The sequence below is a fragment of the Ahaetulla prasina genome, chromosome 12 (assembly GCF_028640845.1).
Source record: "Ahaetulla prasina isolate Xishuangbanna chromosome 12, ASM2864084v1, whole genome shotgun sequence".
Classification (NCBI taxonomy): domain Eukaryota; kingdom Metazoa; phylum Chordata; class Lepidosauria; order Squamata; family Colubridae; genus Ahaetulla; species Ahaetulla prasina.
Window position 1 is genome coordinate 1 of NC_080550.1, and position 472,678 is coordinate 472,678.

At 46.9% G+C, this 472,678-nt stretch overlaps 18 protein-coding genes and 2 long non-coding RNA genes across 45 annotated transcripts; 9 read left to right on the forward strand and 11 right to left on the reverse strand.

Moving 5' to 3' along the window:
* Window positions 1-739: 739 nt before the first annotated feature.
* LOC131184092 (uncharacterized) lies at window positions 740-7,039 on the reverse strand. The gene is made up of 3 exons (XR_009151914.1): window positions 6,808-7,039; window positions 6,543-6,641; window positions 740-2,060 (listed from the first exon to the last, which is right to left on the reverse strand). It is a non-coding gene; the product is annotated as an uncharacterized LOC131184092 (long non-coding RNA).
* Window positions 7,040-9,481: 2,442 nt separating this feature from the next.
* LOC131184441 (carbohydrate sulfotransferase 5-like) lies at window positions 9,482-14,169 on the reverse strand. Its single transcript, XM_058155691.1, has 2 exons — window positions 13,797-14,169; window positions 9,482-12,762 (listed from the first exon to the last, which is right to left on the reverse strand). Exon 2 carries the CDS (start codon window positions 12,584-12,586, stop codon window positions 11,402-11,404), a length of 1,185 nt encoding a protein of 394 aa, XP_058011674.1. The 5' UTR covers window positions 12,587-12,762; window positions 13,797-14,169; the 3' UTR covers window positions 9,482-11,401.
* Window positions 14,170-14,297: 128 nt separating this feature from the next.
* Window positions 14,298-19,619, reverse strand: TMEM231 (transmembrane protein 231). Its single transcript, XM_058155692.1, has 7 exons — window positions 19,139-19,619; window positions 18,885-19,048; window positions 18,562-18,690; window positions 17,061-17,204; window positions 16,261-16,342; window positions 16,051-16,161; window positions 14,298-15,654 (listed from the first exon to the last, which is right to left on the reverse strand). Exons 1-7 carry the CDS (start codon window positions 19,458-19,460, stop codon window positions 15,479-15,481), a joined length of 1,128 nt encoding a protein of 375 aa, XP_058011675.1. The 5' UTR covers window positions 19,461-19,619; the 3' UTR covers window positions 14,298-15,478.
* On the forward strand, window positions 19,372-21,326 carry GABARAPL2 (GABA type A receptor associated protein like 2). Its single transcript, XM_058155693.1, has 4 exons — window positions 19,372-19,492; window positions 19,566-19,621; window positions 19,927-20,099; window positions 20,828-21,326. Exons 1-4 carry the CDS (start codon window positions 19,459-19,461, stop codon window positions 20,916-20,918), a joined length of 354 nt encoding a protein of 117 aa, XP_058011676.1. The 5' UTR covers window positions 19,372-19,458; the 3' UTR covers window positions 20,919-21,326.
* Window positions 21,327-25,399: 4,073 nt separating this feature from the next.
* ADAT1 (adenosine deaminase tRNA specific 1) lies at window positions 25,400-51,161 on the reverse strand. 7 transcript variants are annotated; one of them, XR_009151970.1, is made up of 11 exons: window positions 50,627-51,161; window positions 50,463-50,531; window positions 50,328-50,382; window positions 42,964-43,094; window positions 40,511-41,027; window positions 34,199-34,344; window positions 32,835-32,934; window positions 28,981-29,100; window positions 27,673-27,759; window positions 26,850-26,981; window positions 25,598-25,729 (listed from the first exon to the last, which is right to left on the reverse strand). XR_009151970.1 is itself a non-coding variant. In XM_058155686.1 (10 exons), the coding sequence occupies exons 1-10, from the start codon at window positions 50,778-50,780 to the stop codon at window positions 25,597-25,599; spliced, it is 1,509 nt and encodes a 502-aa protein (XP_058011669.1). In that variant the 5' UTR covers window positions 50,781-51,142; the 3' UTR covers window positions 25,400-25,596. The 7 variants fall into 7 exon arrangements, 5 of the variants coding, with proteins under 5 accessions (XP_058011669.1, XP_058011668.1, XP_058011670.1 ...); XM_058155686.1 differs by lacking the exon at window positions 26,850-26,981 and having other exon boundaries at window positions 25,400-25,729; window positions 50,463-50,528; window positions 50,627-51,142; XM_058155685.1 differs by lacking the exon at window positions 26,850-26,981 and having other exon boundaries at window positions 25,400-25,729; window positions 50,627-51,141.
* On the forward strand, window positions 26,232-30,745 carry LOC131184444 (uncharacterized). Its single transcript, XR_009151972.1, has 3 exons — window positions 26,232-26,710; window positions 29,534-29,640; window positions 30,551-30,745. It is a non-coding gene; the product is annotated as an uncharacterized LOC131184444 (long non-coding RNA).
* Window positions 51,162-51,859: 698 nt separating the features above from the next.
* On the reverse strand, window positions 51,860-70,732 carry KARS1 (lysyl-tRNA synthetase 1). Of its 2 annotated transcripts, none has more exons than XM_058155684.1 (14): window positions 70,599-70,732; window positions 70,278-70,413; window positions 69,875-70,040; window positions 69,401-69,494; window positions 67,250-67,436; window positions 67,026-67,151; window positions 65,807-65,926; window positions 64,820-64,982; window positions 64,542-64,715; window positions 64,187-64,272; window positions 63,053-63,138; window positions 62,570-62,696; window positions 58,118-58,261; window positions 51,860-52,055 (listed from the first exon to the last, which is right to left on the reverse strand). In XM_058155684.1, exons 1-14 carry the CDS (start codon window positions 70,655-70,657, stop codon window positions 51,972-51,974), a joined length of 1,752 nt encoding a protein of 583 aa, XP_058011667.1. In that variant the 5' UTR covers window positions 70,658-70,732; the 3' UTR covers window positions 51,860-51,971. The 2 variants fall into 2 exon arrangements, with proteins under 2 accessions (XP_058011667.1, XP_058011666.1); XM_058155683.1 differs by having other exon boundaries at window positions 70,491-70,630.
* TERF2IP (TERF2 interacting protein) lies at window positions 68,611-71,810 on the forward strand. The gene is made up of 5 exons (XM_058155384.1): window positions 68,611-68,628; window positions 69,921-70,031; window positions 70,138-70,397; window positions 70,483-70,963; window positions 71,202-71,810. The coding sequence occupies exons 1-5, from the start codon at window positions 68,611-68,613 to the stop codon at window positions 71,658-71,660; spliced, it is 1,329 nt and encodes a 442-aa protein (XP_058011367.1). The 3' UTR covers window positions 71,661-71,810.
* Window positions 71,811-75,132: 3,322 nt separating this feature from the next.
* Window positions 75,133-85,482, reverse strand: LOC131184243 (carbohydrate sulfotransferase 4-like). Of its 4 annotated transcripts, XM_058155328.1 has the most exons (3): window positions 84,726-85,482; window positions 81,159-81,685; window positions 75,133-80,704 (listed from the first exon to the last, which is right to left on the reverse strand). In XM_058155328.1, the coding sequence occupies exons 2-3, from the start codon at window positions 81,315-81,317 to the stop codon at window positions 79,547-79,549; spliced, it is 1,317 nt and encodes a 438-aa protein (XP_058011311.1). In that variant the 5' UTR covers window positions 81,318-81,685; window positions 84,726-85,482; the 3' UTR covers window positions 75,133-79,546. The 4 variants fall into 4 exon arrangements, with proteins under 4 accessions (XP_058011311.1, XP_058011313.1, XP_058011310.1 ...); XM_058155330.1 differs by lacking the exon at window positions 81,159-81,685 and having other exon boundaries at window positions 84,726-84,886; XM_058155327.1 differs by lacking the exon at window positions 84,726-85,482 and having other exon boundaries at window positions 81,159-84,703.
* Window positions 85,483-95,330: 9,848 nt separating this feature from the next.
* On the reverse strand, window positions 95,331-114,407 carry TAT (tyrosine aminotransferase). Its single transcript, XM_058155640.1, has 15 exons — window positions 113,768-114,407; window positions 106,665-106,740; window positions 104,240-104,314; window positions 103,354-103,490; window positions 101,640-101,890; window positions 101,430-101,534; window positions 100,084-100,151; window positions 99,702-99,860; window positions 98,853-98,991; window positions 98,625-98,677; window positions 98,265-98,417; window positions 97,901-98,029; window positions 96,736-96,819; window positions 96,477-96,575; window positions 95,331-95,882 (listed from the first exon to the last, which is right to left on the reverse strand). Exons 5-15 carry the CDS (start codon window positions 101,872-101,874, stop codon window positions 95,739-95,741), a joined length of 1,368 nt encoding a protein of 455 aa, XP_058011623.1. The 5' UTR covers window positions 101,875-101,890; window positions 103,354-103,490; window positions 104,240-104,314; window positions 106,665-106,740; window positions 113,768-114,407; the 3' UTR covers window positions 95,331-95,738.
* A 964-nt stretch (window positions 114,408-115,371) lies between these two features.
* Window positions 115,372-132,153, reverse strand: AP1G1 (adaptor related protein complex 1 subunit gamma 1). Of its 2 annotated transcripts, XM_058155633.1 has the most exons (23): window positions 131,886-132,153; window positions 128,192-128,395; window positions 126,497-126,621; window positions 125,934-126,075; window positions 125,536-125,632; window positions 125,370-125,446; window positions 124,196-124,291; window positions 124,027-124,107; window positions 123,850-123,948; window positions 123,514-123,569; window positions 123,115-123,228; window positions 121,690-121,830; window positions 120,845-120,899; window positions 119,795-119,917; window positions 119,615-119,704; window positions 119,379-119,506; window positions 118,949-119,053; window positions 118,134-118,275; window positions 117,807-117,936; window positions 117,628-117,717; window positions 116,897-117,057; window positions 116,658-116,756; window positions 115,372-116,434 (listed from the first exon to the last, which is right to left on the reverse strand). In XM_058155633.1, the coding sequence occupies exons 2-23, from the start codon at window positions 128,390-128,392 to the stop codon at window positions 116,333-116,335; spliced, it is 2,454 nt and encodes an 817-aa protein (XP_058011616.1). In that variant the 5' UTR covers window positions 128,393-128,395; window positions 131,886-132,153; the 3' UTR covers window positions 115,372-116,332. The 2 variants fall into 2 exon arrangements, with proteins under 2 accessions (XP_058011616.1, XP_058011617.1); XM_058155634.1 differs by lacking the exon at window positions 123,850-123,948.
* A 221-nt stretch (window positions 132,154-132,374) lies between these two features.
* ATXN1L (ataxin 1 like) lies at window positions 132,375-137,282 on the forward strand. 2 transcript variants are annotated; one of them, XM_058155637.1, is made up of 2 exons: window positions 132,375-132,508; window positions 133,095-137,282. In XM_058155637.1, the coding sequence occupies exon 2, from the start codon at window positions 133,124-133,126 to the stop codon at window positions 135,086-135,088; it is 1,965 nt and encodes a 654-aa protein (XP_058011620.1). In that variant the 5' UTR covers window positions 132,375-132,508; window positions 133,095-133,123; the 3' UTR covers window positions 135,089-137,282. The 2 variants fall into 2 exon arrangements, with proteins under 2 accessions (XP_058011620.1, XP_058011618.1); XM_058155635.1 differs by lacking the exon at window positions 132,375-132,508 and adding an exon at window positions 132,888-133,018.
* A 2,533-nt stretch (window positions 137,283-139,815) lies between these two features.
* Window positions 139,816-142,986, reverse strand: ZNF821 (zinc finger protein 821). 2 transcript variants are annotated; one of them, XM_058155638.1, is made up of 6 exons: window positions 142,492-142,986; window positions 142,003-142,143; window positions 141,749-141,891; window positions 141,259-141,363; window positions 140,831-140,997; window positions 139,816-140,603 (listed from the first exon to the last, which is right to left on the reverse strand). In XM_058155638.1, exons 1-6 carry the CDS (start codon window positions 142,838-142,840, stop codon window positions 139,949-139,951), a joined length of 1,560 nt encoding a protein of 519 aa, XP_058011621.1. In that variant the 5' UTR covers window positions 142,841-142,986; the 3' UTR covers window positions 139,816-139,948. The 2 variants fall into 2 exon arrangements, with proteins under 2 accessions (XP_058011621.1, XP_058011622.1); XM_058155639.1 differs by having other exon boundaries at window positions 142,341-142,634.
* Window positions 142,904-149,130, forward strand: IST1 (IST1 factor associated with ESCRT-III). The gene is made up of 10 exons (XM_058155641.1): window positions 142,904-143,089; window positions 143,331-143,435; window positions 144,224-144,404; window positions 144,543-144,630; window positions 144,930-145,013; window positions 145,228-145,338; window positions 146,682-146,855; window positions 147,005-147,097; window positions 147,764-147,812; window positions 148,184-149,130. The coding sequence occupies exons 2-10, from the start codon at window positions 143,348-143,350 to the stop codon at window positions 148,381-148,383; spliced, it is 1,068 nt and encodes a 355-aa protein (XP_058011624.1). The 5' UTR covers window positions 142,904-143,089; window positions 143,331-143,347; the 3' UTR covers window positions 148,384-149,130.
* Window positions 148,969-159,434, forward strand: LOC131184267 (dihydroorotate dehydrogenase (quinone), mitochondrial-like). The gene is made up of 8 exons (XM_058155385.1): window positions 148,969-149,031; window positions 152,744-152,998; window positions 153,079-153,278; window positions 153,360-153,442; window positions 156,403-156,590; window positions 158,684-158,797; window positions 158,965-159,118; window positions 159,196-159,434. Exons 1-8 carry the CDS (start codon window positions 148,969-148,971, stop codon window positions 159,432-159,434), a joined length of 1,296 nt encoding a protein of 431 aa, XP_058011368.1.
* A 1,152-nt stretch (window positions 159,435-160,586) lies between these two features.
* On the forward strand, window positions 160,587-172,357 carry LOC131184005 (dihydroorotate dehydrogenase (quinone), mitochondrial-like). Of its 4 annotated transcripts, XM_058154874.1 has the most exons (6): window positions 160,593-160,749; window positions 162,520-162,707; window positions 163,077-163,190; window positions 163,358-163,511; window positions 163,589-163,748; window positions 169,495-171,853. In XM_058154874.1, exons 2-6 carry the CDS (start codon window positions 162,525-162,527, stop codon window positions 169,574-169,576), a joined length of 693 nt encoding a protein of 230 aa, XP_058010857.1. In that variant the 5' UTR covers window positions 160,593-160,749; window positions 162,520-162,524; the 3' UTR covers window positions 169,577-171,853. The 4 variants fall into 4 exon arrangements, with proteins under 4 accessions (XP_058010855.1, XP_058010857.1, XP_058010854.1 ...); XM_058154872.1 differs by having other exon boundaries at window positions 160,587-162,707; window positions 163,077-163,181; XM_058154871.1 differs by having other exon boundaries at window positions 160,598-162,707.
* Window positions 172,358-174,458: 2,101 nt separating this feature from the next.
* DHX38 (DEAH-box helicase 38) lies at window positions 174,459-209,116 on the forward strand. 5 transcript variants are annotated; one of them, XM_058154865.1, is made up of 26 exons: window positions 174,459-174,958; window positions 175,038-175,204; window positions 175,280-175,384; window positions 175,480-175,651; window positions 175,772-175,884; window positions 175,970-176,046; window positions 176,483-176,638; window positions 176,803-176,964; window positions 177,049-177,156; window positions 178,151-178,266; window positions 178,351-178,488; window positions 178,775-178,961; window positions 179,102-179,287; window positions 180,817-180,957; window positions 181,039-181,149; window positions 181,228-181,344; window positions 181,765-181,872; window positions 181,948-182,060; window positions 182,199-182,407; window positions 182,493-182,647; window positions 182,730-182,885; window positions 182,964-183,098; window positions 183,974-184,099; window positions 184,195-184,290; window positions 184,501-184,622; window positions 207,661-209,116. In XM_058154865.1, exons 1-26 carry the CDS (start codon window positions 174,474-174,476, stop codon window positions 207,839-207,841), a joined length of 3,942 nt encoding a protein of 1,313 aa, XP_058010848.1. In that variant the 5' UTR covers window positions 174,459-174,473; the 3' UTR covers window positions 207,842-209,116. The 5 variants fall into 5 exon arrangements, with proteins under 5 accessions (XP_058010848.1, XP_058010849.1, XP_058010850.1 ...); XM_058154866.1 differs by lacking the exon at window positions 207,661-209,116 and adding an exon at window positions 184,715-184,896; XM_058154867.1 differs by lacking the exon at window positions 207,661-209,116 and having other exon boundaries at window positions 184,395-184,533.
* On the reverse strand, window positions 185,307-211,069 carry PMFBP1 (polyamine modulated factor 1 binding protein 1). The gene is made up of 17 exons (XM_058154870.1): window positions 210,884-211,069; window positions 210,412-210,523; window positions 200,780-200,902; window positions 198,856-199,005; window positions 190,890-191,033; window positions 190,458-190,814; window positions 190,003-190,125; window positions 189,777-189,897; window positions 189,571-189,692; window positions 189,292-189,469; window positions 187,710-187,839; window positions 187,490-187,628; window positions 187,174-187,341; window positions 186,371-186,483; window positions 186,182-186,256; window positions 185,848-185,941; window positions 185,307-185,410 (listed from the first exon to the last, which is right to left on the reverse strand). The coding sequence occupies exons 3-17, from the start codon at window positions 200,789-200,791 to the stop codon at window positions 185,333-185,335; spliced, it is 2,004 nt and encodes a 667-aa protein (XP_058010853.1). The 5' UTR covers window positions 200,792-200,902; window positions 210,412-210,523; window positions 210,884-211,069; the 3' UTR covers window positions 185,307-185,332.
* A 6,317-nt stretch (window positions 211,070-217,386) lies between these two features.
* On the reverse strand, window positions 217,387-334,823 carry ZFHX3 (zinc finger homeobox 3). 6 transcript variants are annotated; one of them, XM_058155581.1, is made up of 12 exons: window positions 334,497-334,823; window positions 324,874-325,046; window positions 317,215-317,518; window positions 272,510-275,175; window positions 268,832-269,328; window positions 260,450-260,681; window positions 235,026-235,133; window positions 233,734-233,864; window positions 233,278-233,478; window positions 227,437-227,530; window positions 221,617-227,019; window positions 217,387-219,258 (listed from the first exon to the last, which is right to left on the reverse strand). In XM_058155581.1, the coding sequence occupies exons 4-12, from the start codon at window positions 275,127-275,129 to the stop codon at window positions 217,847-217,849; spliced, it is 10,698 nt and encodes a 3,565-aa protein (XP_058011564.1). In that variant the 5' UTR covers window positions 275,130-275,175; window positions 317,215-317,518; window positions 324,874-325,046; window positions 334,497-334,823; the 3' UTR covers window positions 217,387-217,846. The 6 variants fall into 6 exon arrangements, with proteins under 6 accessions (XP_058011564.1, XP_058011565.1, XP_058011567.1 ...); XM_058155582.1 differs by lacking the exons at window positions 317,215-317,518; window positions 324,874-325,046; window positions 334,497-334,823 and adding an exon at window positions 308,728-308,865; XM_058155584.1 differs by lacking the exons at window positions 272,510-275,175; window positions 317,215-317,518; window positions 324,874-325,046; window positions 334,497-334,823 and adding an exon at window positions 265,293-265,410 and having other exon boundaries at window positions 268,832-268,969.
* Window positions 308,839-336,086, forward strand: LOC131184269 (translation initiation factor IF-2). Its single transcript, XM_058155390.1, has 5 exons — window positions 308,839-308,907; window positions 309,299-310,011; window positions 310,253-310,411; window positions 335,327-335,457; window positions 335,796-336,086. The coding sequence occupies exons 1-5, from the start codon at window positions 308,839-308,841 to the stop codon at window positions 336,071-336,073; spliced, it is 1,350 nt and encodes a 449-aa protein (XP_058011373.1). The 3' UTR covers window positions 336,074-336,086.
* Window positions 336,087-472,678: the final 136,592 nt, after the last annotated feature.

The following is a 472,678-nucleotide window of genomic DNA, read 5'->3' on the forward strand; positions in this document are numbered from 1 at the left end:
TGGGATGCCAGGAGAAGGGCACAAAGGAAGTCGACCATACTGGGGAGGTCGCTCAAACAAGCACTGGCACGGTAATCGGCAGCCATGCGGAAAAGGGCGACGAAAGCGGATCGGCCCCTGAAGAGGAGCATAGAGTGGCGGCGGTTTTCCTGCCGCTCTGCTCTGCTTTTTGTGGCTGCCGTACCGGCTCGGACCATCAGATGGCACCGTTTTCTATCCCTTACCGATAGCGCTGAAGCCATCGTAGGCCTGTTAAAATCGGTTTCATTCTTTTGAAGCAGGATTCCTTCTGTGCCGGTGTGGCGGCCCCTGGGCGTCCTGTTGCCGTATTAATGTTAATCGTGAGGCGTTGAATAATAAAGATACGGAATAATAAAACGTAAAATCCCGTTAAAAGGGTTTTTTGTGTGTGTCTGCTATTCCTTCTTTGATCACAGGAGGGCAAGGTTTTCTCTCCCTTACCGATAGCATTGAGGCCATCGGAATGTTAATGCTATGGGATAGGAAACTGCCATCCTGTGGTCAAAGCGGGTATTGCAGACACAAAAAGAAACCAGCCTTTTTTTATGGAAAAAGTTTTACAACAACAATTAAATTTTTCCCCTCCCCTCCTCCCCCTTCCTCCAAAACCCCACTCCCCCCCCACCGACTTCCCGGAGCAAACACAAGGTATAGTTCAATAAACAGTCATACATTAAATTTTTAAAATCTAACATAATTATAATCCTTCTCTCTCACATAACCTGACTTCTTCCATTAAAATAAAAAACAACGTCCTTCATTCAAAGGCAATCTGAAATTCCTTAATCTGATATCTATTTTGAATATAATCAATCCAATTCTTCCATTCGTTTAGATATTTTTCTTGAGTACTGTCTTTCAAGAAGACTGAGATTTTAGCCATCTCGGCCAAATTGGAAACTTTCAATATCCATTCTTCTATTTTTCTTCCAATATTGTCCGATCAACAGTCTTGCTGCTGTTATTAAATTCAAAATAAATTTAGTCTCAATCACTGTACAGTCTGTTGTTATTCCCAAAAGGAAAAATTGCGGTAGGAACTTTATCTTCTTCTTCAGAACATTCTGCATAATCCACCAGATTCTTATCCAGAAAGACTTAATTTTCTTACAAGTCCACCATACGTGAAAATATGTAGCATCATCACAATTGCATCTCCAACATTTCGCTTGCATATCTGAATACATACATGATAATTTCTTAGGATCTAAATGCCATCTATAAAACATCTTATAAAAATTTTCCCTTAAATTCTGCGCTTGCGTAAATTTAACATTTCTAACCCAAATTTTTTCCCATGTTTCCAACATTATTGGTTCCTGAATATTCTGTGCCCGTTTTATCATACAATCCTTTATTAAATCTCTTTCAGAATCTATTTCTATCAACACATTATACAATCTCTTTATATGCCCCTGGGTTTGATTTCTAATTTGTTTGACCAAATTTTCTTCATTTTGAATAATACCGATTTTCTGATCTTCTTTCCATCTAGCCTTTAACTGTCCATATTGAAACCAAGTATAATTCCTCCCTTCTTCTTTTAATGTATCCAAAGATTTTAGTTGTAAATTTCCCCTCTCATTATATAAAAGATCTTTATAAGTAATCATTTCTTGTTCCTGTTCTATATTTATATTCTCTACTGCGTGCCGAGGACTTGCCCATATAGGAATTTTATAATTTAACTTATAGTAATATTTTTTCCAGACACGCAGAAGAGAAATTCTCAACACATGATTCTTAAAAGCTTTATCTACTTTTTTATCATACAGTAAATATGCATGTCAACCGTATAATAAATCATAACCTTCTATATTCAAAATCCTTTCCTCCGTCAAATTAAACCAATCGCTTATTACCGAAAGAACAACTGCTTCATACTACAGTTTTAAATTGGGCATTTTTAATCCTCCTCTTTCCCGTGTATCTTGCATTATTTTCATTCTGACTCTCGCTTTTTTCCCTTCCCATATAAATTTATTAATTTCAATCTGCCATTCTTCCAAATTTTTGTCTTTCTTAATTATTGGTATCATCTGAAACAAAAACAAGAATTTAGGCAAAACATTCATTTTTATAGCTGCTATTCTCCCCAACAAAGATAATTGTAATTTTTTCCAAGTATTCATTTCCTTCTGAATTTTTTTCCATAACACATCGTAATTATTCTTATACAATTTTACATTTGATGAAGTTAAACAGACTCCTAAATATTTAACCTTTTTTACAATTTCAAATCCTGTTATTTCCCCTAGTTTTTCTTTCTGGTTCTTAATCATATTTTTGGTTAACACTTTTGTTTTATTTTGATTCACTTTAAACCCTGAGACCCTTCCGTATTGATTAATTACTTCCAACAAATATACACTCGAATTTATAGGCTGAGTCAACATAACAACCAAATCGTCTGCAAATGCTCTGACTTTGTATTCATGTCTTCTAATTCTAATACCCTCTATCTCCCTTAACTCTTATCTTATCCAATAAAGGTTCCAAAGACAGAATAAACAATAAAGGTGATAAAGGACACCCCTGCCTTGTTCCTTTCGCAATTTTAAAACTATCTGTCAAACTACCATTAATTATTATCTGAGCTGTTTGCTCTCCATAAATTGCCCTAAGTATTCGTGTAAAACCATTTCCAAATTGCATTTTGTCTGTTAATTATTTTTTTTTAATTTATTTATTTACATTTATACCCCGCCCTTCTCCGAAGACTCAGGGCGGCTTACACTATGTTAAGCAATAGTCTTCATCCTATTTGTATATTATATACAAAGTCAACTTATTGCCCCCAACAATCTGGGTCCTCATTTTACCTACCTTATAAAGGATGGAAGGCTGAGTCAACCTTGGGCCTGGTGGGACTTGAACCTGCAATAATTGCAGGCAGCTGTTGTTAATAACAGGCTGTTTAGCAGCCTGCGCCACTCAAGGACCCTTTAAATAAATTTAAATTTAAATAAAAATTCCCAATGCAAACGATCAAAAGCTTTCTCTGCCCAAAAATATAAACGCTGCCGGAATCTGATTTTTCTTTTCAAAATATTCCAATAAATTCACTATCTGCCTAACGTTATTCCTCATTTGTCTCCCTTTTATAAAACCAGACTGGTCGGTATGAATCCTTTGTTGTACAATTTCCATTAGCCTATTTGCCATTATTTTCGCAAAAATCTTATAATCATTATTCAAGAGTGAAATTGGTCTATAATTCCCAGGCTTAGTACAATTCTGATCCTCTTTTGGTATCAATGAAATAAAAGTAGTCTTCCATGATGGTGGCACTCCTCCTCCCATCAGTATCTGATTAAATAACTCCATAAGTGGACCAACTATCTCACTGAACAGTGGGGACAGAGAATTAACTGGTACAGAAAATTTCTGTCCCCAGCAATCGAAAACTAAAAGGGTTATCAGTGCATGTAACATAGATGTTTGTATGGGTAAGACTATCAGCCCTGCTATCAAGCAAAACCAAGCATTTAACAGTGAGTGCCATACCATGTGCACTAAACCAACAGGTGACAAGAAAGTAGGGGCAGTCAACACAGGTTATGTAGACAGTAAACACAAGGTCAATCCAAATGGACTCAAATGTCTATACACCAATGCACAGAGTATGAGGAATAAATAGGGTGAATTAGAAATTCAAGTAAATGAGGGCAGATATGATATTGTTGCCATTACGGAAACTTGGTGGGATGAAACTGACAAATGGAACATACAGCTAGAGGGATATAAATTATTTAAAAGAAATAGACCAAATAAAAGAGGAGGTGGAGTTGCACTATATATAAGAAATAACTACATCTCTACAGAAATAGAGCACAACAATGATGAAAATCATCTTGAATGTATTTCGGTCAATATATTTATTTATTTTTATTTATTATTCAAACTTATATACCGCCCTATCTCCCAAAGGACTCAGATATAAAAGGGGTGAAAAAAAATATTGCCATAGGTCTATACTATAGGCCACCCAACCAAACAGAGGAAGTAGATGAACTTTTTGCTAGTCAGCTAACTAAGGTATGTAGGAGGCACATCACAGTAGTAATGGGGGATTTTAACTACCCTGACATCAACTGGGAAACAAACTCTGCACCAAGTGGAAAATCCAACAGGTTCCTAACAAACCTAGCAGACAACTTTGTTTCCCAAAAAATAGAGAAGGCAACAAGGGGATCAGCCATACTGGACTTAATTCTCACTAACAGAGATGAAATGATAGAAGATGTTGAAGCTACAGGAACCTTGGGGGCAAGGGACCACGCTATATTGGAATTCGACATTAAGCAAACACAAGTAGTAGAACAAAGTCAAACTAGAGTCTTGGACTTTAAGAGAGCTAATTTCAATAAACTTAGAGAGAGCTTGAGAAGGATTCAATGGATGAGAATCCTCAGGGGAAAAACGACTCAAGAAGCTTGGGAAATTTTGAAAAGTGAGATTATAAAAGCGCAGTCTAACACAATACCAATGAAGAAGAAAAATAATAGATCTCAAAAGAAACCAGCATGGATGCATAAAGAACTATCTGACAAATTGAAAGACAAAAAACAAAAAAGCACTACAAAAAACAGATTAGAAACACAAGTTAAAATAGGGAAGAAAATGGTAAGTGAACACCTGTCTACCCTAGACGAGTTCAAATCACCAGGACCGGATGGATTACACCCCAAGGTTCTGAACGAACTGGCAGACGTGATCTCAGAACCACTGAACTATATCTTTCAAAGATCCTGGAGCACAGGGGAGCTGCCAGAGGACTGGAAAAGAGCTGATGTAGTTCCCATCTTCAAAAAAGGAAAAAAAACAGATCCAGGAAACTACAGACCTATCAGCCTGACCTCAATACCGGGAAAGATTCTGGAAAAGATAATCAAGCAACGAATCACCGAACACCTAGAAGCAAACAAAGTAATAACCAAAAGCCAACATGGGTTTGTCAAAAACAGATCATGCCAGACTAATCTTATTGCATTCTTTGACAAAATGACAAAATTAGTAGACCAGAGGAATGCTGTCGATATAATTTACTTGGACTTCAGTAAAGCATTTGATAAAGTAGACCATAACCTACTACTAGATAAAGTAGAAAAATGTGGGTTAGACAGCACCACCACCAGATGGATTTGTAACTGGCTGACCAACCGCACTCAACGTGTAGTCCTCAACGGAACTACATCCACATGGAGGGAAGTATGCAGTGGAGTACCCCAAGGCTCTGTTTTAGGCCCAGTACCCTTCAACATCTTCATCAATGACTTGGATGAGGGGATAGATGGGGAACTCATCAAATTTGCAGATGACACCAAGCTGGCAGGAATAGCCAACACTCCAGAAGATAAGCTCAAGTTACAGAAAGATCTTGACAGACTTGAACATTGGGCGCTATCTAACAAAATGAAATTCAACAGTGAAAAAAGTAAGGTTCTACATTTAGGCAAAAAAACCGAAATGCACCGGTACCGTATATGTGGCACCTTGCTCAATAGTAGTACCTGTGAGAGGGATCTTGGAGTCCTAGTGGATAACCATTTAGATATGAGCCAGCAGTGTGCAGCAGCTGCTAAAAAAGCCAACACAGTTCTGGGCTGCATAAACAGAGGGATAGAATCAAGATCACGTGAAGTGTTAGTGCCACTTTATAATGCCTTGGTAAGGCCACACTTGGAATATTGCATCCAGTTTTGGTCGCCACGATGTAAAAAAGATCTTGAGACTCTAGAAAGAGTGCAGAGAAGAGCAACAAAGATGATTAGGGGACTGGAGGTAAAACATATGAAGAACGGTTGCAGGAACTGGGTATGTCTAGTTTAATAAAAAGAAGGACTAGGGGAGACATGATAGCAGTGTTCCAATATCTCAGGGGTTGCCACAAAGAAGAGGGAGTCGGGCTGTTCTCCAAAGCACTTGAGGGTAGAACAAGAAGCAATGGGTGGAAACTGATCAAAGAAAGAAGCAACTTAGAACTAAGGAGAAATTTCCTGACAGTTAGAACAATTAATAAGTGGAACAACTTGCCTGCAGAAGTTGTGAATTTTTAAGAAAATGTTGGATAACCATCTGACTGAGATGGTGTAGGGTTTCCTGCCTGGGCAGGGGGTTGGACTAGAAGGCCTCCAAGGTCCCTTCCAACTCTGTTGTTGTTATATTATCCTGTAACTTTTTATAATATATCGCTGTAAATCCATCTGTGCCCGGGGATTTCCCTATTTTTAATTGCTTTATTACCAAAATAAGAAGTTATAGGCCGATTCAACTCTTGCCCCTGTATCTTTATTATTGACACCTTATTAATATTAGGGCAACGGAGTCCCGTTTGCTGCATCGCAGGCGCAGTAAAAGAAATCCTGCTTCAAACGCCATAAACCAAGTTAAGGTGGCCTATCAAATAACAAGCTTTTAATAATAAAGAATAACCTTAACATGCCATTTAAAAGGTTTTTCTTTGGGTGGCTGCTAGAACCTGCTTTAGCCACAGGATGGCACTCTTTTCTGTTCCTTACCGTGCGCATTGAGACCATCATAGATCTTTTTGACTCGGTTTGGGTCTTGAAGGATCCTTCTTCTGTGCCTGTGTTGTAACCGCTGAGACTCCTGTTGCCCTATTAATGTTAATAATAAGGGATTTAATAATACAAGATACAAAATAACAACCCTAACCCTAACCCCTAACCCCAAACCCCAAACCCCTAACCCCTAACCCCAAACCCCAAACCCCAACCCGGCCTACTAATATTAATAAAGGTTTGAATAATAATGAATAATAACCTTAATGTGAACAAAGTTTATTTCTCCTGGTGGCTGCTATACCTGCGTGGGCCACACGATGGCACTGTTTTTTTGCCCTTAGCTTTGAGGCCATCGTAGAACTTTTTAAATTCGGTTTACAGTTTTTGAACCGGGATTCTTTCTTCTGTCCCTGTTGTGCGGCTCCTGGGCCTCCCGTTGGGGTATTAAAATTAATAAGGCTTCTAATAATAAAGATACAGAATGCCATTAAAAAAGGGTTTGTTTTTTCTTTTTGTGCCTGCTATATCTACTTGGACCACAGGAGGGCTCTGATTCCTTTCCCTTAGCGTTGATGAGAAAGTAACTGCACAAGGAAGTTGGGCGGAAAACGAAGAAGGATGGACGGGAAGTCGACAGTGATAAAAAAGTCATTTTTTTCCAAATGGTGGAACGTCGGGCTAGGGGACGCAGCGTTGGACGGATAGGAAGTGTGCCGTGCCGAGAAGGTCGCTTAGAAAAGAAGTTGGGGGAATGACAGGAATTCAGCCATGATGAGAAGGTCGTTTTTCAAAGGAATTGGGGGACGGACAGGAACTCGGTCGTACTAGAAAGCTCGCTGCAAAAGGAAATTTAGGTGATAGGCCAGGAGAAGGGCACAAAGGAAGTCGCCCATACTGGGAAGGTCGCTCAAAACAGCACTGGCACGGTAATCGGCAGCCATGCGGAGAAGGGCGACGGAAGCGGATCCTGCCGCTCTGCACTGCGGGGCTTTTTGTGGCTGCCGTACCGGCTCGGATCAATCACCCGATGACAGCATTTTATGTCCTTTACCGATAGCGCTGAAGCCATCGTGAGCCTTTTAAAATCGGTTTAACTCTTTCGAAGCAGGATTCTTTCTGTGCCGGTGTGGCGGCCCCTGGCCATCCTGTTGCCGTATTAATGTTAATCGTGAGGCGTTTAATAATAAAGATACAGAATAATAAAACGTAAAATCCGTCGAAAGGATTTTTTGTGTGTCTGCTATTCCTTCTTTGACCACGGGAGGGCACGGTTTTCTGTCCCTTAGCAATACCATTGAGTCCATCAGAATGTTAATGCTATGGGTAGAAAACTGCCATCCCGTGGTCAAAGCAGGTATTGCAGGCACAAAAAAGAAACCCTCCTTTTTGATGGGACGTTGCTATTATCCTGTATCTTTATTATTTACACCTTATTAATATTAGGGCGACGGGAGTCCCGTTTGCTGCACCACGGGCGCGGTAAAAGAAATCCTGCTTCAAACGCCATAAACTAAGTTAAGGTGGCCTATTAATAATAAGCTTTTAATAATAAAGAATAACCTTAAAATGCCATTTAAAAGGTTTTTCTTTTGGCGCCGTCCTGCTTTAACCGCAGGACGGCACTCTTTTCTGTCCCTTGCCATTAGCACTGAGCCCATCATAGATCTTTTTAACTCCGTTTAGGTCTTGGATTCCTTCTTCTGTGCCTGTGTTGTAGCCCCTGAGATTCCTGTTGCTCTATTAATGTTAATAATAAGGGATTTAATAATACAAGATACAAAATAACAACCCTAACCCTAACCCCTACCCCAACCTGTAACCCCAACCCTAACCATCCCAACCCCTAAGCCTAACCCCTAAGCCTAACCTTAACCCCTTAGCCTATATATTACCACCAAATGGGATTTTTCCTTGTATTTTACCTGGGAAGGTAGAAAAGCCTGTCTGAAAAAGTCTGCACCCTTTTGGGGACTGCAGCCAAGAAATTAAAAGATGCTTGCTCCTGGGGAAGAAAGCTATGGCAAATCTAGACAGCGTACTAAAAAGCAGAGACATCACCCTGAAAACAAAAGTGTGTACAGTCAAGGCATGGTTTTCCCAGTTGCACTGTATGGCTGTGAAAGTTGGACCATAAGAAGGGCTGAGCGCCAAAGAATTGAGGCCTTTGAATTCTGGTGCTGGAGGAGACTCCTGCGAGTCCCTTGGACTGCAAGGCGATCCGACCGGTCAACCCTACAGCAACCAATGGGATACCTGTCCTTGCACAGGAACAGGAAGCTCTAGGGCATGGCCCAAGAGAGGGTACAAAATAAATGTCTCTCTCTCTCCACTCCATGTGGTTGACTACCCAGAATCATACGTGGTTTGACATTCTGCTTCACCATTAAACCATCTTTCCAGTCAGCCTCTGTGTTTCCAGTGACTTTCTCCCCCCGCTTGGACCCAGATGGACATTTTTTCCTACACCAGAGATACTTTTACATCTTTTGCTTATGTGTAAGTATGCAGACGTTCTTTTCCCTTTTCTGAAATCTATAATTATCAGTGCGTATCTTTTACGTGAGTTCAAATTAAAAAGGGAAAGCGAAACAAATAAGTACCGGCTCCTTAAAATGTGCAACTGAAAAAGGGACCTCCCGATTACTGGGAACCGAGTGTTATCTCAAAACCCAGACCCCATGAGTGGGCGTGGAGTTATTCCCCAAATTTGAGAGAGAAAACATGCACCTTTACCTTTGCAAAGGGGCTTCTTGGTTTCTTGAAAATAAAAATCAAGAAATTCAGGCAAAGCTCACAGTGTTCAGGTCGAGTTGTTATAGTGTAAAGAAACAAACCATACGTATGTTGTGTACGTGTGATGCATCGATAAGTAAGTGATCAAACAATACAATATACAGATTGCCTGTGAGGTTTAATCAACAAAGTATTCTTTTTGGAATAACATTCCATGAGTGATAAATTTCTTGATTATGCTACTCTCTCCCAGTTAGGTTTGCATTTATCTTGAAAGGTGTAAGGACTTTTGGTATCTGTTTTCTTTTGCGTAGTTGCTGAAAAGACAAATTCTTGTTTACCGACTGTTTAAAAACCCGATGAGCTGAATTTCTACAATTAAAAATCAAAATCGGCAAGAGGTGTTAACTTTACTACGATCGCAATTTTTAAGCAGATAAACCTCAACTCTTACATTTCATGCCCACGCTTTAGTAAGCATCACCAACTGCCTTCTGGGCAAAACTAAAGATCCCAGTGATGTCCTTCGGAACCGTCAATGGCTTCGTGACTATTGGTCAATTTTTACCCCCGCCCCCTTGTCCAGCTGTGAACTTGCACAGTGAGACTAGCCCTTTGGGAAATTCCGCCATTGCTGGGAGCCGGGTTTTCTGATAAGGAGATTGCGGGCGGTGGTTTTCTCTCTTGCTTTGTCCCAAAGGGAGAAAGGCAATCTTCAGAAAAAGGGTTAGGGTTAGGGTTACTTCCCAGGTGCTAAAACTTTGCTTCTGCCTAGCTTTTCGTTTGTAATTTATTCCGACGTTTAAGATTGATATGAATTGCAGTGATCCCTTAGCTTAGAATTTTCTATCCTTTTTATACCAATGTAAACTGCCTCGATGATGGAACAAATGGAAATTAATGTGATTTTGATTGGCATTAACTGAATTATAACATTTAATGTTTAGTGAGATTTAAATTTAATACTAACCTTTACGATAATTTTTTCAGTTACTTATAATCATTTAAGAAGTAACGAGCCTTCAATAGAAACAGCCCCCTTTGTTCAAGCAAGATCAGCTACCTTTTCTCTGAATTAAAATCAATTGTCCATCTTCAACAGCCGTTAGAATTAAGTGCATGTTGGTAATTTTAGCTGCTGACCATCATTTCCGCTTTCAACCCCTTTCTCTTCCCGTGAACATCCTGGATGCTTTTTAAGACTTTCCCACCTGCCAACTCCATATTTGCCACTCCTCCCCTCCCCTCCCCCTCCCCCTCCCCCTCCCCATCCCGCTCCTCCTCTTCCTGATCCAATCTAAATTATTTTTTATTCCCGGCTCCTTACCAGCAAAGCCTAGAATAGAGGTAGTATAAAGAGATTACTGGGGTATCTACATAGATAATGTGAGAACCTAAACATGCAAATGTTTCAAATATGATCTGTGGTGTTAACCTCATTTGTTATGCCAGCATGTAACATAAATAAACTGCATGCATTTGTAATATTCATCTGCCCAGTGTGGGATAATGCTACTTTCCACATGATAAAAATATGCCCAAGAATATTGATTCAGAAATATTGATTTCCAACTATACGGCAACAAAATTACATTTTCTATTTAATTTTCATTAGGGACTAATCCTTGTTATTACAGATAATCAGGGATGCCCATATTTTAAAAAAATAGTATAATAAATGCAGAGACAATTTTAGAGCTGTGGCATGTTAGGGTACACAAATAAAGGAGATAGTTTGTAAAAATATGTAATGAAATAAATCCTTCCGATCACTGGATTTCTATTCCCGTTGTTCTCTGGGGCACCTAGAAGTTTGAGTGCATTAATATTTCAGAGCGACAAGTTCTCCAACCAAGTGTGATTCTTTATCGGTAATATTGCTGTCCTGCATATGAAAAAGAGCTTAGAAAAACAAAAAGCAAGAAGGCGTTTGGTAGCATATCAAAATTATAACCAGGTGCAGGTGAAAAATAGTCTGGAAGTTATGCATTATTAATTTGAAAAAGCAAAAAAGATACAGTTCCTTGGTTTGATAAAATGAACTTCTAAGAGAACTCAGATGTACTGAAACCAACAAATCTTTTCAAGTTATTTGATAAATGAACAAGGGAATATTTGATTTAGTTTTCACGAAACAATGCCCAGCGAAATTGGGTTCTCCGATGTGGTAATATTAGATCTAAAGACAAATCTTTCTGCTCTTTCTCAGAATTTACAAATTGATAACCAAGTATATTTAAAGCACCTCTACAAACTTCTTGCACTTTTTGGACTTTCTGGAATGAAAGAACATTTCTCCATGCCTGGGAAACATTGAGTGCGTCTCGAGAAGTGATCTGGAAAGCTTCTTTCTTCTTACTCGGTCCTTGTCCGTGTGTAATATTATAGATCCAATTTTCAAGCTTCTGGGTCAATGGAAGATCTGTAAATGTGTACATTGCAGTAATTTCCATTAAAGGATCCCGCACAATGTCTTCAAATCGGATCAATAAATAACGATCCTTTAAAAATAACGGAGGCTTCTGACTAGCTGTTTCATAGATCTGAACGTGACTTCTACAAATCTCCTGCAGGACTTTAAAACCACTGTCATCCACTCTGCTGCTATTTATGCCCAGAATTATTCCATTGTCACGGGCGAGGGCTTTGACAGATTGCTCCCGAGATTTCAGGACAGCCCTGGGGTCACGGACCAGATGGATGATTTTGAGGTTCAGGGAGGGATCAGCGAGGAGTGGATAGAGGACTTTGAGGTCAAAGAAACGGACTTCCTTTAGGACAACATGGCTATAGGTCTTGCAGGCCTCTTCCACTTTACTGAAAGGATACTTGCCACAGAGAGTTTTGCAAGCGCTTTCCCCAGTAATATCAGTCCGTTGGAAGAATTCACAAGCAGGCCTTGTGCATAATGCCCGGCTCACGGCCCACTGGAACAGATCAGACAAATTTCTGTTTCTCTTCCAGGGCATGTAGGCGTCGAACACTGACATGTCACACTTGAAGACAGACCGGATGAGATCCCGCACTGCCATGTGCAAGACCTTGGCACTGTTTTGGTACATGCTTGCCCACACATGCCAGGCTGGCTCCATTAGATAGAAGACATTGGGATGCTGACTGAAGAGTTGCCCCACAAAGGAAGAGCCTGACCTCCAAGAGGAAAGGATGAGGATGTGTACCTGGGCAGGTTTTTCCATAGACTGAGGAATGAAGCCATCTTGTTGAGTATATAGAAAGATTAGAAATCCTGTCTGGATTGCCAAGATAATTGCAACTGTTGTATTGGAAAGGCGGAGCCTGAGCATTCTGAGTGAAGCTGAGTATGACTGGAATGATGGAGAGAAGGTGATCGCCACTTTTAAAGCATTGGTTTGATGGAATTATGCTTTAGCGGTTTTACAAATTACAGATTGGGGTGGATAAATGAATTGTATAGAGAATCCCAGATTACTGTGTCATGGATCCACAATGATGAGAAAAGCTAAAAGAAATGTGTATGGGGTGTTAATAAACAAGTTAGATAATAATTCTGCTATTCCAATTTATATGCATTCTTTACTCTAGAAACAATGGAAGTATATTTTCCTCTACACAGCCTTAAAACTCATATGGATAGAATTCAGCCTTTCTCTAATATAACAGGAGTGAACAAATTGAAGAGTTTGGAGTTCAGCTTTCCTTTAACTCTCATAAATCAAGTAAAATACAAAAGGGAAATAATTGCTCTTTAGGTACAAGAAGATTTTTAGAAGAAAAATTTTCTTGGGTACAAGATTTTTAAATACGTAAGAGGCGTGTGGGGGCCCAGTGGTTAGAATGCAGTATCGCAGGCTAACTCTGCTCACATTGCCAAGAGTTTGATTCTTTCCGTGCTGACCGGATCAAGGTTGACTCAGCCTTCCATCCTTCCGAGGTCGGTAAAATGAGGACCTGGATTATTGGGAACGAGAGGCTGACTCTAAACCGCTTAGAGACTGCAGTAAAGCACTATGAAGCGCTACAGAAGTCTAAGGGCTATTGGGAACAAGTCTTCACGGTGTTCTTGCGCAAAAATCTCTCGGCAACTGTTTTTGAAGGAAGGGGGGCTCGTTTTAGCTGCAGCCGTTCCCGCTAGGTTTGGGATTCGGAGGTGGCCCCGCCCGGCCCTAAAATTTAGCCTAAAATCGCGGAGCGGGGGCGGGATTCCGCGTTTGCAATAGCGCAGCTGTTGAGAATTGTGCCGGCCGGCTCCAAGGTGCCGGTGCGGACGCTCTTCCCAGTGCCTACTCAGACCCTCGAGCGAGATGCTCAGCACCCGTGCCCTCGAGGTTTGCGTGGCGCCCAGTGCATCTGCTAAGTCCGCCAGCGCATCTGCTAAGCTAGTTGATGGATAGATATCCGCAGGGAAAAAGCTCCGCGTCCTGGTCGGAGGAAGAGGAAGCGCCATGACCGTCGCTCATCCCGACACCTGGAACTGCAGCCTCCTCTTTCCCAGCCGCTACACCCGCCCGGCACCAGCCCATCCCGGCCCCTAACCTCAGTATCTGCCGGCGGCCGACTGAAAAGGTCGCGGCTAGTCCGGAGGCGGTAGGAAGGTGAAGCTGCGGCGCCGACTCCGCGTACAATGAGCAGCATTCAGACGTGGCCTTTCCTCTACGGCTGCAGGAGGGAGGGGGGCTCAGTGGGGGAGGCGCCAATCAGGGACAGGCCCTATGGAGGGTGGAGGCGGTGGGCCACTTCTTCCCTCCTGGAGGGGTGGCCGCCTGCAGAGCCCAATGGACGGGCTCCCTCCCTCCAGCCCCACCGCAGCCGGCCATCCCGCAGCGGCGAACCTCTCCGTGCAGGAGTTAAAGCAGAGGGGTTGGCAGAACCTTTCCGTGATGAGAAGCCTGAGAGCCAGTTGAGAAAAGGAAGCTTCCCCACCCCAGTCCTTCAATCCACAAACGCAGCTTCACCAGGTGACACCAAAAGTTCGGTGGGAGAAGTTCTGCTTTCCTCTTTATTTGCTGATGTTTGCAAGGGATGAAGAAGTTTGGCAAAAGTGGAAAGATGGCCCATGGCCCAGTTTATTTAGCCTTAGTCCAATTACATTTATACGTTAATAAACAGTCACATATTAAAGTGCTGTTTATTTCTTAGCACAAAGAGATAAGGATGGAATGGTTCAGGCCTGGCCTCAACCTGCAACGAGCTGAAATGTTTTAATAGAATATAGAATAAAAACTTTTGTCACTTTAAATGTACACTAATCTGCATACGTTAAAATAAATTTTTGTTGCGCTCGGTTTTCGAAAGATCATCGTTATGCATATATCCACAAACAGCTATTTATGGGCTGAAAAGTTTTTACAGGCAGAAATAACACTGAGTTAAAAACCATCTGCCTTCCTGTTCAAGAATCCTTGGCTCCCTAGAATGATGGATGAGACCCGGTACCAAGTTACTTGGGAATGTTGTTACAGATAAGATTGATAAGACAAAGGTCTCAGCCTACCCTGTAACTTACCTTGTAACCTTTAGTTAAACTGAGTTACTATGCCCACTGAATATGTATGCGTGATATTGCTCTTAATGACTGGTCAATGACGCTGTGTTTCCATGACAATGAATGCCTTTCAAAATTGTATAAAAGGTCTGCTCCAAGCAGGGTTGCAACCAATTTGAACTTGCTTTGGAGTAACCCTTTTATTTGCCTATAAAACTCCACCCCCCCATCCATCTATCCGGCATGGTTCATTGGACTTGCATGCCAGGTGAAAGAACCCAAGCTTTCTGGGACAATAGCAGCTCCTTATTCCCTTAATTTTCTCCTTGGGATTTTGCAAACAAAAGGAAAAAGAACAAAGGCGTTCTTTATTTCAGTATTCTTGTAGAGAAAATCTGTCTTTTCAAAGAATAGAGTTCTCTTTTTGTTTCTGTAGTTAATTCCTTCTAGAGGACTTTGCCATCAAGATTGGAATTCAGTTATGTACTTAGAGCAAAACTCATTTGTAGAACTTTCATTAAATTGTTTATCTTGTCACTGTATTATGGTTGATCCGTCATCTGATAGATCATAATAACAAACAGATTTCTAAAAATAGGACAGGAAAGAAAATCTATACTGAGGATAAACTTTGCAAAATAATATATAAACCCAACCTGTGGAAAGCCTCATCTTCCAAATGCAAAGCAGGGGAGGCCCCTGAGAGCAAAGTTCTTTCCCAGTGAAGGCTTGGTCAGGATTTGTGCTCTTTATAGGACAAGAGGGGGGGGAGCGGAGACACTGGCACTGTGTTCAGCACTTGATTTTGAAGAAGGAAGATTTTTATTCTTTCAAAAATCCACAAAAAAATCAGGAGGATGCTAATGTACTGCATCCAGGCAAACTTCATCATCTCCCAAAAGCCTGGCTGATATGTACTATAAAGTCAAGGAGTATTTGGAATCTGAAGCATCTTCATACAAAGGCAAGGACGTGCCCTTCCAATTCTTTTGACTAGTTGTGGGAACTTGGAAGCATCCCACCTCCCCCCAAGAGTGGCCAGGGACAGTCAAGAAATGAGAAACCCCCCCAGGTCTCCTTTCCCCCAGACCCATATAAAATGTACCATAAAACTTTTAAGTTTTTTTTTAAATGCTAGAAACGTTCTCTAGAGATACATCCTGTTTGAGTTTCATGGCATTTTTCTAACAGCTACCTCTACGAGTCTTGATTCAACAGCCATAGTTGTATTAGTGGTTGAGGCCAAGTGCCATAAACCATCATTCCCCCCAAAAAACCCACCATATCACCCACTGGTAGCCAAAGGATATACAATTAATTCCATCGGATAATGGATGAAGGCCTGGATCACAAATGGTTGATCTGGTGATCTTCCAGTCACCCAAATGGGACTGGGACCAGACAAAACTGTTGTAACTGTAAAGGAAATAATTGTAATTAATATTAAGCCAAATGATCTGAGAAAGACTAGAAATGTTTTGCGTACAAAAACCTAGAACTTCTGTGAAAACTCACCATTCCTCTTCTGATATGTTTCAACAATGTTCACAAAATCATAGTCTTGGGCAAAAGGACTTGTACTATTGATCACAGATACCTGTCATAGTGAGAGAATTTTGCATTAGACACAGCATCTTACCAATTATTAACTTGCATCAGAACACATGATGAATACTTTTAAGCATATACCAAGTGATATGATACCATATGGGTTTCTATGTTGGATTAACTTGTATTCTTATAATACTCCACTGGGTAAAAAGAAGACTTGGTTTCATATAAACACATAGCCTTTCTTAATTGCTCAGAATTTTGTAAATTGCTAATTGACCAAATATATACTGATAATATTCAATTTCTTTTTAATTTTGCCTCTAACAATACTTTTTCTCTTAGAATTTTTTATCTTTAAAATTAACATTTAAAAAAAAGGAAGCTGAAGTAAGATTGTAATTGTACTCAATTTCACTTAGCTACTGCTTTGCTTAACAACTGGTCCCAACTGTGATCACTAAACAAGGACTACCTGTACACTAGACATCTGTTATTATAGATAAACGTTCTAAAAAAATCTCTCAGTTCAAAAATTCAAACTGGATCACAGCTTCTGTTGTTACTTGCCTCCATGTGGCCTTTATTTTCTGACAGCTCCTTAGATTTTATAGAATTTTCATACTTGCTTAGCAACACAAATTTCTTAAGCAGAATCTACTGAATATAGTATATGACTTCAGCCAGAGCAGTTGTAGAAGAAAAAATAGGCAAAGGACAACAGAGCCGATTGAAGAAAATAAGATGGGGAGGACGTCACTCACATTGTATCTGCTATCCAGCCCAGCATGGTGAAGGGGCTGCCTCTGATGAAGTTTGAGATCTCCATTTACAAATACCTGTGATCCTGGCACAGGGGAAAAAGACTGTAAAAAAGCCATGCTCTGCATCACGAAGGTGGACATTCTCTGAAATGAGAGCAGCAAATTTATTTATTTTATTTTATTTTAAAATTAAATTAAATAAAATAAATAAATTTGATAAAATAAAATAAAATAAAATAAAAAAGAGCAGCAAATAAACTGGAAAGATGGGGAGAGAGTTGATACAACACAATCTTAGGATGACATCACTAAAAATAGGATTAGAATTACTGAGAAATGTACAGTATAGTAGCTAGACCAAGCAGCTATATATAGAATTCTCAAAGATTTAAAGAATCTGAAAAAAATAGAAGTGGCTGTAATTTTTAATTTATGGTGTAAGGACATTTTAAAAGATGTACAATCCACAACATTTCTATTTCAATACCAATCACAAGACAAACTCAACATAGGACAAGAACAGAACTGTACATTTCCTCAGAAACTGCGTTATACATAGGAAGTACTACCCTCTATAAATACAATTGCCTTTTAAGCCACCCAAACTGCCACCAATCAGTAGAGTTCCATTTATCCATCCTAATTTTTTCACTTTTTTCAATTTTATTACATGAAAACGTTTTAGTATTCTGCGAAAAATGCTCCTGCAGTCATTTTTCCTACATTATGCATAGTTTTGTATTTCTAGTCTTTTCTCAAACTGAGTATCCCGAGTACGGTAACTATTAAGCTCCCTGCTCAGTTTCTCTCCGGACCTGCACCCTATATAATTTATTTATATCTCATCTTATTTTTATAATTAACTCCAGGCAGCCAACATACACAATACTACTTCCTCCTGCTATTTTCTCCTTAATAAATAACCTATTAGGTAAGTGGGGCTGAGACAACGACCAGCCCAAAGTCACCCAGCCAGCTTTTGTGCCTATGGCAGAACTAGAAACTCAGGGTCTCCTGGCTTGTAGCCTTCCCCACTAGACCAACCTGGCTCTGCTTTGGAGGAGAGAAATGATAATTAGCTATCCAGAGTCTCTGGTAATCAAGGATATTGCATATCAATATATGTTTCTAAAAGTAGGTTCACTGGTGCAGGGGTCACCAACCTTGGCAACTTTAAGCCTGGTGGACTTCAGCTCCCAGAATTCCCCAGCCAGCTAAGCTGGGGAATTCTGGGAGTTGAAGTCCACCAGGCTTAAAGTTGCCAAGGTTGGTGACCCCTGCACCAGTGAGTATGCAACAGGTTCCTTTTCAGCAAAGCAGTTTTCCTGCCCATCTCGCTCTTTGCTGCCGCTAAATGCATCGAGCTCTCGCCTATTGGGACAGAAAAGCTGTTCTGCTCCAAAACAAGGCCAGGGAAAGGCGCAGTCAAGGCAAGCCGGTAGTCCTCGTGTCTAAAGGGCTGCCGGGGAGACCCTCCCAGCTGCCGCTCGAGGACACTCACGTGCAACTCGTAGGAGAAAGTCAGCAGGAGCTGAATCCCCACCACTCTTTCAGAGGAGAGCAGCGGAAGCTCCAGCTGGAAACGGAGCGCGTCCATCACTCCATCTTGGTCGGAGTCTTCCTCCCGAGCCTGGAACACAGAGGAAACACTGGAAGAGCCCCGCCGCCTCCCTCCACGGGACAGAGGCAGCTCCAACGAAGTCCGGGCTGCCCAGCCCGAACGGCTGCCAGGCAACCACGCGGACTCCGGCCCCGCACAGGGAGGCGCTCCCGCGGGGGCGGCCCCGCGTCTTTCCGGAGTGGGGGGCTCGGTTCCCGCCATACCGAGACGAGCGGGATGCGCAGGCGGGCGCCCAGCAGGCGATTGCAGGAGGCGAAGGAGCTCCAGCCCAGCGGCCCGTCGCCCTCCGTCAGCGCCGCCAGGAGCACCTCGTGCCGGAAGCGGACGCTGGGCTGCTCGGCGTAGCTGCTCTGCGAGAGCCAGAAGCCTGCGCGGAGACAGAGAGCGAGTGAGACCGACCGGCCGGCGGGCGAACGAACGGCAGTCGCTCTCGGGCCGCTCCCTCCGCCGAACCCACCGTGGCTCCGGTAGGCCACCAACAGAGGCGGCACGTAGGTGAGCGCGCCCAGCAGCAGCAGCCCCAGCGCCGCCAGGGAGCACAGCCGGGCCCGCCCGCGCCGCCCGCATCCCGCCGCCACCTCCAGCCAGGCCATGCTGCCGCGCGTCTCCAAGGCGATGGACGCGCCGCCCTGCCAACCAATCGCCGCGGCGGAGGCCGCGGCTGCGTGAGCGTCGCCGGAAGTCCCGCCCCCCGTGCGCAGAGGGGCTGTTGCGGCTGCCGAGGAGCTGCTGGAGGACGACAGGCCCGACCCGCCCGCCCGACCGCCTCGCCCGACCATGAAGTGGATGTTCAAGGAGGACCACGCGCTGGGTAAGCGGGGGGCGGCGGGTGGGCAGGGGCCGGGCTCAGCTGCCTAACGCAGCTCTCCTCGCCTTCTCCCCAGAGCATCGGTGCGTGGAGTCTGCCAAGATCCGGGCCAAGTACCCCGACCGCGTCCCGGTGAGTCGGCGGAACGGGAAGCGGGATTCGCTCGAGGGCAGAGGCCGCCCGGGGGGGATGCCCAGGGCGTTATTGTTATTTCCCGGAGCCGCATCCCGGCAGCGACCCGCCAAGCTCTGCCCGGGGGGCGGAGGACTGGCCGGCCCTTCTTCCCCAGGGAAGGGGAGGCGCCGGTCCCTAGGAAGACGGGCTCGCCCCTGTTTGTTTCGGGCAAACACGTGACCGGAGCCGCTGCTCGTCTGCCCTTCCTGGCGCTTCCGTGACGCGGGTGCTGGCCGAGATAAATGTCTTCCGTCTCGATGCAGGTGATCGTGGAAAAGGTCTCCGGATCTCAGATTGTGGACATCGACAAGAGGAAGTACTTGGTTCCCTCGGACATAACCGTGGCTCAGTTCATGTGGATCATCAGGAAGCGGATCCAGTTGCCCTCCGAGAAGGCCATATTTCTCTTTGTAGACAAGACTGTCCCCCAATCTAGGTGAGATGGGAGGGGTTGTTTGTAGCAGGAGGAGGAAAGCAGGCCTTTATAAACTCTTGGATAGTGGATGTAGCCGCTTCCTAAAGTAGAACAGGTTTCTTCTCTCAATTGGCTAGGGCCGACGTTTTCTACATGACATTCATGTTAAATTCTATTCATATTTCACAATAATTAATCATGCTTGGTTCTGTTGTTTTGATGTCCCTGTCCCTGTGCAAAGTAGCTACAGTGGAGACTGGACTATTAGCTCTAGCCAATATGGTTACTGGCGTAAGATTGTGGGAGCCAAGACACCAGGGTGAGATGTGCACCGCTTACCAATCCTTGTACTTGAAAATCAGATTAGGGTTAGGGGTTAATTTAAGGAAACTGTTATCAAGTTTCCGTTTTCATTCTACTGCACTTTTTAATCCACTATACAGGACCTTGTTTTCTGTAACTTCCCAGTTTTTTTTCACTCTCCACCGAAGTACAAAAAAGCTAATTATCTCAAATTTCTGCTATGGTTTCTCTACGCAGAGACTATATAGAGAAAGACTATATTTATTGTAGAAAAAAGGTGGATTTGTTTAGCAAGGTATCCAAATTCACTTTTAAAGCTCATCAGGAAGCAAAGCTTAGTTTTGCAGGGTTACTCATTCCTCACTCTAACCCACCCACCCTGTTTTTCGATTTGCACATTCCTGTTTTGTTGGTATGTGATGGTTTTCTCTTTTTTTTTCTTACAGTTTAACCATGGGACAGCTTTATGAGAAGGAAAAGGATGAGGATGGCTTCTTGTACGTGGCTTACAGTGGAGAAAACACCTTTGGTTTCTGATTTCATCTCCATTCTGCTGCTTTGTAAATAGCCTCTTGTTCTTCATCATGACCCTGAGGGGCATTTTTCATTTGTCACTGGGTTGATTTAATATATTGATAGATTTTTGTTTGTCAGCTTAGTAATTTATAAAATTTTATTTTTCCATTACATGTGTAACCATAGCTGTAAATTTCATTGCATCCTTTCAGCTGGGACATATTTAATGGCATTATTCAAATACGGATGCAACCGTAGATAATTAATGATGGGAGATTTTGAAACTAAATAGCATAATTAATAATTACAGTTTCATAGAAATGGCAGTTTCTGTAATACCCTAAGGATGCTGATATGTTTATCTTGATTAGTGTGTTGCTTTTATTGAATTTTGCTTAAGAAGCAACAATTAAAGTTACTGTCACAAAATTTTTTGCAATACTGCTATGTATTTCAGCTTTCCTTTTTTTAAAAATAGCATAAAATTAAGCGTACAAAAGACATTTTCAGACAATACGAAATAATTCAGGGATACCCTAGAGAGATTGCAAAATTATTTTTACTACTGTAGGAGAGAGAGGAGCCTTTGTAAATTTGTAATTATTCAGCTGAAGAGAGTCAGTCATTTTACTCTATAGTATCGCTGCCTGAAACTCTTTCCCCTACTTGAGGCAATTGGTTTCATTTGTGCTTATGTACCATCAAGTCAGTATCATTCCTTGGCAACCCCAGATAAATTTTCTCCAATACGCCTTCTATCCTGTTTTCATTTTTTTTACTTCCATGGTGTCAAGAGAAACCATTGTGAGCACAATTCTAATATTTTTAAGTATAGATATATGAATGAATGTTTTAATTTGTATACCGCCCTTCTCCCGAAGGACTCAGGGCGGTGAACAGGCAGATAAAATACAGATATACACAATAATTAAAACAACCCTTAAAAAACTGATTTAAATTAGCCCAAATATTAAAATAACTTACACCCCCATAAAATTACAAAAATTTAAAATCACAGCATCTACCCATCTTTTCCAAGGTCTTCATTTTACCCTACCAAGTACTAGTCTGCTATATTTCTTAACTGCTGATTCCTTTATAGTTGATAGTCAGTCAAAGCTGAAACTATTCAGTGTGTTCATTGTCAATTGTGCATTCTAAAGCTGCTTGCTATCCCTGTTGCCATTAAGTTGGTATTTGTAGTTAAACTTGTACTGTCATCTTTTCAGTATATATTCTATCTCAAGTGACACATGTATAAATTTTACCCTCTTAACTCAGAAGCAGGGCTAACTGGCTCTGTATGCACACAACCACAGTTCCAAATTCTGATTAAGTTTAGTATAGTCCAAGCCCAAAGGAAAAGGTGGTAGCATCAAGTCACAGTTCACATTCCAAAAAATCCAAATGCAGATCATCAACTGTTCCAGGTTCAAGGAGTTTTCTCAGAGAGAGGCTGGCAATGATGCTTTTTAAATGAAGCCTGCGCTGAGTGCAGGGAATCAAGAACAGGATGCCCTTGCTGCACGATGGGTCGTATAGATCTTTCTTGGACCCACAGCTCTCGGGCTGGGAGGAAGTTAGGAATCGGGGTCTTCATCTGCCACCTACAGTTGTTTCTGTCCTTGTCCCTAACCTAACCCAAACTAAAACCAGTCTGTTTTGCAATCTGGATTATCATTTCCTATCCTGTGCATAAGTTTCACATGAAGACAAATGATATTGTTCTGGAATTCCCACTTTCCTAAGCAATTCCACAGCTTGACTTAGTTGACACAATTGCACACCTTTCCATAGTCATTGAAACATAGACTTTTTTTGGTTATTTTCGGACTTTCTCAATTATACTGTGTGCATCAGCAATGCCTTTGTTCCCTGGTTTTTTTTTCTAAGGCCAGCTTGACATCTGGACTTTCTTTTTTCATGCAGGACTCTGAGCTCATGATTCTAAGCGTTAAGGAACTATGTAATAGTTTGCACACTTATTTAAGTCTTCTTTAATACTGATATGTCAACCAACTCTAACAATCTGTGGGCCACTGTGCTGATCTCCAGATTTGCTGATATGGTTTGGTTTTACTGGCTTTACTGATTCTTCTTCTTTCTGGTGCTTGCTATATTTCCAAATATATTCCATCAATTCTTGTAGCCTTCTGACTTGATAATTACTGCAATACTGATATAAGTTGATTTTCTACTATAAGAAGTTCTTGTAAATAAGGAATAATTCTAAGGTACCTTGGATGTTGAGTCCTGCTGTACAGGAATACAATATATACCCCAATTTTTTTTTTGTTCTTCCTTAAAACTGTCGCTATCTGTCCATTAGTTTCTTTCTGCATATCAGTTTGAGATTAGGACCGTTTGTGAGTTTGGAGGTTTGGGAGAACTTGGTTCATTTCATTTCATGTTGTTAGTGTCTTTAACAATTATCACAACTCTGAAATTTGTCACCTTTTGATAAGATGAACATCCCCTATTACAATCCCACATTACTATCACAGTAGCAGTAAAATAGTACAGGCTGGTAATGGTGGTCACAATTCATTAAGGCCCTGTCAAAAATTATATTTGACACAGGTTGTTACGCGAGGCTGGCTCCTGGGAATTATCAATGCCTCTTTAATGGAGGGTGTCTTTCCTACTGCCTTGAAAGAGGCGGTGGTGAGGCCCCTCTTTAAGAAGCCCTCCCTGGACCTGGCTATTATGGCAAACTATCGTCCTGTCTCCAACCTTTGCTTTGTGGTGAAGGTTGTTGAGTGTGGTGGCATGTCAGCTTCCCCGGTACCTGGATGAAACTGTCTACCTGGACTCGTTCCAGTCCGGCTTCAGGCCTGGGTACAGCACGGAGACGACTTTGGTCGCGTTGGTGGATGATCTCTGGAGGTCTCGGGACAGGGGCTGTTCCTCTGTCCTGGTCCTGTTAGATCTCCCAGCGGTTTTCGATACCATCGAACATGGTATCCTGCTGCAGCGGTTGGGGGGTTTGGGAGTGGGGGGCACCGTTTTTCGGTGGTTCTCCTCCTATCTCTCCGACCGATCGCAGACGGTGTTGGCAGGGGGGCAGAGATTGACCTCAAGGCACCTCATATGTGGGGTGCCGCAGGGGTCGGTTCTCTTGCCTCTCCTGTTCAACATCTACATGAAGCCGCTGGGTGAGATTATCCGTGGTTTTGGGGTGGAATACCATCTGTACGCTGATGACACCCAGCTGTACATCTCCACCCCTAACCACCCCAATGAAGCCGTCGACGTGATGTCCCGGTGTCTGGAAGCTGTGCAGGTCTGGATGGGGAAGAACAAGCTTCAACTCAACCCATCCAAGACAGAGTGGCTGTGGATGCCGGCATCCTGGTACAGCCAGCTTACATCATCACTGACTGTTGGGGGCGAATCATTGCCCCCCTGGGGGAGGGTTCGTAACTTAGGCGTTCTCCTGGACGATCGGCTGTCCTTAGAAGAATATATGACGGCCGTCGCCAGGGGAGCTTTTTATCAGGTCCACCTGATTCGCCAGTTGCGTCCCTTTCTCGACCGGGATTCCCTTCGCACGGTCACTCACGCCCTTGTCACTTCCCGCCTGGACTACTGCAATGCTCTCTACATTGGGCTCCCCTTGAAGAGCACCAGGAGGCTCCAACTGGTCCAGAATGCGGCTGCGCGGGTAATAAAAGGGGCACCGCGATGCTCCCATATAACACCGCTCCTGCGCAGCCTGCACTGGTTGCCGGTGGTCTTCCGGGTGCAATTCAAGGTGTTGGTCATCACCTTTAAAGCGCTCCATGGCACAGGACGGGTTACCTACGGGACCGCCTACTGCCGCCTATAGCCTCCCATCGGCCTGTGTGCTCCCATAGGGAGGGCCTCCTCAGGGTGCCATCAGTCAAACAACGTCGACTGGCGGCCCCCAGGGGGAGGGCCTTCTCTGTGGGGGCTCCAGCCCTATGGAATGAGTTGCCTCCGGGGCTGCGTCAACTCCCCGACCTCCGCTTTTAAACTCGAGCTCAAGACTTTCTTATCCCACCGTGCGGGGCTAGCTTGATGAAATTTTAAGTGGGGTTTTAGGATTGCATATTTTAGTGTTAATTTTAATTGGCCAGTTTATAATTAGTTTTTAAATGTTTTAATTTTGTCTATGTGCTTGTTTGTTTTTATTTGGCTGTTCACCGCCCCGAGTCCTTCGGGAGAAGGGCGGTATAAAAATCAAATAAATAAATAAATAAATAAATATTCTTAAAACTGACTTGGAGAAAGAACGATCCAGGGAGTAAATATTGAAGGGGCGGGGGCCAGGGTTTATTATAGTATTTTTGAGACTCCAAGTCCAGAGGGCAGCAAGGAGAGCTGTATATGCCTTCTTGCCAAATTCAGAATGTTCTGTCCTTTTTCAAGGTGGGGATGTGTGTAGCCTCGAGAGATTTTCACAAAAAAATGTGAATCAACAAAAATCCACCCTGTATTTCCATACACGAACAGAATATAAACACTTAGTCAAGCAGAAGGAAAGGCGTATATATACTTTATTCCAAAATCTTCCCAATGTGTTTTGGAGGAAGACATCATTTTCAGAGGAATAGTACCAAAAGCACTGACATGTTCTTAGTATTTGCTATGGTAAAAAAAATAAAATGGAGCATTAATTGTGCCAAATAGCTGAGAGATGCGTAAGTGATAGTCAGGCAGTCACTCGGTTCATTCTTCATGTGAAGTACTGGTAATGACGGCTGTTCCTCACCCAGGCACCAAAGGTCTGGCTGCGCAGTTCCTTCCACGCCTCTTGATATGAAGCAGCAGCTTCTTTGTACTCCCAGTATGTCTGCAGTCTCTTGGCTCTAAAGAGAGCAAATGACACTTGGGATGGACTCCTCTACTCTCTGGCTCAAGGCATGGCTGGACAAACATTCAACGCTACCCTTTCGTAGCCTTCTTGGGGCTTGCCAAAAGCTGCAACCATCTGTTTACTAAACAATGTTACTGTATATAGGAGGAAAGCATACTGGCAGTTCTGCCTTCTTGCACAGAAAAGACTACTGAACACAGGGCCTGAATCCAGGGTGAGCGTTCACTGTCTTGCAAAGAAACTTAAGGTGGACAATGACAGGCTTGGTTTCACAAAAGTTTGGGAAGAAAAGCTATCGCCTCTCCACAAGGGCACCTAGGCTTTCCAAACACTTCCTCATTTGGTTCTGGCAGAACTGGCCCTCTTATGAGGCAATCCACCCAGGTGAACATTTGCTAAACATGTTAACCCTATAGAGCTTGCACAATAAAACCATCAATTTTCCACCAGGGTTTAAACTTAAGCTTCTTGTGAGATGAGTGGCTATATAAATTTGATATAGACAAGACAGGTAGACAGATAACAACTCTGCTAATATAACATCTGTTGTCCCTTAACCAGTCCCTGCCCATTAGCAACTCTGTGGCTGACATTCTGGGCTCTCTTGCAGAGGCATCTTCCAAGTGAGGCTCTAAAAAGCAAGATGTGGTCTTTGCTACCCCAAAGAAATAGCAGATGCCTGAATCGCTTGAGCTATGCAGCAACATGTCAAACCTGGAGAGCTGGGTTGAGCTGGTTGCCAAATGACTGGCCCGTCTTACATGAGTGCAAAGTTGTGAAGTCTTATGCCAGAAGAGGATCCTTCATAGGTCCTATATGGCTTGTCAAGTAGATACATGCAGGGCTATATATATTTCAGTTTATTCTCCCTATCTGGTTCCCTCATGCAGGGTAGGAATGAAGCAGAAGATTCAGGAAAGGACAAGAGAGGAGTATTTTTCTGGGATACCGGGCCCAACCTCATGAAATCCAGGTGACACCTTTGCTTCAGGAATGCCTTGAAAATCAAAACTAATGTTTAGAATGCTGTATTGGGGTTGGCATATGTTCGCTCATCTCTATTCGATTCATATTTGTTTACATTCACATTTTATTAGCTGTATGGCCCTCACCTGCACTGCATAATGCCCCTGCACAGCGGCCTGTTTGCGAGCTGCCGGGACTTGTGGCTTCTGTCAGCTTTCCCATTGACTTTGCTTCTTGGAAGCCAGCATGCTGCTAGTTGCCATCACACGAGGTCCTTGCTTAATAATGGCAATGGGGACAGCAGGATTGTTATCACATTGCTTAGTGATTGAAATTCTAGCCCTAGCTGTCGTTGTAACCCAAGAACTATCTGTACTGAAAATGGCAGTTGTCAACCTTTAAGGACTACAAAAAAAAATCTTTGCCTTCTCAGAGTAGCAGAATACAACCAAAATCCTCTATCTTTGGTAGTTTAGATTTCATCTAATTTCATGCAAATATAAAGCAGAACGCAGCTGCCTGCTCATCATGGAAATGTGCCTGGGGCAAGTGATCATTTTGAAAAATATTTTCAAAAAAGGCAGGCGTAGTGAAAACATGAGTAGCATTTGACCAAAATTTCGCAAGGAATGCACTATCACTCCATCAATCCCTGTCATTCAGGAAGATTTACTGCTCTGTGAGGTAGATCTGGGATGGCAAGAGACAGGAAAAGGTAGGCCTGCTATGGGAATGAGGCAAAGCAGCAATCCCAACGGGGAAGACTCAGTATAATGAAGCTGATCTTTAAAGCCTTCATGTGCACATTTGGGTTCAAAACAGCAAACAAAGAGCATCAGAGCAAAACATACGACGCACAGCAGTGGAAAAACCAAAAACTGGATGCACTGAATAGGAGAGAAAGAAACCCTGAAATGACCATGATCTGAGAAGAGAGTAAGGTAGTGTTATAAACAGTCCTGGCCTTACGTGAGAGTTTCTGGTAGGTTTTTCGGAGGAATGCTGGCCACCACCTCTAGAAAAGCATGGAAAAGTTCCACCTTGCAAATTCGAGACCTGTCAGTAAGAGCAGATCAAGTTCCAGTCAGATATACTTTCTGGCAAATTCCCATAGCAAAAGACCACAACAACTATTGCAATATTTGTTTCTCTGCAAGATGCCCAGCTACCAAGAGAATTGATGTTGTGGAATCAAACTGCTGTAGCTGGCTGATTACAAAAGAATCTAATATCTGAATGCTTTACCGAAAGATACTCATTTAATTACTGCTGAAATTGTTTTAAAAAGCTATTCCTAAATTCATAGTTTAAAATCAAATATCAGATGTATCATACCAATATGCACCACATATATCTGGCCCAAATGATTTTGGAGGGTATAGAAATGACACACACTGGTGATATTTGTGCTCAGTAACATCGAGTAACTGTAGGCATCACCCTGCTATTGAAGGCTGCATTTATGATAGCCTGGTATATAAATCTTGCAGGCATTAAATCCAACGTCTGCTGTACCACTTTCAGTGTCAACCATGAGTATTGCAGATGACTACCAATTGACTATGAGTCATCAAGGCAATATATTAACTGTTAGCAATCACAAAAAAACTCCAGAATGACCACATTTGGGACAAATTATCCCTTAGATGCTCACTCACAGGCTGCACATGTTGATTAACAGATTGTTTACAACCCTACAGTTTCTTACAAACTATATCCACTTTCTAAGCAATGAAAGTCCACATCTCTACCATCCATGTATCAAAAAGCTTTCCTCCTAGTGATCAGATGGAGCTTCATCCTATAAAAAGTACCCAAATTAGCTAACCTACCTAGTTCATCTTCCTGGTCAAACTCTGTCCTCTCAAAACTAATTATTAGTCTCTGTCTTCTGTAAAGTTGCCAGTAAAAAAACACTGAAGTGCAACACAAAGGCATATAAACACTCTTCGAGCCTTGCTGCTTTATCACCTCCCTATATGCTCCCAAATGACTTTAGCTCTTAGCACAAATAGTTTTACAGCTGCAAAGTTTAGATAGGAATTCATACCACATAATGTGGTGTAGGTCAGGTGAATTTGTTCCTTATTAAATGCACACTTTTATTAATTGTTTTGTCATAAACCATATGTGGGAGGAGGTAATTGCAATCTGTTTATGACTGTCCTAGGAAGAAGTGATCACCATACAACCAGCATGGCTTATCTCCTTATCCAGAAAATACTCAGCAAAAGTCACTTGTTAACTCATGCAAGGCTTTAAACTATTTGCTCCAACCTCTGCTTTTTCTTAATCAACCCAAAGATCCCCCGTTTTGCCATCCGAATGGCTGGTTCTATTGAACTGCAACAAGGACACTTCCATCGCTCTCTAGGCAGAGCCAAGGCAGACAGGAATCTGTTGGCAAGAAGAGGCACATGACATGCCAAAGTAATAAATCAGGCACAGGCAACAGGAAATTTAAAATCCAAGCAAATATTTAATAACTACAACTTGAATCCAAAATCACCAAATAAGGACAAAGAATACTAAGAGTGCATTTATAGTTTCTTTATTTAATCAATCAGCTGATCTATATATTAGGTAGACTTTCATGGCCAGCACCAATCTCAAGTACAAAGCAGACCACTTTCACCTATGAAGATGGTAGCCACAGTTGCTGGCAAAACTTCAGGATATCATCAGTAAGGGGACCACAGCCTAGTTAGAAGCTTATCATATTGCATCTAATTATCTCATACAATAGTCTCATAAACTTCAGAATTTCACAATCTGAACCCTTAAGATATTTTGTAAAGGTGATGGCAGTTTTTCAATTCTTTTATAACAGGTGGAGGAAACAACTTCCCACATGTGGACGCCATCTATTTTACTACCACCATCAGTTGAAAAATTTGGCCTTGTTCGCTCAGAAGATTTAAGGGGCAAAACAGAAGTGTAAGTCTTCATTTCATCTACTTAACACACTTCCATTAATCCCATACACCATTATTTTCCCTAATCTTAGTTTTAAGGGGCCAAAATGTGCTCCTAAATTTATCTCCAAATATTGGCTGTATTGACTTTTGTGACACTAAGAGTTCAAGTCATGCCCCTACAGAAATCGGAGGAAAAATCAGGAAGTCCCTGGCTGCTAAAACATTGCCCACAGGTGATCCTCTGGAACAGTATTCTTTAAAGCATGGATTTTCAGGGCCATGCTTTAAAGTCAGTTTATAAATGTCAAATACAGTGCTACCACACGTAAGACCCTTAAGCAACTCTGCAAGAAACTAAACAACAAGCACATCATAGGTTTTTTTTTCCAAAAGAGATCCAGGATTGGGGAGGAACCAGAAGGGTTGCGGCGAGACTGGCTGGAAAATAGCAGGCTCCGATGAGCCTCATGAAAATCCAGCCAAACCAGTCGGGGGGTCTTCAGACCATCTTGTAGGGACGGTGAAGGAGAGGCACCTCGGACGACCAAGAGGGACAGGCAAGTTCCTCAAAGGGTCGGAGGCAGCTCTCTGACCCGGCGGCGGGGGTGGCGGCCATTAAAACGACCGCTCTGAAGCTGGGGCAACCTGATTAAGATTTTGTGCAGAAACAATATTTGAATGGAATATTGATACCAGATGAGCGATTGGCCAACTCATAGGTAAAAAAGGAATTTAAAATTGTAAAAGAGGTCCCAGCGCAGAAATAAGCAGCTAATTGGCACTTGGGAATTTTAATGGAGGGAGAAGTACAAAGAGGAAGTTAGAAAAGTTTCTACCTGGATTTAAAATTGGAGAAATTAAAAATAATACAGGAAAAAGAAAAGTGAAGGAAAGCACTTTTTAATGAAGATTTTAATTATTTGTGACAGTTTTGATATTGGAAAGAAGAACAAAGAGGAAGCTAAAATATCAAAGCACAAGAAAGGAAATTTTATAATTGCATTTAAAATGGAATTTGGAGAAATTAAAAATAATAAAAGGAAAAGAAATTGAAGAGAAAGTGTTTTTTTATGTGGATTTAAAACATTTTTGCAAATGTGTTACTTCGTTGTCTTGGGAATTGTGGATTGGAGAGAGACATCTGCTGGTGGAAAGAAAGCACAACAACAATTGTTTTGAAAATTGAAGGAACAGCAATGACCTTGACTATGGTGAGGAACTTTAAGGAGTATTTGTTCCTTTTTAAACAGCTGGGTTCTGACTTTGAAAGAAAGTGAAAAATAACATAACGTTAAATTTGGAATGGACTAGATAAATATTTGAACTGGATATTACTTGGAAGTAAAAAAAGAGACTACATGGACTTGAATTTTAATTAAATATAAATTAAAATATTAAAAAAAATTGAATTGGCAATATGGAGCATTGGGAGTATGAGGAATTAATGGAGATGCTTAAAAACATGCGTGAAGCATTCAAGGGTAATAAAGAAGCAGAAGCCTAGTTAGAACACACACAAAAGGAAAAAGAAAATATAAATGAGAAACAGGAATATAATATTGAAGGGAAAATAGTTGAAGATGAAAAGATAGATAATTACATTGGGATTGACAGTGACAAAACAAGAATGGATGGGGGAAATATCTCCTAGAAAAGACAGGAAGAGAAGGAAATGGGAAAAGACTCAGTAAAAACGGGGAGAATTATGAGAGTAACAGTCCTAAAAGTTAAGAGAAAGAATGCAGGGGAAACGATACAATAAATATAAAAAGAAGAAGAAGATAAGAGAATGGGACAAAGGGAGGAAAAAATTAAGTGGAATTTTGGAGAAACCAAAAGAAAATGGTTAAAAGGGGAAGAATAATGGAGAGAAGGAAGGGAAATAGAGCATATAGTAGTTGATTTAAGGGAATTGTGTAAATAGTAGAAATTGTATGTAAGAAGCAAACAAGATGAAGTACATTGTTTATTGTAAAATGGATCAGCAGATGCAATATGAAATGTAAACTGGTTTAACTATGAAAATAACTGAAATTAAGATATAAAATTAAAATGTTATAGATAAGAAGTAAATATGATACATATTGTTTAATGTAAAATAGATTAAAAAATGAAATATGAAGTAAGTTGGCTTAATTATTAATAAATGAAAGCAAGAGACAAAATAGAAATGTTAAAAAGTGTGATGGGGATTTAGAAAAAGATGTTGTAAATGATGAAATAAAATAATTGATGTTAAAACAAGAAATTAGGAATTAAGGAAAATAAGAGGTGGAAGGTTAATTAAATTAAAAGGTTTCAATGTAAGAATGGAATAAGATAAAATACATTGTTAATAACAAAAAAATGTGATGGGGATTTTGAGAAACATATTTAATAAATGGAGAAAAAATCGGGGTTGCTCGGATACCATTTTGGAAAATACTGAATTGAAAATGAATACAACAATAGAGAGAATGGAAAGAGGAGTAGAGGGATAGATAGGAGAGGAGAAGAGAGGAAGGAGAGAGAGGAACAGAAGAAAGGAAAAAGGAAAGGAAGAAAGGGATGGGTAACGAGTAGGAGAGAAGGTTAGAAAGCGAGGAAGAAAGAAGGAGTGGGGGAAAGGAAGGGGAAGGAGAGAATGAGAAGGAGAGGAGAAAAAGTAAAAAAGGATAGAAGGAGGGAGGGAAGGGAAAGAGAGGAGGAGAAGAAGGATTGTTGTAAAATAAGGGAGCTGGCAATCCTGAGTATACTTAAAATTGGTTAGGATGAAGAATGAACTAATATGAAAGAAGAGAATATGTATGATTAACAATGGATAAGATAATTGAGATAATGTTAAATTAGGATTTGAAGGGCGGATGGTGATACTGTTTATATAGTAAGTATAGAAGGCATTAAGGCAAGATAAAAAAATAGGGAAAAATAACATTTTGGGAAAAATTGAAATATGTAAATTGTGTTTGGACATCACAAGTTGTATAAGATATGATCCGGTCAATACTCTGTTCTAAAATATGTATATGAAAGAAAAAAATCAAATAAAACTTGTTTTTCAAAAAAAGAGAGAGATCTAGGATGAAGTATTGACAGCCAGAGCTCTTTGTTTTGCCATACAGTGATCTTTCAATCCCCCCCACCCCCTGCTGACACACATATACACCCCATCCCTGTGGACTCAACACTCCACACAAAGGGATCTAGGCAGAATCCCTAGGCCAGCACATGTACCTGGATGTCAAGCTCCCAATCCTTTTCTTGGAAGTCCCTTGTCTAAAACCATGTGAAGTGACATCTAACGGATGCTCTGGGACAGCACTCCAACTGATAGCTGGAAAATGGGGTGAAAGAGAAGTTATTTTCAAAGAAACAGGTGCTATCTCTATTGCTGCAACACAATTCCTTTAGACAGGATTTTTTTCAAGCTACACCCCATTTTGGACAGCGTCCAAGGACCATGAGCTTCTTTCATAACTTTACATAAGATTCAGATTACTGTTTTCTTGGAAAGCAGGCTTAGAAGTAAAGTCACTCTCATAATTGGTCAGTACTATAAATACCAAGCTAAAAACTAGATGCCATGTAGCTACTTTTATTAGAACTGCTACAGTAACAGAATCTTGCAAGCCTCAATGTGCTTTACTTCCTCCCTCTTTTATCTTCATGAGAATTAAGGGGATGGCCTAAGAAGTAAACAATTTTCCTGGCCTGGGCTTAAGCTTTATCTATCTGATTGTTGCCTTGATAAGGATCTTCCTTCTGTCTTTCAAGGTCTAGATTCACCACCCATTCTATTAATTAGTGGTTCAGAATAACTGATTTCCAAGACCCTTTTGAAATTCCCAGAACTGACTATGACTTCACCATCTCCCCAGGCTGTTGTGATCAGACACGCTTGGCATAATTTAGTTTCCTTCAACAATGTCATCTGCCAGGACTCTGAAAATGCACCTTCTCTGCACCTGCCCTTTGGAATGAAGTTCCCCCTGAATCTGGACGGATCCCACCCTACTGGCGTTTCAAAGGACCCTAAAGATTTGGTTCTTTGCCCAGGCCTTTGGCTAGGATGGGTAAGCCTCTTCGGAGGAGTGGGTGTATTTTGTTGCTGCCTGGTTTTGCCATCTCTTATTTCTTCCTTATTGCTGCATTTTTGATTTGTAGTTTTGTTTTTATGAACTGCCCACAGATGTTGAGAATCAGGCAGTGCACAAAGTAAATAAAATATCAATCAGGAATCAGTTCATCAACCAGTAACATGTTTGTTTGTTTGTTTGTTTGTTTGTTTATTAGGTAAGTGCACATGCAACATGCATGTGAATAATAAAAATTCACCACCTTCTTTGTCATTAATCAAGCCTTCTCCTCCTAGCTCATCAGTTGTCTTTCCTATGTCACAGTGACACCACTGGAAGTGATTATTATAGGGATTTGCTCAAAGACCCAGTCTCAGTCTGCACAGCTCTAGTAACAGACCAAAGATGCAGTTCCCATAACACACCAGCTCACCACAATCTATCCTAATAAGCAAGGATGTGAAAGGGTAAAAGAGAATTCTCACAAATTCATCCCCTTCATATTCTTTCTGTGATATTTACCTGTGCCACAGGACACTACCTTTCCTTGTCCCAGAAAATGGCCAGACTTGGCTGCTTCATGACTATGGATGAAACCTAGCCGGGACTGTAGAATTTCCAACTCTTGAACCTGGAAACCATCTGGCAAATGTGAGACTAGATGACACCTAGGAAGGAGGGGAGGAATAATGTGTGTATATAATATGTGTGTGTGTGTATATATATATATATATTTGTTTTCTGAGGTTTTCGCGGGTATTTGTATGTAGGTCTTTGGTTATTCGGGTTTTCTCCCGCGTAAAATTGGAAGTGTCTTGGCGACGTTTCAACGAAGTCTCATTCGTCATCTTCAGGCTTCAGCTTCGTGCTTCTGGGAGCAATGTGTGATTGCAGCTGTTTCTTCCTTTTTAACTGCTAGTGGGGGTTTGAACTGATTGGGTGGGAGCTTGGCTGTGCTCTGATTGGATGTGGGTTTTTTTGTGCTCTGATTGGCTGGGGGGGTGTGCTGTTTGGGTGGGGGCTTGGTTGTGCTCAGATTAATGTGAGTTGCAGGGGGATTTGAGCTGGTGAGCTGCATTGCTGTTGTTTGGCTTCGTGTTCGTGGTGGTGCTACATCTTCATAGTGGGTGTCAGTCTGCTGCGTGTATGGATTGGAGGGGTTTGAAATGGCTAATGTTGCAGCTGCGGTCTGGCTTCTGGTCCTTGGCCATGTTTCATGATCAGTGTGGGTTTGGGTCTGCTTTCTGAGTGGATGTGTGGTGGTGACATCCTGTGTGGACCTCATGAGTGTGGGTCTGGTGTCATTCCTCATGTTAGGGACTCGTTTGTCAATAAGGGCGGGTTTCCAAATAGCTGGTAGGCGGGAGGTATCATCTCGTTTGTTCATGGTGTGTGGGCATTTTTCTATCTCGATGGCTTCTCTGATTATTCTGATGTTAAAGTGTTCAGTTTTGGCAATAGTTCTGGTCTTTTTAAAGTCAATATCGTGTCCTGTGGCTTTAAGGTGTTGGACCAGGGAAGAAGTTGGTTCCTCTTTTTTGACCGAGTTCTTGTGTTCTTCAATGCGTGCACTTATTCTTCTGTTGGTTTGTCCGATGTATGTGGTGGGGCAGGCGGTGCATGGGATTTCATATACTCCTTGATTTTCTAACTCAATTTTGTCTTTGGGGTTTCCTAGGATGGTGGATATTTTTCGGTTTGTGCAGAACGCTGTCTTGATGTTGTGTTTGTGGAGGATCTTGCTGATTCTGTCTGTGGTGCCTTTTATATATGGGAGGAGGGCTGTGCCATTTTCTTGTTCTCTGTCTTGGATTTTAGTGGGTTCTTTTTGGATTAGTTTGGTAATCTTATTTCTCTGGAATCCATTAGATGTTAGTACGTTAGTGAGAGTGTGCAGTTCGGTTTTTAGGTGTTGTTTGTCAACTAAGCTTTTTGTTCTGGAGATGAGTATCTTGGCTACGGAGTTGATCTGTGCTGGGTGGTGGTGTGAAAGTGCATGCAGATAGCGGTTTGTGTGTGTTTTCTTCTGGTAGATGGTGTGTCCTAGGGAGCCATTGGGTTTCCTGTAGACTAAGACATCTAGGAAGGGAAGTTGGTTGTTAACTTCTGTTTCCATGGTGAACTGTATTTTGGGGTGTAGGCTATTGAGGTGTGTGAGGAAGTTGTCAAGTTTTTCTTTCCCGTGTGGCCAGATTATGAAGGTGTCATCTAGGTATCTGAGCCAGAGTTTGGGTTTGTGATCAGATTTTTCTAGAGCTTGGGTTTCAAAATGTTCCATGTAGAGGTTGGCAATGACAAGTGAGAGGGGTGATCCCATGGGTGCTCCTTCTATTTGTTTTTATTTTTGTCCGTTATAGATGAAGTATGTGTTGGATAGGCAGTGGTTGGTCAGATCTAGGATGTGCTTGGGGGGGTTATATTTGTTTTGGATAGCTGTCAAGGCTTCTTTGATTGGCACTTGGGTGAAGAGGGATATGACATCAAAGCTCACGAGTAGGTCGCTGGGCTGTACGTTTTGTTTCTTTATGATCTCTATGAATTGGAATGAATTTTTTACGTGTGAGGCAATGGATTCTGCATAGGGCTGTAGTTGTTTGGCGAGAAATTTGGCTAGGTTTTGTAGAGGTGAGCCTATGGAGCTGACTATGGGTCTGAGTGGGGTTCCTTCTTTGTGTATCTTGGGGAGACCATAGAGTTTAGGGCATCTGGATCATTTCTCTCTGGGAATGATTCTTTGTTGGATTTCTTCGCTGATGGGGGAGGCTTTTATTTTGGATCTAGTGGTTTTTTCTAGGTAGGTGGTGGGGTCTGTTTTTAGGGGCTTGTATGCAGGGTCTTGGAGTAGGTTGGTTAATTTGGTTTGGTAGTCAGATGTGTTCATAACCACCGTGGCGTTGCCCTTGTCTGCTGGTAGGATTATTATGCTGGTGTCTTTTTTCAGGTTAAGTAGTGCTGTCTGTTCCTCTTTGGGTAAGTTGCTTTTGGGTGGCTTGCTGCTGCAGAGGATGTTGGTGATTTCGAGTCTGATTTTGTTAGCATCATCGGGGTTGATTTTGGTCAGGCTGGTTTCAACTCCGCATATAATGGTTTCAGTGGGGATGTATTTGGGAGTGACTGCAAAGTTGAATCCTTTGGAAAGGACATTTTACGCGGGAGAAAACCCGAATAACCAAAGACCTACATACAAACACCCGCGAAAACCTCAGAAAACACACACACACACATATATATATGTAGGTCTTTGGTTATTCGGGTTTTCTCCCGCGTAAAATTGGAAGTGTCTTGGCGACGTTTCGACGAAATCCCATTCGTCATCTTCAGGCTAGGTGTTTTCTCCTAGAAGCACGAAGCTGTAAACACCTAGCCTGAAGATGACGAATGGGATTTCGTCGAAACGTCGCCAAGACACTTCCAATTTTACGCGGGAGAAAACCCGAATAACCAAAGACCGACCGACCGACCGACCGACCGACCGACCGACCTACCTACCTACCTACCTACCTATATATATATATATATATATATATATATATATATATATATAGGTCTTTGGTTGTTGGGTTTTCTCCGTGTAAAATTGGAAGTGTCTTGGCGGCGTTTGACGAAATCCCATTCGTCATCTTCAGGCTTCAGCTTGCTTCTAGCAATGTGTCAGCTGTTTCTTCCTTTTAACTGCTAGTGGGGATTTGAACTGATTGGGTGGGAGCTTGGCTGTGCTCTGATTGGATGGGGTTTTCTGTGCTCTGATTGGCTGGGGTGTGTCCTGTGTTGGTGGGGCTTGGTTGTGCTCAGTCTAATCTGTGCTGCAGGGGGATTTGAGCTGGTGAGCTGCACTGCTGCTGTTTGGCCGTGTTGGTGGTGGGTGCTGCAGAACTGAGCCAGCTGCACCAACACAGGACACACAGCCAATCAGAGCACAGCATCCAATCAGGCACAGGCTCCCACCCAATCTTCAAATCGTCACTAGCAGTGGAAGAAACAGCTGCGATCACATTGCTAGAAGCTGCTGAAGCCTGAAGATGACGAATGGGATTTCGTCAAACGTCGCCAAGACACTTCCAATTTTACGCGGGAGAAAACCCGAATAACCAAAGACCGACCGACCGACCGACCGACCGACCGACCGACCTACCTACCTACCTACCTACCTATATATATATATATATATATATATATATATATATATATATATATATATATATAGGTCTTTGTTTGTTCGGGTTTTCTCCCGTGTAAAATTGGAAGTGTCTTGGCGGCGTTTGACGAAATCCCATTCGTCATCTTCAGGCTTCAAGTGCTTCTGGGAGCAATGTGTGATGCAGCTGTTTCTTCCTTTTAACTGCTAGTGGGGATTTGAACTGATTGGGTGGGAGCTTGGCTGTGCTCTGATTGGATGGGGTTTTCTGTGCTCTGATTGGCTGGGGTGTGTCCTGTGTTGGTGGGGTTTGGTTGTGCTCAGTCTAATCTGTGCTGCAGGGGGATTTGAGCTGGTGAGCTGCACTGCTGCTGTTTGGCCGTGTTGGTGGTGGGTGCACATCTTTTCATCATGAATAATCTCCATAAACTCAAGAGGCGGTTTGCTCTTCCAGGTAACTGCATCTCTTGCCATCCCATCACAACTGCTGAGGATTTACAAAAGGAACAAGGTATCCTTCATGTTGCACTGCTAAAGTACTGTGCTGTCCCATCATGGTCACCTAGTTATAACTTACTCACCTTGCTACAATGGCCGGTGCAGAGCTTCCCGACTGTGGGGCACTGACCCACCACCAGGGCTGGCAGGTAGATAGGCTGCTGAAGGAAATGCATCAGAAGTGCTCCCTGCCAGCCAAGAACATTCAAGCGTGCCAGTTTATCACTACAAGACATGGAGGCTGTCTGGGCCCCACGGCCTGGTTTGATCCGTAGCAGCCCTATGGTATGATATTCAACGCCTGGCCTTGAGAATCCATTATTTCTCCTTGGACACATTTGGCCCCTGTTCTATGTAGATCCACTATTTGGGTTCCTCTAAGGTGATCAGCTGGGAACTCTGAATTATTGATAGAATTGCTATCATCCATTCTTGGTTTCTTGGGAGAGGAACCAGTGACTGTTTCTTCCTTTTAACTGCTAGTGGGGATTTGAACTGATTGGGTGGGAGCTTGGCTGTGCTCTGATTGGATGGGGTTTTCTGTGCTCTGATTGGATGGGGTTTTCTGTGCTCTGATTGGATGGGGTTTTCTGTGCTCTGATTGGATGGGGTTTTCTGTGCTCTGATTGGATGGGGTTTTCTGTGCTCTGATTGGATGGGGTTTTCTGTGCTCTGATTGGATGGGGTTTTCTGTGCTCTGATTGGATGGGGTTTTCTGTGCTCTGATTGGATGGGGTTTTCTGTGCTCTGATTGGATGGGGTTTTCTGTGCTCTGATTGGATGGGGTTTTCTGTGCTCTGATTGGATGGGGTTTTCTGTGCTCTGATTGGATGGGGTTTTCTGTGCTCTGATTGGATGGGGTTTTCTGTGCTCTGATTGGATGGGGTTTTCTGTGCTCTGATTGGATGGGGTTTTCTGTGCTCTGATTGGATGGGGTTTTCTGTGCTCTGATTGGATGGGGTTTTCTGTGCTCTGATTGGATGGGGTTTTCTGTGCTCTGATTGGATGGGGTTTTCTGTGCTCTGATTGGATGGGGTTTTCTGTGCTCTGATTGGATGGGGTTTTCTGTGCTCTGATTGGATGGGGTTTTCTGTGCTCTGATTGGATGGGGTTTTCTGTGCTCTGATTGGATGGGGTTTTCTGTGCTCTGATTGGATGGGGTTTTCTGTGCTCTGATTGGATGGGGTTTTCTGTGCTCTGATTGGATGGGGTTTTCTGTGCTCTGATTGGATGGGGTTTTCTGTGCTCTGATTGGATGGGGTTTTCTGTGCTCTGATTGGATGGGGTTTTCTGTGCTCTGATTGGATGGGGTTTTCTGTGCTCTGATTGGATGGGGTTTTCTGTGCTCTGATTGGATGGGGTTTTCTGTGCTCTGATTGGATGGGGTTTTCTGTGCTCTGATTGGATGGGGTTTTCTGTGCTCTGATTGGATGGGGTTTTCTGTGCTCTGATTGGATGGGGTTTTCTGTGCTCTGATTGGATGGGGTTTTCTGTGCTCTGATTGGATGGGGTTTTCTGTGCTCTGATTGGATGGGGTTTTCTCCGTGTAAAATTGGAAGTGTCTTGGCGGCGTTTGACGAAATCCCATTCGTCATCTTCAGGCTAGGTGTTTTCTCCTAGAAGCACGGCTGTAAACACCTAGCCTGAAGATGACGAATGAGACTGTCAATGATCTGAGATGTACTGCTTTCTCCTTTGCTTATTTCAAATAGGTTTCTATCCCTTGAAGCTGTAAAGACATTGTGGGATTATTAAAGCCATTCTTGTTAAATCTTGGAAGCAGCACAAGGTTTGGGACAAGCAGAAAACAAGAAAAAGAAGAGTTCTCTGTCCCGCAGCAATTAATTTACCCTTTCTAACCAGCAACAGCCAAATAAAATATGAATAGGGTCTTAATTTGCTTAATATGAATTGCACATTTTTGCAATATAAAGACCTCTCCAAATCCATTAAGATGTCAGTTACCCAGGACCTTGCTAGCATAAGAGTAAGCTGAAAATTTAGGCATCGGTGCACACATCTTTTTCATCATGAATAATCTCCATAAACTCAAGAGGCGGTTTGCTCTTCCAGGTAACTGCATCTCTTGCCATCCCATCACAACTGCTGAGGATTTACAAAAGGAACAAGGTATCCCTTCATGTTGCACTGCTAAAGTACTGTGCTGTCCCATCATGGTCACCTAGTTATAACTTACTCACCTTGCTACAATGGCCCGGTGCAGAGCTTCCCGACTGTAGGGGCACTGACCCACCACCAGGGCTGGCAGGTAGATAGGCTGCTGAAGGAAATGCATCAGAAGTGCTCCCTGCCAGCCAAGAACATTCAAGCGTGCCAGTTTATCACTACAAGACATGGAGGCTGTCTGGGCCCCACGGCCTGGTTTGATCCGTAGCAGCCCTATGGTATGATATTCAACGCCTGGCCTTCGAGAATCCATTATTTCTCCTTGGACACATTTGGCCCCTGTTCTATGTAGATCCACTATTTGGGTTCCTCTAAGGTGATCAGCTGGGAACTCTGAATTATTGATAGAATTGCTATCATCCATTCTTGGTTTCTTGGGAGAGGAACCAGTGACTGTTTCTTCAATCTCCCTTTTATAGCTCTCTTGTACTCTGCAGTCACTGCTGCTCATTCTGGGTACTTTTTTAAGGCTCAGGAGCAAACATGGCTGGGCATCCATTTCCATCATTGGGATAATGGAGCCATCCCCACCTACAAAAAACAAAAGAGTGTACAACTTAAAGAGTAGAAGAGATATATTTTCAACATCAGAAAACAATTATCTAATGATAAGGAATGGTGTCTTGGTAAGAGGCCAATTTCCTGAGAAACCTAAGCAACTTCTCTTCACTAAATACAAGCTCGATGGACACTACTTTATAGATGACCCCCACCCCATTAAAGACCTTGGAGTTTTCATATCAAATGATCTAAGTACCAAAGCCCACTGCAACTACATCGCAAAAAAGGCTTTAAGAGTTGTAAACTTAATCTTGCGTAGCTTCTTCTCCAGAAATACTACACTACTAACCAGAGCATATAAAACATTTGCTAGACCAATTCTTGAATACAGCTCACCTGTCTGGAACCCATACCTCATTTTAGACATTAATACAATTAAGCGTGTCCAGAAATATTTTACAAGAAGAGTTCTCCACTCCTCTGATTACAACAAAATATCTTATGCCACCAGACTTGAAATCCTGGGTTTAGAAAATTTAGAACTCTGCCGCCTACGACATGACCTGAGCTTAACTCATGGAATCATCTGTTACAATGTCCTTCCTGTTGAAGACTACTTCAGCTTCAATCAACAATACACAAGCACACAATAGATTTAAGCTTAATGTGAACCGCTCCAATCTTGATTGCAGAAAATATGACTTCAGAAACAGAGTTGTTAATGCCTGGAATGCACTACCAGACTCTGTGGTCTCTTCCCAAAATCCCCAAAGCTTTAACCAAAAACTATCTACTATTGACCTTACCCCATTCCTAAGAGGTCTGTAAGGGGCGTGCATAAGAGCACCAACATGCCTACCGTTCCTGTCCTAATATTCCCTTTGATTGTATACAATTTCATATAGTTATTACATATTTATGGTTATATATATGCTTATATTTCATATAGTTATTTCATGCTTATGCTTATATATAATTTTGTGACAAACAAATAAACAAACAAATAAATAAATAATTTAACAAACTATTAAATTCCATGAAATAAAAGCACAGGAACAAAATATCAGCTAGTAAATAGGAATATATTAGCAATGCTGCTTTTATTTGTAATACGGTAATATAAATAAAAATAACAATTGAGTTGGAACCACCGCTTTCTATGAACAGATTTAACAGTCTTCTAGCCAGAGTATGTATAACGAGCCAAAATATTATATTATTTGCAAGCATCAGTGAAATTTCAGAAAGACAAAGTGAAGTGGATCTACCAAAAACTAGCTGTAGGATTGAATGATTCTATGATTTCATAACCAAACAAAGTATATGTAAATTGGAATAGTTTTTAAGGTTTAAATTGATTTGAACCTCTACATCTGGACTTTTGCATATATTTATTCAATAATATATACAATTATCAAAGCAACAGCATTTTATTTACAGCAGATAACAGAGAATCTTTGAGGCTCAAGGTTGAAATGAGGGGTCCTTGGTGCTCTTGAAGCTTGTTTTCTTGTAGAAGTTTCATTACCCAAATTAGGTAACGTCATCAGTGCACTAGTTTGGGTAATTAAATGTCTACAACAACCAAGCTCAGAGAGCACCAAGGACCCCTAATTTGCGACAGATTAAAAACACATCAGCCAATAATTTTGTAATTTTTAAAAAAGTTTAATATCCAGTCTTTCCATACAGAGAATGTAAAGGTATTTCCCATTTTGTGATCTTGAGAAGTTTTTCAGGTGACTTATCAAAGTGAGGTACTGATCCAAATAACTTTCATGATCTCTCCAGTCCACACTCTGTTGTCCCATTAAGAAACTGAGTACTTCCACTACCTAAACTTTAACTCCCTTCTTTCCACAACATATACTCAAATAAAATGCAGCAGTACTAAGTCGCCTACCAAGGTGACAAGCAATTCTCCCAAATATAAGAAAGTCAATGAAATTATTCCAATAATACTTACAAGGTGTGCGACTGGTAAAAAAAACAAAGCTGATAAGCGGTTTGAGAAGCCATTTCCCTTTTTCGGTCCCAGGGGTGAAAATGCTAGGCTCCTGACCTACAGCAGCTAGCCAAAGTTGATGAATAAGATACCTGATGGGCAAGAGGATAGAATCCTTAGAAAGTACAGAATAATTGCCATTCTTAAGACACGGAAGAGTAATATGGCCCCAGAACTTGGTTAAAAATTATGAAAACTTCTTTTTTTGCTGCTGAAAAGAAAAAGACAGCTAAGCTAATTAATGAAAAATATAAGGGAGGGGGCTCTTTCGGCCAGAAAGAATTGAGAAGAGAATTCGGTAACTGCCAGAAATAACTTAGGACAATTATTGCAGTTGGGGGCATTATTTACATCTACAATCCACCTTTCCTAAAAATGTCCTGCAATAAGAATCACTTTTAGAAAACCAATGCAGGTATTCCTTGAACGTTCACTTACTGAATGTTCAAAATTACAACATCCCCACCAAAAGTACTTATGACCTGGTCCTAGTCACATATCTTGCAGCACCACAGCAATCATTCGCTCTTACGAATGACCGTAGAGACGCTACAACATGCTCCTTTGGCATCAAGCCTGAGAGCCCCACGGTCACCTCCTGCACAGCCTTGGGTGCCAGAGCCCTTGTCCAGCCAAATGGAGAAGCGCTAGACCAGTCTCTCCCCTTCCCTTCCGATCCCTGCCCCCCTCCCTTGCTAGATGCACTCTAAGGCCTTTTCCAAATCGCAAGAAGGGCTGTTGTGCCTTGTCCTCCCTCCTCTCCTCAGCCGGGCCCCTCCCTCCTCCTGCCGGGCCTGCTATCCATTCAGAGTCTGATAATGAAGAGGAACGGCCTCGCATGCCTCTAGCCCCCAGCCCTGGCACCATGCCCGGACAGAATGTCAGGAATGAACAAACAAACCTCACTCCTACAGCGTGTGAGCACGAAGCCAGCCACGTGCTAGAATTGCCGGCAGCAGATCCGGAGGAAGGGAATTCACAGTGGACGGATCCCCACTTCCGGAGATCTGAGAGGCGACATCGGCGGAAGGAAGGGAGGAGCAGGCCTGGATAAGTGCTGAGTCATGGAGCCACACCCCATGGCCTATATAGAGGATCTGCTTTTTGGCATTCCTTGAGTCAAGCAAAGTCTCATCTGATTTGCTGAAGTCACACCTTGGATTCCTGCCTGCCCTGAGAAATCTGAAAGGAATTTGGCAAAGCTGCAGAGACTTCGTGGCCACGCTTGATACAGACTTCCCAGACCCGGTCGTCGGAGGGGGAGTGGACACGACAGGGGCTCCTAATCAAACCTGCATTCCAGCTCCATCACATTTCTCCCTGCAGCTCAAGACACTCTTCTTTCACTGGAAAAATGTAAAAGTTGTGTTGCAAAAGGATGAAATAAATAGGGTAACCAAAGAAGAATCCTCCAAAATTGTCACTTTCCCCAATGCAGAGCAGGAGAGACCATATAAATCCACGAGACAACTTCGGGGAATGACCAAGTCTGTTGCCTGGAAGCTTCCTCCTTGGGGCTAAAAAGAAAAGGAAGACCAGCATTTCCAATTTTCTGGAAGTCATTTCTGTTAGTTGCCTCATGGAGTTGCATGGTCCCTCCTGCTCCGCATTGGGGAAAGCAACAACTTTGGAGGATTCTTCTTTGGTTTCCCTGCATGTTTCTTCCTTTTGCGACGCAGCTTTTCCATTTCTCTGGTGAAAGCAGAGACTCTTGAGCTGCGGGGTAAAATGTGACGGAGCTGGAAAGCAGGTTTGATTAGGAAGCCCCTCTTGCAATTTGAAAAAGGCCTCAGAGCATGTTAGGGAAAAGAGGGACAAGGGGCAAAGGCACACCATGTTCTCCAGTTCCACAGTAGTGCAATTGCTGAAATCCAGCCAGTTTGGTGCATCAGCAAGTGGAAGGGCAGGGCTGCAGCCACTTGTGAGAAAAGCTGGGCTCAGCAGGAAAGGGAAGAGGATGGCCAGGTGCTTCTTCACTTGTCTGGACAAGGGCTCCAGCCTCCAAGGCCACACAGGAGATGAGCGTGAGCAGCGTGGGGCTCTCAAACATGGCACCAAAGGTGAGCAATTGATGACAGGGTGGTGAGGAAAGCCCAAGCAGCTTGGGACCCCAAGGGGTGAGAAGAGCTTGGGACCTCAGTGGATCAGGGGAAACCTTTGGTGGCCAGAGACAGTGGTTTTATCCAGTGGTGGGATTCTACTGGTTCGCACCAGTTCGGTAGAACTCGTTGTTAAGTAGTTAAGCAGTACAGAGAACCGGTTGTTAGAAGAAATCTCTTTTTGTTTTGTTTTTTCACTTTACAGGGTTAAGCCTGTAAAGACTTACAACTTTCTGGTGGTGTTTCCTAGCCTAATCTTTATTGTCCTGCTTGAAGAAACTGCCTCTCCATTAATAATAATAATAATAATAATAATAATAATAATAATAATAATAATAATAATAATAATAATAATAATAATAATAATAATAAAATAGATAGACTTCCGGTTTGGCACCGTAGGTGATGGCGGTGATCTTTACGATCACCAACCTCTGGATTATGTGGAATCGCTAGGACAGCTTAAATCTGCTGTCCAGCGGTTCGGAAAACCCCCTCTTCGGGAGAAGGAGAAGGGGTGAGCTGAGGGCAGAGGTTGAATTTCCCTAAAGCCCCTGAGAAAAAAGGGGTTTGAAGGGTTAAGTTCCCTCCAGTAACCCGAAGTGCTCCAGATCCGAGGATTCTTCTGCTTTGGCGGAACCAATCACCACGACCAAACGCCGAGATTTATTTTGGACAATAAAGGATTATACCGGACAGAACGAAAGTGGGAGAACTTTAAGCAAGTAGCCAAGCCGATTCCCCGATACTTTGTAACAAGCTTGAAAACAGCAAGAAAATGGAGGCTGTTAACAAGTTAACGAGTGGAAAGCGAAAGTGATACTTTCAGCGTGTGCCTCTGCAGTTGGTAATTTGCATGTTACTTGCTGCTTTAACTCTTTGCTGCCTGCTGATAGAATCTAGGGAGATTTTTTAAATACTGCTTTAAAAGACTGTGTTTCTCAGAAGTTAAGAAGATTTAAAGTGAATATTAAGTTGGAAATAAATAAATAAATAATTTTATAGAAGATGGCAGCCAAACAATTAAAGTCTACTGTAACAAAGAGCTCTGGAACTTTATCAGCTGGTGCCTCTCCAGCTCATACAGCAGAGACTAGAACATTGAATTTAGAGGCGTTACAAGAGAACTTAAAAGGCTTTATAGAAGAAAAATTTAAAGTAATAACTGATGAGATGTCTGAAATGAAAGAGCAGATATCAGAAATTCAAGTGGGAAATAAAGAAGTTAAAGAAGGATTTGTAATGGCAGTACAAAGTTTGGCAACGAATGTGATTTTATTGGAAGAGGAGGTTGAAGAAATTAAGCAACATAATTTAAAATTAGAAAATAAAATGGATGAATTTCAAAGTAAAATGGAAAAAACAGAGGATGAAATAGTTTTGATACAATATAGAAATATGGAATTTGCTCTTAGAATTCGAGGTTTGAAAGAAAATAAGGAAGAGAATTTAAGGGAAATTTTTTCTGAAGTATTTGCTGAGATATTAGCAGCTCGTCCAGCAGATGTGGCTTATCAAATTGAAAAAATATATCGTGTGAATTCTTGGATAGCAAGGCAAAAAAAGTTGCCAAGGGATGTTGTTATTTATTTTACAAACAGAACAGTGAGAAATCAGATTTTGCAAGCTTCATATAAGGGGGAGAAGATTCAGATTGCTGGTCAAGATATTTTGATATTAAAGGAAATTCCACCAAAAATGTTAAGGGCTAGGAAGGAATTTGCCTTCCTGGTGAATGAACTTAAAAAACATCAGATTGAATATAGATGGGATATTCCAACTGGTATAATAGTATATTATGCAGGGAAAGTACATCGTTTCAATACGGTTGGAAAAGCAAGAGAATTTTATGTTGAGGTATTGGAATTGGAATGTTGAGGTATTGGAAGTCTTCCCCCATTGGAAGCTAGAAGAAGGGAGGCTGAAGTGAAGTGAAGGAAAGAGAAGTGAAGCAGGTACAAGAACAGATTGTGATGGAAGAAGATTTATTACAAGTGTTGGAAATACCTACGACGGGTTTAGATTCAAAAGAACAAAGGCTGACAAGAGCTGCTGCTAAACGCAAGGAACAAGAGATGAAGGCACAACAACAACTGGCAACTACTACAATGGAAACAGTGGGAGGAGCAAGGCCTAAAGTAAAATGTGATCTGCGGCTGGTGTTCCAAAAGTTTCCTTTGGCGATAATGGCAATTAAACTATTATCTTGGAATGTTAATGGCCTGAATTCACCATGAAGAGAAGGAAAGTATTTCATTATTTGAAATAATTTAAAAATGACATTACCTGTTTACAAGAAACACATATTAGATCTTGCTAAATGTTGGAGATGCGATTGTGAAGATGCTACTTATTACCATATATGGTGGACTTGTATAAAAGTTAAAGTATTTTGGATTAAAGGCTGGTGGATCATGCAGAATATTTTGAAAAAGAAGATTAAGTTTACTCCGCAGTTCTTTCTACTAGGAATAATTATGGACTATACAGCTATAGAGACTAAATTGATTTTGAACTTAATAACAGTCGCAAGACTTTTGATTGCTCAGTATTGGAAGAAAGAAGAATTACCTACAATCGAAGAATGGACAAAACAAAACAACAAATGGACACTCAAAGTATCAAATCTGGCAGAGATGACAAAAATCTCCGCTTACTTGAAAGACTATATACTAGAAAAATATATTTTAGAATGGAAAATGTGGATTGATTATATTTAAAATAAGTATCAGATAAAAAAAAAAATATCGAATAGCATATGAGTAAATTTAGGAAATATTTTGTATTAGATATATTTTTGAAGGAGAGGGGAATTGAGAGTGTGACTAAGTGTGGTGTGACTAAAGATTATAATTTAGGAATTATTTTGGATTATGATTGTTAGTTTTGATACCCTGCATTTTGTTCTGGGAAGTCGGGGTGGGGGTGGGGGGTAAGGGGAGGGAATTGGGGGGTGGGTAGAGATGGAGTGATGGTTAATGTACAGGGATTATTGAAGAAATATAATTAATGTAGGGTCGGGTCTGCATAGTTACCATTTTAGAACGGTGGGGAGGGAGAAAAGAGAGAGTAGGAGGTAGGAAAGAGGAGAAGAGGAAGGAAGAGGGATAGTAGAGGGAGAAGGAAGGTGTAGGGTGGAGGGAGGAGTGGATGTAGATAAGAGAAGGAGAGGAAGGTTTGGAAAGTAAAAGAAGGTAGAAGAGGGAAGAGTGTTAAAAAGGGTGGTGGTGACTGGGCAAGCCCGACTAATTGTATATAACTGTACATTGGATGAATTATTTGATATGATTGTAAAAATAAAACTTTTTATAAAAAAAAAAAAAAAATAATAATAAAATAATAATAATAATAATAATAATAATAATAATAATAATAATAATAATAATAATAATAATAATAATAATTATTATTATTATTATTATTATTTAATTTTAACCCTTTAAATTTTTTATTTTTTTTTTGGTTTACATTTATACCCCGCCCTTCTCCGAAGACTCAGGGCGGCTTACAGTGTATAAGGCAATAGTCTCATTCTATTTGTATATTTTTACAAAGTCAACTTATTGCCCCCCCAACAATCTGGGTCCTCATTTTACCTACCTTATAAAGGATGGAAGGCTGAGTCAACCTTGGGCCGGGCTCGAACCTGCAGTAATTGCAGGCTACTGTGTTCTTAATAACAGGCTTTACCAGCGTGAGCTAAACCGGCCCTTATTAACCCTTATTACATTCTTAGCAGTTACAGAGTTTCTCAGTTTGTTTTTTTCTTAATTTTCTTAAAGGGGAAGGGTTGTTTTAAACTTTTTACACTGCTGTTGGGAAGAAATACTCCTCTGTTCGAGTTCTTCCAGCCAGGGTGCAATGATCAGCACTTTAAAGAAATAATTGAATAACGAAGCAGAAGCTTTTAATGACAAGGAACCAAGATGAAGTGACATTCAGCAAGGCTTATTGGCTAGCTAGAAAGACTGACATTCAAACGTGAGTTTATATACTCTTTCTGACTTTTGGTCTAAAACTGGTTTTTGGTGAAGTTTAATTCTGTGTTTAGCGATGAGATAATTTTCCCTATTCAGCTTTGTTTGGAAGGAAAAATGTTAATCTCTGTTCCTGAAAAGAAGGTTCGGAAATCTGACTAGTTCCTGTGTCTATTTGTTCTGGTAATTGGTTTAACAAGCAACAGATAGTCTGTTTGCTCCTTTGCTTTTGTACAGGTAATCCTTGACTTACAACAGTTACAATGGCACTGAAAAAAGTGACTTATGACCGTTTTTCACAGTTACAACCTTTGCAGCAAACTGTCATTAGGGCAAAGAAGCAATGTCACATGACCACCTGGCCACGCCCACCCGGTCACATGAAGCACTAGTTATGAAATGAGTAACACGGTTGTTAAGAATGCTGCAACAGACATAAATGTGAGGATGGTCGTAAGTTCAAGGACCAGTCAAAAGTGTGAAGACTGGTCATAAATGACTTTTTTCAGCCCTCTGAGTAGTCCCTATGCACATAGCCACGCCCACCCGGTCACATGGCCAGTTAGCCACACCCCCAAAATAAGCCACACCCACAGAACAGGTTGTTAAAAAGCTTGAATCCCACCACTGGTGTTATCCCTCTTATGGTCCTCCCCTTTCCTGAGGTATCCCATGCACTCTTAAAGACCAGTGCATTTGATTAACTAATGCATTGGGGAGTGGAGAGGTGGGGTTTTTCATTTAACAAGTTAAATTATCGAATCCTCGGGTTATGAATGTAATTGGCAGGCTCCATTACATTCATAACTTGAGGATCACCTGTAAAGCATCAACAAGAAAATCAATCTCCCTTCAAAAGAAAGTAGAAAAAATAAGCGTTGCTGTGATGTACAAGTATTGGTTTAGGACAGGGGAAGCCCAAATTCAAGCCTACCCTCACCTTTGAGCCAGATGGTCTTTCTCAGCTTAACTACAGGACAGTTTGGTATTTGGCCCAGAAAGACAAGAGCTTAAACAAAATCCAAAATGTCAACATGACTGCCAGAAGCTGGAAGAAAACAGGTTTAGCTCAGGATCTAATCTCTTCAGGAACACAGATCGCCAGATTCAAGGCCTCGTGGAGTGTAAGAAGTGGGTTTAGCCTAGGAATGGAGAGGCAGTTGAGTGCAGTTCTTTCAGATGATCCTTAGGAATCAACTAGCCTTCTCAAACTGCTCGGCGGCTACTGCCTGAATTCTCTCGCACCCACCTCTGGAAGCTTCTCTTGGCCACCACCTCCGCGTGACTGTCGTTGAGGACGTCCCCTGTAAAGCAGCAGCGCGGCCGGGTCAGAAGGCGCCGGAGGAGCCAGGGCGGCCCTCGCGTCCCACCGAGCCCCGCTTACCCGTCTCCCTCATCTCGGACTGGCCGATACACTTCGTGCCGGTTCCCATAGCCACGACTTCTTTCACTGCTGAGGGGAAAAGGCAGGTCACGCGACGGGGAAAGAGCAGCGCCCCCACCCCGCCGTCCCCGGCCTGCCACTCGACTCCCTGTCGAGGGCCTCACCGGGAGGCGCCCCGCCACCTTCCGCACGCTCCGCCCGCAGCACCGCGGCCAGCTCAGTCCACTCGCGCGTGCCGCGTCCCGGCTTCCCCTGCTTCGGCAGCCGCGCTTCATAATGTCGGTAGCAGAGGGACGCCACTTGGTCGGCGTCCCACATGGCCCAGGGCGGAAGGAGGGCGGGACTGACCGGAAGCGGCGCAGCCCCTCCCTTTTCCGGCGGGAACCAAAGACAGAACAAAGGTTCCCCGGCGCTCGGAGGAGATGGGATCCGGCCCTGGTTTTCGGTGGTCTCGCGGGTTGGCGTAGCCCCGGTCCCGCACCGAGCGAGCTGCCTAAAGCCAGGCGTCGCCGTCAGGGAGCGGCTAGTCAAGGCTGGAAGCGTGGCGAGTTCAATGCTACTGTTTCAGCCATGTTGGGAGCAGAGTTTTCCCTATTCTCTTCGATGTTTTCCTTTTCATTCTATATGACAGTCCTTCCGCTCTGAAGACTTATCTTGCTTGCCCACCCATCTTGCCCGGCGGCCACTCTGCCCACCCATCTTGCCCGGCGGCCACAATTTACAAACACCTTGGTTTCCTGATTGTTGAACATGCCCAGATCCTTAACTGTTCTCAAAGGGCTGGCTTACAGACGCTTGGTGAGCCAGAACCTGCTTCATTTTGAACTGTATATATACTTGACAGTTGATGGACCGGGAACTGGTGTTTGTTTTTTCTGCATCAACTAATTGCTAGAAGTGAAATGCAGAATGGTGTAAACAGAAAAATGAAAACAAACTCTTTAGCTTTGCTTCATGGGCTAGATTGCTGCAAGTTGTAATATAATGAAAGCAATATGTAGCATTACCTGGTGCTATCAGAATGGAATAAATATTGAGTAGCCTTTTTTATGGGAAGAATCAAGGAAGAAGCTATAGTGGCTCCCTTTGGTTTTGTTAGTGTACCAACACTGAAATGTACTGGCTAGTAAGAGATGGAGAATGAAACCGGAACATCTAATCACTGGTATCCTAACTTTTACATTCAGTGGAATTAAAATGGTGTTGGGACTGAACTCAAGTTGATGGTCAAACAGGAACTGGGCTGACAGTCCCTACAACCCTCTCAGTTTCGCTGCAAAGACAACACAAAGCCCATCACTGGTAGATTTAAATCTCAAGAATCACATCAGAATCTGATGGACAAAGAAATGGCCCAATGCGAGGTAGTGGCTACAATGAGGTGCTTACTATCAAAATAAAATTACAGACGTCATTTATTCATGGCTGGAGAAAAAAAAGTGGCCCAGGCCTGTTGAAATCTAGAAACAGCTTTCCCTGTCCTCCACGCTTCTTGTGCAAGCTGCTGTATCACACTGAAGTCCCCTCACTAGAATCTGACAATGGATCCTTCTTCTTGTCTTCAGGCTTCATGGCAGGAAACAGCAGCACTTCCTGCAAGAAAAGGGGATTTCTGGTCATTCAGTAGAGCCTTTTTTCCAAGGAAAGATCTCATCAGAAATCTCCAGAGCCACATTAGCATTATTTCCACCTAAACTCTTTTAAGTAAGGTCTATGGAGATTCTCAGTCATCCGGATCATGGTTGTCCCAAAGGTGCTTTTTCAAAAAGCAACTAGACTTCATTTTTCTTTGAAGATGTTTCACTTCTCACCCAAGAAGCTTCTTCAGCTCTGAAGAATTTCCTCCATTCCCTACCATCCAGTCAGAGCTGAAGAAGCAACACTTTGTCTTCAAAGAAAAACAATGTCCAGTTGCCTCTTGAAAAAGCACCTTTCGGACAACCATGACCTGGATGACTGAGAATCTCCATAGATATTTAGCTATGCACTTTGGGATGAACACCCTTCGAATGGTACAGGAGTATGAACAGATTTCCAGAAAAATTGAGATACAGACAACACAGACTCATCCCCAACAGCCTATGTTCAACAGTGAAGGGACACAGGGCAGAAAACATATTACAAAAAGCACAGCTCCACAACATAGTCCCTTCAGCGGTTCCAAGAAGGCTCCACACCCATTTGCACTACTCAGGTTATGGACAAACCCTCAAGTGGGCTCAACAACACTCTTAACACAGGGGTCTGCAACCTTAGAAACTCAAAGATCCATTTGGATCAGTTTCCCATAGAAAACAAAACACTGAGAGCCACAAAACCTGAGTGGGCATGGCCAATTCGATGTCACTCACTCCTGAGTCACATGAACCCCCCAACCACACCTACTCAGGTTTTGTGGCTCTCCATGTTTTCTATGGGAAACAGGTATCCCTCACTCCCTCCCCCTCCCTCCCTCTCTCTTTCTCCCTCTCCCTCTCTCTCCCTCTCTTTCTCTACCTCCCTCTCTCCCATCTTTTTCTCCCCCTCTCTTCTCATCTCTCTCCCTCTTTCTCCCCTCCCTCTCCTTCCCCCTCTCATCTTTCTCTCATCTTTCTCTTTCTCTCATTTCAGAGTCACTCATTCCTCTTGTAGTAACTCTCATCTCCAGTCATGGCACAGGACCGGGTTATTTACGAGACCGCCTACTGCCACCAACTGCCTCCCATCGACCTGTGCGCTCCCACAGGGAGGGCCTGTGCGCTCCCACAGGGAGGGCCTCCTCAGGGTGCCGTCAGTCAAACAATGTCGACTGGCAGCTCCCAGCGGGAGGTCCTTCTCTGTGGGGGCTCCTACCCTTTGGAATGAGCTGCCTCCGGGGCTGCGTCAACTCCCCGACCTCCAGACCTTTAAACCCGAACTTAAGACTTTTTTATTCCATCGTGCGAGGCTAACCTAATAAACTTTTAGTGGGGGTTTTATGAAATTTTTAGGATTGTTTTAATTTGTTGGGCCAAATTTCAAAATTAGTTTTTAATTATGTTTTAATTTTTGTGTATATCCATGTTGTTTTAAATTGGCTGTAAACCGCCCTGAGTCCTTCGGGAGAAAGGTGGTATAGAAATTGAAACAAATAAATAAATAGTCATTAAAAATCATAGGAGCTGTATTTTATCCTTTACAGAGAGCATCATGAAGTTTGGGAGAAACTATTCTAATGTAAAATGCCAAATGAAGAATAAATAGCAAGACATGGATTGTTGTGTTACAGATTTTATAATCCCTGTCAGGTTTTTTGTATTGTGCTTCTTAACAGATGATGCTGTTAATATGGCTCTGCACTACATCCTACAACATCTTGAGTCTCCAAAGACCTATGCAAGGGTCCTTTTTGTAGACTTTAGTTCAGCATTCAATACCATCATTCCAGACATTCTCCTAACTAAGCTAAACCAGCTACAGGTACCGGAACAGGCTTGTAAGTGGATCACAAGCTTCCTAACAAACAGGAGGCAGCAGGTGAAGCTAAGCAAGATCACATCAAATACCTGTACAATTAGCACAGGGGCCCCCCAAGGCTGTGTGCTCTCCCCACTTCTCTTCTCTCTGTATACCAATGACTGCATCTCCAATGATCCATCAGTTAAGCTACTGAAGTTCGCAGATGACACAACAGTGATTGGTCTCATTCGAGACAATGACGAATCCGCATATAGGCGAGAGGCCAACCGACTAGCCTTGTGGTGCAACCAAAACAATCTGGAACTGAACACACTCAAAACCGTAGAAATGGTGGTAGACTTTAGGAAAAACCCTTCCATACTTCCACCTCTCACAATACTTGACAACACAGTATCAACAGTAGAAACCTTCAAATTTCTGGGTTCTATCATATCGCAAGATCTCAAATGGACAGCTAACATCAAAAACATCATTAAAAAAGGACAACAAAGAATGTTCTTTCTCGCCAACTCAGTAAGCTCAAACTGCCCAAGGAGCTGCTGATCCAATTCTACAGAGGAATTATTGAGTCTGTCATTTGCACCTCTATAACTGTCTGGTTCGGTTCTGCAACCCAACAAGAAAAACACAGACTTCAGAGGATAATTAGAACTGCAGAAAAAACAATTGCTACCAACTTGCCTTCCATTGAGGACCTGTATACTGCACGAATCAAGAAGAGGGCCGTGAAAATATTTGCAGATCCCTCGCATCCTGGACATAAACTGTTTCAACTCCTACCCTCAAAGCAGCTATAGAGCACTGCACACCAGAACAACTAGACACAAGAACAGTTTTTTCCCGAAGGCCATCACTCTGCTAAACAAATAATTCCCTCAACACTGTCAGACTATTTACTGAATCTGCACTACTATTAATCGTTTCATAGTTCCCATCGCCAATCTCTTTCCACTTATGACTGTATGACTATAACTTGTTGCTGGCAATCCTTATGATTTATATTGATATATTGATCATCAATTGTGTTGTAAATGTTGTACCTTGATGAACGTATCTTTTCTTTTATGTACACTGAGAGCATATGCACCAAGACAAATTCCTTGTGTGTCCAATCACACTTGGCCAATAAAAAATTCTATTCTATTCTATTCTATTCTTGTTCTGCAGCTCAGTAGATTAGATAAAAGAAATCAAGGATTTTAGAGGGAATAGATTCTCATTCTCTCTCCCTCCCTTCCTTCCTCCCTCTTCCCCACTCCCCACCCCACTTCCCAACCCCCACACCCAGGGAATAACTAAGGAAATTCAGCCACTTTCTTTCTGTCTCTGGAAAGATACAAAAATAAACATTGTGTTGCAAAAGGAGTGACTCTCAGGCTGTTACAGCACAGCGCCTCTGCTGCTGGGAGAATCTCTCTCTCGCTGCCCTACTACAGCAGGAAACAGCAGACAGCCTTCTCTGTCTCTCATCTCTCTTTCTCTCCCTCATCTCTCTTTCTCCCTCTCTTGTGTGCGTGTCTGCACACATGCGTGTTCTCTCTTGAACCATTTCCAAAAATAGGCGAGAGTAATGGTGGTTGTTTTTTGCTGATGTTCGTTCTTCTTTGGGTGCTTTTTACCATGGGATTTAAATCATCATATCATCAGGTTCCCAGATAAATGAAGCTCTCTTGTCCCCCTGCTGTGGCTCCCAGTCGGCTGGCTGCCCCCCCCCCCACTTCTGTCCTGAGAAGGGCAATGGCGGCATATGGAGACTCGCTCCGTATTCCAGAGTGGAAGCGAAGCACCCCTCTACTTGCCTCTTTTTCCGGCCCTTGTTGGAAGACACATGACTTTTTTCCGCGCCGAGACACTGGCTGGGCTGCCCAGTTGCAGCCGATGCTCCCCGTCATAATGGGCTCCAGGAGGAGGAGGAGGAGGAGGGGACACCATCTCCATCATTGTGTGGTGCACTAAGTTTAAGTGCAAGAGCAGCAAGCAGCCACGGAGATGGCAAGAGGAATATGGGGAGACATGTGACTTTCTCTGCCCCAAGACACCGTTCTCCCCATATTCCTCTCGCCACCTCCGTGGCTGCTTGCTGAGCTTGCACTTAAACTTAGTGCGCTGCACAATGGGGGAAGACGGCATCCCCTCCTCCTGGAGCCCATTAAGAGACGGAGCATCAGCTGCAGCCGGGCGGCCCAGTCAGTGTCTCGGCATGTCTCCCCCAGCTGCCAAAGTGTGCATAGCACCAACGAGGGCCAGAAAAGAGGCAAGTAGAGGGGTGCTTCACTCCCGCTCTGGAATACGGAGCAAGTCTCCTTCCGCCGGAGTCACCCTTCTCTTCTCAGGGCAGGTGAGGAGTGAGGGGGAGGGGAGGTGGTGGGATCATCTGACAGGGAGCCACAGGAGAGAGTCCAAAGAACCGCATGTGGTTCTAGAGCCACACGTTGCCAATTCCCGCTCTAACAGAATGCAAATGACCAGCTGTCTGCAAGGTATATAAATCCTTCCGTTCTCCACCCAGTCAGAGCTGAAGAAACCTCTTGGATGAGAAGCAAAACGTCATTAAAAAAATATTTTTTTAAAGAAATGTTACACTTTCTATTAAAGTCACATATTTTCACATTCCCAAGTATGTTTTCAGCTCAATAATTCTCACAAGTGCATGCATTAAAGCACGAGAATGATTCCTCTCCCTTTTGTATGAATGCAGTAGCAGATCTAAAATTGCTGCCTTAGAATGTAGGAAGCAGCCCATCCTCCACCCAGATAGGCCCTGAATAGACAGAAAGCATGGAGTGCTTACCTTAATATTTTTTTTTTATTGAAAGAGTTTTAAAAAACAAAAACATTTTTCCCCCTTTTTTCCCCCTCCCTCCCCCCCAAAAAAACAAAAACCCCTCCCTCCCCCCCCCGGCTTCCCGGGTCAATCACAAGGTATTGTTATACATAAACCAAACATAGAATAAAATTTTCCTTCAATCCAAATAACCACATCCAAAGCTTTTCATCTCCCAACCCCTCCCATTACATAAAATAACTTTCTAATTATTCAAAGGCAATCTGATATTTCTTAATCTGATATCTGTTTTGTAGATAATCAATCCATTTTTCCATTCAATTAAATATCTTTCCTGCGTATTGTCTTTTAAAAGCTGAGATTTTAGCCATCTCAGCCAAATTAATAACTTTCAATATCCATTCTTCTATTGTAGGTATCTCTTCTTTCTTCCAGTATTGTCCAATCAACAGTCTTGCTGCTGTTATTAAATTCAGAATCAATTTAGTCTCAATCCCTGTACAATCCGTTATAATTCCCAAAAGGAAAAATTGTGGCAGGAACTTTATCTTCTTCTTCAGTACATTTTGAATAATCCACCAAATTCTTATCCAAAAGACCTTAATTTTCTTGCAAGTCCACCAAATATGAAAATATGTAGCATCATCACAATCACACCTCCAACATTTCGCTTGGATATTAGGATACATACATGATAATTTTTTGGGATCTAAGTGCCATCTATAAAACATCTTATAAAAATTTTCCCTTAAATTCTGTGCTTGTGTAAACTTAACATTTCTAACCCAAATTTTCTCCCATGTTTCCAACATTATTGGTTCCTGAATATTCTGTGCCCATTTTATCATACAATCCTTTACCAAATCCTTTTCGAATCTATTTCAAGCAACACATTATACAATCTCTTTATATGCTCCTGGGTCTGATTTCTAATTTGCTTTATTAAATTTTCCTCCTTTGCATTATACCAATTTTTTGATCTTCTTTCCATCTAGCACTTATTTGCCCATATTGAAACCAAGTATAATTCCTCCCTTCTTCATTTAATACCTGTAATGATTTTAATTGCAATCTACCTCCTTCAGCATACAAAAGTTCTTTATAAGTAATCATTTCCTGTTTCTGTTCTATATTTATATTCTCTATTGCATGTCTAGGGCTCGCCCATATAGGAATCTTGTATTCTAATTTATAGGAATATTTTTCCAGACCATAAAGAACACTTCTCAACACATGATTCTTAAAAGCCCTATCCACTTTTTTTTCATAAAATAAGTACGCATGCCATCCATATAACAAGTCATAACCTTCTATATTCAAAATTCTTTCCTCTGTTAAGTTAAACCAGTCACTTATTACTGAAAGGGCTACTGCTTCATAATATAATTTAAAGTTAGGCATTCTTAAACCACCTCTTTCCCGTAGTGCTTACCTTAATATTGTTTGAATCGGTCAGGAACATGGTAAGACGGTCAATGCCCATGCCCCAACCAGCTGTGGGGGGCAGTCCATACTCCAGAGCCATGCAAAAGTTCTCATCGATAAACATTGCCTCATCATCACCAGCAGCTTTTGCCTGGGTTGGAAATGAACAGTAAGACAAGAATCATCTGCAGAGCCAGTCAGGGCAACTGGAGCTTGCAGGGAGGGAGTTAGGATTATATAACAATTATTATAATTATATATTGTTATATATAATATAATATATATATAATATATAATGTTATATATAATTATTTATAATAAATTTTTTATATTAATTATATATGGCATGCTGCAAAGAAGGGATTGAGAGGTTTTTTAAAATTGTCTTTTATAACTTTTTTAAATGATCCTAGTAAAGGGTTTTTAAGGGGAGGGAGGGTTAGGATGGGTTCTGGGGGAACCCTGCGAGGGTTCGCAGTATAGATATTATAGGTTCGGAAGCGACGGAGGAGGCTGGAGCTCGATTTAAAGAGGGCTATTCCATCTGCACGGTAAATGGGAGGGGCAGATATGGCGGAAGCGGGGCCCCGGGTTATGTCCGGGGAGTGCATGCTTGCTGTGTGCGAGCAATCACCGCACTCTGGTCCCCCTGACTTTTCTCGTTCCCCGGGTGGCTTGAATCCTCAGAGCCTGGGCCTTCAGCTGATAATGCCAGGTCCGTGGTGAATAAAGCCCCCCTCATTTTCGATCTCATACAAGAGGGGGATGCGGACTTGATGGGCATTTCGGAGACCTGGTTGGGCGCGGAAGGGGGGGTGCCCCTTGTTGAAATGTGCCCAGCAGGCTTCCGAGCATTCCATCAGCTGAGGGCCCAGGGTAGGGGTGGGGGGGTGGCAGTTATTGTTAAAGAAGGTCTTGAGCCGAGGGAGATCACTATTCCTCAGATAGCCGGATGTGAGTCCCTCTTTGTGAAGTGGGGCCAAGGGATACAGGTGGGTTTGCTGATTACGTACCTGGCTCCTTGCTACGTGACAGCAGCCCTGCCTGAGCTACTGGATGTGATAGCCAGGATGGCGGTTGATACCCCCAGACTTATGGTTATGGGGGATTACAACCTGCCGTCAGTCGGTGAAACATCAGTGGTGGGAGTTCATGGCTTCCATGACAGCCTTGGACCTGAACTAGTTAGTTAATGGTCCCACTCACATCGGGGAAAACACTCTAGATCTGATTTTTGTCTCTGGACAGTGGTTGAATGATTTAGAATTAGGGGAGTTAGTCATCAAACCCCTGTCATGGTCAGATTATTCGCTCCTTCAACTCAACTTTCGAACTGCCAACCCCCACCGCAGGGAGACGGAGCCGACTAGTTGGTTCCGTCCCAGGCGCCAGATGGACCCGGAGAGGTTTCTGATGGAGCTTGGGCCATTTCCTGAGGAGTTAGCTCGCGGCTCGACTGAAGAACTAGTGGCTGCCTGAGAAAGGGCGGCCGCTGAGGCTTTGGATTGCGTCGTGCCTTTGTGGCCTCTGACCCGGCGCCAATCTCGACTGGCTCCTTGGTATTCTGAGGAGCTGAGAGGGATGAAGCGCCGGAAAAGACACCTAGAGAGCGGTTGGAGGGCCAGTCGTTCCGAATCCGATCAGACACTAGTAAGGTCTCATATTCAGACCTACTTACTGCCGATAAGAGCGGCAAAACATGAGTATTTTTCCGCTCTTATTGCATCGGCAGAGAATCGCCCAGCCGCCCTGTTTAGGGTGACCCGCTCCCTCCTCCATCTGAGAGCACGGGAGGACCCATTGCAAGGGCGTGCTGAGGATTTTGGACAATATCTGCACGATCTGACTGGGTGGACTCTGACTGGGTGGATTCGGGTGGGGTGACGGAGATAGGCCTTGAGGATGTTATCTGGGAAGAGTTCGATACTGTTGCTCCGGAAGATATGGACAGGATACTGGGGAGGTTGAATGTGACCACGTTTACTGGATCCGTGTCCCTCCTGGCTGGTATTGACCACCTGGGAGGTTACAAAAGGCTGGCTTCAGGGAATTGTCAACGCTTCCTTGACAGAGGGTGTCTTCCCTGTCGCCTTGAAAGAGGCCGTAGTGAGGCCCCTCCTCAAGAAGCCCTCCCTGGATCCAGCTGTTCTAGCGAACTATCGTCCTGTCTCCAACCTTCGCTTTGTGGTGAAGGTTGTAGAGAGGGTGGTGGCGCAACAACTCCCACAGTATCTGGATGAAACTGCCTATCTCGACCCGTTTCAATCCGGCTTCTGGCCTGGGTACAGCACGGAGACGGCATTGGTCACGTTGGTGGATGATCTCTGGAGGGCTCGGGACAGGGGTTGTTCCTCTGTCCTGGTCCTATTAGATCTCTCAGCGGCCTCTGATACCATCGACCATGGTATTTTGCTGCACCGGTTGGAGGATTTAGGAGTGGGGGGCACCGTTCTGTGGTGGTTCTCCTCCTATCTTTCTAATCGGTCGGAGATGGTGTTGGCAGGAGGGCAGAGATCGGCCGTGAGGCGCCTCATATGTGGGGTGCCACAGGGGTTGGTTCTCTCGCCTCTTCTGTTCAAATCTATGTGAAGCCACTAGGGGAGATCATCCATGGTTTGGGGTGCAATGCCATCTGTACGCTGACGATACTCAGCTGTACATTTCCACCCCAAACCAGCCCAACGATGCCGCTGAAGTGATGTCCCGGTGTTTGGAGGCCGTGCGGGTCTGGATGGGGAGAAACAGGCTTCGACTCAACCCTTCCAAGACTGAGTGGCTATGGATGCCAGCGTCCCGATATAGCCAGCTAACGCTATTGCTGGCTGTTGGGGGTGAGTTATTGGCACCCACGGAGAGGGCTCGCAATCTAGGCGTCCTCCTGGATGTACGCCTGTCTTTAGAAGAGCATATGACGGCCGTTGTCAGGGGGGCTTTTTATCAGGTTCGCCTGATACACCAGTTGCATCCCTTTCTGGACCGGGATTCTTTATGCATGGTCACTCACGCTCTTGTCACTTCCCGCCTGGACTACTGTAACGCTCTCTACATGGGGCTCCCCTTGAAGAGCACCCGGAGGCTCCAACTGGTTCAGAATGCGGCCGCGCGGGTAATAGTGGGAACAACCCGAGGCTCCCATGTAACACCTGTCCTGCGCGAGCTGCACTAGCTTCCGGTGGTCTTCCAGATGCAATTCAAGATATTGGTTATCACCTTTAAAGCACTCTATGGCATAGGACCGGGTTATTTACGAGACCGCCTGCTGCTACCAATAGCCTCCCATCGACCCGTGCGCTCCCACAGAGAGGGTCTCCTCAGGGTGCCGTCAGTCAAACAATGTAGACTGGCGACCCCCAGGGGGAGAGCCTTCTCTGTGGGGGCTCCTGCCCTCTGGAATGAGCTGCCTCCAAGGATACGTCAACTGCCTGATCTCCGGACCTTTCGCCGCGAGCTAAAGACCTTTCTATTTTATCGTGCAGGGCTGGCTTAATGAAGTTTTTTGTTGGGGTTTTATTATAGTCTTATATTCCTTCAGTTTTTAATTTAAGTAGTTTTTATATGTTTTTTAACTTTTCTGAGTTGTGTTTTACCCTGGTTGTAAACCGCCCTGAGTCCTTCGGGAGAAGGGCGGTATATAAATTAAATTAAATTAAATTAAAAAATAAATAAATATAACAGCTAAAACAAAAACATTTTCCATTTTTACTTCCAACAACTGGATTCTAACTTGACACTTCTAAATAAAAAGCACTGACCGCTCCTCAAACCAATCTGTCTCCAACTGTATCTTTAATCCTGGGTTCTGCCTGGATTTGCAGCACCTTCTAACAGGAGATGGAATGTCTTTGCACAATGCGTCTTTGCCAGGAAAGTCTTTGCACAATGACCCCTAGGACACCAGTTGCTTCCTTTCTTGGATCAGGCAGCATTGTCTATATTCACTCATGCTGCCATCTCACTGGATGGACTAATCCTGTAACCATGCTCATTGGCTCTCCCTCCCCATTCTGTGGAAACATTTGCCCTCATGTATCTGAACTGCGTCCTCCCTGATGGACTTTTGTAGGGCTGCAAAACTTTGGGACGGTTCCTGATAGAAAGTGCATTTATTATAGACTGTTTTCCTCCTCAGTTTTCTTGCAAGCAGCTCAGAGCCAGTTTGGAAGGGAGATGTACTGAAGTCTTAAAAACAAACAAACAAAAGTCCCACTCAAAGAAATTTCTCTGCTACCTGTAATACCGGCCCAACCACAGATCAGTTTCACAATCCAGTAAGTTCCATCCCCATACCAGGGATTTCCACAATTTAACAGAGATCCAGCTCTCAGCGTTTTCTTCCCCCATTACATATAGTCCTCAATTTACGACTAGTTACTTAGTGATCATTTGAAGTTATGACATATTCCCACAAAGATACAACCCAGTTCTGGCAGGTCCAGTCCAGGCCTACACCCTCACTCACCTTAGCTTGATCTTCAAAAAGCTGCCGTTGCCGAAACGGATCATTCAATTCTGTGTAGGCATTGCAGATTTCCTTCTTCATCACAAAGAGCTCAAACCGTTCAGTCAATCCTGGTCGAAAACGGTGCCTGAATAAACACCAGAGGAGAAGACTGAAGGCCACACTGAGAAAAGTAATTCTTCTGCAACCAGGTGATACCACATCAGTTGGTCTGCATTATTCACTCTATTTCATGAGATGGGACAAGAGATTTGAACATCTGCTTACATCTTTAGCCCTAGAATCAGCTGGCTTTTTTGGCACATTGTATCAAACTTATCAGAGGTTAGAAACATCCCGTAAGACAAAACATTTCTACCTTCTGCAATTGTACCCAAGGTTTCCAAATGTATCAAAAACTCTATCTATTTTATATAAAGTGCAGGAGGGGTGGGTTATATGCATGCACAACCATACTTACATAACCACAGCATTTTTGCTTACCATTTGGCTAGAGGACTCATGATCTGTGGGTGATCACAAATGAATGTGGGATTGATGCAGGTGACTTCTAAATATTCTCCAACCAGCTAAAAAATGAGGAATGGGAAAAGGCAAAACAGCTTCAGATAACTGTTTGGGAATAATCTCTCAGTCAAAAAACTGTATATCATGGTTAAATTCTTTTCAGGTTCAAACAGCTGTACCACAGCAAAGCCTCAGGACCATAGTTTTACAGCATCTCCCAAGACCACCGAACAAATGGAGTATCTTTTTTCTTAGACTATTGTGATATGCAGCACACTATTTATAATCCTCTTGGTTTACAATTTAAACTGGGTATTTTATTATTGCAGAATAAGTATTCGTATAATTACAGCAGATGATACAATAACAATTACTATGGATGTTCGTTTTAATTCTATCCCAGGGCAATAACTATATTGAATTCTATGATATAGTGCAATATTGGGTTTTCAATTTCAATTATACAGAATGTAAAGGATATATGTTGTGTTTTTATTTTTATAGTTATAATGTACACTGAAGACGGCATTTAATTTCATTGTACCATGTGCAATGACAAAGTAAACTGAACTAAACTAAACTAATTGTGAATCATTCATTACTATAAACATTTTTTCTTTTTGTTGGCAGGATCTTTGCAAGCCGTAATGAGATTACAGTACATTAATGACAGCCAATAGTTAAGGCACCAGGCTAGAAAATAGGAAATTGTGAGTTCAAGTCGCATGTTAGCCATGAAAGCCAGCTAGCTGACTTCAGGTCAGTCACCTTCTCTCAGCCCAACCCACCTCAGAAGGTTGTTGTTGTGGGGAAAATAGGGTGAGGAAACTGTGTTGGATATGTTTGCTGCTATTATTAATAAGGACAGGGTACAAATAAATAAATACATAACTCATTAATTTATTAAACAAGTAAGCAAGCCTTTAAAAAGGACCCATTCCTTTGTCAGTGCCAAAATGTCACCTATCCCAAAGAAAGTTTATTTGATCATTTCTCAGAGGCCCTGAGAAACACTTTGAATTAGCATCTCTGTTAAGGAAGGTTTTGGGAAAGCCAACTCAGTGGGATCCTGAGATCCATCTCAAATAAGAATTAGGAGAAAGAGCTTACCTTATCTAGGAGTCTGGCTGTTGTCCGAGGGGATGGGCATTCAACACCTCGCTCTTCACAGATAGCATCAAAAAATGAACGAGACTCTGCATGCATAATGTGAAATCAGACATGACACTACTGCACGAGTCCCTCCTCTAGCTTGGGCTGTGATTACTCATGCTTTCCCCATCCCTAGAAATAGTAGGAGTAAACCAAAAGATCCCATAGTGCCCACTGTAACACTGTCCAATCAAATCTAAACCAAACAATTGATCTGTCTTGGAAGAAAACTTAGAATGCAGGCTCAAGCTTCTTGTCTGTAGTGTGGATCTCTTTAAATTAAAAAGGAAGATAAAATGTCTTCCACTCTCACCTTCTGTCTCAAATTGATCTGCCGCAGGCAGTCTCACTCCCAGTGCTTTCTCCAATTCATCCACCATATTGATTTTCCGGAATGGTGGTGTAAAATCTATTTCATAAGCCTGGCCTTCTGGGCCTTCAGGATGGTAAGTCACCTTGTATCCACCACTGATATGTTTCACCATTCCTACAAGAGAAGACCATTGTTTTAGCCTGGCTAGTTTAACTTTTCCAAATGGATTTTTGAATGACCTCCTGAGCATTTTTAAAATAAGAACATTTGTCACCAACCTGAAATCATTTGTTCTGTGATCTCCATCAGATCATGGTAATCTGCATATGCCATATAAAATTCACAAGTAGTGAATTCAGGGTTGTGGGTTAAATCAATTCCTTCATTCCGGAACTGACGCCCAATTTCATAGACCCGGTCCATTCCACCAACCACCAGCATCTGAAATATAGCAGTTAACAAGCCTTTTCAGTATGAGAAGACAAATCCACAGGATCACAAATTGCTTCCAGGAGCAACATGGACCTGTTTGATAATATGTTTCCCATTTCAAGCATCTGAAAGAATCTGCTCCCCATTCTTCATTTCAGACACCAGCCAAAATCATTGATTTTGTACCATAGAAATTAATAGTAGTGAACCTAACTCTATCTGTGGAAGCTGAGGGAAAAGAGAAAGTAGAATTTTTTAAAAGACAGAGAAAAAATATTGGGTCTACTTAGCAGAGCTTGAGTTCTGCCATGCATAAACTCAAAATAGTATAACATTTGTTCCAACCACAAGTTGCTATGGGTAGGATCCACAAAAACATGGTTTCACTGCCGGATACTGTTTTTAAGATTTTCAGCATTTTTTGCCCTAATCATTTTGAGTATGCTTTAACTCCCCTTCTATGTCCTGTCTAAGCAAGTAAATTGGGATGACCTGGGAGAGGTATTAACTGATATGTTACATTATCTCAAGTGCAGATTTAACTATTTCTGCTAGAATTGGCCCAGATTTGGAAGCACTGAAATTAAAGATACTTTTTTTAAATAGAGGTGCTTTTCCCTCTAAGTCATGTGCACTGCAGTTAAGATACAGAACATGTACAACTGGGAACTACTTAAAAGACACTCTTCTTAATTACATTTTTATTATCCCAGTTTTTATTTTTATTACAAGCCATTTCAACCATCAATTCTATCCTCAAAATCTGCAAGGTAGGATTAGGAAAGAGCATGTAGTTCAAAGTAATCCTGTGATTACTTTTTTTTACTATTCACCTTGTGATAGAGCTCTGGTGCTATTCTTAGGTACAAGTTCATGTCCAGCTCATTGTGGTGGGTGATGAAAGGCTTGGCCACTGCCCCACCAGGTATGATATTCATCATGGGTGTTTCAATCTAGTTGTGGAACAAAAAACAGACAGAAAATATTGCCTCTACATTTATAAAGAACCTTAGAGAAATTGATTTTGAAGACAAACAAGATGGCAAAAACAAACAGGAAAACATTCCTAATCCAGTCTACTAAAGAATTCAAATTCTAGGCAAGCAGAGAAGCAGTGATAAAAAGTCTGCAATAAAAACATAATCTAACAAAAGACTTTATTAATGACGAAAATTAGATGAGGCACTGAGGTAGTAGTGTATGCTGAGGTACATAAAATTAGTTCCAAATGATTCATTACTTCACTAAAAAGATCTAACATACCATGACTGAAACACAAGCCTTAAGATTCTCTGAACTGTCAAATTAGAATCGAGTGTGTATTTTTAACCACTGCTACTTTGCAATTCAGAACGTTCTGTCTTGTATTTCTACATGAATTCCATTTACGAAATTACAGCTCAGCTCTGAGCTGTCAGTTATGCCAGGTTTCCCATGTACATCACTTTAGCATTATAGAGAGTGATCTGTCTCCCAGCCCAATGAGGTGTTAAAGGAAAGCACCTGACCCCATGGCCCTTTATCAGGGTACTCAACAGCCAGATGAAACTATCAAGGGAAGTTATTCAAAGATATTCAAAGAAGTGTCCTCTATCAGGAAGGCTATATGCTGTCTCTCAGGCACAGAGATTAACAATTTCCCATTGCTACTACTGATGTTTGCAGAGGGGAATTTAGTTCCAATACCAGCCATGGCTTCTTTTCTCTGCTTCTCTAAATTACCATTTTGCAGCCGCCATTGCCTCCACCTCTAGTCTAAAAACCCTTTTTCCTGGGCATGCAGCAAACACAGTATCTTCTGAACCAAGCAGTGGCACCATCCACAACAAGCTGTTAGAGGACCTGGAAGATCACTTATCCAACCACAATCTCTTTTATAACATCTCTGGCCTCTTATAAGTACTTTTATTCTAACAATTTATATGTATTTGGAGTCTTTGCTCTAAAATTTAAGCTTAACAATGCAAGGTAAATTGCTATAAAAGATTGCTCTTTGAGATATCTGCAAGCAATTACTATACAGAATTTTAACATATAAAAACAAACACTCACCTCCAAGAAGCCCAATTCATCCAGGAAGTTTCGAAGGTATGTTATGATTTTTGCTCGAATTATGAATTTTTGCCTTACAAAATCATTAAGAATTAAATCCAGGTATCTCTGCCTAAATCTGGTTTCCTAAAAATAAATTAAAATGAAGATAATAAAATACTGCAAGGAGGCACTCTTGGGGGCTATCAAGCAAGTTGCCAAGAAAGCAGCAGCATGTCTGATACCTTGTCTTTGAGCCCAAAATGAAGATGAGGGAGCATATGTAGGCATGGTGACAGCAGAACAATTTCATAAGGAATAATACTCAATTCCCCTTTTTTGGTCTTTCCAGGATTCCCCTGGACCCCAATGATATCTCCACGGCGAAGCTTGTTGTTAATGCATATATATTCTTCTTCAGATTTGTAGTTTCTGAAATAATTTTTAAAATTCAGTAAACAACATTTCTAGCTAAATCTTTTCAACCTTATCAATGAAGTATTAACAATCCATTCTATTCTATACTGTAAGGGAAAAACTTCTATAGATTATTTTTTCCCCAACAGTGAAAAAATATTTACATACCAAGCCTAGCAAAGAAATTGAAGTTGAATTTCAATCTCAGACTTAGTTTCAAGATCTGAATTTTGTTCTATAAATTTACCTGCTAAAATACAACTATTTTAATGAGGAACTATGTGCCAATAGTTGTTTAGGGCTTGTTTAGACACATGCTGGATCAGCGGTCACCAACAGGTGGTCCATGGACCACTAGTTGTCCACGAGAACATTTTAGTGGTCCGCAGAAAATGTATTTGCATTTTTTATATTGCACTAAATCAGGGTTCCTCAAACTATGGCCCCGGGACAGATACGTACAATGAAAGTTTGTGTTGCTGCAGAGAGTCTCCCCCTTTGGGGTCTTTTTGTGTGGGGCAGAGGGAGGCAGAAATTTCAACTTGGGGTCTGCTTCAGCTTCCTGGTGTGGGGCTTTGGGCAAAGGTTGGAGGGAAGTGCCGCTGGTGGAGAAGAGCCGGAGGGCCTTGTTCCAGTGGGACTGCATCATGGCCTGGAACTGGGTGACCATCTCAGCCTGCTGAGCCTCCAGGCACCGGCACCTGGCCTTGCACTCCCCCAGGTCTTCCTTCTGCTTGAAAAGCCTATGCTCATAGTCCTCGGTGAGGTGCTTCTGCTGAGCCTCCTTCTCGGTCAGATCCAATTTGAACTGAGCTGTTTTGCCAACTCTTTCTCATGGTGGCGGCTTAGCTCCAACAACTGCTTCCTGTAGGAGGCCTAAGGAGCCCAGGCAGGGAGGCAAGGAGTGGCTGAGAGGGGAGGGGCAAGTAAAGGCTGGTGAGGCGCCCCTCAACATAACATCGAGTTGGCCATGCCCACCCAGTCACATGACCACCTACCCATGCCCACCCAGCCAGTCATTAGGCAGATCATATTAGTGGTCCACGGGATTTAAAATTATGAATTTAGTGGTCCCTGAGATCCGAAAGGTTGGTGATCCCTGTTCTATATCACACAATCCAGTGGATTTCGAAAACTCACATGCTTGGACAGCAGGACAATATCCCTCTTCTAGAATGGCTTTGCAACAATGGCAGCAGTCATTAAGGTAAGTAATAGTCAGGTAGACAACTTCCTTGAGAAATATTAACAAGCCTCTCCTTGTATAGTACTTTAGTCCTTGTCTCCCCTGTGCCACAAGTATATTGAGTTGCCTGCTTAGTTTAATAAAACACACTGGAATGTTACTGAACATACAGCTATATTAAGATATTTTGACTGTTAAAAAATGGAAATCAGCATAATATTCAAAATGCTAAGAGCTCAAAACCTTATCAAAATGTTTTGAGTCTAGCTCTTAAAACAAGGGGGGTTGAACTCACAACCCTTTTTAAATTGTTAAAATAGCATGCACAAACATCAGAATGTGTTCAAGAAGTATACATGATTAACTCTGCTTTAATCCTCTTCTGGAAAGAAAGTACATATTTGGGACACCATTACTTAGTGCAATCTTTGACCACTTATCAGACCATGGTTTTATTTTCATATTCTTTCTACCTTTCCTCAAAAGTGTTGGGGAGAGGGAGGCGTTTAAGGCACTGTTGACTCCTGCCAACTTCCTGGACAAGTATCTTCAGTTTTCTTGGCAACATTTCCAGAAGTGGCTTACTACTGCCTTCTTCCTAGGACTGTGTGTGTATGTAAATTCCCCAAGGTCACACAGCTGGCTTTGTGCCAAATGTGAGACAACAACTCAGTCTCCCAGCTTCTAGCTTGGCGTGCCTTAACCTCTACATCTAACTGGCTCTCATTCTCAAATATACACACCAAAGCAAAACTAAAATATATGATCAGGAAAAGAAGAAATGAATGCTTACCTGGAGTTTGCCATCACTTGTAATTTAACTCCTTCCCCACGAAGATCATAAAAGATCAACTTTCCTCCAGAGGCACGTTTTGCATGGACTCGACCTCCAAAAACAGAACCAAAGAGTTGTTATATGATCACAAAAAAAAAAAACACCATCATAGACAACGAGCAAGTCAGGAACAAGAACAGCAACAAATTATTCCTTGCATTCTTCATCAAAGGCTAATCTGGCAAGGTGAGCTAGAAACTAAAAACATACTCTAATGGCTATGTCATTATCACACTTCTTCCATTCCAAAAGAACATAACATCTCCTGGGTTTTCATCAGAAAACATACTAATGGGTTTTCCCCCCTTTTGTGACTACTTTGAAGCAGAAAGTTATCTCAAATCTCAACTACAGCACCTTGGGGTGGGGGGGGAGGAAACAAGATTTGCATTGGAAACTGCTTTCTTCCCAGTATTCCAAGCGAGCCTTTACCTGCCACTCTCACCGTGAAGTTAGTTAGGTGATCCCCTGCTTGCAGGAAGCCATACTTCTCTATAAAGTCTGTCAAGGAGAGATCCACGTGAAATTTATGCGGGTAGGGATCCTCGAGAGTACCCTTCAGGTGCTGAATGGCCTGACTACGGATCTTGTAGTATTGCTGTCAAGACAAAGAGGGAAGGCCTCTGAAGGACGAAAAGCGCGAGGGGAGGAAAAATATCTCGCAAGCAGAAGTTCCCGCCCTCCACGCCTCCCAGCGTCCCGAGCAACGCCGGACTCGCTTCCAGCCGTTAGAAACCAGCCACTGGGCCGGGGCCACGCGCGAGCCAGGCCGACCGCGCTGGATGGAGGCTCCGCTGCCCCGTTGCCGCCGGCCGCAGGCTCCCCGCTCGCTCACGTTGGGGTCAAGGTCCTCCTCCTCCTCGGCGCCTGCGGCGTCGGCCCGACGCGACGAGAGCTTCTCGCACTGCTCCTGCTGCTTCGCCTCCTTCTCGGCCGCCTTCTTCTCGGCCTTCAGGCGCCGCTTCAGCTCGCTGAGAGAAAAGCCGGGGACTTTAGTGGCGCCGCCCGGCAGCCGCCCCGCCGCCCCTTCCACCGTTCAGCCACCCACCTCAGCTGTCTGCGGCCACCGCTCAAGAGCCGCCGAGCCGAAGCCGGGCGGCCCCCCGAAAGCAGCCGCCCCAGGGCCAGCATGGGGAGCCGGCGGAGCTACACTCACTTCTTGCTAAGGCGAGGCTCAGCCTCGCTTGGCTTCGAGAGGCTCGGCGCCGTCGCCATGTTTGCCGGCCGGAAGCGCACGACGGACTTCCGCCCAGCGAGGAGAGAGCGGACAGACGGAGCCGGGGAGGGCGGGGCCGGGCGTTCACCCGCAGCGCTCAGACCAGCGGGGCGACCCCTCCGGCCGGAAGGCGACGTACACCAAGAGCGCGGCAAACGCCCGGCCGAAGCTGCGCCGGCGCCCGACAAGGAAGTGCCCGAAGCGGCTCTTCCCTCCGGCTGGAGGGGCCTGCATGCGGGAGAGCGCCGATGGAGGTGTCGAGGTTGCCCGCGCTCTTCCGGCAAGCCAACCGAGAGTTCGAGCAGGTAGTTCGGGCCCCGGGCATGGAGGCGTCGGGGGGGGGCCCTTTCGGGGGCCCCGATGGGCAGCGGAGCCGTCGAGGGCGCCCTGGGTAGGCCAGGAAGGAAACCTGGAGGGAAACTGCAACGTCTGAATCCCGTTTTCTGATGCTCGCCCCTCCCCCACCTCCCCCCTTTCACCCCCCGGGCTGCGGCTTCGGACGTCTCAACGTTTGTGGCGCGCTCTGAATTGCTTCCCTTCCAGGAAGACGGCGAGGGATCCGGCTGGGCCGAGCCCGCGGCCCCCGCCTCCCCGGGACTTGGCACTTCGAGAGGAAGGCGGCCGCCCCCGGACGTCCAGGTGACTGTGGAGATCAATGCAGCCGGCGCCGTGGCCGACAGCCGCCGGTCCCCGGAGCCGGAGGGGCCCCCGGCTGCCCCCGTGGCCCAGGCAGTCGAGGACATGGAGCGCTTGATGGGGGAGTTCGGCGTGGACCTAGCCACGGTCACTCAGGCTTTCCTGAAGAACAGCGGAGAAGTGGCCGCCGTGGCCAGCTGCCTGCGCACCGGCCGCCGCTCTGATGGGCGACCTCTTTGGAACAGACAGGACGATGAGGACTTGCTGCAAGGCCGAGCGGGAGCCAAGAATAACTTAGAAACAAAATATGGAGTAGGGAATGTAAATAAGCGAGTGTTGTTCAGGAGAAGTTTGTGCCAGGAGTGAAAATCGCCAAAGCTGCTGCAGTAGGGAAGATTGTCTTCTTCTTTTTTGCAATTTTATTTCCATAGTAAGCTGTTTACTGTTAATTAGGATTGCAGCTGTTCTTGAATGGTCAATGTGGATCTGACAATAAAGTTTTACAGAACAGTCTTATATATTCTGTTACAGCCATGTTTCTCAGTTAATTGACAAAACTATTTTGAATATTAGGCAGTAAGCTATATTTTAAAAAAAAATAGGTACAGACCACATTATCTACAAGAACAGGGGCCTGAAATCAGGTCAAGAGAACAGATTTGTAGCCATGGGAAGCATTCCAGCTGCCAACCAAATAGTAGACTGTGCAGATTGTGAACTGATGGGACAAGTAACTAGAGGTTTTGGGGAGCTTTTGCTTCCTGGACAGCTACTCCAGCATTGCTTGCAGGACAAATACCAGATGATCCCTCATCCTTTCCCCAGGCCCAGAGCTATGGATCACCAAAAGCAAATGCAGGAGACACCATAAAAAAGGTAAAAGAGTGGGAATTTTGAATAGGCTAAGGAAGAGGGGAAATAAAAAAAACCCCTTCCCTTCAATCTTTTAAATTTGCTAACAAGATGGATGAAATACTCCTTTTAAACAGATGCAGTTCTGATTTTTACAATGCAGCTGCCATATGCTTTATTGAATCCTTGCTAAATGAGGAAAATCATGACAACAGCATGCATATATCAGGGTTTCAGATACTTAGAGCAGACAGGATTGCAGACTCATCAGGTAAAAAGAAGGGAGGAGGCTTATGTATATATATCAACAACAGATGGTCTCAGGATATAAGTATAATATATAAATTCTGTGATGAAAACTTGAGTCTACAATTATCAACTGTAAACCATTTTACATTTTAAATAGTTTACATTTTAGTTCTTCTCATTTCTCCTAATTTTTTTTAAATTTGAATTTATATCCCGCCCTTCTCTGAAGACTCAGGGCAGCTTACAATGTGTTAAGCAATAGTCTTCATCCATTTGTATATTATATACAAGTCAACTTTTATTGCCCCCAACAATCTGGGTCCTCATTTTACCTACCTTATAAAGGATGGAAGGCTGAGTCAACCTTGGGCCTGGTGGGACTTGAACTTGCAGTAATTGCAAGCAGCTGTGTTAATAACAGACTACATTAGTCTGTTGAGCCACCAGAGGCCCTGTGTATGTTCCTCCACAAGCCTGTGTAAACAAGGCATTACGAATTCTAGCTGACTAGATTATGGAGGCTGAAGCCAAATACCCAGATTCACTGGCCATTATTCTAGATCAGTGATGGCTAACCTTTTCTGGACCGAGTGCCCAAAGTGTCCGTGTGTGAGTGCGAGCGCGTGCCTGAGCCCCAAAAATGCAATATGCGTGCGACCCCTCCCACATGTACCCCACCCCCATTGTGTGTGCCCCCCGCATGTGTACTTCCCCCACACATGAGCAGCAGCGACCCAAAGACCAGCTGGCCAGTGGGAGATACATGCGCTTAGAGCTGGGTTAGGGTTGGGGTGCTGCGTGCCACCTCTGGAACACATGCCATAGGTTCACCATCATGGTTCTACCTGATTTCAACAAAGGTAACTTAAGGAAAGAGCTTCCAAAATATTTTCAGCATGTCAATTGTCCCACGAGAGGGAAGAATACTTTAGACCAGGGGTGAAATGCTCCCAGTTCGGACAGGATTGCCTGTTCCGGTAGCGATTGCAGTGGGTGGTTCGGAGGACCAATAGCAAAAATCCCTGCCCCCACCCCCTCTCAGCTGAGCCGCGCGATCATCAGAGGTTTTCTTTTTTTACTTTTTCTTCAGCCAAAAAAAATGCTTTTCTTGTTCAAAAAAGTTTTATTTTGACATTCTTATCCAATAACATATCCAATAACATATTTAATGTACCATCATATACAATTAATCGGATCTGCCCGGTCACCACCCCCTTCCTTTTCCTTTTACTCTCCTTCTCTACCTTCTTCTACTTTCCATAACCATCCTCCCCCTCTCTTATCTACATCCTCTCCTCTTTCCTCCCTACTCCTTTCTTCTCCCTCTTCCCCTCTTCCTTCCTTTCCTCCTCCTCCTCTTCTCTTTCCTCCTTCTCTCTTCTACTTCCTTCTTTCCCATCATTCTAAAGTAGTAGCCAGGCAGGTCCGATCTTACATTAATTATACATCTTCAATCATCTTTGTACATTAACTATCAATCCATTTCTGCCCCTCCCTCCCTTCCCTTCCTCCCCACCCCCAGGACTTCCGAGAACCGAATACAGGGTATAAAACTAACAACAAAATTAAAATCTAGCACAAATCATAATCCATAGTCATTCCTTAAAACCTCCACTCCTTCCAAAGACAAAGAAGATACTTTTCTTCCAATCCATTATATATCAGACCATTCCACTCCTAGAGTTCTCAAAGTTTCCGATTGAGTTAGTGTTTATTCTTGAATAAAGTACATAGTTTTAATATCCAACCTTCATCAATCAATATCAAAACAACGTTCCATCTTCCAATATTCACCAAGGTTCTTCTAAAATGTCTTTCTTCCTAAGCAGTCTCTCAAAATAGTTCATATTTCCAACTTAGTTTCTTTAATTTTTCTGTCCAACCTTCAAGGGTAAGCAATAGTCCATCTTTTCACATCTTTAACATTTATATATACAACAAATAATATTACAAATATCCAAAGTATCAATTGTAATAATTAAAATCTTCGCTTTACCTTACTTATATCAAATAACATTATTAAAATTACACCTATAACTTATCCAAAATATATCTATTATAACAATTACATTCTAATTAACATTACATCCATCTCTTAAATATAATATTTAATCCAAATTCCTAAATTTTACTATCTATCCTCCAAAATTAAACAATATTCCATCTTCCTATTCCTTTTTACCTTAAATATATCAAATAGTACCCCTAAAATTACACATTTATATCCACAATAAATCATTTACAAAATTAACCATAATCATATATAATAAAGTTAAACATTCTCCTCCTTCTTCTGTCTTACACATTTTCACCATCTATTCACCATTCAACTTTACATCTGTTAACAAAGAATTCCCAATCTTTAATACATTAGTATAAAAATCTCGTGCTTTACAAATTGTGTTGAGAAAATACTTTCTTCCTTTATAATTCAGTGTTAAACCAGCTGGAACCTCCCATCTAAAATATATCTGATGTTTCTTAAGCTCATCCACCAGAAAGGCAAATTCTTTTCTCTTTCTTAACATTTTAGGAGGAATTTCCTTCATCATTATTATATCTTGTCCTAATATTTGAAATTTATTTTTATAAAATGCTCAAAATTCCATACCTAATCCTCTTATTTGTAAAATAAATAACCACATCTCTCGGTAAACACTTCTGCCTTGCCCACCAAGAATTAACACGATAAATTTTTCAATATTAACTTCAAAATCTTCTGGTTCCATTCCCTCTATCTGAGCAAAGGCCTGAATAAAAATCTCTTTCAAATTTTCTTCCTTACACTCTCTTATTCCTCTCACCCTTATAGCATATTCCATTAATTTATATTGTAATATAACCCTTTCTTCCTCTGCCTTATCAGCCTTAACCTGAATATCATCTATTTTATTTTCTAAATTCAAATTAATTTGAACTTCATCTATTTTCCTTTGCAAATCTGAATTAATTTGGTTAAATTCATTCAGTCTTTCTTCTGTCTGTGTACTAGATAACAATAATGGGGTAATTGATTCCTTTAATTTTTTCATCTCCCTACTCTGCTCTTCCACCAAATCCTTAAAATCCAGTATTTCTTTCTCCATTTCATTAAATTTTTGATCTATTTCTGAAAGATGAGCCTCCATAAGCTCCTGTAAAAAGTTCCTTAGACTTTCTTTAATATCCTCTCTCAATTTCCGTACCTGAAGTGAAGAAATTTCCAATATTTTAGAAGTGGTTAAATCTCTTTGCTTAAAAGCCATTTTTAAACTAAGTAATATCAAAAAGAAGAAAAAAGAAAGGAGGGGAATAAAAAGAAAAAAAAACCCAATAAATTTTTCTTCTTAAACACTGTAAGAAAAAGATAATAAAAAAAAAATAGATTTTTTTAAAAAAAGAATTCCATTTTTAAAAAAAATCTTGTTATTTTCTTCTTAAAGGTTCCACGCCAGCAATTGTAATCAGCATTTCCTTAGCTTTCACTTTCAAAACACAAAACGCCATCTTTCATCTCCACTCTTAAGTACAAATAACTTCTCTGTCAGGGAGTTAAAATCATCTTACAAACAAATGCCAGCCCTCCTGCTTTCGGCTCTTTCCGTGTTGACAATTTATCAATAATCCTCTTCAGTCACGGAGATGGATGCTGCGTTTTGCTCTGCTTTTGCAGAGGCGATCTGGATTCTGGAGCTTTTTTTGAGCTATAGAAGGAGCGTTCCCATCAAACCACCAGAAATCATTCTGGGGCTTTTCTTGGGGGCTCAACTTCAGCTCAAATGCTCATCATCTCCCTCCTTGCCCGAGGGTAGAGATTTACGAGCTGTTGACAGCAGATTAACGCTGTCTAAACAGCTCTCACAGAATCACAAAGAACAGGCGGACTGAGATTGCCCGCCATTTAGCGCAGCGAAGCCACCCGGAAGCCCCCCCCCCAAAAAAATGCTTTTAAAGGTTAAAAAAAAAGCCTGTTCTGTCCTCCCTCGCCTCCGTCTGCGTGATGGCTTAATTAGCCGGCACTATCAGCTCTGGGAGCAGAATAGCCAGCGTCTGCGAAGAGCCTCTGTTATCTTCCACAACGCTGGTGAGTCACCCAGAAACAAACCAGCTCTTAGTGGATTTGCCTGTTACAAAGAGACACAGCAGCTCTCGCTGCCTTTTATATCCTGTCGGGTGTGGCTCCATGACTCAGCACTTCCTGGGCCTGCCCCACCCTTGCTTCTGTTGTTCCCTCCTCTCCTGCCTACGAAACCTGGGGTTCAACCAAGCCTGATTGCTGTCAGCTGGGTCTGCAGGCGTGGCCTGGGGGAGGAAAGAATCAGGGGATGGAGGCCTCATTATCTCTACCTGGCCTGCTTCTGGCTCCTGGAGCTGAGCCAGGGAAGCCGGTGCTCCCGAGGTAAGTACTGACGGCCCTTCCCCCTCACTGTCCGTCACTTTCTGGCAGCAGGCCTGGCTCCAAGTTACTTTCTGGCAGCAGGCCCGGCTCGGGGGGCGCAGACACAACAAAGCCTCTGATGATCGCACAGCTCAGCTGGGATCGTCAGAACCCTTTAAAAGCATTTTTTCTACAACCTCTTCAGCTGAGCCTTTTGAGACAAAGACTTAAAACCACGAAACCAACAATTAAATTAGTGAGGACGTGGACTAAGGAGGCTATAAATCTGCCTTGACTGCTCTGATTGGAATGTTTTCAAAAATACCTTTGCAGACTTAGATGAACTCACAGATACTGTAACATCATTTGTCAGCTTCTGTGAAGACCTATGTGTATCGATCAGGAACTTGTGAATACACAGTAACAATAAACCTTGGCTCACAGCTAAACTCAGACAGCTACGTCGTACCAAAGAGGAAGCCTACAGAAAAGGTGATAGAATGCTGTGCAATCAGGCCAGAAACATATTAACAAGGGAGATCAGCGCAGCAAAAATAAACTACTCTGAAATGCTAAGAAATCAGTTCTCAACAAACCAGCAAACGTGAAAAACTCTTAAAAATATCACCAGCTACAGCCTTCCCAGGCCAAAAGAAATCAACAACTGGCAGATGACATAAACGTGTTTTATTGCAGGTTTGAAGGAAAGTACAGCCACCTTTCTCCAAAAACCCCATTCCAGATACACCAACAACAGCCAAACCCCCTACAACTGGCCCCATCCCATTGGGTTCACAACCCTTGGTGATCACAGAAAAGGAAGTGCAAGATCTATTTCACAGACAGAAGCCAGGAAAAGCACCAGGCCCAGAAAAAGATAACCCCTTCTTGCCTAAAACTCTTTGTTGACCAATTGGCCCCCATCTTCACCCAAATCTTCAATAAATCATTAGAGATGTGCTATGTTCCTCCTTGTTTCAAACGCTCCACTATCCCAGTGCTGAAGAAGCCCTCCACCAAGGAAATGAATAACTACAGATCAGTTGCTCTAACAACTGTAGTCATGAAAACCTTTGAAAGGCTAGTGCTGTCCCATCTGAAAACCATCATGGATCCACTGTTAGACCCCTTGCAATTTGCATACCGAGCAAATAGAATAACAGATGATGCTGTTAAAATGGCTCTGCACTACATCCTACAACATCTTGAATCTCCAAAGACTTATGTAAGGGTCCTCTTTGTAGACTTTAGTTCAGCATTCAATACCATCATACCGGACATTCTTCTAACTAAACTGAATCAGCTAGCAGTACCTGAACACACTTGTAAGTGGATCACAAGCTTCCTAACAGACAGGAAGCAGCAGGTGAAGATAGGCAAAAATCGCATCAGATACCTGTACAATTAGCACAGGAGCCCCCCAGGGCTGTGTGCTCTCCCCACTTGTCTCTATATACCAATGACTGCATCTCAAAAGATCCATCTGTTAAACTTCTGAAGTTCGCAGATGATACAACAGTGATCAGTCTCATTCAAGACAATGATGAATCTGCATACAGATGGGAGGTTGAACAACTAGCCTCATGGTGTGACCAGAACAATCTGAAACTGAACACACTCAAAACCGTAGAAATGGTGATAGACTTTAGGAGACACCCTCCCATACTTCCACCTCCCACATATATGCTAGTCATTCCTGACTCTAGGGGGCAGTGCTCATCTCCGTTTCAAAGCCAAAGAGCCAGTGGTGTCCCAAGACAGCTCTGTGGTCATGTGGCCAGCATGACTAAATGCAAAGGTGCACAGAAAGCTGTTACCTTCCCACCAAAAGTGGTCCCTAGTTTTCTACTTGCATTTTTACATGCTTTCAAACTGCTAGGTTGGCAGAAGTATCAACAGTAGAGATCTTGAAATTTCTAGGTTCCATCATATCTCAAGACCTAAAATGGACACCTAACATCAAAAATGTCATCAAAAAAGCACAGCAAAAATGTTCTTTCTGCACCAACTCAGGAAGCTCAAACTCCCTAAGGAGCTGCTGATACAGTTCTACAGAGGAATTTTTGAGTCTGTCACCTGCACCTCTATAACTGGTTTGGTTCTCCAACCCAACAAGACAGGCACAAACTTCAGAGGATAATTAAAACTGCAGAAAAAACAATGGCTACCAACCTGCCTTCCATTGAGGACCTGTATACTGCACGAGTCAAAAAGAGGGCTGTGAAAATATTTACTGACCCCTTATATCCTGGACATAAATTGTTTCAATTCCTATCCTCAAAATGAAGCTATAGAGCACTGCACCCCAGGACAACTAGACACAAGAACAGTTTTTTCAGAATGCTGTCACTCTGCTAAACAAATAATTCCCTCAACACTGTCAAACTATTCACTAAGGCTGCATTACTATTACTATTAATCTTCTCACCTTTCCCATCACCCATATCCTCCCACTATGATTGCATGACTGTAACTTTGTTGCTTGTATCCTTATGATATTGTTTCCAGATTGCTTATTTGTACCCTATGACTATCATTAAAGTTTGTACCTTATGATTCTTGATGAATGTTTCCTGTCCTTTTATGTACACTGAGAACATATGCACCAAAGACAAATTCCTTGTGTGTCCAATCACACTTAGCTAATAAAGAATTCTATTCTATTCTATTCTATTCTATTCTATTCTATTCTATTCTATTCTATTCTATTCTATTCTATTCTATTCTATTCTATTCTATTCTATTCTATTCATGTTGGGATCCATCTACACAGGCTGCAGCTTCCTGAAGCAGTCTAGTTGTGATGCTTTGAACTGCTGGAAGCTGGACAGGCAGTTTTTATATTCAACTTGGCCAAGAGGTCAAATGCCATGTTCTTTTGTTCATCCTCAGATCTAGCAGGCCGGTAACCCAAATGTTTCATAGCTTCCTTGCAGATATTTTGTAATACTGTTGTTTGGAGATAAGAAAGAGTCTTTCTCCAAGCCTGTGACACATTCATTGCATCTCTGGCATCAGTATCAAAGACCTTGGTACCAAAGCCTTGGCCATGTGTGATGTGCTGCACCCAGGACTGAAGACTGGGAAGGAAGGGAAGCCCTGCAAACTGATAAAGCTGAGCAGCTCTTGCCAAGGGAGCCTTAACGATATCCTCATAGCGCACCAAGATGTAGCGATCTTTCAGGGGCTGCTTGACTTCAGTGTATATGTCAATGTGACTTTTGCAAATTGCCTTCATGGCAGCATAGGGCTTCATGTCATTCATATTATTATGCCCCACCACAATCTTTGTGTCATGGGCAAGTTCATTTGCCACGTTCTCACGGGAATGGAAAACAGCCCTGGGATCACGGACCAGGTGGATGATTCTGAGGTCCAGGGAGGGGTCAGTGAGGAGAGGATAAAGCACCTTGATGTTGAAGAAACGGACTTCCTTTAAGACAACATGGCTGTATGTCTTACAAGCCTCTTCCACTTTGCTGAATGGATAATTTCCACAGAGTGTCTTGCAGGAGTGTTTGGAGATGATGTCACTGCGCTGGAAAAGGTCACATGCAGGGGGGGAACACAAAGCCCGGCTGGTCTCCCACTGAAAGAGCGCAGACTTATTCCTGTGCTCATTCATATAGGCATCAAAGACGGACATGTCACACTTGAAGACTGAGCGAATAAGGTCCCGCACTGCCATGTGCAAGACCTTGGCGCTGTTTTGGTACATAGTTGCCCACACGTGCCAGGCTGGCTCCATCAGGTAGAAAACACTGGGGTGCTGACTGAAGAGCTGCCCTACAAAGGATGAGCCAGACCTCCAAGAGGAAAGGATGAGGATATGCTTCTGAATCACCTTTTCCTGGGGAGTGTACTGAAGCTGAAAAATGAGACACAGGAGAACTGCTAGCTGGATTGCTAAGATCACCAGGATGTCAGTCTTGTTCAGCTTCAACATGGCTGCCTGGTGAGAGAGAGAGAGCAAAAGACAGACAAGTGTCAAAATGCTAAACTATGTTCTTTGTTATCTCAACAGCTGCTGCTAGTAGTTGCTTGTGGTAACTGTCCTGTAAACCAGGGGTCTCCAACCTTGTCAACTTTAAGACTTGTGGACTTCAACTCCCAGAATTCCTCACCCAGCAAAGCTTTTGGACTCATGCTGGAGCCCATCCTCCGGGAACTTCTCTCTCTCAAGAATGTGTCATTCTAGAGTAGGGGTCTCCAACCTTGTCAACTTTAAGACTTGTTCTGGGAGTTGAAATCCACAAGTCTTAAAGTTGACAAGGTTGGAGAACCCTGCTGTAAACTGTACAATCATACTTGGAATATTGTGTGTTGTTCAGCTTATCACACCTAAAAATAATTATTTGACTTGACTTGTGTCAGGTTTCAGATAGGCGCTTGGAAAGAAGACAAACCAGGTTCCTGGGTGTAGCAATCTTTATCCGGCGCTCCGGCACATTCCAACAATCACAGTGAAGAAAATAGTCAGCGCTATCACGCAGTGCTGTCCACCACCTTTTTAATGTCTTCCACATTCCACCCATGACTCCACCCTCCAGCCACGCCCCCAACATGCTTTCAGCCTGTAACTCAGCCAACACCCCGCCCCTTAATCCTGGCTGGCCAGCTAGTTCCTTAGACAAGCCGAGACTCAGCAAAGTTTCCACGGCTTGTTTCTGTCAGCTGTTTAGTGGCCCCGCCTCCCAGTTGTGCTGCAGGGATGCCAGCATCGGCTTCCGGGAACATGGCTGTGGCCACAGCAGTGGTGAGAGTTTCATGCTGTGTCTGGTATGGTGACAGAAGCACCAGTGCTGGTGTGGCCTGGATGAATCCACAATTGGTGTTGGACCATATGTGAGTTTCCTGGCCCCGCCTGAATGACAGCTCCAAGCATCATCGCGTCAGGGCTGACATGCGGGCCCCCCTACCACAAGGAGAGCATCTGGAAAATAAAACTCAAAGTTAGAAAGGTTTTGGCACTCATGTACCTGGCACTCATGTACCTCCTGGTTTATCAAGATGCTTGTGATGGAATCTGGTAAGCAATTTTGCCGTGTTAACGTCCTGCAAAGGTACCCAGGACATCTCCACTAAAGGGTATCCCTTCCATAAACAAGGTACTGCAAGCAACCTCGGTGCCAGTGTGCATCCAGGATTTCCTCTACCACATAATGACGGCTCAGCGGAGTATGGATATTTTAAGGCCGGTTCTTTGGCAAACAACGTCTTTAGATGTTCGAAGGCTTGCTGACACACCAATGACCATTGCACCAATTGTTCTGGATGTGGCTTTTGGACTGAATGTTTGTGTTGTAAATGTTGTACCTTGAACGTATCTTTTCTTTTATGTACACTGAGAGCATATGCACCAAGACAAATTCCTTGTGTGTTCAATCACACTTGGCCAATAAAATTCTATTCTATTCTATTCTATTCTATTTCAAGAGATCCATTAATGGAAGAGCCACTTGAGCAAAGGATGGGATGAACTGTCTGTAAAAATTCGCAAACCCCAAGAAGCTCTGTAACTGTTTTCGCGTTCTTGGGTCTTGCCAGTCTAACATGGCCTTTATTTTTGCAGGGTCCACCTCCACACCCTTTGGAAAAATGCAGAATCCCAAATAGTCTAATTGCGACTTGTGGAACTTGCATTTCAACAGTTTGATGTATAGCTTGATGGCGAACAACTTGCTTAAGACCTGGCTTACAAGGGTGATGTGTTCTTCCAAGGTTTTTTTATATATTAATATGTCAATCAGATACACAAGCACCCCGTTGTATAGATGTTCCTGCAAAACCTCATTGATCAATTGCATAAATACAGTGAGTGCTCCCTGTAAGCCGAATGGCATCACTTGGAACTGATAACTTCCCAGCAGGCAGTTGAACGCTGTCTTCCATTCATCGTCAGGTTTTATGCGAACCCTGTAAAACGTCTCATGGAGACCTAACTTAGTAAAGACCATACCCTCTGCCAAGCGAGCCAGCATGTCTTTCATTAACAGTAGGGGGTACATATGCTCTGCACAAACAGTGTTGATCCCCCTAAAGTCAACGAAGGTTGACTCAGTCTTCCATCCTTTATAAGGTAGGTAAAATGAGGACCCAGATTGTTGGGGGCAATTAAGTTGACTTTGTATATAATATACAAATGGATGAAGACTATTGCTTAACACATTGTAAGCCGCCCTGAGTCTTCAGAGAAGGGCGGGATATCAATTCAAATTAAAAAAAAACCACATAGTCGTAATCCTCCATCCTTCTTTTCTCAGAAAAGAACAGGAGCGGCTACCCTGGACCTAGCCGGCTGTATAAGCCCCCTTTTCAAATTCTTTTCTATATAAGCCCTCATTTCTGTTAGCTCCTGGGGAGTCATCAAATACATCTTAGGCTTTGGTAGGGTCCCCTGGCAGAATTTCGATAGTGCAATCCGTAGCACGGTGTGGAGGTAAGTGATCAGACTTCTGTTCACTATAAACTTCGTTCAGATCACTATATTTTTTAGGGAGTCCAATATGCTTCCCGGAGGGACTGTTCTGTGTGTTGTGACCCAGGCTCAAGTAGGTAGTAGGAAACTCAGTCAGTATAAAAACAAACAAACTTTATTTGAACAGTTGAGAATTACTTCATTCTCAGCGTAGTTCAACTAAATTAAAGCAATTTCCTCCCAACACAATTCCTCAGTCCTATCACCAACCTTGGTCCAATTAGGCAAACTGCCAAAGGCCTTTCTTGGCAAAAGTTCAGAAGACATCGATACAAAATAAATGCAACAAGACAAAGCTATCAACGTTTTCAGGCAAAGAGCCCAAACGCCGTTCCTGGTCTTTTAAACCTTATGGGAGGGGACGATCATCTCTTGCCCCTACTCCCAAGTCGTCCTCTTTGCTTGAGCTGCTCTTGCCTTCTGGCAGTTCTTCTCATGCATGCATTAGGAACAGGCTCCTCCTGTTCCTCTGCCTCACCACTGTCAGTTTCTGGAGGCTCTGGAGTCCACACCTCACTCCCCAATGGCCTTGATCCCACCTCAGCCTCCGACGCAGAGCCCTCATCCAGGCCTTCCCCACTCTCCAGGACTGGCCCACACTCTTCTCAGCCTCATCATTGTCCGACTCCGTTGCCAGCTCCACAGGCTGCTGGCAGACCACAACACTGTGTGTGGGCATTTCCAATCACTTGGGGGGATTTCATCCGCTCATGTGGGGGCGGATCAGGGCCTATCCCAATCCGAAGATGTCAACAACGCCCCCACCAGATTGTCGGACCGCACTTATCAAGCCAGGCCAGGCCCAACACTATCTCTTCCATTATTCTGGGGACTACCACAAAATGGGTAGATAGACCCCTTGTGGGGGCCTATCTCCAACATCAATTGCTCTGTGGCCTGGACCAATCCACAATCGGCATTGGACCTGTATGTGAGTCTCCTGGCCCCGCCTAAATGACAGCCCCCAGCAGCATCGCATCGGGGCTGACACCTTGTTCTGTAGAAATAGGCCTAGACCCCACTTTCCCACCCTTTTCCCAGGCAGAGGAAGTCTAAGAGTGATCAGAAAATTATAGTTCTCACAACACTAGTTGTTGTAGAACTTACATGACAAGGCAAATTTTTATATCCAGTTCATTAGATAAGAGATCCAATTGATTTTTGGAAAGCTCCATAAAATTGTAAGATGGCAGTTTCCATCTCTTTAATGTAACAACCCAATCTTTATTCTACTGCTGGTCACAGTCCAGACTGAGTGTGGACAGCTGGTAGTTATTGGCTTGGTCAATGAAGCAGAATGTGGCTGCTGTAAACACAATTATCATCTGACACTTGTTAATTTTGCAAGGGTCATAATTCAGTCTGGCCTCTGCTATTTTCCTACACAAGAAAGCAGTTGCATCTCACGACTCTGTTTAGGGCCCTCTTCCCCATGTGCCGCATGGTCTTCAGCTTCCAGACTATACATTTCCTACTTAGCACTTCTCTCACTTACCTCTTGAGCCTCTGGGAGTTGAAAGGAGCTCACAACTTTTTTATTGGCTGCAGCCAGCTAGGAAAAAAACTGTCCCTTCCCAGAGCAGAGGCAGCACGCACTGCCTGCCAGCTGTGATTCAATATACACTGCTTTGGGAAAGAGCTGCTAGGAGGAAAAGATTCCAAAAGGAAAGGAGGAAAGGGGAGGAGAGGTAATGTGGGGGGAGCCTCATTAGGCCAGCCCATCCTCTACAGTACAGAAACAATAGGCACTAGAAGAAATAGGGATGTCCTTACAAATGCCTGAGGAGGGTGGCCCAAAATTAAAGTCTAGGAAGGGTGCTCTACGTTTTCCTTCCCACATGTAGAACTGAGGACAATTACTGGAATGCAACCCAGGCTCTCTTTCATCCTGCTCATGCTATATCTGCAGAACAAATGGACACAGCAGGTTTACTGAATGCCAAGTTTAGGGAAAAACGCAGGCTGAATGCATTGTGAATCAAAGTTTGGGCCATGCCAGGGCCAAGGACACAACTCTGAAGGACGACTGATGGTAAACTACCTGCCTCTCTTCCCAGGTGCCCTAAGTACCAGGAAAGGAAACAGCTTCGCTTAGCCCAGACCTGAAATTCTGCCCATCAGCCAGGGCACAATGATACTTGAAGGAAACACAAGGGCCCTTGCCACATGGCTCTGCATAGAAATCTGTCTTGCTATAACCAGGAGGTCCAAAGAAAGGACAGTCAACAGGTGATCATACTGATGGGAAAAAGTGAAGTCCATTTCCTCTGTTGGCAGAGGAGATGGTCCCATACATTCCAGCTATCCTGGGCACAGCTATTCATGTGCTAGAAGAATAAAGGGGGCTGGAGCCTTGGACCGCGTCGTGCCTTTGCGGCTTCTGACCCGGCGACGAACTCGACCAGCTCCCTGGTATAACGAGGAGCTGAGAGAGATGAAGCGCCGGAAAAGAAGCCTAGAGAGCGCCTGGAGGTCCAGCCGCTCCGAACCAGACCGAACACTAGTGAGGTCATATATTCAGACCTATCTAGTGGCGATCAGGGTGGCGAAACATAACTATTTCTCCGCACTCATCGCATCGGCAGATAATCGCCCAGCCACCCTGTTTAGGGTGACCCGCTCCCTGCTTAGGCAGGAGGCTCGGGAGGACCCCTTACAGGGACGTGCTGAGGATTTTGTTCAATATCTGTCTGATAAAATCGCTCAGATTCGGGATGGCTTGGACACTGATTGGATAGATTCAGGTGGGATGGCGGAGACGAGTCTTGAGAATGTTATCTGGGCTGAGTTCGATCCTGTGACTCCTGAGGACATGGACAGGTTGTTGGGTAGGCTGAACTCCACCACATGTTTATTGGACCCGTGTCCCTCCTGGATGGTGCTGGCCACCCGGGAGGTTACACGAGGCTGGCTCCAGGAAGTTACCAACGCTTCTTTGTTGGAGGGTGTTTTCCCTGCCGCTTTGAAAGAGGCGGTGGTGAGGCCCCTCCTTAAGAAGCCCTCCCTGGACCCGGCTATTTTAGCGAACTATCGTCCAGTCTCCAACCTTCGCTTTTTAGCGAAGGTTGTTGAGAGTGTGGTGGCATATCAGCTTCCTCAGCACCTGGAGGAATCTGTCTATCTGGACCCGTTCCAGTCCGGTTTCAGGCCCGGTTACAGCACCAAGACGGCTTTGGTCGCGTTGGTGGATGACCTCTGGAGAGCCCGGGACAGGGGATGTTCCTCTGTCCTGGTCCTTTTAGATCTCTCAGCGGCTTTTGATACCATCGACCATGGTATCCTGCTGCGACGGTTGGAGGGATTGGGGGTGGGAGGCACCGTTTATCGGTGGTTCTCCTCCTATCTCTCTGACCGTTCGCAGACGGTGTTGGCAGGGGGGCAGAGATCGGCCCCGAGGCGCCTCACTTGTGGGGTGCCTCAGGGGTCTGTTCTCTCGCCTCTCCTGTTCAACATCTACATGAAGCCGCTGGGTGAGGTTATCCGTGGGTTCGGGGTGGATTATCATCTGTACGCTGATGATACGCAGCTGTACATTTCCACCCCGAACCACCCCAACGAAGCTGTCGAGGTGATGGGCCGGTGCCTTGAGGCCGTGCGGGTCTGGATGGGGAGGAACAGGCTCCAACTCAACCCTTCCAAGACAGAGTGGCTGTGGGTACCGGCGTCCCGGTACAGTCAGCTTACACCATCGCTGACTGTGGGGGAGGAAGTACTGACCCCCAGGGAGGGAGTGCGCAACTTAGGCGTTCTCCTGGACGATCGGCTGTCCTTAGAGAACCATTTGACAGCCGTCGCCAGGGGAGCATTCTATCAGGTCCATCTGATTCGCCAGTTGCGCCCCTTCCTTGACCGTGATGCCTTGCGCACAGTCACTCACGCCTCGTCACTTCCGCCTGGACTATTGCAATGCTCTCTACATGGGGCTCCTTGAAGAGCACCGGAGGCTCAGTTAGTCCAGAATGCGGCCGCGGGTGATAGAGGGAGCACCGCGTTGCTCCCATATAACACCTATCCTGCGCGGCCTGCACTGGCTACCGGTAGTCTTTCGGGTGCAATTCAAGGTTTTGGTGACCACCTTTAAAGCGCTCCATGGCTTAGGACCGGGATACCTTCGAGACCGCCTTCTGCCGCCGATTGCCTCCCAACGACCTGTGCGCTCCCACAGAGTGGGCCTCCTCAGGGTGCCGTCGACCAAACAATGTAGGTTGGCGGCCCCCAGGGGGAGGGCCTTCTCTGTGGCGGCACCAGCCCTGTGGAACGAGCTCCCTCCAGGATTACGACAACTACCCGACCTCCGGACCTTCAGACGGGAACTGAAGACTTTATTGTTTCAGCGTGCAGGACTAGCCTAAGATAAAAGGTTTTAGCATATTTTAATGGGGTTTTATAGGTTTTTTATTTTTTAGTGATCAGGCCATGATATTATCTAGTTTTAATTGGGTTTTAATGTTTATTTATTGTACTGTTTTAATATGCCTGTGAACCGCCCTGAGTCCTACGGGAGATGGTGCGGTATATAAGTTCGATTAATAAAATAAAATAAATAAGGAGAGTTAGTTGAATTCCAAGCAGCATGTCTTTGGCCAGGTGTTGGCTTTTCCACATTCTCCTCTTCCCTCCCTTCTTCCCTAGCTCTAATGGAACAACGGAGTTGGAAGTGTCTTCTAGTCCAAACCCTGCTCAAACAGGAAACCCTATACTATTTCACACAAATGGCTGTCCAATTTCTTCTTAAAAACCTCCAGTCTGGCGGTGCAGCCTGGAGGTGCTTGCTGGAGTGGCAGTTGAGACCCCCAGACTTATGGTCATGGGGGACTTTAACTTGCCATCGATCGGCACGTCATCGACAGCAGCTTGGGAGTTCATGGCTTCCATGACGGCCTTGGACCTGACTCAAGTAGTTGATGGCCCTACTCACATTGGGGGAGGCACGCTGGACCTGATTTTTATCTCTGGACAGTGGTTGAAGGATCTGGACTTGAGAGATTTAGTCACTGAACCTTTGTCATGGTCAGATCACTCTCTCCTTCGCCTGGACTTTCTGACCGCCATTCAACACTGCTGTCGTGTCCCACTCCTCCGCTGACGGCCGGGTCAGGGAAATCCGAATCAGGCGTGCCTCTGCAGCTCTGCCAAAGTCCTAGCAAAGTCCTCAGGGCAGGCAGGAGACCAGAAAGTGACTTCAGCAAGATATGTTTAGACTTTGCCTGACTCAGAGAATGCCAGAAAGCAGATCCTTTATATAGGCCATGGGGTGTGGCTCCATGACTCAGCACTTATCCAGGCCTGCCCCTCCCTTCCTTCTGTTGCCTCCGCCTATCAAGTCTTCTGACGCGAGGGTCACTCCAATCGGCAGCCGTTGGTAATTGACCTTCCTCAGGCTCACATGCTGTGGAGGAGGGGGAGGGGTCTAGTTGCTCCGTTTGCCTGGGCATGGAGCCAGAGCTGGGGGCTGGAGATACTTGCTCTTCTTCAGCCTGTCTGGGCATGGAGCCAGGGCTGGGGCCGGGAGATGCCCCCTCCTCAGCCTGTCTGGGCATGGAGCCAGGGCTGGGGCCGGGAGGCATGCTAGGACTTTCTTCAGCATTCGGAAGCCGATAAGCAGACCCCGGCTGTGGTGGTGAGATCGGACGAGACACAACAACTGCAGGGAGACGGGACCAATATGTTGGTTCTGTCCAGGCACCTGATGGACCCGGAGAGGTTCCGGACGGAGCTTGGGCCGTTTCCTGAGGATCTGGCTCACGGCATGGCGGAAGAACTAGTCGCGGCTTGGGAACTGGCCGCAACTGGGGCTATAGACCGTGTCGTGCCTTTGCGGCCTCTGACCCGGCGTAGGTCTCAACCAGCTCCTTGGTTCTCTGAGGGGCTGAGGGAGATGAAACACCGGAGAAGATGCCTAGAGAGTTCTTGGAGGTCCAGTCATTCGGAGGCTGATCGGACACTAGTTAGGTCATATAATAGGACTTACCTAGTGGCATTGAGGGAAGCGAGACGTTGTTACGTCTCCTCCCTCATTGCGTCGGCAGATAACCGCCCGGCCGCCCTGTTTCGGGTGACTCGCTCTCTCCTTCAACAGGGGGAGCGGGATGACCCGTTGCAGGGATGTGCCGAGGAGTTTAGTGGTTATCTATACGATAAAATCGTTCAGCTTCGGGATGGCCTGGATCAAAAGTGGGTGGATCCAGGTGAGATGTCGGAGAGCTGTCTTGTTGAGACCGTTTGGGATGAGTTTGACCCTGTGGCTCCCGAGGATATGGACAGGTTATTGGGGAGGTTGAATGCCACCACATGTTTACTGGACCCGTGCCCCTCCTGGTTGGTACTGGCCACGCAGGAGGTGACACGAGGCTGGCTCCAGGGGATTACTAATGCTTCTTTGTTGGAGGGGATCTTTCCGGCTGCCTTGAAAGAGGTGGTGGTGAGACCTCTCCCCAAGAAGCCTTCCCTGGACCCAGCTGTATTAGGTAATTATCGTCTGGTCTCCAACCTTCGCTTTGTGGCGAAGGTTGTAGAGAGTGTGGTGGCATGTCAATTACCCTGGTACCTGGATGAAACTGTCTATCTAGACCCGTTCCAGTCCGGCTTTCGGCCCAGATACAGCACTGAGACGGCTTTGGTCGCGTTGGTTGATGATCTCTGGAGGGCCAGGGATAGGGGTTATTCCTCTGCCTTGGTCCTATTAGACCTCTCAGCGGCTTTTGATACCATCGACCATGGTATCTTGCTGCACCGGTTGGAGGGATTGGGAGTGGGAGGCACCGTTTATCGGTGGTTCTCCTCCTATCTCTCTGATCGGTCGCAGACGGTGTTGACGGGAGGGCAGAGGTCGACCCCGAGGCGCCTCACTTGTGGGGTGCCACAGGGATCGATTCTCTCGCCCCTCCTGTTCAATATCTATATGAAGCCGCTGGGTGAGATCATCAGTGGTTTCGGTGTGAGGTACCAACTGTACGCTGATGATACTCAGCTGTACTTCTCCACACCGGGCCACCCCAACGAAGTTATTGAAGTGCTGTCCCGGTGTCTGGAGGCCGTACGGGTCTGGATGGGGAGAAACAGGCTCAAGCTCAATCCCTCCAAGACAGAGTGGCTGTGGATGCCAGCACCCCAGTACAGTCAGCTGCAGCCGCGGCTGACTGTTGGAGGAGAGTCATTGGCCCCAATGGAAAGAGTGCGCAACTTGGGCGTTCTCCTGGATGGACGGCTGTCTTTAGAAGACCATTTGACGGCTGTTGCCAGGAGAGCTTTTTACCAGGTTCGCCTGGTTCGCCAGTTGCACCCCTTCCTAGACCGGGATGCCCTATGCACAGTCACTCATGCCCTTGTGACATCTCGTTTGGATTACTGCAATACTCTCTACATGGGGCTCCCCTTGAAGAGCACCCGGGGGCTCCAGTTGGTCCAGAATGCGGCTGCGCGGGTGATAGAGGGAGCCCCTCGTGGCTCCCATGTGACACCTCTCCTGCGCAGACTGCACTGGCTACCTGTGGCCTTTCGGGTGCGCTTCAAGGTTTTGGTAACTATCTTCAGAGCGCTCCATGGCATAGGGCTGGGTTACCTACGGGACCGTCTGCTGCCACCGATTGCCTCCCACCGACCCGTGCGCTCTCACAGGGAGGGACTCCTTACGGTGCCGTCAGCCAGGCAGTGCCGACTGGCGACACCCAGGGGAAGGGCCTTTTCTGTGGGGGCTCCCACCCTCTGGAACGAACTTCCCCCAGGACTCCGCCAACTTCCTGACCTTTGAACCTTTCGCCGCGAGCTTAAGACACATCTATTTATCTGTGCAGGACTGGACTAGAATTTTAAATTTTAAATTTGGTTTTAACGGGGTTTTATTATTTTTATCATAATTTTAATATTCGGCCTTATTTAATAAGTTTCTTAATTGGTGTTTTATCTTGTATTTATATTTGTGTTTTTTATCAGGCTGTAAACAACCCTGAGTCCCTTGGGAGATAGGGCGGTATAAAAATGTGATTAAATAAATAAATAAATAAATAAATAAATAAATAAATAAATAAATAAGTTGTTCTACTGATTAATTGTTCTGTCAGGAAATTACTCCTTAATTCTAGGTTGGTTCTCTCCTTGATTGGTTTCCATCCATTGCTTCTTGTTCTACCTTCAGGTGCTTTGGAGAACAGGTTGACCCTTCTTCTCTGACAGCCCCTGGAGTCATGGAAGACTGCTATCGTATCACCCTGGTCCTTCTTTTCAGTAGATACCAATTCCTGCAACCATTCTTCATATGTTTTAGCCTCCAGTTCTAATCAACTTTGTTGCTCTTCTCGGCATTCTTTCTAGTCTCAACCTTCTTTTTATATCATGTTCCAAGTGTGATCTTATCAAGGCATTTTAACACTTCATGTAATCTTGGTTCTATCCCTCTGTTAAAGCTCTCTGCAAGTCCTTAATATTTCAGCAAGACGCAGAGCTGATATCAGGATCAGCTGGCTTCATTTATTTTATTTTATTTTTTTGCATTTATATCCCGCCCTTCTCCGAAGACTCAGGGCGGCTTACACTATGTCAAGCAATAGTCTTCATCCATTTGTATACTAATAAGTCAAACTTATTGCCCCCCAACAATCTGGGTCCTCATTTTACCTACCTTATAAAGGATGGAAGGCTGAGTCAACCTTGGGCCTGGTGGGACTTGAACCTGCAATATTGCAAGCAGTTGCTGTTAATAACAGGCTGCATTAGCCTGTTGCGCCACCAGAGGCCCCTAAGCAAGGCCCCTAAGCAAGGCCCCTAAGCAAGGCCCCTAAGCATTTGACTTAAGCAAGCAGAATTTGGAAACAAGTAATGTAAAGAGTTCACCAATGCCTGACAAACAGCATGATTAACTTTCCAGAAATTGATCAGAACATGGACTAATCTGTCCATGCAGGAGGTGCCAAAAATGGTCTGATCCAGCTGTGAGCTGTTGGAAAACATTCCAGAAAAAAAATCCCTCCAAGAGCTCCTGATGGGAGAGGTTACAGGGCAACAACTTGGAAGGACTAGGACTGGGTCATTTGGTAGCTACACAGAGATAAGCAGCCAGCACTCTGACAATAATGGCAGAAAGCAGCATTTTGCTTTTGAGTTCAGAGATAGGAAACGTGAGAATAGTGATTGAATGTTCAAGATGTTTATGGTCATATTATAAATTGTTTTTTTATTTTTAGCTTGCATACTTTTACAGCAATCCTCTTAGATAGCTCTTTTATAAATTTCAAGCTGCTGACCCTATTGAATGCAACTTTTGCAGCATATGGAGAAATCATTTTTTAAATCAACATAGGTATTTTTTTCCAATATCAACAGGACTGGAATGAGGTACATTTCCAGGCTAAATGAAGGTGAGTGCCTTAGAATCAATCTGCACAACTCAATTCCAGTCCAAGAAGAGGCCAAAATGATGTCCTCTATCTGTACAAAACCCACCAGGAAGGTACCCCCCCTCGCGTCTCAATTTATGCATAAAGAACTATCTGACAAATTGAAAGACAAAAAGGACAAATATAAAAATATTTATAAAATAAATATAAAAAGTGGAAAGAGGGGCAAATAACTAAGGCAGAATATCAGCAAATAGCCCGAGCCTGTAAAGATGAAGTGAGGAAAGCTAAGGCTCACAATGAACAAAGGCTAGCGACAAAAGCAAAAAATAACAAAAAAAGCTTCTTCCAACATGTTAAAAACAAGAAAAAAGTCAAGGAAACAATTGGCCCATTGCTGGGAGAAAGTGGCAAGAAGATGACAAGCAACAGGGAGAAAGCAGATCTACTTAACTCATATTTTGCATCTGTCTTTACACAAAAGGAAAAAACAATCCAACCTATCAAAAACAGCACTACAAAAAACAGATTAGAAACACAAGTTAAAATAGGGAAGAAAATGGTAAGTGAACACCTGTCTACCCTAGAAGAGTTCAAATCACCAGGACCGGATGGATTACACCCCAAGGTTCTGAAGGAACTGGCAGACGTGATCTCAGAACCACTGAACTATATCTTTCAAAGATCCTGGAGCACAGGAGCTGCCAGAGGACTGGAAAAGAGCTGATGTAGTTCCCATCTTCAAAAAGGAAAAAAACAGATCCAGGAAACTACAGACCTATCAGTCTGACCTCAATACCGGGAAGATTCTGGAAAAGATAATCAAGCAACGAATCACGAACACCTAGAAGCAAACAAAGTAATGACCAAAAGCCAACATGGGTTTGTCAAAAACAGATCATGCCAGACTAATCTTATTGCATTCTTTGACAAAGTGACAAAATTAGTAGACCAGAGGAATACAGTCAATATAATTTACTTGGACTTCAGTAAAGCATCTGATAAAGTAGATCATAACCTACTACTAGATAAAGTAGAAAAATGTGGGTTAGACAGCACCACCACCAGATGGATTCGTAACTGGCTGACCAACCGCACTCAACGTGTAGTCCTCAACGGAACTACATCCACATGGAGGGAAGTATGCAGTGGAGTACCCCAAGGCTCTGTTTTAGGCCCAGTACTCTTCAACATCTTCATCAATGACTTGGACGAGGGGATAGAGTGGGAACTCATCAAATTTGCAGATGACACCAAGCTGGCAGGAATAGCCAACACTCCAGAAGATAGGCTCAAGTTACAGAAAGATCTTGACAGACTTGAACACTGGGCGCTATCTAACAAAATGAAATTCAACAGCGAAAAATGTAAGGTTCTACATTTAGGCAAAAAAACCAAAATGCACAGGTACCGTATATGTGGTACCTTGCTCAATAGTAGTACCTGTGAGAGGGATCTTGGAGTGCTAGTGGACAACCATTTAGATATGAGCCAGCAGTGTGCAGCTGCTGCCAAAAAGCCAACACAGTTCTGGGCTGCATAAACAGAGGGATAGAATCAAGATCACGTGAAGTGTTAGTGCCACTTTATAATGCCTCGGTAAGGCCACACTTGGAATATTGCATCCAGTTTTGGTGCCACGATGTAAAAAGATGTTGAGACTCTAGAAAGAGTGCAGAGAAGAGCAACAAAGATGATTAGGGGACTGGCGGCTAAAACATATGAAGAACGGTTGCAGGAACTGGGTATGTCTAGTTTAACAAAAAGAAGGACTAGGGGAGACATGATAGCTGTGTTCCAATATCTCAGGGGCTGCCACAAAGAAGAGGGAGTCGGGCTGTTCTCCAAAGCACCTGAGGGTAGAACAAGAAGCAATGGGTGGAAACTGATCAAAGAAAGAAGCAACTTAGAACTAAGGAGAAATTTCCTGACAGTTAGAACAATTAACAAGTGGAACGACTTGCCTTCAGAAGTTGTGAATGCTCCAACACTGGAAATTTTTAAGAAAATGTTGGATAACCATCTGACTGAGATGGTGTAGGGTTTCCTGACTGGGCAGGGGGTTGGACTAGAAGGCCTCCAAGGTCCCTTCCAACTCTGATGTTATGTTATGTTATGTTATGTTATGCATGTCTGCCGTGCATAAAGCATAGCAGTTTCTGGCTCCTGACAGTTCAAGCAAGTTTGTCCCAGTGGCTTCCAGCTCCTCATTTCCTCCCAGGCAAGCATATATCTAGTTAGTTATTGTGCATTGTAGCAGCAGCAGCAGCAGCAGTCTCTTTCCTCTAGTCCTTGGAAGTTGCCCTCCAGTCCAATCCACCCCACCCCGCCCTCCCCTTTTTTTGAGTTTGCCAGTGGAATGGTGAAAACTGACTTTTGGTTTAACAAGTCAAGCAAGAGAATCACAAACGGACTGATCTGTTCTTGAGCGCTTTAAACAAATGAAATCTGTAAGAATTGTTTCCTGATTGTTTATTTGTAGCCTATGACTATCATTAAGTGTTGTATGTATTGTATCTTGATGAAGGTATCTTTTCTTTTATGTACACTGAGAGCATATGCACCAAGACAAATTCCTTGTGTGTCCATCACACTTGGCCAATTAAAAAAAATCCTATTCTATTCTATTCTATTCTATTCTATTCTATTCTATTCTATTCTATTCTATTCTATTCTATTCTGTAAGAAATGTGCCACTTTCCCCTTCTGGCCCAAGTAACAATCTTTCCTGCTGCAAGATGAGCTTGCATAGCTTTTGCACACAGTCAGGCATTTACCATGCATTTATTCATACAAAAAATACAATAACTTATAAACTTCAAATCTGTGTACAAGAAAACAGATTTCAGGTGTACTTTGGGGTGGGGGAGAGACGGGCTTTCTTTCTTTCTGTGGAAGGGTTGGGTATTTTCTGTTCTGGCTTGGGGCTGGCAGGCAGATTCCTTCTCGCAGCTTCCCGTAGGCTCTAGAAATTATTCAGCTGGTGATTGAAAGCTGTCAAGGATGCCCAGGGCTGCTGCAGAAGTTCCTTGAGCCCGCTAGGCAGGAAGGAGTGTCACTGACAGCCTACTTCTAGCAGTTCAGAGTCCAGAACAAGAATGGTGGTGCCGAGTCAGGCTGCTCAGGGAGCAAACTCAGAACAGGTGGAGTAGAAGGTCAGGTGCACGTGCTCAGGCCTACTTGTCACATTCCAGATCCTGGGTCGCCTCTCCCCCTTGATAGTGCTTCTCACAGAAGTAGCGGATACGCTGGCAAGCCTCCATCATCATCTCCTCAGGCACGGTGATCACCACGCGGAAGAAATTGGGGTACTCAAAACACTGCCAGGAGAGACAGCTGAGCCATTAGCCACTCTTGCAGCCTTCCCAGCTTCCCAAGCAGAGCACAGGGGTTAATGCCCTGTAAATCAGTCCCATTGCTGCTACAACTGGGCTTTTTAATGGAAAGCTGGGACAGGAGGGTAGCCAGTAGAAACAGCTTTTTTGTGTGTGCTTATTCCCCCTTGACCCCACATTCAAAGCCAGATACTGTTTTCCTTCTGTTTTTAAAGAAAAGCTTGTTCCTGTTTCCTCTCCCATTGTCTCAAGGTTGCTACCAGGATAACAAGCTGCATACATAGCTGCAGAGGGAAGGCCTCCGACCCATTTATTTCTAATATGAAAATCCAGTAGAGAGAAGAGAATACAGCAAGGAACATGGCAGTCTCCAAGCTAGCCCAGCCAAAGATTTAGCCAGAAGAAGATACTGCAGCACCTCTCAAACCAGCCTCCACGAATGTGGAACTGGGACCACTGTCCGCAAAAAGAACAACTAGGGAAAAGAGAAGCAGCTGAGAGGAGAGCTGAAGCCAGGCCGAGAGTTTCCATCCTAACAGTCCCAGCACTCACAGTCTTCCTATGGAGAAATAAGCTCACCGTGGCAGGTAGACAGAAGACTGACTGCTCTGCAATGAGCCTCTCTGTGAACTCCACATCATTCTCAAAGTCTGGGAAATGCTCCATCTCGATCCCCACCTAGAGCCACAGGGGTAGAAAACCGGTCACAGCCATAGACCCTCCCTTCTCCCCCGAGAAACAGCCCTTGCTGGGGTGGCTTTGGGGAAGGAAAGAAAGTGCCTTCCATACCAACAGCCTTTCCCTCACACACACACACACACCAATGCAGGTAGCTCACCATCAGGTACATGGCTCCCTGGGGCCGGACCGGTTTCAGCCCGCAGACCATGGAGAGGGCAGCATAGCACAGGGCAGCATTGGACTGGAAAGAGCAAATCGGGAGGAAGTCAAATTGCAGACAAGGAAAACTTGGTCCTCCTCACTCACACAACTGGCCAGGCCCATCAAAGAGGACAGTGAGTGATTAAACATGTCTTACCTCAAAAATTAGCTGGACTACCAGAAGGGAGAAATATGGAACCTCTGCTTGCAACCAATGTAATGTGAGCACACTTGGGTCCTGCTCAGTTGTGTTAGGGATGTGAAGAACAGCAAGAAAGAGGCTTCTGGCCCCTTTCCACAGCCCCTTTTTCCACCTGTCGCACAACCCTTCACGTCCCCAGAGAACTGCAGGCACTGTGTTTGTTCCCTTTTGAAACCCTTTTTGACTCTTATCTTTTCTAGTAACAGAAAGTGTCCTAGTATCCAGATTTCCCAATTAAAGGTATCTTTTCTTGAAACCATCTTGGTAGCAGTTTGTTTTCAAACTGGTGAAAAACAAAACAAAATATTCTCTCCCTTCAGTGTCTTTGCAGAAATATATTAATGCCCCCCTTTTTAAACCTTAGTGCTAATATTACAAAAAGAAATAGCAAAGCACATTGAAAAGAAAACCAGTGTTCATCTCTCATAGCAGGTCACCTGCTGTGCAGAAAGAAATCACTGCCAAGTTCAGGGCAGTGAGACAGGAATTCTGCGATCTTGGGACTGACTTGGCTTTCACTGTCTTTTTTATTTCAATCACAAAAAGAAAAGAAAATGTGCTGCACCCGGGTTTCGGAAGCGTGCTCTGCTGCAGGTGTTGGCAGAAAGCTCTGAATGTGCAAGCTTGGCTTTTCCCTGTTCTTTGTCTTGCTATTTTCCTTAGAGAACAAAGTCAGAAAGCAGGTCAACTGTCCAGGTCTACATGTTCCCACAACAAAAATGACTGAGTGCCCTTGACTTAAGCCAATGCATGACTGGACCTGTTTGAGATTTAATTTAGTGCCCTTGAGACCAAGTTTATTAACCTCCCCAACACAACTGACCCGTTCAGCCTAATGGGAACTGAGTCTGCATTGGCTTCTTTCTGAGGGTACAAGCACCTGTATTGCAATGTGTTCATAGAAACAGTTGAGACCTACCTTGAGGAAGCTTAGAGTGTTGTGATAGAATTCAGGGGAGGTGTGGTGGAAGATATGCCCAAGGGCTCCCTGGACGGCTGTGCAGGGCCCCAAAATCCTTTGGCTCAGCCTCAGAAGGCCTTCCCTGATCTTTAAGGCACACAGAGAAAGGAAGAGGAGGGAAGCATCAGATTCCTGCTTATAGGTCGGTCCCCCACCCACTAGGTTTTCCACGGCTCGCTTGCCCAACATGAAGAGGGGCAGCCCATGAAGCAGGCATAAACATTGCAGGGAATGGTTGGAATGGAACCAAGAGGGCCAGCTCTTCCTCCTTCCCCTTGTAGCAGATCTGGGTGACCTAGCAGCCAAGTGTGTATTTCTCTACCTCCCCTCCAAAGATGTCCCGGCGGTCGTGGATCAGAATCCATCCCATTCTCCAACCAGGCACCAACCATCTCTTGGCAAGGCCTCCACAGGACAGGATCGGGACATTAGTGCTAAGCTTTGCAAGGGACTCATATTTGCAGTCTTCAAACACCTGAGTGTGGAAGAGTTGGAGGAATCCCATTTACTGGCTGGTCAAGACTCGGAAAATGGAGTCCTATACTCAGTCTTGGACACAAAAGCAGGCCTCTCTTCAAGGCCACCCTCTGCCATTGTCATGTTATTCCAGCCCCCCTCTCCTCCCACCCTGCCCCACCATCTCTCTATTCCTCTAGACAGACAAACGGTGCTCCTCACTCACCATTTCTGCATAGATCTCATCAGCCAAAATAGGGACACACTGCCTAGAGGCCACTGGGCAACAGAAGGAAGGAAGGAAGACATTCAGTGAATCACTGGGTGCCCACAACTTGGATGGGCTCCGTAGCCTGGAGCTTCTTGTTACTCCTTTTATCCCATGCAAAGCAGAAGAGAGTTTAGCACAGGGACACATGCATGAGGCAGTTACAAAGCTGGTCAGAAGAATTACCTGCCAGAATCTTCTGAAGGTGACTTCTGCTGAAAACAGAGCCACAGGGATTGGATGGGTTGTTCACAATCAGACAAGCTGTCCTGTTGTCCACCAGGGATTCCATTTGCTTCAGGTCAATTTCCCAGGACTTTTCTGGCTGGTGGCAAAATGAAAAGGAAGATGAAGAGAGTGAGGAAGCCTGAAATCAAATAACAACCATATTCATTCTGGCTATGAGGCCTTTGCTCCCTGCCTGGGTCAGAAGTGATAGGCAGGTAAAGGGGAGGGCAAGAGGGACTGGTGGCCAGCCAAGGAACCGCAGCATTGTATAAGGAAAGCTTTCTTTCTTGATCCCAATTTATAGCTCATATAATCAAGAGCTGAAGAATGCTATGAAGTTTTGTTGATCAGTAGCTGCAAGATGTTGTCTTGGAGGAAAAGACAAAAGTTTCCAAGTAAGCAATTTAACTCGTTGGTTATAAACATTATATCACACATCCAGGAATAAACAAAGGTTGATCTAAGGTAAGAATAACTTTGTTTTTGATCTTAATTATTTCTAATTTGCCTCTTTCTCTGAGCATTGTGCAAACAGGGTATTTGAACAGAGAGAACTTGTTTCTAATTCTTGCAAAGCCTCTCTCTTCTCCAATAATTTGTTTGGTGCACCCAATCTGCTATTGCAGGGGCTTCTAGCTATTCTTTTGCACACCCTAAATATGGCTTTGGTTTTGACTACTAATATTGCAACTGTTCCAGCTCTCTTTGGGACTCCTCCATCAAATCCCAGCTCTCCAAGCCTTGAACCTTGGTTCTGTTTCACTTTTGGGAGAAGGGTGAGTGTCCCCACATCTAGGTCCAGCTTACCAAGAGATTGTAGAACTTGACTTCGATTCCCATAGAGTGAGCCAAGGTTTTGTAGAGGGAGAAGCCAGGGCGTGGCACCAGGATGTTCTGTCCAGGGTTAGCCAGGACTGCTAAAGCTAATTCAATGGCCTGACTGCAGCCACTGGTCAGGATTACATCCTGGAAAGAAGGAAGGAAGGAAGGAAGGTAGGTAAGTAGGTAGGTAGGTAGGTGTGAGTCGAATGGGCACTTCATGGCTTTCAGTTCAACAGACCCACATGAAGATCAGAACCATTGGAACCTTAAATGATTATTACACACTTAAAATTAGGTGGGGAGTCAAAACCCAAGCCCCTCTCCCCAAAAATGTTCTTACTCTTTCTCAACATATCAGTGTTGTTACCTGGGCTTTGAGAGGTGCTTCTGGACAATCGTAGTAGCTTGCAACCACCTCTCGACAGGACAGGTAACCTATGATGGATGAGAGGTGAGGTGAACTCAGTGTTCAGTGCTATGGCTGAATTAAAAAGACTTACAAAATGGAAACTTCCCGAATTCCAGTCTTAGAAGCCTGCACAGGATGTTATTTAGCACCCTCCCCCATCTTTTTGCCAAGGATTCCCTTAATAAGATACCGTATATACTCGAATATAAGCCGATCCGAGTATAAGCCGAGGTCCCCAATTTTACCCCAAAAACTGGGGTAAACTGGGGACTCGAGTATAAGCCGAGGGTGGGAAATGAGGCACCTACCGGTTGGGGAAAGCCTCCCTCCCTCAGCTGAGAAGGCTGGCGGCCCCCGCCCGCCTCTCACTGCACCGGCAGGGCTTCCGTCCGTAAAATGTGAAAAAGAAAAACTCGAGTATAAGCCGTATATACTCGAGTATAAGCCGAGGGCTTAAAAAAAAAAAAAACTGAGTATAAGTCAGAGACCGAGTATAAGCCGAGGGGACGTTTTTCAGCACAAAAAACGTGCTGAAAAACTCGGCTTATACTCGAGTATATACGGTACTCTGGGACTTTCAGCTCACATAGCAGAGGCCTTCCCCTTTGACCTGGTTCCCAATCAGGGTCAAAAGGCTTTCTATGAGATCTCAAGGCCACTGTCTGTTAGTGCTCCCCCCCCCCACTGCCTTGTCTTGGATTTTTCCACAGAGCCCTGTAGGAATTTAGCACCCACCCCCCTCCTAGAAGAATGAAATATTCTAGGAAATATTTTAAAAAGCAGAATATTATACCTTCCTGGATGAGAAATGGAGAAACATATTTTAAAGACAAAGGAGCTCCCTGCAACTTCCTGACTCCCCCCCACCTTTGTCAATGGGCCATTAAAAGCCTCAGCTAAGCTCACTCATTCTCCCCACCTTTGTCAATGGGCAATTAAGGCTTCAACCAAGCTCACTCAATCCCCCCATGATTTGCAACACAATACAACTGAAACTCACCACATGGCAAGGCTCAAGCAAGCTTGAGAGACAGCCAGCAAGGCTAGCTAAGACCCCCACCCCCTGGGAGTCTGACAACCAATCAGGATACTCTTCCTGTGCCCCAGAAAGGTCAAAGCTCAGAAAAATCATAAAACCAGGGAGCACACAGGATCTCGGGCCCTTTTCTGTTCAGGAACTCAAGCCATGTGATCCTGACCACCATTAAACCATCTTTCCAAGCAGCCTCCATGTTTCCAGTGTCTTTGTCCCCACTTGGAACTGAACCCAGATGGATATTTCTTCCAACAGCCCAAAGACTCACCCACAGATGGGGCATAGCCATTGTATTTTCCAGAGTCCAGTGCTTCTTTCATGGCCCGCGTCACTTCATCATCTGTAGGAAGGTTTCCAAAGACAGTTGGATCTCCTGTAGAAAAGTAGAGGGTGAGGTGCCTGGATTGCCAGTGGCTGGACTGTATCAAAAAGGGTTAAGGTCAGAGTCTCTCTGGACCAGCCAGATCCATCTACTCACCTATGGACAAAGATATCAGAGCTTTCCTGGGGTTGGGCTCCACTTTCATGGCATCCACAATGGCTCGAATGGGATTGAAAGTCCTTCTAGACATTTCTGAAGCCCTGACTGCCCAGTGGGGCTTGCGGCCTTTTCCCTTGGACAAAGAAGGGCTTTTCCCATTGAGGTTGACGTGGACATCTAGGATGGAGGACAGGGCGGTGTTGCTGTTCACCTGGATCAGGCAGGAGTCCATCTCGGGAAGGGAGAGCCTGCAAGGGACACAGAACAAGGCTGATGCCAACCCCAAAGCTGTCCCTGTGTCTGCCATCAACTACCGAAACCCACCAGGCGATCGATCCCAGCAGCAGAGGGATGAGGGTGGGAGGTGGGATAGCACATAAATTGCTGCCTGGGATGATGCTAGCAGTCTACCTTTTATTTCCTGTACAGGTACCAGTTTAGCAGCCACAGCACAACCAAGGAGAGAAAGGTATTGCAGCACAGCAGAACTATCCTTGAACCTCTCCTGCTCTTTCCCCTCCTCACTCACTCTGGGAATATGAACTTTGGCCTATGAAAAGCTGGCCCTTAGTGCACAGGATAATCCAAGTTCACATTTTGAAGGCTGTCAGGAGAGCAGCATATTCAGCTGCTCCCCTCCCAAACCCAGGAGATAAAAACCCATTACAAAAAATCTGATAAAGCACCTGAAACCAATTTGTTCTTCCATCCATTAGAATGAGATCGCACAATATCCAGATATAAATGAAAAACCACAGAACATTTCCCATATTCTTATGCAAAGGGAGTATGTATCAGCTGTGGGCAAAAATGTTTTAGGTTCCATCCTATAGTTTGCAAAGTGTCAGCAGGAACTGTTCCACTTCACGTTACATAAGTCACGCCCTGCCTTCAGTCCTGGTTGCAATGCAAAGAGGTTTCAGAGAAATTGAAACCAGTTCCGAGGACAAAAGAGTGATCAGGAGTAGGAATAGAAAAACAGAACATAAAGGACCTATATGTTTAACCCTGAGACCAGATGGAGAGGAGCAATATAAGAACCCCCACCCCAATTTATAAAAGAATGAATTCAGAAGAAGGTGGAGACCTTTTCTCTCTTATTCCAGAGGACAAACACAAAATAATGGACACAAGTTACACATCTGAATTGAATATTGGCAAAATCTTCCTAACAAACTGCAAAAGTTTGACTAAGGAAATGATTACCCAAAGAGTAATTGTGGTGTGTTAAATCATCCAGTATTCTCAGACTGTACTCCATTTGGAGCTGCCAGTCAAACAGGAAACTATAGGTCAGCTCTTTGGTCCTGGCACTGTCCAGTGTCCTCTTCTTCATTTGTTCTCCTTTTGGGATTCTCAGGCACTGTGCCTGTACAAGGCCAGGTCATGCCCAACAGTCTTCACTAGAGAGAGCACGCTGGCAAGAGGGAAGGTTAGGAAGAGTTCAGCGAGTACCAAATGCTGCTTGCATTTTGAAATGACCCTTGGTTAAACATATTTATAGAGGGGGTTGTTGGCGTCTTTGAACCTGCTTCTTTTCAGTGCTAGCACTGATGATGTTACCTAGTTTGGCTAATGAAACATCTGCAAGAAAACAACCAAGCTCGAAGAGCACTAAGGACCCCTCATTTCAAACCTGACTACAAAGATTCTCATCTATTGTTACTTGTAGCACCTCTTGATTCAGGAACCCCAGGTGTTGGTGACTTACCTGAGACACCCAAAGATGTGGCTATAGCTCAGTGTGATGGTGAAGATGAGCAGAGGAGTTTCCAATGTGGTTGAACCCAAGGCAGAGCCAGAGTGCTAGAACACAAGTCCTTTTATGCATGGCAAGCCTGCAGCCACCTAGAGTCAAGAACAGGGTGTCAGCCTGGAGTCCTCCAGCTATTGGCTGATGTAGAGGGCTGTACTTCCCACCCAGGGACACCCCCAACTCTGATTCCATCTGGCTCCAAACATCTGGAACAAACACTGGCTGCATGTTAACTCTTTCAGACAAGGGCCAACACTGTCTGCTGGAACCACATTGCTCCCCTTCCAGAGCCAACCATCCAATCTGGGTAAAACTTTCTTGGCTTACCTGACGCCTGAGATCCCTCTTCTCCCAGGGTCAGGAAAAGCCACCAGCCAATTTAACCCCATGGCTGGAAGAATGGACACCTTCAGAATCTAGCCAAAGAGACTATGTGATGCGATGATGGGAGTGGAACCCAAAGAGTTAACTTCAGGCCTGATCCGATGCTTTGCCTGGCATTTAAGGCAGCCTGATGCAATCCATGAGGCCCACCTCATCAGCTCCACGTTGCAAAACACAATAATTGATCCCAAATGCTCTAAGCACCAGCTGGGAATGGGAAGACATCACACACCGACAACAGATCTGCCCCCTCCTCCAACTAAATAATCCACTTTACCAATACCAAAAGGGGAAAGGGGTTTCATATTTCTCCAGAATTCTGCTTTCTGTGGAGCAGAGGAAATCTGCAAGAAGGGAGTGGCTGAGTTTGATCCTTCTCTGAATCCTGGAACTTTGCAAAGAGGGTAGCTGTATTGACAGGCAAGAGAAGGACTCTGGCTACCTTCCTCTAAAGTACCTTCTTTCACGAATCTTGGTGGACACTGAGGATAAATATGTGCCAGAGTCTCCAGGTCATCAGAAGAATCCAACACTGAAGAACAAAGAAAAGAATGGGAGGGTTGGCGGGTTGCCCCATTAATATCTGTCCTCCTCCCCCTTCAGGTCTTCCCATTCCACCTCTGACAGATTTTGCTCAGTGCTCCACCAACTTCCAAGGACAGTTATTATTTCTCTGCCTTTCTCAAGTCTTGTGGAGGTCTCCCTCCAGAATTTCAGACTGCAGCAGACAATGTCTTGCAACCCTCACAGGCGGCCATGCTCCTCCCCACCCCACTCCCAAGGGCAACACAAGATCTATTCGCAACCTCATCCAAAAAACAGCTCAGGTTTGAATCTGCTTAATAGAGGGGATAGCAAGGCCTTCATACAGCCATCTTTGCTCATTCTTCCAAAACGCACATGAGATTATTCACATGTTTCTGGTGCTGCTTTTGCAAGGACTCGTGTCAAGCAGTGGCAGGAACACAGATGATGGGCTCCCCAGCCCCCTTGCAGCACCTAGCTCTCTTATTTCAGCTGCATCCCACACATGTACCTTGCCCCAAAGCCTAGCTCCTTAAGCAAAGGAGATGAACCAAGGACCTGTCTATATGTGAATAATTGGGTCCACATCTATTGGTGGTAGGGGCAGGAGGAGGGAAATGTGGAGATGGCAACAGGCAAAATCCTCATCCCTACCTGATTCATCCTCCCTTCCAACCATACCATCTACTTATTAAACAATTACGAAGCCCATCATACATGGGGGTTTCTGCAAGGATCCCTATCCTGCTTTGGACAATCTTCTGTGTTTGGTTTTCAATCATCAGAACAGCCCCTCCATGTTCCATCTTCAAGATGATTCCGATTCCCCTATCCTTGCTTTTCCCCAACCCCAAATCAGCAAGCAAAAGGAGATCCCAAGAAGATTTCTCCTTTCAGATCCAAAAGTGGCTGACTTCACTGAAATACTTCATAGGTCATGGCAAAGAAACAAAGTAGTGGCCTTCCTCAACACCTAGCACTGCCTTATCTATCTTTTCTCCTTGCTTTCTTAATGAGTACATTTCATTCCTCCTAAGCGGCTTTAATACCTCCCCACACACCCATTCTTGGCCACCCATCAAGCTGTACTAATAGAAATCTTATTTGTTTCCATCGGCAGCTCCAGGCACCCACCCAAAGCCTTGGGTAGGAAGTGCAGGAGGAGCAGGACAGCAGAAGACTCTCCATAGCAAGTGGCTGAGTCACAGGAAAGGAGGGAGGGCAGACAGGCGAAAGCCCCTTCTATCTCCATCTTCTCCTGTCCTGCGCCAAATCCCTCTTTGAAGCCAAAATCAATATTGACTCATTTCGTCACTAGCATTTGACATGTGCTTTTCTATTACTATCCACTTGCACAGCCTGTTGTCTGTGACCTCTTCCCCTCTATGGCCTTGAAGCCCCAGTGAGCTAAGCAAATAGACACCAGGCCTCTGTTGACTTCAACCGCAGGCCTCCTCTGAGAGGGCAACTCCTCAGCAGAATAACACACGTTTGTGGAGGAAGAGCTGGCATCTGAAAGTCTCAGAAGGGACGAGCCTTCTGCCACTCCTCTGGTTGCATGTTGGCCAGGAGGCACTACAGGGGGCAGCAGCAGCCACCAACTAGCCAAGAGTTTCTTTGTACAATCAACAAAATTACCACATTCCCTCTCAGACCAACATGCTCAGTGCAATGATTCCATGAAGCAGAGTAACAGGAATGGGCCAGTGATCCTGTTGGCCTCATCTCCAAGGATGACCATTTCCATAACTCTGAAGCCAAGAAGAGGAGTGAGTAAAGAAATGGCCATCCTTGAAGAAGGTGCCAGCAGGACTACTGGCCCATTCCTGTTGCTCTGCTTCGTGGAACGACTGCGCTGGCTTCCCCAGAGGCCAGACCAGGGGTGAAATGCTCCCGGTTCGGACCACTCGATCCGGTAGCAATGGTGGCGGCTGGTTCGGAGAACCAGTAGCAAAAATCCCCTACCCCGCATGCTCAGCTGAGCCGCGTAATCATCAGGGGTTTTTTTTTTACTTTTAAAAGCATTTTTTCTTCAGCTGAAAAAATGCTTTTAAAAGTAAAAAAAAAGCCTCTGATGATCGCGTGGCTCAGCTGGGATCATTTGAACCTTTTAAAAGCATTTTTTTACAGCCTCTTCGGCCAAAGAGGTTGTAGAAAAAATGCTTTTAAAAGTAAAAAAAAAAAGTTGGCCACGCCCACCCAGTCACATTACCCCCCACCAAGCCACGCCCACAGAACTGGTAGTAACAAATTTTACATTTCACCCCTGGGCCAGACCCTAAGCAGCACTGGTTTAATGGTGGACACTTGCAAGGTGGGAATCTGCATTAATTTGGCTAGAGCTCCTAGACAGATACCGGTATGTTCTGCAATCAAGAAGGAAGTCTGTTCAGTCTTGAGCCTGTAGAAAGAATTGCCCAAAGTCAGTTGATCCTGAAAAACAGGAGGAAAAGGCTTAACCTTTGAATCTTGCAAAGACAGAAGAGCTTGATTTTGGCTTGGTGTCTACAGTAGGCCAAACCTCTACATATATATGCCTTTTCCCCCTTGTTGACCGTAAACAGTCCATCAAGCAATACCAAGTCTCCAAGTTTCTGCTGTTTCTTTGTCCTGAATGTGGGGCTGAGTTTCTCAAACATAAGAAATATATAGCTCCACACTCACTCTTCTTCCACCTCCTGAAATACGGAGCAATCACATTAAGCTAAAGCCACTACACTTAGAAGTCCTCCTTTCCTAGGTAAGACGGCTATCCTCATCCTTGTACTGAAGAAGTGGGTGTTCATTTTGTGATTGTTTGGCTCTGGAGCCTGAAAAAAAGTTGTTGATGGTACACTACAGAAGGTATACATTGGCTTGGCTTCCAGGAGATTTGACAGGAGCCCAAAGGAATCAGCTGCCCAAATTTTTCTCCTACATTTGTACTTTCTGAAAGCAATTATGGGCAATTTATATTTTTCAATGTTATTTCAATGTCCTCGTTGGTGAATCCTAGCAACTTCTAGAGATAGCCAGCCACTCTTGAGTTGATAATAGGATGTCTCAGGAATGACTGGGTTACACTTGTGAGTAACAGATGAGAAAATGATCTGAAAACGAACCCTCTGGAGTATGTTATAGCTGCCAGGAAGGTTATGATTAGGGTTCTTTTGGTTTTTGGGAGTAAATGATTTCCAAATCATTTATGAACAAATTAACAAGCATCAGCCCCAACACAAATCCTTGGGGAATATTCCCTGTGTGAGAACTAATCTGGTTGTTTTTTTTCCTCTTATCACAGGGATGCTAATTCTGACCAGATGTTTTGGATAAGATAGATGGACATTTCCCCCCAGATGCAGGAACATGCCTTGTACTTTTCCTACATCAGCAGCTTCATCATGAGGATATGTGGGCATCACTCTATGGGCAGGAATGAACCGCCTAAGACAAGCACTCAATTCTATAGATTCTATTTATTCTATGGATAAGTAAGAATATTAGAAATCTGTAAGTGAAGAATTTAAACAGCTGATGTGATTTGAGAACAAGCTTTATGTATGAAAACAATGGCCAAATGGCCTCTTCCGTTTAGTTTTCTTCCCACCCTACGTAACCCTACATTGGCCAGCCTGATTTGTCTCCATCTGAACTTTGATTTTGTAACCATCAGATTTATTGTCATCTTATTTTTCCCTACCTGTGTAAGAACTTTCACAGGTCTCTAAAAAAACAGCTGGCAAGACATCTGTGTGCTGCTGTAAACATTGTGAAAAAAGAACAATAAAATCTGGAGAATTAACCCTATGCATATACAGTACTTGTTATACTCTGTTAAATAGTCAGTGAATGTTGACTTAGTTTTGCAGAACTCGGGTTAAATCTTCTTTAGCAAGGTTTCTTTGCCTTATGCTTGGTAAATTTGGTTCTAACCTGCTTACCTCAAGTTCACCTACTTAAATAGATGTTGACTATTTTCTGCTAAAGATGAGCAGAAAACAGGAGTTATTCTCTGCTTGACAAGTGTTCAAGATACTTTCAGGAAAGGACAATGCAGATCTGAAAAGCATTGTGTGGTTTCCAACTAACAGGTTTTATTAAAAAGTCTAAGTTTTTGTAAGGTGCAGACTCCTGATTCTTTTGCTACTAAAGTCTAACATAGCTCTCTTCCTACAAAGCACAACACAAAAGCCCAAAGCAGTGTTGCAGTTAATGTATGAATCACACAGATGTTCCCCTTTTCAAACACTGACTGAATATCTGTCTAAATCAGAGCAGTTTTTATTCATTTCCTCAAAATTCTACTGTTTATAAAATAAAAAAAAACACTACATTTCAAATTCATTCAACTTGACTAGACCACTAAATGCCTCCAGAAACATACAAATTTGATGTTGATTGGTTCACGTTTGGCCACACAGAAAACTATGAAACCTCCTGTTTTCCCTCTAGCAAACATGTGACATTAGCTGGGGGATATTTTTGGTTTGGGCCAATTATCCTTCTTGTTAAAATGCTGGAGTGACTGCAGTTTCAGTATACTCTTTTCTAAAACTGAGTAAGTTCAAAAACAGTAAAATTGTTTTTTTCAGGACATCAGACTATTTTATAGAACACAAAAATATGCTTCTTCAACCATTTAGTTTAAGAATTAAAGAATCTTTCCTTTCCTCACCTATTTTTCTAGTAGATTTCACTGGCAAGCTTATGGATCTTAACTCCTACACTAAACACTTCCTATAAAATACCGTTGGCCTTGAAGTTTCCTATTTAGATATGCAGCCCACCCCAACTACTATGTCTACCATTTCTTTCCCTTTTGCCCACAGAGACCGTGGAGGGGGAGTTGAATCCCACCCTGAACTTGAAAACAACCTCGTAAGCGATCAGGGAGACACAGCAGAAACAGAGAGTAGAAACCCAGATCTCCCAAAGGAGAGGAAGTAAACCTCCATGCATGGGTGTGTGGAGGCAACTTGGGATGTCATGGTAACAAGACTTTGGAAGGTGAGTCCAGTTCCTGTAAAGAATGTATTGGAGACTGAACCAGTCATCTGCATTTGCCATGCAGTGATGGAGAATGAGGAAATGGTTGGTCTAAGTGCAACTACAGGACTTTCCCCTCAATATTTCAAACATGTAAGACTAGATAGCTGGCATTCCACACTACTCTAAGCCATAGTAGATTTTTAAAAACATTATTTTGTTATTTTGCTTATTCCTCTTGCTTATAATTATGCCTGTTTTGCTAGAATCAGTGTGGAAAACATTAATTTATACTGCTGCGCTACACTGATATTATTCCTGGCTTAGGGTGTAATTCCAAAAACAAGGACATACTCATTCCCTTACAGCCCTGTTTATCAGAATCATTTGTCTCCAGTCTCATCTCCTGCAGAACATGCACAAAGGAACTTGTAGTCAGCACAATAAAAATGAATGATCAAAGAAAGTAGTAAGAAAAGAAACTTGGAGAAACATGATATTTGGCTTTTAACCTGCAGCTATACTAGGGTTTTACAGACCTGCTCCTATATTGTCAGCATGATTTCATATTTTTATCATCATCTTGCTATTAACTTCTCTGTGCATTATTTTTATAATTATAAAATCCCTGCAAATAACTATCAGAAGAAATTGCATAACTAGGAATCACATCCCAGAGATTTAGGATTATATTTAACTAATGGAATACCTGTGCTCCGCTATGAAACTATGTGATTGGGCTTGATAAATCAACACTTAAAAGTTGAAAATTAATGAGTAGTTACCAGCGGCCTCTCCTCTCCCCTTCTCTCCCTCAGCCTTGACTCACAGAAGCCTATCCTATCCTATCCCCCTTCTCTCCCTCAGCCTTGACCCACAGAAGCCTCCCCTATCCTATCCGATATAAAGGAGCTTTTTGGCCGTTTAATAAACAGATTTACATGGGTATCTGGAATTAACCACCCATATAATATGTGACAGGCAGGGCCATGGAGAGTAACAGGAGGCTATCAAGATCTCTGAACTAACTAAATGCACCTGTTGGGATTGTAAGGCAAATGTTGACAAGACACTCCAGATACATCCAAGGTACACTAAATCCTTGAGGTAGTGAACTACAACTGCCATAATAAAGAACATGCAAGTCTATCAGAAAATATTTAGTTTAAGGTGAGAAAATAGGACAGTTCCAAATTTCACTCAAAGTTCAATATCAGAGAATTGGACAGTGTCACATAGAATATGAAGATTGTGATCAGAGTCAAATGCTATAATATATGAATATATTAATCAGATTTCTTCAGGCAAATATTCAAAAACTGCACCTGTATAATTCAAAGGCTGTGCATAATTTCATAGCATTTTGATTGGTCTTCATGATCACTTTGCCAATAGAAGACATTTGGACAGGACAAGCACTGGCTTGTAAGTCAACCTGTTGCAAGTTGCTGAGTGAACTGATTTCAAAACACCGAGATTTGCGTCCCTGTACTGCCTATCTAAGAGTCAGTTAAATCATTAACTACTTCTGAAAATAGTTGTGTTCCATCAGGTTTCTGGATAAAAAGATAGAACCTCTCCACCTTCAATGAACAACCAATAACCACAGGGGAAGCTTTATGAAAACATGACATGAAATTGTTCCTGTGACTTTCTCTAGAGTTAATGCAGCAATGAAAATTTGCTAGAGAATATTTCATTTCCTCTGCTGGGGAGGATGCAAAGAAGAAAGCTCCCCATGAGGGGGAGTTCATAAATCTTTTGGGGAACAAATGTCAGTTATTCTTTAGAAACATAATTTAGCATCCTATTCAGTTCAGCCATCCTTGGCTGAGTTCTCAGAATTAAAAGTCTTGAGACCAATTCTACAAAGTAATTTTTAAACTGACAACAGTTAAAACATTGGCTAAGCACTGAAAAATGCAATTAGGTTGTACTGTGCAAAACTATTCCTGAGTTTGCACACAATGTATGAGGAAGGATGACTGTTGCACTGGAGAAAATTGAAAAGGGATTAAATAACAAAGCAGGATTGTTTTTTGGAAATAAAGTTCCTGACTATTTTATAAATATTAAACAGTACGGTCATTTCCTACATACATAGTGAAAGGGTTTTTGATTTCACCCCTCTATCACTACATTCTTCCACTGGGACAGATTCTTTCTTCTAACTTGCAGGGATGGACATGTTCAGGTCTTCTGGAAAATGTATAACATCTGCTTTCTTCCAGGCACTTTTTTCCTTTGTCATGCATATAATCACAAAAGAAAATGTACACAAAATAAGATATTGGTGCTTAGTTGAAATCCATAGAGAAATGAAGGATAGTTATGTACTTAATATTTCAAACCAGAATAACATGGCCAAACAAAAGAACTGAGCTTGGACATGAGCCATGTAAACAGTTCTGAGGCATCTTTGTTCATGGATTTATGATACTGTCTTGACCAAATGTCACATAGCAGTGCCTCACAATAACTTAAAGTGACCTTTATAAAAGTTGACAATTGACCAGTATGAATTTTGGAACAGTACAGCATTATAATTTAACAGTAAAATGCAGGACTGCTGAATTGTCGTCAGCATTATGTCATATTAAGGAAGGTTTACCCATGCCCTGCTCAGCTTGACTTATCTGATTGTGCTTGGAACAGCAAACATTGGGGGGGGGGGACTTCCTCATCAGCCATCAGCTCAGAGTTCTCCTGGGTGCCTCAGCTGAGCAACTAGGTTATCTCAGACTTTGAGTTCTGCTAAGGAGACCCATTATGGTGAGACAGATGACTTCTAACTAGATGCATCTGGGAGGAAGTTATCTGCCTTATTTTAAAATCCAAACCAGGAAGAAGTAATTCTACACGTGTAAAAATTTTACTTGCAGATGAAAATCCTAAGATTTCAGAGCTATCAGCCAAATTTGTAACTAATGCTATAAAAATAAAGCTTTTAATAACAACAGTAAGTTGGGATTTTAAGTGTCTTATGACAGGGGTCTCCAGTCCCCCGGAGCTTTGGACTAACACTGGGCCGTGGCATGCCAAAACAGGAACGCGCAAACAAGTGAAGCCCTGGGATGCAGGCAGCATGTGAAACCACGCCCTCTCCGGTCCACGGAAAAACCTCTCTCCACAGAACCAGTCCTTGATGTCCCCAAAGGTTGGGGGCCGCTGTCTTATGAAACGTTTATTAAATATTTTACTTGTTCAACTGTTTTATCTCAGATATGTGATACCTGTCTCCCAGTACTTGAGGACCTTATGACAGAGAAGGTAGGATTCTCTAAGACACCAGAGGGCAGCACAAGAAATAATATAGGTGGACATTTGTTAAAGAGAGATCCAACCTAGAAGGAAAAATTTTCTGACAGTGAGAACAGTTAACAAGTTTCCCTCCCAGGGTTGCAGGTGGTCCCATCACTGCAGGGTTTCAAAAATAGATTGGACAATCATTAGGCTGGGTGGTATAAGACCTTGAGCAGGGGCCTTTCCAGTCCTATGATTTTAAGTCTGCGTCTAATGCCAAGTTTACATTATATATGAACTTGCTTGAGAATACAAGAACAATATAATAAGAAGTAGCCATCAACCTAACCAAAACTAAAGGAAAGAGCAACGCCCAGCACCCCCACCCCAACATTCCACCTGCCACGGCAGAGGCCCCGAGGCCTGGGATGAGCGCCAGGTCCCCACTGCCCCGGGGACCGCCAGATCCTGGCGGGGGGAGCATCCCCGAGGGCAGGCACTGAGGCCGAGTATGGGGGCGGTTTTCCCCACAGAGGCTTCGCTGGGCGGCAGGGCGGCTTGTCGTTCCCCTGCCTCAGCTCCTCCGGCCGCCAAGGAGTTCTTCCCACGTTTGCTGACGGAGCTCCCGCCTGTCCTCCAGCTCGAGAGATTCCCCAGACCTTTCTGAAAGGACAGAAAGGCGAGAAGGGCACCAGGGCGGTGGGCGCCGCTTGGCGGAGGAGGAAACCGCAAGGCTCTGTGCGGAAAAGGGGAGGAGGGGCCGGGCCGGTGGGGCAAGGACCGAGAACGGAGCCACAGGAGCGGCGCCGGCGAGCCCCGACACCCCGCGCCAAGCAGATTGAGCTGCCGGATTAAGGGAATAAACCAAGTTGGCAAGCGCCCTTCTGGCGCCCTCCGGGAGGAGCTGCCGGGAATTGTGCGCAGGGCAGGGTAGCTTTAGGCGCCTGGGAGAAGCGGCCGAGCATCTTGGCTCTACCGTGTGTCCGTCGTGCGCGAGGAGCCGGCAGCGAGGTCTGCAGCTGCCTCTCCTGGACCCTACGGGAAGGGCGGCCGATGGCGGGCCCGGGAAAGACCTTCCGTTGGTCTTGAAAGCAAAGGCGAGCGGGGCCGAGCCCTCCTGGCTGGAGAGCAAAAGGATGGGCCGGGCCAGCACTTTGTGGCGGCGCCCCCGATGCTGCCCTCCGCCCCTGGGCCTCTCTGCCTAGCCTGCTCCCACCTGCTCCGTCTTCCTCGCCTGTCGGCGACTACTTACCGCTAGCAGCTCGGAGGGGCACCCGGCGGCTTCAGCGGAGCCCACGGGGAGAAAGGTCAGCTCCAAATGAGGCTGGAGCCCGCGGCTCGATGCCAGCGCTCTTTTGCCGCAATGGCTGGCTGGCACAGCGGCAGCTTCGGCTGCAGGTGACCCGGAGCAAGAATATCTGCGGGGCTTTTCACGGCGGCCGCCGCAGCCTCCCTTTTGATCGGTGGCTTCCGAATCAGCCGGAACCGTCAAGCCAAAGCAACCCCGAGGGACTAGCCTGATCGGGCGGGAAGGAAAGCTGTGGCCACCCGAGGCACTTCTGCCCCGGGCCTTGCAGGAGCTCGTCTTCAAAGCCGAGCCCCTTTGCTGCTTCTCCCTGGCCCAGAAACTGTCAGCTCTGAGGAGATCCCTGTGACCCGATTCTTTGGGATCTTGTGTAGCAATTTTTAAAGTCCGCTTGAGGCTCCAATTGAGAGCTGGGTAGATGTAGCTGCTGAGCAGAGGCCGAAGTGCTTGAGTGGTCAAAAGATCTGCATTCCTCTACCCTTCTGGGGAGACCATGTGCCTCTATTTTCCAAACTGCCCCCTTGGTTCCGCCTCATATTTAGGGCAGCACATAAGACTGCTGAAGATTATCCAGGGCCAACTTTGTACAAGAAAGATTGTTCTAAGGCTGCTACATTTAGCACTGAACATCTGCTGCTCATCAGCTTCTTTTGCTTTCAAAAATTCCTGCAGCCCACCAAAGGATTTCAGCTGCTCTCATGCATGGAGGGAAAATCCTTCATTGGACTGCAGGAACCGAGCTGAAATCCTGAAAATTTCAGTTCCATTCCCTGACCTCCCAAAGGATTTCAGCTTCCTTTAGCCCTTTCACTTGAAATCTTTCCCTGCTGGCTTCTCAACTGACTTTGCGGGGAAGCAACTGATCATCGATGTGAACTGGTTGCCAAACACTTGAAATGTGGCTGTGACTGTATGGGGACCACCTTTTACCTGGCAGAAGTACTTTATGTTCCATAAAACACCCTTTCTGATCATAACTGGTTGCTAAATATCCTAAGTCAAGGACTAGCTGTATCCACAAACTAGCTTGAGCAGTATATTCTGGTGGGAGTCCTGCCTGAAGCTTGATAGCAACTAGGAAAGGAGCAACCAGAGTGAAACAGCAGCTCCTCCCAACTACTGCCAGAACTTTGGGGAAAGCTTGAGACTTTTGTTTGAATTGAGTAATAAGGGCCGAGTGGTAAAAATATGCATGTGGGAACATCATAAATCTAGAAGGGCAGAGTTGACTCAGAGCAGTAGCCTGTTAGGGAAGGGGTGCAATACTATTAACCTGGTTCATAAACTGTATTGTGTACAGATTTGCTATGCCATGGTGCCCAGTTCTTGGAAAACAAAGACCCCTCATACTTACTAGAAGCAGATCCGTTGCTTTTTCTGCAAAGTAGGCAGGGATCCAGGATAGGAATACAAGACTCCTTTATAAACACTTTTCTTAGTCTTTCACTTCTGCATTAGGACTAATTCTTGTGAAATCTTGCTGAACTTTTGGATCACTGCACTCCCCATTTAGGACATGAAGTTCCAAACCAGTTATTAAAAGCAGGACATCTCATTAAACCAGATGGTCTTTATTTCAGTGCCAGTATTACAGATACAACACTAATGTCCCAGAAGAACAAATTCAAATGGAACCCAGGACTGACAGACTCAGGAAATGAAAGGGGGGGGGGTTTGGAGCGGGAAGCAGCTTTGCAGTGGAATTTGAGATGAGTCTTTCTGCAGCTAATGGGGGCCCCACTCCATCTCTAAGACGTTTGCCCAGGAACACACTCTTCCTTTCTACTCATCCTACCACAGCTGACAGCCAAGGAACAGACAAAAGGAGGTCCGAGATTTGGGATGGGGCACATTGAAAAACGACTTGCTAGAGCAGTCAGTCTTGTCCATCATGATGCTTCTTCAAAGAGGCACTGGCCCAAAATGGGCTTGGCTTCACTGCCCAATGTCCTGCCAATTCCTCTAAGTAGCGTTTCTGTCCAGAACAGCAGATCCATACAGGGCTCAAATCACTGCTCACCAAGGGTGCAGTCATGTGTAGAAAAGGGCCCCAACGTCAGGGGAACCCAAGGAGAAAAGAAGGGCACCAGCTTCCTTGAACAAAAGCGTCTAAAGATGGTAACCCGGTAAGAAGGAGCCAAGCCAAACCCAAACCCATCTCACCCACCCATCTGCTGGACACAAGGCGGCAATAGCAGCAGCAGCAGCCCCCTTCTCAGGGGAGGGGGGAGAGAACACATGTCCCAATGTGCCCCCCCTTCCCCAAACAAGGGAACGTGGCGTCTGTGGTGGATGGGGCTCAGCAGTTCAGGAGGGGGAAGAGAGTGTGCAAGGTTCGAAAGAGATGCTTCAGGATGAGCAAGGCCAGTGCTCCTCGTCCTCTGCAGCAGCAGCAGCAGCAGCAGCAGCAGCAGCAGCTCTCCCAGCCACGGGGAGGCTGGGGAACTTCTGGAGTCACAGGCTCTGCCCGACGTTCCTTTGGCCAATCAGGTAGGGTGAGGAGAGCAGAGCTCACTGCCAGGACTGGGGGGGGAAAGAGTTGACCTCTGCCAGGTCCTGCATTGCTGAGCCCTTGTGGTTGTATGTCAGCTTGATCCGCATGCGGAGCTGTTGCTGCAAAAAACCAGAGAGGTGAAAACTGAGCAGGGAATGGAGGGGAGCCAATGTCCAGCCCTAGCCAGATAAGATACCAAGAGAGTAGTCGAGCGAAGAAGCAAAAGCCACAACTTCCTTTGCCCAAGGCTCTCTTGCTTCCTTTGTGCCTCCCTCTTCAAACTGAACAACCCCAGCTAAAGGCCATCTGAAGGGAGGCTGGAGAACTGCCTCACTTGTATACCTTTTGCGGATTCAGGACTTTGATGACTTGTGTGATGGTCCCTGTGTTAAATGCTGGGATGCTGCTGCTGCTCGGAGACAGAAGCTGCAGCTGGAATGTCTACAGAGGAACAAATAAGGGAGCCAGGCTGATTTCCTGGCAATGCCAAGCAAGCCCTCACAGAAACATTCTGCAAGGCTGCTAGCAGCAGTCTTCTGATGGCCAAACCACATCTTAGGTTAGCCTAAGACCTGACCCACCTTTGGTACCGCAGCCTGGAAAACAAAATCTGTCATGTCCACATCAGTGCTGTTGGAGGCCTGTATGGTGATGACGGTGACACTGGGGTTGGTGTTGGAGCGTTCAAAAGCAAAATCAATCTTTAGCCCGTTCTTGTTGTAGGCTGTGATTGGAGGAATGCCTGTGGAGAAGCAGCACTGCTCAAGTCCTGGGACCGCCAGCAACCTCCCTTACTTTTTAGAAGCTCAGATTTCAACACCCTCACAGGCGGGGATGTGGGAAACCATGCTGCAGGGGAATGCTTGGCTATTGTTTCATTCTTATTTTAATTCTGGAGTGGTGTCCTGGCAACTGCCTGGACTGGTCCCTGTGGTCTTCTTGGCAAGGTCTTTGGAAGGGGCTTGCCATTGCCTCCTTCCTAAGGCTGGCCAAGGCCACCCAGCTGGCTTTGTGCCTAAGGTGGATCTAGAATTCACAGACTCCTGTTTCTAGTCTGATACCTTCACCATGATACCATGCTGGCTCTAGAAAACCAGGCTATGGTAATCAATATTACACCTCAACCCCACAAGAAGCTGGCTTGTTTGCAACAGTAGTTTGATCAGCAATACTCTTCTGTTTTTGATTGGGGTTCTCATTCATCTTGGGAAATATCTTCAATAGAAACGAGCTGTATACATTTCTATATGTTAGCAATCTCTTTCCATATATCAGCCTAGCTCCTCATGTCCAGAGCGTTCTACATTCTCACCAGAAGGTATATCATTGAAGATGGGTGGTGAAGAAAGTCCGTCCAACAGAAATGGAGGCTGTGGTATCTGTGGGGCTGGAGCTGGAGGACCTGCAAAAGCAACACAGAAAGCCCTATGGCTCCCCAAAACTGAGCTTCCCACCATCCGGTTTTTCTCCCACCTGAACACAGGATTTCACCTGTTGTTGGATTGAGATCCCCAAGGAGGTCCAGCAGCTCCCCACCAGCAGAAGCTGCCTTGCTGGAAGGGGCTGTTGATATGACAGGAGTGATGTCATTGCTTCCCAAAAGATCCAGCAGGTCATTTGCCTAACGAAAAACACGGAGACAGCCCATTAACCTATCTAGACAAAAGAGCATGCAACTCAGAAGAAAACACCCAGGGAAGCAGCTAAGCTAGGGAATTTCTGAAGAGGAGTAGCAACTGATATTTATGGTAGTTTAAGTCACTCTTGCAGCCACTCTTTTTGAGAGCATGAATTCCACAAAACATTGACTTTTCTTACCTGGCTGGCTGGTGGCAGGCTGGACAGAGGCGGCTTGGTCTCCAAGATTGTTGGCTCTGCTTCCCCATTAGGCTGAGTAACATCTGTAGGACCGTTAGCTGCCAATTTCTCCAGAACTGGCATACGTTCAAGCAGAGCTGACCTGCAAGGGAGCAAGGTAATAAAATCCTATGGTTCTATTCACATGGAGAACTGCAGTAGAAGGCAGTTGCCCCTGTTGCAGAGGGTCTCTCTGATCAAGGAACAAGAATGCCCCCAAAATGCCTTTCTGTAGCAGAGGCACATCAAGCCATCAATTAAGGTCTTTCAGCTGGCAGCAGGCACTTGTAATGTGTGTTTAGGACATAGCAAACAGATCAATAATAGCGGTTTTCTGTTAGGCACAACATACTGCATAAGAACAATGCTACGTGAACTCAGCCAGAGATGTAGTTTTGCAAAGAATTTAGGAAGTGGCCAGTTACGATTGATAACACTCCCAGAGATGCATGATAAGTATTCTTAAATTTTAGAAGTGTTTCTTAGATAATCTTATACTGCCTACTACTATCTGCCCATACTGGAAATGTGACTTCTAAACTAATTAGAAGACAATAACTATCCTCCAAATAAGTATTTGCTCTTCAATAGAGCCACTCATTATTTCAGGACAATAGCAGGAGACCTGACTGAGCAAAGATAATGCATAAAGAGCTGCAATATCAAGTCTATCTTTCAGCAAGGGTCCCTCTTCTGTCTCATCACACGTATCTCAAGGTGCACCATTGGACAATGAAGTTCGGAAAGGCAACAAGACCTGGGCCTCCAGTACTCACCTCATGTGGTCATACTTTTTGAATAAGGCATTGTACTCCACTGCCCTCTGCTGGAGCTCCACATCAATGCTGCTGCCATATATAGAGACCACCTTCTTAATGCGACTACAGAGAGAGAAAGGGAAGAGGGAAGAAATGGTGAAGGCAGCAAAGAGCTTACTTTAGCAGGCCTGCCAGTCCCAAGCCTTTTGCTACAGCAGGTTTGAGACACAACTACCATGGCCCTGGTGGCACTGAATGGATTGCCCATGGAAACATCTGACTTCTGTCACAAAGTTTTCCTCTGAGGTTCAACAGAGAACAGGGTGCTGGAGACTCCTCTTCCAAATGCCAGCTTCGTGGAGAGTTTGGCTCTTTTCAGAAGCTTTTAAGCAGAGCACTAGAGACTCAGTTGCAAAGGCAAACCTCTTCCATACCCCAGAGGACTCACTTGACTGTGCAAGTGAACCGCGTTGACAGTTTCATAATGGCGGTGAGGGCATAGCCCCGTGTGACTGATGCTGTCAAGTTGGAGACAAGGATACTTTCCAGAACATCAAGGACTTCATCCTCTGTGACCTGGACAAACCAGAGGTTTGGACAGGGGTAAGGAACCAGGGAAAGCAGCTGCCTGGCCAAAACCTCACGCCCCAGAAACCATCCTCTTCCCTCCTCCAGTCAACAAACCTGGATTGGCTCTTCCTCCTCACACTGACCGGATACCAAGAGATCTCCATATTCACCAATGCACCAGGAAGCCACCTGTACCAGGGGTTGCTAGCAGAGGAGAAGGAAAAGTGACAGTTGACAGTTCAGCCATGTTCTCTACCAATCAAGAGTGTCCCCGCCCACCCCCACAGGACTTACTTGGGAATAATCTCCCAGAATGGCTTTGTAGAGTTTCTGTACAGTGTAGGCATGCATCTCCATGCTGTTGGTAATGAGCTGGATAAGGTTGGGCACAGCATCATCACGAACGTAGCTCCCTGCCTGGAGTGGGTGGGAAAAAGTGACGGTATTCCACCTTAGCCACAGTTTGACACTTAGAAAGGGGAAGCTACAGATGTTGGACCAGCAAATTATATACCCAAGTGGGTGGGTGTGGGTGTATTATATAAAAATATAATCGATAGAAAGTTCAACTGTATAAATCAATTACAATCAGACTGATTCCAAGTAGTCAGATAAAAGTGATTAAACTAATAAAGTAAAATGCTATACCAGCATAATAGTTTGCAAAATTCCATAGTTCAACTCTCCTCAAAACAGCTCAGTCAGTGACTGTTGGAAGTTATGATGGCACTGAACAAATGGTGGTTATGACCAATCCTCAGAGTTCTGCCCATTCCAGCAGCCTCTGATATGCACAATCAAGAGCTAGGCACTTGGTAACTCATTTGGGCTTCCCACTGGTTGCTGCACCCTGGTTGCTATTTGTGACCTTCCCTGCCAGCGCCCACAGAAAGTCAGCGGCAGAGTCATCAGGGAAGGCCACAACCCTCTTTCCACAGATGGCTACCAGGTTGCGGCCCATAGGAAACCAAGTGGTGCAAGGGCAGGCAAGTGTGTGGAGTTTCATTTGTGTATGTTGGGGGGGACGGACGGACGGACACTAGGTTGCATGCGTGAAACCAACCTTCATCACACCTCCCTGATCGATGCCTCTCACATGTGCTCCTGCATCCTGCAGCCCCTCCCATTTCCTCCCCCTTGCATTACTTAGCAATGGAAATTCCATTCCCAACTGCTGTCCCCCAGAAAAAGAGTTTTCCACTGCACATTGATAGAATAAAGAGAAAGTACTGAGGGATTCTTAAGTGGCCTTGCAGTTCCGAGACAGAGAAAGGGCTTCTAAACAGGCCTGTTGCCTGTGCATACATGAAATCATAGTGAAGCCTCTGTAGAAGCCATACTTACCGTTGTCAAGACGCGCATGATTGTATCTATGTGCCAGCGTTTAGAAGGAGCATATCTGGAAAATCAACAAACATATGTTCAAAGAGGATTGTACGCCACTATCTGCTCGACAATTTCCAAATTTCCTCACATATTCAAGCACAATTACTGCAGTAATCTAGATTGTGTTGCAGACATTTGTGAACTGAAGTTAAACCCTGCACTGGGGCAAAGGGGGATTTCTGGGGGAGCGATGATGATGATGATGATCGTTAGTTCAGTGCTCAATGGCATCTGGGCAATCTTGCAGGAAGTACGGCCTAATGACATGATTCCAGCACACAAACGTACCACCCTTTCTCCAATGGAGTGCAATTTCTGTAGCTGTTCAAGTCAACACAGCAGCTAAGAGTGGATGTCAGAGAAGGAAGAGTTTCACTGCAAATGGCAAAGAACCCATTATTTCCCTTGCTTAGTGCAAAGGTCTCTCCAGTCAACAGCTTCTAATCCAGGCACTAGTAAAACCCAAGGTAGCCCTTTTACATGAGATAAAGCCTCTTATACAACCAGTTAGTCAGCAGGCTTTCCTACAACACAGCCTCTAAATCAGGCAAGTCCAATTTGCAGCCCTGGACAGCTAGTACTGCAGCCCCACAAGATCATAAACTTTTAACATTATGCGATTTATATACATTAACTGTATTATATATTTTATATGAGGCCCAAGACAATTCCTCTTCACTCAATGTGACCCAGGCAAGCCACAAGGTTGAACACCCATGTTGTAAATGTTGGTGGCAAGATTAGAATGGATGGCAAGACTAGCCATAAACAAATCTATGGAAGCTCTTAAGAAGAAATCTTACTTTTCTGCTGCAAGAAATATTCCTGATGCACAATCAGCCTTGAACTCAGGCTCACAAGAATCCAAAAAATATAGCAACTCTTTCATCATTCCCCGAATGTTGTTCCCATTCACAAGAGCAAAGCTGAGTTCCATTGCACGCCTGGGAAAGGTGAAAGATGAAAGGGATTCATTAGCCATAGGGTATCATCAGGAAATGACACCCAACTTCACCTGATGCAGAAGGAAGAGGCTGGGGATCTGTAAGAACCATGCCCCCCACCCCCCCGGGAGTATTTCTGGGGCCACAGGTATGCTTGCTTAGTGACTTGTGTCTACCAAGTCATTCTCAAGTGTCATCCTACATCTGCATGAATCAAGAGGCCACATCTCTTAGCACTGCCAGATTGTTTCCTCGCCAATGAAATTATCAAATTTTGAATAGGTCCCAATCCAGAAACAACCCTTCCTGTCCTCCAATGGCTAAGCACAATCAACCATGCGTTTCAATTCCCAGTTCTGATAATTTCCTAAACTTTGAGATCAACTCCAAGGCAGTAATGACTACCAACCTCTGACATTTCAATACTTCAACAACAGTGATTTCCTAGAACAGTTTAACGAACAACCAAGAAAACTTGCATTAAGTAGTTACTGAAAAATTAAAAGATCCGTTAAAACTGCAGCAGATAACCATTTTTTTTTACATTTATGTTCAATAACAACAAATTACTAGACAGCCCTTCTTTCTTCTGACATCTTAACTCTCTATCTACAATTTATTAAATCTGTCCCAAAACTGACTTAAAATTCCACAAAGCTGAAATTCTGTAGGAGGCAGATCTCTTTTTTGGTGCAAAAGTAATATCCTCAATGCTAGAAAAGATGAAAAAGACATCAGTGAATAAGACCTAACCTGAAAATTACTGATGCGTCTTAAAAGTGCAAACATTTTTATTTTTTCAATTGTGGGACTGCATTTTAAAACTGTGGGCAGCATCTGTAAAATGCTCTGAGATTTGAAAAATTAAATTTTATAGCGTCTGCGCCACATACCCCTATTGGCTCTTACAACTCTACCCAGCCTTCCAAATCTGATAAGTTTTCAATGAATATTTAGTTCTCAACATCAAAACATTTAAACAATAAGCAAAACTGCAAACTATTCTTAGGGCACATCATTATTTTTTTCTCCAGAGCAAAGGACAAAGAAATTTACTATAATGGATAGATTACTCCAAAAATCTCCAGGGCTGCTGAGATCCACATCTTGGTACAAAAAGCAGGCAGAATCTTACAGAATCTTACCCTAGGGAAAACAATACTTTGGATATAGTACTTGGCTGTCTGGGAAAGATTAGTTAAAAAAAAAAAGGCGGAAGAAACACAGAGCAGCTAAAGAGTAATCTGTGATCACAGCCTGGCCTTCTGTTCCAGCTTCATTCACCGTTTGATAGAGACATCCAGATCCTTTAAGCAATCCACAATGGTGCTCCGGTGTCGCTGGACAGCATTGTGGTCAGTCTGCACAGTTTTCAACAAGGATGTCAAGGCTACATATCTGAGAAACAAGAAACGAATGCTTTACATGATGGAGGCTGCTCTGCACTGGACCACACTGAAGAGCTCCTGCAGAAAGCAAAGGGGCAGTCAAATCTACTCAAAGCTCCCAGAATCAATTTTGGCCAGCTAAGCAATCAAAATATCTCATTGCGGCAAAAGAACCTAGATTGAACTACTGTATTGGAGTGAGCAGAAAATATCTTCCTGGCCACACTTAAAGAGATCCTGGTGCTGACCAGAATGGCAGGCCAGTTCCAAGCATAACATGCATTGATAGGCTTACCTTATATTCTTGTCATTATTGAGTAAAAACCGACCAAGAATGTTAATAGCCAGCACCTGCAGAGAGACAGAAATAGATAAGGTCACAAAGAACATCATTTGTCAGAATTTTCTGCTATCCAACAGAAAATGTCAGTGGGGGAGGAAGGCAGATCGGGAGTAGCAAGGCAAGACATTGGTCAACCAAGGAATTAAAGCATATAGCCAAATCCCACTGGTGCCCCAATCAGACTTTTCCTTCTGAAAAGTTCTGGTGCTCCTGAGGAAGCCTGGAAAAGCGATGCTCCAATGTGGCAGCCATTTTTCCTTGGGGACCCACAAAGCCAAAGTGACGTACTCTCAGGCCGCTCTCAGACTTTATGTCCATGATAGTTAAGACGGTTTCATAAAGAATGGCATTTCCCACATTTTTGCTTGTTTCCGTGTTTGTGGCCACCTGGAATACAGAGGATGGTTTACAATTTTCTGGTTTCCAGTCCAAGACTTCCCAACCACTTGCCCACAATCCTCTCACCTGTGCAAGAATGTCATTCATTGCTTCACTGGAGTCATCATCATTTCGGCCAAGAATTCTCAGCAACCGCAGGATTCGAACCTGGAAATGATAACATTTGTTGTTTCGGGTTCCTGAAGATGCCTTACAGAGCAAGCCAATTCTGCTCCTTCCCTTCAAAACAACTAACCTGCAGAAAGGGGTCACTGATACCCGAAACATCGTGCTCCGGAGAATAGCCTGACATAATAAGGTTTTTCAGAATGCGAACAAGCTGAGGTACAAGCTGAAAAGAACAGATACCAAGAGTTGGATTTTGGACTCTACGACCTGTGGTTCTATTTGACGGATTTCCCAGAAAGAAAAGCCTCTTTGCTTAGCTTCTCCCCAGCTTAACCCTTAGGGTTATTTTTTAATGCATTACTGTTGGATGGCAACAGTCCACATCTCAGCACAGAAACTAAGAAAGGTGGCAGTTGCAATATGTAAAATGGTGGGGTGGGGTGTTGTCATAAGACTGATGACAAAAATCTCTGAATAGGTTATTGATAGGAGCCCACTGAATTCAGCCCTGAAATGTTTGGAACCCAGCCCATCCTTCTCTCTGCCTCTTTTGCCACGACACACATCCTATGAAAACACACCAGAAAAACGGTAGCAAAGTGTTGCGGTTACAGCAATGCGAGTCTGTCCAAGTCTAGACTAGCAGGGTTAATCCAGCAGAGAGCAGGAAGAGCAGCAGGCGGAGCATTGGCCTATAGCAGCCTACAGCAAAGCATGCACTGCGTTGGGGGGTGGGGTGGGGCGGAAGCAGGGAATTGGGAGCACCTTCTTACCTTTTCATTCTAACCCACCAGAGCAGGATTCCAAGCAGAGAAAGGGGACAAAAGAGATGAAGGTAAGTACTGTGCAGAGAAGACTCAACTTGCAGCATCAACCACCATCACCAGCCTAGACTCAGGCAGCCAGGACACTCAAGATGCTGAGGGTTCTCCTCTCCCAACCACTGCCTTCCCCAAGGGACAATGGCTTCTTCCCTTTGCATCCACTGGTGCCAGGCAAAGGCTAGTCCACTCCAACCTCGGGGCTAAGCGATGGAAGTAGCAGCAGAAGCAGTTCCTGCCTTGGCATACATTGCTTTCAGTTACATCTGATAGGCCATTTGTTCATAAAACAACAAGTCTAAGAGATTCTAACAGGTGGAAAGGGGAGCCGTTTATCATGGGTGTATCTACAGGGCGTGAAATACACATCCTGGCCCACAATCAGGAAACATCTTGCCACAACCAGGACCAGCAGCTTATTCTTCTTGCTCAAAGGACAAGACAGGAACCCAACTGCACAAAATTCTCACATGGTCTCACCTTTCTGAAGTGGGCAAGCATGTCTGGACTTCTTTCACACATTTCAGTGAGGAGGACAACAGAGGTGTGAAGGACACCTGTGTGAAGGAGCACATGAACCCACATTTTATGTGGCTACTACACCACAATGTTATGGAAAGATGCTGTGGCTAAAAAGAATTATTACCATGGTTCTTCTCATTCAGCAGGTTTTTTGTGGCTGGCAAAAACATCTCCATCAGCTCAGGCACTTTCCTGATGACATGAACCGCACACAGGGCCGCCTGTAAATGAATTGGTGCATTTTAAGTACCTTTTCAGTGCTCCCCAAAGAAATAGGCTCTTTTATTTGAATTTTATTCAAGTTCTGGAATTTACAAGATTGGGGCAGAAACATTTGAAGCCTGCAAGAATAGGACATAGACGGAGCCAAGAGAAAGGCAACAACTAGGGAAATGGTCCCATAAATACAGCCTCCTTCCCAACAGTTGAAATGAAGTAAGCCAAAGTCTTCATGTAAGAAGAAAGACTATTTCACCAGCCACTAATGGCAGAAAAACACCACTTAGTCTCTCAATGAGGTACCTTTTTCCTCAGGTAGGAGTTAGAAGTCTTCAGAAGCTTCTCCACCTCCCCAGCAAGGTCCCGGCACATTTCAGAAGAGCCCATGCAGCCCAAGGTGCAGAGTGCCAAGCCCTGCACATACTGTGTGCTGTGATTAAGGTCACTGCAGATGGAGAAAGCAATGGGTCAAGGAACTACCAGGAAGAGGCCAGAAACTGGGGGAGGAAGTGCATCAGATGTTGTTTCTGGACAGCCAAACTCAACTGTGTGTGCATTGCAAATGAAACAGTTTCTCAACCAACAGAGAGTTAAAGTCTCTGGAAGCCTCTGGCCAAGAATCACTAGTTTGAGTGCCAAGCCACCTCATGCACATAATGGTACGTCAGACTACTACATGTCGCGAGTGGGAAGTTTGTGTTCTGTCCCAGCTCAACTCAACTACCTGGCTGTCTCTTACATTCTATGCAGGAACGCTTCTCTTTTCTGTCTGAGGTAGGAGAACACAGACTGCAGAGAATCAAGTCCCAATCAAGATCAAGATTTCTTACTTCCACCCTCAGTCCCAGGAAAGCAAGCAGCCTTACTTTTTGATGCAATTGGTCATGAGGAGATGAACATCCTGCCTCTCATCCAGGAGTAACATGGCTCCAAGATATCCAATGCGCTTGTCTGTGAATTTCTGAGAGGCAATCAGCTTTAGGCACTCCAGCTGCAAGGGGGATAGTGGAAGCCTGTTTAAGCTTTAGCATTTTTATTACAGAAAGATCTTTGCATGGCCAAAGTGATCCCCACCCAAAAATTCAAGGCTGTGAACAAACTTGGAGAACATTGGCTGCCTGACACTCTTGTGTTTCCAATGCTCAGATCAGCCTCGACTGCTACTGGAGAAATAAAATCTGTGTCTACAGGGCAGCAATGACCAAAAATAAACATTTCCCTTAGAAAAGGATAATGTGTTAGTTGGGCTGCAAATGAATGGAAATTCTCAAGGCATCTCCAATTCCACATGCTCCTCCCTTGCCTTGGCAAGCCAATAAAAAAGATTGTAGATTCCTACAGTAATGATGTATGCATATAGGTATATGTTTGGCCACCATTCTCACATGGAAATCCCAGGCAGCTCACAATATTCAATAAAAACATAATTTAAACTGAACAAGCACCAGGCTAACCAACTGTAATCTTCTAGCTCAACCCCCATTCTAGAGCGAGTAAAGTTTATAACACTGCAAAAAGCTCACTTTTATTAGTTTTCAAAACACAACTACAAAAAGAAAAACCAAGCAAGGATGTCAAATCCCCCCATGCCCTGTTTTGGGCAAAACCCACAGGATATAAGAAAAGCAGCTGTCAAGCAACGAAAAAGTAAAACCTATCACATAGCATAATGATTATATCCACCTCAAGATTACTAAGTCAGAAATGTGAATTACACATACTGCCCTTAGACTCACAGGATCTCAAATATTTTTAAAGCACTTAGAGAACTATCTCAAAAGAGGATTTAGAGAAATTAAATGAGAAAGTTACCTTAATTGCATACTGATGCGGTTTTGGCATAACTGAGGCTGACAGGAGTAAACAGGTGTAGTTTAAAGGTCTAATGTGCAGCCTCAATGCCGTTTTCTCTATTTGTAGGAGCTGTTGCTACAGAAATATTGCAAAGGTAGATTCACTGTGTGCTCCATGAGCAGTTTTCAAGAAGCAACTACACCCATCAGGCAATAGGAAAATAATACACCAGGGGGAAAAATTATGTAATGATGGATGGTGTCTGCAGCTGCCTCTGCTATCCTATTATACAAATTGAAGACCAGTTTCAATGTGCTTGATCAATTCTGCAGAATGGTATGGCATGAGAAATAGGTGCATCATCTCATATCTGGGGGGAGGAAAGGGGATCCATTTGTTCCAAGTCAGATTAAAGCTGACTTAATACCTGAATAATACCTTATTTGGAAAAGACCAACCTGGGGAAGGGCCTTTTGGCTGAATAATATCCATTCTCCTATTTTTCTGAAGTAACAAGGGCTGCCATGAAACAAAATCCATGCCATCGTATAATGTGGAGAAGTATTTTTTGGTCATCAATGGAAACTGAGAACCTCTTCCTCTCTAGTATCCCTCTCCTGCAGGAGTTTCCAGAAGTTTTCTCCCACACTCAAAAGGGTAAAAACTGTAAGGCTGCCCATCAAATGTGAATGCTGCATGTCCAGGGTCTAGATTTCAAGGATCTGTAAGTGCTCACCTGTTTAACGTTTCAAAAGAAGGTGGCTCACCTGTCCAAAGTGGGCAGGATAGCCCAACATATGCATGTATAGCAATTTAGCTACATTCCGGCAGCGGTATGTGTTGTCCTCTTCTCGAAAGGATGATCGGATAGCAGCGCATTCTTTCTGAATCATCTCTCTTTCTTCTGCCTGTGTGCGTGCAGTCCGGATGGTCCGGATCAACTCCCGGAGTCTGATGGGGGCTGGCATCCTCTAATAAATGGAAAATAGATGAAATCAATGGCTGCAGACATATGACCATTGCAGAATTTTCCAAATAATAACCTCTTTGGTAATCTTGTTTCCATTTCCAGTATTTCTTATGGTTAATTTAGGGCTGCCATCCTAAACCAGCAGTCTCAGACTATTCTACAGAGTGCAACCCATGAATGTGTGGAAATAACACTTCTACTACTGACAAAGAATACCCCCTAGAATTAAAATAGAATGTATCTGTATTTCCTACTAGTAAAAATAAAAATATGGATATATTTGTTCCAGACAGATACAGGTGGACTTCAGGTTAGGATCACTTGTTCAGCAACTATTCAAATACCAAAATATGACTGGTAGTTATTACCAGTGATTGGAGTTGCAGCCATTACCGGGTCTCTGTGATTGTGTCATTGCGATCCGGGCACTCAGCCCCCAGCTTAAAACTATCACATCGCAGTGTGCCACAATCACTTTATTTCTGATATTCCCTGCTAGCTTCCCAAAAACAAAGTCAGTTAGGAAGCTGGCAGGAAGTCCAAAGTCAAGGCCATGTGAGGTTCTTGCTTAACAACCCATGTAGCACCTTTGGCATGGCTATTCCAATGCTTGTTACCTCTTTGTGGTTTTTACAAATTATTTGTGATTTTTCTAGCAATTTCTGTAGTTCAATGCCAACCAAACTACAGAATTACAGAAGTCTTGCCTAAAATCTAAAAGAACATCAATACAACTATAATTTACTCAGTTTCACTTGTTTACTTCTCCAAGCATGCTCCTTTACATATACCTGCCTCTCACAACACCCTCTGCAATCTCTTCACATCATCAGGGCAAACTTATCACACTGTTTTTCAGTGTGACACATCAGAAGACGGATATGGTATCCAAAAACGTGGTTAATTATCAACCATTCCCTTCCCCAGCTACCAGAAGCAAGTTTTGTTTAGAGTTAGACTAGCTTTTTCAAAATCTTAAATCTAAGATGACAAATCTAAGATGTATTCCCCATTGCTTGTGGATGGAGCTCTGCTAACCAAAATAAAAAAAGACTGTTCAAAGACATCTGTGTTAGCAGTCTTCCAACTATTTTCATTATTTAGATCCAGTGTTTGAATAAGGAGCCATTCAGCAGAAGCAGCATTACTTAAGGTACACCAAGATGTACTTGGTGTACTTTCAGTAATGCTTTTTTAAGATGTAATGGGAATCCCATATACAAATATGTGATATTAGGGTTGGATTGATGCATCGCCCTAAAATATAGCTTTAATTGATTGGATTAACCTAAAATATTCACGCTGAAAGCTAGGGGAATCTAATAGTTAATATATAATCTGGGGGACCCAGGTTAAAGTTCTGTAATTCAACCATGGATTGCATTCATTGTCGTTGGTCCTGTTACTCTTCCAGCCTAATCTAATAAACTAATTAATAATAACTAATAAATGTTACAAGATGGTTACTTGGGGGAAAGATTAAAAGGAGACTCCCACATGTACTACCTTGACCTTACAAAAGAAAATGGATACAAAATCTGTCACCAAAATACTTCACACAATGTACTAAATTATGCTATGATTTATTTGGTGGTGTAGCATGCTATATGTAGCATGCTATAAACTATGGTTTTCATCACATATACGGTGATGAACTAACTCAGATAGTATTTTACAAGATCCATTTTCATAGACACAGGCAAATTTTTTAAATACAAATTCTTTTCAGAGGAGTTTGCTTACAACAAACTTCCCTTTCTGTTCCTGAAAAATATCATACGCATTCCTAGGAGATTTTCCCTCCACAACATGGAAATTTAGAGGTTAGTTTAGGATTTATTAAATTGTATTACATTTAAGATTGAGTCAGAGAAGAACTAACAACACTGTAAAATAAAGCTGTGTGATGGAACAAATTAAAATGATCTACTATAGACAATTGTATAGAACAGGGGTCTCCAGCCCCTAGTCTGTGAACTGGCACTGGTCTGTAGCATGCCAGAAACTAGTCCACGCAAACAAGTGAAGCCCCATCCATGGGAAGCAGGCAGTAAGCAGAAACACCCCTCCCCCTCCTGTCTGCAGAAAAATCTCTTTCCACAGAACTGGTCCCTGGTGCCAAAAAGGTTGGGGGCTGCTGGTATAGAAGGAGAGATGAAAGCAAGAATTTGCTCCGTAGTACACATTTTCTTCATGGCTGCGGGACAAATGCACCTGAGGGGGAAGGCTGTTCTATTATATTGGGGCCACAACTGAGAACTGCCTCTGCCCCCTCCCAATACTTTACCTTCCTATGGCGGGGGGTGGGTGGGTGGGGGGGTATGGACATGAATGCACAGGATGGGTTGATCTGAACTGGAGGAGAGTACCTAGGAATCAGGCCTTATAGGTTGAGACCAGTACTTTTAATTGGTTTTGGAAACTTCAGATTATACAATATACTATACCTGCTATTACCTATGGTGCTGCATTCTGACTAAGTCAATTCTTGAATTATCATCAAAGGTGGCCTCATGTAGTGTGTGTTGTGGTAATAAAAGCACAAAATGATGTGAGGAAATTACTGTTCCCCAAAATTGCAACTGGGGGTACCAGCTGAAGGTAGGCAAAAGCTCAGCCAGTCATAGGCCTGAACCGTTACTTAACAGAAGCCATGAATTCAAAAGCATGTTCAAATCATACATATCTGAGCCCAAGAAGAATCTTAATAGTCAAATCACAATATCCAATATTGCAAATAAAATTTTGTTTTGTCACAAGATGCTCCCACGTAGCAACATCAGCAGAAGCGCTAACCAAAGCATGGCACATATTCACCCATGGTCAATAGCTAATCCTACCTAACATTTAACTTCAGAGCTGCACTTGAAAGACCTCTCAATTTCCCTTTTATCTTCAAAGTTTTGGAAGAGACCCCTTCCCTCCTTTGAGGGGGTCTTAGCTTTTCAGGTTCGTAGCTGATCAATTGCCCTGAAATGCTACATGCAGATCTTGGAAAAAGGAATGAGCTGGAAGAAGGCAATCAGAAGGCTGAAGCATTTTGACTAACGGGAAAAAAAGCCAGAACGCTCACAACTCCAACTTGCAAAACGGCCACTCGGGAACAGGATCAAAAAGAACACAAACTGCTTCTCCTCGGAGAACAATCCCCGGGGCTGGTCCCAATGTCGGAAGTCCCTGATGGCCGCATAGCTATCCGACTATTCTGGAGGAGAGCTACCCGGCAGCGCCGCCGTTCCGGGTTTTCCCGAGCGGGACAGCGAAGGTGGGTCTGGGCAGCGTCCTCGGGGCCGGGCCGGTTCTCCGGGGCACGACGGCCGAAGACGATATTGGGGCTGACCCGAGTCCGGGCCCTCGCCTCCCGTGAGGAAAAGGGCCAGGCCAAACCGCCGGGAAAAGCTCAACCAGCCGCGAGAGGGGACTCGAGACGCGCCTCCGCCTTGGGGAGCATTCCGGTCCAGTCTCCCGCCTTTCCCCGAGCGCACACTCACCGGGCCGGGTCCCTGCAGCGATGGCGGCGACAGCAGCAAGAGCCAGGCATCCAAAATGGCGACGGCGGAACCAAAGCACCGATACCGCAGGCGGAGGAATTCTGCGGCCGGCACTTGCTGGCTTATCTCCGTCAGAACGTGGCGGTTACTCGCTAAGACTGTTGGGCAGGCGGCCCCCGGGATGACCCCTTTTGGGAGCCCCGGCAACTTTCGCTGCGCGCGCGACTGCAGCGCCCGCCCGCCCGCAGGACTCGTTTCTCAAGCGGAGGCGTCCGAATTGGGGAACACGAAGACCACTCCGCGGCAGGCACTGATGATGTCAGACGCCTGCCGAGTCACCGCCGCTATCGCGCCGGCCATAACCGCCCGGCTGGAACTCGCTGACGCGTATGAAGGTTCCGTCCGGGGGCGCATCTCTTCCTGGGCGCCTGTGAAGCGGAAAGAATGGGAGCTACGCTTGTGTGAAGAGGCGTCGCGGAGGGCCTCGCCCTCCAGAACAGGTTCCTCTGCCCTTCAGGGAGGAGGGGGGCAACGACGTTACGGTTAAAAGTTCGGGCGTCGAGCCTCCAGCCCGCTGCAGAAGGCGCGGGAAATCTCGGTCCGAACGCTCCGTCTCGAACAAGGTGCCGCGGGGACGGGAAAAAGACCAGACGGGTTTCGAGGCTTGCAGCGGCTGCGCATGTCTATCGCTGGCGCCGAAGGTTTTTCCAAAGCTGACCTTTGCCGGGATGGGGGTGGGGGGCGGTGGGAGCGCTCGCAGCGACCTTAGACGGCGCGGGACTGTTACGAAAAGTTCAGCTTAAGAGCAGAACTAAGCCATGGAAGCCGGATTCGTTCCCGTGGGGAACCGGAGCGGCTCTTCGGCTACTCGAAGCAAAACACTGCCCTGGCGAGCGAGATTCCAGCGCATGGCGGTGGCGTCACGTCCCAGCCTCTTCCTCTGGAGTTGCTACGGCGACCGCAGGCTGGGGCGTGACGTCATCGCAGCGCGCCCTCTCGCGCCTCGCTGGCATCACATCCGAAGCATTTCCGGCGCGCCGAGAGAGCGGAGGGCGGGGCCGGGTCGGTAGCGGGATGGAGCCCGGGCAAGGCGGTGGCGGTAGAAGTGCGGCAGGCGGGCGCCCAGGCGGCAGGTGAGCCAAGGGGCGCCGGGCGTCCCCCCTCCCGCCCTCCGAACCTCTAACGCTGCTGGTTTCTTTGCCTCCGCAGGTGAGGCCCCCCTTCCGCCAGCGAGCGCCATGCGGGCAGCCCAGGAACGCGGGCAGGACCGCCTCCCGCCCAAGAAGCGAGAGCTGCCGCCGTCCGCCAGCGGGGGCGAAGGCGACGAGCCGGCCAGGTCGGCCGAGCGCGATCCGGCGGCGGCGGGGGAGGCCTTGTCGGAGAGGCCTCAGGCGGCGGCGGGCACACCGAGCCGCGCGCCTTCGCGTTACCCCGAGCCCGGCGACGGCGATCACCCCAGGGAGACGCTGGGCAGCTTGACCGTGGACCAGTACGGCTTGTACAAGGTGGCGGCGCCCCCAACCACCTTTGCTCCGGTGATGAACGTGAGCCCGCTGCCTGCTGCTTACGGCCTGACCTCGCAGCTGCTGCAGCAGCAGCATCCAGCAGTCCCGTATCCACCCATTCATTACACGCAGCTCCCTGCCAGCCCTTTGCAGTTTGTGGGGTCCCATTACTCACTGCCCTACGCTGTGCCTCATGGCTTCCTCCCCAGCCACTTGCTGTCTTCTTCAGCTGGTCTCACCACCTCTCATGTCCCTCACTTTGTGCACTATGCACAAAATCTCCTGACCAGTGAGTCCTGTCCTGCACAGGCAACCCATACTTTTGGCAAACCTTCTGCCTCTGTTTCACCCTCGGGCCCTTTGCAGCCTCATATCGGAGGCCACCTTCTGGACGTTTCGCAGGGTCAGATTCCAATTTATTACCAGATGTCCCGTGTGCCAGCAGGTTACTCGACATTTGAGGCTGCCGTTGGTCTGAACTCAGACCAATCTTTGCAGGAGAAGCAGCTTGATCCCAAAAGATTCACGATGAATGGGCCACAAAGGTCTGCTGTGGGGGCAAAGGAGAGCGAAGCTGAAGGGCAGTGGCCAAGGACTGTTGAAGAGTACAGTGGAAGTACTCCAGTCTTGAGAATGGAGGTATCAGTGCCATCTCAGCCAAGTACCCCAGACCTAGAAGTGCAGAAGGTAGTGGGAGTTCTCTCAGAATATCCTATTTGTTCTGCTCAGCAGAAGGATAACTTCAGCCCCCTTAACTTGTCTCATCGTAATGCTGCAGAGCAGAAAGAGGAGTCGGGGAGAAATGTGGAACAAGTTACTGCTGAGAAGAGCCATTTGCAAAGACTGTCTGTGAAGTCTCCCGAGAAACAACTCTGCTCTAGACAAACTCTCAAAAGGCTGACTCTAGTTAATGGCAAACTAGTCTTAGGACCGTTTCAGCCTACAGTTCAGGAAGGCCTGGAAAGAGTGAGCCCTGATGTATCACCCCAAGAGATGCAGCAGGAAGCAGCTTTTGCCCACTCCCAGGGCCACTTGCCCTCCCACTTCATGAAAGGAGCTATTATTCAGTTGGCTACCGGAGAGCTCAAGCGAGTTGAGGATCTTCAAACCCAAGACTTTGTGCGCAGTGCAGAGGTGAGTGGCGGCCTCAAGATCGATTCCAGCACAGTGGTGGACATTCAGGAAAGCCCCTGGCAGGGCTTTGTAATGCTACATTTTGTAGTTGGAGAGCAGCAGAGCAAAGTGACCATTGATGTCCCCCCTGAGCACCCTTTCTTTGTGTATGGTCAAGGCTGGTCATCATGCAGCCCAGAGAGGACTGCTCGGCTTTTCTCCCTCCCTTGTCATAAGCTTCAGGTGGGAGATGTTTGTATTTCCATCAGTTTACAAAGCCTGAATGGGAAGTTGGTTCCACAGAGTAGTTCTCAGGGCACTATCCAAGAGAAGCCAGAGCAGAGTGGACTAAGCCTTCGGGAGCCGCAAAGTCAGGTGAGGGAGAAGACTCCATTACAGAGAAGAGTAGGAGTGTTAGGCTTATCCCAGGAATCCCCCTATCTGGAACCCATTTCTGTATATGGCTGGGCAGGTCCCAGTTTTCAAAAATTAGTGGAGGAGCCTCGTTTATCCCTGCTTCGCCCATCATTTATTCCCCAGGAAGTCAAGTTGTCCATAGAGGGTCGTTCAAATGCAGGAAAGTGAATTCTGATGGTGGGTGAACGAGCACCATGCTGGATAGTCCGGCCACTAATCAGTTTCTCTTGACACCCAAGAGATGTCCAGCTCCTCCTCCAGCTGTGTGCCTAAACCATTCTACCGGCAGAACTTCTTCCCATCTTCCCCTGCTTTCTACAAGGTGAGATGAAGTGAGGGATCACCAGGTCCCTTAAGACGCAAGCACTTTAATTGGATACTTGCTCATAGGTAGCAAGATGCTTTCACCAAGCGAGAAAGAGAGAGTCAGTCAGTGTGGGGGCTAAGGGATTTGTCCAGTCTTCTGCTCAGGTCTTGGTCAAGATATTTTGACTAATTGGTCTGGGCACTGCAGTAGTCCAGTTTGGGAGTCTCCACATCTCCTCAGGGAGATATTTGTATATCTTATTGTATTGAGAAGCATCATCTAGCAATCCCGTTCAGCAAATCTGCTACCCAGTGCATAACAGTTGTCACATAGAGCTAAGGCCTTTTTTAATAGAAGGAGAAGTAGATAGAAGCAGAACAAGGATTTGTGCTTATTGGCAGACCCTTTAGTTTGCTGGCTCTGCATCCATTCTGCTATAACATTCCTGCCCGGATAGTACTGTTCTTCCATGAAAGCTGTATTCCGTTTCTGCTTTGGCTGCCAGTACTTTCTCAAACATCCATTGCTGAGCCAGGGTTCAACTGTATAGCTGTTGCAGGCATACAGTCTATGGTTGAGGAAAGTGCCCTTTATCAATAGCCAGCTTCAACAGAGACTAGAAAGGGGCAGTAGATATCATAAGACTTTTGTATTTTACAAACAGTAAGTAAAAATGGCAAATGGATAAGAGTTTTAACTCTGTTGCACTGAAAAATGATGATGATGCAGAATTGCCTCATTTCATGGTGCCACGCTGAGCATTTTCTTGTCTTGTTCTTAGCTCTAGGCAGGTTTACTACGTTGCCTAGTTTGGTGTAATGACAAAAATCTCCCTCCAAAACAGCTGTTACAACCACTACTTCTAATAATTCTAAACGGATACCTTGGCTTATTCTCATGGAGGTTCTCTGATCCAGTGTGGCTTCAATTCCACTGCTTAGCAATTCTGCTAGGTCAGAGTGCTGAGTTTCTACATCAGCCCATCCCTAACTCTAGATGAAAGGTGACCTTGCTTTCTCTGTCAGGTTCTTTGCCGTTTTGTCCCAAAGACCCTGGCACTTTGCACTATTCCTACCCACCTTTTGTCCAACATATCTGCCTTTCTTAACTTCCTCTCAGGGTCCCCTGAACTTCCTTTGTGTGCCTCCTGACTAATTTCTGTGCTCCTCTGTCTGATGCCAGATAAAGGGGCAGTAGTTTCATGGCTGCAAACAAGTTTAATCTTTTCTCTCAAAATGGGTAGCTGTCTCCAGGTTGCAATGCCAGTTATCACTAGTTATTGAAACTTAGCCCCTCAATTTTGGACAGCTCAGCCATGTGGGTCCAAAGTTTTGTTTGTGTCTATATGGCAGACTGCTCACCCTCCTGTTTTCAGAGGCATGTCTCCGAGTTGACAAGACAGTTACAAGTTGCAGGCGTGTCTTTAGTCATTGCTCCATGAGGCCCACAGAGACCTGAGAGAGCCAGCTACTTGGAGCAATAAGCTATTTCTCTCATGTGACACTACAGAAAGTTATTGTGCCCAATTCTAGCAATTGCAGGGGCGGCTTCCTAATACCCAATACAGGGGATTGGCATCTCCCTGGCTGTCCTGTTGCCCATGAACCCTAAGAACAATTCATTTGTCAGATGCCCTTTCTTCTTAGGAGCTGCTTCAGTTGCCCCTTTCTTCAAGGGCATCTTAGCCTCAAAGAGAGCTTTCTGAAGGGCTCATGAAAGGGAAAGCCTTTTGTACCAATCACGATGGGGCCAAGGCAGGCCCAAAAGAAACTCTTCTCAATGTCCCTCTTCCTCCCTGGGACCTTTTCCATAGATAGCACCTTAGCTGGCGAGGACCGGATGCTGGATGCCACCAGTTATACATGTTGCAACCCTACAACCAGTCATTATTTTTACTCTCTAGCCAGCAATATACTGGCAAACGCCTTAGGACTAGCCAAACCCCCAACCGCTTTTCTCCTCCCTGATCTTTAATGCCACATTACAGTCTAAGGAGGATAATCTATTTTATTGTGCTTTTTTGTATCTGTTTTAAATAAATCCACATGTACTGTATATTTGTATTTGGGGTGAGAGCCTTTTTCCTGTTTTATGATTTAATATTGCTGTAAACACAGGCTGTATTTTTATTGTTAAGATCTTCAAATTTGTTCCATTTTACTTGGCTATAGATGACGTACACACACACACACACACAGAGAGACATATATATGCATGTGCACTCATATACACACATGTATGTACCTAATTATATGCCAATAGTTTTTCTTTTGCTATCTCTGTTGTTTTACCTTGTGGAGCAAATTCTATCCAGAAGGTAAGGACTGGAACGCCAACATAACTCAGCATCATTTTGATAATTTAACATGACTGTTAGTAATATTCACAGTAGATTCATTCATGGAGAACAGGGTGCTGCACAGGGACAGATCATGAAGAACTCTCCTTCCCTAATTTTTCATTGTTTCCCCCATATTGGTAATAACAGCTGGTCTTCAAATGTGACATATGGATGCCAAAGACATTCACTGGTTATTGCTGTCTTCTGACTATACAGTGTGTGTTCAGTGTGAAAAAGGAAGACTGGTGCTGATCTGGTCAAAATGGACAGAAGCAGCTCATCAAAACCTATGCAGTTCTCTAAGCTTGCTTTTCTGTTAGCAAGTAATATGTTAAGACTGACAGCACTTAGGATTGTCCCCAAACAACAGAGTTTTTAAACAACATCCTTAAAAGTTTGCATATTTGTGTGACGGCCTAATAAAGACATTGCTGTACGATGGATTTGGGGATTCTTCTTACAGCCAGCAAAACTCACTTGTTTTAAAAGACTGTCAGAGATTGAAGTTGGTTCATGACATGTTTGGATTTTTTAGACTGTAGCTAATGTCAAAGTATTTAGGATTTAAAAGAAAAACCAAAAGGCTTAAATCCCAGATTGTGAACCAAAACATGCTACACAAATTGACTATCTGGTCATACTTTAAAGAGAATATAGGCTTACTATTCATATATCCACCCTTTCCAAGGAGAACATGAGGTATTGTTTTGAAGACCTTAATGCCCAGAAGGCAGAGGAACTCTGTAATGAAGTCAAAGTTATTAAGGATTAATGTGAAAAAACACTGCCAAAGATTAAACAACAGAAGTAAGATGAATCTCAGTATAGACAGTGGAAATTGCCAAGGGAATCAACCTGAGAGTTCATGAAAGAATTTAAGAGATTTATAGGAAGAGATTAGTAGTATCACATCTGAAAATGCTGAAGATGAAACACATGCAAAAACGAGGTATGTTTTCCAAAATATCTCTTACCTCAAAAGTTTCAACCTCAGATTGGTTTGCTTAAAGATGCAGTTGACAAACAATAATACCAAGCAAAAGTGGAAGGAAATTCTATTTGGTAAGGATAATTACCATCTGAGAAGATACCTATTTACAAGAACCTCTAGTGCTAAAGTACTGATTTAAATTGCTAGGGATTAGACAATTTATATTGGGAGCAATTAGTAAAGTTTTTAATTGAACTACAGCAAATTTAGAGAATGCCATAGTGTACACCAGGCTGGGCAAGTTCATTCTACACACCAGTACCAAAGATAGAGGCAGTGCAAACTGTTGCACAGTATTCTTAATTTCACATTTAACAAAATAATGATTATTTAACAGATTAGAATGGAGAGGGAAATGTCAGATGTTCAAGCTTTCATTAGAAAAGGCAGAGGAACAAGATATTGTCAATCCAGATTGAATAATTGAGGAATCAATATCAAAAAGAAATTCAGTGATTATAGGGGGGCCTTTGGCTATGTTAAACTGGAGTGTGCTTAGGAAAACAACAGTCCCAGAACATCTTAGTCTTCACATGAAATTTACACACAGGTCAGGAAGCCCCATTCCTAATAGAACGTAGAGAGAGACTGGCCACTCATCAAGAAGACAGACAAGGTTGTATATTCTTCCCTAATTCAACCTATATGCTGGATACTGAGGATCAGATGGGAAGATGAGTTTTAAAATGAGGAAGAAACACCAAGCACCTATGCTACATTGATATTACTCCAATAACTGAAAAAGGAAATGTTTTGCAAACTCTAATCAAAGTCAATTGTCTACAATTAAATAAAAAGACAATCTAGTAATGGTAATAGAGGCCAGCCCTAGAACTGCCAATGAAGATCCTGAGGCTTTGTGGATTACTTGTGCCTTTCAGAATTGACTGTCAATAAAGGAACTAGCATCAAAAAAAATACGCTGCAGTGTAGCACTTGGTAGGCAGCAATGAAGTCTGGAAAAAAATGTTCTGATCATGATGTATCAAAATTAAAAGCTGGCTGGATGACTTTGGGCCAGTCACAACCCACAGGGTTGTGAGGAATATAGGAATATTAAGTACGCTCATTGCCTTGAGTTGCTTCTTTCGCAAGGCGGAATTTTAAAAAAATCTATATGGGTACTGTTTTTTCCTGTAATGCTATACATGTGAAAGATGGAGCAGACTACAAAAAGGAGAGATGTAGTCTTGAGCCTCCCATGAGCTATCAGCTTCCCTCCTCAGACTAATGCAACCAGCACATAAGACCAGAAGCACGGAACACATACAGGCAATTTATTTTCTCCTCCCTGCAACCCACCATTTCCATTGTGACCTGTAGCACCCATAGAGCAAGAAGCAATTTGCTGGCCACATTCTGGGTCCAAAAAGCTCATAGGGGAATAATTCAAGGCAGCGTGCTGGGGCTAGGCTCCTCAAAGGACATTTTGCTGAGCAACTGGCCGTCCAATTCCATGCCTCCCCCAGGGAGCGGGAAGAAGTTCATCTCAGCAGCCAGGGCAGCCATTGCCGAGGGGTCCTGGCCAAATTGAGCACGCAGCATCATGTCCATTTTTTCTAGCCGACGCTTGAGTCGCTTTGCTTCACGTTCTCGGATGAGGCGAGCCTGCCGCTTCTCAGGGGTTTCATTGGCACGTTTGAGACGCATGGCTTCACGATCCCTCTGCAGGCGTCGTGCTCGCTGCTCATCTGTCTCCTGCATCCGTTGCAGGCGCTTAGCCTCCCTGTCCCGCATGCGCCTTACTTCTCGCTCCTCTGGTGTTTCATTGTCCCGACGGCTTTTCTTGGCTGTACGTTCTCGTTCTAGACGCTGCAGCCTTGCTTCTAGAGGTTCGTTCTGCCGCCGTAAGGCCCACTTGCGCACCCCTGGGGCTTGAGCTTCCAGAAGTTTGCGGTAAGCCACACAGCTGTTGCACACGAGGAGAAGGCCAGCAGGATACACAGCAGGTCCAAGAGCAGCAGTTTTCTCATCAGTGCTAGAAGAACCCTCTTGGGGAGGGGCAGGCAGGCAATCTCCAGACAGCACCTCTGGTACCTTCTCACTACAAAAGAGAAAGAATCAGAAGGCAAGAAGAATGCTCCTGAGTCAGCCTATGTGTCCTCTGGGGAAAAACCATGAATCTCTGAGGGAAGCCAAAGATCTCTCGGGCGAAGCTCCGTTTTCACCTTCCACCAAGGCTCCACTAGGCTATCTTATAGCAACCTGGGTCACACTGGCCAAGAACCACCAAAATAAGACTTCCGACTTCCTTTTGTCACAGTTTCTCACCTGTTGAAAGTGGCGTGGCTGGTGAAATGCGCCCCGCATACTGCACAGTTGGACAGCTGGTCCTCAGAGTGGATGAGGAGGTGCCTACCCAGCGACCCTGGGGAGCTGAGTGCTCGGCTGCAGACAGGACACAGGTAGCTCTTGGCACTGACTGCAGCCGCTGTGTGCTGCAAACGAGGCCGGGCTGTGAGGTAAAGGCTCAACTGCCCTGTCCCTACAAGGGCAGCCTGAAGCCAAGCCATGGAAGATATCCCTCTTCCTTGGGACTGAAGGAGAGACACCCACAAGGTATTCCCTAAGATGGCTGGTGAAATGGCACCCCACAAACATTACATCTTTCCCAACCAGGATGAGAAAGCCTGGAGAGAAGCAAGGGCGGGGCAGTCAGCTGGCAGAGGGCAGCCTCAGGCACCCCTCCGGATAGATACCTGGTACACATGAGTCACAAGCTGTTCCCTGCTGCCACATTCTAGTTGACAAAGAGGACAGCGGGAAAGTCCCATCAAGGCATCTGGGTTAGTGCTGAATCCCATCTTTAAGAGAGAGAAGATTCATGAAAAAAACAGGCAGGATCATGGCGGCTCCTCAAATAAGCATGACATGCAGTTCTGCTGCTGGTCTGGACTAAGTAACTACACAGGAAAGTCAGGCCATTGTAAGAACAGAAGAAAAAACAACCTGTGGTCTGTCCCATAGCGATCAACTGCACATTCTCGAGCAGCAACCCCTCACAAGTAAGCTTTGAAAGCCAAGGTGTTCATTTTCCCCAACCTCATTTGAAGGATTTTTCCATCTGGCTCTAGCAAGTTTAAGGCAGATTTCATATTTTTGTAGCCTAACCAAAAATCCCAAATCAAAAGACTTGGATGGCCAGTATTTCCCTACAACCTGGCTACGGGGTAGGGGAGGAGCACTTACCTCTTGGGCTTGGATCCCAGGGTTGCCCTCCTCAGGCTGCTCCGCCGACCCCTGCTCCTTTTTCACTGCAGCCCCCCTTGTTCCGTCCTCCTCAGAAGCCGGAGAAGAGGCCTCGTCCTGGGTGGTCTCCTCCTCGCTCTCACCTGCAACGCAAGCCGCGGTTCGGAAGGGAGGGAGGGCCGGAAGAGCACAGCCCCCCCCCCCCGCGGGCCAACCCTGCGCGCGCGCCCCTCCCGCCCGCGGAGGCAACTCACTGCTGCTGGAGGCTCTCCCCGGCGGGGGCGACGGCGGCTCCTGCCCCACGACAGCAGGCTGGCCGCCAAGCAGCCCCGGGAGGCTCTTCCTCATGGCGGCCCGCCGCTTGTGCTCTTCCAGCCCAGCCAAGACCTGCTCCCCTACGAACAAAAGCGGCAGCGCGCGTCACCCGGACCGCCCTCCTAGCCCGGAGGCTCCGCGGGCCCCGGGAAGCGGACGCGGAGGGGCTGCCCGGCCGTCCCCGCCCGCCAGCGCCGCCACGGCCACGGGTGCTGCTCCGGCTCGGAAGGCGGGCGCTGGGCCGGGTCCCCTCCCCGCAGCCCCGCCCGTTACTCACAGCGCACTTTATTGGGGGTGGCCTGTTTCCGGCGGGACATGGCTTCCCCCCCGCGGGGGCGCCCCTGCGGAAAGAAGAGCCCCGCGTCACGCCGCGCCGCGAGGGGCCGCCGCCCGCCCCGCTCGGGACCCCGCCGCGGCTCGGCCCTCACCTGGCGGCGGCCGCCGCCGCCGCCGCCGCCGCCCTCCGTCGCCGAGCTGGGCTCGCGGCGAGGCAGCAGCGGCGGACAAAGAGCCGCCCGGCGGGGCGCCAGCAGAAGATGGCGGCGCGGCGGCGGGAGCGCCCGGCTCGTGCACGGGGACCCGTCGTCCGTCGGGCGCGCGCCGCGCTGGATCCTGCCTCCGCCGGCGGGACGCGGCTCCGGTCGGGCGGTAGCGCAGCCGCCGCCAGGCGCTCGGGCACGGCGCGGGGAGGCTGGCGCGAAGCAGTGAGCCGGAGGGAGCCGCTGCCTCTCCCCGGCGGCGCTGCAGCGCCTCCGGCAGCCACCCCCGCCGGAGCATCTACTGGAGGGGGCTGGCCCAGCACAGCGCCCCAGGCGGGGCAGGTGTGAAGGCGACCCCGCCGCCGGAACCCCGCACCGGGAGCCGAGGGAGCCGCCGGGGCACTGAGGACGGTGACGCAGAGCTCCCGCGTTTCCACTTCCGTTCCCCTGCAGGAGGCGCCTTCCACCAAGGAGCCGAGCGCGGCGACGCTTCTTCGGCTGCTTCCTGCGTCCGCCTCCGTACTTCCGTGCTGCGGCCCTGTCGGAGGTGAGGCGTCTACCTCTCTTTGCGCCGTTTGCTGAGCCCGTTCTGGCCCGTCCCGGTCGGTTCCCCCTGGAAAGCCCCGGCGGGGAGGGGAGCCAGCCCAGGACCCCGAGGAGTTCGCGGCGGGTGGCGCCTCGAGCCAAGCAGGCCGGAAGCGACCGGCGTCGCCTCTTCGGGTCCTTCCCGGAAACGGCGGCGCAGGTCTCGGCCGCGGCTGACCAGCGGTTTCTGCCTCGCCCTCCAGTTGCGGGACTGGCCAGGATGCTGGGCTCCGGGTTCAAGGCTGAGCGCTTGCGCGTCAATCTCCGTCTCGTCATCAATCGCCTGAAGTTGTTGGAGAAAAAGAAAAGTAAGCTGAGGCGAAGCTGGGGAAGGGCTGAAGCGGCCTCGCCCGCCCTTCGACCTCTCGCTCTCTCCATCCTCCCTGGGGTGGCGTTGACGCGCCTTGCCCGTCCCGACCAGGGAAATGGCTTCTTGGCCCTGAAGGCGAAGCTGGGGTAGGGCTGAGGGGGCTTTCGCCCGATGGAATCCCAGCGCCAGGTCCGGTCCGGGAATAGGAATGGGAAGGGAAGGGAATTGAATTGAATTTATTCGTCAAGTGTGATTGGACACACAAGGAATTTGTCTTGGTGCATACGCTCTCAGTGTACATAAAAAGACAAGATAACACCCGTCAAGAATCATAAGGTACAACACTTAATGATATTCATAGGCACTAAGCAATCAGGAAACAATGTCAATATAAATGGTATGGATACAAGCAACAAAGTTACACTCATGCAGTCATAAGTGGGAGGAGATGAGTGATAGGAATGATAAGACTAATATTACTAATAATGCAGAATAGTTTGACTGTTGAGGGAATTATTTGTTTAGTAAAGTGATGGCATTTGGGAAAAAAATGTTCTTGTATCTAGTTGTTCTGGTGTGCAGTACTCTATAGCATCATTCTGAGGGTAGGAGTTGAAACAATTTGTCCAGGATGCGAGGGGTCTGTAAATATCTTCACAGCCCTCTTTTTGACTCGTGCAGTATACAGGTCCTCAGTGGAAGGCAGGTTGGTAGCAATTGTTTTTTCTGCAGTTCTAATTATCCTCTGAAGACTAAGCGATGGCTTTCCTCTTCCCTGTTTTACAGCTGAGTTGGCCCAGAAAGCCAGGAAAGAAATTGCTGACTATCTTTCGGCTGGCAAGGATGAACGGGCTCGTATCCGTGTGGAGCACATTATTCGGGAGGATTATTTGGTGGAGGCCATGGAGATCTTGGAGTTGTATTGTGACCTGCTTTTAGCTCGCTTTGGCCTCATTCATTCAATGAAGTAAGGCCCGAACAGCAGAAACTAACTTCTGGGAGAAGAAAGGCAGTGTTCTGGCAACCTTTTCGCATGAAGACCTGCTTTTTGAGATATAAACTGTTTGGGACCTATGTATTACATAACTTTATGTTGTTTCTGCAGGGAGCTGGACCCTGGCCTGGCAGAAGCAGTGTCTACCCTCATCTGGGCAGCTCCTCGACTACAGTCAGAAGTAGCTGAGTTGAAAATTGTGAGTAGTACCAGCTACATGAGAGGAAGTGTGGACTCTGGGTTATTGCCCAATTTTCTGAAAGGTTCAAGACTGTTTGGAGGTATTAATTAGCAAAACAGTTTGCTTTCTCTTAGCTTTCCTTTGAAGTTAAAATAATATGACTCTTTTCAAATCCCTTGAGAATTTTCTTGATTTGCTTAAGATTTAAAATTGGTTCCTCTAAGCTTAGGCCTTCTGACCAGGAAAGAGCCGTAGTGTTTCTGTGCTTCACTTTAGGGATAGCCAATGAGGTTTTAATTGTGCTATTTCTGTACTAGGTTGCTGATCAGCTATGTGCCAAATACAGCAAGGAATATGGCAAGCTATGCCGAAGCAACCAGATTGGAACAGTCAATGACAGGGTGAGAATGGGAAGACGTATGCTATTGATGATGAGATGTATAAAGTATATCTCAAAGACAAGTTTTACAGAGTATGAATTTTGGTGATCCATACAAAGAAACAAGTATTTTCTTTGAATTTTGTCTTTTTCTTTTTTGGGTGATTCCTGATAAAAACTGTCAGTCCTGCTTAGCTATGGAGATAACATTGTTTTTCCTCCTCCCTGATTTCTAGTTAATGCACAAACTGAATGTAGAAGCACCTCCTAAAATCCTGGTGGAGAGGTACTTGATTGAGATTGCCAAGAACTATAACGTGCCGTACGAACCAGATTCGGTGGTCATGGTAAGTGGAAGTTCAGGAGGCTTCCTAACTCGTGTGATGTGAATAGTTTGCTCTCGGCTGCCAGTTGTGCGAAAAAGAGTGAAAAGTTCAATTTTCCTGAATTAATTTCATTTTTGGAGCTTCATTTGAGTATTAGTAATCCACAAATGGAGTCTCAGTGAACAAATAGTGCCAAGATTTGATTCTAGCTTCTTTAATTTTCACTGGCTACATAGCAGTTGTGTGAGTAAAATCATAACTGCTTTGGAGTAGTCTTGTCCTAAAGAAATCACAAAAACTGTGCTCACCCCATCCCAATGAAGTTTTCACTATATACATTCAAGTCCTGCTGAAAAGAAGTCATTTGCTTTAAATGACTTCAATCTGGAAAAGGTTCCAAACAATATCTGAATTACCATAAATTGCTGATTTATGATTTGCTGATCCAGCCTTGAACTGGATAAGACAATTTTTGTAAGAGTGGTTCTCCTTAAAAAATACCTCCCAAGATTGCAACATAAAAGCCACACCCAAACAGTTTTTGGAGATCTGCATGCTAGTCAATAACCTCGTTTCTAGAAAAAAAACTCTCTGGACAGATGGGGCAGAAAATCTGGTGGAATCCATACATTCCAATTAAATCTTACAGTTTAAGATTATCTTAATTACTTATTAGGTGTCATGATGTGGTTTTCTACTGGCATTATTTACTTTAAGGAAAACATTGATTCTGAATCATATCAGAATTCTATGAGAAATTCAAGAATTTTAGGCCATTCTAGTTGTGGCAAGAGTGATCCATAGAAGGAAGTCTACAAGATGACAAATGAAAAGGAATGTGCTTAATATTTTGGTGTGGCAAAGTCAAAGCCACATCTGAGCCACATAAAAATATTGTGGCAGGATTAAAATTGGCAGTTTGTGGTAGAAAAGCTCAGCTATTACTGTGCTGAAGCAATTCACCATAAAGGAATAAATAAAATAAATCAATAAAATAAATTCGTACACAGTGATGTGAGAAAGTGGTCACCGGTTAAGGAAGTGCTTGGTCCCACTAACTGCAGCTAAGTGTAAGGCAACCAGTTACTGAGTCACGTGGACAGCTACTGTTTTGCAGTGGTAAATCATATGTTGGATGATCTTAGGTAATGAATGAAACAAGTAAAACATCGGGTTTGCTTCCTATGAAACTTAACATTCAGTAGCAAAGATACACAAATGTTCAGAAAAACCCAAAAGAAGTGAACACTCACAGAGTTGTATTTCTTTTCATTTAATCAATTTGTATAGCCACCAATCTGAAAAGTGACTGTATGCAAGCAGTATCTTTCCTTGTTGTGAGACTGGGCCATCTCGTTTCTCAGGCAGAGGCTCCTGCAGGTGTAGAAGCAGATCTGATTGATGTAGGATTTGTGGATGATGTCAAGAAAGGTGGTGGTAGCAGTGGTGGCTTCATGGCCCCTCTACCTGGTCCTGAAGGAGTCTTGCCGATGCCATCTCCAATTCCTCCCTTCTCCTACCCACATCCGAAGGGGATGGTAATTAACTAAACCTTGATTCATGCAGGGCTCTGGAGGTGGGTAGTTTTGCTTTTATCTTGTTGCCAGCATGTGAGTTTGCAGCAGCTTTTCTTTCTTGCTCAATGAGCTGCATCTGCTTTGGCTAACAAACATTCTGATTTCTGCAGGAGAGCTTCAATGGGCTACCCGTTGGTACCTACCAACCATTTACTGGCCTTCACCCTCCTCCGATTCCAGCAATTCCTCCAACATATGAATCTGTAAGTGTCACCCAAGAAAAATGTAGTCCTCTAAAACTGCATGAAATGAAAAACACATTTCGCAGCTGACCCAAAAAAAGTCATGTTCCACAAGTTCTACCAAATTTTCAGACTTGCTGCAGTTTGACAGAAACTAAATTTAGAATCTGAGACAGGAGGACAAAACCAGGGCATATTGTTCCTTTCCCCACCTCTTCCTTTGCATAGCCAATTTCCCAGTATCTACATGGAGCAGCTCACACCAGACAGTTGTATATATTCCTAGTGTCCTCTGCTGCTGCTGTTTCTTCTTTTCTGCTGCTGAGATTTTGGGTTAAGGCTCTGGTCAAGCATTAGTTGGGAGATACCTTCTCTGCTTGTTTGAGTACCATAGTTGCTTTTCAGAACTTTCCCTTTAATTTGCTACAAATACCTGCCTTCATACTTTGCTCTCTTCCAATAGTGATGAAATATTTTCCGAGGGGGAGGGGAGAGAGAGGAAGAGAGAGAGACCGCGCCTCTCTCCACATTGCTTTTCTGTCCTACCCAGCAGCAGAGCTTTGGGCTTTGATTCTTGAGGTGGAGAAAAATATGCTTCTAAAATCTCCCTGCCTGTACAGATAAACAAAAGTATTTAGTGTACTGCATGCCAGGACTTTCTGCCAAATATACTTGTGCCTGTTTCAGGTAGATGATGGGAATACTGACAAGGAAGTGCCATCCTTACATGTGACTGGTAAGTCCAGAGATGGTCAGGGAGCATCAGCCAAGGCTTTTCTTGTCACTCTGGTAAGACACACTGAGCTGTTGCACTTGGGTTGAGGTGAAGTGGCAGCAATTTGATTCCTCCAGAGCTGTAGAAGCTCACACCAGGCAACAGAGCCCTGGGAAGCCTCAAAACATCAGCACTCTTGTTAAAGCCTTGGATACAAGAGAAAATAACAACTTGCTACATCAAGCAGACTGCTGGCATGTAGGGATAAGTCTTCTGTTGTATGGGCATTGTTCCTGCTACTCCCTGTTAATCTTAGGAGCAGCAGCTCATTTTCTGCATTGTTTGGGCCTGCCCAAGGCTTGTAATGTCTCTTCATTTGCCCTCTGCTGCAGGTCCCCGGGTAACCCCAGAAGCCAAGGGGCAGCCACCAGTCCCCATGCCCCGATCAGGTGATCGCTTTGTGTTACCAGAGTTGCCATCTGTGCCAGATACACTGCCTGCTGCTTCTGCTGGCACCAGCACATCTGCATCAGATGAGATTGACTTTGATGATCTGTCCCGGAGGTTTGAGGAGTTGAAGAAGAAAACCTAAGAGCTACATACCCTGTTACTGCAATGGGTGCTCTTTCCTCGTTTCCTTGTCTTCCTCTTGGCCTTTCTTCTTGCTCTACTTACACTAAATTGTACTGTCTTGGAGGGTCCTTTGTAGCCCCTTTCAGTGGGAAGCAAGAAAGCTCTCCCCTGTGCCTCAGCAGCCCTAGATAATCTCTTCTCTGGAGGGGGGCATAGAGGTGATGTGAGTAGCATTTCCTTTGGCTAGAAGACAGCACAACTACTGCAGTAGGATGGCTCTAGACAACCTGATGGAACGGGCACACTGCTTGCCTTCTGGGCATATACTGTGGGAAGGGCTGCCTTAAAGCCTCTGCTTGCTTAATGCAGTTATGGCTTTTCTCTGGGAAAGGAGGCCAAAGCCAAGTCTACCCTGAGGGTCCTGCTGATGTGCATGAGGTGGGCAGAAGAGCCAGGTACATGCCATGAGGCAAACCAATTTTAGACCTGGCTCAGAAAGACTAGAAAAGATTCCCTAGCAGGGTCTGGCAGGCTGGGTATAGGACCATCATTTGACATTTAGGTCTGCAGCTTCCCAACTAGTTCATGTGGGACAAAGCCATAGATGGCAGCACCACATAGTGACATCTGCTGCTATGATGCCCAGAGGAAAAAACTGCTTTCTCATGTAATGCCTCTGTATGTAATATGTTCACATGGCTTTTCTGGGACAGTTTTGATGGTTGATTCCTTCTCTGTTCTGAATAAAAAGTGTGATTTTCACTGAGTGTGTCTTGGAGAGTATAATTTGATGCAGGAGAACTATCAAGAGCATGCTGTTTTCTAGTGGTCCCTTTCAGCCTCTGGAACAAGTAGAAAAATGGTTGATCATCGTTGCCCAGTTATATTCTGTCATAACTTGTATGTAAGGTAAGGAAAGACTATGACTGCAAGAGATTACAGAGACTGAACTGGAGGCTCAAATGGTTAAGAAGCCCTTGTGGGGTGGGTAGCTTGTTCCACATACTTGTGGAATCAAATGGATTCCCCCTGCTGTTTGAGTGGGGAACAGTACAGTATTCCCCAGATTGGTACAAATCAAGCTGATTTCCTGCACCAGGTGAGAAGAGTCCGCACTCTCTCATCTCTGCAGGGGATTGTTTGATTTTTGAACCTTCTGTGTACAGAAGTTAACTGTCTGTGAGAGGCTATCTTTAAAAAAATGGTAGAAAGAGAATATCTGTTTGTCATGATATTTGGGACTCCTTTTTTTAGTCTTTCTGGTTATCCTATTCACATTAATGATGCTTTCTCAGATCCGTAGATGGGTGTGATGTTTTAACTCTGGGCCTCTGTGGCTCAGACTGGTAAGACAGTCTGTTACTAACACAGATGCCTGCAATTACTGCAGGTTCTAGTCCCACCAGGCCCAAGGTTGACTCAGCCTTCCATCCTTTATAAGGTAGGTAAAATGAGGACCCAGATTGTTGGGGGCAATAAGTTGACTTTGTATATAAATATACAAATAAAATAAAATAAAATAAAATAAAATAAAATAAAATAAAATATTTGTAGCTTTCTGAGATTTGGTATGTTTGTGTAGTTTTTCACTCTAACTACACAAAATCTCACAAAGCTGTATGTGGCATTTTGTGTGTATGAGTCAGCTGTGTTGTATGTGTGTAAAATGTGAAAGTTGGTTTTTGACCTTATTGTGGCTGTGTGAGGTTCCTGCTTGTTGCAGGGGCCATTTTGGGTGAAGTGCAGCTGCTTTTACATTGTGTGTGAGTCAGTTGTGTTTTGTTGTGTGTGTAAAATGTGAAAGTTGGTTTTTGACCTTATTGTGGCTGTGTGAGGTTCCTGCTTGTTGCAGGGGCCATTTTGGGTGAAGTGCAGCTGCTTTTACATTGTGTGTGAGTCAGTTGTGTTTTGTTGTGTGTGTGTAAAGTGTGAAAATTGGTTTTTGGTACCTCTTATTGTTTTGTATACTTTATTATTTTTATTATTTATTGTTATTGGCCACGCCCACCCAGTCATCTGACCACCAAGCCATGGCCACCAAATAAGCCACGCCCACCCAGTCATCTGACCACCAAGCCATGGCCACCAAATAAGCCACGCCCACAGAACCGATAGGGAAAATTTTTAGATTTCACCCCTGGTTGCAGCCCAATGTCGGGTGTGGCCCATTGGAACCAGGCTACGCAAGCAAGCAACAAGTGGCACATGCACCAATCTATCCTGCACACACACACACCCGTTGCTGCTGGTGGTTCGGAGAACCAGTAGCCAAAATCCTGGCCCCACCCCTGTCCCTGCTGAGCTGTGCCATCATCAGAGCCGAAAAATGCCTTTAAAGTAAAAAAAGCCTTTGATGATCCTGCGGCTCGGCTGGGATGGGATCGTCAGAACCCTTTAAACTCTTCCCCCAGCTGAAGAGGTTGTAAAAAAAAAGTTTTAAAAGGCTCTTCTGGCGATCCCAGCTGAGTTCCTCATCACCAGAAACTTAAAAAAAAAAGCCTTTGATGATCCTGCGGCTCGGCTGGGATGGGATCGTCAGAACCCTTTAAACTCTTCCCCCCCCCCCAGCCGAAGAGGTTGTAAAAAAAAGAAGTTTTAAAAGGCTCTTCTGGCGAACGCAGCTGAGTTCCTCATCACCAGAATCTTAAAAACATGTTTTCTACAAGCTCTTCAGCCGAAGAGCTTGTTAAAACAATTATTTTAAGAGGTTCTGGGCTGCAACTTCAGCTGGGATCATCAGAGCCGAAAAATGCCTTTAAAGTAAAAAAAGCCTTTGATGATCCTGCGGCTCGGCTGGGATGGGATCGTCAGAACCCTTTAAACTCTTCCCCCAGCTGAAGAGGTTGTAAAAAGAAGTTTTAAAAGGCTCTTCTGGCGATCCCAGCTGAGTTCTCATCACCAGAACCTTAAAAAAAAAAGCCTTTGATGATCCTGCGGCTCGGCTGGGATGGGATCGTCAGAACCCTTTAAACTCTTCCCCCCCCCCCAGCTGAAGAGGTTGTAAAAAAAAGAAGTTTTAAAAGGCTCTTCTGGCGATCCCAGCTGAGTTCTCATCACCAGAACCTTAAAAACATGTTTTCTACAAGCTCTTCAGCCGAAGAGCTTGTTAAAACAATTATTTTAAGAGGTTCTGGGCTGCAATGAGGGAACTTCAGCTGGGATCATCAGAGCCGAAACATGCCTTTAAAAGTAAAAAAAAAAGACTTTGATGATCCCGCGACTTGGCTGGGATCGTCAGAACCCTTTAAACTCTTCTTTTTTAACAGGTTGTAAAAAAAAGGTTTTAAAAGGCTCCTCTGGCAATCCCAGGTGAGTTCCTCATTATCAGAACTTTAAAAAACATGTTTTCTACAACCTCTTCAGCCAAAGAGCTTGTTAAAACAATTATTTTAAGAGGTTCTGGGCTGCTATGAGGCAACTTCAGCTGGGATCGTCAGAGCCGAAAAATGCCTTTAAAGTAAAAAAAGCCTTTGATGATCCTGCGGCTCGGCTGGGATGGGATCGTCAGAACCCTTTAAACTCTTCCCCCAGCTGAAGAGGTTGTAAAAAGAAGTTTTAAAAGGCTCTTCTGGCGATCCCAGCTGAGTTCTCATCACCAGAACCTTAAAAACATGTTTTCTACAAGCTCTTCAGCCGAAGAGCTTGTTAAAACAATTATTTTAAGAGGTTCTGGGCTGCAATGAGGAACTTCAGCTGGGATCATCAGAGCCGAAAAATGCCTTTAAAGTAAAAAAAGCCTTTGATGATCCTGCGGCTCGGCTGGGATGGGATCGTCAGAACCCTTTAAACTCTTCCCCCAGCTGAAGAGGTTGTAAAAAAAAAAAGTTTTAAAAGGCTCCTCTGGCGATCCCAGATGAGTTCCTCATGACCAGAACCTTAAAAAACATGTTTTCTACAAGCTCTTCAGCCGAAGAGCTTGTTAAAACAATTATTTTAAGAGGTTCTGGGCTGCTATGAGGGAACTTCAGCTGAGATCGTCAGAGGAGCTTTTAAAACCTTTTTTTCCTCTGGCGATCCCAGATGAGTTTCCTGATCGTCACAGGCTTTTAAAACCTTTTTTTTCCTCTGGCAATCCCAGATGAGTTGCCTTATCATCACAAGCTTTTAAAACCTTTTTTCCTCTGGCAATCCCAGATGAGTTGCCTTATCATCACAAGCTTTTAAAATCATTTTAACAGCCTCTTACAATAGCCCCATCCATGCCCAACCAATCCCCTCCCCACTTACCTAATTATTGCTCCTTTTCCGCTGGCAAAGCCATGCTTTACATCAGTTGCATCAGCTAGCAACTGAATCTGCCTGCAATCCATCTCCTCAGTGAGCAACTCAATCTGCCTGCCTGCAATCCATCTCCTCAGTGAGCAACTCAATCTGCCTAGTTTGCTGGGTCGGACGGGCCTGACGCTCCGCTTCTCTCCCCGCAGCGCCTGAAGGAGGCCGCCGTGGTCCTTGGGGGCGGCGGCCTGATCTTCGCCGCGCACCTGGTGGCGAGGGGCGACGAGCGCTTCTACCGCCGGTGGCTGATGCCGAGCCTGCAGCGCGTGGTGGGGCCCGAGACCGCCCACCGGCTGGCGGTGCGCCTGCTTGCCTTGGGCGTCGTGCCCCGGCCCGGCCCGGCCGACTCGGAGATCTTGGTACGGCGGCGGGGCGGGAGGCGTGGAAGGCGAGGAGCCGCAGGGCCGGGCCTGAGCTTTCCTCCCGGGACTCCCCTCAGGAAGTCCGGGCTTTTGGGCGGCGATTTCGGAACCCGCTGGGGCTGGCCGCTGGATTTGATAAGCACGGGGAGGCGGTGGACGGCCTCTTCAAGATGGGCTTCGGCTTTGTGGAGGTGGGGAGCGTTACGCCGGAGCCCCAGGAAGGCAACGCCAAGCCGCGGGTCTTCCGGCTGCCCGAAGACCAAGCGATCATTAACAGGTGGGCGCTCCTGGGGTGGTGGCGATGGTGGTGGGTAGCGGCCGAGAAAATTCGGCCCCTGAAGCTCTTGTGCCCACACAGGTACGGGTTCAATAGCCAGGGCCACACCGTGGTGGAGCGCAGACTCCGAGCCCGAGAAGTCGCCCAGCGCCGGCTCAGCAAAGGTGAGGCAGCAGTATGGCCTTTGTCTAGGGATGGCTAGGTTTCCCCTACCTCGATTGTTTATTCACATTTTTGAAAAATTCATTTCCCTCAGGGAGGGACTGAGTGATGTACAACAAAATTTGGAAATATAGTAGCAGCATTTAAAAATTAAAAGTTTAGAAAATAATGGCATTACAGAGTTGAAGGGACCTTGGAGGTCTTCTAGTCCAATATCTTGCTAAAGCAGGAGAACTGGTACCAGGGGTGCAGCCAGGGGTGAAATGCTACCGGTTCGGACCAGCTCGCCCGAGCCGTTAGCGATGGCGGCTGGTGGTTCGGAGAACCAGTAGCCAAAATCCCTGGCCCCACCCCCTGTCCCTGCTGAGCTGTGCCATCATCAGAGCCGAAAAAATGCCTTTAAAAGTAAAAAAAAAAAAGCCTTTGATGATCCTGCGGCTCGGCTGGGATGGGATCGTCAGAACCCTTTAAACTCTTCCCCCCCCCCCAGCCGAAGAGGTTGTAAAAAAAAGAAGTTTTAAAAGGCTCTTCTGGCGATCCCAGCTGAGTTCCTCATCACCAGAACCTTAAAAAACATGTTTTCTACAAGCTCTTCAGCCGAAGAGCTTGTTAAAACAATTATTTTAAGAGGTTCTGGGCTGCAATGAGGGAACTTCAGCTGGGATCATCAGAGGAGCTTTTAAAACCTTTTTTTTTTCCTCTGGCAATTCCAGATGAGTTGCCTTATCATCACAAGCTTTTAAAATCATTTTTAACAGCCTCTTACAATAGCCCCCATCCATGCCCAACCAATCCCCCCTCCCCACTTACCTAATTATTGCTCCTTTTCCGGCTGGCAAAGCCATGCTTTACATCAGTTGCATCAGCTAGCAACTGAATCTGCCTGCCTGCAATCCATCTCCTCAGTGAGCAACTCAATCTGCCTAGTTTGCTGGCTGAGGAACTCTGGGAATTGAAGTCCACAAACCTTAAAGTTACTAAGGTTGGAGACCCCTGATCTAAAAAATATAAATAAAATAAAATAAAATAAAATATTTGTAGCTTTCTGAGATTTGGTATGTTTGTGTAGTTTTTCACTCTAACTACACAAAATCTCACAAAGCTGTATGTGGCATTTTGTGTGTATGAGTCAGCTGTGTTGTATGTGTGTAAAATGTGAAAGTTGGTTTTTGACCTTATTGTGGCTGTGTGAGGTTCCTGCTTGTTGCAGGGGCCATTTTGGGTGAAGTGCAGCTGCTTTTACATTGTGTGTGAGTCAGTTGTGTTTTGTTGTGTGTGTGTAAAGTGTGAAAATTGGTTTTTGGTACCTCTTATTGTTTTGTATACTTTATTATTTTTATTATTTATTGTTATTGGCCACGCCCACCCAGTCATCTGACCACCAAGCCATGGCCACCAAATAAGCCACGCCCACAGAACCGATAGGGAAAATTTTTAGATTTCACCCCTGGTTGCAGCCCAATGTCGGGTGTGGCCCATTGGAACCAGGCTACGCAAGCAAGCAACAAGTGGCACATGCACCAATCTATCCTGCACACACACACACACCCGTTGCTGCTGGTGGTTCACAGAGCTGGAAAGGTTGATGACTGCTGCCTAGACCATTTCAGATAATGGCTGTCCAATCCTTTCTTAAAAACCTCCAATGATGGAACAACCACAACTTCTGAAGGCAAGCTGTTCCACTGATTACTTGTCCTAACTGTCAGAAAATTTCTTCTTAGTCCTAGGTTTGTTTAGAAATGTGTCCTAGGTTTGTTTAGAAGGTGGCAAGGACAATTAAAATATTCCAGAAATTAGTTAAAAAGGTGAAGGGAGGGCTCTTGGGTGTGAGCTCCTCTGAGGGCCCCATGCAAAGACCACAGAGCCATGTTTTTATTTTGTGGAGACCAGCAGAGTGGAGGTCTGTCTCATCTTCAAAGGGAGAATAATCCACAAGGTGGGGTAGGGGCAACAGCAGAGAAGGCTCTCCTCATAGACCCCACCAGTTGGATTTTTTTATCTGAAAGTTCTACGAAATAACTTCCCTGTTAACCAGTATGGGCTGATATAAGGGACAAACATTATTCCATAAGTAGCCTCGCCCCATGCCATGTAGGGCTTTATAAATCATAACCAACATCTTGAATTGGACCTGGAAGAAAACTGGCACTCAATGCAGCTCGTGGAGCAAAATTATTACATGCGCTTTTTTGGGAATCTAGAATTGCACTGATGGGAGCAGGAGAGGGGGGCGGCCTTTGAGTAATGTTTTCATTAACTAGGAGTGTTTTTTATCAATGTTTCTGTTCTTTGAAGTAACAAGCAAGAATGTGATTTCTGATATAAACCAGTTCAGACTTGCTAAAGTCAAGATGGCTGTGAAGATTTGAACTTTACTTGTGAACTGATTATAAGTGTGAAAATGGTCATAAATCACTTTTTCAGTGCCAACTGGTCACTAAATGAATTGTTGTAAGCCAAGGACTACCTGTATAAGGTGATCTCCTATCTTTTTAAGGAGTCTCTCACTTTGTATCCACAGAGGTGTCTCCTTGTTTATGCATAAATAAGTACTAATCTACCTTTCCCGCTCAGATCCTATTTGTGCAAAGGCACACTGGGCTAAAGAATCTTGCCAATGTTTACAACTTTGTGGCACAGCCACATTCTGCATCAGTTGAAACTTCCAGACATTTTTCAAGGGTAGCCCAATGTAGAGCACTTTGCAATAGGGCATAAATGACCGGAAAGCCTCCTATTTCAGGAAAGGGTGTAAATGGCATACAGCAAACCCTCCTGGCCATAGTTGCCACCTGTTCTTCCAACAGGAACTGTAAATCCAAAATGACCCCAGGTTATGTGCGGGGTCTGTGGGGCATGGTACAACCCCATCCAAGACCAAAGGTGCTAAATTCCTGGCCACAGAAGGGCTGCCTCTGCCTTCAGGGCTACTGCTCCATGGTATTTTCTTTGTTTTTAGCCGGGATGCCCCTTGGAATAAATCTGGGCAAGAACAAGTGTTCTGTGGATGCAGCTGCTGACTACGTTGCAGGCGTTCGTGTTTTGGGTCCGCTGGCTGATTACGTGGTGGTGAATGTTTCCAGCCCAAACACGCCAGGATTGCGGGCTCTGCAGGGCAGAGCAGACTTGCACCTCCTACTTACAAAGGTAGGGTCCTACCTTGGCCTTGAAGGTTCTTCTCTCTTACAAATTTCCCTCTTGGAGCGTTCTGTGCCCAGCATACACTTCGAGCTGCTGCTCACTTGTACTCACAGAGCAGTGTCAGAAAGAATGTTGGGCCCCAATTAGGGAACAGGCCACCCATTGTTAGTGAATGCCTGTTTCCCAGACTGGCCATCTTTGCTGTCATCTGGTCACTCTAGCATTGAAAGCAGCTTCCTTTAAGTACAGCTCCTCCTCCTCTCCTTCCCAAGAGCATCTCAGCTTATTGTGAACCTCTCTGTGTGCTGGTACTGTTCTGCCCTTTGAAAAGATGGCCAAAGCCTGGAGCTTCAGTATCATCTTTGTTTCTGCCAGGTTCTTGCTGAGCGGGATTCCTCCCAGGTAAGCACAAACCGGCTGTGCTGGTGAAGATTGCACCAGACCTGACAAGCCAAGAGAAACGGGACATTGCCAGGATTGTGAGTGAGGTACTGAGCATGCTCACAAGATCAGAGACAAGTTAAATGATACTAACCAATAAAGGAATACATTCCAAAGACATATGTTTGAACTGTATACAGGTAGTCCTCGACTTACGACCACAATTGAGTTCAAAATTTATGTTGCTAAGCAAAACATTTGTTAAGTGAATTTTATCCCATTTTAAGACATTTCTTGCCATAGTTGTTAAGTGAATTTTATCCCATTTTAAGACATTTCTTGCCATAGTTGTTAAGTGAATCACTGCAGTTATTAAGTTAGTAACACATTTGTTAAGTGAATCACTGCAGTTATTAAGTTAGTAACACATTTGTTAAGTGAATCACTGCAGTTATTAAGTTAGTAACACATTTGTTAAGTAAATCTGGCTTCCCCATTGACTTTGCTTATAAGAAGATCACAAAAGGACACTGAAACTCTCATACATATGAGTCAGTAGTAGCCAAACATCTGAATTTTGATCTCATGACTGGGGATGCTGAAATGGTCATAAATCACTTTTTCAGTGCCAACTGGTCACTAAATGAATTGTTGTAAGCCAAGGACTACCTGTATAAGGTGATCTCCTATCTTTTTAAGGAGTCTCTCACTTTGTATCCACAGAGGTGTCTCCTTGTTTATGCATAAATAAGTACTAATCTACCTTTCCCGCTCAGATCCTATTTGTGCAAAGGCACACTGGGCTAAAGAATCTTGCCAATGTTTACAACTTTGTGGCACAGCCACATTCTGCATCAGTTGAAACTTCCAGACATTTTTCAAGGGTAGCCCAATGTAGAGCACTTTGCAATAGGGCATAAATGACCGGAAAGCCTCCCTATTTCAGGAAAGGGTGTAAATGGCATACAGCAAACCCTCCTGGCCATAGTTGCCACCTGTTCTTCCAACAGGAACTGTAAATCCAAAATGACCCCAGGTTATGTGCGGGGTCTGTGGGGCATGGTACAACCCCATCCAAGACCAAAGGTGCTAAATTCCTGGCCACAGAAGGGCTGCCTCTGCCTTCAGGGCTACTGCTCCATGGTATTTTCTTTGTTTTTAGCCGGGATGCCCCTTGGAATAAATCTGGGCAAGAACAAGTGTTCTGTGGATGCAGCTGCTGACTACGTTGCAGGCGTTCGTGTTTTGGGTCCGCTGGCTGATTACGTGGTGGTGAATGTTTCCAGCCCAAACACGCCAGGATTGCGGGCTCTGCAGGGCAGAGCAGACTTGCACCTCCTACTTACAAAGGTAGGGTCCTACCTTGGCCTTGAAGGTTCTTCTCTCTTACAAATTTCCCTCTTGGAGCGTTCTGTGCCCAGCATACACTTCGAGCTGCTGCTCACTTGTACTCACAGAGCAGTGTCAGAAAGAATGTTGGGCCCCAATTAGGAACAGGCCACCCATTGTTAGTGAATGCCTGTTTCCCAGACTGGCCATCTTTGCTGTCATCTGGTCACTCTAGCATTGAAAGCAGCTTCCTTTAAGTACAGCTCCTCCTCCTCTCCTTCCCAAGAGCATCTCAGCTTATTGTGAACCTCTCTGTGTGCTGGTACTGTTCTGCCCTTTGAAAAGATGGCCAAAGCCTGGAGCTTCAGTATCATCTTTGTTTCTGCCAGGTTCTTGCTGAGCGGGATTCCCTCCCAGGTAAGCACAAACCGGCTGTGCTGGTGAAGATTGCACCAGACCTGACAAGCCAAGAGAAACGGGACATTGCCAGGATTGTGAGTGAGGTACTGAGCACTAGGACAAGGGCAGGCTGTCATTCCCTTCATGAGCTTCTGACTCAGGCAGCCTCTGCTCTGTTTTATCTGCATGCTGCTGGTCAGCTGCATCTTCACCCCCAAGGATTGGAAGGAACTGGGAACCATCTAATTCTTCCTTTGGTCATCTTTTCCAGCTGGGCATTGATGGACTGGTGGTAACTAACACTACCGTGAGCCGTCCTGAGACCCTTCGTGGGGCTTCTTGCAATGAAGTGGGAGGGCTAAGTGGGGCTCCCTTACGACAGCTCTCCACCCAGATGGTCAGCGATATGTATTCTCTCACCCAAGGTAATGAGATAAAGAAGAGGCATGAGAGGCAGTGGCATCAGTTTCCTTTTCTATAAATGCTTCCTTCCCTCCCTTAGGGCGCATACCAATCATTGGAGTGGGTGGAATCTGCACTGGCCAGGATGCCTTGGAGAAAATACGGGCAGGTGCCTCCTTGGTCCAGATGTATACAGCGCTCACATACCATGGACCACCTGTGGTGGGTACCATAAAGCAGGAGAACTGGTACCAGGGTGCAGCCAGGGTGAAATGCTACGGTTCGGACCAGCTCGCCCGAGCCGTTAGCGATGGCGGCTGGTGGTTCGAGAACCAGTAGCCAAAATCCTGGCCCCACCCCTGTCCCTGCTGAGCTGTGCCATCATCAGAGCCGAAAAATGCCTTTAAAGTAAAAAAAGCCTTTGATGATCCTGCGGCTCGGCTGGGATGGGATCGTCAGAACCCTTTAAACTCTTCCCCCAGCTGAAGAGGTTGTAAAAAATAAGGTTTTAAAAGGCTCTTCTGGCGATCCCAGCTAAGTTCCTCACTACCAGAACCTTAAAAAACATGTTTTCTACAAGCTCTTCAGCCGAAGAGCTTGTTCAAACAATTATTTTAAGAGGTTCTGGGCTGCTATGAGGCAACTTCAGCTGGGATTGTCAAAGGAGCTTTTAAAATCTTTTTTTTCCTCTGGCGATCCCAGATGAGTTGCCTCATCATCACAGGCTTTTAAAATCATTTTTAACTGCCTCTTACAATAGCCCCCATCCATGCCCACCCCCTCCCCCCTCCCCACTTACCTAATAATTGCTCCTTTTCCGGCTGGCAAAGCCATGCTTTACATCAGTTGCATCAGCTAGCAACTGAATCTGCCTCCCTGCAATCCATCTCCTCAGTGAGCAACTCAATCTGCCTGCTTTGCTGGCTGAGGAATTCTGGGAATTGAAGTCCACAAACCTTAAAGTTACTAAGATTGGAGACCCCTGATCTAAAAAATATAAATAAAATAAAATAAAATATTTGCAGCTTTCTGAGATTTGGTATGTTTGTGTAGTTTTTCACTCTAACTACACAAAATCTCACAAAGCTGTATGTGGCATTTTGTGTGTATGAGTCAGCTGTGTTGTATGTGTGTAAAATGTGAAAGTTGGTTTTTGACCTTATTGTGGCTGTGTGAGGTTCCTGCTTGTTGCAGGGGCCATTTTGGGTGAAGTGCAGCTGCTTTTACATTGTGTGTGAGTCAGTTGTGTTTTGTTGTGTGTGTGTAAAGTGTGAAAATTGGTTTTTGGTACCTCTTATTGTTTTGTATACTTTATTATTTTTATTATTTATTGTTATTGGCCACGCCCACCCAGTCATCTGACCACCAAGCCATGGCCACCAAATAAGCCACGCCCACAGAACCGATAGGGAAAATTTTTAGATTTCACCCCTGGTTGCAGCCCAATGTCGGGTGGCCCATTGGAACCAGGCTACGCAAGCAAGCAACAAGTGGCACATGCACCAATCTATCCTGCACACACACACACACCCGTTGCTGCTGGTGGTTCACAGAGCTGGAAAGGTTGATGACTGCTGCCTAGACCATTTCAGATAATGGCTGTCCAATCCTTTCTTAAAAACCTCCAATGATGGAACAACCACAACTTCTGAAGGCAAGCTGTTCCACTGATTACTTGTCCTAACTGTCAGAAAATTTCTTCTTAGTCCTAGGTTTGTTTAGAAATGTGTCCTAGGTTTGTTTAGAAGGTGGCAAGGACAATTAAAATATTCCAGAAATTAGTTAAAAAGGTGAAGGGAGGGCTCTTGGGTGTGAGCTCCTCTGAGGGCCCCATGCAAAGACCACAGAGCCATGTTTTTATTTTGTGGAGACCAGCAGAGTGGAGGTCTGTCTCATCTTCAAAGGGAGAATAATCCACAAGGTGGGGTAGGGGCAACAGCAGAGAAGGCTCTCCTCATAGACCCCACCAGTTGGATTTTTTTATCTGAAAGGTCTACGAAATAACTTCCCTGTTGACCAGTATGGGCTGATATAAGGGACAAACATTATTCCATAAGTAGCCTCGCCCCATGCCATGTAGGGCTTTATAAATCATAACCAACATCTTGAATTGGACCTGGAAGAAAACTGGCACTCAATGCAGCTCGTGGAGCAAAATTATTACATGCGCTTTTTTGGGAATCTAGAATTGCACTGATGGGAGCAGGAGAGGGGGGCGGCCTTTGAGTAATGTTTTCATTAACTAGGAGTGTTTTTTATCAATGTTTCTGTTCTTTGAAGTAACAAGCAAGAATGTGATTTCTGATATAAACCAGTTCAGACTTGCTAAAGTCAAGATGGCTGTGAAGATTTGAACTTTACTTGTGAACTGATTATAATGTGGGAAACATGCCTCCTGAATATGAAATTGAGTGTTAACAAGATCATACTGAGTATTATGGGATGCTATGAAATGTTATATGGTACTGAGCATGCTCACAAGATCAGAGACAAGTTAAATGATACTAACCAATAAAGGAATACATTCCAAAGACATATGTTTGAACTGTATACAGGTAGTCCTCGACTTACGACCACAATTGAGTTCAAAATTTATGTTGCTAAGCAAAACATTTGTTAAGTGAATTTTATCCCATTTTAAGACATTTCTTGCCATAGTTGTTAAGTGAATCACTGCAGTTATTAAGTTAGTAACACATTTGTTAAGTAAATCTGGCTTCCCCATTGACTTTGCTTATAAGAAGATCACAAAAGGACACTGAAACCCTCATACATATGAGTCAGTAGTAGCCAAACATCTGAATTTTGATCTCATGACTGGGGATGCTGAAATGGTCATAAGTGTGAAAAATGGTCATAAATCACTTTTTTCAGTGCCAACTGGTCACTAAATGAATTGTTGTAAGCCAAGGACTACCTGTATAAGGTGATCTCCTATCTTTTTAAGGAGTCTCTCACTTTGTATCCACAGAGGTGTCTCCTTGTTTATGCATAAATAAGTACTAATCTACCTTTCCCGCTCAGATCCTATTTGTGCAAAGGCACACTGGGCTAAAGAATCTTGCCAATGTTTACAACTTTGTGTACACAACTTTGTGGCACAGCCACATTCTGCATCAGTTGAAACTTCCAGACATTTTTCAAGGGTAGCCCAATGTAGAGCACTTTGCAATAGGGCATAAATGACCGGAAAGCCTCCCTATTTCAGGAAAGGGTGTAAATGGCATACAGCAAACCCTCCTGGCCATAGTTGCCACCTGTTCTTCCAACAGGAACTGTAAATCCAAAATGACCCCAGGTTATGTGCGGGGTCTGTGGGGCATGGTACAACCCCATCCAAGACCAAAGGTGCTAAATTCCTGGCCACAGAAGGGCTGCCTCTGCCTTCAGGGCTACTGCTCCATGGTATTTTCTTTGTTTTTAGCCGGGATGCCCCTTGGAATAAATCTGGGCAAGAACAAGTGTTCTGTGGATGCAGCTGCTGACTACGTTGCAGGCGTTCGTGTTTTGGGTCCGCTGGCTGATTACGTGGTGGTGAATGTTTCCAGCCCAAACACGCCAGGATTGCGGGCTCTGCAGGGCAGAGCAGACTTGCACCTCCTACTTACAAAGGTAGGGTCCTACCTTGGCCTTGAAGGTTCTTCTCTCTTACAAATTTCCCTCTTGGAGCGTTCTGTGCCCAGCATACACTTCGAGCTGCTGCTCACTTGTACTCACAGAGCAGTGTCAGAAAGAATGTTGGGCCCCAATTAGGGAACAGGCCACCCATTGTTAGTGAATGCCTGTTTCCCAGACTGGCCATCTTTGCTGTCATCTGGTCACTCTAGCATTGAAAGCAGCTTCCTTTAAGTACAGCTCCTCCTCCTCTCCTTCCCAAGAGCATCTCAGCTTATTGTGAACCTCTCTGTGTGCTGGTACTGTTCTGCCCTTTGAAAAGATGGCCAAAGCCTGGAGCTTCAGTATCATCTTTGTTTCTGCCAGGTTCTTGCTGAGCGGGATTCCCTCCCAGGTAAGCACAAACCGGCTGTGCTGGTGAAGATTGCACCAGACCTGACAAGCCAAGAGAAACGGGACATTGCCAGGATTGTGAGTGAGGTACTGAGCACTAGGACAAGGGCAGGCTGTCATTCCCTTCATGAGCTTCTGACTCAGGCAGCCTCTGCTCTGTTTTATCTGCATGCTGCTGGTCAGCTGCATCTTCACCCCCAAGGATTGGAAGGAACTGGGAACCATCTAATTCTTCCTTTGGTCATCTTTTCCAGCTGGGCATTGATGGACTGGTGGTAACTAACACTACCGTGAGCCGTCCTGAGACCCTTCGTGGGGCTTCTTGCAATGAAGTGGGAGGGCTAAGTGGGGCTCCCTTACGACAGCTCTCCACCCAGATGGTCAGCGATATGTATTCTCTCACCCAAGGTAATGAGATAAAGAAGAGGCATGAGAGGCAGTGGCATCAGTTTCCTTTTCTATAAATGCTTCCTTCCCTCCCTTAGGGCGCATACCAATCATTGGAGTGGGTGGAATCTGCACTGGCCAGGATGCCTTGGAGAAAATACGGGCAGGTGCCTCCTTGGTCCAGATGTATACAGCGCTCACATACCATGGACCACCTGTGGTGGGTACCATAAAGCAGGAGCTTGAGGCCCTACTGAGGTGAGTGGAAAGCTAAGTTTTTTAAAAAAAAAATTTTAATACAAACATTCCATCTTTCATTAAACAGTGTATCATCTGGGTATAATTTTTTTGTGTCTTAACAATTAAACTTACCACCATATTCATTTCTTACATTCATTCTTATATTAATACTAAATAGTGATAATACTGATAAAGACCTGGGCCTCCGGCTGATGTTATGTAATGCCAGGTCCGCGGTTAATAAAGCCCCCCTGATTGCAGATCTTATTCAGGAAGGGACCGCGGACGTTATGGGCATTACGGAGACCTGGTTGGGCACCGAAGGGGGGGTCCCCCTAGTGGAGATGTGCCCACCAGGCTTCCGAGCATTCCATCAGCCGAGGGCCCAGGGTAGGGGTGGAGGGGTGGCGGTTATTATTAAGGAGAGTCTCGAGCCGAGGGAAACCACTGTGCCTCAGATAGCTGGGTGTGAATCCCTCTTCGTGAAGTGGGGTCGTAGAACTCAGGTGGGCTTGTTGATCACGTACCTGGCTCCTTGCTGCGTGACTACAGCCCTGCCTGAGCTGTTGGAGTTGCTGGCCGGGTTGGCAGTTGAAACCCCCAGACTGTTGGTCATGGGGGATTTCAATGGCTTCCATGACGGCCATGGACCTGATTCAGTTAATTGACGGCCCTACCCACGTCGGGGGAGGTACCCTAGATCTGATTTTTATCTCTGGCCAGTGGTCTAATGATCTGGTTTTAAATGATTTAGTTGTTGAACCTTTGTCATGGTCAGATCATTTTCTCCTTCGTCTAGACTTTCTGACCGCTACCCACCACCGCGGGAGGCGGAACCAATGCGCTGGTTCCGTCCCAGGCGCCTGATGGACCCGGAGAGGTTCCTGGCGGAGCTTGGGCGTTTCCGAGCACCTGGCCCACGACTCGACTGAAGAGCTAGTTGCGGCCTGGGAGCGGGCGCGGCTGGAGCTTTGGACCGTGTCGTGCCTTTGCGGCCTCTGACCCGGCGTCGGTCTCAACCAGCTCCTTGGTTCTCCGAGGAGCTGAGGGAGATGAAGCGCCGGAGAAGACGCCTAGAGAGGGCCTGGGGGTCCAGCCGCTCTGGGGGTGGCCGGGCACTAGTTTGGGCCTATAGGAGGACCTACCTAGTGGCAATGAGGGCTGCGCCGCCCCACGCTTCCTCCTCATTGCGTCGGCAGATAACCGCCCGGCCGCCCTGTTTTGGGTGACCCGCTTGCTCCTTCAACAGGACGGGCGGGAGGACCCCCCACAAGGGCGTGCCGAGGAGTTTAACGGTTATCTATACGACAAAATCGCCCAGCTTCGGGGCGGATTGGATCAAAATTGGGTAGATCAGGCGAGGGTTCTGAGGCCCGTCTTGTTGAGGTGGTTTGGGATGACTTTGATCCTGTGACTCCCGAGGACATGGACAGGTTGCTGGGTAGGCTGAACGCCACCACATGTTTACTGGATCCGTGCCCCTCCTGGTTAGTACTGGCTACTCAGGAGGTGACACGAGGCTGGGTCCAGGGGATTACAAATTCTTCTTTGCGGGAGGGGGTCTTTCCCGCTGCCTTGAAAGAGGCAGTGGTGAGACCCCTCCTCAAAGCCTTCCTGGACCCAGCTGTTTTAGGGAACTACCGGCCAGTCTCCAATCTTCGCCACGGCGAAGGTTGTTGAGAGTGTGGTGGCATGTCAGCTACCCCAGTACCTGGATGAAGCTGTCTATCTAGACCTGCTCCAGTCCGGCTCCCGGCCCGGATACAGTACGGAGACAGCTTTGGTCGCACTGGTGGATGATCTCTGGAGGGCCAGGGATAGGGGTTATTCCTCTGCCCTGGTCCTATTAGACCTCTCAGCGGCTTTTGATACCATTGACCATGGTATCCTGCTGCACCGGTTGGAGGGTTGGGAGTGGGAGGCACCGTTTATCGGTGGTTCTCCTCCTACCTCTCTGATCGGACGAGACGGTGTTGACAGGGGGCAGAGATCGACCCAAGGTGCCTCATGTGTGGTGCCGAGGGTCGATTCTCTCACCCTCCTGTTCAACATCTATATGAAGCCGCTGGGTGAGATCATCAGTGGCTTTGGGGTGAGATATCAACTGTACGCTGATGATACCCAGCTGTACTTTTCCACCCGGGCCACCCCAGTGAAGCTGTCAGTGCTGTCCCGGTGTCTGGAGGCCGTACGGGTCTGGATGGGGAGGAACAGGCTCAAACTTAATCCCTCCAAGACGGAGTGGCTGTGGATGCTGGCACCTCGGTACAGTCAGCTGCAGATGCGGCTGTCTGTCGGGGGTGAATCATTGGCCCCGATGGAGAAGGTACGCAACTTGGGCGTGCTCCTGGATGGTCGGTTGTCCTTTGAAGACCATTTGGCGACCGTCTCCAGGAGAGCATTTTATCAGGTTCGCCTGATCCGCCAGTTGCGTCCCTTCCTGGACCGGGATGCCTTATGCACAGTCACTCATGCTCTCGTTACCTCTCGCCTGGACTACTGCAATGCTCTCTACATGGGGCTCCCCTTGAAGAGCACCCGGAGACTTCAGCTAGTTCAGAACGCTGCGCGCTGGTTATTGAGGGCGTCTCGGAGCTCCCATATAACACCTATCCTGCGCAGACTGCACTGGCTACCTGTTGTTTTCCGGGTGCGCTTCAAGGTATTGGTTACCACCTTTAAAGCGCTCCATGGCTTAGGACCGGGCTATCTACGGGACCGTCTACTGCCGGCTTCTATCTCCCATCGTCCGGTACGCTCCCACAGAGAGGGACTCCTCAGGGTGCCGTCAGCCAAACAGTGTCGACTGGCGGCCCCCAGGGGGAGGGCCTTCTCTGTGGGGGCTCCGACCCTGTGGAACGAACTTCCCCTCGGACTTCGACAATTACCTGACCTTAGGACCTTTCGCCGCGAACTTAAAACTTATTTATTCCGTATGGCTGGACTAGCCTGATTCTTATTTTTATTGGATGGGTTTTTAAAATTCTGTGATTTTATGGGGAAGTACGTTTTTTAATATTTTGGGCATTTAAATTAGTTTTTTAAGGGATGTTTTTAATTATTGTATGTATGTATATTTTATCTGCCTGTTCACCGCCCTGAGTCCTTCGGGAGAAGGGCGGTATACAAATTAAAATATTATTATTATTATTATTATTATTATTATAATTTTGCATCTTTTTCATATCTTGTTTGTATTTGGATGAGTATACCAGTCTATCTCAATCCCTTGTTCTTCCAATTCTTGCTTCCCTTTCAATTCCCCCTTATCTGTTAATAAATCTTTGTATCTAAAAATATTTATAAAATTAATAATATTTGGGTGTATTAATGCTTCCATTGTTGATAACCATATTGGTATTTTCAAATAATATTTATCTCTGACCTTCTCCACACTAATAACAATGCATTTTTTACATAGTGTCTACAAAAATACGTATGCATCTTAACTTCTACCATACCATAAAAATGCATGCCATCCCAGTAGTAATTCGTGTCCTTCCAAAGTTAATAGTCTTATATTTCTTAATTCGATCCATTCTTTCATCCAAGTCAACGCTACTGCCTGGTAATATAATTCCCAGTTCAGCAGTCCAAATCCTCCACGTAGTCTCGCATCTTGTAGCATCTTTATACTAATTCTCACTTTCTTCCCCTGCCATATGAGGTAAAGGTAAAGGTTCCCCTCGCACATATGTGCTAGTCATTGCCGACTCTAGGGGGCGGTGCTCATCTCCGTTTCAAAGCTGAAGAGCCAGCGCTGTCTGAAGACGTCTCCGTGGTCATGTGGCCGGCATGACTCAACGCCAAAGGTGCACGGAACGCTGTTACCTTCCCACCAAAGGTGGTCCCTATTTTTTCTACTTGCATTTTTACGTGCTTTTGAAACTGCTAGGTTGGCAGAAGCTGGGACAAGTAACGGGAGCTCACCCCGTTACACGGCAGCACTAGGGATTCGAACCACTGAGCTGCCGACCTTTCGATCGACAAGCTTAGCGTCCTAGCCCCTGAGCCACTGCATCCCTTGTATGAACTTCCATATGAACTTCCTTATTATTTTGTTAAGGTGCTGAAAATGAGTCTTTTCAATTTTTATTGGAATTGTCTGGAATAAAAACAATAGCCTCAGTAGTATATTCATCTTCATTATTGCAATCTTTCCCATAAGTGATAGTTGCAAGTTTTTCCATTTCTCCAAGTCTTTCTCAATTTGTCTTTAAATTATAGTAATTATCCTCTTATCGTTACATCTCTTGTATTCCTAAGTATTTTACCTTTTTCACAATTTGTATATATAATTTCTCTCTTAATTCTCTTTTTTGCTTTTCTGTAGTATTTTTCACCAATATTTTTGTTTTTTCTTTATTTATTTTTAAACTTGCCACCTTTCCATAATCCTCTATTTGTTCTAATATTTTAGAGCCTGTTGTTTGAGTTTCCCCCAAGATAAATACTAAATCATCTGCAAAGGCTAGTAGTTTATATTCCTCTTTTTTAATTTTCATCTCTTATTTCTTCATTCCATCTTATATTTCTATTTAACACTTCTAAAGTCAACACAAATAACAATGGGGATAATGGACATCCTTGTCTTGTTCCTTTTGTTATATTAACTTTCTCTGTCATCTCTCCATTCACCAATATCTTAGCTAATTGTTTGTTGTAAATTATTTTTATAGTGTTTATAAATCTCTCCCCAAAGTCCATTATATGTAATTGCTTTATCATAAACTGCCAATTCACATTATCAAACGCTTTCTGAGCATCTAGAAATATCGCCATTTGTTTTTCTGAGTGTGTCTCATAATATTCCAAGGTATTCAAAATTATCTTCATATTATCTCTGATTTGTCTTTTAGATAGAAAACCATTTTGGTCCATATGAATAAATTCATTTAATAATCTCTTTAGTCTGTTCTCCATTATTGAAGCAAAAATCTTATAATCCACATTTAATAGTGAAATTGGTCTGTAGTTTTTTATTAATTTCAAATCTGAATCTTCTTTAGGTATAAGTGTTACATAGGCCTCCATCACGAGTCTGGCATTTTTGCTTTCATTAAAAGTTCATTAAATAATACCAGCATTACATTGCTTAGCACCTCTTGTAGCGTCTTACATAATTCCATCTGGACCTGGTGTTTTCCCATTTTTTTGTTTTTTAATTGCTTCTGTTAATTCCATCATTGTTAATCTCATTAAAGATTTTTCCTTATTTCCCTCCATCGCTTCCGGCAGCAAATTGGCCATTATCTCTGCTAAATTTTCTCCTTTCTCTTCTTCCATGTTCTGGAATTTCAAATAATAATCTGAAGATTATTTCTAAAGAAAATAATTGCTTTATCTTTATTTCTGTTTGCCGCTGTTATATAATCCAGCTCTCCCACTCTTTTCTGTTGCTTTAGCTTTTTCTTCTACTTTTTGTACTCTTTGTTCATATTTTTTCCATAATCTCTTTAATGTTTTCTAATTTGCCTTCTACTTTCTCCATTCTCTCATTATCTTGCCTATTCTTTCCTTCAAGTCCTCGTGAAGAGCTTGTATCATGTTTTTTAATTCTAATTGCATGGTGTTAGATTTTTCTAGTTTTTCTTGTTGCTGTATCATGGCTTCCAATGTTCTCTGACCCGCTGGGCTAGATGTTGCAGATGAGCTTGCTGAAGCCGGATCTGATTGTGTTTTCTTTTTTTTGTAGTGCCTTATATCTTGTAATCCACCAAGTGTGAAAAATATAGTTCAAATTCAATTTATAATCCAAATATAGGTCCTCCAGCAAGAAGAAAGGTTGGGGAAGAAAAAAACAGAAAGAAAAGAGAGAAAAAAGTAAAAAAAGGCAAAAAGAATAATCCAAGTCCTATCCAAATCCAAAACTCAATCTTTGATGTCCTGCTCAGAATTTTTCATACTTCTTTACTTCAGGTTCTTCTAACCTTAATCCAAATAACCTCTGGAAGAGGTTTGTAAATAAAATTTTGTAATCACCACAGGAATGAGAAAAAAAGAAAGAATAAAAGCCCTATTCCAAAGTGCCAGTGTAGATTTCCTTTGTCTGTCTCTGTCCCTGTCATTTTGTCTTTTGCTTTTTAGATTCCAAGAGTTACACAGTACTCAAAGAGAAAAAAAATCTCCAGTGTTTCACTCCGTATCTTGAATTGTTTAGTCAAAACAACTGCTTATCAATTTAGTTCGCAGGCTTTCTTAACCCCCAAGGTTACATTTCATCTCTGTTGATATGTCTTCCAATTTTAACCTTTGCCTGTAGGTGGCACTGTTGCTTTATTTCTCTCTCCTTCCCCTCTTTACAGTAGGGTCACAGCAAGTTAAAGTCCAATCTTAATAAAAAGTTCCAAAAAAATTCATACAATCATGTATTCTTTAGTCAATAATCCCCAATTTAAATATTGAAGTATCCAGTCCAGATCCAGCCTTTACTCTTCAGCCCAATCTTTATAAGCCAATTTTTCTCTCATTCCTTTATTTTCTTGGCTCCACCCACCTTCCTTGTTGCCATTCTTCCAGAGGTGGAATAGGTAAAACACCCAATTCCACCTCCTTCTTTGAGGTCACGCTCTCCTATGCTATTCCAAAGAGGTTCTTCTTTAATCCAGTTTTAAAGGTAATAAAAACTATTCAAAATGTCTCACCCGGACCGATCGCATCTTCCTTTAGCTTCTGCACTCTGCAGTGGCTGCCCTGGGTTCGTAGCGACTCGTAATGGTAGCCTTCCCAGCTGTCTGTTTAGGGAGCTTTTCCGGCTCTATCAGGGAATTTGCGAGTTCCCTGAGATCCACAGAGTGTGCTCCCTTTCCTACGAGACAACTCGGGTCCAAAAGGACCACCTAACAGCTGGGATATCGACAGTGCCCCCAGAGCCCCCAAATGATCCGTCATTTTGCTGCGACGCTAGCCCCTCCCCTCCCTAGAAAGCTAAGTTTCTTTTGGTCCATGGTTAGATCTAAAATACGAGACTCTGTCATTTGCTCTAAAACAATTGGATTTAAGCTGTGTTTTTGTTACTTTGAAATTAAGATGTTGTGTCGTGTACTATCTATTAGGTAAAACTAGGCTCTCTTTCTTCTACAATTGCTTCTCTTGGTAGACAGTCCCTGTTTCTGATAATCAGCATACTAACACTTAATTTAGAATTTAAAAGTATGGAGAAACCAGGACTTGAATAAATCTTTATTTAATATAAATATAAATATAAACAATAAAATAAATATTAATTGATTTAAAAATTGCCCCTAAATACTTATAAGGTCAGGAGGATAGCACCCCATCAGCCAGGTGAGCCCTAATGGCAGGGAAGGTTCATGTTCCAGAGTTGAACTCATAGGAAACTGTGAAAAAAGGCAAATCCCCCCCCCCTTTGGAATCTTCACTCAGTGGAATCTTTAATCAATATTGGAAAATTAAGGGTTGTACTTAGTGTCATTGGAGAGGAAGAGACTACTAGAGTAAGGAAGTATACAATGAGGAATATACATTGAAACGGGTGAAATGCTCCCAGTTTGGACTGGATTGCCTGATCCAATAGCAATGGCGGTGGGTGGTTCGGAGAACCGGTAGCAAAAATCTGCTCCCCCCCCCATGCCCAGCTGAGCTGCGTGATCATCAGTTGGTTTTTTTAACTTTTAAAAGCATTTTTTTTTACAACCTCTTCGGTGGAAGACATTGTAGAAAAAATATTTTTAAAAGGTTCTGGTGATCAGGCAACTCAGCTGGGATCCTCAGAACCCTTTAAAAGCTTTTTTTCCCTCTGGGGATCCGAGCTGAGTTGCCTGATCATCACAGGCTTTTAAAAGCATTTTTTTACAGCTGAAAAATGGCCGAAGAGGTTGTAGAAAAAAATGGTTTTAAAAGTAAAAAAAAAAAAAGTTGGCCACACCCACCCAGTCACATTATCCCACCACCACCAAGCCACGCCCACAGAACTGGTAGTATTTTACATTTCATCCCTGAACTGAAAGGAATTAGGTTCTTGCATGGGGTATAAACTAATTAAGGAAGTGGAGCTTGTGGAGCAAAGAAACACATTTAGGAAAAGGTAGTTAACAAAGGTTGATATTTTCCTTTTTATCCCCAAGTGCCAGAATAAGAGTTCACATAATTCTATTTGCCTTGAGCAGAGAACAAGGATTCCAGAGTGTTCAAGATGCTGTGGGAGCGGATCACAACCTCTGAGTATTAGTGTGACAAAAGGGACCCATGAACTCTCTGGACCAGCAGCAAAAGAGGACATGTGTCGTTGGAGATCCACTGGCTACTTCCTGCCCCTCATTATGATGAGGGGGGAATTTGGACCTTAAAAAAAAAAAGACATATAACAAGGGGGAAACAAGTGTTTGTTGGCATAAATCCTCTCCTGGGGAAGCGTAAAAGCTAAAGAGCTTTCCTGATGTCGTGAGACTGATGCAAGCAGTACCCCAGCACAAGAAGATAGAAATGGGTCACAGAGTCAGCGAGGAACATAATATCAGTATTCCCTTGGTTGAATTTCAGTCTCTCTCTCCTCGTAAGGTTGAGAGACCTGTACCACTTTGAGTAGAGGAAACCTGTGGTGTTATTCAGAAGTTGTTTTGGAGAAGGCACACAACAATTTTTAAAAATAAAATATTGAGATTGTTTCCCCTGGAAGTTACTTAATTTTGTTTTGAAACATATGTCTCTAAGCCTATCTAGGCGGTAGAAGATGCTGAGTCTCCTTTGAAGGAAGTGTGCTTTGCACCAGGTAAACAGCTTCAAAAATTAATCTATTAAGGGGTTGGTAACAAAATATTTATCTAAATTTATTGGCTGCTCAATTCCGGTGTACTGGGTGGCATACAAAACTATACATAAATATCTAGCGTTGCCTTTTAAACTCAGGTACCTGAGTGGCACAGAGCTTTGCAAAATGGCTTTTTCAGCGTCCCAGACAACTACAAGTATTTCAAGCAAAGTGAAAAACATTAAAGTTTTTTTTTTCAAGTCTTTACCTAGGGTACAGAAATGATACATACATTCAATGTACATGATCCATCAGAAAGCAACAAATCTAAAGGCATTAAGGGTGGAGAAAAGAGATGTTGTTGAAATAGGTTACATCTCCTTTCCCACCTGGGTTTGTTTCTGTAACACTTGCAACATCGAAGGACTTCAGACTAAAGCCCTATTGTCTGTCTGATGAAAAGGCTGGTTGTTACACATCAAAGGGAATGGATTTGGCTCAAAGGAAGAATATGGTTTCCTACACTCCATAGAAGGAGGCAAAGATGCCATGCTAAAATGCTAATGCAATATCACTTTTATTAATGTACTAGTAAAGTCCCAAATCCTAGGAAAATAAACCCTGGTAAGACCGAGTGGCTCTGGGTTTGGCATTCGTTGGCTCGGAGCATTGCCACCTTTGGTCTTGGATGTAATCTGGGCGTTCTCCTGGATTCATGGCTCCTGGTCAATGAGCAGGTGGCAGTCATCGCCAGGAGGGCCTTTGCGCAACTGCAGGTTGTGCACCAATTACACCCTTTCCTGGACCAACAATCCCTACTCGAGTCATCATGCCCTAGTCACCACCTGTCTTTATTGCAACACACTATATGGGGCTTCCCTTGAGCATCCAGAAACTCCAGTTGGTGCAAAATGCAGTGGCCCGCATGATTTTGTGCAGACCCCGGTGTGCACATGTTACCATCTCTCCTGCAGGAGCTGCACTGGCTGCCAATTTGCTTTTGGGTACAATTCAAGGTGCTGGTTGTCACCTTTAAAGCCCTTCATGGGTTGCGACCAGGTTATCTGAGGGACCGTCTCTTGCCGGTCACATCTCCCTGACTCACCAGAGCAGGGAGGCAGGGAATGCTGCGGGTCCCATCCCCTAGGGAGATACACCAGATGGGACCCAGAAGAAAGGCCTTCTCCATGGTGGCTCCCTCTCTGGAACATCATTTCCCCAGAGATTAGAATGGTCCCCACATTTAACACTCTTCTGGAGGGCGCTGAAGACCTGGTTCGGGCAACGGGCCTGGAGAACCCAGAGCGGCATGGAGCCCATTCAATGGTTCGTGTGATCTGCTGTCCCTGGGGTGCGTGGGTGGGTTGTGTGTAATTTTATTAATTTTATTCTTATTAGGTTTATTCAAATTCCTTGTGTGTCCAATCACACTTGGCCAATAAAAAAATTATATTCTATTGTTTTAAATGAGGTTTTATATTCTGTAAGCCGCCTTGAGTCGCCATGGGTGAATAGGTGGCAATATAAATTCAATAAAATAGTAGAACCATTAAAATCAACGGGTAGCCTAGGCCCTCGATTAAAATATATCGCAAACGAAAACAAATGCGGTGCAACGCCAGCCTTTGGGTCCAAAGCCAGGTTTTCAAATGCTCCCAGGATTGCCATCTCCCAGTTGAACTAAACAGCTTTTAGTGCACCAAGAATGGCAGCTACTTTTTTTCTCCTTGACTCGGGTTTGGCTCCCGTCCAGTACGAGGACGGAGTCTCCAACCTTGACAACTTTAAGCCTGGAGGAATTCAGCTCCCAGCTTTGCTGGCTCGGGAATTCTGGGAGTTGAAGTCCTCCAGTTGCCAAGTTTGCCAAGGTTGGAGACCCCTGTCCTAGGGGGCATTTTCGGAAGAGGCCCAAGAGATCCGGCTAGCTTTGTGCCCGAGACAGGGCCAAGGTTCCCTACTTAGTCCGGCGCCGCAGAATAAGCGGGCAGCCGCCGCAACGTAGACGACGCACCAACAAAGGCGAGGCTTCACGGATGGGCCTCTGCCCAGCCCAGGAAGTTCAGAGGCAGCGGCTAGAACGGCCGTCCGCTGCTCTATGGCGGAAAGAGGGCCAGAGGGACACCGCCGCGGGGCATTCTGGGACGGCCGCCGCCGGCCCCGCTCCGTCCGGAAGAGGAAGCGTCGCGCAAGGGCCCATGGAGGAGCGCGCGGAGGCGGCGGCTGCGGAGGCCTCGCTGCACCGGCTGGCCGGGCTCGCGCCCGAGGGGCAGGTGGGGGGGCTGGTCAAGCGCCGCAGCGCCGCCGAAGAGCAGCACGTCTTCAAGATCCCGGCGCCGCGCGCCTCCCTGCTGGGCCTCGACCTGCTGGCCGCCCAGAAGCGCCGCGAGCGGGAGGACCGGCCCGTCAAGAGGCCCCGCGGCGGCAGCGCCGCCGAGGAGGGCGCGGACGAGCCACCCGGGCAGCCGCCGGAGGAGCCGGGCGACGGGGCGGGGCGGGGCGGCCGCCGGCGCAGGGACAGGTGAGCGGGGCGGGCGGCGGGGCGGCGGGGCTCCGGGGCCGCCCGGCAGGCCGGCTGAGCCCCCGTCCCTCCCCGGCAGGCAGTACCGCTCGGCCCAGGCGGAGACGCCATCGAACCCGGGGGGCGTCAGCGAGGGCTTCTGGGAACGCAGCCGGCAGCGGGAGCGCGAGCGGCGGGAGCAGGGCGTCTTCGCCTCGTCCAAGGAGAAGGAGCGCCGGAGGGAGCAGGAGCGCAAGCGCGACCGAGGTGAGCCCGGCGCCGACCCCGACCCCGACCCCGTGGGACCCTCCGCCCAAGCGGCTGACCGGCCTTTCTTCGCAGAGAGCCGCGGCCGGCGCAGCCCGCGCGCCGAGAAGGACGGTTCTTCGGAGAGGAGCAGGAGCGCCCCGAGGACCGAGCCGGAAAGCCCGCGACAGCCGCCCAAAGGTGCTTGACAGCGGGGAGCCCGCCTGGGGAGGGGCGGGGCGCCGCTGGCTTTGCCCCTCGCTGACTCAGTCCTTCCTTTCCTTTCCGGGGCTCAGATGCAGCCACGCCATCGCACTCCAGCTGGGAGGAGGAAGACAGCGGTTACAGCGGGTCCCGCCGCTCCCAGTGGGAGTCTCCATCCCCGGCTCCCTCCTGCCGGGACTCGGAGCGGAGCCACCGGAGCCCTGCTCAACCTCGGGAGAGCGAGAGACGAGGCGACCGCGAAAGGTACGGTGGGGCCAAAGGCTTGCGGGCGGAGGGTGCTGCGCTGGTGGCCGGAGCGAGCCCCAGCTTGGTTGGGGCAGCAGGAGTCAAGAGAGTGAGCTGTGTGTTGGTCACCCTTTGCAGGTCCAGCAGGGGCCTGGAAGAGACGCCTTTGCCCACCCCTACCTACAAATACAATGAGTGGGCTGACAACCGAAGGCATTTGGGTGGACCCCCTTGGCTCTCCAGAGGCAGGGGTAAGATAAAGATTGCGGAGTGGGGAGAGGCCCGGGTTTGCTTTAATCCAAGGTGGAATTGGCATCTCATGAGATCTATTTCCAGGGAGATGTGAGGATGGGGAAGACGGCATTGCGTTTGAAACGGAGGAAGAACGGCAGCAATGGGAAGATGATCAGCGGGTAAATTGGCAACTGTAATCCCTGGGGTGGTTACCTTGCTATTTGAGGCAAAATGGCTGAAAGGGAAGAAATAGAGCAAAAAACTTCAGAATGAGACAGAAGCAAATCTCCGGTTGACAAACTCAGGTGGCTGGGGCTGCTTTTCACTTTCTAAGTGTGGGCTGTGGGATTTTCATCGCTGGGTGTGAGGTGAGATCGGCTCCTCTGGCCAACCCTTAGAAAGAGATTTCTCCCTGGGGCTTGGAGATCCCTTTTTGCCTGTCATGGTGAGATGGCAACCTGTGTGTGTGTTTGTGAGAGAGGGAGAGAGAGAGATCAGATTTCCAATTGTTCCTTAGTGGTGGCGGTGGGGCTATTGTGTTGCTATGAGCAGAGCAGCAGAAGAGACCTCATTTTCCTCTGGTGAGATTTTATAACCATTTTTGTCTCTACTCAGCAAGCTGACCGGGACTGGTATATGATGGATGAGGGCTACGATGAGTTCCACAACCCTCTGGCTGCCTCCTCAGAGGAGTACGTGAGGAAGCGTGAGCAGCACCTGCAGAGGCAAAAGCAGACACGCATCTCAGCTCAGCGCAGGCAGATCAATGAGGTTGGGCAAGGCAGGGCAGGGGCATCCTAAGTTGAGGGGCCCTGGTGCTCAGCTGTGATTCAGAAGCAGTGGGTCCGCTTGTTCTCTGCTATTGCTGGAAGCCCCCAAGGCCTGCTTGGCCTAGAAGCGGGGGCTGTTGCCTGATTTAACCTTCTGTTCGGCAGGATAACGAACGCTGGGAGACCAACCGCATGCTGACGAGTGGTGTGGTGCATCGGCTGGAGGTGGAGGAGGACTTTGAGGAGGATAATGCTGCCAGGGTGCATCTCTTAGTGCACAATCTGGTACCTCCTTTTCTGGATGGGCGCATTGTTTTCACCAAGCAGGTCAGGTGAAGTGGGGGTGGGGGTGGGGGAAGGACCAGTGGACCTTTGCTGCCTTGAAATTATCCCTTTTTTCACTCTTTCCAGCCTGAGCCCGTCATCCCTGTCAAAGATGCCACCTCTGACTTGGCCATCATTGCCCGTAAAGGCAGCCTGTTGGTGCGGAAGCATCGGGAGCAAAAAGAGCGCAAGAAGGTGCTGACTGAGCCTCTTGCTATGTGGGGTGCAGGCGGGTACCCGTCTCTTTTGTAGAGAGCTGGTTTGGCCTAGTGGTGAAGGCAGCAGGCTAGTAAGCGGGAGACAGTGAGCTCAAGTCCAGCCTTAGGGTCGGCCTCTCAGCCCACCGCACAAGGGTTGTTGTGGGGTAAATAAAAGAAGGAAGGTGTGGTGGATATGTTTACCATCTTGAGTTATTTGTAAAAATAATAAAGGTGAATTTAAGGAAAATAATAAGCAAAATAATACAACCTCCCCATAACCATTAATGGTAGGGAGGGCGGGGGGGGCAGCTTCACTTGTGTAAGCTGAGGGAAATCCTGAAGCAGAAAGCTGGGGGGGGGGGAATGGGGGGGTGGCATTGAATGATGAGGACTCCCTGATCTGAAGAGAAACAAGTACAGTCCTCCAGGTGGGCTAGTACTTTCCCCAAAGAAGCGGGTTTTCTGGACCCATCATTACTGGTGGAAGCCAGAGCTTCAGGAGCCTTTGCTCAGCTTTGGCTGGCTGCCTCGTTTGGGGAAGGAAGTCTAGGCTCTTGTCACCTTAATGCATTGCCCGAGGGGCAGTCTCTGAAGGTTACTTATTTGGCTGCAGCAGGGAAGAGCCGCTGTTTATGCATAGCACCTAAGTTACCAGTGCAGCATTGAAAGATGCCTGTTAGATTTTCCAGGCCCCTACCTGGTTCAGCAGCCAGGTACCTAAGGGAATTTAAGAAACGGCAAGAAAGAATTTTTCTCTAATAGAACCCACACTGCCTTGAGAACAGAACTGTTGTCTGGAAGGGCATATTGGGATCTGTGTCTGTCCAGTGGCTACTCATTTAATTGACTTTGATCTATAGGCAGCTACGTTCACTTTATTTATATCACCACATATGTTTGGCTCTTAACATTCGTTTCTTGTTGCTAGGCTTGTGATTTTGCAGAAGTGGACCAAAGACAGACATAACTGCTTGATGTTGCTTTTGTAGGCCCAGCACAGGCACTGGGAGCTGGCAGGTACAAAACTTGGGAACATAATGGGCATAAAGAAGGAGGAGGAGGAATCGGGTCAAGTCCTGGCTGAGGATGGCACGGTGGATTACAGGTAGGATGGAGGTCGGTTGTAAAGGCCGGGGAGGGGGGAGAGTGACCTGACAAGGGATGAAGTGCTGTGACCCTCCTCTTACAGGACAGAACAGAAGTTTGCTGGACACGTGAAAGAGAAGAGTGAGGCAAGCAGCGAGTTTGCCAAGAAAAAGTCAATTGTGGAGCAGAGGCAGTATTTGCCCATCTTCGCTGTTCAGCAAGAACTTTTGACAGTTGTCAGGTCTGCACTCCCTCCCTCCCCCCCTCCTCTAGCCTTCACCAAGACTTCTCTTGGAACAGATAATGGGATGGGAGGGCAGCTGCTTTACTGAAGCCAGTGCTACGCGGTTGAGGATCCAGTAGATTCTGGTATAGGCCCTGGGAAATAAAATGATGCGGAACGCCTGTATTAAACAACATGTGGAATATCGAGGCATTTTGCAAATTGAAAAATCCAGGTGAGGGTGGAGGGTCTTTACGCCGTATCATTGCAGCCAGTGACAGAGCTTGCTGCCTCCTCCTGACAGAGACAACAGTATTGTGATTGTGGTGGGAGAGACGGGCAGTGGCAAAACAACGCAGTTGACGCAGTACCTACACGAGGACGGCTACACGGACTATGGCATGATTGGCTGCACACAACCACGCCGAGTGGCGGCCATGTCCGTGGCCAAACGTGTTAGTGAGGAGATGAACGTGGCCCTTGGGGAGGAGGTGAGTGCTACGGGCCGTGGGGGGTCTGGGGGCGGTTGTGGGTCAGTTTCTTCACTCGGAGGCCGGCTGAGGGCTGTGGGGGCTTGGCTCCTTCTGGCCTGCTTGGTGAGTTCCACCTGTGGACCTTGTGCCTGGACCAGGTGGGCTACGCCATCCGCTTTGAGGACTGCACGTCAGAGAGTACCGTGATTAAGTACATGACGGACGGGATCTTGCTTCGGGAGTCTCTGCGTGAAGCTGATCTTGACCATTACAGTGCCATCATCATGGACGAGGCTCATGAACGCTCGCTCAATACGGATGTGCTGTTTGGCCTCCTGCGAGAAGTAGGTGCCTGGTGGGCTTTGCCTGGGGTTCCTGGCAGAATTCCTACAGTGGAGGAAACAAAAAAATACATGCCCCCACCCCCCAGCTCATTCACCTGCTCATGTTGAACACAACCTAAAATTGCTGTGTGTGTGCTGCTGGGTATCAAAGAGTAGATAGGAGGAGGTGGGGCTAGGATTAGTAGGACCCAGGCTTTTTAGATAAATGGAAAATTAATTTCCTTCCAGCCCCACTTGTAATCTCCCGGGAAGCGGAGCTGAGCTTGTCAACACCCTGGGTGTAGCCATCTGATGGGTGGTGCTGGCAGCTGTGGGCAGGCAGCCCCAGCTTTTCCCTTTGGGGGCTGTGGACACTTCACTGCAGCACAGAAGCCAGATGTCGTGTCCCACTCCTCCGCTGACAGCCGGGTCTCCTGCATTGCCCACAACTGCCTGAACGGGAGGCCCATATTGCATCTTTCCAATTGCACATCTGAAGCCCCCTTTGATTTTACCCTCAGAGGGCCAAGTGCTTGTTGAAAAAGCTGCTAATGTGGAACATTGTCATCCATTCTGAGGGCTTAGAGGACTGAGGGATAAAGAGCTCCTTGCTTGTGTTTCAATGAAAGTGGCCCTGGGTCCTTTACCTGCTTAGGCTGTCATTGCCAATCTTGCTCAGCCTTTATCTATTCAGCAGTATGGCCAGCAGGTACACACCACATTGCTGTAAGTGGGCAACCCACAGCCCTCTAGAGATGCTGTTCCCAACAGCCTGGCTGACAAGACGAGAAACATGACCAGATGAGCTCATTCTTTTATTGCAAGGTTACATAAACACTGCCTTGAGAGTCACCTTTACAGCTTGTGAACTCAAGGAGGGTCCCTTCTGGACCTTTTGTTCCACCCACTGTACAGCTGGGGGCAAGGCTCCTTCCCTTTCCGTTTGCTAGGCAGCATCTCTTCATCCATCTCTAAAGGTCATTTCTTCATATCAGTGGGCTTATAAAGAATAGAATAAAGAATTCTATTCTATTCTTATTCAAAGCAACAGTTTCTAGGGTTGCTTCTTAAATATAGTATGGTACAGAGCAGAAGGTTGGACTAGAAGACCTCCAAGGTCCCTTCTAAATAGGTGTTTGTTCTTGTTTAGCTCTTTCTCCATAAGTGTTTTTAGTACAATCTTCAGAATGATTCTTTGCTCCACAAATGACTAGGAACTCCTCCTAAAGTCAAAGTGGTCAGCCTCAGCCACCCTCTCTGTAGTCCTGCTGGGTCAAGTTTAGTGGGGAGCACAATTGGTTAAAGTGCATTGGATGCCCTTTTTGGCTGCTCGACATTTTGTTACCAGGATTGCGAAAAGGCAGGTGAGCAGAAGCAACCTATTACATAGGCAGCCATGATATGGAAGTGGTGTATCCCTGGAGAAGCAAATGCTTTCACTCTGAAAGTTTCATTGGGCAAAAGGAAGGAAGAATGCAAAATGAGTGGCTGCAAAGGGGTCATTTGGAATTTTCATACCACTCTTTGGCAATGATCCTGTCTTTTCATAGGTGGTAGCCCGTCGCTCAGATCTCAAGCTGATTGTTACCTCAGCCACCATGGATGCAGAGAAGTTTGCATCTTTCTTTGGAAATGTGCCCATCTTCCACATTCCAGGCCGCACATTTCCTGTGGACGTTCTCTTTAGTAAGGTATGGGGTAAGCAAAGGCCTAGACCAGGCCGTCCAGTTGACACCTGGATGGGTGTATCAGCCTCCTTTTTGCTCTTTCAGACTCCGCAAGAAGACTATGTGGAGGCAGCAGTGAAGCAGGCCCTGCAGGTTCACCTCTCCAGTGCCCCTGGAGATATCCTCATTTTCATGCCAGGCCAGGAGGACATCGAGGTGAGTCCATCTGTGGGAGTGTTTAAGATCCTAGTCAGCCCCCTAATGCACATATATTTGCCTCACCTCATCTTGCAGGTTACGTCTGAGCAGATTGTGGAACACTTGGAAGAGCTGGAAAACGCTCCTGCTCTGGCTGTACTACCAATTTACTCTCAGCTACCCTCAGATTTGCAGGCCAAGATCTTCCAGAAGGTATACCCTGCTGCCTTTCCACTAGTGACGATCTCGGATCTACTTGGCAATGGTACCTGGAAGCTTGAAGCTTCTATCATGGTTTCTCCCAAGCACAAGATGAGTAGAATATTTGGCAAGCAGCCTGATCTGTAGCAAAAAATGAGAGTCCTGGAAGTAGATGAATTTTGTGCCGTGGCTTGAGAAGTCAAGCCTCTTTCTCTTCTTAGGAAATAGAAACTAGAAGCTTTTTCAGGAGCTGTGGATACAGGCCATTTCAGTCAAAGGGATTGCTAATTCAAGCCTTTATAGGACTTAGCTTCTGAAAGCAAAGATGCTGGAATTAAAAGCCACCACTTCAGGGTCTTTCCTTGGGGGAAGCCAAGCATTTCAATTGATGATGGATTGGTAGCTGCATCTTGAAACTTGGATTCTTGGCAGGCACCAGATGGAGTCAGGAAGTGTATTGTGGCCACCAATATTGCAGAAACCTCGTTGACAGTTGATGGGATCATGTTTGTGATCGACTCCGGATATTGCAAACTGAAGGTAAGGAAGCTTACTTAGGGAAAGCATAAAGTCCTAGGGATGAAGCCCCGACTTACCCTACTTTTTACATCTCAGGTCTTCAACCCACGGATTGGCATGGATGCCCTGCAAATCTATCCAATCAGCCAGGCTAATGCAAATCAGCGCTCTGGCCGAGCTGGAAGGACAGGCCCAGGTCAGTGTTTCAGGTAGGAGTTGTACGTATCCAAGGGGTCTCCTCGCAGCAAGTGGGTTCCGCAGTAAATGCTTGTCTGCAGCTCCAAATCTTGTTCTCCCACTGTGGCCAACGCTGCTCCGCTGAGCTGGTTCCTCTTTTTCCCGAGCAGGCTGTACACCCAGAGTGCATACAAGAATGAACTGCTGACCACCACTGTCCCCGAGATCCAACGTACCAATCTGGCCAATGTGGTGCTGCTTCTCAAGTCTTTAGGGGTGCAGGATCTGCTACAGTTCCACTTTATGGATCCCCCTCCAGAAGACAACATGCTCAACTCAATGTATCAGTTGTGGATTCTTGGGGCGCTTGATAATACAGGTTGGGTGGAACAACCCTTTCCCCATATGTGGGGTGCTTGTGCTTCTTTTGTGGGGCTTGGCTCAGAAGATCACTATCCCTCCAGGTGGTCTGACATCGACTGGACGTCTGATGGTGGAGTTTCCCCTTGATCCAGCCCTCTCCAAGATGCTGATCGTTTCTTGCGACATGGGCTGCAGTTCTGAGATCCTGCTGATCGTCTCCATGCTCTCAGTTCCAGCCATTTTTTACCGGCCAAAAGTGGGTCAGGGATTCTTTTGGTCTTTGCTGTCAGGAATGGGCTTTCTGGTCTGTCACTTTTCTTTCTGCCGTCTCTCTGCAGGGTCGGGAGGAAGAAAGCGACCAGGTGCGAGAGAAGTTTGCTGTTCCCGAGAGCGACCACTTGACTTACCTGAATGTTTATCTCCAGTGGAAAAATAACAGTTATTCAACGCTCTGGTGCAATGAGCACTTCATTCATGCCAAGGCCATGCGCAAGGTGAGTGTTGGGGCAGGCCCAAGAGGTGCAGAGTGACCATGAACTGAGCTGAACCTGCTCTGGCCCTTTGCCTTCCAGGTGCGGGAGGTGCGAGCGCAACTGAAGGACATTATGGTGCAGCAACACATGAGCCTGGCTTCCTGTGGCACCAACTGGGACGTGGTTCGCAAGTGCATCTGTGCTGCTTACTTTCACCAGGCTGCAAAACTGAAGGTGAGGGATTCTTGGCTCCCTGCACGGCTCACCTGCTTCCGTCGGTTACCAAGCAGTGCCTTTTGCGTAGTGGCCTGCCCCTCCGTCTATTGCGTATTTGAAGTGGGGGCTTTAACCTCCACCCCACAAGGCCGCCTCGCAACTTGCTCAGCTAATTTCCCTTTCTATCATCCTCAGACAGATTCACTTCTTTGTGAGCCTCAGGAGATGGAGGCCAGGTCTGCTGGATTTGCCCAGCACCAGCACCAAGGAAGCTCCATTTTATTTATTTATTAATCAAAGTTACATACTTTGGAAGTGATTTTTGGCAGCAGGAAATAATAAACTGCAATATAAAAACAATTGTTACAAATTATAAAAATATAAACATTCATCATTAAAAATCAAACCCCTCCCCCCCCACACACAGCAACCACAGTAGGGAAGCCACCTTAAAAGGGTCAGAGTTTCCTGAGACCCCAAGCCTGAGGAGACAACCATGTTTTGAGGGCATCCCTGAATATCAACAGGGATAGAACTAACTTGAAGTGTGGGGGGAATACTGCATAAGTGGGCACCATAGCGGAGAAGACCTAACTCCTGGGACCCTTCAAACGTAGGTCCCTCACAGATGGACCCTCTGGCTCTCTCTGCCACGCATTCCCTCAGCTAACCTGGACCCAGTCCATGAAGGAATGTTCTGGAATGCCATATCCAAAATCCCATGAACCTGACTCAACATGGAGGATTAATTACAGATTTTCCACATGGCTTCTACCCAAGGCCCTCTTTCCTCTGGTGTCTTCTGGCTGTTGTTCTGGTTGATATCCTAAAGCAGTTAAAGGCCTGTGAAGGAACTGGGGCCAGGCAACACTTACCTTCCTGCTCTGCTGCAGGGCATCGGGGAATACGTCAACATCCGCACAGGGATGCGCTGCCATTTGCACCCTACCAGCTCGCTTTTTGGGATGGGCTACACTCCCGACTATATTGTCTACCATGAACTGGTGATGACCACCAAGGTGAGGGGATGCGTTGGAGAAAGGGGCCTGCATATGACGATGCTGGCAGGTTTTTCTCCATTACCAGCTCCCTCACCTCTGTCTTTAACCTGCAGGAGTACATGCAGTGTGTCACAGCTGTGGATGGGGAATGGCTGGCTGAATTGGGGCCCATGTTCTACAGTATCAAGCATGCTGGCAAGTCTCGTCAGGTGAGAATGAGCTCCTGGGGGAATCATACAGTTGCTCCAAAAGAGCCAGCTGGCTCTGATTCCCAGAAAGCTGGAAATACTTTTTTAAAAAATTAATGCCGCAGCTCATCAACCAAGATACGGACAGCAAGTCTGCGTAGCGGTGTTTGGGTTGGGCCGCATTTCATAGGAAAGCAGGATGGACAAAGATGGCTGCTTGCTCTGTTCCAGGAGAGCCGTCGGCGAGCCAAGGAAGAAGCCTCTGCCATGGAAGAAGAGATGGCTCTGGCGGAAGAACAGCTCCGTGCTCGCCGAGAAGAACAGGAGCGTTGTAATCCGATGGGCAGCGTCAGGTATGGTCCTGTGGACTCCACTTCCAGGGGAGAAGTCCCGAGCCTAGAGTAGTCTGCTCTCTTCAGTCTTTCCTTTGTGCCCCTTTCTGCAGGTCCACAAAGATTTATACACCAGGGCGCAAAGAGCAAGGCCAGCTTGCCACGCCTCGCCATACCCCAGCTCGCTTTGGCCTCTAGCCATGGACATCTCTGCATTATATATAGCTTCACGCTGTCTCTGCTGCCGAGATCAGGATATCATTTTATTGTTTATATAAACATTGTTGCTCCTGGACTCTTGGTGGCTGTTGGGTCTTTTTTTCAAGCAAGGGTGGCGCTCTGCTAGACGTGGTACATCGTGACAGCAGCTACAGATGGGACACTTAGACAAGTTCTCTTGATATCAAAGCCTGGTTTTCAGGAAGGGATCCCTGCTGGCTGCAGACCGGTTCTCCTGGACACGGTTTACCTTCACTCCAGAGCTGCCTTCTCTGGCTATGGCCCCTGGAAAGGTGGATGAGTGTAATGGGAGTAGAACAAGCTCAATTGTTCACAACAGAAGTATGTGCCAGAGTTGTTGCAGTACAGCTTGTGGCTCCAAATCACTGTTGTGGAGAGCCTGCAACCAGAGACTTCATGTTTAGAACCACCCAATGTTTCCTGGTGCTCATGAAACCAGACCAAACCCATCCTAGTCCAGCTTTCTATTTCTCCTGGTCCGCTTGCCTCTTCTACATGCAAACAGGAGCTGAAGATTCAATTCTCTCCCACCGGTTACCTTGCAACCCCTTTTTGGATGTAGGCTGCCCCTAAGTAGGAAGTAATAAGTTTACGGGAGACCAAGATGTCTTTTGTAAAGTTGCTCTCCCTAAAGTACTCAATCCCCCTATAAAGCTATCCAGCTTTCATCATTTCCAGAGCAAAACAGTGTGTTTTAAGAGTCAGTTGCAATAAAGAGGGTTCTGTAGGAGCAGGTCAAAGTATGCTTCCTTTAGGCCTGTGGTCCCCAACCTTTCTAACCCCATGGACCAGCAATGGGGGGAGGGGATGGTTTTATGTGCTCACCCACTACTTGCATGGCCCAGTTCCCAACAAGTCGCAGATTGGTTTTGGTCTGTAGATGGGGCTGGGGACCCCTGCTTTATACAATCTCCTCTGCTACTTGGCCAATTAAGGAAATGGGAGGTGGGCTGTAATTGGGCATCATCTGCTCTCCTATCAACCTCTGGTGGTTCTTGGCACTCACCTTGATGCGCTCACATACAATGTGCTTCTTGTTGACTTCATTCTTCAACTGTTGGTTGTCCTCTTGCAGCCTCTCCGATAATTGATGCAGAAGGCTGTGAGAGGGAAAAGGGGTGCAGAGAACCCCTTAGGTTAAGTAATCCTAACCCTCATGATCACTGCAGGCTTTTGAAAGGAAAGGAGCCTGGAATTTAAAAGTACTCACAGGTGTTTTTCAGTCCATCCTAAATTAAACATGCATCTGGTCTGATTTCACCAAGGGAGGGGGGTGGGTGAAGGAATCCTACAAATGCTCCCCTCACCACCCAGCACCAAAGAGCAGCCTTGTCACTCACTCTCTCTCGCCAGTAAGCTGGGCAATTTGCTTGATCTGTGTTCGGAGCTTGTGGTCCAGCTCCTCATTCATCTGCCTGTAACGAAAGGAGGCTGCTGAGGAAGCAAATGGGAAACCCCCCCCCCCTTTTGCCCCATAGCAAACTCAGCAGAAACATCCCTCTCCTCTACAGTGACTGGGCAACACTCACTTTTGCTCCTTTACCCACTGGCGAACATTGGCCACCACTAGTTCGCTCTCCTGGTGCAGCCAGTGGTGGCCAGCGCGGGATGCCTCCAGGGAGATTTGTAAAGATTCTATCTGCTGGGTGCAGAAAAGAGCCATCTGGGTTGGTTGCCATGCTGTGACCCAGAGCGCCTTCTCAAAAGGCCTTGCAAATCTGCTGCAAATGACCCAAAGGACACCAGGGAAGGATAGAGACCAGAGTCCCTCTGGGCTACTCAGGGCCATCCCCCCTTTGGCCACCCTCTGAGCGAAATGAAGGGCTGTGGCTGTGGCTTGAGTCCCTGGTTGCCCTCCTGGGGGCCGGGCAGAGCAGGGAAGAAAGAGCAGGGAATCCGAGCTGCAAGTAATAGTGGAATTGTGGAGTATGTGCAGCTAGGATGTGCTGGTGCTAGGAAGATAAACAGTTGCTTCTGGCTGGCAAGGAGCTAGTGAAGCTTGAAGTCTCTACATGGAAGACAGAGACTCCCTGCAACATCCAGCACTAAAGGGGCGGCTGGGCCCACCCCGCTCGCCCCATCCCCATCCTCCATGCAATGCCAGCTGGCAGCCTCCTGCCTATTTGCCAGCATTGCTCCTGCCAAACAAGGGCAGGCAAAACTTGGCCCCTCCAGAACACCTCCCACCTTTCCTGTTGGAAGAGAGGCTGGGTGGGGTGGGAGCAATGGTAAAGCCAGAGCCAAGGGTCCTTCTACCAGCTGATGTTTGCTGGTACTGCCAGGACACAGGAGTTGCCCAGCCATGGGCCATCAGCCCTCTGGGCTCACTCACCGTGGTTGCCTGGTGCTGCAGCTGCAGCTGGGCCTGCCTGAAGCGTCCATTCACCAGCCCTAACATAGCTGTCTGCTTGGTCAGCTGCTCTTGCAGAGAATGGCTTTCTGCCTTCTGCTCCATCACACTGGCCTGCAGGGCCTGCACTCTCCTCTCTGTCTCCTGTAACTGCATGGGAAGTTGGCCATCAATCCCACCCCTGCAATGTGGTTCTCCAGATGCCATAGATCTTGGCGCAGTTGTTCTCTGGGACAGAGAAACAGGCTCCTGATTCTCCAGGGGAAGGGCATGTTCCTCTCTACCTCATGCAGCTCACCTGCTGCCACAGCATTTTCAGCTCTGGCAAGGATGCTGCCTGCAAAGGTTGCCACTTGGACCTGCTCAGCTTCTCCATCAGCTCCTTTAGCAGTTCTCTGGCAGAGGTGGCAGCAGCAAGACCCTCTCCTCCCAAGAAGCTAAGAAGAAAGCAAAGGGTTATCCCCCACCCAAAGGCAAGTCCCCTCCCAACCTGGTCTACTTCAGCCCAGGGAAGAGACCTATTCTGCTCCAGCTCTGCTCCAGCTAGGCAGCCTCTTCCAAGGAGAACGTCCAGTGGGCAGCCAATTTTCCCAAGACGCTGGAGCTCGAGGTGCCTCTCCACCGGCTGGTCCTGGACCATCTCCAATGCTGTGGAGTAGAAGGCTCAGGTAGGAAGCGTGCGCAGCCCCGGGCCCTTGGACCAGGGGTGAAATCTAAAAATTTTCCCTGCCGGTTCGGTGGGCATGGCTTAATTGGTGGGCGTGGCTTGGTGGTCAGATGGCTGGGTGGGCGTGGCCAATAACAATAAATAATAAAAGTAATAAAGTATAAAAAACAATAAGAGGTACCAAAAACCAACTTTCACACTTCACACACACACAAAACACAACACAACAGATTCACACACAGTGTAAAAGCAACTGCACTTCACACTTCACACAGCCACAAAAAGCTCAAAAACCAACTTTCACACTTTACACATACACAACACAACACAACACAACTGACTCACACACAATGTAAAAGCAGCTGCACTTCACTTACACAGCCACAAAAAGCTCAAAAACCAACTTTCACACTTTACACACACACACACAAAATACCACATACAGCTGAGAGTTTGTGTGTTTGTGTAGAAACACACCAAATCTCAGAAAGCTGCACAAATATTTTATTTTATTATTTTACTATTTTACTATTTTATTTTTTTATTTTATTTTATTTTATTGTGGACTTCAATTCCCAGAGTTCCTCAGCAAGCAAAGACAGACAGCATTAATCACTCAGAGATGAAATAGATTAGCTAAGTTTAGATTAGTTCTGTCTGGTGCTGAAAGCGAAACTGGGGCTTTCCAGCTGGGAAAAAAGCCATTCTAAATATTCTATGAGGTCATCAGTAATCAGGTAAGTGCCTTAGAATCTCTTAAAAGGAGGTTTTCTACAAAAAACATGTTTTTTAAGGTTCTGTTGATGAGGAACTCAGGAGAGATCCCCAGAGTAGCCGTAAAAAAAAATTTTTTTTTTAATTTAAAGGCTCTGCCGATCTCAGCTGAGGGGCGGGATCTTTTTTTTACTTTTAAAGGCATGTTTCCGCTGAAGCAAAACCTTCTTTTAAAAGTAAAAAAAACAACCCTCTGCTGAATGGTACGGCTCAGCAGAGGCAGGGGGGCGGGGCCAGGGATTTTTGCTACCGGTCCTCCGAACCAGCAGCTGCCATCGCTACCAGATCGCGCGAGCCGGTCCAAACCGGGAGCATTTCACCCCTCCCTTGGACTCCCATAGTCCAGCATGCTTGGATTGCGTGAGAATTATGGATATGCTTTTTTGCATAGAAAAAGCATATCCATCATAGTTGACAGAAACTTGGAAGCTTTGTCTTATTCCTGCCACTGTTGGCAGTTGATGCTCCAGGAGCACTTAGCCCAGGCATTGGAAGAATGGGATAAACATCTCTGTATAAGTAAGAACAGAATTTCTGCCTATCAGCTGGTGAGCAGGCAAGGAGAAGGATGGGGGAAGGGAAGGAGCAATTCATAAATTGGCCTTCTTGGCCCCTGTGTGATCTACCCCACTCGACACACCAGGAACTAGGCTCCTTACCAGCCTTCCCGGGCTGTTCCGGGCTTTTAGGCCTCCTCGGCTGCAGCATTGGGGCTCCACCAGGCCAAGAGACTGCTCCGCCTCGCTTGGCCTCCCGTGAGGCAGCCTTTAAGGGATGGGCCGGGTCCCAGAGGATGCTGCAATTAGCCCATGCCCTTTGAAGGAGCCTGTCTGGTTTCTGGATGGCATGGAGAAGAGGAGGGGCATGAGCGAGTGCCAATGTACTCCTGGCAAAGCCCTCCCCAGCAGTTTTCCCTGGGCAGATCAGCAGCCACTCACCCATTCCTTCTGTGCATAAAGCTGGTGGCTTTGTTCCAGCAGGGCCTGCACTGGACAGGCATGGTGCTCTGGTGCTGCCTCCTGGCACAGCCTCTGCACAGCCAGTTCCAGGCGAGCCAGATCTGAAATGAGGCTCAGTCAGCTGGGACCCTTGGCTGCAACAGGAAGGACCAGCTGAGGGGACCAGAGAGGGACCCATCCTTTACCTTTCAAAGTGCTGCTGTTCTGCTCAGCCTCTCTTGCCAGCTGCAGCTTCAGTTCTTGCACCAGGGCCTGATACACCTCCGCCTGCTGCTGCAAACCCTCCTCTTCCGCCTGCTGTAGCTTCTAGGCAAGACCAACCGAGACAAACGGAGCCAGGTTTTTGCTCATGTTGTGGCAGGTCTCCCATTGCTTGCTCCAGCTGACCAGCACTATTGGTACTAGACCTACCTGACGGAGTATCGCCTGTCTGACCATCTGTTTTCGATGCTTTGCGTTTGAGTAGCTGTGAGTCAACTTGTATGATGCAAACTCTCGGCGCAGGCTGGCCACGGCTTCCTTCTGCTGCAGCAGCTGAGAAAGAGTCCATCTCAGGAGGTACAACTACCTTATTGCATCTGTCAGCTTCCCACCAGACAAGGCAATACGGCTCCTTCGGCAAATCCCACCCCACACTCAGCAGCCAAGGCTGGGTGTAAATAAGACACCGTGAACTCACAGAAGATCAGGCTTTGTGGAACACAGAACAAGCACCACTGCGATTTTTGTGTCAAAAATTTAAAAATTTAAATCCTAGGCCCTTTTCTCATTACAGACTTGAAACTTGACATCTGTTGCAGTTCACACCAGCGTTCTACCTGCCCCTCCCCCGCCTCCGGAAGGAAAAGGGCTGTGGCCACAGTCACCTTGCTGTGGCTGGCTGCCAATTGTTCCTGTAACTCCTGGATGGTCAGGTCTTGCTGGCCTGTGAACTGCATAGCCCAGCCCTTCTCCTGAGCACTGAGATGCCCAAGGCTGTCCTCTGCTTGGCCGCTGCTCCAAAGATTGATCACCTTTTCTTGCAGCTGATGCATCTGAGTCTCTAGTTCACCAACTCGGCCCAGAGCAGCTCGGTATTTCTTCTTATAGAGATCCAAGCTGCTTTCCAGAATATGGACAGAAGTCTCTGCTTGACTCAACTGTTCCCACAAGTGCTGGTGCCACTTAATTTGAAGAGAGCGCTCCCTTTCTTGTTCCTGGGTCAATGCCTTAGACTGTCGGAGCTGTGAAATATACAGAGGCAGAGAATATAAGGTGCTGCCCTGGCTTCTGGGGTAGAAGGGAGTTCTGAAACTCACCTGTGTCTTGAGAGCCTGATACTCCTGGAGCAGCATCTCCAGGACCTGATGCTGTCCTTGCGTCCAGCTTTGGCCATCCCTCTTGTGTTGCACAGCCACCTGGAAACCCAGCAACTGCTCTGGGAGGGCAGCCTTGCTTGGACTCTGTGGAAATAGCATCACCCAAGATTAAGATGGGGAGTCTTTGGAGGGAGAGGGACCACGAAAGTTCCTCCTCCCTGTGCAACCTGTCACGTTCCGGTGTCCCACGTAAGAAAAGCCAGCAACACAGGTTGATGTTAGAATTGTTTATCTGGAATCGTGGACCTGGCACGAAGCAACCATCCAAAAGGAATTAAAGTCTGTGTGTATGCACCCCTCCCCCCCTACTGACTGCTTGCTGCTAATTCGGCCGCCACAGTCCGGCGACACCCCTAGCCACCCATCCCGGCTTATCCCACTCTGTTTCCTACTTCCACCCATGGTCCGACGATCAGCTGTTTCCCTCCACGATCAGCTGGGCACCGTCTGGGCCTTGCTAGCCAGGCGGTAGCCCCGTGGAGGCAGGAGCGATGTGCACCGGACCGTGGCCGTGATGGCTGCTCCTCCCCACAGGATGGAAGGCGGTGTGACCGTTGATGCCCATGCGCGCACATCCCAGCTGACCACTCCTCCTCTGCCCAAATGGCAGCCCCGGGCAGTCATTTTTCCCCAACTGGCTGAAAATCACCTTAACTGACAGGTACAAGCCCACCATGTAGGGTTTTTTCTCTGGAGAAAGGGAGGAGGAACGTTTGCCCAATGGATGTAAATCTGGCAAGGATAACCAAGGGCCTTTCCTAAAGTCCAGCATAATGTTCATCCAAACAATAATACAGTCCTGAATAAATGTATGGAACAAACCCAAATGCATAAAGCTGAAAAACAGTAACACATCTATAGACCCAGTTCGTTCATCTTTATTTCACTAAAAAGCCGTTTTCAAAGCTGCTCCCCTGGCTGAGAGCAGGCCTTGCAAGAGGGGATGGCCTCCACGGATGCTGGGGTCTCTTGGTGCAGCCCTTCTTCTGAACTGCCTGCTCCAGAATGATGCCGCCTGGGAGGTCAAGAATAACAGTTGTGGCAAGGCTCACTCAGGGCAGCCTGGTCAGGTTTGGTTAGTGCTGACTGCTTTTGTTGACAAGGGCCTACGTGGCCCAGGAGAAACCAAGATGCCTGAGAAAGCACACGTCAGTCCTCCTAGACATAAACCATGACAGGCATCCACACTGAGGCTGGGCCTGGGTAACACTTTTGGATCTGCAAGGAGGCCACTTGCTTCCCGTGGAAGGCCAAGGAAGAACCCCAAATGCCTGAGGAGTGTGTCAGTTGGTCCCTTCCAGTCTTTCTCTTGCTGGGATGCACAATGGGGCGCCTCCTTTCCTTCCATGCGTGAAAAAGCAAATATCCGTGGGCTTTCCTGGCTGGGAGAGATCTTTAATTCAGGGCTCCTAGGAGCCTTATTAATCCTCTGGGTTTGCAGAACTGAAGCACTGAGATCCAATACCCAGTACATGTATTTTTCCAGCAGAAACGCTGGTCAGAAACAATGAAATCAGCACTGCTGCAGCCACCTTTTTTTTTTTTTTTTGTGGTGAAGGAACTAAAAGTGCATCATCCTTAGCTTCTTGTTGCTTGGCCAATCTCTGGCTGCCTTCAGGCCCTGCAGTTGCCAACTATGCCTGGCAGAAGAAGCCCACTAGCTGGGGCCCTGGAGATAAAACCTGCTACCACAACATACCGGTAACTGCCTGCATGTTGGCAATCACAAGCCAACAATGACCCGGGTGTGGGTCCTGGGGCTCAGACAGTCCTGCAAATCAGAGGTAACAGACTGAAGTGGTGGGACCCGAGTGTCACCCAAGGGCTGGAGGCAAAAATGGTGGGGGTGGGGGTGGGGTAGGGTTAGATATTCTGCTTATCTGCTTGGAGGGGGTGGACGTGATGCCCTGCTCCCTGATTCCATGGCTCTGCCTGGTCATGTTCCTTCTCTGGAAACCATGTCAGATATGGCGGTCTCTGGGCTTCAATACATATGGCATACTCTGCCATGTAAAGAGTTTTGTAACCAACTTTCTTACAGAATGTGGCACCTTTCCTGGCATTAAACCCAGGCAAGCATCAGTCCCCTTACTTGGAGGCTTGAATGGCGCTTCCCTTTCCCTGGCACTAATCCAGGAGGTGAAGGCTTGCCATTTTTGTGCTGTAAACTGCCCAGTGTCAGAAGGGGGTGCCGAATGAATGAATGAATAACTGAAACATCACCAGGCAGCCTCTGGAGGGAGGGTTTTTCAGGCCTGCCTAAGTAGCATGGCCACTGAAGCAGTACTTGCTGGTGAAACTTAGGATGATGACTTCCAATGACTTCACTATTGCTGAAGGATGAGAAGACTCTTTTCTCAATATCTAGTAGACCCTTCTGGTTTCTGGAAACTCTTTCTGAAACAAACAAAACTTGGCTTGATCTCAGCCCAGCGCTTTGAAACAAACAAAACTTGGCTTAATCTCAGCCCAGCGCTCAAGTCTCAAGAAGGAAATGCTGGGGCCCTGAAATCGGTGTCCATTGGCAGATAGAACCATTTGCCATTTTATTACTGGCAAGATCACTCTGAAATGCTCCATACCCAAGGCTCTTTGGTGCCTGAAAGGCACAGACCTTATTAACATTCATCTCCAACATCATTAAGATGTTTCCTGGAAAATTAATTGAGATACTCATTAAAAATAAATTAAGAAAAATGTGTTGTAGAGTGCTTGCTCTGAGCTCATAAATCACAGCTCAAAGCTTTGGGTGGCTGGGCAGACAATTAATGTGGGCCAATTTGCTTTACCCTGACTCTGAAAATGAGAAAGCAGACAGAAAGATTAGATTAGGGCTGTCTGCCGAGCATATTTTAGGACAGAACGGGAACGTTGTGGGATGTAAAAGCCAGCCAGGTTTCTGTCTCTGAGGCTCTGACAAACAGGGTCTCCGTATCAAGGAATGGGCAGAATTCTTCCCCCCACCCTTGCAAACTGTCCTCACCTTCACACGCCATTGACAGGAGAGACCTGCAAAACTAGCAGCAAGTTGGCTGGAGAAAAATGCCCTACAGTGTCCTTACAGAAAACCTTGAGTTGGAAGGGCCCTTGGAGGTCTTCTAGTCCAACCCCCTGCTGAAGCAGGAGACCTTATAGCATGCCAGACAAATAGTTGTCCAATCTCTTCTTGAAAAGCTCCAGTGATGGAGCACCCACAACTTCTGGAGGTTAATTGTTCTCACTATCACGACATTTCTCCTTAGTTCTAGGTTGCTTCTCTTGTCTTGCCTTCAGGTGCTTTGGAGAATAAGTTGAACCCCCCCTCCCTTTCTCTGTCACAGCCCCTCAGATATTGGAAGATGCTATCATGTCACCTCCAGTCCTTCTCTCCCTTAAACTAGACATGCTCAGTTCCTGCAACCGTTCATCCTCCAGGTCCCTAATCACCTTGGTTGCTCTTCTCTGCACTCTTTCTAATCTGAACATCTTTTCTGCATCGTGGTAATCAAAACTGGATGCAGTAGCATTCCAAGCGTGGTCTTACTAAAGCAGCCTGAAACAAGTCACATCATGTGAGCTTGACAGTATCTGTCCGTCGATGCAGCCTAGGACTCAGCTGCTTCCAGCTGGGAGAAGACCAGGAGAGGATGCATGAGGGAGAAGCCCTGTAGAGTTGCCGTGTCCGAGAGGCCTCTCTTCACCAGGTCACTTTGCAAAGCAGCTGAAGGACTGCTGGCCAGGGATGCCTTCCGAGATTTGGCTGCATGGCCTCCATAAGCCTTTGCCAAGCTTTGTGTTGTGACCCAGGCCCAAGTAGGTAGTAATTAACTTAGTCCGTGGAAAAACAAACAAACTTTATTCGAACAGCATTCAACTCAAAGTAAAACAAATGCCTCCCAACACAAATTCCTCAGTTATCTCACAAACCTTGGTCCAATTAGGCAAACTGCCAAAGGCCCTTCCTGGCAAGAAGCCACAAAAACAAAGATGTATACGAAGCAGAAGACGAATCAGCAGAAGACGCAGCTACAACATTGTTTTCTGGCAAAGCTCAAACGCCGGTGCTGGTCTCTTTTAAGCCTTATGGGAGGGGCCAATCATCTCTTGGCCCTACTCCCTAGTTGTTCTCTGCTTGAGCTGCTCTTGCCTTCTGGCAGCTCTTCTCATGCGTGCATTAGGAACAGGCTCCTCCTGTTCCTCTGCCTCACTACTATGAGTCTCTGGAGGCTCTGGAATCCGCACTTCACTTCCTGATGGCCCTGGCCTCACTTCAGCCTCATCGCTGTCCGACTCCGTTGCCAGGTCCATAGGCTGCTGATGGACCACAACACTTTGGTCCTGAGCAGAATCAAGGGACCATGAAGCCTGGCCAAATCTGCATCATCTGATTATTTTTCAAAGAGACCCCAGAGACACGACATCCATTGAGTGACTTTTGCCCCAGGCAGAAGACCATTGGCAAAAAAGAGCTTGCTCAATTTTGCAAAGAAAGATCTGTCCCTGTCAATCACGGGTGGCATATTGGCTGGCAAAATCTCTTGTTCAAAGCTTTTCCAGAAAGGAGGCCACAGCTTTGGTGGCATCTGAAGTCCAGCGCACCTCTCAGCATTCCTAAGTGCCACCTGCCCAGCCTTCCCAGGGACAAGCAAGGGCTTGGCATCTTCTGCACGCTTCCTGCCTTTCCTCTGGCAGAGGCCCTTTCCCACTGGAGCTGGGGCAGTGGCCAAGAAGCCCATCCACTGGGGCCATCCAACCAGCCATGCTGGAGGCCTGCAGCTCTGCAGGAGGGCAGCAGGGGGAGCCCCCCGCCTGCGTCTGTGTCTTCTCCTCCCTCCTTCCCCAGCGAGCTCCAGTGGAGGGATCCCCAAATGGCAGCTCTGAAAATGCACCTTGATTACTAGGCATTAGAAGCAACTCATGGCACAGTGACAGCCTGGCAGAAGGCAAATGCATTAAATGTCTCTTTCAGAGCCCTTAAAATGCCTTTCTTCTGTCAAGAACTATCATTATTTGCTTCTTGAGGCTCTTGGAAGGGAAAGAGTTACACAGTGGGAAAGGCCCTTGGGGGAAAGCCTCTGGGCAGGGAGAGAGGCACCTATGGGGACTGCCAGCTTTCCCCAGCCTTGGTCAGGACTGGTGGGAGAAATGAAGGGAGGGGGCAGATACCACATGAGAGCTCCTAGCTTGCCCCAGCTGTCTCCTCAAGATTGCCACAGAGGGTCCTCCACAAAGCAGCTGGGGAAAGGGGAAGGGAGGGAGGGAGGGAAGAAAGGAAAGAAGGAAAGAAGGAAGGAAGGAAGGTGGGAGGGAGGGAGGGAGGGAGGGAGGGAGGGAGAGAGAGAGGGGGATGCCTCTCTTGGGGCTATAGGCAGGAGGGCCATCCAAGCGACAGTCCCTGTGGAGGGTGAGATTTCATTGGTGCAACTTTCTTCCCCTTCCCAAGACCAAGGTTGCTCCCACTCTTTCCATCCCCAACTGCATTTCCTCCTCACTGAGAATAAAATCCCAATGGGCATTCAGCATACGGCCAGCTCTGGATCAAGTACAAAACCGCCTATTTAACTAATGCAATCACTGAAGCAATGGAGTATCCCAGGGCAGGGCAGGGCAGGGCAGGGCAGGGCAGGGCAGGGCAGGGCAGGGCAGGGCAGGGCAGGGCAGGGCAGGGCAAGGCAAGGCAGGGCAGGAAGGAATCACTCTGAATCCAAGGACTAGCCAGTAACCAAGAGCAGAGAGGGGCCACCGTGATATGGACGGCTGACAGTTGCTTTCTATTGGGAGCCAGAGACAAATGGAGTGGGTGAAGCCATTAGTGGGACTTCAGACAAAAACATTTGAGGTTCACTTTCAATTTATGCAGTGACATTTCTTTTGTCCTACTTCATTCCACCCCAACTCCTTCCCTGCCCCTCTCTTTTGCCAGTACCGAGGCTACACGAGAGAAGGGCATTTCCCTCTCAAACTCTCAACTGATCTCTTGCATTGGGTCAGTGTGCCCACTGATTTTCAGGAAGTTTTGGCACAACTGGCCATCCGGATGCCACATTCTCCTTGGCTCAGCCAGTTGAAAAACAAGAAGCAGATGTAGAACGGTTTCCCCCCTGCAGGGACTCCCTCCTGATGGATTTACACTGGAATAGGAGGGTTCTAACGTTCAGAAATTATCTAAAGCCAAAGGTCAACAGTGAAACTGACAATTCTGTTAATGACACAGGTTGACATTATTAAATCTTTCACAGCCAGAAAAGAGCTCAAAACAAGGTAAGCGAGAGAGGGGCTGGGACAGGTGGTGTTGTGCCTTGTCCTCCCTCCTCTCCTCAGCCGGGCCCCTCCCTCCTTCTGCAGGGCCTGCTATCAGATTCAGAGTCTGATAATGAAGAGGAACGGCCTGGCATGCCTCCAGCCCCCAGCCCTGGCACCATGCCCAGACAGAATGTCAGGAATGAACAAACAAACCTCACTCCTACAGCGTGTGAGCACGAAGCCAGCCACGTGCTAGAATTGCCGGCAGCAGACCCCGAGGAATGGAATTCACAGTGGATGGATCCCCGCTTCCGGAGATCTGAGAGGCGACGTCAGCAGAAGGAAGGGAGGGGCAGGCCTGGATAAGTGCTGAGTCATGGAGCCACACCCCATGGCCTATATAAAGGATCTGCTTTTTGGCATTCCTTGAGTCAAGCAAAGTCTCATCTGGTTTGCTGAAGTCACACCTTGGATTCCTGCCTGCCCTGAGAAATCTGAAAGGAATTTGGCAAAGCTGCCGAGGCTTCGTGGCCATGCTTGATACAGACTTTCCAGACCCAGTCGTCGGAGGGGGACACGACAGGTGGGTTCTCCTCTGGAAGGAGCCAGGCTGTGACAGAGACCGTGCCGTGACAAAGGGAGACGCACACAAGGCACCTGGGAAGGGACCACTCTGGAAGTACTGCCGGGGGGGAGGGGGTCTAGTTACCTCATTTCTGGGGAGATGCTGTAGTAGGGGGCCTAGCTGTGGCCAGGGACTCAGAAAGAGCAACAGAACTGTCAGAGCTGGGCAGGGCCAAAATTGAAACAACCATTATTGAACCTCAATATGTCCCAGGATTTACAGTAGCAGAAGAAAGAGAAAGTGACAGAGGCCTCTGCTCTGGAACGCTTGGAGGCACCTGCTGCAAAGGAATGCCCAAGTTCACGTCCTAGAGAGCAGAAGCTTTGGCCCCAGGCCAGCAGTCTTCCTCCCTCGCCCAAACAAGATTCGCTCTATGAAGGGCCCCATCCCTGCAAGTTGCTTCTTCTTCTGCCCTGCCCTGAAAAGGGGCAGGCAGGCATCTCCAGCAGCCACTCCAGCTGTCTTCTGTGCCCATGTCCCCCTCTTGGAGGTGGGCACCTGCCTGCCCAGGGTCTCCTGCTAAGGCTTCTTCTGGAGGACCCTGGACCAAAGAGCTGTTCCCTCCCTCCCACCAGCTGAGGGAGCAGCCTCTGGCCCTGTCTGGGAAAAGGTGCTCCAAGGCAGGCAAATTGGGCAGAAAAGCCAGCTCCACATCCGCCTGCCTATTACCAAAGCTGCTTTCCTGATCTTGCTCACTGCTGTCTTCCTAGTAAGGTAAGAAGAATAAATGAGGGCAGGGAACCATTGCCAACAATGCCTTCCCTCTGCTTTCTCACAGCCAGCCTGGCCTCCAAAGTTACTCGTGAATTGCCTTTAGAGTTCTTTCGTGCATGAAAGACGGAAAGATACCTTTCCATTCAAGGCAGAGAAGCCTGACAGCCTCACCCAGTGGGCCCTGGCCATGGCCTGGTTGTGCTGGAAGGATGGGCTCTGCTTTCCAGTCACACAGGAGGGAGGAACTTCCCCTACATTGGGCAACCCAAGAGTTTTTCTCGGGTGTTTTTCGGAGTAGAGTGTGGAGGATTTGAAAGGCTGACTCTCCCAGAGTAGCTGCCTTACCTGCAGCCAGATGTCTTGGAAGCCCTTAGTTGGCCCTTCCACCGAATTCCCATGCAGTTCGACTTGCTCCTGTCCCACCGGATGAGCACTTTCTCTCTCCATATCCAGGTTCCTCTTGCAATCTTTCTGGCAGGGCGCCAGTTTTTCAGCCTGAGGAAAGATAAAAAAGGGGTTATACTAGAAGCCCCAGGTTCTTTCTGCCCTTATCCACATGGCAGCCACTTTGGAGAAGACGCCGCCACCCCCGCCATCCAAGGACCAAGCGAGGCATCCAGACAGACATTCGCGATTGCTGACTCAGCCAGACAGCTCTTTGCACGCTTTCTGCTTTGGCCAGCAATGGGCCTCCCACTCAGTGGGCTCAGCAGCAGAGTGTTTGCAGCAGGGTTGAACTGGCCCTGAGGAGACTGAGAAGCTGATGTGTGGCTGGAAAATCCCATCCCTTAGAGGTTCTTCACTTCAAAAGGTGTTTTCTGACAGAAGTGGATTTCACAACAAAGCAAACTTAAGGTTACTTTTTACTTTGTTATTGTTTGCGCTTTAAAAACTGTAGGCTGCTCAGGGTCTCTAAACTGTAACATAAACATAGATCTGGATGGCTGAAGTGGCACCCTCCTTATTCCTTCCACCATGCTGCTGACTCACTGCAAGAGTCCAAAGCTGCATATGCTGAGTGGGGAAGGGTGGGGAGAACACCAAGGAAAAGCACCCACCCTACTGCCCAAATGAAACTGCTGGAAGGTGCATCATGTGGCCTGATCCATCCAGCCTCTCACACAGAGGTGGCTGGCTATCTTTGGCCATTTTTATAAAACCTTAGTATGGCCACACCTGGAACACTCCACCCCATTTGGTCACCAGATTACCAAAAAAAAAAAAAGATGTTGAGACTTTGGAAAAGGTGCAAAGAGCAACAACTAAGATGATTAAGGGCTTGGACACAAAAACATATGAAGAATGGTTGCAGGGATTGGTATGGCCAATAGAGAAAAGAAGGACTAGGGCTGACATGATAACAGTAGTTTAGTGTTTGAGGGGGTGCCAGAAAGAAGAGGGGGGCAACTTATTTTCCAAAGCATCAGAGGGCAGGACAAGCAACAAAGGATGGAAACTAATCAAGGATAGAAGCAACCTGGAATGAAGAAGAAACTTTCTCACTGTGAGAACAATTAACCAGTGGAGCAGCTTGCCTTCAGAAGATGTGGGTACTCCATCACTGGAGATTTTTAAGAACAGACTGGACAGCCACCTGTCTGAAATGGTAAATAGTCTCCTGCTTGGACTAGAAGACCTCTATGGTCCCTTCCAGGTCTATGGAAGTGGACTGCCACACCCTGCAGGAAATCCTAAGGGAGGGCAGGAGGAATCACACAGCCAGACCCACAAGGCCAGAAATAGGCTTGTCCGAGGGCTGCTTGTTACCCTGACCTGGGGCTGACTTATGGGTTACGGTCATGTACAAGAACTGCATGTATGTTTAGGCTTCCCAGTTTGATCTGTGTTCCATCCAAGCCAATAACAAATTCCCAGAGGTGGCACAAACAATTGTTCAGGTGCAGCTCTGTGAATGGTGCACTCTTTGCTTCAATAACTGCTCCTGCCACATGGACTCAGCCAGGCTGTCAGAAGAGGCCCAGATCTGAGGGAGCCAGGAAAGGAGACTTAGCTGCGCTAAGGGAAAGAGCTTCAAGTGCCCAACAGGAGGTCCTGTGTCCAGGCTCTCCCTCCCCTGCCCAGTCTTCTCTCTCTCTTCTCTTTCGCTTCTTAGCCAAAGAGGACGTGGACAGGCCCCGGTTCCTTCCCCAAGGACAGACCAGCTCTGGGAGGACCTGCTTTGCCTTTCAACCAAAGCCCCAGCTTAACTCAGAGCCTGTTCCTATGGAGGGAGGGCAGCTGTGAGCCAAGTCCCCTCCCGCTCGCTCACTTGCAGAGACATCGAAGGAGTTTCCCGAGGGTGTTCTTCTTCCAAGTCTTTCCGGGAGATTTCACTGTGAAGATCTAGAATGGCCTGTAACAGTTCTTGACTTTAAGTTTTGTTCTTCAGAACCTGCAAGGCAGAAACACATCCAAATGGCTGAGCAGAACCTCAAGTACAGGGCAAGAGACCAGCTTCAGACATAAAATCAAGAGCCCAACCTCAGAATCTCTCCACCTCATTTGTTAAAGACCTTTAAAACTCTGGCAGCCAACCTGGAGACCATAGCCAAACTCGGTTAGTTTCCCTTTAATGAAGGCTTGGGGCCAGGCAGAGGGCTTTCAGCCAAGGATCGGAGGGAACAGGGGCCCAGGCTGGATGACCAGCTCTCTTGCAAACAGACCCGGCCTTTTGCCAAGGCTCTAGGGGACCGGCCAGGAAGACCTAGGCAGAAAGGCCAGGGCAGCTCGTGCAGCAATCCCAAATCTTGCAGATCTCTTTCAGTGGCTCATCTGATGCCACCCCCCCACTACCTCTCTCCTGATCCATCACAACCAGAATCACCCCAGTTGATGATCCTTGGTAGAAAAATCTGTTTTCTCTGATCCATTTCATTTCATTTGCTACTTCTAACTCCTGTTTGGTGTTTTGCATAATTCTGTTTTCTCAAAAAAGGAACAGCATGAGGTGTACATATGTACATCTATACTCATTGATTGAAGCAGTGTGAGCTTTTTTCAGCAGGCCTTGAGGGATTAGAGAACTGACGCATGGACAAGAATGACACAAACGACAACACTGAACAGAGAAATAAATACACAGCTGACAGTCAGAGCTGACCAGAAACTCCAGGTAATTAGAGGGCAGCCGAGGTCTCAGAAAATGACCGGTTGCCTGTAAGTTAAAGGATGTGCTCAAAAGACCTTTATAAAAAGAGGAGCTGGACAAGTTTCCAAAAGGCAACCAATGCTAGGAAGAGCTTTTCGGCTGGCAGATGCATCCCCAGAGTTATGCCTCACCCTCTCTGACTTCCAGGCACCGACCAGCCACCAGCTCTTCCAGTGGAGAAGGGGTTAAAGGCCAGAGAGCAGCCAAGCCGGGCTGTACTCCCTCCCCAGAGCAAGGAGTTAATTCTTTCCATCAGAAGCAAGTAGTCAGATTTAATCTATTTAGCAGCCTAATCAGAGATTTCTCAAGGATTTCTCACTTTTCTACTTGGCTGGAAATGGCTATTTTCGGCACTAAGCTACTAACCTAAAGGCCCAGAGGATCCTTTGTCTTTCATGCCAAGCAGAGCAGGGAATGCGGGGGTGGGGGGGGGGAGCAGGGTTTCTGACAGAAAACATCCCACACCCATAGGCCCTTGGAGCCGAGCTGTGCTTAGGACAGCCCTTGCAAGCTATTTCCAGAGGGAGGCAGTTGCGGCCTGCCATCTTCCCAGACCTATCAGACTCTGTTTCCTGCTGGTCCAACTCCTCATCCTGCCTGGTCAGACAGGCCTGTGAGAGGGACCCTAAAGAGCCACTCAAGAGTAAAGCGCTCGGACAGCTGAAAAGCTTCAGACTGGCCCTTCTGACCTGCAGCCTCGGCAGCTCTCACAAGACCTTTGCCTGATATATGCGGCAGGTTTTTTTAAATATACAAAATGAAATTAAAGGACTAAAGGGAAGCATGAAAGGTAAACCTATTTTTGCCTTTTGATGGAAACATCAGCAAGCCTGAAAGGGCTGGCTCTTCCTGGCACTGCCATCCTGTCGGTATTTGGTGGAGACCTTTCCAGCAGCTCTGCTTCCCAATCAAGGGACCCCAGGCAGGAAGTGCCCCCCCCCACCTGACCTCGCTCCCTGCAGAGACTGGAAGAAGTCCAGCAGAAGGGGGCTCAGGATCCTCCCTCTCTGAAAGCCCTTGTTCTCCAGAAGAGGCTGCAGGTTATTTTTAACGATAGAGCTGTCCCTTTCTGCAGCACAAAGGCATGGGCATTGTCCTTCCTCATCAACTGGATGATGCCAACCAGTTGATAGACAGACATCTGTAATTTTTCAGCTTTAAAAATCAATTAATCTGCATGTTAATTAAAGTCAAGCCGGCAGGAGGAGGAGGAGGGGAAAAGAAGGAAGGAGGGAGCAAGGAAAGGAGGGAGCGAAGTGCAGAGGGCGGGCGGATGGCGGGATGGCAAACTCATTGGCACAGTGCCATCCAGTCAGTGGCAACGCCACATTTGCACGTTATAGCAAGAGTGGCTGGGCAGAGGAGCCCTGCATCCTGTATTCAGGCCAGCCCAAATGAAGCAGTCCAGGGAGGGTCCTCAGAGCAGGTAGCCCTGGGCATAAGGAGACACTCTCAGATTTCTCTTGGCGCCTGAGAGCCCACCCCTGGCACCAACAGGACCTCCACCATCAGCCCCACCCTCTTCAGCATCCTGTGCAGTGAAGCCAACACAACAGAAGACAAAGGCTGCCATCTCTGCCACCTTGGAAACAGCAACGGAAGAGGAGCAGCCCTGCCCGTTTGTCTCTTCTGCCAGTGTTGGGGCACCTGGGCATCCAACCTAGCTGCAGCGAGCAAAATGCCAGCAGCTGCCTTCCTCAAAGCACTGCTTCTTTGCCCACCAGAGGTCCATTTTAAGCTGGCACTAAAGAGACAAAGAACCCAAATTTGCACCAGGGCAGCCGACATCGATGGAAAAACCTCGTTAAATCTCAGGTGTGCCACTTTCTCTGATGACAACAATCAGCTAACCGTCTAACAGGGAAAAGGCCGCCATGTCCACAAGGAAAGGCTTCTCAGCCAGAAAGTCAGCCTTGTGCTCTATGGAGAAAAGGGGCTTTGGGCGAAGGACGTTGCTGAGATTGGCAGGAGCACCAGTGTGGACACGGGCATGAAGACACATGGAGGAGGTATGTACAAGACAGACATGCCTGCGTACCCACTTGCGGAGCAGGTGTTCATTAATCCCGAGAGGTGTTCGTAAAGGGAGAGGGTTTCCACGGGAGACGGGCAGGCGGTTGCCTCTACGGATGGTTTGCTGCCTTTGACCCACTTTTATCCACACTGGGAAGATTTTAAAAAGACCCCCACCCACCCTGGAGCCAAGGCTGCGGATTTATTTCCAGGCAACGCTTTCGCCCAGGAGATGAATGGGGCTCTGGGAAGACCGGTGCGACATCCACCATGAAGGATGCCTGTGTATGGGGAAGAAGAATGCTGTTCCAATCCACACCAAGAAAAAGGCAGAGCAAAATGGAAAGTGCCCATGTCAGAGAGGGGAGGCACAGTCCCATCCGTGCCGAGGTTTCTGAACACATCCGTTCATTCAGGCTGCTCAGGCTGTTGGCCCATTCAACTGCTACCAGTTGAAGCGAAATCCCAGGACAGTCTTGGAAGTGAAACCCCCAAGATAACTTCAGGCCAGGGGAATATTAGTTGGCTCTCCTCTTAGCAGGAAGGTGCCAATACAGAAGCCAGATGCTGCTCTGTCTGAAGAAAACGTGAAAGAAAAAGCCAGCATGGGCACGCTCTCTGAGGCACTGCCAAGCAGACGGAGGGGGGGAGGGGCGGAAGAGGGTGGGCCGTCCTGCCTGCCGTGTGGCTAGAGGATTACAAAAGACAAGCAGACAAAGACGAGCAGGCAAGAGCAGCATCAGATCTCCCTTTCTTTCTCCAGTCCTCTCCTCAGGGCTTCTGCCAGCCACTGGCCTTCCTGGGCTCTGCCAAGAGGCTCCAATGCGGCAGGGCAGGGCAGGGCTGCTCATCAGGATCCCTCCTGCAGTGGAAAGCTTCTAATTTACATCTCATTAAGCAAGGCAAGCAGTTTTCGGAGAGACAGCCCAGCAGCGAGGGAGGAAGCCTTCCCCCCCTCCCCCCCATGCCACAAGCTTCCCTTCCCCTTCAGCTTGTAAGCACCAGACGGAGCCCCATTCTTGCAGCAGGAAGTGACCCCAGGGCCAGCACTTAGGAACCTTCCGGCTTCCGGAGGGAGAGTGGGAAGCCACAGCAAAATAGGTGCCATGGACATCTGGCAAGGTTATGGTTGGAACCATAACCTTCCTTCTTGGCCCCTCCAGAACTGCCCCTGTCCTGCGCCCTAAGGGAAGAGGGGGCTGGGAACAAAGCCCCCCCTCACTGGAGAGCTTCAGAGAAGCGGGGCTGGGTTGGGCTGAGCAAAGGCAGCTCCTGGCCTCCTTTCAGGCCTACCCAGAGGTCGCTGTTGCTCTTCTGAAAGCCTCCTCAGCTGCTGACGCCAGAGGGCTCCAGGGGACACAAAGACAACAGCTGTGGGAAGGGAAGGGGAGAGGCCAGGAATGTGGGCCTGTCCTCTTTCTTCACCCCAAATGGGCAGGGACACCCCGCCCCCCAGGCAGACCTACTCTCCTATAGAGAATGGAGTGGAAGCCAAAGCCCCTCTAACCACAACTCCATGCTGACCCAGAAAGGCTCGCAGACACCCAGCATGGCCTCAGGGCCAGCAGAGGGGCCTTCCTGGATGGAGTTCTTGGAGCACCTTGGCTTCCCTGGGTCCTTTTACGCTTGTATTAAACGGTTGATTCTACCTTGTTGTTTCTTTTGCTACTCAGTTTTAAAATCCACACCCTCTCCCATGAAACTGCCACCCAGAAGGATACTGCTGAAAGCAGCATTCAAAGAACCCCAAGTCCTGTTACCCACTGTTGTTCCTCCCCATTCCTGGCAGGGCCCAGCCACCCCCTTAGTTGCTTCTGGGGTGGACACAGGGCCCCCATGCCTGTCCCCTTTCACCGAGAAATGGCTCTCCACACAAGACCTGGCAGCTCAGAGCACTAGCAGCAATTTACTCCCCAACCATTTACTTTCAGCTCTGGATTAGCGTTTTCATTGGAATGCGAAAGCTCTTGAAAGAAAGGGGAAGGAAATTGAGTCAGGCAGAAGAGAGAACTTGCTGATTTTTGTCTCCTCCCCGTCCTATCAAAAGCAGGTCTCCTATTCCTTCCCAGGTCAGGAGCAGAAGGAAAGGCAGCAGCCCCGTGGCAGAGCCTCCCTCTCGGCTCTGCCAATCGCATGTCAAAGCAGCCACTGGTGCCCCGCATCGAATGGCACATTTCACTCATTATACATTGCAGGATTTTTAAAACGCCTCACGGATTTACATTTTCTCAATGGTCTCCAATTTCAACATTTTTCATTTAAAATTGTGCTCTATGGAGATGAGGAATAAAAAAGGGGGGGACAATGAAAAGGTAGAGGAAAAAAGTTCTGCATTCTTTCTTTTTTAAGTGAAAATCCATTCATAATCCAAACACCACAGAACATTTTATTTAAAATAAAATGTTGGCATCTGGGGTGAAATGGCTTGGCCACGATGCCCAAGGTCTCCCACCATTACCAAGTGAGGGAACAATTTTTCTCTGGAAGAGCTGCCATCAGATTTTCAGGTGGATTTATACTGTCTTTGTTGTGACTTCCATGGAAAGGGGAGGAGGCAAGGCCCCTAGAGGAGTCAAACCCCTCCTGCTGTTTCCAACAGCTGAACACCCCCCCCCGCCACCCCGCCAAAGGGAGGGAGCTTGAGTCCATGCAAAGGAAGGCGCATTCCAACTGCTGAAGTCCACAGCTCAACCTGCCAAGGGCCAGCCAGGCAGGCTCTCCTGTAGGGGACCCGTTCTAGCACATAAACTGGATTAAATGCAGCTGCTTACACTCCAAGGAAGCCATGAACAGTTTGCTGACCTCACAGGGTGTGAACTGGAAAGATGTTTCATTCCACATTTTAGAAACAACTTTTTCCGTAAAGAATTATATGGAAGGAGAAAAGGGAAATAAAATGAAATTTAAGTATCCAGAGGTTTCCTCTGATGTAAGTGGACCAAATGGTATCTAGCAGCCAAGGGCTGCTCTTTCAACATCCCTAGGGATTCTCTCCTCTCCTTCACATGCCAACAAAATCAAAATTCAGTACTAGATGAAAACAAAATTATGTATAAGCAACAATGTGCAGTTTTTGTTTAGATCTTTGCTTTCATGGAACCTCCCTTGCCTTACTGCCATCATGTTTCCCAACTTTCTGCTCTCTGGATTTTACCTGCTACAGAAAAAACACATGCACTATTGCTGTTAATTGATGGGCAACTTCTCATTTTAACTGTCTCATATATTCAGGAAAGATGCACAGCATTTCCAAAGGAAGCCAGAGCAATTTCTTTTGCAGCTCTGGTTCAACCAGCCAGAGGAAAGAAACGGCTCTCTTCCTATCAAACACATACAGAGGCTCTGTAACTCCGGGAACTCATATTTCTAATGTTTTCAAATCCAACAGCTTCCCAGATAAATTAATCAAATGGCCCAAAAGTTGGGCATGTAGTATGAAAGGTGAACTGGCCTTTCCAGCAATAGAGCAATATCAATTACAACCTTCCTTTGTGTGTGGAAAGGAAGGCTCAGGGCCTCATTACTCTACCAACTTTCCTTCTCTTCCCTCCCAAGCCAAGGAAAATGGACCCAGCCATCCACTTCCAATTAACACTTTCACTTCCTGGCTTCTCCCTGACCTCATGCAATCCCATGGTTGTACCTGGGAAAAGCCAAGGGGTCCCTGGAGTGACCAGTGGTCCTTCCCATGTGGCTGTCCTATAAGAAACCCAAGTAGAAAACTTTCTAAAGGATTCCAAGCCAGCTCATGAAAAGAAGGAGCCACCGTTCCCCAGGGGGAGGAGGTGAGAAAAAGGAAAACAGCGCCTCCTCATCTGTTCTGCTTTTGAGATCAGCAAGGGGCAGTCCTAGTGCTTCTGTTGCCCTGGCAACACACTCCTGTAAAATACAGATTATGAAAGCGCATATTATTTCGTTGCTGCCTGAGTAGACTGGCGTTTCTGAATTCCTTACCAGAAGAATTAACGAGGCAAATTGTATGTTTGCAGGTCTAGTCACAAGGCTCCCCCACTGTCCATCAACTGGCAGTGGGCTGTTTCACTGAAGCTGGCCTGGAGCCCACCTCTCCAGCAGATTCAGAAGCAGGAAGAAGCCACAGCGGTGAGGGCAGGCCACCCCTGGCCCAAGCACCTGCAACATGGAGGAGAGCTCTCCCTTGACACTCGGTAATCAGAGACCCAGAAGCTCCGTCCCATTGGGAAGATGTGCAAGCATCCTACTCCTTGATTGCTCATCAGTGAGCCGACTCCTGCCCCACCCCATGGGGCACTAAGCCAGGCCTGGGAAGAGGGTGCCCCAAAGTTGCACCCTCAACAAACCTGTGCTTGAGAGCCCGGACCAGGAAAGAGGAAGAGAAAAGCTGCTCCTCCTGCCCCAACAGGTCTGTTCCCTTCCCAGCCTAGTCACCTCGAATCCTTCCAGCTCTTTAATTAGAGAGCAGTGGGCCCTTTGGAAGGGGGACAGAGATACAACTGCCTCACAGGACAAGATCTTCCCAAGCACAGAGAGCATTCGGAGAAGCTTAGAGGAAAGTACCGTTGGGAATTCTGTGGCCTCACACCAAATGAAAAGGAATAAATGTGGAGACACCCGGCTGAAGACACAATGAGAGTGAAAGTGATGGCTGGGGAGAGGGAGAGCTTCTCTTTCAGAGACCCTCTCACAGGCAGCAAAAGCCCCATAATGCAGGACAGGAAGAAAAAGCAGATGGTCAAGCAAAGGGAGAGGCTCTTGCACCCTTTGCAGTGGCTGAAGCAGAAAGGGAAGCCAGGCCCATTGATGTCATGACAACCCTCAGAAGAACCTCCAAAGCACAGGGCAATGGCGAGGGGAGCCAGTGAGGCAGGAATCAGGGAAGAACTATCCTGTACAATTAGAGGAAGGGGGGGAAATCACACCTGCCACGAATGCCTGCAGCCTGGATGGGAAAGGCTAAGCTGGCCAGGCTTCTGCGCCCTCAGCTCCTAAAGGCCTGGGCTGGGCATGAAAAGGCCAGAAGCCCACCCCACCTCTGTGTGCTGCATTTCTAGAGCAGCCCTTCCCCCCCCCCTTACTGGACCGCCAGCTGCAGCCAGCATAGTTGGCAATTGCTCCCCCTCCACCCTTTCAGAATTGGGAGAAGTAGATTTGTTCCAATGGATTTGCCCACTGATTCTGAGTTTTAATCAGACTGGAATATTCCTAAAGAGTTGGTCAAAAAGATATCCAATCTCCAATCCCAGCCTTTTCTGGATTTCTTCTATCTTTGTTTATAAAATGTGAATATTATCTTCACTAAAAACATGAAAATAGTTGACATACTACGTATGTATGTATGTATGTATCATACTATGTAATAAAATACCTATATAAAATGATAAAGCAGCAGTTTTCTAAAAAGCAAGGGCAATTATTAGGGCAGGTAGCCAAAAGGCTGGCAAAGAAAATAGACTTATTATTGGAATTATTTTTTAATGGCAACATTCCTCAATGATTGCCTAACCTTTCTCAGGTGTAATGACAAAAAACCTTTATGTGAATTGAAGCTGGGGGGGCGGGGGAGGATCCAAAATTGTCAGTGAGACAGTTCTTTTTGCAAAACATCTAGGATAATTTTGGTATGTGTGTGTGTTGCAAGCCTTGTTCTTCAATACACCTATTTTGTCTTATTTAGAAACAGCTCAATTTGAATAATGCTTCTCAGAAATGCACATTTCAGATTACTGAATATATACTTTCTAATTTCCTTTACTTTTGGAAAAATAGCATTATTCTAATAATTTAGTAAGATTCGTTTAGTCTTTGAAAGTAGGGCAAAGGTTCTGGAAGGGAAAAGACAGCCAGCCAGACAGCAAGAATCCTATTTGATGGATAAAGAGAAAAAAGCTGCCGATATCGAAGATAAACAACCATTAAACTTTTAGAACAAGCGAAGACCAGAACACTGAATAGGAATGAAAACTGAATGAGGTTAAGTGGTAAGATTGAGTCTGTTATTTGCACCTCTATAACTATCTGGTTCGGTTCTGCAACCCAACAAGAAAAACACAGACTTCAGAGGATAATTAGAACTGCAGAAAAAATAATTGCTACCAACCTGCCTTCCATTGAGGACCTGTATACTGCACGAATCAAGAAGAGGGCCGTGAAAATATTTGCAGATCACTCGCATCCTGGACATAAACTGTTTCAACTCCTACCCTCAAAACTACGCTATAGAGCACTGCACACCAGAACAACTAGACACAAGAACAGTTTTTTCCCGAAGGCCATCACTCTGCTAAACAAATAATTCCATCAACACTGTCAGACTATTTACTGAATCTGCACTACTATTAATCGTTTCATAGTTCCCATCACCAATCTCTTTCCACTTATGATTGTATGTCTATAACTTGTTGCTGGCAATCCTTATGATTTATATTGATATATTGACCATCAATTGTGTTGTAAATGTTGTACCTTGATGAACGTATCTTTTCTTTTATGTACACTGAGAGCATATGCACCAAGGCAAATTCCTTGTGTGTCCAATCACACTTGGCCAATAAAATTCTATTCTATTCTATTCTAAGATTCAAGGGAAGGGGCAGCCTTTGGGGCAGATGACTCCCAAGCCAGGAGAAGCGGATCTCTTTCCTTGGGAGCAATTATAATAAAGGCAGGAAGTCAAAATGTTCCCTCCTCCACACCGGTCCCAAGCCTCTTCCCTTCAAGGCTATTGCCAGCACCAAGGAGGAAAAGGTCCCCCAAAAACCTACCGACCAAACTTCCCTCGTTTCAGGAGAGGCACTCGCTCGGTCGCTCTGTGACCTCGGGAGCAGCTGCAGGTTTCTCAGAACTATTTGCGCCGTCTCTGTGATGCTCTAGTATCTGTAGGGGAACCGCCGGAGGGGCAAAGGGAAGAGAGAGGCTTGGAAAGAGCTGCCACCCCGCCGGGAAGCTGAAATTCTGCCATCCATCCCGGCTTTAGATGAACCGCAACGCTTGCTTGCCCAGGCAGGGCCAGGAGGGCCCCAGGAGGCTGGGCAGGGCTTGTGCGTGAGTATGTGTGGTGGGGAGAGCACGGACCCCACAGCCGGACGGCGGAGCCAGAGCGGAGCCGCTCAGCAGCCCCAAAGCCGGGATGGGCGGCGGCGCCAGGAGCTCCGGCCCACGAGGGGAGCTGTCTGGGCCGCCCCGCGCAGAGAGGCGGCCATCGCGGACCGGGGGAGCTGAGCTCGGGAGGCCTACCTGCGCCCGTTCCCGCGGCCGCCAGCAGCCTCGGCCTTCGGTCGGAGCGAGCGCCACGGCACCCCACACCCCCCGGCCGGCTTCTCTGGCGCCCTCGGGCCTGGCCCCGCCGCAGCCGGCCAATCCGAGCCGCCCGGGGTGGTCCGCGCTCAACGGCCGGGGCACAGCAGAGGCGCAGCTTGAGACGCCGCCGGCACCAGCCAATCGGAAAAGGGAGCCCGCCGTTGCCCGGCAGCGAGAGGACGCGTCGGGGCGGGGCCCGCCGCCACGTGGACTACGCCGGGCGCTCTACGCGGAAGCGCCCCGGCTGAACTCCCCCCCCCCCGCCCTTGGTGCCTCCGGTTTCCCTTCGCGCAGAGCGGCCGGGGCAGCACCGCCCCAGACAGTGGAAGAGGCATTTGACTGACTGCTCCTACCCATGACCAGCAGCAGCCGCCTTGCCCAGGCAAAGTCTCCTCCATTTCTTTGCCTTGAATGCCCATCTCCTTCCACTCCAAACCAAAGTCGAGGCTTGATCTCCCTGTGCAAATCGATGCACGAATACTTTTTCTTCTGGGCTGCAATGGGGCCCCGAAGAACGTGCCTTCCCTGAATAGGAGTGAAATGTTAATTCCCTTAGGCATTAACGCCTCTTCCAGGCCAGTCTGAGAGGCCAGTGACAGGATCGTGGGGAAAAAGTGCCTAACCCTGCTAGCTCCGTAGTCACAGAGCTGTATCCTCAATTGTCATTATCTTGATATATTGGCGTCAATGTTTTGTTTTGAAAAATCAAAAACAAAATTCTGCCAAGAGTGGGAATGCCACTCTGGTGGGGGGCCACGGGATAAAAAGGAAGAGCTGTGTTAACACAGCAATTAATGTTTTATTGAATTAACTCATTATCTGGGCTCACATCATGCTCTGAAGCATAAACTAAGCAAAGATAACGGGCCACACAGTCCGAGTCTTGACCAAGGCTGGTATTGGTTAAGGATGTGGTAGGAATAGAGACTAGCAGGGGACTCAGGCACTGGTTTCATTTAAGGATGAAGATGTGCTTTCTCTTTTGCTTAAAACACGAGAGACAGGCTCTGTTGGCGTGAGGCCCACAATGGGCATGATCAGGGTCCACTTGGGGCAGCATATTGAGCCTTACACCTTACAGCTCTGCAAAGAAGATCCAAACTTTGGGTGCCACTTATTGTGGACACCAGAAAAGAATTCAAGGTGCATAGAAAAGTCAACAAAGAAAAATGGGTTTTGCATCATGTCAGCCCAACTGATCCAAATTTGCCAGTCCTGAACCTTGGTGAGGAAAAGGAAAATCCAGAAGCATTCCATCATCCAAGAGATAGCTGATGCCAACACTCATCTACCCCTTAGAAACTGGATTCTGTACAAATTCTTAATACATTTACTTCAATTTTGGTTCAGAAAAATTGCTTTTTCTTAAGGTTTTTTCTTTCTTCAGACTGTAGTTCTTGAATTTTGGTTCTGCTTCATCTGAAAAACAGCCTCATAACTTCAGCATCTTGAAATCAGGTGGCCAACTTCCCTTTCCTTTTGCTGGGAAGTTAGCAGGCTCAACTCAGCTCAACTTCCAAAGGTTCCCTGCATCACCCAGGGGCTCCTCAGAATTTCTGCTCAGCATGGCCTTCGCTTGACTCTCAGGGCGATTCATTTCCAAGCCCAGAGTTCCTTTGGAGTCCTTTCGCCTTGCTTATCAGAGCAAAATCATCACTGCCATCTGTATCCAAAGCATACCCCTCACAGCTTCCAGCTTTGCAAACTTTTGTGCCGGTTTGTTTGTTCATACAAGAGTTTTGAGCTTTAAAGTGGCTGCAATTGTCAAGCATTTGGACTTGGATGAAAAGCTGCTGTTAACATGTCTAAAGACAAATGCAGGCATTCAGCTCTTGCTAGAATCTATGTAACTAATTATTGTGGTTTGAAGAATTTCTGTCAAGTTTAAATGGCAATTAAATGCTGGATGTTTGTATTCCTGGCACTTCTAACTGCCTGTAACCAATCTGGAAACAAAACAATCTCTTTACTTGCAACAAAGTAAACTCAGTTAATGGTTCTCTATATATCACATTAATTTATAAAGTGCTTTGATTTTTGTTGAGTACACAGTGCAGCTGTAGCTATTCAGGCTGTTTATCCAGGTTTTATGATTTGTGTAATTACAAAATTGTAGTCTGTTCATTAAACTTGGTTAACCAAAACCATGATACCATCTGAACAAAGCCAGTGTCAGGGTTCAGTAGGAAATATGGCAGGCCTGCAGGTCCAATGCAAAAGATGGCTTCCATCTTTCACTAGCACCCAAGCAGCCTCACTCCATACATCCTGCCTTCCCTCCACTTCTTAGGTACTTCTCTAGTTCCCACCTGTCTCAATATTAAGGAGCCCAAAAGTAGCACAGGAATCTGTATACAAGTATGAGAATGTGTAGCAAATTTTTTAAAAAAATATTACTTAATTGAAGGTTGCTTAGCTAAATTCATTCCAATTTAGAAGCAGCAATTCCATCTTTTAATTTGTATGCAATCTGTACCATAATTGTGTATCACCCACCTCCTTGTTCCTCTGCGATGCTAGAGGAGGGGAAGGCAAGCAAAAGTCAAGAAGGCAAATGAGCGGTTAATTCTCAGGATTGCTAAATATATACACCTCCCACACACAAACACTAAAATCTATTCTTACCCAACCATGCTGCTTACTGACTACAAGCGATTCTTTTAAGTTAGGAACAGACTTTCATTTTCAGAGGAACTCGTAACTTGGACAGATCAACACAATACAGGAATGGTTTGACAGCTATGGAGCCTTTTCACTTTTTGCATGGATTTCTGCATCTTTTGCTAGTGTTGCTTAAAGAGGAATCTGCATGTAGTAAAAAGACAGCCGCAAACAACAGCACCGTTTCAGAGCAACACAAATCCACCAGACACCAAGGCGCTGCCTTTTGCTGTTCTGCTGGATAAGGCAGAGTCCCCCAAAGGGGCTCCTGCCTGTCCTAACGCAGGAAGGAAATGGCTCCTCTTTCATGGGATCCCTCCCAGGAAAGAGAAGAACCATGAGCCCAGGAGGCAGATCTCTGCTTGTTGCTAGATTCCACCAAACTTTTCCATTCCAGAGCTTCAGTAGTAGAATGCTACCTGAGCAGCTTTCTACAATATTTGCTTATATCTAGTTAGGTCAAAGTTGGTCTTACAATGCCCCACCCTTTCCTCAATTTGAAGAAAAATGTATTTTTCTGTTTTTAATTTTTTCTAACTCACACCAAAATACCCCCCACCCCGCATACACACAAGTAGCCAGCAATGAGAAACCATGGCTACAATGGAATCGTTTGAAATGGGCCCAACAGCAGGTGGAGAGGTTTCTTTGAAGAGGTTTCTTTGAGGAACACTCCTAGACTCCAGCAAAGAACCTGCCACTCCTCCTCAAGCCACCCACCCACCCCGCCCTGCTCCCTTGAGATGGGCTCCCGGCCATTATTCTGCAACGAGTCATGTCATCCCAAATTCACAAAGGAAGTAGCCCCTTCTTTCTGCAACGTCCACAGGAAATTGGAAAGGGTTCTACCACCCGGCATCCCATCTTCCCCCTTTTCACTTCCCTGTGTGTCCCTTGGTCCAGTTTACAGGAAGGGAATCCAGTGGCGTTTGGGCTCAATGCTAGTCTTGGCCATTTGGAAAGCTCCACTCTTCAGACAGGCAGCTGTTTCTGGCCGTGTTCTCTCCCATTCCTTCTCCAAAACTAGCATGAGAGAGCCCTGGGAGACAATTGACCTGGGCCCACAGAGAAGCAATTTCTGCTTTTTGACAAGCACGCAGATCCCACCACCCAAAAACTGGACTCCTCATGCTTTTGCCAAGAGGTTGGCCTTCAAGGCCCCGTCCCGTTGTCCTGTTCTGTCCAGCATGGGGGATGTTCTTCCCTTGGGCAGAGAGGCCCCTGCATTCACCACACTCCGGCACAGCAGAGACAAGAGCTTTGGCTCATTTTTTTAATGTACCACAATGAGCAGGAAACATACTTGATGAAATATTTTCAAAGGAGTATATTCAATTACCATCTACAATCAACTCAACTATGACAACAAAGTGTTTTGTGACAAAAATTGTTTGGTTTTTGTTTTTTTTTAGTTCTGTGTGGTTCTGCTTTTGTCCATCTCTATGTATTTTGGTACAATTTGAGATCAGCATTATTACAGTAACAAAAAAGCTAACAAGACAACATTATAGAAAAACACCAAGAACGTCATTTTTGGTTTCACTTGCTCTAGTTTTTGTACATTGCAAAGGCTGTTTAGAGACTTCACCTCATTTATACTTTCTGTTTTATCCAGACTTGTCCCCCTCCCCCCAACCAAAGTGATGAAAAAATAGTAAAAAGTTATGTGTTTCACAGTGGGCAGGATTTTCAGCGCCATCCATTCATCTAGACAACCAACCAACCAAAAAAAGTTCCATTTCCTCATGTCCCCAAGGCTACTTGGACTAAGGGCCAGGGCCAGGAAGGCCATTTCTGCTGGTCAGGTGGGCATCATCTTGGAGCCAGCCACATCCACCTGCATTGTTAATATTCTTGGGCAAGACCATCCCTGGCCTCTCCCTGATTTGCATTCTCCCATCAAACAGAGGGGCTTGGAGGCAGAAAGACCCTCAGCCTCAAGCACTAGCACAGCCCTCTTTGGAGGCCAAGATTGCCATAGCTGCCTGCTCCTCCCGAGGGCCTATGAACCCCCTCCAGTGCCCCAGAGGGTGAGGTGCCATCATGATAGACCTTAGCTTAGCTCAGGGCAGGAGCCAGCTCAATGCTTGCCACTGCCCTGCTGGGGACGACACTGCTGCCAGGATGGAAGCCTCTCTTCTGCACTCAGAAGCAGATGGAGGAGAAGAGAGCAGAGTGAGGGAACCAGGGCAGAACAAAGAAAGGAGGCCAAAGATGTCAAAGAAAGCAGACCACAAAACTGGCCAGGAAACACTAGTGTTAAACTAGCAAGGTATATACCACATAAAGAACCAAAAATAAAATGAAAAGCCTCAGGAAATGAAGTAATGTTCAACAGTAACGCACAAACTCAAACCATAGGAACCCTACCTGCACAACTTTAGGCTGCCACTGGGGCAGAGGGCAACTCAAGATACGTGTGCAACCAGGGAAGGGTGGATCCTCCAACAAGTTACAAGCAGCTAAGAGAGTGGCAGCAGTGAGGAAGTTGCCTTTCCCAGAGCCCTCTTCCATCAGTGCGGTGGGAAGGGGAGGTTGGAGCCAGAAGGTGAAAGTGGGGCAGGCCCTATTGGCAGAGCATGGGGGGAGTGGGTATGGCACGCAGACATGGTGGCACTTGCCTCCAAACACCTGACTGCAAACTCGGTCTGGCAGCAGTATCTATTTCCCTTTCCAGGAGACAGTCAGAGAACATCATTTGGGGTATGGCTCTGCAGGCTCGGCCTCCTCACTTCTGGACACAGCACACTTTAAAAACACCCCACTTGTCTGTCCAAGCTCAGGGCCGGATGCTGGCAGGAGAAGCACAGAGGCTCGTTCATTCGTGTGTTTATTTGTCAAATGGAGTCTTGTGGCTAAAATAGAAACAAATCCTCAAAAGACGCCTTTTTTGCTCATTCTGCACCAGTGGTTGAAAGCGTTTGTCTTTGGATTTTATTTAAAGCATGAACTTCTTTTGGAGGAAAGAAACAAAGTAAACAAAGGGAAAAAACAGCCCGCCCACCCACGTACCCTATCTCAGAAAGTTCTTCAAAAGGAACATGGGTGCCCTAATGACGGAAAGAGAAACAAAGGCTGGCATTTCCAAAATGGAACCTTTACACAGGGGGGGAAGGAAGCCGAAAAAAGAGAGTTAAGTGCACAATTGACAGGAATACACCTTAGAAAGTTTTGAGCTCCCAACAAAAATATTTCAAAAGGGATCCCACTGACCCCTCTGAACCTTTTGATTTTTTTCCTTTAATTCTATAAAATAACTTTGCAGCCACCCTCTGAGGAATGAAGGCAGCGACTGATAAGTGGAAGCTTATGATGGAATGACCTGGGGATGGAGGGACGGACGGAGAAGCTGCGGAGAGTCAGACTGGGATCCATCTGGCCAGGACAGGAATCGACAAGACAACATCGAATGAGAAGCCGCCAGCCAGACCATATACAAAAGCTAAACATACACAAAAGGGGGGATCTTTAAATCTACCATACTGCTTCAGTTCATTTCCAATGCAACAATCTACTCAACACCAAAAATGGTCATATCTATCATAAATACAGAAAGTCAGTTGTTTAAAACTCCAAGTCCTTAACACTCTGCGTGTTTTCTTTTCTGAAAAGGGGAGGGCTGAATGGTCCCCCTTGAAATTGATTTCAGCAGAAAAGATACCCCTAAAATCCCCAGAAAGCTAACTTAGTTCACATTGTCTGTCTCTTGAATACTTTCTGCCCATTTTTAAATTAACAACAACAAAAAATCCTTTCCTTGGAAAAAATCAAAACCAAAAAAAGAAATTATATATATATTTATATAAAACAATGATTCTGAAAACCGAACAAAGTGTGAGCAATTGACCTGAGAATAAAAAGACGTTACATTTCTTTTTTCCTTTTAGCAAGCAAGCCATTGGTATCTGAATGCTAAGATAGCAAGAAATTTAAAATGGTCCCGGGTGGTCTGCTTTCCCACACAGTTATGCTGGCCTCCACTGCGCTCTCAAGGGGGTTGTGCAGGTGGGGGGGGCTGATTGCTGGGGGGACAGCCACCTTTGAGAGAGCCACAGCAAACCCTTTGGCCGCCCAGAGGCAAGCCGAGCTGCCAGCAGTGGCCTCTGGGAAAACCACCCAGGCGTCTCTCTCTCGGTTTGTTTTTCTTTTTTGGTTAGAAGCTTCGGAATTGCAGTTAGTCTATTTCTGAAACCGGTTTGTTATTTCTAGATTCATTTTGCAAGAGTCTGTCTTCAAAGCTTACAATCGAAAAAGGTCCACGTTGGGGAGGCCGCCGTCCCGGGGAAGGCTGGACTCTACCGGCCCCCCGGCCTCCAGGCCGTGGCCTGAGTCAGACTCCTCCGAAGAGAATTTCCTTGGCATCAGAGAGGGCTGAACCCCTGAGGTGCTGCATGAGCTTGAGGTAACCGTTGAAGATGAGGAGAGAGGCGGGGGCTTCCCTGGAGGGGAGGCTGCCGGAGGCCAGGGCTTTTTGGAGGCATGGGGGTGAGCGGTGGGCGGTGGGCCGTCCTTGGGGTGAGCGGTGGGCTGCGAGGTAGATGCGGTGCTCGGGTCAGGGAGGCAGGCAGAGTGAGGTAATTGACTGGGGTGCTCTTTGGCGTTTCTGGCTGCTGCTCGGGGGACTGTCCGATGTCTGTGGGGGGCAGATTCGAGATGCTCCCGGAGGGCCTCTTCCCCACACATAGTGTTCTCGCATGCCACACACTGGTAGGAGCCGCCCCCGCCAGCAAGCACCTGAAGCGCCATCTCGGGCAGAGTCCCCGCCGACTGGCCGAAGCAGCAGAGGGATTTCAGGTGGACGTTGGCCGCCTCTTGGCTCCCGAATCCAGCCTGGCATTTCCGGCACACCAGTCTGTATTGCACCGGGGGGACAATGAAGGGGTCACAGAGGGAGTCCGGGGCTTTACTGCTTCCAGTGGTGGGCTCTCCTCGGGGGGACCCCTCGCGGGAGCTGTTCTTTTGCTCTTCTGGCTTGGGGGGTTCTTTGGCAGGGCCTTTTTCAGGGGAGGAGCCCTCCACGGGGACGGGGGGCTGGCTGCCTTTGGGCAGGAACAGCTGCGTTTGCCGTAGCGCCTCCTGGAGGCTCTGTTGATATTGCTGGTAGTGCTGCAGCAGGGTGCTGGGGGACAAGCCAAGCAGGGTCTGCGACAGGGCTGGGCTATAGGGGAAGACCCCTTCCATGCTGTACATAGGCTGGAGGTATCCGCTCTGCAAGGCCCCCGGGAGCTGAGGGGCATAGTACGGAGAGAAGCCGGGCACAAAATACGGGAGGAAGGGACTGGTCAGCAAGGCCATGGGGTCCGTGTTGAGAGCAGCCTGCAGGGCCTGCAGCTGGGTAGGCTCCACCGAGTACTCCAGGGCAGGCTCCGTGGTGGGGAAGGCCAGGCTGGGGTTGGGCACCTCCCCTTTGTCCCTTTTGGACCCTGGTAGGGCCTCCCCCCTGGCCTTGGGGACACGCTCCTTCTCTTTCGCCTTCTCGCTCTCCTTGTCTTTCCGCAGTGGGAGGGGGGGTGCGGAGCCCACGGATGTTTGTGCTGGCGGGGGGGAGCTGAGGGAGGCCGTCTTATTTGGGGATCCTGAGGTGGGAAGGCCAGGCGAGGGAACACTTGTGCCTGGCAGACCCATCAGAGCAGGTTTGGGAGACGTTAAAGCTGTAACAAAGAAGAGAAACAGGTTTGGGGACAGGGAGAGAAAAAGCAGGATTTAGGCCTAAGTGGTCAGCATGGCCCTGTGGAAGGAACCCACACACAGTAACTTTCATATTAATATATGAGTTCACATACATATGTATCTCATTCACATCCTTCTTTTTTCTGTTTGCTTTTGTTTCTTTTTCTAATTCTCTCATTTTAAAATTGTCTTACTGTTTTATTGCTATCTATCTATCTATCTATCTATACCCGTTCCAGTCCGGCTTCTGGCCCGGTCATAGTACGGAGACAGCTTTGGTCGCGTTGGTGGATGACCTCTGGAGGACCAGGACAACCCTGGTCCTATTAGATCTCTCAGCGGCTTTTGATACCATCGACCATGGTATCTTGCTACACCGTTTGGAGAGTTTGGGAGTGGGAGGCACCGTTTATCGGTGGTTCTCCTCCTATCTCTCCGACCGGTCGCAGACGGTGTTGACGGGGGCAGAGATTGTCCACGAGGCGCCTTACTTGTGGGGTGCCTCAGGGGTCGATTCTCTCGCCTCTCCTGTTCTACATCTATATGAAGCCGCTGGGTGAGGTCATCAGTGGTTTCGGGGTGAGTTACCATCTGTACGCTGATGACACTCAGCTGTACTTTTCCACCCCGGACCACCCCAACGAAGCTCTCGAAGTGCTGTCCCGGTGCTTGGAAGCCGTACGGGTCTGGATGGGGAGAAACAGACTCAAGCTCAATCCCTCCAAGACGGAGTGGCTGTGGATGCCGGCACCCCAGTACAGTCAGCTGCAACCGCGGCTGACTGTTGGGGGCGAGTTATTGGCCCCAATGGAAAGGGTGCGCAACTTGGGTGTCCTCCTGGATGAGCGGCTGTCGTTCGATGATCATCTGGCGGCCGTCTCCAGGAGGGCCTTTCACCAAGTACGCTTGGTTCGCCAGTTGCGCCCCTTCCTTGACCGGGATGCCTTATGCATGGTCACTCACGTTCTGGTTACATCTCGTTTGGATTATTGCAATGCTCTCTACATGGGGCTGCCCTTGAAGTGCACCCGGAGGCTGCAGCTAGTCCAGAATGCAGCTGCGCGAGTAGTAACGGGAGCCACTCGTTGCTCCCATGTAACACCACTACTACGCAGTCTGCACTGGCTTCCTGTGGTCTTTCGGGTGCGCTTTAAGATTTTGGTTACCACCTTTAAAGCACTCCATGGCTTAGGGCCCGGGTACTTACGGGACCGCCTGCTGTTACCTCATGCCTCCCACCGACCCGTACGCTCACACAGAGAGGGTCTTCTCAGGGTGCCGTCCGCCAAACAATGTCGGCTGGCGGCCCCCAGGGGTAGGGCCTTCTCTGTGGGAGCTCCTACGCTTTGGAACGAACGTCCCCCTGGTTTACGCCAAGTGCCTGATCTTCGGGCTTTTCGCCATGAGCTGAAAACGCATTTATTTATCCAAGCGGGACTGGATTAAAAGTTTTACTTAATTTTAACTGGGGTTAGTTATTAATTTTTAGGAAATGGGGTTTTATCATTTTAACTGTAATTTTAAACTTTGGCCTATTTAAATAAGTTTTTTAATTTAGTTTTTATCTCGTTTGATATTTGTATTTTATCAGGCTGTAAACCGCCCTGAGTCCTCCGGGAGATAGGGCGGTATAAAAATTTGATTAAATAAATAAATAAATAAATAAATATTTATTCAGTAAGCAGCTATTTAAAGGGAAATCCTCCTCCTCTCCCTTCATCTCTGAGAATGACCCAGAGGGGCTCCACCAGCCCCATCTTGGAGCAGTCCCCTCTGGGGCACCCGGAACTGCAGAATCCCACTTTGCAGGACAGTCTGAGAAGCTCAAAAGTTCCTGCTGAGATCAGGAACGTGAGCCTAAAAAACCAGAAATGGACGTGATTCAAGCGGTTCAGGAGATGCACAGATTGTTGTTTGTTTGACAAATGGATAATAAATATCATAAAGCTCTTATAGAAATTTATATTGCTGCTATAGAGGAATGGGTGGGCTGGCAACCTAGCCTCTCCCATACCAGCAGAGGTCATCCTGGCCTAAAGAGATGGTAAGAGGCAAGCCCACAAGTAAACCTCCCCATCCCACATCACTCCAGCTGCAGAGAGCTGATCCTTCTCCATCATCAGGTTCCCTTCCCCTCCTAGGTTACAAGAGGCCAATGGCTCTCAAGACAACAAGACACACACACACCCAATCTGAAAAGGAAGTGCCTCTAGCAGAGGCTCCTTCTGCCCCAGGTGATCCATCTCATATGTCCTTCAGGGGCATGCTTCATCCATGTTCTCCCCTCCTCCCATTTTGGACAGCCAAATTGGGAAGTTCACGAGACAGGTGCAACTCACCTGTATTGGAAGGAGTGAAGCCAGGCAGGGATGGGCTGTTCAAACCTGGCAACAGGACAGAAGGGATGCTTTGAAGGGCTCCTGGGTAGTTGGTAGGAATGTTCAAAGCCTGCAGTGGGGAACTGTCAAACATGCCTTGCTGCTGAGTAGCCAGGCCAAGCGCTTCATTGGCCTTCTTGATTCGATCCAGCTCTTGCTGTGCCATCAGCTGGCGGACGGTGGCTGGGTCAAAATACTCCTTCTCTTTGTCCAGCTGACTCCCAACAGTCTCTTTCACTTTGGAGATGTGCTGCTGAGAGAAGATATGGTCACGAACAGACAGGCGGGCACTGTACTTGATGCCACACAAAGTGCACTCTGTTTTTGGCCCCTCGTAGCCAGTTTGATTAATGCCAAAATGCTTGGCCATGTTGAGCTTGGATTTTTTTTCTTTGGCTCGGGCATTCTGGAACCAGACCTGAATAACTCTCTTGGGGAGCCCAATATCATTGCCCAGAACCTCACACTCGAGCATGGTTGGTGTCCTGTAATCGTTAAAGCAGGCCTTCAAGACTTTCAGCTGGAGGTTGGTCATCTGTGTCCGGAAACGCTTCTGCCCTGGCCGATCCCCCCCATCTCCGGATTTGCCTGCTGAGCCACTAGTGCCTGGACTAGGAGAGCAAGGGTCTGCCAGGCTTGATGTTTCACTGTAATCCACGGTGCCTTCATTGTCGTACTCCTTGCTGTGGAAGCTGGGAGCTGGGCTCACCAGGCCCGAGGAGAGTCTGTCTTCATACTCTGACATGGCTAACATGGCAGCCTTGGTCAGACCCTCACCTGGCCCCAAGCTCCCTCTGGCTTCTGTGGAAATCCCTGTAGTACTGTCATTGTCTGCATTGGCCTCATCACCTGTAGTTGTGTCTGTGATGGCTGTGTTGACAGAAGAGCAGTCATCATTGTCCAGTTTGGCTTGGTCAAAGCTCAGGTGGACAGAGGACATTGAGGGGCTCTCAAAGTCTTCCATGCCTTCCACTTTGATAGAGGACGGGCTCAGCAGGGTCTGAGGAGACATCTCTAGAGATTTGCTGCCTGGGGAGAGGGGGATTCCTTGGCTGTCACTGCTACTGCCAGGGGCAGACAACTGTGCAAAGTTGGCCCCGTCAAAGAGGTCTCCTTTCCCCACAAGCCCCCCTCCTCCTTCACAATCCAGAAGCATGGCTGATAAGGTCAGGTTGTATCCTGCCCGCTTGGCTTCATGCCAGTGCCGAGATCGGATATGTGCTTCCAGGGCAGTCTTGGCTTTGAAGAGGGCCCGGCAGAAAGGGCATCGGCGATGGGCTTGAGCAGGCCCCACTGCTCGGAACTGCCCTTTCCTCTCCCGGGCCCGGGTGTTCTGGAACCACACCTGCACTACACGCTTCTTCAAGCCCACTTCATGGGCAATGTGGTCGAGCATCTTCCGTGTAGGATTGGAGTCCAGGAGGTATTTTTGGTACAACACTTCCAGCTGCTCAGGGGTGATGGTGGTCCGGAGGCGCTTATCCCGCTGGGGCTCCTCTCCACCAGCACTGCTGTCATTCCCAACAGGGCTGACGCTTGTTTTCTCCTCCAGCTTCCTTTTCAGGGTGCTCATGGTGGCAGTTGGGGTAGAGGGCGAGGTGGCTGAGTTCATGGGGAGTTGGGAGAGGGTCCCAGAGAGCAGTTGGCTAGCCAGCAGTGGGTTACTGGGGTCAAAGAGCATAAAGGGCAGATCAAGCGCCCTGTCTAGGAACTGAGGGTGGAGAAATTGGCCCTGAGTGCTCAGGAAATGCAGCTGCTGGTGTTCTTGCCAGTGCTCAAATGAAGGGAAGGCCAGCTTACACTGCTCACACTGATATGGAACAAGATGAGGGGGCAAGCTGACCAGCTGCTGGGCATTCGGTGTGGTCAGGGGTTTGAGAGGCAGGTGAGACAGCTGGGTGGGAGGAGGACTTGCCTGGGGCAGGACACCCTGGAGAGGGTGGGCCAGCTGCTGCTGGAGGGTTGGGGAGACCTTTGGGTGCACTGAGCTCGCCTTCGGCTCTCCTTGGTCCTGCGGTGGCAGCTGCCCATCTTGCTTTGGTTGCCGTTGCTTCTCTGAAGTTGGGCTTTGTTGCATACTTGAAGGCTCAGGGTGCTTTGGTTTCTCATCAGTAGCGTTGGTTTTAGACTGACAGGCAGCAGGGCAATCACTATCTGCCTCAGTGGTACTCTGTGACAGAAAGGCCACACTGGCAGAAGAGGCGGGCATGCCATAAGCCTGGGAAGGCATCGGGGTGCTGCAGGAGGAACTGCTGGGGGTCAGAAGCTCCGTAGCATCCATGGAGTCTTCATTCTGACTGTCCTCCTGCCCTTCATCGTCTTCATCTTTGTAGCAGAGCTTTTTCTGATGTTTGATCAGGTCAAAGATGCGCTGGAAGACTAAACTGCACTTCTTGCACTGGTAGTTCAGGTTGCTCGTTCGGATGTATCGGTCGTTTGTCAGCTCCCGTCGCTCCCCTTCTTTGCCTTCTCCCTGATTCTCATAATTCTTTCTAGCTTTCTGGCGAGCGTTCTGGAACCACACCACGATCACCCGAGTTGGGAGGCTCAGCAGGTTGGAAAGCTGCTCAAACTCGTCATCCTTTGGGTAAGCGTTGGCATCAAAGAAGTCCTGAAGCACCCGAAGCTGGTAGTCCGTGAAGCGAGTTCGGGAGGATCTCTTGCTTCCCCAGTACTCATGTTTCTGAGGCTCTGGAGAAGATGGACGGGAGTCCATTTTCAGGTCCTCCAGGCTGGTGATTGGAGGGTTACTGAAGTTGTAGGGTGAGTCCTTGTTGCGCTGGCGCTCTTTGAACAGCGTATTTCGAAACCAGTGTTTGATCACCTTCTGTGGCAAACCAGATTTCTCTGCCATCTCCTTGATCTGCTCCTCACTTGGGGAATTGTTGATGTCAAAATACTGCCTTAAAACCCGGAGCTGGTCATCAGTGATTCGTGTCCGAGGTCTTTTGTTCTGCTGCTGCTGCTGCAAAAGGCCTGGGTTGAGTTGATGCTGGTACAGCTGAGCCAACTCTGCTGGTAAAGAGTCGACAGGGGCAAGCTGGGGTGGTAACTGGGCTGGCAGAGCTTGCAAAGGCATGGTTGGCATCATGAGTGGTGAGAAGAGAGGCAGCTCCATGGGCATAGGGAGCTGCGTGAGGGGCAAGGAAGGCTGGGTGGGTGCGATGGAGGGAGAGGTCATGGGTGGGGCTGCGACCTGCAGGGTGGGCGTGGAAGGTGACTGGGGTGGGGCAGCAGGCACGGCAGGAGCAGGGGCAGGAAGGAGCGGTGGGGCCGGCTCAGGCGTCAGTGGCCGCAGTGGGTAGAGCTGGTCATAGTGCTCTCGGTACTGCTGGGCAAACCTTTCCAGCTGCTGGAAGGGGAGGTAGTGCTGGTGGACATGTTCCTGGTGGGTCTTCAGGATGAGCACATTGGAGAAGAACTTGCTGCACGATTCGCATTCAAGTCTCTCCAGTCTGTCGGCCTGTTCGGCCCTCCCGGCTGTCTTCTGCTTGTTCTCATTGTACTGAATGACCAGCTCAAACCCGAAGTTCTCCAGCAAAGCTTTGGTGGCGTTCCCACGAGCATCCGCAGCAATGCGAGGAGGGAGCAAGACCGCCTCCCCAGGGCTGCTTCCAGCTGCCTCTGTGGCCCCCGCTACGTCAGCCTTCTTTTGGGTCTTGCTGGCCTCGGGCAGGGGCTCTTGGCAAATGGGACTTCTGCTGCTCTTCTCTGCCATCTCCTGCTCCTGCTGGACCTCCTTTTCCTTCCCCACAGGCTTGGTCTTCTTGTCTGGGGGCAGGCTTGGTGGGAGGAGCATGCACGGAGGCTGGGACAGTGGAAGCTGCTGCTGCAGGTGGCTTGGCTGTGGAAGCTGGGGTTTCAGATCCTCCATAAGGCCCAGCCCACTCCCTGCCAGTGTCAGGGTGCCATTGGTCACTGGCAAGCTCACCTCAGCGTTCAGCTGCAACTCAGTGCTGGGGAGATAGAAGGGGAAGAGTAGCTGCTGCTGCTGCAGGAGGGCCTCTGGGGCCATGGGGAAGTGGGGTAAGAGTGCAGGGCTGAAAAGCTGGGTCTGCAGAAGCGACGCTTGCTGCTGCAGCTCTTGCTGCAGCTGGGCCTGCATCAAAGAGTGTGGCGGTGGGGGCAGCGGCTGGCGGCATGCAAGTGCATCTCCTGGCTTCTTACGATTAGCCTCTTTAGATTCTGAAGGGCTCAAGGGGACTGCAGGTGGGTGGCCGGTACTGATGGGGAGGTTCAGAGGAGGCTGCCCTGTGGTGTCACAAGAAGCTGGGCTGAGAAGGGGAGGAGCAGAGCCAGTGCTACCTGTGCTTATGTTGCTCTGGGTGGAGGAGGAGGAGGAGGAGGAAGTGACGCTCGTGGTACCAACACCCAAGGGGCTGGGCATGGAGGAGCCCAGGGAAGCACTGCTGTGGCCACTGCCACTGACTGCTTCCAGCTTAGCTGCTCGCGCCTTGGTCTGATGCAGCACAGAGCGCATGTGGATCTCCAGGGTGGAGCTCTGGCTGTAGGCCACACTGCAGATGCTGCACTTGAAGGGCTTGTGGTCAGGGCTACTGGTGACCTCGGACTGGCTGATGGAAGACTCCTGGAGGGCTCTTTTCAGCTTGTGCAGGTGAGAAACTGAATTGTAGTGGACCAGAAGGATGTTCTTCTGTGTGAAGGATTCTTTGCAAACTGTGCACTTATACGGGCGGGCTGGGTCCAGGAATTTTTCCAGGGTGAAATTTGGGCCCTTCCGGAAGGGAAGAGCCCGTTTAGGTTCTGAGCCGGAGTCTTCCTGTAAGGATCCACAGTCACTTCCTGCAGGACTCTGCTTGTCTTCCTGGTCGCTGTTCTCCTCCTCTTTCTCCTCCTCCATCACCATGGTGTGGTCCTCAGCCAATGAAGGGTCACCCATGGCAAACAGTTCTCCATTGACCAGCAATCCGCTGTACAGCTGCTGGATGTCAGCTTCGCTCAGATCCAGGTGGCTGGTCTCCAGGTGCTTCTTAAGGGCCTGAAAAGTGCGGAAGCTCCGTTGGCAAAGGCAGCACATAGTGGCTGCCCGGATGACGTGGTACTGGGAGTGCAGCTGAAGCTTTTCGATGGTTTTGAAGGCCAGGCTGCACTGGTTGCAGCGGTACTTGTAGACGTGACGATCAGATACAGGAAGCTGTGGTCGCTTGCTGTGCGTCTCGCTGAAATGGGTCTGGAGGGCACAGGAGCTTTTGAAGCCCTGGCCGCAGCCTTTCTTCCAGCAAAAGAAGCCAACCTCCTCTTTGGCACTGGGCTGCTCGGATGCTGCAGGCTTCACTCCGCTGCTGCCATGCCCCATGGCCTCTGGTAGCAACCGCAGGCTTTTGCCCCCTTCCTCTGAGCTCTCTGTGGAAGTGGAAAAAGAGCAATGATTTATCAGTGGCATGGAACGGGGACTCCCCTGCTTCAGTCGTCACCTCCTCCTGGCCTAAAATCTTCCCCTCTCGCCTGGCTCAGCTTCCCCTTTGAACCCAGCTCTCACTCACTCGTCTATCTAGGCTCTGTGTGTGTGTGTGCGTGCGCGCTACTTCCCTTCCCAATCCCGACCACCTGTCCCTTTGTGCCCCCTTTCCCTTCACACCCACTCTGGGATGAGCAAGCCAGAACAGTGGCTGCCAACCCTCTTGCCCAAGGCCAGCTCTGAGCTCCTGCAGTTCACAGGGGCCACCCCAGGGCCGAGGCCGTGTCAAGTGCCCTGCCACTCCCTCTCAGGGACCCTTTGGCAAGAGTTTTCTTTCGGGCCCAGGAAAAAATGTGACTCACCAGGTTGCTTGAGGGATTCCTCATTCCCATCTCGATCCAGTGCTGCTGCTGGGAGGAACAGGTTGCTGGGCATCATCGCCTCTGGCGTGGTCACCTACCAAAGCCCAAAAGAAAATGGCATTTAGAACCTTTTGCAAGGCAGGGAGCCTTTCAGCCCCAACAAAGCCCCAGGGTTTTGCACTTCAGCTCCTTCTATTTTTTAGACAAAATTCAAGTCGATCAAGCATGTTTCTGCAATTACATTCAGACATAACTAATGGCATCCACTGAATGAAAAGCAATGATGTTATTTCTTCACTTTGCACGATTCAAACTGAATTTGTAACTGTGTTTTTGCACAATTCAGAGGTAGCCGGTGAGGAAGTGAGGTCGAGTGGCTGAGAATGCAAAAGGCCCTTAATTAAAGCGAGATATGAAAACACATCAGAGTTCTGAAGATGGTTGCACCCTTGTTCTCAGGGTGACTTGACCCAGGGGTGAAATGCTCCCAATTCAGACCGGATCACCCAATCTGGTAGCGATGGTGGTGGGTGGTTCGGAGAACCCGTAGCAAAAATCCCTGCCCATTCCCCCATGCCCAGCTGAGCTGCGCGATCATCAGAGGTTTTTTTTTTTTACTTTTAAAAGCATTTTTTCTTCGGCCGAAAGAAAAGAAAAGCCTCTGATGATCAGGCAACTCAGCTGGGATCATCAGAGGAGCCATGTAAAAGCATTTTTTTACAGCCTCTTCAGCCGAAGAGGTTGTAGAAAAAATGTTTTTAAAGGGTTTTGACGATCTCAGCTGAGTTGCCTGATCGCCAGAACCTTTTAGTCGAAGAGGTTGTAGAAAAAATTCTTTTAAAAGTAAAAAAAAATGTTGACCACGCCCAACCAGTTACGTTAACCCCCCCAAGCCACACCCACAGAACCAGTAATAACAAATTTTACATTTCACCACTGATTTGACCGCAAGGGAGCGCAACCAAAGGAACAAAGCGGGATCCAGGAAAGGAAGGCTAGGAATAAGGAGGAAGGCTTCAGCTGCGCTGTCTTGACACAGGAGCAAAAAGAATCATGGCAGCCCCCTCCCTTCTCCCCATCCATAGGCAGACCACTTAGGCCCCATCCTCAATGAAGCACTGTGTTAATTGCCCTGCTCCACCCCATTTCCTGGGAGCACACTCTGAACACACACACACATACACACACTCCACTCAAGGGACGTCCTCCCTCACTGCCACAAGCCCAGACTGTGACTGGGGAGAAGATGCTCCAAGCTGAGGATTAGAAGATCTTCCTCCCAGATCTCCTAGGCTGGAAATTCCACAGAGAGAATGACCTTCTTGGAAAGCTGGATCTCTGGGTCATCCACTCAGCATGGCCACCAAAAGCTCCAAACCAGACCCACATCTTCAACAAATAAGATCCCGCCGATGGCATCACTGCCACAAGATATGGCAACTCCTTCTGAAGGCAAGCAGGGAAGGAACCCTGAGCCAGGGCAGCTCCAGGCCCCTTGGGGTGCCATGGAGAGTCCTGCCATGACAACCAGAAGCAGGAAGGTGTGTGTGTGTGTGAAGAGACTTTTGTTGAGTCTCTCCAGCACTGCCCTGACTGCTAAGGGTGGCAAAACCACTCCTGAAAGAGAAGCACCGCCTGGGGAACTGACAGCCATCTGGGGCTTCCTTTTGGAAACCTAGGAAATAGGCCAGGTATCCTGGGCACCTTCCTTTTCTCAGACAGACTCCTCAAGTGAGTGCAAGGAAGGGAGCAGCCTGGATGGCTGGATGGCCCAACTGCCTCTGCAGCCCCAGCCCAGGGACAAGGGCTTCCCCAGGAACCCAGAGGCAAGGCTGCTCCCACTAGGGTAGCCTGAGGAAAAGGACCAAATTCTGGGACCACCGGGTCCCACCAACTCTTCCATACCTTTTCCAAGTCCTCCAGCACAATGGATCTGTAACTGGTTTCATACAAGTTAATGAGAGAAATGCAGGTGGCTACAAATAACAACGAAAGTCAGTCAAGTAAGAAAGAGAGAAGATACCAATTTATCCGGCCTCCCATTGTCTTGCGGTGTCTTTAATCATAATTCCTGATTAGGATCCTAAAAGGCAAAAAGCGGGATTCTTTGTCTGCCCCTACCTTCCATTAATTAATTTTCCCTGAAATATAATTGCCAGCTCAACCACTGCACTGCGGAGGGCTCTTTTCTGCAAGGGGCAAAGGGAAGTCTCCCCCACCCCGCAGGTTCATTCCAGGCCCCTCAGAGCCTCACCTGACTCATCTGACCTAGGGCTGCTGAGGCTTCTTGGGAACCTTCTTCTCTCCCTCTCACACACACTCAGAAACACACACAAACACATATCCACCCCCACCCCCATCGCTAACCAAGCCCCCCCAGGAGCACCCATGGCTGCCTCCTCCTCTCAAAGGGGGCAAGAAAGAATCTACTCTCTCTTTTCTCTTGGTTTCCTGCCTCAACTTGGAATATAATTGGCCCCAAATAAATTCTGCAGACTGGTGGGGGAGGGGTGTTCCTATGGGGAGCCAGCCAAAGGAGGTAATTTCCATCACAAAGACCCAGAGGCAGAGCCAGCCAGCCAGCCAGCCAGCCAGCGAGGGGGAAAAAACTTCATTAGGCACAACATCAAGGTCGCTTCTAATTTGGGCCACCTAATTGGCCAACGTGGCTCCAAATTAACAATGGCCGACTATTTTCATTACCTTCTTCCAAAAGGGGAAGGTGGGGAGTGGGGCTAGGAAGTCACAAGGACAGCTGATGGGAGAGACAGACAATGGGAGTAGGGAAGGGAAAGCAGAGGGCAGGCCCCCTGCAGGGTCTTCTGGCCAAGCCTCCATCTGCTCCCTGCACAGCTGGAGGATGGGGGCTACAAGGCTGTAGGCAACCAGGGCAGCCCTGACCCAAGCAAGGCCAGCCCCCAGTCCTGAAGCCAGAGGGGCCACTGGAGGCTTTGGGCCGCATAAGTCAGAATACCCTCGGTCAGTATCAATGTCAGGCCTGGAAACCATATTAGACTTTAGGGTTCCAGACGATTTTTCCCCTGAGGGGAGGAAGGGGGGCTGAGGGGTATGGTAACATTCTTCAAGCGGTCAAGGTCGGATGGTGTTCACATCTGCAGGAAGAGTGGCAAGAAGATATTCGAATGAACTGGAAGAACGTGGGACCATGTGACCATCAAAGGGGTCAGGGGGGTGGGACTCTTGGGGTTTGTATAACTGGGAAAAGAATCCGGAAATTCAGTTTTGGAATTTCACTCATCGTGTGCCAGTTTCCTCATGCTAGTAAAGAACTCTGGAAAACAATGGCTTCTGAGTTTTTTTTATGCAGAAGAGGTTTTTCTGGAACCTTGACATTATTCCAAAACTCCTAACTTTCTTTTGCTAACGGTACCCTCTCCTCCGCTCAGAGGGGGCCCGTTAGGGGGGTGCTGGGCCCCAGCCTCCGCAACCTCCACAGCGGTGCAAAGACCCAGCGAAGATGGAGGAGCAGCAAGCTGAAAGCGTGGATGTAGCACAGAAGCTTGAATCTAACGATTTAAGTGAAATCACCTACTTCCCATCGGAAGATATGACTCAAAAACCCGAAGTGGTAGAGCCTGCTTGTCAGCTTGGAGCACGGCCCAAAGACTCCGATTCATGGGTAAGCTGTCGTTCGGGAGAAAACATTTCCCGGGGCAGAATGGAGAGCCCCCTCCCTCTTCTCAACCTCACTGGAGGACAGTAAAATCCGGAGAATCGGGAGAGTCACTGGATTGGGACCTGAGAAACCCCCCTTTTCGCATTGGAGATAAAGTCTTTTTATCTACTAAGTATCTGAGGTTGAGAATACCCAGCAGAAAATTCGGTCCAAAATTTTTGGGTCCTTTCCCCATTGTAAAAATTATTAATCCCGTTACCGTCCAACTCAAGCTCCCTCGAATGTTGGGGAAAGTACACCCGGTATTCCATACCAGCTTATTAAAACCTGCTAGACAGTCTGGTCTGAGACCTCAACCTGCCGCTCCCCCACCACCCTTGATAATCCAAGGTGAAACCCACTATGAAATCAAGAAAATCCTTGACTCTAGACTATACAGAGGTCAATTACAATATTTAGTCCACTGGAAGGGATATCCATTATCTGAATCTACTTGGGTCAAAAGTTGGAAAGTAAATGCGGACAATTTGATTAAACAATTTCACGACACTTTCCCTGACAAACCTAAAAAACCTCTTGGAGAGGGGAGGGGGTGTAGAAGGGAACTGTGGACCACTAACACTCTTCTTTATCGACTCTTTGTTTTCTTTCCTAGGATATAGCTTCTTTTCCAAGAGGGGATGCCTGTCAGGCCTGGAAACCATATTAGACTTTAGGGTTCCAGACGCTGCCACATTTTTCCCCTGAGGGGAGGAAGGGGGGCTGAGGGGTATGGTAACATTCTTCAAGCGGTCAAGGTCGGATGGTGTTCACATCTGCAGGAAGAGTGGCAAGAAGATATTCGAATGAACTGGAAGAACGTGGGACCATGTGACCATCAAAGGGGTCAGGGGGGTGGGACTCTTGGGGTTTGTATAACTGGGAAAAGAATCCGGAAATTCAGTTTTGGAATTTCACTCATCGTGTGCCAGTTTCCTCATGCTAGTAAAGAACTCGAAAACAATGGCTTCTGAGTTTTTTTTATGCAGAAGAGGTTTTTCTGGAACCTTGACAATCAATACGGCTCTTCATTGCCTCCTCCCAGGTTGACCACTGGCCAGCTGCAGCTGCTCCTCCCTCCCCCTCAGAAATGTCACTGCCCAACCCACCCGCAGCACCCAGGGGGACCAAGCCCTTCCTCTCAGTTGGAGAAGCCATGGAGGAACCTGGGTATCCAGAGCTGAGGTCCACTGAGCACAGCAGACTTTCACCTGGCCCCAATCCCCTGAAGGCTCCTCGCTGCTGCAGCACAGTCGGCCGGTGAACTGCAAGCCACCCGGATCCAGATCAATTTCTCAGAGACGAGGCTATTTCAGGAGAGTTTCTCAGGTTAAGGAGGAACCCTGTTTCCAGCAGCCAGGAGGGTGGCCTTCTGCCGCAGCCTGAAGGGAAAGCCTAAGCTGCGTGGAGACACAGGCCCACTGCAACCAGCTGCGCCTTCCCCATCTTGGGTAGCAGCAGTAGCCCAGGCCTCCAAGCTCAGCCTCAGCCCTTCGCCCACTGCCAAATTGCCTTGGCAATCCAGCAGTTGAGATTGCTGGCAGCGGATGAGGTGTCCTTCCCCAGTGGCACGGGGAACAATCTCACGGAAAGGGGCCACCTCACCCGTTCTCTCCTTGGGCCCAGTCGTCCACTGCTGGCAAACACTGCAGCCTAAATGCCTGTCACCTCAAGGAGGCAGCCCTGGGCCCCATTCTCAGCATGAGGGTCCGCTCAGGAAAGTGAGGACGAGAGTGTCCCAGATCAGGAATGGCACCTACCACTATGACTATCATTAAATGTTGTATCATTAAGTGTTAAATTTGTACCTTATGACTATCATTAACTGTTGTAAGTTTTGTACCTTGATGAAGGTATCTTTTCTTTTATGTACACTGAGAGCGTATGCACCAAGACAAATTCCTTGGGTGTCCAATCACACTTGGCCAATAAAAAATTCTATTCCAAGATCAACGTCCAAGAGGTGACAAGTTAGACAAGCCCAGGATTTTGCAGGTTGTTTGAGCAGGGAGGAGGAGGCTGCAGAGAATGTCATGGTGGACTCTGCATGGTGGATCCTATGCCTCCGTGGCAGCTGCAGGAGGCCTCCCAGTTCTCGATGCTCACCTGGATGCTTTGAAGAAGTCCTGCTGTGGAGGGACACAAAAAACCCCCCAGGAACTTACCGTCAAGAGGAGTTTTTCCACACAGTCGGGAGACACGCTGTGCAGGTGGGTCAGGTGCAGCTGAAGGTGGAGCTTGTTGCTGAGCAGGTCCTGACAGAGGGGGCACCTGAGCATTGGCTGGATGGAGTGCTGGGTCACGGCATGTACCCGCAGCCGGTTGACATCCGGATTGCTGTACTTGCAGTAGGGGCACTGGTACACCTGGGGACAAAAGAAAGCAGGTGCTCGCAGGGGTCAAAAGGTGGCAATATGGTGTGCCCACCAGCCCATCGTCACACCTGGCCAACTTTTCTCAGGACACTCTCTCTCTCTCTCTCTCTCTCTCTCTCTCTCTCTCTCTCTCATGCTCTGCATGTTGGCGCTGGGCTGCCCGGAAACCCAAAGGCAGATCATTCCTGGTTTAGTGCAAGAGCAAGGTGATGCTTCTTAGGTGCCAGCGCCACCCCGGCATCTCACCTGCTCTAGCTTCGCCTCGTCTGATGGCGTGGGCCATTTGGGGACAGGTGACGCTGAGTGTCTTGAAAACAAAGCGTGCTTGGAAGGGACTGGAGTTTCTGCTGGCTCCTTCTCAGCCTGGGGACCTTGAGCTGCCAAAGAGAGAAAAACACCGCTCTGTGAATACAGGATCTGGTGGCCTTGGCGGGCAGGGGGAGTGGCTGCAGTGGCCTCGGTCCAGAGCACCCCTCCCTCACTGCCTTCCTCCCGCTTCAGCCTCAGCCAAAGGTCTCCTTTGGAGGAGCTTGGTTTGCTGTCACCCATTAAGGCGACACGGTTAAGTAGTTGGGGTTGAAGCTACTGCCAGCCTCCCCTTGCAGCTGGGCCTGAAGATCCTCTTCCTATAGCCAAAAGCCAGGAATTTCCCCATTCAAGCTCCTGTAAGGGGTGCCTCTGCACACAGAAGGACCCAGGCTGTGCCCATTCAGTGAATCAGCACAGCTTCACCCACTGGGTCCGTGGGTCACTGGAAGGCTCCTCCCTCCTGCCCCCTTCCCTCAACCACCCCTCCTTTTCTGCCTCTGCCATGCTGGTGGTAGGGAGGGGGCTAAAAATTAAAAGGGAGAAAGAGATAGCATTCCTAGACTCTCAGGGCTGCTCTAGGAATTCTTCACTGAACTGGCAGCAGGAAGGGTGGATTGATGAGCTACCATCGCTAGCCAGGAGGGGTTACTTTAGCCCCAAGCAGTCCTGGGGCTACATGCTTATAAAAACCCCTCTAAGCCCAATTTGGACAAGTTGTGCTCTCTGTGTCCCAGAGGTGTATGTATGAAACAAACTGGGCCAGACGTTGCAACGGCCTCCTCTCTGCTGGTCTGCAGCCTTCTCCTTTGTGCTTCTCACATCTCTGCTCAATGCAATGCAACAACACCCCCTCTTTGTGCCACATGGAGGGCTTTTCCCAAGCCCCCTCTGCACTGATGCATTTCTCTGCTTGACCATGGCTGGCTCCAAGTGGGCAAAACACCTGTGTGTGTGTGTGTGAATACAAGCTCCCTCTGAAGGGAGGGAAACATTCTCCGTCAGAAAGAATCCCTTCAGCTTCACACTAGCAGTTTGATGGACAGATAAAGCAGCACTTAAATTCACCTGACACCCCACAGGAATTTGTGCTGCTGTTGGAAACATGAGAGACAAGACTGGGGAGGGAAGGGAGGGGGAAGGGAGGGGGCAAGAACACCCTCTGGGTGGTTGCAGATGTACATGGAGCAGCAGGACCCAGCAAAGCAGAGGCCTCCGCTCACCCTCCTCACCTGCCCACTTGGCCTGGTCCTGATCAGCCATGCTCTCCATTTCTTTGGCTGCCTCATCAGGATGCATTGCCACCTCGCCTGGTCCATCCACATCTCCAATGAGCTCCTCTGGAGGGGAAAAGAGAGAGAGAGCCAACCTGAGGCCTCCTGTAGCAGGCTCCGTCGCCACCTCAGCCCTGCTCAGTCAGAGGAGGTCCTCCAAGAAGCCCTGGCCCAACTTCCCAACTTCTGGGGACCCAGTGGTCAGTTTCCCATGTTCCCCAGCCATCAAGAAGTTAAACTGCCTCTTAGGCAAAGAGAACCACTGACAATTAAAATCCAGCCTTCTGCACCTTCTCCTGAACCCCTGAAGCTCAGCCTCAGCCTCAGCAGACAGACCAACTATATTTCCTGAAAGGGAAGGGAGGAGAAGCCCCTGAACTAAGAGAGGGAAGTAAAGACACACAATCAGCAAGAGTCAGTGGGGGGGGGGTGGAGAAGAAAGTGGGGAAGGTAGGACTTATTTCTTGCCACAAAACCAAGAAATCAAAAAAGCTTCTCAGATAGAGGCTCTAAGGAAAGTCAATAGGCCTTTCCAGGACATGAAAAGAAAAAGGAGGGCCACAGGGGCTGCTATGATCCAAAAGGGATTTTCTTCAGGATGTTAGAAAGGGAGGTGACAACCCCAAAACAGAAGGTGAAGTGAGATACGTAAGAAGGCCCACCAGAGTGAACCCAGCAAAGCCAATCCTTTCCCCAGGAAGAAAAGGGAGGGGGCAGCCTTGAGCCCTAGGCTTCATGGAAATGAAGCACAACCATGGCCACATTCAGGGCAGAAGGGAGCCATCTTGAACCAGTTCAGAGGAAGCAACCCAGTTGGTGAGAAACAAGTATGAGGAGTTCCATGGGAAAGGCCACAGCTGAAGACTCCAGGAAATGACGACCCCCATCCTGATTCTGCCGCTCTGCAGAAATAGGTCACCCATCAGCAGCCCTGTTGGGGACTGAACTGCTCTCATTGCCAGGGCAGATTCTGCAGCAAGAAGTACAATCCGGGAAGCAGAACAGCCAACTTCTTCTCTCCCTTCCCTGCCCAACAGGGGCAGGAGATGGATTGGCAGACTCCCCCCCCCCATCTTAACAAACGGCAGCACCAGACCAGCCTTTCCATCTCTGTGGTTTGAGAAACCTGGCTGGAGGGGGCTACTGAGGCTCTGCAGCCCCCCATGGGCATCACCCCCTCCCTGGGAGCAAAGGGCTTCTAGTCTGGGGCAGAGGCAATCAAGGAGAACTGCCTGAGAGTCTGGAGGTTTATCCTCAACAAGATGAAGCAAAACAGCTCATTAGGATGCTTAAAAACCATAAAACTATGAACATGAATGCCAATTAAAAAAAAGGGGGGGGGGAGGAATTCTTAATAAACTGGATACCCCTTGCCCATTCTCTTCTCCATGCCCATATTGGACTGGCTGCCCCATCAGGACTCAGTGATGTCAAGAGCAAAGCTGAGCACTTCAGGAGAGGAGAAAGGGAAGTCTGCAGTAAGCAGCCATGTGGCACCTTAGATAACCACATTCATGATGGCAGAAGTTTTTGTGAACTGCAGAACAGAGCAATGCAACTTAAAGAGACAACTGGGGCTTCTAAGCTGGCCATAAACCTCAGCACACCAGGAGCTAACGTCAAGGGCACACTGTGGCCCTGAAGATATTTTATTCCCCTTCAAAATTAAATAATGATGAGAAGCAGAGATCCATCAGGGATTATTATATTCCACCCAGCCCTCTGTATTCCAGGTGCTGCTCTCAGGGCCTCAACAAATATGAGGAGACTGGCATCAAAGCATCAATAGAAACCCTCTTTGCTTTTGGGCGGGCTGGCTACCTGAGGAATTTCACTCTGGGTGAATTATTGGAGACAAATCCTCACTCTCAAGCAAGGGCACCGCCAGGCCAGGCCCTAAACTGAAACGCACAGAGTGGACTCATATTTCCATGCAGGAAAACCTGCTTTGTATCTCCTGCCCTTCATCCTGGCAGACATCCAGATTTTAGGCAGCAGAGCTCCCACCTAGAGTCTCTCTCTGGATTCAGGCCTCATAGATGTTGGCTTAACAAAATGACAGTCCTTACCGACACTGTCAGGCTAGGCTGGCGTGGCTGGGGGAGGCGAGGGGGAGGGATAAGGCAGGAAGAGGAAAGTGGAGCACTGTGCTGGCTCCCCCATCCCCGCCCGCCTGCATCCCATTCCAGGAGATTCAGCAGCCGAGAAACATGAGCTGTCACAAACCACAATCAAATTGGGTCTGAAATATTTAGCAGTGGCTTGGAAAATGCAATGGTGCAGCTCTGACAGGCGAGATGGGTACAGACACCATTTTCCATTATAATGGAAATATCCAGCCTGTTCTGAATATGTATAACCCAGAAAAATGTATTGATTTTTCTTTCAGCATTAAAAAAAATTGAAATACCCCGCAGCTGTCAAAAGCCTTTTGTTAAAAGCTCATCTTCCTGGAATGAGGTTTACCAGAAACAAGTTTTAATTGTGCACAGACTGCTTCTTCGAAACACAGAACCTTCTCCCATCCCGTCTCACCAGAAACAACCCTCCCTCCCTCGGCCAGTGAAAGGGGCGGATGCAGCACAGGGGGGTTGGGAGCTGGCTGGCAGAGCACAGGAGACACAGATCCAAGTCTTCCCCAATCCTCTGGGCCACCTGGCATGTGCCAAGACAGGGTAACAATGCCACAGAAGGGCAGGGCAAGCGCAATGGCCACCGTTTCCCATCCACCAGCAGAAGGCGTTGAGAAAAAAACAGGGAGCATGAGCTTGTAGAAGGAAAAGGAGACTTGCATGACCAAGCTTCCCCCTTTCCTCCCCCCTCCCAGATGCAAGAAGCCTCTCTGCAAGGACCTAAGAAAGGCCTTCCATTAAGCACAGGAATTCTTGATTCCTGAACAAGGCAGGCGGAGGAGCAATCTCCCCCCCACCCACCCCGGTTCTCCTTTGGAGATGTGATATTTTGCACTCGAGCCCCAGCCTCTCTGGGGCCTCAAGCAAGGGATTATTTCTACCTCTCTCCTCTTTCTCCACGTCCTCTCCATACTGGTCAGACTCACTCCCTTATGTGGCATCTGCATCTACAGCAGCCCGTTCCTTTGTTTTCTTCCACCCATCTTCCCCTCCTCCCCATCACTTCCCTGGGTTTTTCAGGTCAGGCTCTAGTATCAGGGGAGGAAGAACAACGCCCTGAACCACCATTGTGCCTCACTGCCCTCTTACATGCCACTAAAGCAACTTCTGATAATCAACCCACAGAAATATTTCAACCCGAAAAAAGCATCCCCTAACAGAGATCCCCAATGCTTTCCTGGAAGACTTCAAAAGCCCAACAAGGCTGGATGCCAAAAACAAGCAAAACCCCAAAAGGGAAGGTATCACTAAGAAGGCCCCACCACAGGGCCCTAGAGGTGGCATTAGCAAACCCTTTCTCCCAGCTCTTACTTGTCAAGCAGACTCCACCTGGAGCAAGTGCTCGGAAAGACCTGGAGCTATGGAGGTTGCAAAGGTGACAGTCAGCATCTTGATTTGCACCCAGTGGTGATCCCATTGTAAGAGTAAGAATGGATCTAGGTTGGATCCAAACAACCTAGGCTGACTCCTGTGGCACCAACTGAATATTCCAGATAACTCTTCGATGTCAGTCCCACAAACATATATTACAAGGTCCAGCCACAACATGACCAGCGCATCAATAACAGCAAGCAAGATTTCACTTTCCCAGAAGATCACAACTGGCCTAGCCGTGGCCTCCACTTGCTGTGCAGGCAGGAGTCATGAAACTGGGAAGATCCGAACTTCAAGCCAGACATCCCCGCGGGAGCATGAAAATAGACCATCTTTGGGTTCAGCTGGGTTTATTTATTTATTTATTTATTAATCAAACTTATATACCGCACCATCTCCCGTAGGACTCAGGGCGGTTCACAGGCATATTAAAACAATATAATAAATAAACATTAAGACCCAGTTAAAACTAAATATTATCATGGCCTGATCACTAAAACAATAGAAACCAATAAAAACCCCATTAAAATATGCTAAAACATTTTATCTTAGGCTAGTCCCGCACGCTGAAATAATAGAGTCTTCAGTTCACGTCTGAAGGTCCGGAGGTCGGGTAGTTGTCGTAATCCTGGAGGAAGCTCGTTCCACAGGGCTGGTGCCGCCACAGAGAAGGCCCTCCCCCTGGGGGCCGCCAACCTACATTGTTTGGTCGACGGCACCCTGAGGAGGCCCACTCTGTGGGAGCGCACAGGTCGTTGGGAGGCAATCGGCGGCAGAAGGTGGTCTCGAAGGTATCCCGGTCCTAAGCCATGGAGCGCTTTAAAGGTGGTAACCAAGACCTTGAATTGCACCCGAAAGACTACCGGTAGCCAGTGTAGGCCGCGCAGGATAGGTGTTTTTTGTTTTTTTTTATTGAAAGAGTTTTAAAAAACAAAAGTGGCTCTTAGGCTTCCCAAGAAACTCCATGGGAAAGAAAATCCTGCTTCTTCAAAGCCAGAAGGGATGTGCTCCCCTTGCTTCTGTTTGGAGACGGATTCCTTCAGCACATTTCAAATGCAATGATGGTGGTGATTTTTTTAAAAGAAAAATAAATGTGCTCACGTGTACACAGAAGCAAGTCACACACCTATTTTTTCTCTTCAGCTAAAACCTGTCAAAGTCCCCAACTGACTTTGGTGAGCCCCGCCAGCCTCTGCAGCTCAGCAGCCTGGTTTAGTCTTGCTCTTCTAAAGCATGCCAGGCTCTGGGGAGGCCACTGAGGGTTTCTCTGCCAGGGACCCTTGTTCGACTCCTCTCCCTGGAATGCTGCGCATGCAGTCAGGCTCCAGAAGAACCCGACCCATTCTAGCAGCCCCACTACTAAAAAGAAGCAATCAGACACACAAAGGTGAGGCTACCAATGGGGCAAATTGCAGGTGTTGAGAGGGGGCGTCTAGGATGCAATCACCATTCCATCTTCTTTAAATGGGCTCAAGCCAGGCGGTAGCCAAGTCACAGCCTTCCTCATGCATGTGTCTTTGGAAGGCTTGAGCCACACATTTTATTCTGCCTGCTGTCTCCACTGTTCCTCACACCAAGATGGTTCTCCGCTCCTGTGATTACACTTTTTCCAGAGTGCAGACGGAGATGGCGCAAGGCATTTCCATCACAGCCTGTGTAGAGTCCTATTGATCTAACACACAATGTCTTCAAAATTGTTTATAATCAATATGCAAATCACTCCTAGCATCGATCTAGTATTAATTTTCAATTAGGGAATCCACAAGGGGTCTCCCAAGGTCAATACCTAACAGTGAAAAGGAAGTGCCAGAGTGAAATATCGGAGTTGGTACTCAGAGACTCTTCGGCAGTTTCCTACCAGCTCTCTGCAGCCGTCTCCACTTCCTCCTGGACAGATCCCTAGAAGCAGCCACTAAATGGCTTCCTCCTCTTTCATCTCGGTTGGACTGTTCTTCTGAAACATGTCTCTTATTTCTGACAAAGGGAAATAGCACTGCTCACACCTGTCCATTCTCAGAGCAGTATTTCATTTGCTAGATCTGAACCTGAAGATTGGAGGGTTTTCTATCTATTTTGACCCATTGACCCCATGGAAACGATCAGCTTATGAGATCAAATTCCCTAAAGTACGAAGGTTGGTAGTTTAAGGGTGGCGCCTACTACCCATTCATAAGCTTTACCCTTTATCTACAGCTGTGTCAGGAAACTCAGTGGTGGGAAGTGGTAAACTGGCCCCATGGCAGTGCCAAAGCAGAAGGTGAGGCCCTTCTTGGTTCAAAGGAAAGCATCAATCAATGTGTGATAATGACCCCTTCTCAATATGTGGCTTAAGCAGCTCAGACACCTTACATTGGAGCATAGTGTAAATCACTAAAGCTTCAATAAAGTCTTTAAAATGAAATTGTATCAGTATGCCTATAAAATATAAGCCAGTTTTCAAGTGTCTTCTCAAGTTACACAACTAAGATTGTGCTGTTATAAAATTAATTAGACGAAGCTTTACAGCACCTTAGTGGTAGCTGGAGGATGCTATAAGAAGACAGTGGTTCTCAACTGGGGGTCCTCGGACCGCCAGGGGGTCCGCAAAGGCTTGAAGAAATGTTGTGATTTAAATCTTAAGTCTTGGGAGGGTCCATGGCCACAAAAAGTATTTAATGGGGGATCTCGAGTGAAGAAAAGGTTGAGAACCCCTGTAATAAGAGGTTCTAAGTCCCAAATGAGGAAACAACCATAAAGTGGCCTTTCTCTTCCTTCCTTGGACCCACTAAGATTCTTTGGTAGAATTACCAGTGCATACCAGGATTGTTGTGCCTCGCCCGCCCCCCTCTCCGCAGCTGGGCCCCTCCCATCTCCTGTTATCTGAGCCAGAGACTGATAGTGAAGAAAAATGGCCTGGCATGCCTCCAACCCCCAGCCCTGGCCTCATGCCTGGACAGACTGAGCAAATAAACTTCCCCCCCACAGCGTGTGAGCAAGAAGCCAGCCACGAGCTAGAATTGCCGGCAGCTGACAAAACGTGGACAGATCCCCGCTTCCGGAGAATGGAGAGGCGATGTCAGCAAAAGGAAGGGAGGGGCAGGCCTGGATAAGTGCTGGGTCATGGAGCCACACCCCGTGGCCTATATAAAGGATCTGCTTTTTGGCATTCCTTGAGTCAGGCAAAATCTAATCTGATTGCTGAAGTCACATCTTGGATTCCTGCCTGCCCTGAGAACTCTGACAGGAATTTGGCAAAGCTGCAGAGGCTTTGTAGCCACGCTTGATACAGACTTCCCAGACCCGGCCTTCAGAGGAGGAGTGGGACACGACAAGGGTCCTCAAGACAGGCCATTTGCCAAATGTTTTATAACATTTAACATTTTATAACATTATAACAGAATATTTTCCTTTTCAATTTGTTGTTGTTAGTTACGAAGTCATGTCCAGCCCATCGCAACCCCATGGACAAGTTTCCTCTAGGCCTTCCCCTCCTCTACCATCCTCTGGAGTCCATTTAAGCTCACACTGACTGCTTCAGTGACTCCATCCAGTCACCTCATTCTCTGTCGTTCTGTTCTTCTTTTGCCCCCAATCTTTCCCAGCATTCGTCTCTTCTCCAGTGAGTCCTTCCTTCTCATTAGGTGGCCAAAGTCTTTCAGTTTCATCTTCAGGATTTGGCCTTCTAAAGAGCAGTCAGGGTTGATCTCCTCTAGGACTGACCGGTTTGATCGCCTTGCAGTCCAAGGGACTCGCAGGAGTCTTCTCCAGCACCAGAGTTCAAAGGCCTCAATTCTTTGGCGCTCAGTCTTTCTTATGGTCCAACTTTCACAACCATACATTACAACTGGGAAAACCAGAGCCTTGACTATACGCACTTTTGTTGGCAAGGTGATGTCTCTGTTTTTTAGTATGCTGGCCAGATTTGCCATAGCTTTCAATAAATCTGGTTAAAGGTGAAATCAGAAAAAAAAATTTTTTTTGTTCCAATAGAAGAAAATGTCTATAGTCCAGAGTCGAATTGTGGAATCCTTGATGCTCTCTGAGCTGGGTTGTTTGCTTTCAGACATTTCATTACCCGACTGGGTAACATCATTAGTGCACTGGCAATGTCACCCAGTCAGACAATGAATCATCTACAAGAAAACAGCTGAGCTCAGAAAGCATCAAGGACTCCACAATTCTTTTTGATTTTTAAGTGGCTGCCGAGAGCATGACATGAAGGTACAAAAGGTGGAGTGCAAATGGTCTTAAGTGCATTAGATATGTTAGCATAAAGTGGGTGGGGTTTAAGGTGATGCAGTATACCGAAGGCTGAGAAAGCTTGGGCCCCTCAGGCGTTTGCTCTCTTACGTCCTGTAACGGTTTATTTTATTTATTTATTTATTTATTTACTTATTTTATATACCGCCCTTCTCCCGAAGGACTCAGGGCGGTTTACAGCCAAATAAAAGACAGATTCCACAAAAATTAAAAACATTTTAAAAAACTAATTCAATTAGGCCGAAAATAGACTAAAACTATAATAAAACCCATATTAAAACTACATTAAGCCAACCCTGCGCGATAAAACAAAAGCCTCTTCAGCTCGCGTCGGAAGGTCCGGAGGTCAGGGAGTTGACGTATCCCTGGAGGCAGCTCATTCCAGAGGGCAGGAGCCCCCACAGAGAAGGCCCTCTTGTTTGACTGACGGCACCCTGAGGAGACCCTCCCTATGGGAGCGTACGGGTCGATGGGAGGCTATGCACGGTCACTCACGCACTCGTGACATCTCGCCTGGATTACTGCAATGCTCTCTACATGGGGCTCCCCTTGAAGGGCATCCGGAGGCTACAGTTAGTCCAGAATGCGGCTGCGCGGGTGATAGATGGAGCCCCTCGTGGCTCCCGCATAACACCCATCCTGCGCAGACTGCACTGGCTACCTGTGGCCTTCCGGGTGCGCTTCAAGGTTTTGGTGACCACCTTTAAAGCGCTCCATGGCATAGGGCCGGGTTATTTACGGGACCGCCTACTGCTACCAAATACCTCTCACCGACCCGTGCGCTCTCATAGAGAAGGACTCCTCAGGGTGCCGTCAGCGAGGCAATGTCGTCTGGCGACGCCCAGGGGAAGGGCCTTCTCTGTGGGGGCTCCCACCCTCTGGAACGAACTACCCCCCGGACTTCGTCAGCTTCCGGACCTTCGGACCTTCCGCCGCGAGCTTAAAACATACTTATTTAATTGCGCAGGATTGAGTTAGATTTTAAATTTATGGGTTTTAAATTGGGTTTTATTCCTATATTTTTAATTATTGGGCTTTTAGAATAAGTTTTTTAATTGTTTTTATATTGTATTTATGTGTTTTTTTAAGTGCCTGTAAACCGCCCTGAGTCCTTCGGGAGATAGGGCGGTATATAAATATGATCAAATAATAATAATAATAATAAAATATTGGTAGCAGCAGGCAGTCCCGTAAATAACCCGGTCCTATACCATGGAGCGCTTTAAAGGTGGTAACCAACACCTTGAATTGCATCCGTAAGACCACCGGAAGCCACTGCAGCTTGCGCAGGAGAGGTGTCACATGGGAACCTTGAGATACTCCCTCTATTACCCGCGCAGCCGCATTCTGGACCAGTTGGAGCCTCTGGGTGCTCTTCAAGGGGAGCCCCATGTAGAAAGCGTTACAGTAGTCCAGGCGGGAAGTGACGAGGGCGTGAGTGACCGTGCATAGGGAAACCCGGTCTACGAAGGGATGCAACTGGCGTATCAGGCGAACCCGATAAAAAGCTCCCCTGGCGACGGCCGTCATATGCTCTTCTAAGGACAGTCGTACATCCAGGAGGATGCCTAAATTGCGAACCCTCTCCATGGGGGCCAATGACTCGCCCCCAACAGTCAGCGATGGAGTCAGCTGGCTGTACCGGGATGCCGGCATCCACAGCCACTCAGTCTTGGAAGGGTTGAGTCGAAGCCTGTTCTTCCCCATCCAGACCTGCACGGCCTTCAAACACCGGGACATCACTTCAACGGCCTCGTTGGGGTGGTTAGGGGTGGAAATGTACAGCTGAGTATCATCAGCGTACAGATGACATCGCACCCCAAAGCCACCAATGATCTCACCTAACGGCTTCATGTAGATGTTGAACAGAAGAGGCGAGAGAACCGACCCCTGTGGCACCCCACACATGAGGTGCCTCGCGGCCGATCTCTGCCTTCCTGCCAACACCGTCTGTGACCGGTCAGAAAGATAGGAGGAGAACCACCGGAAGAGGGTGCCCCCCACTCCTAAACCCTCCAGCCGTCGCAGCAAGATACCATGGTCGATGGTATCAAAAGCCTCTGAGAGACCTAATAGGACCAGGACAGAGGAACAACCCATGTCCCGAGCCCTCCAGAGATCATCTACCAACGCAACCAATGCCGTCTCCGTGCTGTACCCAGGTCGGAAGCCGGACTGGGATGGGTCTAGATAGACAGTTTCATCCAGGTAGTGGGGGAGCTGTCGTGCCACCACACTCTCAACAACCTTCGCCACAAAACGAAGGTTGGAGACGGGACGGTAGTTCGCTAACACAGCTGGATCCAGGGAGGACTTCTTAAGGAGGGGCCTCACCACCGCCTCTTTCAAGGTGGTAGGGAAGACACCCTCCATCAAAGAAACGTTGACAATTCCCTGAAGCCAGCCTCGTGTAACCTCCTGGGTGGCCAATATCAGCCAGGAGGGACACGGGTCCAATAAACATGTAGTCGCATTCAGCCTCCCCAGTATCCTGTCCATGACCTCAGGAGTCACAGTATCGAGCTCTTCCCAGATAACATCCTCAAGACCTACCTCTGTCATCCCGCCCGAATCTACCCAATCCGAGTCCAGACCATCCCGGATCTGAGCGATTTTATCGTGCAGATATTGTCCAAAATCCTCAGCACGCCCTTGCAAGGGGTCCTCCCGCGCCTCCTGGTGGAGGAGGGAGCGGGTTACCCTAAACAGGGCGGTTGGGCGGTTATCTGCTGATGCAATAAGAGCGGAAAAATACTCATGTTTTGCTGTTCTTATCGCCACTAGATAGGTCTGAATGTGGGACCTTACTAGTGTTCGGTTGGATTCAGAACGACTGGCCCTCCAACCATTCTCTAGGCGTCTTTTCCGGCGCTTCATCTCTCTCAGCTCCTCAGAATACCAAGGAGTCAGTTGAGATTGGCGCCGGGTCAGAAGCCGCAAAGGCACAACGCGGTCCAAAGCCCCTGCCGCCGCCCTTTCCCAGGCGGCCACTAGTTCTTCAGATGAGCCGTGAGCTAGATCCTCAGGAAATGGTCCAAGCTCCGTCAGAAACCTCTCCGGGTCCATCAGGCGCCTGGGACGGAACCAACAAATCGGCCCCGTCTCCCTGCGGTGTGGGTTGGCGGTTCAAAAGTCGAGTCGAAGGAGCGAATGATCTGACCATGACAGGGGTTTGATGACTAAATCCCCTAATTCTAGATCAGTCAACCACTGTCCAGAGACAAAAATCAGATCCAGAATGTTTCCCCTGATGTAAGTGGGACCATTAACTAACTGGGTCAGGTTCAAGGCCGTCATGGAAGCCATGAACTCCCGAGCCGCCGCTGATGCTTCACCGACCGACGGCAGGTTGAAATCCCCCATAACCATAAGTCTGGGGGTATCAACTGCCATCCCAGCTATCACATCCAACAGCTAGGGCAGGGCTGCTGTCACGCAGCAAGGAGCCAGGTACGTAATCAGCAAGCCCACCTGCATCCCCTGACCCCACTTCACAAAAAGGGACTCACATCTGGTTATCTGTGGTACAGTGACCTTCCTCGGTTCGAAGCTGTCGAGGTGATGGACCGGTGTCTTGAGGCCGTGCGGGTCTGGATGGGGAGGAACAGGCTCCAACTCAACCCTACCAAGACAGAGTGGCTGTGGGTTCTGGCGTCCCGGTACAGTCAGTTTACGCCTTCGCGGACTGTGGGGGGGGAAGTTCTGACCCCCAGGGGAAGGGTGCGCAACTTGGGCGTTCTCCTGGACGATCGGCTGTCTTTAGAAGAACATTTGACAGCCGTCGCCAGGGGAGCATTTTATCAGGTTTGCCTGATGCACCAGTTGCGCCCCTTTCTTGACCGGGACTCCTTACGCACGGTCACTCACACCCTCGTTACCTCTCGCCTGACTATTGCAATGCTCTCTACATGGGGCTCCCCTTGAAGAGCACCGGGAGGCTCCAGCTAGTCCAGAATGCGGCTGCGTGGGTAATTGTGGGAGCATCACGTTGCTCCCATATAACACCTATCCTGCGCGGCCTGCACTGGCTGCCGGTAGCCTTCCGGGTGCAATTCAAGGTGTTAGTGCTCACCTTTAAAGCGTTCCATGGCTTAGAACCGGGCTATTTACGAGACTGCCTTCTGCCACCGATAGCCTCCCAACGACCTGTGCGCTCCCACAGAGCGGGCCTGCTCCGGGAGCCAACAGCCAAACAGTGCCGGCTGGTGACCCCCAGGGGGAAAGCCTTCTCTGTGGCAGCACCGACCCTATGGAATGAGTTACCTCCTGGGTTACGCCAACTTCCCGACCTCCGTACCTTCAAGCGGGAACTGAAGACTCTGCTATTCAATCGGGCGGGACTAGCCTAAATATTATTTTAATTTGATATTTTAGTTTAACTTAGTTTTAATTGAATTTTAAACTGTTTTAATCTATTTATAATTTTATAGTTTAGGGTTTTATATCGGTCGTTTGACCGTTTTTAGTTTTAAATTGGCCGGTTAAATATTTCATTTTAAATGTATTTTAATTTATTGTGTACCTATGTGTTTTAATAAGGCTGTACACCGCCCTGAGTCCTTTGGGAGAAGGGCGGTCTAGAAATCTAATAAATAAATAAATAAATAAATAAATAAATAAATAAATAAATAAATAAATAAATAATAACCGCCACCCCCCCAACCCCTACCTTGGATCCTCGGCTGATGAAATGCACGGAAGGGCACATTTCAACCAGAGGTACCCCCCCTTCTGTGCCCAACCAGGTCTCCGAAATGCCCATCAGGTCCGCACCCCCCTCTTGTATAAGATCGAAAATAAGGGGGGCTTTATTTACCACGGACCTGGCATTACATAACATCAGCCGAAGGTCCAGGCTCTAGGGATTCAAGCCACTCGAGGAACGAGGAAAGTCAGGGGGACCGAAGTGCGTGATCGCTCGCAAACAGCGAGCGCGCACTCCCCGAACATGATACGGGCCCCCGCTTCCACCATATCTACCCCTCCCATTCACCGTGCAGATGGAATAGCCCTCATAGAGTCGAGATCCAGCCTCCTCCTTCGCCTCTGAACCTATAGCAACTATACCGCGAGCCTTCGCAGAGTCCAGCTGTAGCTGTAATGGGTTTCCCCCAGAACCCATCCTAACCCTCCCTCCCCTTAAAAACCCTTTAAAAAACAATTTTTAAAAACTCCTAAGTCCCTTCTTTGCAACATGCCACCTCTCAGGATTCCAAATTCCGTCATCAAGCTAGGCCCTCAATAAAGTGGAGGGCCACATCTGCGAGAGGGGGGAGTCTCACAGACCAAGAAGTTCCACTGGCGAATACATCAATGTTTCGAAGAATGGTGGGTAATTTTATCCCGGCCAGTCCAGATGGTAACATAGTAGGTCCGGCTGGGAACAGGATCAGATGACAACAGGTCCAAGGTGGAGAATGATGTCACAGGATGGCAGGTCATCTGGGGTGGGCACCCTCTCAGGCAAAGATGGAATACTGCCAATGATGATTCTACCAACTGCTCTGAGCGTAGGACCAGCAATGCTAGTCGGCGACTAAGCAATTCCCTCATCATAGTCGCCCGCATCGGTTGCCGCTACCACCGCAGCCGGGCACCAAAAAACACCACCGTCGCCACCGCTGCCACGACAGCCACAACCGCTCGACCACCAAGAGGGCTCCAGGGGAGGGAAAACGTCACTGCTGTCGCAAGAAGACGCCGTCGCCACCAAGAAAACACTGACACCGGCGTCACCCCAGCCACCGCCCAGTCCAGCCGCTCAGGCCTCCAGGAGGGCTCCAAGGAGGAAGAAGCCGCCGCTTCTAACGGTCTCAGTCTCTTCGTGTTATGTGTTTGGCCAACCTGATCCTGATAAAGATTTCACTAATACGGAAGAGGCAGGGTTAGGGTTAAGATAACCCTAATCCCAACACTAACCCTAACCCCAACCCTAACCCTTGGGGCAATTCAAATGTACTTTTGCACAACACTGTTGGGCCTTTTGCTGTAATAGCCACTTTCCCTGGGTAAGCAGATGGGCCGTCTCTTCCGAGCAGGCCTTCCACCCCGTCTTCTGCAACTTGCCAGTTCTCATTCATACGATGGGGATGTACAGCAAAAGTCCTGAGCGGCTGACACTAACCTTTGCAATGGACCACTGCCTAATTGGTTCAGCTAATTGGTCTACGGATAATGTTAATTACCATGTTTCTCATTAATGGATGAAATCTTTATTGGTTTCATTGATTAGCAGGACTTGTTAGCTAGCTTAACCAATGGCAGATGTAACAAGTTCTCTTATTGGCATATCAATTAGCATAATCAATTCCTGGCCAGCGGCTGCCATTCGCTCTCCTGCTTGTTAGGAGCTGAAGCCAGAGCCAAGCAATGTTTTTCCAAAGGAGCCTCATTCCCATACGCCTGATGCAAATCCCTGGGCCGAGCTCCTTTCTCTGTGTAGAACAAGGGGTCTTTTTGCATGAAAGGGTAAGAGGCAATGACCCACAGCATCCTGTCTGGCTAAGGGACTGGATTTCCTTCCTGCTGCTCAGGGTGCCTTGAAATATCACCCTTGCTGGTACCTGGTTTCATATGTGCACAGTGGGCCTACCCGCAAAACCTCAGGGCTAGAAGTCAGGTGGGCCAGGCTGAGGGGAGAGAACCGGAAGCCTTGCAAGCAAAGAGAGCCAGGGAAGGCCAGCACTCATCCTGCTCTAAGATCACCCTCAGTTCTCCAGCAGGACCGGAATCCTCAAACACCCAGCAAGGCAGCAATATCTTATTGAAGGCAATTCATAAAACAGGGGAGACTCTAGTCCTTGTAATATCCCAAAAGCAGTTTCTAAGTTAATTATCCCAATTCCATCATCGTGCCACCTCTAATGACCCTTCTCTCTGCCCAGAGCCTATGACTGAAGAAGCTACCTTGGAGCACAGTAATTACCGCTTTCCCTTTCAAACTTCTAACTGGAGATCAATGCTGCATTTTAAGACTCATTGATTTACAATTAGCCTAGCTTTCCTACTAAAGGGTTTTCAAGCAGAGTTTACTTTTATTTTATTCTGAAATCTCTGAGATCTGGCTCTTGGATTTCACATTCTCTTGAGACACATGCTGGAGACTCAAAAAGGAATAAATGCATCTAAGTTAGGGAAGGGAGACAAGGCACATGGGCCACACTAAGGGCTAGCGGAGAAAAAGGGACCCAGCAGAGGAGAAACCAGGAGCAGCAGAGCAGCCCCGCATCCCTGGCCAAGCCAAGAGGCCCACCTAATTGTCCTGAGGAACTCCCAGCTCTTCCCTCCTCCACCTGCCTCCCTAGCTGCATCCAGGGAGGGAGGCTGCCTGTCTTTTGCAAAGAACAGCAGCAGCAGCAGTTAAAAATAGTAGAGAAGGTTTGGCTGTAAGCAGCCAGCAGCCCCTGCATGTGTAGAAGCAACCAAGGGAACAGAAGTCAGCAGAGCAATTAAGCATTTGATGCCAATAGCATCCAGCACTTTCTTCTCTGGCACAAAGTTATTAGCAGAGAGATGGAGTCTCTTTTCAGATGTGCAGATGGGCTAAGGGTGAGGAGCTGAGACCCTAATCCTTGGCTGCAGCGAATGCAAAGGGGAGGACAATTCGCTACAAAAAGACCAACCTTATCTCCTGCGCTTCAGCATTCCTGCAATTTGACAGCCCTCATTACATTCAGGGAAGGGCCATTTCCCTATCAGAGGCACCCAAAATGTTCCCAAGTTCAAAAAAAGAAGCTTTGTTTGCATCTCCTAATAATCCTGCCAGATACCGCAGTGAACTTCGCAGCCATTTCCTTTTCTCATTACTTGGCTCAACTTTCTTCCCCTTCTGCCCCTTTCATTAGAAAACAAACCAACCTCACTTTAAAAGTTTGGAATTAAGGCCCAGCATCACAGGTATGTCAACAGCACTGATCAGAACAAGGTATCTGGGCACAGAATCTGAGTTTTCTTGACACTGTGTGTTGGTTCCAGTGCAAACCATTAAAGGATGCCTATGCAATGCATTCCTTTGCATTCATTTCACACATTCATATTCTCTCTCTCTCTCTCTCTCTCTCTCTCTCTCTAATGGACTCCTTTCATAGTGCAATGTTTTCTCTTACTAACAGGAACCCATGAATTATATATTCTCAAAATATACACTATCTGAAATATTGCACAAAATTGCATAATTTAGTATTAATTGGATTAATGTAACCACTTAGCATACTTTGGCAGGAGCATGTCTCTGATACCGGGAGAGTTTGCCCCCACCCCCCAGTTACATCTGGAGTACCAGGGTAGCAGGAATACAGAGCAAGCCCAGGAGTCAAGAAACTGCTTCACTGACGACTGAATGACAAATCTCAAAACAAGAAAAGAAAGTCCACAGAGAACAGCAAAGAAGAGTTTTGAAACTTGAACCCTGCCAGGAATAAGCAGTCCTGGCTTGCCCAGTGCAAAGCAAGGGAAGCAAGCTTTGTGAAGGCAACATCTAAACATCCCCCCATCACCACCACCTGTTTTCACTGTAGTACTGTAGAGCAGCAGCCCCCAACCTTTGTGGTTTTGCGGACCACCCGGGGGTGGGGGAGTGGGGATGGTTCAGTACAAGCAGCAGGCAAGCGGCCCGGTACTGGACCATGGTCTGGGGGTTGGGGACCCCTGCTGTAGACCAAATGAGAAAAAGGACAGCCTTGGGCCCTTGTCAATCCTTGGACAGTGTCATTTCTGGTAGCTATGGAGAAGCTGAGCTTCTCTTGATAGCAAACTTCTACCCTTAAGACCATGGAAGGGGTGGTCAGCCACATCAGTGACTAACCTTGCAAGGCTATCTGACGACACATGTGGTGGCAGCCCCCCCTTCCAAGCCCCTTCTCCAATGAGAAGCCAGTTGCTCTTTATATACTCCGCCTGTCAATTTTCCAAAGAAAATGAACCTCCTGCTCTGTCCTGCTCATTAGGAGGGGCCACAGCATCCTTGAGGCAAGCTGGACAGCCACAAGGAACATACTCGGGCCACACAGGGAATATTCTTCCCCACCCCCCGTGCCCCCCCCTGCAAGAAGTGAGGTGGATCCCCACTGGCCTTTTGGAAATGAGTAATCTTAACCCATCCTTTTAACCTTGAATTTTATCTACCTTGTTTTCTAAAATGTTTTACATTTTACTTGTACACACTGTCCAAAGTTTTGTGAGGGAGATGGGCTGTTTTCTAAATTTGAGGTGTAAATAAATATTATCCAATATGTTTCTGAGGACCCCAAATGAGCCCCGCGACCCAACGGTTGCCCATAGCCCTGGACAGCTTGTCATGCGGCTCTACAAAGTCACAAGAAATATTTAAAAATAAAGGAAATGTGTTATTTATACACATTAACTACATTATATATTGGATATGAGGCCCAAGACAATTCCTCTTCGCTCAATGTGGCCAGTGCAGGCCAAAGGTTTGGGCCGCCATGCTCCAGGGCCTCACTCAGTTAAGCCAAGCTGGCCGAGAGGCTCCCACACCCTTGTCCTAACAAGGCCAACAAATCTGCAATCCGGAAGAGAATGGTCTGTCCTTCCCTGCCTCTCTCCTCAGGGTTCCTCTTCTGCAGCCATTTCTAAGCTAAGCACATCGGGGTGGTTTGCCTGAGCTGAATAGAAGGGTTAACACGAGAGGCACTTCATCGCAAGGGTAACTCAAGCGACACTGATGTGAATCAATGTTCCTTTTGTGAATGCATTACTTGGCAGAAACTGGCTTTTTGTATCCCCCTTAAACGAAGCCGGCAACACACAAAAAAAGAGTGGGGGTGGTGGATGTCCTTCAAACAAAAGGATGAGGTGAAAATAAAGAGAGACTTGCCTGCACTTTATTCTCTTCCATAGAAGCAAATGCATTTGGTGCTTTTTATACATTAATCAATCAATATCACTGACTGTACATCAGCAGTGCAGCCAAGTTATGAATGACCTTTCTGGCAAAGAGGACATTTTTAATGCTCACAAAATTGCTCAGAGATTTGCAACTTTCTGAAGTTATGCCTGCATGACTGCACCTTAAAAGTGAGACTCTTAGCAGAACCTACTGGTTTGCATAAGCTAAAAAAGGGATCACCACAATCCTGTGCTGTCCCAACCCCCAAGCCTTCCTTATTTTGACTAACCAAGGGGATTCCTACCTCTAGGGACGCCTGAGCTTATGGCAGCAGCCTCTCTCCCTCCCACACTCCCCATAGGAAACCCACAGAAGGCTGTTCCTCAAAGGTAAGGGGACGGCTTCCTTCAAGTCATCTGGAATTGGCTGTGCTGCAGCCAGAATAAACTGAGGGTCACCTTGTCCATTCTTAGGTTTACATTTAATAATAATAATAATAATAACAGAGTTGGAAGGGACCTTGGAGGTCTTCTAGTCCAACCCCCTGCCCAGGCAGGAAACCCTACACCATTTCAGACAAATGTTTATCCAACATTTTCTTAAAAAATTCCAGTGATGGAACATTTACAACTTCTGCAGGCAAGTTGTTCCACTGATTAATTGTTCTAACTGTCAGGAAATTTCTCCTTAGTTCTAAGTTGCTTCTCTCCTTGATTAGTTTCCACCCATTGCTTCTTGTTCTACCCTCATTTCCTTGAACTATTCACAGCAATTCCATTTTCCCTTCCTGAAGAATCACCATCAAGATCTTTTACGTAAGATAAAAGCGATACAGTTAGATTTATAAAGGTAACCATAGAGATCTCTATAATTTGAAAGAAGCGATTCCTAAAACACACCATTGACATTTTAAAGATAAAATGTTAAAGATTTTTAGATAATTTTTTTATTTTTTAAAAATAAAAAGATAAAAAGTTGCGTTTATATTCTTGGATGCAGAGAAAGCTTTTGATCGTTTGCATTGGGAATTTTTATTTAAATTAACAGACAAAATGCAATTTGGAAATGGTTTTACACGAATACTTAGGGCAATTTATGGAGAGCAAACAGCTCAGATAATAATTAATGGTAGTTTGACAGATAGTTTTAAAATTGCGAAAGGAACAAGGCAGGGGTGTCCTTTATCACCTTTATTGTTTATTTTATCTTTGGAACCTTTATTGGATAAGATAAGAGAGTTAAGGGAGATAGAGGGTATTAGAATTAGAAGATATGAATATAAAGTTAGAGCATTTGCAGATGATTTGGTTGTTATGTTGACTCAGCCTATAAATTCGAGTGTATATTTGTTGGAAGTAATTAATCAATATGGAAGGGTCTCAGGGTTTAAAGTGAATCAAAATAAAACAAAAGTGTTAACCAAAAATATGATTAAGAACCAGAAAGAAAAACTAGAGGAAATAACAGGATTTGAAATTGTAAAAAAGGTTAAATATTTAGGAGTCTTTCTTACTTCATCAAATGGAAAATTGTATAAGAATAATTATGATGTGTTATGGAAAAAATTCAGAAGGAAATGAATACTTGGAAAAATTACAATTATCTTTGTTAGGAGAATAGCAGCTATAAAATGAATGTTTTGCCTAAATTCTTGTTCTTGTTTCAGATGATACCAATAATTAAGAAAGATAAAAATTTGGATGAATGGCAGATTGGAATTAATAAATTTATATGGGAAGGAAAAAGCGAGAGTCAAAATGAAAATAATGCAAGATACACGGAAAGAGGAGGATTAAAATGCCTAATTTAAAACAGTATTATGAAGCAGTTGTTCTTTCGGTAATAAGTGATTGGTTTAATTTGACGGAGGAAAGGATTTTGAATATAGAAGGTTATGATTTATTATATGGTTGGCATGCATATTTATTGTATGATAAGAAAGTAGATAAAGCTTTTAAGAATCATGTGTTGAGAATTTCTCTTCTGCGTGTCTGGAAAAATATTATTATAAGTTAAATTACAAAATTCCTATATGGGTATGTCCTCGCACGCAGTAGAGAATATAAATATAGAACAGGAACAAGAAATGATTACTTATAAAGATCTTTTATACAATGAGAGGAAATTTACAACTAAAATCTTTGGATACATTAAAAGAAGAAGGGAGGAATTATACTTGGTTTCAATATGGACAGTTAAAGGCTAGATGGAAAGAAGATCAGAAAATTGGTATCATTCAAAATGAAGAAAATCTGGTTAAACAAATTAGAAATCAAACTCAGGGGCATATAAAGAGATTGTATACTGTGTTGATAGAAATAGATTCTGAAAGAGATTTAATAAAGGATTGTATGATAAAATGGGCACAGAATATTCAAGAACCAATAATGTTGGAAACATGGGAAAAAATTTGGGTTAGAAATGTTAAATTTACATAGCGCAGAATTTAAGGGAAAAATTTTTATAAGATGTTTTATAGATGGCATTTAGATCCTAAGAAAATTATCATGTATGTATCCAGATATGCAAGCGAAATGTTGGAGATGTAATTGTGATGATGCTACATATTTTCATGTATGGTGGACTTGTAAGAAAATTAAGTCTTTCTGGATAAGAATCTGGTGGATTATGCAGAATGTTCTGAAGAAGAAGATAAAGTTCCTACCGCAATTTTTCCTTTTGGGAATAACAACGGACTGTACAGTGATTGAGACTAAGTTGATTTTGAACTTAATAACAGCAGCACGACTGTTGATTGGACAATATTGGAAGAAAAAAGAATTACCCACAATAGAAGAATGGATATTGAAAGTTTCCAATTTGGCTGAGATGGCTAAAATCTCAGCCTTCTTGAAAGACAGTACTCAAGAAAAATATTTAAATGAATGGAAGAACTGGATTGATTATATTCAAAATAGATATCAGATTAAGAAATTTCGGATTGCTTTTGAATGAAGGATGTTATTTTTGATTTTAATGGAAGAAGTCAGGTTATGTGAGAGAGAAAGATTATAATTGTGTTAGATTTTAAAAATTTAATGTATGACTGTTTTGTTTAAGGAACTATACCTTGTGTTTGCTCCGGGAAGTCCGGGGGGGGGGTTTAGGAGGGAGGGGGGGAGGGGGAAAAATTTAATTGTTGTAAAACTTTTTTAATAAAATAAAAAAAAAAAAGATAAAAAGTTATACAGAAAAAAATTATCAGTTTTCCCTGAAAATATTTCAATATTCCAAACTGACCTCATTTAATGTAATAAATTTGACTAAATAGTAAGGTACACTTAGCTTATGTCTTCTAAAGGCATTTAGAAATGCCAAACCATTGCAATCCAGATTCATTTACAATCAACATCTGGAGAGGAAGTAAAAATGTGCTACACAGACTTCCTGGGGTGGGGGTATTTGATGTGCACAAATCCCATGGGTGCGGGTGGGGGAGCTGGAGACTCAAGAGAGGTTGAGGCGGCAGCTATGACTGCCCTGTTCCCTTAGGGAAACGAAAGATGGACAGAAGAGACGGGGGCTGGAGTCACTTGAAAAATGCAACTCTTTAATTCATTACTAATTAATTTTAGGGAAACAAATGTTTTTGAATAGAATTATAGAAATGCTCCCTATCCCTTTCTTGAAGTCTCTTCCTGGCTGCAGTGTTGCCTAGAAAACCACGGGAGGTCTCCCACCCCCTCACCCCCTTGTCTCCTCCCATCCCTTGGGCAACTGATAGTGAAGCCTGAAGCAATTTCCACACACCTCAAGTGAAGCTTCCACAGCAGCACTTTTGTCCCCACAGAAGCACTTTGGGACCAGGACATCCAGCAGGTCTTCTGGCCCTTTCAGAAGGAACCCTCCTTCCCATAATGCAGCCTTTCTGGCTTCCTGCTTAGCCGGAGCAGCCAAATTTATCCAAACTCTGCAAGCCGCCCAGCTATCCCAACAGCCAGGCCTCCCTAGAGGGTTTCCCCTGGTTCTGGCTGATGTGCACGGCTCCCCTTTCCCATCTCCTGTAATGCCTGCTTGAGAAAAGGGCCCAAGACTCCGAGGAGCTTCAGTTGGGGCTCATGTGAAATGCTCCCAGTTCAGACCGGATCGCCTGATCTGGTAGCAATGGCGGCAGGTGGTTCGGAGAACCGGTAGCAAAAATCCCTGCCCGCCCCCACCTGCCCAGCTGAGCCATGTGATTGTCGGAGCCTTTTTTTTTTTTTACTTTTAAAAGCATTTTTTCTTCATTTTTTCTTCATTTTTAAAAGAAAAGCCTCTGACGATCAGGCAACTCAGCTGGGATTGTCAGAGGAGCCTTTTAAAAGCATTTTTTTACAATCTCTTTGGCCAAAGAAGTTGTAGAAAAAATACTTTTAAAAGTAAAAAAAAAAGTTGGCCACATTACCCCCTTCACCAAGACCCGCCCACAGAACCGGTAGTAACAAATTTTACATTTCACCACTGGGCTCATCCCATTGCCACCACCCTAGAGGCCCAGCCTCAATCTCCTCCTCCTTTTCTCCCTTCATGGCCAGGCATGGGGGTAGCCCTCTCACCCAAGTAGGGTCTGCCTAGCTGCACCCCTGGATCCAAACAGGCGCACAGCCTTCTGCGAAAATAAACTGGGATTAAGATAGATGCCCGACCGCAATGGCCACAGCCCAACCAGTGACTGAGAACAGAGGAATCAGGCAACCAGACAAGGAGGAAGGGCCAAGAAGCCATAGCCAACTGCTTCTACGTCACCTTGATAAACCCTGCCGTATCATTTTCACAGTGATACAAATGGCAAAGAGGAGGAGGGGATGATTAGATCTCTCCTACAGGGCAGGTAGACAGAGATGGTCCTCCCTCCCCAGTTGCAACCTCAGCCAACCCACCCCCATCTACCGCCAGGTTTTCCAGCCCTGAAATTGGGCAGCCAGCTTTCTATCTGGGTGGCAGATACAGCTCTGGGGCAAGTCAAGAGCTCCAGGTTCCTTTCTTGCTGCTTAATGGGCGGCAGGAGCTGCTGAGGACAAGCCTGCCTCCTCCTACCTGCCCCGCTAGCCCTTTCTTTGGGGCTGGGAAACCGTGCCTGCCCCATGGCAGACCCTTCTTGCTCCTTTTGCTCAGCCTGTGCCTTCTTCACTAGATGGCACTTGCCAGCCAGGCGCTGGGCCCAACTCTCAATCGACGCAATGTAAGGGAAGCCTTGGAGAAGCAAGACTTCCCAGGGGCTGGGCCAGGGGCTCTCAGGCTAGCATGGATGGGCCAGAGGAGGAAGAGACAGAGAGGAGGAAGAAGAGGATGTGCCTGGCCAGCACCTGGAATCCTGCTTCCTCCCATCTCTTTTTTTTCTCCCCCTGCCCAATTCTGTATCAGGCAGTCAGAATATAGGTGAGGAGCCCTGGGGCCCTCCTGGCTGCTGGTAGTAATTTGACATACACTGGGGTGTCTGTGTGGGTAGGTGTTTGTGCATGTGTGCGCGTATCCAACCAACCAGTCAAAAAAACTGAGGGAGCTCACCCAGTGATGTTCACTTTCCCAGCCTTGTTTTAGGCCTGTAGTCCAGGAAAGCCCCCCATGCCTTTCCTGGCTTCTCTGGGGAAGTCTGTAGACACCCGGGCTCAGGCCAAGGCCGAGGGGGGGAAGATCCCAGAAGGAAGACCAGTCATCCTGTTCCTGGCAGGCAAGGCCAGAACTGATCTACTGACCTGAAGACTCCTACACAGAGACCCCTGGAGTTGAGTCAGGGAGTCAGACAGGATGTAAATGTCTCAGGGGCTGCCCCAAAGAAGAGAGTACTCCAAAGTACTTGAAGGCAGGACTAGAAGCAATGGATAGAAACTGAACAAGGAGAGCGCCAACCTAGAACAATGAATTAGAACAATTAATCAGTGGAACGGCTTCTCTCCGGAAGTTGTGGGTGCTCCATCACCGGAGGTTTTTAAGAAGAGACTGGACAACCATTTGTCTGAAATGGTTGAGGGTTTGCTGCTTGAGCAGGGGGCTGGACTAGAAGACCTCCAAGGACCCTTCCAACTCTGTTACTTTGTTATTCTGCAAATACTGCTTAGCAAGTTCAAAATGGAAAGAAAGCACCTCAAAATATGGAACAGTGTCAAATAATGACATACATACACACCATCTTTTTGGATAAGCCATGTTTATATGATCACAGAAAATAAATAGAAAATAGAAGGCTTTCTAACATACGTTGCAAATGACATTATCTACATTCAAAAGTAACATCACCAAAAATATTATTTCTACACATCCATTAATATATGAAACAAGAAAGGGGGATTATCACCTTTGCTTGCTCGCTGCCTGGACCATTTGCTAAGCATTCCATTTGTTCTCATGCATATTTTACTTCCATCATATACCATTCTTACCACATTCAGCAATCAAATCCATATTCGTGCAAAACATTCCATAATGCAAGCCTATTTATTGGTCAAATGTTTTCTCTGCATCAAGCTACTTTGAGGCCAAAACATAGAATTATGGAGGGACAGGATCCCGAAGGAGGGAAAAAGGGCCACAGGCGGAGCAGGTTTCCTCAGCCACAGGAGCCACAGAGGGAGCCAGAGGAGCTGCTCAGCTCTGCTTCCTTCTCTCTCCTCTGCCTGGGCTGAACAGGAACAGCTCCCTGGAACAGGCAGGGCTGAAGAGGTCAGGTGAGTCTGAAAGGAACAGCAATTCTTGGCACCCAAGCATCCCTTCCTCTTGGAGGCAGAAAAGCCCAGAGGGATACAACACCACCACCCCGTAAGAAGGATGAGCAAAATTGCTTTGAGTACCTACTTGGGGGGAGGGGCCTTGTGAAAAAAGCAAGCCGGGATGGAAAGCAAGGACAATGGAGAACTGGGCTGGAAGGAGAAACAGAACAGGGAACTACCAAGCGTCTCTTGGGCAAACCAATAGTGTGCTTGGAAGTGGGTGGACTGAGTAAAACACAAGTAAACCAACCATGATTATGTCCACTGCAGAGGGCTGGATCCTTTACAGCAAGAGACAGATCTGAGAAAGAAAGCAGTTTAGCTAAAAGATTCATAGTGCAAAAAGACTATTTAAAGGATTTGGTGGGGGGAGCTCCCATTTAGACAACAAGCCAACCAAGTTGGCCTCGTGCTATTCTGGACCAAAGGTTGTCCAACCTTTCCTTGAACTCCTCCTTCCATGGATGGAGGCAGCCTATTCTACTAGGGAAGATAGGGAGGCACAGGAGAGGCCACATGAGAGCAGTCTTAAAGGAAGCACCCCACCAAGATGTCTTCATTTCTCCTTGATTTCATGGCAAAGCACTAAATATTTCTCAAATTCCCACTCACCATTTCTTTTTGTCTCTATGCTGACCAAACGCCTTGATGCGTCTCATTTGAAAATCTGATTTCGCACGGGAAAGGATCGGAAGCCTTTGGGCTAAATGCAGCTTTCCCAGAAGCTGCTGAGGTCCCTCTCTCATGCCCTTTGCCTTCTACAGAAGGGCCTTATCATCATTGCCAAGGATGCCTGCAAAAGGCATATTGGCACAAGCCAAGCTGGACCCCTGGCCAAGAGACTGTGTTTAGCATCTTTGACCGGACTGCACCCGAGACCTTTGGAAACCACTGGCTGCTAGAGTCAGGCTCCCTGCCCCAGACCAGTTCAGGCCCCAGCAGCACTGGAAACAGCCCTTTGCTCTGGACAGATCAGAAATCTAAGCAGTATCATCCACACGCAATGCTCAGCTCCTTGCCTAGGAAAAACATGCATGCCCTGGAACCCTACCACACAAGCGATGGTAGCAGGACTACAACCTGCTGGTCAAGAAGGCCACTCACCAGTGTCAGTAGCTGGGCAGTGCTGGATGGTGAAGATTTGGCCCAGGTCCTCCTCTTCCTCAGAAAGGCTCTTCTGTAAGCGCTTCAACTTGCGCAAACTTTCGGTTCGCTGGTGCTTCATGGAACGTACATGCTGAATAAGATTGAGTTTGGCCTTGGTGGAGTAGTTGCAAAGGAGACAGTGGTAAAAACAGCCTTCCCCCTCCAGTCCGCTTTCGTGGTTCTGAAGGTGCTGCAGAGAGAGCACAGAACAAAGCCAGGCCCAGGTGAGAAGCACAGGAACAACTCAGCACCCTCTGGAATCTGGATCTGAACAGGGCCAAAGCCCAAGTGCCCCTTTCCCCCTCTTGGCATTGCAAGGGTATCTTGGGAAGAATGGGAGATGGAAGGCTTCTGTTTTCAAGAGACATTTGCTTCCAAACTCATCCATGCTCATATTTACCTAGGCATACGAGTCATTGGAGGCTGCTGTCTAATAGCTACCGGGAATGAGAAAAGGGAGTCTGTGGACCAGAATTACTTCATTCATCTAATAAAGCAATCGGTTCCTAGGGAAGAACCTGGTTAGTTTCCAGTCCACCCACTTTGAAAGCAGCCCTTTTGTTTCTGGATCAGACTCTTGAGACACAAAAGCAAGGGAAGGAAACAGGGCAGCGACGGAGGAGGAGAAGGCGGGAGAAAGTCCTGCTTCTTTGCTGCCCCCCTTTTGGCACAGTGCCCGGCCACTGATGGCACAAAGTGTGGCTCTACAGAAGCTCTGCTGGGGGGCTGCTTGGCGTCACCAGCTGGGCACCTCGGCCTGTCCTCCAGTCAACCACTGGCCTCCCTCTCTGTCATGAAATATTAGTTTTGGGTGATCTATGTACACACACCATGCCCAAAATTATGTAGGCTACCTGTTTGGAGAAATGAACAAGTAAACAAGGAAATCAACAATTCTCCACTAGAAGACAGCATCCCTGCTCTTTGGAACTGAACTGTATCTGGAAACCACTAAAATGGATTTATTGCTCCAAAAGAAACCTCCCCCCCCCCCAAAAAAAAAGAATCTATTTTACGCCTGCTGCAGGTCATTAGAAAACTCCAAGCAAACTCTGACAGGACAGGCTGATCATTTCCTTCAATCTGGAGGGCCTTATTGAAGAAGCTTCTGGTCAGAAGTTTCTAAGGGGGGAGGGGTTTCACACACAGAATGTCAAATCTGGATCCCTTCACTTTTTGAGCTGGATCAAAGTCCCATCTGATCTGCAGGATGTTTCTGCAAAACCCCTCCCTCCACTTATTGGAGAGACGCTTTGGCCCGGGGCAGGGCAACCTCTCTGCACAGCACCTGAATCACCTGCAATCACTCAATGACCGCCCACAGTGTCCGGAAGGGCAAAGAAGGAAACACTAGTTGCTCCCAAGTCCCCTCAGGTAGGGTCAGAGGAAAGGGGTAGCGGTTATCATGAAAGAGGCCGCACTCTTACTGCCCAGAAGAAGGATTTTCTGCCGTAGGTCAGACTGGTATCTTTGGTACCTTTGCTCTTCTCACCATCGAAGGGTCTTGTGCCAGTCTAGGTGGCTCAGGAGACAGTAGAGAACCTGTAAGCAGGCAGCTTTACCTGGAGCCCAGAGGCAGAGCAGCCTCTGCCGCCTTGATTCTCCAGTAAGCAGCACCTTAAAAGAAGAGGCAGAGGACAGAAGCCGGCCAGGCAGGATGGCACATTTGCTACAGGTGGCGATTGATGGATTCACAAAAGTTTAGATTTCTTCCACACCCAACTGATGCAGTAGCAAGGCAGAGCTCCTTCTGCTCCGTCGCTCCCAGGACAGGAGGGTGGCAGCATGCCAAGGTACTCACAGGCAAGCTCCTGCCCCCAAATAACAGGCCCCTCCCAGATCAGTGCCTATCACTTTTTTCCCTGTGGTTTGCTCCAAGTCTTGCAGTCATCAGAGCCGGATTCGAATTCCGCTCCTATTCCCCATGGATAACTGGCTGGTGGAATTTTGCTCCGCCTTCCAAGCCTCATTAAAAGCCTACATTGCTCAGCCTCAAGATGGAAAGCTCAGCATAGATTTTACTGAATGTTAAATCAAGCAGCAAGCACAGCCAGCAAACTCTGTGGCACTTTAACTTTAAATAATGCAATAATTATTGAATTTCCTTTTTATAACTGAAGTGCTGGAATGTAAACAATGGGGCTGTAATTGCAGGAAGGGGGGATCAATAGAGGCAATCGTTTTCAGCCATGTTAATTGTAAATACAATTGCTCCAAGATGTCAGCCTTGTTCCTCTCGCTCCAGAATCACCCTAACGGATGACAGAGTCCAACTTTCCCATTATAGCTGTTCGTTCCTTTAAGAGGTTCTCAATCAGGTCTGATCAATCTGTCAAGATAATGCATGGAGTAAGTAAGACTCTTCCAAACACAAATGCCCAATCAATAGCCCCAACCAGCTTAATGAGGAGGGGCTATGGCCCCCAGGGAGGCAAGAGTCAGCTTCAGCTGGCCAGCTAAGCAGATCAACCCTTAACGAGGCTGCCCTGTAGGCAAATGCCGAGGGCGGAAAAGACCCTCTCCAGGGACAGAAGGAAGGCCCAACCGAGGCAGGCTGGAGGGCCCTGGGCAAGGCTCCGCATTGGTCATTCCAAGGGACAGGAGACCCGACAGCTGTGACATCTGCTCTCCTCTCATGGCCTCCTCAGCTCCTCAAATCAGCCCTTCAGAATTCGGCCCTTTGACTGCAGCCACTAAAATGCAACTGGAAAAATCTTGCTTTGATAGGTTTATGAAACCATAACACTTCATCCTGAAATTTATAAAAACAGCATTCTTTCAACAGGGTGGCTTGCCAGACGTAGCCCATCCTTGCTCAGATTCTGTGGGTTGGCTTCAGACATTCAAACAACAGTGATTACCCCATGGCACCATTTTTATATATTTTAATGTATATCCCACCTTTATAATTTTAATAAATAACTCAAGGTGGCAAACAACAACAACAACTCTGTGAGGTGAGTTGGGTTGAGATAGAGAGACTGGCGCAAAATCACCCAGCCGGCTTTCATGGCTATGGCGCTGCATCATTTCAATACTTAGCAATTCATATCAGCTTCCTCTGTACATTCTCATTCATTCTCTCGTTCTCTTTCTTACACACACACACAAACATACATACACACACCCCACACACTCCTACTACTAACAGAATTTCTCTCTTAGATATTCATAATGAGTGACTCAAGCTTGTTCCAACTTAGGGAAGTTTTGAGCATGTGTCAAGGAGCTCCTTGAAGTTCAAGTGCCTCTCATCAAACAAGCCATGAAAACCAAGCCTTTTGCTCGGGGCTCCAAGAAAGCAAGACCACTGGGGCCCAGACTGTTGGTTACTGCAACTTCTGTAGCAGTGGTGAAATCTTCCTCGGATCGCCACCAGTTTACTGCCCGTACACCAAAGCACGCTTCGCGCGGAAAAAGAAGACTTCACTACGTAAGTAGAACAGTGGGTGGGGGAACAGCTGCGCCGTGCAGTTTACCTTCGCTAGAAAGCAGGCTAAATCGCACAGCACAGCTGATGTCAGAAATACTGGTTCAGAGGAACCGGTAGCTTTTTTTAACTACTGGTTTGCCCGAACAGGTAGTTTTTATCACTACCGGTTTGCCTGAACCAGAGCGAACCGGTAGCATTTCACCCCTCTTCTCTAGGCATCAAAGCCCAAGTAGGTCAACATGAAGAAAGCTACACATCCCACAGGAAACAAGAGCTACTATTACCCTGGGTTTCAGAACTTCAGCCTGAGAAAGTCCCCACACATACGTAAACACATGCAGGAGAAGCCACTCAGGAAGAGATGGAGAGCTGTGGAGCCCTTGGTGTTCTTTGAGCTTGGTTGTTTGCTTGCAGGCATTTCATTACCCAACTAGATAACATCAGCAGTATGAATGAATGAATGTGGGGTTTGGTCCCTATTTATATACAGTAGCTTGCCCTGCCAGTGATACACCATTCAAAAGGGACAATAAAGAAAAACTAAGAAGGAAATAAAAAGAGCAAAATGCATCCTTTCCAGCAGCCAATGTTCAGATAAATGGGGACGAACATCAGATAAACAATCACACAGAAAACAATTCCCTAATCAAGGAATCACCAAGAAGAAAACCACATCTCCACCAAAACTGGAATAGCAAGCTATTGTGTATAAACATACCTCACACTCACTGAAACTGATGTTGTTACCTAGTTGGGTAGTAAAATGCCTGCAAATAAACAATCAAGCTCAGAGAGCACCATGAATTCTACAGCTGAACCAACCGTAAGTTACTTATATTCTTTTCTTTTAGAAATGAACAACTCCCCTTCAAGGAGACTTATCTTGATATAGCAATTATTTTGTCAGGGTTACCAGCTGGTTGTGTGCAGTTGAATTCTTTGCCTGAAAAAAGAATTATCAATTACAATTACAAGCAATTACATGAACAATCCTGCCTTAAATTCCTACAGCAACAGCCTCTGGCAGGATATAAGAGTTCTGTAATCAAACAGCCTTGAGAATATTTGGTGAATAAAATAAAGGATAGTTACATCTCAAGCATACGATATTTAAAAACATCCATTTTCTTCCTAGCTCTCAAAAGACCTAGTGCCCAGCATCTCTGAGGAAAAGGGTGTCAGGCAAAATTATAACCTAAATGCTTGGAGAAGAAACTGCTGAGATATGTGGACCAAACATTCAACCCCTGGCAGGTCCTAGCACTCAATTGAGCCCTCTGCCCCTTTCATCTGCCCCCATTGTTCTAAGCAGCAGCATTGTTCTCTTCCTTGAAATGACTTCAACTGTAGCAGCCATGATCCAAACACCTGTACCAGGTCCTTGGCTTGCACCATGGTGCCTCCAGGATGAAGGAAAGATGCTTCTCCATATCAACTATTGCAGAAGAACAGGACATGATCTGCTGGAGGTGTCAGCTCCTTGGTCCTGGTGGAGACAGGAGGCAATGGATTTTTATTCCGTTTCAGTACCTGTCCGAGTAGGATCAGATCTAGCTATGCAACACCAAGTGAGAAAGCATGTTCCTGGGGCTGCCATTGTATGCCAAGAGCTGTTTAATTAGAGGAAAAGGAAGGTGACTGTGTGTCCTTCTGCCTGATGCGTAAGGTCACTGAAAAAAGGCAGAAGGAGAGGAGAGGAATGGAGGGCTTGCAGCTGCAGCTTTCCACTGGAGTCTGTCCACTGTCAACACTGGGACTTACTAATGGAGAGGCAAAACTTAGTGATTGTTTAATTCCCCCTAAAATTAACACAGACCCAGGGACTAGGTTGACCAAGCAGGACGCAAAGGACGAGCTGCATAGCTACACAGACAATTCATAATAAAAACAAGATGAAAGACCGGGGGAGGGGTGTCCTATTGGCCTCCTGCTGTTCAGAATAAAGGTTTAGGCAGTGGGGGCAGCTACATTTGTAGGTGACCCCTTTGTATCACCTACACCCACCTGACACCCAAACAGGCCCCACAGATGGCCCCCAGAGCCTGTTCCTCTCCTGAGAAAGAAAGGACCTCTGCACTAGGGAAATGAGACCCAACCTCTCTCTCACCTAGGAAGTCTTTGTTCCCCAGTGGGGCTTCCTCGGGACCTGAAGGCGGAAGAGGTTTACAAGGCCTGTCTTGGGTCACCCTTGGTGATGGACATTGGCAAGACCTTCCCCTCCCTTTCAATTCACGCCAGCAGGGCTCCCACCTGGGAGAAACAGCAAAGAAGGCCCCCCTCCACCCCTCAGCTGTGGGTCATATAAATCATGTTGCATGGGAATTTAGTGAGAGCTCCAAGAACCTGAACAGCTGTTGAGATGATATTTCTTCTGGCCTGGCTCTCCTGGGGAGGGCACTTCTCCCAGCTTCCAGATTTATTTATTTTATTTACCTATTTTATTAGCTTTAATAAGCCACCCAACTCCATGGCAACTCTGAGGAGCATGCCAAATACCAAATTTAAAGTTAAACAATTCTCCAAATAGGAAAAAAACACCTGTTTGGAAGAATTGCACAGCAGGCTTGGTTCTTTGGTTCAGCTTTCTCCTTAAACACATCCTCGCTCAAATTCTTTTGTTAGAGTTTGCTCAGTCCAGATTGTTCATCCCATTCTTCTAGATTCTTCTGACCTTCCCTATCCAAAGGGGCCAGTCAAGGAGAAAGCCTGGAGCACTGCTGGTCCAGCCTGAAGCTGGTTCCAGAACAGAGAAGCTCTTGTGCCCCAGCTGGGTTCAAATTCCTGGGCTGAATCCCCCCTTTTCTTCCCCACTGCCAAAATTGGTGAAAAGGATTGTTGAGGCGCTCAAGCCCTTGTTAACCTGCTTCAAGGCAACACTCCTAGTCCTAAAAACCCCCAAGGACATCGAGCCAAGGGGACGCTCTGCTCTCCAGAGAAGGCAGCGGCAACCTTTGTAGTCCATTAGGAAGGTAAGCCGGCCAGAGGTGTCTGAAGAAGAGGAGCTCAGCCCCAAGAGACCGAGGGAGGGCTCCTCTCCCAGGACCAGCGACCTGCCTTGTAGCAATCTGGATTTCATTCAGGTGCTTTAACGTCTCCTTTTGTAGGAATGATTAGCGGCCTTTCTCTTACAGTGCTGCTTGCTTCTTTAAAAAAATGTGCTATTGGTAGCTTGTCAATTTCTATTCAAAAGCCCGAGGTGAGCCAGGCAGGGAGTGAAGGACAGCCACAAGTTTGGATAAATACGACTGAAAATCTTGACTGCCCACAAATTGACAGAACAGGGACAGGTGGTGGGGCAAGGGAGGCTCTTTCAGATGGAGGAGGGACAGGCCAGTGCTACAGACAGGGCCTGAAAAGGAAGCCTCTTCCCCAGACCAAGATCCAAGCTGGCTGCTCAACTACTGTCACATGGACAACGCACACAAGAGACCTGCTGGATTCATGAGTTACCAAACACGCACCCTCTCAATGGGGGGAATCCATTGAGGAAGCAAAAAGCGAATCCATTCACTGAGAGGGCACAAGTTACCCAACTAATGAATCTGGCAGATCATGGAAGATTGGCACAATCTTTATTCTGCTGCCTAAACCAGCTGAAGCCCCATCAATGCCATCGCCAGAGCACCTCAGGCGCTTACACATCATTAATATTTTGCATCTATATTTTTATTCTTATTAGTGTGGAATAACAAAACTAATTTACAAAAAGCCCCAAGGCCAAAACAAGGCAAACTGACCCAGCTTCCTTGGGGAAGGAGTCAATAGTCCATTCCAGCCAGGAACCCCCTCTGAAAGGCCTCTCCACCCCGCACCATTTTTGCCAGGGAGAATGATGCTAGAAGCAGTGGGCTGGGAGGGGGGAGGGCTCTTCTCCTCACACTGGACCTTTCTGGAGCATTGCCAACCATTGCAGGCAGGATGGCACACATTGTGTTTCATGGCGGGAAGCTAGGGAGCAGCAGGAAGAAAGGAGAATGACAGGGGGTGGCCTGACGCTCTCTCACCCGGCCAACTGTCTGAAGGGATTTTCTCCCTCCAAGAGGCGAGAACTTGATTACATCCAGTTAGCTGCACACTAAACAGATTAGGCAAGTGCCAGGCAAAGGAATCAGGTTAGCTGGAGGAGAGGAACATCCCGAGAGCGTCCGCTAAGGACAGCAGGGCTGGGGCTGGAGCCAGGGCCAATGAACCCACAAATCCAACACCAGGCCAGACTGCTGCTATCCACACCACAGGCAGGCAGTGCTCGGCAGGGCCACCCCATAGAAACAAAAGGGGGAGTTGATCCAGAGCCACCTCCTTGCTCATGTCAAGACGCAGAAACGAACCAGCAGGTGAAACCTCTGGACACAAACGAGGGGCTGCCGGGAACCCCTCACTCTGGCTCACAGAAGGCCCATCACCCTCAGACATCAGAGATGCCCACTTTGGCTTTCAGCATCTAGCCTGCTTCTGTGGCCGGGGATGGGGGCTGAGCTCCAGAGCCAGAGGCAGCCTCTGGAGGGGAAGGGAGGAGAGCAGGGAGGGCTGGAAACCAGGAGTGCAGCAGGCCAAAGCCCGGAAGACGACGTGTCTGGGGAGCAAAGCTGCCGCTTAGATTTATCGCAAGTGGTGCCCGATTGTTCATACTAAAGCCATTACGGGATGATTAGAGAAAAAGGTGAAGCTCTGAGTCCAGGGAAAATCAATACAAATGTCTGGAGCAATTCTGCCACACCAGTGAAAGGACTGTAGGGGGTCGGTGGCGGGGGAAAGGAAGCTGCAGCCAGACCCAGCGGACAAGGGAGAGCATTGCCCTCCGATGGCCCTAATCGGCCTTGGGGGCGGCAAGGGCCTCAGCAGGCATGGGCGAGGAGTTGGAACCCACCCCCAGAAGCACTTGCCCCATGGCCCCCCTGCCGCCTCACCTTGTACAGCTTCAGGCTAGCCTCATGCCTGAAATTGCCGGTGTGAAGGCGCAGCTTCTCCAGGCTGTTGGTGTAATAGTCACAGGCATTGCACTTCAAGTGCACCGGGTTCCCGATCGCCACGCACTTGAGGCGCCACTCGTTGGCCTTTCCGCCCTCCCTGATGTGCGCCACCAGCTGGTACTTCTCCAGGTGCTTCTCAGTCTTGCAGTGCAGCTGGAAGTTGGCCTTGAGCTGCGTGCTGTAATGGCACAGCCGGCACTGGTAGGCCTCCCCCATGGCCCCCTTCCACTCCTCCTCGGGCAGGGCCCGCTCCGCATTCAAGTGCAGCCCCAGAAGGTCCAAGGTGTCGGTGGTGAACTTGTTGCACACGGCACACTGGAACAGCTTCAGTGAAGGGTCGCTGGTCTGGGCAAAGGTCTCCCCCAGGTTCATGAGCTCCTCGGACACCAGCTGCCCTCCCCCGAGCCGTGGGTCCAGAGGGATCTCTCCCCCCACTGTGCAGAGAGAGAAGAACGGCAGTCAGAGAGACTCCCCTGGCCAACTGCCCACCTCCAGGGGACCCTGGACTCTTGGCTTGAGTCCAGGGGCCTGGCCCAGCTGGAGCCCCTATGTGGCTCTCCCACCCACCACAGTGTAACCCATGAGCTCATGAAACGCACACCTGCCCCACCCAGCCAGAACTTTGTTGGGCCGCAGGCTCTCTGAATTCCATGAGGCTGAGGGTGGGGGGGAAGGCTTGGGCTCAGGAGCCGAGACCCTGCTGCATCACTCTAATTTGGGCAGGGTGATAGAGTTTCCAAAGGGCACAAATAAACGTCAAATCAGAATAGCTCGAGTCATTTCAAAAATTCCAAGGAGTTGCGTAGCACTTTCAGACTAGTTAAGGTAGCAGCAAAGTGTCACCATCGCTTCTTGCGTTCCTCTTGGCCCCAGGTTGCCTGTTAGCATTCCACCACATGGGGCTATTCAGCATCTCCTGTGGCCATGGCCCACAAAAACCTGCCACACACTACAGGATGCCTGCTGTTTTGTTCTGTGTGATCTCGTTAACATCCCCACATCTCTTTAATTAATAGAATTTGTTTACTATATAGTTTCTGTTTTGGTTTTTATTCTATTCCCATCTAACAAAGATCATAGTAGATTAAACACAAGATGAAGCACTTCGCAATTTTGTTCCTCAGACGTATTCTCATTGCTTTTTGGACAGGTATTAAGGCATAAATTAGAACTGTAATTCCCAGTGGTGAAATCCTTCATGGTTTGCCACCGGTTCACTGCCTACACATGCGCAATGTGCGCCAAATGCATGCTGTGTGCGCATGTGCAGTGTGCACCAAATTCAGGCTGCGCTCACACTCATGCATAGTGCGCACCAAACGCTCACTTTGCACGGAAAAAGGACACTTAACAAGGTAAGTAGAACAGCGAGAGAGGGGAACAGCTGTGCCGTACTATTTAGATCAGTGGTTCTCAACCTTTATAGTGCTGCGACCCCTTTAATACAATTCCCCATGATGTGGCGACCCCTTTAATACAATTCCCCATGATGTGGCGACCCCTTTAATACAATTCCCCATGATGTGGCGACCCCCAACCGTAAAATTATTTTCGTTTTGAATTTATCGCGCCTGAAGCCATATTGGCTAGCGATCTGAACTGCTTGCAAATGCCTTGAGGACGGAGGCATTAAAGCGGAGACTCCTCCCCTATTAAGTTTATTGCGCCTGAAGCCAGATTAGGCTAGCGATTGGGAGTGATTGCAGCTGGCTTGAGAGGGAGACATCAAAGCAAAGATTTCTCTCTTTTTTAATTGATCATGCCTGAAGTCGAATTCGGCTAGCGATTTGAAGAGCCTGCAGCTGGTTTGTGAAGTCAACCATTGGAGCGCGATTCTTCAACTCACAAGTATACTTCCCATATTTCTGATGGTCTTAGGCGACCCCTGGCAAATCGTCATTCGATCCCCAAAGGGGTCCTGACCCACAGGTTGAGAACCGCTGATTTAGATTCACTAGAAAGCAGGATTTCCTGCTTTCTAGCGAATATAAATCGGGCGGCACAGCTGATTGTCAGAAATACCAGTTCGGACCAACCGGTAGCTTTTGTTTTACTATCGGTTCACCGAACCAATGCGAACCGGTGGGATTTCACCACTGATAATTCCCCAATTGTGGGAAATAGCTCTGCTACCGTCCACTGGTCAGAACCCACTTGAGTGCTAGATCCAGTTCTAGGACCAGCAGAGAAATTCAAACAATTTCAAGAAGGGCAATGAGGACACTTAGAAGGAATTTCTAGAGCCAGAAGTGAGGAACTAGGTGTGCTCAGCCATAGGAGAAAGTGCCAGAGTGGACATAGCAGCATTCACCAAACTCTAAAGAGACATCAGCTCCTTCCACCCCACAGCAAAAGCAGGGAAGGGTAGTTTTAAGACACATGGAGACAAGTTGCGGCTGAACATTAGGTGAAAAACTTTGGCTAAGGGAAGTTTGAGGGCGGACTACATCCCCAAAGAAAGAGGTAAGGAGCACCTGGGTGGCTGCTGCTGCTGTGGCTTTAATCCGGATACCTACATGAAACCCCTTTCCCAAACTGGAGTTGGGCCAATATGATGAGAGAGCCCGGGGCACCCCTGGGCTCTCCCACACCCCCAGCGGCCTGTTCTCCAGAGAGGAGGAGGGAAAACAAGTGGGGAGGTTCTCCCCGCGGCCTGAGCAGCTTCATCTTCACAGCCCAGATTTCAGAACTGTATGTCCACAGAAGACGCCATCTGTGATACAACACAATTTGCATAGGAAAATGACACCACTGGGTCCTTCAAGGGAAACTCGGTCTCTTCTGAAGCAGCAAAATCTCTTAATCTAAAAGTTGCAACAAAAGTCCTTGCCACACGCACAATGACAAATGTGCACTTTTTTCTAGCCATGAAATTAAAGAACTCTGACAAGCTCTTTAATTAGGGAAACTCTTTCACTCAAGTCTACCAAAAGCACTTGAAGCAAGTGCATCTCAAGCTGGATCTCCAGCCTTCTCATGACCAGTCATCACTCTTAATTACAATATTAAAATGCAGGCATTGGCAATAATGTTTTCCTGCTAAGGAACTGGCCCTGTTATACATAGGAGAAGCCCACCCTCTTAAACTGGCAGAAGAGCTGCTGCTGCTCCCTCCCCTCTTGGGCCCCAGCAGAACTTCCCCCCTCTCCCCGATTCTGGAGGGCCAAACAGCCTGAAAAGTCCAGGCCAGGCAAGTCTGCCTCAGCAGGGAGGGTGGCCAAGTGGGTGACCGAGTGAATGCTGGCGACTCTGAGCACTAAGAAATGAAGCCAGGTGAAGCTGGCAATTAGGTGCAGCAGGTCCACTGCCTTTCTGGATTTCCAGAAGACCCTTACCCCTCTCATCGACCTCTAATGGCACAAACCTAGGAGGGTCTTGTGCTTTTGGCTTACAGTAAGAGACTGCATGCAGAGGAAGCCTTCTCTCCTTCTCCCCTAACCGCAGCAGCCTTCAATCACCCCCACTACCCCAGACCGGAGGGGAACTGAGGAGCAGAGGGGCCTTGTCACCATCCTTTGCCCACACAGGCCACTTCCTACTGAGGGTAGGTGCTGCTGGACAAAAAGAAAAGCCCCTTCCTCTCCCATTACACCAAAGAACACCTGGACATCTCACCTAGGGATGGGGCCACTGAGGCCATAGTGTTCGTGGGTTCCACCTGGAAATTGCTGCCTGTCAGGAACTGCGCCTCAGATGCTGGGCTGTTGTCCATCTTCAGGTTCTGGGCCAGGTAGTATTGATAGAGCTCAGCTTCAGCAGGCAAGCTGCCCAGGGCCAGATGGTGGCTGGGCTGCACCTGGCTCATGTTCTGCTGGAGCAGCACCATGTTGTGCATGTGCTTCTCGCTGGTCATATGGATGCGGAGGTTCCTGGCGACATTGGTCTCATAGTCACACACTTCACATCGCCAGGTAGGTTTACTTTTTGGTTTGGTGGGGGAGGGGGCCCCACAGCCACTACCAATACTGGTGGCAGCTGCTGTGGTCACGGCAACAGCCCCCGCAGCATGGCTGAAGCCTTGCTCCCCGCTGCCGTTCTGCAGGTTCTGCATGTTGTTGAGATGCTTGTCCGACTGCATGTGGATGCTGAGGTTGCCTTTGGTCGTGGTTGAGTAGTTACAGACCTCACAGCGGAAAGGCTTGTAGCCGCAGGTGTAGCTCTCGCCTCGGGCGAGCCGAGGATGCAGCTGCCCCGACTGGCAGAAGGCGCAGGTCCCTCCTGGCTCAGGGTGCTTCTCCTTCATGTGAGCCTCCAGCGTCTGCTGGTACTTATAGTGCCAGTTGCATTTGGGGCACTTGAGGGTCTTGCAGGAGTTGCGTGAGTGCATCATGGTCATGTGGCCCCCCAGGGAGCGTGAGGACCCCAGGACAGTGTCACATTTGGGGCACTCCACCCCTCCCCCCAGGGGGCACTCCTCACCCCCCAGCTCACAGAGGGGTCCTCCGTGCTGGTGGTGGGAGGTGCAGAGCCCGTCCTCCCCTTCAAGGCTCTCACTTGGTTCCAGGCCCGGGGCATCATCTCTGTTGGCACTTTCCTCATCCACGTCCGGCCTCTGGCTGCCCTCACTATTAAAGCTCAAACAACTCCTCCTGTTTGCACCATCAAAGACAAAGGAAGAAGCAGAAGGAGAAGCAGAAGAAGCCAAGCCCTTCGACACTGCCTGAAGCACGTTAGGCATTAAGGGAGATACACTTTGGTTTGAGAGAGTAAGATCCTTCAGGCTGCTGTCACTGCTTGCCATCAAACCCAGCTCAGCAGTGGCAGGAAGTTTCTCTTCTGGATCCTGCTCCAGCCTGTGTGGAAACAGCCCTTTGCCACCCCCGCCAGCCCCTTCCTCCTCCTCCTCCTCCTCCTCCTCCTCCTCCTCCTCTGCCTCCTCCTCCTCCCCAGCCAATTCTGCCTTTGCCAAGAGGCTGCCCTGCACATCACTGCCAGCCCTCCCTGGGCCTTTCCCTTCGGAGGAGGCAGAAGGGCTGGAAGTGGGGGCAGCCAGGGGAACTGAGGTAATTGGGGTCTTCAGAGCTGAGCTCGTCAGCCCCCTCAGGTTTAGGAGGCCCCCCGGGGCTACGAGGTCTGCTGTCTGGGGCTGGTCGCTTGCGCTGGCAACCCCAGTATGGGAGCCCCCCTCCCCTTCCATGCGAATGCCACTGAATTTGCCATAGAAACTATGTCCGGGGCTTATGAGGTCAGTTGCGGAAACTAAAGGGTGTGAAAAGTTTTTGTTTTTTGGTTCCAGAAAGCTTACAAGGGGCTCCTTGTCTTTGCCTATCCCTTGGATGATCGCGGAGATGTTCTTATTGCTAAGAATTTTCCGCTCCTCCTCGCTCAAAGTTATCCGATGATCATGCACTGCGTGGGTCACAAACGAGCGGACGAAGCCGAAGGAGAGCTTGCACAAGAAACACATCAGGATGGGCTTCCTCTTCCCGTAGAGTACAAAGCTATCAAATTTGGACATGTCCACATTGTTGGGAACATCTTTGGATACACAGGAACTTTTGGCAGAACCGTCGCTGTTCAGGTAATCCCTGTTGCTTCTGTGGCGCACATCAAAGACGCGGAAGCTGTGCAGGATGGGGCTGACCCCCATCAGGGCAGAGGTGCTGGGAAAGGCCTCATCTGAGCCCTCAAACCATTTCCCAAAGGAGGAGGCAATGTGGAAAGTATTGATGATCTGCGGATAGACTTGGGGCACGGCTGCAGCTGACTCCCCTGACTTGGCTCCTGTGATGGCTAGATCAGAGTTCGCCAGCAGGGACGGGAGCTCCCCACCGCCTTGGCTCAGCTGACTGAGGCTTTCTACAATGTATGCTGAGCCATCTGGTTGGTAGACAATCTCTCCGGCCAGATTCTCGATATCACTCTCCTCCTCGTCCTCGTCCTCTTCTTCGCCAGTGTCACTCCCGCAGTCCTCTTGCCGGGGGAGCAGAGGATGGGCACTGGGACAGGGGGGCTCCATGTAGGTCTGTAAACTGGCAAACGAGGCTGTGAAGTCGTTACAGCTCACCTCCTTGCTGTTGGGATCAGGGCTGCAAGCAGAGGCTGCTGCACTTCCCGGCGAGCGCTCACAGAAGGAAGCCCGCTCATTGCCTAGCTGGCCTGCTGCGGTGGATTCTGTGTCATCCGGTGCGGTGGGGAGGTTGTGAGCACTGCCAAACTCAGTCCACTGCTGGTGCTGAGGCCCAGCACCCCCAAGGTCCTTGCCCAGGATGACCGGCAAATCACAGCCTTCCATCGTCAGCCCTGCAGCCAGGGTTCATCGCACCTGGCACGGCCGGGACCTAAAAGGGGGCAGGGGGAGAGACAAAGAAAGAAGCTTGTCAGCCAGGCCTGGCCACTCCATGCACTCAGCCTATCTTGTCCCCAAAAGCAACTTGTCTGCCCCACTGCCAGCTCTTGGCAGAAGTTCACCAGGGAGCCAGAAAAGGGCACAGAAGAAAGCGGACAGTCTCCGTTTCCTGCAAGAAGCCCCCACCCCTCCTTCAGAGCCTCTCAAGGGCTAACTCAAGAATTTCTCTAAGCTGATGGTCGGGAGACCATCCATTCTGTGATTCTCTCATCCAGCAAGAGTTTCCTCCTTCTCACACCAAGAGTGTGTGTCTTCTGAAATCCACAGCCCTGACTAGCCCCATGATGCCTATTGAGTCCATTCTCAGGCACCTTCAGCCATGCAGAGATCTAAGGAGGAGCTACCCACTCCAATTTGAGCTCTGCAGAAGGACAGGTGAAGCCTCCCAGGACCAGCCGTGCCCCTCATCCTAAACTCTCAGGCTCCATTAGGTCCTCAGAAGGGCCTGGTTCAGCTGGAGAGGTGAGGAGGCCAGAGGCAGCTCAACAGCCATGAGTCTGCAAAGAAGCAGCCGTGGGAGGGGAAAGGGGCTGAGGGCCATCCACTACCCCATCTTGCCTTGCATTTCCCACTAGGGCCAAGGGAGCAGGGAAGCTGCACCAGTGCTGCCCTTGGCAGCAGGAAGATGGACGTCTTGTTGGAAGTAAAGACAGTGGGGGGGGGGATGGCAACAATGCCCCCTCCCACTTTGAGAGCAACTTAATGGGTTTGAGAGTTTTTTTCTTCAATGGCTTTTAACTTGCATTTTTGCTATTTCTTCATAGTGCTTCTGCGTGTATATCTGTGTACACACACAGCCGTGTAGACACATGCACTTTTCACCTAGGTGCAACTGACCAATTCGAGATATGAAGCCAGAGGGCCCAAGGTTGCTTCCCGGCACATCCGAGGCCACAGATGCCTGACTGACAGGCTGGACAAGGGGGCTGGCAGGATGGAGGAGGAGGCAGGGGAGGGGGTTAACCGCCTGATTGCAAAATCAATGTCATAAATGCTTGGTAAGTTACAGGAACAAGCGGGAAGAGGAGGCCACGATTGATAAAGGGCTGCGGCTTTGATGCTGCACTGGGGACTTGTTTATCGACAGACAGGCCGATCTCCCCTGCAGGCCAGGCCAGGCCAGGCCAGGCAAGCTGGAAAATGCTTCCCAATTAATTGGGGCTCTCTGGCTGCCCTCCCTGCTCCACTAGGGCCAGGCAAAGCCCTTCAGTCACCACAGAGCCACGCTCTGCCAGCACACACACACCTGGCCTGCACCCAGGATTATGCCAAGGGGATCCGGCCTCTCGACCAAGCCCCCGTCCTAGACTCCAGATCCCATGTGTTGTTCCAGGCATCCCCCACTCCCCCCCCTGCAGTCGTTAAGGAAAGGTAGCTCTTACTCAAGGAGGCAGGTCGATCAGCTCACTGTCTGTAAACATGTTTCCCGTAAAATCAATAATGCTCAGTTAGAGAGCACCGAGACTGGGAACCCCACAGCCTTCTGCCCAGCCCCTGCTTGGCAGCACCCTCTCGTCCCAAAGTCCCCCCCCCTCCCGCCATGGTACTCCTGCAACAAGGCCCTTCTGCTCAGGGCATTCCAGTTCTCTGGGAGGCTCCTGGATGAGAGCTGAAGGGCCATTTCCAGCCATGACCAGAACAGGAGCCAAGAGAGAATCAAGGGCAGCACCAAGGCCGAGCAGATTCACTCTTTTAGTGCTGAATTTATATCCTGCCTTTCTGTTTATTCCATAACTCAAGGCAGATTGCAATAAAAAATGCAAAGCATAAAACTAAACAAAATATAAATATGATTAATAAATACATACATACATTTTTAAAATCAATTTGGTCCAAACCAACATTAAAATTAAAACCAATAATTACAATTTATATATATATATATAAAGACTGACACCCACTATGAAGATGTAGCACGACCACAAACACGAAGCCAAACAACAACAATGTCAACAGCAGCTCAAATCCCCCTGCAACTCAGACTAATCTGAGCACAACCAAGCCCCCACCCAAACAGGACACCCCCCCATCCAATCAGAGCACAAAAAAACCCCATCCAATCAGAGCACAGCCAAGCTCCCACCCAATCAGTTCAAACTCCCACTAGCAGTTAAAAAGGAAGAAACAGCTGCAATCACACATTGCTCCAAGAAGCACGAAGCTGAAGCCTGAAGATGACGAATGAGACTTCGTCGAAACGTTGCCAAGACACTTCCAATTTTACGCGGAAGAAAACCCGAATAACCAAAGACCTACATATACATATATATATATATATATATATATATATATATATATATATATATATATGTAGGTCTTTGGTGTTTTCTCCAGCGTAAATTGAAATATCTTAACAGCGTTCGACAATCTCGTCGTCATCTTCAGGCTTCGCTTCTTGCTCCCAGAAGCACGGCTGAAGCCTGAAGATGATGAATGAGACTTCGTCGAAACGTTGCCAAGACATTTCCAATTTTACACGGGAGAAAACCCGGACAACCAAAGACCTACATACAAACACCCGTGAAAACCTCAGAAAACATATATGTATGTATGTATGTATATATATATATATATATATATATATATATATATATATATATAATTATAATTGTTTTATATATTATATGATATATATGATTGCACAGATTATTAGATTGGATTTGACATTTTTCTTTGCCTATCAAATATTTCCCAAGGACCTGGGACAGGCAGTATTGTAGTTTAATAGCATTAAAGATATCATTGTGGCAGGATGTAAATTGTTCTAAATAAAGCTGCCATTTGCAATTGTCTGAGGCCAATTTTGTCTTTATTCTCAATGTTTGCAGATTTGCAATCGGTGATCAACTTTCTTTCCAACTGCTGGCCCTGGTTGCTCAGCCAGCTGTCCTGAGTCCTTTAGCCAGCAGCACCTCACAAGGAAATAGTCAGGGAGCTTCTTTCAAGAGGAATCCTGCTGCTGCAAACTCTTTTTCAAACAGAAGAAGCCAATAACGCTGTAAGGTTCTGCAATCCAGACTAGCTGAAAGGTTAAGGAAGGAAATCAACCCAAGTCAAGCTTATCAACCCAGCCTGAACCATCTTTGGGACGTAGAAAAAAGATTAGCTGCTGTCATGCCATGAACAACGAGGCTCAGCTACAGGAGACACTGTGAACCATCGCCTGATCTTGACACCCCAAAAAAGGAACAAAGCACAACTCCATCTTTCCCTGCCCCAACCTTCCCAGAGTTTCCAAACCAACATGCTTCTCTCTTTGGTCAAGGAGATCAACTGATCCTCAAAGCCAGCACTAAACCAATCCATTTTCTTCCAGAAAACAGAATTAGCAAGCTGCTTGGGAAGCAGTACGAATGGAACTCTGTCTACTAACACATGAATTCATAAAAGGTATACCTACCATCTGCCAAACTGATAAAAAATGCAAATAACCCAAGAGATCTTCCAGAGAAATGTAAATCCCTTGACCTTGAGGCTACCACCAGCCTAGATAAATAACCAATATGATATTCGTGTACAGGGAAAGTGGGAAGCCTTGTGGAGACCCAGATGACCGTGGTGCCTGGGCAGTTAATTCATTTGTGTCTCCACTCCCCCAGTCCAAAACAACAAAACATACCCACTCTGACCACTAGCTTGTTAACATCTGGAACCATGGACTCAAGCATGGCATCTGCATGGTGCAGTTCCTAGTACCTTTTAGAAAGGAACCAGCCTGCTTGGAGAATGAAAAAAACCAGAATTGCATTGCTTGGAAAGCTGGAAAGGAGAGTCAAGAAAAGACACAAGTTGTGGCAAATTCCTGTGACCAGGGACACCAATTAAGAACCCAAAGTAGCCCATTTTCCATCAGCAGGAATTTGGGATGACTAGGAAAAGTACACGGGATCAATTCAATAGGCTCATACCTGAGATAAGTATGATCTAACAGGAGATACAATTTTAGGCTGTCATGAATAAAACATTAAATCATAGGAAGGAATTGTTCCATTCTATTCTGATTTCTTCAGACTCAGCTTCTACTTCTGGTTCCGCTTCTGGATGTGAACGTAAAGCTGGGCTCAGATAACAGCAATAAGGATAATTGGAAAACTAAAACAAAGCCCTAAAAGCAAGACTGAAGAAGTCGGGTATGCCTAGCCTTGACCACGAAAACTGGAAAGAGAATCCCAGCCTCAGCGCCAGGCACAAAACAATGGATTAAATTACTGGAAGGCAGGTGAGGCCTGGGTGTTACGAAATTTATGAGCTTCAGTTTCCTCTTGATAAGGTAACAATCAATTCCACTCCACAGAAGTAGAGAGCAGTGGACAGCCCTCTCCCAGGAAGGCTTGAACTTAGATTCCTGCTGGGCAGCTGGATGCAGGGGTGTCAAACTCGATCCCATTGCGGCCCGTATCAGGATTTTGTTTGCCTTTGAGGGGGCAGAGTTAGGGTTAGGGTGGACATGGCTGGGTTGGGCCAGGGTGGCAGGGGCCGGTCCCTCACTGTTTCTGGGATGGCCCTGTGCGACAACTCTGGGCTTATCATGGGCCAGATTCAGCCCACGGGCCATGTGTTTCACATGTCTGCAGGTATACTATATGTAGTACCTTGCTCAATAGTGGTGACTGTCAGAGGGATCTTGTAGTCCTAGCGGACATCCATGTAAATATGAGCCAGCAGTGTGCTGCAGCTGCCAAAAAGGCCAACACAGTTCTAGGCTGCATAAACAGAGGGATAGAATCAAGATCACGTGAACTGTTAATACTACTTTATAATGCCTTGGTAAGGCCACACTTGGTTTTGGTTGTCAGGATGTAAAAAAGATGTTGAGACTCTAGAAAGAGTGCAGAGAAGAGCAACCAAGGGGACTGGTTGGTTAGGAGACTGGAAGCTCAAACATATGAAGAACAGTTGCAGGAACTGGGTATGCCTAGTTTAATGAAAAGAAGGACTAGGGGTGACATGACAGCAGTGTTCCGATATCTCAGGGATTGCCACAAAGAAAAGGGAGTCAAACTATTCTCCAAAGCACCTGAGGGCAGGACAAGAAGCAACGGGTGGAAACTAATCAAGGAGATTAACAATTTAGAACTAAGGAGAAATTTCCTGACAGTCAGAACAATTAATCAGTGGAACAACTTGCCTCCACAAGTTGTGGATGCTACAATGCTGGAAGTTTTTAAGAAGATATTGGATAACCATTTGTCTGAAATGATATAGGGTTTCCTGCCTAAGCAGGGGATTGGACTAGAAGACCTCCAAGGTCCCTTCCAACTCTATTATTCTGTTATTCTAATAGACATGAATAAAAGTAACTCATCCTTGGTGCTCTTTGAATTTGTTTGCTTGCAGATGTTTCATTACCCAACTGGTAACATCACTGATGGTGCTCGGTGCAGTGCTCTGATGATGAACCATCCACACAAACAATCAGCTCCGGCCAGGCCCAGCAGATGTGAGCTGCACAAAAGAGATTCCCCAGCCGCAAGCAAGGTAGGATGGAGCAAGGATGCCTCAAGAACCAGATCAAAGCAGGAGAAGTAATCTGCTCCTCAGGGCAGGAGCAAATATCCAGTTAAGCAACACTTGGCCCAGGTGAAAAACGATTCTTCCCCTTCTTATAAAGGCTGGGTGAAACAAACCCTTTTTACTGGAAAAAGGGCAAGGTGGCAAAGAAAGAAGGATCAATGAATGTCTGGCAAGGCTTCGTGGTGGAATCAACCCAGCCGGAGAATCCAAGACATCCCAGCTGTGGGAGCCCCCGTCAGAAAATCCAGCGGGCAGGCAGCAAGAGCAGGAGGCAGGAAGAGCCGCAGAGTCCCAGGGGCCGGCCCAAAGCAGGCAGGGAGCAGACCTGCCCATCCAAGATCAGCACACTCAACATGAGGGCTCCCGCCCCCCATGTAATTAACCGGCAGATTTCACAACTGGGAGACAAAGCCATGGACTCTAGCTTAATGGGCTCTTAAACAGGCAGCCTTTTTTTTTTCATTTTATACATCTCTTAATGTTCAGTTGTTTAAACAATCTGATTTATTTACTTTATTCAATTTGTGCATTGCCCAACTGCCAACGATTCTGTGCAGTTCACAAGAAAACATAAAAATGATAGAAATATAAAAATGTTAAAACTTGTCCATCCCTTATTAAAATACATATCAACATGAGTGGTTTAATTTTCAGACAAGGGGTCATTTTATACAGGGGGCATAAGCTCAAAATAATTATCCCAGAAAAGGCATGTATGTGAGTGAAAGGCCCTTTCAAAATAGTGGCCAAACTGTAAAAAGGAAACCAAAGAGCCGTGGTGGATACAGACATCATCATCAGGCAGATATGTCCATTCCTATCTATCTGCTTCCTAAACTGGACACTGAGATCCCACAGAGCTCCAGAGGAAGCAGCCCTGAAGGCTGTTCTGTCACGTTTTCAAAAGGGCAGCCAAGAATGGCCTGTGCCAGGCCTGAAATCCTGGCACTCCTTAGGACGCCTACGACGGTCCGGCTCTGCAGAACCATCCACAGATGATCACCTCAACTGCAGGACTGCTGAAGCCGGCTCAAAAGCCCATCAATCAATCAATGAAAAGTGTCTTCAATAAGATGCAAGCTTGTCTTCTATGGAACAGATATACTTTTGGAGTTGAAAACTTTTGAAAAATGATCAGGTATTTCAACACCTTTTATTTCCATAACAACATAAGTATTTCTTAATATTCACCCTACTAGTATTACAATAATGATCATGATAATGACAATGTTAATAATAAAGATAATGATAATAATAATTTACATCTTGTGGGTGATATCCGTAACATTATCAAACATTCACATCTGTCCATCCTAGGTCCCTGGGAAGGATTCGACAGGCAGACAAAAATGCCAGATCCAGTCTGAAATCATCATCATCATCATCATTATTAATACTATATAAAACATCAAGAAATTGCGGCTTCCTGCAATAACACCAGCAGAACTGCAAAAACTGCGCTACTCAAAACATCGTATATTTGAAGATACCTAGGTTGATACCTAGGATACTGGCAGCAACCTGTATCAACCATCAGCGCCAGTAAATGATATTTGTGATACATTTTTAAATGTTCAGTTGACTGAATTTCATGTTTAATGAATAAAGTATATAATAATAATAACTACTTAAGCAGGGGGTTGGACTAGAAGACCTCCAAGGTCCCTTCCAACTCTGTTATTCTATTCTATTCTATTCTATTCTATTCTATTCTATTCTATTCTATTCTATTCTATTCTTCTATTCTTTTTTTTTAATTGAAAGAGTTTTAAAAAACAAAAACATTTTCCCCCCTTTTTTCCCCCTCCCTCCCAAAAAAAACAAACCCTTCCCCTCCTCCCCGGCTTCCCGGTCAATCACAAGGTATTGTTATACATAAACCAAACAGAATAAAATTTTCCCTTCCAATCCAAATAACCACATCCAAAGCTTTTCATCTCCCAACCCCCTCCCCATTACATAAAATAACTTTCTAATTATTCAAAGGCAATCTGATATTTCTTAATCTGATATCTGTTTTGTAGATAATCAATCCATTTTTTCCATTCAATTAAATATCTTTCCTACGTATTGTCTTTTAAAAAAGCTGAGATTTTAGCCATCTCAGCCAAATTAATAACTTTCAATATCCATTCTTCTATTCTATTCTATTCTATTCTAATAATAATAATAACAATGGCTGCCTAGGTACATGGAAATTTTGAATTTATTAGACCTGAATATCCTGACTTTGGGGGGAAAAAAATACCGTAATCAGAACTGTCTATACTTAGATAACTCTTAGGTCCTTGACTAGGACTTGAATTGTTACCAGTTCCAGACTGTGAATCAAATTGAAGATTGAAATAATTAATAATAACAACAAGCACAACAAGCAATAATAATTTACTATCACCACTACTATTTGTCATTGCACTTTTTCCTCTGTCAACGATGCTGAATGATGCTGGAGGATGCAGTCTCCAATCTGCCCTTACTCAGGTTACTGAATCCCCAGTCCCCACTTTCAGGCCCTATTTGGTTCCCCTTGGGCTCATTTGGTCTTCCTATTGAGCTCTGGCACTGGCTGCACATGCGCGTGCGCATACACACACACACACACACACCCCTTCTTTTGGCTGCCAGGAAAGGAAGCTCAGGGTTAACAGAAGCTGACCACAGAGGCATGGCTGTTAAGGCAATCAATACGACCAAGATATTAAAGCAGCATAAGCTGCATTATTGATTGCCAAGCAGATGATAAAACTGTTTATACGGATAATTGCAAATCTCCTGAAAGAGCACCCCTTGCAAGAAGGCAATCTGGCCTGAGAGCAGAGGTGGCCAGAAGCCCTCCTCCCACCATGGCTCCAGAGCACCAGGCTCTAGATAGGCAACTTTGCCCAACCTTTTCCCGCAGGCCCTCAAGGCCTCCACTCTGAGGAAGGGGCTGGGAACAGGAGTTGGCAGGGGCTGGTAGAAGTGTAATTAGAAGGATAAATAAAGCTCCTGGTAGATTGCTAGGGACTGGCACCAGATTACCTACCAGCCCTGCCCTCTCACTTAGCTGGTGGGGCAGATCTGTCTGTTTTGCCTCTGTCTTCCAGCTTCTTTGGCTCTTCCCCTGGTACCAGCTGCCAGGTCTCTAGCTGAAGCCCAAAACAAGGCCAACGCACCAGGCCGCTATGGTGGATCAGAGGGCTCAATCAGCACGAAGAGGGGGCCGGAGGAAGCCAAAGTCTCTCAGGGTGCTGAGCACCCAGCTGCTGGGTTTGGGGAAGGATCCTGGCTGCAGCCTAGGGTTAACTCAATAGGTCACAAGGGGTCCATGGGGGAGAAGAGCCATCAGCCCAATCCTGCAGCCTGCTTAGACCAGCTCCTGCAGCGGCTATTTCTCCCTAAGAAACCTCATTCCGTGGATCGAGGGCCCTCTGACCAGCCCCTGGGCTGGCTCTTCCCTTCCTGGCTCACTGCCAAAAGGAACCTGGGATCTGTCAGGAAGCTTGTGCTGCCAGATCCAGCCCTGGTGAGGCCTCTGGGAAGCCCAGCCGCCCCCATTTCGCTTTAGTCCAAGCACTCATTCCAGTTCAGCTGCTGCGACTACTTTGTCTACTTCAAAGGTCTTTCAAAGCAGGCCCCAAGGGTTCCCTGCGAAGGGCTGCCCTGGTTTCCTGTTTGAGAGAGGGATCTCTAGTGGCTTAAACCGTCTCCTTGATCTCAGCAACCACATCCTGCTGGGGAAATTACGCATTCAGAAGTCAGAGCAGAATCCTACATCATGATTAGATCTATAAATACATCTGTACCTTGAACAAATGTCACAGAAACCTCTGCGTGAACACCGATTCTCCCAGCCAAGTTCAAAGAGACAACGGAAGCCCTGCCTGCGACTGTCTTCCTCCTGGGATGGCCTCTGAACGGAGGTTCTCGTGGAGCACCTTCACATTTCTCTCTGGGCAAACACCTTACGTGCCCAGCAGGAGTAAAATGGCAGAGTCACTTGGGACACACCTGCATTCCTCCCTTTTCTATCCAGCCAGGGCTCTAGAATGTTCCTCTAGGTCAAGAACCTGATTGAAAGTCATTAAGAAAAAAGACTGAAGCAGCCCCTCTGGTGCATTTGGCTGGACCCACCCAAAGAGAACAGGCCTTTTGGCCCCTTGGGAAGACCGTTACAACAGGGGAGGCGCCTCAGCACAGCAGCTGAAACTTCCCCGAGCATCATCCTTTGAGCAGAGCCTAGGCAGACCAGGAGCTTCCCCCTGGCCAGACCCTCCCTGAGTCCACAACTCTCCGGCTTCTTGAGATAAAGGACGACTGATCTCCTGTGCCATCTTCTAGCATTTCAAGCTGCAGGCATGGGGGGTGGGGGCAATCCAGTCTGGTGGAGACAGTTGGACTTGTACGGCCCACGCTTGGTGAATGACCACCAAATTCTCACTCAGGGAGCTAATGATCCTTGAGCCCCTCCAGCTTTGTTTTCCACATAAAGGCGAAACAGGACTTGGGCTCGATGGCTTGTGTGTTCTTGTTCAACATCTGAGACGATGACAAAGCCATGATGAACAGCAACAGATCTGGCTCCATATACTGTATGCTTATGGAGTACAGGTAATCCTTGTTTATTGACAACTTGGTTGTTAAGCAAACTGTGCTTATGGTCTTACTTCCCTCACTTTACAGACCTGCAAAGTGAAGATCGTCCTAAAGTCGTTTTTTCCATCACTACTGTAACTGCAAATAGTCAATACATGAGGCAGCTGCTAAAGAAGAACTACCTGTAGCTGTCCAAACCCACCTTAACAGAAAAGAGGCCCAGCTTTTCACTGGAAGAACTCTCCAGATTCGGCACACACAACTGCACTGTCCCACTCCTACTCTGGGAATGGCAACCTTAGCTCTTGGCCAGGCCCCAAACCTTCTGCCACCGATTGGCCCATTCCGGACTCCTGTGAATTGAGAGCAAGGGGAGAGGCAGCAAATGAATGGGACAAAGAGAAAGAAGGTGCACCACGCCTACTTTTGGTTCAGACCTCACTCACTGCTGGAGGAGCCCTGAGGAGGGCTCAAACCCGTCTAGCCGGGTGTACCCTCCCTTCAGTCCTGCTTGGCTGACATCTTTTCAGCTGGAGGGCCGCTGAGCAGGGCCCTGGGCTGACCTTTGCTGGCAATCTTCGAACTTTTCATGTAAAGTGATCTAATGCTAGGCAGAGCAATTAGCACCACAGCCAACAAAGCCAGGCCAAGAGAGCAAACATTCTCTGGAGGGTCTGCTGGGGACCAATTCGTACATGCCAAGGCATCTACTGGCATTCAAAAGGAGAGACTCAGCAACATTTTTGCAAGAGGCTAGCACTTTCTAATCGCTTAATTAAAGGAAGTTGACAAAATGGAAACTCTGAAGGCATTCAGAGCCAACCCCTCTTTCATAAAGCCACCAGAGCAGCGAGTGGAAGCCCTAAGACAGAGAGCCATCCCAAAAAATGAAAACTAATCATGCCCACTTGCACTACAAGGATGCTGGCAAATACAAAACCATGGAGTTGCTGGAGACATTTTGTGGCCCAATACAGATACAGCTGACCACACAAGCCGTCTATCTCGACCACGAGGGTTTAATCTCTCACGGAAAGAAACGTGGCAGTCAGCCACAGACTGACTCCCTGAGAACTAAAGTAAATGTGAGAAGCTAAGATTTATTCCTAGAAGGAACGTGTTTTTTCCCCTCATAGGTTCCAATTTGATTTTTGGAACCAGCACCGTTTACAACTTACAAAAGAAGGAATTATTTGAAGCCCCATGTTGCCATTCTAAGAAGGAAACCAGAATAGTGTATTTTTCATGGCTCCTTTCGGCCCCGGCCTGGCATAAGAAGGAAACATGACAAGTAGAAAGCCCATTTCCAGTATGGACTTAATGCTCAAAGCAAGGCCGGTGCCAGTGCAAGGATGAGGCCAGCCCGTGTGCCTTGAGCAGGACATGGAGAGAAGACAATGAGAAGTCCCTGCCTTTCAGCCCCTGAAGAGCATCTGGACAGCGGAAGAAGCCTGGTTCGTACAGCCTGCAGTGCTACAGAGCAGCAGCCCCAAAGGAGCTTTCCGCTCTTGTACCCCGATCAGGGCTGCCCTCCCTTGCCACATTTCCCACAAAAAGGCCTCTCACCTAAAGCCTTGGAAGGGCAGCCATCTCTTTAGCCCTTCGCAACCTTGCAAGGACAGGCAGCTCAGACCAGCTCCAGTCACTTGCAGCTGCTGCCCCCACCACTTGGCTTGCAGAAGAAGGTGGCCTCCCCCACAGACAATTAGGCATGACATGATATAAGAAGAGCTGAGATTTTAAACTCAGTCCTTCTGTTTTAATACCTCCCTTGAATTCTCCAATAGCCACTCCCCCAAGCCAAGGTGTTGGGATGGGACAGAAGACGCAAAGCATAACTGGCAAAGTTCTCCTGAGGACGTAGGCCATTTTCTGCAGCTTCTGGGACCCCATCCTTACTCCAATGGCTGCCTGGGCCCTCTGCTCCCACCCAAGCTCTTCAGCTTCTCCAGATTTCATGTTGCCAATCCATAGCAAAGGAAAAGAGTGGTAGCCCTGCCTGTTTGGGTGAAGGAAAGGCTGCCCTCAAGGACTGCTGCTTTCCAAGAGGCAGCCACTCTGTGGGGAAAAGACGATGCCTTGTCAGGACTCCAGCTGCCCTGGGTGGCTCACGCCACTCTCCTCTGCAGAAGACTCCTCTAACCTGCAGCCATGATGGTCTGGGCTGGGGCCACCTAGACTCATCAACCTATGGTTCTAATGACTTTCCTCAGTTTTCCTCCTTCACCTTCTCAACAGGAAAAGGCTCTGCCCAATACTGCTCTCGTTGTTAGATTAGGAGGTTCTTCCTTCTTGAACGTATGCAGGAAGATGGAAAAAGTGCCCACTAAAACTCAACTCAATGCAAGGAGACCACAAAGAACTCCCACTATGATGAAAGATGCCATTCACCCCCAGATCCCTTGTTGAAGGCTGGTGTGTCCAGCAGGGCAGAGAAGGGCTTCCAAAACAGCCTGGGGCTGACCCGTTAAGTCAGGATGGGAGGCCAGCTCCAAAGCCCTTGGATGAAACGCTGGAGGAATAGTCTACCCAGCAGAGAAAGTCAACAGGGCAAGTGCCACAGTGGTGTCTGCAATAGAAAGCTTTGGGAAAGGAAGAGTTGTACTCTTTCAAAGAGGGGACATCAAACCTCACATCAAACTAGACAGGAAGACTAAGCAGCTGAACCTGACAGATGACAAACGTGAACTTCAAAGGAGGATGCCGGTAAGCTCCTTCCGATATTGAAATCAATGAATGTCCGCCAGCTTCACTTTTTTTTTTAATTTTCTTTTATACCCCGCCCTTCTCCGAAGACTCAGGGCGGCTTACATTGTGTAAGGCAATAGTCTCATTCTATTTGTATATTTATATACAAAGTCAACTTATTGCCCCCCCAACAATCTGGGTCCTCATTTTACCTACCTTATAAAGGATGGAAGGCTGAGTCAACCTTGGGCCTGGTGGGACTAGAACCTGCAGTAATTGCAGGCAGCTGTGTTTAATAACAGGCTATCTTACAGCCTGAGCCACACCGCGGCCCTCATAAAATAACAATTTTATGAATTGTTAGTCAACCCCTAAATGAGCCCAAGCTAAACTTGGATTTCCTTCCAGAATGTACAAAATTTGACAGTCCCAGAAACATTAGGCATTTAAATCTTTTAGCATTTTGACAACACTGACTGAACTGGATTCATTTTAGTTCCTGGCATTCTCTCCTGCTATTTGTGGAACTGAACAGAAATGGTGGTGACCTTGATGCAGGAGAGATTGCCAGGATTGCAATGTAGCCTTGAGGCTTATTCATGGTTGGAAGCGGGCTCACCCATCATTCACCTGCAACAAGGCCTCAGAATCTAGACAGGGAGACAGGGGTGAACAAGATAACCATTAAAAAATACCTGGGCTGACCACTTACAATTATAAAAAGCCAATGTACAAAGTAAATAACTAAGAGCTCCCGCCTTTGTGGAATGTGATGCCTCTCAAAGTACCCAATGATTTCAATATCTCTGGGCAGCATCTGGGATATTTCAGAAGATCTGGCTGTGGGAGGTGAATCCAGCATTCCTCAGAGGTTCCAGAGTTGTGTGCAACCCTGCATGTCACGTGCAGCAACCCATCGACCTCAACAGTGCTGTCCCGAAGATGCTTTTCAAAAGGCAACTGGACTTAGTTTTTTCCTTGCACTGAAGAAACATCTTAGATGGGAAACAAGAAAGTCCAGTTGCCTTTTGAAAAGCACCTTTGGGTCTGGATGATTGAAATGGGTACTCAACAGTGCTGGTTATCCAGGTGGATCAGATTTTGAGCCGCATAAAGCATAACTGGCAAAGTTCTCCTGAGGACGTAGGCCATTTTCTGCAGCTTCTGGGACCCCATCCTTACTCCAATGGCTGCCTGGGCCCTCTGCTTCCACCCAAGCTCTTCAGCTTCTCCAGATTTCATGTTGCCAATCCATAGCAAAGGAAAAGAGTGGTAGCCCTGCCTGTTTGGGTGAAGGAAAGGCTGCCCTCAAGGACTGCTGCTTTCCAAGAGGCAGCCACTCTGTGGGGAAAAGACGATGCCTTGTCAGGACTCCAGCTGCCCTGGGTGGCTCACGCCACTCTCCTCTGCAGAAGACTCCTCTAACCTGCAGCCATGATGGTCTGGGCTGGGGCCACCTAGACTCATCAACCTATGGTTCTAATGACTTTCCTCAGTTTTCCTCCTTCACCTTCTCAACAGGAAAAGGCTCTGCCCAATACTGCTCTCGTTGTTAGATTAGGGGAGGTTCTTCCTTCTTGAACGTATGCAGGAAGATGGAAAAAGTGCCCACTAAAACTCAACTCAATGCAAGGAGACCACAAAGAACTCCCACTATGATGAAAGATGCCATTCACCCCCAGATCCCTTGTTGAAGGCTGGTGTGTCCAGCAGGGCAGAGAAGGGCTTCCAAAACAGCCTGGGGCTGACCCGTTAAGTCAGGATGGGAGGCCAGCTCCAAAGCCCTTGGATGAAACGCTGGAGGAATAGTCTACCCAGCAGAGAAAGTCAACAGGGCAAGTGCCCCAGTGGTGTCTGCAATAGAAAGCTTTGGGAAAGGAAGAGTTGTACTCTTTCAAAGAGGGGACATCAAACCTCACATCAAACTAGACAGGAAGACTAAGCAGCTGAACCTGACAGATGACAAACGTGAACTTCAAAGGAGGATGCCGGTAAGCTCCTTCCGATATTGAAATCAATGAATGTCCCGCCAGCTTCACTTTTTTTTTTTTTAATTTACATTTATACCCCGCCCTTCTCCGAAGACTCAGGGCGGCTTACATTGTGTAAGGCAATAGTCTCATTCTATTTGTATATTTATATACAAAGTCAACTTATTGCCCCCCCAACAATCTGGGTCCTCATTTTACCTACCTTATAAAGGATGGAAGGCTGAGTCAACCTTGGGCCTGGTGGGACTAGAACCTGCAGTAATTGCAGGCAGCTGTGTTTAATAACAGGCTATCTTACAGCCTGAGCCACACCGCGGCCCTCATAAAATAACAATTTTATGAATTGTTAGTCAACCCCTAAATGAGCCCAAGCTAAACTTGGATTTCCTTCCAGAATGTACAAAATTTGACAGTCCCAGAAACATTAGGCATTTAAATCTTTTAGCATTTTGACAACACTGACTGAACTGGATTCATTTTAGTTCCTGGCATTCTCTCCTGCTATTTGTGGAACTGAACAGAAATGGTGGTGACCTTGATGCAGGAGAGATTGCCAGGATTGCAATGTAGCCTTGAGGCTTATTCATGGTTGGAAGCGGGCTCACCCATCATTCACCTGCAACAAGGCCTCAGAATCTAGACAGGGAGACAGGGGTGAACAAGATAACCATTAAAAAATACCTGGGCTGACCACTTACAATTATAAAAAGCCAATGTACAAAGTAAATAATTAAGAGCTCCCGCCTTTGTGGAATGTGATGCCTCTCAAAGTACCCAATGATTTCAATATCTCTGGGCAGCATCTGGGATATTTCAGAAGATCTGGCTGTGGGAGGTGAATCCAGCATTCCTCAGAGGTTCCAGAGTTGTGTGCAACCCTGCATGTCACGTGCAGCAACCCATCGACCTCAACAGTGCTGTCCCGAAGATGCTTTTCAAAAGGCAACTGGACTTAGTTTTTTCCTTGCACTGAAGAAACATCTTAGATGGGAAACAAGAAAGTCCAGTTGCCTTTTGAAAAGCACCTTTGGGTCTGGATGATTGAAATGGGTACTCAACAGTGCTGGTTATCCAGGTGGATCAGATTTTTGAGCCGCACATAAAGCAAAGCCAAATCTTCACATTCCAATTGAGAAAGCCCCAAGCCCAGTTCATCCACGGCTACAAGCTCAGCTCTCTCTTTCCAGCAGAAGTGCGCTAATGAAAGGCCTGTCCCTTTCTCTGGGGAGAACACATTCCCTCCAGAGCCGTTTCTGCCCCACACAAGTCTCCCATCCCTCACAGAGCAATTCTGTGGAGTGTACAATAAAGATATAAAAACATAAAACAGTATTTTTAAAAGGACCAGGCTCAATAAAGGATCATTCATAGAACGATCTAGCATTTATTTTCAAAACCACTAGGCAGATTTGTGCAGACACAGGGCAGGCCTCAGCAAAAGCAAGTCCACCCTACATAGGTACAAACAGCACAGCTGGTGTGGAAGGAAGGAAAGAGGCCTCCAGACGGCTTCAGATTAGCATTTTCCTTGCACGAGGAGGTGGGCTCTCCACCAGACAATACTTGGCTGGCAGGAATCATTCCTGGGCTTGGGAAGATCTCCCACAGAAGTGTCTAAGACAGTTTCTAGAAAGCAGCACTTTATTTGGAGGTACTTATAGTTGGTGTGGATTTAAATGAGTTTCTTCTCCTGACTTCCCCATGCATAGAGGGGTGTAACGATGGACCGGTGGCTCAATGTTCTCAAATTCAAAATGAAGAATGACTTCCTAGGAAGAGGGGACCTCTTCTTCCCGCTTCCCCCAGCCGCACTGGCTCCTCAGCTCTCCTGATGACTCCCTTGGATACTCTTCCTCTGAGCCGTGGATGCCAGGACAGGAAAGAAAATATTGAAAATACCGTCTTGGGAATTGGAAATTTCCAATTTTCCAAGGTAAGTCAATGCCTGTTCTTTTTACCAGGAAGAAAACTGCAAGAGGTGTATGTTTGTGTGTGGGGGAGGGGGAGGCTAGTCCACATCCCAGACTGCCCAGGGAAATACCTGCCTAGTCCAAGGGACATGGCAGCCCCTAGGGGAAGACTGCACCCTACAGCCCAGGAAGGGGAGTCCCAGGTGGCCTCCATGAGGCCAAGTGCTGGGGCTGGGAGGCAGTACTGCAGCACTGCAGCCGCACAGGGCCTGGGCAGTCGGCATCAAGTGTCAGTCAGGAAATTGCTATTGGCTTCTCAATAAGCAGGAGGGCCAGCGGAGGTTTCCCCCACATTGCTGAGGCTCGCTAAGACTCAATACAGCTTATTGATACCAACATCGCCTGTAATCTCGGCCCCTCAGTGCTTCCACACAGAAGACAAACTCTGCATGATCTCAGTCCCAAACCAGGCGCATCCCCCCCTTCCGGGAGCCAAGCAAACAGCCCATGACCGAGTACATGGCAAGGGCCACTGTACTGAAGCCTCGCTGTTCCCAAAGGGACCCTACTGGCCTCTTGTGGGCCTGGAAGCAAGCAGGCAATTCTGGAGGGCTTGGTGCCTCGGCTGAAACTGGAAACTGCGTGAGACCGGGGGGGGGGGATGTCAAGGTCCCAAAAGTTGAGGGGGTTCATGGCTGGGTAAAAGAGATTCTCCATCTTACAGGCCAAGCGACAGACTTTTTTGGCTGCTCTCCTGGACCAGAGGGTGCCCTGCTGCCCATTGGGCAAAGCTCAGTTCCGAGGGGTCATGCGGTGCTGCATTGTTCTGCCTTCCCCCCGCAAATCTCTGCTCCACTTCAAAAGAAGCAACACCATCAAAAACATTCTGTCCCTCCGATAGGCCCACTATCCACATCCAAAGAGCCAGAGTTGCCGAGTGGAGCACCTGATCATGGCCAGATACCAGGGATGGGAGGAAGAGCCTGGCTCTGAAGGTAGCTTTTCTCAGGCACCACAAAGCCAGCCCGGCATCGCCTTTGGGCTGTTGTTTCAGTGGGGAAAAGTGAAAGGGCAGCAGGGCAAGCAGGTCCCCCAGCTGCTTCCCCATCCAGTGCAGAGACCCCTGCCATGCTTCCCCACTCCCCTACCCTACCCCTGAAGACCTCACTGCTGCCTCTCTTCTGGGCCCCAGACAGGGGAGGGGCTGCCCATACAGTGAGCCCTGGGGGAAGCTGGGGCAGTCTTTCTGCTGAGGGAGCTCAAGTTGGAGCCACTGCTGCACCTCACATGGGGAGCAGCCTTCAGCCAGCAAAGCCATTGCTGGGATCTTTGTCCCCCAAACACCTGAAAAGAAGCAGTTCCAAAACTGTGCTGGGGAGGGTCCCCCCTGCTGCCAGGGCAGGGCTGGAGCAAAGATGGATAGCTGAGAATGGCTGTCCATCTTTGGGGGCGGGGGTGACTCAATGGGGCATTCTCCCCTCTCTGAGCATGCTCATCCCCCATAAGGCCCAGTGCCCTTTCTTGGTCCCTGCAATCTTGACCTGCACCCTGCACGACTGGCCAAGAAGAGAAGTCGGCTGCCGAGATCCTCGGGTCCCTGGTCAAAATCCTTCCCAGGAGCGTGAAGGTTATCTAAAAGGCTCCCTGGGGGGAGAGGGCAGGGCCACCCCCCGGAAGGCCTGCGCTTCGAGGCTCTCGCCTTGTCTTTCCCAGGTAACTGGGAGGTTGTAATTGGTGAGGCAGGCGATTAGAAATATTGGCAGCTTCTAAGTAAGACTTTAATTTACTGGCAGATCAATAGCACTAGGGTTATATTGGCAAAATGTCTACAACTCTATTGACTCCCACAATTCCTCTTATCAATTTATCAGAAATCTGGAGGCCAGAAGATCTTGTTTGAAGAAAAAAGCTGGGAGGAAATGGGCTGCCCACGGCCAACCCCAAACTAAGTCTTTGCTGGTAAATGTAGCAGCCGCCATCCTGGGAGGGAGGAAGAACAGCTGAACCCTTCCATCACCAGGCACACTTGCTGTCCACACAGGAAAGCCATTCCTACTCCAACAAATTCCCAGGTAACGAAGGATCCGGATCCGCAAGGTGAAATATGTCTTAATCAATTCAGGATAAGGGCTACTCCTCCTTCTTGGGCTAAAGGGTCCAACCCATGAAGGAATGCAGCTTCCCGAGGAAAGCTCTTTGGCAGCTCCAGGAGGGAGACTGCGGGTACCAGGAGCTCAGAAGCCCCAGGCCAAGTCAGGGGAAAAGGCTTCTAAGGCCATCACACCACAGCAAGGGAAAACACAGAGGGCCATCTCTACAGTTCCAGGAAGGGAGAAGCAGCCCTGTTAGTTCTTGCCTTTCCAGGGTGAAAGTCTGCTTTGCAATCTGATGAGACAGGGCAGACCCTGACAAAAGGCCCAAGGCTCAACCCCCACCCCACCCCCAGCTAGCCTTTGCCAAGGAATCCACTCACCCTGGCTCCCAGCAGCTGCCACAAGAGGGAGGGGGAGGGGGAGGGGGAGGATGCCAGGATTAAACATGTTCTCCAACTTCTGTGATAGGAAAACTTTTCTGCCGCACCAGGTCCAAAGTGGCAAATCAGAAATCTCAAGTACTTTCCAAAGCTATTTGGTCAACAGCTCCCTCCCTTGGCTCTCCCTCCCCAGTTGATGGGCATTGGTATCCAGAGGCTGCCACCAGGCTGGGTCACAGTTCCTTTGTGATCAGGACCCTGCTGGGACTCTCAGCCCTCCTCCCCAAGCAGGGAATCTGAAAGCCCCCAACTGGGCCACAGATGACCAGGTGCTTTCGCTGCCCTTCCTGAAGGGGCTAGGGATCAACAAAAAGGGGGCAGATGTGCTGGCCAAATGTTTCTGCTGAGGTAGCAGCCAGGACAGCCAGCTGTGCCAACTGGGTCAAGAAATAAACTCTGACGTTTGCCAGGATTCAGACATGGGGTGGGAAGGCTGCTGCTTTTCTAGACCCCTCAAGAGGGTCGGGAGAGAGGGGAGATGGGTCTGGAGTTGCTCTGGTCTTGCAGAAGATGACCCTGGCCTTAAATTACTAAGGGCAAAGTTGGAAGTAATGGGGCTTGGCACATTTCATGGATCCCTGTGTTGTTGCAGCCACTAAAATCCCAGAGCTCACCTGAGAACTGCCTCATGATGCCCACAAGCAGCCTTGGAGCCCTGGGTGGGAAGGGGCTGCTGTTTTGGTAGCAGAAGTGGGGAGGGGGAGGAGAAACCCACCTCTCTTCAAGGTTGCTACCAGAAGCTGCCTTCCGGCTATGGACCCAAGGGCTGAGTCACAAGGGTCTTCCCTTGTCTTCCTGGCCATGGGGATGGAAGTCTGGAATGCATGAATTTCTCACCAGCCATCCACAGGCTGAAGGGCGAGCTGATGACAGCCACGTCCATTCATCTGGCAGGCCAGAGGAGACCAAGCAGCAGTAGCTCACCACTGGAGAAGAACCCAGGAGTCCGGCTCCCACAACTCTCCCCATCTCAAGGCTTCCCAAGAAGGTCCACAGCCCCCAAGCTGGCACTGTCTCAGAAGGTTCAGCGGGTCCCTCCAGAACATGCACAGGACTATCCATTCCCCCTCCCAACCTGAACCAAAGGGGCAGCAGCAGCGCCAAGAATTTGACCCCGTCCAGCCCGCCCTCCATGGCCTTCTGCCTTCTTTGAAATGCAGATTTGAACTTTTAACCTGATGGATCTCACAGCTGCAGCCCCCTTGTCCCAGCAGGGATCTGGAGCCATGGGAGCTCTTTCCTTTCTGTCAGGAACCCCCATCCTCAAATTTGCAAAGGTGAAGGTCAAGAGACCAGGATTCACTTAGCCCCCATCCTGCGGGAGAAACAGATAGAGCCGCTGTGAAGAAAGAAGGCAGCTGCCATAAACAATGCTCCATTTATTATCACTCCAGCTTCCATTCTTGCAAGTGGAAGAGAGCCGCTCCATCAAACTGTACAGTGGCTGCAGCCAGAAAACCCACCAGCTCAGGATGCCTGACGAAGGCGGCAGGTGAAAGGCCCCTCAGCTCTCAGGGAGAGAGACCTAGGCTGAACCCTGCCTGCAGAGCCGGTGGAAGCAGGGCTCCCGCTGGGGGTGGGCCTTCTGCAGGACTGGGAGACCGTCACTTCTTCCTCAAAACAAGAGGCAGCCTGCTGGGTTCAGAGAAGGCCCCAGAAGGAGAGACCAAGGCTTTCCCAGGAATGCGCCAGCAGGAGAGAAAGTTCAGGAGGAGGAGAACCTCCCTGCGCAGCCGTGAGAGAGGCAGAGCAGCCACACAAGCATCCCGAGTCCCACTCCTGCCACGGGGCCTTCCCAAAAGAGGAGCAGAGCCCCAGGCACATGCACATGCACCCTCCGCCAGGTAGCCAGCGTCCTTCCCCCTGGAATGGAGCCAGCCAGCCCAGCTGCCGAGGAATGCAGCAGGGCAGCTCTGCACTTCCAGCTCTCCCTGGTCCCCTCAGCTGTCAGACAAGAAAGACAACCAGAGATGGGGGAGGGGGAGGGGGCCCCCACTTCCCCAGGAGGCCCTGGCAGCCCCTGGACGGCCAGCCACACTCCGAGCAAGAGTGGGCCAAGGGGAGGCAGGGTCTAGGAAGCAGGGACCCCTTTCTAGCCCGCTGGCTGGGAGGTTGGTAGCCCCTCCACTCACTGAGGCGCCCAGAGGGGGGAGGAGCAGCAGCTCAACCTCTCCTCCTCCCAGCCACAGCCTGGCCTTCGCTTCAAAGAAAAACACACATAAACAAAGGGCCTGACGGTGAAAAAGATGGAACACGCGCAAAGGCTGGAGCCAGAATTCGGGCTCACTTGACCCCTCTATCTGCAAACCACAAGAGATCTGCACAGTGACCGTGATGAGGATTGGAAAGAGCTACCACCTTTCTTTGACCTTGCTAGTAAAAGAGCAGGCCCAGCCTGTCTTGCCAAGTCCTCCCAGGTTTTCTGGCCACTCCACAAAAATCGACTGTCCTATATTTTAGAACGATTATTCTCTGTACGAAAAGGAAGAATAAACCAGAAGAAAAGTGACAACCTTGTTTTCTGACCCCAGCTAAGAGCAAATTCCTCTCACATACTTACATACAAATTAATGTAACAATTCTTTCTGAAAATCTGTTTCTTCATTCTTGTAGCCACAAGAATGAAGAAACGGATTTTTAGAAGTAATTCTTATGTTAATTTTTAGAAAAACAAGCAAAATGCATCCAATTAAAAGAAATAACCCATGTTTATTTGGAAGAAGCACACAGCTGTGCTTCTCCTTGAAACATCACAAACATTGTCACTTGATCAGTGAGCCCTTCAAACTGGACCCTCTCGGAATCCCTGGAGGAAATAGAAAGAAAACGCTTTGCTTGCAACTGTCCAGCAACCGACAGGTGACGTTTAGGCATCTCAACATAAAGCAGACAAGGCTCCACTCAGCCATTACTGTGTACACAGCTCCAGGGTAAGGACCTGTCTGGGAAGGGGATCAGCTTCGCCAGCAGCAGGAGGAAAGAGCTCCTCTGCAAAGCAATCCAAGATCAAAGCCCCCACCCCAGGCCCAGGCCCTGAAGCCCACACTCCAACACGGATGACCAAAGTCAGCCGGAGGTCCATCATTCCTGGGCAGAGGGAAGAAGAGCAGGGATGCTCCCTGAGGACACAGCAAGCCATTTCCCCTCCAAAGAACAGGACACGCTGGGAAGTCCAAGCACTCGAAGACGAAGGCAACCCAAGACAACAAGGGCAGCAGCAAAATCCTGAGCAAGAAGATAGGGACCTCCCCAAGACACGGGAGGATCTGGAGCCTTGGGCCCTCCCCACCAGTCTTGCTCACAAGAGGGACAATGCAGCGTGTGTGCGTGTGTGTGTGTGTGAGAGAGACTCTTCTTAACCCCCCCATTTCTCCCACAGCTATGGCTGAGTGGTCACTTGAACTTTAAAGAGACAAGGAGAAGAGCCCTCTGACCTCCTTCCCCTGCTGCACAAGATGACTGGGGGACTCTCCTTAGCCATTTCCACTCCCAGCAACTGCAGCCAGTGCACTGGGGCAGGAGGAGGAGGAGGAGGAGAGGCAGCTGGAGGAAGAGAAACCAGCCTTTTTTCAGAGCTGCAGGAAATAAAGTGAAAAGCACTAATTAACTCAGCAGCAAGTTGCTACTATTTGCATACAAATGCAGCCACATATCACAGCTAACAAGCTAGGACAAGGCAAGCAATTAACATATGCAAATCTACCCTGGACAGCAGCTTCAGGGAGGGTCACTGAAAGGGGGCAGCCTGCCTATTTCCCCAGGCAGAGGAGAGCCCCAGCCTACGCTGTTAGCAATCACAAGCGGGCCAAGCAGAGGGGAGCCCAACACAAACTTACTAGAGCTGGCTGAGCTCCGGCGCCTTCCTCTCGCCCGCCCACCTCAGTGAAGCAAACTAGCCAGGCTACTCCACTGAAACAGGAAAGGCAAGACCAGGCACGAATTCCATACACCCAGGGGAGTTTCTCCACCCACCATGGCGGCTGGCAGACGTTGTCCCCTGATCAGAAGGGAGAGAGTGCCTGAGTCGAGCCGTGTTCTGAAGGCCTGCATGCTCATCAGGGCAACAGCATAAGGCCATACCGACCACTTCAAGGGTGAAAGGAAAAGTGTGCGAAAACATGCCAGCTAATCCTCAGGCTGTTCATGCAGGAGACAAGGTGAGAGGAAACAGCTTGGAGCAACTGCCATTCTTGTCCATGTGACCAAGCATTTTTCTGTATCAAATCAGAGATATTCTTAATACGCTGCATCGCTGCAGCTAGTCTTTGCAGACCTTTATTTACCTTAAGCAATAACAGCTTTTATACGTTTTGGAAACAGACACCGAACAGGCTGGTTCACTGCTTGGTAGGGCTTCTGTGCAAGTCCCCCAGAAGGCCCAGACCAGCCCTCCACACCGTTGACAAGTCCAGGATCTCTTTTCCCCTGGAAAATCCCACAGCCCACAATTACGAGTCTGACTTGGTTCTCAAAGGCACCAAAGATATCTGCAAGGGAGAGCACGAAATCTCTCTGCTCTTCATCTGGACCGGCCAGTCTCTCCACTTGGGCCGGTCCAAGAGCAAAGGCCTCGTTCTCAAGTACTGCAGTTTTCCTCTTATACTGCAATGATTCCACCTGCTTCAAAAACTGGGTTAAGTTTGCATGTTCTGTGCCAACGTTCCTGAAATGGCAACCGTCTTGAAAGAGACAAGCCCTGTTGTTCCCAAGCAGCATTCGAGCAGCCAGCAGGGAATAAGGAGCTCCTGGCTTGCACCAAAGTCTCCCGTTGCCCATCTCACCTAGATCCAAGCTGCTCGACTGACCGGGCCCAAAGGCAAATTTTATTTGTATTAGCAGGAAAAACAGGCAAAGAAACGGGGAACTAAGAAACCTCCCTATGTACGTAATGCCTGTCAAAATCTCACGGCAAACAACATGTCAGGAAACAAGACGCTGCTTGCTTAGAGGAGAGGGGGCTGCCTGTATTCAGCTTCCCCTTGAATTGTGGTTCACTTCCAGGTTTCAGACCAGATTGGAGGAGAGAGTGGTGGCCAGGAGGGCTTATTTGGTCAAAGCCCAGCCGGAGACTTTTCTGAGCAGGTCTTGACAGGGAATCAAGCAAGGGGCTACTGGAAGCCAATGAGAAAGTCTGGAGAATCATAATCATTTACAGGTTCACAAAATATAAAGAGCAACTATCCAATCAATCAGTCAAACAATCAATTATAAAAACAATAAATTCTCAGGCAAAACAAAAAGATCCAGCAGCACCAGAAATATAAATTAATCAGACTCTGAAAAGGGGAGCAGGGAAGGGGCAGCCACAAGGTACTCCTAGTGGGAGGAGGTCTGAAGCGGGCCCCCACCCCCAGAAACCAAACTTAGAAGGGGGGCCCCACCTCCACCCAGCTGAGGAGCACCCACAATGGAGGCCTCTTAGCTACCCATTCAAAGAGGCCTGCTTGCCTACCAGCCTCCCCCCCCACTCCCCAACCAGTCCATGGCCAGGAAAGGCTTTCCGAGTTTCTCTAAGTTTCATCATTGCCAACTGTGAATGGTTATTATAAGACCCTGTTTGCTTTGACAATGGGGACATTTAGTGTCCGATGTACTCTCACTGCTTTTGTTTGGGAAGATTTTTGATCATTTATAAATCATCCTAGGACTTTACATCAAATGGAAGATCCACTTTTAGAAGGCCCTTCAAAGAGACAGTTACATTCAGAAATCTCCCATGCCAAATGAGCAGAGCTAGATTTTGAAAACAACAGTGGGAGTCACAGCTCCTCAACCCCAGGATGGGCTCAGCTTTCCCAGACGGCAAAGCCAACACCTGCCTGCCTTCCCTTCTCCATCCTCAACCTGCTGCGGCCGATCCAGCATCAATTCATCCATCACCATCACCAAACTTCTCCAGCATTCCTTTCATTGTCCGATATAATAAATCTCTTGGGTTTTTGGAATCTCAGCAACAGCGATAAATTTTGGACACAAGCGATGCTCAGGGCCAGTTAAAGGCTGGGTTCTGAATGAAAAAAATGGAAGGCAAGATTCCAAAGCAGAGCCAGCAGGCACTGAAGGGAGGGAAGCAAACCTGTGCTCTGCTCTCCCCACCCAGCTCCTCGCATCTCTTCACCCACAGCCGTGCTTTAATCAGAAGGTTAATTAATCATCATTTCAATAAAGCTCTGGATCTTGGCACCCAGATCTATTTTATTTATTTAAAGAATCTATATTGTTACCTATTTCATATACTGATTCTTGCTCTTCCGGCCAGGTGCCAGACCAACTCCACGGTTACCCTCCTAGCCCACCATTTGGGGGAAGAGCCTGGAGGGCAGGTTTTCCCAAATTTCAGGTGGGAGGATGCTCAAAAGGGGTGGGGAGACACAAAGAAGGGGCACCTCCAGGGTCCCATCAGATGACAACATTTAAGGGAGGCAACTTGGAGTGTGCCCACCCTTTCTGACCTAATGGAGCAGAGTGAGGGGGGTCCCACAAATCTTCATCCTATACCATGCAATGCTTTAAAAATTAAAAACAGCGCCTTAAATTGCCTCCAGAAAGCAACTGGGAACTGGTACAACTCATGCAGGTGGACTGATTCAGAACCAGATGATCTTCAAGGGCAACCCTGTGTAGAGTGCACTGCAGTAATCCAATTAGGGGTGACGAAGGCATGAGGGACAGTGAGCAGAGGAGGTACACCTTCATCCCTTAGAATCCAGGAATCTCTGCTTAGTCTTGGTACTCGGCCACCAGCCGTCTTAATTCCACCCTACTCTTATCAGTGTAAAAGCCTGAGCAACAACTAACCTCAGCTAATGGAAAGGTGTACAGGTAGTCCTCAACTTATACAGCTCCGAATTTCAGTTGCAAGTCACAAGTCATCATGTGACCAGAGTCAATTTTATGACCATTTTATGACTGTCATTAAGCATTAAGTTACAAAATGCAGCCATCTGACCACGGGGTGCTGCAACCCAGCTTGTAAATGCAAGCTGCTACCAAAATGCGGATCACAAGATCTTGGGGGTGATGCGGCAGTTGCAACTTTGAGGACACATCATATGGAACTTTTTTTTGAGTTGCTGTAACTTTAAGCTATCATTAAATGGCTGGTTGTAAGTCAGGACTACTTACTTACTTACTTACTTGTATGTGAGCAGTTTTACTGCAGGATCAAAGAGGCAAATCCTAATTGGGCAGAGCAAGAGATTGTTCACAGGCACAACCCTTCATCTTTCCTGGCCTCAAACTTGCCCCAGGGAGGCTATTTCCAAAGTCCCTGAGGGCAGGGCAGGGCAAGACAAGCCGTAAAGGGTGGAGAGATCCAAGCTGGATAAGGAGGAATTTCCTGTCAGTGAGAAGAATTAATCAGTGGAGCAGCTTGCCTCCAGAAGTTGTGGATGCTCCAACACTGGACTTTTTAAAGAAGAGATTGGACAATCCATTTGTCTGAAATGGTATAGGTCTCCTGCTTGAGCAGGGGATTCAAAGAAGACCTCCAAGATCTCTGGCGTAAGGAATCCATCACTGGCACCCATTTATACTGGCCAGGGACCCATGGGGAAGAAAGCATTCCCAGAGCAGTTCCTTCTTTGTAGTTCTTCTAATGATTAGGAACCATGGACCTATGAGCAGGTCAAGGATTATATGGCCAGGTAAAGCTCTGCTCCAACCCACCTCAGCTTCTGCTCCCTAGGGATCTCCCCTCCCAAAACTGGAAGAGAGCACAAGGAGGAACAAAGGATTAACTACCAAGTCTTCTCAGAGAATCCCATTTTTATCTTCCTGGTGCTGTTGCCATTCACCCACCCCAAAACAGCCCCCTGCAGCAAAATCAAATCTCCAGGCAGCTGTCCTCTCTCTATGCAGACTTCCTACTGTGGCCACAACAGACACCATCTTGGCTTCTTCAATGTACCACCTTCAGAAGCAACTGACCACCAGAGATCTTGATCAGCAAAGCTTTCTCTGCGCAGAAGCAGAGCTCCACTCCCTGGGGAGCTTGTGGTCCCTCATCTCTCATGTCTGTTTCAAGCTCAAGAGAGAGGCAGGCAGCACTTGGGTCTTCCTCCAAGCCAGAAGGGCCATGGCTTAATTCCGGCATCCAGCACTGTGTAAGCCCCCAGTTTATGGGTTAGCCTGCTCTACAAAGTCAAGCCCTTGTGCTTTATTCAATAAATCATGGTTATGCAAGTTATGGCTGCATGCCAGAGGCATGCCCAGCTTCAGAAAATATATTTAAAATGCAGCAGCTGATGCGAGTGCCAGCAGGACGAAGCAGCCCCCACCCCCGCGGCCCTGCAGTGAGCAATCCAAACAAGGAGCACCCTTGGCCAGGTGCCCTAATGGTGCTGCCAAGCTCCCTGGCACTGAGCTGCGCCTGCTTCAGAGCGCTTCATTTCCCAAAGCCCACAGAGTGATCAGTGCTGGGAAGGCCTCTGCAGACAGCTTCCTCTGGAGCGCTGCAAGCACCTGTGCATGACAGAGACCCCCGTGAAGACCTTTGCCAGGGCACCTGGGTCCCAGATAGGCAACAGCCCACGGGGGCAAGTTGTCCAAGCAACTGGAGGTAACGCAGCAAAGGAACTTTTGGGAGCTATGAGGTCAAAATCATCCCACTTTGCTCAGGAACAAGATGGAAGCCCCATCAGAAAAGAAGCTCGGAGTTGATCTGCTGTTACTCTCCAAGATGAGATATTTGCCTGCTGATTAGGGAACACTATCAGTATGGAGGATGTTGCTCAGCTGGGTAACAAAATGTCTCCAAAGAGCACCAAGAACTTCATAGATGTCCATCACCAAACCAGCCTTAAATTAAATAGTCCTGTTACCCTTCAGAGCAGCTACAGGCAAGGCAGGAATATGCAATGCTACTCGCAGCTGGAAAAGGCCTTGGGCTGAGGCTGCTGGGCCCCAAGTGGGGACTGGCCCTTGGGAAGAACCGCTGCTCTCCTGCATTGAGTTCCCCCTGCCCAGTGGAAAATCTCCAGCCTTTCTAATTAATCCTGGTTGTTCTGCTTCCCTCACTGTTGCCTGTGAAGCTGCGTAACACCTCTAAAGCAGGTTAGAACAATGGCAAAGATGCCTTGGAGTTTTTGAGTGCAGCTGGACTAAGGGAGCACCTGATACTGTCTGGTGAACAGAGGTGCTTGCCACAGCTGAGTACTAAAAATTGATAGGGAGACTGATTTCAGAATGATAAAAGAAGTTTGTCCTAAGAAATCTGCTCCAGATACTCCCAACAGCCCCAACAACACATCTAAAGACATTGGATGTCCTGAAGGAAGACCTGTGACACAGCCCAGGCCAGAGCCAAGGGGAAGAGCCAGGCTCACTGTGGTTGAGGAGAGCCTGACAGGGTGGCTGCTCAGATGAAGGGGGCTGCTGGGGCTTCTTCTGGGTGGTCTGCAGTACCCCAGATGATGTGCTCCTTTAGCCTGAAACTCTTCTTCCTTAGAATGTCTAGTTTGCCAGCATTTGGGGGGGGGGAAGGAGATGGGCGAGAAAATCCCATTGGACGTCAGCAAACCCAAAGGTTAAATGAGCTCCTTGTGGTACCCGAAGTGCCTTCAGTGCACTTATCCAGCCTTTACCATTCTGTCAGGCCTGCAGATGATGAGGACAGGTCCTCTTCATGCACCTGCCAGCCAGGAACAAGAAAGCTGCTGGAAGGCAGCCCCTGCCAGTGAACATCAGCCATATGCTTCCACTTTTCAACCCAGTCCAGTCCAGAAGCCTGCCAGGAAAGTCAACAATCCATTGAGGAATTCACACACCCCAGGAAGAAGGCAGCCCTTCTCCTCTCACACTGAACTTCCAGGAAAAGCAAAGGCTCTTCAGGCAGGCTTGTGGCCTTTTCCCTCCACGTCACTCCTCTTTCTTCCAGAGAGCCTGTTGGCCAGTTCTCCTGCCCAGGCAGGGCATCGGCCAAAGGTCATGTCTGCAGACTGGCTTGTTCCAGGTCAAGGCACCTGGACAATACACCACCACGGTGTAGCCTTTGGGGAGTTGCAAGGGCTGCTTTAGTAGTCCAAAAGAACCCAAGGCCCTAGCTGAGCTGCAGCACCAGAAGGGCTGCAGCGTGAGAGCCTGTGGGGTGCTCCTGGCCTTGGCCACGAGAGCACTATGGCTTTGGGCCAGTCACCCCTCACCAAGCTACCTCACAGGGGCTGCTGCAGAGGCCCAATCAAGGGAGCCCTTCAAGGATGTTTCCTTCCCTTCCTGAAGAAAAGGGAAATAAGCCCAGCAAATCACAAGAACTGCTCAGTTACCACCAAAGAATCATTCAATGCCTTGAGGACCGACTGCTCTCCCCCTCCCAGCAAAATGGTATCAGCTAAGGAAGATTTCCCCAGGACTTGGCCAGTGTGGTCTAGAAAATGCTCAGAAGGGAAGCTCCCATTTGAAAATTTAAAAATAGCTCCTTCAGCAACTCCATCCACCGAAAACCCTCAACACCTGTAGCAGCAACCCGAAAAGGCTCCTGAAACAAGAACACGACCCCACCTAATTAAAGGCAATACAAATTCTAACCAAGCTGTTTTTCTAGTTAAGTGCAGGGAACGTTTCTTACTTTGTCACCATCATGAAAAAGCAACTTGAAACTCTTCACTGCAACAACAAATTGTCAAAGCAGCTGGTCCCCAGTGCAATCTCCCAAATCCACTGGCTCGGACTCCTTTGTGTGCCAAAAGCGATTAGAGGCAGGCAGGGTGTTCAGCGGCTGCCAGGCCTGGCCACACTAGACTTTGCCCTCTCCTTCCTGAAAGGGCCCAGCAGAAACAAGGATCTGATTAAAGGGCCAAGGTTGCACCGGCCGCATATTGCCACATTCCCTGAGAAGCTCCCATCGCCCTCCTCCTTTTAACTTGTGGTTGCTGTGGAGATAACCACTTCATCCATAGACATCAGCCCTGGGGGGACTTGAAAGGAACTGGTGCCCCATCCCCGGCTGAGGTGTCTCTTTCAGGCCAGAACAGGCACAGCCGTTCCTTCCCTTCCTCTGCTATGCTGCAGTACAAGAGGCTCAATCCATCTCTGTCCTTCCTTAACTGGGAGGGGGCCCTTCAGCAATCGCCCTACCTCCCCATCAAGCATGGACCACTCTCTTGGCAATACCAGCTGGGTCTCTCCACACACCCGTAATTACTAGACTCCTCAGCCAACTACTGTTCTCCCACAAGAGTAAATGCGCAGTTACCTATCCGTTTATTTCTAAAAACGCTGCCAAACAACCAAGTACTTGTAGAACGTTTCGCCTGGCCCCTTTGTTTTTCAGTCTTTCCTGACACAGCATCTAGTCTACCCCAAAGCTATTTAGGGCCCAGCCTTCCCTGAAAATGGACCACAACTGCAGTCAGCCGTGAGTCCATGACTCACAAAGGTTTCAGCTTTAGCGTTTCTCATTCTGATATGGACAACTGGGTGGTAAATGTGATACTTCAAGGGAACCGAGAAAATGAGATTTTGAAACCTTAGGCTGAAGTAGTAATGACTCTTTTCTTTTCTTTGGAACAAAAAAATTGTAGCATAATAAGGAAAGCTGTAATGGCAGAAATAAAATTAAAAAAGAACAACTTCGAAATGTAGAAAGCATGAAGTCAGGCCTTCAAAACAAGGTCTTGCCGCATCTGGGCAGCCAACGCTGCATTTTTCCATGGGTCAAAACTACAGCCTGGCATCATCATCATCATCATCATCATCATCATAATGCTTCCTGCAATAACACCAACAGAACTGCAAAAAATTGCGCTACTTGGAACATCGTATATTTTAAGAAAATACTTGGTCGATACCTAGGATGCTGGCAGCAACACGCATCAACCATCAGTGCCAGTTAATAATATTTGTGATACATTTTTAAATGTTCAGTTGACTGAGTTTCATGTTTAATGAATAAAAGATATAATAATAATAATAATAATAATAATAATAATAATAATAATAATAATAATAATAATAATAATAATAATAGCCTTTATTGTCGTTGTACATCATGTATACAACAGTCTCTCTTCCCTGTTCATCTCCCTCCCTCCCCCCAAGAATTCCAGCACAAAGGGGAGTAAGGAAAGGCTCAGCTCCCTCCCTATCAGACTCTGTTTGAGGGGAGCCAGCCCTCCTTTGATAGTGATGGATTTGAGGTTTCCAACTAAGTGGTCTGTTAATTAGCAATATCTGTGATAATCAAGGTTGATCTGCCACACATCCAAGGGCACAGAGGCTTCCTAGTTTCTGGTGTCCTCGAGCAGAGTGAGGGGCTCCAGTCACCCAAGACAAGAGGCAGCCTGCTCCGGCTTTAGACATTCCCTGGGGAAAAAGGCAGGGCAGGATCTGCCAACACCCTGGCCTGGTCCAGGGACTTGCTCTGGAACCGTGGCTTCCCATTCCTTAAATAGAATTCATTCAATCCCCCCACTCCTCAGAATGGCACCTTGGAAAGGGGGAGGAAAGAGGCCTTTCAAAGCCCAGGAAAGGTTTGTGCTTTTGATCCCCCCCCTCCGCAGCCCAAGGCTCTCCCCACTGCTCAGCTCAGCTCTCCGGCCTTCTCTTGCCGCGAACCACCCCAAGCCCTTCCCTCCCGACCGGGCTCACTGCGGGCAAGGGCTGAGGCAGGAGCGCTGCTGTGCAAGGGACGTCGCCCACAACGGAGAAAAGGCTGCAAGGGGGGAGAGTCGGTTAGGAACTGGGAGTAGGAATGGTGGGGCGGAGAAGGGCAGCGCCCCTCTTTTCGCAGCAGGAGCCCCGGAGGCTGGCCTGGGATTTGCAAGTAAATCGAAGTTGTCTTAGAACTTTAACAAGAAAGTCGGGAGGGGACACTAAAACAGTCACAGCCACGGGGCATAAAAGGACACAACAGGAAACCCCCATTCACGCCTCCTGACGCGGAAGCCCCGATAGTTAGCCGGCCTCGCAGCCTCCCAGGTCGCCGAGGCAGGGCTCGCTCCGCGGCGCCCGCAAGGCCTGCTCGAGACCCGCGGACACAGAAACCCAACGGCCTGGGCAGTCCCAGCACAAACAATACTGACAACGGCTTTACGAGAGCCGAGCCGAACTCTAGGCGACACGGGGCAGGCGGGCGAGGCCTCTGGAGAAGGCGAAGGCTCCGGCCGGCGGTCCCTCGACCGCGGCTACCCTGCCCGTCGGCCCTGCCGCTCGGGTGAAGATCCCGGCTCCGAGTCTCCCCCGGGGCAAGCCCGGCGGTGCGTCCCGCGGTCGGGAACGGGGCTTTTTAATGCGGCTAAACATCAGGGACCCGAAGCAGCAGCAGCAGCCGCGCCGAGACGCCCGCATCAGAGCAGCTGCTTATCGCGCAAGCGTCCCCGGGCGGGAGCCTGGCCCGCGTCGCAAGCGGTCCGGCCCCCGGGCAAATCGGACCGCGACAAGGCTGTTCGCCCGGCCGCCCGAGGCCTGGCAATCGCCTCCTAGACACGGCTTGAGTGACGAAAAGCCCGGCAGCCTCTTGTGTAACTGAAACCGCAGCTCGGGCGCGGAGAGACCGGCGGAAAATGCGTGGCTCGCAGCGATGGAGGTTGGCCAGAGTTGCCCACGGCGGCGGTGCCAGAAGCCCGCTCGATCCCGGGGCAGGGAGACCGGGCAGGCTCCCGCCGAGGCGCCGCTGCGGGCCACGGTTGGCTCTGGCCGGGATTCCTTCCGGCCGAACTTTGGGCCGCCGCCGCAAAGCGGCTCGGCGAGAAAGCGGTTCGGCTCAACTTTGCGGTTTCCGGCGCGGTGCGGGACCGCCGGGGCTGGGGACAAACCACGGCCGCTCCAACGCAGGCGGAACCTTCTGGTCCGGAGAGCCGCAGTCGGCCGGCCGAGCGGGATCCTCGCTTAGCCCGGGCCCATGTGGCCTCGGCCGGAGAACGGCCGACTCGGCACCAAGCCACGGGCTAGCTCTCCAGTCGCCCTGCGGAGGACCGGGGCTCCGAGAGCGGGGAGCGGCGGCTCGCGCTGGGCCCGAGCACAAGAAGGCCGCCGACCGAGAGTGGCCGCGACCCGACGCTTCCGCGGCTGCCGGATCGATTATGCAGATGGACCGATCAATGTGGCCGCTCTCGGCGGGCCCCGAGGCGCTCTCGCTCCGAGCTGCCCTCCGCGCCCGCCGATAGACCGGCGCCTGGCCCGGCCTGGCCTGGCCCGCTCCGCGGCACCTGCCCGCGGCGAGAGGCGCCCAAAGTTTCCGCCGGGGGGAGGAGAGCAGCGGCCCCGATCCGGCGCGAAGGGGCCGGGCTACCCCATGCAAAGCAGCCCGGGCGGGGCGCAGCGAAGTTGCCACTTACGCGGCGGCGGCTTCCCTCCTCCTTCGCCCGTCCTCCTCTTCTTCCTCCTCGGCCCCTCCTGCTGCGATAGCTCCGGCGAGACGGCTAATCCCGGGCGGCGGCGGGGGGGCGATGGATCCCATGAAGGCTGCGGGTGCGGCGGGCTCCGAGCTGCAGCCCGGACTGGCGGCGGCGGCGGCGGCGACGAGATGAGGCAGAGGAGAGGCGCGGAGCAGGCGCGGCGGCCGGAGCCGGGCGGGAGCCGCTTCCACTTGCGCCGCCGGGGCCGCTGCTGCCGCCGCCGCCGCCGCCGCCGCTGCCCAGCAGCAGCAGCAGCAGCATCGTCGCCGGGAGCGGCGGCGCCCCGGAGCGAGGCGGGCGGGGGCCCGGGCGGGCGGGAGCCGGACGGCGGGGCGGCCGGAGCAGGAAGCGCCCGCGTTCAGATCTGCTGATTGGGGAGGAAAAAAACTCTTTGGATCTTTATTCTGCTAATTAGTTTCCTGCAAAAAATGGCTGATTAGTGCAGTGCGCATGTGCCTCATTACCCAGGCACGACGGGAAGGGCTAATTAGCCACCTTCTGGATCAATAAGATTCAGCCCAGGCGGCGGGGGAGGGAGGGAGGCAGCGCGGGCGGAGCGGCGAGGGAGGGAGAGAAGGAAGCAGGGAGGGGGAAGGGACGGGCGGAGGGGCGCGGGAGAGAGAGGAAGGGCGGGGGGGGGCGCACGCCCGCCTCCCCCCGCGCATTCCAGCCGTTTTCTGGCTGGAGCCCGGTGGGGAAGTTGCCGGAAAGTTGCGGCTCGGCGGGAAGAAGCTCGGGCGGACGCGGCCCCGATCCGGCTCCGGCTTCCAGCGGCATCGCCACGCCATGGAGCGGGCAAGGCAGCCGGTCCGGCGGCGGCGCCTCCTTCCGCAAGGCCGGGCGTGGGTCCTCTCCGAGGCGGCGCCGTTGGGTCTTGCGGCCGGGGAGTGGCGGGAAGGCCCGGCGAGGGGCCAGCTGCGGAGCGAATGGAGGAGCAGAAGGAGCCCCCGCCTGCCTGGTCGGCCGCCGAGGCCAAGTGGTCGGAGTCCGGGCGGCGGCCGCGCCCAGGCCGAGGCTCTGCTGTTGGGAAGCGCTTGAGCAGCCCCCAAGAGCCCAGTCGGCGCCGTGGGCAGCGAGAAGGGTCAGGCGCGGAGTGGCCCGCGGTGCCTGGCTGGGCTGCCTGGAGGAGCAGCGGCGATCTCGGCCGGCGCTGAAGAGCTGGCGGCTGCCTCGGCGACGTTTCCTCGTGAGAAGCTGTGCTCTCCTTGGGCAAAGCGGCTCCGGGTAAGTGGCTTCCTTTGCCGGTTGAGTTCGGAGAGGGAGGGCACGCCGGGTCTTTCGCAGCGCTTTCGGGGGCTCCCGCTGGCCGAGGGGGCGGATGGGCCGCGCTCTCGAGGGTGGCCGTTTTCCTCCCGTTGTTCCTTTGCGGGCCCCGGAAACGCTGGCATGATCGGCACGAGTAGGTGGCCTTCGCCCGAGACTCCGGCGCTCCGGGAGCCCCAAATGCAGCTTTCTTTTGAGCTAGGCAGGCTGTTCGGCAAGCCAGTTGGCTCCCCAGCACAGAGGAGGACAAGCTCAAGATGCCGCCTTCTGCAAGAGCCGGACGGATGCGACCTTCGTGCCCCTCCGCGGGCAAGCCTGGAGTAGAGCTCATCCAGCAGGAAGGGGGGGGGCGCGTCCTCCGGTTAGTGCATTTTAACTTCCTACTAAGGAATAAATTTCTTTTCCAAATTACATACAAACCACTTGTGGTAGCGTTGTGGTTATTAGGCTATGTTTAATTAACATTTTTGTTGTAATTTTAATAATTTACAAGTATAAATGACTTGCAACTTATTTCTCAGAAACAATGCTTAATGGTACTCTGACGTTCAACTCCTGCTGATTCAGAACAAATGACTTAGATGTACTGGTGTCAACTTCATTTTATTCTAATAAATAGTCATTGGTCCTAAGAATGTTTTGGTTAATTTTTAAATCACCACTACAAGCTAAGTTCAGCCTTATATCTAAAACTGAAGTACAGGCATTCTTTTTTAGAATTATTAAATTACTACTTAATATTAAGTACATTTTAGTTCTGTTAAATTGCACCTCGTCCAAATTTTATAGGAAACAAAGGGGCAACAGATTCACTCTAAAGGTGGGCCTGGCCGCATTGCTGTCATGCTCCTGGGAGAAACCAAAGGGAGACTCTTGATGCCAGCTTTTGGCATGCATTCTGCTCGTTGAAGGCTGGGGCGGGGGGGGGTGTATTTTAATCTAATCTATGTTAGAGGCAGGAAAGGGAGGCTTTGAAGGATCTCTTCGCCTGCTGCTTGCAAGCATCTTGGGAGAAGCACTGGGATCCCAACAATTCACAGCTTCCTCCATCAGTCTAAGCACAGGTCCCTCTGGGTGCCATGGGAAATAATTCTGCCGGAGAATGGCTTCCTCCGGTGCGCCTTGGCCTCTGACTATCTTGAAGGGCTTTGGAAAGAATGATGGGGTTCAGAGGGTGGTGGAAAGAAGGAAGGAAGGAAGACCTGAGTGAATGGTTCTGCCTGACTGCCTTAACCAACTCCATCAGGAAGGAAGGACAGAAGGAAGGAAATGGAAGGAAGGAAGGCTGTCTCAGATTGACTGATGGTGGTTTCAGCAAGTCCTCCCCCTGCCTTAAGGGAAGCAATCTGCCTTATAGACTGGAAGGCTTTCATCCTGCCAGGGCCTGAGCCAGCACACCACCGCCAGGGGCACCTGGCATGCTCCCCAGCTACTCCACCAGCACTTTCGGGTTTGGAACTGCTCCTTCCTGGGAGTGGTGAGAAGCTGTTCGTTTGTTTCAGTACAGGGACTTTTCAGGTTTCTTCCGTGGAAAATAACACAGTGCCCAAGCTTTGTTGTGCAAAATCCAGATGCTGTTCCTGCCAGTTCCTCATGGAGCAGCAGCCCATCCAGGCAGCTTGAAAGCAGGCGATTCAGTGGGCTTTGCAACCACCAAAATTATGGCAAGCAGAGAATGAACCACAGGGAAGAATGGAGAATGGACTGGTGTTCGTATGACAGCCCTTGAGAGAAGCCACCACCAAGAGACTCCCCCAGAGATTAAGAAGAAAATACTCCCAGAAAAGCATCAGATTACAACGGCTGTGAATGTATTTATACATCTAAAAGCAGGACACAAACTGGAGTGAGAAAACCCTCACAATCAGCGCTTCAGCCAGGTTTGCATTCATCTATCATCGGAACAACAACAACAAAAGCTCTGATTTCATAGTACTGTATGTTTTCCTTAACACTGGCATTTTGAATTATGCTAAGAAATGATGTTATTTAACATATCTATGGCATCCCTTACATTGTACATTTTATAGTAATTATCACAACCGTGACAAAACAGAAACCTTTTACCTGCTCATGGGATCTGCAAGTTCATACAGTCTGCAAATTTAATGTCTCTACTGTCGTGAAAGCAGAAAATGGAAATCCTCTCTATACTAAATTTTGTAGATCATCTGCACAGCCAGCTGATCCTTCCAGGAGGTGCCAGAATGTATAAAATTACTGTATTTGTTTTTATCACGGTTTAGTCGGTGCCTGGTTCAAAACACTTGTTCAAGAATTTTCAATCCCAAATCATACAAACAAGTCGAATGTGGCTTTGGGTGCTTTATCCACAAAATAAGAGAGCTGGTAATAGGAAGATGGTGGTTGTCTTAGAGGAGCGATGGAGGTCTCTGCTACCTACATAAACAAGACACAGTCCTGCCTTTACAAGTATTTCGTATTCTCCACATAGCTTTGTTTTTGCATCCAAGTATGAAGAAAACTAGCCATCTCTACAATTGTTGTTTCTGTTCCCAATGGGAGAAAATATTGTCCGGTGTGACTTGTCTTTCTGTGCCACCTTGTTTTGCCTTCAAGGAAAAGCATATCAAATTACAAAGAGCTGCTTTGAGAGCACCTGGGAAAGCCAGCTTCCCCTTTCTCTCCTATATCCCCCTCCTGCTTTCCGGCTAGAGGATCTCCACTGACTTGGAAAGGCCTCAGTTCTGGACTCCTGGCCTGAGCAGGAACCGGCTTTGTGCTTGACTCTTTTGGCCTTTCTGGGCAATTCAGCAGAAGGAGCCCTATGGGTCTGCTGCGGACGCTGCCAAGACAGCCACCTGCTGGGGGTGGGGCAGGCACCTACCTCCAACAGGGAAGAAGTCCAGGTTGTTGGGCGATGGGCACCGAGCGGCACTTTGGTGCTCCGGCTGTTTGGGCCCACTCGGGCTGTCAGGGACCTGCCCTAGAGACAAACGGTTCTTTCCAGTGAGATAGGAAGGGAAGGAGGTTGGCTCCTCTTGCAGGCAAAGCAGCTGCAGGTACCAGATGTCCCTGGAAACTTCCCAGCCCTCCTTGGTCAGGAGAATCCATTGCTTGACTTGACACAAGATGTTACTCCTGGCAGAGCCTGCCCAGCAAGCAAGTGCCAGCATCCAGGACTTGCTTTATTTATTTATTTATTTATTTATTTATTTATTTATTTATCGCATTTTTATACCGCCCTATCTCCCTAGGGACTCAGGGCGGTTTACAGCCAGAATAAAACATACATATAAATACAGGATAAAACAACAATTAAAAAACTTATTAAATAAGGCCGAATATTTAAAATAGAAATACAAATAATAAAACCCCATTAAAACCAAATTCAAAATTTTAAAAATTCTAGTCCAGTCCTGCGCAAATAAATAGATGTGTCTTAAGCTCGCGGCGGAAGGTTCGAAGGTCAGGAAGTTGGCGAAGTCCTGGAGGAAGTTCGTTCCAGAGGGTGGGAGCCCCCACAGAAAAGGCCCTTCCCCTGGGTGTCGCCAGTCGGCACTGCCTGGCTGACGGCACCCTGAGGAGTCCCTCTCTGTGAGAGCGCATGGGTCGGAGAGAGGCAATCGGTGGCAGCAGACGGTCCCGTAAGTAACCCGGCCCTATGCCATGGAGCGCTTTGAAGATAATTACCAAAACCTTGAGGCGCACCCGGAAGGCCACGGGTAGCCAGTGCAGTCTGCGCAGAAGAGGTGTCACATGGGAGTCACGAGGGGCTGGGCCTCCTACCGGAGTTTGGTCTGCAAAGTGGAATCTAATCCTGTTGATGGTGTCGGGCCAGACAGTTCTCTTGTGCAAGCGTGGCCCCATACAAAGAGTCACGCTTGTGCATTTCTGTGGCGCATCAGAGCAAGTGGATCATGTACTGATTGTTTTGACGCAGAACTGAGGGGAAGCCCTCTGAGTGGCAAATGCCTTGCGGGACCCCTGCAGAAGCAGAGCCTTAAAGCTGCCATATTCCAACATAGCCCTCAGCAGCCAAAGGGCCCACCCAATAAGGCACGAGTGTGAAACTCGTGCCATCTCGTGACGTATCACAACTTTTTTCCCTTTCACTGGGCTGGGCTGGGCGTGGCCTGCGTGTGACACATCTGGCCCAGTTTGACATCCCTACTAAGAAATCCTCCACCTAGGCCAATCCTGTCCCTTTCCCCACAGCTGCACCAAAATGCTCCTGAGGGGCCAAAATGAGGCATAGCTGGTCTGTTTTTCTTTACAATCCAAGAAGTGGGCCAAGGGAGCATTTGCACCAACTGTGTGCTGGGTTGCCAGGATCTTTAAACTCCCCTTTACCTCCTGGACAGCTAACATCCCCACAGCTGCTGGTGGAGGTGGCGGCACCTAGACCCCTGGTGACCCAGAAATGAACTCCTCAGGGCTTAATTCTGAACAGATACGGACACAGTTGCTTACATCAAAAGGCTCTGAAAAATAGCGAAGGAAGAAGCAACAAAAGGATGGGACAGCAAAATTGGGGCCTACAAAGGCTTCCAGCCTCAGCATTTCTCTCTCATGGCCAGCCACAGAGCACATCCCAATAGATTTCAGGGGAAAGGGTTCTGTCCAGAACCTCCCTGGCCCCTGCTTGGCCAGGTCTTCCTTCCCTGTTGCTGAGGCCAAGGTGCCACATCCAGCCTCAGGCTGTGGTGGGCCAGGAGACCGTCCAACTTGCCTTGAGGGTCTGTGGGAGCCCAGCACTTGTCCAGGTTGGTCATTCCATTGCTGAATGAGGGCTCTTTGGGGGAAGTTTTTGCTAGTATGCAAACAGAAATCCATCTTCCCAAAGCTTAAACCTTTTATTTTCACCTCCTCCTCTTTACAATAATTGTCCAAGAGGACAATTCCCAGAGCAGGTGGGCATGGATGGAGCACACTTGACTCTTCCCTCGGGAAAACCTGCAGGGCTTTCAAAAGTCGTACCCCTCCTTGGGTCCTTTTTTCAGCCAATCCAGCTCCAAGAAATGTTGATATTATACCTTTTGTTATACACAATTGACTTTCGTGGGCTTGACCGGCAACTTCCTTCTCTTGCAGACTAACTCCTTTCCCCTTACTGGTCAGAAGGCATTTCTGCATTGAAGACTAAGTTGTGCCCCCACCCACCCCTGGCTGTCCCCACCTGCCAAAAGGAAGACCTGCCAGCCAGCCCAATGTTCTGCACCCCGCTCCCCTTCCATCTTCTCTCTGCTCTCATCCCATCCCTGGACCCTTCTCTCCCCCTCTAGAATCCATGGGATAAAGGAGGGCCAGTGCTCTAAAGGAGGATTACCCTGGGACTCGGATGCCAACGATCTGGGGAACGACAGAGTTCTTCCCCAAGTGAAGAGGAGCTTCTTCATCCCTGCTCTTATGCAGACTGAGCCTCACAGCTCCATAGGTTCCCAATGAACCCTCCCCAGATGCCTCTCCCTTTCTGGCTATGCTAAGGTCACATTCAGCTGCAGGATAATCAAACCACTTTTCATATCTGTCTACCCGCAACTAGCAACCTCTCCAGTGACAACATATAAGAGGAGCAGGAAAAGAGGCCTGCGCAAAAGCTCAGGAGAAACTCACTTGCAGGCAGCCTCAAACTCTCCCGGCACCCTCCCTGCAGGGCTGCTCCCTCTCATGCAAGGGGAGGCACCTGCCTCCTTGACCCTTGAGCTCGCCCTGAAAGCTTGGCAGATAAAAGCTGCAGGACTTGCAAGCTCTCCTCCTCTCCTCCCCCACCCCAGAAAGAAAGGGACCCAAGGGTCTGGGGCATCTTACTCGGGCCACCATCTAAATATGCACGTTAAGGGCAATGCTCCAAAAGGGAAGGGAAGGAGTCCCCATTGATCTCCCCTGCTAAAGAGAGGGGAGGGGATCTGGGGACCCTTCCTGCCTGTGCCCATCACCCCTTAGGAAATATTGGCCTTGGCGAGAATGCCAGTGTCTCTCATGTTGGATTCTGACTACTCCTAAAGAGAGACAGGCCATTGATGTCCAAAAGGGGGCTACCCTGTACCCCACTAACAGTCTGAAATGATGCCCCTGCCCTGGCAGAGCTCCTAGCCTTGGGCACAGCAGACGCAGGCCTCTCGATGCAGAGGCCTTTGGCCACCCCTGAGAACTCTCCTGATGGTGCCAGGAAGAGCTGCCCAAGGGCACTTGTGGGCGGTTCCTCCCCAGGAGAGTCCACCACCTGCAGGCAGGAAAAGGACATCGTCTTCCAGAGCCCCATTCACACTGTAGCAGCCGAATTGTGCACACAATGATCGGTAGGAGAGTTAAGTGAAAAACTCAGCAACTCTGGCGCGCCTGCATCCGCATGCAGGTACCACCCGCCTGGAATAGTGGAGCAGGGAAGGGCCTTTATGGGGGTGGGGGATGTGAGAGACGAGGCTGTCTCCCCAGAAGAAGGGCTGATCAGCCAGGTTGCCTCCAGCTTCCCTTCCTTGCTGCTTCTCTCCATAGCTGATCAAACATCCTCATTCTGCACGCCCACTACTGAACCAATAGCCCCCCTCTCTCTGGCCGAGGCAGCAGCTGTCCAGAGGGACAGCATAGCTGTGTAGAATGGGATGTCTGAGAAGTGTGGAGGACGTTCCCGACTGGGAGATCCCAGGTCTCCAGTTGCAACACTGCCTAGGATTAGGAGGCCACACAACAGCTCAGGCTGTGGATACAAGGTTTGTCACCATGGTAGCTTACGCTGGCACAGGTAGTCTTCGACATACAGCCAGAATTGAGCCCAAAATTTATGTTGCTAAGCAAGAGAATTGTTAAGTGAATTTTGCCCAATTTTACAACCTTTCTTGCCAGTTGTTAAGTGAAACACTGCAGTTATTAAGTAACATGATTGTTAAGTGAATCTGACTTCCCATTGATGTTGCTTGTCAAAAGAGATAACTTGACCCCGGGACACTGTGACCGTCATAAATACGTGCCAATTGAATTTTGATCACATGACTGTGGAGATGCTGCAATGGTTGTAAGTAAGAAAATGGTCATAAGTTACTTTTTTCAGTGCTGTTGTATCTTTGAATGGTCACTAAACAAATGGTTATAGGTCGAGAACTACCTATATTGTACCCGCTCATCTATAACAGAATAGAATGGGAACAATCCAGAATCAACTTAGCAACAAATCATGAAAATGGCCCCAAGGAGGATCCCTACCTGCTCTTGCTCCCAAAGACCTGCACTTCCACACCTGGATCCTCCTTCCTCCTCCTGTCCGCTTGAGATCCAGAGAAGAAAACGGCAAATCCAGAGGCATCGAGAAAGGTGAATATTTGCTTTCCGTAGATTGGCTCTTTGGTGTATTTCTGAAGGATTTTGTCAGATAAATCCTTGGATTGTTTCAAAGCAAATTTTGATTCTTGTAAAAGTTGAGAACTCTTTCTGCATGTGACTGTCGGCCACGTACTGCTTGCTGCTCCTGTGCTGCTCCATGTAGGTGTTCTCCTAGAAGCATCTCATCCTAAAACGAAAGGGGAAAACTCAGCTTCCTCTGCATGCCACCCGCAGGCAGGTGGCTCACTTGTCCAAGTCCACCCGAACGCTTCTCCACCCTCAATGAAAGGATGCATTCCAGTCAAACAAGGCAATACCACAGGTCAAGCCATCAGCGTTAGGGCTGCGTGCATTCATTTGTTCATTTGTGTACATTTGTTACCTTGAGTTGTATCGTGCGTTTCTCCCCACAGAATATTCAAGATAGAGCACATCTAATTTTGAAAGGCAGGTATTAACGCCTTTCCTCTAAGTGGAGGGTGTGGTGAGGCAAACCCATCCCACACCTGGGAGCGATGCACAAGGAGCCTTTCCACGCTCCTGGCTACCTAAGCACCTTCATCAGAACTTCTGGACTCTGCTGCCAAGAGCAGCGCCAAATGCATACAGGTCACCTAACAAGCTTGGAGCATTTGGGGGCTTAAATCTAACACCCCGTAAATGAGTTTGGAAAGCAGCTGGGAATCAGAGCTGGTCTTTCAGCAAGAGCATCCTAATCTAATCCATTGTTCATTATTCCAGTTGCTCAGCTAGGAGCCACCTAAAGGTTCCGCTCACTTCAAATGCCTTGTGACAGACCCCAGAACCACAGGAAGAGCTGGCCTTTGGCCAGGAGAGGGAAGCCCCGCTTGCTTTGTCACTCTCAACATTTGTTTCATTGTTATTCATTGTAGTCCTGATGTTTCAGTGGTTGTGAGCTACCTGGAGTAATCAGGAGTTGGGCAGCACATAAATTTGATTGGTAAATAAATAATCAACATCTAATTGTGGATTATTGTGTGGACAATTAACCAGTGGAACAGTTTGCTGTCAGAAGTTGTGGGTACTTCACCACTGGAGGTTTTTAAGAAAAGATTGGACAGTTACTTGTCTGAAGTGGTATAGGATCTCCTGCTTGAGCAGGAAGTTGGACTAGAACTTTTTTAGTGGGGTTTTTAAGGGGTTTGATTCATTTTTAGAATTTTACATACTCATTTTAATTACTTAGCGTATTGAATTAGATGTTTAATTAATATTGTATTTTAAGTTTCTTGGTATTTATGTTTTATTTGTGCTGTACACCGCCCTGAGTCCTCGGAGAAGGGCGGTATAAAAATTTGAAAAATAAATAAATAAATAAATAGAAGACCTCCAAGTCCCTTCTAGCTCTATCCTCAATAAAATGTACTTTTGCTCTTTGTGGCATTATTTTCTGGTCTGATCTATCTAGAAGGGCAAACAATTGGAGTGAAATATATTGTATTTATATTCAAATTGCCATTATTAAAGCCTGTATAAATAAATCTACATTTATAGATATTATGAAAACTTGTGCTCATATGTCCATACATTGTATAACTTTGGAATGTGCCTCATCATTGCAACTGATACTAGATATGTATGTTTGCATGTGTGTATATATACTGTTTCCCTGAAAATAAGACATCCCCTGATAATAAGTCCAATCGGGCTTTTGAGCGCATGCGCTAAAAAATGCCCCACCCAAAAAAAAGCCCTCCCCAAAAATATTTAAATGCATGTGCAGGCAATTCCCGCCATTTCTTCTGGTTAGGATTAGGGAAACAGAGCTGGAAATCAGGTAAGACAGCAAGAGGAGCCTTGCTCAATGTGCCCCAAAATAATAAGACCTCCCTGAAAATAAGGCCAAACGCTTATTTCGGGGTTCAAAAAAATATAAGACATGGTCTTATTTTCGGGGAAACATCAGTGGTGAAATGTAAAATTTGTTACTACTGGTTCTGTGGGCGTGGCTTGGTGGGGGGGTAATGTGACTGGGTGGGCGTGGCCACCTTTTTTTTTACTTTTAAAAGCAGCTGAGCCGCGCGATCATCAGTGGCTTTTCTTTAACTTTTAAAAGCATTTTTTTGCTGAGCTGGGTATGGGCGGGGGCGGGGCGGGATTTTTGTTACTGGTTCTCCGAACTACCCGCCACCATCGTTTACCAGATCAGGTGATCCAGTTCAAACTGCAAATCTGGCAAAACAGGCTAGCTTGGAAGAATTGGCAGTTGTCTGAAATAGGGCTGCAAAAACTGACATGACCACGAGGTGGAAGATAAGAGATTCAAAGCAGCCTTGTTTGCTGCCATCTACTAGGAAATCTAAAATTTTGCAGCTCAAATCTGGCAGCTCTTGCAAGGCAAGAGAGAGATAAAAAGGAAATTGACACCACACACTGATCCATAGTTGGGTCAGTAGCTGGATTTTCTGGGTTCACATTACACAAACAGTAAATTTACCATATCGGCTGGATTTGCACAAGATGCTACAATAAAAAGGGATGGACTGTGTTTGGTATGTCATGCAAACAACTGCAGGAATAGCTTTCTCAAGCACAGTAAAATGCAGAGGCATATTTCTATGAGAACGGTCTCCATGGATATCAATTAGCCACGTTATAGAAAAGGATGAAGAATGACGTGTCATTGTAATGCAAGCTTTTTCAGAGTTGGCTTCTTGTCCTTTCATTACTCTCAGGCCAACGGGAGCTAGAGGAAGGAGGACCCTGCCTTCCACTGCTCCAGCTCTAGCGAAGGGCTTTGTTTTAAAATTCCTCTCTTGTTTTAAAGCATGAAACGCATTGCTATGGCTGACCAAGAAAAGAAGCGGATCATTCACTCCTTTTTAGAGGAAGAGAAAAAATGGTCTCCTTCAGAGAATTGTGGAGCTGGAAAAGCCATTCAGCCCCCCCAAGCCCCACCCTCCAACCTGGAGTCTCCCCAACCGCTGGTCACCTCACTGCTTCTAGGCAACACTGTGGAACCACCTGCCCTGCTCTTCTGGGCAAATGGAGTCAGGCTTCCCGCAAAACCATTTTTCCATGTCCTGCACTCTGAGATGTTAGCAAAGGAGACTCAACTCATAAGGTTTGCATTAAGTTACTCGGAGAAGAGCCAACTAAAACTTGGCCGAGTGGTTCGGCTTCTTTCTCGGACTCAGAATCCTTGGCATCTCAAGGAACGCAGCTCCTTTTGCCCTCTAATGTTTCCGGGAGCAACCACTCCCTGGGTAGCCAAATCTTCCTGTGCCCATTGTGATTCGGACTCTCGGGTGCTGCCTGGGCTGAGCATCGGCATCCATTATATGTCCTGTATGGGGGATCTGTGGAAACAGAGGGAAAGGCATGGAGAGAGTGGAGGAGGGTTAGCTCGCTCTCCTGCCTTTTCTCTTACCCCATGCCTCTCATTTACTTATCTTCCTGTGTTCTTTTTCTGCACTCTGAAGGATCTTGCTTGCCCTAAAAGGACACAGGGTGATGGGTGAAACAAATAAGCCAGCCTGCTCAACTCTGGGAAGGGGGAGGGGGATTACACAAGAGCTGCCAAAGAATCTGGTGACAGGCAGCACTTTTTGAACCTCTTTGCTGCCCTCTTGTGGTCACCTGGATTTGGGCAGCACAGATATACCAAGGTGCTGTTGCTCAGTAAGGTTTTGTTTCTGATATGCTCCAAGGCTCAATGGATCATGACAACTCGTCAGTCGGACCAGTCCCATCCCGAAGTCCAATGCAGGTTAGAGGCTCTGTGATCAGACTCTGTGCCAGACAATGTGAGAGAGGCAGTTCCTCCGAAACTCCCTGGCCCCAAAGCCAATACAAGAGCAACTGCTGTTCTTCCTGCCAGCAGCAAGAGATTTAAAAGCTGATCTTGCTTTCTAGAGGTCTTATTACACCTTGATTAACTCCTTTTGGGAACCGCATCCAGCCTCCTACAGCAATAAACGCCCATCCTGGGCAATTCTGCTGTGGTCTCCACCGTCCTCTGCCCTTGCCAGAAAAATCTATGGGGCAATGGCTGCTCCCTTCCAGCAGGGACAGCCTTAAGTCAGTGGGCCCATCGAGTCCACAAGACTTCCCGAAGGGGTTGAGAGCTGGTGTGTAAGGTGAACCTTTCCTGGACATGCGAAAGGGGAAGAGGGGACCGTCTTCAGGAGGCTCTGCTTGGAAGGCTCCTGCCTCGGCTCGCAGCGGTGGCACCCCCACTTGGCCTGAATGGCAGCGTGCCCATTTCAAAGAGGGGGAGGGCAGAAGCAATGCCAGAATAGGCTGGGTGCTGTGGCCTCTTCTTTATTTCATCTCACATCCTGCAGGCTGCACGTGTGGTGCACGTGTGGTGCAGAAGTAGAGGCAGGGACTATGATCAGGGCCCGAGGCTCTCTCCAAATGGGGACCCAGAACCTTTTTCCACCCTAGGCCATGGACTAGCCTGGAATCATCGCAGGCCTCACCTTGCAGAGCCTCTTGCTAACTGTTAGAAATAGGTCTGATCAATGCAAAGCAAAACAGCCGTGCCTGAGCTGTTATGCAGTGCTTAGTATTGATCTGAGCTAAAAGCTGCCAATAGGAATGGAGAGGCCGTGACAAGCGGAGAAGAGGAAATGGCTTTTGCTGGTGGACTCAGACAGAGGGAAGCCCATCAAAAGTCAGGGCTTTCTACTTGAACAGCTGCTAACCAGATTTTTTTTTGGGGGGGGAGTTTTCCCTTTGTTTCAGAAGTGAACTATCCAGCATGTGCTGGGCATTGGTGAACCCCAGAAAGATTCAGGACTGCCAGGGGGACAGAGCAGAGCCAGCCTGCAGCCAGGGACACAGGGCACCAAGAGCCTCTGGCCAACTGCTGCCTTTGCAAAGGTTCATCCTTGCCCTGATTCCCTGGGCTGGGAAAGTCAGGGGCACTTAAGGCCAGAAGAGCCGCAGCAGCAGAGAAAGTGACAACTGGAGTAGAAACAGAAAACAAACTTTTATCCAAAAACCAGGGATGCCCATTCTGTCCAGCTGCATTCTCTTTTTAAAAAAGAGATGTGGTGCCTCATTCCCAGGCCCTCAGATTTATCCCTGCAGCTTCTCCACCACTTCAGCCCCCACAGACAAGGGCTTTCAGCCCCACTGGCATCGTTTCAGCTACTTTCTCTTCTCACAAAGTGCAGAATAAATTATTGTAGAATTGAAAACATTTCCTCTCTTGAACCAAACTTAAAACCAATTCAGGCATTTTCCCAAATGACGTTGTTAGCCTGGCTGGTCAGGCTACTTAATGTTCTCAAAGGAGGAGAGGCAAGAAGGGAGAAAAATGACATTGGCTGAAGATTTGGTAAGCCAAGATGAAAGTGGAACACAGGGCCAGGGCTTGATTAACTTTCTAAGCTGCTCACAACACACAGGATATGGCAGAAGTACCAAGCATGGCCGAACTATCAAATGTGGTGCCATAGAGGTCACAATGCCACCGGGGGCTACTCTCATAATGGCCACCTACTGCTCAGGCAGTGCTTGAAGGCTTGAGGCCTGCCCGGGTCTCCTCAGGGCCGGATCACATCTCTGCTCCTGTCCCTTCATCAGGGACTAAAAACAACAGAGTTGCCCCTGCTGTTTGTATTTTCAGAAGCTACGCCTCTTAAAATGACTTTTGGGCTCTGCTCTCTCTGATCGGGTTCTTTTTCAGCAATCCTCTTTATTTATTTTTTCTCACTGTCCATTACTGACTCTCCAGCCTGCCAGTGAGATTTTTTCCTATTACCCTTGAAACTAAAAAGAATGCAGACTAAGCAAATGAAACCCAATTCCTGTGTAATATTGAAAGAAAAATGCTTAACTAGACTAGCAATCCAAGAACGGCAGGACACGTAAGTGTGGAAGATGAGTCCTTTGAAAAGCCCAGTCTATGAGGTGGCCACCTTCCCAGTTCCCTCCCAAGGGAATGCCGTACGGCACACCTGGGACAGAAATGGCGACCTGAAGATGGTTCCACTGGGAGGATGGCCAGTGGCCACTCTGGAATGAAGAGCTGGTGAGTAGAGCAGCTCTTTGATAATCCCCCTTTGGACATGAAGAGGACTCGATAGTTGCTCCTCATGACAAGCTGCAAGGCCACAGTCTCCAGGGGACAAGGGGACGGCCATTTTCTGCTCAAACCAAGGTCCATGCCTTCAGAAAAGGACACTGGGTTACAAAGTTCTTTTTGTACAAAGATAGTTGTTCACTGCTTTTTGGCTATTAGAAACTTTAGGTTTTAGGTTTAAAGACCTAAAAAAAATTAAAATACTGATATTGATTTTGGAAAGTTACAGATGAAGAGTCCAGAGTGATTTAAAATAAGATTTTGACATTAAGACTTTCTTGTGGGAAAATGCTGTTGTTTTGATTACTGTAAAAACATGATAGGGTAGGATCCTGAAGCTTTCATACTAGAGGGAACCAGAAGGAATTAAAAATTACAATTAAAGGAAAAGAACACTTAAATTTTATTTAAGTGAACAACAGATCCAGAACATAATTTTAAGAGTGTCTGCCATTATAGATAGAGTCTTTAAAAGATCTTAGGGAACAGGAGGAACAAATTTTAGCTGATGAAACTGATTTGAAACTGGATTTAAAAATGACAGGCTACAAGAATGATATGGAAAAAGATGCTACACTGGATATAAAAATGAAACCATCTGAGGTTTTAATAATTAAAAGGGATATATATGAATAACAAACCAAAAAGTGACCTGAATAACTTTCATTTATTGGATTTACAAAAGAAGTTTGTTAAAGTTTTAAAAAATATTGTAAGAAGGGATGCCTTGGGATAAAATGTGCTGTTCAGAAAAAGGGGCTACCTAAAGTTCTTCCTGAACTTAATGAATTGCAAGAAAGGAGACGCTGGGGGCTGCCGTCTAGGACAAGGGGTCCCGGGCAGAGACCTATTTGGGGATTCATTTAGTTGCGATGAATAGTTGGCTGCTATTCTTAATTAATTAATTAAGAATCAATAATTTGGGTATTACTTTAATTGCTTTCATTTTTTGAATTTTGTTCTCTGCCCAGAAACAATTGAGAGATAGGTGTCCATACAAATTCAAAAAATAAAAGACAGAGAAATCACCACACCAACCATGAACAGGGAAGCTCTGCTTGGAGAAAAAATTGCTAGAAGAAATTTAGAGACATCACTGACTTCAACAAACTGAAACTGAGTCAATAAGATGGGTGCATCAGCTACAGAGATGAGTTGCTGCAGCCTTGGCCACATTCACCCAGCAGATTCTCTAAAACGGCCTCGGGGCCAGCTTGGGACTCAAGATGTTAGGCGGCTCCAGGCAGTGGGATCAGTTCATTACCTGTGACCAGGTGAAGCACGGACAGGCATACTGGTGACTACGCCAGACAGTGGGGCCCAATGTGGAGGTCATAGACAGAGCCAAGAAGTGGGGTTCTAATGAGGAATCCTTTGGGGGCTTAATGGGCTCTCAAAGAGCTGCACATACTGAATTTCATGCCAGTCACCTTACAAGTCAAGCCATGCCACAGAATGTCAGACATTGAACCGGAAACTGAATTAACCTGCTGAAGTCTTCAGCGAGGATCTCGCGTCCCCTTTCCTCTCGCCTTCATGGGGGAATCCCCTTGCTCCGAGCACTGGAAAATCTTGCTTCACCTTTCTTCCTCCCCAATGAACTGCCAGCGATTTTGGTGCCTGCCCCAGCTGACGTCCATCTCCAAGCCCAGGAAGTCAGCTTTTCACAAAGGAAAAAAGACAAAGCTCTTTATTAGTGGCCAGTTTTAGCAGATTGCATTTTAAAATCAAACACAAACTTTGGACTGTGGCAGGGAAGACCCTAGTGGAGATTAGCTGGGCATGCTATGCAGTTCCCGTCAGTTGGGAAGCCGGGCCTCGGGCCCCAGGAATAGGTGACTTTTTTGCAAGCCTTTTACTGCCCTGTCAGTGGGGACCCCATTGGGCTGCTCCCTGTGACCCCTGTCTCTTCCAAAGTAAAGGGCGTCTTGTTCTCAGAAAAGGAAAAAGAAAAGCACACACACGGGGGGGGGGGGCAGCCTCCTGCCTGCTCCTGGCAGATCCCAGGTGCCCCTGCTAGCTGAGAGTAGCTTTATGGGTTCATTGAAATATTGAAGGATCCAATCTGGGTCAGTCACTGGGACCAGAGGTTTAGTCTTCTGAGCTTTCAGACTCCTGCTGGGACACGTCTGTTTGCCTTTGTTCACTGAAATATCTCTGCATCCCAGGGCCCTTAACGTCACCTGAGAGCAGAGCTTTGGGACAGCCCAGCCATTACATTTATTATTTGGGCTGACAGTGGCTGTCACTTTTTTCAGTTGACCTCTAGTCTAACTTTTGTTAGATTTAACGTAAGCATCTTTAAATTCAAAGAATACACTTTGCTGTTTCTGGAAATACCTGTCATTGGATTTAAGCTATTCTTCGCTGATGTTGCAACTTCCAAGTCAAGCTGCCTACCCTACCACAATCTTAACAAATCATGGAAAGAGGAGGCAGAGAAGGAGGGAGCGAGGGGGAGGGGAGGAGGAAGTTCCCAGGCCTGCCTAAAAATCAACCCGGGGAAGCCCCTGGAACTATACTGAGAAGAGTACAACCCTTCAAAAGAGCCAATTTTTTTAAAATTCCAAGACATACAACTGCCGGATTCCCACCAGAGCTCTGCCAGTTTTAAAACTGACCCAGGGAAATCCTGGTGTGGAAATTTTTTTTACTTAAGTTGCTGGGAGCAGAAAATAGGGACAACTGCAGCTCAAGTCCCTTGCCCTTCCCAAATGACCCAGGGCATAAACCACCGGAATTCTCAGAGGAGGAAAGGGGGCCCAGAGGTGAGGACGGGAGAGGATTAGGCAGGCTGATCTGAAGACTGATGCTCTCCTCAGATGGATAGAGCTTAAATCATCCAACACTTCAAACTTCAAACTTCATCCAGCCCCTCACTGCCATCTGAACAGCCAGAGGCCTTCCAGATAAACCGTATTTTAACAAACCAACTTTACACGCAGAAGGATGATCTGAGATTTCTTAGAGCCGTAATAATTTGGAGTGACAGATATGGGCCATTCCCCTTCCTCCAGAGTAAAGGGGTCTCTAAAGGCAATGCCATTCTCTGCCACCTCTTTTCAAGCCTCTGATTTATGAATACCGGAAAAGGGAAATGGACGATATTTCAGGGACTGTGTCATTAGCCGTCTCCAAGCAATGTAAGCAGCCATGTTCTGAGACACCCTAAATTAAAGACGATGTATTTCTGGGGCTGTCAGCAGGAGGACCCACCAACATGGCAGCAAGGACTCTCTGGAAGGAGGCTTGCCTGAACCCAGCTGCAGCCTGGCAGGGCTCTTCCCAAGGAGAGGAAGCCTCCATGCTTCTAACAATCACACTGAAGAGCAGCCTGAGGCAATCTCCAAAGCCCCCTCTAAACAGCCTCTAATTAATTGTTATCCTGCTACTCCAATGAGCCCCAGGAGGGCAGCGAGCCAAACAAAAGGAGGGGGGGGGGACCTCATTTACTCATTCAGAAAATCTCTGACGCAATTCTTCAAAACTGGGCAGCTTGAAAAGAAAAAGTGGCACCCCCAAGTTCTTCAGCTGGATTTCCCTGCCGTTTCTTTCAAGATGAGCAAATGGCGAGCAAGCAAGGTTTCCTTTGTCCTCCTGGTGATCAGATCAGGCTGGCTTTGCTTCAGCGGTCCAACCAAGCCTTGGAGGACTCCACGCACCCCAGGACAGGACAGCAATGTCCACGGGATCCGCATAGTTAGCTTCCAGAGGCAAAGGTGGAGAGAAGTGGATTCAGGAAGGCCACCCGCTGACACACCTACTTCAAGCTCAGCCATGCTGGTAGCACTCCTCCCAGGTTATGCGACTTCAAATGCTGGACCGTGGAACCCATCGTTCATGTTTTGGGCGTCCTCTTTGAACACGGAGGAGGTCCTTCCTAATATGCAAGCAAATCAATCCTGCCCCGGCCAGTGCCAGGTGTCAGCAGCAGAAAAGCCTGTTTCCTTCCATACCTGCCCACCTTTGGAGGGCTCAGCTCTCCTGAAGAGACAGCCTGCCTCTGAGGCCTTTGCCCACCTCCCAGGCAAGGACTCTGTTCATCCTTCACAGCCATGGAGAAATGATGGAAGAAGGAAGGGGATACCTGACCTGGAAGACCTGGAGGCAAAAATCCATTTCATTACCTCATTCACGGGCAAAGCAAATGAGCAGCCAGGGCCCACTTAAATGGAGGCAGGAGAATCTTAAGGGAAGGGAGAGCCAACAGCATCTCCCTTGGGATCCTGGCTACATTTCAATCTCTTCCCTGACCAATGGGGATGATTTTGTTGCAGTGCACTACAACATCCTCTTTTCTCTTTGACAAAATGAAACCGAGTCCTCAGGATTTTTCTACCCATTGCGCTCTTGGCTGTTCCGCTAGTACTATTTCATTACTTATTGATTTTTCAACATACTGTCTGCGTGGTTGTAATTTACACAGGTTCTGATGGCTCTTAGCAATTCTTAACACCTGAAGGTGAGATCCTGGAGCTCATCCAGGACAGTAAATGTAAAGAACTCGAGTTACAAGAAAAGCATGACAAAGCAAGAAATTTGGTAGCCAAAGAAAAGGTGACGTGAGCACAAGGCAGACCTTATCGTATGCCTCCTAGTTAGCAATGCTGAAAGACAGCATTGAATAAAAGACAGCATGAGTAAAAGACAGCGGAGAGAACTCAGTGCAATAAATTTTAGTTAAAAAGATTAGGCAACATTGGACATCAGGAGAAATTTCTTGATATGGAAAGCAAAGCAGAAGTGATATTCATTTCACAACCAGGGACCTTTTCTGGTAGGAATGTCTTCAATTGCAATTGCCTCAGCCATTCTTCATTGGGAAACTATTCTGTGTTTTCCATGGTGCTAATTCTCACAGCAAGATGTCCTTGATTAGAGGACCAACTTCTCCCCCCTGCAACATCCTGTGTCTCCCTCGATGTGCCCAGTCAAAGCCGTGACTGAACTCTGCTTTGTCAGAAGCTCCGGAAAGGGAGAAATCTTCTTCTTCTTCTTCTAGGCTGGGGCTATCAAACTCCCAGCCCGCAAGCCAGATGCGTCACATACCACCCACGCCCACGCAAGATTGAGCAAAGGGGAAAAGTCCCGATACGTCATGTGACGCTGCCATGACAATGTGAGTTTGACACCCCTGTTCTAGGTGGACAGCACAAGGAAGCTGTGGGGCCACCCAGCTCTGGTTCCCACCACTGCAGAATCCAAAAGAAATCACCAGCCAAGAGCCTGGGGGGCTTCTTTGCTGCACCACTAAGGCCACTGATGAGGTCATTTAGCCCCTATGTCTGTGTGTGTGTGTGTGTATGTGTGTAAAGTAACATATTAAAATTGGTATGAATAATGCAAAGAACACTTTTCAAAAATCAATAGGCTGCTTTAGACTATACTTGTTTGTTGTATTTCTGAGTTATTGACCCCAGATCAAGAGCCAGGTTTTGATTTATAAAGTATCTTTAGTAAATGAATACTTTCTGCTAAGCCTGAAAACTAACCCTCTGCTGAAGTCTGCAAGCATCTTGGCCCCTGCCCACCCTAAAGTCGCTGCCCCTGGCGAGACCTTGGCAAGGGACGGGATTTCCTGGAGAAGTCTAAGTCGGCCTGTGGCCAGGCCCAGATGGGTCCCCTTGACCTGCAGGCAGCAGCTGGGTGTCTACTCACCCAGTACTCCGAGGTGCACTCGGAGGCTTCAGTTAGTCCAGAATGCAGCTGCGCGGGTGATAGAGGGAGCTACGCGTAGCTCCCATATAACACCGCTCCTGCGCAGACTGCACTGGCTACCTGTGGCCTTTCGAGTGCGCTTTAAGGTTTTGGTCACTACCTTTAAAGCGCTCCATGGCTTAGGGCCTGGGTACTTACGGGACCGCCTGCTGTTACCGCATGCCTCCCACCGACCCGTACGCTCTCACAGAGAGGGACTCCTCAGGGTGCCGTCCGGCAAGCAATGTCGGCTGGCGGCCCCCAGGGGAAGGTCCTTCTCTGTGGGGGCTCCCACACTCTGGAACGAGCTTCCCCCGGGTTTACGCCAAATACCTGACCTTCGGACCTTCCGCCGCGAACTGAAGACACATCTTTTCATTCGCGCGGTGCTGGCTTAAATTTTATTGATTTTAAATTATCTATTATTAATTTTAATGGGGTTTTAGTTTTATATATTTTAAAGTTTTTTAGGCCAATCATAAAATAAGTTTTTTAATTTGTATTTTAAATTGTATATTGTATTGTTTTTATTTTTGGCTGTACACCGCCCTGAGTCCTTCGGGAGAAGGGCGGTATAAAAATCGAATAAATAAATAAATAAATAAATAAATAAATACTCCAAGTCGGCCTTGAAAGGACTGGCTCCACCTCTCCCCGGCCTGAAACAGGCCTCGGGGGTGTGGCTTTCTCCACCTCCTTGGGTCACACTCCACTCACTCCACTCACAGAGGCAGCCAGGAAGGCTCAGCTGAGATCCTGGCAAAGAAGATCTATTAATTAGGCTACCCACTTGAACTCCCTTAACCCAGGACCAAAGGCCTTCGCACTGACTTCTCACAGCAAAGTTGGCTTTCCCTGGCTGCAGAGTTTCAGTGCCCTCCAAGGAGAGATTGGAGGGAATGGCTCTGCTTGAAAATCCTACCTCCTATGCCTCACAGCAAGGATTAGAACCATTTAAGCGGGATCTTTTGAATGGGGCTTGTTCTGTATCTGTTCAGCTCCCTATAGAGTCCCAACCTCTTTCCCCAGAAAAGCCTGCAGAAAGTGCTGCCTGCTGCATGGCTACTCAGAGGGTCTGGCTACAAACGCTGCACATGAAAATAAATTTCAAAAATTACCCTATTGCATGTCATTGAGAAGTTCTGGATTAATAAGGTTTTGTCCCACAGAATGGCTAAAATAACAGTCAGTTTTTTTATGTCCTTCCAGAATGAGTAACTGATTCACATGGAGCATGGAAGGACCAATACCTTGGCCAGGTCAAGGGCAGATCCCGTTGCTCCAACTCCTTTCCTGGATGGAGTTGATTAAACCACCTCAGTTGCAGAGTGACCTGTTCAAGTACTTATCTCCTATTGTGCCAGATGGGTCTACCAGGGCAGGCTTTAAAAGAAGAGTTGCCAGGCTTCAAAAAGGTGGCCAAAACCCAAGGACATAAAGCAAACTTCCCTCCCCACAAGTCAGAAGCTAACGTAGGTCAGGTCAGCTACTAAGGGCAAGCAGGTTTCCTTGAAAGTGTCTGTACGTATGGCTGGTCTTTCAAAGCTGCTGTGTTGAGGGAGAAAGAAAAGGGGCATCATTTTATTCAAAATTCACAAATTGCTCTGTGGCCACCCATCTCTCCATAGATGTGTTTCTCCAGCACCTCTTGGCTGAAGAAACCCAACCATTTTTCGAGCTTCTTGTCACTTTGGGGATTGGCCCAAGGATTTTCAAAAACTCATTACCAATTGTTTCACCACAGTAACACCTATGAGAATGAAACCTTGGTTTTTGCAGTCAATTTGGATTTAGATGGTCTTAATTAAAAGACAACCTACTGGTTGAAGAATGTAAGGTATCAGTTCACACTGGCACATGGCATTCTGAAAGCACAAGCTCTCCATTCCCAGTCATGGAGATTCTCAGTCATCCAGGCCATAGTTGTTCCAAAAGTGCTATCCCAAGTGGGCCATCATCAAATCTCAAAAAAGACCTTACAGGAGCTCCTCCATAACAGACAACGAAGAAAATAATAAACAAAGCAACTTTGTCATTCCATAATAACAGGAATACTGGAAAAACTCAGGAGGATCTTCAGCCAGCACAACACACGTGCAGACTTCAAACCCAAGAATACACTAAGGCAGAAGTTTACCCACCCCAAAGATAAACACCTGAAGGATAAACAACAAGGATAAACTGAGCAACGTGGTATATGCAGTACAATCTCTCAACAGATGGGGAGGGGTACGACATTATCTATCTCCAGTCTACAACACAGTCCTTTCAACAGTTCCAAGAAGGTTCCACACCTTTTTACACTACTCAGGTGACCCTGAGGATACAGTTAAACTTCCAGGTGGCCTCAATGACTCTCTAAAAAAAATGCAAATGACCAGCTGTCTGCAAGGAGTATAAATCCTTCCATTTCCCACCATCCAGCCAGAGCGGAAGAAGCTTCTCAAATGAGAAGCAAAATATCTTCCAAAAAAAAAAAAATCAGAAAGTTCAGTTTCCTCTTGAAAAAGCACATTTGGGTTCTCCATTCTTTTTTCTTATGTAAACTCTCCTGAATCTCTGGCTTAACTTTTAAATTAAGGCAATCTTTAAAGTGAAAAGAGGCCTGTAAACTTTTGCTAATGCTAGGAATCTCTTAGAATTAGAGACTTTCCAAAGGTAGCCAGATTCAGTGTGTGTGGGAGTATTGGTACAAGGACCCAGCCTTAATGCAGGGCTTCAGTCAATATGCACAATATTATCAGACAGGGCCAAAGACTGCTTTTTTGCACCTTGTGAACAAGGTAGTCCTTGCCACACAATACGACAAGGACAGGCATGTTATGAACTAATAAAATGCCTGTCTTCTTCTAGCTGCTACCAAGAATCTAAAGGGGATGACAGAGCTAAGCCACAGAAGTGATGAGGGCTGCAGGAACACTCTCAGGATGACGCCTTCCTTGGGTAGTTTATTTGACAGAAAGGCTGATCGGCATTCAGCAACCAGCTTTCAGGGTGTCTATGGGCCCAGACAAGCAGAAATCCAGCCAGTGAAGTATGGCCGCACCACTTATGCTTATAAGCAGCAGCGGAGACTTTGAAGGGAGAAGGAAAGGTTATCTGACAGTCTATCCTAGAACATAACTTTTAAACTCATAAAAATGCAGAAAAGAAACAGAACTTGCCAGTATCCCAGCAAAGAACAAACTTTACTCATTGTTTCATTTCAGTTGCTTCAATTAGAAATTTCTATGGTAGTTTACAAAGCACAACTCATCGCTAAACAAGACTCAAAACTGGCCTCCACCTAATCATACTGGAACAGAAATGCATCCACTGACAAGGCCAGTGGCCGAAAAATCCTCTTGGCTAATGGATCACCCAGCGGGCAGGTGGGAAACCCCCTCAGAACCTGCCTTGGAAATTTCCACCTGGGAAAAAGACAGGAACTGTCACAGGGGCACTCAACAATTGCCCTGCCATTTTCTACTGGAAAGTGTCCGAAGTTGTCATTTATTTTCTAGAGAAGACAAGCGGGTAAAAAAAAAAGCCGGTTGGGAAATTGCTTTCAAAATTGCTCTAACCTGGTTCTTGATGGTGATCATTTAATGGAAGCCAGTCACTTCCACGTGGTTTTCCCAGACATGCAGGGGTGTCACCCTGATGATGGGTTGTCTAGCTGAGCTGGGTGGAAGCTTCCTATTTCCTTTAAGGTCAGGCCAGAAGAGCAGGGCTCAGAGTGAGCTTCACCTGCATCTCCTTCAGGGGCACGGGAACTCCGCTCAGCCATCCTGCTTCCCAGAAAGGCCGGTGGGAGGAGAGGGCCATATCCTGCTCTTCAGTCTCCTCAAGCCCTGAGGCTGCTTTGCTGAGGAAATCTTCCAAAATCAATGGCTTTCTGGCAAGGACTCTCATGAGGGTTGTATAAACTTAATTAGCAATGATGAATATTTACAGCTTTAATTCCACTTCCACCAAGCAGCTTTTTGTTTTTGGTGGGCTCTCCCTGTCGCAGGCCCTTCAGTGCAGAAGGTTCTGAGCCTGAGGGGCAGGTCAGCTCCTTCTTGGAAGTCTCTGAGCATCCTTCAGGGAAAACTGAGGCAAAGGCTGGCTCACCAAAACCAAAGAAGAGATTCTCCCCTAAGAGGAGAGATTCTGGAGTCCTGCTTGATCAAGGTTCAGTCCTGCCAGATGCAGAAATAAAGGGGACTTTTCAGGATAGAAAAGTCATTTATCATCCATATTTAAAGTTGAATTTGCTGATATTTTATGGTATTCGATATTATTTCTATTAACATTTTATGCTGAAATTACAGAATGATTCGTGAGTGCTGAATTTTTGATTGCCTTTACACTTGCTGGGATACTATTAAAGTTGATTTACATTAATAGCACTGTAAGAAGATATTAACAATGAAATTCCAAAAGCACTTAGCATCCGATAATTGGAATTAAATGACAAAAAGGAGATAATAAAGGGGATGGAAAAGAAGGAGTGGGGTTGGCAGCATTGCCTTCATTTGCCACCACCCGGGCAAGCTAGCTCCAAGGAGCCATCCGGGCCGGTTCAGCAGCGGCGTTCAAAAGACGCGTGCGGCTCAGGGGAGACAGTCGGCCGATGGGCGCTCCGTCCACTTGGACCAAGCCGCCTGACCTGGGCGACGGAGGGACGTTTCCATCTGCCGCTGGGATCCTTTCAGGGCAAACCGCTTAACTCGGCTTGGCTCCAGCGCTCCTTCCACAGTGGCCACAGCCGAGGGAGGGCCTGGCTGGCTCTGACATCTTCCCGGCGGCCCTTGAGCGAGCCGGGGCCAGGAAGAGACCGAAGAGTTTCTCGGGGCTTCGGCAGCTTTCAAGGTCCCTGTCCTCTTAGAGCTTCCCGGCAGAACTCTCCCGGAGGCTGGGCAGGCCGAGTTCAGGCCGGGGGCAAGGGAAGCACCGCCGCCGCCTCTGGCCGGGCTTCGGGGCCTGCAATCAGCGCTGCCTCGGCGGCTCCCGCAGGGAAAAGCAGCTGTGAGCAAAGCAGCCCTGCCGGCCTCCGACTTCCGGCCTGGGGCCCCGACCTCCCGCCGCCGCCGCCGCTTCTCCTTGGCGGGGCGGCGGCTGGGGGTTCCCGTCGTTCTCCAGCCCGGCTGGCTGCCAAGACGGGGGCGCGGGGCAGGGGGCTCGCTCGGCGCCTGGCAGCCCCCGCTCTCCGCCTCGAGAGCCTGGCCGGGAGGGCGGCCGCCGGGGAGAGACGCGGGGCCGAGCAGAGCCGCCCTCCGGTCTGGCACGCGTTTCGGACCTCGGGTTCCCCGGGCTCAGCCCTGCCTGCCTTCCCGGCCGCTTCCGTCGCCCTCGGGCTTGGAGAGGGGGAGCTGCGCTACCCGAAGGCGGCTTCCTCGGCAGGCCCCGCAACCGACCCCAGGAGAGCAAGCAGGGCGCCTCCACTCACCAGGAAGCGCCGCTGGAAACGGCCCGGCCGAAGAGAAGAGAAAGCGCCCCTCAGCTTAGCGAGGCTCGGCTGGGAAGTGGCGACGGCCTCGGCTGTTCCGGGAGGTCGGGGGCGCTTCTTCTGCCTCCGCTTCGCACCTGCGGCTGGAAAAGAAGGAAAGTTGTTGTGGAATAAGTTCCATAGGCTTCCGCGAGAGTATATCTTTCCTTTTCCATTTCCTTTAAAAAACATTTCATCCAAATTGTCTGAAGATTCTCCAGCCTCAGAGTGAAGCCGTTTTGTTCTTTCTGGGTTTGCACATTTGATCGACTAATTTGCCCCTTAAGAAGCTGACTTTTTAAAGCTTCCCAGGTTCCATATTGTGTACTTTACTCAGCAAAAAGGACATGTGCGAGTTTTTTAAGCTGAAGCCAACTCTTGAAAAGTAGCAGAACATTTAAAGCCGGCAAACACTGAACTAAAGCACAAGGTCTCTTTAGGAGTCTCTAACCCCTTGCTAGCCTCCCAGTCAATGAGATGCCTGGTAGGACCAAGCCCCATTGGCTTAGTTAAAGTGGAGTGCGTTCATCCCTGGGTCCCACTCATCCCGCAGAGGTCCCTGGTCCCCTTCTCCATTGCTCTCAGCTTCTCCTCACCTGATATGCACCCTGCATTGGCAAAGGAGCAGAATGTGAAAGGTGGAAGGGAGGGGAGGGGAGGGAGGAAGGGAGGACACATAAGGCTATCAGTCAAGGTCTAATGACTTGAAAGAAAAAAGGGGACCAGTTGCCTTGGGGACAACTTGTCAGCACTTTGTCCCTTAGGATCTCCTCCTCCTCTGCTTACCATAGGTACTGGTCCTTATCCCATGGGAGGACAATTGCGAAAGGCAGCCCACAGATGAACTCTGGAATCTCCATGGGGCAACAACGCTGTCTGGACAGCAACTGCTTTGGAAGTTTCCAGCCCCAGAATTCTAATGGTCTGAAGTTTCTCTGTTTATCTATCAGCATAAATGAGACTGCTGAGTGTTTCTCTGAATCCTGTCGGTGTCTTTATCAAACACACAGGGCTACAGTGGGGAGAGGGCTGGACCAGCAGAGGAGACTCAGGAAAGCAACCTGGGTGATTTAGAGCCAGTCTGTCTGTCTCACTGGGGAAAAATGGAACGAAGAGTGCTAGGTACAACATCTTGAGTTCTTGAGAGTAAAGGAGGATGTCAATCCAACAAATAGTAATAAATGGATTGTAAGTAAAATGATTAATTACAGAACCAGCTTTCCCCCTCCCATTGAGCCAATGTTCCCTATTCCCCTACAGGCCCAGTCCTCCAGGAATCCGGACCTCTCCGGCTAAAGTTCAAGAAGCTGCAGGTCATCAGCACATGGCTTCCATCCCTGGACCTTTCTTTCCCCCAAAGAGATTCTCTGGAGGCCTTTGGTCATTTAAACCTTTTGACAGCCCAGCAGGAGCAGCCAGTTCTGCAGCCTCATGAAGAGGACCGAGCATTTGATCTGAAATTGTTTTTCAATAGCTGTATCTTCTTCTGTGTTATTGCTTTACATGGCATATGTTTGTACAATATTGAAAATCAATAAAAGTACAAAAATGTTCCGTCTTCTTTTCAAAATGAAACTATCTTGTTAGCATTCTGGAGCTGATGTTCTGCTTTTCCTTTTTTCTGTTTCTGGGGCTGTTTGAGAGACTGGGCTGAGATGCTCAGCAAAGCGGATAGAAGAAGGGGCCGCCTTCCAGGCCCCAAGAGCAGCATCTGGCAGACATAGAGCCAAGGTTGGTCAGTCGGTCCGGTCTCTCTCTCTCTCTCTCTCTCTCTCTCTCTCTCTGTCACACACACACACACACACACACACAGGCTGTCTTAAAAACTGAACTGGTTCTCATGGAGGTTCTTTCCAGGCTGAGGTGATTTTAGTCAGTGGCAGCTTGAGAAAAGCTCCCCCACAATTCAGGCTTTATCTTGCAAAAGAGAAGCAGCCTCAGGGGGTGAAACCATTATTTTCAACATCTTTCAGGTTTTCTTGAAGGGGGGAAGACTTCTTGTCTCTTATTTTGGAAATTCTGGAAGACCTAGTTCTGATCATAGTAATTCCAGTTCATATAAAACAGACTCATAAGGTCACTGAGGGTCTGCAATCAGTCCAATTCCTTCAGAAAGCAAAGAGGAATAAAGTGCAAAATCTGAAAAAAGTGTCTGAAAAGAGGGGCTCCCTTGGGTTTCCCATGGTTTCCTCCTCCCTGAAATGGGGCAAGTGATATCGGGGAGACGGGCTGCATAAACAAACCAAACAATAAACAAAGGCTGGCCCTTGTACTGAAGTGGGCTCAGCCCACCTTAAATTCAGCCCCATTTCAGAGGGAAGAAACCAGATGGCAGCATTTGGGTGATGCTACAGGATGGCATCTCTCACTGCAGGCAGCAACCCAGCAGCACCTATGGGTGCTTTATTGAAGTATTAATAGGCTGGTCTGGTTGGGCAGCTGGGACTAAGCACTTCACTAACTAGTGATCCAGTAACCTAACATGACCCACATCACTGCCTGGTAATCCCTGGAGTGCAGGACAAGATGAGGAAATGGCATCCATCACAAAGGTTCACATCAGTGGTGAGTTGCTACCGGTTTGCCCTGGTTCAGGCAAGCCGGTAGCGGCGATGGTGAGGCGAGAGCAAACTGGTTCACTCCAACCATCAGCTGGGCCCTCTCTCCCGCCCCTGCGCTATTCCTACCTATATTTGTTTGTTTTTAGCCCAGCTGATAGGCGCAGCAGAGCGGATTGCCGCGCCTCAGCTGTTCTGAAATGCAATGCGCTTGTGCGGAGCAAACTGGTGGTAACACCGCTTGAAACCCACCACTGATTCACATCTAGTCCATTGCTCGATGCTGATCAGAACCTGCTCGCCCAAAGAAGGGCAGGTCAGTCAGGAGAGGTGCCACCAAGTCTCCGGGTGCGACTTTCCTGCTGCCACGATCTGGGCCAAGGGCCCCGAGTGGCCTCTGTGGTCCTGCACCAAGGAAGCCTTTGTGGGCTGAAGGCCAGACCTCTAGACTCCTCCCAGCTGGATGTGGGTACTCCATTTCTCGCCCCACCATTCTGTGGCAACACAGCCAATCTGGTGGCTTGCCCTTCAAGACTGTGATGGTGCAACCCAATTCCTGTTCAAGAAGATGCCAATCTGAAAGCAGAAAGAAACCTGCCTGCGGGCATTTGGAAAGCTGGAAGAGGAAGGGATCAATTCTGAATGACAGCAAGGGAGGTGAAACCAGGGCAGGGCAATAGCATTAGCCATGATTAGCTTTATCAAAGAGAGCTGAAGGGTGTATATCAGATGCACAGAAGACAGACAGAAAACACTTGGCTATGACCTCCACCTCCACCCCACCCAGCCAATCTGTTGATTAATTACAGGTGTTAATTGGAGGAAAGTATAATGGAAGGATTGCTGAGCATACCAGATGAAGGTCCATATTGGCCAGAAGCACCCACATTACTTAGCTGGGCTTTTTCTTGTGGGGAGAGCACAAAGCTAGCTCGTTGCACTTTTTGAAATCCCAATAACATGAATTACCAAAGGCCTGATGCTCAGTGCCAGTGGCTGTGAATTACGTCAAGATCCCAGTTTGACTCCTTAGAACATCTCTGAGCATCTGCCTGAAGCCTTCAAAAATGGAGCTCCTGAAATCACTGTCAAGGGTGCTGGACAAGGCAGACCAGGGGCTTAATATTTTTTGTTGTTCCTCAAGATAGATAGGGAGGTTGGAACTATCCTGAGCCTAACAATTGATTACAATGAAACAATTGTAAATTATGGTCACATTTTAAATTATTCATAAGCCTTAAGGCATCATTCTCTTCTCTCTTTCCAAGGCTGCAGAGTGAAGCTTGAGACCCAAGGCTGAGATCAAGCTGAATTATGGGCTAGATTCCAGTGAGCAAAACCCAGATTAAAGCTGGATCCCATATAAACATAACTCCCTCCTCCTCCCTCTGCTCATCTCACACTCAAGGATGTAGCAGGTATCTCTTCATTCCCATAACCGACAGGATGTGGCGGGGAGGGAACCATTTAGGCATGGTTTTTGGAGCAGAAGGGGTCGTCACTGCAGACCCCTGTCTTCTCCTGCATTTGCTCAGTGAGGACTAGTGTTTCCAGAAAAATAATTGTGTGAATAGGTCGGCAGCGTCCAAAATCCCCTTTAGGAACCGAGCAATGACAAAGATGACCACCAAATTCCTTCAGTCTGACAGAATGCACTTCTGTTAACTGAAGGGGGACGAGCCCAAAACGTTTGCTTCAACCCACAGGGAGCCAGGTTGGGGCTTCCCCCTTCTTCGCTCTCCTCTCTAATCCTGGCCCAGTGTCCTTACAGAAAGTTTGCTCAAGTGCTACCCATTGTGATCTGCTCTCAAATTGCCCCCAGAGCGCACTGGAAATTCCCTCAGATGTCTAACAAGCTTCAGACACAACTGAGGTTTAGAAAGACAGAGAAATCAATACAGCGGCTTCCACCAGTCAGGCTGAGGGATTAGCCATCCCAAGAAAAGCATTGACAGTTGAATAAGGGAATCATGACTCTGAATAACCTGGGAGGTTTATAAAGCTCAAAAGCCCCCCTTGGCCCTGATAACCTCCAGCTGACCAAGGGAGGCTGTGAAAATATTCACTTAGCTTCCTCCCCTTCTCGGTCAATGAGGGCAGCCACTCCACCCCTGGGGTCAGTCGGAAGACACTATCACACAACTGCCAGGGAGAGAATAATTATTTGTCAAAAGACCACCCTGAGGTCCTCCCTGCTAAAACTTCAGGTTTACAGCAGCTGATCCTGGTCTCTTCCCACTGCAGTGGCCAGTTTGTAACATTTGAGAGCTCAGTGGACATTTGGCTGGATTTTGCTGGCTCCAATGTCATGTTTTCAGGTTCATCCATCAAGAGCTATTAGGCTGGCCAGCAGCAGGGATGGGACCTTTTCAATGGGACGCTTAAGGAATTCTCTCCAAAGGTCGGGTGATGCTCAGTTTGAAGCACCTTTAAATGAGCTTTGACTTTTTTCTTGCCTTTGCCTTTCAACTAAAACTGAAGTTTTTAAAATGCAATCATTTTATCTGAGCTATGCTGTTCCAGGTGAGACTTCACAGTGGGGGTCATTGCATTTATACTTTTAACTCTATCACTTTCAGGCTTTGCCCTGGAAAGTGGTACAGAAACATTGACGGCCAAATCAGGCCACCCTGCCCTTCTCATGTGGCAGTGAAAAAGAAGAAGCTCAGCTCAGGCCTTTGCTTCCTCTAAAAACTCCCAGTAGGAAGTTAGCATTTGGTGGAGAGGGAGAAATAAAGATTTACTACTCTAGAGTTTCAGCAGCTACCAGCTCAGTACTACCCAAGGCTCCCTGGAGCAAAGAAAAGTAAGGAATGTTGTGCCAGCTTCTTTCACACACTATTTTTCCATAGCTGAAGGACAAACAGCCAAGCAGCCGCAAAAGCCACGGTCAGTCTTCTCCTCAGCTCCTTCCCCTCCAGCAACCCCCCAAAATCTGCCACACCAGGTGAGAGATGGGATGGCCTTCAAGTGGCATTTGTATGGACAATGCAATGTGTCACGAGGAAGGAATTGGCAGGTGCTGACCTGGTGTGAATTTTTCTTCTCTCCCTGCCTGGAAGTATCCGTTCTCCTTACCCATTTCCCAAGAAGCCTGATCTAGACTACAAATACAATAAAATTATGAAAAAGCCATCTGAGAGGGAGAATGGAGCGGCAGGGATTCCCAGAGCTGCTTCTGATTTGCCAGTAGTCTCTGGAGGCCGGCTGGCAGCCCTGCACAGGTGTTTAGCACACAGAAGGTCTTGGAGGAAAATCCCCCGGGGGCAACATCCCCATGGCTCTGGGGGACCAAGGCTGTCCCACAAGGCATCCTAAGAGCTCCTGGCCAGGCCCACAGGCTGGGGGGGGGCGGAGAGGCGCAGAGAGTTGGGGCAAATAGGGAAAGGGCCTATGCTTCCCGTTTGGCATTCCCCTTCCCAGCCACATGTGTGGCTCCCTAGCAGAGTAGAAACAGAGGTGATTTACAAAGTCGTTGACAAATGCCTCTATTGATCGGGTATTAAAGTGTCTTGTGATTAATACAGCCTTCGAAGTAATTAGTGAGGAAGATCTCTTACATCTCAAGATGTTTAAAGAATACATCTGCAAACACCACGGCCGGCTGTCAGTCTGCCTCATCCCAAACCTCTTTGGGCTTTCCAAACCAGGCCCTTTCTCTTCTAATTGCCCCCTGTAATCAACAGAAGCAGCTACCCATGAGGGCTGGAGAGGAAATCCCAAGGCCCCGCCAGCCCAGGACCTCAGGGCGCTCCCCACAGCCCAGCCCAGCCCCTTCCTCCTGCACCAACATTGCTTGGTGGTGGGGGAGCATGAGCCGTTTCCCATCTTCCCACATGTCTGATCGCAGCTTCCTTAATTGCCATGTAAACCACATGCTGGTGTGGAAGCTGCTCGGAAGGCCCAGGCATCAGGCAGAGGGGGAATCCATTATCACTTAACACCAGCTGGAATGAATTGCGTGTTTGACGCCTCCGCCTCCCTCCCTCCTCGCAGCAGCTGAAGGAGCGAAACAGCTTCCCCGTCTGTGCCGCTTCTGAGTCCCCAGAGCCCACTCAGTGCCAGCACTGGGCAGTGCCCAGCCTTGGCCAAGGAGAACTTAGGACCTGGGTACTTACGGGACCGCCTGCTGTTACCACACGCCTCCCACCGACCCGTACGCTCCCATAGAGAGGGACTTCTCAGGGTGCCGTCCGCCAAACAATGTCGGCTGGCGGCCCCCAGGGGAAGGGCCTTCTCTGTGGGGGCTCCCACACTCTGGAACGAGCTTCCCCCGGGTTTACGCCAAATACCCGACCTTCGGACATTTCGTCGCGAACTCAAGACTCATCTTTTTATCCGCGCGGGGCTGGCTTAAATTGGGATTTTAATGTTTAAATTTATTTATTTTAAACGGGGTTTTTAGTATGGGAAATTTTAATCATTGGGCTAATTTAAAATAAGTTTTTTAAATCGTATTTTAAACTTATATATTGTATTGTCAGTTTTATTATGCCTGTACACCGCCCTGAGTCCTTCGGGAGAAGGGCGGTATAAAAATCAAATAAAATAAATAAATAAATAAATAAATAAAACACAGCCCACTTGCTGGACTCTCAGGAACTGACAGAAAGAAGGGTTTCCTCCTAGCAGGATCTGTTTGGTTAGAAGGCCCTTTGCTCTAAGTCAGCAAAATACACTGGGCATCCGGTCAGCCATTTGGACAGCTTCATGTTTTGTCTTCAGAAGTTGCTCATCAGCAGAAATCTCAACCCCTCCCTTCTCATCCTGACTCTTTTTTTTTTTTTTTAATTTGCATTTATATCCCTCCCTTCTCCGAAGACTCAGGGTGGCTTACACTATGTCAAGCAATAGTCTTAATCCTTTTGTATATTATATACAAAGTCAACTTATTGCCCCCAACAATCTGGGTCCTCATTTTACCTACCTTATAAAGGATGGAAGGCTGAGTCAACCTTGGGCCTGGTGGGGCTTAAACCTGCAGTAATTGCAGGCAGCTGCTGTTAATAACAGACTGTCTTAGTCTTACCAGTCTGAGCCACAGAGCCCTCTGAGGGCTCTGGTAGCCGCTGCATTTCTGGCCAGGAGAAACTCACCTGCCCTCCCTGTTTTTTTAAAGGGAAAGTGAGTGCGTAATCCCTTCCAGGAGACAGGCTGGCCACCAAGGGAGGGTCCCAGGGTTATAGGCTGCTGGAACTGAGGGCATCATTGAGAGGCCAGAGCAGCACAGGCCTGGTGCTCTCAATCCCAATTTGCTTTACATTTCCACCCGCCAATTTATTACTGTTGGTGCTTTTTACCGCTGCTGACTCAGTGCTCTCTATTCCAATATTCACCCTTTGCTCCTCTTAGCACATTTTATTTCATTGCCAGGCATTAACTTGAAGGCACCCTTCAAAACACCAGAATTGTTCAGGGTCCCTGACATCAGCAGTCCAGAACATGGAATTGCAAGCCACCACGATCAGCTGCCTCCCAGAACATGAACTGCAGGTAAAAGCCACTTCTTGTATTTGTGTGTCCCAGGACAAAGCCACAACGTCTAGCCACAAGCTTCCAGACAGTTTAGCTTGCACTCTGTGAGGATTTCCCCAAACCTTCCGTTGGGCATTTCTCTTTTATACATAACTTTAGAGCTCTAGTGGTTGTTTTGGAATGCCTGCACATCTTCAAACACTGTGCACTTCAAACCCTCTGATAGGAAATGACCTCAAGTTTCTCTCCAGGAATCAGAAGAAGATCCTGCAGGGCAGCTGGCACATTTCTGCTAATGGAAGAGCCACACAGTCATTCTGGCATTTGCCCAAAAGGCTTCTGGCTAATTCTTCGTTGCAATGTTTCTTTGGTTTCTGAGTTTGTTTAGGAAGAGGTCATCTAAGAACTTTCTGCTGTTATCAGTTAAGAAACTTCCAGGTAATTTTTGAAAATGTCAGCATCTCATTTCTCAAAAAAATAATAATAATAATGACACACAATCGCTGTCCTGTGCTGCCAGAACAAGTTTATGGTATCATTGGTAAACCAATAGTATCATTGTGCCGCACTTTAATTATACCCTATAATTAGCTTCAGCCATCGATTACACAGAGTCAGACTCTGAGCGAAGTGAAAGGTAATAGAACTTTAAAAAAATTAATTTGGGTTGGCTGGAAAAGGCAGCTTGAAGCAGAAGCGGCTGCTCTCAAGAGGAGGTTGGCTCGGCCCTTTCAGACTGCAAGCAGAGCTCCAGGAGGAGACAGCTGTTGTGCCGTCCTCGGCCCAGGGGGAACATGGACCATGGCAAAAACTCCCTTGGGCTGTATAAAGGAGTGAAAGATGTATCCATAGGCTGGAACTATCATCAGGGAAGAGAGAACAAAACTTTCTCATTGTTTCTTTAGCTTTCTGTCTAGATTGCCATGAAACTTCTTCTCTAACCAGGCCTTGTTGTATGTCTGGGAGACTTCAGCTGAGATTAAGACAAGTTAAGCCATCTGAAGTCCAGGGCTGGAGAATTACAGCTCAGTGTTGGTCCAGGGAGTTTGACTGAAAGGTTAATCTTATTTGGGGCATTTTTTGTTGCTTACAACTATTATTTATTGATGGTTGCCGCTCCTGTGCTGTCCACTTTGTGGACTTTGCAGTTGATCTTTTTTTGTCTTAAAAGCATAGCATCTTAGCTACTTTAGGTTTATTTATAATAAAACTGTAATGCATCTGGGGAGTTGGTCAGAATAACCTTTTTGAGGACCTTCAATACTCAACCAGAGTATTGGTTCTGTATCTGCAGGTCCCCAGTTTTTAATTCAGACATCAGACCCAATAAGATGTTGAAGGATGCTCCCTCTTATTTATTTATTTATTTTATTTATTTTATTCAATTTTTATACCGCCCTTCTCCCGAAGGACTCAGGGCGGTGTACAGCCAAGTAAAAAATCACAGTATCAATATTAAAAGAAATTAAAACAAACATATTATAAAGTGGCCAGATTTAAAACGAATTAAAATATTAAAATATAAATAACCCAATAAAATTTTAACCCAATAAAATTTTAGGCCAGTCCCGCTTGAATAAATAAGTGCGTTTTCAGCTCACGGCGAAAGGTCCGAAGATCAGGCACTTGACGTAAACCAGGAGGAAGCTCATTCCAGAGCGTGGGAGCTCCCACAGAGAAGGCCCTGCCCCTGGGGGCCGCCAGCCGACATTGTTTGGCGGACGGCACCCTGAGAAGGCCCTCTCTGTGAGAGCGTCTGGTCGGTGGGAGGCAACGGTAACAGCAGGCGGTCCCGTAAGTACCGGGTCCTAAGCCATGGGCGCTTTAAAGGTGATGACCAAAATCTTAAAGCGCACCCGGAAGACCACAGGAAGCCAGTGCAGACTGCGCAGGAGTGGTGTTACATGGGAGCAACGAGTTGCTCCCACTATTACCCGCGCAGCTGCATTCTGGACTAACTGCAGCCTCCGGGTGCACTTCAAGGGCAGCCCCATGTAGAGAGCATTGCAATAATCCAGGCGGGAAGTTACGAGGGCATGAGTGACCGTGCATAAGGCATCCCGGTCAAGGAAGGGGCGCAACTGGCGCACCAAGCGTACTTGGTGGAAGGCCCTCTTGGAGACAGCCGCCAAATGATCGTCAAACGACAGCCGCCCATCCAAGAGGACGCCCAAGTTGCGCACCCTCTCCGTTGGGGCCAATAACTCGCCTCCCACAGCCAGCTGCGGCTGCAGCTGGCTGAACCAGGGTGCCGGCATCCACAGCCACTCCGTCTTGGAGGGATTGAGCTTGAGTCTGTTTCTCCCCATCCAGACCCGTACGGCTTCCAGACACCAGGACAGCACTTCGACAGCTTCATTGGGGTGGTCCGGGGTGGAAAAGTACAGCTGCATATCGTCAGCGTACAGATGATAACTCACCCCAAAACCACTGATGACCTCACCCAGCGGCTTCATGTAGATGTTGAACAGGAGGGGTGATAGAATCGACCCCTGAGGCACCCCACAAGTGAGGCGCCTCGCGGTCGACCTCTGCCCCCCTGTCAACACCGTCTGCGACCGGTCGGAGAGATAGGAGAACCACCGATAAACGGTGCCTCCCACTCCCAATCCCTCCAACCGGTGCAGCAGGATACCATGATCGATGGTATCGAAAGCCGCTGAGAGATCTAATAGGACCAGGGCAGAGGAACACCCCCTGTCCCTGGCCCTCCAGAGGTCATCCACCAACGCGACCAAAGCTGTCTCCGTGCTATGACCGGACCAGAAGCCGGACTGGAACGGGTCTAGATAGATGGCTTCATCCAGGTACTGGGGAAGCTGCCATGCAACCACACTCTCTACAACCTTCGCCACAAAGCGAAGGTTGGAGACTGGACGATAGTTACCCAAAATAGCTGGGTCCAGGGAAGGCTTCTTGAGGAGGGGTCTCACCACCGCCTCTTTCAAGGCGGCGGGGAAAACCCCTTCCAACAATGAAGCATTTATAATTCCCTGGAGCCAGCCTCGTGTCACTTCCTGAGTAGCCAGCACCAGCCAGGAAGGACACGGGTCCAGTAAACATGTGGTTGCATGTAACCTTCCCAGCAACCTGTCCACGTCCTCGAGAGCCACAGACTCAAACTCATCCCAAACTACCTCAACAAGACGTGCCTCCTCCATCCCATCTGGATCCTCGCAATTTTGGTCTAAACTATCCTGAAGCTGAACGATTTTATCGTATAGATAACCGTTAAACTCCTCAGCCCGTCCCTGTAGGGGGTCATCCCGCCCCTCCTGACGAAGGAGGGAGCCGGTCACCCGGAACAGGGCGGCTGGGCGGTTATCTGCCGATGCAATGAGGGAGGAAACGTAGGAACGTTTCGTCTCCCTCATTGCCACTAGATAGGTCTTAGTAAAAGACCTCACTAGTGTCCGATCAGCCTCGGAACGGCTAGACCTCCAGGTGCTCTCTAGGCGTCTTCTCCGGCGTTTCATCTCCCTCAGCTCCTCAGAGAACCAAGGAGCCAAGTGAGATCTACGCCGGGTCAGAGGCCGCAAAGGCACGACATGGTCCAAAGCCCCAGCCGCGGCCCGTTCCCAGGCCGCAACTAGTTCTTCAGTCATCCCGTGGGCAAGATCCTCAGGAAATGGCCCAAGCTCCGTCTGGAACCTCTCCGGGTCCATCAGGCGCCTGGGACGGAACCAACGCATTGGCTCCGTCTCCCTGCGGTGGTGAGCGGCGGTCCGAAAGTCTAGGCGAAGGAGAAAATGATCTGACCATGACACCGGTTCCGTCACTAAATCTCCTAATTCCAGATCATTAATCCACTGTCCAGAGATAAAAATCAAGTCTAGTGTGCCTCCCCCCGTGTGTGTAGGGCCATCAGTTACTTGAATCAGGTCCATGGCCGTCATGGAAGCCAGGAACTCCTGCACTGCCGTCGACGACAAGCCGGCCGATGGCAAGTTGAAATCTCCCATGACCAAAAGTCTGGGAATCCCAACTGCCACCTCGGCAAGCATCTCCAGCAGCTCAGGTAGGGCTGTAGTCACGCAACAAGGAGCCAGGTACGTGATCAACAGACCCATCTGATTCCTATGGCCCCACTTCACAAGGAGGGATTCACAACCAGCTATCTGAGACACAGTGGACTCCCTCGGCTCTAGGCTTTCCTTAATCACAACCGCCACCCCCCCACCCCTACCTTGGGCCCTCGGCTGATGAAATGCACGGAAACCTGGTGGGCACAACTCAACCCCTTCCCACCTCCCTTCTCAGAGACAAGGTATTCAGATTGGGGGTCTCAGAGGGAAGGAAGTGAGGGAGTGGCTGCAACATAGAGGATGAGCACCTTGGAGGACCCCTCCTCAGGACAGAAGCCCCCTCCTTGCTCTGAGCTGGTCAGCCTCAGCAGTGGCATCTGGTTGCTGTGCAAGAAAAAAGTCCTGGGCTTCTGGAGAGCAGAAAACACCCCTCCAGCCGGCTGCCACACAGTCACCCTCCCACTCCAAAAGGCAGGCAGTCATTCAAGTTCAAAGCCCTCCTTGAAAGTAAATCAGTGGGAAGCTGACTTCTCTGGTTACACAGCAACTTCGAGGTTACATTGAACGCTTCGTGGCAACCAAACCCAATCCCTCTTTGCAGATCAAACTGGGTGGGGTGGGGGGATACCACTTGCCAGGGAGGGGGAGGGGGGGAGAGGAGGAGGAGGAGGAGGAAGATGTGCCTAAGCCACCAAGGACCCCTCTCCTGCCAAATGTCCCTCCCTCCTCAGGGAGGGCTGTTTAGCATTTTCCTGCTTGGCCATGTCATTGAACCATGGCAGACGCACCATGGTAGGCGCTTCAGGAGGGATGCATCTGGAAAGTAATTGGAGGGAGAAGCAGAAATTCCTCAGCCCCCAAAGCTGTTCCAGCCTCTACAAGCACTTAGGACTTGTAACTGGTGGCGCATAAGAAATCCAGGCCACATGGAACACTCCACATATAAGCAAAGATAAAAATGAATGGCTTTTGCTTTATCTAATCTTGGCTGCCTTGGTGGGGAAAGAAAAAAGGAAGGGGGAGCCCGGATTAATGAGCAATTTAAGCAGAACACGAAGGAAGAGAGCTGCTCTTGCTTTGTTTACATACCAAGCCCTAAGAAAACCACAAGTGACAGGTCCTAGAAAAGGCAGGCACACGTTTCAGCAGGAACAGCCAGGAAGACTGGATGCATTTTGATTTGGAGGCAGAATCTGCACACACCTTATCCTGAAACTGGGGGAGAGGGGAGAGAGGCAGTGGGCATCCTTCTGATTATTTCTCTGGTTGTAGAAGAGAGGTTGCCAAGGCCAAGGGGTGAGGGCAGTGGCTTATTCTCCCTGGGATGGAATCAGCAAGGGGGGAAATCACCAGGGCCTCAGGCACTGACACGAACTGGAGAAACTGGGCAAAGCCACAGGAAGCCTAAAGGCTGCATAAACAGAGGGATAGAGGCATCAAGTTCACGTGAAGTGTTAATACCACTTTATAATGCCTTGGTAAGGCCACACTTGGAATCCTGCATCCAGTTTTGGTTACCACGATGTAAAAAAGATGTTGAGACTCTAGAAAGAGTGCAGAGAAGAGTAACAAAGATGATTAGGGGACTGGAGGATAAAACATATAAAGAATGGTTGCTGGAACTGGGTATGTATAGTCTTATGAAAAGAAGGACTAGGGGTGACATGATAGCAATGTTCCGATATCTCAGAGGCTGCCACAAAGAAGAGGGAGTCAAACTATTCTCCAAAGCACCTGATGGTAGGATAACAAGCAATGGGTGGAAACTAATCAAGGAGATGAACAACTTAGAACTAAGAAGAAATTTCCTGACAATCAGAACAATTGATCAGTGGAACAACTTACCTTTGAAAGTTGTAAACGCTCCAAGACTGGAAGATTTTAAGAAGAGATTGGATAACCATTTGTCTGAAGTGGTGTAGGGTTTTCTGCCTAAGCAGAGTGTTGGACTAGAAGACCTCCAAGATCCCTTTCAACTCTGTTATTCTATTCGAAGCCCCTCAGGACCCTCCCTGTGAGACCGAGCAAAACCAGCAGCCAGATGAATCCAGGGAACTTTCAGATCCCTTGCAAAGACCTCCCTCTTCATATGGCTTTGGCCTCTCTCCCAGTGCAATTCTATGCAGATTCTGGAGGATTCGACAGGCTGGACATAAAGTAATTGATCTTAATGTATTCTGAGAAATGCAGAGTTTCTATTGTGCTTCTTGTCCGTTTTCAATTTCCAGTCCCTTCTCTATAAAATTTAAACTAAAATTGAGGGGGGAGGGTGACCACTCCTTAGGATCTTTAGGACCTAATCCCAAACGCAAACCAAAGACAACCAATCAAACAAGGAGTTAGGGAGTGATGGGAAGGAAGAAAAACTCATATGTGGAGTGGGAGATATAGGAAGCATGTCCAGAGTCAACCATAAAGGGCTTAAATGCCTAGACACAAACACTCAAAAGTCTGGGGAACTAGCTTGAAGTACTAGTGCATGAGGGTTAGTATGATATAGTTGCTGCTACCGAAACTTGATGAGATGAAACTCATGACTGGAATGTACCGATGGAAGGATACAAACTGTTCAAAAGAATCAGACCTAACAAAAAAGGAGGCGGAGTTGCATTATATGTAAGAGATCCTTACATCTCTACAGAAATCCACAAAACCAAGAATGAAAGCCACCTAGAAGGCATACAGGTCAATATGAAAGGAAAAAAGAATGACATTGCCTGTTGTGACGCAGGCCCAGGTAGGTAGTAGGAAACTCAGTCCGTGAAAAAACAAACAAACTTTATTCGAACAGCTGAGAATTACTTCATTCCCAGCATCATTCAACTCAAAACAAATTCTTCCCAACACAAATTTCTCAATCCTATTACAAACCTTGGTCCAATTAGGCAAACTGCCAAAGGCCTTTTTTTGGCAAACGTTCAGAAGTCACGAAAATAAATGCAAGACGTAGACGAAGCAGAAGCTACCAACGTTGTTTTCCGGCAAAGGCCAAACGCCATTACTGGTCTGTTTTAAGCCTTATGGGAGGGGCCAATCATCTCTTGGGCCTACTCCTGAGTTGTCCTTTTTGTTTGAGCTGCTCTTGCCTTCTGGCAGCTCTTCTCATGCGTTAGGAACAGGCTGCTCATGTTTCTCTGCCTCACTACTATCAGTCTCTGGAGCAGTAAAGGGTTGCTACCGGTTCTCCCCAGTTCGCAAGAACTGGTAGTAAACATTTTGAGTAGTTCGGAGAACCGGTAGTAAAAATTCTGCCTGGCCCCGCCCCCAATCTATTGCTGCCTCCCGACTCCCAGCTGATCGGCTAGAAGGAAAAAATCAAGACTCACTTGTCGAAGAAGAGGGAAAAAAACAAGACACCGTCCCTTTAAATTGAGAAGCCAAGAAGCCTCCCAACTGATCGGCTCGCTTCTCAACCGCAGCTGACTGTTGGGGGCGAGTTAGTGGCCCCAAAGGAGGTGGTTCGCAACTTGGGCGTCCTCCTGGATGGACGGCTGTCCTTTGATGAACATCTGGCGGCCGTCTCCAGGAGGGCCTTTTACCAAGTTCGCTTGGTCCGCCAGTTGCGTCCCTTCCTTGACCGGGATGCCCTATGCACAGTCACTCATGCTCTGGTTACGTCTCGGCTGGATTACTGCAATGCTCTCTACATGGGGCTGCCCTTGAGGTGCACCCGGAGGCTGCAGTTAGTCCAGAATGCAGCTGCGCGAGTAGTAATGGGAGCCGCTCGAGGCTCCCACGTAACACCACTGCTCCGTAGTCTGCACTGGCTTCCTGTGGTCTTTCGGGTGCGCTTCAAGATTCTGGTTACCACCTTTAAAGCGCTCCATGGCTTAGGACCCGGGTACTTACGAGACCGCCTGCTGTTACCGTATGCCTCCCACCGACCCGTACGCTCTCACAGAGAGGGTCTCCTCAGGGTGCCGTCCGCCAAACAATGTCGGCTGGCGGCCCCCAGGAGTAGGGCCTTCTCTGTGGGAGCATCGACGCTCTGGAATGAACTCCCCCCTGGCCTACGTCAAGTGCCTGATCTTCGGACCTTCCGTCGTGAGCTAAAAACATATTTATTTACTCAAGCGGGACTGGCATAATAGTTTGATTTTATATTGGGGTTTTATTAATATTTTAAATTTTAAATTCATTTTTAACTATCAGCCGTTTAGTAATTGCTATATTTTAATTCCTTTTAATTGTATATATCTTGTATTTTATTTCTGGCTGTACACCGCCCTGAGTCCTTCGGGAGAAGGGCGGTATAAAAATTTAATAAAATAAATAAAAAATAAAAATAAAATAAGGAGATCGCTTGGCAAAGAAGAAGACGGGGGGGGGAAACGCTGTCGTTTTAAATTGACAGAGCGGCTAGAAGCTCCTTTCTGGGTCAGCTGAATAACAAATTGGATAAGAGGAGGAATTCTTATATGGTTCAATGTTTCTGAAGTTTTGGGGTTTGTGCAACATGGGCTTTGTGTTTCTAAAAAGGTATTTTATTTGGGAAATGAAGAGGGGGGAGTTTGATTCCTTTCCAGAACAGATTAGTGGGGTGGGGAGGAAATGGGGATTTTGAAATAACCTTCCCCTGGAGTGGGGAAGGAATGGGGATTTTAGGCTTGCTGTCAAACATCAGCCATAATACTAATGATTGTTTTGAACAATATGCAGGTTGTATTACATGAATGGCTATTTTATATGTGAAATTATGACTGAAACCTATATAGGTTGACACTGTCAGGAAGTTTCTCCTTAGTTTTAGGTTGCTTCTCTCTTTGTTGAGTTTCCATCCATTGCTTCTTGTTTTGCCTTCTGGTGCTTTGGAAAATACTTCCCCCCCTTCTCTCTAGCAGCCCCTTAAAAGACTGTTGCCTATCACACTCTTAGGCAAAGCATGTGAGCCATTTCCTCCTTTCAGTAGTCCATGAAAGTGCATCTATAGCAGAGATCTCTAACCTTGGCCACTTTAAGACTTTAAGACAGCAAAGCTGGCTGAGGAATTCTGGGAGTTGAAATCCATAAGTCTTAAAGTGGCCAAGTTTGGAGACCTCTGATCTACAGTATGTAGATAATAAAGTTGAAAAAAGGTGAACAACATTTTTGCAGAACTATAGATAGGTTGAGGCTGGGTGTGACAAGGAATGGTTGGGAGGGGAGGGGCCAGGCGAGGCACCCCTTGACATGAGAGACATTGAGTTGGCCATGCCTACCCAGTCATATGACTATCATGCCACACCCACTGTTACATGAGCATCAAGCCACGCCCACAGAACCGGTAGTAAAAAAAATTAGAACCCACCCCTGCTCTGGAGGCTCTAGAGTCCGCACCTCACTCCCTGATGGTCCTGGCCTCACCTCAGCCTCATTGCTGTCCGACTCCATTGCCAGCTCCGCAGGCTGCTGGCTGACCACAACATTGCCATAGGCGCCACAGGCCACCTATTCAAGCAGAAGAAATAGATGAACTTTTTGCTAACCAGTTTACAAATATATGTAGGAAACACACCACAGTAGTAACGGGGAACTTTAACTACCCTGACATCAACTTGAGAACAACCAACCAATGGAATGGCTTGCCTTCAGAAATTGTGGGTGCTTCTTCCCTGGAAGCTTTTAAGAAGAAACTGGAGAACTCCTTGTCTGGAATGGTATAGGGCCTCCTGCTTGAGGAGGGGTTTGGACTGGATGACCTCCAAGGTCCCATCTGTTAAGTCAAATTCCTGAACAGGTGTGAGCAAGAATGCAGGGCAAGTAGACCCTGCAAAGGGTGAGGATTCACTCCCTCCCTGGGGAGTCGTATTAACTGGCGAGGGTCCACAGCATGCAGGGCAGATGGAAAGACACAGACCCTGTCTCCTCCATCTTTTTCTCTAGGAGGCGCCTCTGGGCCTTCAATACAATTTTGCTCATTGTTGTGACTCCAGCCCCCGAACCTGGCCCCATGCCCAAAGTGATTCAGAAAGTGAGGGGGAAGGGCCGGTAAGGCTTACCTCGGGAGCACCAATTCCTTTGACTCGGCTCCAGGAGCCAGAATCAGACCAGTCGGAGGACGTAATGAGACCGTCATCCCCTGATTCCTCCCTTCCCCAGGCTGCGCCTTCAGACCCAGTTGATAATAATAATCAAGCTTGGCTTGACCCGCGCTTCAGAAGATTAGAGAGGCGGCGTCATCAAAAGGAAGAGTGGGGCAGGAGCCCCACCCCACTGGATATATAAGGAGCTTTGGAACTGTTCTCACTCCACAGGAAGCAAAAGTTTAGCTCATCCGTTTCAAAAAGAGCTGAAAGTCTTGCTACGTGAGTCATTTGTTTGAACTTTGGCAGGCAGCTGCGATTTCTCTGCCAGGACTGATAAGAGCCATGAATCTACTGGCTGAAGGCCAGCTCGTGGGTCTGAAGTGGGGAAGGAGACAGAACACTCATCTTATATGCATAGAAGCATGGGGGGGGCAGTAAGCAAGCACAAAGAACACCACAGTGCGCAAGAGGCTTCTGGGGAGCCGATCAGTGGCCCCCGTTTTAGCTCGTTCTTGCCCGGCTGTGCAGTCAGGCACTCTTCTGAAAACATCTTCTGCCCCACCCTAGAAGCATCCCGACAGCAACGGCAGAGCTGGCCGGTTGGTTCCCAGTGGTGGCCAACACATTACGTGGGGTTGTGTACCAGAGGTGCCTGACAAGCATTTTCAAAAGGGAGACATGCCAGGAGGAAGATGTGGAAAGGAAGTGGAGGGACGTCTCCATCTCCTTTTGCTGTGGACAGAGGCTCACTCAGCCCGCCAGGCTCATCCCAGCTTCTAAACAGGCAATTCGCCTTGAAGGGTTTAGGACTCCTTGGCACTTTAGGAGCCAAACAGGAGCATGGCTTCCTGGACAGAAAGTGAGTTATCAGCTCTGCTTAAATGAGGCTGCACCACATTGGCTCAGTGGATCTGCTTTCTCTGAACCTATTATTTTGGCTAATGCATCTTATTAATTTATTTATTTAATTAATTTGTACCCCACCTTTATTATTTTTACAAATAACTCTAGGCAGCAAACATATCCAACACTAAAGTGACCAGATTTCAGCGATGGCAAAGCGGGACACCATTGACCTGGGGCGGGGGGCTGCGCATGCGTGCTGAGTCTTGCCACCTGCCTGAAGGAGGAGGAGCAGCTGCTGCTTCTCCACTCTTCCAGGCAGGCTCGGCTCTCCTCTCGGCTCTTCTCTTCCTCTCGGGTGAAGTCAAATGGCATCTTTCCTCCCTCTCGCGCCCCCTTCTCCGCCGCTCCCCCTTCTCCGCCTCCTCCTCTTGCGTTGCCGCCTCCCATTTTTGAAACAAAAAAAAAATCGGGACTTTTTGGAATTGCCGTGGGACGCGAGACAAATTATTAAAAAGCGGGACTGTCCCGCCAAAAGTGGGACGTCTGGTCACTATATCCTTCCTCCTCTATTTCCCCCGCAACAACCTCCCTGTGAGGTGGGTTAGGCTGAAAGACTGGCCCAAAGTCACTCAGCCGCCTTCCACAGCTAAGGCCTCCCTCTTTCTAGCCTGATGATTTAGCCATTAAACCCAACCGGCTCTCACTTATTTATCTAATTTCATGGAGATCTGCTGGGGCAGGTGCTGGAGGAGTCGGAGTTTACTTGACAATCCGGGTCCTCAGTGCATGCAATTTAAAGGGGATTAACTATGCGCTGAAGATTAAGAGGCCAGGGAGAAAGAGCCTTTTTATTCCCAGAGGGTTAGGCAGCACTTTCTGCCTTTAGCTACCCAGTGACTTTTGAATGGCTCCTCAGAGAAGCCAAGATCACCCAGGGGAGCCAGGAGGTCCCACATCAAAGATCCCACCGATCAGGGAGGTTCAGAAAGACTCTCCCGCCCCTCCTCCCGACCACTGCCATTTGCAGCTGGTTTCTTACACAGTGCTTTCCTGAGAGCCAGAGCCACTGGTTTCCCACCCGTTAGCCGGCAACCACAGCCTCTTTGCTGGTCAAGCTCTCATAAGGGTCTTGCATCTTGACATGGAGAGGGGAGCCCCATGTCAAGCTCCACCAGGCACAGTGCCCACCAAAACTAGGGGAACAAACCAAACTTGGAGGCTGAAACTCAGGAAAGGGACGCCCTCCCCCCCCTTCCGCTTTAGCAACATGAAAATCAATCTCTGCACTGCTGAGTCATGCCTGCCTTTAGAACGCCTGTTCTAGATCCCTGCAGTCACATGAATTGCCTCCCAGCAGATGGTGACAAAGCTAAACAGATTTCACGTGGTAGCCTCTGGGGATGTTGAAATAAGAGAGTTGGGATGGCTTCAATATCCCTGGACTGCAGATGAGACCAAGAGTTCTGCCAAGGTGTATTGGAAGAGTGCAATTGGGGGGTCTGGCTTGGCCCTCAGGCCATTTGCCATACTGATGTGCATGCTGGCAAGGGCCCTGTTTCTGCCACTCACTCGGTCCACGGTAACTGAGAGAAATGATTGGTTCTGAGTGTAGGAAATGGAATTAAAGGCCTGAAAAGTGGGATGCCTTCCAGGCTGGCAACCTGCAAAATAGAGCTGGCAGACACCCAATTTCTGTGCATTCCAACATCAAGATGCTCTTCAGAGAAAGACAAAAGAGGTGGCACAATACAGACTCCCAAGAAACATAACACCACGCTGTCAGTGGAAGCAATTGCTACTGGCGGCATTAAGTGTTAACTGTCCGGGAGTAACTAAAAGCCCACTAAATGGTAATCACTTAGGAAGAGAGAGGGAAAACCCAGGAGAAGCGCTCTTTAAAGAGGACAAGCAGATCTGAGCAATCCAATTTAAGAGAGATAAGCAGAGGCTGGGAGCCCCTTCCTTTCGCCTCTGTTCAAGTGTCAACCCCAATCCCACAGAGGTCACCCAACGGGCTGCTACCTAATATACTCCAGATTGGCAAGGCAAATTTCTGAATGATCAGCCTGGCCCAACAGACTTGATTTCCAGTGGGCCCCCTTGTCTTTGCTGTGATTGTGCAGCGCTGAATCAGTGTGTGGCAAGCCGGACAGCTGCTGATTAACCCGAATAAGAGGTTGCTGTGACCCTGGCCTCAACCCCACTTGGCTTCTCAAGACAGCATATATATACTAATGAAAAATTAAATGGAAGCAGGAATACTGACTTTCAATCAACTGATAGATGATGAAGATGAATTTTTAGCACACCTTATGTTAAGAGGCAAATATCATCTATCAATATTACCACTGGCATTAATTACAGTTACAACATTTGTTAACCACACTGTTTACCCTAAGAGAATTTTCAACTTCTGAGGCATCTGAGCTAATAGCTAAACCCCCTAGACTTATCTACCACTTCACAGTGCTTTACAGCCCTCTCTAAGCAGTTTACAGAGTCAGTCTCTTGCCTCCAACAATCTGGGTCCTCATTTTACTGACCTCAGAAGGATGGAAGGCTGAGTCAACCTTGAGCCGGTGAGATTCGAACTGCTGAATTGTTGGCAGTTGGCAGACAGCAGAATTAGCCTGCAATACTGTATTCCAACCCTCACATCAACACGGCTCTAGCTAAATTTTTTAAAACTAAAAAAACCCTACCATTCATTTCTATAAATGTTATCAATAAATCAATTTGACATGAAGATGCTAACAGATAAGTGGAATAAAGAACTGGAGGTTCTTATACTCTCTGGAAAATGGGAGTGTTTTTACTTCTAGGCAAGAGTGTCAATAGACCTCAAATTACACAATTTATGCACAAAAAAGTAATAATTAGAATTTATGAGACTCCTTTACATTTATATAGTTATATAAAGGTATCATGAATGTAAATGTATTTGAATAATAATTGTATTAGATATTTACAGCTAAAATTATGTATTATACATTTCTTTCTTTTTTTGTTATATTTTTTCATTTAAAAATATAAAAAAAAAAAATTTTTTTTTTAAAAATTTCTTTGACAGTGCCTGTATTTTTATCTACAATTCTTTTTCCATTTCCCTGTCCCTATTTTAAGAGTAATAAAAGAATAAAGGGGTTAAAAAAATTGCTTGACGTCTCTCACGCAGTCCAAACCTCTCACGTTTCCTGGTAATTTGCTCCCTGCAAACCCTCCTCTAGCAACTGAGGAGGCAAGTGGTGTTTGCATCTGCAAAAGTCTTTGGTACCATAAATCGGTTATTCTGTAAGTGACAATGTGACAATGGTTGACACAGCAACCATTTTGTGATTGTCACACAATCAGTCACATGACGGTCAACTTCCTGGCAAGCAAATGAAATTAAGTGGAGGGAGCATCACAAGAAGCCAGTGATAGTGGAGGAAGCTTTTGGTTGACCGAGGACAGCGCCGAGAACAAAGACTCACTTCAGCCGCCTGCTCTAATCTAGTCTCCCAAAGGGAGACTCCATCGAATGGGATGGTCCCCTATGGGTTGTCCTTGCCACGGGCAGCTCCCTCAGCATCACCAGTGAACCTAGAGCCAATGACCACGGCTGGTCCACTTGGGGGTACAGTGAGCAGGAAACTGGCCAATCCATGAGAAAGACAAGGCGTCCCCAAGGCATTTCCCACACTATCTGGCCACGCTGCCTGCGCTTGGGGATCCTTATTCCCCATCCGCCCTGCTTTCTCTGAAGCTGGTGTCCTATTTTTCCATCTCCAGTAAGCCGGCTACAATCCATCACCTCAAGTATCTCCTGGCGTCAGAGCTGGGATTTTACCCTCATGCCTGGTAAATCGGTCTTCATTTAAAATCTCCTCTCTTAGTCCTAAATGGAAATCAATTCTGCAACTTTAGCAAATAGTTAATTACTCCACAAAGACGATTGATTGGCCTTTGATCACCAGAAAGCTCTGTAGTGCTATTAGTCTCTTTCATTTGTGATTAAACCACAGAGAGAAAGAAACAAAAACTAAATTAGGCTGTTCCTGTTCTTCTGCAAATATTTAATGACTGGATCATCTATGACAGACAGGTGTAATCAGAGGATGCCCATTCTGACAGGACCGCCCCGCCCCCCTGTTCTAACCCAGTTGAACTCCAAATCCCAAAACATTTTGGGGGAGAGGCAGGCCAGGATCCTTCCAATGTGAGTTCAGGCTTCTTGTTTCCTCTCCTCTCACTACTTGGGAAATGAACAGTGCAGGAAAACCACAACCTTGGCCCTGGCTGCTTTTTGTAGCATCCCCCCCCTCTGCAGCTTGCCCAGCCGTAGGGCACTGACTTTCAACAAGAGCTCAATCTGTCTGCAATTCACCTGAAGGGATTTTTCCCTTGATTGATTTATTTATTTATTTAATTTATTTAATTAAACTTGTTGGGAATAGATTTGGGGGGGGGGGGATATTGATTATTAAGATTTTTTTGCCCAAACTCAGAACTGAAAAGGAAAAGGTGAAAAAAAAAATAGGGATGTTTAATTCCTAACAAGAGATTATTAACAGACAACAGAATAACCATTTCCAAAATCTTAAGTGCTGCCTCATATACAATGGAGGAACGAAGAGCTAGATTTTTATTTAAAAAATTAGAAAGATAATCTTGACAGTGTGAGCTTTTGAACAGTTTTTGTTTGTTAAACAAACAGATGGTCACTCATCTATCAGAGGAAACTCTGGGCACTGAAGAAGAATGAAAACACAGTAGAATTTGCCGAAAATAGTATGTTTAAAAAAAACCCAGTGTTTTGGCCTTAATACAAGTTTCATATCTATTTATTTATTTATTTATTTATTAGATTTTTATACCGCCCTTCTCCCGAAGGATTCAGGACGGTGCACAACTAAGTAAAAACAACATGCACATAGACAAAAATTAAAAAGCGTATTAAAAAACTGATTATAAAGTGGCCAATTAAAATTAAAAACTAAAGTAAAACAATCCTAAAACCCCACTTAAAATTTCATCAAGCTAGCCCTGCACGGTGGAATAAGAAAGTCTTGAGCTCGCGTTTAAAAGACCAGAGGTCGGGGAGTTGACGCAACCCCAGAGGAAACTCATTCCATAGGGCTGGAGCCCCACAGAGAAGGCCCTCCCCCTGGGGGCCGCCAGTCGACATTGTTTGACTGACGGCACCCTGAAGAGGCCTTCCCTATGGGAGCGCACAGGCCGATGGGAGGCTATAGGTGGCAGTAGGCGGTCCCATAAGTAACCCATAAATCAACCACACCATGAGCGATCCTTGGTCTTCTCGAAGCCTGCTTGTTTTCTTGCAGACATTTTATTACCCAAACTAACATCAAAGTGCACTGATGACCTTACCTAGTTTGGGTAATGAAACATCTGCAAGAAAACAACCAAGCTCAGAGAGCACTAAAGACCTCTCATTTCAACCTTGAGCTACAAATATTCTCCTTTATTGGCAACCACACCAACCTCAGGTCCATCATGCTCCTTGTGGATCTGCCCTTGAAGAAGCTTCAATCTGTCCAGTTGCAGAGGGGTGAACAAGATAGGCTTGGCTCAACATGCCCACATGACAATTCTGCTGTAGGAGAAGAGAGGCAGAGTTGGAAGTGGGGTAAAACATGTCATCAGCTTGGAGTCATTGCATTTCCACAAGAGACCAAGCCCAGTCCCCTGTGAAATCTGTTGACCCTTATTTAGTTGATTAGATTCTTGTGTATAAGTAGCAATAATAAACTTTCCTGTACTTTGAACGCAATGAATATTTCTGTTTATTTGTGCCTGACATTAGTTTCACAAAAGGCATTGGTTGCCAGTGTGCTTCCAGATATGATTCAAGCTGCTGGTTATTACCGATATACAAGGCATAGGGCCCAGTTAGGTTGGGCTCATCTGTCTCCTGCAGCTTCTGCCTGTCTTCTACCATCCAGCACAGTGGGCATCCTCTGGGTCGCCCTCAACTTTCACACCTTCTCTGTACACCTTCTATCCTTTGGAATGAGGTCTCCCCATGAAATGTATGCTGCTCCCAGCCTGGTGGGGTTCCAGAAGGCCTTGAAGGCCTGGTTGTTCTCCCAAGCCTTGAGGTTGGGAGAATGGGACTTAGATGATGTTTTGCATCTTGATATGTATCTACACTGCCATTTTCTACTTATTTTGTAATTTGTTCTGGCATACTTCGTTGCATTTGGTTGTTTTATGTTGTTCTTTATTCTTTAAGACAACATGAATTGATTGCAGTTGGGTGGCATCAAAATAAAATAAATCCTCTTCTGAATTTCCTTCCAACCAGCTTCATGGATGCTCCCCAGTCTGAACATTATGATCAAGACACTTTGATCATCTCCTCCCTCCTATTCCCCTTTATCGCATTGTTCCCAAACCAAAGCGTCCCACTTTTAGGAAATGTGTTCAGGCCCCTTGGCAGTCTACTGACTATCTTCTACTTTTTCTTCAGCAATTTTACTGTTGCCACAGATTTGCTAAATTGGACAGAGACATATGCTCACGATTGTGGCAACTCTTCACTGTGAGGGGATCCTGGGTGGACTTTCAAGTCTTCCTTGCTATTAGCCAGAGATGGAATTTCCCACTTCAGAAGTCGCCCTTCTCCTCAGAACACCAGCTAATGTCTGTGGGAAGGGAGCCTGGCCTGTTGAGCCACTATCCACACTCAGACCAGGCTGACCTCCTCTTCTCCCCCCGCCCACAAATGTGTTCCTGCAGATGTGTCCTGGCGACTCCCAAGAGGAACACTGCTTGTGCTTGTGTGTCAGAATGTTTCTTCCACAGAAGGCACAGTGGAGGCTCTGAATAAGTTTTGAACTCCCCAATGACCAGGTGCCCTAGAGGGGCATGCCACACTTCCAGACACTAATTTGCCTGGTTGTCCACTGAAGTGTGTTTGTGCCTGTCTTTTTTCTTCTTGTTCTTTTGCCCAGGATGTCTCATGTGTAGATGTTCAATCATCTTCTCTCTGTCTGCTGCCGCCATGGTGGTTGTGCCTCTCATGCAGGCCACGGAGGTCCATAGTCAAGGGCCAAGGCAGACAGACTCTCTTGCTATTCTTCTTCCGATCTCTGCCCTCTGTGAGAGGGGCATCCAAGGCAGCTCTCTAATGCCTCTCTGTCCCCACTTATGGAGGCACAAAAGCAAAAGCCACGAGGGGAACACATGGGGGGGTGGTCAAAACAGCCGAGTTAGTAGGTGTGGTTTTGTGGCTGTCACGTTCTTACTCGAATAGTAAGGCCCCCTCCTCAGGAGACGCAGCTGGGTCTGGGGCTTCAGCACAACCATTTCTAAGGAAGTCACTCAGGAAAGAATGCCCTCTTCCAGCCATGGGCACTGCCCGTGATGGCCCCAAAGAAGGTCTTCTGCATCTCGTCACTCCCACCTCTCTCTCTGGGCTACTAGGCAACTGGCTCAGTGGGGTGATGCTGGAGGTCCTGATCCAATGCCAGGTAATTGGTTTCCCAGTGCAGAGTGGTCAGGCAGTAGGCCTCAAGCCCAGTGAGGGCCTGGCATTTTGACTCTCGCTGACCACTTCCTACCCCTGGGCAACTTCGGCCTCTCTGGAGTCAGGAGCCTTTCAGTGCCTATAAAAGCCTTTTTTGCACAGCACCATGTTTGTTCTCAGCAACCTCCTACGGGAGAGCTATAGTCGGGAAACAGCCCAAGCCCTCCCTACTCCTGATGCTGATTAAAGCCCAGCAGAGCCTGCGACTTTCTCCCCAGCATTTTCTTTTCACAGGTAAGGAGGAACAATACTTTCAAGTCTTTGAAAAAAGGCAAAGCAAGCAACTCTTTAAATCAACACACTAAATGTGAAGGCAATTCTAGATTTCCTGGTGTAAAGGGAGAAATGCTTCTTTCAGGAGGGGCTAATTGCTAATTACACAGTCTACTTATAATGCAGCCTTCTTGAAATAATCTGGATGCTACAAATAAAAATAAAGTACATTCAGAATAACCTCGGGCAGCTGTGTCACGTTCCACAGCCCCCAGTGTTTACCTTCACGTGTGCTACAGTGAGATCAGCGAGGCTGGAGCTGATGCGCTCCCTGGTCTCTGTAGGAACATTTGAAGACTCCAGGGGAAAAGATGCCTCTTCAAGCCTTGCCTCCAAATGTCCTTGTGGGTCCCTCAGCTTCAATGCTGGGCTTCTTCCCCTCCAAGAAGCTGGTCCTTGCCAAACCCCAGCAGATAATGGCACCTCCATTTCTACCCTTCGGCCAACAGCCAGGACTTTAATCATCTCCACCTTGCAGCAGTGAGTTCCGTGTGTTCATTACGTGAAGCAGCAGCTACTTCTGGCTCTTCTGAAATACTTCCCAGGGTTTGCAGCAAAACGAGGAAACACACTTTCCAGAGGCCCACTTACTTTCCTCACACTATTATACACAAAGAGATAAACCTCTATATCTCTCTGTAGCCACCCTCCTGTCATAACAGAGGTGCTCAGTTGGCTGGCAAGTTTAATGGTGTTCTTGGGAACCTTTGACAGCTTGAACTACCATAGTGAAATTTGCTTATTTGCTTTTTTTTAAATTTCATCTCTCATTCAAGAGGAATTAATTTGTTTAGATTTAATCACATCTATTTTTCCTCACTCAATTTGGAAAGAAAAAAGGACATTCAATTCTTTGCTTTGTGAAGGATTTAATAATTCGATATCATCAATAAATTTGGTAACCTCACTGACCATTCTTGGCTTTGGATTATTTGTGAAAATGTATGTCCCCTAGTTTAATTCCACTACAAACTGAAGAAACGCTGAAAAGGAAGGATTTTGCAGAACATGAGACAGCTTGAATAGAGGGTTAGACCAGTTCATGGGCCGATCTGCCTACCGAAGGCCATCCATCAAAAGAATCCGAAGCTGCCTGGCAGTTCCCGGCCATTTGCCTCGTAGTCTGCTTGCAAACTTCCCTTTGGCCATAAGAAACAAGGCAGAACGTCAGTTTCCTGGTATTCACTCCTATATTCCTGTTTTCAAGACACCTAGAAAAAAATACACCCCCTCTTTTTTTAATGAGTTGGCCTTCAAGTTGAGGAAAGGGCTTTCCACCCATTATCTGCTTAGCATGCTCAAGTATTTGCCCAAAAACATTGTCTGGGGCCTTCTACTAATACCAACGATTTATGAAAGTGCAAATGCACACAGAGCTACATTTTTATAAATACATAAAATAATAAGATAAATGGATGTGCACCATAATATTTGAAAAATATTACGAGCGATATTACATGTATAAGTCTTCAGAAAAGGACTGATTGCAATCTTGGTTCTGAAAGAAAAATATATCTTATTCCATCCATATGTGCGTGTGTGTGTGTGTGTGTGTTGCTGGGAGCAAGGAGGAGGGGGAAGAAAATGAGATTTGAAATGTGGCATGATCTCAGGATTTGCTTGGGTGTTCAGCTCCAATTTATAGATGTTTGCAAAAAGCCATTGCACACTCACAAGATAAAGTTTCGCCACAAATAGTCACACAGGCCAAACTGTCCTCTGCTGGGTAATGCCAGCATTCACCCTAAACTGCCAGGGAGGGAGAACGGGTCCTCTCCTCTGCAAAGGACTGCCAGCCAGCTAAGCAGAAGGCTGGGCACAGAAAAGTCAGGATGAAAGTGAAGAGGAGAAGTAAATTTGGCCAAGAAGTCCAAACGTATTTCAGAGTTATTGTTAGCTTAACTATACTGAGTTCATTTACTATTGCAACATAAAACATTTTTATTTATGCTGCGTTTTAGGTCAGCCCAGTGGTTTCAAAGTTTTTCCTCCATCTCTGGAATTTCTATGTCTGGGAAGTTATGGAGGGCTAGCATAAAAAACAACTTGAGGGCAGAGGAGCACCAAAAACTGCTGGCACTCCTCTGGGAACAGCCTGTTGGGTCACCTGTCAAATTCCGGTGGAATAAGCTTCAGATTCTGGACTTTTCCAGGGCAATGTGGCCTGGAACTGGGCAGGAGTGTCTGGACCATATCTGTGAGGTGGACAACTACAAGCAGGGGTGAAATCCAGCAGGTTCTGACAGGTTCTGGAGAACCGGTAGTGGAAATTTTTAGTACTTCGGAGAACTGGCAAATACCACCTCTGGCTGGCCCCGGAGTGGGGTGGGAATGGGTATTTTGCAGTATCCTTCCCCTGGAGTGGGGTGGGAATGGAGAATTTGAAGTATCCGTCCCCTGCCACGCCCACCAAGCCATGCCCACCAAGCCACACCCACAGAACCAGTAGTAAAAAAATTGGATTTCACCACTGACTACAAGCCACCAAGAAGCTGGCCAAGGGTAAGAACTTGGAGCATCTTCTTTTCCCAAACCCGGATTTCGCTTCCATAGGGAAATATCTTTAAATAGTGCTTATGGAAATGCTTGTGATATACAATTGCTCTTCACAATTGCCGTTTGTCCTTTTAAAGGCATTCTTCTACATCTTCTCCACTGGTCTATCCCCTTTCGGAGTACTTTTCTGCAAACTAGGCCTATAGAAGTAGTCTGCATAATTTAGGAAACTATGAAGTTTGAAACGTAATCCATTCAAAAAGTAAACTTAGTAAATTTTTGTTTAAATTTTACTTAACCAGGCAAACGTCTGGTTAAGTAAAATTAAAATCCATCCAGACTACAAACATTGCTAAACACCTCTGAGTTGCTGAATAAAGGAAGAGCTGGCAGAACATCAAAAGATCTGTCAAGATAAGGGATTCTCAATAAGGGAACCTTATTCCCCAAGGTGGTAGCCAAGCAGGAAGTGGCGCCCTAGAGAAAACGGGGGTCCTTAGCACCAGGATTCGGAGCCAAGCCAGGTTCCCCACTGCAGCCTGCTCGCTGTGCAGGCAGGGGGAGGGGGAGGGGGATCAAAACTACTCCTCTTCTACCCTTGAGCTCAGGAGTCCCTCCTTTACCCCACAACAGCAGCACCATGGGACACCAGATTCTGGGTTTGGCTGTGCAACTTTTTTCCTCCTTTTTTTCACAACCAGAAAATATTCTCATCAGGTCTTAAGCTGACAAATCTACATAAAATTATTTTTCCTTTTGGGTAACTGCTGGAAAGTGAAGGGCTACAGCCAAAGGACTGTAACACCTCTACGCAAAACAGACAGGTAGAAGACGAGCTAAGCGCCTCCATGGACACCCGCAAGCAGCCAGAAGATAGAAGGAAAACTCCTTCCTCTCCCCACACATGGACAGACTCAAAAAACAGTTTCAAGCAGGGAACTGTGAGCACCTGAGACCAAGCTAAATTTAAAAAAGAAAAACATGAGAATTCTTGGAAGCTTGGCATTTAGACAGATCAGCCATCAATAGACACACAGAGATAATCACATTTACACACTATTGAAAAGAGACAAGAAAAAAGCAAGAAGGCAACAAAAGGACTAGAACACATCCCTTCCAGCAGTCTACACCCAGATAAGTAGGGATTATCACTAGACAAACAATCAAACAGAAATTGAAGGAGAAAACCACACCCCCAGCAACACTGGCAGGGCAAGCTACTGTTTATAAACAGGGAGTAAACCCCACTCCCTTCTGATGTTCCCTGGTCAGGTAATGAAACACCTGCAGGCAAAGAACCTAGCTCAGACAGTTTAACTTGAACTATACATATTGTCTTCTACTGGAAGGGCTACTGTACTTCTTTCTTCTCATCTCCACATTATCTATGCATCTATTGACCTGTCTGGAGCTCTGCCCTGAGGCAGAGTTGCAGCCCAAATGCTCTGGGCTCCATGATGAACCTCTGGGGAGCGCAGGAGGCTATTAACTTGGACTGGAATATTTTCGCAGCCCTCTCTGGATGATACATGACTTCTGGCTCAGCTTTATGTCGAACATATTGTGCCTATCATGCGGAATTGATGAGAACCACCCAGAATCAACTGAATGAAGCAAGACACAAACTTCCGTAATAAACGGATTTCTATATGCAAAAGAGCTGCAGCCAGATTCCCTTAAGGGACTGAGGCAAAGTGGCACCAATAGGGCAGCATGTGCCACGTCTGGTATTAATCTGTCTCATTTAGACAGTGTTTTGTGATCATTATCTCATTAATCCCCACAAGGCCCCTGCCAGGCAAGTAGGTCATCTCTCACAGGCCCACTGACAAAAGGGAGGGGGGAGGAGGGAGGGGGGGCTGTGTCATGCCAGGCAATCAACCCATGCGCAAGGGAGCTGGAGGTTGAGCCAAGGACCCCCCTCCAGAGCCACTCGCAGTGCCTCTTATCTTGGAATAGGTGGAGGTGGGATAAAAAGACCACCTTAGCAGAGACCCCGGGCCCTGTGATAGGTGATCCTTCTAGTGGGAATCTGGAATGGCCTTCTGGACAAAGGCCAGTTGGCCTTTTCCCCTTCATTGGTTTGTGTGTTTCTGCCCACTGGCACTTGGGCAGAAGCCCCTGCAGGGCGATGTGATGGGATGACTCCAGAGGCTGCTGCAGCTTTCCGACCTGCTGGACTGGAGAGAAATTGCGAGGAACTCAGGCTGGTCCCTCTGGGGTTCATTAAGTGACTGGCTGTTCACGATGGCTTGTCACTTCTGACCTGAAAACATTAACATGAAGGAGGCCAGGGCAACAAGGCCTCTAAGAGAGGACTTCCACTAAGGGTGTGCAGAGGAACTCTGGGTGTGCAAACCCCTCACCCACCCCCAAGTCCTCAGGGTATTGTTACAGGCTTGATTACTAATTGACTGACTGTATACACTGCTTCTCCTTCAAAGCTTGTAAAAAGAATGACTCCCAGACCACCATCCGGCAGCACAAATGCATTCCTGGCTCCCCTCCAGGCTTGGCACAGATCCCAGCATCACACCAAGGCCTCGAGGCTGAGCTGGGACACCAGCAGCCCCTTGCTGCCTGGGGGAAGGCTTTCCTGGGCTCCTTCAGCCCTGTCTTGCGGGACAAAGCTCTCCCCACATCCTGACCTCAGGTAATATCCAAGGTCCTTCTCTGAGAGGTGCTCCTGGGCTTCACAAAGAACACCTGGGGGGCAGAAGAGGTGGAGGGCAGCCCTGACAGTATCACGGCAGGGGAGGGGGGCTGCGCAGGCCCCATCTCTGCTCTGGGCCCCACCTAGTGCTTGCTGCCTTTTGAATCCCACGCTTGAAAAAGGGTATTTTAGGGCCACGTGTCAGAGAAGCAAAACAAACAAATGTTTGGGGACTCAAATGGATCCAGTTAGGGTATCAGGAGGAGAGCTGAAGGACAAACGTGGCTTCTGAATGCTGTTTCTGAGAAGTGACTGCTTACAAGTGGAAATCCTGGCTAATTTACTTGCTTGCAGTCCTGCCATCATTGAAATGGGCATACTACTCTATGTTGCAAAGTTTGAGCAACTGATGAGGCATTCATCTTAAAAAGGGCATAAAATTCCAGTCTGCAGTGTCAATAATATGGAAGATTTATTATTAATAGTTCTTCAGTATGCTTTAAAACTTACCCTGGTCTATATGAAATACTCTGAAAAAAACAGGACAGTCCAGCAATCAGATGCGAGGCTGCTGAATGGCAGTTTCTGAGGGAAGCTCTCCATTTAGAAAGGCAGCCCATCTTTTAAGCGGTCAAGCCTGGGGGCCGCAGGGGGAGGCAGCTCAGGGCCTTCAAAAAGACAGGCACCCCTGGCAATAGCTGGTCCAGGACATGGAAGCGGAAGGAGGAGTTTGTTGGTCATAAAGATAAGCAAAAGCAAGTATTTCTTCAAACACACTGGAAGCAAGAAATGGACTAGAAAATCAGGCAAAACCAGTTTTATTGATTTTTGCATGTAATGTGATTTTTTTAAGGGTAAGAAGTAGTGATGGATGGGAAACTGATGATGAGGTGGACAGCAGCCATGGAGCAAAGCTGGAAGCCTTGCCAATGGTAGCCCACCCCATTTCACTCCCTCTAAGGCAGCCAGCGAAGATGCCACCGGCTCAGAAGGCAGCAGCCAGGTTCCTAATAGGAAAAAATTGCAATAGCAAAACCACTCTCTTCAGTATGACAGAGTTGGCAGGGACCCTGCAGGTCTTCAAGCCCCTGGCCCAAAGGCATGGCATCAGGAGACATTTAGGCCTGCCCTGCTGAAGGTGGTTGTGTCTGCCTGATCATCTGAAGAGGCCTTCTTGAAGGTTCCCCTCCCAAGAGGGGACAGTCTTTCTGCAGCAGCCCTGCAGCTTACTCTCTTTCAGAAAATACTTAAATTGCTCTTTTTCTATGGTCTTTGGCTGGGATGATGATTCTGAGTGGCCCTTTCACTTTTTTACATAAGATTGTGTTGACTTTAATTGTTCCTTATTTGTACGCTGTCCAGAGACTGTATGATTCTGTAACTGTAAAAATGAATGTCCAGTGGATTTTAATATATTATTTTATTAAATTTATTATGTTCACCCATTCCAGAAGACCCTGGGCAGCTTATAGTTTCCATTGTATAAAGTGCAATAGAGAATTTCAAGCTTCACAAACAGATGTGGAAAGCAGGAATCAGGTAAGAAGACACATTCATCCTCCTTCGGGCTGCAGGCCTGGAGCATGCTGGATCCACCTGTTTGCAGAGAAGGAGATCTCTGCTTTCAGCTTTTTCTGATTTTATGCTCAGCCTGGGGCTTGATTTAACCATTTCCTAGATCTATACATTATACTGCAGTACAGATTAACTAAAGGAGATGGGCTGGCTATATCACTAGGCTTAAGAAAAACTCACCAAAGATGAAAGCCATCCAATTTTAGCATATTATGCCAATACAGCAGCTGGGATTATAACTGCCCTGGTTAAAGATGCTACATGAAGCAGCCAGGAAACTCATAACAGTGCCAAGACCCAGGGCAAGCAGGACATAGGAGTGGAGCGCACTGGGGGGGGGGAGGAAATGTGTTTCCATGGCTGACTAGTTTCATGTACCCTCTTTTTTTAGCCAGGGAAGTGACTGGCCAGTCGAGCCCCTTCCTTGCTGCTGGATGGTCCTCTTAAGCAAAGGGAAGGAAAGGAAGGCAAAGAGCAAAATGCAGAAGTTCCAATGGGCGATTACAAATGCCAGAAAACCTGTTTTCTCTAGACCAAAGCTGTGTTGGGGTGGGGAGGTAGCAGGACTCAAAGGAGGATGAGGCAGGCAGACAGCCAAGCATCTCCAAACAACAGCATTGCAATGGGTCACTGCAATTGGGCACACTGTCATTCTGGGGAGGGGGAGGATTTTGCTGACCAATGAACCCAGGAGGGAGATGCAGAGCATTGAGGAACATGAGAACCCTCTACCGCCCTGGGCAAGGATGATGACAGAAGCTGCAGGCGGCTTTCGGGAGGCTGCTCTGCAGGCAAAATAGCAGCTCCTGTGAGTCACAGTTTCCTCTGCTTCCCCACTTCATTTCCTCCGACTGCCCTGCTCAGCCAGCCCCACTTGTGATGGTGCCGGCAATGCAGGCTGCAGGTTTCATTAGCATTAACTGCAGAGCACAGCAAACCCCCAAGGCTGTGGGAATGAGAGGCCTTCAATGGAGCACAGAAAAGACCTAAATTGGAGGTCAACCAAGCCGGTCAGGTCAGCAGAAAAGGAGGGCAGAATGATCCCTTTGTCCTGCCGACATCAGGCACAAGGCACTTAGAGATCTCTCCAGCCCTCGGGGGAGCTAGGCCAGTGTCTTCCGTGGCCTGCAGATGTAGGGAAGGACATTTAACGTGCCCAGCGATTCTTTCCCTCCCTCCTAATCCCAGGAAGATGGAAGAAAGTTGCACTGATCTTGAGCTGCTTTTCCATCTCCCAGGTTGATTACCACTATGTGGTTTCCATTATGTGAATTAAGAAGGAGCAGCTCCCTCTGGCCTCCTGAAAATCTGTCACCATGGAATAACAATAACCTTACATCACAAAGATGCTTGAAACCCTGATGATAAACATGCTGGGGCCCCCAAACCATCGCAGGGAGCCACAGGCTGAAGAAGAACAAAGGAAGAGGGGGACAGAAAGTGTTTGGACCTTTTCAGAGCCCCTTTTCTGTCTTTTTCCAAAAATGCCTTTAATCCTCCATTCCACTCCCGGTGGCTTACAGACTTCATGGAGTACATCAATCAAACAAGCATTTTTTAATAAAGTATCATCCACATGGAAACAGTCCTACCACAATAAAAATTTACCAATTGAAAACTACACAGCACTTAAAAGTACACAAAAGCAATGAAATCAGTATACAGCATAACATATTTACAGACACAGTAGAAATAGCAAACAGCTGCAAAGTCCTAAACCTATCTACCATCTAACTTTGCTAATACAATTTATAGCAAAACAGGATCCAGTCTGGGTCGGTCACTGGGACCAGAATGGGTGAGAGAGAAGTTCCCTGAGGATGGGCTCCAGACCAGTGCAAAAGCTCAAAAGACTAAACCTCTGGTCCCAGTGACCAAGCCAGATCGGATCCTGCAACATTATCCTGGAACATGTATACGTGCCTTCATTCATATAATAAAACAACCCTACAGCCATTCTCACCTTCTCTCACAACCACCTTCACCAGTCAATCTGCTTTATTAAATAAATAAAAATTTTCAAATGGAGACAGAGGGGACTGGGGAGAAAGGTCCATAACTGATGACCCTGATCCTGATACCTACACAAACTGGATGGAACGACCGGAAAGACAGAAATGGAATTAAGTGCCTGTCCTGTGATGGTTTGCATAAATAGGGTCCCACCAAGAAAGGTGCTGGGACAGACAGTGGCCTTAAACATCTAACAGCATCTTGAACTAGGTTCTGGTCTCAAATGTAAGCCCTACTGTGGGAAGGAAGCATGGGAAAAAGTTGAACAATGGACACTGCAAAGTTCTGGACCAAGGTCAGCAGTCAGAGAGAACAAAGGAAGACCAGGTGACAGAGCAGCAGGGTCTGAACAAATAAAAGCTACGGGGTCAAAGGAGAGGAACTGCTGTTGGCAGCTTGAATGCCTTTGCTTGCTGGGGACTCCTCATCCTCAGCCCTCATTCAACGTTCTCCTGCTTTCCAGAAGGACCCAATTATGGTGCATCAGAACTATGGCTGAAAGAGGGAGGTCTCCCCTCTGCTATGTCCACCATCAACTTAAGTCTTCCAAGAGTTTAGTACAATCCTGGTCAGGGAGCTACTCTCAGATTTTCAAAAAGTGAATCAGATTCAGGCAAGGGCATGAAAATAGAATAGAATTTATCGGCCAAGTGGACACACAAGGAATTTGTTTTGGTGCATATGCTCTCAGTGTACATAAAAGAAAAAGAAAAAAAAGAAAAAATACCTTCATCAAGGTACAACATTTACAACACAAATGTTGGTCATAGGGTACAATTTAATCCTTAATGATAGCAACAAAAAGTTACAGTCATACAGTCATAATTGGAAAGAGATTGGTGATGGAAACGATGAGAAGATTAATAGTAGTGTAGATTTAGTAAATAGTTTGACAGTGTTGAGGGAATTATTTGTTTATAATAAAATATTTATAATAAAATTATAATAAAATAAAATAAATAAAATAAAATGCATAAAATGATATATGGTCAGAGATGGGGCCTAAAGTTGCCCAGCCAGAGCCAAGCTTCAAAGGGACAGGAGAGCTGGGGAGTTCCTGACTGACTGAGGACCATGGAAAGATAAAACACCTGCCTTTTCTCCTGTCTCTAAGCATGGTAAAAATAGAAAGAGCATATGTCCCCATTAATCATTCACTCAAGGGGGGCTTGGATTTGTGCCAACAGCCTATGCAGAGGCAAACTAGAATAATATTTGCATACTGCAGGTAAATTCTCACCATGTTTATAACATACCCAGACAGACAGAAGCAGCAGCCCAAATGAGCGTGAAGCCAAGGCCCGGGGTTTCCCAGCAACCAGCAGCCCCTCAGGCTGTGTGGTACCCTTTTCAGCAAGTAATGCCCAACATGGCTATTTTCACAAGGCTTTTAATTAAATTCCTGTTGCCAAAAGGGGCTCACAGATGTGCAACAGTGACCATGGCATTCCTTCAGGGCACCAGTCGAGGCCCCTCTCTCTTGAGAATATTGTTTCATGCCCAAAAGGGAGGGAGGGAGGGAGGGAGGAGGAGGAGGGGAAGGAAGAAGATTTTCTATAGGCAGGCTAGTTGCCTGCTGCTGCTGCTGCTGCTTCCTCCTGTATTTTGAGGAGGGTGAAGGCAGAGCAGGTCCCTCCCCTGAGCCTTTGATCTCTCCCACCTGCACTGCCACCCCTTGGATATGACCATGGGGGAGTTGAAATGTCATGTCTGCCAAGTGCAATGAGAGTCCAACGAGAGATGAACAAGTAGGGCATTGGGAAGGCTGCTTACAGCTGTCCCCATGACCAGGGGATGCCCTTGTTTGCATTACAGGTGTGGAATAAAATTGACATCCCCAATCCCTTTGATCTGACCTGATCTGTGACCCTCCTGGGCCCGTTGGTGGTCAGTAGTGACCAGGAGAGCTAAATGGGGCTATTTCCAAATCTGGTCAGAGAGCAGCCCTGAGCTGGAGCCCTACAGAGTGACCCAGGCTTGCCCGTCACTCACCTTAAGGGGCAGAAGAGATGCTGCCCCCAAACTTTGCAGAAGGAAGGAAAGAGATAGGATCCTCTGAGATAGGACCACGGATCGACATGGGATTGGCTTGCAAATATACAATCTGCACAGCTTTAATTTTAGCTACTTCTCAGGCAAATTATTTGACTGACTTAATGTTAAATACCGGCTTTCCTGTTTTGGCACAAAAGCCTATATAAAATCTTTGGGTTTGGAAACGGCTATACTTGGGGGGGGGGGGGGGAGGGAGGTTTTAGAACAATCTAAGCTGCTCCGGCAATTTTAAGCAAAGCTGGTGAAGGTTCTTTGGCATGAGACCTCAGAGAGGAGGAATAGCTGTCTTTGGCCCTGGAGCTCTTGGCAGGGGACTGACACAGGAAAAGGCTGATGGGCAGCCAGCCGCCCCTCCAGCACTTTAGCCAACCAGCAGCCTCCCAGGCCTGACTGAAAACCCAGGGACAAACTGATGGGTGCAGGTGGCTACATTCAGAAAAGAATTAATGAGTAGGTGTCTTCTGCAGCAGTGGTAATTACCAATTTTCTCTATTTATGAAAATGTCATAAATATTGAAGTGTGGCATTATTATCTCTACAGTGATACTGATTTAACATGAATATGGAAATGTATTAATTATCTCAAAAGCTGTTCATTAAATTCTGAAAGTTACAAAACAACATTTATGTCATTTATTGCTCCCAAACCCTACATTTTATCAGCCTTCTTTTATTATTCCACCAGTGGTAGGGGATGAAGAACTTTGCTTCTTAAACAGGACAGAGGTGGACTTCAAACCGAAAGTACCAGTCACAGTGAGTTAGGTAATCTATGCCTTTGACTTTTGAATAAATAGAAATATAGATGAGTAAGTCAATAAAATCCAAGCCATCCCTTCAAAATGCATGAAGACTATCAGAAGAGCCTTCAAACTGGATCCCCTCAACGGGACTTCTGGCCCAGGATCTTGCCCTTCCTCAGCCGTTACTACCAGAGGCTTTTTGCACATCTATCCCAGCAACTTAATTAGTCAGTTAATTTAATAGCCCCTGGATGCCAAAACTGCATAAATCCCCCCAAGTTTTCTGTCATATCCTTGTAGACACCTTTTAATTTTGTATGCCACCCAAAGTCTTATGCAATGAGGCACCTCAATGAGGCACCTCTTCTATAAACCAATAAGGATTTACAAGAATGATACTGAGTCAGGCATGCAGTGTCACACCTACCTAAGGTAAAGTAAATGGTGACTTGGACATAACAACTCAAGGCAAACTTGATCAAATAACTCAATAATAGTAACTGTGAGAGGGATCTTGGAGTCCTAGTGGACAATCATTTAAATATGAACCAGCATTGCGCAGCAGCTGCCAAAAAAGCCAACACAGTTCTAGGCTGCATAAACAGAGGGATAGAATCAAGATTATGTGAAGTGTTAATACCACTTTATAATGCCTTGGTAAGGCCACACTTGGAATCCTGCATCCAGTTTTGGTTGCCATGATGTAAAAAAGATGTGTGGACTCTAGAAAGAGTGCCGAGAAGAGCAACAAAGATGATTAGGGGACTGGAAACTAAAACATATGGAGAATGGATGCAGGAACTGGGTATGTCTAGTTTAATGAAAAGAAGGACTAGGGGAGACATGATAGCTGTGTTCCAAATCTCACGGGCTGCCACGAAGAAGAGGAGTCAAGCTATTCTCCAAAGCACTAGAGGGTAGGACAAGAAGCAATGGGTGGAAACTAATCAAGGAGAGAAGCAACTTAGAACTAAGAAGAAATTTCCTGACAGTTAGAACAATTAATCAGTGGAACAACTTACCTCCAAAAGTTGTAAATGCTCCAACACTGGAAGTTTTTAAGAAGTTGTTGGATAACCATTTGTCTGAAGTGGAGTAGGGTTTCCTGCCTAAGCAGGGGGTTGGACTAGAAGACCTCCAAGGTCCCTTCCTACTCTTCTATTCTATTCTATTCTATTCTATTCTATTCTATTCTATTCTATTCAAATGAAGGCAACAAATTAGAACATAGAAGTACAAGAATAATGAGCAAGCAAAAAGATGGTTGATCAAACAACTAATATAAACATGGACTCAAGTAACTAAAGCAAAGAATGCTGCCAAGTTTGCCCATGCAACCAATTCCAAGATCCATCCATCAATGGCGCCTTCTCATTTGGCTTCTTCCTGCCCCTCTCCTACAGAGCTAGAATATCTTCCCCAACTGTCCCATTGACCACCCCAGGTGGCTTTCTTTTTTCCAGCATCAGGACAAACTGAAGAACGGACAGAGTTTCTAAACACTTATGCACCAATAGGCATGGAGTGACGAATGGATGAAGTGATAATCTGGGTCTTTGAAAATCCAGTCCTGAGAGCCCCTGTGCTTACAACGCCTCCCATCCTGACTTGACCTCTTCTACTGGCATTCCTGGGGTTTCATCGGCTGTGACCTGGCAGACGTTCAGACCTTTTTTCGGTCTGGGAATAAGGGCACATTCGGCTTCTTGCTATGGGAGACCCAGAGTCATCTCCCACTGGGCTGTGAGCCTGGCGCAGTGGGAGCCACCTGGTTGTGCTGTGAGCCTGGCGCAGTGGGAGCCACTGTCCTCCTCTGCTTTCCGATGCCCCCCTGCATTCAACAAAGTTAGCTCTGCCCCTGCTTGGAACTGCTGGTTGCTGCATCTGTCACGCATTGCCCTTGGCATCCGAGAGCACCTTCTGCCTTCCCATCCGCCCACTTCAAAGGAGCCACCCGGGCACTGTGGATGAAGTTGAGACTGAAGCTGCTGGCTAGGATCGCTGCTAATGAGTGGGTGACAACAGGCTTTGCTGGCAGTAAAGCAATTTAAAATTACAAGCTAACTTAAAATTACACCCATTACAAGGGCGTGCCGAGGAGTTTAACGGTTATCTATACGATAAAATCGTTCAGCTTCGGGATGGATTGGATCAAAATTGGGTAGATCCAGGCGAGAGTTTCGAGACTCGTCTTGTTGAGACTGTTTGGGATAGTTTGACTCCCGAGGACATGGACAGGTTGCTGGGAAGGTTGAATGCCACCACATGTTTACTGGACCCGTGTCCCTCCTGGTTGGTGCTGGCCACGCAGGAGGTGACACGAGGCTGGCTCCGGGGGATTACAAATGCTTCTTTGCGGGAGGGGGTCTTTCCCGCTGCCTTGAAAGAGGCGGTGGTGAGACCTCTCTTCAAGAAGCCTTCCCTGGACCCAGCTGTTTTAGGAAATTACCGTCCAGTCTCCAACCTTCATTTTACGGCGAAGGTTGTAGAGAGTGTGGTAGCACGTCAATTACCCCAGTACCTGGATGAAACTGTCTATCTAGACCCGTTCCAGTCCGGCTTCCGGCCCGGATACAGTACGGAGACGGCTTTGGCCGCGTTGGTGGATGATCTCTGGAGGGCCAGGGATAAGGGTTACTCCTCTGCCCTGGTCCTATTAGACCTCTCAGCGGCTTTCGATACCATTGACCATGGTATCCCGCTGCACTGGTTGGAGGGTTTGGGAGTGGGGGGCATTGTTTATCAGTGGTTCTCCTCCTACCACTCTGACCGGACACAGAAGGTGTTGACAGGGGGGCAGAGATCGACCCCGAGGCGCCTCATGTGTGGAGTGCCACAGGGATCGATTCTCTCGCCTCTCCTGTTCAACATCTATATGAAGCCGCTGGGCAAGATCATCAGTGGTTTTGGGGTGAGATACCAACTGTACGCTGATGATACGCAGCTGTACCTTTCCACCCCAGGCCACCCCAACGAAGCTATCGAAGTGCTGTCCTGGTGTCTGGAAGCCGTACGGGTCTGGATGGGGAGGAACAGGCTCAAGCTTAATCCCTCCAAGACGGAGTGGCTGTGGATGCCCGCACCCCGGTACAGTCAGCTGCAGCTGCACCCCGATGGAAAGAGTGCGCAACTTGGGCGTCCTCTTGGATGGGCGGTTGTCTTTCGAAGACCATTTGACGACCGTCTCCAGGAGAGCTTTTTATCAGGTTCGCCTGATCCGCCAGTTGCGTCCCTTCCTGGACCGGGATGCCCTATGCACGGTCACTCATGCTCTCGTTACCTCTCGCTTGGACTATTGCAATGCTCTCTACACGGGGCTCCCCTTGAAGAGCACCCGGAGACTCCAGTTAGTCCAGAATGCAGCTGCGCTGGTGATAGAGGGAGCGGTGCGGAGCTCCCATGTAACACCCATCCTGCGCAGACTGCACTGGCTGCCTGTTGTCTTCCGGGTGCACTTCAAGGTATTGGTGACTACCTTCAAAGCGCTCCATGGCTTAGGACCCAGATATTTACGGGACCGTCTACTGCCATCTTCTATCTCCCAGCGACCGGTGCGTTCTCACAGAGAGGGACTCCTTAGGGTGCCATCAGCCAAGCAATGTCGACTGGCGGCCCCCAGGGGGAGGGCCTTCTCTGTGGGGGCTCCTACCCTGTGAAACGAACTTCCCCCTGGACTTCGACAATTACCTGACCTCCGGACCTTTCGCCGCGAACTTAAAACTTATTTATTTCGTCTTGCTGGACTGGCTTGAATTTTTAAAATTTTTAATTGATTTTATGGGTTTTAAATTTTATTAGTTTTATAGGGTTGATATTGTATTTTAAATGGGGCCAATTGAATAAGTTTTTTAATGTTTGTTTTTAGCATTGTATGTGTTGTTTTTGTATTTTACTGTTGGCTGTAAACCGCCCTGAGTCCTTCAGGAGAAGGGCGGTATACAAATTAAAATATTATTATTATTATTATTATTATTATTATTATTATTATTATTATTATTATTATTATTATTATTATTATTATTATTATTATTATTATTAAAATAGAGGGACCCAGAGAGGATTAGAGGCCCTTTTCTGCTATTAATACAGTCAAAATAGATTTACACCAAATACATAAGCAACTGTATTCCTTTTTCTGAAATGGATAAAGAAATATGCTGACAGAATAAACCATTTCAATAATTAGTAGTTTCCAATATTTTAATTCTTAATTCTAAGGTGACCAACTTTTTTACAATGAGAAGGACACAAATAAATTGAAGAAAAAAAAATGTAAATAAAAGAAACATTTTATTCGTTGCAACAATAATACAGAATACACTATAATAATAACCTCGCATTTTGTCCTGGTGCATGAAAATTTAGCATTGTGAAACTTTTTCAATAATTTAGCTGTACAATCCATACTACGAAAACTTTGATTGTGAATTATGGTATGAAATGCAAATATTCCCTCCATTGCAGCTAACTGTTTTTCATCTTCAGAATAATTTGAAGTTTTAAAAAACCTTGTTACTTTACAACTGGAAGCAGATGCATCTGATGATTGCTTATGTTTCTTGGTGGTCAAGTGTCTCGTAATAGCTGCTCTGCCCCTAGCTGCAATACAAAATTCTCCGCTGCAAATATTGCAGAAATCAATGTTATCCTTCTTTGATATGAGAAATGGAAATTCCTTATTCAATTTATCGTTGAAATGGCATTTCCTCTTTTTTTATTTTTCCATCCCTAAATGAAATTTAAAATTTAAAATAAAATATAGAGCTACACGAACGATGCAAGCACATTCATTATGAATAAATAAAATTAATTATTAAAACTGAAACAATAACATAAGCGAATAAACTTGTAAATAAAATTATATATATTTGGAAAATATTAAATAGATAATGAATTAATAAAACGTGAATTATTGTGCTCACCTGTGTATGATTGAATAGTCACTGAAAAAGAAGGAGTCTAATGCGTGCATGTTTGCCGTGTTGTGTTTCGGTAAGAAGTAAACAAAGCCACTTGCGCATGGCGCACTCTCTCAAAACAATTCTCCTGTGCGGAGCGCATGCGTCTCATAATCATGTCTCGCTGCACTGTACCGAGCCTTGACGAATCATCATGTCAAATACAAATACGTCACATCACACACAACGGATTGGATTGGTATCAATCGAATACGGAGATTTACAGATTAGTCTTGAAATATTGAAGAGGAGGACATGTGGGATGACACTTTTCGAGAGAGGACAGAATTTGCAAACGAAGGACTTTCCTCCCTAAAGGAGGACAATTGGTCACCTTATTAATTCTATAGGAAGCAGTATTGCAATGACACCATTTAACAAAAGCAATGCAGAATTCCCTTAATAGCAGAGGTCTCTAATATATTAAAATGCTAGTGCAGTGATGGCAAACTTTTTTGCCATCGCATGCCAAAAGCGGGGGGAGTGCGGAGGGGGTCACGTGTATGCCCACACCCATAATGCAATCCCCCCACACGCCCCACCCCACCCCCGTGCTACCTTGCCCCCCGCGCATGCGCACACAACGCCCAGCAACCCATTTTGGGCCTAGCAGGCCTCCCTGAAGCCTCCGTAGGCTGAAAATGGCCCATTTCCAGACTTACAGTAGGCCCATTAGGCCCGTTTTTTGCCCTCCCCAGGCTTTCTTGGAGCCTCCAGGAGGGCAAAAACAGCCTCCCCTGGCCCTCTGGAGGCCCTCTGGAGGCCGGAAATGCCCCATTTCCAGACTTCTAGTAGGCCCGTTTTTTGCCTTCTGGAGGTTTTATAGAGGCTTTCCTGGAGATTCCAGGAGGGCGAAAACGGCTTCCCCCAGCCCTCTGGAGGCTAGAAACAGGCATGCGCAATGAAGCTAATCTAGGGCAATGGCTCACGTGCCCGCAGAAATGGCTCCGCATGCCACCTGTGGCATGCGTGCCATAAGTTCCCCACCACGGTGCTAGTCCAATAGGTAAAATAATTATCAATGAATTAAAAGGCCCATATAAAAGCCACCCGGAGTTGCCCTATTGGGGAAATGCAAGGATTTGGATCCATTCTGGAGCAGGGTGGCAAATGCTGGGCATCCCCAGAGATCCCAGAGATCTCCTGTGGGAGACAGGAGGGATGTACAGGGAGCTCAACGGCTCCTGTTTCCACCAAGCTCTGCCAGGAGGTGCCACAGATTTGGCATAATTAAGAGCCATTTAAAAAGCAACCTCTGAATAGAACCAAAAACACTTTTTAAACTGTGTTGATGTGGGAGCTCCTCAGCCAGAGAAAAGTCCAGGTGCCCCTCAATCCACAGCAAAGGCAGAAAGGAAGGAGGCAGATTACAAACTACAGTCACATTTGAAAATTTTATGCTACACTAATTCACTTTATGTAGAATTAATGTGCTTGACTGAACGTTTATGTGGCAATTTACTTATAATTAGCATTGTATGGGGAACAGATTTCACCATTGCCTTCATGCTGGGAACTCCAAGTCAGGGGTCAGAAACAGAGATGAAATAGAAAAGCATAAAATATCCCCTTTGAAATATTAATGAGCTTTTAATTTACTGCTTTAAAAATACATATTTCGTCAATGCCTGCATATTGAATCATTATTTCATTTTTTCTCAAGTCATATTAAGGCTCTCGGGAACTTTGGTGGCCTTTAGAAAGCTCCAGCGAGAGAGGAGGCTCTTGGATGGAGAAACAACTGCAGAGCAGGAGCTCAAATGCGGCCTCTCCGCCTCCTCTGCCCCAGCCCCACAGCCTCCCCGCTTCCCCACCTGCAGCACTACCCACAGAATCACCCCAGGATGGCCCAGAGGCTGGGTCCCCAGAGGGGCTACTCCCTAATGAAGCCTTGGGGCAGAGCTAACCATCAGCTGCACTGCTGCCAGCCAAGGCCAGAGCTGGAGAAGAGAGACAAAGCCAAAACAAGAAAGGAGCGCGGTCCGAACTCCCTGCAAGGGCTGCTTGACCCCCAACTGTCCCTGGACTTGCCCGTGGAGGCTCAGGTAGGACTAAGAAGTATAGGTACAAATTCCCCAAGCTCAGCCTTTGACAGAACCAAACAGGAAGAGGAATTCTGAAGTGGGGTGACTGTTGCATTACTCCCCCCCCCAAAAAAAGAACCCCAGTATGGCCATGCTCTGTTCCCACAGAGTCCTCCAGCTTGGTGGTTTGCAGCATATCATCAAATTCCTTCCCTGCCTGTCACATTCCACATTTGCAGCTTTCCAGATTCACCACAGTAGATTACAAAATCCCAAGTCACCAGGAGTGTTATTGCTCATGCAAACTGTTGGAGAGAACAGTGTGGTCGGGCAAGACCAGGGCTTGATTTCCCACCCTCTAACCAGCTCCACACCTTCTCAACCACATGGTCAATGTCCTAACCCAGAGCTTTGCTTGTCCATGGCATCCCCTGGGGGTCTCTTTAAAGCAGGAGCCACTTCCCGTCTCAGGTGCAGTCAGCCTGCCAGACAAGTGTGCTTAAACTTTGCATCTGATCAAGTTATGTCTATTGGATCTGAAACCAGCAAGTCAATTCTTCCAAGTCCCTAAGTGGCGATTTGTGGTAATGTCTACATCAATACAAGGAGAGCAGATTGCTAGCTAGTTTATGTAAAGCAACCGCCTGCTGAGTCTCAATGGAGAAGCGGCCTCTGGGCTGCTCCAGCCTATAATGCTGGGGAGCACAAAAAGGGGCTGGGCAGGTGGTTTGCTCCTCACAGATTGGGGCAGAGCCCCTAAGACTGAAGCCCCTCAGTTCTGAATCTACTATTTGCATGGTCAACCAGATCCCCACCCCCACAGCTGCTTCCAGTAGACACTTTCCAGCCCTTCTTGGATCCTTCCTCCAGCTGCACAATTGTCAGTAGCAGGAGCCTGATGGTGCCCTTCCTTACTTCTTTCACAAAGACAGGGCTGCTCTATCAAGTGTGGTGACAGCTATTCCTGGACATGATATTTGCCACCCCTTTTTGTCCTGCAATGAAGAGCTGCCAACTTGTGCAGAGGAAATGATGGGATTTGGGCAGGAGGGGGACAAGTTGATGTCTTGCTAGACTAGTCAGACTGAGTTGACCAGCCAGGGCGTTTTTAAACATGATCCATAAATCCTTTATTCAACCCATTTCCACAGGGATGATAACCAAATCTCAGAGGCCTGGTCTCAATGGTCCCAGCACCAGAGTGCCTACTGTCCCTGTCCTAATGTTTCCTTTTATGTATTCACTTCATGCTTATACTGATATATATTGTCTAATACATACTTGACAAATAAATAAATAAATTTGCAGTGACCAATTTGCCCTGTTTTTTAATTCTACAACTGCATTTACTCAGGAATCGTTGCAAAGAATTTTACACTTTATATCATCACACCAAATACTTGTGGAGGCATTCAAACAACCCAGTTGTTGATTGGCTAAAACTTTTCTAAGGAAACAGAAATTTCAAATCAATCCCTTCTGATTTTATTCCAGTAATAACCTTAGGGCCTATTGGGCCAACATGGGGAAAATGCCACTAAACAGAACTTTCTCCTGTTGGTTCTCCACAGCCTTGTGTCTCAGAAGTGGTCTTAAAGCGGGGGGCGGGGGGAATTAATTTTCCCTAGGAGCCACATGAGAAACTGATCATTTTCCCTAGGGGCCACAGCTTTAACTAGTTTAGCCCTCGCTTGCTTTCTCTCCCTGGTGCATTTCTGAATGCCGGCGATTTATAGCTATGAGTCAATAATCAAGCCAACCGCACGACTGCACTGACAATCAACGCATCCAAAGGAAATGCGTTGTGTATGTCTGGGTTCTTTCCCCAGCTCCATTAAGAAAAGGCTCTCCAAAAGGTTCTGTCACAAGAAACAGCCCAGAATGAGGATCAGGCTATGGTCAGAATGGAAAAGCTCAACAAGTCCTCATAATTTGGAGAACTTCGGAGGGGGCCCTTCTGAGATTAGGGGAGTGGAATCAAAATGGGGTCCCTTCAAAGGCAGCATTAGGGAGCTTTGGCCGGCCAAAATTTGCCTCCTGAATGGTGACGGCACTCTCCCCAAATGTTTTGACCTGTCCACACAAGACGTAAAGGAACCTTTGGGCTTCTGGCCTAACATCCTCCTTTGTTTGGAAGCGAACCTGGGAAGGCTGCGCCTGGGCTCACCAAGCAGGGCCTGAATGCCTTTCCTGGGCACCAGAAGAATCAGCACAGCCGCAGCAGAGGAAAAGGCTGGGAAGCCCAAATGACTTGCAGCGCTTCTCCAGCCCCTTTCGGCTTCTGCTTCATCTCAGGGCCACCCTGCAGGCTCTCTGCAGGGGCAGGTGTGCAACGCCCAACACAGGCAAAGCAATCATCCATAAACGTAGGGATGGAAGCCCCTCTTTCTCTCGGCCAGTCCCAGCATCCTCCCCTTGCCCAGGGCTCTCCACTCTTGGGCAGCCAACTGGGCTAGCAGCTGAAGAGCTTAGGGTTACCTTTGCGGTGGCCAACCCAAGTCGCACCAAGCCACATCATCTCCTCCTGCCAAGGACCACTGCAGCCCTCCAGACCATTCCCAAGGCTCCCGAGCACCCTCTTCCTCAGGCATGATAAGAACAGAGGAAGTGCTTTCTTCTCAAGAGGACAAGTGCGCACATCTTGGGAAGGCTAAGGAAAAAAAGCTCATGCCAGAGCAAACCAAAAGAGAAGGTGTCCAAATCCCCATCATCTTTTGCCAGCAGCCATTCCAAGGGAGGCTGGAGACAGATACCAGCCAAGTCACCTGCGCATGGGCATCCTCAGAGTGTGCTATCCCTCAGGATATCCCCCAGACCTCAGCTCCCAGCCACACAAAAGGGGATTCTTTGTGCGGAAGACAGGAGCTCAAAGAAAATTCCAAGGGAAAAGAAGAGCAGCACAGAACAAAAACAGCCGAAGGCTAGAAAGCAAAACGCTCAACCCACCTGGAGAGCCAAGAGGCCACAGTGTGACATCCTGGCCAACTCATGGCAGTGACTGGGAAAATCCACAGAGAAGCTGGACCCATCCCCTATGATGCTTCTCTGAACACTCCCTCAATCTCACGGTGGTGGAAGTGGCGGAAGAATGGGACTAGAGGGAGGATCAGCTGGAAGGGAGGGCTAGCATTTTAAAAATGTGTGCAGCAAATGAAGAAAACAGTTGATACCTTTACAGCCATGTGAGGGGAGGGAGGGAAGGAGGGAGGGGGAAGGAAGGAAGGAAGGAAGGAAGGAAGGAAGGAAGGAAGGAAGGAAGGAAGGAAGGAAGGAAGGAAGGAAGGAAGGAAAGAAGGGCAAAAGCTTTCTATTATTCCGGACACTGAGGATGCACACGGAAGCTGCTGGAAGATAAAATTAAGTATTATATCTGCTGACCCAATTGCCATGGTTACCGGACAGCGGAAAATATTAATCAAGGCAAACCTTTTCTACTGAATGTAAAGGGAGGCAGGGGAAAGAATGCTAAATATAAATATAAATATACACACAGAAGGGCAGGTCTCTCAGGCAAGGCGAGAAGCCATTTCATATTGTCAAGATGAGCGTTTTTGTTTTCTACTGCTGTCGTCCTGATGCTGGCTGCCCTAGAGAAGCCCCATGTCCAGGGACAAAGGTGCAGCAGCCCTAGGCTGCTCTAAGCACCATTTTCAAAGGAGATAGACCAGAACAGGCTCCTTTCTCTGCGGGTTAGGAGCTGAGAGGAATGGCAGAGAAAGGCCAGAGGTTCTGGGGGCTGCCCTGAGGGGCACAACCACCATCCCTTGAAACAGAGGGAGGATTGCTAGCCCTCCTGGGGATCCCTGCCTAAACCTCCATCTGCCCAGCCCTCACTCATCAGAAGGCACACTGCCCCTCCGTCTGCCCCCACTGCCTATTGGCCAGGCCAGTGCAGGATTGGCTCCTTTGGGTCATTTGGCTCCTCAATTGCCCCTTCCATTAAACCCTCTTTTTCACTTGCTTAACCATGATTGGACTTACACCTCGCATCCCACCCATGCTTCCACTAATCAAAGGCATCATGGTTAATTGACCTTGATTGGTCTCTCTTCGCCCCTTCATGAGTCTGAGTTGCTGCTCCTAGCTGGACCGTTTGCCTCCTCCAGAACAGGCAGGCCTCCTACAACTGCAATAATCCAGACAACCAATACAGGGCAGCAAAGCAGTACAGTTAACTCTTTGCTACCATCTAGTGGTCAGCTGATTTAACCCTGCAACAAGGTTTTCTGGCAGCCATCTATAGTGATTAAACTTGATTTAGACTGGCCCTCAACTGTACTTGGCGTGGATGCATGTCTACACCAAAAAGGGGGTGTTCTGCCCCCCTCAACCATCCCCCAGAAAGCACACGAGCTGACTGTATTTGCCAGCAATTTATTCTTGCTACAGATATCAGCTCTGGCAACGAACCTGCGATTGCCTGCCAAGTCCTCCTTATCTCTGCAATGCTACTACAGTCTGTTGCTGGAGCAACCCAGAGTTCAGAAGTAAACAGAAATCCGAAAAGCCAATTCCTGAGTCTCACGATAAGGCAGCCGAAGTTTCCAAAAGTCAGTTTTTGTTCGTCACAGAGCCCAAAGGCAGCTCCACCCACTTTTATACCCTGTGGGTGTGGCTCCGTGACTCAGCACTCTCTGGGCCGGCCCCTTCCTTTCTTTTGCTGTGCATACTTCACTAGGCGTCGCTGCCTTGCATCTAGCCACGATTGATCCTCCTCAGCTGGCTCTTGCGGCGTTGCCAGGGGGAAGGAGGGGTCAGAGGAAAGAGGCCATGTCAGCTCCTCCTCCTCCACCTGGCCTGCCTCTGGAATCTGGAGTGGAGCCAGAGAGGAAGTTTCTGCAGAGGGAAGCTCTGTCGGCTCTTCCCCATCACTCTCCGAGTCACTCTCTGCCAGGAAGCCCGGCTCAGGGCCCGCAGACACAACAGGGGGTTTATGAGTAAGTGTAAATTGCAGATGTGCACGTCTCCCAAATCACAACTAAGCATTGGGTGGAGATGCACGTCCTGCATGCTGACTGGTTGATCCAACTTCCTGTTGGTGCTTTGTTGTTTGAGTGCCCGTGGCCAGAACATCAACATTTGCAGAAATATAGATGTGACAGCTATGCGACTATCTCTGAATGACAGACACGCGCATTCCCTGATGTGCAGTAATGCAGGCCCAACTTGGAAGGACTTACAATGGGTGGAGTGGGAGATTGGGGGGGGAGAAAGAAGGCCTTCCTGCACCCCAACACCCTTAGAAGCACCGCCCCTCCAGCCTGGATCTCCCTCTTTCTCTGGAATAGAGGCTCTCCATGGCTCACTTGGGGGGGGCGTGTTGTCCAATACTAAATCGCACTGGAATGGGAGCAGCCTGGATATCTTGGTTTGGGCCGTTCTATCCAGGATCAGCAACTAGAATTGTAAACATATTTCTGCAGATGTATGTCTGCAGAAATATATTTAATAACATTTAAAAAGATACATTTTCCTGCATTTCCAGTTACAAAATCTGGTCCATAAAATACGCACACCCTTTGCCTTGCTTAGCTTCAGAGGGGATGCCAAGAACAGAGATGATCTTGAGAGGTTTCAAAGAATTTCCAAAACCGCTTCACAGAATCCTTGTGTGGTCCTAGGAAACCCAGGCAGCTTTGCAAGCATGGCCTGAAGAATGAGCAGCCAGAACTCGATGAAATAACAACTGGAGCTGAAAAAAGTTTAATTTTGGCCTTCATCAGATGGAGCACCTCCACTGCCAGGCAGCTACACAAACTCCTAAGGAGGTGTGATTTCCTCAGAGGAAACTGTCCATCTGTTGATCCAGGAGACAGGCAAGGGAGCAGCCAGCTGGAACCACAAGCCTCCCTTCTACCTCCTGGCTCCTTAGCTGTTGTTTGCAAACCATCCCCAGAACCAGTCGCTGATGGGGGGCCCTCTGGGGGCCCCCAGTCACTTCCCTGGACATTCCCTGCTCAGAAACCTTGCGCAAACTGTCTTGGGCTCACCAGTCCCACCATCCTCTCAGCCCATTTTCAGACGCGGCCAGGCTGCTGGAGGACTTGGGCCAGAGGCAATTCTGCATGTAATCCTTTCTTGGCTGGAAAATGATTACCCCAAGATGGGCAGTGTGGATGGCTTGGGGCAGCTGTGTCATATAAATTGTCAGCAATGACCATAAGCACTCAGAGAAACCATTTAATTCTTCACTCCCGCCACCGTGGGCTGATATATTCTTTCAAGGTCATTACCCAGGGCTAGACGGTCGCATGATAAACGAGTGACAGGCCAAGGGGGGGGCACTGAGTGGGCCTTACATTAATTAGACCGAAACACTACAGAAGCAGAGGGGCTGGGGGAGGGGGAGCGGAGGGCCTTTGTTTCATCTCCTGCAAGGGAAGAGGCCGGCTCCTCTCCCAGCTGGTGGGCGGGCGGGCTTTGGGCCGTGGCCCTTCAGGGATCCACTGGCTCTTCTTGCTCTAAGGGCGGTCTGCCTCCAGAGAAGGGAGGTGCCCATGGCCTCCATCTGGTGCAATGAGTGAACGGAGCACTTCAGGGATCCAGTTGCTGGCAAGAAAGACAACTTTCCAGCCAAACGACTTTGGTGGAAGCAGCCTGCAGACCGAACCCAGCAGCCGTCATGGGGAACAGCACAGTCGAATATGCCAAATTCACTCTGGGAGCTCCTGGAGGGCCAGATCCTCAGAGCCTACATGCTCTTCAAAGCGAAGGTCCATTGTAAGTTGTAGGAGGAGCTAGAAGACCTCCTGAGAGCAGGACCAGGACCAGGACCAAGAAGACCCAGTGATTCTGTGCCCGTCACCCTCTCTCACCCAACCTACCTTTTCAGGCTAGTTGTGGTGAGAATAAAATTATATTCCCTGGGGTACCAGTTATGGATTCCACACAAGAGTGCAGGGTTTGGCAGTCAGGCAAATGTAAAGAGTCAAGCCGCGGATGCTGCCTCCTGGTGGCTGGTTTCAGAAGACCCTTCTGGAACCAAAGGAGGCCCAGGCCAGGCCTTCTCTTTACCTAGAAACCATTTTGTTGAGGATAATATTCTCATCTACCTCTACTTCCTTTTGCAGGTTCCGTGGGCATTCAGCTTGCCTCAGATGGAAGAGCTGGCCTCTTTTTCGTGAGACTCAGCAATGCCCTTCTGACCCACCCTTGCTCCACCCAGCCCAGCCACTTCGGATCACACTGATCCCAAGGCAGGAAATATGTGGGTGCTCGAAAGAGGGCAGGCACCTCATTCCTGGCAATCCCCCTGGCCTTCCACGGATATTTATCACTCCAGACAAATTCTCTTGTCCTCCATTTCCCTAAACTGCAGGCTGGTGTGTGAGCCACACCCGGTTCAGCTATCCAAACCGGAGCTTTCTTCGTTTCCTCCACCACACGAGCCAGAGAGGTTGCCAGCAGCAACAGCCTTGGCTGCCAAGAGATATGCCCAGCCATGCCAGCAGGTCAGAGGGAAAAGATGGGAATGAGGTTTCTCCAGATAAAATGAAGCCCAGAAACTTAAAGGCATGCAGGGCAGGTTGACTAGGGCCCAAGCCCACTGTCCCAGGGGCAGAACACCGTTGGGTCGGTTCTGCACAGAGGAAGCTCCCCATTTGCAGAGCCAGACACATGGGCTCCACCAGCACAGAGCGCTGGCCTCTCTCAAGCTGGCCTTGGAATGCTCCAGTGGTCAAAAGGGCTGCTCATGACATCTGGCACACCTGCTTCACCCTCAGTTTTCTAAGAGGGAAGTGGCAAGTGCTGGCAAGTCTTGCCCTTGTAGGAAGTGCAAATGAAGCAGCTGGTGAGAGGCAAGAGCTGGAAATCCTGAGACCAGCCCAAAGCTGAGAAGCTCACATGTAACTCAGGAGATCAAAGGCCAGCTGGCGAGCCTAGGCTGCCTTCTCCTGGAGCCATTAGAGCCAGGCCAGGCTGGCAGGTACCTTTTATGAAGAATTTTGTCTCCCCAAAAGCCCAAATGTTGCTCAGCAACAGGCTTCTTCCTGTCCTGCTTAGCAAACACTATTACAGAAAGATCTGAAAACAACAGAAGGGGCATCCCAACTGCTGCTGTCCTCGGGGTTGGGATGAGTTGCCTATCCTGTGGACACTCGGGCCCTGCTGGCATTGCCCAAGGTGGCACCCTCTGGCGCCATGGGATGCCATGGGGCTGGCTCAGGACATGCGGATGATTCTTGTACATCAAGCACATGCACACAGATAGGCCACCGCAGTGCAGCCACTGTCTGAAGCAGCGGGTTTTTCTAGGCTGCCATTCTGAATGCCCATTCTCATGACCTTAAGAGGAGGACCAGCTCCAGCTCCGCCAAAGGCACCATCCCATCCACCCCAGGCAGAAGCAGCCTGGCAGAGGGTGGCACCTTGCCTGCCCCACATTTCCAGAGAAGTCAATGCACAAAATGTCCAGGAGGATTTGAGGTTGATGCCTACTTGCCTCCAGGATGAAAAAGGCTCCGTACAGTTTCATAAACACATGTAAACATCCCTCTCATCCCATTGGAGCGGCAGACCAGAAAGAGGGTAATAAATAGAAAATGCACTCACACACCCTGGGATGCCCAGGCCAAGCGCCTGCACAGCTGCTTCCTTCTTGGCTGCTCAGAAGATACTTGGAGTGCGGGAACTGCTCACAATCTGGCGGTGTGATCCACATACATGAGTGGTAATATGCCTGCTCCTGTTTCACTGCCTCTCCCACTGCCTCCCCCCCCCCAGCCAGCCAGCCCATTCCTCTTGTTCTCATGTTCAGTGGTTATTTTAGCTTAATGCAATGAGATCACGCGGCTCCCTTCATTAGAGAGCCTCGCCGGCCGCCTCCTGCACCTATCATTGCTTTCAAAGGATAAGATTTAAGAAAATCAGCTCTTCTGTGCGAATCAGGCTAAAATGGCTAAAACGCCATTTCATTGTCCAAGGGGGAGCAGTGAAGATCTAGCTCCAACACAGGTCTCAGCCCTACTGGGGGAGGGGGGCATTCGTGTTCCAGGCCAAGGTGCAGGAGTGGTAAAATATAGGTATGAGTTTTCTGTGTGCGTGACCAGGATTACTTGGTTAAAAGGGGGGGGGGTCTTCCTGGTGTTCCCCTTCTTCTGAGCTTCGAAAGATGGGACTCCCAGCAGCCTCCCAGAGGATCCACTGTGACCTGGCTAAATCCCGGTGACAAAGGACAGCCAGCTGAAGGGTTCCCAGGCACGAGGCCGCTTTTGCCAACTATGGGACGGGTTCCTGTGAATGGTTCCTCGACCGCGAGAGTGAGCAAAGGACTCCTCCCTGCATCCCTCTGCTTCTCAGCTCCAAAGCCGCCTGGCACCGCCAGGAAAATGCACGGCCCCAAAGCAGAGGTCCATCTGCTGCCCGGAACCCAACGGACATCTGCGGTCATCTGGACTTGAACCCTGGCCTCTCACCTCAGACCCTCGCCCTCCCCCCCCTTCTTTTCCCGGCTCCGAGGCTGCCTGGGAATAGACGGGAGCATCCCTCCGCCCAGAGCCCCTCCTGCACCTGCGGGAGGGGCGAGGGCGAAGCAAGGGCGAGCCGACCAGCCAGCGAACCAATGGCCTCAACCTCCCGGCAGGTAATTAAGGGGTCTGCTTTCAAGGTTGCGTGGCCAGGAGACAATTTGGCCTAATGAAACATTGATCAGCTGCGCTGAAGGGCGGAGGAGCCGCCGGCATAAAGCGGCTACTATTGTTCTGGCTTGGCTGCGGTTGCTGGGCGAAAACATCAGCATTTGCTTGAAATTTCTTCCCATCATCTAAGGGTGCTGAGGCCTAGGATGCGTCAGGCTGGGCGCAATGCTTAATCAGGGGGAAATGGTCTTTGCACGCGCGCCACTCTCGTGTGCGTTCCTCCCCCCCGCCCCTTCTTGCTTCTGCCGGGGGCCGCGTCCTTGGTTCTTCCTAGGAAGAGCCGCCAATCGGCACCGCGGAGGCGGAGTGCGGGGGGTCAGGGATGGAGGGGCAGGAAATTGCCGTGGATTGGCGGGGACCCTCGTGCCACCTGCCAAGCAAGGACGGCCCAACCCACTTGCGCCCTCGCAACACCACCCCGCCACGGCTCTGCCGGGCACGAGGCGCAACGGGTTAGGCACGGCGCAGTATTAATGCTCCGCGCCCAGGGAGGGGCCGGGCGCCATTCAAGCCCCCAAATCCCCGGGCGCGCGGGAAGCCCTGGACCACCTCCTGGAGCTGCTGGGGCAGCAAGGCCAACGCCAGTCCCCAAAGGGCGCAGAAGGCAGGCAGGGAGCCTCTGGAGAGTTGGGGGTCCCCTGCTCCAGCCGGTGTCGGGGCAGGGAAGCCAGGGGCCACGCGCTCTGAGAGGGCGCGTTGGTTCGTTTCCTCCCCCGCCCGGAACGTCCCGGCCGGCCTCGACCCTCGCACCTGCGAGACCAGCGGTATGGCTGGCTGCCCTGGAAACCAGGCGGCTCCCGAACAAAGGCCGCCTCCCCGTCACCTTCGCCCGGATTTTCAAAAGAGCATCTCCCGAACACAAAGCATCAGCGGGAAATGGCAATTTTATGAATCCTAATCAATCAAAGGGCTTATTAACTCAATGTGAAGCCAGATTAAAATCTTTAATTATAAATCGTGCTAAAAGGAAAAACAAAATGTACTTATGGTACACTGAAAATTCTGGATATTAACATCGTTATTATTATCTCTGGCAATATTAAATCCCCCTCCCCGCACTTGCAACAGGGCCGCCTCTTTCTCTTCCCAAAGAACAAGAGAACGGAGCAGCACCTCGTCCCTCCCTCCCTCCTTTCCTCTCAAGGCTTATTAAAATGTATTCTTTTCTATTGCACACCAGGCAGTTTGCAAGGAAGCCGGCTGAGGGCGGGAGGGGGGGCATTCAGGAAACCCCATTACAGCTGCACAGTGAGAGCGGCTGCGCTTTATTAAGGGAGCCGAGCTGAAGTTGGGGGCTGGGGGGAGGGGTGATGCAATCAAATGTGAAGCATTTCTGCTAATGAAAGAGGCATGCTTGTCTGCGCAAGGCCGGATGATTGGCAGGAGTGCAGATTGGGAACCACAGGAAGGGCCTTTCCTCAAAGCCGCGGTGTGAGAAAAGGCGAGGGGTGGGCTTTTTATCAGGCGGACATTTGGGAAATGACCACAGCAAATTTAATCACAGTTGGAAGGAGGCTGACGGGGGGGGGGGAGACGACGGGACAGGAGCGGCGCAGCGCCGGAGTCACATGTTTTATTTATCTGTTCAAAGTCACGGTCATCCCATTGTGTAACACACACACACCGCATTCTGTCATTTTGGAATACAACAAAGGCCAAGGGCTTGGCCGGAACGAGCAAAGTTCAGCCTTTTCATATTCAAATCATAAAAGCAAAATGCATCCCGCATTGTGATGCTAAACCCTGCATTTTCTGTGCATCTGCCTGAGAGGGTTCTTGCCTTCGCCCCCATTTTTATCTCGCCTCTCTTTTTCACACGACCATTTTAAAAACATGCTATGACCCAGTCTGGCTTCTAGCAACGGGTGAGGAAGCATCCCTGGAGACTGTCAAGAAAGGGAGCGAATCGGAAATTCTGCCTGCCTGCCTGCCTTCTCAGAGCTGCCCATTGCTTCCAGATCTCGCGGTCAGCCAGACCCGTTGGGTCTTCTTGCCTCTCCCCCCATCCCCCGTTTAAGGTGTGAGGCAGATGGAATGCAGATTCTCCCCCCACCCATCCCGACACACACAGAGGTTAATGCTGTGTGTACAATTTTGTATCTTCGTATCCCGAGAGCGTGGATTCCAAAATGGATCCAAATTTGATTTAGGAACAAATGTCAAAACCTTCCTGCTTTTGGGCATTTTGCCCAGCGTTCTGTGTTCCTGAGCTGCCAGCAAAGTAGCTCTTGACTCTCTCTGCAGGTGCTCCAACCAAAGAGAAATTAAAGCACCTCACAATCCTGGGGGAAGCGTGGGAAGAATACCCCGAAGAAAAGGCTTTCCTGTGTACTTTTAGGACCCAGATTGCAACAGATCCGATCCGAGCAAATTCACGCGGTGCATCTTCTTTCTTCCGGAAAAAATCTCCCATTCACGGGGATGGTGGTGGACTTATTTGACCCGATCTCCTTCTGGGGAATGGGGCACATTCTCTCTTCCCCTTCCCCACTTCTTTCAACACTGCCATTGGCCGGCCGCCCACCCGCCCGGGAGCCCCTCTTCGCGAGGAAGGAGACCTCACCGGGCGGGAGGCCAAGATGGGCGGTGGCTGCCTCCGACCTGTTCTTCTTTTCCTCCGAAATCCAGGCGCTGATTTGCTAAACCTGACTTGACTTTCAGGAAATCTACTTACCCATCCAGTTTCAGTGAAATAGCAGGAGCCTTGTGTGTTTCTATAAAGTAAAAAAGACCAAATCTAATAAAATATTTCTACTTAACATTATTTTAAATATCGCTGCAGAAGATCATATAATCTAAGAGGTTGAAACAGATTAAAATCCCAAGTAGAACACGGGGCTCAAAAATAATAATAATAACAAAATCGCCAGTAACATATTTTCAGGATAATTCAAAGAAGCAACTAAATGTCAAAACAGTTGATACACTTAATTTATATTTTTAAAAAGCAACAGTAAAGCTTGATTTCTCTAGTTTCTTTTTGTATTTTATTTCCAGAAATGAATACCAGCTTTAGAAATTATTAGTCTTTGCAACCATATTAAAAACTAGATTTCCTTTAATTCTCTTTATTCAAATTATATTTTAAAAATATTTTTTTAAATTTCTTTTAAAAAAGAGCATTTCTCCTATGATATTTTTCTTCTCAAAAAATTAATTTGAAACATAAAGTCTAGAGATGGGAATCTGGTCTGCTAATTTATCTGCACTAGTATATCCTATTTTGCAATACAAATATTTAAGAGATGATATATTTATGTGGAAAATAATACTGTTTGCAAGAGAAATAAACTTTGTATTTATAGAGCTGGAATAATGACTACTGATTTACAGTGGGTAGCTGGATTTATATTTATTATAGAAAGAAAAAACCCTTTTCTGGTATTTTGAGGAAAAATGACAATGCAGACGTTTTTTCCCCAAGAAAAACAAATGCGAGAACGAGATTTTGAAAGCGCTATTTTTTTTAAAAAAACAACCCAACATATTTTAAATGGATCCTTAAACTATTGCAAATATTCCTAAGGAATGCATGTCCTACTGCCTCCTAAACCAAACCAGCAGGTTTTTCTCCCATTTTCACACACCTATGGCAGAATACGTCGTCCGGAGCACCCTCCTATTCCCAGCCACCGCGGGGGTAAAGGGCGCGGGGCCAGAAGGGAGGCTGGCCAAGGGTTTAATCTGGATTCATTTTGGCAGGCTAAATCTCTCCTTATTGTTATGCAAAAGTCAAGCGCTCTCCCAGTTAGGACTAAATCGTTTATCTCTATCATTTTCCTGCTCCTCGGACAGGCGGGGGGGGGGCATTGTTTCGTTTGATCTCCGAGGGCAATGGTCCGGTCAAAAGGGCGCGGCAGTCTCGGCGGGGGGAGGGGGTTCCGGGGCCGCCAGCAGAAGATGGTCCGATCGAGCCCCGACCCCAGCAAGGGCTCCCTGCAGGGCCAGCGGAGGAATGGCTCGGACACCCCGTCCGTGGCGCTTAAACAAGTCCGCGCGCGAACGCCGGGTCGCCAGGGACCCTTCAAGGCCGCTGTCCTGGCCGTTAGGCCCGCGGATGAAACAGAAGAGCCACTTGGCGGGCCGCCGGGACGGTGGACTTGACCGTGGCCGCCGGCTAATCCAGCCCCGCGCCTCCCCATCTTGCCCGCCGCCAAACAGCCGGATTAGGCGGCCCGGCCGGCGCCCCCTGCGAGGGAGGCTCTCCGCATTCCAGAGACTGCCCTCGCCGGCCCCTCGCCCCTCGCCGCGCTGTCAGTTCCGAGGCGGGCATTTGCGCCGCCGCCGCTCTTTCGCGGCGCAGGAGAAAAAGAGAAGGCGAGGTCTTCTCGCTAATTTTCTCCGGTGAATAAAAAAAGCCAGGAACTCGTGGAGTGAACTTAATTTCCAGGCAGACCCAGGGAGCGGAGAAATATGTAATAATACAAAGATAAAATATTTAGACCTCAGGGACCCGTTAAACCACCCTAAGGAAACCAAAATCGAGGGTGCCTCCACCTTTTCAACCGGCATTTGCTCGAATATGACCCGAGTCCTCGCTCAGATTCGCTTTTCTAAATTTTGAATAAAGCGAAATTGTCAGGCTTTTGAAGCTGATCTCCGCTTCCCTTTGGAGAAGAAACGGGCTCTGCCTTAAAACTAGGAACCGCCTCTGTCCTGGACTCTCCCTGCCATTTCTCTCAACACCCTCTGTATTTGCACGTTTTCTCGGAAATTGTTATATAATTTCGTAAGCATTTAAGTGATCGACGGGAGAGCGCGTGAGACCAAAGAACGGGTGGCAATCCCTGGAAAGTACAGCTGGTCCCGCGCACCTTTGAGTGAACGGATGATTCACAAAAGAAAGCGGACCCGATTTACAAGATTAAACACATTTTTGTTCATTTCCAATCAGCTTTTTAAAGGAAGAAACTTGTATATTCCATAATCTTTCGAAGTCATCCAAATTTAGGTCTGCCTTAAATATCCCACTAGTATGACACAACAGCGCAGTTTCCTCACACCTCTTTTTGTGTGCTAAAAGCACCCTTGTTACTAAGCTGTGGCAAGAAAAATGCATTTCCCCAGACTTCAAAATATGATTTCATTTTTCTGGTTTCCTTAAAAGCGTTATTCCTGCCCTTTAATACTTAAATTAGAAGGTTGTTGTTCTTCATTATTAGCCCGGTAATTTCAGAGGGGAAATTGTATCATTTATATGCATACACACAAACACACCCACACAGGCTAGTGTGAGATTATTATTCTGTTGTGTCCCCCTGCCCCCGCATTCAGGGATGGTGTGTCCCAGATGTTTCTGGCCACAGAAATCCAGCAAAGCTGAAGGCTAGCCTATAACGCGCCCCCCACCCCCCCCACCCCGTTGCCCCAGCAGTTCCGTTTTCCTTCCCTCCTGGCTGCCTCAGAGGGAGCCCCCGGGGGGGGGCACATTCCCTCTTTCATATTACAAAGGTGACAAAAGGATGACAAAATGGGATATTCTGACCTGGGATATTCTAACAGTATTATTGCTACAAATAAACAGCTATTTCTCTTATCACCTTTTCAGGAAACGGCAACTGAGGACCAGATGTGAGCAGCCAGAAAACTTCCTCTCTTCTGATAGCCAAGTGGCAGCACTTTTTGCCACAGGAGCAGAAAAAGCAGAATGAGACAACAGCCAGGTGTCCCCTCCACCCCCTTTTTTTTAACTGATCTTCATAAAGTCAAATCCAATCCTGCACCCTCTGTGACCTTCAAGCAATAGATCTGCCTTCTTGTCCATCAGGACAGAGAGCAAATGGGCCACCTAACAGCGCTTTGGAGGTTCATTAACTCCATTGCCCCAACCTTTCAAATATGTATAATCTGTAGCCTGTGTCATTTTTGTTTTGCAGGTGTATTTATATTCCTCCTCCTGCTCCTCCTCCCAACTTACAATGAAGCAAAAATATATACAGCACAACACATTAAAACAAATTCAAATAAATAAAGCATATAATGTGGCCCTCAAACTAAACAAAATCATACCTCAGAAGAAACTGAGATCTGAAACCGATCCCAAACATCACTGATCAGAACTTCTCCAACAAAGAACATTAAAATCATGTTCAAAGTAGCAAAACAAATCCTTAAATTAAGAACACAAAAGTTGTATGAAATGAAGACCAAATTTGCAGAAATGTACATCGGCTTAACATTCACTGCCTTCTTGCTCAAAGTGCTGCATTTCCTTCCAGTAATTCCTTTTAAGCTTAATAATAGCAGATTAAAAGGGAAGCTGCCATTACCCCGACCTCTCTGTTCAAGCCGCCCCATAAGCAGGGTCCTCCCATTGACCCCAATGTCCAAATATGCCTTCCCTCCCCAGCCAAATTGAGGAGCACCTTTGCTATCCATCCCTCCTCAGACAGTCCTCTGACCTTGGATGCCATTAAGGTGGAATATGAATTGCATGACAGAATGGGTTGGAAACCATTTGTTTCTGAAAGCAACGTTTTATTGTGGCCCAGAGATTTATGGAAAGTCACAGAAACAGGATTTGTTCTGGAGGTGTTCCTACCAGGTTTCACTTTTACAAGCAAATGAAATCCCAAATCCGGTGACATCTTAAAAATTAACAAATATATTATGACATAAATTTTAAAGAATGATAGTCTATTTCATCAGACTCAAGAATGTAGGATTTACAGAAGTTTGTGGAAGGATACATGTATTAATCTTCAAGGGGCTTTTGGTTACATTTGACCATTTCTGAGCCATTTGTTGGTTTAGTGCTGTTCTGGTCCTGAAGCTGCACCACAACTGGAAGTTCAGATTCCGCTCTTGGGAGAGAAAATATTGCCAGACCCCTGTCACTAACACTCACTGCACATGAGCAAAGGACAGCCCAGTGCAACTTCAGCCAAAAGGCTGGGTGGGGGTTTATCCTTTAAAGCAACCTGATACACGGGGAAATGCTCAAATGCAATTCCTCCCTTCAGCAATAAAAAAAGAAACTCTTCAGATATTTTATTTTCAGTGAGAGAATAAAATTAAACAATGTAATATGTTACCACAATTCATTTTTAAATATCTCCTTTGAGAAAATAGGCGGACCTCCTCCCTCGGCCAAGAGCCCTGTTGACAAGGCGTCCATCAGGCATCCCCCACTCCCCACCCGTGCATGCAAAGCACAAAGCTGCTCACAAGTTTTTAATGCCCCCAAAAAGGATTTCCGCTGTGATGCAACTCAAGACAATGAGCCATTTTGTTAACGGAAAGCATTATTTTTCATAGTAGTTCATGTGGCGTTAAAAACAGTGGATGAGAAATGCAAGGGAAACCTCAACCTACAGACCTAACCACAGAAGTTATTCTATGCCTTTCCAGCTGATGAAGCAATTTGGGGGTATCTGGCCCCTTTGCCAGTCCCTCTGAATAAGGCTGTCCGAAAAAGTTCCAGCTTCTCCAAATGTATAGAATTCAGCTCCTCAATTTCTGTGGCACCTGGTTTTATTTCTCAAAAGCCTGCAAAGGTGAACCTCATCAGAGTGGAGTGATCTTCCCTTTGAAGAAACCTCCTCTCCAACCCACCCACCGCCCTGAGCAGGAAGTTGTGATAAGGGCCATACTAGGAGAGAGAGAGAGAGAGACCCCAAACTACTTGTCACATATTTAAAGGAGGTAAGTTGTGTGATATGTGGTGTGGATGTCCTGGAATTGAGTAAGGCCTGCTCATCCACCTGTCCCTAGCAGGTGCCAGGATGCTTTTCAAATATACCCTTTGCCACGTATGTATTCGGTATAGACATTGGTGTGGCTATGTTTTCAGCCCATGCACCAGGAGCAGCTGAATATAAGAAAATACAGGCAGGCAAGAGGGAGTTAAGTAAATCATGTTTTTCTTCTTTTCTTTCTCGATATGTTTAGTTCTCTTCCTGCCAAGATTCATTTCGCTCCGCTATCTTGCAAGAGACACATATGGTGCAGTGAAATTGCCATCCAAGAAAGCTTGTCCCAGCCTGTAGAGACATCATCAAATAAGATTAAAGCAAAGCAAAAAATAGAAGTGTGTGTGTGGGTATATGTTTAAACAAGGCATTACGAACTCTAGCTGACCAGATTATGCAGGCTGTAGCCAAATACCCAATTCACTGGCCATTATTATGGGAGATTTAAACAAAGCAAATTTAAGAGCTACCAAAATACTTTCAGCATGTCAATTGTCCCACTAGAGGCAAGAATACTTTAGACCATTGCTACACAACACTAAAAGATGCTTATCGATCAGCTGTAGGACATTCTGATCATTGCACGATTCACCTTGTACCTGCTTAAAGGCAAAGACTTAAAACCACAAAACCAACAATTAAATCAGTGAAGACCTGGACTGAGGAGAGAAAGTTAAAGCTACAGGCCTGCCTTGACTGCACTGATTGGAATATTTTTGAAAGTACCTCTGCAGATTTAGATGAACTCACAGATACTGTAACATCATATGTCAGCTTCTGTGAAGATCTATGTGTACCAACCAGAAATTTGCGAATATACAATAACAACAAACCTTGGTTCACAGCTAAACTTAAGCAGCTACGTTGTTACAAAGAGCGACAGAAAAGGTGATAAAAAGCTGTACAGTCAGGCCAGAAATGTATTAACAAGGGAGATCAGAGCAGCAAAAAGAAGCTACTCTGAAAAGCTAAAGAATCAGTTCTCAACAAATGAACCAGCAAACATGTGGAAAACTCTTAAAAATATTACTGGTTATGGCAAACCTCCTTCCCAGGCTGAAGGATATCAAGAACTGGCAGATGACCTGAACGTGTTTAACTGCAGATCTGAAAGGAAACTACAGCCACCTATCTCCACAACCCCCATCTCAGACACACCAACAACAGCCAAACCTCCTACAACTGATCCCATCCCATTGGTTTCCCAACCCCTAGTGATCACAGAAAAGGAAGTGCAAGACCTATTTCACAGACAAAAGCCAGGAAAAGCTCCAGGCCGAGACAAGATAACTCCTTCTTGCTTAAAAGTCTGTGCTTACTAATTGGCCCCCATCTTCACTCGTATCTTCAATAAATCGCTAGAGATGTGCTATGTTCCTTCTTGCTTCAAATGCTCTACTATCATCCCAGTGCCGAAGAAGCCCACCATCAAGGAACTGAATGACTACAGACCAGTTGCTCTAACATCTGTAGTTATGAAAACCTTTGAAAGGCTAGTGCTTGAAAACCATCACCGATCCACGGTTAGACACCCCTCCTGCAATTTGCATACTGAGCAAATAGATCAACAGATGATGCTGTTAATATGGCTCTGCAATACATCCTACAACATCTTGAATCTCTAAAGACTTATGCAAGGGTCCTCTTTGTAGACTTTAGTTCAGCATTCAACACCATCATTCCAGGAATTCTTCTAACTAAGCTAAACCAGCTAGCGGTACCTGAACACACTTGGAAATGGATCATAAGCTTCCTTACAGACAGGAAGCAGCAGGTGAAGCTAAGCATACTCACATCAGATACCTGTACAATTAGCACAGGGGCCTCAGAAGGCTGTGTGCTCTCTCCACTTCTCTTCTCTCTCTATACCAATGACTGCATCTCAAGCGATCCATCTGTTAAATTACTGAAGTTCACAGATGACATAACAGTGATCAGTCTCATTCGAGACGATGATGAATCCGCATACAGACCGGAGGTTGAACAACTAGCCTCGTGGTGCGACTGGAACAATCTGGAACTGAACACACTCAAAACTGTAGAAATGGTGGTGGACTTTAGGAGAAACCCTCCCATACCACCACCTCTTACAATACTAGAAAACACAGTATCAACAGTAGAGACCTTCAAATTTCTAGCTTCTATCATATCTGAAGACCTAAAATGGACACCTAACATCCAAAACGTCATCAAAAAAGCACAACAAAGAATGTTCTTTCTGTGCCAACTCAAACTTTCTGCACCAGTTCAAACTGGCCAAGGAGCTGCTGATACAATTCTACAGAGGAATTATTGAGTATGTTATCTGTGCCTCTATAACTGCGCCCCTTTCTAGACCGGGGTGCCCTATGCATGGTCACTCACGCGCTCGTTACATCTCGCTTGGATTACTGCAATGCTCTCTACATGGGGCTCCCCTTGAAGAGCATCCGGAGGCTTCAGTTGGTTCAGAACGCAGCTGCGCGGGTAATAGAGGGAGCTCCTCGTGGCTCCCACGTGACACCTCTCCTGCGCAGACTGCACTGGCTACCTGTAGCCTCTCGGGTGCGCTTCAAGGTTTTGGTGACCATCTTCAAAGCGCTCCATGGCATAGGGCCAGGTTACTTACGGGACCGCCTGCTGTCACCGACTACCTCCCACCGACCCGTACGCTCTCACAGGGAGGGACTCCTCAGGGTGCCGTCCGCCAGGCAGTGCCGACTGGCGACACCCAGGGGAAGGGCCTTCTCTGTGGGGGCTCCCACCCTCTGGAATGAGCTCCCCCCAGGATTACGTCAACTTCCCGACCTCCGAACCTTCCGCCGCGAGCTTAAGACACATCTATTTATCTGTGCAGGGCTGGCCTAGGGTTTGATTTTTTTTTTATAAATTTAATTTTAATGGGGTTTTGTATTTTAACTATAGTTTTAAATTTGGCCTAATGGAATAAGTTTTTTAAATGTTGTTTTAACATGTATTTATATTATATTTTATGTTTTATAAGGCTGTAAACCGCCCTGAGTCCTTCGGGAGTTAGGGCGGTATAAAAGTTTGAATAATAAATAAAATAAATAAATAAAATAACTGTCTGGTTTGGTTCTGCAACCCAACAAGACAGACATAGACTTCAGAGGATAATTAGAACTGCAGAAAAAACAATGGCTACCAACCTGCCTTCCATTGAGGACCTGTATACTGCACGAGTCAGAAAGAGGGCTGTGAAAATATTTACAGACCCCTCGCATCCTGGACATAAACTGTTTCAACTCCTACCCTCAAAATGACGCCATAGAGCACTGCACACCAGAACAACTAGACAGAAGAACAGTTTTTTCCCCGAACGCCATCACTCTGCTAAACAAATAATTCCCTCAACACTGTCAAACTAAGTAGTGCAGACTTACTAAGTCTGCACTACTATTAATCTTCTCATTAATCATCTCCTCCCACTTATGACTGTAACCTTGTTGCTGGTATCCTTATTGACTGTTTCCTAATATTTGATTGCTTATTGGTACTCTATGACTATCATTAAGTGTTGTACCTTATGATTCTTGACAAACGTATCTTTTCTTTTATGTACACTGAGAGTATATGCACCAAGATAAATTCCTTGTCCAATCACACTTGGCCAATAAAGAATTCTATTCTATTCTATTTTCAGGGAGGGAGGTTCTTGAATGCTTCTAAAGGTTTTTCTTCCTCTTTCTTTACTTTGCCTGATTAGGGAAAAAGCAGAGCCCTGACCAAATCTCTTCTTTTTCTTTGCAAGCCCAACAAAAAAAAGTGTTTAATAATATGGCTTTCAGTTCCCCTCTGATAAATAGCACTTAAAAGTCCCAAGCAGATCTGCCTCTCCCTTCCGCTCTGTTTTTCTCCTCCCTCCAGTCCAGAGTTTAATTTGCCAGCGCCAGCTGCACCTGAATACAATAACAGAGTTGGAAGAGACCTTAGAGGTCTTCTAGTCCAACCCCCTGCTTAGGCAGGAAACCCTACACCACTTCAAAAAAATGGTTATCCAACAACTTCTTAAAAACTTCCAGAGTTGGAGCATTCAGAACTTCTGGAGGCAAGTTTGTTCCACTGATTAATTGTTTTAACTGTCAGGAAATTTCTCCTTAGTTCTAAGTTGCTTCTCTCCTTGATTAGTTCCCACCCATTGCTTCTTGTCCTGCCCTCAGGTGCTTTGGGGACCTGGTCAGCTCCTCCCTCATGCTAGAGCTACTACATTCCGCTTGCATTTTAGAAGGTGGGCTTTGGAAGGAAGACCAACTCTCTTTTTTAGGAATGGCCACACAGCTGTGGGCAATTCTATCCAAGGTGATCTGTTTCCACACAGAGCAGAAAGGATTTAGTTCAGCCACAGCTGACGTCTGCTTGTGATCAATTTCCCTGTGGTGCTCCCTTGTCACCCTTGGGAGATCCAGTCCGGCAGAGCTGAAACTATCCACCCACCCACCTAGACTCAAAAGGGGGGTCCTGCCTCTTCCCTGTCACTGAAAGCCCACACACCTTCTTGGCAGATGGAGCTTTCTGCCCAGCGAATATTAATCTTACGGAAAGACCACAGAATGAAATAAAAGGGGGGGGAAGATGGGGGTGGGAGACTTATACTACCTTCTACACATATGAGGCCAAGACATTTTTCATCTGGGCAAAGGATGCTTCTCCTGACCCTACAGCTTGTCTTTGATGGAAGAAGGCGGCAGGGTATGATAGGTCTGAAGAAGCTGCACAAGGGCCACGCTAACAACAAATGGGAGGGAGCTCCGAGTCTCCCCATCCCACGAGCAGCCAGAGGAAGACCACCAGGAAACCTCAAATACCCCCCACCTGATAACAGAGGCGGCAATGAAAGTATGGCCATCCTTCCCCATTCCTCCCTGTGGCCTCCGCTGGCTGAGTATCTCGGCTCCTGTAGGCCCCTTCAACCTGCCCCCTGCAGAAGATCCAGTGGCCTGCTAGAGCTGTTTCAGTGCTCCCTAGTTCGTATTTTTAATTTTTGCCAGAAGAAATTAACCTTATTTATTTCAACTGTAAATTGAGGTAACAGCTAGAAAGAAAAAGTGAAGGTGTGCCTGGGGTGGGGGAAAGACAGAACAAGTGACCAATTGGTGATGCTGGGTGTCTCTAAGGGGGTGAAAGGAGCCAGAATTACAAGAAAGGCCAAGCCAGTGATTGGCTCAGCACTGGGGAATTAGACGGTGGGCAGGTTTACAAGCACCAAAGATGCACACCAGGCATTGTTCTTTTCCCCCCCAGTGGCTCTGGAATTCAGCTAATAATTGGCCCCACTCAAAACACCTGGGATTTGGGGGGAGGACTTCCTCAGTTTTTTGATGGAAGAAGGTGCCTGCCTCTCAAAGCATCTCCCAAATCCAAGACCAAATTGGTATTTGATGCCTTTTCTGTACAAAATCCATGACAACCGTAAGAATGGACTAATTTCACAGTAGATTTTGGCATGGAAGCATCTTACTTGCCTTCCCCCGTCCACCCCACGTCCTTTGTCCAAGCCAGACAGTGAATGGAGAGCAGAGGGGAGGTGATGCCAGGAGGGAAGCCACATGGTGAGGACAGAGGGGGCTTTCTGGTCAAATGAGCTACAGCATCTCCTGAAAGAGGGTATTCTCAATGCAACAGCGAGGACCCGTTTGCCGACAGAACCTCTTACGGAAATGCTTTCCCTCCATTATTGAATCTTGGGGAGCCCTCGGTTCCAGCTATTTCCCACCTAACCTGAGTTTTAGGAGCCATATTAAATCCAGCATTTCCCAAGAGATCCACATAAGGCTACATTTTTCCGTCACAGGATCAGGGAAAGCTGGTCTCAGATCCTGATCCTCTGTTCAATAAGTCCCCCATGAGGAGAAGAAGAAAGAGAGATCTGTTTGTGAATGGGGAAGGTTTCTAGAAGAGACGGAGGATGTCTAGGTGCCCTTCTGCCCACCCAATCTTAAGGATTAAGAATGGAGGAAGGTGCTATATTCGAGCCTCCAGATGGTTTCAGACCTTTTCGTCACTTCAAGTGATTAAGCCTTAGATGAACATCAAAACGCTAAAACAGACCACTACCAGGGATTCCTCAGTTCTCACACGGTTTTTGAATCAAGTAGTAGCTAGATTTAAAAGCTAAGCAGGCCTACTAAATACACGCATGGGAGACCACCAGGAAATCTGTAAGCTTAAGACTAGACAGGAAGGTCAGAGGAAACCTCCTGCAATCAGGTGAGAACAGATCGCTTCCTCAAAACAGTGAAAGTTGTGAAGTTACCAGAACTCTTAACTGACTCAGGGAGACATCATGGCCATCCTTCTTTCAAAGTTATCTGATAAAGAGACCGCTGGAGTGTGGGGTGGGGAGTAAGAATATTCTAGCCAGAGCCACCAGCTTTTAAAGCTTTCTTAAAATAAAATAAAGCTATGCTAGCAGACGCTGTATGGGGATCCTGTGCAATGTACAGTTCCGTAGAACTGTTGTAGAATAGAATAGAATAGAATAGATTTTTTTTTATTGGCCAAGTGTGATTGGACACACAAGGAATTTGTCTTGGCGCATATGCTCTCAATGTACATAAAAGAAAAGATACCTTCATCAAAGTACAACACTTATAAAACTTAATGATGGTCCTAGGGTACAAATAAGCAATCAGGAAACAGTCAGAGCAGAACTGGAGCCACCCCTGGGCTCTTCGTTTCTGCCCTGGGGGCCGCTGGTCCCGCACATTCTCCCCTGCGGCCTTCCCACCGGCCCTGCCCTCCCCCACCCTAGGGAAGACTCTCAGCTGGCGAGGGCAAGGCCAACAGGGGCATCGCACGGAAGGTGCCGCCACTGCTTCTACCTCAGTTTCTCCACGCTTGTCAGCTGAAGGCAGGCGCTGCCACCCACCTCCTGAAGGGGCTTCTCTGTGCTGTTTTACAAGGCAAATATTATCTGTTCTCATTTCCAGGGCAGCACGTTATTAAAAGCTGGTTGTAATCTTAGAAATTAAAAAGCCTCTGCTTGACATTTCATCTCTTGACGTCCCCAGGGAAGGAAAACTTCACACGCTCCTGATCTCCCTGGCTAAGAACTTCGTTTCCCCTGGCAAATCTGTCCTGGCCTAAGCCTTGCTGGCTGGTCTGCAGGGCCAGAAGGGGCCAGTTCCGGTGGGAGGGAGGTGGCAGACCCATCCCCAAAGCAGAGGCCAGCACAGGGTGACCACAGAGTAACAGGTTAAAGAGGGTCCCTCAACCTGATACTGCCTTCCAATATAGCTGCTGGAAATCACAAGTGGAAATGCCCAGGTTATTTTCCTCAGAATTCAGATAGACTGCTCCTGCCCAGCAGGACCCATTTAGCCATCCCGGTTGATGTGTAATAGGCGTCCTCATGAAAGGGGTACATTTTTCTTCCCTGGAGGTCTTCAAACAGAGGCCCGATAGCGCTCTCTTTCTCTACTACACTTTAGCAGATCCTGCACCAAGGTCGAGTTGATTAGATGACCTCTGAGGTCGCTTCCAACTCCACAATTCTACAATCAAAATCCAATGATTGGAGGCTTCACACAGAGTTCTTGTTATTTGGAAATGGCAGAAATTCCATCTGACTTGGATCTTGTTCCAAGCTCGCCCCCGCCCCCAAACAAGGGCCAAGGCCACTAGAAGATTCCCTGCATGAGGAGGTCAAAAATATACTCTGCTGCAACCTATCTATAATTTAACACTCACTTCTCAAGGACCTGTAAGCACCCTCAAAATCATTTTGTAACAACAACAAATTGGTTTCGAAATCATACATTATGGATTCTGAAATTAGGTTTGCCAAAAAACCTGGATAGCAAGTATCAACTTTAGAGGGTTCAACTATGGAAGAGCAAAACTTATGCTGGGGCCGAGTGGGGAGGATGCAAACAATTGATTCCTCACAGGCTTCCTTTATTATTACCCTTAATCGACATGCTTAACAAGGACAAAGCAATCACTGCCCGTGAAAATGCCTGGGAACACAATCGCAAAGCTGCCATGGGTTTTGGATCAGGCAGGAAGGACCCCTGTGGCCAACTCCCCCAGCTGGCCTGGATTTGCAAGGATGCCTCTGCGTTTCCCCATCAAACCCAGCACTACTTGTTGCCTGGTCCTTCCCCAAAAAGGTTAATCCCACCCTCTAGACTGTGGCCAGTTCACCCGCTTCTGCCATAGGCAATGCTCTTGGGTTGCCTTTTATTTCAAGTTAAATATGGCCTGAGTTACAATCCATGTGCAGCAGGAACATTTGTATTTCACATGCAAAATAAACACAACTGACATTTTGTGAACGTAGGGGAGGGGTTGGCTACTGATGAGCAAAGCTGAAGTGTTTTCCTGAATGCCCTTTTATTTTATTAACACTTCACAAGAAACATGTTTCCCGTTTTTGGAAACTTGCTTTCCCTAAAGAAAAACGGTTAAATAAGGTTTTAAATGAAGTAGAAAATTATATCCCTGCTATCAGGAACCCCATAAATTCCAAATGCAACCCTTACTTGGGATGAGCCATTAAAGTGATTTGCTCTGTTAGCCACTCCTACTTAAAAATCATTTAAAATTTATTAAATATGATAAAAACTCAAATCTAAACATGGTTTTAAGATGCTTGGATTGGTTAAACCTATTCTGCTTTTCAGACAAGTGCATTTTTAATTAATGGAAAAATGTAAATTGATTAAAACTACCGTTGTTTTCAATGATTTGGTTGTATAAGCATTTTTTTTAAAAAGGGAAAAACAACTTGCAAGCTATTAAGGTATTTTAATATGATCCCAAAAAACAACCAACCCATGCAGAACCATGTTTGCTCTATTTTATGCAGGCTTTTTCCTAAAAGGAAAATAAAACAGAATGGAATTTAACAGTTTGAAGATTTTAATTATGGAAATTCTAAATAAATATGGATTGTCTCACTTTCCCTTTCTGAGTTCAACTGTAAATGGGTTTGGTCTTCTCAAAAGAAATGAATGGAGATAAATTCGATATATGTATAACATAATTTTTAAGTTATGAATGAAGTTATTTTTAAGAACAGTAATTATTTCTAGTTTAATGAGTATTGTCTGAAAATAAATGTTAATGGCTTAATTTTTGATTTCTTTGAAAGCCTTTTTTGATGCTATTTAAACTAAAACCTTGAAAAGTATTTGCAAAGCAACTATTAAGAAACAGTTGTCATCTTTAATTTAATGACAATTTCGAATAATTATAAATGTACATCCCTATATCTTCAGAGTGAATAAAAAACAAATGTTAAATATCAGATAGTGAAAAGAAGTGGAAAAATAGTTTCCAGACCTTATTTGGATAAAGAACGAGAACGAAATTAGGATTGATTAAAAAACAAACAAATTGCACAGAAACTTTAATGGGCATATCCATTTGTCATCTGGGATGTTTAAAACTTTCTGTTTATCTCAACTTTGGTTGTGCCATTATTTCTGTGTATTCAGCTGTGTAGTCGTTTAAAATGAGCTTCACACACATCTCTTTTATAGAACAGCCACAGGGGCTAACTGACATGCAGGCTTTCAGTACTGCACCACAATTATTGTTTTTTTAAAAAGGGAAAAACAACTTGCAAGCTATTAAGGTATTTTAATATGATCCCAAAAAACAACCAACCCATGCAGAACCATGTTTGCTCTATTTTATGCAGGCTTTTTCCTAAAAGGAAAATAAAACAGAATGGAATTTAACAGTTTGAAGATTTTAATTATGGAAATTCTAAATAAATATGGATTGTCTCACTTTCCCTTTCTGAGTTCAACTGTAAATGGGTTTGGTCTTCTCAAAAGAAATGAATGGAGATAAATTCGATATATGTATAACATAATTTTTAAGTTATGAATGAAGTTATTTTTAAGAACAGTAATTATTTCTAGTTTAATGAGTATTGTCTGAAAATAAATGTTAATGGCTTAATTTTTGATTTCTTTGAAAGCCTTTTTTGATGCTATTTAGACTAAAACCTTGAAAAGTATTTGCAAAGCAACTATTAAGAAACAGTTGTCATCTTTAATTTAATGACAATTTCGAATAATTATAAATGTACATCCCTATATCTTCAGAGTGAATAAAAAACAAATGTTAAATATCAGATAGTGAAAAGAAGTGGAAAAATAGTTTCCAGACCTTATTTGGATAAAGAACGAGAACGAAATTAGGATTGATTAAAAAACAAACAAATTGCACAGAAACTTTAATGGGCATATCCATTTGTCATCTGGGATGTTTAAAACTTTCTGTTTATCTCAACTTTGGTTGTGCCATTATTTCTGTGTATTCAGCTGTGTAGTCGTTTAAAATGAGCTTCACACGCATCTCTTTTATAGAACAGCCACAGGGGCTAACTGACATGCAGGCTTTCAGTACTGCACCACAATTATTATTTTTTTTAAAAAGGAGAAATTGGACCTATCAGGACTGCAAGCATCTAGATAGCCACTAAATGGCAGCACAGAAAGTCCAAAAATTCTTTGCTACCATCTAATGGCTGTCCAGAACTTTGCAGTCAAAAGCAAATGGGCAAATAAAGGCCATGTTATTCTCCAATCTAGGTTAACTGCATTGGCAAAATAGAAAAATGCTGGCTCCACTAGAATCCCAAAGTACAAATTGTAGGGATACAGATGTAGAAGAACTATTTTATTTTTCTTTTCTGGTTTCCTTCAGAAGACTCCAAAGCAAGTTTGTGCGAAAATGGGGAGCCCGCAAACTGACCTTTTTGCAAAATGTACTTCCCCAAACCCCACATGGCCTCTATTAAGGAAGTAGATCATTCTATACCTTTCAAAGGATGCTCAGCATTCAGCCCCCACTTTCATAGCACACTTAGGTCCAACCTTGGCTCACTTCTTGCCCTGTGGCCGAGCTCCATCCATCTTCCTTCTGCACCCCAGAGAGTCCCATCAGATGTCCTGGGGGCCCAGGGAGACAGCGACGGATGGCTCTGGTGCTCAGCTTTTCCTCTGACAAGCCGAGTGGGGTGTAAAGCCTTCATTAGCTTTAAACATAAACCGCTCATTGCCTTCGACTCAGAGGGAGCACAGCTCTGCCACCGGGCACATCTCAGCCGGTTCCCAAGGAGACCCTTTGCAGCAGTCAATCTAAGGCGCAGTGAACAGGCAGGGGCATTTTCAGCCAGCACTTAGGGCAAAGGCAGCTGCCGAAGGCGCCTGGAGAGGCTGCCCTGAGTTTTGGTTTCCTTTGATTGTGCCTTTTCGACCATTAATGTGCTTGACTCATTACACACCGCAGATTCTCTTGGCCAGGCCAATTCAAACGCCCTAAGAGAAAAGACCTCTACCTTCACCCGCCCAGCCCTCTCAGGCAAGACACTCCACCTGCCACAATGCGGGGGAATCTTCTGCAAGGGCCCCTTTGCTTTGGGGGAGGGGCAGCAGCACAGCCTGAACTGCAGCTCTGAGAACCAGCATGGCCAACTCCTGACATCCACTCAGAGCCTGGGAGGCCACTAAGTCCCTCTTTTAGGTCACCCCTCTGACTGCCCAGAGCAAAGCGGCTTCCATGCCCAGGATGTCCCCAGGCACAACCTATTTGCAGGACAGAGTCAGCATTTGGAATTGATTCATCCATCTGGAGGAACCAAAAGCCAGAAATTGGGGGGGGGGGGAGGAATGCTCAAGATCTGGCACCAAGGAGCATTTTTTCTGCAGCCTGGCCACCTGAAGCAGCTAAAAAGCAACTCCTCCTGCCCAGCCCCCAGCTTCATTTCCTCTCTGTAAAACAGGGACAAGAGGAGTCCTCATCCCTTTACAATGAATTTTATTCTTTTTTTTTTTTAGTAGAGGGTCTGTGTCAATCAAGCCTCCATAATGTTGTGAAAACAAGGCCGTGAGCAGATATGAAGCTCTGAAATGTCCAGCCAATTGAAGCAGGATCTTCAATGGAAATCCCAGCCGTCTTCCTGGGCCCCAGGAAATGGAGGGAGGCCTGTCTTCAAAGCAGCTGGGAAGCGACCAAGTCGAGGACAGAAGAAAAGCCAGAGTCACCTAGTTGGTTTGGACAGACACTGTCTCTAGGAGTGTCCTTTCTTGCGTTGGACCCCAGGAGAGGGCAGCTGAATAAAGCAGCACCCTGCAGATTCCAGCTTGCTCTCAGAGAAAGCTGATCAGCAGCCCCACATTTTGCCTGTGGGGTGGAACCCCAGCCACCTCCCTTGGATTGCATGATGGAAGAGAAGCAGAAGAGAAAAAAAGACACCTGGCTTTGTCTGATTTCCTTCAGCAAAATGGTCCAATCTATTATGTGGGAGACACTTTTCCAAAGAGGTCCAATCCCTTTTTTCCCAGGTGAAGCCAGGATCAAGCCAGGTGAAGCCAGCAAAAGAGGAAAGAAGGTGGGGCCACCTCTCTTCTCCTACCCAGTCTCTAGTTTCCTGGGTGGCTGGAGGGAAGATGTTGAGACTTTTAAATAAGACTGCATCTTCAGAGGATAGAAATAGCATCAAGCACATGAAACCGAAGACACAGGTTGGCGGGAGGCCGGGTCCACCAATGCCACCTCTCTCCCTCATCTTGCATGGCTGGCAGAAAGAGTGGCCTGCATGGCCACGGGTACAAAGGAGAGAAAACATGTCTGGCCACATCCTGAAGCATCCCTGGGAAAGGCCGATGTGTTTCCTCCACCGCTGTCTTTTCCATCCCTGCTCCTGTCCAGTCCAATGCTTGTTCTGGTGAAAAAGCAGCCACAACAAAATTCAAACTCCAAGGCTGTTTCAGAAAAGGGTTTAGAAAGCTGTGCACACATCTCCTGTTAATAATCCAGCTTCTCAAGCATCTATTATTCAAAATGCTGCACAGCTCATCTTTAAGAGATGTCTGAATCTATGGTATGTCTGACGGATCACCCCTCTTCCCCACTCACTCCCTCCGTCCCCCCAGATAGATGTTATCTATTGATCTGAAGGTCTCTATCTGCTCTTCAATGCCAGGGTAACTCACACCAAGAAAAAAAAGGGGGGGATAAGGAAAGAGAAGGTTTGAGAGGCTAAAAGGCAATCACAACAATTGGCAGACAGACACACAGATACACCAACAACAGATAATACAGCTGAGATTCCCCTCTAATCTATTCCACACTGTAGTGACCCAAGGAGAAGAGGGCTGGAAAGCAGGCTGTCAGGCCTGGAAACCATATTAGACTTTAGGTTTCCAGACGCTGCCACATTTTTCCCCTGAGGGGAAGAAGGGGGGCTGAGGGGTATGGTAACATTCTTCAGACGGTCAAGGTCGGATGGTGTTCACATCTGCAGGAAGAGTGGCAAGAAGATATTCGAATGAACTGGGAGAACGTGGGACCATGTGACCATCAAAGGGGTCAGGGGGGTGGGACTCTTGGGGTTTGTATAACTGGGGAAAAGAATCCGGAAATTCAGTTTTGGAATTTCACTCATCGTGTGCCAGTTTCCTCATGCTAACTCTTAAAGTAAAGGACTCTTAAAGACAATGGCTTCTGAGTTTTCTTTATGCAGAAGAGGTTTTTCTGGAACCTTGACACAGGCTATGGTTAGAAAGGTTATTTAATGCTGTAGCCAAAATTTAAAAAACCTCCAGTGGCCCTGATCTCCTTCCTTCTGTCTGAGTTCCAATAGCCCTTTATTTCCACTCAGGATGTTAAAGGCCTTAAAGAAATTGCCGGATAAGATGCACTAAAGGGCCTCTGTTCTTCATCAGCATTTCTCCCCTCAACAGAGCCTCCTTCGGTAGAGATCTCCCTCAGCATGGAGGATGAAGGCAAAAAACGCTTCTGTGGACCTCGGGAAGGCCGGAGGCATGATTTTAACCCACAGTGTGGCGTCCAATCCTTGAGTGGGCTGGGGAGGACAATTTCCCATGGGGTACTTCCTCGGGCTAATTCCCCTGAAACCTGAGGGTTTCAAGGCCATGACATGAGTCCCAATTTCTTCCGTCTGTCTTGTCTCTAATGCCAATCACTGTTGACTGCAAATTCTTTTCAAATGACACTTCAAGCAAAACTTCACAAGCCACGTTCTTCCTTCCTACAAAGTTTGTATGTTGCAGGCCAGCCACATGATCAGGTCAGCTGTGATCGTCAGAGCCTTTTTTTTACCTTTTAAAAGCATTTTTTAAAAGCAGCTGCAAGCGGGCAAGTAGGCGACCGGGCAATTGGGTGGGCCTGGGCAGGGGGGGGCAGGGATTTTTGCTACCGGTTCTCTGAACCACCCACCGCCATTGCTACCAGATCGGCCGATCCGGTCCAAACCGGGAGCATTTCACCCCTGGTGTCAGGGGATTGCAAAATATGTATCAATGAAATTGTGTCTGTTGAGAATATTGGCTGAAAAGACCTGGTGGGTTTTGTGTTTGCTAAGGTTGGCTGTCGCCATGCCAGTCTCTTCATTGTCAACGCAAAATGAAAGCCCATCAGAAAGGATTAGCTTCAACTTTTAAACATTTTTAAAATGTCAAAGAGATCACAACTGATCCATTTCCTTATCCAGCATATTTACTTGATGAAATTTGTGGTAACACTGCATTTTTACTTTTCATGTGAGTTGGCCTTAGAGCTGGACATTGATCCCAGGCTAATGAGAGCAGACAAGGGCATGATGGGATGGGCTGGCTTGGCATCAGCCACAGTTGTGGCAGATGTGTGTCAGGCAAGTGGGAGATTCACAAAGAACACTAACTGGGTGGGTGCGTGCGTGTGCATAAAATCTATTAGAGGTTCCACCAACATTACTCATTTAGTTCAAATCACTGTGCAGTCAAATGGCTATTTTATATCTGGTACTTCCCTGCATCCCATTGGATGTAAATAAGTTCCTATTACTCTGTCAGAAAAAATAAGAAAAAAAGGACCAAATATTTGGCTTGACCTTTCGGAAACATCAGAATAACTTGGTAAAGAGCCACCACAGGTCCAGATGCAAGAAGGGCAAAATGGGTGCCCCGTCTAGATAGAGTAATATCTTTGCTAAGAGATTGTTCTAAGCGTACAGGTAGCTTCAGCCACTGTGAATGGGGAGCTGGGGAAGTAAGAAAGCTTGTCCGAGGGGTCCTGCGTCCCACTAAATCTCTTTCTAACACGTGATGTGGAGAGAAAGGTCAGTCCAGCTGTCATTTCCCTTTAACGGACGCTCAGAGACTCTGCTGGGAGGTACAGCCTGCAAAAGCAGAAGGAGAATCCGTTTCCTGCATCCACTCGATTGATCATAAGCTCCCATCTTCTGCACAGTGAGCCAGGAGGGGCCAAGCCAGACCCCTCCTCTGAACAAAAGCCCTTCTCTTCTCATGCGGGATGAAAGGTGGGATACTGCTGTCTGGGAATGTCACTGAGCGACCGACTCCTGTGTCCAGGAGAATGTGAAAAACAGGCACAATTAAGAGAAAATAAGAGCGAATGGGCAAGGGGAAGCATTGATCTCCCTTTCTTAGCCAACAGACAAGCAACACAAGTGGACACAATTGTCTAATAGCTCTGTGAATGGACAAAGTGCCTGTAACTCTACATTCCACAATGGTCCAAGGCAGTGGGGCACTCATCCCTCGTTCTCACCAAGAAGCTCTTCTTTGCTCACTGTAATGTGAAACAACCAGCCCTGATTTAAGGAAATTAAGGGATCAACCCTACCGCCAACTGGGGACAGTTTCTCCCAGCCAATCTCTATCCCTAACCTGGCAGGGCTCTAGCAGAAAAGCCCCGGCTGGGGCAACGTGAATCTTGTACAAGTCTGATCTCTACTTCAAGCCTGCCTTGCTAGGATCTGCTCCCTCAGGAGGGAGACCTGTGGAGCCACCGGGCAACTGTTTGGGCCCCCGGCCAAGCACCAAAGGCAAGGGGGGGCCCTCTCCCAGGAAGTGGCTGCTGCAAAGCCACATGCTATAAAACACCTGAGGTGGTAGTAAAAGTCTAGAAAAACAAACTGGCAGAGAAGTAAATTTGTCACTGCTAATTTAATGTAATAATTTCCCTAAAAAAGGTGATGATGTGGGCTTAGGGAATACACTTCCAGGCTTCCATCACATGCTCATGGGAATTTTGCCAAATAACATTTTTTTTAAATGTATGTTTTGTCTGACACTGTCATTGAAGCTGAAAAAGGACCAAATATTTGGCTTGATCTTTTGGAAACATCCAAATAACTAGTTTCGAAATCATTGAAAGGAAGCCCCTGTGATGAGGCTGAGGGACGAGAACAAAAGCCTCCGCTCTCGCGGCACCAAGATCCTGGGTGAGCCTCACACAACCTGAGAATTACGGACTCCAATCATTTCCCATATAAAAATGGCTTCATCTGATACTTCTGTTGCTTAAAGGCAGCTGAATTTCAGTGCTCCCAAACTGCATCTTTGTTTCTTGCTAAAGATGCCGCTCAGATGGTCTTTCATTGCATCCATCCAACGAGGAGTAAATCAAGGATAAATTGTTGACTTTTTTTCTGCATTAATGTGATTTCTTTAAGTTTATGTTTACAAATGTCTCACTGCTGCATGCATAGCTACCTTTATCGATTATTGCATGCTACCTCCCACTACCAATAGTGCTATTACTACCACTACTACCACACGTAGTAACAATAATGGTAATAATAATACTCTAGAAAGTAATTGAGATGGAGGGAAGAGAGGGAAATTATGGTGTTCATCCCACAAAAACATTGCTTTCTTTCAGCTATTGTATTTTTTATGATACCCTGCAACTGAGGCATTAGGAACTATAAATCACTATTTTACTGCAGGTGTCCTAAGCTTAATGGGGGGTGGGGAGAGAAAATAAGGCGCTTTTCCCAGGCAATGAAAGAGTTTCCAACTGGATAAGGAAGAAAGGATGAATTGATAGGAAAAACAGAATTACACACCACTGATCATTCTTTTATACAAAATTGAGAGATTGAAATAAAATCAGCAGCTGGTATGTAATCCGTTCCCGAATGTGGCTGCTAAATTAGTAGGGGTGGAGTGGGGTGGGGGTGGCTTCTTCAAAAGGGGTGTGTGTGTGTGTGTTGCTCCTGGAGAAAAGCTTGATCCAATTTAGTAGAAGGTCAGACTCAAAGGTCTGCATCTGCAAACATAGCCGTTTGAGCTCAGCTGAGCGAAGGCCGTTTGCTATTGCTTGGTCGCCCCCCCCCCCTTTGTCTATTCCTTGTGGACAAAGGCAGGCAGGCTCTGGGTTCCTGCACCCTTTTTCTCCAGCTATCCCTCTGTCCATGGGGGAGGGGGGCAGCTGTAGAGGATACGCCTGTGCTTCTACCTTTCTGGGATCCACAGTCCTGATACCAGTCGCTCACTGACCCAACTTGGGGGGGGGGGGAGGGAATATATATATATATATATATATATGTATGTATGTATGTATGTATGTAGGTCTTTGGTTATTCGGGTTTTCTCCCGCATAAACCAAGACTTACATACAAACACCCGCGAAAACCTCAGAAAACATATATATATATATATATATATATATATATATATTCTTCTCATATATATATATGCTTATATCTTCTTATATTTCTTCATATATATGTTTATATACTATATAATCTTTTTGTGTGATGCTTATGTATATTGTTGTGACAAAATAAATAAATAAATACATAAATAAATAAAATAAATGATAGATTTTGGATGCAGCCCTTGGCAATATCATCCCTGCTTATTTTGACAAAGATTTAATTCAAATGGAGAACGACTTTGAAAAAGAAGCAGCTGAGAAAAATCAGATCTTTGTTCCGTTTATTACCAATTTGTTGAAATTCAGCAAAAATGCAAACCAGTCCAGAAAGGCAAATCAAACATACAAAGGACCTAAAAATGCCGAGCATTTAGCAAAAGGACAGCAAGAGCTGATAATAGCACACGTGTCAGACACGGTTTCACATGTTTGTGAATATGAACGTGTTCAGAAGAAAGCTTTCCTTCTGATCCACATTTTTAATCTGTGATTAATGAAATGTTTGATAAATAAAACCAATAAACCTTTCACAACCTCTTAACGAACAGAAGATGTGCCCAGTTTTTATGATCAGACCTAAGATTCGCAAAGTATGCAAACAGACAGCCCTACATTCAAAGCTGGATAAACTGATGTAACTTTATTATATAATACTGGAGGGAATTAGTTAACTGCTTCATTTTCCTCTTTCTGCTGTGTGAAATCAGAAGCTATTTGCTTTTGTTTTTTTAGCTGGGAAGAAAAAAAATGAAGTACACCTTTAAGAAAAAAGATGAAATTAAAAAAATCAGCCCTTTTTCAAGGAGGGAGTTTTAACCATGAACAACTGACATACTATCCCTGTCGTAATGCTTTATCCTTTCAAAGTGCACACTGAGAAATAGGCCACAGCTGAGAAGGAAATTAAGGAGACATTAAAAAATTTTCTGCAGCCCCCCCCTCTCTAAATACATCTGGGCCCTCAAGACTCCCATTCCCATGAAAGCCCTCCCTCACCCTAACTTTCCTGTGCCAGGGCTTGCAAGGTGCAGGAGCATTCATCCTGCAGGGGAGAGTCAGTTTCACCAGAGATAGGACCAGCTATTCTTCTGCCCCTGACTGGCCACCCACCCTCTTCCTTCAGATACTGCACAGCAGGAGGTCAAGGAAGGACAGGAGTCCCGAAGCCCAACAAACATTTTTTCATTAAGAGGAGATGGGTGGCTTGTGTAGGCCAATGTGGGCCTCTTGCCATAGAACAGACACCTGGACACCTTATGTGCCCTCCTGCAGCTACAGCGCTCTCCAGCAGCAGAGCGTGGCTAGCCACTGCTTTCCTGTTCTGACAAAGCTTGACTCTCATACAACAGCAGGGAAGCTACAAGATACACCTTTGTTTGGATCATGTAAGAGGGAACTCACTGAGTGATTTTTTTAAGCGGCAGTCCGGTCCTTCATATTACACCGGGTCCAGGATGTGAATTCCATTTAAGGTACTGCAAGTTTGGTAAGCATTGAGGCCACAAGGAAGGATGTGCCTTTCAGGTGGGAGGAGAGATACACTGAGCAGCCTTTGGACAAGAAGAGTTATGGGGTGCAAAGAGGAGAATTAGAGCCCACTCATCATCCATTATCCGAAAAGAAGCCAACTCTCAGCCCACGAACAAAAGCAGCTGGTTGCAGCTAAGAGGCTTACAGGAACCACATTCAGATCAAGCACCTTACAAAAAAAAAAGAGATGCACAAATTATGGACTATTGCAAGTACACAAAAACGCCACTCTGCGGATAGAAACACTTGCTAGTGAGCAGGTAGATCTTTTTAAATTCCATTTACAGTAAAGTCAGCCAGGAAATTATAACATTTTGAAAATGCCACTATTATTATCAGTACTAGTAATACTGCCATTATTATTTCTACATCTCTTAATATAATGCTTCTACAGAATGAAGATGGGAAGTGGCCAGGGTTATTGAAGCTTTCTGTGTGTCTGGAGAATTTTGGTCCATCTACCACTGACAGGGCTCTGTTTCAGGGCTCAGTCCCTGCTCAAGAAGTTCCAAGAAACTCTTCGCTGACTTGATTGTGTAGGAAAAGCACACAGCTGCTTCCAAACTTTTCTGTGAAAACTGTATCTCCAGAAACACAAGAAACCCACCGGTCACAGGAGATGGGAGGCTATGAGCTGTGCCCTTTGCAACCCAGCGCAGGTTAGCAATTTCCCTCAGGATAGCAGACTGCTTATTCTAGGATTGCTAGATGGGCTCTCTTCACATCATTCATCCACACCTCCCCATAAGCAGGTTGGGTCCTCTGTAGCACCCCAAGGAAAAATGAATTACTGTACACAACAGGGTCAGCAAAATGACAACAGCCCAGAAACTGAATGTTAGAAGGAGATTTCAAAGAAGAGGAAGGCAGGGAAAAGATGGAGACGCAAGGCTTAACTTTCAATATCCCAGTTATTATCAGTTTAAATCACTTTTTGGTTCTTATTAAAATTCATTTCCCTCTCTCTCTTTTGTTTAGGGACAAACAGGAACTGATATCATCTTTTCTGCCTGCAAAAGAAACCCACATTGAATTGACACTGAGCTTTTCATCAGCATTGTACTACCTGGCATTTGACAGGAGCATTGTTTGTTTGTTTGTTTATAAAATTTATTTGCTGTCCATCTCTTTTCCAATGATATTTTTAATGGGCTTTTTTGGATGGTATTTGCTTTCTTATTCAACAAACCTTCAGCAGACCAACACACACTTTGGCCACCCTATTATTTATTTATTTATTTATTTATTTATTTATTTATTTATTTATTTATTTATTTATTTATTTATTTATTTATTTGTTTGTTTGTTTGTTTGTTTGTTTGTATTAGGCTCCTGAAATAGCCAAAATGAGTTTGTGCATCAAGCCTGGTCCTTTCTTTTTTTTTTCTTGCACACATTAAATGCATTTCATGTAGATGGAAAGTCACTGAACAACAGTGCCTGACTATCAGAGAGGACAGGTATTAATTAAGGAGAATCTCTTGGAGAAGGTTTTTTCTTGGTTCCCTACCACCACCACAAAAACAAAACACCCCATAGGAGAAGAGGAGAAGGAGGCCATGCTTGCTGCTAGAGTTCGTTCTGAGGAAAAGAAACAGAATGCCAGACCATGGGGCTAATTCCAAAAGCTGAGAAGAAAATCCACCATTGTTTCAGAACAAGAAATCATTGAATTATTCCCATTGGTAAGAATATCATCCTGCCTATGTTATGCACGCTGCATAATTCTACAGGGAAGCCACAGGAAAAAAAGTCAGAAGTCTGGAATAAACCACTGCTATGAGTTATGGTTATGGCAATACCATTTATTTATTACTTTGGCAAAGCAGAATATTGAGGAAGAAGCAACAGCAGGGGAAAAGCCTGGGAAATTATCCCAGGCACCGGATGTGTGAGCGAGGGGTCCCAGGACCCTCCCGGAGGTAGATCGAAAAGGTGGTGGACAATTACAGGATGAGAAATCCAAGCTCTGCCTTTTTGGGACTTGGCATTGTGTTCAGCGGAGTTTCTTTGGGATTAGAGGGTTCTTTGCCTTGGTGGGGGGAAAAAGGGGCACCCCCATCTCTCTTATAGGTCAGGAAGGACAACTCCAAAGCCTTTGTTTTCTTTCTGCTGACAAAAGGACATAAAATAACAGGCTGGCATCGGCCACCACAGGTCACTGCAGCCAGGCTGCTGTGTGTCAGAATTCAAACTGCTCCATCCATCAATGGCAGGCCAAAAATTAACGTGCCTTGGAAACTCTGCAGCAAGACAGTAACAACCCAATTGAATGCTGGAGTAAGATGGAAATTATTTCATGCTTTCCACCAAAGCTGACATTAGAAAGGATTTTATACACACTCATGCAAATGCCACCTCCCGCTTGCATGCAATTCAGCCGCTGGGCTTATTTCTTTCTTTGTGTATTTATTTAGAGAATGTATGTGGCCTCCCACTCACTTTTGGTGACTCTAAGCGGCTTGAAGGATATGGACATTTGAAACAATGTACAAATGCACAAGACTTCAAATGTTTTTCTTATTACATTCTTACACAGATTTGTATTTGTATTTAGCATGCCAAAAATGATGACTGGGATGTGGAAAGGCTGCACTCAGCAATAGAGAGATTGTCCCACTGCTACACACAGTGGGGCCATTGTCCAGGTCCCTGTGAGCCCATAAACTCAAGAATCACCCCCGCCTAAGTGTTCAGAGATGCTCCATCATCTATGTCATGGGGGTCCCAAGGGTGCTTTTCAAAAGGCAACTGGACTTTCTTGGTTTTTCTCCTTGAAAACATTTTGCTTCTCATCCAAGAAGCTTCTTCAGAAGTAAAATGTTTTCAAAGAAAAAAACCCAAGAAAGTACAGTTGCCTTTTGAAAAGGACTTGTGGGACATCACCTCCTAAGGGTCTCTGGACTGCAGCATTCCCAATGTACTAACTAGTAAGGCATCCCAAAAATACATGATGGTGTAATTCAGTTGCAAAGTGGAGGAGTGAGCCCACAACAGAATAGACACTGGAAAGAAACAGCCAGTAAGGACCAGTGATGAACTTGTGAATAGTTCAGATCTTTGCTCTCACCCTGCTTCTGTTTCATTGCAAATAAAAATGAACGATTTCATACTCTGAAGAACAGATTATTCTGTTAGGCAGCCAGGAACACAAAATGTTTAGAGTAGATCACAAAAGGCAGATAAACTGAGAGAGTACCTTCCTATGAACCTCCACGAGTTTCTTCCTGCCTTCTATTGGTTCACTAATAGATTGGTTCTATTGCCTTCTATATCCTATTTTTTTCCTGGACTGAGTGAATCAATCAAAATAACTGAAAGCTCATTTAATAAAAATAAAGGAATGCAAATGAATCAGAAATCTAAAACATTAGATTGATGGGCACATCTTGGTTGCTGTAATTATCAAAGGTGTATCATTTTCTAAACTCTCATTGAATTAAATGGGTGATGTACATTTATTGAAAGTAATTAGCATCTTAACGACAACGATTTGATTGACTTAATGTCTCTCCACATAATAAAGTGCTGCTGCATTTGCATCTGGAAAGACAGACAGATGAAACCTTCTGCTGGTTGATGCTCTGGATTATTCCCAGAATTTCACAGAGAACTTTAGCAACAGCAAACCCCACCTGGGTCCCCTAAACACCCATGTCTAGACTGCTTCCTTGTCTCTTCCTCTTCTCACATTAATTAATCCAGGATATTGGCTATTCAACCCTTCCTCTTCCTGCCTGGAGCACGGATGGAGAAGACCTTCCTTAAAACTCTGAAGCAAACTGGCATCCGTGCAACTTCCCATGAGAAAAGTGATGTATTTTGGAGAAACTCTAGGAGAGGTGTTCAGAATATTTTGGTGTCTGACATAAGATAAAAGACAAAAGCAGAGACTCAGTCAAGCACAAAGATGCAATTGGTTCATCTAGAAAGGACACATTGTCTTGGTTCTTCCATAAGCATGTTTTGAAGGTCACACCAACAAAAATTCCAGGCAGGGTCTACAAGAGCCACCGTAAAGCTCCAATTCCAGCTTTGGCCCCGCTATTTGTTTCCCATCCCATTCAACTGTTTCTCTTTGCCTTTTGAAAGCCGCTCTGAGCCTTAAAGCCAAGATCTGCTGCTCCTTTCAAGTTAGTAGTCTTTCTCTGAATTAAACAGCAAGATGTTTTCATTGACAGCTTCCTAGAAAAAGCTGGGAAGGTTGGGAAGGATCTTGTCACATGGGAAAATCCTGAACTTTGGCGCTCTACTGTCTAGACTGGGACACCTTTTGCATTTACAAAAGAAGAAGAAGCAGCTTTCCATACAATTATGGCTGAAACCACTTTCCGTTTTCCTCCTCAACTCCCTGAGGAAGAAGTGGGGACCTCATGTCAAAAGCCATCACTTTAGAACAATAAATAAATAAATCAACCAAAACCTTCCTGGGTTGGCCAACTGTAGCATAAGTAATTCAAGAGGCTGAGAGATGCCAGATAAATCTGATTACTGTAAAAGACGGGGATAAGCCTGCCTTCCTCTGAGAATTCAGAGAAAACAAAACAGCCCTTTGCTTCTCATTCAAGGCAAAAAGCCACAGGCCCCTCCATCAAAACCCAATCGCTCATCCCAGGCCTTCCTGTTCCTCAGAGACCCCATGGTCTGAAAGGGTCTTCAGCAGGATTCCCACGGGTCAGCCATAGCACAGATGGGGATTGCAAAGAAAGCTATGCAGGCCCCAAGAGCAGCCCAGAAGTTCTGGATGTGGAAGAGAGAGCAGCCTGGCCTCCCCCCACTCTTGGGGAGAGTTGAAGAGTACAGAGCAGGAATGGGCAAGGTGGGACCAGCTGCTCTAAGTTAGCCAAGTGACTAACCGTACAAGGAATGCTACTGCCACTAAATATAAGAACTCGTTCTGATGAAAACTGCAATTGCAGAAGCCAGGTTTTTGACTTCTTCTCTCTTCCCTCAGATGGGAATTCATTAATAAAGCAACTTTGAAAATGATTATGTGGAAATAATGGCACAACTGCAAATAAGACTTGGTTTTCAGAGAACATAATTAATTGCTTTTCACCATCACCGCTTGATTGAGGAAAGGAATGAAAGGGTACTCTGTACTTAAACAGATATATCTACTGGAGACCAGCCCCAAGACTAACAAAATAAACAAAGGTTCAGTAAAACTGAATCACCTTCTGTGCAAGAAACCAGATCCACTCGTGTAGAGTTCCCGCTAGCTACTTTATTGTGTTCTGCCTGTATTAAAGAATCTCTCCAGACTGTTTGCCTTCCCTTGGGGACAGATAGATAAGGTTCCATGGAGCTTAGGGGAAGTCATTCCTGCATCTCTTGCAGCTGCACAAGGATTCAAGGCTAATTCTCTGTTTGAGTCCTCCTCATTGCCTGGTTGGGCATTTCCCAATAGCTTCCCATGCTAAAACACCAAGTATCCCTTGTATAGTATACACATAGTGAATGGAAGGTAAAATTCACAAATGCTAACACATCCTTTGCTCAAAAACACCCATTCAACAGGGAAAGTACAATATTCCTGTCATATTTACTTCGTTACAATATTTGCATTTTGTCACCATTTTGCAAATCATGTAAATGTTGCAGTGGGTGTCAGTTCTATGAGATGTATGCTCTGATTTAACCGACAATTGAAAATAATGGACATCTCCTCCCAGCTGGTGTACTAAATCATAATTTCACGATGTCAGCGTTCTGAGTAACACACTCATATAGTTTTTAATTTTGCATCAAAACAGAACAGAGATATTTATGAAAATTGTTATTGCTTAGCAATAATCAATTTGTTAAAACAGTATTTCAAAAGACAAACCATTTGTAGATTGGCTATAAATAGATGTGAACATCAGCATTTTGGGTTCCCCACCAAGCAAATTTGCTGAGCCTCATGAAATCTTGCATCAGGTTAGCTTAGTTGCTGTCTTTGCAGCTCAAGGAACCTCTTTGTTGTTAGTGTGTAGAAGATTTCCTCCTGATCTCTGCACTAGCCTGCTGGGTTTTTCCAGTCAGCCCCAGCCCAGAACCAGCACCCCACCCCAAACCTAAGCCTGGCTGGATCTATGTATCCACAGTGTTCTACAACCAGCACAACCCCCCCCCCAAAAAAAGGCTCATGAAGGACTTGGCATGATTGCAAAAATAGTGACCTTCTGTGTCTAATAATGACAAGTTCCTCAAGCTGAGGGAAAGGCAGAGCTACAGTGAACTTGAGAAAGGGCACCCCAGCCCTTGAAGGCAGTGCTGGCAAACCAGAGCCCACCCCTCACAAGCCTGTGGAAAGACCGGCCTCTCTCCTTACATTGTACAAGGCATCAGAGATCCCCATGCCCTGTGAAGCATCTAAATGCCTGGGGAATCTCATTCCCTCCCAGAGATCAAGCATGAAGCCTCCCGGGCTCCTTTTCCATCCAAAGGGGACCATGATTTGTGGTTGGGACTAGGTCAGCCTAGGCTAGGGCAAGACAGTGATTTGGGGAAAGAAGCCATGGCGTGACAAGGTGATGGGTTGAATATTTTTAGTGATGCTGACATTCAGGTCAAGCGAGGGACCTCTGCACAAGCCAGGCTTTCCCCTCCTCTCCTCATGTACCCTGTTCCTGTCCTGCTCTGTCAATGTGGGACTTTGAAGTTGAAGGGGGCTCTTTTCAAAGGTGTCTTTCCGGTGGCTGCCATTAAGTTACTTCTTCTTTTTTTTGAGAATTTTTTTTTATTTTTTACACACAAACAACATACAACGTATCTTTTCTGAACAAAATATCAGCCAGGTACATGATTACATTCAGTTCAGTTTTTTCCAACACCTCTTACATTCTTTTATCAATATATTTTCCTTCCCCCTTTTTTTTAAATTTTCCTATTTGCATTTCTCTTAAAAATTCTAATCTAACCCTCCATCCCCAATTTTAATCTTTAGTCGAATCTATCCCTTTTTTCCCCTTTTTCTTTTCCCATTTATGTTAAAACCCTATATTCCCATAATTTATTTCTTTGCAATCTCCATAGCATCAACAATCATCTCTTTACATTTCAATGAACATTTTAAAATTATTATTCATAATCTTATAAAGAAAATAAAAAACAAGCAGGCATTTCCATCATTTCAAAGAGTCTAGTATTTATATATTCCCATCTCATTAATATTTCAACCTTATTTCAATTCCCTTTTTTTCCTTAAAATTCCTTGCTTTCTTTGCTTGTCCTATATTTGTATCCATTCTCCTTTTTTCCTCTTCCCCCATTTTTTGTTTCTCTCTATTGGTCCCTATGTAGTCCTTTGACTTTGTATTTTTTCCCTTCCCTTCTTCTCTTATTCCTTCCTTCCCACCTTATTTTCCCCCTTCTTGTTTTCAGTATTTTTTCATTTACTTTCATTAGCTTCTTTATGCTAATTCCCTTTTTATTTTCCCCCTTTCTAATGATTCTTTCGCCTCTCTCCTTAAACTGTTTTAAAATTACATAATCACTTAATAGTTCATCATCAGTATTTTTTTCTTCCTCTTCCAACGCCCTTTCTTGCTTCATGGATTCTTTGTTTGCTGTTGGTTCCGGAGCTCTTGTTTTTTCTGAATCCTGTTTTCCATACACTCTTGTGATTATTTCTTTTATTTCTTGCTTAAAAGTCATATGCATCTTTTTCATCATTTCAATTATTCTCTGTGCCATTTTTTAGAGTTGTAGTTTTTATACTTATCAAAGTCAAACAGTTTATTGACAAAATCCTCCCTTTCGGTTCTCATCAGCCTTATCACTGCCATAGAAAAATTTTCCACAGTAACTGTTAGCCCATGTAATTTTCTCTTCCGCCTGCAGGTGTCACTTTCCAATCCACAGTTCTAATCCACAATTAGCGAAGGTATCCATTTTGTTTCCTTTACTTAGAGCCGCGCCTTGTTTTGCTTTAACTTTTTAATTTTTCCAATTAGTCCCATTTAAAATCCGTATCCAAATTTACTTAGTTCCAATTCATAGAGGAAAAAGAAAATCAGATTTGGTGATTACTTTAACAAACCCTATAAATTCTAGTAAATCTTTGTTGGAAATAATTGATCAATATGGGAATGTTTCAGGGTTTAAGGTAAATCAGAAAAAGACAAAAGTGATAATAAAAAATATGGCCAGACAACAGAAAGAAAGATTAGAGGAAATAACAGGATTTGAAATTGTAAAGAAGGTTAAGTACTTAGGGGTTTATATTACATCGTCAAATGTGAAATTGTATAAGAATAACTATGAGGTTTTATGGCAAAAAGTTCAGAAGGAGTTGATTGTTTGGAAAAAATTGCAATTATCTTTGCTGGGGAGAATTGCTGCTATTAAAATGAATGTTTTACCTAGATTTTTATTCCTCTTTCAGTTGATACCAATAATTAAGAAAGATAAGAATCTTGAGGAATGGCAGAAGGGAATTAACAAATTCATATGGGAAGGTAAAAAAGCTAGGGTTAAAATGAAAATAATTCAAGATTCTCGGAAAGGGAGGTTTAAAATGCCTAATTTTAAATTATATTATGAAGCAGCTGCTCTCTGCAATAAGTGATTGGTTTAATTTAACAGAGGACAGAATTTTGAATATAGAAGGTTATGATTTGCTATATGGATGGCATGCATATTTAATTTATGACAAAAAGTGGATAAGGCCTTTAAAAATCATGTGCTAAGAAATGCCCTTCTGCGTGTTTGGAAAAATACTCTTATAAACTAAATTATAAGGTTCCTATATGGGCAAGTCCTAGACATACAATAGAAAATATAAACATAGAACAGAATCAGGAAATGATTACATATAAAGATCTTTTGTATACTGAAAGAGGTAATTTGCAGTTAAAATCTCTGCAAGTATTAAGAGAGGAAGGGAAAAATTATACTTGGTTTCAATATGAGCAACTACGTGCTAGATGGAAGGAGATCAGAAAATTGGTATAGAGCAGAACGAGGGAAATTTGGTAAAGCAAATTAGAAATCAGTCTCAGGAGCATATAAAGAGATTGTATAATGTGTTACTTGAAATAGATTCTGAAAGGGACTTGGTAAAGGACTGTATGATAAAGTGGGCACAAAATTTTCAGGAGCCAATATTATTGGAAACTTGGGAAAAAATTTGGGTTAGAAATGTTAAATTCACAGGCACAGAATCTGAGGAAAATTTTTATAAAATGTTTTATAGATGGCATCTAGATCCTAAAAAATTATCGTGTATGTATCCAGATATGCAAGCAAAATGTTGGAGATGTAATTGTGATGACGCTACATATTTTCACATTTGGTGGACTTGTAAGGACATAAAGGCCTTTTGGATAAAAATTTGGTGGATTTTACCAAATGTTTTGAAAAAGAAGATAAAGTTCCTGCCGCAATTTTTCTTGTTGGGAATTATTACGGATTGTACAGTAATTGAGACTAAATTGATTTTAAATCTAATAACTGCAGCAAGATTACTAATAGGACAATACTGGAAGAAAAAAGAAGTACCTACAATAGAAGAATGGATATTGAAAGTTGCCAATTTGGCTGAGATGGCGAAGATATCAGCCTTTTTGAAAGACAATACGCAAGAAAGATACTTAAAGGAATGGAAAAATGGATTGACTATATTCAACGAGATATCAGACTAAGAGTTATCAGACTGTTTTGAATGATTATGATGTATTATTCTTGATTGTTTTTGGGGGAAGTTAGGAATTGATGATTGTAGGGGTATAATTAAGTTGGGATGAAATTTTTTTAGCATATGTTTGTTTTATTTTTAACTATACCTTGTGCCCGTTCCGGGAAGTCGGGGGGGGGGGGTTGTGAAGGGAGGGGAGAGGAGGGGGGGAAAGGGGGAAAAAAATTTGTAAAACTTTTTGAATAAAAAAAGAAAAAAAAAAGAAAAAGAAAATCAGAGATATTCTACCACATTGCGGTTTTAAAGCCTCCATTTTTTTTCCTTTTTTCCTTTTTGTAATATGTAACCATAACATAACATAACATAACATCAGAGTTGGAAGGGACCTTGGAGGCCTTCTAGTCCAACCCCCTGCCCAGGCAGGAAACCCTACACCATCTCAGTCAGATGGTTATCCAACATTTTCTTAAAAATTTCCAGTGTTGGAGCATTCACAACTTCTGAAGGCAAGTCGTTCCACTTATTAATTGTTCTAACTGTCAGGAAATTTCTCCTTAGTTCTAAGTTGCTTCTTTCCTTGATCAGTTTCCACCCATTGCTTCTTGTTCTACCCTCAGGTGCTCTGGAGAACAGCCCAACTCCCACTTCTCTGTGGCAGCCCCTGAGATATTGGAACACTGCTATCATGTCTCCCTAGTCCTTCTTTTTGTTAAACTAGACATACCCAGTTCCTGCAACCGTTCTTCATATGTTTTATCCTCCAGTCCCTAATCATCTTTGTTGCTCTTCTCTGCACTCTTTCTAGAGTCTCAACATCTTTTTTACATCGTGGCGACCAAAACTGGATGCAATATTCCAAGTGTGGCCTTACCAAGGCATTATAAAGTGGTACTAGCACTTCCCGTGATCTTGATTCTATCCTCTGTTTATGCAGCCCAGAACTGTGTTGGCTTTTTAACAGCTGCTGCACACTGCTGGCTCATATCTAGATGGTTATCCACTAGGACTCCAAGATCCCTCTCACAGGTACTACTATTGAGCAAGGTACCACATATACGGTACTGGTGCATTTTGTTTTTGGCCTAAATGTAGAACCTTACTTTTTCACTGTTGAATTTCATTTTGTTAGATAGCGCCCAATGTTCAAGTCTGTCAAGATCTTTCTGTAACTTGAGCCTATCTTCTGGAGTGTTGGCTATTCCTGCCAGCTTGGTGTCATCTGCAAACTTGATGAGTTCCCCATCTATCCCCTCGTCCAAGTCATTGATGAAGATGTTGAAGAGTACTGGGCCTAAAACAGAGCCTTGGGGTACTCCACTGCATACTTCCCTCCATGTGGATGTAGTTCCGTTGAGGACTACACGTTGAGTGCGGTTGGTCAGCCAGTTACGAATCCATCTGGTGGTGGTGCTGTCTAACCCACATTTTTCTACTTTATCTAGTAGTAGGTTATGGTCTACTTTATCAAATGCTTTACTGAAGTCCAAGTAAATTATATCAACAGCATTCCTCTGGTCTACTAATTTTGTCATTTTGTCAAAGAATGCGATAAGATTAGTCTGGCATGATCTGTTTTGACAAACCCATGTTGGCTTTTGGTTATTACTTTGTTTTGCTTCTAGGTGTTCGTGATTCGTTGCTTGATTATCTTTTCCAGAATCTTCCCCGGTATTGAGGTCAGACTGATAGGTCTGTAGTTTCCTGGATCTGTTTTTTTTCCTTTTTTGAAGATGGGAACTACATCAGCTCTTTTCCAGTCCTCTGGCAGCTCCCCTGTGCTCCAGGATCAGTTTTAAAAGTTTCCAGATTGTCTAAATTACTGGCTTTAATTAGGGGTTCCGTTTTTTTCTTTTTTTCTTTTTTTTTGAGGGGTCTCTACTTCAATTTTAAAAGTCAAATTTCTCTCGGGTCTTTGGGTACTGCTTCCGTTTCTTTTGTTTTGCTATGTTTACAGTCCTACTTAATTTAGCCACTATACCACCGCCAAAATTTTTTTTTGCAAATGTCAAGTTTAAAGACAAATTCCTTGTGTGTCCAATCACACTTGGCCAATAAAAAAATTCTATTCTATTCTATTCTATTAACATAACATAACATAACATCAGAGTTGGAAGGGACCTTGGAGGCCTTCTAGTCCAACCCCCTGCCCAGGCAGGAAACCCTACACCATCTCAGTCAGATGGTTATCCAACATTTTCTTAAAAATTTCCAGTGTTGGAGCATTCACAACTTCTGAAGGCAAGTCGTTCCACTTATTAATTGTTCTAACTGTCAGGAAATTTCTCCTTAGTTCTAAGTTGCTTCTTTCCTTGATCAGTTTCCACCCATTGCTTCTTGTTCTACCCTCAGGTGCTCTGGAGAACAGCCCAACTCCCACTTCTCTGTGGCAGCCCCTGAGATATTGGAACACTGCTATCATGTCTCCCTAGTCCTTCTTTTTGTTAAACTAGACATACCCAGTTCCTGCAACCGTTCTTCATATGTTTTATCCTCCAGTCCCTAATCATCTTTGTTGCTCTTCTCTGCACTCTTTCTAGAGTCTCAACATCTTTTTTACATCGTGGCGACCAAAACTGGATGCAATATTCCAAGTGTGGCCTTACCAAGGCATTATAAAGTGGTACTAGCACTTCACGTGATCTTGATTCTATCCTCTGTTTATGCAGCCCAGAACTGTGTTGGCTTTTTAACAGCTGCTGCACACTGCTGGCTCATATCTAGATGGTTATCCACTAGGACTCCAAGATCCCTCTCACAGGTACTACTATTGAGCAAGGTACCACATATACGGTACTGGTGCATTTTGTTTTTGGCCTAAATGTAGAACCTTACTTTTTCACTGTTGAATTTCATTTTGTTAGATAGCGCCCAATGTTCAAGTCTGTCAAGATCTTTCTGTAACTTGAGCCTATCTTCTGGAGTGTTGGCTATTCCTGCCAGCTTGGTGTCATCTGCAAATTTGATGAGTTCCCCATCTATCCCTCGTCCAAGTCATTGATGAAGATGTTGAAGAGTACTGGGCCTAAAACAGAGCCTTGGGGTACTCCACTGCATACTTCCTCCATGTGGATGTAGTTCCGTTGAGGACTACACGTTGAGTGCGGTTGGTCAGCCAGTTACGAATCCATCTGGTGGTGGTGCTGTCTAACCCACATTTTTCTACTTTATCTAGTAGTAGGTTATGGTCTACTTTATCAAATGCTTTACTGAAGTCCAAGTAAATTATATCAACAGCATTCCTCTGGTCTACTAATTTTGTCATTTTGTCAAAGAATGCGATAAGATTAGTCTGGCATGATCTGTTTTTGACAAACCCATGTTGGCTTTTGGTTATTACTTTGTTTGCTTCTAGGTGTTCGGTGATTCGTTGCTTGATTATCTTTTCCAGAATCTTCCCCGGTATTGAGGTCAGACTGATAGGTCTGTAGTTTCCTGGATCTGTTTTTTTTCCTTTTTTGAAGATGGGAACTACATCAGCTCTTTTCCAGTCCTCTGGCAGCTCCCCTGTGCTCCAGGATCAGTTTTAAAAGTTTCCAGATTGTCTAAATTACTGGCTTTAATTAGGGGTTCCGTTTTTTTCTTTTTTTCTTTTTTTTTGAGGGGTCTCTACTTCAATTTTAAAAGTCAAATTTCTCTCGGGTCTTTGGGTACTGCTTCCGTTTCTTTTGTTTTGCTATGTTTACAGTCCTACTTAATTTAGCCACTATACCACCGCCAAAATTTTTTTTTGCAAATGTCAAGTTTAAAGACAAATTCCTTGTGTGTCCAATCACACTTGGCCAATAAAAAAATTCTATTCTATTCTATTCTATTACATTCTGAGTTGGTATTCACTTACCCAGCTTTGATATTTCATCCAATTCACCATTCCTGCTCAATAACTTGGTCGGTTGCCCCAGTTTAGTAATGGCTGCCATAGCCATCACCCCCACTGTTGAGTCGAAGAGATTTCCTCCGACCTCCGAGGAACTTGCCGGTTCCTCTTGGTCGTCCGAGGTGCCCCTTCTTCTTCACCGCCCCTACAGGACAGTTCCGGTCTGAAGACCCCTCAGATGGCGATTCGTCGGCCCGAGGATTCGCAGAGCTCGGTGGAGCTCACTTTTCCCCGTCTGTCTCATTGCAACGCTTCCAGTGTTCTCCCCATTAAGTTACTTCTGACGTTTCTAAACTACTTTTCTGGGTTGAAAGAAATATAAAAATAAAATGCATATGTCCTTCAAATGAAAAGCATAAATTAATTTGAAGCAGAGCAACTAATAAAGCATAACTCTAATATTTTTTAAATGGTTTTTCTTAAAAGCCAAATAAGTTAGTGAGGAAGAAGCAGAACTCTGTAGACAGATCCAAGTCAGCAAATATTTTAATTGAGCTCTATCTTTTCTGGATCACTCATAATTCAAGTCTAATATTTGGCCTCCTTTTTCTTAAATTTTATTTACTAACCTGATTTATATGCCCCCTTTCTGTTCCTTAAGCATCTCCCATCATCCTGATGGCCCTTTACTAGCAAATGAACAAAGTTGCATTTTATGCCTTTTCTGGCTGTGATGCCCCCATTTCAGTCTGTGTTTAATTCCCCTGTGATGCCCCCCAAATAAAAATCCATCTGAGCAGCAGGATACTGGGTGCAATTTGATCTGAGAATCTAACCAGTTCCTCTTCACATTTTTGGAAACATCAGATTTGTCATTGAGAAACTATAAATCTTACACATAAATTGTACTTTAATTTCAGGTGCCTTCTAATTCTTTTTGGGACTTTTACCTATCGACATAATTCTAAAGAATGACCTCTGGCATAATTTCTGGCAGTCAAGAAATACAGAGAGATCTAATCCTGAATCTTGTCATCTCTCAATCATACATATAAATTATTTTTTCAAAGAAGAAAAACAACATAGTTGCAGATACTGAAACTAAAAACTAAAACTAAAACATAAAACTATGTTTTATAAAGAGATAATAAAGCTGATGTCTTACTCAGAGGGGAAATCGATAGAAATAATTAATACAGCTTTTAGATTGCTCCTTCTTCTGCCTGTCTCTCACCTATCAGCAAATGGGGATGTCCCCCTGGGCTCTCCCTTAGATCTTCTCATAGTCACTGGCCAACTCTTCCCCCGCCCTTCCCCACATCCTTGGCCACCCACCTCCACTGCAACTGCCATGACCACAAGGTGAAGTGTTTTTCAAAGGCAGCTGCATTTATTTCTTCCACCTGCTCTCCTGGTGATCCACACAGGACATCCGAAGCTCTCCAGCTCTCCAACTTTTCTACTCCACCTGTGAAGCCTCCCTGGACAAAAGCACCAGGACACGAGACCCCAAAGGTCTCCCCAACCTTTGCAAGAAGGCCCATTTGCTCTTGCTTGTTCCATCATTTCATCCTGTGGAAGGACTTTCCTTGTTTACTTATCCAGCAGCACCAAACAAGCATGCAAAAAGGGATCCAAATCCGCCCCTTCGTCAGCCTTACGTCTCTGTAGCCAACACTTGACAAATCTTTCAACCCAGAGCAAGACAGCATCCAAGCCAAACTTCACAAATAAACAGGAACCCTTCTGGCTCCTTTAAGAGGCTCCTGAACAAATATACATACAGTAACTGGACTATACTTTGAAATCACAGAGTTCTGTAGTGGCTGTGAATGTGTATGTAACATGACAAAGATAAATTCCTATTACTTCTTAGTCAAGCTATCATAGACTACAAATGCATATTCTCCACCAACATGCAATGAAAGGTCCTTTTCTACTTGATGAATTCTCAGACCACTTTAAATTTGGGAAGATTCATTTCTTTGAAATGAAGATGCTCAGGAAGGAACTTTCCTGGTCTGCTCCTGCTTGCTTGACCTATCACCTGCTCCAGTGCCAGATGTCTGGGTAATCTGGAAGATGACCCAACACTCTCTGGACATAAATTACCTTGGGCAGAAGTCCCTGATCCAAGAGACAAATAAGGGAAGGAGGTCATCATTTGAAGTGGATGGATGGACGGCTATGATTTATTTACATTTTAGAGACATTTATTAGAGAGTTGCTCTGCTAAGGAAGTCAGTTCCCTCACTGCAGGGAAAACTAACAGGACCTCTCCGGAGTATTTGAAATGCCCCAAAATAAGATTTTGGAAATGTATCAAAAATGAAACAAGCCAAAGGCACTTCTTCCAAGCTGGTTTCTGAAGTTACTCCCTAAACCACCGGTCACCAACTGGTGGCCCGTAAACTACTGGTGGTCCGTGAGAAACTTTTAGTGGTCCTCAGAAAAATTATCTGCATTTTTATATTGCACTAAATCAGGGGCCCTCAAACTACGGCCCCTGGGCCGGATATGTGCAATGAACATTTGTGTCGCTGCAGAGAGTCTCCTCCTTCGGAGTTTTTTTGTGTGGGTCGGAGGGAAGCAGAAATTCCAACTTGGAGTCTGCTTCAGCCTCCTGGTGCGGGGTTTTGGGTGAAGGCTAGGGGGAAGCGCCGCTGGTGGCAAGAAGCCAGAGGGCCTTGTTCCAGTGGGACTGCATCATGGCCTGGAACTGGCTGACCAACTCAGCCCACTGAGCCTCCAGGCATCGGTACCTGGCCTTGCACTCCCGCAGGTCTTCCCTCTGCTTGGAAAGCCTATGCTCATAGTCCTCAGTGAGGTGCTTCTGCTGAATCTCCTTCTCAGTGAGATCAAATTTGAACTGAGCTGTTTTGCCAACTCTTTCTCATGGTGGCTGATTAGCTCCAGCAACTGCTTCTTGTTGGGGCCCTAAGGAGCCCGGGCGGGCAAGCGAGGAGTAGAGAGTAGAGGCTGGCAAGGCGCCGCTCAATAGGAGTGACATCGAGTTGGCCACACCCACCCAGTCACATGGCTACCTTGCCACACCCACACAGATGGTCATTAGGCAGATCATAGGTTCTACCATATCGCAAGATCTAAAATAGACAACTAACATCAAAAACATCATCAAAAAAGGACAGCAAAGAATGTTCTTTTTGCGCCAACTCAGAAAGTTCAAACTGCCCAAGGAGCTGCTGATCCAGTTCTACAGAGGAATTATTGAGTCTGTCATTTGCACCTCTATAACTGTCTGGTTTGGTTCTGCAACCCAACAAGACAGACACAGACTTCAGAGGATAATTAGAACTGCAGAAAAAATAATTGCTACCAACCTGCCTTCCATTGAGGACCTGTATATTGCACGAATCAAGCCTCTAGTGGCTCAGACTGCTAAGACAGTCTGTTATTAACACAGCTGCTTGTAATTACTGTAGGTTCAAGTCCCACCAGGCCCAAGGTTGACTCAGCCTTCCATCCTTTATAAGGTAGGTAAAATGAGGACCCAGATTGTTGGGGGCAATAAGTTGACTTTGTATATAATATACAAATAGATGAAGACTATTGCTTAACATAGTGTAAGCCGCCCTGAGTCTTCGGAGAAGGGCGGGATATAAATGCAAATTAAAAAAAAAAAGAGGGCTGTGAAAATATTTACAGATCCCTCACATCCTGGACATAAACTGTTTCAACTACCCTCAAAATGATGCTATAGAGCATTGCACACCAGAACAACTAGACGTAAGAACAGTTTTTTCCCAAAGGCCATCACTCTGCTAAACAAATAATTCCCTCAACACTGTCAAACTATTTACTAAATCTGCACTATTAATCTTCTCATCGTTCCCATCACCAATCTCCTTCCACTTATGACTGTAACTTTGTTACTGGTAATCCTTATGATTTATATTGATTGTTTCCTGATTGCTCCAGTGCCAGATGTCTGGGTAATCTGGAAGATGACCCAACACTCTCTGGACATAAATTACCTTGGGCAGAAGTCCCTGATCCAAGAGACAAATAAGGGAAGGAGGTCATCATTTGAAGTGGATGGATGGACGGCTATGATTTATTTACATTTTAGAGACATTTATTAGAGAGTTGCTCTGCTAAGGAAGTCAGTTCCCTCACTGCAGGGAAAACTAACAGGACCTCTCCGGAGTATTTGAAATGCCCCAAAATAAGATTTTGGAAATGTATCAAAAATGAAACAAGCCAAAGGCACTTCTTCCAAGCTGGTTTCTGAAGTTACTCCCTAAACCACCGGTCACCAACTGGTGGCCCGTAAACTACTGGTGGTCCGTGAGAAACTTTTAGTGGTCCTCAGAAAAATTATCTGCATTTTTTATATTGCACTAAATCAGGGGTCCTCAAACTACGGCCCCTGGGCCGGATATGTGCAATGAACATTTGTGTCGCTGCAGAGAGTCTCCTCCTTCGGAGTTTTTTTGTGTGGGTCGGAGGGAAGCAGAAATTCCAACTTGGAGTCTGCTTCAGCCTCCTGGTGCGGGGTTTTGGGTGAAGGCTAGGGGGAAGCGCCGCTGGTGGCAAGAAGCCAGAGGGCCTTGTTCCAGTGGGACTGCATCATGGCCTGGAACTGGCTGACCAACTCAGCCCACTGAGCCTCCAGGCATCGGTACCTGGCCTTGCACTCCCGCAGGTCTTCCCTCTGCTTGGAAAGCCTATGCTCATAGTCCTCAGTGAGGTGCTTCTGCTGAATCTCCTTCTCAGTGAGATCAAATTTGAACTGAGCTGTTTTGCCAACACTTTCTCATGGTGGCTGATTAGCTCCAGCAACTGCTTCTTGTTGGGGCCCTAAGGAGCCCGGGCGGGCAAGCGAGGAGTAGAGAGTAGAGGCTGGCAAGGCGCCGCTCAATAGGAGTGACATCGAGTTGGCCACACCCACCCAGTCACATGGCTACCTTGCCACACCCACACAGATGGTCATTAGGCAGATCATAGGTTCTACCATATCGCAAGATCTAAAATAGACAACTAACATCAAAAACATCATCAAAAAAGGACAGCAAAGAATGTTCTTTTTGCGCCAACTCAGAAAGTTCAAACTGCCCAAGGAGCTGCTGATCCAGTTCTACAGAGGAATTATTGAGTCTGTCATTTGCACTCTATAACTGTCTGGTTTGGTTCTGCAACCCAACAAGAAAGACACAGACTTCAGAGGATAATTAGAACTGCAGAAAAATAATTGCTACCAACCTGCCTTCCATTGAGGACCTGTATATTGCACCTAATCAAGCCTCTAGTGGCTCAGACTGCTAAGACAGTCTGTTATTAACACAGCTGCTTGTAATTACTGTAGGTTCAAGTCCCACCAGGCCCAAGGTTGACTCAGCCTTCCATCCTTTATAAGGTAGGTAAAATGAGGACCCAGATTGTTGGGGGCAATAAGTTGACTTTGTATATAATATACAAATAGATGAAGACTATTGCTTAACATAGTGTAAGCCGCCCTGAGTCTTCGGAGAAGGGCGGGATATAAATGCAAATTAAAAAAAAAAAGAGGGCTGTGAAAATATTTACAGATCCCTCACATCCTGGACATAAACTGTTTCAACTACCCTCAAAATGATGCTATAGAGCATTGCACACCAGAACAACTAGACGTAAGAACAGTTTTTTCCCAAAGGCCATCACTCTGCTAAACAAATAATTCCCTCAACACTGTCAAACTATTTACTAAATCTGCACTATTAATCTTCTCATCGTTCCCATCACCCATCTCCTTCCACTTATGACTGTAACTTTGTTACTGGTAATCCTTATGATTTATATTGATTGTTTCCTGATTGCTTATTTGTAGCCTATGACTATCATTAAGTGTTGTATCATTAAGTGTTAAATTTGTACCCTATGACCATCATTAAGTGTTGTAAGTGTTGTACCTTGATGAAGGTATCTTTTCTTTTATGTACACTGAGAGCATCTGCACCAAGACAAATTCCTTGTGTGTCCAATCACACTTGGCCAATAAAAAAAATCTATTCTATTCTATTCTATTCTATTCTATTCTATTCTATTCTATTCTATTCTATTCTATTCGTGGTCTGTGGGATTTAAAATTATGAATTTAGTGGTCCCTTCGAACCATTGGTGACTCCTGCCCTAAACTGTCTGACACCAGAGTGGAGAAAAAAGGCCACAAACATGAAGCAAGGGTTTGGAAGGCTCTTTCTCCTAAGAAATGAGGCTGCAGGTCTGTCCATCCTGCACTTTCTGTCTTGCACGTTCAGTGGAAGAGAGAAAGAAATGGTTCAAATCGAGACAAAGGGCTCCAGCGTTGGGCTTCCTTGTAAAAAAAGTGAACAGACCTGTCAAAGTGACGCCGGTTGTCCTGTAGTTAAATATCCTGCCTGGAGCAGCAGGGCTTGGAGCGGCTCTCATACAACCCTGTTTCCCTATTGACTCCAGATGGGCCTTGGATTTCACCATTTTCATGATAACATTTGCAACAGGAAATGTATCAAGGAATAGCGCAAAAGAGGACGGGAAGGAACGTGGCAGGAAAAGGAGTCCGAGTCTACCTACTGATGTGATGCTTTAAAAACAAGAAGGATTGTCCAGCGGCCTAGAGCATCCTGTGTGACAGGCTCAAAAGCTCCAAGTCCAGCAGTGTGGTTGTGGAGTCAAGACCCCAATGGTCATTACGGACCAGGACAAATCCTCTAAGTTCAGACTCCTTTAGTTGGAACAGTGCTTTGCCGTCCAGTGAAATGGAAAGTCACCACAGAGAACAGAGTTTAGTGCCTCTTTGGCTCTGCTTTGGGAGCAGTTTATTTCAGATGTAATAAATTGGGAGGTTTTTCTGTCCCTCCATACATATACAGGGATAGTGCAGATGAGGGGCTGCTCATTAGGAACAAAAGAACAGGGGCTCCCTAGGCAGTGGCTAGCGCTAACACTAAAGCCCTCATTAAAAGGATCTGTCCTCTGTTAAACAAGAGGTATAATTTAAGAACATGGTAGAAATGTGGCATCAGTGGCTTTAGAAGACTGGAAGAAGGCAGGAGAGGCCCTGGAAACAGGCAATGGGAGGGGCTGGGACCTGGTTTACAGACAAAGAGGCTCCTTTGCACCCTCCTGGAACAGAGGCCAGTTTGGGCTTGCGGATAAATGGCCCAGTCCACGCCAAGGGTGGGGAAGCAGAAGAGATATGCCCTCGGCCCCCTCTGGAGTTCAGTCCTAAGGGATCTCTTTTCAGGGTGCCAGAGAGAGGGGGCTGTTTCCATGGCAGTGGGCTCTGCCGGGACCAAAAATCATCCCAGAGGATTCTCTTCCCACCATCATTCAACAAAGCTGCCATTCCTATCAACGTCTTCCCATCACTGAGATAAGTCCCATTATATAACTCTTTGGTAGAGATTGGCAAGGAGGGCCTCATAAAGAGCACAGGCTGCTTTTGCCCCTGCGCTGCCCCTTCTACTTAAATGCACCCCTTGCAAAGCAAGCCTCCCAGCAAAGATCTTCCAACCCATCTGGCTGCTCCCCGGTGCAGCCCCTCCAGAGTGTTTCATTCACCAGAAGGCTACACCTGCAGAACCATGAAATATATGCGAGGGGGGGGGAGGCGGTGGCCTTGAAGAAGGGCCACTTTAAATCGCCTTGATTGCTAAAAAGGACATAAGCATCTGTCTATACGTTAACTAACCTAATGAATCCACCATGTATCTATTTAGAAGTATGTCCCATTAAGTTTAATGGGATTTATTTCTGGCTAGGTAAAATAGAGTTTGCAAAGTTACCAGAACATTTGAGCAAGTACATAGCAGCAGGCAATAACTTGTACACTTTTATCTCAGCAGTTTCCTTTAGTAATGCTGGGGGATAGACATATTTTACCTTTTAATTCTATACAAGCTACATTTTTATGGGGCATATTTGAATATTTATGGTTTGTAGTGTCATATTCAGTACTTATTAAGATAGTTGCCTTCCCAGGTCTTTGTGGACAGGTATGGGTTATAAATCAAAATCAATAAATGTACAAAGAGCAGGAAAATTCTATGATCAACTGGTCTTGAAATAGGGTAACATGACGCATCATCACGACTGGAGTTTCAGCATTTTTATCTTACTCTACCTGTAAGGAAGTACTTCAAGTAAATTAGAAGTAGAAATTAGAACCACTAATCAAGCAACTGTACTGGCTTTCCAGGATAGAGGCCCCAGTTTTGTTCTGCTGGAAGGAGACCTGCAGGAACCCACAGGCAACGCATTGCTGGAAGAGGTGCCCTGGGGCCCCTGCCAGGCCAAAGAGCCCACGGAAAGGGCAAAGCCCCAAGCAATCAGCCTAGAAAGGGGAGAGATACATTGGAAGAGGCAGCAGCCAGAAGAAGACCTTTCCTTGGTCCAGGATTTACAAAACTTATTCAAGGGCCTGCTACATTCATACATATAGGCATATACACATACACATATACATACACACACGTGCACACACACATATATATAGGTGGAGGGGGGATCTGGTCTCTTGAAGGCCATGAAAGCAATCGAGTTCTTGGTGCTTTATGAAGCACATCTTTGCCAGAGATCCAGGCTCTCAAAGCCAAGGAAAGGCACCCCTGGCGGAAGGGAGTAATCTTTTATACAATGACCCCTCTCCAGCCAAATGCCATTTGCTGCCCTTTTTGCATGCGAGATATTTTTTGAAGCAAGCTGTTCTCATTTCCTTCAATGGACAGAAAGATCTCGGTCACCTCCCTTCAGAACTCTCCCTCCTCTAAGAGTGGAGCTCTGCTCCTGAGGATGCTCCTTAATCCTGCACCCTTTCAGTTAGAAAGGGAGGGCCAAGATTTCTGCAGGCTTTGAATGAAGGGAGCCCAGTCCCAAACCAGAGTCCAGTAAGAGCAGATAATTCTGAGTCCCGGCCCGAGGCTGTCACCTTCTCTGACCTAAAGCTTTTCTGGAGGAGAAGCCCTCGAAAAAGGCATCTATCCTACGTCTTCCCAGGTTTGCGTTCGGTCGCTTTCTCCCCCTGGCAATCGGGGTCCAAGAGAGAGACCTCTGGCTTTGCCTGAGCTTCCAAAGGCCTCCTCTGGGCAGACCCTGTGCTGCCCAGAGGTCTCCTGCTCCATTAGAGGGTCTCCGATGGACTCTTGGCCCCCTCACTAAGGTTTAGGTTTAGGTTTAGGTTTATTAGATTTCTATACCGCCCTTCTCCCGAAGAACTCAGGGCGGTTCACAGCCAACATAAAAACAGAATTCACAATAGTCATAAATAAATTAAAAACAATATAAAAATCTAATTAAATTTTGGCTAACAATTAAAAATCTTTAAAATCAAATAATAAAACCCCAATTAAAAACAACACATTACACATTAGGCCAGCCCTGCGCGATGAAACAATAGGGTCTTGAGCTCGCGTCGGAAGGTCCGGAGGTCGGGGAGTGATCGTAACCCCGGAGGAAGCTCGTTCCAGAGGGTAGGAGCCCCCATAGAGAAAGCTCTCCCCCTGGGGGTCGCCAGCTGACATTGTTTGGCTGACGGCATCCTGAGGAGACCCTCCCTGTGGGAGCGCACAGGTCGATGGGAGGCTACCGGTGGCAGCAGGTGGTCCCGTAAGTACCCTGGTCCTAAGCCATGGAGCACTTTAAAGATGGTTACCAACACCTTGAATTGCACCCGGAAGACCACCGGCAACCAGTGCAGCCTGCGCAGGAGAGGTGTTATATGCTGTGCAGGAGAGGTGTTATATGCACTCGTGGCTCCCTCTATCACCCACGCAGCCACATTCTGGACCAGTTGGAGCCTCCGGGTGCCCTTCAAGGGGAGCCCCATGTAGAGAGCGTTACAGTAGTCCAGGCGGGAAGTGACGAGGGCATGAGTGACCGTGCACAAGGCATCCCAGTCTATGAAGGGGCGCAACTGGCGAATCAGGTGTATCAAGATGCGCCCGTTGCTAAGGCACAGGTGCAGCACGCAAAGCCCCTTGAGAAACCATCCCTCCGGCCTACAATCTATCAGATGGTTGCACTGGGTGAGGAAATAATGTCAACGTTCATTCCCCCCTTTTAACAGCTCCATTACAGTGTACAACATGGCTCGCTCACCTGAGTTTTGGGGCCAAGAACATTTCCCTAAGAGGGGCCAGTGGGCAGTAGAGCATCAGCACAGAGGTCTAGGGCTGCGTTCCTCCCCTCCAGGCAGGAGCACCAGGTGGGTGGACTGGAACCTTTGGGGATGCAGTCCGTGGCCTGTAGCCCCCAAGGACTGGAAGGATGGCCAGGGAACCAACTGTCAGCCCCTCTTCATTCCCAGTCCCAGCCTCACAGGACGCCCTGGGGCCTTGCCAGAGCTGAGTACCACCCCAGGTGCCCCCCTCCCACTCCAGAGCAGCTGCATTGCGGCCACACAGACCTACCAGCCTGCCGGGAAGCACTCCACAGGCCTTGGACACCAAGGAGAATCCTGTTCCAGCCACTCTGAGGGTCTCTTTTGTTTCGGGAAAGATCAGGGAGAAAGCCTCACTGTCCCAGAGCATCGTTTACATGCTGGGATAATGAAGTCCCAAAATGTCTTCAAAGGCTCCATTTCCCACTTTTAACCCACGACCAGCAGGACTCTTTGTGAAGCCTCCTGAAATGGGCATTCTGAGCCTCGTTCAAACAAAAGAGTTGTGAATTCATTAAACTATTTAATTATGCCGTGTTATTTTGGCCCATTAACCAGCATGCAGTCAATAAAGCCGTGGGATGGTCTTTCCCCAGAAGACCCCCTGGCCATTTCCAGTCTTTATTCTGTAACAGGGGAGCCCTCCATCTCCACTCCCCACTCTGCCATTGCCACCCCACCATTATTGGCCAGCTGCCCAATCCTGGCTTTGCCAGGAAAAGCCCAGATTCCTCCCCCACCCCATGTTAACTCAGGAATGTGGGGGGGCGCCCCCCATCCAAATGAACCTCGAAGCCTCCCAAGCAGCCGCAGCTGTGTCTCACTTGGCAGCCAGGCACAGGAAAGAGATCAGCTTCCTTTTTATACTCTAGTAAATTTGCCTTTTACATCTCTGTCTTCTCAGATGGGCTTGTTATTGAGCTCACTGTCCACAAATTCCATTGATCTCAGGCTGTGACTCAATCCATATGCCCGTGCCTGACACCAGCACAGCAAGCAAGCAATACAAATCCTGTTCAGGCTACAAACTTATTGATTGTATAGATTTCTCCCAAAGTTGTGATAATGATATATCATTGTTAAATTTGGTAGAACAAACTGCTTTCCCAATCTGTCAATGCAAGCACGACAACCAATTCACAGCCTGGTTGCGTTCCTTCCTCTGAAGGGCGGCAACGGCTGGCAAAGGCTGCTACCCAGGGTGGCTGATGGATGCGGTCCTCCCGGTGGCCTTTCCTGACCCCGGGCACCTCTTGGGCCAGACTGCCTGCCCTTCTCTTCCTTTACGGGGGAATCTGCTGATCAGCTGTGTTAAACGGGCCGTGTGCTTCTAAAAGTCTGCTTCCTAGTCCTTCCATGTTCGGTCCCAATACATGAAAGGTGGCTTGACAGTTACCGATCATAAACCATTTCTCCTGGTCCTGGCCTACACCTCTGAATGAGCCACAGCAGCTCTTTTCTCGGTCTCCGCCTCCAGAGAAAAGGTTGCAGGTACATAGTAAAAATCACTTCAACTTTTACTTGCTCCTCCTCCAATGTCGTAAGACACTTGGAATCACCTCGATGTGTGTTAGGCAACCATATAAATTTGTCTAATAAAAAATAATAAATAAAATAAACAAGGATAGCCATTCCTGGAGAGATGTTCTGAAACAGGTAGAGGAAGAGACATTCAAATATTCCATTGGTACTCTTTTTGATGGAATTTATTTCCTTCCTTTCTTTTAAGGCAGTCATTCCCACCTCTCTGGCCTGCTTACTGGCCTTTTCTTTCTTCTCTCGATTGTGGGAAGGGGAACTCCTTGCTCTGTGGGATGGCATCCACCTTTCAAGCCCCTTTTCAATGCAGACCACCCAGCTTCTGCAGAGATTAGCTGAGGGCACTGCTCTCTCACTGGGCAATTTCCACACCCTGCTTATCATTAGTTATCAAATTCATGAAGACTTGGGAAAAGAAAGATGCTTTTTAAGCAGGATAAAAACTGTCTTAATTCTCAGGCACCTGTGCCCTTTCCTTCCCCTCCTGTGGAACTCCCAGCTTGACGGCTCCATGCTGGAAGGGCTCCTGCCTTGCCTTTGCTCTTGCCTGGACCTGGAATCACCCTTCTGCAGGGGCATGAAAGATTCGAGCCAAGGGCTGGCTCTCTGGATTCGGTGCCCTTCAACCCGCGAGCAGGGCCTCCTTCCCCCCCGTGAAGGGAGCTTCTTCAAAGGCCACCCACAGAAGCCCAGCAATTAGTCAGCACTTGGCATCATAGCATCTCTACAATTGGCTTCTTGGTTTTTGTAGGGAGCTCTGGAGACACTCTGCTGGTCTGCGCCCCTGGAAGGAGGCAAGCGAAAGGATGGGGGCCCAGAAGGAGAAGGATCTCCTCTCCTCCCTCCCTTCCCACCTGAGGTGAAGCCCTGCCACAAGCCCTCTATTCCTCAAGAAGGCTGTGACAAGAAAGGAAAGAAAGGTGCCCCAAAGAACCAGACTGGAAGAGACTGTCCTTGCTTCAGTGCTCTGGGCTCCAGCAACTGTCATCAAAAAGTAAGGGAATGATAGGTTCATGGAAGTCTTTCCTTTCCTAAAGAAAAGTGTTAGATGAAGAGTGAAGGCATATTTGCTTATAGGGTTCTTCATCCAAGTTGGGGGGGGGATCTTACACAGTTTATTATAGGAGGCAACTCCCCACCCTCACCCCGTTTTCTCTTCTTTTTGTAGGGATAGGATGCTTCTATGTCTAAGACCGGCAAAAGAGGAAAAAGCACAAACAACTGAGTTAAAGCAAAATGTATTTTGGAAGGCAGTGCACTGCTTTCCACAACCCAGTGCCTCCCTGCTGGAAAATCCAACAAACATTGTGGTCACAAACAGAAACGAAAGGAGAATGTGCCAACAACAGCCAAATCAGCAACCAGTGATAGGTTGCCACATTTTTACAGACATTTAAGACATGGACGAATGTCCCCAGGTTTCCAATACATGAAGCGGATTGTCTGAATTTATTGTCTGTCTTTAACATAATATAACATAACAACAGAGTTGGAAGGGACCTTGGAGGCCTTCTAGTCCAACCCCCTGCCTAGGCAGGAAACCCTACACCATCAGATGGTTATCCAACATTTTCTTAAAAATTTCCAGTGTTGGAGCATTCACAACTTCTGCAGGCAAGTCGTTCCACTTATTAATTGTTCTAACTGTCAGGAAATTTCTCCTTAGTTCTAAGTTGCTTCTTTCTTTGATCAGTTTCCACCCATTGCTTCTTGTTCTACCCTCAGGTGCTTTGGAGAACAGCCCGACTCCCTCTTCTTTGTGGCAACCCCTGAGATATTGGAACACAGCTATCATGTCTCCCCTAGTCCTTCTTTTTATTAAACTAGACATACCCAGTTCCTGCAACCGTTCTTCATATGTTTTAGCCTCCAGTCCCCTAATCATCTTTGTTGCTCTTCTCTGCACTCTTTCTAGAGTCTCAACATCTTTTTTACATCGTGGCGACCAAAACTGGATGCAATATTCCAAGTGTGGCCTTACCAAGGCATTATAAAGTGGCACTAACACTTCACGTGATCTTGATTCTATCCCTCTGTTTATGCAGCCCAGAACTGTGTTGGCTTTTTTAGCAGCTGCTGCACACTGCTGGCTCATATCTAAATGGTTATCCACTAGGACTCCAAGATCCCTCTCACAGGTACTACTATTGAGCAAGGTACCACATATACGGTACTGGTGCATTTTGGTTTTTTTGCCTAAATGTAGAATCTTACTTTTTTCACTGTTGAATTTCATTTTGTTAGATAGCGCCCAATGTTCAAGTTTGTCAAGATCTTTCTGTAACTTGAGCCTATCTTCTGGAGTGTTGGCTATTCCTGCCAGCTTGGTGTCATCTGCAAATTTGATGAGTTCCCCATCTATCCCCTCGTCCAAGTCATTGATGAAGATGTTGAAGAGTACTGGGCCTAAAACAGAGCCTTGGGGTACTCCACTGCATACTTCCCTCCATGTGGATGTAGTTCCGTTGAGGACTACATGTTGAGTGCGGTTGGTCAGCCAGTTACGAATCCATCTGGTGGTGGTGCTGTCTAACCCACATTTTTCTACTTTATCTAGTAGTAGGTTATGGTCTACTTTCTTCTTTGTGGTGTAAGGTCTGACTGTGTCATCACACAAACACCAGACAAGAAAGTGCTGCCAAGGGACTCTGGTCAAGAAAAACTACTAATAATGTATGAAATCCCAGGGTGGCACCACCCCATGGTCTCCCCAGCTTTGGAGGGGGAGATACTTTCTGCCCTTAGGAACAACGATGGAGGCAGCTGGTTTGAAAGAGGCTGCATAATGTTGCATACAAACAATTTGCACAATTAAAAACACTCATTCTTATTTAGGGCGATAAACCCTCCACACTCATAAACGGCCTTCCCTGACCCATTGCTCCACCCCTCCTTGAAAGTCATGAGCTCCTTCTTCACATTGTACCCACTCGGTGGGTGTCTCTTGCCAACCATGCCCTGTCCCATGAGGGCCAGGGCATTCCTTCTGCCACTTGCACCCATGCCAAGGGCACTGCGTCCAAGGCAGTTCCCAGCACCCGGGGGCCTCCATACGGAGCCTTCGGCGACTGCTGTCAGCAGCTGCAAACACAGGGGTGGAGCAGGTGGTGAGCTTCTGCTTCCTAGATTTGGCCAATATTGCATTCCACTTAATTCCTACATATGTTCTGACACAGTATACACTCATCTGCTAACGGCTGTGCATACAGAACACATGTGTTCTTGCGGTTTACAGTGACTGATATAAAAAAGTGCTGGCAGTTAAAGGAAATTTGTTGTGCTTGAAAAACTTCCTACACAAATCTTGTTTATTTGGGCATCCTATTGTTTTGTTTAATAGGGTTTCCCTTGACACACATGCCATAGACATTCTCAAGGACAATTTTGAGGAATAAATGTTGCCAATGCCCTCAAGTCTGCCAGCAACTTCAACTCTGGTGCATAAGGACAGAAAAGAGGAGGGACAAGAAGACATTTCCATCTGCTATAGAATCAGGATACCCTTGGTGTGTGAGCAAGTTTCTTTTTGCAATCCCAGAGGTTCCTTTTAGCTCTTGCTCCCATGGACTATCCTTGGTCTCCTTCTTCAGGGTCTGCACTCCTGGACAAGGGCCTGCTTGCTTCGGACCCTGGAGCTGCCGGATCCCAATGGAGAGGTTTGCCTCGCAGAAGCTAGTGCCCCTCTCGGCTCCCAGGTAGAATCCCTGCTTCTTGAAAGGGGCAACAGCTTACCTGTGCACATCCAAAGATGGTTCTCCTCCCCTCACTTGACACCCAGAATATTATGGGGAGTTCAGGAAGAAAAGGAATCCACACTTGGAAATTAATCGTGTCAGGCTGTCTTCATATATCAAGCTAATCTGAAAGGGCTTTAATTTTAATAAAGGATAAAAAAAGGTTTCTTTGCTAGATTAAACTTGCAATTGTCATTCATATATTGTTTATAAGGTGCTCATCTCCTTAGTATTTTTTTGTTTTTGATTTTGTATACTGGTTAGCAATGAAGACTTGTCTGCATGTATCAGAAGGAATAAAGAGCAAAATGTCCTTAGCTGTCAGTTTTAATAAGGGAAGTCAATGTGCCCCTATTCAGGTTAAATATTGCCCTGTCACATTTCAATAGAGTCAACAGAATTTTTAAAGAAAACTCAAAAGCACAGTGTGTGCAAAAAAGAAAAAATATCTTCCTTGTCACTGAATGTCAAAGCCCCGTTTTATTTGTGAGGGAAAGGAGGGGGGAGGTAGGACAGAAATTTCTTTTGTAAAATGAGAAAAATTACCGCTCATAATTGGTGCTGACATGAAAAGGGGCTCTTTTTGTGAGAAAGACAAAGAAAATCTCTAATTTAATAATCACCTGCAAAGTGTTATTGTGATGGGAACAAAACATACACCAAGTCATCTCTTTTAATCAACTATCTCATTCTGAACCAATCCGGGCATTTCCTGAGGCTTCTGCACATGGGGAGCCTTGGCATGAAAGTGACTGCCCAGGCAGAGAAGGGGCCCTTGGGGGAGATGCTGCCAAGGAGGTGCTTGGCACTCCACCATGCAGCCCAGGGGGTCTCCCTTCCTCCGTAAGGCAACACGCTTCTTCACACCAGACCGAAAAAAAACCTAAAACCCCCAACTATCAACTTTTCATATTTCAGTGTTAAAATGGTACTTATTATGATCAGAACTAACCACTTTAAGGCAATAATAATTATTTATGCAATATTAATAAGTAAATTATGTCCTGATATAAGTCAATATTTATATATTGATATAAATGCATATAATTTGCATGTATATTTTTAGAACTTTGTATTACTTAGTATTTTGTTAAATCAAATAAGTAAATAAATCACCAGATGTAATTCAAAATGCTTGTGCTGTATTAACACACAAAATAGGGATAATAATACATTATTTGGGAAACTGCTTTCAATTTTCTCTTGCCTCTGAAGAGTATTCAGCATGCCTGAGTCAAAAAGAATTGTTGAACTTGAGGTTTTTTTGGACTGAACAAAAGAAGAGGACCCTTCACCAGGCTGCCCTTCGTCCTGCCTGGCAGCTTTTGAAAGTGTTTTGAAGGTGTTTTGAAGGGTGCCCTTGCCTGGCACCCACAAACCTACAAAAAGGATCTTCCCTCACCACTCCCATTTGTGATCCAGTTTCACTTGTGCAAACTGGACGTTGTTCCTGAAATTGACCGTTTTTAAATAGAAGCTGAGAGGCTCAATCCGGTCCTTGTGGACAGGTGCCAATAGAAAGCCTGACCTTGTGTTATGGCTTATTTGAATCGTGGTTTGCTGAGCAAGACTCGCAAATAGAATTAACGCAGAATTAACAGGCTACGTGAATGTGGGTGAGAGATTCTACTGGCTTTTACTTTCTTTCCTCCCACCTATTTAATGAAAATATTTACATTGTTTTAATAGTTCGTATTATTATTTAAGCTGTGCTCCTCCGTATGTAGCAGCACAGAAATGTATTAATGAAGTGAATGTGTGAAGCCAGATCGTCCCACTGGGGCTCAGAGTGAGGAATGAGCCCAGCCGCTGGATTTGGACCGGTTCCCTTTGTCCAGTCCTGGATGGTTGGGACAAAGTAAGACCAGAATTTTGGGAGAGCTGCAGCAGAAAGCCCAGCCCAGGGCAGCTTTCCTTCCCTGGGTCTTCAGCTCCACCTGGTGATGGTGCATGGGCACGACCAGAAGCAGAGCCAGAACCAGAACCAGAACCAGAACCACTCACACCCTAAGAGACTTTTTAGCCCAGCCCACCTCACAAGCTTGAGGAGAGGTTATAGGAAGAAACAGTATATGCATCGTTTTGAACCTCTAGAGGAGGCGCAGAATATGAGACTAACCAATAAATCAATACATACACTTTGGAAGACAATACCTAGCTCAGGTTCTGGGAAGCCTTCAACCAAATCAAAATTGGATACAATATCAAGAAGCCGGCCAGAGTTCCAGTCTATAAAACGCCTTAAGACAAATGGAACCACTGCAAGAAAGACAAACGTTGGAAGGCCCCAAAATGTTCCTTTTGGCCTCTTTAAAATCCAGGTCACTCCCCAGTCCCTGTTTTACAAGCCACTTTTATAAGACACCAACACCACACATCGGAAACAGGCCTGCTTTCATAACCATTTCTGAGCCTTAATCTGTGAAGCTAAATCCTGCAGGGTATGACATGGAAAAGAGGAAGAGCAGAAAAACGTCCTAGGGCAGGTGCTCACTCCATGGCATGTGCTTTGAAGAAGCCTGGAAATAAGTCAAGTGGCTTCCCATCCCTTGGCAAGATCAAATCTGCCCCTCTCATTTGTTCCCTGCCTGGCAAACCCCACCACCACCAAAGGCACTCGCCTGGGGCCTTTGTGGCCACTCCTGGATAGACAAGGAGCAGGCACCTAAAGCAGCTCTGCCCACAGCAGGCTCTGCTGCCATCCTTCTTTTCCCAGGCCATGCCAGCCCCTAGTTAGTTACAGCTGGAAGATCAGAGGTCCTTCCTGTCCAGAAGCAGATGCAACTGACAAGCCAGCCACAGCAGGTAAAAGGTAGTCCTTGCATGGGAGCAATTGACTTGCTTGGGCTAGTTCCGGGAAAGATCCCCACCTCTGAATGTGCTTCTCAAGGGCATCCCCTCTGGAATCCTTTACTGTTTTTAGAGAGGACAGCCTGACCCATTCTCAGGTGAGCCCAGGCATCATAGTGCTAGTGCTAACTTTACCCAGGGTTCCCAACTTGGGGCCCATGGATGCTAATTGTTGCAGACCTCTTCATTCATACCTTCTCCACTCTTCTTCTCCTCCTCCTCCTCCTCCTCCTCTTCTCTGGTGAACCAATAATCCCTGCCCTGGGGGTGCCACTGGGCCCACGAGACACTTCAGGCAACCTGAGCCCCACCGCTCTTTTTCTTACAAGAGAATGATGCTCCTGATAGGAGGCCTCAGCATTCGAGCTGCTTGGAGTGCTGGGACCAGAATGATGCTTCAGGAACAACTGCCCTTAGATGAGGGGGTGGGAAGACCTGGGAAGAACACCTTGAGCTAAGTAAATTGCTGTGGTCAGCACTCAAAAACAAGACGAAGCCATTACGAAAAGTGCTAGGTCTATTGAATAAAAGCACCAACCTCAGGAGCAATTACTTACCACAATCCAGCATTGGGGGTGCCTGAGCAACCCACCTAGAGCCACCTCTAGGTGAGATGGGTGACACATAAATCTAATAAATAAACCAATAAACTGTTTATCTGAGCAGAATAGGAACCAGCGATGAAATCCATTTTTTTTACTACCGGTTCTGTGGGCGTGGCTTGGTGGGCGTGGCAGGGGAAGGATACTGCAAAATCTCCATTCCCACCCACTCCTAGGGGAAGGATATTGCAAAATCTCCATTCCCAACCCACTCTGGGGCCAGCCAGAGGTGGTATTTGCCGGTTCTCTGAACTGCTCAAAATCTCTGTTACCAGTTCTCCAGAACCTGTCAGAACCTGCTGGATTTCACCCCTGATGAGAACACACTGATTGGTCATGCAAATTCAGTAATTATTTTAATGGATCTTAGCAGCAGAAAACTTGAGTCCTGCATTAAAAATGAGAATCAAACCTCAAAACAATCTTGAGGACTTAGATAGCTTAAAAATAACAGGATAATAGAGTAATAAATCCTTGACATAGAAGAAAAAAACAAAATGCACAGCCTAGAATCAGGAATCCTTGGCAATAGTATCACTATTTGTAAACAAGATCTTAGAACTGCAACCTATCTCATGTTTAATGGGATAGAACTCAGCAGCATGGACGACTGTAATTTTAGGTACCTTCCACAGAAGTGGCATTTCCAGATCCTAGAATGAACAGTTTCATTATTCTGCACTGGTCAGATCTTTGTTGGATATGTTTCTGGTTCTGGGCATCATGTTTTGGGATACATACATTGAGATAAATTGGAACCAATGCAGAAGAGGAGCAAGGAGGGTATTCACAGAACTCAAACAATGTATTTCGCTTTGAAAAAAGGTATCTGAGAGGGATGCTAGCACTTTTTAACTATATAAAAGGGTGCTACACAGAGGAAGGTTGATGGATCTTCTCTAATATTTCAAGTGCCGGACACAGAATAATTTTCTTAAATTGCACCACAACAGATTCTGCTTAAATGTCAGGAAAACATTTTATGGTAGAGCAATTCAGCAATGTAACGAATTACTGAAGCAGGTGTGAAGCCCCTTCACTGGATATCTTCAGGCAGAGTCCAGACAGTCCTCTGTAAGTACACTTTCATCTGGATCCCAGCAGAGACAGTTTTAAATGGTCCATTTCAGCTATATGATTCTCTGGGTCTCTAAACATACCCTCAAAATTCCTCACCTGCTAACTAGCCAAAGAAGAAGGATAAACTGTGGGTGTTTCGAAGGGAGACTTCCAGGTCCCCTAGTTAGCATACCAGATTCAATGCATACCAGATTCAATGCCAAATCTTACCGACTACACTTTCTCAAAATTCATCTCACCAGGCACTTCTTTACTGTACATTTTCACTTCATTCTGACATCGCCCTATGCAGATAATTTAGCTCTGGTAATTTAATCCCTATAAGCCACTATGCATTAATCTTTAAAAGGCCCCTGTTGCATCTGTTAACCCAAAGGGCATAACATCACGATACCATGATACTTTGTGACATACAAAAGTAGTTTTTAATTTGTGCTCATTATCAAAGCCATCTTACCACAGCTGTTCTAAGTGCAAAGTGCTCACAAATCAAAGAAAACGCAAGGCATCACTGGGGTACAAATAGATTTAAGACTGGCATCGTTTAATGCTGCCAATTTATGTATAGCAAACATTTACTCTCTTGGCAAAACTGTGAAAATTGGTCTCTTATTACCCTTTAACAGATGTCAGCTGAAGTCAGCCTCTGCCAACTTCCATTTTGACTGGCCTATGGACCAGTCCTGATCTGGTCTCCCAAGGAAGGAAGGAAGGAAGGAAAAGAAAGACTGCTGCCCAAACCCCAAGTACAGGCCCTGTGGACTGCAGTGGTCTCCCTCTCCTACACACACAATCATTTCTGATTCTGGCTTTTTCTACGGTCTTAGCAGCACAGCTTTCTTATTCATACTGCAACCTGTTTTTTAGAGCCCCCGTTCTTAAGGCACCCCTCCCACCACTTTTGGAAGAAAAAGCAATCGGGATGCTTCACCATTGGCTCAGTTCATTGGCACCCACTAAGCAAACCCCTCAGCTCAGTGGTAACCATTCAAAAACTGCACAATATCTAAGGCTCTTCCCATTTCTTAGTTGTTGAAGGAAGACAAGGCAGTTCTCAAAAGTTATTTAGGTATCAGGAGACTCTTTGAGGTGAGTTTTGATCCATGACCTCTGAAGCTCAGAGGACAGCCCTGGGTAGAAGAGCTGGTTAGTTTTCAACTCCCCTTGTAGTTCCCAGCACTGCTTTCTCACAAAGGCCTCACAATTGCCATCCTTGAATAGGTTCAAAACGTGGTTCACATCAGGAGTGTGGTCACCTGTGGAGCTCTGTGTTGCACACAAAAATTGGCAGCATTTTCTTGGGGATCCACTTTCTCAGTCACCTTCAACAGTTTTGAAACCAATCTCTTTATTCTTTTCCAATATCTTTCCAACCAGATAAAGCTTCTGATGAGAACTCTAATTGGGTAATTTGAGGTCGACTTCTGTCTATCCTGACCCTGGGGTCAAGACAGGTCTGCCATCTGGTATTTGAAATATGTTGGAGGCCCTTCCAAAGTATGGTGCTCTCTATAATAAATCTCCATGATTAGCAGAATCTATTCCCCACATTTCTAATAATGCCAGGAAAGGAGTTTTATTTGACAGTAAAAGTAGGCTATTTCATTCTTAAGCTATAAAGCATACTTATTTATTTTGAAGTGAAAGTGTATCCTTACAGTGAATTTGTTCAATTCAGAGCAGAACAATTATTTTAGCCAGTATTAAATAAGAGCCAAATATATCCAGCACTTATTTCACAATCGTCCCTGAAACTCCTGGAAATCCCACAAACTGAACGTGGGCAGAATCACATTATTCCCCTCATCTTCTTGCCATTGGCCTTGAAACCTTACTGCCTCTGATACTGATAACACATAGGATCTACTTCTGAATGCCCAAGAAATGCTCCTGTTTGTTTACTTCACTTGAATCTTTCAACATTCAGCTCCATTGGATGAATCGGCTTCCACTATTTGGGGAGGGGAATAAAACTTTATCTGTAATTGCTTTTTTCATGCTATCCATACTTTTAAAGATCCCAGCCCTGCCTCTTTTTTTCACCATAGTTCAAACATTGCAAGTTAGAATTTCCTCCTCTGGAGGAATCTGCTATTGTCCTTTCTGCCTCTTTTCCAGCTGTTATTCTTTTATTCTTTCTGAAATATGGCGATCAACTTTATTGAAATATTCTATACATTGTCATGGATTTGTGAAAAGGCAGCATGATCCTATCAGTTTAATTTTTGATTATTTTAATGACCCACAATATACATTTATTTCACTATTGCTGCCAATTAGATGGACCTTTTTTATTCAAATGTCTCACCTGAAAAAAACAATTTCCTTTCCTAACCCCAGCACAGGAAGCTGAGACCCATCACGCCAAGCCCCAACTCTCTGGAAAAGACTTCCAATGCTTGGAAAGATGGAAGAGAAGACGAGGGTGACAAGCAGAAAGGTGGAAGGACTCAGATATAGTGCTGATGAGTACATCATTGAGAGTCTTGAAGGAATGGGTTAGGGTTAGATTGTCATGAAAAAAGCATATTTATGTGATATGCAGTAGTCAAAAATGACTTCAAGGCACATAATCAATCAATCAATCAATCAATCAATCAGTCAATCAGTGCTTATAGAAAGCCTGTGGTTTTCCAGCACAGAGGCTTTTTTGGGAGCAGCATTCCTCTGAGAGACTGTGGTTTGACTTCAAAACTTGTTTTATTCCTCAGAAACTCTGGCTTCTGCCTGCCCTGAATGTCATATTGAGCAAGGACTGGCTTGAGCAAGGACCTTGAGAATTGTTCAGGAGAGGACTGCTTTGAAGGGTCTCCAAGATGATGGAGTGGAGGCAATATCTGGAAAAATAATAATATAAAAACCCAAAGCTGTTTTTCAAAAGGCACCTGGACTTTCTTGGGTTTTTTTCTTGAAAATGTTTTGCTTCTCATCCATGTTCTAAAGAAACTTCCTGGATGAGAAGCGAAACGTTTTCAAAGAAATAACCAAGAAAGTCCAGTTGCCTTTTACAAAGTGCCTTTGGGACCCCCAAGACCAGGATGATGGAGCATCTCCATAGACACATAATATAAGAAGTACAATTGCATCTGCAAGAAACAGGGCTACAATCTCTGAAGATCTGTAGGTTGTATGTAGCTGAGAAAAAGAATTGGGCCTAAGAAGAGTAAGAAAAATTGGTGTTCTCCATGACTCCTGAAGTCAGCTGAGAATACCATGTAAACAACTCCTTTGAAATTAAAGAATTGCAAAACTCAAAGATTAAGAGCTGAAGTATTAAGTGGACTTTTAATAATAGTAGTAGTAGTAGTAGTAGTAGTAGTAGTAGTAGTAGTAGTAGTAATAATAATAATAATAATAATAATAATAATAATAATAATAATAATAATAATAATAATAATATCATCAGAGTTGGAAGGGACCTTGGAGGTCTTCTAGTCCAACCCCCTGCCCAGGCAGGAAACCCTACACCATTTCAGACAAATGGCTATCCAACATTTTCTTAAACATTTCCAGTGTTGGAGCATTTACAACTTCTGCAGGCAAATTGTTCCACTGATTAATTGTTCTAACTGTCAGGAAATTTCTCCTTAGTTTAGGTTGCTTCTCTCCTTGATTAGTTTCCACCCATTGCTTCTTGTTCTACCCTCAGGTGCATTGGAGAATAGTTTGACTCCCTCTTCTTTGTGGCAACCCCTGAGATTTTGGAACACTGCTATCATGTCTCCCCTAGTCCTTCTTTTCATTAAACTAGGCATACCGAGTTCCTGCAACCGTTCTTCATATGTTTTAGCCTCCAGTCCCCTAATCATCTTGGTTGCTCTTCTCTGCACTCTTTCTAGAGTCTCAACATCCTTTTTACATCGTGGTGACCAAAACTGGATGCAATATTCCAAGTGTGGCCTTACCAAGGCATTATAAAGTGGTATTAACACTTCTCGTGATCTTGATTCTATCCCTCTGTTTATGCAGCCCAGAACAATGAAGTTATAAAGAGGGAAAGGCAAGGCAGAAAAGTCCCAGATGGCTTGAAAGAAGTCCATAATCTTTTCCACTAATCCAACTTTAATTATGGCCACAATTAGATAAGATACCAGAGCATTATTTAAGGCATAATAGAATTTGTGTAGAAATGCTCATGCTGTTTCTATCACACATGAAAACAAAACCTGTGGAATTTATCATTGGGGTACATGAGAAAGCTGTACTTTTACTCTAAGACTAGAGCAGTCCAGCTATTTGGGGAGGTGGGGAGGTCAGTGTTGTGAACATGGCCAGACTTCCAAGTCAGGCAGACAGGCAGACATCTGTCAAAGGGAGAGGATTGTTCTTATACCTCTAACTCAAGATGTCACAGGCTCACGTATCTTCTCCCCTGCTACCCATAGGATGAAAATGTTGCTTGGAAATAATGTCTAGGGAGGAAGGAGGGAGGGAGCTGGTTCTTCTAAATAACTGCTCTTAGAGTCCTTTTTCTTTCTATTTAGCTGTAGCTGCCTACCTATTGATCAAAACTTTTCCCTGCCTTTCTTATGGGAACTCACTCACTGCATGCATTGCACACTTCCCTTCGATCTTCCCCCACAGACATTCTCTGTAGTAGGATGGGCTGAGACTGACCAACCAAAAGCAACCAAGGGGGCTTCTGTGGCCAAGGTGGATTACAGCCTACTCATATTGGCTCCCATACTTTCCAAAAGCTTTCCTCGGCCAATCCTTTGGCTTCACTTCATCAGATATCAACTATCTCAATGGACCTGCTCAACACACTCTGTCCCTCCTTCTGAGTTTGATGCTGAAATTCTACGTCCTGAGTTAACAGCAAGAAAATTTATAATCCCTATTCTGGTTAGTCAGAGACTGGCAGCCCCTGGTCAACCTTTGAGCTTAGTCATGTTTTGTAGGAGACTCAGGAAATAAATATCAAAACTCTGATATTTGGAAATTGAAAAGCATCTCTGGAGGCAGCCTGGTTAACTCCTTTGTACCAAGATCACCAAGAAGACTGCCTCCCATCTTCTCCACAAAGTCAGCCAGAGCCACCTGGACGTGAACTTCCAGCAAATTTTCCACAGCTGAAGGTTGGTTGGGAGCAAAGGCTCATCATCCTTTCCCAACGCAGTGGAGCTGTTAGGCAGTTTCTCTTTTCCCCAGAAAACGTGTGCTGCTTGGCTTCCTGTATGGAATGGGGAGCCATGCTTGTCGGGGGCGGTGGTGGTGTCCTTCTGCCCTGACTGAAACGTTTCTTGTCTTGAGTGGTGGAGCCAGTAAGGAGAACAAGCCAGGTGACATCACGTCAGAAGGGCGTTCCTCTTCTCTCATGGGGTCTTTTCCAATCAGACCCCAAGAACGTCTCATGCTCCTCCTGCCCAAAAGGATAAGCCCAGTTCTGTCACCATAGCTTTACCTGGCAGGGAACATTCAGCCCTCTAAAAGCCAGGTTCTTATTCTTGTAACTTGGTTTTCCCCCCCATCCATACAGTCTTTTCCTAAGATTATTTACATTTGTGCTTTGAGCATTCCTCTTCCTAGAAGTGTTTTCCAGGAGAAGAAGGAATAAGGTAAACTTGGGCCAGGGGTCCCTTCTAATTTTTCCTTTCTTCATAAATAGTGACAAAATCATGTAGCTATTTTAAATTCCAGGGATGCGTTGGGCCTAAAATGGAGGGAAAATTACATTAAAAAGAAAATCACGACTGCGCTGGAGTGCCTGCTCTCCCTGTAAGACCAGGGGATTGGGATATGGCTAAAGTTAATTGCATTTCCAGATGACAAACCTCTCACCTCTGAACTGAATGGCTCTTTATAAAAGCTATCAGTAATAAACTGTAAATCTCATCCAGGATTGCAAATAAAGGTCATCCCCTTTCACGCTGCCACTTCTTTCCCAGCCCTTATTATGTTCCTGTCTGAAGTCTCCTGAAGGCACATCAGTTGTTCACAGAAGAGGGAAGGGGCTTCCCTTGCCCCAAAGAGCCTGAGCTCCCAAAAGGGAAGCTGAGGACTTCTTCAAAACAGCCCTTTTGTCCCTCTGTTTGTCATGCTAATAGGTAGGCAAACTCAAACTTCAAACCAGCGGCCCACCCCACCCCACCACAGCAACTCTACAAGGGTAGCAGGTCTCTCCAAAGTGCCCAACCGGCTGCAAATGGAGTTCAATTCCCCAAAAGTGTCCTTTTTTTCTATGGTTCCATTTGCATGGAGACTTTAAAAGATAAGGTCCTTCTATTAGGAATCTTTACAAGAACATACACTAAAGAAATAAAATATCTGATTTTACACATTATAACAGCTGCACGAATAACATATGCACAAAATTGGAAACAGGAAAAGATACCAACAGATGAAGAAGGGAAAGGGAAAGTTTTAGAATGTGCCGAAATGGACAAGTTAACAAAACACATTAAAGAGAAAGAAGAGACAGATTATTACATAATCTGGAATAAATGGTATGAATGGCTTGAGTCTAGAAATAAAGGAAAAAATAAAGGGGAGAAATTAGAATGTACAGAATGTATTAGGAATGTACAATATGTAAATAATAAATATATAAGAATCTAGAAAAGTAAAGCTATTAATATTAGATAATTTAATGTAAATAAAGAAAAGGGGATAAGAAAGAAAATAAAATAATAAATGTGATATGGGGGGAAAGGTATAAAAGCGAAAGAAGACCACTAAGAAATGCTGTTTAGAAATAGGAAATATTTATATGTTATAAAAATAAAAAAATAAAATAAAAATAAAAATAAAAGATAACGCCCACTCCCTCAGAATCCTGGACTGAAGGCCTGAGTAGTAACGGCACGGATCTTTTGCATGCAAAAACCAGACTACGTTAGAAAGGAAGCTCGAGGAGTCTCCTGATGAGCGTTGTGGATTTTTGTTCCATTTTCAACTGCCTTCAGACACGAGCACCACCTCTACCTAAGCATTAGAAATTGAAAATTACATCCGTACAAACACAGATCTTTTGAGAGAATCTCACAAACATGGCAATTTCTCACTTTCCAAAAGACAAAATAATTCCAATGTAGCAAAATCAAAGGTTAGGACAAAATAAGTATGAAAATATCAGAGGGGGGAGGAGGGGGGAGAACCTGGTATGCTACTCATGTGGGATAATCACCGATTCTCTCCTCCTTTGGCATTGCAAGAATGAACTGAGCTCTGTACTGTCTGCACAGAAAGGTAGCCAACCCAATCCCACCCGGCCAACCCCACATAATTTTTAAAATTATTCAAAATAATTGGGCAACAGAATGTACTTTCTCTCCCCCACACACACACTCTTTCCCTTCTAGGAACACCTTAGAATTTTAAAGAATTTCTCTTCTCCCGTCTTTCTCTCCCCCTCAGAGAAAAACGCTTCAATGGACACTAAAGCCCACAGAAACATATCGACTATGAATTTATTACAAAATACAGTTCAAAATAACGGCTAAAAATCTTTAGAGCAAAGGAACAAAAGCAAAAAACACCCCACCCCAAATTAAAAAGAACACTTTCTTGACCTTTATTAGTGCACCGTATTCCAACTACCACCAAAATGGGTATAGCAGCTTTTTCACTTAAGCACCTATTTGGGGGTGTATCGCTCATCCATGAAACTTTGCTCAGGTATGAAATTTATCCTTATGGTTTTCACCCGAGCAATAGATTTAATTCTTAAATTTGAAGAATCTGCTGTGGATTTCTATAGATTTCCAACAGGCTGTTTTGGGAAACTGGATGCTAGATCACATGGGATGAGCTGTACCAATTGCATAAAGACCCCTGAACAAAACAGTCTTGCAAGGTGAAAAGTCAAGACAGTGGCAGCAAAAGCTAAAAAGAAAGAGGAAAGTACTCCATTGCAAAGGGAATTGGAGAGCTATTTCTGCCATTCTGGCATCAGCAGGGCAAAGTTTACCAAAAAGGCCTGGACTGATGACTAATCCATGGTACAGATGCAAACGGACTTCAGACAAAAACGGACCAGGGAAAACTGGGAGATGAAGAGTTAATTCTCTCCACTTTACTTTTTCACTTAACCTCTTGATATCAGCTACTGATGTAACGAAATATGGAAATATTGCTTGTCGTTTGGCTCTTGACTATTGAGTGCCCCCATAAACCTTGTGAACAAAGACTGAACCAGATGTCGCCACTTCTAGGGAGTCAAAGACGATGCCCACCAGACCCCTGTCCCAGAAGACAGACTTGGGTATACTCCCCCCCTGTCTGTGGAGGTGGGGGCAGAAGCAAAGTGAGAGGAAGGTGGAGCAGAAAAAAACAGAATTCGCCTCTGCTCTGCTCTTGTCTTCCTATTTCAATCTTCTGCAACCAGTCAAATTCTGCAGAGGTTGACCCTGTGCTGATGTAAGAGAAGCCTGAAATAGGCATCCACCCAACCCAAGCTGGCTCCTGTTTCAACTATGCCCTTGGGCTATTTTTTAAGAAGTCACTGGTCACTGTGACAGAGAGATGCATTTGAAAATGTTTTGCTCCTACAAACTTCTACATAGAGGACAACCCAGGAGACAGGGCGTGGCAATATAATCTGGCAGTGGGAAAACACCAGCACCAAGCCCCAGTGATTCTGCTGCAAAACAGCTTTTGCAGCTTAATTTAAGCTTCTGTTATTGGGCTTTACAGTGATCCAGTAAGCATTCCATGGGAGCTCCATCTCTATTGCTCAGTCTGCTAAACTGAGGTGCATTCTTGAAAACCTCCTTCCCCTTGTTCCCACCCACCCAAACATCATACATCAACTTAGCCAGTGGCCTCTTCAAAGTTTCCCTCTTAGAAGATACAAGAAGAAAGCTGTAGGCAGAGTAAGCTGATATGCTTCCAGACACTGACCCCCAAAAGGGACTCCTGGCTTGGACCTCCTGGCTTGGACCTGGCATGGACCTACAGTCACCAAGAGCATCTTTCCATTAACAGCCTGTGAACAGCAAGGACCCTACCTGGACTTAGTGCCCCTCTTCTGACTCAACTTGCCTTCCCTCCCTGGCAGTCTGCTTCTTCTGCCCTCACCCCCTGCACAGAGGGGAGCTAATCACTAGATTCCAAAAGACCTGCAATTATTGAATGCTTACAGAAACATGAAAGATGGAAAGGACAGCTGCAGAAAACCAGGTTTAAAAGCCCCAGCTCTGAAATCTCTTGAGGAAACTCCTCTTCCAGGAGAAAACAGACTTTTCCAGAGCTGCTGTCTCACAACTCCTTGCAGATTCATATTGGTTTGGAAGACAGATCCCAGGACTGGCATAACACATAAAGGGAATCCTCATCTCCTTATTAAAAATTAAAAAGCTCCAACATTATTTGTCCCTCATCATCACACAAGCCAACCAACTAAAGAAATAGATCGTTCCAAAACTCCCAGAGTAGCATAAACAAAAACAAAGGTGTTGACCAGAGTGATTCCCTAGGCTGCATGGATAAGTTGTTCACTGGCCCCTAGAATTATTAATTCCATGTATGGGCTGCTTCCTCTGTTTCCTCTTTCTTCTTGTTCACAACTTTTACTCACACCAGTAAAAACCGACCTAATGAAATGTCACAGCCGGTCCATAGCTCCCTCAAGGGCACCCACGGCTGCAACAAAGGACATTTGGCTGACATTTGTCACACAGGGGGTTCACAGGGAGGCCTGGCCTCCATGGGCTGGCACTGGGCCAGGAGGCAAGTGGAAGCCAACTCCAGGCAACTGCAGATGTGTGAGGAAATGTAAGTGACAGGAAAAACCCATTTTGGAGTGACCATCAGGCCCGGGACAGGGAGGGGGAAAGAGTTATTTCCAAAATGGATGTCCTCCCAGTCCATTTTCACCACCATTTCCTGTTCACAGAAACAAGAGGCTCCTAGGCATGAAGCAAAGAGGTCTCATCCAGTGTTTCCCATCATTCAGAGAAGTGTCATCTGGATGCAGAAAGGGACTGGAGTCAAAACCCCGAAGGCAGCCCCAGACAGCACCCCTTTTCCAGGAGTACAACAAATACCAAACAGAAGCCTCTCAGCCCAAGTACCAAACATGGAAGGGGTGAACCAAGATCAACAATCATAATCTTATAATAGGCAACGCTGGGCCTTTACCTGAAGAGGAACAGCAACAAACAGGCATCAGTAAGGCAGGTGATGATGGATTCACTAGAGGAGCCCCCATTATGATGAGTGGACGGAAGGAGGCACTGAGATTCTTGAGAGAGTCATGCATGCCCATTATTCAGAGTACCACAACTTCATGGGAAGGATATGAGCAGTCCACAGTTCTTCCTCCCGGATGGAGAGCCTGAAAACTAAGCCAAGGCTCTCCCTGGATTTGTGATGCAGACAGGAGCAAAAGTTTCCTCATGCCCACCATCATCCCAGTCGCCTCCACTTGTTTTCAAAGACTTGATAGTTCTAGAAAGAAGGGAGACAGATCTAGGCACAGGATGCCTCCAAGTTGTATTTGTCCCCAAGCTGCAAGGATTTCTAGCTGGTAGTATAACAGTCCAGTAAATAACAAGCAAGGAATCTCCTTGGGAAGCATTTGATTCTTTCTTTCTCTTCCTCATCATAAGGCTCTTTGTTGCTCCCAAAACAGCCATCACAGTGTCAGATGGAATAGCACATCAGCAATGGGGCAGGGAAGCAATTGTGGTGCCCACAGTAAACCACACCCAGAACTTAAATTCCAGAAGCACATTTCCTATTCCTTTCCTTCCCACTGTAGTGATGCAATTCTGTACTTCTCTAGCTGCAAAATCAGTTTGCTTCTGGGACTGCCTGATGACATGTACCCTTCTCCCAGTGAGTTTTGAAGAAGTGCCCCTTTGTCTGCTGCTGTAGCTCTAGAGCTGTCAAGTGTCAGGAAAGGCCTACCGAACAATCTCTCTGCTCCTATAGATGTGGGAACTTTTACTCACAAACCGCTCTGCAAGTGACTGTAGATGGAGAACGGCATCTTGGTCCCAATTTACAAATGGGAAGGTTCGACTGAAGTTTCCAGGCCAAAGAGGGAAGCAGAAAGAAGGAACATTGCAGTTTCTTTTCAGCATCCTAGAGAAAAAAAATCTGTGTCAGTTAACTGTATGAGTGAGGGGGTCACTCAGGTAAACATATCAGATTCTCTGGATGAAGATGTCTATCTGGACCCGTTCCAGTCCGGTTTCCGACCCGGATACAGCACAGAGACGGCTTTGGTCGCATTGGTGGATGATCTCTGGAGGGCCAGGGACAGGGGTTATTCCTCTGCTCTGGTCCTGTTAGACCTCTCAGCGGCTTTTGATACCATCGACCATGGTATCCTGCTGCGCCGGTTGGAGGGATTGGGAGTGGGAGGCACCGTATATCGGTGGTTCTCCTCCTATCTCTCTGACCGGTCGCAGACGGTGTTGACGGGGGGGCAGAGGTCGACCGCGAGGGGCCTCACTTGTGGGGTCCCGCAGGGGTCGATCCTCTCGCCCCTGCTGTTCAACATCTATATGAAGCCGCTGGGTGAGATCATCAGTGGCTTTGGGGTGAGATACCAGCAGTACGCTGACGACACCCAGCTGTACTTTTCCACCCCGGGCCACCCCAATGAAGCTGTTGAAGTGCTGTCCCGGTGTTTGGAGGCCGTACGGGTCTGGATGGGGAGAAACAGGCTCAAGCTTAATCCCTCCAAGACGGAGTGGCTGTGGATGCCGGCATCCCGATTCAGCCAACTGCAACCGCGGCTGGCTGTTGGGGGCGAGTTATTGGCCCCAAAGGATAGGGTGCGCAACTTGGGTGTCCTCCTGGATGACCGGCTGTCGTTTGAAGATCATTTGACGGCCGTCTCCAGGAGGGCCTTCCACCAGGTTCGCCTGGTTCGCAGTTGCGCCTTCCTTGATCGGGATTCCTTATGCACGGTCACTCATGCGCTCGTTACCTCTCGCTTGGATTATTGTAATGCTCTCTACATGGGGCTCCCCTTGAAGTGCGTCCGGAGGCTTCAGTTAGTCCAGAACGCAGCCGCGCGGGTGATAGAGGGAGCTGCACGCAGCTCCCATGTAACACCTCTCCTGCGCAGGCTGCACTGGCTACCTGTGGCCTCTCGGGTGCACTTTAAGGTGTTAGTCACGACCTTTAAGGCGCCCATGGCTTAGGACCTGGGTACTTACGGGACCGCCTACTGCTACCACATGCCTCCCACCGACCCGTGCGCTCTCACAGAGAGGGACTCCTCAGGGTGCCATCCGCCAAACAATGTCGGCTGGTGGCCCCAGGACGGGCCTTCTGTGGGGCCCCACACTCTGGAACGAACTCCCCGGCTTACGCCAGATATCTGACCTTGGACATTCCGTCGCGAACTGAAAACATATCTTTTATTCGCTGGGCTGGCTTGAATGAAATTTTAAACTTAAATTTTTAGCAATTTTAATGGGGTTATTGGTTTTATGGCAAATTTCTTAAATTTTTCAGGCTCATTTAATAAGTTTTTAACTGATTTTAATTTTGTATATTGTATATTGTTTTTTGTTGGTTTTATTCTGCCTGTACACCGCCCTGAGTCCTTCGGGAGAAGGGCGGTATAAAAATCAAATAAATATAAATATAAATATAAATATATAAGACAATCATCCTTTTTTTGTGACAATGCAACCTTAACTTTTCAATGACACTTTACTTTTTTTAGCTATTACAGAGGGTGTCCCAAATGAGATCTCATCCTTCCAGGATAAGTGAAGGAAAATAGCTGCTAAGTAGATGCCTTGCAACACTTGAACCTTTGCAAGTACAGATATTAAAAAGAAAGCAGAGAATAGGCTGCTTCCTCACAAACTCATGCTCCGCCCTCCTCATCTTTCTTTCCAGGATAGGAAGCTGTTATAGACCATGTAAGGAAGCTGAAGAAATAAGAAATCCCTATTTTGGGAATGAGGTTAGGCCCAACAAAATGACAGGAGAATTCTGTGCAGGGGTCTTCCCCCTGTCCCTCCATCTGCTTCAGTGGCTGCTCTTTTGACTCCATCCTTTAAATTCTGGATCCCACCAACTGAAAAGCCCCTGGTTGGGCAGCATTCAGACACCAAGCCCGCCTTTTGACAGGCAGGCGTACTGATCTGGCCTAGCGACCCAAGCCGGCCCCAGGCTGATCCATCTCCCTCTGGCAGGGCTGCCTGGAGAGCTTCGGGCTGAGAGATCCTCTCCAGCAGTTTTCCAGACATTATCCAATTTCTGAACACTAAAATAAATAATTGACTTTTTAAAAAGGAAATAATATCTTTTAATTACCTAAAATGCCTCAGCCAGCACAAGTTGTTGGGCATTCTGAAGAAAGATGGCAAACAGAAGAAGTTTTCTTCAAGGTAAGTAATTGTGTTCCTGCTGCTTCAGAATACCGACCCGAAGGATCATGAAAGCTGATTTGGCTCCTGCTGTCTTCAAAGGAGTGTCTTCCTTCAGCCTCCCAGCAGCTCTTTCCAGGCCAGCAGCCTCCGGGAGGCCTCATGGCTGCCTAATCTGCATTTTCTGTGGAAACATTTCACTTCAGCCCTAACATTGAAGCAGACAAGTGCAGGGAGGAGAGCCGGGAACAGAGGTTCCAAAGGCCTCTTCGTCCAGCTTCTTCACTGCCCAGCCAGCCTGTTCCTGCCAGAGCTTCCCTGGGCAACGCAGGGCTCTGCCATGCATCCACAAAGGAGGAGGAGGCGGACAGTGGTGGGTTTCAAGAATTTTTACTACCGGTTCTGTGGGTGTGGCTTGGTGGGTGTGGCTTCATGGACATGGCAGGGGAAGGATACTGTAAAATCCCCATTTCCTCCCAATCAGCTGGGACTCGGGAAGCAGAGAATAGATGGGGGTGGGGCCAGTCAGAATTTTTACTACCGGGTCTCCGAATTACTCAAAATTCCCACTACCGGTTCTCCAGAACTGGTCAGAACCTGCTGAAACCCACCTCTGGAGGAGGAGGAGGAGGAGGAGGAGGAGGAGGAGAGGTGAACTGGGAGCCCAAGTCCAGATTGGGGGCTTTCTCCCAGATCTTCTCCTCCTCCCCTCCACCAGATTGTAGGCAGCCCCTCCCTTGAATTTGCCATCTTTTCCTGGGGTTGAGGGGAGGCATGCCTTCGAGGCCCACTGGCCCCAACCCGTTCTCCAAGCAGAACATATGCTGCCAACCACAGCCATCCCCACCCAACTAAGGAAACCGGGCCCTGCTTGGAGGAATATTCATGGAATATTAATTTGAAATTCTGCACCCTGAGAGGACAACAAAAAAGAGCAAGAGGGACGTAGAAAGGGGTGGCTGTGACATTGCCCAGAAAGGCCGCAGGGCTCCCCAATTCCCTCCTTGGGCTTTCGGAAGCCCAATCAGTCCACTTTAATTTGCAAGAGCTCCAGAGATTAATAGCTTTCTCTTCAACCCTCAAAATCCAGCATTTTCTCCAACAACAAAGAGCTCTCCTTCCCTTCTCTAGATGTGCTTTCTCCCGTATGCTCCTCCCCAGCCCTACATCTTCTGTCTTGGAGGGGGGGAAATTCCTGTGCTCAGCTGCTTTTTTTTGCCATGGGGCACTAATAAGCAAAACATTTTTTGCTAAGGCCACAGCTGGGATTCCTCCGCAAACAGCACCACTGCTAATAACTGCCTGGAAGCAAGAGACGATGTTGACCTTCCTGAATGACCGCCAGAGTCTTCAGATGCAGCTTCTCTCCAAGGGGGGGAGATGCAGCCAAGGCTCTTGCTGGGCCACAGGGGCCCACCTTCCCCCCACTTCGCCTCCTTTCAACAGGACATGGAGATTGAAAGCATTTTATATGCTTGGCTCTAGGACCAGTAGATAGATAGGCAGAGGTAATTTGCTTGGGGAGGCAAGGCAGCTCGTGAGTGGGAGTAGGGATGGAATAATAACCATAATAACAATAATCCAGAGTTGTGCCAGAAATAGGTGATGACAAGGCTGCCTGCTGCATACGCTGGCTGGCTGACTGCAAAATCATCTCCTGGCCGCTGCAGCTGGTTGTCCTTTTCCAGAGGCAGGTTTCCAAACGGAGAACTATGGTCAGTTGCTTGGCTGCTTTGGGAGTGAGGGGGCTGTGATGCATTAGTCCTCCCCCCACCCCCCATCAACTGGGCATCAACAGCTGAGTTCAGAGGATAATTAGAACTGCAGAAAAAATAATTGCTACCAACCTGCCTTCCATTGAGGACCTGTATACTGCACGAATCAAGAAGAGGGCTGTGAAAATATTTACAGACCCCTTGCATCCTGGACATAAACTATTTCAACTCCTACCCTCAAAACAATGCTATAGAGCATTGCACACCAGAACAACTAGACACAAGAACAAGTTTTTTCCCGAACGCCATCACTCTACTAAACAAATAATTCAACACTGTCAAACTATTCACTAAGTCTGCACTACTATTAATCTTCTCATCGTTCCTATCACCCATTTCTTCTCACTTATGACTGCATGACTGTAACCTTGTTGCTGGTATCCTTAAGTTTTATACTGACTGTTTGCCTATAACTATCATTAAGTATTGTATCTTATGATTCTTGACGAATGTATATTTTCTTTTATGTATACTGAGAGCATATGCACCAAGACAAATTCCTTGTGTGTCCAATCATACTTGGCCAATAAATAATTCTATTCTATTCTATTCTATTCTATTCTATTCTATTCTATTCTATTCTATTCTATTCTATTCTGAGTTCCAGCTTTAGTGTTAGACCCAACATTCTTTTCCAGAAGGTCGATAAAATCCCAGATAATGTAATTGTGCAGAAGTGAACTTCATTATCTGTGTAATTTTACCTCTTTCCCTGCTTGCAGAAAGGGGTGTTCCCTGTTCTGTATTCACAAATGCTGCTGCTGCCCACTGCAATTGTTCCTTCCTCCTCATCCTACAAAGGGTTGAAGCAACAAAAAAGTAGGTGGTGCTTTTTCTTTTCTTCAGTTACTTCATCTAAATGCAATTGAAACCAATTGCAGCAATGCAATGCAATTCAATGCAAAAACACAGGTCAAGTGAAGGGGGAAACCAAGTCCGGGCCATGCTCTCACCAAGCAAAAGAAACAGAACAAACAAGGAAACAGGATTTGTCTTCTTATTTTAAACCAGATTTATACCCTTAGATCCATGCTGCAAGAAGGATCTGATAAGGTGGGAGTGGGGTGAGGGGAGGGGTGAAAGGCAAACAGCTGCCCACCCTCCCACTCATCCAACCCTGGTATCTTGGACACCAGCTTTTGGAGCCCTGGTTTTTTTGTAAGAAGGGCCACACTTGTGTTATGGAAGAACGATGATGGAGAACTGCAGAGCAAGTAAAAACCAACACAGCCATAAATGTGCCTTGTGTTGCATTTGTGGAAAAGCACAGCAAGGAAAGCTTGCAAGAAAGAGACACCGATGGGTGAACAACTGTTCCCTGTGTGCGTCTGGGCTGCTGTTGTGGGTTTCAAAGGTCAGGAAATATATTGTCTGCTGAAATTTGCTAAATAAAGAGAACTGGGGGAAATGGATAAAATTTGGTTCTGCTGGGGGGGGAAATTCTTTGATGTCTGGATTCCAATTTAACCCCCAACTGAGTTCTGAGGATCAAGGGAACCAATTACGTCTCACAGTCCAAGGCAGCTCCTGTCAAGGCATGAAGGTGTTAAAAAAATCCTAACTCAAATCACTTTGGATTGAGAAAGCTGCTGTTCTGACCAGGCTCTTTTTATTGGGCTGCCTCTCTCTCTCTCTCTCTCTCTCTCTCTCTCTCTCTCTCTCTCTCTCCCTCCCTCCCTCCCTCCCACACACACACACACATACACACACTTCTGATGGCCTTTTGTTCCTTAGACACCAATGAACAACGGAGGGGGGTATGGCATCCTCTGTTTTCTGGCTGTTGCTGATATCACATATTCATTACATTGTCCAAGTCAATGTGGAAGACTCCAATCATTTATCACACAAAATATATTACCTTACAAAAAGGTAGCCTCCCAAGCCCTGCTGTCCTCAGAGAGGCACCCAGAGTCTCCAACACATCATCTGCCGCAACCCTTAAACAAAATGAGGGGGCCTGGGAGCGTCCACTCAAAACAGCCAGTGTGAGATTTTGATGTGGTGGCCATCAGTCCCACCAGCCCTTCAGCAGAAGACACTCCTGGCTAGTGAGAAGGATCCTTCACCTTTTCAAGGGGGGTGGGTGGGGGGAGGAGCTTTCCAGCAGCCAGAGAACAGCCATTGTCTCTGTCAGCAGAAAACACTCCACACGGAAAAAATAACCTTGGTCTATGACTGTAGCATGAACCATACCTCAGAATTTTTTAGGCTGTTATAAATGTTTAAACCATTAATAATAAATCCAGGCTGTTTAAAGAATATCTCCAAACATCATAAAATATTTAAGCCTAAGAGCCCCTCCCTCATCATAAAAAGGTGAGATTTATTGCAAAATGTTGGGAGGAATATAATCCGCTGGGGAGATGTAATATCCTTTAATATTTATACAACTGTCAAAAGTCGACTATAAATGGCAGCTTTTTTTCCCAAAGTGTGTGGCATTTTTACAAAGTGCAGAAAAGCTCTACTAGGGATCCTGCAACCAGGGAGCTCAAGCAACCTCCTGTTGTCCGAGATATGGTTCAGAGCAAGGGTCATTTCCCGGGGGGGGGGGCTGCTCCAGAACAGGGTCATTTAAGAAAGCAGATTCCCGCTCAGCTGGCTTTCCAAAACTTTTCTACTTTTAAACCATCGAGACAATGGCAAATTCTTTGTGCCTGGAGCTCAACAACACGGCCACATCCATGTTGCCAGAAAGGGCGCACACACCAATTCAGAGCCCCAGGCTAGCGCATCCATAAAGCAACAGGAATTTTCAGATTGGGATCCAACGTGCACTTTGCCTAATATCACTTCGGTTTTCTTTTGTAAAGTTGAATTCTGTTGTGTATTCCAGACCTGGGTGGCAATCCTGCCTGCTTTTTGCTTCCAGAATGGAACGTGCAGATGTTTGTCATGTCCAAAGGAGCTAACTTCATCGGCACTGCCTTTCCCCGAGCGCACCGGTACCTCCCCTTTTTAAAACTGTTGCAGTCAAAGCAGCTGTGGTCCTGAAACCCCAAAAGAGCTCGCGCCGTGGCCTTTGGCGGTCTTGTGCTTGTGGAGACACGGCAGCGGGAAGTGGCGGGAAAGGCGTCCAGACAGATGCGCAGCCGGCGTCCCATATCCTCCAGTTACAGGAGGAATTTGCCCCGGACGTGCCAAAGTGCCGCTGATGCAGAGGCAGGCCTAACAACGGCCAGACACCGGAGCTGGGACCTGCGATTCCTTAAGCCTCTCGGTCTCCGGAGAGCACAGAAAACTGCTGCGCCTCTGCCTATGGTAATCCACGACTCCCCAAGCCGCTGGATGGCCATCTCCTGAGCCAGCCACGGGTACGAGTTGGCGCTTCTTGGTTCAAGACTCGGCTGGCTTGGACCTGGCCCGCTCAGGCTGAGAAGAGGCTCCTGTTGTGCCTGCCCTCCACATCTCTCCGACCTTACGGCTTCCCATGTGCTGTTGTTCCTGGTAGTCCCCCCCCCCATTTGTGCCCCAGGGAGTGGACCACCTCCAGACTTCATTTTCCGAACAGGGTGGGAGGGTGGGGACAAAAGATGGGAATCGTGGCCAAAGGCCCCTGTTGAGGAGGGTACAAAGTAAGCAAAGAATCCTTCTGAGTCAGGAGGAAGACGGGGGTGGGAGGGGAGAGCTGGCAAGCAGGAAGTGGAAGAAGCCAGCCGCTTTGGAGCCCCAAGGCCTTGTAACTGAACAAGCATTCAACGGAACCAGCCGAGGTCCCAAGTGTGCTTTCCAAAGCGCTTCAGCCGGCTCTGTGTCCTGCTCTCTCTGGGCCTGCCCTTCTTGTGGGCTTCAGACCTGTGGGAAAGGGCAGGTGGGGCCCCGAAGGAAGCACCGTGATGCCACCCACCTTTCCTGCCAACTCCAGACAAGCCAGAAACAAAGCCAGGCTGGGGTGTGAATGGCCACCCTTCATTCCACAGGAGGCCCCGGCACCAAACTGACATAGTAGCCCATGTGGATTCTGGAGACAAAGCATGTCGGCAACAAATCCCTTGGGGCACTTTAAATACCAGCCATGGACAAAGCTTCCCCTGCCAGGCTGATGGAGAAGGGTGACCTGTTAGGCCAAAGCAGAACTGTTTCCCCCTCCCAGTAGGGTTGGAAGATCTGCCCTTCCCCAGACAGCAGTCGCTTTGCCCTTCCCCACCTCTGATCTCCTCTGCCCTCTACCCCCCCACCCCCAAGGCCAGCTTCTGGGCCATCAATCAAGGAGACAAAAGGGTTAAGAGTGAAAGCTCATTGCTGTCCTAGAGGCTGCTGTTGCCCCACTTGAGCTTTCCTGGCATGCCCCAAGAAAGGCTGTGCTCCCAAGGGAAGCTCCCTGCTCCAAAGGGAGAGGCTGCCAGCACCAACTTCATAACCTCCAGCAATTTGAGATTAACCCCTCCCACACCGTACCTGCCTTTCAACTATAAGGAACAGAATGTCTGAGGAGGGAAGGCGGTTAATGTGGAGGATGCAAATCTGGGGATGGAGGGATTTCCTCCCCCACCTTTCATTTCCTTCAGATGTTTATAATTTCTGAAGACAAAAAAGGGAGTATTAAAAGCTGTCAATGTGATTTTTTTTTCCCTCTGAGAGGTTTTGGCACCTCTATGAAATCAAAGAGTGGGGGAAACGGTAGACAGTCCTCTTAAGGGCCTCCAAGTCCCACCAATCCTGGGGGGGGGGGCAGTCTCCCTTCCCAGGTACGCCTGCCTCTCTTGCTCAGTGGGCAGAGCTACCATCAGCTGCTTTGTGTTTTCTCTTAATGCCCTCTGGGCGGTTGGTGATGCTTTATGTTCTTTCCATCAAAAAAAGGAGAGCAAAAGAAAGAGAGTTTTAAGAATGAACACCTATGGAAAGCATAAATGATATTGTATTTTATCATCTCAGAGCTTTGAAGGGGAAAATTGGCTCTTAAGGAAGGTTAAAAAGCCTTTCAATTGAATTCTCCCCTTTGACTAACATTACCTTTGGTTTAATAGGGTTCCTCCATCTGCAATCGGTATCCAGTTCACATCCTCCCCTTCCACTTTGCCAGCCCTTACTTCCCTCGGCTCAGGTCAGTTTATCTCTCAGCAAAAAACCCAAAAGCTGAAATATTAGCAAAATGCAGAAGGAAATGGTTTTAAAACAGGCACCCCAGAAAAATGAACTCTCCTTTCCAAATAAGTGCCCTTCTCCTCTCCTGCTCCTGCCCCAGCTCAAAAGAAGTAACTTTGCAGGGGATGATGTGGGGGGGGGAAGTGTCTGTGCACGGGCCAGACCCTCTTCCTCTGGACAGAGAGCGCAAGGGAGGGAGGGAGGCAGGCAGCTTTCTCTGCACACACCCCAGCCCAGCCCAGCCAATGGAAGCAGCCCTTCAGCCAGATGGAGGCGCAGCCTCTCTTTTCAGGACGGCATTGTTCCAATAAGCTTTTCCTTTCAGGCCATTTTAATGGTCAGTCTTGAAATTCTCACACAAGGATTTTAAAATGGAGATGGGGAAAATGTGTTTCTGGAAACATTTCCTCCAACAATGGATTTACCAAAAGCTGTAGGGTGTTTATGTTGTTGTTATTTTAAAGCAGGCAAAAGGAGGGGAGAGACATTTGAATCTGCAGCTTCGGATAGACAGACTTTAATAGTCCTTAATGGAATGACAGGCACGCATGAGCCAGCAAGCAGGTCTTCCCCAGCACTGGTCACATGGAGGAAGGAATGAACTCTTCCACAGCATTAGGAATTACTCCAGATCTTGTCAGGAATTAGCGCCTTCTCTGCAGCACATTTGTGGCATAAGATACTGACCATTAATCCAAAGCCCATGTGCACTTTCTCATTGACAACAAATCATTTGTTTCATGCAGAAATTTCACTTATGAAATTCCCCTTAAACAAAGCTGACAGGGAGAACCATCGTGTTTAAAGAAGCACCATCAAAAGGGATTTCTGCCAGCCTGTGGCCTTTCTGCAGGAAAATTGAGCTGAACTGAACTCGGAGAACATAAATTTCTTAGGAAGGTCTGATGAAAGCAAAGATCTTAAGGAAAATAGACCAATAAATTCTAAAGCTGAATTTTAATCTATTTAAGGTATTGTACATTTTTCGAATATCTCCAAATAGACATTTTCTGACCATAAAAGCATTAGCAACAGACATTTATTTTCTGGCATTAGAAAAGTCACAAAGATTTCTATTTAAATAGTCTTTTCTAAAAATACTACCTGAGCCCATCCATCTGCCAGAAAAATCAAACAAGCTATTTTTGACAAGGGAACAATGTTTTTTCTTCCAATGTTCCAGCTCCATGAGGTGCCTTTGAAAAGAATAATTTCTGCCTAGAAATGGAAAAGCTAAAAGAGAAGAAATAAGAGAGAGCACAGATTGCCTCTGCATTTCTGCTTTCTCTTGCTTATCATGAAAAAAGGCAGGAATTATTAACATGCTTTCTAATCCAAGGAAGAAGCAGATTTCTCTGAAGAGTAGAATTATCTGGGTGCTTTAGTTTCACAAATGTGCCTCTTGTAAGCTATGTCCTCCTGTGGGCAAAACATATTTTAGACCAATGGTAGAAATGCTGTCAGGCAGCCTTGCAATTCTGCCAGCACAAGTGAGGTGCACAAGTCAGTCACAGCTTCCTTCAGATTAAAGGCTTCATAAAAATAGATGTTTCTCCAAGGCTGCCTGGTCATCACGCCTGGCTGCTTGCAGCGAGGCCCACACACACCCTCCTCCCAAATTAAGACTGCCTCTCCATTTTTTCTTTTCGCAGTCCCATAAAACTAAACCAGACATCTTTGTTTTGCTGCTACCCAGAAAAACCTTTAAATGGCATTTCTGCCCAAAATGAATCTGGCTTCATTTTGAAGTATTGAAACTGGATAAAACCACTCTACAACTTTTGAGAATTAATCAGTCAAAACTGACAGTGTAGTCTAAATCAATGTTGCTTTACCAAAAACAGGCCTCTGCAGCAATCCCCTGCATCTCCTTAATCCAGGAAGCGTCCAAAGGGGAATGGAGGAGTTTGCCAAGAGCCACCAGAAGATCAATAAATCTGGAGCCTGCACTAAAAAAGACGGCTTTACACCTGCTCTTCTTCTAAAAACAGGGCTGGTTCTCCTCAGGGGTTTTGCCTTAATCTTCGCCACATTTACCGGGATGGCAGAGTTGTTGTTTTTTCTCGGGAAACCCTTCCTGTCGGCTCCTTTAGCCACCCGCCAACTCCGGCGCTCCCAAAATTGCCCTGGCTGCAGACCTTCGACGGCCAGGCTGCTCTCCGCTTGAGGTCCGAGATAAAGGCCGAGCAGCTCGGCGAGACCCTTCAACCCTCCGCGCGGAGCAGAGCGCGCTGCGTAGCCAGGCACAAGAGCCCGGAGGTGCAGGCGGAGGAGGGGTCCCCTGAGCGGACAGTGGCCCCCTTGCTTGGCCGAGCCCGCAACCTGCCCTGCCCTGCCCCGCCCCGCCCCGCCCCCACCCCCCGGCTGAGCTGGCCAGAGACAGGAGAGCGGAGCGCCTCCGGTCCGTGTGCTCAGCCCCAGCGCTTCCTTTGCGCCGCGCCCCGCAAGAGGAGGCCGCGAGGTTGGGCGGTGGGCTTGGCCCGAGTGCAGAGAATCAGACGGGGGGGGAGGGGCGGTCGGGGTCGGGCTGAGAAAGCATAAGGAGGGTCCTGTCTGACTCCAACGCCGCTCTTTCTTTCCTTCTTAGGGGAGGGAAACGCCGAGGCTGGCGGACAACTTTCTCCCGGTGCAGAGGTCCGACGGGGCTCCGGAGGCTCTTCCGCGGGTCAGGCCGGCCTCTGAGCCGCCTTCGCTGCTGCATCGCTGGGGGAGGAACGGTCCTGGACTCAACCAGCCACGGGCCTCTTCCCAGCCCGCCGAGGATCCGGACGCCGGCTCCGCTCGGATGCTGCCTGGACTCTCGAGCAAACGGCGGGCGAGGCGGGCGAGGGGCTGCCGCGCGGCGCGAGCCAGGCGCAGCGGTACCGGCTGAGCTCTGCAGACCCCGGCGCTCACCTCTCGGCGGCCGTTGCATCCCCGTCAAGCCCGCCGCCCCGAGGGCCGCCCTCGGCGCCACAGACGCGGCGGAGCTGCAGGCGCCCCGCTTACCGCGCTCGGCGGAGGGAGCCTGGCGCTGCCGGCAGGGTTGCCGAGTGCAGAAAGCCCGTGGTCGGCGCAGTTCTTCGCCTCCGGGTCGTCGCCGCGCCTGCTCTGCCGGGCTTGGCT

Coding starts and splice junctions, on each gene's coding strand:
- LOC131184441 (XM_058155691.1), bottom strand. CDS start 12,586: ATGCTCAGGCTCCGCCTTTCCAATACAACAGTTGCAATTATCTTGGCA.
- GABARAPL2 (XM_058155693.1), top strand. CDS start 19,459: ATGAAGTGGATGTTCAAGGAGGACCACGCGCTGG. Junction 19,622..19,926: donor AGTACCCCGACCGCGTCCCG/GTGAGTCGGCGG, acceptor GTCTCGATGCAG/GTGATCGTGGAAAAGGTCTC. Junction 20,100..20,827: donor AAGACTGTCCCCCAATCTAG/GTGAGATGGGAG, acceptor TTTTTCTTACAG/TTTAACCATGGGACAGCTTT.
- TMEM231 (XM_058155692.1), bottom strand. CDS start 19,460: ATGGTCGGGCGAGGCGGTCGGGCGGGCGGGTCGGGCCTGTCGTCCTCC. Junction 18,691..18,884: donor TGCGCATCCCGCTCGTCTCG/GTATGGCGGGAA, acceptor TCTGTGTTCCAG/GCTCGGGAGGAAGACTCCGA. Junction 16,343..17,060: donor GGCTGGATAGCAGATACAAT/GTGAGTGACGTC, acceptor TCACTATGACAG/GTATCTGTGATCAATAGTAC.
- ADAT1 (XM_058155685.1), bottom strand. CDS start 50,780: ATGTGGGACGCCGACCAAGTGGCGTCCCTCTGCTACCGACATTATGAA. Junction 27,760..28,980: donor TTGATTAAGAAAAAGCAGAG/GTTGGAGCAAAT, acceptor TCTTACTGACAG/GTCTCGAATTTGCAAGGTGG. Junction 25,730..27,672: donor AACCTACCAGAAACTCTCAC/GTAAGGCCAGGA, acceptor TGCTCTCTTTAG/AGCCAAGAGACTGCAGACAT.
- TERF2IP (XM_058155384.1), top strand. Junction 70,032..70,137: donor ATGGCCTGACTACGGATCTT/GTAGTATTGCTG, acceptor CACGCCTCCCAG/CGTCCCGAGCAACGCCGGAC. Junction 70,398..70,482: donor GCCTTCTTCTCGGCCTTCAG/GCGCCGCTTCAG, acceptor TCCACCGTTCAG/CCACCCACCTCAGCTGTCTG.
- KARS1 (XM_058155683.1), bottom strand. CDS start 70,573: ATGCTGGCCCTGGGGCGGCTGCTTTCGGGGGGCCGCCCGGCTTCGGCT. Junction 70,041..70,277: donor AGGAGGACCTTGACCCCAAC/GTGAGCGAGCGG, acceptor TTGTCTTGACAG/CAATACTACAAGATCCGTAG. Junction 69,495..69,874: donor CTTCACGGTGAGAGTGGCAG/GTAAAGGCTCGC, acceptor CTGTTTTTGGAG/GTCGAGTCCATGCAAAACGT.
- LOC131184243 (XM_058155328.1), bottom strand. CDS start 81,317: ATGTTGGGGGCGTGGCTGGAGGGTGGAGTCATGGGTGGAATGTGGAAG. Junction 80,705..81,158: donor TTGCTACACCCAGGAACCTG/GTTTGTCTTCTT, acceptor CTCTCTCACCAG/GCAGCCATGTTGAAGCTGAA.
- TAT (XM_058155640.1), bottom strand. CDS start 101,874: ATGGACTCCTGCCTGATCCAGGTGAACAGCAACACCGCCCTGTCCTCC. Junction 98,992..99,701: donor TCAAGTTCTACAATCTCTTG/GTAAGCTGGACC, acceptor TTTTGCCACCAG/CCAGAAAAGTCCTGGGAAAT. Junction 98,030..98,264: donor GGGACATCTTTGGAGGGGAG/GTAGAGAAATAC, acceptor TGTGCCTTAAAG/ATCAGGGAAGGCCTTCTGAG.
- AP1G1 (XM_058155633.1), bottom strand. CDS start 128,392: ATGCCAGCCCCCATCAGACTCCGGGAGTTGATCCGGACCATCCGGACT. Junction 125,447..125,535: donor GCTGAATGAGAAGAACCATG/GTAATAATTCTT, acceptor TCCTTCACACAG/GTGTCCTTCACACCTCTGTT. Junction 119,705..119,794: donor TTCTGGGAGATTATTCCCAA/GTAAGTCCTGTG, acceptor CTCCTCTGCTAG/CAACCCCTGGTACAGGTGGC.
- ATXN1L (XM_058155637.1), top strand. CDS start 133,124: ATGCGGGCAGCCCAGGAACGCGGGCAGGACCGCCTCCCGCCCAAGAAG.
- ZNF821 (XM_058155638.1), bottom strand. CDS start 142,840: ATGCTCCGGCGGGGGTGGCTGCCGGAGGCGCTGCAGCGCCGCCGGGGA. Junction 141,364..141,748: donor CTGGGATCCAAGCCCAAGAG/GTAAGTGCTCCT, acceptor TCTCTCTTAAAG/ATGGGATTCAGCACTAACCC. Junction 140,604..140,830: donor AGCCACGCCACTTTCAACAG/GTGAGAAACTGT, acceptor TCTCTTTTGTAG/TGAGAAGGTACCAGAGGTGC.
- IST1 (XM_058155641.1), top strand. CDS start 143,348: ATGCTGGGCTCCGGGTTCAAGGCTGAGCGCTTGCGCGTCAATCTCCGT. Junction 143,436..144,223: donor GTTGTTGGAGAAAAAGAAAA/GTAAGCTGAGGC, acceptor CCTGTTTTACAG/CTGAGTTGGCCCAGAAAGCC. Junction 144,631..144,929: donor AAGTAGCTGAGTTGAAAATT/GTGAGTAGTACC, acceptor TTTCTGTACTAG/GTTGCTGATCAGCTATGTGC.
- LOC131184267 (XM_058155385.1), top strand. CDS start 148,969: ATGGCAGCACCACATAGTGACATCTGCTGCTATGATGCCCAGAGGAAA. Junction 149,032..152,743: donor GGAAAAAACTGCTTTCTCAT/GTAATGCCTCTG, acceptor CAATCTGCCTAG/TTTGCTGGGTCGGACGGGCC. Junction 153,279..153,359: donor GACCAAGCGATCATTAACAG/GTGGGCGCTCCT, acceptor GTGCCCACACAG/GTACGGGTTCAATAGCCAGG.
- LOC131184005 (XM_058154871.1), top strand. CDS start 162,384: ATGACCCCAGGTTATGTGCGGGGTCTGTGGGGCATGGTACAACCCCAT. Junction 162,708..163,076: donor TGCACCTCCTACTTACAAAG/GTAGGGTCCTAC, acceptor TGTTTCTGCCAG/GTTCTTGCTGAGCGGGATTC. Junction 163,512..163,588: donor TATGTATTCTCTCACCCAAG/GTAATGAGATAA, acceptor TCCCTCCCTTAG/GGCGCATACCAATCATTGGA.
- DHX38 (XM_058154865.1), top strand. CDS start 174,474: ATGGGCCTCTGCCCAGCCCAGGAAGTTCAGAGGCAGCGGCTAGAACGG. Junction 175,652..175,771: donor AGACGAGGCGACCGCGAAAG/GTACGGTGGGGC, acceptor CACCCTTTGCAG/GTCCAGCAGGGGCCTGGAAG. Junction 181,345..181,764: donor AGGCCAAGATCTTCCAGAAG/GTATACCCTGCT, acceptor GATTCTTGGCAG/GCACCAGATGGAGTCAGGAA.
- PMFBP1 (XM_058154870.1), bottom strand. Junction 189,470..189,570: donor TTTATGCACAGAAGGAATGG/GTGAGTGGCTGC, acceptor CATGCCATCCAG/AAACCAGACAGGCTCCTTCA. Junction 185,411..185,847: donor TTGTATGTGAGCGCATCAAG/GTGAGTGCCAAG, acceptor CTTCCTACTTAG/GGGCAGCCTACATCCAAAAA.
- ZFHX3 (XM_058155581.1), bottom strand. CDS start 275,129: ATGGAAGGCTGTGATTTGCCGGTCATCCTGGGCAAGGACCTTGGGGGT. Junction 269,329..272,509: donor CTCAGTGGCCCCATCCCTAG/GTGAGATGTCCA, acceptor CTCTCTGCACAG/TGGGGGGAGAGATCCCTCTG. Junction 235,134..260,449: donor CTGCCCAGCTACTGACACTG/GTGAGTGGCCTT, acceptor TTTCCCCTCCAG/AGGAGCTCATTGGAGATGTG.
- LOC131184269 (XM_058155390.1), top strand. CDS start 308,839: ATGGATCCCATGAAGGCTGCGGGTGCGGCGGGCTCCGAGCTGCAGCCC. Junction 308,908..309,298: donor GACTGGCGGCGGCGGCGGCG/GCGACGAGATGA, acceptor TGGATCAATAAG/ATTCAGCCCAGGCGGCGGGG. Junction 335,458..335,795: donor CCAGCCCCAGAATTCTAATG/GTCTGAAGTTTC, acceptor ATTCCCCTACAG/GCCCAGTCCTCCAGGAATCC.